This window comes from Sceloporus occidentalis, unplaced genomic scaffold, assembly GCF_023333645.1.
Source record: "Sceloporus occidentalis isolate IW3139 unplaced genomic scaffold, rSceOcc1.0.p SCAF_2, whole genome shotgun sequence".
In the NCBI taxonomy this organism is placed as follows: Eukaryota; Metazoa; Chordata; class Lepidosauria; order Squamata; family Phrynosomatidae; genus Sceloporus; species Sceloporus occidentalis.
Genome location: NW_028316982.1, coordinates 157,738,184 through 158,314,899, shown reverse-complemented (window position 1 = coordinate 158,314,899; position 576,716 = coordinate 157,738,184). Strand labels below are relative to the sequence as shown.

Here is a 576,716-nt window from a genome sequence, read left to right as displayed (position 1 = left end):
TATGCTTAAGTCTAAGAAAGCTGCCAACTTTTCTTTCAGTGAGTCTCAAAGGTGCTACAAGAGCTATCTCTCTATCATCATCACCATTATTGTTATCATTATTAAATCCAAATGCACCTGCAGAATTGGCAACACTGATATACTGTAGACTCATTCTCTGGGGCTGGGATCTGGAAGTGTGGAGGCAATTATTATTATTATTATTATTCCCTTGAAATTCCCTTGAAAAATCAGGGAATCCTGGGAATTGTAGTTTGTGAGGGTGGGGGGGTGACCACTGTCCTCAATCTGATTGGCTGTTAGTGTGACTCCATCCAAACAGGATTGGTTGCTCTGTATCCAGCCTCGCTCTCAGATTCAGGGCCCCCAGAAAAGGAGGACAGGAAAGGGAGGGGAGGGAGGGAGCAAGGAAGGAAGAGAAGGAAGAAAAAGGGAAGGAAGGAAGGGGAAAAAGCAAAGGAGGGAAGGAACGGAGGAGGATGCTTCTTTGCCTTTGAGAGAAGGCTTCCCTGCCGAGGTCTCTCTTTAGGACCCAGCGGCTTTCCGGCGTACAAGACGGCCCCCGACTTTGGGGAAGATTTTCCTGGGCTAAAAAGTCGCCTTGTACACCAGAAAATACGGTATTTATGAGAGATATTAACTTCTAATTGTTCTTTCATCTGCATTTTTCTACACAGTAGAAATAATGCAGTTTCACACACACACACACACACACACACTTTAAGTGCTATAGTTCTATCCTATGGCATCCTAGGATTTGTAGTTTTACAAGGTCTTTAGCCTTCTCTGTCAAAGGATTTCTGTGCCTCACAAAACTCTTGGTGTAATGTACCTTTAAACAGCAGAAAATATTTTGAGTGACAGGTAACATGGAGTGACATATATTCCAAAGGACAGCCACATATTGCTGAGTCAGGAACACATGGCATGATTCAAAGTTGCTGCAAGGTTGCATCATGCTATATGGCACTGACTCAGAGCCACACTCTATACAAGTCGATCAAGAGTGTACGTTAGTTTGGAGCTGGTGGAGTTGACTGGAGAAGATGTTGATGTAGTTGACTGAGAGGAGTGTGTAAATATTGTATCATATTGTATACACTGCAACTTAAGATAAAAGCCTCCATAACTTTGGATGAATCTACTGCCTGTGAGTCATCTTCTTGTGTGTGTGATAAGTGATCAGTACATTGCCAATACCAATAGCTGGGTGTTTTTGTTTTTGAACTCTGCTATGTTATTGTTTTGGCTGTCAGGATATGAAAGTCAGTACACTAAGGCGCGTTATAGACCGCCTAAAAGTAGCAGTCTGCCGGCGCTGCTGGTTGCCCCGCGAGGGAGCTGTAGCAGCCAAACAGCGCAGCTCCCGCGCAGAGCAAAAAAGCCCCAAAATGGCGCTTCTTCCCGCAGCGCAGTTATGACGCCGCGTGACGTGCGAACGCTATGCGTCCGATACGTAATAATGGCGGCGCCTGTGTGTATAGGGTGCCGCCATTATTACGCCCCCATCACGTGCTGGGGTGAGGCTGGTGTGGACGCTAGGTCCCCGGCCAACCCCTAGCACGTGATGGGGGCGCCTCAAGAGCCCGTCTGTAATGGGCCTTAGTTGTGACTGGATGAATGTGTAGCAAATGGCAGATGAAACCAGAACAAGGTAAGTCTACAATTAGTTAATGAGAGAGCAACTGGCCAATTAGGCCAGGTGGCTGTCATAACCAGTCTGCAGACTATAACTGCCTTGTAAGTCTGCTGGGTTGTTGGGAGCTTTCTCTGTATATGTTCTCCATGCTGCTGCAATGGTAATGTTATAATGACCTGCTGGTGAACTAGGAGGTTTTATTTTTTTACTGTGCTTCAGTTTCTGATGTTATATACTGTGCTGTTTGTATTGTTTTGTTTTTTGCTTCTGTTTCATGACTTCTGCTGAGTAAAGCTTTTTTTGTTAAACACCTCCAAAACTCTGCTGTTGTCTTTTTGCCTCAATACACACCCCAACATTGGCTGCATCTAGCTGATTTGTAACCCGACTGTGCCAAGAGTTGGCTTTCCCCTCACCAACAAAAAACTACAAATCCCAGGCTTCTGGAGGAGGGAGCCATAGCTGTTAAAGTGGGATGAAACTGCATTATTTCTACAGTGTAAATACACTCTTGGATTTCACAAAACAATATTTTTCAGTACACTTTCACTAAAAGAATGCTTCTAAAAGTGGTGGCCCATGGACTGGTGCTGGTCCCTGGTAAGATTCTAGAAAAGAAACACGTACTTGTAGAGAATGTCTTCTATCATGTGAGAGGGGGGAATTGATTAGACATCTTTGGAAGCACTATCTTAGAACATCTCAAAATATAAGACAAGACCAGATGGCCAAGGAGGTTTAAGAACTTCATTGGAGGTGATCTTGTCCATGACTGTCCAGCCCTTGCAACAAACAGTTCTTTCAAAATGTTACTTATTTTAGACTACTGCTGTCAGAATCCCATAGCTAGCAAAGGGCAACAGTCACTGGTGATGGTAGCTAGGGGCTGTGTGAGCTGTGATCAAAAAGAAAGAAAGATTGGCTGATTGATTTCAAAGCTCTGCTTTGCATCTTTATGCACACAGAAGTTTATCCCTTTCCATTGGCCTTGCCAGGTGACAGAAGCGTTTCTGTATCAGTAAGGATTTGAGCTGCTATGTTGATCTCTCTTCTCTCCTAGAGTACATTTTTACTGCTGCATGACTTTTTGTGTCTCTGTGTATGGGAAGTTGCTGTCATATATACTTCTATTTTTATGGTTTTTTTATTGTTAGCACTTTGGAATTCTTTCTGAAAAAGCAAAATATAATTTTCTAGAAATAAATGGACAAATAAGATTGGCTACTGTCTAGAATGCATCTAGATCAGGCTGGCTGGATGAAGATACAAAACAAAAGCCTGAAGAAATATTTCAGCTACATGCAATATCCTGCATTTATATAATTATTTTCTTCTACATAAATATTAAGCATTTTTTCTAAGATTATCAGACAGGGGAAATTGGGGAAGAAAAAGGCATACTCCTGGCAAAGTTGCATGAGCATGCTGAAGATTTGCAGATGACATCACACTTATCCAGGACTTAACCCATGAAGATCCAGGAATGCTCCAGCAACAAACTATTCATGGGATTTTTCTTCTGGCTCCCTGTCCCCCATCTGATAATTTTCAATGTCATACCCATACCCGGTTAGGTTATGTGCAACTTGTACGTGATGTTTGGCTCTTAAAGACTTGGAGAAGGACCAAGAAAAGATTGAAAACAGAAGACTGGTCTCAAAATGTGCCTCAGATGTGAATAGTTCAATCTTATGTTACTGAAAACTTCCCAACCTTGGGTTGAATAACAGCATGAAAAATTTGTCTTTGGTTGCCTCACACTACTTATTTCATTTTACAATGAACATGTTCTCACATTGGTTTGAAGGATAACAGTACCTGAGAAGTGCTGTCTGGATCTAGCCTATTAGCCTTCAACCAACTATTATAGCTTGGTTGAAACAGGAGATCCAAAACCCAGAAGCAGGGACGTAGCCAAGGGGGGGGGTGATTCTTGGGGTCCAGACCCCCCCTTCCATTAGAAAAATGAATGGTGTGTGCTGCTGCGCCGCCGCACTCAAGCCTCAATATAATGGTGGCACTTAGTCTGGACACCCCCCCCCTTCCTAAAATCCTGGCTACGTCCCTGCCAGAAGGCGGACTGTACCAACAGATTTTGGCTCTTTTGAAAGGGTAGCAAATTGCTAGTTATTTAATTTATTATCCTTGGACTTTTGCCACCAGGCACTGATGAGATTTTATGTCTCATGTGCCAAAATACTTGTTCACCTTTTGTAGTGTATGGATTTGATTTTGTTGGATGGGTATTTCAGGCAGCAAAATAACTTGTGCAGACCTGGAAGGCAATTGCTGATGCTGCTGTTGTTGTTGAAGTTCATTTGACTTCAGTGGGTCTTTTCTAAGTTTGTATCAACCCATCATGTATTTCAGCAGTGTCCACGCAGTCAATTTACTCCTGATGAACTTTGAATGCCTGACATTAGTGCTACTTTATTTAATACTAATGTAACATCAATTTGAAATTGATGAAGCCTAAACTCCACAGTAAGAGCACCCTCCATTGCAGAACTTCCCACATGGAACCATTAGTCTCGGAATGCATCTACAAAGTACAAATAATGCAGTTTGATAATACTTTAAGTGCTGTAGCTCCATCCTATGTAATCCTAGGATCTGCAGTTTTAAAAGATCTTTAGCCTTCTCTACCAAACATTGCTAGTGCCTAACAAAACTAAAATTCCAGGATTCTGTGAGATGGCACCATGGCAGTTAAAGCAATGTCAAACTGCATTATGTTTACAGTGAAGTTACATCCTCAATCCATCAATCACCTGCTTCCTGCTTGACAGAAAATACTAGGAAGACTGCTGTTGTGTCTTTAAAATTAAAGAGATCAGCACGTGTGTGTTAAGTGATAACCAATAAGATTGGTGGTCAAAGCTGCATGGTACAACATAGAAGAAAGGCCTTGGCAAGTAAATACTTTATGAGGAACAAAGAAAACAAGAGGGAAAGAAAAATAAACAATGTCCAGATAGGAAAAACAAAGAAACTGTCAAGGTGTGGATACTGGTTAATGAAATGATATTAGTGATTGGGGGGGAGGTACTGATTCAATGGCAAACAGTTCCCATGATGCTTACTGTTAGTATTTTAAAATAATTATTCTATTTTAATTTATTATTATTATTGTGGTTGTTGTTGAAGGGGACTCCAAAACATGGCAAAAATACTTCCCATGCCCTCTAGATTGCAGCAAATTTGAGGCAAAAGAAAAAAATGGAAAAGAATTAGCCCAAAAAGTGGACTCCTGACTCCTGAATACAGCCTGTAGGCCACACTTCATCCACCCCTGAGCTAAAGAATGGATTTTGGACTTTGTTGGGTTTTGCTGTATGTCCAACATGACAACCCTGAAACAACTATTGCCTATTGTGCTTCTGCTGAGCATGAACTAGTTTATTTTGAAAGGTATAAATCATGAGCAATAGAAAATTCACAATAGAAATGATGTTCTCTCTCCACTTCAAGCTAGTAGGTAAAAATATGTTTGTGTGCATGCACACTTCTTTTGACTTCTCATCTTTATTTGCTCTACAATATAGTGCTTACCACAAGGCAACATGACCAAGTCATTTGTTCTTATTCAGGATTCTTTACTACATCAGGTTATTCATTTCCTTCCAGCTTCTAGATAAAAACTCAGTCTAAGTAGGGAGCTATTTTCACACACTTGACCTCTAGCGTGTACATCAGTAATGTGTTTTCTAGCTGCCTCTTATTTACCCTTTCTCAATGATTTTCAATGCTGGTGCCTCTTTGCCCTCAGTATGACTATATGGCATACTTTCTGTGCTCTGTTAATGGGTTGTTCCAAAATACAGTGTATTCAGTCAGCAATGATTTTTAAAAGTCAATGAGTTCTTTGAGATATACACATATTTGTCATAGTTTTTCTCCTTTCATTTTGGATGTTCACAGGAAACACACATTTTATTTCAGAGAAACTTCAGGAAAAGTTTAGTTCATTTTTCCATTTACTAGCATGGGAGAAAAAGCAAAGTGGAAAGGCAGAGCGGGAGAGAAGCAAATGCTGAATTAGCTCTTCTCTCCCTGATTTGTTTAATAGAGCAGAATTACTGCACACTCTGAAAACTGGACTATCTGTCTGCAGCTACATAGATGGCCAGTGTTGCAACTGGCTAGAAAATTGTAGTTAGGTAGCTCTATTTTGGTTTCCACTGTAAGGGAACAACAAAGTACTAAGACATAGGCAGAATTCTTGTGATTCTCCAGACATTGTTGAATTTCAACTCCCAATAGCTTGCACCTCCAATGATGAGGTTTGTCAAGACTGAAGTCCAGCTAGGTCTGGAAAACCACACTTAGGCGGGATACAGACCACCCAAAGCAGGTGGTCTCCCACCGCCCTAGTTTGCTCCGCGGGGAAGCCGCAGCTTCCAGACTGCAGGGCTTCCCTGTAGAGCAAAAAGAACCCTTAAAATCGGGTTCTTTATGCGGCACCATTGAGATGGTGCAATGCGCCAATGGCGCACTTGCAGCGTCACAATGGCACCAGGACATGCGGACGCTAAGCGTCTGTCACGTCAAAATGGCGGCACCCATGTGTACCCATGTGTAATGGGCACTGCCATTTTGACGTACAGATTACGTACTAGGGTTGCAGGGCATATATAAGCAGTGCCCCGAGGCAACCCTAGTACGTATGCAGGCCGGCTCTTTCACCAGTCTGTACAGCACCTAGGTTTACCGGGTGAAATTATAGACAGGACTACTGCCTCTTTAATGGTTATGTAGAAGAGGGAATTTCAGCAGGTGTTGCTTGCTGAAGCTCTGTCTCTTGTTTCACCTGAATTTCATGGATTTAATTGTTTTAGACCAATGGGTGGAGAATCCTCAAGAAAGAGGCTGTACTTGTTTTGCAAAGTTTGTTTTAAGATAGTGCGCCCCAGTGCAAAGAAGCTGTTATTCCCTTAGAGACAGGTACATGGCCTATATCACTTTAATTATCCAACCACAACTGATTGCTTTAAATTGATTTGTATTTGTTATGAGACTTTTATTGAACTGTGTAATATTGCTGATGTAATTGATGTTATATTGTATTGCTTGATTATTGTACTGCTTTGTATTGCACTGTATGGTACTGTGAACCGCTTTGATCAGACGGAAAAGCGGTATACAAATAATTTTTTTAATTATTATTATTAATTAAGTGATCAAATTTTAATGTATGTGAGCAGGTGGGAATGAAAGGATGAACTCTTTGTAGCAGTGATATTACTGCTACATTTGTAGGATATTACCTTTGTAGGGCTTTAAAGCTTTACCTATGGGAACTACTGGTCTTTGTGTTTTGAACTGAACAGAAGACAGTTGTCCAATAATATCCAAACGATACCTTTATTGGCCTAACCAAAGTCAAGGAAATTTAATGTCCATTTGCAATTCAAATATGATGTTTCCTTGGAACCCAGCATGTCTCCTTCCTTTGTGAAGCCACAGACTCCTATTTAGGTAGAAAACACTGAATTTCTCAAGAAATCTCCATGTTTTGGATCAGTAAAACTCTCAGTGGTGTAGCAGTAAAACATGCCTATCAGTCCCAATATTAGAAAAAATTGCTTTACCTTTGTTGGAGGCATAAGCCTCAGATGGCAAGATCCCAGTGCACTGGCTCTCTCTTTAAAATTCCACTCTGATGGCTAAAATGTGGTATCTTGAAATCCAAAAAACATCTAGAGGTAGCCATGTTGGCCATACAGCAAATCCAATAACATCCAAACTATGATATGTTTATTGGGCCAACCAAAATACACAATGACATGTTGCAAGCTTTCGAAGTAAACAGAAAATGCAGACCTACAACTAACATCTTCAAATTCTTTCTTCTGTTTGCCTGATGAAGAAGCCAGATATCATTATTTGGATGTTATTGGATGTACTATATGGCCAACATGGCTACCCCTAGAAGGCAGTTCTGAAACACAGCCAAGTTCTGAGACTGTTTCCCTGACTTTGGGAGTATGAAATCTCTGTGGGACATCTGCAGGTGTAATGTACGCCGTTATCCCCCTTTTAAAGAACAGGAAAGGGAATGATAACATGGTAAAATGATACTGGTGTGCACCCTACAGAGGGGCATATCAATTGTCACTTCCCTTTCTCTCCACAGTTGGCAGAGAATTTCCAGTAGCTTGTTTTCCTCAGCAGTTTCCAGCAGTAGGCCTGGTTGCAGGAGCAGAAGGTCCAGTAGGTTACAGAAGGCCTAGTCAGCGATCAGAAGTATCTTCTCAATTATTATCAGATGTCACTGTGGAATACAAAAGAAGATACCAACTGTTGCTGAAGAAAAAACTGAAGACTTTATCCTGATTATAGTATCAAGCTATCTTCTTGGACCTTTGATATAATTTTGAAACATATAGAGTTAGGCATAAATTCAGTACTCTTGTTCTGTGTAACCTGGTGGCTGCAGAAGATATTTCAACATTTTGGTAAATGTAATTTAACTGAAGCATAGTTACTATGAAAAATGAATGTGAGAAATTGTTTGTGGTTTTGCCACATTCTTCATGAAATGCAACAGTGAATGGGAGGACTACCATCGACTAAAGTCAGAGTGAGAATATTCTTCAGGGAATATTTGCTGAGAATGATAATATTCTCAGAATATTCTGTGAGAGTCTTTGAGATCCTTAATTTTTGTATTATTTCTCTAAATAATACAATGTATACAAACTTTCAATCATTCCTAAATGTTAACAGAGCTTTCTTGAGCATTCTAGATGATCTGAGCACTTTAAATAATGCTCCAGAATGTCTGGAACTTTTGCTGCTGTCAATCATCATCATCATCATCATCAATTTTATTTATATCCTGCCTCTCCAGAAGGATCTAGGTGGGTTACAATAAGAATACATAAGTAAAATACATAATACAAACATAACTAAAAATTACATAATTCCCTTATCTCCCTACCTGAAAACTAGAATAACAACACTGTAAAATACAAATTAAAATTAATTAAAATAGACATGATTGAGGCAAGACATCTTGGGGTAACCAAAGGGTAATCCATATCAGTATAATGGGAAGGTCAGTCAGGGAAGTCCTGCTGGAAGAGATCCATCTTGACAGCCTTTTTAAAGGCGTCAGGAGTGGATCTCTTCCAGCAGACCATCCCATAATTTAGGAGTGGCAAATGAGAAGGTTCTATAGGTAACCGCAGCCAACCTGGTCTTCTTTAGCTGCAGTAAATTCTTCCCAGAGGACCTAAGTATGCAGGGTGGATTGTATGAAGGAAGGCACTCCCACAAGTAAGCTGGACCCAAGCCATGAAGGGCATTAAAGGTAATTGCCAATATCTTGTACTGTGTCCGGAACACATAAAACACATATGCCATTGTCTTCATCCTCCATTTTCCTCATTATTGCATCTACCCTTCATTTTCTTTCCCATTGCTGCCAGTGCCTTGCTTCTGTTAACTCCTTGCCACTGCTTCTGTCATATCCTCCTTGCCATATTCTCTCTCCTTCTCTCTTCCACCTTCCTTAAAGGGAAGATGAAGGAAAGGGAGAAGAAGGTGAAAACACTCATTGCTGCTGCCAGAAACATCCCTACAGGGGATCCTTTAACAAAGCTTGAACCATCAAGCCATTTTGTGGCCACTCAAGGGTCTCCATAACCTCATACTCAAAATTTTTATGTGCTGAAAGTTTTCCCTCCCAAAATGACCAATAGTTTCCCCCTTCCCCTGAGTGTGCTTCTGGCAATTTCATTCCAGCTGGCAGCAGTTGGGTCCAGATGTGTTTTTCTCTTCAAAAAAGAAGTGACCAGTGTCATAGTCAATGTTCCATATTCAGTGTCCAAGAAATTAAGACATATGATTTTTGCTCCATCCACCTATCAGGAGATTTCTTACCATTTCTCATTCCTTAGTTTTATGTAATTGTAGACAGTCCCAGCAATATCATGCAAACTTGGAAAATTCAGGAAAATTACCCATAATCTGCATAGAGCAACATGGCTGCAGTGGGTACAGTCCAAGGTGGCAATGGCAAAGCAGATGGCAAATATGGAGCAGAGTCAGAACCAACAGCTGGCAGTGATTTCGATTTTGTTGACCAATATATAGTTTCCTGTTTATTTATTTATTGGTATTATGTGAACATGAAAATGATGCTTCTGCAGGTTTTGTAGTGCTTAGAATACAGTATCTAAAGTACCCATTACGATAAGTGTATTTCAACATTTCCACAGGGAAATATGAGACCAGACTATCCAAGATCTTGTCTTAAGGTGTGTGTGGGTGTTTTTTTAAAATTAAAAATGTTAATTTTTTTAGGGCAGCCATTCAAAAAGCCAAATTTTGTGTTATAACCAATCATGCTTCCTACAGTATGTTTGGATATTTTCCCATCTTCAGATTTACTTCAATGAGCATGTTTTCAGTTAATCCTTTTTTAAAATTCTAACTGGGATTTAATTAACACTTTTAAGTCATGATCTGTTTCTTCGGTGCATATTTATTCCATCGGGGAGCATAACTATTCTTTTATAGACATAGTTGAGTTTTCTCCATTGAAATGCATAGGAGAGCCAGCGCACCAGAATTCCATGCATGTATGCTAACCCAAAAAGTCACCCCTTCCCACTAATTTTTCATTGGGCAAAATCTAAAAGGAACTTTATCCCCATTCTGATTGAAGCCACAAACCATACCCTTGTGTAGTTCCTGTTATTTTTAAAGGAGCTTGTTTGTCAGAACTTTCTAATGAGTTGGGTATGGATCCACCTGTCATCTCTTTTGTCTTCCTGGCTCTCAAATATGCCACTTGCATCATGCTAGGTTATCTCTGTCAACAGAGCAATTCAGGCCTCTAAATATATTTACATGCAAAATCCCCTTTCTCATATATTTGTATTCCTGTTTTTGCTTGAGATTATTTACTGGTTCATCTGAATTACGCATCAGAGCCAGTGACCAAATCCTTCACTGTTAATGTGGTGGTCTGATATCACCATTTTAATGATCCAAAAATATATTAACATAAATTAACATGTATTTCTGCCTTCTTTTCTTTTCGATGCAACCCACTAGTCTGCAACTCTCTTAACTAAACTATGATGTGACAATTTCACACAAATTAGATTGAAAGTCTGTGCCCCCACCCATTCCAAAATGCATGTGAAAAGACTGATACATGCCTTGTGTATAGAAGGCTGTCATTTGTTGCACTGTTCTTAAAAAATACTGATTGGCAATCCACAGATAATAAGCTGTTGATTTGAGGCTAAATGGAAATTAGTTAGTCGTTACAGACAGAGGGCGAAATAGTACAGCATTCATTATCTGCTTTTTTATTGACTTCAGATGAGAACATTGTAAACCAACTGGCAATCTCATTCAGAAATGGCTGTGTGTCTATATGCCTTGAAAGGGTTCACATAAAATTTCAACTAATGCTTTGTTTCAGCTCCTGGCTATATGTGGGGACCTCTGAATCCAAAACATGGGATATTGAAATTGCTAGCACTATTTTATTAGTTTTGTAAAGTCCATTATTGTATAATGGTAGATTGACACTCAGAGAATTTGATTACCCAAAGCATCATCCTTTCACTGCTCAGCTATGGATGGCTTCAGCATGCCATTATATTAATTCTTCTTAAAAGTAATTTTGCAAAAAGCAATCATTTAGTTGCTTTTAAACATTATTAATATAATGCTAACTACTCGGGGGAAATTAGAATGACAGTTGTGGGGAATCCAAACAGAATGTAAGTTTTGATAATTGTGCCTGATTGCTTGCTAGTCTTTTCACATTTAAATTCTCTTTTTATATGACACACCAACCTCAGAACTATTTGCATGAATTCTGGCCACCACCAGTAGCATGTGTACGTGTGTGTGTGTGTACCAATTTAAAGTTCTCCAGTTGTTTGCACTTCTTTGTGTTGTGTGTTTTCCTTTAGTATAAATAACTGCTCCTGGCCTTGCACTCCCACATTTGTGATGTCTGCCTTCATTTTCAAACTTCTCCTTCCCCTCCTTCTTCCCTGGGTGAGATCTTGACCATCTTTTCTGACCTATTTCTTTTGTATATGTGGAATTGGAAGCTCCCCTGTTCCTGATCTCATGCTCTTTTTTGATCCTGTCCCTACTCCAGCTTCTATGTAACCTCTCATTTTTAACTGAAAAGCAGGAATTAAACACAAAACTACAGGAATCTACAGGTTCAACATATCCTTTCTTCCCAATGGGGGCAGCAGAAGGAATCTGAGTGTGGGAGGGAGTGTGTTTCATTGACTATACTGGGGCTTACTTCTGAGGAGACATGGATAATGCTTTAGCAAGCTGGGGGTAAAGAGACTCTTTTCTGTCCCAAACAGGACTTATTTCGCAAACACTGTGCTTGGTGGCTGTGTTTTCTGTCCCTGCCCTCCACCACACCCTTCCTCCCCAACTGAGCTTAAGACTCAAATTTCCATTCTATATGTATTTGCCTGGGAATAATTCCCACTTAAGTTCTTAGTTCTTAATCTATTTTATCCTAAGCAGTGGCATCACTAGTGACACACACCCCTCCCTGATGGACGCCATTTTACTCATGAGTATGCTGGGGTGTGGCAGCAAAATGAGGGGGCAGGTCAATAGGGCATGCCCCCCACAACAGGTGACACCCAGGTCAGTAACGCCACTGATCCTAAACAGAAATTACGGTATTTTCTGTATTAATTGCCATTGTTAAATTTGCCTATATGTCATAGAGTACATAAGCAGAGAAAGTTGTTCTCAGATATGCAGAAAGATATTAAGTGTGTGTGTGGACTATAGAGGCATGATAAGGTTGCCACAGAAGGATAATATCCTTCAACCAGAGAGATTTATGCACCACAGTTAAAAAGTGGTGGTTGCAATATCAATTAACAATGAAAATGAGGTTTGCAAGAGGCTAAGCAAAAACAAACAAAAAAACAAACAAACAAACAAAAACACCAGGAAGTATTAATTGTGAAGCCACTCTCTGAATAAACAACTTATTGAGACAGGATCCTTTAAATGGAGGATAGGAGGGAAGGGCAGTAATCTTAACAAGGGGAAATACACCTTCATGCCCATAGGGATGCTAGCAGATTTTTGCTTTTAAAGAAAACAAAAGTAGAGAATTATTCACATTATACTCAATCTGCTAAGGAGCTTATCACCTGGTGTTTTAAATCAGCTCCAGCCTCATGTGCTGCACCAGGATGCGGGATGGAGGGAGGGATTATTGCACACTAAATCACCACCAAAATCGCCAGGTTACTATCACCCCAGGTCCAGGCCGCACTCCGCCAGCGCTTTTTCTGAAGTCGGAAAGCTTTCCGACTTCTAAAAGGTTCTGGTGAAGCATGGCTTGGGCCCGGCTGGGACCCAGGCTGATGGTGGCCAATGATTCGACAGTGATTTAATGTGATAATCCCCGCCTCCATCCCATGTCCTGGCTGCAGACCAGGCGGCTGTTGCCAATTTAAAACACCAAGCGATACATTCCTAAATATGAAACAGCAGTTGCTTTTCAAAGAATGTCTTTACAAATTAAAAGCCTTTAAGCAAGATGAATGATAAAGAGAGACATAAATATTAAACTGGAGAACAATATGAAGTAAAGCAGTGCTTCTTAGGCTGCACCTGCACTGCAGAAATCATGCAGTTTGACACTGCTTTAACTGCCATGGCGCAATACTATGGAATCATGGGATTTGTAGTTTGTTGTGGCACTAGAGCCACAGAGAAGACTAAGTATTTTACAAAACAATAAATCTCAGAATTCTACAGATACAACAAGTTATCTGATTCAAATTACAAGAAAAGAGATTTCACTTAAACATTAACAAACTGATCAGTTGATTATTTATTTTATTCATTTATATCCCATCTTTCTCCCAATAATGGGACTCAAGACAGCCTACAACATATTGAAAAACAATACCAATTTAAAACTACTGTATACATTCATGCATACGGCTAGAAATTTTGGTCAAAAAATTGACCCAAAAACATGAGTTGACTTTAACTCATATATATATGGTCACTTCCTTTTTCTGAGTAGACGGGCAAAATGCAAGTGCTTTGTCCATCCTGGGAGCACCTAAAAAGAAGCACCAACCATCTCTACTCTCGCATGCATCCAGCCTTTATACAATACTTTAAAAATAATATTGTGCATGAAACAAAGTTTGTATATACCAAACCATCAGAACGCAAAGCTGCCAGTATCTCAGCAGTTATGCCTGTTGGAATATTGTAAGTTTTCTGGCACTGTTTTACTTTGCTTTATCCTTTACATCCTTTGTTACACACCCCTACGTTTTACCCTCGACATATCTGTGGGTCATATCAAAAACCAGAAAGTTGCCCCCAAAACTTGCCCTCAGTTTATACATGAGTTCGACTTATAGTCGAGTAAATACAGTAAATAAAAAGTCAATAAAAGTACAAATATAAAATTTATTTAAAAGACATTTAAACCAGTTATGAAGTTTAAAACATCAATTGATCTCGTTCTGCTGCATAATCTGACAGAATTACTGTGTAACAAGTATCCCGCACTGGGAGATTATACTTTGTCCTCATCAAAACACAAGAAATATTCCAGAATATGGACTATACCTTAGTCATGAAGAAGCTGTGGCCAAGGATCATTAAGGCACAAAAATTCCATGGTTGTAATATCTGACCTCAGTGTGACTTCTAACATATCATAGGATATCAAAATATTGCATGTTGACAGGACCATTTGTGAGTGCATAATCAGAACGGGTACATTTTTGGCTACCTAAGAGGAAGCACAGGTGCATCTGAGTGAATATTAGTATACCAAATTGCACATTGTGTTATAATGACAAAGTCATCTGCATTCCTAGAGAATCTCAGACTCTATTCTCTCCTCGATCCCCTGTTCCTTGTCCACTCTGAAAAAAATCTCCATTCTAACAGGCTCAACCAACCTAGATTTCCTGGAAAAGAGTCACCCCACCTCACTGTTTTTCAAACGCCATTGCACCACAGTCAGGAGGCAACTGGTGGTGGTGCTATTCACAGCCATCACAGAATCAGAAGTTGGTGCATGGACGCTGAGATTTTAAAGCCTGCTCCCAAGAGCTATGGTTCATTTTTTGTTGCAAATAGCCTGGTCCATTGAGCAACAGGCACACAAAAACAGGTGAATAAAACAGGTATATCTAGTAACACTGCAAATATTTAATCAGCCATTACTACGTAATGTCACTGTTATTTGTTTGGGGGCTTTTATAGCTTTTTTGTTTATTCTGTCCATAGGCCAGATATAAGGGGAAACAGGGCTACATTTTGTCTGGTTTCATGTCTGCTATAACCTATAAAAGGCGTGACATTTGGAAATGCCACCCTCATTTTGGCAGTTGAATGAATCACAGATGGAAAAGATTACTGACAAAATAGGACAAGGAGGTAAAAACAACCCAGCTATTAACCATACCTTGGCTTTAATGTCACATAGCTATTAGGCCTCTTTTCATTTTGTAATGATGTCAGTCTCATTATTTTTGTAGACCAAACTATGAAGATAAGACACACATGCACACACACACACATTTTAAATACACTAGATAACCATCTCTCTCCTTTTTTTATGTCTTACCAGAGACAACTTGTCATTCTCATGATTATTGGGGAACAGGGCCTCTGCTTTTCCCACTGGCTATGTGACAAGACAGTCTGGAAAGGCATCTATTAAACATCACCCTGGGCTGTGCAAGCTGGGGATGTTTCAGAATTTGTTGAAACATGTTCATGTTGGCTGGAATGGTGTGGATGTGAATTTGTAATAGAGTACCTTGAGTTTTGTACAACTGTATAAGATGCCTTAGGCCAAAAGACTGATTTGTTCAGATTACTGACATCCATTGCTGAACAGGGAGCTGAATACAGCCTCCCACAGTACACCATACTGTTGCTCACTGAGTCACAAGTGCATTGTTTCAGAAACAACAAAAATCCAGAAAACATCTGATGTTCACTATAAAAGTCCAGCACACAAATAATATTAAGCTACTGTCTGTCTGTCTGTCTGTCTGTCTCTCTCTCTCTATATATATATACACACACACACACACACACACACACACACACACACACATATATATATATATATATATATATATATATAATCAGAGTGGAAGGGAGAGAGACCAGGTCTTAAAATGAGATCATATGCTAATATATGGGTTCCAGGTTTTATGCTGCTGAAAGATGAGCTAGATACCTATATGTCTGCCTGGTAACTACCATTAGCATTGACATGACAAGTCATGAGGACAATGAGAGGGACAGCACATTAACACCTACAAGATGTGGCAGATCATATTTATGTGGCAGACTGTAATGTGAAGCTGGCAAAAGATTACACTGATCACAAAGAAGATATTTCTGAAATCCACAAAATATACACATTATTGAGAGCCAGTGTCCCAGCGCATGGTAGAGGCATAACCCACTGCAGAGTGGAAACCATAATCTTAATCTGCATATGACAGCAATTGCATTAACATGGTGCAAGATATTTCTTCACAGCCTGAAGGGGGGAACCTCATGCCTTCCAAAATGTCACAGATGAAAACCACGACCAGTGTGGCCAAATAGCATCAAAGTGTAGTCAGGACAACAAAAGTTATTAATGAAGAAGAATATACACTCTAGGACAGGCTGCAGCAGTTTGCTTTTGCCTGGGCCTACTGAACAAAATTCTTTGCTCTTGTCTATCCCCTGCTGAGCTAACTGAAAGATAAATACTTTGGAGCATCTGAAGTAAGCTCTCAGCTTACAAAGGGGGGAAATGGGAGGAGGAGAGGGAAACTGGGACATTTTAAAAGCAAACGGTATATTAGGGCAACAGAAGATTAACCAGGAGTTTCCCAGTTAATTGGAGGGTATGGAACCTCCAGGCTTTGAGCCATGTTCAGCCTACCAGACCTTCCTTTCCAGCCTACTGAGTTCCTTCCCCTCACAGCCTCTGGTGTGAATGGTATATGTGTGTGTGTTTATCACAGCAAACATACTGGAGATGGTGTGTGTATCAAAAGGGAGACATGTCCATTTAGGAAGTCATAATGACTACATTGCAATGGATCAATCTTGAAATTCCAGAGGTATGGTGTGAGTTTGGGGCTAGATAGTAGCCCCAGTTTGGATTGTTACTTTTTGACTACTACCATTAAACTCCCAAGGTGCTCATGCAGAGGCAATTTGTTTCTTAGGCCAAAAAAAAATTCCTTACTGTTGGCCTAAAAAGCCCTTTTTATGCCTTCTCCCCAAAATCCTGCAAGCTGCTTATTAGACAGCAAGTTAGACAGTTTGTCCAGACAACAACTCCTTCATCCAGACAACAATCTGATGTCTGATGGACTCCCAGCTATTCTACATATCTAGCCCCAAACTCACATCATACTTTCCAAATCTCTAGACTGAAATGAAGTCATTATGACTTCCTAAATAAGTGGCAACTTACATTTGTGTAAGACTAGTGGTCAACCCACAAATGAATACACGAGTCTACAACTTGTGGCTTAGAAATCTCTATTTTGCTCTGCTTGCAACTATTTTCCCTATCCTTTCTTTAACTAAGGAGTTTTTCACACAGCTAGCAAAAACCCAGCGTATCTTTCCCAGTTTGAATCCTCTTCTGGGATGCAGCTGGGTATTATAGCTCGCATTTTGCCACCAATGCCACCCCTCGCCTAAAATCCGGCTCCCAACCATGCTCAGCCGGCCAATTTGCAAAGCTGGGAAGCGCAGCTGGGAGCCAGGATTTAGGCGGGAGGCAGCATCACTGGCAAAATGCAAGCAATAATACCTGTCTGCATCCCAGAAGAGGATTCAAACTGGGAAAGGTAAGCTGCATTGTTTTAGCTATGCGAAAAACTCCAATGTTATTGGGGGGGGGGGGGGGCAACAGAAATGCAGCCTTTAGCCTCATCTCAGACCCACCACCAATCTCACCAAGTATCCATCTCCATTTGCCACTTATGTATTCCCATATATTCCCTTTTTGCCATGGGAAGCAGGTCAGTTGTGGCAGAAGTCCATGGTACAGAAGCAAAGATACCTGTGAAACGGGTTTTTAAATAGAATCTCAGCAGTGCTCTTGCTGTTGGATGTTCTGTCACATTATGCTTGTTCAATACTGCATGCCCCCCCCCCCCCCACCTTTGATCTTGGCAGGTCCTGGCACTGATTTAAATGCCTCCTACATCCTTTCTTAAACAAACACTCATGCAAGTACTCCCATGATAAAAAGAGAATGTCAGGATGACAGTTTTTTGGGACTCCAAATTCTCCAAATGAATCCCACTGAGGAAGAAAGATGGCATCATGCCCTGCCTGTTTTGCACATTTTAACTGCACCAGATCTCCAGAGGCTTATTCCTTCATTATACTTTAAGCAGCTTTCTAAACAAAACATGATAAGTGCAGTGGAGACAGGAAATGCAAGTTCCTGCCACATACATAGCTAATAAAGGACACCCAACTCTTACCAGCTAATAAGGACGCCCAGGTCAGAACTGGGCAGAGGATACATTATAGAAAAACCTTTAGATGTCTTCTAATCTCTTGTTCCCTTATTTGTTTTTTTATGCCTAGTACCTCTTGGATCATTATCCAAACCAGTCTTGTCTAGCAATTTTCATGCTGGAGACAAACCAGTACTAAATCATGTGTTAACAACAAGCTCTGTAGCTCCACACTCAAGTACCCGAGGGACATTCAAGTGGACAGACAGTTATCAGTAGTAATCCATATCCCTAGACAGAACATCTCTCTCTATTTATATCCCTAGACAGAACATCTCTCTCTATTTGTGTTTCAAAGAAACACCCTTATTCTTTCCTTTGCCAACAGCAAGCATTTTCTTAGACAAGCTTTTATGAACCAATGAACCATTTAACTGCCAATAGAATTAGCTTCTGATCTTTGCTATCACAATGGTATACTGGGGGGAAATCATGTACTCATGCTCTGCTAGAGAAGCACATGTACTCAATAGTTTAGACACTCTCAATTGCATAGCAATCAAAGAAGATACATGAAGGGGGTAGGAATAAAAGAGAAAAATCTAATGGGAGCTCTAAAAAGCAACCATTTTATACATTAAGCATCATGGAGGGCATGTTACAGAAGAACAAGTACTCCCAATGTCCTGAACCTATATAACTTCATGGCTACCAGTGCGGAGTTCCAAGCATTCAGCCAGGTGTGTCTTGATTTGGAAGGATGTCAAATAAGGATTTTCATTTTCTGTTTTGAGCCTGCAAAGTCAACATCTGCGTAGTGCATCCTGTACTTACTCTTCAACCAGAAGACACTGGCTGAAGAAGCTGGGGAAGCTGAGAAAATAGATTTTGGAGCTTCATAACCTTTGAATTTATTTCTAAATGCACAAGTTGAGATACACACAAGTGGAGGCACAATCAAGTTCACTGCCCTACATCAGAGCCTCAGTGAGAGCTGAAAACACCCCTGTATCCCCAGATGCTGTTAGCTCATAGTGCTCCAAAAACTTTGCTTTCCTCTCCAAAAAATGCAGTCCGTCTCATCTGTTCCCTTCCAGACATACACATGTAGAACTAGATGTTCTACTCACGGGGGTGGAGCATCACAACAAACTTGTTGTTTGTTGTTAACTGCCCTTGAGTTGACCTTGATTCCTAGGGGCCCTGTGGATGAAACATCTCCAGCCCCAGCCCCCATCCTCCACTGCTTTACTTAGGTAGGTCCTGTAAATTCAGTCCTGTGGCTTTCCTTATTGAGTCTACTCATGTGATCTTCCTCTCTTTCTACTGCTTTCCACCTTTCCTAAGATCATTGTCTGTTCTAATTATTCATTTCTTATATATGTCAGAATTATTTTGGGCAGTGGTAGCAGAAGATAACATCACTGCTGGGAGAAGGTGATTAAAGTAATGCATGGCCACGATCTCAAGAAGAAGAAAAGATATAGTTCTGGCACACACTGTTGAAGAAAGAATATGCTACCTAAGTCAGTAATATAGCATCTCATGACAGCACTTTGCTAGCATTTTTAAAAGATTGCCATTCTGTTTTGTAGAAGATCAGCAACTGCAGAAAGAAGTGGATCTGAGCATTTATTTTTATTCAAGGATGCTGCTACAGCTTTCATTCCATAGTCCATCACATTCAAGTGTTCCCAGCAGCATCCTCAATGAAGGCTCTCAGGAGTACAAAATCCAATATTGCTATTGGGAGGAAGCCAATGACAGGTAGGCAGTCGGAGCTGACAGATGATTTGACACATTTTCTCAGCTTCCCCAGCTTCTTCAGCCATTGTCTCCTGGATGAAAAGTAAGCCCAGGATGCACTAAGCAGATGTTGACTTTGCAAGTTCAAACAGAAAATGAAAAATAGCCAAAGGAAATCAATCAGCAATAAACACAGCCAATTAAAGGTAACAGGGAAGAAGTACATTTGTAGTTGTGTTACCTTTGTAGTAAAAATAAAATAATCTTCTTAAATGTATGTGTCAGTTATAAAACACTGCAGCGCTCATTATATGGGGATTCACACTGCAGAATTATAGCACTATTATTCCACTTTAACTGCCATGGTTCCATCCTATGAAATCCTGAGGTTTGTAGTTTGGTGAGGCAGTAAGGCTCTCTACTGCCCCTCCATAAACTCTGTATCCCAGAATTCCATAGGATGGAACCATGTTATGTAAAGTACAATCATAGCACTATATGTCTGGCTATAATCATTGCTAATGTAGGGACTGTGCAGACCACCCCCGAAGGGGTGGCCTTCGGCCAACTCTGTCTTCACCAGATCGGGGCCACAGCAACTGCACACCATGGCCCAAATCTGGCCTTTTCACAGTGCAAAAAGGAGCTGCAAAAAGAGACTCCTTTTTGCACCCTGGAAAGGGTGCCGTAGCTGCCGTCACCGTGGCTTTGTGGTGCTCCTTTGGCACTGCGTCATCTAAACACAGTGCTGGAGGGGTGCCATGACACTGTGCGTCATGTGGTGTGGTGCATGGCATCATGCCACCATGGAGACAGAGCCCCAACTCTGTCCTCAGGCCAGCCTTAATGGCCAGTCTGCACAGGCTGGTAGTCACCATTTTTTTTTTTTTTTGCTTTCCTTTTACATCTTATTTTACATGTACCCATTTTCTTAGCCCCACCTGTGCTTGGCCATCTCCCCCATACATCACATAGCCAAGAGGTACGTAGTTCCCGCCTCATCCATCCAGCCTTTAGCGTAAGTATAAACAGTTATGCCAGCTGAAAAATTAATTTTATTATTACTTTTTTATTATTTTATTTATTTGTATCCAGCCTTTCTCCCAGTATAGGGACTCATGGTGGCTAACAAAATTTAAAAGAGTACAAGTTAAATAACAATACAGAGAGTTAATTTGACATCCTTTATTTCATGCCTCAAAGTTTTACCCTCAGGTCATCCAAGGGTCATATAACAATCCATAATTTTGGCCCCCAAATCTGCCCTGAACCTATACATGAGGTCTTCTTATAGTTGACTATATACAGCATTTATAACACAAAAGAAACCTTGTAATTTATGTGATTGATTATTAGTTGGGTTGTGATTATTGTAGTCACCCATTTATCAGTGTAAGACTTTGGACTAATTTCAGACAAGCATACCAGGTATGTGTAAATTTTTTTTAAAAAAAATTCATCATGTTACCCGCCAGTTTATACTAAGCCCTACATACACGTTAGCTGGAAAGGCTCTAGAACTCCTACCAAAGTAAAAATGTATAGAATATTGCTTGCAAGACTAGAGACTGAGCCAGAAGCCTATGTGTATGATGGAACTACACACCTGTGTACTGGATTCTGTAGGATGGATGTTTTAGTACAAAGAACAATGCAGAAATGGATGTATATAAACATCATACATTATAGAGCCATTCAAAGAATTGTACACTGCATTATAGCCTGTACAAATTTACTCAAAGGGGGGAAGAGTCTTAAGAAATCCAGCCTTTCAAAGAAAGATTACAGCCAAATAGAGAGTGAATGGCATAAACTGGAAAGGTATTCTAAAACAGAAGCAGAGCATTTAGAAACATTTAAGTGAATTACCAACAAGCTCCAAGGAAGCAGAATAATACATGGGGACACAATTCAGCACATACCAGGTTACCAGGACAAGGTCATGATTATGTTTTCAAGAACAGGAACAAGAGGAACATATTGATGAGGAATGAATACAAGGAACACAGAGAAACATTACAAAGTACAGTACTCAGAATCAGTACAACAGCTATGCCTGTTGGATACCACCCTTTTGAGTGATGTGCATACCCCAGATATTATAGCAAAACATAAAAGATACCAGTACAGATTTTGCCATTTGTAAAAGCAGTTTCGTCATCTATTCTATTCAGTGCAAAGGCAAACAAAAAATCTGGTCGTAAAATAACAAGCCTTCCTAAAAAAATCAAATAAATGAGGATGTCTGCAATGTAAGAAGCCAAAGAGGTTAGTGTAGAACAAAATCATTACATAACAGACCTCAAATTGTAGGCTCTAGAGAAGTTAAATATTAATAGTGATAATATTTTATTGAAATAGAAAGAAAGAAAAAGGATTTTAATATTAAAACCTCTGAACTTAGGCCCTGTGCAGACTAGCCTAAAAGGCTGGCCTGGAGGCGGAGTCAGGGAATTGTGTCCAGATGACGCATGCCTTGAATCCGCCCCCAGGGCACTATGACAACATGCGCTGCTCCAAATGGCATGTGGTGTCATGCTGCTCCTCCGGCACTGTGTCTATACGATGCAGTGCTGAAAGAGCACCACATAACTGCGCCACTGTGGCTATGGCACGCTTTTGAGTGAAAGCTTTAAAGTGAACATTGGGTAAGAAGTGATTTTTTTTTTAAAAAAAAGAAATTTTTTAAAGAATTTTAAAATATTTAAAATGTTAAAAAATGAATTTAATTTTTTAACAAATAAAAAATAAAAACCTGAGGCCTCTTCTTTCTCCTCACATTGAGTTTTGCCCCATTCACACTATCTCTTCCACCTGACTCCAGCATTTTAAAGAGACACAGGCGAATGCCACAGGGTGAGTGAAAAACTAGACTGTTGGTGAGAGACAGACGGAGAAGGAGAAGTCAAGAGAAGAGGAAATGAGGCAGGGGAATGAGGAGAATTTTTCATTTGGAGCCAAGTGCCTAGAAAGCTGTGATCAATCATAAACACAGTAAAGGTGCTTCCACACTGATTGAAGCGTTGTAGATTTTGGCCTGATATAGATGGCTGAAAAGTGCCAGTCTGTGAGTGGAGTGAGGGCTGAGCGTCCCCATGCTCACACCTCTCCCTGCACTGCCCAGGTGCCATACTTGCATGCACCCATTCAGATGACGCGCACGTTGATGATGTCCCTTTGACACAGTGCCCAAATGGGGCTGTGCCAAAGGGGCATGATCAAGCTGCCTGGCAGCGGCTATGGTGCCTCTTCAGAGGCCAGATCAGTGCTGCTGCATGCGTTTGCCGCAGCACCAATCCGTGGCAGTCTGGGGCTGTGTCTCACCACCCCTTCCTGCCCATCTGTACCGGGCCTTTGTTCTTGTTCTTTCCAATTGTACATTGGGTTAAGATAAATTAACCTGGGGAGCTGCTATAAGAATTCTCTGATTTTACCAGGAACTGACAGAAGACGTTCTGGGATAAACAAACAAAATGTGTTCGGATCTCCAAAATAAAATTGGCAAAAACAGGAACAAAATCCGGGACATTCTGCTCTTTTTAATTCTGGATGAGCCATAATGCAGCCAAAGGGGGTTGCTGCCACTCACCTCAAATAATAATATACAATAAAACATATTGCATATTTTACAATAATACACAGTAGAAACCTGAGTAAAATCAATAGAGGAGGAAAACTGAAGAGTGCCTCAGTATATACTCTATCTTCCAGAAAGACGCCAATAACTTCCATACATGACCATAAAGGAAGGAGGGACTCTAGCCTTTAGCCCAAAGGTCTAACATTCTGACAGGGACTGGCTGCTTGAGGTACTCATATTAAACAGAAAAATCATGTTCCCCCTACATTTTCCCTTTCTTTCTATTCTGCCATTCTAAACCAGGAGCTGGTTTTTCCTCCTCTTCTCCATTCTGTTGCTTCTTCAGTTGTTTCAGAACTGTGAAGTTGAAGGCTTTCATGGCTGGCATCCATAGTTTTTTCTGGATTTTTAGGGCTATGTGGCTGTGTTCTGGAGGAGTTTATTCCAGACATTTCACCAACATCTGTGGCTGGCATCTTCAGAGAATGCTGGCATAGGAGTGAGTGGGGTATATATATACTGTGTAACCCTTGGTTGAGAGGAAGTGATTTACATGTTAATCTCTCTGTTGATCTGTTGTGGAATGGCAAGGTCTCAGGTGTCCATTTAATTAGTGATCCATTGACTGCTGGGAAACCCCCCTCACCTTGGGTGGTTTTCATATGCATTTGTTGGGTCTTGATTTTGGTGTTTTTCAGGGCTGGCAGCCAAACTTTGTTTACTTCAAGGGTTTTTTCTTTCCTGTTGAAGTTGTCCAGGTGTTTATGGATTTCAATGGCTTCCCTGTGCCTTCTGACCTGATAGGTGTTGGCATGGTCCAGAATTTCAGTGTTCTCAAATAGCATTTTATGCCCAGGATGGTTTATAATGTGTTCTGCTACTGCTGAATTTTCTGGCTGATACATCCAATATATGGATGATACTTTCACCATTTGAAGCCATGGAGAAGATCTGGTTGTGTTTCTAAACAACATCCACCCAAACATTCAATTCACAATGGAAAAAGAAGAGGAAGGAACATTACCATTCTTGGATGTCCTGGTCATCCACAACTCGAACCAATGTTTGGGCCACACAGTATACAGAAAATCTACACACACAGAGATACCTACATAAAAATTCCAACCATCTCCCAGGACAAAAAAGAAGCCCAATAAAAACACTGGTACACTGGGCAAAAAGGATCTGTGAACACCACTTCCTGGAAGATGATTTTGAAGCACCTAGACTGAGCTCTACATGCTAATGGTTACCCCAGCTCAGACATCAGAAGGGCTGCCAGACCCAGAAAAACCCATAATAGTGAAAACAAACAACCACCCAAAGTGAAAGTATTTTTACCATACATCAAAGGAGTCACAGACAGAATAGGGAAACTGGTGAGGAAACACAGCCTCCAAATAATCTATAGACCGACCAAGAAAATCTAACAAATGCTGTACTCAACAAGGGACAGGAGAGATCCTCTCACAGCCTCAGGAGTTTACTGCATACCCTGCAGCTGCAGACAAGTTTACATATGGATCACCAAACGCAGTGTCCAAACACAAATCAAGGAACATGAGAGACCCTGCAGACTGGGTCAGCCAGAAAAATCAGCAGTAGCAGAACACGTTATAAACCGCCTTTCTCCCTGATTGGGACCCAAGACAGCGCACAGAAGAACTCATAAAAATATAATTAAAATTGTCTCATTTAGGAAAGTATAAAATTATTTTTCAATTATAGAAATGCTAAACAAACAAAGCACCTATCCAAATAAGAAGCCTCCTGGGAGCATTACATATTAAAAACCTGTTTAAACAAAAAGGTGTCTTTCTCACATGGAAAGGGCTTCCAGATGGTGGGACAGCCACCAAGAAGGCTCTTTCTCATTTCCTTACCAAGCACATCTGTGATAATGGTGGGACCCAGAGAAAGCCATCCCCTGTAGATCATAGAGTTCCTTGAAGAACAATTTAATAATAGGCCAAAGTATACTGGGATTGCCTCATAAGAGATGTCTCTTCATCATCTTCATAAGGATTTTCTTATTGTTACTGGTGCTGTTGTTTCTTTTTTTAGATGAAAGCAATGAAACTTAAAATTCTGACTAGGACTGGAAGGCAACAAATATTGTCACCACATCACATTTGCTCCATCTGTCTCTCTTAAAAAAAATAATAGCTGGGCTAAAATACTCTCCTTTTGGTAGTTGATGAGAAATCAGCTAACTGCCAAATTGAAACAACTTTTCTCAGATGAAACTCTATTGCCAAATTAATGAATCACTTATACTACCATTTGTTAATTCTTGCTGTAGTGGGGAGGGGGGCCTTCCTACATGTTAGTTTTCTTAAGAAGTATTTGCAAATTGTCTCTAAACTGCATCTTAAAATATAAAACAAGTTGCCTGCTGTTTGATGACATCATTATGGCTTGATGGGCTTTGATAAGCTGTTAAACTCACTGGAAATCATATATTGCCTCTTTGAGGATATTTTTTTCATTAAAAGAAGGAATGTGTTTCATATAAATAATGTACTTCTAATTTTGCTTTGGTTTTCTTGTCCATAAAAGCATTCCAAAAAGTGGCTGCATTCTAATTACAAAAGAAGAAGAAGAAGAAGAAGAAGAAGAAACAGTCTCAGGAATTCCTGGATCCAGTGACAAACAGTCTGAACTCAACCTATTTTTAATATAGGTCATGTAGAAAAGAGAAACTAAGAGCTACCAAATAAGTGAATCTGAAATCCTATATCCATGACTTATATATATGCAAAGTTTAGAAGTAACAAGGGGGCTGCACAGACCGGTGGGAAAGGCTGGCCTGGGGGTGGAGTCGGGGGGTGGCATCCACATGATGCATGCTCTGACTCCGCCTCCAGGGTGGCATGATGCCTCGCGTCACTCTACATGGCACATGGCATCACAGAGCTTCTCTGGCACTGTGTCTACATGATGCAGCACCAAAGGAGTGTGGAAAGGCTATGCGCCAGTGGCTATGGTGCCCTTTCTGGGGCTCAAAAAGGCTCCTTTTTGCACCACGGAAAGGAGAGGTCGGGGCTACAACATGTAGTTGTCACGGCCCCGATCCAGTACCTGCAGCTACCCCTTAGGGCAGTGTGTCGAGCTCCTAAGTAACTTTAGAAGTTTTAAATCATTACTTGCAATTGATTCCTTTCCTCAATAATGATGGTATAGCACCATTACATTTATTGAGATCATCTAGATAGAGAAAACAGTCAGGAGGTTGTGGCAGGTTGTGGTATTTCTTCTCAAAGTCTAGAGGATTTTTTAAATATGAACGATAACCTTTGGGGGGGGGGCTGTTGTTTTTATTCAAGCATGGACATATTTAAGGTCAGTTGTATAAACATAAGTAAACCGAATTATGGCTGAAATGTCTAGAGTGGTGATATGTCCTGCTTTACAGAGCACAGCCTTCTTTTGAAGACATCCTCTCTTTGAAGGGCCGTCTAATCCAGTTGAGGGAACCCGGAAATGGAGTCACATTTCCATATGAAAATAAAATTAGTGTACCAGCTGTGCCCATTCCTGGAGATCTCGGATCTGGCTTTGGTGACACATGCCTGGGTTACATCCTGTTTGGACTACTATAAATCACTCTACATGGGGCTGCTTTTGGAAACTATTCAAAACTTCAGTAGATTCAAAAGCCAGAAGGTTGAACAGAGCCAGGTATAAGGAGTATATAACTCCTTTGTGAAAAGAGTTTCACTCACTATTGCTTCACAGTGGCATCACTGATGTTGGTGTCACTTGGTGTGTGGGGGATGTATTGGCCCCCTCCCGCAGCCACCTGGCTACCTAAACTACTGCTGAGGGAGGGCACTGTAGCCTCCAAAGCACCCATTCAAAGTCCAGCATGGCTGCTCTCTGAACAGTCACACTGAATCCTGACAGCATTGGCCCCCTGGAAAGGCCTTCAGGGTCCAGTGCAGCTGGTCCAAGAGCAACTGGATCCTGAACGAATTCTCTCCCCAGAAAGGCCTCCTGGGTCCATTGCAGCTGCTCTGAGAGCAATCACATTGGACCCAGGCTGAATTCACAACCCCATGCTCCAGAAAAGCCTTTAGGATCCAGCATGGCTGCTCCGAGAACAGTTGCACAGCACCCTGAAAGCACCATCTCTCCAGCAGCTACCACTGCTGGAGTGTGTATGCTGTGGCCTCTGGAGGACACATTGAAGACTGGTGTGGCTGCTGGGTGAGTGGAAAAGGGAGGTGACGCCCTTTCTCACTCACTCAGTAGTTGCATCAATCCATCCGGGTATACCATCCCAACGGGTGACACCCCCATCTGGGACATCACCCGGTGCAATCCACACAACTCATATCTCATAGTGACACCTCTGCTGGTTCATTTCTGATCACAATTCAAAGGCCTGACCTGTGATTATCATGACCTATGATGCCCAATGCATCTTAAGTCCAAAGTATCAGAGAGTATTTTCCCATATAAACCTTCTAGATAAGATCTTCAGGAGAAGGTTTTCTCTCCGTCTCACTACTATCACAGGCTCACTTTGTGAGAATACACGAGAGGGCATTCTCAGTGGCTGCTCCCAACCTCTGAAACTCTTTTCCACGGGAGGCTAGGCTGGCCCTTTCACCATTTTCCTTTCACAAGCACACAATAAAACTGCGAATTAAAAAAAAAATTCTGTTTAAGCAGGCTTTTAATGGGTAAGTAGAGAAGACATTTGTTCAGATATGTGTTTTATTTATTAATATTTTATAAGACATTTAAATAATTTTATATTGTGTAACAGGGATTTAAATCTCTGTTTACAATTTTATTTAAGATATTTTAACTGATTCCCTTTGGAAGAGTTCCCTTCTGAGAGAAGAGCAGCAATGAAATAAATAAATAGGGAAGGAAGGAAGGAAGGAAGGAAGGAAGGAAGGAAGGAAGGAAGGAAGGAAGGAAGGAAGGAAGGAACTGGGTATTCCTTGCCTATGAAAACCCTATATAATTAATGGGCTTGCCAGAAATCAACAAGTGACTGGAAAACACAAACACACACAAGCCCACCTAAAAAGTATGACCCATTCAGGGAGTAAGTACCCTGGAACACAGTGGGCTTACTTATGAGGAAACACACACAGTGATTAAACTTATGATAGACGGACTAATGGTGCTTCCCAAATGGTGGCCCCAACACTGTCTGTAAAAGGCCATTAATTGTGCCTTTAAATTTAAGGGAATTAACAAGCTACATTATGCACTGAAACTTATAAAACAACCACTGCTCCCTTTTACTTTCTTCTTTCAACTATTTTTTCTACCATCTGTTCTCAATTTCTTTGAGGTTAAGGAGACATACAGTTTTCTGTAATGAACCAACAATAATTCCACAGTTACCAACAGCACGTGTGCCTGAATAAAATCACTCATGCTTCGCGCTGTGGATGATTTGCAGTGTGATAGTCAATCGGAGCTCATCTCTGAGGTCAAAGTACAGCAAATAACAGCTTATTCCACTTTTCTACCTAATGCCCATGTCTAGTATTGACTCATTTCCTGCAATGGGTTCACAAAATGCCCTCAGAAAAGATTCAGACATGGCATGCCATAAATGCTTCAAGTGTTTTTCTGTTGCTAAGATGTTCTTTAATGGGGTATCGGGTCTCCTTGGCAATATAAGAACATACTTACAACATTAGCAATCTATCAAAAGACTTTCGCCTTTGTGGGTGCCAATGCCTATAACAACAAAACAACAGAAACAAAACCTCAATCTGAAATAAGCAATCTCTAGAAAACAGGTTTCAGGATAACAAAACTCGATTGATTGTCTTTACTACAGTGTTATTTTCAGAAATGTGCCTTCCTTCCAATATAGCAAAATAGCAGAGGCAGATTTGCTATCAAAGCCTAATTTCCTCCCGTTATGTCTAGATTTTTTCTCTCAGATCACTTGGGATAATCTACCCCTCTAAACACTGCCTGAGACAATTAGGATCTTGGAATTTATGCATTTTCTCAACAGGCAAACACCAAAACCTTCATTTCAAATTTTGTAATATTCCCAGTTGCCTTTAAAAATGAAAGCAATGAACTGCAAATAAGGCATCTTTGAAAATATTCAGAGGTCCCTCAGGTTTGCCACATGTATTAGCACTGTCTCATTTCTTGTTCTTTTTACAAGTAGCGCCTGTTGTTGAAAATGTTCTGTATTTGCCACAAATCATTGATTGTCTGCCTTATGATCATAACCCCCAGATTCAATTCCCTGTGCTATCATTTAATCCTAATGAATGTAGCATCTTGCATGATCCTACAATGGATGTGATGTTGTCATGGCAGAGTCATTGTTTAAAAAACACATTTCATCATCAACCTGGCTTGTCATATTAAATTGCAATATGTACAGATGAAGCTGGGAGTTGGAGAGTGAAAAAGAGAGAGGAGGAAGAGGAGAATGAAAAGGATGCCAAGAGGAAGAGGCAATGAAAGAGTCAAACATCAGCACAGCAGCATGAATGGATTTCTCAACAATCTGTTCAGATCTGTTGTTGTCAGTCAGCCATTAAAGTGTGTGTTTTAATGGATTGTGTGGATGGATTATGTTAATCACATTATATCTCAGTTGGAATGCCAAGTTACAATAAGTATTATGTTAATAGTTTGTGCCAAGTTACATTAATTGTCCAGTACAACTAGCTTCATCGTGATGGTGATGGAAGTAATTGGGGTACTTTCTATAGAAAAATGACAATCCAGTTAAATAATTCTGGGAACACCTGACACACATCATTATCCATTTATTCAGATGCTGTTTTCCCACATAATTGTACCTAAAGTGGCTCATCTGATACACCATGTATCAGAAGGAAAACAATTTATATCACAACTCAGAAGATATTGTAGGAACAATTATAAATAACCATAGTGATCATTCCTACATCTTTAGGTAACAAAATACAAAGATAGTCCCATGGGACATTTAATTCACTAGTGCTTTGAGCACCAATCATGCAGTGACCTTAGTGCTGCACAGCCTCAGCATAGAATTAGTATATGCCTCCATACCTATGCTATGCTGAGCCATTTACCCGCCTCTCAACATACTGAAAAGCCCATGAAGACATTCCATGCTTTGCAGCAAGCAGACTCCTTTGGAGGAGCATCTGGCTATGTCCCCATAGCCAGAGGTGACATGAATGAGACCCTTGGATCTTGGTGGATCTCAGCTATGAATGACATCATTTCCTGTTGGCTATGAGAGATGTAACCAGGCGCTCCTCTTAGCCTGCCTGTTCACAATGAAACATGGTTTGACCATTTAAGGTGCTGTCCAGGGCTTTTCATCTGGGGAGATACAAGTCTTTTCTACACTATTTTAGTTGGATACTGTTGACAATCTACCCAATGTCCCTGTGGGGAAAATATGTGGGTTAGCTCCAGGGCAGGGACAGGATTCCATTCAGACTTTTGGCCCTAGTGTACACAAGCCCAAAGACCTTCCCTCCTTTTTCAAGTCTCAAGACTCTCCCTCTTAGGATTCCATAGTCTGTCTCTTCTAAGCACTCCATGACTGACTGGAGCTAAATGGGTCCCTGGCCTGATTGTTGTTTATGAGAACTTTGTGGTCTAAATCCAAATGGTAGCCTCAGTTAATAGACTCAAAAAACCAATGACATTTACAAACGTGCTGTCTCACCATTCATAACTGATTCATTGGTTCTACTCTAGCAGGGACTAGCAATTGCATTTAGGCTAAAAATTGGATTTAGGCTGTAAGCTAACTTTGAGCTCCCAGAGGAATGGCAGGATGTAGCTTTTTTAAAAGAAGGAAACACTAGAATTGTTTTTGGGTGGTTGATTTTTTCTCTCCTCTGTAAACATATTGTGGATAGATTTAGCTCATGAGATCAAATCCATGCAACTTGTGTAGCTGGTGCATTTGGATGAGTACCTTGGGACTATCAGCCAGCAGCCGTTAAGCACTACTGAGTAAGACAATTAAATGCATACTTAGCTTTCTTTCAGAAACAGCAAAAAAATTTTAAAATGAAAAAAAAACCACACCAAATGGGTCGTATCTTTCAATTTTAGATGTTCCTGGTAATGACACTTGATGAGGATTCCTTAGGTGGAAGATCTTTGCACATATTTCTTTCTTGGTTTGCTAGTTCTCTATAGACACCAATTAGGATGGAGCCAAGCTAGGAGGGAGATGGTGAGAGAGTTAGGCATGGGTAGGATGGGTTAGGACCGAGACTGGTTTTCTGAGGATCTCTTTTCACAAGGGTTTGCTCTAAAAGATCAGAAAACCCAGGCTTCTGCCAAATCATTAAGATGGATGCGTTTGAACCACTTCCACTGAAAACTAGTAATGTACACCAATTAGTAACAACACATTTTCTGCAAGCTGGCCCTGGCTTCTACAGAATTTTAAAGCTGCATTTTCCAACTTCTCCTGGGATGATGCCTGTCTGTTTATTGAGCTGTTTGTGTTGCTGTGGCTTTTTTTAATTTTTACTTTTTTGTTTTGAAGAAGATCCTGCTAAAAACAGAGCTCCAAACTGGGATTACTTGTGCTGAATCCCATAAATGCCAGATACAAACAGCCTGGCTGTTTTGTGAACATAACCCATTTGTAGGGGAAATAGCAGATGTTGAGTGTGTTCTGCCATGGCATGAGTCTCCAGCAACAATGTCTTTTTCCCTGCGTGTGATCAATCTAGAAAATCCCAGTGCTGCAACCCTAGTACTATTTGTAGACTCTTTCTTGCCACATATAATTTACTAACTTGGTATAGCTGATGAGGCTGCACCATATGTTACCTGTGTTGAGAAAGGAATGAATTTTTTCTTCAACAACAACATAATTATGTCTTTCTAGGTTCTATTGGCAGTCTTATGTTCTACAAAGTGCATTCCCTAAACCTCCAGGACATATATAATGTGAAGCATTCAACAGGCACGTCAAGGGATATGAGGTGCTTATTCTTAACTCTTATTCTTATAGTTCCATCACTGTACATGGTGTGTTACAAGCAAAAGACCAACCAAAAAAACTTAGTTCCTTGCCTTCAATCTAATTAGATTAATCTAATTAAAGCATGACACAAAAGGAAAAGGGGAAGGCAATGTAGGAGAGGATTAAGTCCAGCAGATACTACCTCTTCTTCTCTCCCTCTGAGGCCAGGGCAGTGGCAGTTGGAATGGAGGGAAGGTCCTTTCATATTGTTCTGGACATAGATATGCTGGAGCTGTGCCTGCCTCTTCTTCTCTCCTTCCAAGGAGAGGCTACAACTGTACTAGGAAAATCTGTGATGGGGTTTCCAAGCCCTGATGGATCATATGCAACTGATGGGCTGCCCAATCCCCACATCAGGATAGCCACTGAAATCAAGTAGAGTTGAGTTAGTCATGATTCATATACAATGTTTATCTACTTGTAGCTAAATGCGTTGTCTGGTTTGTGGCTGTTCTTGCCTCTGAATCATATGTTTCTGTCAATTCCTTTTTGTCAACTGTTAAAGGAAAGAGGAAGACAAGAGACTTTCCAGTTTCATGTTCAGACAATTTTTTTCCTGCTGCCAACAAACTCCATGTCAATTACTGCTTTCTTTCTGAAAGTGAGATATTAATTACCCCTATTTAATATTTGAAAAGGAATGCACAAATCTATTTGTCCTGCCAAATCATGAAATACTATGGGGGAGTGGAATTAATCACTGAGGGGAACAAGGGCAATCTTGATTCCTTTTAGTTCCTCAACATCTGATAGTTTAAAAATAAATGAATAAAATTGCCTGTAAGTAAAGAAAAAGTAAAGCGGAGATGAATAAAGATAATGGGGCAGTTTTGACAAACATGGTACAAAACCATGGACATTCACAGCCCAGTACATGCATAGTAATAATGTTAGTACAATGTGCCATTGAAATCATTTAATCTAGAAACGTAGGGTCTGTGCAGTGAATTACTGTTGAAGGGGGGGGGGGGGGCGGAATCAATTGCCACTGTAGGTTAAAACATCCAGAATTTAGCAGTGACACATCCCTTTGACTTGAATTTGAGGGTTAGGTATTGAGCTGCTCCATTTGACACCAGAGACACTAATACGTATTAGTTAAGGATATGCTTTCCTATTTAGAGCCATCATTTCAAACTCATGACAGCGTAAACAATATTTTATGTGCCGGAAGATGCAATTAAAGTTATCAGGGGGCTATTCACACTATGGAATTATAGCAATACTATTCCATTTTAATTGCCATGGCAATGCCCTGTGGACTCCTAGAGTTTGTAGTCTGGCAAGGCACTAGAGGCATTCCCTAAACTGCATGTGCCAGGCTTTGATAGGACAGAACCATGGTAGTTTAAGTAGAATAATACCACTATAATTCAGGGGTTTGGAACACCTGCACCTTCATGACAAGAAAAGAGCTAAATTTAAAAGGGCATCATATATGTTGTACAAGTTCATATTTTACAGAATCTAGTCCTAGATTCAACATTAGTTCACTTTAAAAGAATACTTTTTTCAGATAGAAGAGAACATGATAGAGATTTACACAATCATTCATAGTGTGAAGCATGGAGATAAAGAGCAGGGTCATTTTTCCCCAGTCAAGTAAACACTGGCAAGATGTTTAAAACAGAGGCTAATCCTAAGGGTGTACCTTTAGTAATGATCCAAACAATTCACAGTATCTCTCACAGCCCATATCCCAGGAATCTCTAGTCCAAGAGATAAATGTTGTCTTTTAAACAGATTACTGTCAGTCAACCTGAAAGTGGGAAAGCTTTCAGTAAGGATTTTAAGGAAAAGAAAACATCCAGAGACTTCCTGAATGATAGATGGGTCCCAGCTAACTGTAAATGACCATGAAGGAAAAATATCTCAGTAGCCAATATTTTTCTCTGCTGGTATCAAATGAAATTCATTTGGTATCAGCTGGAGTTTCTGTAGTGCTAATGGAAGTTATTTTCAGTTATCACATCAGTCCATAAGTATACAAAGGCAGCAATTTTGCTAGTAATCTGGAGATCAGTTGGAATGCAGGGGGTAGGCGTTAGACTGTTTTCTGCAGTGACAAGCCTTTATTTTAATACATGTAGTACATCATAAATAAAAAAGGGACAGCAAAAAGAACATTGAGCTAGGGTGAAGATTAGGGTTGGGAACATTTCACAGTGTGAACATCTGAACTCTTTAAACACTAGGCATGCCCAGAAAACATGGTGCTTAATGGAGAAGAATTATGCTTAGAAACTAATTTTATGCTACAGATGTTTCTTTAAAGCTTTTGATATGAGGAATGACAGAGTTGAAAGGAATCAGGAAGATTCAAATTCCTCTAATCCAGATTTGGATGCAAAAAGTTCTGCCTAGGGCTTATTCTTTCCTCTCTCTCACCATTCCCAATGAATGAACATGATGGATTTAAGGGTTTTACAGAGAGGGCAAAGGAAACCCCAGGTATTCATCTGAGTATCTGATATATACCTTTACCGACCTTAAAATTCACCAACAAGCTTAAAATATGTCTGGCAACAGCTATTAAGAGTACTGTAACAGCTAAATATTCAGAGGATGATAGGAACCTTGAACTGTTTTTAAGGTGAAGGGCTCAATGGTGACAGGCAGGTTGTTATTCATTTTACCTATTTGCAGATACTTCCAGTGAGATGTAATTATGGCCATTACAGGATGGTACTTCCAGAGGCAAATTGATTTTTCCAACCACTGTCATTGAAATATCTTTAAACAGGAAGAGTCTGACAAGCATAATGTGTACTTAAGAGTGTCTCCCATGTGTTCAGTGTAGCTTACTCCCATGTAACCATGCCTAGGATGGATTATAGGCAGCTTTTATTATTCCTGGGGTAGGTCAACAACAACAATCTTAATATTTCTTAGTGCTTGATCATTTAGTACACTTCTGATTGTTAGTTCTTGAGAAGGCTCAACTACATAAGAATCTTGGTGGTCTAATTTTGATAGACAATTTAAGGATGGCTCAGCCCCCCTCCTCAATCTTAGAGGAATCTCAAACCCACACCCCATCCCTTTCAAAGGGGCTTTTGTTATTTAATAATGAAATTCTTTTTAAAAAATATTAGGAAATGAAAAACAAGCAATACAAAGCAGACATTACAAGCAAAACATTAATTGCAACACATACATATATACATACATTAAAAAATTGAATAAGCTTACATTGCATAGTCACAAAAAACATAAAATGCTTCCCAGTTGAGTTCACCTTATTTACCTATCTAAATTTATCTCTTATATTATATAATTTTTAAAGAAGAACTTCTAATTCATTTAGAAATATTTGAGAATGAATTTCAAGTGGTCGAATTTTCTTGGCAGGCATGGGACGTGATTACAGAGTTGATCTCACCAAAGACTAGAACAAGGAGCAATGCATTCAAACTATACAAAAAGAGATTCGACCTCAACATAAGGAAGAACTTCATGACAGTAAAAACGGTTTGACAGTGGAACACACTCCTTCAGAATGTGGTGGAGTCTCCTTCGTTGGAAGTTTTTAAACAGAGGTTTCCAGGAGTGCTTTGATTGTGTATTTCTGCAGGGCAGGGGGTTGGACTGGATGGCCCTTGTGGTCTTTTCCAATTTCATGATTCTCTGATTATGCTCAAGTCTGAGGAATCAAATGAAAACCTCTGGGGAGCTGCAGCTGACAAGATCCTTGAAAACAACCATCCTGTTGGATGACAGAACAGTGTGCCAAGTAAGCAGCTCTCTACTATTTAAGCCTGACTGCTGTCCTCAGTTGATCCTGACCAGTGTTGCATAGGATGTAGCAGTGATGAAGTAACATTCAGCTGCTTGCCTGCTCAGTTAGCATCTGTGTCTGGCGTGGGATGTGTGTACTATCTTGTCCTTTGTCTCCAGCAGCAAAATGTCCTGAGCATAGTAGCTTAGAAAATAAACACTGTAGCTTAGCATTGAAGACCTTTGTTCTTTTTCTAATGAACAGTTTAACATTTAGTGCTTCAAACCATTCCATCAAACCTAGGTCTATGCCCATTCTGTCTTCCTGTGTTATTATTCACCCTTGGTTTTAAAAGCTGTGTGTTAAATCTGGGGGTGCTCTGGGTTTTTCTTTATTGTTGTATTTTATGTTCCTTTCTATTTTAATGGTTTTATGTTCACATTATTTTTATGTTTGTTTATCATAAACCACCCAAAGACCTTTGGCTGTGCAGCAGCACACAAATGTCATAAATCAAACAACAATGAGTCTTCACTTCCCCCTTCCTGTCTCCTCTTAAGCATTCTCTAATGGCCAAAGTTCAAGTGAATTCTACATCTCCCTATTCAGACAATCCAGTATAATCTTAATTTTTTAAAAAGGAACTGGAGGGGGGTGATCTAATTTAAATCAGGGCCACAGCATGTTGACAGGAGGTCCCAATCCAGATCAGCCCCCTAGGGCTGCTATTAGCTATGCAGCAGGTATGATCTCACAGCAAACAGCAGTTGTTGAGGAGGGACTCTGGATTGGAGGTATGGCATCAAAGCTCCAATCCATATGGGCTCCTTTATCCAAAGGAAAATTGTTGTTCTGTGAACAGAGGTCCACTCTGAGGAGCATTTTGGTCCTTTTAATACTTCTTTGCTATCCGCATCAGACTGACCTGTGCTCCAATGGATACATAAAGGAGTAATATGGGGAAGTACGCATATAGGTTTTTACCAGAACTGAAATCTTCTCAATGTTGGTGTGTGTACATTCTCCCTATGGCCTCAAAAGGACTCTGTACTCTGAGCAGCCATGATCTTTGAGGTGAGTGGTCACCTCCGCACATCAAACAGAAGAGTTTGAGAGTTGCAAATGACAAACTTTAACACCTCCGAAGTCAGGAAGATAGGTGATTTAGGCAGGATGTTCTGCCAGACAAGCTGATAAGGCTGCTTTACAACTCCATTCTCACCCCAAACATTACCAGACCAAGTGAACCTTTACAATGTAGAACTGATTTCCTTTGATGTAGGACAAACACCTTTGCCTTCAGGCTAGTTTTGGCCTATAAAAGATCTCCAAAATCCTTTGTTAGCGGGCTAATTGGAAGGTACGGGGACACTCACTGTGAACTCTGACTGGTCCAGATTGTGATGGTGAGACTCTTCTCTCACCTAACACACTCTTGTTGTGGCAACCCAAAAAAGTTTTCCTATTCCTTCGTGGCCACCCAACTGACACAGACCCTTTTTAAAATCTTGGTCGTATATCATTAACATGGGTATATACTTAACCGGCAGACAAGCTTTTATTAAAATACTAACAAAACTTTATTAAGCAGAAGTTTTAAACAAGAGATATTTAGTACTCTGCAAATAAAACATTTGTTTCTTTGTGTAATTGCATTAGTTGTTTCATTTGGACGTTTTACTTTCTTAGATTCAACTTTGTTATAATGACAGTTTCCTTTCCACAACCCTTCTCAGAGAATAAACGTTACTGTTCCGAAGGACCCTCACACAGTCCTTCTTCTGGCTCACTTTCCCTGAACCTAGTTAATAAACCTGCCTCTCTGGCTATCTCTATCCCACAGGATATTTCCCTATATTAACTCCCTCATTTGGAGTTCTATATGGGTTTTAAGTCCCTCACTCCTAGACTTCAACCCCGTTCCTCCCTGGAACCTTTACTAAACTGTCCTTCTCTGGACTCAGCCAACCACTTACAACTGACTATTAATTCTCTAACCAGCCAAAATTCCAGTGGCTGCCGCCAGCTGACTCCTGATTGACTGTAGCCAGCCTGGCATAATCCTGCCTGTTCTTCACACTGATACGTCCCGATTCCCCGTCCGCTCACCAGAATGGCCATGTCCCACAACATCCCTGTTACAATTGGACCTGGAGTCAAGCCTCGTCATGTGTAAGTATCGCCATTAGTTTAGCCTCCAGCTGTTCCAAAGCTAACTCTTGATTTCCTTCATCCTTGTATGTATGTGTGAGGGAACGTGGACTGTTGTGTGATTTTCCCCCTTAATAATTTTTAAAAACCCACTTTACAGAATTCTGCCTCTGCAAAATTCCTCTGATCTCTTTTCTCCTGGTACACAGGTGGGAAATGATTCCACAAAAGGTTACTTGTAGCACAACCTAGTAACTGAGCTAATTAAAAATTCCCCTAGAGATATTCATTCCTACAAGGTGTATGGATATGAATTTGTATAGTGTTTCACACAATACACTATCTGGGGGGGGGGGGACCCACTAAAAATGATATTGTTTTAATTTTATGTCCAACCTGCTTGGAAGTTAAACAGCATAAACTCTCCTGACTGTGAGAAAAACATTATCAGAGAATGTTGCACTATGAGAGGTTGATCTTGGGCATTTTACTTAGGAGAAGTAGGCTCACTTTGTGGAAATATTCTAATGTATCGGTGTGCCTATGCAAATAGAAAGCTCACATTTGCATTGCACAAACTGTGTGAATCTCTGTGGGAATGAAAAAGAATGCAGAGAGCCGCACTACATGTACCCAGGAGTCTCTCTGTGGCTTACAGACTCTGCCTCAATGGGAAGCCTGCTCATCATAATGATAGGCATTTTGCTAGTTTTCAATCATTCTCCCTTAAGAATTCACTGTGGTTCTGCTCTCCCTTGCTTTATTATCCTAAAATAAGTCTAATATAACTTTAGGACCAGACTGCAAAATGAGTCTGAGCTGCATTGTTTTAAGCAGTCAGCTGCACTCTCCACAATGTTAGCTGTAGGCTTCCATGTCAGTGGGATGGGGTGAAACTATTTCAGGAAAAGTGGGAGGAACCTTTGCAAATATGTTACTGAATTTGAGTGAATGTTAAGAAAAGTTTGGGAATAACTGAAGGCAGCCACTCCCATCAGAAGTCTGCAGTGGGAAGGAGGGACCACTGGGGAAAGAGTCTGTTAAAAAGGTCTGTTGAGTCAGTTGAGAGAGTCTGCAAAAAGAGACAGGATTTGGAGTTGATACAGTCAGGGTTTTTTTGCTAATAGATATAGTTTTGGATTTGAACAAGCAGTGAGAACTGCCTATGATATTGGGGAGCCTAAAGAATAAAATATTAGAGTTTATTATATTGTCATACTGTGTCTAATGAATCTGTTTCTGTTGTTGGTTAAACCTGTCCCTGGCTGTCTGTCAAGTCTGAATAAGAGTCAGACCACACATACTAAACTAATGAACCAACACAACAACACAGCTACAAATCCATATTTTTAAGGGTCACCTTGTGACCCAGTAATCCAGTCCAGAAAGGAAAGCATTGGGGAAAACAAGGGCATAGTAAGTAACAGGATTCCCTAGGGGGTGTGACTGTGGGTCCAAACTGGGAGAAGGATCTGTCATAGATGATGAATGCAGTCCTGGTAATGGTAAAAAATATAAAAGAGCTGTCGAAGGTACTGGACCTTTTTAAATGACTACAGTTCAGCACCTTGGATAGTTCTTTTAAAACCTAGTGCAGATTCACCACCCCACTGACATGAAAACCATGAGCTACCACTGATTTTCAGTGGTATCCTTCTGAGGCTTCTGCAGAATGGTCTTTATTTGCTCACTTTAATGGAAGAAGAGCTACAGTCACGCATTTATGTTTGGATCCAGATCAACTCTTGTGCTTGGGAAGAAATTCCACATGTGTACTAGAGCTTGAAGTTAAAGTATGGCACCATGCATTTGGAGTGCAACAAGGCAGAGCGCATATGTGGGATATTTGGATAGGTAAGAATTTGTTTGGAAAATTTAACTGTGCACCAACCTCCATTCACTGCAATACACACACCTAACTTTCTTCAGATTGTTCTCAAAGAAATGAAACCAATAAGAAACTGAGGAGGAGGGTGTCTCTCCACTCTTACCACTTTTCGTTCTGAGAATTTGGGGTGCTGAAATAACCTCATAGTTAAAGAAGATCTTATCTCCCTCATCTAGAATTCTGATTGTACTTCAGTTAATAAAATCAAGGATTTATTGCCGTGTTGATATAAGAAAGCATAGGAAATACATGTACAACTGCCTAGATATTTAATCAGCTCAAAGAAATATCCACGCTGAAATGTAATGACAATTCTTCATTTGGAAAGTGCTTACTATTCTTATCTAAATTGGATTCTGCAGTGTAAAAAATACAAATGTCCAGGTAGATTTTTCTTGATACTGCTTCACTAATGCAATTTTCCTTCAACATAAACATGTGGTTTTGCTGTGTGAAGGGGAAGAGAACTTGGAAAAACAAAAACCCCAGTTTCATTGGACATAGGGAATAAGCTGCAAGACTTGGGACTTACAAAAGATGTTTTGTTCTATTAGAAAATAATAATACTTCTGCCAAGATTTTTTTTTATTTTTAATGGGCATAATGTATATTTATAAAAGGAAACATTTTAGGAAAAGGGAGGGATCTCTCCAGCTAACACCGTTTACTGTGTGTTCAGTTTTATTGTGGTTTCAATATTAAATTGCTCCTCTTGTTGCTGTCAGTGTGATTTACATATTTACCGTAACATCTTTGAGTCTGTTTAATTTCCCTTTGCAATTAAGCTTTTCTTTTTTTAAAGCTGATACAATTTTTTAAGATGCTAGCAAAAAAGAGAGGCGAATCCACTTACTCATAGGTGATAAAAATTCACAGTAAAGCCATAGATGTAGCAGGGTGAGAATTACCGTAGCAGCAGGAACCAAAGATAAAAGAGGATTACAGATGATGAAATGTAGTAATTGACTAAAAATCGCTGAAAAATACCAGATGGATGTCAATGTTCCACACATAGCTCTAATATGCCTGTATGGTTTTATTGAGCTTCGCTTTTCAAATTTCCTAAGTGTAATTGAGGTTTATTGACATAGTATATGCCCAGTTAATAGGTGACCATAAAGAGAGATGCAGCATAAGCCCTTCTGTACCCAAGAATCTTGCCCTAGGCTACCTGGCTGCAGAGGCTCACATTAATGACTGCCATAAGATACATTTGTTCCCTTGCTCTGCTCTTTTTATTGTGCATGAACTACTCCATGCTGAATCTAAATTGCAAAAGGGATTGCAGCGGCAAATATCAAATGTGCAATTATAGCAACAGCCAAAAGAGGCTTAGGTAGAATTTTTATGTATCAGTTTTATGCAAGAGGAGGAGGAAGAGGAGAGAGATGCCTACAAGGTAATGTCTTGTTATAGCCATCCTGGAATACCCACCCAGTTGTTCACTACTTATTTAGCTTAATGGAAGAAGTAGAGGAAACCAAGCAATCTGCCACTTCCTAACACACCATACAAGGTTTCTATGGACCTGGCTGGCTGAACAATATGAAGTGATTAAGCTAAGCAAAAGAACAGAGGAAAAGACTTACAGCATTGTAGACATTACAGTGACTGTAGAGCAACAAATGTCCACAGTATTTGGTATTTCAGTATCAAAATAGTGGTTTTGGTGGATACAGAGGGTTCAGTGAGAAAAGTCTTTCCTTCTACTGTTTTGTAAATTTACCCCCATACTTCTGCATGGCTTCTGCTTCCCTGATAAGGAGTTGACTTCACACCTTTTTACTTATGTTTAAAGAACAGTGACCATATCTCCCCCACCTCACCCTCATTGCTATGACCTGATGTGCATGAACTCTTTTTAATTTTTTTAAAATTTATATTATTTAGCAAGAAGGAAGGGAAGGTACATCTCTAAGGCTAAGATCCAAATTCAGTTTGCCTACAATCTCCCTATAGGTATAAAATTAGCAGGAGTTCTCCTGGTTAGAAAGGATTTTTTCCAGTATTTTAAATGAGGTGATAGAGGATTATATTGGTATGATTCTATACTCATGCTATTTATTAATAAATTTGCGTGTGCTAATTAGTTCTTTTTTGTCGTTGTTGTTTGTTTGCTGTAGATGCCTGCATTTGTTAAGTCAGTTTTTCCATCAGCACCATTTTCCATACTCTGTTTAGCCAGCTTGAGAAGGAGAATCCATTCAGCATCCTCCAGTGCTTAGCAATTTCAAGTCTTGCCCAGATAAGAGAAGTAAAAATGCTTCCTTAAGTCATAGTTTACAGTTTAAACCTGTAAAGACAGACAACATGCACACCCGAATAGGTGACAGGTTGTGTCTCCACTATGAATCTATGAAATATTGGGATTATTGAGATATTAATCCATGCTGTGAGATAGATGCAAGGTTGAGGAAACAATTCAGGGACATTCTAGTGGCGTTGCCCCAAGAGTGGAATTCATTTCCTTGCATTGCTCATCTTTCCACCATTTTGATTGAAATCAGATCAGTTGATCAAAATGGTTCTGCTTCACCTCATGATAATACCTGAAGGTTTTTTTAAAAAAATCTTTCTTCTTTTACTCTGATTTTACCTTTTGCACTGGTACAGGTAATGATCATTTAATTTTGAATGTCTTATTATTCTAGTATGGTTTTATTATGCTATTAGATTAAGGATACATCCACATAAGAGGCTCCCACTGCTCACAGTATAAAGGCATTGTGCAACTATTCTTTCTTATTAACAGTTTTCTTTAGTGAGGGAGGGGGGGATAGAAATAAAAGTGAAAATAAGGAAAGGCTGCAGGTTGAAGGCTTCCATAAACTGCCATGAACTGTGTGATAGCAAATTAAAATCCGCATCTGGAAGCACCATGATTTGAACCCGTTTAGGGTGCAAAGCAAAAAACCTGAATCAATTAATTTTAAAAACTCTTTATAACAAAATGTACTATGCACAATGAGGCAAAGACATATATACCTTTGAAAACTATCCTATTCCCAGTACAGTGCTGCACTCTGATTCAGAAATGCTATATACAGAGAGGGTAGAAAAGGAAGGATGTACGGAAGGGCTTCACATGCCAGCATGTACGTACCTCGTACAAAGAGGAGACAAGGCGATTTAAGCCTGGTCCTCTTCTGGTTCGGTCTCTTTCTCTGCCATGGCTCCCTTTCCATCCTGCCCTTTCTGTGGAAGATTATCTTGTGATTCTAGAAAGCTAAGTGGTTGGTTTTTTTTTTTTTTTTTGGCTTAATTTGTGTTATACATGGGGTGTTTTTGTTTTCCTTTTTGCCTGCTCTTCACAAGTTAATCAGAAGTTGGTTTAAGTTGTATTTGTGTTGGCTTGCTTGTAAATAGGTTAATTGGTCACCACTGACAGGGATATACTGATGGTGGAGGTTAGGGACATATTCTATGATTCTGGAGGCTCCTTTTCAGAGACTGGCCAGGCCAGAGACCTGCACGCTAGGTCTATGGGACCCATGTGCAGGATATGGCTGGATTTTTATGATCAACTATTGTCAGCCAACCAGAGCTGGGAGGCATTGAGAGGGGGGGCTTCTTAGAAAACCATGCTACACACATTATGGTGTGGGAGAGAGGAGATGTTGCTTCATTCTTTTCCCTAGGCTAGGGATATTTGTACTAAACTGACAGGTTTTAGGCCTTTAGTTTGGAGTAGGTTCCATTCTGCTGATCGTTCTCATTGGGTTTAATAAATTGTGGCCCCAGTTTTAATAAATGGTGTTCCCATTTGTGTCTGCCTCTTTTTCCTCCCTTTCTTTCTGCAACTGTGGAATTCAAGGATATTTTTTTAAACCTCATTGCTGTGTACTAATTCAGTTTAAAGGACTTCTGGGTTCCTCTTCCCAAATACAAATGCATACAAAATCCTGGATTTACAAGTGAATAATAATAATATAATAAGCATCCCCTAACCTCTAAAGTATTTTAGAAAAGGTATAATAAAGTTGGCACAGTTCAGAAGAAGGCCATAAAGATGATTGGCAGTATGAAAAGCACATGCTACAGTGATTGATTTAAAGAGATGCTTACCATAACCTAAAAAAGAGAAGACTAAAGAAAAACATTACAACAGTTTTCAGATAAATTGCTTAGACTTGTCACATAGAAGACTATGTGCCCCAGAAAGCAGGACAAGATGTAAAAGACTACCATTGCTTAGGGACACATGTCAGCTAGATCTGACAGTAGTCCATGAGTTCAACAAAGAGTCAATTACCTAGAAGAATGTGAGTTGTTCTCCTGTAGAACCCTTTAGCCAGAGGGCACTTAGTCATATCTTGGAGATTTTCTAGCTCTGAATTTTTAATTTTAATTTTTTTTTTATTATAAGCCATCCTGAGACTTGCTGGTGAGTAGAAATATTGTAAATAACTATTCTAAATACTCTTGATTTATTTTGTACCCACATGCAAGAATGAATAATTCCAACAATTTTCTCCACACTCTATAAGAATATGAGGGTTACTGTACAATTTTTGAGCATTACATATACTTCAAAATTTATGCAAAAATGCATATGGTTTTCATGTGCAAAACAAGCAGAAAATGTGTTTTCTACACTAAAAACAATGTTTTGTGAAGGAATGGTTGTGTCATGTGCAAAATATCGTCTTCTGCTCCAAAACAGTGTTTTTTGTAAATAAATAAATAAATCTTATGTCTGTACCCAGGAAAAACACATACTTTTGCCAAAAACAGAGTTCTGAAGTCCAAAGTGGCTGTTGTTTTTCACTAGGTTGTTTCAAATTTCAGGACATCTTCTTTCATTAAGGATGCAAATATCCCTACTGCTACTATAACTTGTAGTTTAGTGAGAACTTGGAAATGTTTTTGGAACACAACTCCCAGAATCTTCCAGCCAGCATGGCCACAGTTTGAAATATCAGAACTTGTACAGTCGGTCCTTCTTATACACGGATTTCCTATACACAGATTCAAGCATCCACAGCTTGAAAATGTTTTTAAAAAGTATAAATTTCAAATATCAAACCTTGATTTTTCATTGTTTATAAGGGACACCATTTTAATCATTATATTTAATGGGACTTGAGCATCCATGGATTTTGTTATCCACGGGGGATCTTGGAACCAAACCCCACAATATAACAAGGGTCCACTGTATATTTTGAAGTTACCATCCAAAAAAAGTGACTTTTCCAAGCTCTGAATTTAGCTCTGAGTTAATATATATTCAATGAATGTTTCAGAAATAAAAGGAAAAGATCTATAAAACTTCTATAGGTTCTTGGGTTTGTGGTGGGCAGAGATTTCTTCAGTTCCAGGAGGCAATAAATCTTGATTTGAAATCTCATACCAAGAATAGATCAGGAAGGGAAAATTGTACATTTGCTACTAATATTAAATATCTTTCAAGTGAGTTCATTTGTATTCTGAATAATCCCCCCTAAAATGATGAAAGACAAAATAATCAGAAACATGAGAAGAGATAAAAGGCCAATGTGTGAAGAGAGAAAGTCTTTTAAACTCTGTCTCTGCTTTCCTAAAGGATCTTTTTCAAAAACCACCTTTAGTCATGTTGCTGACATGCATCTTCTAACAGTGAGAGGAAAATCAAATTCCTCTGGAGAAAACATGAGTACTTGATGTTCAGGTATTCCTCTTGTTCCTTGTCTTGTGTGCTGGTTGATTACTTCAGAGGCTTCAAGAGCTATGACAGATGACAAAAGTAATAGCAATCTAGACGTGACATAATTTACTGGTGTGAGGAAACAGTACAGGTTTTCTGAATACTGCTGGTGTCTTTGGAGGATTTGGCGGATGGAATTTTTCCTGACACTTGCAAAACCACTTACTGCACAAGGGTCTGCTTAGGCCTAGTCATGTTCTGGCTCATCATCTATGGCTTACAAAATTGCTTTACAAAATTGTAACACATGAAATCATCAAGGCCATGTTTCCCAATAGGTAGACTACTCCTCAAAGATCTAAGGATCGAGATGAGATTAGTAAGAGGTGCAATTACAGAGTAATCACAGTTTGTATGGGATCTTTTCTATTTTCATTCTGTGCCTCTATTTCAGGTCACATAATTGTTTCAAACACCTTGCTTACAACCAAAACTTCCAAACTAACAGAGATTTTGCATTCCATTCGCCTTGATATGTGGCCTCTTGTCTCTGCACATCATTATGGAACTTCCAGCTACACTTTCACCAGTGTATCACATATGACAAGAGATGGTTAAAAGTTTCAGGAGACCAGAATGATTTTCTGGATTCAATCAGCTTGATCATTTCCATTAACAACATCATCATGATCATTTCCATCATAGTTAACTCAGTATTTTATTTAGTATGGTATTTCATCAAATTGCCATTACAGTATGTTGATTCATACTATGTGTTGATTCACATATTGAAGTGAATTCATTCAAAAGTTTGATTAAACATTTAAACTAATTCTAGTAAAGGGTACTATATACATATTTTTAACAATTCTTAAAAGTCTTCACAACTGTTCTCATGGAGGAAAATGCTGTCTCTTCTTCACAGTGTCCCAGTATCAGGAATAAGTTGACATGACACTAAGTGATAAAACAAAATACCTTTTTGTGTATCTATAATAGTGCTTTGCAAGGCTGGGGAATCATACCCAAGGCTTGTATCACAACTGACACATAAATAATATGTTGCTGCCATGTCTGTGGTTAGGAAATCAAGCTAGAGTGTCAGTTCCAGAATCAATGAAAGCTGACAGGAAGGCACTGCTCAGAAGATTTTGATCTGTGTTGGCAGCAATGTGCAGTTTTGCTTGTTTTGTTTTGTTGATAGGATTTGACAGAAATTCTAGACTATGGTTATCTAGCTCACTTCATACAATAATGTTATGTATTAAAAGAAAGGATGCCACAAAGCTAGGTGTCAAATAGATCCTTGCCTATCCTCTGCTCTAGAAATCATGAGCACCACTTTGCATCCTTGTTGAGAAGATGCATATTATTCCTCTGTAGTCCCTCTAAGGACTACAACTCTGGAGACCAGAGTTGAAATGCTATTTGGCCATGAAAACCCACTGGGTGACCATGGCAAGTCACAGCCTCTCAGCCTCAGGGAAGGCAATGGCAAACTTCCTCTGAACAATTTTCCCCCCAAGAAATTCTATTATAGTTTCATCTTAAGGTCACCATAAGTCAGAAACTACTTGAAGGCGCACAACTGCAGCATGAGAAAATGGGACTCTGTAGGAAAGAAGAGGCAAACCTGAGCAACAGTACTGCACTGTACATTAAAATAGTGAGAATGATGCCAAGACTAGGATTATCTAAATCTAGATGAGGACTGGGAAACATCTGAAGGCTCCACATTCCCACTTGGAAAAGTAATAGGGCTGTGGATGATAAGCCAGTGGCAGGTAGTGGCTTCCATATCGGGGCGGGTGGGGGTAGATTCCCTCCAGGTTTTTGTTGAAACTTTAAAGGAACTATCTCAGATGACAATCTGCTTTGGGAAGAGAGCTCAGCGCCATGGATATCTCCTTCAAAGAACTTAAAGGTAGAACACATGCACTGCTGCACCAATATGGAACTCATCTGCCACTGATGCTGTTAGCAGCACTAAGACTGTGTATGGTGTATATGTGTTCTGTGTCTGTAGGATGTCTATAGGATGTGGAAAAAGTCACCTCCCATTCTTATTCTCTATCTATCTATCTATCTATCTATCTATCTATCTATCTATCTCTTTCTCTTTATTTTCTACTTTTAATTCATCTGCCTCACTTCTTTTCATTCTCTTGTTGTTTGTTTTTCACTGCCCCCAAGTCAACCCCAATTCATGGCAGCTCTGTGGACGAGACTTCTCCAAGACTCCCTGCCCTCCACTGTTCTGCTTATATCTTTTAAATTCAGCCCCATGGGCTCTATAATTGAGTCTATCCATCTGATGTACAGTCTTCCTCTCTTTCTACTACCCTCTACATTTCCTAACTCATTTCCATGGGAGCTAAAGCAGTGGAGAAGGAGGCACAGGCATACACCCTTTCTCTGCTGCCATTGCTCTGTCCACCAAGATAACCAAGGCACTGGAGAAGGAGGAACAAGTGTATCAAGCACATTTCTATACCACTTACCTATGTACTAAGCAGTTTACAAAGTCTAAGTTAGTTGCCCCCAACAAGCTGGGTACTCATTGTGTCGACCTATGGAAGGATGCTAGGCTGAGTCAACCCAAAGCCCCTGGCTGGGATTGAACTCACAACTGTCTCAGGAGATGTGTCAGAGTGTGGGACCAGAATCCTGGACAATCAACCAGTCAGCTTGCTTAATGAAACAACAGGACTTTATTGAAGGTTCCAAGACCAGCCATTCCTCATCACCCGGCTTCTAAGCTGAGACTGACCCCTCCCAGCCAAAGCAATGCATAAACTCCCCTAAGCCAAAGTACTCCACCCCCAGCAAAAGCCCACGCAGCAGGACCCCTCCTTCCTATCACTAGCTCCCTGCTCTTCCCACAGAAACTAAACTACATTCCAAGTCTCTGCAAGCCAGCCTCTCAAGGACACTAGATAACTCACACCTGGTCCAGCCTAGCACTACATATCACCATCTCTACAAGCTATGCTAAGTGCAACCCATCCCCCAGCATCCACAGCTTGAATACATCTGGTAGAATACTTCAGGATTCTAACAAGATGCAAAGTGGATTCTTTTCATCAGTAAATGCGAGTTCAACAAATTTCTTTTCCATCCATAGATACAGGTTTTCCTGCCCATTCCCTCCCTCATTCTGTAAGCCACTTGCTCCTCATCTGAATTGATCACAGCTTCAGGTATGCCTGAAAGCAGGGAAGGTAGAGTGATAGAAAAGATCATGGCTGGGGAAAGAAGACACAGAGCAAGTTGCAGCTGCCCTCTTTGCTGTTCCATTGGGGGATTTAAAATAATGCAAATCTTTTCACTGCTATGAACTTGGAAACTCTTGCAAGATTTCCAAGAAAATGTGGGCCAAATCAGTACCACAGGATATAACTTCAGTAAGAAACAGCTCAGATCTCAGTTGAAAATTCAGTTCATCTTAGAGCCCAGAAGTGGGGTTATATGTGGCAGAAGCTACTTTTAAATGTTTCTAGCTGTATGCATACTTTCTGACTACCCCATGACATGTACATATTCTGTCCCCAGTTCCTCTTAAAACAAATATTTAGCTGACTTGCACAACATACCCATAATGAGATAACTAAGAGAAAACCATTGTGATTGTGGGCTTGGCAGCATCATGTATGCACAAATCTTGTTGATGGTGCTGTTTCTAGGCTCTTTGCTGTCAAACATCCTTTCATCTTCCCATGCTTGCTGAAGGCTGCACCTGTGTTCAAAGCATTAATCAGCCCCATCCAGATGGATGTTAATGATAAGGAGTTTATGCAAAGCATTATGATCAACTGACATTCCCATTGTGTGTCTGTGTTTGTTCCTTTTTTTTCCTTTCAGCTCATTCTATTTATAGTCTAGTTAGTGTCTACAAATTCAGCTATGAGTTCTGTAATGATCAAACATGTGAATCTCAAGTCGCTACATCAATTTGTTTTCCCTTTGTTTATTTATTTCTAGCCTGAGCAACCTGATGAGGACATGCCCTATGTAATACTGAAGTGATGGAGGCGGTAGAGGAAACTACATGGGGGGGGGGGGTGGTGGGAGAGACTTAGCTTCCATCAGAAGAGTGAGCAACTATCTAGGGCCCATGGGCCATAGCCCCTCACTGAACCTCGGAAAGCCACCCCTACATTGTCCTCCACCAATTCATTTTATACGTTCATTTTGAACATATTCTGGCAGCATAAAATTAAGGTGACGGGCAAAGGTGCTGTCAGGTTAAAACTCTCTTTCCTGCACTATACGGGAAGAGTAAAGAAAGGGAAAGGACATACTTTCTCTTTCCTCTTCTTCTCATGCATCACCACAATCAGATGATGGCCTTTACTGCTACAGGCTGCCATGTTCTCTGGCTAACCTCAATTCAGAAACACAAGCTTCAGCAGGTTCAGAAAGCTTTATTCAGAAAACTAAAGTTGCTCACAGCTTAACAATGTTGTCAGGACTGGAGCATTTGCTGGTAACACAGTATATAAGAAGTACAAGCAGTTCAAATGCTTTCGCGTGCTCACCCTCATTTGTCTTCCAGGCAAATTATTTCCCCCCAGGACTACTACTCCTTTCCTCTCTATACCAACTGTTTCCATCTAATAAGACAGCTCTCCTCACATCTGCTTATCAGCCAGCTCCACAGAAGATAACCAATCTTTCCACCCATCATCACCAATTATGTAGCATATCCTGTCATCCAGTATTACAAAGCATATACAGAATATATGGCTAACAAGCATTGCAGGAGCTATGGTCCTGAGACAGGCACATAGCCCTACAGAATCTTATGCACATGAAGGAAACTGTTGGTGAGGAAAAAGGGGAAGGTGGGAAACCTCTCTTCAGGGTGGTTTTTCATGCTTCTTGCCACCCACTTTTACTTGAATCCCATTTTGGAAGAAAAGCAGGGTAGAAATCCAATAAGTAAATAAATAAAAAATGTTTAGCACAGGATCCTTACTTCAATCCCAATCAAGGTAGCCCCAGGCCATTGATTTGGAAGGCAGGGTGTATCTGTGTGGGTTCAGTGGTGGCAACTGTGGTGATCTCAGACCACCCATTCCGTTCAGGCAAGATATACCAAAACAGAAGAGAGTTTTATTACATAGGAAGTTTGACTTTGAATCTTCAGACTGGCTTCAGGCATCACCAAGAAACAATAAGTTTATAAAGTAATATTCTTTTTTCTAAACACTATAATTCAGAGTTCTGCATAATTTAAACATTTACCCTACTCACTCCCTGTCTAAACCTCCATACCCCTAGGTTCCCTTATTTCCTATTTAGCACACATTCCCTCTCTCTCCTCCTTTAGCTGGAGCTGCAGCCTTTTTGAACATTGCTGCAAAGATTTCAACAAGTCTGCCTCTAAGTGCGACAATGGCTGCATCCACACTGCAAAAATAATCCTGGTTGACACCACTTTAACTGCCATGGCTCAGTGCTATGGGATTGTGGAAACTGTAGTATTATGAAACACTTATCCTTCTCTGTCAGAGAGCTCTGGTTCCCCCACCAAACTACAAATCCCATGATTCCATAGCACTGACTCATGGCAGTTAAAGTGTTAACCTCAATTTATTTATTTATTTATTTATTTATTTATTTATTTTTATTTATAGACCGCTATTCTTGTAGTGCTGATCTAGCATATATCTGGATCTAATCTGTCATCTTCTTCATTTGTATCCTCTACAAATGAATTGTAAAATTCAGACATATTTTCCGTCTGATTCCTCCTCCTCCTCCTCTTTCATCTTTCAGAGTTAAACAAGTTAGGTTTCTTTGTTTGAGAGATATCTTCTGGTCATGAAGCCATTCTAGATCCTCTTTGCAATACAAAGAAATAAGACAAAACATCTGGCCTTCAGACTGTGAGTTCCTGCTGCTGAAAATAATGCTGACCTAGTTGGTAGCTTGAGTGATAGCCATCACAGCCATTGGAACACTTGGCGGCCTTAGAACTATTGTTGCCATGGTAGCCACAAAAGCTTTGATGTGATGCCATCCATTATGGCCTACAACATTATGAGTGGTGATCCTTTTATTATCACTTGCTAGTGAGACAGAAACTGCTGTATCAGAAGAGGAAAAAGAAAATAGCACCGGTTCCAGCCATGCAGACTTGTAAGTAGATGGCCCTACAGTCTATTGCCTCTGTAAGTCCTTGCTGACTTTAGACATATCAGCCAATAGTTCCCATCACTATGTTTTGTTTTGTTTTGTTTTGAACTGTCTTTAGGCCTAAGAAAGATATTTTTTTCTTGAACTCTTCCAGAAGCCTTAATTTTTGCCATTTTTAAAAAATGTAATTTCTTTATCATGTATATTCTTTTAGTCTGATGGTCATGTGAATCTAGACATGCTAGGTCTGTGTGGCTGCAGTTCTGTTTCATTTTTCATTAGACGAGTGGCGGGAAAAGTGGAGATATGAAACCACAGGCAAACCTCAAATATGGGTATCTTGGTTGGAAATGATTCCAAAAACCATAGCTGTGTTTGGTCCAGAAAGAATTTTGACTTGTTCCTATATAAGACTTGGTAATACACTTTGGTAATTATTAAATTAAAGGCCAGGAAGAAACTAGGTCTCATTTAGTTCAAATGATCAATACTCCTTACAGCTAATTTGGGTTACTGCAAAGAATGGCAATCTCATCCCAAGTTCCCTCTTCTCTAGTGGTAACATGCTGTATGATATAAAGCCTTCTTCAGGCATAACTCTTAAGAGTCCCTCAGCCATGACAAGGAGATTCAAAGCATTCTAATCCAAGAAAGTAACTTTTCCACACTGATTACTCTTATGAAAGGTTTGAGTGAAAGGGAGTGTGGCCATGGTGTTGGAACCACTCCAGCTCACGCATTAGGCTTTTGCATGATTAGGACACCAATGAAATTGAGTGGTGTTTTCCAATACAGTGGTACCTCGGGATACGAATTACCCAGCTTACGAAATTTTCAGGATACGAAAAAAATTAATTTAAAAAAACTGTTTCAGGTTAAGAAAGTTTTTTCGGGTTACGAAAAAACTTTTGGTGCTTTTCGGCGCTATTTTACACCAAATCGCGGCTTTTCCCCATTAGCGCCTATGGGGATTCGGCTTGCGAAAGCCTTTCGGGTTACGAAATTGACAGCGGAACGAATCAATTTCGTAACCCGAGGCACCACTGTAGTGTTCTGATTCCACAGAAATCAAAGCATGTGCAACCACACCAGCAAAGGTTTTTCAATTACATACTAATACATGGGGATCTAGAAGTAGCACTACGCAGTGTCCGCAGTGTAGGAAGAAAGACTATGGAGCTTATCACTCTCGGGAGATCCTGCTGAAAAATGGGATTTAAACTAGATTCAATTTTTAAAAAAAAAACACAAACACAAATGTGGGAAGTTTATCACACATAATGACCCCCAAAGTGAAATAACGTGAAATTAAACTGGAGCGAAAGGAGAGAAAAATGGCAGCTTTTTATTTTCCAGAAGTTCTGAAAGTAAAATGCTAAAGTTTTTCTCTGCTTTACTTCTGGTTTAACTTCATGTTATTTCACTTTAATTGCGACATCGTCTGATAAACTTCCCGCATTTGCAGGTTTTTGTTCTTGTTTTGCTTTAAATCTCTTTTAAATCCTGTTTTTCGTTGGGATTTCCCTAGTGTGATAAACTTCTAAAATAACATACCTATTCACCCTTATTTTGTGGGTTTTCCCCTGTCAAGGTGAGTCCCCCTCACCCAACTATTTTCCTATTGTGGTAGCCCCATGGGTTTAGTAATCCCACCGCTGCCACCAAATTGTGCGACGAGAGCCACCAAAACTGCTTATTTTCCCTTCTTAGGATTCACTTTCAGATGGTACCTAGTAGTGTAGTTATTTATTTCAGATTTGGTCAAGCTTGTAAATAATTAACAACAAAACTTTATTTGAAAAACAGTTTAACAATGTTACACTTGTTCAGTTGGTACATTCACTTGTTATTGTTTCACTTAGGGCCCATACAGACAGGCCAAAATTAAGCTGCTTCAGGTCACTTTGGAGGTATGCTGTTTAAATGACATACACATCTTAAGAGGCCAGAAGCTGCGCCAAAGCCGCAATCCAGTCCTTAGGACTGGAGTGTGGCTTTGGCGCAGCTTCTGGCCTTTTAGGACGCATGCATTATTTAAACAGCCTACCTCCAAAGTGACCCAAAGCAGCTTTATTTTAGCCTTTCTGTACGAGCCCTTGGTTACACTTGGTTATTTCTCTCTCTCTCTCTTTCTAGAGAACTCTAGTGACTCTCACTTAGGTTCCTCACCTAAGTTCCTTTCTAAGTTAACCCTATCCCTCAGGATATCAGACCAGAAACTCCCTCACTTGGAGTGCTATATTAGAACCAAGCTATTCACTTCTGAACTTTTCCCTTATCAGACCGTGACATAGAGCTAAGTCGTTCCCTAGCAAACTTTAGCTCTCACAGTCCCTAACCTCTGGACTGTCACTCAATCAGGCCCTCTCCTTAGGGAGGGGAAATTTCCATCCAAGCTTAAACAAGCAGTGGTTAAACCACTCATGAAAAAAAACCTCCCTAGATCTCCTGATAAGAAATAATTATAGACCTGCCTCCTTACTACCATTCTTGGGCAAGGTGATCGAGAGGGGAGTTGCTTTCCAGCTCCAGGCTGTCTTGGATGAAGCCGATTATCTAGACCCATTTCAAACCGGCTTCAAGGCGGGATACGGAGTTGAGACTTCCATGGTCGCCTTGGTCAATGATCTCCATCTGGGCATCGACAGGGGAAGTGTGACCTTGTTGGTGCTCTTGGACATCTCAGCAGCATTTGATACCATTGACCATGGTATCCTTCTGGAACGCCTGAGGGAGTTAGGTATTGGGGGCACTGCGTTGCGGTGGTTCAGGTCCTACCTCTCGGGCAGATTCCAGATGGTGATGCTGGGAGACAGCTGCTCTTGTAAAATAGAGTTGACATCTGGCATCCCTCAGGGCGAGATTATCCAGAGACATGGGGCGGGGTGTTATCAGTATGCTGATGACACCCAAATCTACTTCTCTATGTCTCTGATTGCTGCAGTGACCAAGGATGGCATCTCTCCTCTAAATGCCTGCCTTGAGTCAGTAATGGGCTGGATGAGGGAAAACAAACTCAAGTTGAATCCAGAGAAAACGGAGGTGCTTGTGATAGGTACCCCGGTCCAGGGATGGAGATTCGACAACCAGTCCTGGACGGGGTCACACTTCCCCTAAAGGACAAAGTTCTCAGTTTGGGAGTGCTCCTGGACTCATCTCTACAGTTGTCATCTCATGTGGAGGTGGTGGCAAGGAGTGCTTGGTACCAACTTCGGTTGATTCGCCAACTGCTCCCCTATCTGGCCCAGAGGGACCTTGAAGCAGTAGTACATGCTCAGGTAACCTCTCGCTTAGACTTCTGTAATGCGCTCTACATGGGGCTACCTTTGTACCAAGTTCGGAAGCTTCAATTGATCCAAAATGCTGCAGCCAGATTGGTCATGAGAACATCTAGATCAGACCATATCACTCCAATATTAAAATCTTTACATTGGCTGCTGATCAGCTTCCAGGTGCGATACAAAGTGTTGATTATTACCTTTAAAGCCCTACATGGCTTGGGTCAAGTTACTTAAGAGAACGCCTCTCCCTACACAATCCGCCTAGCACTCTTAGAATATCAGGGAAGAAACTACTGGAATACACGAAAACCAGATTAGTTACAACTTCCCATAAAGCTTTCACAGCCACAGCCCCTGAATTATGGAACAACTTGCCAGAAAAGATCCGCCTTATTACTACACTGGAAGCCTTTAAGAAGGCACTTAAGATGGATTTCTTCCGGCGGGCCTATCCATTTGATCTACTGTAATTGATCCGAAAGTACACCCCCAATTCCGACTCAATAGTATGGGAACAGACGACGATTGGACATTTTAATGATTGGTAGCACTATTTCTGACCGTTTTATAGTTTGTATTTTTAGATAAGATTGTATTTGCATTTTGTATTGTTGAACTTTTTGCTGTAATCCCAACTCGATCCACAGGGAGAGGCGGGAAATATAAATAAAATTTATTATTATTATTATTATTATTATTATTATTATTATTATTATTTAACTGTCTAAAACCAAAACTCTATCTGACTTCCAACTGTCACTAATGGACTTCACCTCTTCCTACCAGCCAACTTCTATTGGCTGTCACTGGCTGACTCCAGTTTGGCTGTTTCTAGCCTGGCATAATTCTGCCTGCTCTTCACACACCCCTTTTATTAAAGTATTGTGGAACCATTATTCATTTTATTGACTGCACCTTACTAAGAGATTGGGGAAACATGTCAAGGGATTGCCACCCATATCCCCACATTCCATATTAATCTAGAGTTGCACTCATACATTGCGTAGTATGAAGATGCTCCCCCAAAAAACATTTCTGGTTGTGTTTTCTCCTAGAAAAACTATGGTCATAAAAGAAAAGACAACAAACACCTATGGCCCACCTGTGGGGCTGAACATGGCATTTGCCAGTGATCCAGACTTTATCTGCTTCGATAAGGCTACACAAACTTTCTTTGAGGATGAAGATGATCTGATCGAAGATCAGAAGGCAAATTCATACGCAGCTCGCTTGTTTGTGCCTGCTAAAGAAAAAGGTTATGTGCTGAAGACAAAAACCAAAGTGAGGGAGCGAGCCTCTACAACCCAGCCAAGATCAGAGCTTCACAACTTCCTGCCAAAGGAGAAACAGAGAAAAGAAGACGAGCCCTTGGAATATTGCCACGGTGTCACCTTGCAGCCAGTTAATGAAGATGTGGATGAGGTACAACCATTGTGTATTAATGGAAGGATTTCTGTTTCCAGGCTGTTTTCTCCTTATGCACCCATATTTCATCCATCGTGACAACAATCAGGGCTTGGCAGTAATGCATTGCAAATGATGCTGTTTACCTGTAACACACTACTTTGGAGGGGTTAAAAGTAATCTGATGATTGGTATCGTTGCTATATCTTAGAACATAACAAAATATGGATGAAATTTGTTAATCCTAAAACATGGCTGGGGCGCATTTTGGAATATTTTTGGCCATTTACAATATATATTTTATGTAAATTTTTTTAAAGTTAAATTGTCTAAAAGATAACACACTAGTAGATAACACACTAGACACTGGGGGCGGGTGTTATCAGTACACTGATGACACCCAAATATATTTCTCCATGTCCTGGTCATCAGCAACAATGGCAGATGGCATCTCTCCCCTCAACCAGTGTCTTCAGGCAGTAATGGATTGGATGAGGGAAAACAAGCTCAAGTTGAATCCAGACAAAACGGAGGTACTTCGGGTAGGGGCTCCCAAACCAGGTATTGGGCTGCAACCTCCAGTCCTAGAGGGACTCACGCTCTCCTCGAAGGACTGTGTTCGCAGTCTGGGGGTGCTTCTTAACCTGTTGCTTCAGATGAGGAATCAGGTGAATGCAACAGTTAAGAGCACCTGTTATCAGCTTCGGCTGATACGCCAGCTGCACCCTTTCCTGGAACAGGGTGACCTTGAAACCGTAGTACATGTGCTGGTAACCTCAAGACTTGATTTTTGCAATGCACTCAACATGGGTTTACCCTTATGCCTAGTCTGGAAACTCCAGTTGGTACAGAATATGGCAGCCAGGTTGGTCACAGGAACAGCAAGGAGTGACCATATAACACCAATACTGAAGTCACTCCACTGACTGCCTATCAGTTTCCGGGCACAATACAAGGTGTTAGTTATCACCTTTAAATCCCCACACGGCTTGGGCCCAACCTATCTAAGGGATCGCCTTCTTCCATATAATCCACCCCATACACTCAGGTCCTCTGGGAGGAATTTACTACAGCCCCTAAAGACCAGGTTGATGGCGAGCTCCCAGAGGACATTTTCTGCAGCCACTCCCAACTTAAGGAATGGCCTGCCGGATGAGATCCGTCAAATTACCAATCCAGAGAACTTTTAAAAAGCCATTAAGACGGATCTCTTCCAGCAGGCCTTCCCAGAATAAAATACTCAGCCACGAATAAATCCTCCCATCTATCGAATTCTGCCCATGGTTTTTATTTTGATTATTCAGATTTTAGCATGTTAGTTTTAATCTTATAATGTTTAATCTTATTTGGGGGGGGGGGGGGGGCTACTGTGTATATATGGATGTATTTTAGTCTGTTGTATGCCTCTTTGATTGCTTGGCAAAAAGCGGGATAAAAATTTTAAATAAATAATTTAATATAATAATTTAGCCTTTGAACTATTTCAGAGATTTCTAAAAGATGATGCAACAGCCACAGTTACTGGTCAGATACTTTTAGTCGTGGCTAGTCTAAGGGACGCTGACAAAACCAGTATCCAGGCAGCTGCAGCTATGCTAAACTCAATCCTGAAGAAAGAAATGAACAAACTGAGGGAAAAGGTAAAAAGAGATGATACCGTTGCTGGAGATTTTTTTTCTCCTTTTTGTTTCAGAAACAGAGGTTTTAATTGTATCTTGTAGCACCTTTGAGACCACTGCACAAAAGAAGTCGCAGCATAAACTTTCATAGACTTGATCTACTTCTTCAGATGCACAGAGTGGAGTTTTAATTGATTCACTGAGTTATAATTGATTCATTGAGAAGTTGTCGTTCATTGGGTTTAGTTAAAATATTTTATACAGCTCTTCATACAAATACTTCATATAAATGGTTCTTCAAACAAATAGTTAAAATAATTATTAAAATAACATCCATAAAAATGATAAAATCCATAAAAATATTTATTTGAAAACATTTTATACCACTTTTCATTTTAAAAGAATCTCTAAGCCTTTCACATTAAAATAGGTTGTATATGTTATGTTTGTGGATCCTTAGGGATGACTTCTGGATCAATCATTGCGTAGAAATACAATCAACATACCACATAATCATTGGATACAAACACAATCAAACATACCAGAGAGCCCTGGTGGCACAGTGGTTAAATGCCAGTACTGCAGCCACAAGGTTGTGAGTTCGATCCCAGGCAGGGCTCCAAGGCCCACTCAGCCTTCCATCCAGTACCTAGCTAGTTGGGGACAATTGGCTTATACATTGTATACTGCTCAGGGAGTACTAGTTCACTGATAAGTCATATGGAAATGTACTTACTATTGCTATTACAATTGCATTGTTCGTTGAGCAGACATTTTACCTGCTGATTTGGTTCTCAACTAAGAAACAGGCAACTGAAGTACTCTAGAAGCTTGATATGGAATATATTTAATTCTCTTCCCACAGCCAGGTCCAGCCCTACCTCCAGGTACAGTGAGATGGTAGCAAATTGTGACTTATTTTGTTATTACTGCCAAGAATGAGATGAACTGTTTATGGGCATTTTTGTCCCTTGTATCACAATACGTTGCCTTACATCAGGTTGTATGCATGTTAACTTAGGGAGGATGGTGTGAGGACCATTTCCAGTTCTGCCTCATGTAATAAAATAGCTTGTACCAGGACTTCCCCTTTCCCATTAGTAATATCCCAACAACAAATCTGATAATACAATATTTGACCATTTAACTAGTTTTCCTATTTAAAAAAAAAAGTATGGCTGGAATTTTCTATCACAGTATACATTACGTCACTTTATGTATACTTAGGTACGTTGCAGAGGAACTAACAAACTCCGTTAGTGAATTCTGAAGATGCGTAATGGGACACTAGCAAGAATATCCCTAGCCAATGTCCAGATGCATAATAGTACTGATGTACAACCGTCTTATCACTGTTATATAGTCACTGGCTCCGCTACATAGTAATGTAACAGTAGACCTTTACTGAATAGAAACGTTATGGAACTGTCCAATTCTAATTGCCAGGGATGTAGGTCCACTTATGAAGACATATGTCCCCAAAAGGATTCCAGCCTATGTGACTCATTTGTCAACTGATTTGCTATCCTTGTCATAGGTTCAGCTTGGCAGGAGGCTACTTCACATGAGAAAACAATAATTTCTAAGGTTCTGGAGCAGCTCTTTCAAGTGATAGTGTCAGAGAGACAGTGGCTGTCTGTCCTAGTTTCTAGTTAACAGATACTTTTGGACAAGCTGCTTCTGAAGCTGCCTGTTCACTGGCTGGGTCTTCCGATCCAGGTACAGACAGCATGTGATAATTTTGCAAGGAGGGCTATTTCTGCCATTTTTCAGTGTGGCAATGCTAAGGTACACCAGGGTGACTCTTCGTCCCGATAATGTGGCTTTCTTGCACTTTGAACAGTGTGCCTGTTAAAAACATCCCTACCCAAGTCAGATTTTGGCAAATCCATTCAACACTTGTGAACCTCATGAGTATTTGCTTGGTTGACACTTGCACATCATTCTTACATTCTAGAAGTATACATGTTTGAGAGAGAGAGAGAGAGAGAGAGAGAGTGTTGATGTGCTGGTCTTCCTTAAATCAGAGCTTTCTGCCAAATTATTTGCATCTGGATCATATGCCACAGATGTTGCACATAATTGTGTTATATGAAGGTTTAATTTAGAAACTGAGGGTTGGTGCCCATTACAACTTTTCAAGTCTTGTCAGAGCAATGTTTTTCTAAAAACTTGTATTGCACTCAGGGAAGTTATAGACTGGACTAGCCTGACCATTAGGCAGAAGGAAGCAATTGCCTTGGGCAGCAGAAGCTAAGAAATGGCAACAAGTGAGAGAGGTGCATGTTGTAACTATGAACTCTAGGGAAATGTTGATTAGCTTAATAAATGGTCTGAGTTACAAGCAGCCCTGGGATCTTCCCAACTTTTACAGAGGTGCTAGGACAAAGGCTTACACAGGCAGAAGTCTTCAAATGAATTACTTTTATTAAGATTAACATACACAAAACGCACATGCCACACACACACTCACACAAGAGCTAAGGAATAAAGAGGTGAAATCGGGAATAGGTCAACAGGTTTTGCTAACAGTGATATTTACCATAGCTCCTTGAAGATGAGTTCCAATGGTGGGGTTATGGGACCTGGCCACTCCAGACGCTCAGAATGTGGCAGCAGCATATTTGAACTAGCGGGATTCAGAGTGATGTGGAGTCAGCCTGAAGTCCAGACTAGCTCAAGGAACAAAAGAAATTTGAGATATTTTATAGAGAAAAACTAGCCTGGGGCAAAGGCCAGGTATCCTAAATCAAAGAGTCCAAATCTGCATGGGAATAGTCACTCGAGATGGAGTTCTGTGAGATGTAAATTGGGGGTGTAAATCAGGCACTTTTCCTAGATGACAAGCATCCTGTTGTAAATCACCTAGCTTTCCTGAGAAATAGGAATCCCCCTTTCTCAACTTCCAAACTGCCTACATAGTCTCTTGCTCTGAGGATCATGGCTGATGTCTGTAGGGTACATTCAGGGTCATGAAGGGGCAGCATTCAATATCAAAAGATATTCAGTATTTGTAACAATGTCATGATGCTTGCGTTACGACTACTACAGTAGCCTTCTGCCTTCACATGCTGGCAAATATTGTCCTTTTGTCAATATTTTAGAAAGATTAATTTGCCAGTCCAAGTCTTATACAAGGAATGGGAGAGGGCATATCTTGTTCTCTGGTTGAAGCAGCAAAAAGCCTTGGGTCATTCTTCTTACAGGTGGTATGCATTGTGAGCCACTTGGAATATCAGTTCACTACTAATTTGAAATCTGTCCTGAAACATGAAACATTATCTTGCAAAATCCAGGTGTGTGACTTTTGAAGTTGTTGTTGGCCAGTTCCAAAGATTGAGAAAGACCAGTTTAGGAAAATTTTGTAACTGCTAATTGCTAAAGCAATTCCTGGCTAATGGCTCCATTTGGCAATCAAGAGCCAGCTCTTGACCCATGTCTGCATTTTGACTATACCAAAACATCCTGCATACATTTGTACCAAATGTCTAGTCTTTCTAGAGGCAATTAAATGAGTTCTTCTTATCTGATAGCCTTGAGCAATTATGAATTCATTTGCTGTGGTGAAAAATGAATTTTAAATTCTCTGTTTGCTCAGATTCCCAGCCTTTTAAGGTAAGTTTGCACATGTCTTTCATCTTGGTTCTGATGGATTGACAAGCAGAATACCTGTTTGCATAATACTGATAATTTCAGTGGCAAGTGACTTTTTTTTGGTTGGGGTGGCCATCAGTCTGTCCAGTAATGGCCATCATCCACTGCTATTTAGATTGTAATTCTGCATTTTTCCTCTAAATTTTCCTCATAAATATGAGCCCCTCAAACAAGGTCCACCTTTGAACAGAATAATCATCGCTGGCAATTCCTAAGACCAGACTCAAAGCTTGGTCTCTGCACTCAAGGATATGGAAGCAAAAATCATTCTTTTCCATTTGATATTGCATGAAAAATAATCACACAACTTCCATATGCTCAAGCACCACATGCCAAAGAGATGTCTAACTCAGAGTTGTTATGTCTTGTTTCAAAGTGACAAGTCGCTTTGGCCTGTTACAGACTGCCAAAATAAAGCTGCTTCGGGTCTCTTTGGAGGTATGCTATTTAAATGATGCATGCATCCTAAGAATCCGGAAGCTGCACCAAAGCTGCACTCCAGTGCTTAGGAATGGAGTGTGGCTTTGGTGCGACCTCCAGACTCTTAGGACTCATGCATCATTTAAATAGCATACCTCCAAAGAGACCCAAAGCAGCTTTATTTTGGCAGTCTGTAACAGGCCTTTACCTCATGGACAACTCATTCACATTGCCTGACATAACTGATTCAATTGGTTCAGCACAGCCACAAAAATGAGCAAAAATGTATTGTAAGAGATGGGGAAAAATGACCGTACAATATCTATATATACTTTGGGCAAGGCACTCTCAGAATTGCACCTCTTTTTCCAAGTGGCTCATGTAAACTTTTTCCATCTGTGTTCCTAACCACAGAATATAACTGGTTCTCAAAGAACTGGTATTTATCATGGTTTACTATTAATATATATTTTTCAAGCCTCTTCAAAACATATTGGTTGGTCTTGTTCATAGCTCTCTGACAAACTACAGGTGCAAATATCACTCTAAATGCAGAAGAATTGCACTGGGTTTCTACTGGAGAGGAAGTAAGCTTTGCCAATAGTGATGAACAATGTACTTCAGAATCCTTTTATTTTCCCATGCTTTCTTGGAAAATATTCCCCAAAATAAAGAGGAAAGGAAATATGTCTTTTAAAAGTTTCAAAGACTGGAAAACAAATGGATGGAATCAATAGCATTGATTCCCTTTTCTATGCAGGTGGGGACTCTGCTCCTGGTTTTAGTCCAAACCTTAAATACCTAACCAAGTGCTGAATGTCTTCTAGGGATGTGGCTTAGAATCCTGGACAGCTCCCTTAAATTTCAGACTAAATTCCAGACTGGATTCACCACCCTCCTGTCACAGAAACTACCAGCAACCACTGGATGCAATATATGAAATTCTTTATGGTCACTTGGTACACCCAACTCTTTCTGAAGGAAAAAAAATTACCCTTGACAATGACAAGAAGAGGGAGAAACCAATGGAAGAGAAAGCTGACCTCTATTAAACAGGAAATACTGCATAGCTTGGAATATTATTTTTTCTAAGTAATGTGTTACTACTTAATCCTTGTTAGTTTTAAAAAGTAACCCACTGGTGCCCATCACACAAAGAATAAACCATTATTAGTAGTTACTTTTCAGTTATTTAGATTTTTTAAAAAGAAAAAAAAAAGATATAACCCACCCACCCCCCAAACAAGGGATGAGTTAAAAAGTAATCATTACCATAGAAAAATGACACCATTACCAGTGGTCGTGTATTTAAAAAAGAAAGAAAGAAAGAAAGAAAGAAAGAAAGAAAGAAAGAAAGAAAGCCTGCATCATCCTACAGAATCATGCACAGGGAATAAACTGATGACCGGAATTCTGTATGGCATTTACATATATATAAGCAACATAGTTATGCTGCCAAGCAGTTGATTCTGGCCTGATTCCTCCAACCCCCACTTACAAGGAAGCAGTTACTGAGATCAATGGGGGGTTTGCAGCTGGCTGTCATTTCTACTCTCTCCTGTGATTGATTTCCAGTGCAACAGGCTGAAACATGACCCCATCGCAGTTTGGGGAGGGGATGAGAACAGCAGTCACTACTTCCTGATTAACAGAGAACAGACCCCTGTGGATTGCAGTGGTTGCTTCCTGGTAAGTGAGAACTGGAGGGATTTTATGGTCACTATGTAGTTCATAAACTAGTGACCCTGAATGTGCACAAGTGTGCAACTACAGGTTACACAGTCATAACTGCCAGAGAGGATTCTGGTTATTACTTGTAACATGTTACTTCCATGTTCTGAAATGATGCTCCGGCACATGTTCAGAAATATTTCCACTTAGTAACACAGACCAAGGCATTGGCTTCCTCTAACTCTAGGTGGCAAGCCCTCACTGCTGCTAGTTATACCCATCAAGGCAGGTACATTTTGTTTGGGAGAGATACATAATACTGGCAAAGAGGGCTAACTAGAACCAGGAATGAACAGACCATACTGTGGCACAAGTCCAGTGAGCACTGGTGTCTCCCAGATTAGCAGGGTGATGATTCTGCTCTAGATTTCAGGGAAAACTTTAGAGTAATGGTTCCCAAACTTTGGCCCTCCAGATGTTTCGGACTTCAGCTCCCTGAATTCATGACTGTTGGCCTGGTTGACTGGGGATTCTGAGAACTGCAGTCCAAAACACCTGGAGGACTAAAGTTTGGGAATCACTGCTTTAGAGGAACCACCCAAGATATTAAATATTATTCCAGTTACTACAAGATGTCAAATGTCTTGTGGGTCTCTATTGCCAGGTTTTGTCAATACACTGCAATTCACTGCAAGTTACCATTTCCTAGCATACTAGCAACTTAATTCTTTGAAGGACAAAAAGAGTGAGAAAACTGTTGAACACCATCTACTGGTTGGTAGTGGTGAGTGTATCATCATTTCAGTCCACGGGGGTCATTTATTGGTTTCTAACATCTTTATGACGAACACACCCAATCAAAAATCTCACTGAGATTCTAGGCATTACTAGATTCAAAACAGAAATGGAAACAAGCATCGGAAATCAGGAAAGCACTATCAGTGGCAAGCCCTTATTTCTTTTGTTTGTTTGTTGTTATTGTTTTGACAGGTGCCAGAGATCATTGATATTATTTATTTTCACCTGCGTGCCATCCAGGAACCTAGTGCAAGAGAAGCTGCAATAGGGGCTGTTTGCCTCCTGGCTGAAAAACACACAGAAGAAGCCATCTCAAGCCTTCTGAGACTTTCACTGCTTTGTGACAGGTGAGGAGCAGACCCTGTGAAATGTTCTTATAGGATTTCAGCTCCTAGGATTTTCCAGCCAGCATGGCCATACTCTGCTCACACTGTCTCTGAGGGATTCTGAGATTTCCAGTTCAGAAAGGAACATTTTCCTCATGCTCTAATGAAAAATAGAGTTGTTTTTATCATTTCCCAGATAAGTGTTTTTAAAGAAATGCTACGTTTACCTAAACGAGTTCTTCTTTTGCTGCCTCTGGTGGAGAAATTGGTACACCAAACTGACGTCTGTGGTGTTGATTCCACCATTGCAGATATTCTACCATTTGTAGCTTCTGCTACACTCTAGGTTGGTTGCAGAAAAAGTCTACTCCACTCCTTGTCACTGATTTAACCAATGTGTAGATTATTACTGATTCAATTCTCTTGAGCTGAGCAGCTGTCTTGATGTAGCCACCTGAAATGAGGCAAGTCATACCAAGGGGACAAATTTTCCTGACTCTTTCAGTTCTTCCTATAAACATTTAGATCTAAATTTTAGAAAACAAAGGTCCAGCAAGGTATGCTTATCAAGTCCCTTCTCTAACATGAGAAAAGAGCCATACAGTCTGCAGAGCCCTCAAGTGGCCAGAGCATCCTCTTTATCACCCAACATAGGAAGCTATCTTCTACTTTGGTCTATCTGTCTCAGTATGGTCTTCACAGACCACCAAAAACTCTCTACAATAGGTATACAAAGAATATTTGTAATTTTTCTCCTTTCTCAACAAGAAAACAGTATTTTGATATACTGAAGCGCCCCATCAGGAGAAAGATCAGCGACTAAACACACACTGCATTTCAGAACTGTTTTGCATTTTATAAACCTTGGGTTTTACATGCAAAATATTGCAATATTATAAATGTGTGTGAAAATCTTTTATCGTTTTAATATTGGCTTTTGTGTAAAAAAAAAAAAAGCCACCAAATATTGGACAAATGCATATTTTACCAAAAATAAATAAATAAATAAATTCTGATCACTAATTTTTCTTAGCTTTAGTGGGAAATGCAAAGAACTGAACCTGGGGCCTTTTGAATACAAAGCGCCTGGTCTACCACTGACTTATGCCTGTATCTCCTTGTCAAGCTTTTGAGTTGGAAATGCAAACCAAAGTATCCTGCACACCTATAACTTTATCACACATAGAAAATTGGGGGTTAAACCTGACTCTGATCCATATGGTCCATGCTCCAAGGATTGGCTTATGTAAGAAGCAAGTATGGTTATCTTTTCCCTGAACATCATCTTGCTGAAGTCTCCAATCCTAAATACATTTACTAAGTAGTAAGCCCAGGTGAACGCAAAGAACTTACTTTGGAGTAAGTGCATAGGATTGAACTGCATGAAACGCCATTAAATGTGGACTGCTCTGTTATGCTAGTCTCAGAGAAGAAAGATTGCTGCTTTTAAACTATAGGATTAACCCTTGGAGGAACACTTAGGCTGTTTGTGAAAAACTAAATATTGACCAGATTACTGTGTTTTGTTTACATGATCCATTGTATGCTCTTTGCATCTTGACACATTGGCCAAAGTAGCCCTCAGGGTTGTTATCTGTGCTACAGTAGTGTGCTAAATAACCTGTTGTTGTTGTTGTTGTGTGCCTCCAAGTAACTTTTGATTTCTGGCGATCCTAACGTAAGTCTATTATAGGGTTTTCTTGGGAAGTTTCTTTAGATGGCGGTTACCACTGCCATCCTCTGAGGCTGAAATAATGTGATCCAGTGGATTTTTATGCTCAAATGGGGAATCGAACCCTGGTCCCCAGCATCATAGTCCAACACTCAAACCACTACACCATGCTGATACTGCCAAACAGCTTCATTTATATACCGTTTCATACTGAACTAACAGTTTACTTAAGTTTTTTTAAAAGACAGAGCAGAAAATTACACAAATAGAGAGTGGGGATTTTGGAGAATAATGTGAGAAATGTGCCTCAGTACTATACAGCAAGAGCTGAGTGACAGTTCTAGGTTGTTACAATTTAAAAGCTGCAACTAGATTGATGAAAAGTCCAGTTACCAAATGAGGTTTCTCATTGAAAAGGTGAGCAAACACCCTTTAGCAGCAAACAATGTGACAGATCTACTGACTGACTGATTGATTGAACACAACGTGCCTTTCTCCTGCTTCTGTTCCCTTTACAATGCCTGTGTGTGAGAGTACAGACATGTACATATTGAACAAAGCCAACTTTAGACCATGATAGGGTGGCAAGGGAAAGAAATCCACAATACCTGTGTCCATCTTGGTATGTATGTCTTTTAATGGTTTGATTTTCTTATAATTTCAGGCATATTACTCAAATTTGGGAAGCCCTGGGCCAAGCTAAGCAGACTGTCAGACTCCAGGTTCTAGCAAAGCTTCTTGAAGTGCTAAAAAGAAAACCTGACTTCAGCAGTGAACCATCAGAGTCAGACTCAAAATCCAAGGATAATTCCCTTCTACCTCTAGCTGTGAGCAACAAAAACCAAACAAACCTATTTTTCTTTCTCCAACTGTAAGAAACTAGGCTATACAAAAACATAGATTGCCTGAGTCCAGAAAGATCCAGAACCAGAGCTTAGAAAGCTACTTTAAAAAAGTAATTACCCACAGTTTGACTTACAAGTCCCCAAAGTAGTTATATTATAGTGGCAATTTTGAAAAGCAATTTCATGACAATACCAAATATCCAATACAGCAGTGGTTCCCAACCTGTGGGTTGGGACCCCTTTGGGGGTCGAATGATCCTTTCAAGGGGGTCACCTAAGACCATTGGAAAACACCTATTTAATTACAGTTATGAAGTAGCAACGAAAATAATTTCATGGGTTTGGGTCAACACAACATGAGGAACTGTATTAAAGGGTCACGGCATTAGGAAGGTTGGGAACCACTGCAATACAGGTTGTCTAGTCTGCAAAATGATCCAAAACATGTTAGACCCTAGATCAGCCTTCTCTATTTCAGCACTTTCCAGATGTGCTGGGCTAAAATCCTCTTTGCTACATAGAGTAGCTCTCATGGAAATCAGAGAATTATGATTATGATTGTGTTTATGATTTTATTGCAGGCAACAAAGGCCCTGTGCATTATATTTAGGGATAAAAAGTGCAAAGTGCCTATGAACAGTTTTTATGTATCTGTCATCATCTTCCTGGTAATTCAGCTGCATTACTTGAATTGTTCAGAAATTGACTATGGACAGGAGGATATATTCAAAACATCAAGCTATATAAGGTAACAGCTAATGGGATACTATGCAGGTAAATATCAGTGTTGGATATTAACGTAACAAATGCTTCTCTAGCTCTAAAGGAAAGAGACTGATGCTGTTGTCCCTGTAGCTCAGCATGGGAATAACTGTCATAACAAAAGATGATTTATGGTGACTTTAAGACTACCTAGCATATTTTGGCATAAAATTTTGTAGACTATATTCTACTTCACAAAAACATATGCTGAAATAAACTGGTTAGTATTAAAAGTGCCACAAGACTACTTTTTCTTTCCCTTGTTTATAATGAAACATGACTTTCTGTTTAGAAATCTTAACTGACAACTCCTTGTTTAAAAGTCTCCAATCTTGACATATTTCTGTTCCATTATCAACAAACATTTTTTCAACTGAGTTCTGGATGCACTTGCTTAGAAATAAGACTAATTGGTTTAGGAAAATTTAATTCCATAGTTTGGATGTTAACAATGCTTAGAACAGACCTGCTGAAATCAATGGGACTTAATTTAGTAACTAAATCAAATCCCATTCATTTCATTGGATGAGTTCTAAGCATTATTGATTCAACCCATGGAATTAATTTCTCTTAAACCAATTAGTCTTCCTTCTAAGCATGCCCTATTGATGTAAACAGATCTAGTCTAAGCATGACTAAGTCATCCAGCTCCATATGCTTATTGCAACATGAACACATCACACTTCACTCCTGTGTGCATGGAAAACTCAGACTTGAAGAAACAATAGCAACACGTTAGTTGGTAGCCACTTCAGTTAATTGCTTTACTATCATCCCATTCTAGTGTTGGAATGAACTGGGGTTTATGGGAATAAATCCTTAATTATGAATGGGAATTCATTTGGTTCTATTCTAAGTGTAACTGTCATTTTCATATTCCCAGTCTCCAACTACATCCTAATACTACAGCCTAAAACTCTCACCTTCACTTACTATGGTTTTATGTGTGAAGACCTGTCTCCTATCCTTCAGTGGTTATCTGTAACCCTGTTGGTATAACATCTAACAAAAAATAAATACAGGAGATGGCACATGTTTATTATGTAGCATGAAGCTGGCTCTGCCTACTCCCTGCCACAATAAGACCCAAGGAAGATGCAAACTTGTCTGTCTAGCTATCTACGTATATGTCTGCCTCTATCTGTCTGTCTATTTATCATATACAGTATTGGTGTTACACCCATCTATCTCCACATGGGGGGATCAAGTGCATTTTATATTTGCATCATTCTCTGTTGTTTTTCTCCCGTAACTACTGTATGTTGCCTCTACATATGGGGGGTTTCTTGTTAGCTCTCTTGAATAATTTAAATCACATTAAAACTTTCACTGCTATGCCTTTTTGTGGAGCAAGACAGTCCTTTTGGAAATCATTTTTCATAGCCCATGCAAACAAGCTATCATTCTTCAGTTGGACATGCATTTCCCTAAATGAGCAAACATTGATGAAAAACCCATCCAGTAAATTTCCCTTTCTCTCCAAATCATACCCTAGTCATAATTCAGCAAATAAAAGGAAGAAAGGAAAATGTACAGAGGAGCGTGTGCCTATGTGTATGTGTGTGAGAGAGGGGGGAGTGCAAGAAAGAGAGAAAATGTCCAACTGGAGAGAAATCTCCTTTGCAATACTCAAATGTACCCCTATAGCTATAGGCTGGGATAGCTGCTTGGCAACTGTACAGAAAAGAGTCACTATGGCCTGTTACAGACTGCCAAAATAAAGCTGCTTTGGGTCTCTTTGGAGGTATGCTGTTTAAATGATGCATGCATCCTAAGAATCCGGAAGCTGCACCAAAGCTGCACTCCAGTGCTTAGGAATGGGGTGTGGCTTTGGCGCGACCTCCAGACTCTTAGGACCCATCCATCATTTAAATAGCATACCTCCAAAGAGACCCGAAGCAGCTTTATTTTGGCAGTCTGTAACAGGCCTATATCTCACTTCCTTTTTACAAGTCGGTTTGGAAAGAATTACTGGATCACTTCTGCTGATGATGCTTTTCCAAAGGAAAAGGGGAGGGAAACACCATTGTCTCACCTTCACATACCCTGGGTCTTTCTTAGCCAATTTTCTTCAGTTCTGAGAGGGCCACAGAGTCAGATCAGAGTTGGCCCCTCACCATGTCCATCACACTGGTTGAAGATGGGAGGAATGCGCAAAAAGGGGGAAGAGTAAGACAGCATTTGTCTACAAACCTTTAAATATGGCAGGTGAAGGTTACATAGGCCCGAAACACACAGGCAAAATGATATGGCTTCAGGCCATGTTGGGGGCATGCCATCTACATGGCACACACTCTGAATGTGGCCTAAAGCTGCACCATGGCCTCATCAATGAAAAAGAACTGGACCAAGAAGGAGCTGATAGAATCCGCTCCTTTTGGCAGCCCAGTTCAGGACTGCAGTGGTGCCCCAGATTGGGACCAGGCATGTGCAGTTGCTGGGGTTCCGGTGCCAGTGCGAATAGTGCTGGCATGGCCTCATGCTACTCCTTTGAGCCCATCTGTTTTGGGCCCTAGTCAAGGCACACTACACACGTTATAACACTAGCTAACCACTGAGCATCATGAGCATCACACTACATCCCAATACTAATTCATATGGTTATCTACTAACCTTTGCTTTAGGCAACATCCTCATTTTGTCCCCCAGCAACCATAATTAAAACTGAACTTGTCATTTCATCTCGACACCACAAATATGGGTGCATTCCTATGGACATCCTCTCATAGAGACTGCTATATAGATCTGTCCCTGGATTTTCCACTCCATCACATACATCTGCGGAAGTAGGCTCAATCTAAGAAAGTTTATGCTACCAACTTCTCTCTTTCAGTTAGTCTCAATAAGTGCTGCAACATCCCTTTGATACTGATTTTCCAGACTAACAAGGCTTTGTACTTGTCCTGCCATTTCTTTAAACTACTATTCATGATCAGGGGAAGAACTGATTGACAAAATTAATGAATCAAATTAACTGATGTTCAAAATTATTTTGCACATCAGCAGAACGTATGTGATTTCTTTCAGAGAAGCAGCCTATGAATGCACTACAGTTAACAAAAACTATTAAGGAAAGTATCCTCTAAATCATGGATGGGGCACACATTGCTTACCAGATGTTTTATAGACTGCAGTTTCCTTGGTCACTCACCTTTGACTAAGTTGGCAATGGTTGATGGAAATTGTAGTCCAACCTCTGAAAGACCAGTGTCTTCTTCATCCCTCCATGGATCTAGATTATACTGTGGTCATTAGGTTGGCCTTCAGTGGCCACAAAGATAGTCTTTGGCTAATATGTTGTTGTAAAAGTGTCTTTTTACTTTCTTACCTGCAAGATATAATAAGCTTCTTTCTAAGAAAAATAATTTCTAAAAAAACCCAGAACTTTGAAACAAAAAGCATTCATAATGGCGTTAATAAACTTATCTGAAAAAATAGTAATTTGTAAATTAGAGCCATCAAAAGCAACAGATTCCTGCTAACACTCATGCCACCAGTCAAATACTTTTCTTGTCCTGAATTCAGCTGTACCATGGAAGCTTTAAAAGCCTTAATTAAAAGGGAGAAGACTCCTCAGACATGTTTTACAAGTCTAACAGGAAGCTGGGACCTTCTGTCTTCACCAGAGAATTACCTCGAAGGGGTTCTCCTTTTGGCCAGGTAACTAGGAAAAGAACTGAATTCATGGCTTCTTAGCTTAATATCTGTATATAAACTCCCAAATATAATGTCTCTGTGTATTATGTCATTCCAGAGCCCTTGTCAAACATCACAGCGGACTTGACTATGCTGTATTTACCAAGGTGATACCACTTCTCCATCATGGGGATGACAAACAGAAGCTAACAGCAATGGCCTTTTTCACTGCAGTAGGTCTATTTTCTCATTTCTTGGACATCTTTGAACCTATTGTGGTTGGCCTTTAGTGGTCACTGAGTAGAGATACAATTTTAGATTGTAAGCCTGCGGGCAGGGAACTGTCTGGTTAAAAAATAATAATAAATGTAAGCCGCCCTGAGAGCCATTAGGGCTGAAGGGCGGGATATAAATACCTAAATAAATAAATAAATACAATCCTAGGAGATCTTCTTGGGAAACTACACACAAAATCATGAGTATGAGTGTCAGTACACTGCTGACAAGCACATGTGTGCATTTGTCTAATATTTACCTTCATATAGGGTTAAACAGAACAACACTAATATATTTTGCTGCCTAAGATGGGGGATAAGAACTTGTCCTTTCTCCAACTCTTTGCATATACACAAGCCTCCCTGAATGGTAGATGAGTCTTCGGCACTGACAATGGGACGGCATTCTTCACCATACCCAAGGTCAGCCTGCCAATTTAGGGGGCACAGAACAGGGCACATGGCACATTCTGCTTAATGATAGGGCTGGTGTTGGCAGGCAGAAATTAAGAAAGAAGCATAAAGAGAGAAAATATTACTAACAACCTAGCTTTATTATTTTTAAACTCTTTTTAAAAACAGTTTTAGGGCTTGGGAAAAGGAGAAAATTCTTTATCCATGAACTAAAACTTAGATAAAAGTAGTTGAGAATAATGATGTTTTATTGTTACATTTCTATAGCTACAGTGACTATGAAAAATTCTCTGCTTCTCACTATGTGTTTACTTCTTTGTGTTTTTCAGCTTCTGTCTTCTGATTCCACCTACACGGTGCTACAAAAACATTATATTTTAGGCCTATTAAAGAACTGGCAGACTGATTCGAGTGCAACCTACCGCTGGCTCAGTCTCAATGGATTGGGCAATGTAGCTCATCACCTGCAAAATGTGAGTAATATCGATGTGTTGCCTCATCCATTGCACCTACCATTTTATTTTATTTTACTGTTAGAACAATTTCTAGCTAAAGGTGAGGTTAGGCAGTGAATGGAAATAAATAGGCTCTGTCTGCATGAATAAAACATGGCTTATTGAAATCAAAATATAGAGAGCATATGTTTAAGGAATTTGAGAGCTCTAGCATCTGTGTTGGTTACCAAGGATCAAAACTGGGAATATATGGAGTAGGCTGCATCTGCACTGCAGAAATAATCTAGTTTAATGCCACTTTAATGGTCATAGTCCAATGCGATGGGATTCTGGGAATTGTAGTTTTGTGAGACATCTATCACAGAGCTCTGCTGCCACAACAAACTACAATTCCCAGAATTCCATAGCACTGAGCTATAGCAGTTAAAGTGGTATCAAACAGGATTATTTCTGCAGTGCAGATGCAGCTGAAATAAGAAGGGGAGCTTCTTCACATACATGGTTTAATTTTTAAAGGCTTTAATAACAAGGGCGGTGTACAGACCGTCCAAAAAGGTGGTATTCTGTTCCTTTCTAATAGAGCATTAAAGAATGTGGTGCCATAGGACCTTTGATTAACCCCATTGTCCTTGGTTTGCGGGTACTTAAGGGTTCTATTATATCTTTGACACTTTTCAACATGTGCATAAAACTCCTGAGAGTGATAATCTGGAATTGATCATCAGTATGCTAACAATCAGCATTTCTGTCCATTTCTAACAATGTCATTGAAGCTGTAGATGCTTGACAGAAGGTTGATGTTAGTATGGGGTAAATGAGGGCTAATAAAGTGAAAGAAAATTAGAGTAATATTGGGTTTTGACAAACAGGAATATTTTAGTTTGGATACCTAACAGAAGTCAATGTTGATATAAAGGAGCTATGCTTCCTCTGAAAAATTATGTTTGCAGTTTGGGGAATCGCTCTTCAAACTGACCTTAGGCCTGAATTTTCAGGCCACACCTGGGGCTAAGCATGTCTTTGCAGAATTAAGACTAGTGTACCACGTGCAACCATTTCTGGAAACTTCCCATTTACCTATGGCAGGCTATATCTTAGTCATCCACTGGTTTGAATTATTACAACATACTGTGAGGGGCTGTCTTTAAAGATTATTTAGAAATGTCAGAATACTGTAACCAAGTTTCTTCTTGGGTGTGGAATGGAGGGTCCATGTTATCCCCTATTGCATCAGCTGCTTGTCTGTTTCTATGAACAATGAGAAATCTATAAATAAGGTAAGTAAATAATTAAGTAGTAATTTTGACCAATAAGGCTTTTAACAGGTTGGGACACACTTACCTAAAGAATTGCCTTCCTTCATATAAATCCTGCCCAAGCACTGTAATCTTCCAAAGATGCCCATCTTTCCCTGTTCCCCCAGATTTTATCAGCTGATAGTGCTCAAGAGGAAGCCCCATCTGTTTAACTCCTCCCTCAAGGAGATCCATACTCACCACTTGCATTTGGAAGGACTTTTTTTTAACCAGGTGGAGACTGTCAGGGAATAATAGCTGCTGCAAGATGATTTACCATGGTCTTCCTTTCAGGTGGCAAATCACCTCTGAGTATTCTTTGCCTTAGGAAGCCCTATGAAATTCATGAAGCCACCATAAGTCGGCATACACAACTTGAAAGTACATACACATTTGTTGTTAGCTGCCCCTGAGTCGGTTCTGACTCATGGCAACCCTGTGGATGAGACATCTCCAAGAATCCCTATCCTCCACTGCCCTGCCCAGATCCTGCAAGCCCTTGCCCATAACCCCCCTGATTGAGTCTATCCATCTGGTTTGTGGTCTTCCTCTCTTTCTCCTACCCTCTACCTTTCTAGCATTATTGTTTTTTTCTAGTGATCCTTGCCTTCTCATTTTGTGGCCAAAGTACGATAGTCTCAACTTGATCATTCTAGCTTCCAGGGAGATCCTTGGTCTGATCTGTTCAAGAACCCATTTGTTTGTTTTTTTGGCTGTCCATGGCATCCTACGTACTCTTCTCCAGCACCACATTTCAAATGAGTTGATTTTCTTTCTGTCTGCTTCCTTCACTGTTCAGCTCTCACATCCGTAGATCATAATTGGGAATACAATGGCCTGAATGAGTCTGACTTTAGTGCACAGTTGTATGTCTTTGCTCTTCGGTATCTTTTCCAGTTCTTTCATAGCTGCCCTTCCCATTCCTAATCTTCTTCTTTTTTCTTGACTGCAGTCTCCACTCTGGTCAGTGTTTGATCCTAGATATGGAAATTGTTTGACTATTTCAGTTTTCTTGTTGTCTAGATTGAATCTGTATATTTCTTCTGTGGTCATTATTTTTGTTTACATTATGTTCAGCATTAGACCTGCCTTTGCACTTTCATCTTCGACCTTCCTTATTAACTGTTCCAATTCTTGAATGTTTTCTGCTAATATTATGGTGTCATCTGCATATCTTAGGTTGTTAATGTTGCTTTCTCCTATCTTCATTCCTCCTTTTTCTGATTCAAATTCTACTTTTTTTATTATGTTTTCAGCATATAAGTTAAACAAGTGAGGTGATAGGATGCAGCCTTGCCTGACCCCTTTTCCTATTGGAACTCTGTTTCTCCAGATTCTGTTCTGACAGTGGCCTCCTGTCCTTGGTACAGATTCCCCATCAGGACTATCAGATGTAGTGACATGCCCATGTCTTTGAGTGCATTCCATAATTTTTCATGATCTATACAATCAAATGCTTTGCTGTAGTCTATAAAACACATGCTGATTTTTTTAATTCTTTGGTGCGCTCCATTAGCCATCACATGTTTGCAATGTGGTCCCTAGTGCCCCTTCCTTTTCTGAATCCTGCTTGCACCTCTGAAATTTCTCTCTCCATGTATGTTTGGAGTCTATGCTGCAGAATTTTGAGCATTATTTTGCTTGCATGTGAGATTAGTGCTATTGTCCTATAGTTGCTGCAGTTTTTTGTATCTCCTTTCTTGTGGATTGGTATGTAACGAGCGTTTCCAGTCTGTTGGCCACCACTTTGTTTTCCATATTTGTTGACATATTTCAGTTAGCACTAAAGTTGCATCTGTCTGTAGGCACTGTAGCAGTTCAACTGGGATATCATCTGTTCCTGGTGATTTATTTTTTCCCATTTCCTTTATTGCAGATTCCACTTCACTTCTTAGAATTTGGAGTTCGTCTTCGTATGGCTCCTCATTCCAAATATAATTCATTCCTTCATCTCTTTTGTATAACTCTTCTGTGTATTACCTCCAGCATATTTTTATTTATTTATTTGTTCCTGTATTACATTCTTTTCTTCTCCATAGAGCATCCCTTCCCTCAGTTTGAACTTGGCTTTAATTTCTTGGATTTTTTTTGATAGCTGCCTCTTGTTCTTTCCTTTTTGTTCTTTTCTTCTATTTTTCTGCATTGATCATTGTAGTATTTCTCCTTATTCCTGCGTGTCAATACTTCTGGCTTTATTCCTATCGCCCTTTCCTTTTGCTTTTCTTGTTTCTTTTATTGCATGAAGTGTTTCATCTGTCACCCATTGTTTCTTATCTTTCTTTTTGGCCACTGTTAGTGTTTTCTTGCATTCATCCTTAATTATGTCTTTGACTTAATTATGTCTTTGACTTTTGTCCACAGTTCTTCAGGTTCCTGGTCAATTATGCTCAATAGCTCAAATTTGTTGCTTACATTGTCCTTGAATTCATCTGAAATGTTATTCAGATCATATTTTGGTATAATGATGGTTTTTGCTTTCATCTTCAGCTTAACATGAACATATTTCAGCTCTTCTAGATGTGTTGAGTGATGTAAGTTTTATCATTTGTTACTGCTTGCTTTATTATTATTTTGACTGATGATAAACAAATAAATGAACATGTTCTGATGTCCTTTCAGAAGAAAGAACTCACTGCCCTAATTCTGGGTATCCTTCCAAGTTTCAATGACCCTGATGAGAAGGTGGCCTTGACAGCTATGGAAGTTATAACGAAGATTGTTGCACATCACAAGAACAATGTCAATGTATATGTGAAGATCACCGAGCAGCTTCAGCCATTCTTGGCTGATGTAAGGCTGACATGCATTGTTGATTGATATGAGGGAGGATTTCCAAGCTGAATAGGAACATTAAAGGATGAATTTAGTAAATCTTTTCAATAATACAGTGTTCCACCAATATTGATGGAATATTTGTAAGCCTTTGGCCTAATATATTCTACCCTCTTATGAAAAGTAACATATTTTAAATCAGGCAAGACAGATTTCTGTACCATGATAGTAACTGCCCAATGATATTTCCTCATCATTAGTTGATTCAAGAGGTTTTTTAAAAAAAAATTAAAAAGAGTCCATACTGTTCCATCAGAACAGGCTGTTTTAATGAGAAATCATTTTTTGTACATGACAAATACACATATGTATGTGCAAATGTGGTTTTTACATGGATTTTGCCATAGTTGACAGATTGCAGGTCAGCACTGGCCTGTCTAACTGAGACAAAAACTGATTCTCAATGATCAATTGAGTCTTCACTCTTTCATGTAGCCTTTATAATCTCCCTAAAGAGTATGGCTAATTCAAGGGTAATTGAATTCTGAGCATCCTCACTAAATTGCAGTCTGAAATATTCTTGGGCAAGACATCATGACAACTAAAGTGTGCTGAATCAATGTCAGTTCCCAATGACTGGTGGCTTCCATGTCTATGGAATGGTGAATCCTCTCCAGTAGCTAGTCTGAATTTTAAAGATGCTATCCAAGGTGTTGAACCATATCCCTCATATTCCCCAAAGTTCAACACTTTGACGAGCTTCTTTAAATTTGGGGCTAAAACCCAAACTGGAATTGCTGCCCCACTGACATGGTAGCCACCAATGGTCAATGTCAGTTCCTCAAAAAGCTATGCTGTTTTCAAGCATCAACAGGACAGTTCTTTATCTGTAAAATGACAGATGACTGATGACAGAAAATGTCATCAGTCCAAATCTGTAAAATAAAATCTCAAACATTCATTCAAACAATGGCAGATTGACTTCTATTTTGATAGATAATGAAAACCAATGGTTTGCCCAGCCATGGGAAGCATTCCTTCTTAAAGGCAGTAGCCAAATTATAGGAAGGCAACTCACATGCAGTACAATCCAGTATATCTGTATTCAGAAGTAAAACAATTTTCATGGGTATTTACTCCCCTACCAGTATGGGGATGTGCATACCGGCCATAAAACTATCCTGGGGGCAGAGTCAGGGCATGGTGTCCACATGACGCACGCCCCAACTCTGCCCCCAGGGTGGCGTGATGCCGCATGCCACTCGACGCAGTGCACAGTGTCATGGCCCTCCACTGGTGTTGTGCCCACATGACACAGCGCCAAAGGAGCACCTTAAAGCCACGTGCCACTTCTATTGCTCCCTTTCCAGGATGCAAAAAGGAGCCGCTTTTTGCAGTTCCTTTTTGTGCCCTAGAAAAGCCAGATTGGGGCCACAGCGTGCGGTTGCCGTGGCCCTGATCCGGCGCAGGTGAACGCAGCTGCAGGCCACCCCTTAGGGGTGGTCTGCACAGCTCCTGAGTTTAGAAAAGCAACCTTCAAAAATGTTTGAATCACCTTTCATTTTAGTTTTTAATAGAATAAAGGAAGAAAGCAGATCTTAAAAAGTGTTCTGCAGGTTTCCTACTAGAGGCGAGTGTCAACTTGTGATATGTGCAAGTCTCACATGCAGGCCATCAGGTAACACCTTTCCTTTTATCTTTCATTCCTAGGCGAGGAGCAAAATAAGCTGTGCTGCAAATAAGTTGTTTCAAGACATACTTAAAAGCATAGATGTGAAAGACAAATCCATTATGCAAGACCATGTTCTCACCAGTATTGTTACACTGATGGTGAATCTACAAGACCCACATCAGGATGTGGTTAAGGTGAATAAGGTTGCAGTTGTCTGTAACACAACCTCTCCTGACAAATCTCCTTGAGAAGGGTCCAAGGCTAAACACTAAAAGTAGAGGGTAAGAGTTCCAGCCTAGTGGTCATGGACATAGCCATTCGTCATGCATTGGTACTGAAACATGATCCTCTGTCCCAAAGGGGCTAGCCCTACCTTCAGGCAGAGTGGGGAGGGCCACTTTTGTATATCTTTGGAGAGCAGCAAAATTTTGATTTAATAGTTCTTCTTGGTATTTTTACTGTCAGGGGCACTAGGAAGATTTTCTACCTTACAAGCAAGAATAACCGGGCAGGTTTTAAGAAGCGTGTTCCTCAGGCAGCAACATGCCTTCGGCTGGCTCTGTGCCCAGAGCAATTTAACTGCACCTTCCAAGGGACTACTACCAGCTAGGGAGGTCCAGGGCTTACTACTGGTATGAGGGACCATCAGCAAAGTGTTATACCTTCCCATAACAGTAGGTTTTATTGCAACAGTGTCAGTAAAATAGCACCCAGGCACAACAGAACTTTGAATTAAGGATCAGAACTGGGAACCAACTTTTTACCTTCAGTACCTCTGAGATTACTGTTGTGGGGGTATCATGGGGTGGGGAATATACAGCAAGGTCACAGACCAAAGAGAATGGCCACTTACTTGTTTCATTGCTCCCAGATAACATCTCTCAGTGAAGAGCACAGTTGTCTGCCCCAAGGATCTTTTCATAAGGATATTTAAGCCAGAGAGGATTCCTGTAGAAGCTCTGTACTGTAATATCCTGTTTCTTCCAGTGGGATTCATAATATCCTTGATTTCTAAGGAGTTGCATAGCCATTTCATTGGGCACAGCCTGAGACTTGATCAGAACTGGATGTGGGAATGTCAGGTGGCCCAATGCTTATCAAACAGACAATGAGAACCTATTATTTTGAAATTGTTAAAACTAAATGGTAGACAGGATAAAAGCTTAAGGTAACTGATGGTTCTTTAAATAATGAGGTTTGAAAATGAACCGTTCTTTATGCCTTGTTGTTTTTGTGACTTTCCGAGTGACCACAAAGAGTCCAGTCAAGAAGGCTACAAATTTTCTTCTTAAAATTAGCTTACTTGCTAATTAGCTTACTTGCTGTTCACCGCTATGATCTTTGGAATAGCGGTATATAAATAAAACATATATATATATATATATATATATATATATATATATATATAAAATTAAAAACTAGCAGTAATTTCTGAAAGAAGTGAACTATAAGAAGAACCTGTGAAATACTGATTGTGATGTTAAGTACATCATGGATTAGGCCAAATACACATAACCTTTAACTACTTGCTCTAAAATGTATTTCTTTTTATTCCCTCCCTCTCTCACACACACACACACACACGTTCACATTGATTTTTAGGAAAGGTTCTTGTCTCTTCTTATTTTACAGAGTCGTAGGGGCAGCTTAAAGGAGTGTGAAGTCTTTCAGGGATGGACAATCCATGACAGCCAAGATTCTTGGGACACAATTTGCAAACGCCTTGTAAGGCCATTCAAGCACTAGGGTCCTTTTGATACCATCTGCTAATGTCATACTTGTTGATTTCAAATTTACCAGGAAAAATGGAGGGGCAGGGAGGAAGAGACTTCCTTCAAACAGTATAAAGAATGTATATAAGCCATATATATTTAATATTGCATGTTTAACTTAGTACTGGGTAAACTGTAAGCCATTTACTGACTGGCAACATATTAATGACAATTCAGATGTAAGCTATGCTTTACATGTGGAATTATTTTTAATTGTTTTTTACAGTGCATAATGGTCATATCCATCTGATGGTGGCATAAGTGGAATTGTGGATCTATTGTACCTATAGCAGGACATGAAAGGAGAAAGAGCAGTGTGTGAATGCAAATCGCTGCTATGCATTGCCTTTGGACATTGTGCATTGCAATTGCACAATAGCTTGACAGTCATGCATTCTTCGTTCACTCATATATGTTGTACTTCTTGGTGTGCAGTGTGAGGGCTATGTAAAGTAATTCTGCTCATGGATATTCATGCTAAGCTGAAGCAATGTAGGATCACAGCCATTCCATAGTTTAGGGCCTTCCATCTCTTATAGCACCGAGAACACACTAATCCAAAGTGTTTCCCAGTGTTTTACAAATTTGATTACAAGTTCAGAGATTACATGTCTGTGACCACACAAATACACGTAAAAACTGATGAACCAGTGCAAAAATAGTCTCAATTCAGATCATCTGAAATTTATAATGAAGCTAAAAGCATCAGTTCAAATCCTGACCCACACTATTTACTTTGCTGAATCTTTACCCAACTGGATGGCATTATTACCTAATATTCAAATTTAATGTCACATATTTTAAAGTGCAATTAAAACATAAATAAGTAAATTGCCATTTTTATTTTTCTGTTATTAAGAATAAGGTTATTATCCATGAGCTGGTACTTCCTAGTCCAATTCAGCCCATTAAAGAGAGCACAATTCAAGTAGATTAGTCTCCTTACCAACAGAGCAACCTTGTCTCCAACATCCATGGCTAATAATGTGAGGATGTTACATTACATTAGTAAAATCCAACAATATTGTCCCAAACTGACATGGCTGGTTGATAGATTTACTTATTGGTTAATTTATTTTGAGGAAATGGGCCACAAAATTTTGGCTTTCATGCACTGAATTTTACATCCATAAGATGTATTGATATAGAATATCCCTGCATGAACTGCCAGGTTCTTCAGAAGTAGATCCAGTAGGTGCATGGAGGGCCATGTGTGCACTTGGTCCCTTCTACATTATTTGTCGGTTCCAAGCAAAAGTACTTGTCAATCTGGCTCTTTGACTTTAGAAATTTAATTTTTGCTTCTTAAATTTCCCTTGTCTTCTTTTATCAGACAAAACCACCCAGTGTAACTAACATTTATCAAAACATTCACTTTATAGGTTAGGGAGCACCCAGAAAAACTGAGGAGCTTCCTGATCCAGGCACAAGATTATCGTCAAAGTCCACGGAAGTCTTCAAGTTCTGCAGCCACCATTTTTATAGGTACATCATAAAATTGTTTCCATCTCCATTCCCCACTCCAGTTCTAAGGCCACTTTGTGCAGTAGTACAAAGGGCATTAACCTTTTCTTCTGTAATCTATGTCATCCTATACAAATGTATCTCTCAGGTCTCCTTTGTCATGTACTTTAGAATAATTATAAAGATATTTTTATACCATTAATCTTTTAGTACTGACAGCTGAGCTGGTTTTTATGCATCTATGTCTGTATAATTCTCTGGGAATTGGTTTTATTAGTCTTTTAAAAATTATTTTTCTGTTTTATTTTTATTTGTAGATTTGCTATTGCTGTTGTTTTTATTTTAATTTCCAGAGCCACCAGTGTGTGACAGAGCTAAGTAACAGCAAAAAATCAAATCAAATCAAAACTAAACAACAAATATCCTTTTGTGCAGTTTCTAAATTGCAATCTGGATCATTATACAACTTAGGGGTGGAGTGGGGGCATGGCATCCGCACGACACATGCCCTGACTCCACTTTCATGCTGGCGTGATGCTGCGCACCCCACCACACAGCAGGCAGTGTCATGGCACTCCTCTAGCACTACATCCAGATGACACAGCACCAAAGGAGTGCAGAAAAGCTGCAAAGCCATTGGCTAAGGCGCTCTTTCCACGGCGCAGAAAGGATTCGCTTTTTATGGTTCTGTTTTGCACCACAGAAAGGCCAGATCGGGGCCGCGGCATGTAGTTGCCACAGCCCCAATCTGGCACTGAAAGGAGCTGTCTGTTCAGTCCCTTAGTGACAAACTGAAATAGTATTCATTGCTTCCAGAAAGCAGAAGAAATGTAGCTGAAAGTAGTGTAAAACGACCCTTTTAATTTACATTTAGTATGGCCTATCTTTAGATTCCATCCTATACCACATGGAACTGAGTCCTGTGCAAAGATCAGAAGTGGACTTCTTGAAACAAGGCAAGTATATGGTTATCTTCTTAGATTTTCTTGTATTGTTACTGGAAACAGGGGTTTATTGATATTGCAACCGATGGCAACAAATAAAATGGGTAGTGTGCATACAACAGAGATACCTATATAGTAGGCAACTGTGGCAGTTCTGGGGACCCATTTTCTATCCCTGGGACCTTCAAGAACTAGATTGATAGCCTAATCCCCTCCAACATGGAAATAGCGCCAACTCTACTTGTTCTTTTGAAAAATGTGAGCTCCTTAAAAGGTGGTTTGCTGGCCTGGAAGCTTTTAGCAGAAGCAGTTCATCTACAGGGGCAGGGGGCACAAAAGATAGCTCAAGAGGTCCAGAGAAATTGCCACAAAATCAGCCTAGGGAGCTGCATTTTACCCTCCCCTGCTGTAAAAACATTTGACCCCAAACACATGTTTTAAAAAGATCATTTCTCAGCGACAGTGTAAATATGTATGTTTCAATGGAGGGTTATTTAATTACTCAAGCTCGCCTTTCAAAGCAGAGAATATATAAAACTTAGGGAATTGACAGACCGCCCCAAAAGGGCAGGCTGGAGCTGTCCATTTTAGCTCCCGAGGAAGCCCGCAACAGCCAAACCACATGGGCTCCCTCCACACCAAAAAGAACTTGGAAAAGCATGCATGGGAACCACCATCATTGCACCATTAGCATACTGTGGTGCATCAATGATGCAAGCACAGCGCCCAACGTATGGACACGCTGCCGTGCCTGCATCATCATGGTGGCCTCCATGTGTACGGGAGGCTACCATGATAGCAGTGTCTGTACAGACTATGGTTTGGGAGCATGTGGTTGGTGTACGCTCCCAAACCTTATAATCGGCGCTCCCACACCACTTCCTGCCTGTCTGTCTCGGGCCTTAGATAGCTTACATAGCTTCACACATTGCAAAATTATTTTCGCCATTGCATTCCCATATTGCTTCAGCTCTATAAAACTGTGCTGGAAATCATGAGCCTCTCCAGATATTGAGGGACTATAGTTCCCAGCAATCCTCACCGCTGCCTATGCTTCCTAGGGCTGCTGGGACCTGTAGTCCAACAACATCTGAAGAGCTACAAGATCCCCCCCCCCCCCCCCCGGTTATAAAAGCACTCACATATACTCACAATAACATGCAGCCCTCATCACAAATTTCTACATTCATGGATGAGTGCATGTGCATACATTCACATGTCAGTTTTGCCAACCACACATGGCCTCATTCTCTACCATATTTTGCAGGTCACGATGCTATAGTACATGATGCTTCCTAGTTAATCCACTTTGAAGCAACTGACAGGGAGTAGAAACTGGTAGTTCCTTCCTACACTAAATAAGTGAACTATTTTTTCCTCTTTGTTTCAGCTTTCAGCTCTTGTCCATCAGAAAACCAGCACCCGGTTCCTGTGGTTCTTCAGCCGGAAAAAGTACGCAGGCATTGGTCAGATCTATTCAGATGTTCCCGCTATTTCCCAAAGTATGTTGTGCATTTTTTTCATAGAAAAGAAAGACTAGTTAATGATAGCTATTTAGTTTACTTTAAAAGACAAAAGCAAAACAGGGGCCCTTTCACACTAGACAGTTATAGAGCTATAATTCCACTTTAACTGCCATGGTTCCATTCTGTGGAATCCTGGGATTTGTAGCTTAGGGAGGGAGGGCTGTTTCGAATTCTCTGCCAGGACACTCTTCTAGTTCCTCACCAAACAAACCCCAGAATTCCATAGGATATTGCCATGAAGTTAAAGTGGAATCATAGCATTATACAGTAATGATGCTGTGTATAAGGGGTCCCAGATTTTGTTGTTGCTGTTGTGCAGTCTATATATCCCTCTGTTCTGAGAATATTCCACCTAAACAAATAGTTCAAAACTCAGAAAGGTGTGGACTTCATCATTATAAAAAATCTAATTATATGTCTTTTTCTTGCTGACTTTGCAGATCCTGTTTTTGATTCCTGTATCTGAAGATAATATCCTCCTGAATAAACACTGTATGAATTTCTCAGTAAAGGTTTATTGTGCAGGCCTTGCCCTCTGTGGTAGCAAGCATCTTTTGTCACTAAAATTACAGAAGCAGTGCAAAACTATATTCTCTTAGGCAGAGCTGAGTCACCCACTGTCTTTTTCTGACATGAACCCAGTTTAAATGCTGACTGTAAACAGCAGTCAGAAGTCTTCTCAACAAAGAAGCATTTAACATTTCCTTCCAGCAGCTTCCTTGCTGCCCTCTGTTGCCAACATTCATTCATGTATTCACTCATTCAGCTACAAAATATGAAGCAAATATTGGCTTTTCTATTTAAGATGGAAACAAAGCTTGATGTATTGCAGAATAAGGATGAATAAGGATTCCAGAATATAATAGAAAGAACATTTCACTAAAGGTCCATTATGCAAGGTCAAACTGCATATTGCATTTAAAATACTGTAATGACATCTTTAAAAGAAAAGCAAACTAAAGAGGGTGCATTTTGCAGTGAAGGAAAGCTGTCAGCAGTGTATGGCTGGCATCCTGTTGGTTAGCCCCAACTAGGCTAGACCCATCTAACAGTGATGTTGACTCAAGTCAATTGACTCAGACTTAAGTTGGACTCACATCACTTCAGTGAGTTGACTTGGCACAAATGACACACTGACTCGACATGACTTGAGATTTGCATACTTTTTAGTGATGGACTTGCTGGTGCCATTCACTTCAAGCAACAGGTTCCATCAAAGTGCAAGGCACATTTCTTGGAAGGGAACAGCAAATGTCTTAGGCAATGGGCTTGAGGCAGAAAGATCCTTCTACAGCTTTAAAAGAAGGCTCTTCTGATGTGCTGTGCGGACAGGCTGCCAAGCATACCTCAAGCCCACTGCATAACACACTTGCTCTTCCCTCTGAGAAAAGCACTGCACCTCCTTTTTTGTTAAAAGTTGGCTTCCAGACTTGAGACTCGACTGGAGACATGACTTGAAAGTATCCTTCAATGACTTGAAACTCAGCTTGAGACGTGAAGGTAGAGACTTGACACTTGCCTAAAAGACTTAAATACATCACTGCAATTTAATCAATTGCTGTATGGTGAGTCAACACACAGAAAAATCTTATCGATTTAATGAGTCTAACTCTGGTCAGAACTAACAATAGGATTAGGTCATTGTGTATGTATATGTGCATGCACATTACTAGTGTTGAATCAATTTCCTAGTTGTTATTTTTCTAATCAAAATTCCACCCCAGCTACTTTCCCCACACCAAGCAGTGTTCCAAATTCATATTTACGCATCAAAAAACACATGGGGTGTGGATAAGCAGCAAGTGGATTCTGAGCAGAAGAGCAGTTGGCAAAGGAAGCCTTCCCATCCCCCTTGTTCACTCAAAATCGCAGCCTTCCATGGGTGCTTCCATTTTCTTCTTTTAAACTCTTTTAAAAAGGAGTTTAATTAAGTGCCTTTGTATATAGCTTGCTGGTCTGTTCTCTCTTTAAAAATGCCACCTCTCAGGATGAAAAAGGAATCGTTAAGTATTTACCACTCAGCCATAAAGATGTCTAGATTGTTCTCCGTCCATGTTAAATATGCAGAGTGAGCTGCATGAAATCTCCAGTTTGGAAACAAATTAGAAATCTCAGAGGGATTTGAGGGTCAGCAGTAGATTTTCCGTTATCCATCACCAAGGACAATGTGTCAAGTGGTGTATTTATCTGTGAAGTGGAAGGGAAATTAGCAGTTCCTGGAGCCGTTCACCTGGCATGTGTTCTGAGCAGTACAAATGACTGATGCCTCATGATAATTACTGAGCCCAATTTTTGCAGATAGCAAGTTACTAGCATATTCACTTCACTTGTTAACTGATTTGTTAGCTGTCCAGTGTGCACAAGGCAGAACAGAAAGTTTGCACTGCTGCTCCTAACATTTCCTAACAAGCTTTCCATTTGCCTCATGAATACAGAGTTGTCAGGCTGTTGTGTATCACTTTGCAGACAATATTATTCACAGCACTTTCATCTCAGAGTGATAAAAAGTAATGTTCTGGTGTGCTCCACTCATAACGGCATATGTTTACAGCCTACATACAGGACAAACCCTGGCAGCCCATTGTCAAAGTTGGCAATAACATGGCTTACTTTCTTTTCTCCAGGGAAACATGAATTCAGCATGCAGATTTATAAGCCTTTTGCAGAACTTGCCATTATTTGACATAATCCATATGGTGGTCGCTAGGGTTGCCATGTCAAGAACATCCCAGGCCCTGAAATTTGGTGGCATCTCCTTATGGTGATGTGACAGGGAACAGCCCCTTGAGGTTGTCATAAAGTAAACCTTTCCCAACTTCCACCTTGGACACACACAAAATGTCCCTATCTATGGTTTAAGTGTTGGACTATGACTCTGGAGACCAGGATTTGATTCCCAGATCAGCCGTGAAACCCATTGGGTGACCTTGAGCAAGCCACATGCTCTCAGCCTCAGGGGAAGGCAATGTCAAACCTCTTCTGAACAACTCTTGCCAAGAAAACACATGATAGGTTTGCCTTAGGGTCACCATAAGTCAGAAATGACTTGAAGGCACACAACAACAACAACAAAGTTACCATGATCTATCATGATTCCATCCTCATGAGCCGGAGCCCCATTCCACAGTCTGCAGAGTTTGAGTGTGTATATTTAAAGCTGGGTGGCTGGGAAAGGTTGGGATTTCTGTTGGTGTACTACCCATATTGTTGCTTACCAGACTCTGCTCCTGAGGTAGGGATGATCTCAGAGTTGAGTGTTGAGAGTCCCCTCAGCTTGTGGCACTTGGTGGGGGAACTTCAACAACCATGTTAAGACTGCTTTTTGTTTGAGGAGTGACTCAACGGGCCTGTCGCATTACCAAAGGGGCATGATGAGAATGGGAGGTGGCATAGAACACATCTTACTGGAAAGGAGAACAACGAAGGAGATTCCCATCGTGTTCCGGATGCGTCCCAGAGGGGGCAATTTTCAGGAACGGTTTAGAAGCAGCCTACTACCTGGTTGGTTTTAGACTTGCAGGAACTCAGTCTCTGCAGGGGTGGCCAACCAATTAAGATGATCCATAGCGAAAACGTATGGATCCAAAAGAATTCCTGATGGCTCTTGGGGAGTTTTGTGTTGCCTCAGCAGCCAGTTGTTAACAGGTGCTGGTTATAGAGAGCACACAACTCCCTTATTGCAACAGCTCCACTGGTTGCCAGTCTATTTCTGGAAACAATTCACAGTGCTTGTTTTGACCAATACAGTCCTATACAACTCAGGCCCAGGCTATTTGTAGGACTGTTCCGCCCATAAGAGCCTGCCTGATCTTTAACATCTGCAAGGGAGCACTTCTCTCTATCTCATCTCATCTATTATTTTTATTATTATTATTATTATTATTATTATTATTATTATTATTATTATTATTAATGTCCTGACAGTAATGAGTGTCAAGTGTTCAATGCCCAATGAAAACTTGTGGAAGCTTGGAGCTACAGCTAGTTCCAGCACAGGACACTCAATGAATGTGTTTGTGTGTATTTAAAGCTTACTTTAAGGCAGGATTTAACTAAAGTAACAATAATGGGAAAGTGTTGGCTTTTATGTCAAAAATCCAAAAAACCTGTCACCATAGTAACAAGAGTTTGGCTGAGGATTATTTGGACATGAAACAGGCTCAACAATACACAGATTACATTTTAACATCAAGTACAGAAGTCTGCAAGATATATGTGATATGAATAATGCCCGTGTCTTATTGTGTGACTGAATGGATGCAAATAGCTATTTTCACCACTGATCTTAATTAAAACTTTACCAACTGGGCTCTGGGAGGCATGACTAGGCCAAAGCCCTCTGAGATACATCTGTACTTTTCTCAAACATAATAACGAGAGTATGTCAGCTACTCTGAATGGAGGAAGGCTGCAAATCAATTTGGAATCGATCCTAATGAAATACACAGTATAAACAATGTTCTGAATGGAATCAGTTAGCCTTACCAAACTGGCAGCCTGTATAAAATTAATTGAACAGGTCTAACAGGTCTAACCAAGTTAAATATGCTACATCCGTTTCCAAGATATAGCTATAGGCTGAGTTCCTCTCCCATGTTTCTTTTCCAAGCACTGCTGAAGGAGCAGGCAAAGGAGGAAGAATCTGTTTGTTGCTTGCAGTATGGATGTTGCTACTCCTTTAAGATAAAGTGGCATTTTGGCAACATTTTTTTTCCAAATATGAATTTCATGTCAAAACTATTTCAGCCCTATTTTAAACAGAAGAGGGAACACTAACTCTATCTGTCCATTGCATATTTCACATTTAAAAGTATGAAAATAGTCTAAGGAGTTTATTGAATGGGGCTTTAATCCCACACTAGGCACGGGCAGGGACAGATACTATTGCACAGCTCCATCGCTGGGCAGTATTGATCCTGTGCACGACCCAGGTTTATCCCGGCCCTTTTAAAGAACGGGAAAATAATGTGGGATGAGCTACTTCAAAATATCCCACCCAAAATGTTTTTGTAATGATAAAATTATAATGATGAATGTTGCTCATTATGAGTAAGGGAGCTGTAATGTATGTAATATATGTATAGTGTATGTAAGAGGGGGCCGTGTAACAAGTCTGTATTGGATCTCTCAGAATTATAAGTCCCAAATCTGCCTACAAAGGCCTTTTTCCCTTCTACCTCAATATTTACAGAAGTGGGCTGTTAGAGCCTTTTTTTTTCATAAGTGTTCTGCAGTTGTGGAATTGTTATCATCATCATCTTGCTTTTTTCCCATTCAGGAACTCAAGGCAGCTTACAAGAGTTAAAAGAGACATAGGTGACATCCATGCTGCAGAAATAATCAAGTTTGATACCACTTTAACTGTCATGGCTCAATGCTATGGAATTCTGGGATCTGTAGTTTTGTGAGACGTTTATCCCTCTCTATTAGAGGCCTCTGGTCCCACAACAAACTATAATTCCCAGAATCCCAGAGTAGAGAGCCATGGCAGATAAAGTGGTGTCAAACTGGATTATTTCTGCTGTGCACATGGAGCCATAGGGGCTGTACAGACCGGCACTTTGTGTGGCCTGTATGCACAGTGGGGGTTGAGCATCCGCACATTCCAAGCCCTCACTGCACCACCTGGGTGCCATCTTGGCGCATGCCTTTCCATACAGTGCATGCCATGATGATACCCGCCGGCTGCAGCACCCAAACAGCGCTGAACAGAAGGGCCATCATCATGTCATGCCAGCGTGCATATGGAGCCCCTTCCGGGACACTTCTTTTTGCTCCTTCCAGAGGCCATGGCATGTGGTTGCCACAACCTCCATCTGTGGCAAACAGGGGCAGCATTAAGCCGCCTGTCTGTAGAGGCCCATAGTTAAAAGTCACAACATACATAAGTTAAAGAGCAATTGAACTATCAGAAAATTAAAACCAGGCAAAACATAAACTATGTAAACAACATCAAGAAGAAAAAGAAGTCCAACACATTATACAACACCTGTTTCAACTTAAAAAACCAATTCTCAAAGGCCTGTTGGAACAAGAAGTTCTTCACCTGCCTGTGGAAAGATAGTAAGGAGGGTGCCAGACCAGTCTAACCTCCCTGGGAAGGGAATTCCAGAGCCTGGGGGCAGCCACTGAGAAGGCCCTCTCCCCTGTTGCATGCACCTGTGTGATGATGGATAGCGAAGAAGAGGGCCTGGCCAGAAGATCTCAAAACATGGGGAGGCTTGCATGGAAGCAAATGAAGAATTTCCTTCTTCAGCAAATTCACTCATCATCATCTTTATTGTCTTTCAGACTGAGTTTAAGTCAGTTTTGTTTACACACGCCTTAAAAACCAACATCTATGAATTGGTTAGACCTGCCCTAGGTAGTTTTTTTAATTCATTGTAAGATGCTTTGGGGGTTGTTATAGTTGAAATAGGCAGATGAGTGGGAAAGTAGATATATGAACAGAAGTGGACTTACCCTACATTTTCAGTTACAGCTTTATAAGCATATTAGCATATCATTTTTTTCTCTCTACAGATTTAATTTTCCCTTTCCCCGCACCATTTACTGCTTGGCTCCATGCATTTTTTATTTTCCTCTATTTTCCTCTGTTTTAGAGATTGCTCTGTGGGTGTGTGTTTCTGGGTCTGTGTATTTGTAAGAGATAAGCTAGCTAGCAAGGGAATTAATTTACAGGCAGCTTGCATGGCTATAGTTCCCTAACAGCTGAATAATGTCTTCCAGAAATGTTGCACAATCCATTATTCTGAGAGGCTTGATGTGACTTTGCTGATGTGAAAAGACTTTTAAAACACTGCTGCTATTTTGTTTGTTTCTTTGTGCATTCATTTAGGTAAAGGTTATTCTTCACCTCCACTATAAGTATTTTAGAAAGGAAGGCCTGTAACACTACAAGGGAGACAAAATACATGGGCTGGCATTCTGTTAAGTATTTACTTGATCATAAACCATCTTATGATCATGTAAAGATGAACTGCAACACTGCACGATGCTCATGTTCTCAGCAGGGAAGCAAAGAGGTGGCAGTGTCTCTGGGACCACTGAGCAAATTATTTTACTATTATTTTTGAATGTATACCTCTCCTGTTTCCCAGGGTGGGAGTGAGCTGGAAGATGGAGGGTGGAAAATTGCTTGAATGTAAAGGCAAACAAGATCCCTCTCAGCCCTGGAAAATGACATGAAGCGGCTTGATATGGCAGCTATGGGTGAGGAGTGGGTTGGCGTGTTTTGCTGTGGGGAGATGTCAGCTGGAACTGAAACAAACTCTTTCTAGATCTTTCTGTCTCACCTTGCTCCTCCCTTCTCTGTCTTCCTACTTTCTTAAAAGCTGTGCATTTCCATAATTTTAAAAAATACTTGTTTATTTATTTATAAAGCACGTGAACATATAACATACAACATACAACATATATGTATAAATTACAAAACAGAAAACATCAAAAATAAAACAAAACATGTTGGCTTTCGGTTACATATTGGCTATATCGTAGATCCTAAACCATATATTATATCAAGTATCTTATACTTACTAGGTGGTCTTTACCACTCTTATTTATTCATATACGTTTGTTTCCTCTCTCTTTGTACTGATTTCCCTTAGGGACCAATATAACGTAAAATAGTCAGCAACCCACAGAGTCAATTTGTGTATCTATCATATATATAACCCGATATATAGCTACATAAATAACATGGTTACATATACTTGTAACATATATTTACAACCTTTCTGACATTTTCATCTTAGTCACACATGCATTTATTTCTATCTATATATTTTTTAACACATAGCCATTCCTTTTCCCTTTCACTTCTTGCTTCTGTTTGACTATTTTTCAATTGAGCAGTTAAAATATCCATCTCCATTGCTTCAAACAGTTTATAAAGCCATTCATCTTTTGTAGGTATTGTAGATTTTTCCAGTGTTTGGCATATATAATTCTTGCTGACGTTACCATATAGATAATTATTCTTCTGTGTTTCTCTTCTACAGCTTTGTCTGTTATTATAATTGTCATGTTTAAAAGGAAGAGAAGAGGGTCAAAGGGAACTGTAGTTTGAAGCATTTCAGTTATTGCAGAATGAATATTCTTCCAGTATTGACAAGCAAGTCTACAGTCCCACCACATATGAAAAAAATTGGTGTCAGGTTTCTGGCACTTCCAGCATCTTGCATTTCCCATCTTATATATCAAATTCAGTTTATTCAGTGATATATACCAATGGTGAAACATTTTCAGGAAAAAAGCTGTGCATTTCCATAAATGAATACAAAGGCTCTTTCCACCCCTGCACCAGCTTCGATCGTCCACACCGGATGTTGGCTGGTTCAGTAGAAACACCAGTACTAATGTTACTGTTATCATTATGTCTTCAGGAGAAACTCTTTCATAACCTCAACATCCCATCAATAGCAAAAAATGCGGACAACACACTTGCTGAGCATGGATGCCAAGGTCACTTCTCACCAACCTGTCCCTTCCTCCCTCCAACCACCCAGCCTCCTGATTCCACCCTGATCCCAATTTATTGCTCAGGGCACACATTTTTAAAAACTGTTTTTTCAAGAAACTCTATAATAAGCAACAAAGGAGGTGGTAATAATTTTATTGCTCTCAGGGGCTCTACAGACCAGCCTGGGGGCAGAGTTGGGGCGTGGTGTCCACACAACACACACCTCAATTCCGCCCCAGGTTGGCGTGACACCGTGCACTGCATCACATGCCAGGTGGCATCACAGCACTCCTCTGGTGCTACATCTACATGCTGCAGTGCGAAAGGAGCACAGAAAAGCCACGCACCAGCGGCTATGGTGCCCTTTCTGCAGTGCAGAACGGAGACGCTTTTTGTGGCTCCCTTTTGCACCACTGAAAGGCCAGATTGGGGTGCAACATGCTGTTGCCATGGCCCCAATCTGACACTAAAAGGGGCGGTCTGTACAGCCTCTCCGACATCAAAAATAAGTGCTTTCACTTCAAATCTAGACAAATCTAATGTGTTCCAACAGTACTGGGATTGAGGTAGGAACACATTATGTGGATTCAACCTTGATAGCAATCTTCAAATATCCAAATGTCTGTCACACAGAAGACAAAAAGGAGAACCCACCATCTGCTCAACCAGCTTGCTGTTAAAGGATGTTGGGCTCAACATTAAGAAAAACATCTTAACACTAAAATGTTACTGTCAAAATATTTTTTTCTAATGTTGAACTCAATGTACCCTTTTAGAACAAGCTGGGACAGTGGAATTAGTTATCTAAAGGGAGCATATGGTGGGTTCTCCTTTGCTGAAGGACATCAACAGAGACTAGATGGCCCTCACTTAGGGATACACTAGGTCTGGATTTCCTGCACCGAGCATAAACATTGGAATAATCGGCTTCAAGACCCTCCTTCAACTCTATGAAGCTATGATGGTTGAAGCAAGCTTCACCCGATTGGCAGAAGCTCTTTAAATCAGATTTCAAAGTGGTGTGATTAACTCTGGTTTTTTACTAGAACATTGAGATCCCCTAATTTGAGACTAGTGCAAAAAGCTCTAAGAATGAATTTATAGCCATGGAAATTATTTTAAGTACTAGAACTGAACAGAGGCCATAGCCCTTCCACACAAGAATTATCTTCAAGTTACTACAAGCATTTCAACCATATAATTTGTTGGGTGTTAATTTGTGAAGGGTGCTGCTGCTGTTATTGTTAAACAATTGGGAGACGGAAATGTTAGTGGTCTACCACTGCCCACCAATGTTAACTCTCCTAAGGGACCCTAACTGACACTAAATATCAATGGAAATTTGGGGTTTTGACTATCCTTGTTCTACAGCTTAATGACAGAATCTCTTGATTGCTAACAGTACTTCTACATTAAATTTACTCGTCATTTAGAACCTGAGAATTCCTCAGAAGCCTGTAACCAGAGCAAATAAGTCAACTTAATGGTAGTCCTTCTGAAAAGCCCACAGTATAACAGTATGAAAAATTGATATGCTTCCTTTAGCTTGTCAGACAAACTTTATTGCATTCTTGGAGATAGCTGAGAGAGACAAAAACAACCTACTGGAGTCTACAGGTCGAATACTTATTTGCACTCAATGAAAAGACACCAAAGCTAAAGCTGACCCAAGCAGGGGTAGAGGTTGGGCCTTTGCTACATGAGAATCAAGTTCCTCACAGTGTGAGCCTTGTTTCTTTGGGATGCAAGTTATTTCTCCATGTGGAGAAAACAACTCATGAAGCCTCTTTGAGAAGTCTCTTTCCTTTAACACTTATTAACACCATTATAGGTGAGATGGTGAGGAATATACCTGTAATATGCCCATAATGATCCAGCTATTAGAACTACTAACACATTATGGTTTTGTTAGAAGAAACTATTATAGCCACAGTATGCATGTTTTCATCTTATTTCTGTGATGTCCAACATTTTGTACAGCATGTACTTCTTCCTGTAAAACATAAAACTATGAGATGCGCTCAAGGGGTTTGCACAAATGCAAGAGCAGTAAGCAAAACTGAATGACTTAAACCAACATATTAGTAGACTGGAATATTAGCTTTGCTCATTTTTATGGCAACACACACTTATTTTTATATAACTTTTGTACAATGGGTTTATTTTCTTTTAATAATTTAGAGTGCAATAAAAAAATCCCAAGAGCTGAAACTGAGACAAAAAGAGGTAGTTGACAGGCATTGGGACAAGACATCCAACGATCCCAATTTGGTAAGGACAGTCAGAATTAATCCTCTGTCATCCTAGTTTTTCATCTGCTTTTAAATGGCACAGTTTTATTCTCCTGCTCCTACTCCCGCCCCTTGTTCTTAGCTGACTTCAATTGGTGCAAAGTGAGTTCAGAGTGCAAAAGTAATTTGTACTCACTTAAGTCAGCAGGGAGTAGAGGTGAGAGGAGAGTCTTGCTCTTCCCTGTAGACTCAGGCAAAGGCCAACTGCTATAGCTTTTGCTAGTTTGTGTGTTCTTCCTCATTAATAATAATTGCCATCTTGACCACATTCTGATGTTGCTTGGCCACAATGTCCTGGTTTTCATCTGTCAAATGTTGGAGGCTATGGAAGACACCCTAATGGCAAGACAGGCAGCATAGGACCTGAACAGACGGGCTGAAAAAGCCAGCTTCCATGTGGCTCAGGAGTGTGACCATTAGACAACGCATACCCATAAGATGCTAGGAAGCCATGCTGAAGCTGCTTCCAGGCCACCCAAACCCAGCCCAAATCTCTTCCATTCCCATTTGGGCCAGCAGCAGAGGGTGCCTTTGGGACCGCAGTGTGTGCTTGCCATGATCCCACAGCATCTTGGGCTAGGATGGCTTCAAGCCACCTCTTCATGGTCATTTGTTTCAGTACATATTTGTCCTGTTGAAACCCCTCAGTCAGTCCTAGATTTATGCATAAGCAAAGCAAACTACAGTTTAGAGTCTCCAATAATAAGAATCTTCAGAATAAAAGCAACCACTGACACCAAGACCTGGGCATATATAAGCCTAGAATGGGTGGTGGGTATTTTCTCTTCCTGTAGTTTCAATGAGGAAGAAAATAAACAAAAATGAAAATCCACCAGGCAGGCAAATGAGCCACTGAAAAGCTACCCTTGCTTCTTGCCCTGGTAGAAGTAAGCTGCCAGAGTTCTTCTAAACAGTAGATTGTCTGTCATGGACTCCACGATTTAGGATTCTTACTGCCTACCATTACATCATATTTCCCTGATCCTTCCCCTATGTTTAAATAAGACAAAGGATAAAGCCTTGGTCTAAGGAGATTATCGCACATGTTTTTCTCCCAAGCTGGGCACAAGCTGGGTATGCTCGTAAACCGATTAAAAATGGATGTTTTTGCATACCTCTGTGCCCAGCTCTGTAGCATCATATACCCGATCCAGACTTCCCAAGACTTTGCAAAGAATGGAAAAGTTCCATTCCTTGCAAAGTCCAGATCGAGTATGCCATACCTCCAAACTGGGTACAGAAGCATGCAAAAACATCAGTTTTTAAGTGGTTTACACCCATACCCAGCTGTGCCCAGCTCAGTAGAAAAATGTATGCAATAGTCTCCTAAATTGTGAAATGCCAGAATTTGGTGTGGTATAGAACTTGAATAATGTTTAAACCACATTTAGGCAGTGGTTGGATAATAATCTGTCATCTTTTGAAAGGATAAAGAAAAACACAATATGGATGAGATTTCAATGTTTTTGGTATTTCTTGTTGTTATTTTGTGCCTTCAAATCATTTCTGATTTATGGGGTTTTCTTGGCAAGTTTCTTCACAAAGGATTTCCCATTCCCATCCTCTGAAGCTGAGAGAATGTGACTTACCCAAGGTCACCCAGTGGGTTTTATATTGCTGAGCCAGGATTCAAACCCTGGCTTCCAGAGCCAACACTGAAACAACTACAGATGCATAAAATTGCTTTTATTCAGTGGAAAAAATTTTTAATCAATATGAAACTTCTCAGTTAGTCTGTTGCCCTTTGATAAGATGGAAGATATTGCCCCATGATCACTACTTTGATCACTGAATAGGATTCAGCTGCCAATCTGATCAGATTCTGTAAGCGGAATGGAAGTGGCATCATCTTCTCTTTTACCTCAGGAAGCAAAGTGTCATGGGTCAGCTCAAATCATGCAGACATGGGCACAAGTATCTATGTAGAAGTAATTTGCACTAGTATCCTAGAAAGCGTTCCAAAGGGAAACAGTTGCTTAATGACTTTTAATAAAAGTACTCCATCAAACTAGGGTGCAGGGTGAGTGGATAACAGAACATTCTCACCCCAATCTAATTGTTAGCTACACAAGTGTTGACTTATCGAATTCACATGATTCTGTGGACCTTTCTAGTTGGGATTAACAACTGGACTTAAATCTCTGTTTCTGCCTAACCATATATTTAATATGATTGAAAACATACAGGACATTATAGCACAGGAAATCCGCACCGGGATAGATGTGGGTTGTAATCGTCTGGTGTTGTGGGAACTTTAAAAGCCTGGAATTTCTCTCACTAAGTCCACCAGCTTGACAGAGCAAAGATGACAAAAGGACCCAGTATGCTGAGAATCCAAAAAAAAATATTTAATGGCCAGCAAAGTCCTCAGTGGAAATCAAATTCCAAAAAAACCTGAGGCCTAGAACAAAAGAAAAAGGCTACCTTTATAGTAGTTCAAGCAAAGAGGTCCCTAACATACATTCTATTGGCTGGTTCAAAGTTTAAACGTACAAAACTTTCTTGCAGTCAGAGCAAAGATACATGAATACATTAAAATACACTTAAGGCACATTTGGAATATTCCATCACCCGTATCACTCATGTGTTACTTTCTCATTCAAGGATGCTGCTCTTTTAATATTTTGGCTTTCAGAGCAGGCCAGGCGTCTTAATGAGGCTTCAAAGGTCATCTTGTCTCTAAACATTCCTACTGCAAATTCTTTTCAGCATTCTCTCTCTCACAAGGCCTCAACTCAAAAATCTTACTTCTATGTATCCACTGTGCAACCATTTTATATAAATCTATTGTGGGGATATTAATCATTAAAACCATCCATCTCACTGGAACAGATCTTATCACACAGCCACAATCCTGAGCAGTAGGCAGCCTGTATCCAACCTGAGCTTCTCTGCCAGCTTTTAATGAACGAGATTGTCCCATTCTTGAAAAGCTGCCAGAGCCGCCCAGGTTGGATATGGGCTCCTACTGCCCAGGCTCCTGGTTGTGCGATAAGATCTGTTCCAGATGGTTACAGTCCGCATCTATCCCGGTGCAGACTTCCTGTGAGATAATCTCTATAGATAGATGTTAGAGAAGTCTTTTAGTTCTGTGCAGTAAAGACAGATATAGGAAATATTTGTCTCTTCACTGAAGTTATTCTGCATATTTTGAAACATTGTCTAGGAAAAATGTTATGGCACCTAAACTCAATGACAATTTAAGTGAGTTCATAAAACATTATTGTAATTTGTACAATAAAATACAGAACTAAGTATTATAGTGTTAGTGCAACAGACTGAGGAAGAACAGGTAAGGCTACCATACATGCTCTGGAGAATCAATTTTCTTTGCGTAATCATTGTTTTCACAACATCCCCTGAGTGAAAGAATCCTAAGGATCACACATCTGGTGTTTGAACTTCAGTGATGCGCTGGTAAGTGCTATAATCTTCTGAGATTGTGTTAAACCTAGAATTAGTACCACTGGGTTGAATATAATAACAGCACTAAAAGCATCAGCCCTCCAAATAAATCAATATCCCATTTTCCCAAACCACCTCACACTGCTTAGCCTTCTTCTCATTGCGGTGAACTTGACCACTTTGTCCAATATGTTTCCATGTCAGTAGCCATCCAGCATCCTCAAATAATCAGTTCCAACTCAATACTCCCTTCTGGAGAGCACAAAAACATATCCTGAGTAGAAACATGCTCATATTATACAACCAAAAGGACCTTTACTTGAGATCATATGGAGCATGTAGCACTGATGGAAAGTGAGTAAAGAAGAATACTAGATTATATGTAATCTATATTCATATAATATGAATATTATATGAATATATTTTTCTTGTGTAGTCAAAACTATCACTTGCACCATTATTTGGAATTTATTTATCTATTTATTTGTCCAATGAGAACCATATATAACCTAGAAAACATGGGACATTTAAAACTGCTGTTTATTAAGATGAAGTTTTTTTCAGAATTTGTCTACAGCCAGAAGCAAAACAGTATTCTGCTTATGGTATGTGATAATCATCCTCAGAGGTTTAAAAAGTGGGTAAAAAAAGCAAACTGAAGCCAAATTGCAATTATTAACCAGTAGCTGGAAGGGATGAAATCCTCAGCACAAAATCCTGCTTCAGATCATTAAATGTCATCTTCCACTCACAATAGATCCTACCCTCAATGGCTAAATTTGGTATTTTCTGAAGCAAATTAGGGAACCATAGGTAGCAACCCAACAGGATCTCACATTTGAGAATGGACTCATTGAAGCTTACCGCACTGGTCTTCAGGGACGTTCTCAGAACGGCCCGGCAGGAAATGGAACGAGTGGAGGATGGATTTTACCACACACACCAGTCCCTCACTCGTTCTGTTCCCCCTCTCTTTGGTGCCAATTCCGTTCCAGAAGGGAACAGTTTTTGAAAACTGTTCTGAGCATTGTTTTTGAGTCAGCCTCCGTTCTTAGGGAAGCATAATTAGACAAAGGCACATTTCTACTCTGCTGATTTAAAGCTAGACCCTAACAGGCTTGGCTTCAACATTTTTGATATTTAAATATTTTTGTCTGTTTACAAAGGCTAAAGCCTTAGGAAATTTAAATATACACAAATATACATATTTGAGAGGCCTTGTAGTGTAGTGGTTTGAGCATTGGACTAGGAATACGTAGGCCAGAGTTCAAATCCCTACCCTGCCATGGAAACACAGTAGATATCATAGGAGTGAAACAGACCACCGAAAAAGGTGGATTGGGGCTGCACTGGAGCCGCTCACTCTGGAGCGAACCTTGTTTCAAGGAAACTCCCATTAATCCCAAATGATGGGTCCATTACACTTCATGGATGAGAGAAGAATAGGATAAGCACGTGGGGTGTGATAATCTTTCCCCCAGTTGTGCGAATGAGACAGAATAAGGATGGGAGCAATCCACTTTGCTCCTATCCTTACCCTCCATGTGATAATCTCCTTGAAGGCACATAAGAACAACAAATATACACATATAATTCACATTTCAACATCTAACTTCTGATTTATATTGCCATATGCTAACATGAAGCAAGAATATCAAACTATTTATAAAGTATCATTCAATGTGTCTTGGGAGTTCAAGCTGAGAGGCTACAACTGTGCATAACCTAAAAAGAAAGAAATTTAACTCTTTGAGGCTGAATGGTTCATTGTGGCCCAAAATTGATAATTTATGAGAAGTCAGCTTTCAGGGGAAGGCAATGGCAAACCTCCTCTGAACAAGTCTTGCCAAGAAAACCTGATGATGGATTGACTTGAAGGCACACAACAACAACAACAACAACAACAACAACATAGCATAGCATCCGCTACTAGTTGGATCAGAAGTCAATATCATGGGGTTTCATAATAACACAAGACTGAATTTGTCTTTCTCCTTTTCCCCAGTATCTTGGCAAAATAAATAGTAGCAGTTTAATTTCCATTTGCTTAATAATGAAATGGTTTGAAGTATTTCAAGAGGTTGGGGCGGGGGGGAATGTTGCCAAACAGATGAGCCATTTAGTAATAAGGATATTATGGCCTCACACATAAATGCATTAGATTATTTTGCTTCTAATTACTGCTTTAGTCATATTAAAGTATATTAATTTATTAATTAACACCACCAATGTGCATTAGTCTTTACAAAGTACAAGACAAGTACCCATCCCATGGGATATTACTATATTAAAATCTTTCTATTTTTATAGTGCTGTCTAAATCTACACAGTGCTATCATGTTTCACAACAGCCACTGGTGCCATCAGAGCAGAATTTGGGGGCAGAAACTCAAGGCCCTACTCAGCAGAGTATACAGAATGTCCATGATTTACTATATTCTGAAATAAATTAAGTAATGCAGATTATCAGTTAAAATCCATATCCCCTAGAAGACCACTACAACCAGAGCTACCACTGCAATCCTGACTAAGGAACATTTATACTACACAGTTTTAACACTGTGATTCTGCTTTAACTGTCATGGCTTCAGCCTATGGAATCCTGGAATTTGTAGTTTAGAGAGAGACATCTAGAGTTCTACAAATCCCAGAATTGCATAGGCAGTTAAAATTAAATCATACTGTTATAATTCAGCAGTGTAGTGTAGAATCACAGAATCATAGAATCATAGAATCTTAGAGTTGGAAGAGACCACTAGGGCCATCCAGTCCAACCCCCTGCCATGTAGGAAATCCAAATCAAAGCATCCCTGACAGATGGCCATCCAGCCTCTGTTTAAAGACCTCCAAGGAAGGAGACTCTATCACCTTCCGAGGAAGTGCATTCCACTGTCGAACAGCCCTTACTGTCAGGAAGTTCTTCCTAATGTTCAGGTGGAATCTCTTTTCCTGTAGCTTGCATCCATTGTTCCAGGTCCTGTTCTCTGGAGCAGCAGAAAACAAGCTTGCTCCCTCCTCAATATGACATCCTTTCAAATATTTAAACAGGGCTATCATATCACCTCTTAACCTTCTTTTCTCTTTTTTTTTTTTTTAAATAATTTTTATTGCAAATTTCATATATACATTGACATAATAAGAGAAAAAATAACAAAGAAAAAAAAAGAAAAGAAAAAAGGTAAGAGAAAATATATGTATATTGTTCAATTCCATATACAGTAGATTAAACGAATATCTGATGCTCATTACAGTATCTGTCCGTCAATAGCCTCAGTTACTGAAGGCCCTTATATCTCAGTACTAGTAAGGTTGCCATAATTTAATTACGTTTCCCCATTTAGTAGCATGTTCCTGTATGGTTCTGTTTGTTCCTAGCATTGTCACTTTATCCATTACATAGTACTGTAGTCATGTAATCTTGTTAACCAGTCTTCTAGTGAGGGCAGTGTCTCAGATCTCCAGTTTTTTGCTAGACTAATGCGTGCTGCCGTTACCATATATAGTATAATACTCATTGTATCCATTGATAATTTTGGTTGTATTATATCTAGTATATTCAGTAAGAATACTTCAGGCTTTAAGGGGAATCTTAACAACAGCGTTTCTTGCATCTTTTTATGGATCATGATCCAATATTTCTTTACATATTCACACTGCCACCATAGATGGAAGTAAGTTCCGACCTTCTCTTTGCACTTCCAACATTTATTGTCATAGGACATATTGATACGAGCTAGTCTGGCTGGAGTTATATACCACCTGTGGAATATTTTTACATAATTTTCTTTCAGTGTATTCCCTTTAGTAAATTTTTGATTCAGTTTCCAAGAGCGTTCCCAACTGGATAAGGGAATTGTATAACCAATATTGTCCATCCATTTAACCATGCTTTCCTTAATTACTTCTTCTTCCATTTCTATTTCTAACAAACATTTATACATTTTTTTATAAACCCTTTGTTATCTCCAAGAAAAATCTTATCTACAGGCTGCCATTCAAGATCTATTCCTTTTTCTTTCATGTCCCTCTCGAATTCTTTTTTCAATTGGATGTATTGAAACCAGCTTATTATTTTCCCTTCTTGATTTAATTGTTCTCTGGTTTTTATTTTGAGACCACCTTTAGTTTTAATTAGTAAATCCGCATAATTGATCCATTGATTTTTATCTACATATTCATTTTTGTGAAACGCTTCTTGTGTAGAAATCCATCTAGGTATTCTAGAATAAAAAATTCTCCTATATTGGTTCCAAATCTTATACAATGACTTCCTTATTAAATGTTGGTTAAATTCCTTTTCAGCAGTTTGTGTTTTATACCCTAAGTACCAATGCCATCCATATTTTATTCCAGCGCTTTCTATTGATAGTATCTCTTTATTTTCAAGCTGAATCCAGTCCTTAATCCAAGATAATGCGCAGGCCTTATAGTATAGTTCTAGGTTGGGCAGTCCTAACCCACCCTTCTGTTTCTTATCTTGCATTACCTTGTATTTAATTCTGGGCCTTTTGCCCTGCCAGATAAATTTGGATAACTCCTGATTCCAACTTTTAAATCTCGTTTTGCTTAAGGATATAGGAAGAGACTGAAAAAGAAATATCATTTTTGGGAGGACTGTCATTTGGATAGTAGCGATTCTACCTAACAGAGAGAGTTGCTTTTTATTCCAGTCTATTAGATCGGTCTTTATATTTTTCCATGTCTTCTCGTAATTGTTTTTGTATAGGTCAGTGTTCTTTCCTGAGATTTCTATTCCTAAGTATTTGATTCTTTCTATTATCTGGATTTCAGTCTTTCCTTGTAATTCCATTATTTCTTTGGTCGTTAAATTTTTCGTTATTATACCACACTTTTTTTATTGATTTTTATTCCAGCAATGCTTCCAAATTGTTCTATTATCTCTTCTAACTTTATTATATTGTTTAGTGGATCATCTAAGAATACCACAATATCGTCGGCATAGGCCCTTAAATAAAAGCTCTGCTTATTGATTCTTGGTACTTTGAGTGTCGGATCTTTTTTAATTTTTTTGATTAACAATTCTATTGCAATAATAAAAAGGAGGGGAGATAAGGGGCATCCCTGTCTAGTACCCTTATTAATTTTACAGGTTGGTGTTTTTTGCCCGTTTATTATTATTTGTGTAGTTTGAGTCTTATAGATATTTCTAACCCTATTACAAAATTTACCTTTAATCCCAATTCCTTCTAACACAGCTAGCATATATTCCCAATTAATATTGTCAAAGGCCTTTTCTAGGTCTAAGAAAATTATCCCTAGTTTGCATTCTTTATAAATATCGTGGTGTTCTAACATATTCAGCAAGATGCGTATATTTGTTTTAAGATACCTGCCAGGTAGAAACCCTGCCTGTTCATTACCTATCCATGCTTTCAATATGTTTTTTAATCTGGATGCAAGTATGGATGCATAAATTTTATAAGGGAGTCTGAAGGAACTAAACAAAGGAAATGATGCTAATATAGATACAGGAACAATAGAGCAGGAAGAAAATAGCCCCAGTCTGAGCCAAACAATTTTAGGGGAAATTCAGAAGCTAAGGGAAGATATAAGATCCGAAATCAGGGCAGAAATAAGACATGAGTTTAAAGAATGGAAAGAAGAGATCAAGGCAGAAATTCACAAAGAAATGTCGGAACTAAAAGAGAATTTAATAAAAATGTCCCAAGACCTACAGATAACGCAGAAAAAAATAAAAGATATGGAGGAAAAAACAAATAAAATAGAGAAGAAAGTTGACTCACTAGAAAAAGCGTATTCACAAGAAGACAGAATCAAAACTGCATTGGAATGGAAGCTTAAGGAAAGGACATTAAAAATTAGAGGATTAAGGGAACAGTTTAATGAAAACTTAAATACACGCATAATCCCGGCATTAGCAAATTATATTGAATGGTCACCCGAACAACTAGATCTTGAAATAGATAAACTTTATAGGGTTAACTCTTGGATTGCTACTAACAGGAAGTTGCCCAGGGACATAAATATCCATTTTGTACGTAGTAGAGTTAGAGATTTAATTCTAGATGTAAACTACCAAAAGAAATTTTTTGTAGAGGACCAAGAACAAGAATTATTGATATTCAAAGATCTCCCACAACAAGTCCTAAAAAAAAGGAAAGACTACTCCGAACTGACAGATTTTCTTAAAGAAAATAAGATACAATATAGATGGGGTAAAACAGAAGGGGTTATATTCAGTTTAGACAGAAAAAGAATCATAATTGATAGTTTAATCAAAGCAAGAGAGTTTTTAAGGAAGTACAAATTGGAAGGACAAGGAAGTACGGAGGAACTTAATCTAAATGCTTCTAAAAAAATAAGCAATTCAGAGGTAAACAAATTAGAGGAAAGTTATAAAAGAACAGAGACAAGAAAGAACGAGTTTGACGAACAAATCAAAAAAAAAAAAAAGGCTATAATAAAAATATAACTCAACCAACCTCTAACTCTGGAAGCTCAGAGGAAGGCGAAATATCGGAGGAAGAAGATAGTAACAGATCAGACACAGAAAGAGAGGTCATAAACCTAAGAACTAGAAGATACAGGGCAGCAAGACGGGATGTGAAGCGAGATAGAACAGAGATCGGGGGAGCAGAAACAAATAAGAAGCCAAAAAACAGAAATAAAAAGAAAAAAAGACAGAAGAATTAAAGAAAAAAAAAACGTAACAGAGTTTTAATATAACTGCCGTAGTTTTCTCTTTTTCTGTCCTATCCCATTCATACTCTACGATTACCAAAATGCAAAATAAAGTAATTTCGTGGAATGTTAATGGCCTCAACTCTAAGTTTAAGAGAAGTAAAGTTTTTCATTATTTAATGAAACAGAAGGCGAATATTATATGCTTGCAAGAAACACATATGAGAAAAAAAGATCTGAAACTGATAGAAAATAAAAGACTTGGAACAATGTACGCAGCTTCAGCTATCCAAGGCAAAAAAAAAGGAGTGGCAACTTACATATCACGTCTATTAAAATCAAAAGAAATATTTAAAGATTCTATGGGCCTGTACCTGGCAGTGGAAGTTGAATCCCAATCAGGGAAAATACTTTTAGTTAATGTTTATGTCCCACAAGAAAATAAATCTTCTTATTTTAAAAACTTAAGAGAAAAATTACAAAACTACTCTTATGAGACCATAATGATTATAGGGGACTGGAATGGAGTGGTCAATCTACAACTTGATAGAGCTACACACATTAAAGCTAAGGGCAATACAGGCAAACTCCCTAAATCAGCCATTAATATGATTAACTCGCTTAACTTAATAGATATTTGGAGAACGCAGCATACTAACGTAAAGGATTTTTCCTTCTTCTCAGGAAGATTCCGCTCATGGTCTAGAATAGACATGGCATTTGTATCAAAACCTTTTTGTAAACAGGTGATTAAAACAGAAATATTGCCAAGAATAATCTCAGATCACAGCCCTTTAATGCTTCTCTTAAATCTAGGGAAAAAAGAATTTTCATGGAAAGTACAAGATTATTTGTTATCGGATGAGAAAGTAGTTAAAAAAATAAAAGAAGAAATCGAATTTTATTTTAAGACTAACGTAAATGAAGATACTTCGATGGCAGTGGTATGGGATGCAGGAAAAGCTGTATTAAGGGGACACTTAATTCAACAACAAGCAAGATTAAGAAAGGAAAAAAAATAAAGAAATAGAGCTCACAACCAAACTCAAAGAGGCAGAGAAGAACTTTAGGAAGCATCCCCAAGACAAGAAGCTAAAATTAGAAATAACCTCAATTCAAAGACAAATAAATGATTTACTTACAGATGAGGTAATAAAAAATATAGAAGATACGAAATACTATCACTTCGAGAATGCAAACAAGGTTGGGAAGTGGCTGGAGAACAAGTTAAGAAAGAAAAAAGGAAGGAATACAATATTAAAACTAACCACAAATGGGAAAGAATACACAACTCAAAAAGAACTTTCAAAAATAATAACAGAATTTTATGGGAAATTGTTCTCATCAAATTCAGAAACACAAATCAATAAATCTAAAATTAAAGAATTAATTGAAAAATGTCAAATATCAAAAATAACAAAGCCACAACTTGAAATGCTAGAATCCCCAATAACACTAGCAGAGGTAGACATGGCCATCACAAATTTAAAAGAAAACAAAGCGCCAGGACCGGACGGCTTTACGCCCAAATACTACAAGATATTTAAAGAGGAACTGGCAATCATGCTACATAGAACAATTAAACAAATAGAAGATGGAAACCTACCTCAAACATGGAGACAATCTTTAACAACACTAATTCTTAAAGAAGGTAAAAATGCCCAAGTTAACCTTCTTTTCTCCAGGCTAAACATCCCCAGCTCCCTAAGTCGTTCCTCATAGGGCATGGTTTCCAGACCCTTCACCATTTTTGTCGCCCTCCTTTGGACACGCTCCAGTTTCTCAATGTCCTTTCTGAATTGTGGCGCCCAGAACTGGACACAATATTCTAGGTGGGGCCTGACCAAAGCAGAATACAGTGGCACTATTACTTCTCTTGATCTAGACACTATACTTCTATTGATGCAGCCTAAAATAGCATTGGCCTTTTTAGCTGCCGCATCACACTGTTGACTCATGTTCAACTTGTGGTCTACTTGGACTCCTAGATCCCTTTCACACGTAGTTTCATTCAGCCAGGTGTCACCCATCCTATATCTGTGCATTTTATTTTTCCGCCCTAAGTGCAATACCTTACATTTGTCTGTGTTGAATTTCATTTTGTTAGCTTTGGCCCAGCTTTCTAGTCTATTCAGGTCATTTTGAATCTTGATCCTGTCCTCTGGGGTATTAGCTATTCCCCCTAATTTGGTGTCATCTGCAAATTTGATCAGTATGCTCCCAATTCTGTCATCCAGGTCATTGATAAAGATGTTGAATAGCACTGGGCCCAGGACAGAGCCCTGTGGGACCCCACTGGTCACTTCTCTCCAGGATGAAAAGGAGCCATTGTTGAGCACCCTTTGGGTTCGGCCGGTCAACCAATTACAGATCCATTTAACAGTTTCTTTGTCTAGCCCACATTTTACAAGCTTGCTTGCAAGTATGTCATGGGAAACCTTGTCAAAGGCCTTACTGAAATCAAGATATACTATATCCACAGCATTCCCTTCATCTACCAAGCTGGTAATTTTGTCAAAGAAAGAGATTAGATTTGTCTGGCATGACTAGTCATACAGCTCCCCAGAAGTGGTTGAACTGCTGCTCCCAGCATCCTTTGCCAGTATAGCCAATGGTGATGAATGCTGGGAGTTGCAGTAGAACGTCTAGAAAGCCACATCATTGCTACTCCTGGATTAGCTTGCCCTAGAGTGCTTTTGAAAACAAACAGCTCATTTTCTTTTCTCATAGAGTAATCCTGTATAGGTCTACTCAAAAGTAAAGCTCAATGAGGTCAGTGAGGTTTACTCCAATTTAAACAGATACCAAATAAGAGATTTTAATAGAAACTTTAATCTCAGAACTAATCCAATTGCATTTACATAATAGCAGCAATACAAACATTTTCTGTTTCTTTTAATAGTCTGAACTGGTGGAGCAGAGGAAGGACTGCACTATTATTCCAAAGTTTATCACACAGGAGTTAACTGGAAGTGTAAACAGTGATTAACCTGCAATTGCGCAAATAGTTTTCACACAATGTCACGTGCAAAATGTTATTATCCCGTGAATAACCCATGATTAACTCGCACTTGCACACAATTGCATGAAGGGTTTTCACGCAACATTGAGACGAAACATGATTAAAGTGCCACAATCCCGTGAATAACCAGGCAAGAAACAACAGTAACTCATTCACAGAATTTTCCTGTGAATTGCTTTTTGCTATTTCTTGCCTAGTTATTCTTTGGTTCTTCATGGGATAATGGCACTTGTGTTAATGTCATTTTAAGTATGTTTAAATGTCAATTGCATGATTTTCACAGCTTAATCATTGTTTAAGCTCCCATTTCCCCCTGTATGATAAACTCCTTAGTCTCACCAGGGTCCAACATGTAAAAATTCCTGGATTCACAACACTAGGAGAATTTGGGCCCTTCTAGATGGGTCCAAAGAAGCATCACTTCTTTCGGTATAGCTCCTTGATTTTGCTGGTCGCCATATCCATGTCAACTCATCGTATACTTTGCAGAAGTGAGTCTATGGTCTGAAGAGCCAATTTCCTCCTCTAATAATTTTAGAGATACAATTTAACAGTGCCATTTCACTAATGCACTATAATACTGTAACTAAGAAAAATGGGTTTAATTTCACATATTTTTTTTAAATGAAGAAGCAAAGAGTGAAGATAGGGCAAATGCATTAGGATGTTATCATACTTTTTGGTGTAGTTCTCTGGGTTTTTAAAAAAATATTTCAATGGTAGCGCATCCAAGCTGATTGAAAAGCACCAGATTTTGCCCCCGTTTTCCAATTTTTTACTGGGATAAAACTTACCTGGGGAAGTGGTATAAAAAGTCTCTATTGTATTCAGAGCTGACCGAGAATATTCTTAGTTAAACCAAATCTGTATGGACCTCCAAAATGTTTCTACTGTCCCAGACTCTTTGGGAGGAAATTCCCAGCACCAGCAGCAACATTTTATTCCTACCCTCAAGTATGTGTTTTTTTAAAAAAAAAAAATTCTGAGACATTTTGGAATAAAACAGTATCTTTCTTTTCTCCTCTTTCCTCTCGCTCTCTCTCTTTAAACTTATGTCAGTGATATTATCACTCTGGTATGTTTTCTATTTTTTTACCAATTTTTTTTATTGTGCCAGGTTATTTTTAACTGCTATCCTGCCCTGGGCTGAACGGTAGTTTATACATTTTCTAATTTTTTTAAAGGAATATTTGGGTTAGTCTTTTGTAGCAAAACCATAAGAGAGTTTTGCTACACCTCAAAGTTCTGTCACCTCAAAGAATAACACATTTATTACATCTAATGAAGTGAAAAGTGTGCACAAAAGCCTATGCCACAACAAATTTGGAAAGTCTATAACATGACACATAATTCTAACACACTCCCAGTGTCCCAGTTTGGTAGGAACAGTCCCAATTATTTTCCTTGCATTCCACTTTTCAGTTGGTTTTTAAAATATCAGAAAGGATTATGAAAATTAGATTTCATGCAAAGGGCTGTGTCAATGTAATAGTAGAGTAATAGGTTACTCGGTGTGGCAGGAGAAGTGTGTGCTCATGCTTCACCATACTCTAGTGGATCCCATGAGTGTCATGAGAATGCCTGAACTAAATCATACAAGGAATTACTGGCAAATCAATCCCAATCTAGTTGTATTATTTATTGACTGAGCAACGTAGTGCTCAGCAGTTTGACATTCTTTTTGTAAGTGTGGTGGTCTGTGGTTTTGTGAATACTGAAATATAGGAAGCTCTTAAAATTCTCTGTACACATTCTCTGTACACGGAGCAAATCCATGCTAAACATGCAATTCTAACACTGCCCCTATCTTGATTTGTCCTAAGAGCCAAACACTTTTAAACTCATGTGAGAGGAGATTGCATGATAGGGGAGGGATGCTTCTTAAGGTGTGTGTTTTATTTTTAACTTGTACTGTAAGTTTTTTATTATTTTATACTATTTTTAATCTATCCTTTAAATGGAATGATTCTAATTATGTTATTATGTTTTGTGAGTTGCCTTCGGTCTCTTACTAGGAGAAAGGCAGTATATAGATGGAATAAAGATAAAGGTCTAATTTATTTTGGGTCTAACCATTAACCGCTTTAGAGATTATAAAACCCAGTTTTGAATTGTGTTAGGAAAAGAACAGGGAAGAAGGACCAACAATGAAACATTAATTCTGGGTGATCCTAAGAAGCCCATCCTGATTCAGAGTTTATTCAGAGTTTATTCACAGTGACACTTGATGCAGTTTCTCAATAGGCCCAAAACACATGGACCAAATAAAGTGCCTTCCGGGCACTTTGGGAGCATGGTGTTTAAAATACACGTGCCTCCAAACTGCCCAGAAGTCTCTCTGAGGCCACCTAAGGCAGCCCAAAAAGGGGCGGCAAAAAGCCACTCTTGCTGGTAGCCTGTTTGCCACAGTAGTGGAGTGATTGGGGCTGGAGTGGCCTCTGGCCACTCTTTTTGACCCGTCTGCATCACCCTAATAGTTTCCAAGGAGGCACCATTTTCTGTTATCCACTGTCTCTATGTCAGTTCTCATTCAGTTGTTAATAAGTTATTTACCAAGCATAGATGATGGGATCCAAGGATGGAAAGAAAGATTTGGGATATATTTCATGGATCTTGAAATTAGTGGTAGTTCTTACCATTGGGTTAGGGACTCTGTGGCTCAGCGGTTAAGATGCTGACTCTGAAGATTATCGCACTGCGTTCTGAGACCGTTCTCATCACGTGATGAGAACGGAACGCATTTGAGTATACCGCACGTATGTGTTCCAATCGGGTTCTCAGAACGTTTAAATGTGTTCCAAATGTGTTCCAGGAGGGTACAGATTGAATGTGTTCCCAGAGAGCTGAAACGTGATGAGAACGTTCCAACAGAGGTGTGTGCGGTATTCTTATCTGTTCTCAAATCCGTTCTCTCATTCCTCCGTCTCCTGATTGGCTGAAAGAATGACAGGCAGGGAGGGAGGCAGGCAAGCGAGCAACTGCAGTGAGGGAAGGTTTGTGTGTGTGAGGGGGGAAAGAAGGAGGGAGGGAAGGGAGGAAAGTTGGGACAAGTGAGAGAAGAGGAAAGAAGGGAAAGAGAGAGAAAGAGAGAGGGAAACAGGGGGGCCAGAGCAGAGAGCAAGAGGGAGAGGGTCTGGCTGCTTCTGCGGGGGCCTCTAGTGTCATGTCCAGCGGGGCTCCTGTGCTGGCAGCCTGCAGGAGGCAAGGATGGCAGGGATGCCCAGGACCTTCTCCTCCTTCCCTCCAGGAAGGAACCCACAAAAGCTCCTCTGTTTGGAGCAACACACAAAAGCAAGCAAACAACTCCCAGAATTCCATAGGAAAGAGCCAGACAAGAATTAAAGCGGGGAGGGAAGCTCACAGGCCCCACCTGGAATATTGTGTCCAGTTCTGGGCACCACAATTCAAAAAGGACATTGAGAAACTGGAGTGTGTCATAAGGAGGGCGACTAAAATGAAAGGTCTGGAAACCATGCCCTACAAGGAACGACTTAAGGAGCTGGGGGTGTTTAGCCTGGAGAAGAGAAGATTAAGAGGTGATATGATAGCCCTGTTTAAATATTTGAAGGGATGTCACATTGATGAGGGAGCAAGCTTGTTTTCTGCTGCTCCAGATACTAGGACCCGGAGCAATGGATGCAAGCTCCAGGAAAAGAGATCCCACTTCAATATTAGGAGGAACTTCCTGAGAGTAAGGGCTGTTCGACAGTGGAACACACTCTTTCCTCAGAGTGTAGTGGAGTCTCCTTCCTTGGAGGTCTTTAAGCAGAGGCTGGATGGCCATCTGTTGGGGATGCTTTGATTGTGATTTCCTGCATGGCAGAATGGGGTTGGACTGGATGGCCCTTGTGGTCTCTTCCAACTCTATGATTCTACGATTCTATGAAGGCACACATCACATGCGCACACACACAGGAGGCAAAAGGCTGACAAGCAGCCAAAATGGGGAATTGGGATGACAGCAGAGGACTCTTCTTTTCTAACCGGTTTAAAGAGCTGCTATGGCTGCCGGGGCTCTGCCCTTGGCCCAGTCCCCTCCCTGGCAACTTGCTTTCCTTCGGCTTGATGAGACCTGCATGGAGCTTCTCCTTCTTCCCAGTCTTGCAAAGGAGGTTTGGGATGTAAATTGCAAGGCTCATCTCTCCCCATTTCTCTTTCTCCCTGCCTTCCTCCCGATCCCTCCTTCTTCCCTCCCTTCCCTCCCTCCTCCTTTCCCCCCTCTCTCTCACACACACACACCTTCCCTCACTGCAGTCGCTCGCCTGCCTGCTTCCCGGCCTGTCATTCTTTCAGCCAATCAGGAGACGGAGGCGGCCTTGGTGGAATATGTTCTCGGAACGGTTTCAGGAATTGCTGTGCGGTAAAATGCAGTTCTGATCACGTTCTGATCACGTTCTAGTTTACTAATGCAGTAATATCTGTTCCAGGAACGTTCTCATCACGTGATGATACGGAACGTTCTCAGAACGCAGTGCGATAATCTCCTCTGACAACTGCAAGATCAGCAGGTTGGCAATTCAAAGCCCAAGTGCCACTTGACAGAGTGAGCTCCCATCACTAGTCCCAGCTACCAGTTCAAAAGTATGTAAAAGTGCAAGTAGTTAAATATGTACCACTTCAGTGAGAACGTAATACTGTTCTGTGCAGCCAAGCTGGCCACATGGCCACAGAATCATTGTTGACAAATCTGACTCCCTCAGCTTAATAACAGAGATGAGCACTGCCCCCTACAGTCGGACACAACTAGACAATCTTGTCAAAGCATCTTTACATTTAAACTGTGCACAATAGAAATTTTTCACATGCAACTGTCAGGACAGTAATCAAAATCACATTAACTATTTTTAAATTCACCAAATTACATTTCTGTGGTATTTCAGATTATTTCTTCCTATCCAGCAAAGGGTATAGTAGCATAATATATGCATTCCCATGGAGAATCAAACCCACTTGATTGCAGCAAGGTGGTTGCCATCGTGTCTCTTCAAAAGATACCTGAGGAATTTGAATAGTAACAGGTAAATTACTTATTTGTATTTATTTTTAAACACATAGATTAAAAACACAGACTTTACAGATTAATGACCAAAATGTTTAAAAATGCCAATAGTAATAAAATAATGCAATAAAACATACAGTTTTAAACTGGCATCAGAACATACTGAATACATAACTGTTGGCTTGGGGAAGATGCCTGAAGCCATACCACCAAAAACAATACCTATTTCTATGTGGGAGGGAATTCGTCATTATCTCAGTGAAATATTTTCAGAGTTGGTCAAATTGACCGGTGTTTGGTCTACTGAAATCCCCTGTCCCTGTTTTTTTCTCCTATTATTCTGATTGGATGTGGTTTGTATTATGCTTGAATACTTCATGACTTCATGCCCATTTAGTTTGGGTGGTGTGGAAGGAATGGCACTAACATGATGGCTATGTTTTGACTTGCTTACTGGTCTGAAAATGATGCGTGTGATGCCCTACTGGCCTCTGTATGTACCATGCCCTGAAATATTGTTTATCCTTTGCTGCCTAGAATAATTAAAGCTCTGCTATACAAGAAGGATGTATAGATTAGTGAAGATACTAGGCTACATTGTCAAGAGCTTAATTGGTAGATGCTTGATACAACCTTGTTTGACCCACAAACCACAGCCAAGACATCTGTTGCATTACCAACACAAAAAAAACCTCCCACATACTAGATCCCTCTGCTGGATCTTCCGCTTGAACGAATCTTATTCATGTAACAGCAGGGCCCATCTTTGTCTATGTTAGGAATCTCCATATTTTGAATGTCTTCTATGCAATGTATGTTCAGCACATTATAGAATAAATGAATATATGATAAAATTGAGATTTCTTGTTTAGAAAAAAATCTGTTTTCGGCATTTGATCTAGGCCATTCTCAAGGAGAAGGATTGGAAATATGTTTGTTTAATAGAATTTCCTAGAGCTGAGCCAAAGAAAAGGGGAGATTTTTTGTAAAAACCTTTCCCATAGACATACAAAAAGGAATGGAAAGCTTCCCCACCTATATTCAGCCATTTTTCAGGGGTGAGGACACACACAGAGGCAACTGCCAAGTTGAAGGAGAAGATTTGCAACAAAGCTATGCCCTCCTTGTCCTTGTGTAGACAAGAAATGGGCTCATCTTCAAAGTACAATTTAGAATTCCTTTTACAATGGCCATAACAATGTTAAAGAAGACTAGCTAGACTGCAGCTTGCACCACAATCTTTCAATCTCTTGCCAAATATTTTATCTGTTCATTTATAACATCTATAGACGGCTTAATATAATGATTTCAGTAGTTCTCAAAATGAGACACGCAAGGAGCAGTGCTTGAAAAAGTCACATTTGTGGATCATAACTTCTGGAATACACAACTGTAGGCGCTGTAGTCCAAAAAGTTAACTTTTCTGAGCTCGGGTCTTTATGGGGGAGGATCATACCACACAGCACATGGATTGCCTCTTTTAAAGTGGATAAAATTCCTATGATGTACAGTATAGTTTGAGTCATACCACAACAGCTTTCTGTATATTGGCAGGCACCTTACCTTGAGAAGAGTAGATATTACAGTGAGTATTGTCTTACAGATCCCAGTTTGATGAGCAGCAAGATCCCTTTTTCCTCTTTTGGAATTACAGTTCCATGGTAAAAGAGGCAAAAAAGTTATTCAAGGAAAGACATATTGTAATCTAAATACGCCATTTAATAAATCTCTCAAAATGCCCAATTTTGTGCCTATATAAACCAATTTTATTTCTGATACCTAGATGATTCCTGGTAGATGTGGATGCACTCTCAGGACCCTTGCATTTTGGGTAACACATGGATGGTTGTATCCATGGATAAAAATAATCTGTGGATATGGAGGGCCAACTGTACAAAAGTAGTTTGCATTCAATTAACTTAGTAGGGGAAGGGGGAGACGAGGAAGTAGCAGTGTTTTTCCCTTCACAGTGGACTCAGACAAAAGCAAACTGCTGCACCATCTTCTAGTTTGTATGTTTTTCTTCATCCATTACTTGTGCCAGCTTGTCCATAAGCTGATGTTGCTTGATCACATGTGTCACAGGTTTCATCTGTGAAATTTTGGAGGATATGAGATCATTTGTCAATTTTGGGAGTGATTGCCAAGAGGTCACTCCAATGGAAGAACAGCTTATGGCAATGGAACTGATACAGAGTCAATCTTCATACCCTGAAATTGCTTGTGCACCCTCAAAACCTGCTCTGAAAAACCTTCCAGAGTGTATTTTCAAAGGATGCAGAGGACTATAGGGAAGAAGACAGTCCCAATGCAGTAGGCATTCAATAGTACAACATGAGATTTAGGACTCTGAAACAGCAGTGGAATACCAAAACCATAACATTATTTCTAAACTCAAAATCAAATTGCCTCTTTTGTTTATCCTTGTTAAAGCTATTATAAATATGTATTTTTTCATTATGAATTTCAAAACAGAGTGGCTTTAGCACATCACCTGGAAGAATCTGACCCAGTCTGTCTGCTAATAGATGTCATCTGTGAATTATGGAAATCTATGCCTTTTTTTTTCTTCTGTTGAGGCCTTCTGGTTTGGTACTGTTTCCAGCGTGTTAGAAAAGGAATATTGGCAGGAAACCAATGATGGCCGAGATAAAATAAATTCTGATTACTACCCTCTGGCCCAGTGGAATATATTTATTTAGCAAGTACTTCCAACATAAGCCAATTTAGTGCTTGGATTTGATCATAAGGAAATAATTTGAATGACATTTAGAATGGGTGTCTGTGACAGTCCACTTTCTCCTTGGTGTGTAGGATAATGGGAGAAAATATCCCTGTTGCTGCATCATGCTTGGTGAACCCCAATTGTTTGCAGTACTAAAATCATAATGGAGAGAAGCTAAAGCCAATTTTTCTGTTGGCTCTGGCAGTAAAATAGTTGCTCATTACAGTACACAAAGATTAAACCGTTTAAAGCAATTTTAAATTTAGATCAACTTTTGGCAAGTACAGCAAAGACTGGTATTATGCTCATAGCAGGGTGCCCCCTGTTACATTGTATAGCATCTGCTCTGAGTAATTATTTCAGCCAATAGGCAGCCATTTAGTGAGGGGTTGGAGAAGGGTTCTATAGCATTGTTTTCTTGAGACATTTGCTTTATATACAAAGCATATTTCTGTATACATGTGTGGGTTCAACTGAGTAGAGATTTGCCAGATGTCAGATGCAAATCTACTGAAGTAAGGGAGAAAAGAAGGGAAGGTCTGGTAGCCAACTGCTAGGAGGTACATTTGAGAAAGTCTACCCATCCCTGCCCTTCTGTCAATAATTTACACAAAGCACCTGTGCACAAGGAGACAAAAATTGCCATACTAGTATCTTACTAACATCTTTATCTAAGCTGTTTCAGAGCCTCTTCCACCTCCAGTAAATACACTGTTGAACAGTGCTGCCCACTGACCACTTTTCTGTATTATCCTAAAATCAAGGAGAAACTAGAGAATGTGTTCACAGGAGCGTGACCAAAAGTTTGAAGGTCTACAGCAGAGGTGAGCAACTTGTGGCTCTTCAGTTTCTGCTAAACTACAGCTCCCATTATCCCTCCCTTTTGGCTGTGTTGGCTAGGTCTGAGGAGAACTGTAATCCAACATGTACTTCTATCTTTTAATACCTGATATTAGCTAATAGCCATGATGACTATATGCTACCTGCAAGATCATAGGCAGTACATCTCTGAATACTTCTTGGTAGGTAGTGGCATACAGGATATTGGAGTTGCTAGGACTTTGATGTGACCCAGGTGTTGCTCTGTTCGCCTAGCCCTAAAAATCAGGGGATCTTAGAAAGATAGCCCTATTACCAACAATATGGTTCTTTGGTACAGCTTGGAGAAATCAGTTTTTTGGTCCAGAACACCTAGAATCCCAGAGTCAACATGGCCAGTGCCAATGCAGACTGCTGGGTTGTAAGTATGGCATTCTAGAAAGGTAATTTTTCCAAATTCTGATCCAAGATTTGTTGCACTTTCTCAGTCTGGCCAATGACTGTTAAGGAAAGACAACAAGGTTATCCTTGGTATCTCCTAGATCCAAAACACACTGCAGAAACAGCTCAGTTTGAGATGGCTTTAACTGCACTGGGTCAATGCTAGGGAATTCTGCGAACTGTAGTTTTGTGAGACATTTAGCTTTCACTGTCAGAGAGCTCCGGTGCCACAATAAACTACAGTTCCCAGGATTCCATAGCACTGGGCTAGGGCAGTTAAAGCAATCTGAGACTGGATTATTTCTGCAGAGTGTTTTGGACTCTAGTCTCCCTGTTGCTGTTCATACTGTATATATACCCGTCACTTCTCCAGCCATGAAAAATGGGGTCCTTGAAAGCGAGCCTAAAAATTCTTCAAATCAAAGGGGCCAAATTGTTCAACTATATTCTTCATCACAACATATATTTAGAAAGATTTATATATACATGGACTAGTCATTTGGTTTTAATACCCCCTCTTCTCGAAAAATTAAGGCTGTGATAAACCTCTAAGTACCAGCTGAGCCACTTTAGCAACAGACTATTATCAATTATTATTTCATGCAATCAAAGTGAAAACTTGGTAAGATGTGATGTTTTAAATACAATTCTAAAGCAATTAAAAAATAAATGTAATCAAAAACATTTTAAAATTTAAAATTTATTTAAAAAAAAAAAAACAACACCTAGGGCCTCTTCTTTCTTCTCCCACCCAGTCTTGCCCCACTCACACCATCTCTTCAGCATTTTAAAGGGGCACAAGTGAACACCATAGCTCATTTCTGCCCAAAGTCAGATGTTTGGGAAGCAGTGGTGCCGCCACCCCCCTAGTCCCCTTAGGTCATACTCATAGTGATGCCCCTGGGTGGAACCCCCATGGAGATGTGAACCCTCAAACACAAGAGATGACACAACTATCCACACTGCTGACTTCACACATGATTAAAACATTGCCGTTGTTGTAGTTGTGTGCCTTCAAGCAGTGTCTGACTTATGGGGATCCTAAGGTGAACCTATCATGGGATTTTCTGGGGCTGAGAGTGTGTTATTTGTTCAAGGTCATCCAGTGGGTTTCCATGGATGAGCAGGGAAATGAACCCTGATTTCCAGAGTCAGAATCCAATGCTCAAACTGGTATACCATGCTGTGTGATTGTCTACTTGTGTTTTATACAAAGTACACAGCAATGTTTTTTGACACATTTTCTGTTGTGGAACAGTTTATTTTCATCTAAGCAAAATCTATAATGGTAGTGATACATCTCAGAGGGCTCTCTCATGTTTTTGTTCCCTGTATGAGTCTGGGACAGTACAGGTCACATCTTTCATTTCATTGCATGGCACTTTGTTAAGTGAAGAAGCAGGTAGCCAAGTGGTTTCTTTAATCCTCTAACACTGAGTGACACATGCACACAACACAACTATTATTTTATCCTTTTGGCAGTTAACTTCATAGGCATCTCTTGAACAAGGCCGGAGATGGAGGAGAGTCATGCTTGTAAGTGATAACAGCATCGGTTTTCTGTTGCATTCACCTTCTCAAAGTTCAGCTCTCCAGACCAGCTTGAGGTCCAGACAAGGCCAAGAAGTAGAAGGCAAGGGGCACAGCAATTCTGGTCAGTGCAGTAAAAGTGAAATGAAAAATTACATTAGGCTGACCTCCTCGAAACCTCAGTCTGTTTTCCTGGAAAGCCTCCAAGTCTGTCAAACAGTTGCAGGACAGAGGAGCCCATGAAATACGTGATATGAGCTATACAAGCAATATTAAGGCCTTCACGTTTTTGAGGGGGGATTTCAAAAGCAAAGGTAAAAGAGAAACAATGGAAAAGAACACATTACTTTATATCCATGGTTCTTTTGTTAGGGCGTGGAAAGATGCGCTGTGTCCACCACGACCACCTACAGAGTTGAACCACGTCGACAGGATGCCAGGCAGAATGAATCTGAAGAGATGTCTGCAAAGGTATTCAGGCCAAGAAGGAAAATAATCCTTCACCACTGCAAACGGTCTTAAGCTCCCGGCTTGAAAAAATAATGACAAGAGCACTTGAAGCCTTCACTCTACACGAGGGCTTTAATAAATAAATTACTTTGCCAACCAAACAACGATAACAACAAAAACAGAGAGGCAGTTACTCTTACACCAACTGTCATAACTGACACACACACTCTCTCTCTCTCTGAAGGACTGACAGCATCAACATTCCATAATGCAAGTGTCAACTGTCAACTGCCACTGGAACTGTAATAGGTTCCGCTACAGCTCTATCTTGTGGACACATAAATGTCTTTTCCTAACATCTTTATCCATGGATTCGACCATTCATGGCTTCCAAATATTCAAAAAACATATAAATGCCAAAAAAAAACCCAACCTTGATTTTCTGTTTTATACAAGGGACACTATTTCATATATTTAATGGGATGTGAACATCCATGGATTTTGGTATCCATGGGATGTCCTGGAACAAACCCCAGCAAACCCCAAAGGTCCATTGTAAAACATTTGCTGGACTGCTGCTCTGAATGTTTCTTGTTCTATATGTTGATGAATTTGTTACTTAATGTAATAGAGTCTGAGGTCTCTTGGTTTTGGTCTATTGTGTTTACAGTCTGTCCTTCATACCTGTGGGGGATCCATTCCAGACATCCACCCATGGAAAAGGAAAAACATAGGACCTTGAATCCCATTGTCCTCAATGGTGGGTGCAACATGCCCGTAGCCACTAATGAGGCCACACGTGCATGTCCCCATTGAAAGCAACGAGGCTTGCCATTCATGATGCTTAAATCCGCAGGTGGCAAGCCCACAGATATCAAGATCCCACTGTATTTTGTTATTGATAGTGACTCTTGGAAATGCTACATAACCTGATCTAAAGCTTTACAAAAATAATTTTAAATGTTAACTTTTGAAAGCCCAAATATTCCATTTCCAAATGTGTAAATTTACAGTACTATATAAATAAAGCTGATTAATAATAATAATAATTAATTCCACCAACAAGTTATCTTTGGGTCAGCACACCCTCTCGTCGTGTGCTAGGGTTGCCTTGGGGCGGCGCTTCCACATGCCCCTCAACCCTAGCATGTGATGAGGGAGTCACAATGGCGGCGCCCTGTACACATGGGTGCTGCCACTGTTACACAAGTGCCGCACAGCATCCGCACAGTGCCGCGCAGTGTTTGCGTAATGAGTGCGCCAGTGGCGCACTTTGGCACACTTGTTACTCTGCAGGGAAGCTGCACGGTTTGGTGGCTGCGGCTTTCCTGCGGAGGGAAAACAGGACCCGGCAGGCCACTCTTTTTGGGCAATATGTACCATGCCCTAGCCTATTAAAAAATAGTTTTATTTTTAAACTATGTTTAATTACTAAAAATGTGTGCAGTGGGCAAAAGGGAAGGGTCAAGATGGCCACACATCTCAGCAAATCCAACTTTTCTAAGTCATTTCATCATGCTTGATGATGAAAATCAGATAATGAAAATCAGCCACTGAACTGAGCAGTGATAACAAATCTACATAGAGGCATCATAGTGGCTAACATTCAGGATGAATGGACATCATTTACGGCAATCTGTAAGTGATCTGATGTGGAGTAATTTTTTCTCCTGATGAGCCAGGAACTGCTTCCATGTTTGCGCTCCTTTCAGAATGGTGGTTGCATACAAAAAGGAATTTCAGGATATATTAGTGGTTACAAGAACAACACCAACTCAATTTCCCTGTTCTACACATGGGTATGATTCATGTCCCTTGTTTCACCTAGCAAGCCTAGCTAGAATTGTTTCATTGTTCTGCAGGGACTGGCAGTAGATGGCTGAGGGAGTACTGGTAGTCTACAGACCACCATTTTGGATAGCACTGATCTTCACCAAATGAGAGAGAGGGAGAGGGTTTTTAAAAATTACTTAGAAACAATCCATTCCAGCACAGCACAGCACAACTTTACTGCCTAATAATATGCAACCTATTTTTCAGCAAATGCTAAAGGAAATAATTGCTCTTGCTGCATTAAACTTAATTTTGAATTGCCTCTATTACAAAAACACTGTATCATTATTATTAACACATTTTTGAATGTGTAAACAGCACTAAGTTACCATAATTACCTAAAATAATGAAGTTCAAACACTTAGCATAGCATTGGAATTCAGTTATGGAAGACTTTGTGGAGGGTATCTTTTTCCTGCCTCTGAGCAGTCAAGAATCATGCATAATGCATCAGTGCATGCTGCAGCTGTTAACAGCCGGCTGGCACATGAGATATTTCAATTTTGTTTTTATTGCACAAGGAAGTGGCCTTTCATCAGCTCCCCAAAGGGAATGGGGAGTCAAAAGAGCAGACATTTTAAAATATATATATAATGGTAAATTAGCAACTGTTCTTCCTGTATTTGATTCCCTTTATGAAAGAACAATGTGTAGGCTATTGAACACAGTGGAAGAATTTCCAGTGACTGGGAACAAAAGATTTGAGCATAGAATATGGATGTTTAGGTTGCATATCAAATATGTACAAAGAAGTATATCTCTATACAGAAACTTGTCCTCAGATAAATTAAAGCAAAACTAGAAGCAGCAGGGAGTTGTGAGCAGGTGACAGACTTGGGATAGGGTGCGATACTATACTGCATGTAGGTTTTCATGTTTTTAGCTTATCGGGATTTCATCACCTCTTCTGAACTCATAATTTCTATGTACTTTATACAGTCTTGCAGGTGATTTATGCAAGAAGAAGATGGATTTGCTGAAGATCTTGGAAAAGTTTTTTTTTTGGGGGGGGGGTTACAACTACTAGAGTTGCTTCTGTGAATCGGATCCATGGTTTCAGTATGTGGAGCTGTGGAGATAGAAAACAAAGGTTCCTTGAGGCTGGAGAATAGCCAAGTGCAAATTGAAGTTCCCCATCTCAATAGTCCAAAGGTTCCCCATTTACTTCTCTGTGATTTTCATAAGCAAAGGCCTGCTTCACACTTCATTGAATCAAATGGGAAGGCTGTTTGCACTACACTTACCAAAATCTTGCTTTCTGTCAGGGCTTCTGTTCCATTATTAGTACCCTAAATTAGGGGGAAAATAAAAATATAAAAAAAAATAGCTTATGCAAAAACAAAGTTTTGGGAAGTACAGAAGCCTCCATCTCATCCAAGCAAAGAGCAGCAAATGACAGACAGATGGACCTTATGATGGGCCTTAAGATGGACCCCACAAATGCTAACTGAAAAGTAGAAATTGTGTAAATAGGGCAAAGAAGGAGAACCTCCAAATCAGAAATGGGAATTCTGCAGCCCTCCAGATGTTGGAATTACAATTCACAGCTTTCCTCACCTTTGCTTATACTGGCTAAAGCTACAAGGAAGTGCAGTCCAGGGATAATTCTCAGTCTTGCCCTCTACGATCCCTGTGATGCGCTCTCACTGATGCTGTTAGAAATTTATCCCAATTAAAGGCTGTTTCTGTGTCAATGTAGTTGTAATTATGACTACAGTTAAAAATGTGGAATTTTAGCGAGATTAAGGACATATGAACAACAAATTAATAAACAGATATAGTCTTCTGTCTACATTATGCACAACAAAGATACTCAGATCTGAAGATGCTCCAGCCTGCCCCTGTTACCTTGGCCTCTATTTCCTCTATCAATGGCTGTCTGTATGGGCATCCTGCTGAGCTACTTGGCTCATCTGCTGCCATCACATGTCACTTGCTTTTGAGGTTAGAGGGATGGTCACAGTAGATGGACTGGGTGGCTTAGCCCTTGCAGCCAGCTGCTGCAGCATGGAAACAGAGAGATCCAAACTTTCCTGAAGATCAGAGCAACAGGTAAGTATTTAAAATTCATATTAAAACTATTAAAGCTCAGTTCTATTAAACTCTAGGGGCAGAACAGGCCTTTCAGCCCATGCAAAAAGGCCTGAGTCATAGCCCAAAGCTGTAAAATATTGAGAGAAAGTAGCTCCAGAGCATCCAGAGACATGAAAAAAGAACGAGTAGTATCCTGTTGGTGACGTATGTGTGCATATGTTCCCTTCCTCATGTGTTTGTCCTTTTTGGACATGGTATAATATCTGTATCCAGATGAAGACTGTGGCAACAAAGCTGAACATGTGATGCCATTACTTCTACAGTGCTATTGCACGTTGCACCTAACATTGTGCATTCCGCCTTGCACATAAAGATATTCACTGAGCATTGTAATCATACATTTCCATACCCTCCACCATTCACATGCACGCAGCCCTACTATCGACACCCATGTGCCAACATGGTGTGCTCCTGTTTACACAGGGTGCACTGTGATGATGTATGTGCATCAGAGCACCCAAACGACTTTTAGCTGCCCATCTGTATAGCCCCATTGTAAACTATTTTTGCACTTTGAACTCAGTTTGTAGCAGTTGAACGTTATGCCCTGATCAACCCTATTCCAATCACAATGGCAGTCACATGCACCAGGCTGAATCCAGTGTGATGCCATGTTGTTGTGCACACAGGCTAACCAGGCCAACACCACATGGGCCCCACTGGCGCTGTTTTCGGAGCTGCTGCTACCATTTTCTAGCAGGTAGGAGTTCCTTGTAAAGCCTGCCTGGTGCTTCTGGGTATCTGGGTGCTAGTTTTTGTTCTCGGCAAAATTGATGTGCACCAGACACGCTTTACACAGAGTTCCTGCCCTTGAGGAAGTGATGTGAACATCCCCTTTCCCTGTGCTGCTCAGTACCAGGAAAGGGGATGGTGTGACACTTGGCATGTGGACAACTGGATCTGTCCAAATTGGATGTAAGCCAGCTGTCCACATGCCAAAAGAAACTGAGGTCATCTGGGAGTTTCCAGGAAACAAATGGATTTTCTCTGACTTTGCTTAGTTTGGACAAAGTGTTTGGAAAAAACATGGATCCTCCCCCGGAAATAGCTGTACATCATCAGGACTGATGATGGTGTGAGTATAATGTTTTCAACTGGTGTAGACAAGCCCAGAGTCCAATCTTGAGCAGATGAGAGTCAGTCAGGAAGCTTCACTTGGGGATATAGGAGCAATGGTCAGAGGTTCCTACAATAAATAAGCATGTGAATCTAACCACTAGTCAGGGCTGGCTCTAAGTATTTAGCCACCCTAGGTGAGAAATATTTTGACACCCCCTGTTACCCCTCATAATTATTTTCACCCCTTGCACTAAGGGGTGAGCGGTGAGAGGAGAGGGGGCTGTTCACCTTGAGGTTGCATTCAAGGTGCATGTGGAAGGCGGATGATGTACCATGTGACCGTACCACAGACATGGGAGTGCACATTTATGTTTTGGCCATTGTACAAAGAAACCATCATACAATAGTTTGCTTTTATGTCGTTTGCTGTAATGAGTTTTCACTTTAATATTGTTTAATTGTGGAAAAATATATAGAAAAAAGCCACCAAGCAGCCCTTAAATTTTGCCGCTCTAAGTGGCTGCCTAGTTCGCCTATATGGATGAGCCAGCCCTGCCACTAGTTGCTCTAGTGTGTGGGCTAACCAGGTGACAATAAATCAAGGATAGGAGTGCGGAACTGCAAAGCTGCCATGTCAAAGTAGCTTTATGGAATAAGTGTCTGCAATGCATTTAAGAATGTTGTACCATAGGCTGCAAGGAGGTGGGAGACAGGGAGAATATGGTTCCTGCAAGCGACAGAGCTGACTGGAGGGATTTTGATTCCTGTGCCAGAGAGATCCATCCAAAAAGTACAATATCTAGGTCCAACCACTTTATTTTGCCACCAGAGCAAGGAAAAGATTCCACACTCTCTTCACCTCTGAAAGTACCAATGCAATAATAAATTATTAACTGACCATTTTTGCAAAGTCCTAGAATTATAAAGTTGGAAGGAGCCCTGTGAGCCACTAGGTCTAATCCCCTGCTCAATGCAGGATCTTCAGCTAAAGCCTCCCCAGAAGGCAGATGTCTAGCCTCTTTCTGAAGATGTCCAGAGAAGGAGTCCTCAGCACCTTTCTAGGTAACTGCTGTTTCTATGAAGAAGTTCCTTCTAAGTTTTTTGTGGGTTTTTTGGGCTATGTGGCCAACATGGCCACATAGCCCGAAAACCCACAAGCCACTATAGAAGCCAACTGTGAAAGCCTTCAACTTTGCACAGTTCCTTCTAATGTTCAGTCAAAATCTACTCTCCTCCAATTTAAAACCATAAAACATCTAGGGTAGCCATGTTGGCCATACAGCAAAATACAATAACACTAAATACATGATGCAAGTTTTCAAAGCTGGCTTCTTCATCAGGCAAAGGTGTTAAAAATCAAACAGGAGAAGAAGAAAAAATGACAAAGTTACAGTCAGCCCTACATTTTGTCAAGATGTTATTGTGGCATTGATACCACTTCAGACCATCTTAACTGACAACAACAAAAACAATTTGTTAGCTACCACTCCTAGTGTGGCATCATCTGCAACCTCATAGAATGTCCCAGCGGCAGAGCTCTGTTTGACATTGAATGGGAAGAACTAATCTTTCCAATGGTCTCTGGGATGGCATTCCAAGGATTATAGTATTGTAATGTGAAGCATTTTCTAGCAGACCAGCAAGGTTGAAGCTTATTCATGCTAAATTAATTTATGCTTTATAAATTATTTTACAGTATTCCTGATATCATTTTTTTTTGTATGCTGAAGTATTACATTTCTATCCTTATGGTAGAATTAGAACCTCCATTTTTTATTTTTCTCTTTTTTTCCCAATCCTTTCTTCCCTGACTTGGGCCCGTTACACACGGGCACCCTAGGATGGACTCAGTCCGTGCTAGGGTTAGAAAGGGGCATGTGACGTGCGGACGCAGAACGTCCGCTACGTCAAGATGGCGGCAGCCGTGTGGAACGGCCGCCGCCATTTGTTACGGATTAAGAAATCAAATGGTTTTTTAAAATTAAAATTAGGATATAAATGTTCAAATAAATAATGCATTAGTGTACTATTCCTTGACACAGTCCTTGGTTAAACTATGAACTCACTGTAAACTGTGAGCTTAACAGACCACAATAAGTGCTGCATAACTGATTGCAAAGACATTCCAGTCCAAAATGCAAATTAAGCCTTAGTTAAGAAATTATTTTTAAAGTATAACACATAAATACATTTATAACAATTTGAATCATGCTTAGTTTCAAAAAGCTGGCTTATATTTCTTAACTGGACTGTAAATTAGATTGCAAAAAAGAAAACAATTTATGAGCTTTGATTACCTCCTCAGTCCCATCAGTTTCAAAAATAAGTTGATCTTAACATCTGGCTGAACGAGACCACATGTGAAAGGGGTCTGGGAGTCCAAGTAGACCACACATTGAACATGAGTCAACAGTGCAATGCAGCAGCTAACAAGGCCAATGCGATTTTAGGCTGCACCAATAGAGGTATAGTGTCTAGAACAAGGGAAGTAATAGTGCCACTCTATTCTGCTCTAGTCAGACCCCACCTGGAATACTGTGTCCAGTTCTGGGCACCACAATTTAAAAAGGACATTGAGAAACTGGAGCATGTCCAAAGGAGGGTGACCAAAATGGTGAAGGGTCTGGAAACCATGTCCTATGAGGAATGACTTAGGGAGCTGGGGATGTTTAGCCTGGAGAAGAGAAGGTTAAGAGGTGATATGATAGCCCTGTTTAAATACTTGAAGGGATGTCATATTGAGGAGGGAGCAAGCTTATTTTCTGCTGCTCCAGAGACTAGAACCCAGAGCAATGGATGCAAGCTACAGGAAAACTTCCTGATAGTAAGGGCTGTTCGACAGCGGAACAAACTCCCTCGGAGTGTAGTGGAGTCTCCTTCCTTAGAGGTCTTTAAACAGAGGCAGGATGGCCATCTGTTGGGGAAGCTTTGATTGAGAGCTCTTGCATGGCAGGGGGTTGGACTGGATGGCCCTTGTGGTCTCTTCCAACTCTGTGATTCTATTATTCTATGATTTAGGACCGTGGACACTGAATCTTTATTCACTGAAGGGGTTGCAATGAGGAAGGAACACTTCAAGTGAATAGCTGCAGGGAGGCTACAGTTATATACCATTGTGTAGTTGGGATCCATACTATTCCCGGATTCCACTATGAAGAACAAAGATCTACACATGTGCAGCTGTATGTGCATGAATTCCATGTAGGAATTCAACACATCATCCAAAGGACCTGCCATTACAACCTTATTAAAGTTCATGCTAATTATACCTAACATGTGGGGGTTGTAGATTGCTTAATTATACACACTCTTGATATTTTCAGGAAAATATTAATCCTTAATAATAATAATAATAATAATAATAATAATAATAATAATAATATGTCCCCTGGAGCTATACGGGGCACATTTCTTCCATACTTTGTGCTCCAGGCCAATTTAGGCCCAGGAGAGGTCTTTTTGAAAGATGAAGTGAACAGGAAGTTACTTCTGCATGGTGAAAATGCCTTCAATGTCACCTAGCAGGCTTTTGGGGTCGTTTAAAATAAAAAATTGGGGCAATGTTTATGCTGGAGAGGTACAGCTGTCCAATGTCTCATGAGAAGCAAATATGGCTCCCTAGCTTTCCACATTTCTACAGCCCTGATATGGATGTACCACTGAACAACTTTTTTAGTGGTCTGCTCCTCTTGAAAACAGCAACATGTTTGGGGCCAGTATGTTAAATACACAAAAACTTTGCTTTTCACTTACAATAAAGAAGCATATGCACGCAAATACAACCTAGACTAGGACCGCTATGTAAAGCTGGGGCAGAGCATAATCCCCTATAGTTTTATAGAGTCTCCACATGCCCCAATTTGTGCATGGCATTTTAAAAAGGCTTATTTGACACCAGTGGGTATTCACACAAATCAGGGATTCAGTGAATCACATGGGTACATATACATGATAGCACCTCTGCTGTTTAATGACAGATTTACTCTATTTTTAGAATCTTGCTGTCCCATCTCTAAAATCTTTATTCCATTTACAAGCACTTCCTTAGAATAATTCCCTTGATACTATCCAGCTGTCAGGGCCTGGGAGCATCATTGTTTATTCTGTTTGACAGCAAACATATTTTTCTGTCTATAACTACTGCATGTAGCCTGGCCCTTAAAACAAAGTGATCTCACTAAAAGGCATTGGGTCTGTAGTCCATAAAAGTCCTCTCTGAGGGTAAAAAAAAAATTCCTGGTTACACCACAGCCCCAATCCAGCCTCTGGAAGGCACAACAAGGAGATACAAAAAGCAGCTCCTTTTTGCACCCTCCAAGGGGCACCATAGCAGTGGTGGCCCGGCTCTATGGCACCCCTTTGGCACTGCGTCATTTGGATGCAGCGGGCCAGAGGTGCGTCAGAATGGCATGTGCCATCTGAAGTGGCGTGTGCCATTATGGCACCATGGGGCAGAGTTAAGGCAAGCGTCATCAGACCAAAGTTCTGGTCTGTACAGGCCTTTAGCTTCTCACTATACATACATAGGATTGCTTTATAAATTTTGCTGCATTAATGTAGAGGCATTGAAAAGCAATTAAATAGTTGGTTAGTTGTTGACACCTAAGACAGGTAGCCATCTGTTGGGAGTGCTTTGATTGTGTATTCCTGTGGCAAGGTTTTGGATTTGATGGTCCTTGAGGTCTCTTGCAATTCTATGATTCTATGATACTATGAGGTCTCTTGCAATTCTATAATACTATGACCTCCCCACCCTAATTCGTCTTCTGATGATATTTTTTAAAATGTATTTATGGCATTTTAAATAGGAGTACACTGATAATTAACTTGATATAGTTACAAGCCTAATATTAATTATGTTCAAAATACACTCCTAGCTCTCTCTGAATGTCTTTCTTTATTAGCCTTAACTTCATGACTTATAGCAACTACTTTCAGACGTATATACAGGAGAAAAATAACCAGGGCTCTTCCCTCTCTTGCTGTGTAGCATTCTTCAAATGAAAATATCTAAAAAGGGGTTAGTACAGTGGTTTCTTGTTTTTTATTCCATCATTATACTAAAGGAAAAAGAATATATGGAACAAAGGATAACTAGAATGCTGGTACAAAGTGTGAAAAGACAATGCTTTGTGGTCTGTATACTCCTGGGATGGTGTACTGGGTAACATTTGTGTGCTGGGTAATATATGCAAGCAACATGGCACATGGGCCAGAGCCAAATAGACCTTTCCCATGGTTACATTTGTGAATAGGGTTACCAGATCTCTGCCCTGCCCTGAGTCTCCAGTTTCCAGGGATCACCTTTGGGGTGAAGCAGGGGTTCAAAATCTCCAGTTTAAGAAGCACAAGGAATGTGTGCAAATCTCCAGGCAGAAGAACTTTCTCAGGTTGACCTGATGTCATAACCACAAAGTAGAAGAATGCACTGCTAAATGTAGGACATAATGCTAGGAAAGGTGGAGGGCAGTAGAAAGAGAGAGAGAGAACATTCCAGATGGCTAGACTCAATGGGTGAGGTTATGGGCCTGAATCTACAAGACAAGCAGAGAAATGGGGACATGTGGTCTTGGAGATGTCTCATCCACAGGGTTGCCATGAGTCAGGGCCAATTTGAGGGCAGTTGACAACAACAAGCATAGATCATTGGATGCAAGCCAACTCCTTGATCCTGCATTGGATTCCCTAGAGCTGTAATATGCACCCCATAGTCCTCAAAACTATGTTTCAACCTGGTGAACTCCAACTAAGCAAACACCTTCTCTGTGTGCAATTTCAAATAAATTCTGTGCCCCTCCCACTGATAGGAAGACATTTCAATGCCTCAAGAGATATCGTATCAAATCTTTGATTATTCATCAGGTGTCAAGTAATTCTAAGTTACTCTTATGTTGAACATGCCATATGGGAGGATGGGTATATTTTCTGCAAGTGGCAAAATGTTGCTGTTTTTCTGCCCAAATTTTCATACTACCCAATGACTACCTACTAAAAGGAAAAGGAAAAGAAAATTCTGCTGCAAAATAAAACCTATGCCATAGTTGATATAAATGTTTTTATATAATGTCTATGGACACAGTTCATGATATGGGTTGAAGATTACAAGAAAACCTAAAGACATACTGGTGTACAGTGCATTGTTTCCTAGTAAGGGAGCATCCAGACTAATTGCAAAGTCTCAGATTTTGTTCTTGTTCTTTCCGATTTTATACTGGGTCAAAATAACTGACCTGAGGAGCTGACTGAAAATATTCTGGGATAACCAAATACTCTGGGATATCTCAAAAATAAACTGGAAAGAAAAAGAACAAAAGCTGAGACTTTCTGGTCTTTTAAATTAATCTGGATGCACCCTTAGCAAACATGTTTTTCATTCACTGTCATGTCTTATTTTTTTCCCTCTCAGTGCCATTAATTTTGCACATGCAGGTTCAGAGTGGAAGTACCAGAAAATAAATGGTGAGGAGATTTCAAAAAGAGTAAAATGCCTTTTGGGGATGAATTTGTTTCTTCACATTATATTTCCAAAAGAGATGTTTAAAAGCTTGGGAAGTAGTAAATTGAGTTTTGCTCCTCCTTCCTCCTCCTTTTCTTATGCAACCTGTGCAGGATCAGGGATTGTACTCCTATGATGATAAGGGGGAAATCACTCCTTTGGTTCTCACTCCTAGTGAATAATCTGTTTGAGCATCAAATTGTTTTCTTATGGACCCTGGAGGTAATGGTAATTGATTCTGAGTAGAAATATGGGAGTAGAGCTTATCTTTATGACAAAAAGTAATAATGCTACCATTCAGTTGCTCTTCCCTATCCAGATTCTTTAGGGGGATGTTTACAGAGGCCTTTGAGTTTGCTAAGACAAATTGCTGAGTAAAAAACCATGAACACAAGGCTGTGTCTGTGATACTGAGACATGAGCCGACATCAGAATGGTTATGACAAATAGGTGATTGTGACAGCAGGCCATATGTCTAGAGAAAATAATCATAAACCCTCCAATAGGTAATCAAGATCCAAAGAAAATAATAATCTTGTTGTTGTATGCCTTCAAGTTGTTTCTGACTTACGGCAACTCTAAGGCGAACTTACCACAGGGTTTTCTTGGCAATACTTGTTCAGAGAGGTTTTGCCTTTGCCTTCCCCTGAGGCTGAGAGCATGTGACTTGCCCAAGATCACTCCGTGAGTTTCCATGCCCAAGTAGGGATTTGAACCCTGGTCTCCAGAGTCATAGTCCCATGCTCAAACCATTACACCAGGCTGGCTTGTTATAGATACAAACATTAAAAGAAGAGGAAGATGCCTATAGGAAGGAATGCTACAAAAAATGAGCAGAAGACATGTTAGTGGACCGCCCAAGGGAAAGGAACAGAAAAATAGACAACTAACTTTTGAGAGAAGTTTGGCCCAAGAAAGAATAGTAGCAGTATATGAAGAAAAAACAAGCTATATCATATAGGTTGACAGACATAAAATTAGTTTATAGTAGTTGTACCTATGAATAGGGAAACATAAAAATATAAATGTCTGAGAACAGAAGAGCCCTGGTGGATTGGAACAAAGGCCTAATCTACCATCTTGTTTCCCATGTGGCTAATTGGACATCTGTGGGAAATCCACATGCAGGGCGTGACAGCAGCATCCCCCAATAACCTATCACTTTCTCACAACTGGAGTAAAAGAAGGGTAGGAGAGCATGTAGGGATGGGAAATAAATTCATTTGGTTTGCATTTTGATTCATTTTTGTGGTTTCAAATCAATATATCAAGAGCCAGTGTGGTATAGAGGTTTAAGAACTGGGCTATGATTCTGAAGATCAAGGTTCGAATCCTCACTCTGCCAGTGGGTGACCTTGGGCAAGTCACACTTCCTCAGTCTCAGGGCAAGGAAAAGGCTAAACTCCTCTGAACAAGTCTTGCTAAAAAAAAAAAAAGCCTGTGATAGGATTGTCTTAGGGTCACCATAATTCAGAAACAAACAGAAGGCACACAACAGCTTCAACCAAAACTGTTAAATTTGCATATTTTGCAGAGGAGTTCTCCAGCTGCATACCAAAAAGTGTACAGGAGAGGAAACAGCAAACAAAAGTCCATAATGAATTAACATAACATTAAAATACATTGGACTAGAGAACCTTACCAAATGTGTTAGGCAAAACTGTGTAGAGAAATGCATGGGATAGAAACTGTGCAAAAATATGTATAAATATTCATGCAAATTAAAAAAAATATCTGACTTCAAGATGAATTAAGATTTAAGACTGGAGAAATCCTCAAGTGTGTGGGGAAAATGAATTTGACAAGAAACAAGAAACAGGTTTTTGACAGCTTTGCTCATCAGCATATGCTAATTCTCTTTTTGGGCAGATATAAAGCAGCCCACGAGTGTCAACATCAGCAAAGCTCATGAGAACTGGACAACAGTGCATCAAATCAGGGAAATAACTTTTCATTAATATCTTGAATCACGATCCACAATATAGTATTTATTTATTTATTTATCTATCTTGCTTCATTGCTATGGGGTCACAGATATCCTTTCCTACACCCATGGATTTAGGACCACAGCAGAGGAGGCATACCTGTAATTGATTTCCCCCCCTATCTTATAGGTGGAATCTCCTGGTCTTCTTATGTGGCTCTCCTTCCATTGGCCCAATGGCTAGGAGGACAGCATGGCCCTTTAAGCACTTGTCATACAAGTACTGTCTTGCCCCATAAGCACTAAGTGCTACTTTATTTACTATAATCTGGTCTGCTCTGAATTTATTTCAATCCATTTGATATATTAAAGCAGAGTAGTTTTAAAATGACATCTTCAGGGAGACTAATGGAGAAAGATGGCATTCTCTGGCAGTACTGTATTTATGCATTTTTAAAACACTTTTATTTAGGATATTGGAGTTCCTTGTATAAACTGTAAGGTTTCAGAAATAATGTTGAGAGATATAAAATCCAGGAATATATTACCTATGTATTGTTATTTCAAGCATTTGCCTTTCTCCCTTAACCTCTTACTAAAGACAAAGGGGCACATGACACTCACTCTAATGAGAGCTGAATTTTGTCCTCAGCTATTACTCCTGATAAATATAATGTTTATTGTTTGATGCAAGTTTTGAAGAAACCCTTGAAAAGACTCTTTGAAAAATGGTTACAGTGTTCCATATTTCATTAAACCTTCTGCTCAGTCATCATTTTCAGTGTCAAGGACAGATGATAAATTTCATTTCACTGAGAACAACAAAAAGCTGAATAGGAATATGATCCAAAGTATTTTGCTTAAAAAAAATCAGTGTTTGGCCTCCAAAAGTAACTTGCCCATAGTACTGTATTACTGTCAATGGCAGTGCATGCATGCCACATGACTGAAGGGTGGCAGCAAGGAGCCGGGAGAAGCACGCATGCCTCTCAGTAGTCCTTGACGCCACCCTCTTCTCCTCAGGGGGGAAAAGAGGGCAGTGGCAAGGATGTACAGGGGGCGTGCACACACTCAGCCTGGCTCCCTTCTTCTGAGGAGAACGGGAGCATGGCAGGGACGGCTGGGGGCAGGGGAGCTAACTGGGTGTCACCCCTTCTAGGGTGTCACCCAGTGTGATCCACACACCTCGCACCTTCCCAGTGATGCTACTCCCAGGAAGTTCCTCCTAAGGTTGAGGTGGAATCTCTTTTCATAGCTTGCATCCATTGTTCCATGTTCTTGTCTCTGGAGCAGCAGAAAGCAAGCTTGTTCCACCCTCAACTTGGCACCCCTTCAAATACTTAAACAGGGCTATCGTATCTCCTCTTACCTGTCTCTTCCCCAGGCTAAACATACGTAGCTCCCTATTACCGTAAGACCTCATAGGCCATGGTTTCCAAACACTTCACCATTTTGGTGGCCCTCCTCTGGACACGCTCCAACTTGTTAATATCCTTTTTGAATTGTGGTGCCCAGAACTGGACACAGTATTCCAAGCAGAAGAGAATGGCAGTATTACTTCTCTTGATCTAGACACTATACTCCTTTTGAGGCAGCCTAAAATCGCATTGGCCTTTTTAGCTTCCGCATCATACTGTTGACTGATCTTCAACTTATGGTCTTCTAGGACTCCTAGATCCCTTTCACACATAGTCTCAATAAGCCAGGTATCCTTCATCCTCTATATATGCATTTCATTTTCTGCCTGTACAAATTTGCATCTATTCACCCTCCTGCTGCCAAAAATGTGCAGCAATCTAAATTCATGCAAAGCAAATGGACAGCCATAGGTGCGATAATGTGCATTTCTGTGGATTTCCATGGATACTCCAGTAAAAACCACAAATACTTTTTCTGTATTTTTTTTGGCCGGGGGTGGGGAGCTCAAAGTCCTGCAGATTGTGTGTGGCTGGATCAAATTCTATTCAGCTGGAATGAGGAGTATTTTAATCAGGTACACTAGCCCTATGTAGTCTTACTGTAATACATAAGTGCCCCTTCCAATCCACCTTAAAAACCAGCAGCTGGATCAGGAGAATGTTCAGTGGATAATCAGGGCAAAAAGAAGATTCCATTTTCAACCTCTTCCTGCCAGCAAGGAGGGTGCCATGAGGTACTGCAACAAAGATCCTGCTTCTGATTGTTGCAGCCGCATTCACTGCTGGGAGTGGGATGGTTATGTGATCCTCCTTGTTGTTGTGCACCTTCAAGTTATTTCCGACTTATCATGACACTAAGGCACACCTATCGTGGGGTTTTCTTGGCAAGAAGGGGTTTGCCATTGCCATCCTCTGAGGCTGGGAGAGTGTGACCTGCTCAAGGTCACCCAGTGGGTTTCCATTGCTGGGCCCAGATCTGAACTCTGATCTCCAGAGTCATAGTCCAATGCTCAAGCCATTACACTACGGTGACTCCTACTTAGCTACATATAGGTAACCAAGTAGCTGATGTAGAATATTAGTCATTGTTTCCAGAAAATGCATTGAACTGAAGGAATTTACATTGTATTTAAGAATTCACATTGTTGATTTTTAAGATCCAGACATCTGTCAAATGCCACCTACCCTCAATCTCATTTTCAGCTGTTTAGGTGAAAATTGCAAAGGTGCAAAGCATCCATCAGTACAGTTAAAGTAATATTAATTCACATTTATTGATGCTACAGAGATAGCAGGATGGTGTTATGAAGCTGATAATCGATCTGAATATCATCAGATGGATGTGTTTTGAAAGATTTGGTTTGTGAATAAAACAGTATGGAGGAAGAGTCATACAGCTCAGCAAGTAATTTACACAGAGAATCATATTCACTGAATTATATTTACTTTTTTGGATACTGGAGTTTATAGTCTGCTAAAATGCAATGCACGAAGATCTCTTTTACTTCCCTGTCATGTATTCTCTGTATTTCCTTATCTGGGTATGGTTAGGGAAAAACAAATAAAACACATAATGTTGCTTTTGAGCAATTAAGCCATACTCTGGAAATAATATGTCTACATACAGTACTAAATAAATTATAGCATCTCATGTGGTTTGCCCAAAGATGCTAAAATAAGCAGTCTGCTTAAACATACAGCCCGATTCAATGTTGAATCAGAAGTCAGTTTTATTTCGTTCAAGGAGACCTACTCAGAGGAATATGTATATAGTGGAATTGCAACCTTACCTGAATTATCCATTTAGAGCATGGACTCCAATGAATTTTTAATTATTTTGAACTGCAACTGTAGTACAAATTGAGGATGTACAAAATACACATGGATGGGATGGAAGTAGAGTTTGCTCCCAGGATAAATCTACCAATAAATATGAGATACTTACTGACTTTATTATTTTCCACATTACTGAACAAAAGGGGAGATATGAGCACAGTGTCCAGGAATCCTGGGAGTTCAGATCCAAAACAGTGTGATTCCCAAACTCTGACTTTCCAAGTGTTTTGGACTTCAACTCCCAGAATCCCAGACCATTGCCCAAGATGGCTGAGGCTTCTGGGAACTGAAGTCCCAAAACCTGGAGGAGCAGAGTCTGGGAATCGCATTTGGATTTCAACTAACAGGATTCCTAGACACTGCCCACAGTGGCTGGAGGTTTCTGGGAACTGAAGTCCAAAAATACCTGGAGAGCCCAGATCTGGAAATCTCTGGGCCTTAACCTATTTCAAGGGTAGGCAACCTTTTTGAGCTGGTGGCCGGGTTGCTGTCCCTCAGACAACTGGGGGGCCGAAGCCAAAAAATAAATAATTAAATAATTTTTTAAAAAATTAAATAAATAAATAAACCGGGACAAATGTAGGACAACATTTTCAAATGGTGGACACATTTTTTAAAAAGTGGAGGACACACAAAAAATTTTGCTGATTTTTTAAAAAAATGTTAATATAAATGCATGTTTCTGAGGCGTCTATAGACAATTGCCCCCCTTGCCCCTGCGCGCGAGAGGCCAAAGGCCCTGGCGGCAATTGGCAGCAGGAGTGGGCTGGGGCCGGTCCCAAGACCTCGCCGGGCCGCATCCGGCCCGCGGGCCACAGGTTGCCTACCCCTAACCTATTTGCTGTCCTTTTGTCCATCTGGGGGCTAAGTCAAGCAAGGCACTGTGTGAAGTAAGTAAGAACAGTATATACTCAAGTATAAGTAGACCTCATGGGCAGATTTGGGGGCCAAAATTATGGATTTTGATATGATCTGTGGATAAGCTGGGGGTAAAACTTAGGGCCATGTAATGAAGGATATAAATGACAAAGCAAAGGAAAACAATATCAACAATGTTACAAAATCCCAGCAGGCATAACTATTACCTTCCAGCTGACTTTGGATAGGGTTCTCCTCCTTCTGCATTCATTTAAGATGATCCATGTTCACTTACTAGATTTATTACTGGATGCCCTCCAGGTAAGGCTGTCCCTTCTCAGATCTTTTACTCACTTAGAAATCATTAATGTAAGTCATTTATTTGTGTAACGGATGCCATGACAAAAAGAAGAAGAAAGAATCCAAGCAAAACACAACAATCAGATACCGTCTAAAAGTAGTGCCAAAAACCACCTGGAACCATGAACCCGAGAGGCTGAATTCAGACTGAATAACCACAGAGGCCAGATCCACTGGAACTGCATCAGATTCCCAAAGCTAAGATCATCCAAAAAGAACTTTTTTGCAATAGGCTGACTGTGTGAAGTGCAGAAGGAGGGGATTCTAGTTGAGGAGATGATCTTGGAAGAGCATCCCTTTTTGTCTTGGGGGGGGGGACGAAAGTGGGGCTCCCTTTTTAGCCCCCAGGGAAGGGGATCAGGGCTGGGGGGGCCTCTGGGGCCAAGAGGGGGGCCTCCTCCCCAAAGTGCTCCGCCTTGCAGACGTCAGGGCTGGCTCTCCAATGGAGGAGGAGAGGAGGAGGAGAAGAAGAAGGGAGGCGGAGTGGAGGAGGGCTGACTCTGAGAGTGCCTGGCTCCGGTGGGCGATGATGATGATGATGATGATGATGATGCCTCTCGGGCTCCTTCCAGCCGCAGGTAAAGCCCACTTGGGGGGAGGAAGGGGGCTGGGGGGCTGGCTTGGATGGGGGGAGAATCTCCCTAACCCCCCTCTCTGCAGCAGAGAGAGAGAGAGAGAGACCCTCTCCAGTCCCAAGACAAAAGGATCCCCCCATGCTCTCTCTGGAGTCACTCCCTCCTCCTCCTCTCCTTACTTGGGGGCTCTTTTTCCCAGATCCCTTTCTTCTCCCTGCCTGCCTTCCAGGAAGGGCTGCTTTCCGGCTTCCTCCCTGGGAAGGTAGTTGCAGGGCAAGGGAACGCCTTCCTCCCCGGGCTGCTGCTGCTGCTGCGTTACACCCCTTCCAACTTGGCCAAGCCTCCCTCCAGTCCTCCCTTCCAAGGAAGGAGAGAGAGAGAGAGGTTGGATCACCCCCAGCCCTGGGCTGCAGGGGTTTCTGGGTTTGGGGGGCACTGGGATGCCCAGCACTGGGCCACTGGGTCTAGGGGAGATCCCAGGGAGCAAGGGGTCTCCAGGAGCTGGGCTTTTGTGGCCTGGGGTCAGGCTTTGGAAGAAACAGCCCTGGGGGGGGGGGGGGGGAGAAAGAAAGCCTGAGAGCATGGGCTTCTATCTATCTACCTATCTATCTATCTATCTATCTATCTATCTATCATCTACCTACCTATTATCTATCTATCTAATTTATATATATAATGATTTATATAAAAATCTGTCATAGAATCATAGAATGGTAGAGTTGGAAGAGACCCCAAGGGCCATCCAATCCAACCCCATTCTGCCATGCAGGAACTCTCACTCAAAGCATCCCTGACAGATGGCCATCCAGACTCTGTTTAAAGACCTCCAAGGAAGGAGACTCTACTACACTCCGAGGGAGTTTGTTCCATTGTCAAACAGCCCTTACTGTCAGCAAGTTCCTCGTAATGGTCAAGTGGAATCTATCTACCTACCTACCTACCTACCTGTCATTCATCTATCTATCATCTACCTACCTACCTATCATCATCTATCTTTCTACCTATCTATTATCTATCTAATTTATATATGAAATGATTTATATAAAATCTATCTACCTAATTTATATATAAAATTATATAAAAATATGTCTGTCTGAGAATGAGATAATATTTGAAATAAACTGTGTTTCATTAAGGTCGTCCCCCCCTCCACCGCCATGAAGTTTAGCTTATGAATGGATTTCAAACTCTGTCGCTTCAGTGGAAACTGCTGGCTGGCAAAATCTTCACAGCGGGTTTTCCAGATTGCGAGGGAAAAGCGGCTAGAATCCTTAAATGATCTTTTATGAGTTTCTGAGGATGCATCAGAAAGTGGAATGTATGACCCATCCCTTGTAGAAAGCTATTGGTTAGAGGTGGGGGGGGGGGAGGAACTAGGAGCCACCAGACAGGGTCCAATGCTATGCACAGCTGTTGGGGAATAAGCTCTGTTGGACTCTACAGGACTTACTTCTGTGTAATAACATGCTGTGGCTGCATCCACACTGCAAAAATAATCCGGTTTGACACAACTTTAACTGCCATGGCTCAGTGTTATTTAGTTCTGGGGTTTGTAGTTTGTTGTGGCACCAGAGGTCAAAGTGGTGTCAAATCGGATCATTTCTGTGGTGTGGATGCAGCCTGTGTCACACACAGAATTTGGTTGGATTCATTTCTGAGGAAGCTGCAAATTTAGGATTGCACTACATGCAGGGTTTTATTTCCACCCGTATTATCCACTGTAATCCAGATTGTTTAACCAAATGCACAGAAGAATGGCGTGAAGGGGGGGGGGGGGAGAGATCCACTTTTGAAAGAGATGGCAGTAATAGTTTTGAAGTGTGAGGAGAATAGCCCCATCCGTTATATTTGTGCTGAGCACTTGGTGGTTTTGATCTTTGCTTTATTAGTTGTTGGATTTATTTTTTGGTCCAATCAAAATGTTGCCCTTTTCATTCAGTAGGCTGGTTATAAGACATCAAGAGAATGGCTTATTAGCATAATGCTAGGAAGGTCCCTGTTACTTCTTGGATGCCACTCCATGTATTATTAATTGCTACCACTATAAGGGACATTGCTATAGTAACCGGGACTCAGCTCTGGACTGAATTAATACCTGCACAAGAGAACTTAGCCCAGTTCGTATTTCCAACAAGCTCTTTGCTTTTGTTAGGTAGGACCTAGCATCTTTTAGAAGTCCAGGGATGATTACTGCCTGCCTGCCTTTATAAATTGCTTTTGTTTTGTTTTATTTTCCAAGCTAGCAAACAGAATGCAGCAAACTTGTTATTCAGAACAATTGCCACAGAGATTTAAAAACCAAGAAGAAAATGCTCTGCATAGTACAGTCCGTTTTGTCAGGCCTTGAAATGAAGGTTGGGGGCCTTTGAAATCTGCATTGCGATGTTTCAGAATTTGGGGGAAAGGATACATAGAAACAAAAAAAATCCTATGCTCAAAATGCTTGTTTTGGCCACAGCTATACCGTATATAAATGTGTACTAATATGTACATATAAAATATAGTGTGTAAGTATGTATCATTTGAGGTGACTCCACAATGCAAAAATAAAGCACTTTGACACGACTCTTAACTGCCATGACTCTGTCCTACAAAATCCTAGGATTTGTAGTTTGGTGAGCTCTGTGACAAACCAGGCTGAATAACTCACCAAAGTATATATACCAGGATTCCACAGGATGGAGCCATGACAATTAAAGTGGTACCAAACTGTTTTATTTCTGTAGTGCAGAAAAGCTGTTTGTTTTGTATCTTTTTTGGATAGCAGCAGAGCTGGGGAAGGGAGAGAAATTACTTTTTTGGAGAGCCACTCTCAGACTCCTCTGTAACCTCAGCAGCTATGCTCCTTGGGGGATATTGAGAGTGATAGTCCGAAACAGTAGATTTTCTAAGCTCTGAGCCTGAAAGTAGAAGAAACGCATGAACGAAGGCTTTTAGAAAATGTACTGCAGTCAAGAATAGTTGTCCTATATCACGCCAACCGTGGCTTATTCTTCTGTCTAACATACGTGTTTATAAAACTCCAGACAACCAACAATGGGCCAAGGGACAATTTTCTCTGACAGTTGACATGTTTGGTGGAATAAGCAGTGTTTTTTGACAGATGTGGAATTTACAAGCAATTGCTGTTTAAAGCTGTGTAACATATAAATGGCCTAACAGATGATGTAAGAGAAACTGTTGCTTTCAATGACTAAATGATTTCTGACTGAACTCAGTGCATGCAACCTACATGAGGAAGGCTCTTGGGATTCACGTTTGAATCTTGTGGCTTCTTGTACTTGAAACAACCCTCTCCGTAGAGAAAAGTGGTTTGCATGGAGGTTGTCTCCTCCTCACAGGGCCAGAGTGGCCTATATCTGCTGTATGGGTAGGCCAGAGATTTGATACTCTGAGAAAGAATGTGTTGTAGTTAAAAGATTGTGGGGTGCTATAAAGAGAAGATACCAAAGGCCTGATCACTGTATGGAAGTGTTCTGAAAATACTTAGTTTTGTTTTGCTCCTCTTGTTAATGAAGGGTGGAAATGCTTGATAATACAGTTGGCGCTCCACATTTGTGGCTTTGGCTTTTGCGGCTGTCATTATTCACAGATTTGATTAATATGATCTCTCTAGGAATCTCTAGGTCCTCCAGTACAACTCTGTTGTTATCTTCCACTGGATGTTGAGCATCTAGTCATGCTGGAAGACCAATTTTTTTTTAGAGAGAACACTTCTCTAGACCTTTTTACAATATGATTATGTGGTCAACTTCCAGCAGACGTTGACCACAGAGTTGCCCCAAAGGACCTAGAGATTCCTAGACAGGTGTTCTCTGATGTAAAAAACTAGTGGCTTTTTTAATTTCAGTTTTTCCACTTTTATGGGGGCTCAGTGCCGCTAACCCCTGTGAATGTGGAGGCTCCACTGTAAATGGATTCATTTCCTGGGCATCTCGTGGATCTGGCTGATAGGCTCTCATGCATGGCAGTCATATCACTTTTTGCCTGGGCCTAGACAATGCTGCTCAAAGTAGTGGTCCCTAGGCTCATCTATGAGCCATTGACTACTGATCCAAGGGGGATTTCCAGCAAGGAAAGCAGCAGTTATAGCCAGTGGATGCAAACACAGTACTGGTCTCTGAAGCAGTAGGGGGGAAATGGCCAACTGCTCATATCCAGTAGCCCAGGAGCACTGGTCTAGGATTCTTAACCCCTGTGGACACATTAATGCCAAAAAATGGACCTTCTGCTCAGTGGGCTCTCCATTTCTTCTCAGTATGTGTTGGAGGGACAGGAGGATGGAAGAGTGGTCTAGAGCAGTATTTCTCAAGCTGTTTCATATGGGGCACCAGCAATTATTGTTTCCCACTGTGCCAGAGACCAGGACAGAATTTGTGCCCATTGTTGGTTAAGCTCCAGAATAAACTCTATTCTTGGCAATAAAGGCTAACAGTAAGAAATTATGCCCTAGAGTAGAGGTTGACAGCTTTAAAAGGTTTAGAGCCAACTGTCCACCCTAACCACCTCCACCAGCAGTTCCCAACCTGTGCTCCTTGGGGCTCCACATGCACATCCTAGGTGCTCTGTAGCCACTCCAGGAAAATGAAAGAAATAAAAATTGAATGAAATTTAAAAATAAGAAACAAAAAGTAATACTATTCTTAAACACCAATAACCTGTAAGACATAGGGTAGGCCTTTTAGGGACTCCACCATAGAAACTGATTCTAAAAAGGGCTCCGCGAGTCAAAAAGGTTCTCTCCTGCTGAAACTTGATGTATGTGGAAGTTTTATTTCCAGTTTCACTCCACCCTATTTTTACCAGAACAAGGTACACAGGGGACATACATCTTGGTTTAAAGGAGGATTGTGCTTCCTGGAAGATGACTCTTCAAGTTCTAATAAGTTTGCTTGGAGTCTTGTCCAGCCCTTCTAAAATCTTATGTTTATGGAGTATATCCAGAAATGCTGGGAACAACAGGCATCTCATTCTCTATAGTCCCAGCATCCTAGGAATATCCCACATGGGTGGTTCCATAAGTACAGTCTTCAGTAATCATTTTCTTTCTCCAGGAGGGAAGAATTCTATTATTCTAAGAACTGGGAAAGTAAGGAGGTATGCTTTCGGAATATGATTCCCCTTAGGGAGGCCAAGAGGTATAGGATCTCCTGACCCTGATCAGTTTTGAAGAATGATGGGTTCTAGTCTGAAATGGTCCCTGATGAAAATGTGGATTATCAAGAGTAATTAATTATAATTAACAATGTTAGTTCTACAATAGAAGTATCATTCTGTAGTTTGCATTGTAAAGAATTTCTAAAGAAGAAGGCCCTCCATGCCATCTGCCATAGTCTAGCCCTCAGAGGGAGAGAAGAACCGCTGGACCTATTTACCTTCCCCACTGCCATCCCATTCTCTTTTTGTGTTATGTCTGTTTAGATTGTAAGCCTGAGGGCAGGTAAATATCTAATTAACTATCTGTAAGCCTCTCTGAGAGACTTTGAGGCTGAATAGTGGGATATAAATACAGTAAATAAATAAATAAATGCATTTTTTATAAATACTGTGAGTGGCAGAAAGGTCTAGTGGATAATTGGATTGATAAGGTCAGTTTGGGAATCAGAAGAAAGAGGAAAATAGATTAATTACAGTGGAGCATCACTGTGGTTGGTGTCACCCAGTGTGGTTGTCTGGAAAGTGCTGCCGGGGTGGGAGGGTTAGTAGTGAACTGCCCAACCCACCCTCCCGCTGTGTCACTTTCCTATCCCCTGGCCGGCTGCCCCCTCTTGTCCAGACCACTGCTGGGGGGACAGTGCTGCGGCCTCTGGACAACCCATTTAGTGTCTGCCATGCCAGCTGGCCAGCAGGCATGCCATACTTGGAACAGAAGTCACCATGTCCCCAGCAGCAGTTGCTGCTGCAGGGGGCAATGCTGTGGCCTTCAGATGGCTATTCATGGTCTGACACAGCCAATGAGTGAGCAAGAAAGGGAGGCAATGCCCATTCTCTCTTGCACTAGACCTACCAAGTATACTGCCCCATCAAGTGTGCAGCCCCCTCTGGGGTGTCACCTGGTGTGGTCCGCACTCCCCTGCTGACCCCTCTGGGGGGAACAGTGTTCGGTGAGAGACAAACTGATAGCTGTATTGCTTGTTTCTTGGATGGGATGGTAAGTCACTTGGTTGGGAAGAAGTGGGAATGAATTCATTATATGTGTATGGGACTTTGTGTTTGGGAAACAGTTAGCTCTTATTCTTCAGTATTACAAAGCAATCATTTAGCACTTTCTACTGGCCATTACAAAACTACTCCCCCTACCCCCAAAAAAAGAATTACAGTCCAGAAATGTTTTTAAAAGGCTAATCAGTACTGCAATCATGTGCATGTCTCCTTGAGTGTTATTGCCCTTGAGTTCAGCAGGATGTCAGTTAACTGTGTAGAGTAGGGGTGAGGAAAGTGAGGTTCATGGGACACATATGGCACCCGGCTCCCCCAAAACATGTCGCTGAACTTTCTCCCAAACCCTCTATGGGGCACTGAGGGATGAAAAATCTTGGCAGGGGGTGAGATCTTGCAAGGTCTCTGGTGTGTGTGTGTGTGATTGCTTCTCCCTAACTGCTGACAGTTAAGCATCCCTGTTATGTAGGATTGCAGCCTAATATTGCTCAGTCTGTCAGTCACACTGTGCTTAATGAAATCTCTTTGTGGTTTGGCTAACTCCTTTAAAACTGGTGGCTTCACTTGTGATCCTTCGGCTGTTAAAAGGAAGGGGGGAGGAAGTATTTTTGGTGTCAGGCAAATTAGTGTTGCTGTTCTAAGCAAGACATTTTCAAGAGCAAGGGAATTCTAGACTATTGGGAATTCTAATTTTATAAGATAGTAGATGGATTTTGAGTTGCAGAGAGTGAATAAACACAGTCATTTACCAAATGCAGATTATGACAAGATAAGTTGGTTGCTGTAACCCAAAAAGTGATAAGGAGATTCAAGCCTTACTTCTGTACCCATCAGGAACTACTTTCTATGTTGGAAGACAGTTGCACTGTTCACCTCCCCTCTCAGATTGCCACTGCTCCACAGAAATAACTAATATCAGTTTTTGCAAGCAGGAGGATTAACAAATATTTTTTATAGGCCAGTAAGTATTAAAAACTTTTTGGTAAGGCTGAGCTACCTTTTCATAAATGCATGTTGCATTTGTTTCAGATTTCCAACCAGCATAATGTTGGCACTCCAAATTTTGAGCAAGTATTGTACAGCATGGCGCAGGCAGAAGGTAACCTGGACCATGACATACCACTCTTATTCCTTCCACCCTACTGGGCTAAAACTGTTGTGGGCCTCCTTTCCATCATCTGCTTTGTGAACAGCTATGATGGTGACTTTGTCTTTGATGATTCGGAAGCTATCATCAATAATAAGGTTAGTGCCTTTCTCTTTGCTACTTACCTGGTCAACTGTGGTAAGAACATCTTCCAGCAACCAGGCAGAGGAGATTTTGTTGCCTTGTGGATTTTGACTTGACGAGAATAATTGTCAAAAGTCATTTATGGTTTCAGCCTAACTTAGGACTGGCCTGCCACCAAACCATGGCACAGTTGTCTCCCACAGCCTCTAGAGTAGGGTCATCTTCAAATGTTTAGGGGTGTTTTTTTAAACCTTAAAAATTTGTGGGGGAAAGTGGAGATAGAGTGGGGATCCATGCTAGGGCTTCTGGGGAATATGTGGGTTGGGAGCTGTCTCCTGATTTAAGCCACACTCTGGGCCTTGGCAAGCTGAAATTGCAGACACTCCTTTCACTACAAGCTGCCTTACATCAGAACATTGTTTGTCTGCTACCCACTTGATCTCTAAGTGCATGAGGTTACTCGAGTGTCTCTGTTGCCATTAAAAATATCATTTGATTCTAATTTCCAACTTAGTTACTCATCCCCAGATAGAGAGATATAGATATAGATCTGGATACGAACCTGACATGAACATGATCACAGTTATGAATAATGCCTTCTTGTCCGCTTATTTTCCTCCAGATTCTAGTTGAATGTTTTAATGTTTTTACAGTTTTTAACGCTTTTATACTATGACTGTTTAATCCTGCTTTAGCATTGGGAATGGGGGGTGGGTATAGGGATTGTTTTCTTCTTGGATTTTATTGTAACTTTGATGTATTTTACTGTTGTAACCCACCCGGATTCTCTGTGATAGGGCGGGCTAGAAATAAATAAATAAATAAATAAATAAATAAATAATAATAATAATTATGTAATGAAGTTGAGACTTGAAAAAAAATGTTGCAGTGCAGTCTGGTCCTTTTAGGGTACCAGTCAATGAGCCCTATCATTTCCCCAGGGTATTCTATTCCAGTTTTAGCCGCTCACCCATTTCCACCCCAACCTTGTCAAGCAGTTCCTACAAACCCTCTCCTTCAGCTATATGTATCTACACATACACCCCATAGATTTTTTTCCTATATCTTTTTTGGTTGGAAGGGAGAATTCTTCAAAGACTGGAGGTTTCCTCAAACCTGTTGATCACTTGCTCTTGTGTGGGGATGATGTCCTTTTTGGCCACATAAGGGGAAGCATTTCGTGAGTACTTTTCTGCTTAGTCTGTAGCTGAGGCAGGAAATACGTGGCCCTCGAGATATTGTTGAACTGCAACTCCCATCAACCCTAGCCAAAACAACCATTGGGGAAGGATGATGGAAATTACAGTCCAACAATGTCTGAAGAGCCAGAGGTTCCACATGTAAGGGCAGTGTGTGGCAATTAATCTCTAATGGCTGGTTCAGCATATGTAAATTGTTACTTAATGCTGCAGTCAATAAATTATAGTTATGCATGCATAAACCAGAAAAGTAGTCAATATTCTAAAAGCAGCTGCACTATATTTTTGTATAATGGCATTATGCTTTGTGTTGGAAATGAACAAAAATAAATTTTAAAAAATACTTAAAAGGAATTAGAACTCTGTCATTTTTTTTTCCTGCTTTGAAAATCACTTTGTCATCTCAGTGGACAAATATGACCAAGTTCTAGAATTACATTCATTTTGGGGTTGACAAGGTAATCTCTATAGGGCTTAACCTACTTCAGAATAATAGTTCAATTTGGCAACTGGTTATAGAACTTTAATCTGTTGTTTTTTTTAGTTCTGAATAAGAACAGAACTGAAAAGTTAAGTAGGCCTACGCTGAGTTGTTAGTCCCAATAAAAAAAAAGTCTCATGCTATGTGTGGGATTCCAGGAGTTGTAGTAATACTGAAAAAGTAACCTTTCCAACATTTATGCTAATTTGGGTAGATCTGTACAAATCTCAATCTCTTAGTTTAATCTGTCTCTCAGAGCAGTTATGACAGTATTGTGTTCCTTTGATGAATTGTAATGTTCGTAAGGAATTACATGTTTGCTTTCCTGCTGCTCCAGCCTGTATTGTTCCCAATCTTTGTTCCCAAGGATTCAACAACAGGCTGTGTCTCTTTCTCTCTTTTGGCTATACGTACTCTTTCTGTGCTTGCAGATTCCTCCAGTTTTTTCACTATTAATATATGAAACATGTTCTTTTTCAACTTGCCTGTTTTCCCTCTTCAAAAATGTACTGAAAGTCTGTTTTTGCATGCATAAAGGCTTGTTCTTATGCTACTCACCTCTGGAAATGGAGGGCTTAATCTATTTATTTTATATATTATTTAGTTTCTAGTTTCCTTGGGTGCCATACTATGAGAAAGGCAGGATAACAACAAACAAACATTCCTCATAAAAATGAGCAGCATCTGTTCTCTTCCACTGTCATGAGAATATTGGGTCAGATTTGGACTTCATCATACTAAAAGAAAGCCCATTGAAATCAATGAGACGAGTTAATTATACTCCTATTGACCTCGGCGTGTCCCCTCTGATTAGGAGGAAGTCTGGATTCAACCCATGGTCTTTTTCTTTTCTAATATCCACATTAAAACCATTTTTGAAAAATGTAGAGTTGATGGGCTACCATTTGGCACATTAAGAACTGACCAAAAATTAGGCTGGGGGAGGGGTCCCAGCATACAACATATTTAATCCTTTTTCTACGTGATACATAGTAAAAGAAGTCATTTTGTAGATATATATATATATATTTATAACTGTTCCAGCTCTGGATATCACAGTGTGGTACTTTTAAGAAAATTTTGCTCTTCCCTCTTTCCATGCCTATTGTAGCACAGAGCAAACTCTTATTGGATTTTATTGGTGTTCAAGACAGTTTTAAAGATGTATTCGTGCCACTGCAAGCAGCTCTATATTTTTTCTAGTTTTAAAGCCATGTACAGCAATGATCTGTCTTTTGTATGTTTTAGGAAGGCAAACATTTGAACAAGTAAAGTAGCTGAGGCAGAGTGTTTGTCTCTTACATGTGTTAATGAACACAATGAGTTTTCCCTGAAATGATAACACCAAGTGATGAAAAAAATATGTTCAAAATCAAACACTGTAGAGATTCTAAGTCAACAGAGAAATATATACATGATTTCTCCAGTGATTATATGCAGCTTGCTGAAGAGAGGATAATAAAATATTTTTTTTTCATTTGGTACAGTCTTGTAAAATAGAGTTCATTTTTGATGGGAAAGCTTTCCCACTGCGAATGCCCTTATGACTTGTTTGCTTTGAATTAAGGTTGATTCACACAAACGCTTCTTGGGCATATGTTCCAACTGTTGTGATTATATATAAAAACTGTCAGCCCAGATTGAATGAGAAGGTGATACAGCTGTCATCTTTGTGCTCCACACAGAACCATATGTCATTTTATTGTCTCACTGTAACAGCTTCTGACAACCTGATTTTGAGCCATGTTCACTCAGAAGCAAATCGCTTTGAATTCAGTGGAAACAAGGACCCAGAAAATTGTGGCTAGGTTTGGTAGTTAACCTCTGTTTCCTAGTTTCTCCCCGTTACTAGTCAGTTATAAAATGCACCTCCCCACATCAACACCAGGAATAGGAATATAATGTTGAGATAAAGTGGAATTATATGCCAAATCTTTAACATCTCGTCATATGGGGCTTGCTTGTACTGGGAAATACATGTTCTGCACATTCCCTCTGACATTTCACAAATACAAACTGGAATGTATGTGGCCAAGCAACATCAGAACATGGATAAGTTGGCAGATATTAATAAAGAGGAAGAGATAGGAGAGACATCAGTAGTTTGCTATTGCCTGATCCTGTTGGAAAGGGCAAAATTCTACCCCCTTGCCCCATGCCATTAAGTTAATTGAGTACAAACTACTCATGCACTTTGAAAATCAGTTTGCAGCAATTGAATAAACTGAGGATTACATGGGGAAGTGGGAGAAGGAGAGATAATTGGGGGGGGGGGGTTAAAAGCAGCTGAAAAAGTGGTATGACAGAGGATTAACTGGGATTGCCCCAACAAATCAGTACATTTGGGCCCCATTCCCACTGGGCATAAACAGCGACGTATATTGTTGCGATTCTGGCTCGAATTTTTTTCCGAGTCCTAATCGAATCTGGTCCTTCGTTCCCATTAGGAAAGGGTGCAAATGACTCAATTTATTTTGGCCCATGTTTTTGTTCCCATTGGATTCCCCCTGCTGTATTTTAAAGAGGAGTAATTCGCTCCCCGTTTCCATTGCCCTTCCAGAACCTCTTTTTTTTAAGCAGCTGTCAATCCAGCGCTTAAGCGATTAGACGTCACAGTGACATCAGTTGCTTTGATGCATTTTGGTGCGGGCTATTTTGGTTCCCATTTGCGCCTTTCAAACCTGTTTTTCTGTTTCGTTTTGTTTTAAGCAATCAATCGCTTAGGCGCTTTTCCCCTCTGGGAAAAGGAGAAGGAGCCTCCATCCCCCCAAGTCCCTTCGCCTCCCAAGCTGTCCTGTGTCTTCCCAGAGCCCATCTGGGAAAGGGAGAAGGAGCCTCCATCCCCCCAAGTCCCTTCGCCTCCCAAGCTGTCCTGTGTCTTCCCAGAGCCTATCTGGGAAAGAGAGAAGGAGCCTCCATCCCCCCCCCCCCCAAGTCCCTTTGCCCCTCAAGCTCTCCTGTGTCTTCACAGAGCCCCTCTGGGAAAGGGGACAGGAGCCTCTATTCCCCCAAGTCCCTTTGCCTCCCTAGCTCTCTTGTGTCTCCCCAGAGCCCCTCTGAGAAAATGAGCCTCTATTCCCCCAAGTCCTTTTGCCTCCCCCATTGCTCCCTGGGGGGCGATCGAGTAGGCATGTAATAATAGTTTAAAAATGGTGTTCAATGGGTCTCCTCACATGTCGGTCTATGAATGTGGAGCAGGGGGGAGGTTGCAGAGGGGCATACTGTGCTTACCGCATTTGGAGGTCAGTGTAGCAATTTGCTATGTTTGGACACCTGACAGAACGCCTAGGCAATCGAAAGTTTAATTTAAAAAAAAAAATCAATTTGCCTACACACGCGATTGCCTTACCCTGCCTCCCACTCCACCAGGGGAAAGGCTACGTGAATGGGGGGAAATGGTGCTGGTAATGCAGGAAAGAGAACAAAGTGGGTGACATCCCCAGGCCAACCCCTTGAACACCATCCCCAAGTTCCTGAATCTGACACCCTTGTTGTTCCCATTCATTTGCCCTGGATCGGACCCGGGAGGTGCAGGAAAAACCTCTGAAAAAGTACAGTCAAATTAACCCGGGTTCGAGCACCCCTGATTCGGGTTTTCCTTGGAAAAATCGATTACACAGGGATCAGATCTGAATTCCAATGGGAACGAAATCGGCAAAATGAGGATCAAATGTGCGCTCAAATGGGAACAATGCCCCCATAATCTGAGTCTTGATCTGCTTTATAAGCCAGTGGGAATGGGGCCTTGGAGGTTATGCTTGCATAGTAGTACTTTTCTGTACTCTATGCTTAACACAGGGGCCATCGAAATGGTTAGGAGGTATGATAAGCTTTCTATTAAAAAGGAGATCTGCTTGTTTATTTGTTTTGTTGTCCAAGTGTGGTTCAAGGGCTTCCCAGCATTTACAAAAGATCTGTGATAACAGATTTTGGAAGGACTCCTAGGACTCTTGATATCCTCTTCCAGTCAGAGAGGTCAATGCAGTAGTCTGAAATGGTACAAGGCTGCTGTATTTGTTCAAGTCTGCAGATCCTTTCATATTTAGAAAAGTCCATATGAAGGTCCAGGCTGAATGAGGTCAAACACCAATCTAGTCCAGCATCCTGTTCACATAGTGGTCTGTCAGTTCCCTATGGGAACCCATGGCCAGCTGCACCCTCCTGTTTCAACTCTCTATCAGTTGATAAACAAAGGTATACATCTTCTGGTATCCAAAGAAATCAGGCCTTGGAAAATTACTGTTTAGAAGTAATTGGTTATAGTTATACGGGCTGGTACAGACAGCCCGGTAAGAGGCAGCTCTATGCCACCCCTGGAAGCGTGGGTTGGGGACGCGGCAACCACATGCCATGCCCCAACCCGGTGTAAAAAGGAGCCATGAAACATGGCTCCTATTTGCGCTGTAGAAGAGGTGCCGTAAGTGCCCTGGCACAGCTGTTTGGGTGCTGTGCACAAGGGACGTCATCATGGCGTGCGTCATCTGAACAGGCATGCACCAAGATGGTGCCTGGGCTACGCAAGTAGGGCTTTGAGCATATGAACGCTCAGCCCTGTCTGAGCTCTAGTTTGCCTGCAAGCCAGCACAAAGTGCCAGTCTGTACAGGCTCATAGTGGTCAAGGGTAAATCACTGCTATCATAATTTTTAAAAAAGAAGTAATAATTTACTGTCCTGTTTTTCAAAACTGACTAAGGCAAGGTACAGACCGCCCCAAAAGGGTGGCCTGCCAGTGCCTGGTTTTCCGCCAGAGGGAATCCTCAGCTGCCAAACGCCATGGTGGCGGCATAATGAGTGTGCCACAGTGCACCACTGGCGCACTCGTTACGCAAGTGCCACATGGCACTTGCGTAACAGTGGCGGCGCCCAGGTATACAGGGCGCCGCCATTTTGATGCCTTTGTCATGTCCTAGGGTTGCGAAGCGTCTGGAAACGGTGCGTCGAGGCAACCCTAGCACGTCATCAGGGCGTGCCAAAGGGCCTGTCTGTTCTGGACTTAAAATTCTTTTCCTCTTGGATTCCCACCACCATCGCACTTCTCCTATCCACTTTGTCACTTCAATTTTCACAGTGAACATGAACCCAAGCTATTCCTGGAGCATAGAAAAGTTACCTTTACAATCACACCTCCCTTGAAATCCCAGCCAGCATGGACATTGGTCTCTTCTGCCTTTTTCTGAGCTAACAACCATAATTACAGTGGTAGTGAATTCTACATTTCAGCTATGCACTGTGTGAATAAGTACTGTATTCCTTTTGATCTAGCCTAAACCTCCCACCATTTAGAGTCAGTGGATCACTCTTGAGTCTTGCTATAATGACTGAAGGAGAAAATTTTCTTCCTGTATACTTTCTCCACATTGTGCATCTTTTTACACACTTCCGCTATATCACTTCTTGTGTGCATATGTGCCTTCAGGTCACCAGTCGACTTGTGGCAACGCCATGTATTTCATAGGGTTTTTCTTAAGCAAGGAATACTCAGGGGTGGTTTTGCCAGTTCCCTCTTCTGAAATATAGCCCACAGTATCTAAGGTCCGAAACAGACGGCCCAAAAAGTCCACCGTTGGGCTGCATTGAGGGTGTGGCGTTTAGAAGACGCATGCCCCGAAGGCAGCCTGAAGCTGCCCCAACCCGGAAGAGCTGGCCTGAAAAGGAGTGGAAGAAAGGTTCCAATCTAGAGGCTGGCTGGGAACAGCGGTGATGGGCCAGATTGGGGCCAGGCATGTGCAGTTGCAGTTGCCACAGCTTCTGGACAAGCAGTGCCAGGGTGGCCCCAATCCAACCCTTTTGAGCCGTCTCTCTCGCCCCACACTTCTTTTTACAATGCTGAACAGCATCAAACATCACCTTTCCTTGTACACCAGTTGCTGTAGTCCCTTGATCATTTTGATTGTCGTTTCCTGCACCATAACTAGTTCTACAGTAGCCTTTTCCATAATTGTACAAAGTATTCCAAGAGTAATCACATCACTGTTTTGTGTATGGATGTTTTCCAAAAATAGCTTTTCTGCCCTAAACAAGGTACAGGGGTGTACAAACCTTGTTTTATGCCAGAATAATGCCTTCTAGTGGCTTCCAGGAGTATTATACTCTCGTTTTTGTTTTGTTTTGTTTTTTGTTTGTGAAAAGCATTGGGGACATCCAGAATAAACCTGGGTTGCATGTGGTCACAGGCAGCACAATAACCTGCCTCTAGTGAAGGGGCATAATATTTGCAATTCTGTTTTCGGTACCCCTCAAATTCAGTGGAACTTACTGCTCAGTAAGGACTGCAAATGACAAAAACTTTCCCTAGGAAAGAAATTAGGAACAACTTTTCAGTAATAAATTGGTTGCAGTATTTTTATTTCAGAAAAAAAAGAACAGGTCTCTACCTTTACATGCTTGATAACACACGAGACATAACAAAAGTGCTGTTTTTATAGTAGTGTGGAATGTGAAGCACCATTAGTGTGGCATCACAGGGAGCTATGTGAGTCCTAAAGTGAGAGGCTATGACTGACTCTCTGGCTCTGCCAGTGACTGATTCAGTGCACATGCTGATTACAGCATTGTGCACTGCAAACAAAAAACATTTCCAATTGCACACTTTTGTCAGAGATTGAGCTGCAGCCCTGTATGTGCTTTAACCATAAGGATGTCTATAAATAAACCTGCATGGGAATGTGCTATGGAGACAAGAGGATAAGTAAGGAGGGTGTTTGCATGAATAAAAATCTCAGCATACCCAGATGTAATTGTCTTCTCACTTGTTCACATGTAAGACTCAAGATGTAATTGTCTTCTCACTTGTTCACATGTAAGACTCAACAAATGTATTAAGGATACAGCAGATGAGAAACATGGCAGCCTGGGACAAACGTCTGGCTGTGCCAAACAAACCAGAAGCATGCTTGTCAAGGCACTGGAATGTGCTTCTGAAAGAAACTTGGCACAGACATTTCTGTGGGCTGCAAATGCTCTGCTTCTTCACTCCTGCTACCTTCTCTTCAGAAGCTGCAGCCTGACCCAGTCTTATATGCAGCAACACAACTCTCTTTGAAGCTCTGTCCTGCTGCCATCAGAGGTGTCCTGTGAGGCATAACCTCCTCTAGCCTGCAGTCACAAACACATGAAGTTTATTGAATATAGTAGGATTTCTTTTGTGAATCCGCATGGACAGGGATTGTATCTAGTGTTGCCTTCTGCAAGGGGAACAGAAAGCTTTCCCTCTGTAGCATGCCTCCTGATAATCTACAGATCTGGGTGGCCTTTAGAGCCAGATTCAAATATTTTCTGGAAAGTTAGAGGCCCCTTCAGAATAGTTTTTTAGTGAGCGCTTAGGGCTATGGGGGGGAGTTGGGGAAGAGAAACTCCTGTTGTCCACACCACTAATGCTGGGTTTAGCCCTAGCTGAAATGCATCTTCTGGAGGTGGCTTTACCACTTGAAAGCTAATGCCACACAGTGGTGTAGCAGTAACTTTTGAAGTGTTGGCACTCATCATAACAGTCACCATTGCTACTTTCTAAACTGCAGGCTGTTATGTTGATCCATATAAGCAAACAAGTTCCATCCATGTTTTTGGGAACCAAAATGAGTCTTATTTCCTCATTAAAGGCCAAGCTACCCCAAAGCTCTTTGGATTCATTAGTGGTAGCTCATAACAGTACATTATTAATAGGAAAACTTTTTCTGTCACCCATCAGCTACTGTGAAGAATACACCCAGCCTCAGAGCATAAGGAGACCTGTGAATGTGGGTATGGCAAATGATATCATAATTCTTGTTAATGAGAAAGCCCAGGGCCCTTTCATATTACACAATTATAGCTCTATGATTCCACTTTAACTTTCTTGATAGCATTCCATGAAATCCTGGTGCTTGTATTTTGGGGAGGCAGTAGAGTTTGGTGGCCAAGAATTCTAAATGTCTCCCTCTAAACTGAAAACCCCAGGATCCCCTAGGATGTTGCCATGGCAGTTGAAATGAAATCCTAGCTCTCTAACTGTGTAGTGTGAAAGAGCCCCTGGTGCTTCAGTCTTGCAAACCCTGGCTGTACTACACTAAGGATGCCACAATTTTGTTAGTATCCAAGCTGTATTGCAGGACGACTTGTTGTTTTCTTAAGTGTAAAGTAAATGCCTAAATGCTTACGAGAATTCATTCTGTTGCAGCTATAAGGTGAAATCCAGCCACTCAACTGATTATTCAGGAACTGTGTTTGCTAATATATTATTGATGTCTGTTCAAGTCATTGGGGCGTTATTAGCATAGGCGGTTATTGATTTATTTTTCTAGGGCAAAATCCTGCCTTCATGTAAGCATATGAAAAATTTGCTGTTAACTGAAAGGAGGCTTGAAATTAATTTCAAAATGTTTCTGAATCCTCTGTTTGCTTTCCCTTGCTTTTTTATTTACTGAAATTATAAAAAGCCGATAGCTGGTCTGATTATAATACTACTCTAGGCAACAGCCTGAATAATTTTTATTGCTTGTGTTCGATTTTGTATGTATAACAAGATGCTGACCATTCTCCATCATGGCTAACATTTTTGTTAGTGCAGAACAAATATAGTTGATGCTCCAAATCCAAGGATCCTGCATCCATGAATTCAACTACTGTATCCATAGCTTGAAAATATTAATAAAATGGGGCTTATTGAGAAAAAGTATGTATAGGATTCTTTTAAGGGTTTTTTCTTCCCATTATGTACTATCGATATATAGTGGGTCCTTGGTATCTGCTAGGGTTTGGTTACAGGAAACACCCCCCTCCCCCCATGAATACCAAAATCTGTGGATGCTCAAGTAGGTGTGTGGGCTTTTTGAAAGAAAGGAAGCAAATAAGCGCAAATAATAAATAAATGGTATGATTGCTGGGTTAACATACACAGAGGCACCTGATTTATTCTTCTCAAAACGTGAAGAATTGGCTGATTTACTTTGGCCAAAGCTATGTTTTTCATTCATGATATTAATGTTATAAACCTGTGTTGTTTCAGGACCTCAGGCCAGAAACTCCCCTTGGTGATCTGTGGCATCATGACTTTTGGGGCAGCAAACTCAGTAGCAATACCAGTCACAAATCCTATCGACCACTTACTGTGCTAACATTCAGGTGAGACATTTTCAGAGCATGTCAAAGCTTTCTTCCTCTTTTAAAAAAAATGCAAGAAAGATATAATAACGGAAAATAGAATTTAAAGAGAATCTGTCTTTAGTGTGGAGGGAAGGTTGATTTTTGATGATGTACACTAAATCCTCCAGCATGGAATGAGTTTCGTGTATAGTTGTGTAGAATCGGTGGCAAGATCACAAGCTATATAATAGTTTCAGATTACCCCACAGTGAAAAATCCTATCCTTGTTTTCCTTATTGGTAGAGACAGCAGAAGCATGACACAGATAGCAGCAGCAACTGTTCAGTTCTAGGTCATAGAGTATTTAATTTCTTCGTTTTATATTCTGCTTTTTTAGTCATCATTTCACGATATTATTGTATTTTAAAGCATTTTATAATTTTTAACAGATTGTACACTGCTCAAAGAGTACTTGCTAGTGGGACATTTTAAAATGCTTTATATAAATACATAAAGCTTGTTTATTGCAACCTATATTATCTTCACATCTGGGCACATCCTTCTAGGGTGCTAAGCATGTACTTCAGAGTCAGCTTTGTTGGCTCAAATAGGGGCCTGCCTCACTATGTTGGCTTCAGTTGATATCAGCTTCTGTCTTGGTAAGAGCCAGCATGGTGCAGTGGTTTGAGCATTGGATTATGACTCTGGAGACCAGGGTTCGAATCTCCACTTGGCCATAGAAACTCACTGGGTGACCTTGGGCAAGTCACACTGTTTTTCAGCTTTAGAGGATGACCATGACACACACCCTCTCAACAAATTCTGCTTAGAAAATTCCCATGATAGGTTCCCCTTCGGGTCACCAGAAGTCAGAAATGACTTGAAGACACAACTGTCTCATCATGAAAGCAGAAGGAATTGGAAACAGCCACTGGACCTGATATGAGTCTCAGGATTTATTTGAAAAAGGTTTCATTCCATAAATGAACCAAATATGTTTCAGTCAAGACTGTGGCCTTCTTAAGGGGCTATTTGGTTCTAAAAAGGGTTGTAAAAATATTTCTGGGCTGAAACAACTTGGGCTAAACCTTTTTAAAAGACACCCTCATATTCAAGCTACCTAATTCCAGCCTGTGAGGCTCAGGGGAGGGGAGAGTCTCTTTCATGCAGTCTCAGATTCTCCCTACAAATCTTAACTATTGGTTGTTCTTGTTTCCTGACCCATTATTCCACTACTTCTACCTTTTCTACAAAGTAAGAGTGTGAGAGGGATGGGTGGGGCAGTTGTTAACCTCACTCATTCATAGGCTTGCCTAGTGGCAGTGAGGATACTTTAATGAATAAATCCATGAGTAGATAATAGAGCTGGTGCAAGATGAGCTACAGCAGCACAACTATTGCTTTCTTCCAGAGGTGCTGCAACTGGAAGTTGTTGTTTTTTTTTAAAAAAGAGCCCCACTGAAATAAGAACATAAGAAGAGCTGTGCTAGATCAGACCAAACTCGTATTCAGTTCAGCGTTCTTTTCCCCCACTGGTAACCAGATCTTTGCAGGACAAGATGGTGAAAGCAACCTTCTTCTTGTGCACCCAGTACTTCCTCTGATATTGGAGTAATATTTGGCCATCATGGTTGTTGACATCCTTATGTTCTATGGATTTGTCTGAGGATGTAGCCACACTGCAGAATTAAAGTAGTTTGATGTCAATTTAACTGCCGCGACCCTATCCTAAAGAATCCTGGGATTTGTAGTTTGGTGAAGCATCAGAGCTTTCTGACTGACCTGGCAGAATACCCCACCAATCTAACAAATCCCAGGATTCTGTAGGATAGAGTCGCTGCAGTTAAAGTAGTGTCAAACTGCTTTAATTTTGAAGGATGGCTACACCTTATGCCAGGTGGGAATGGTGCAGCCCTCCACTTGTCACTGAATTGTAACTCTTAGAATTCCTGACTATGCAGCTAGTGCTGTTCAGAGTAACACTATCTGGAAGGCCACACACAGATCCCACTCTCGCTGTGGCCATCTTGTGGTAACAAATTCTGCAGTTTGCTTTTATATTCTTCCAAGCAATACTTACTCTTTAAAATAAAATTCCCTAGTTAAGGATCACTATCACTGAACAACGTAACTCCCCTCTTATTCTTCCTCCCCTCTGCCTAGTGTTTTCCATTTATGAACAGCTTGGATGGGGTTAACCCCCCCCCCCCCCCCAATTAAAACAATAGCACTTAGAAGGTCTCATAAAGTTCCAGGATGGATCGAAACCCTTGTAGCCAGCCTGGTTTTCCTAAGACTACCTTGGATGGGGCTCTTTCATTCTGCAGATACACCTCAATTAATTAAGTAGATGTGTTCCTGAACATTACATCTTTGACAAAAAGTTTGGTACCAGAAGCAGAAGGAACATGGAAAGAATAGGGATATGTTTCTACACGGCAACCAAGAAGAACAGTTCAGTGTGTTTCAAAAAATTTTTATTCAAAACAAACAACAAGGGTATGCAAAATGAAACAACTGGGTCAGGTAAGCTGTGAATAAATGAGCAAATTACTTTGAACCTTCTAGAGACTCCCTGAAAGCTTCTTCCAAAAGGCATCCAGTCGTGACTTTTTCTTTCACTGTTCTTATGATTTCTGTTTTGGTGGCCAGATTTATAGAACTGTGTTGTTGTTGTTTTTAACATACTGGGACGTATCTCATGAGCCAGGTTTATCTGCTTTCCCCTCTTCCCTCTGTTTTGCTGTTCATGCATGCTCAGTAAGGAATTCTGGAGGCAGCTGCTATTTATCTTTCTTACTGTAGGCAGGCACACACAGCTACAGTAGGATTGCCTAGAAGAGAGTCCTATTTTTTCTCGTTCGAGCTTTATTACTTTTTGTTGTTCTGTGCTTTGGAAAGATGTTTTCTATTTATGATGTTTCCAACATATTCTGGAGATCAGGGTTCAGTTCCCTGCTTGGCCCATGGAAACCCACTGGCTGACCTTGGATGAGTCACACAGCTCCAAAAAAACCCTTCTGTGAAAGGTTTGCCTTGAAGGCACAAATCAACACAGTCTACTGTAAAATATTTTCTGTTGAATAATAAGCGTTGGAAGTAATAGGCTGTTGATGTATTATGCTGGAGAAGAATACTCGGGTGAAAAAACACTTTTCAGCCAACACTCATCTTTGTGTCACAAGTTTTCTACTTCTTCCTTCCCATTGGTGTGTAAGATTCTTTGTTAATGATCCATGCCAGCTTAATTACCCAGCTAGAAGCTTGGAAGATAATTCTGGGGGGAAAGCCAGGACAGTAATCTGCAGAGCTGCAGATTCAATTTGACTATTTTGCCTAATATCCCAGAATCCTTTGCCATTGTGTGACATGTAATCAGCATGTAGAGTTGATGGAACTTTAATTACATTTTCTCAAAGCAAGATTTGTATAACTGCTTCACAGTTTGGTAAAAATTTAATATATCCTAATTTCTAAACTCAATATTTTGTTCTGTTTTTTGTTTTCCTTGTATAGGATTAATTACCTTTTAGCTGGAGGCTTCCACCCATTGGGCTTTCATATCATCAATATAATACTCCATTGTGTGATCTCTGTCTTAATTGTTGATGTCTTCTCAATATTATTGGGTGGACTGCAGTACACCAATAAAGGAAGACGACTAAACTTTGTCCCCAAATCATCCCTGCTAGCTGCTTTGCTGTTTGCTGTACATCCTGTGCACACTGAATGTGTAAGTACCTAATAATTCAAGGATTGAAAATCATTAAAAAATGCTAGGGTTCCATTAACTCTACCAACTCTTCCCTTATTGCAAATACATCTTGTGTATGCAGTCCTTCAAGTGTGTGTGTGTGTGTATAAATCATGGCTAATCTGTTTGTGCAACATTTATCTGCATGTGCTGTGTATTGCTTCATAATGATACAGCTATATTCTTACAAATGACTAATCCTTCAAAGGCAGGGATCTTGCTTGCAACAACAACAACAACAAAAAATAGGCCAAGGGATGGGTGACATGTTGCCCCCTCATCCATTTTTGTATCCCTTGGGCACCCTGGATTATTTTTTCTTGGCAAATTTTAGATTTGCCACTCCTCCTAGAGCAACACGTTTCCTTTAAAATGAAGGGCATATGTTTACACCCTATGCCTTATGTCTTCCCACCAAAAGAATTTTATAAAGCTTTCCACTTCTGTTGTAATTTTTCTGAGTTGTGCCTGCCATGGCAGTTCTCAGGAGTTGGGGGTATCGTCCCTTAGATTCATGGAGATTGATCAGTCTGATATAGTCAGTAAGAATGATCTATTCAAAATAACTGTTCCTTGTTGAAGGCAGTATAAATCGAACTTCTAGAGCAGTAGTTTTCAATCTTTTCTATGCCCCATACCCCAGGAAATGTTTGATTAGTGTTCACACCCCCTACAAAAGTAATATCATATTTGAAGACGAAGAAGTCTAATTTCTCATTTTTGAACCACAAATTGAACCACATAAAATGCTACAAGTGAAAAAACTAAACAAAATAAGTGTTTAACTCAGTGCATAAAATGCAAATCTGAATTGAGCAATTAGATTCAAATTTATTCAGAAAAAATGTCTGAAGACCAATCACTCAAATACACAAGCCACATTTTGTCATATCTCCTGAAATGCCATCTTCCACCCCCCTGGGAGTGCAGATACCCTATGTTGGGAACCCATGTTCTAGAGGAAGGACACATGTTGTATCTAGAGCTGAAATGCAGTATTGACATGAAAAGGCCTTGTAGCTTCTTCAAGATTAACAAACTTTATTTGGCTTAAGCTGTTGCTGACACCTTTCCACTTCTCCAAGTGAAAGAAGCATCTGAAGAAGAGGAGTTGAATAGGCAGAAGATTGTACAAAATGGAACTTGTTAGCCTTCGCATTTGTTTTTGCTGCAATAGACTAATGCAGATGCCCCTTTGGATATTGATGACACAAGTTCTAGTATCCCATGGTGGCTTTCCTTGAGGCAGGACAGATAGTTTTTCCTGATCCTCACTTCTCCTCCAGTCTCCTGGAACACTGGTGGGTCTGAAACAGTATGACACAGAGGGCTATATCTGTTGAAAATTGTGTTGCATCTCTCATGGGTCAGAACAGTGCCCCCTGGGGAAATGTAGCACTGAAGGGGAGCCTTAATATATGATGCAGTTATACAAGTGCCACTTAGCAATGATATGGCCATGATATGGTGCCTTTCCTTATTTGAGTTGCATTCTTTATTTTTGCCATGACCATATCTCAGTAACATGTGAAGTTGGCCATGGTCTCAGAAGTTTACATCTCGAGTCTCCCTTATCCAGAATTCCAAATTCCAAAATACTGTATTGAAAACCCCAAATTGTCTACTTAATATTTTAAAAATATAATGTATAAAATTACCTTCAGGCAATGTTTTTAGAGTGTATATAAAACATAAATGAATTTCATAGACTTGGGTCTCATCTCCAAGATTGCATTATGTATATGCAAATATTCCAAAATCTGAAAAACTCCAAAATCCACAACTCTTCTGGTACTCTCCTGAGACTTTTCATTGGATATGTTAGTTCCATCTAAATCTGTTCTATAAAAGTAAACTTCAGTGCCACTTCATACATTCATGTACCTCTTCTTTCTCCTTTTAGAATTTTAATAATCGAAATAATGTATTTATTCTTCAAATTCTTAATTATGCAAAATTATCTAATGGGGATAATTCATAGTAATCTGAGCAAAACTATTATTATTTTTATATCGTAAGCATTTAATGGCAGCTATCATGGTACAACAGTATTAGAGTTCCTTTTGCTTTATTCCAATATGCAGAAGCCCAAGACAGTGAAAAGCCACTTGTTTTGTAATAGCAACAGCCTTGATTATCAGCATAAATGGCATGTTTTGACACATGGTTATTTGAAATAATCTGTCTCCAGAGTGATATTCTGGTTTCTTTTGTGATAGCAGACATCAACACAATGGATCTAAAACTTTTCATATGTAAAATGTCGGAGTGGAGAAAAGTACTTCGTTTTTTAATATTTCTTGGTGTCATTTCCTGAGTTTTGTTAGGAAACTAGTATTTCTGAACAGGACTGAGGACACTTAGCTTGAAAGTATATGTGTATGTGCCTTCAGGTTGCCTATACTTGCTCTAAATTTCAAAAGAGCCCTGCACACACATTTGTCACATAATACAGTCAATGCAAAACTTGGAAATGTTACTTTTGGGGGCTACTAGAATCCCAGTGTGGGCCAGTAGCAGGTGATTTGTTGTCCAAAGAATTAACATTTCCAGGCTAGGACAACTTGAGTGTAGCTGCAGAAGTGCGAGTATACAGGGGTGTGGAGTGTGAGGTATACAGGGATTGTTTTGACTATCCTGAAAGAGTAGAGGGTTTCAGTAAAGAAACCTTTCCTATCTTGCTTTCCCCCATTTAGACTTGGGTTTGAAAACCACTGGGTGACTTTGGGCAAGTTGTATGCTCCCAGCCTCACAGGAAGACAATCTCAAACCTCCTCTGAATGAATCTTGCCATGAAAACCGTATGAGAAGGGCACCTTAGGGTCACCATAAGTCAAAAATGTCTTGAAGGAACACTACAACAGTATATGGAAACTGCTTAACACAGAGTCAGCTTTGCTCAGGAGGTCTTTATCTGTGATGGAAACTTTTGTTTTGACTTCCAGTGTAGGAGAGAACCATGCACCTTTACCACATATTATGACCATGGATATAATCCTAACAAAGCCTAAAATGCATTGGTTTCAGAGGAATGGACGAAACTTTTGATCAACCTTCTCATATTTGAAATCAAGGGGACTTGGAGGTGTTTCAATGAATTGTGCTCACAAATCATAAATCCAGAGTGATGTGGATACAGTTCTTTATAAATGAATTGCCCACCTATTGCACTTTACTTGAGGAAAGACTCTTTTTCTCCCTTTCCCTCCCCTCCCCCTTTTGGGGGTAATTTTAAATTTATCTTCCTTTTCCTTTCAAGATTGCAGGGATTGTTGGCAGAGCAGACCTGTTGTGTGCCCTGTTCTTTTTGTTGTCTTTCCTTGTCTACTGCAAGGCATTTAGAGAAAGTAAGTACTTTCATACCATCGATTTCTGAACATGTCTGTCAGTTTGATCATAGAGATGAAAATAATACATTTGTCTACTGAAAATGTATACATTTTTCAAACTTCATAGTTAGCTAGGTGTATGAGAGCCTAGTCTGGAGACACAGGATGGCTTCTGCAGTCCATATTAATCTACTTCCAACAACTGAGTGTTAGGGGCTTTTCCTTAACTATTTGATGCAATGTTTGTTCTAAATTAACTCACCCTGTGCTTTAGGTTACTTTAATTCACTCTGGCTCAAAGCAAGTACATGCTGAGATCAAAAATGTTATTTAGTTTAAGTCATGGGGGGGGCAAAGTGTGCCCATGTTTTTACCACTCACGGTTAAAAAAAAAGCAAACTTTTTTTCTCTTCAAAATGTCCAAAATTATTTTTGGGTGGTCTAGACAGCGTTTTCACATGTTTGGCACCCCGTGGACCACCCAGAAGTCAAAATGAAATTTTGTGAATTTTTAATTGCCTCCAAATGTCTCAGATGCCCTTTAGGAGCCCAAGAAGGTCCTCAAAAATGCAACCAAGTCACATAGAGGGTGTTTTAAGTGGAAAAAATATTTATTTAGCAGGGGCTGGTGTAGCCCTCTAAGCTCTCCTAGAGGGCTAACACAGTCCTCAAATCTTCCACAGTTGCTTAACCCTGGTTTGAGTAGTCACACCAAAATGGCCCACAATAAATATTGCTTGTTAAACTAAATTACAACTTGAAGAGATGGAACAGGAGGAAAAATAGATTTTACAAATTCAAATTCAACTAAAAATAATGTAGTAGCTACAGAATAAATTTCATTGTACAATGAAATATTGATTGATTGATTGATTTATGATATCCTGCCTTTGATTACAAAATAAAAGAGAATTAAATATCAGTATTATTAAAACATGGTAAAACAATAAAAACACTTAAACATATTTACAACATAGTTTCATTAAAAGATTAAAAAATATAAAAATACAGCACACCATATTACACACACAAAGAAAGAGACTACAACTCCATAATTAAAATTCAAGTCTGCCTAAATAAGAACGTCATCACCTGATGGCAGAAAGGAAGGAAGGAAGGGGCCGACTTGACCTCCTGTGGAAAGGCATTCCACAATCTGGGAGCAGCCATGGAGAAGGCTGTCTCCAAGTCTTCACCAATTGTGCCTGAAAAAGCCCTCCCTTGCAGATCTCAGTGCATGCCCTAGACTGGACCCAAGCCATGTAGGTCTTCAAAGGTCAAAACCAGCACTTTGAATTCTGCCCAGAAATAGACCAGTAGCCAATGCTGGGTTTTCAGCTGTGAGGGTCAGATGAACCCTGAACCCAGCCCTGATCAACAGCCTAGCTGCAGAATTTTGGACCCACAGAAGTTTCCTAAGGCAGCCTAATGTTGAGTGTGTTACAGTAGTCCAGACAGGATATAATCAAGGCATGTCCCACCATAGCCAGATCTGACTTCTCAAGGAATGGGCGCAGCTGGAGTTCTGTACAAATGCTCTCCTGGCCACTGCTGAGACCTGAGCTTCTAGGCTCAGATCCCAGTTCAGGAACACACTGTTCCTATGAAGCTTAATACACAGATAGTGAAATAAAATAGCTGCTCCTGTGAAAGTTAATACACAGAGAGTGATATAATGGGTAACAGATTTTTAAAGAAGAGCTAACCTTCACAGCTAGTAGTAGTCTTGCTGCACCCTAAGGAGACCAGCTAAAACATGTTTCTGAGTTGAGAGAAGTATGAATCCCACTATATTCAGCACTGATCAGACCTCATCTGCTATACTGTGTTTAGCCCTGGGCACCTCATTTTATGAAGGATATAGACCAGATGGAACAGGAACAAGTTCAGAGAAGGGCAACAAGGATGATAAGAGGAGAACAAAACCTATGAGGAAAGGTTGAAGGCGCTGGACTTGTTCAGCTTGGTGAAGAGGACACTGAGGGATGACATGATTGCACTCTTCTAATACTTAAAGGGCTATCACAGAAGGAAGGGGGAGGCCTGTTCTCTGCTGTCTCAGAGAGTCTAATGGTTTGAAATTATAAGAGAGTACATTTCAGTTGAACATTAGAAGGAACCTCTTGACAGTAAGAGTGGTTTAGCAATGGAACCAATTCCCTAGAGAGGTGGTGGGGTCTTCTTCTGTGGAGATCTTTCTTTAAAAAGCTGGTCAGCTTCCTACTGGGGACACTTTAGCTGGAGATCCTTCACTGGGCAAGGGGTTGGAAGCTGGTATCCTGTAAAGCCCTTCCAGTGTGATAATTCTATTATTCTTGCCTTGTCTAAATAAAGCAGACAGGGTCTCCTCCCCTAGATGTTACTAAGATGTCTTCCTCATCTCTTCTCCTGAAAAGACTAATTACAGCAAAGTGAAGATGCTGGGGAGTGGTAATGATGGTAAGACCTCCCCATCCTCCTGGGTGTTCTCTTTGCTGGGGCTAGTATTTTTGCAAAGTTGGTAGCGCATTGCAGGCCACATTTCCTAATACAAAAACATGTAAAGCTAGGTGTTCAGGCAAGCCTGCAACCCAAATAGACCCGTGTCCCACAATGACATCATTGAAGCATAAAAGTGTGCTCAAGTTGTATGACCTCACAGTATGAGTTTAATCTAGTTCTGTAAACTAGATTTTCTTATATAAAATGACAGAAACACTTGTGGGCATTTTGCTTTTGGAACAGGAATCAAATGTTTGCTGCAAATTGTTGGCACTCGTTAAAGTTGTGACCATCTGGTGAAGGTGGCAGAGTGCCTTTCCACAATATGGTGTACCAGTTTAAACTACATCTAGGTGCCAACCAGAAATGAGTTCCATTCTCTGACAGGCGATCATGGTGGGAAATGTAGCGTAGTTGGTAGGGAGTGTGCTTCGTTAAACTGATTAACACACTTGGCACATGTGTATCTTCAGGGTACTAATTGACAATCATTCCTTGCTTTATATTTTCACTGCTAATTGATTACTTGGGTATGCAGTTCTGGAATGCATTTAGTTTTTATGAATTTACACAATTCCTGTTCTTGGAGCAACAATCAAGAAAGCACAAACAAAAGGTTTTTTTTTTAAAATACCACAACCTGTGTTCTTAAATTTTGATCATAACTGAATCAAGCTCTTTCAGTGTACCTGGCTACCAGATTTATATTCTCCTTTGATGTAAATGAAAGCATGTTGTAGAAACTGTTGTTACTTCTTGTGCTTCACTTTCCAAAAGTATACCTGAAACCAAAGCTTGGAAAGTTACTTTCTTGAAAATAACTTCAGGTAATTCTATTTATCCTTCCAGCCCACTTAAAATATTTTATAATTAACAGAGATAGTTTTTTTAAAAGCAACCTCTAATTTATGGCTGATTGTTTTTTTAAGTTGCCTTGAGTCCTATTATTATTATTATTAGTAGTAGTAGTAGTATTTATTATATTTATCTATTTGTATCCTGATTTTTACGAAATTGGGACTCAAAGCGAGTCACCATTTAAAAGCACGATACAATTAAAACATACAAAAAGTGAGCATTAAAATATAATTAAACTATTCACAAGATTAAAGCAATTCAAACCTCAAATTAAAATTGAGAAAAGGGTGGGGTGTAAATGTATAGAATAAGAAATAAATAAATTTCCCATTGCTAAAAAATAATTAGTTAATTGTTTTTTAAAAAAATAGTTGTAGTTCAGTGTTTTGTTTTGTAAATCTGAATGCCACAGTCCTCTGGCAAAAAAAAAAACTCCTTTTGTCTTTCTTAACCTTCACAACAGAACACAAGGATGCAGTGACCATTTAGTTGAACCATATACCCATGACTATAAAAATTATAGTTATATCTCAAAAGTAATTAAGCTGTCTTTCACAAGGTACCATTGTATAGTACCGCCATCCCTCCCTATTCGTGGGTGTTAGGGGCAAAGGCCCCTCACGAATGTGAAAATTTCACAAACAACCTCTCCCCCCAGTTAACAGGGTGGCAGGTAGGGGGGCTAGAGAAGAGCGTGCACACTTGCCTCTCTTTCCTCTCCTTTTGCATTTCCAAACCTTTGCGATGCTAGCAGTCTCATTCCCTTCCTCCTTTCCCTCCTCTCCCCTCCACTAAGACAGAAAAAGAAACACTAACACTACACCTCCTGTACTTTGCCAGAGTTTGCATTTCCATAATTTCCACACCTTTCTGCTTTCAATCTGATTAGGAAAGATCCACCTTCATTCCTCCCTCATCCTCCCTTTCCCTCCTAGCCAGGCAAAAGTAACACCCTCCCTTCTCCATTTTGCCAGACTTTGCATCACCTCGTTTCCAAAGTGCTTCCAGTTTTTCTCTCCTCCCTCCTCACTCTCTTTTAGGACCTGTACTGTTTCCCACCTTGCCACAATTCGACTCTTGGAAACAGCTTCAGAAACACTGGGAGCACTACACTTTTGACCCATGATTACCTTTTGGTTGCAAAAAAGGTGAGACACAGCACACTGTGAGATGAATCACCTGAGTGCGGTTGTAGGGACAAAAAAAGATTGTTGTCTCACTAGCAGCCAACCTCATTTATGTGTTTTATGGGGAGGAAAAGAAATGAGAAGAAGGTGGATCTGTTGTGATGATGGCTGCTAACATCAGATTGAAAGTGAGAGAACTTTGGAAACAAGGGAGATACAAAGTCTGGCAAAATGGGGAGGGGAGGGTATTGCTTTTGCCTGACTGGGAGTGAGAGGGAGGAGGAGGAGGGGGGGAAGGTGGATCTTTCCTAATCAGGTTGAAAGCAGAAAGGATTGGAAAAAGGAATGCAAACTCTGGCAAAGTATAGGGGGTAAGGTATTTCTTTTTTTTTTTTTTTTTCTGTCTCGGTGGAGAGGGAAGAGGGGGATCTTTCTTTTACACCGATGAGGCTGTTAGCATTGCAAAGGTTTGGAAGTGCAAACTCTGGCAAAGTATGACAGATCGCCCTGTAGCTGACTCAGTTGGGCCACTTACAGGGTGGCAGGAAAAGGTTGGAGAGGAGGGGAGTGTGGATGCTCATGGCGGCCTTGACTACACAAATGATCAAAACAGTGAGTGCCAAAGCCACAAATATGGAGGGACGACTTTACTATATTGAGGGAAAGGAATAATTGGCTCATAACTAGTTATTTCTAACAGTCTAACAATAAACTGGGCAAGATGTTACATCTGTCATAGTTTAGGGATTGCCATTTCTGTAGCATCTTGCCTTTTCTCTCCAGATTCACGATTACCCAGTAGTGTCTCTTTTCCATGTTAGAGAAGTATAGCCAGCTTGGCATCGTGGTTTGAGTATTGGACTAGGACTCTGAAGACTAGGGTTTGAATCCTGGCTCAGCCCTATAAACCCACTGAATGACCTTGGGCAAGTCACACTCTGTCAGCCTCAGGGGATGGCAATGGCTTCCTGGAAAAATTTAACTTCCTGGAAAAACGTAACTTTCCCAAAAGATGGAACTACAGCCTAAACTGAATGCACCATTGAAAATGTACCGTATACTAATGCATACAAACAGAATAATAATAGCTATGTAGATATATGTATTTGACTGAAAATTTCCACCAAGGAGAAAAGACATTTGCACTTCCATAAGCTACACAGAGTTACTGACATAGAGCATAACTTTAAATAATAGATTTTTAAAAAACTTTCTACCTGGTACCCAGTTTTGAACAGTTGTACATGTTGTCTTTATTCTTTATGTCTTGTTTTAAAACTGCTAGGTAAAGAAGGATCCCATTTTTCTACAACCTGGGTCTTGTTGAGTGTTCTCCTCGGTGCTACAGCCATGTTGTGCAAAGAACAAGGAATTACAATACTGGCAAGTTTTCTTTTCATTTCTAATGTGCTGAACTCAGTTCAGTAAAATATCTTGAATCAAGGAACCTTATCGCATCAGTGCCTGAAACGTTTCTTTTCTGTTCCCAAAACGTTTCAAGAGGTAACGTTATGGGAACGGATATTATCGCATTCGAAAATGTAAAGCTTTCCGAGAACGCAATGGGAACACAATTTACCGCATTTGTCCTTATAGGAAGCGTGATAAGTATGAGAACGTTTCAATATTCGCGCATGCGTATTTATTTCGGAGGACCTTGTAATGATGATGTAATCACTCTACTGTTCCTTTTCACCCGGAACTGAATCGGGTGACCTTTTGTGGGGTGTAAAGATGGCGTCTAAGGAAGTGTTTTTGGAGCTACTGTGCAGTATTATAAAGATTGATGAAGAGCAAAGACGGAGGAGAAGAAGTCACACTGCAAAAACTCTATTTCTCTTGAAGCAACGAAAAGCTGCTTTAAGAAAATTGTTAATTTTAGCTGGCGGTGGAAATGTAAATATTACCGCTTGTCTCGCATGGATGTCCACCTGGCCACCTAAACATTGGGAGTAACTTCATGACAATAAGGGCTGTCATACTCCCATGAAGTGTGGTGGACTCTCCTTAGAGTTCTTCCCACAGAGACTGGATGGCCATGTGTCAGGATTGCTTTGATTGTGATTTCCTGCATGGCATGGTGTTGGACTGGATGGCCCTTGTGGACTCTTCCTACTCCATGATGCTAGAAAATGCTTCATTATGGATGTGAAGAAAGAATTAAAAAGACACAAAATATAACGTCCCCATACAATTTTGTTGTAACCAGCCTCTGCTGGCACATGTTTTTTCAACCTTACATTATTATATTCCCTCCTCGACATACAAAAAACTCCATTTTTAAAATGAAAGCATAGTATTCTGATCCATGTCATCAGGGAATACCGTGGTCATGACCATCCATTAACACACAATTCATCTTGAGGATTGTTGTGATAAATTTAGTTAATTTCACTTTCCTAACAAAAAGCTCCATGTCAGGATCATTTTAACTACTAAGATAAGGTTACATATTATTGATGGCATGAAAATCTAAGAAAGGTGCAAGATAAGAAGTCAACAATCATCAACACTTTACGTATTTTACGCACCACGTACAACATACCAGTAATACAGCTTTTGATCGTATTGGACCTATTTGCTGCAGTACTAAGTTTTGGCCATTGTTACTGAAATGATACCTCAACCACATTGTTTTATTTATTATCTCATCCATCATGTATTGTGACAACTAATCATTAATGCAAAAAAACTACTACAATCATCTTTATGACCATACATAAAGATGACATACAGTGTATTATTGTCCATGAGTACCACATGCACAGAAGGAAAGGATTTGCCAGAAAAAAATTGTTTTCAAACACTGCCTTGATTTTTTATATACACATATAGACAAACACACACACACACACACACACACACACAAATATGTAATATATAAATAATATATATATATTACACACACACACACATATATATATTATATATAATATATTGCACACACACACACACACACATATATATATGTATGTAATATAGATATAATATATAAATATACATATATATATTGCCAGTTATCTATATATACAAACATTGATATAATTTAATAATCTATATAGATGTCATGTATATATGTGTGTGTGTGTGTGTGTGTGTGTATATAAAACATGTTTTCTATTTATTACATATTTCACATATGTTTCATATATATATATATATATATATACACACATATGTTGTATATACGTATGTATGTATATGTATATATATAGAGATAGAGACAGAGCGAGAGAGAGAGAGTTTTCCATATACATATATATAATACCATAATTATACACACATCTATCTACACATAGCCCTCACAAATGGTGGGGCTTGATTTTTTTTCTCTATTTATTTTACTCGATGAGTCCCAGGGAGAGCAAGAAAACCGACGCTCTAGGAATGGGGAGGAATGCAGGGAGGGAAGTCCGTTCAGCCAATCAAAACAAGGCAGATCATGAGAACGGAAGTAAGAACGGATTACATTACCGCTCTCACATTTCTTGGACCGTTTTAAAAACGTTTCCACAAGCTTGGATCACTTTCTCATCCGTTCCCTCTGAGGAACACATATGGAACACTTTGAGGGGTATGTAGAACGCGATGGGAACCCGATGGGGACATAAACGTGCGGTAAAGTTGAAAATGTTCTGTTCCAATCGGGTTCCAAAAACGTTCTTGGAATGCAATGCGATAATCTTCATGATGTGTGTTTCCTATGCATAGCTTGTGCACTATGGTTTCCTTATGAAACCCTAGTTTCGTAATAAAATTGTGATAAAATTGATAAAGTGCATGACAACAGAAATTCCAGTAACTTTCTTTGTTATCCATCTTGTGTTCACTTTTGTGTTTTAAAATTTGTTTGTTAAATTCAGAGGTATATTTTAGTGTTATTGAAGAATGCAATATATCTATAACAGAGGTGAGAAAAGGTAGCTAAGGTACCATATATTGTTTTTGCAGCACTTGGCCAAAAATGAAAATGGAAATGCTTTGATGTCAGCACCAACCACATTGGGCGTGCCAGCGCAACCTGCCAGCATGGCTGGGGGTGAAAAATGGTTTTTGTCCTCTCCAAAGTTGTCCATCCTTGCCCTAAATTGTAGTTTGTTGATTATGAGTGAACCACAGGGCACTTCGGGCTCCTGCATTTCCCCTCTCTTCCCCTCCATTATAGGCAAAAAGAGAAGAATAAAATTCCTCTTTCACTTTAAAGTAATCCAGAGTTCTATGTTAGGTAAACATTGTAGAACTATGATTTGCTTTCATCAGTTAAACTGCAGTTTGATATCCTGACTGACTTTGGTTAGAAGAAACCATAGTTCCTCAAGCTAGTGTGTAAAGCAAATGCAATTAGCATTCAGTCAGTCAAATTTTATTGCTTTTGGCCAATGGTCATTGCATAAAACAATGTCACAACAACAAAATAACATATATCATATATCCAGCATCGATCATATGATTATACAGCAATTTACAATTTTAAAAATTTAGCAATTAAAATTTAAAATAGTGTGTGTGTGTGTGTGCGTGTGTGTGTGTGTGTGTGTGTGTAGTTATTAAATATAATTATCACCTTTACAACTTATGGCCATCTCTGCTATATATTTTTTTCTGATTTTAAAACAAATAAATGTGAAAAATATTACAGTTGTATGTGCCAAATTATAAATTTGTGTGTTGTATTATTAAAGCAGTAAAATAAATTCTGATTTGATAGGAAATGTAAGTATTGTGACTAGTATTTCAATTTCCCCATTTTTTTCCTCCCAGACTTTCACGTTGTCTGGATGTTTTTTGTATCTTGTTATAAATAAGTAACTACCATATTTAAAAGTTTTATATTATCCTCTTTCTTCGGCATTCTTACCCTCCTTAACTCTTGTCTTTTTAGGGTTTAAATGCTCTTTTTGATGCTGTAGTGATTAACAAGCTTAATATTTTGGAAATCCTTTTGAAGATACTGCATAAGGATAAATCATTGGAGGTGAGTCTATTTCACTTTAGTTTGGTGTCCTCATATGGTTAAAGTTTAAATGTTAACATTAGTAGCATAATGTTCTCATCTAGAATGTCACTTTCATGCTGCAGTGGATACCGTTCTTCAATAAAATGTGAATATTGAACAAGATTCAATCATGCAAGCCCTTTGAAGAATGAGCTACAGTTGTAGTACTTTTCTGAACATGAAACCGAAAGCCATTAAACTGGTTAATCATGTGGGTCAAGAGGCTTCTTATTGGAGGAATACAATTAAATCCTTCCAAATCTCCTTTCTCCCTAGGGCAGTCTAGGTACCTCTGTATTTGAATTTTCCCTCTTATTTTGTTTTGTGCATAATCTTGTTATCTATTTTTTTTTTATTCCAGTCAGACTTAACTTTGACTACTCTGCAATCTTCTTGTTGGCCAGTGACTAGTTACTCATTTCCTACTACTCTTTCAGTCAGGATTCTATTTTAGTCATGTAGGGGTTGGGGTGATCTTTTTTGGTAGCCATTCTCATTAACATCCTTCCTGTTTTATCTGTCTTTCTTTTTTCTCAGACCTTCAGTTACTTTGCCTCTGAACTACCTGTCTTTAGAAATCCCCTCCCCATTCAGATTCCCATATCTGAATTCTTTCTCTGTGTAGTTTTTTTTTTTTTTTTGGTAAGAGTTTTCTCCCCAGCCAAACTGACATCTTATCTCCTTTGCAGAAACTAAAATCTGTTGTTGGGGGATTCATTCACCGAACAGTCTGTTAGCTTGTGAATGTTCATTGACATTATGGTAGTGATATTTTCACTGACTCATGCTGTATTTCGGAATAATTTCCCCCTGCCTTGAAAACTGAGTGACTGAATCAGGATAGTTCATAGAAATGGAAATGAATTCTATCATAAAAGTATACACAAAGTTTTACCATGATATCCTAGAGTTCAAGGAACCATACAAGTTACAAAAGGGCAAGTTTAATTTATTTCTGTGGAACTTACTACTAAGTTATTGTGGTTAGAATCAAGATATTAAATTTAGGACTGGAGTGGTGAGCAACCTAGTAATTTGTTTTTGGCATTCCATTCCATCTGCCAGAGAAGGTTGCCAGGCACATATCCCTTCCTTGAAAGTGGTTAGGCAACACATAAATATAAAAGCTTTATGTATTCATATGGGATAACAGATTGGGCATGAAGGTACAGTTTTTAACCCAGGAATCAGCTGCCTCATCTGGAAAATGCAGATGAAGTAGGCTGAAAACAAAACTAATCTACAGGGAGAAGAGTAGGGTTGGAAGAAAGACTTACATCCCCACTCTCTAGGAGTATTTGTCTTTTGACAGTATTTCAGTACAAAAAAAGTGTATGTGTCACTCTCTGTATATGTAGCTACACAATGGGGTCCTTTGCTATTAAAGATCCTGGAGAATTTGCTCCCATTTCACCATTGATAATCCTGCCTTGCATAGCATTTTAACTACATTTTCCTGATAAGTGCTGTCCAGAATAGATCAAAGATAATAGACTATGGCCTGTTACAGACAGGCCAAAATAAAGCTGCTTCGAGTCACTTTAGAGGTATGGTATTTCAATGATGCATGCGTCCTAAGAGTCCAAAAGCCGCACCAAAGCTGCACTCCAGTCCTTAGAACTGGAGTGTGGCTTTGGTGCAGCTTTTGGACTCTTAGGACGCATGCATCATTGAAATACCATACCTCCAAAGTGACTCGAAGCAGCTTTATTTTGGCCTGTCTGTAACAGGCCTATATAAGAACAAAAATAAAACATATATTTAATAAAATTATTGCTGTTGTCATTATTATTATTATTATTAGCATTAACACTCGCATTAGTGTTAGCATTAGCATTCAGTGCAGAAATAAGACTTTATTTTCAAGTATGAACGTATTAGACATGATGCCAGTCTGTCTTTCTCCATTTGGTGTTAATCAAATACACTGGATTAGGAGTAATCAAATAGCTGTCAGATATCACATAACATTAGTTCTTAACCTTTTATTCACCACGGACTCTCTTTAAATATATTTTGTTGCTGCAGACTCAAACACTGGCTGTCCACAAAGAAGGGGAGTGCAAGCTGCACCTCAGGAGACCCTCTGTATAGTATAGAATAAAGTTTGAACAACTCCAGCCCAGAAGGAGTGGGGGGGGGGGTGAGAGGAGTGTGAAGAAGCTCACATGCCCTTCTTGTTTACATTAATCATATCCATTCAATCACTGTTAGCTACGACTGGCAGTGATGGCTTCCCAAGTACTTCTGGCAAGATCCCTTCCTAGCCCAACTTGCATATCCCTGGGATCCTCTGGAGGTTTGCCATCTACATGCTTAACTAGGCCTGACCTTGCTTACCTTCCAAAATCAGATGAAACTGAGTCCATTCGGAGAGGTGGTTTTCTTTCTCAAGCTACACCCAGAGAGGTAACTTTTTCGAAAGAGAGTTATGCAGGGAAAAGGGACTCAACCCTCCTAAACCCTGATTGACAGGACAAGCATCCTAGAAGTTCACCTTTCTCCAGGCCCTTCTCTGGAAATTGCTGCAACACTAATGGTGGCAGAGTATTTTCTTTTTCGTCTTCACCATTGAAATTCCTGGTGTCATCCACCACTGTGGAGTGCTGCTTGATGCGCTCCAGCACCGACTCCATCTTTTGCCTCTTGACCTGTCTGAAAAGAAAGGAGGCACAAGTTGTATCTTGCAAAAGAAGAAGAACAACTCGAGGCCAGAAGGGCTGGGAGGTTGAGAGGAGTGCTGAGAGACTGGGCTACTTGAGAGGTGCAGCTTGTTCCCTTTTCTCATGGGCCCTCTTTTTTTCCCCTTTTGGTTGCACAAGCTTTTCCACATTCCTCTCACTCACCCAGCCTTTTCAGCCCACAGTTTACACAACTCTGGCCCAAAAGGACAGTGGGTGAGAAGAGGTTTGCATGGCTTTTTATCCTCATGCCACTCAAGGTGTTGACAGGCTCTGACAATTGTATATGTATATATAGTGATAGTGTAGCAAAGTCTAAGCCTTTCCATGAAATAAAATAAAGAGGAAGTAAGGAAATCTAGAACATTATCTTTAGTCAAAGGTACAAAACTGAGCCGAAGAAAAGGATAGTTTTGTAAAAATTATAAGAAAGGTTCGGATTAGGGAGCAAGGGACTCTTCCAAAAAAAAAAAAGCTCTACTTATCAGTCTACTTTGTATTTACTTTGACCAGAGCCAGGTGCCCGACCCCCACAATAATGATCAGAGCACATGCTAGGAACTTGTTTCTCATACCAGAACTGAATTAAATTCTCAGTCCCCTATTAAACAAAAAAGCGTTCACTTCTGGTTGTCCAAAACCTTCCCAATTTAAGGGTCGATAGTCATTTTATTGTTACTGTCTTGTTTGTCAGAAACACTTGCTGATCACATAGGGAGCTTAATAAAAAATTTTAACTGTTTCCTCTTGTGACTAATACTGCAGAGTAGGATGCTGATTTATTTATTTTTAAAGTTTTTATTCATTTATTTTATTATTTGGCTATCAACCATATCCCTCTGGTGGTCTACAAAAGGTATGCATTAATAAATTAGTTAACTACATCCAAAATAAGTTTAAAACAGTATCAATTCAACAAACATAAAGCCTCACGTGAAAGCAGAGTGAAAAATTTCATACTTATATTCTTTAATTTTACTGGGTAGTGTTGCTATAACAACCCATTTCTTACAAAATTTATGTTGCTCTCATTTGGCTCACAGCTATTAGAGCTTAACATGGCTAAGGATATGAAAGGCAAGATTATTGTTACTTTTTTCAAGGCCTCTTCATATAACTGTCAAAGCATGAAAAAAGAGAAAATCCCCAAAAGGAGCTGAGGCACATCTTGCTTTCTCAGAAATCCTGGATTGTTTGTTGGTTTGTTTTTCAGTTTAGTGCATATTTGCATCTATTTTCACTGTTTGCATAATTTGTTCTGCTTTTAGTCATCCTGGGTAAGGACTAACAAGACAGGTAGTACAACAAAATCCAAAATACCCAATCCAACTTTATACCCAGCTTTAGTCCCGCAACTGTCAACAGGCACTTGAAGCTTTCTGGCTTTCTAAAAGCTCAGGACATTTAATTAAAAAAACAAAAACCTTACTTGCTACATTTATATACCATCTTTCCTCCAAGGAGCTCAATGTAGTATGCCTTGCTTTTAACCTGGGTCTCCCCAGCATTAGTCTGATACATTGGCCCCTGGCTATTGTGACTTCTCCCAGCTTTTTATATGAAAATGTGAAACATAGTAGAAGATTGCTCATACTGTTCCATACTGCTCCAAGACTGATGACATCTTTATGAGTAGCAGTAATGTTGTCCATGCCTTGCCTGTCCTGAACAGGTTTCCTATGTTGTTAAAAACTGAATGGCTCACCTCCTCATTGCATCATGATGGTAGCAAGCATCTACCAAACTTCTTTCTACTATGTATTTTTATATGAAGAAGAGCCCTTCCAGGGTCAGAGTCTCCCTTATTTGGAATTCCAAAACCTGAAACACTGCAGAATCCAAAATTGTCCACATGGGTGGCTGAGATCGTGAAACCTTTGCTTTTGGATGGTTCAGTGTACACAAACTTTGTTTCAAGCTCAAAATTATTAAAAATGTTATATATAAAATTAGCTTCCAGCTATGTGTATAAGGTGTATATGAAACATAAATGAATTTTGTGTTTAGACTTGGGTCCTATCTCCCAAGATATCTTATTATTATGTATGTGTAAATATTCCAAAATCTAATCATCATCATCATCACCACCACCACCACCATCTTAAATCTAAAACACCTCTGGTCCCAAGCATTTCAGATAAAGGAGACTCAACCTGTACTGTCATTTTTTTTCAATTACTGTTTTGTCATCTCACTACATTTATCTTGTAAGGTTCCCACTACCACTCCAGTTTTTAACAAAACCATTTTGAGGTTTTAGCAGTTCTATCACTCACTCATTCCCACACCCACTATTTTTTTCTCTCTCTAGAGTCTGGTGGTATTTAGAAAAGGACTCCTTTTCAGGATGACTCTCCTGTTATCTGGAGGAGCTACTGTTCTCTATGTGCGCTGGCGAATTATGGGCACAGGTCCCCCAGCATTTACTGAAGTGGATAACCCTGCTTCATTTGATGATAGTCCACTTGTAAGGGTAAGTTGCAATGGCATTGCTTTTCAGTAAGTTAAAAAAAGTGGGAAGGAAGCAAAGGTCAGTGGTGTGTGTCTGTATTTACCTACCTTCCAAGTCTCCTATCAACTTATAGTGACCCCATGAATTCCGTAAGGTTTGCTTAGGCAAGGAATACTCAGAAGAGGTTTGTCATGGCCTTCCTCTGAAATATAGCCTATAGCACCCGTGATTCTTTGGCAGTCTTCCTAAGGACTAGCTAAGGCCAACCGTGCTCAGCTTCTAAGACTAGATGGAATTTGGTGCTTTAAGGTTATTTAGGCCCCTCAGGGTAGAACTAGTAATTTATATGAATGAAGTCTCCAGTTTAGTCCCTGGCAGTACCAAAAGGTCACTGTAAATTCCATATTTCAACTCATAGAAAAGGGAATCATCCCTTGGTGATAGGCAAAAATGTAATGTGTCCTGGAAGCAATGACACCCCCCCCCCCCCCGTCATCTACTCTCATCCATCCAGCCTTTAGGGTGAGCACAAACTTGTTTGCTGTTACCCACCTCGATCCAAGAAAGGGATACAAGTTGTTGTTATTGTTATTGTTATTATGCCAGCCAAAATTTTGTAGGTTCTTGGGCATCATTTTCCTTCGCTTCATCATTTAGATCCTTTGTTGCATGCTCCTTGATTAAGCCCCAAAACTTGCTCTCGACTTATACATAACATTGACTTAAAGTCAAGTATATACGGTAAGTTTAGGGGCAAGTTCTGTTTCATCAAAGTTATTGTTTTCACTGAATGCATTCAAATTGTTCTGAAAGCCTTGTAGGATTAAAATTCTATAATTCTATAATTAAATTAATATTAAAGCCCACGAATTTTAAGAATAACATTTCACAGCAAAAAGTGGGCAAGCCCAAAATCACTGTGGCCTTCCTAGAAACAAATAGTTCTTGGACTATTCGAATTTGTATAATGAGGATTGTGGTTAGTGGTATATCTGATTACACTTAGCCTAAATAAGTCTCAGGGTTCATCTACATTTGACACCAGTTTAACTGCCATGGCTCCGTCCTACAGAATCCTGGGATTTGAATTTTGTGAGGCACCAGCACCCTTTGGCACAGAAGCCTAAAGACCTTGTAAAAGTACAAATCCCAGATTTCCATCGGATAGCATTATGGCATGTAGAGCAGCGTCAAACTGCATTAGATGCACCCTACATGGTAGAGACTTCACCTAGAGTCCTTCATTTAGTAAAAGCTTCAACAAAACTCTTAATACCTGAAATGGGCGTCGTAAAATTTTATCTCTTCCTCCCTCCCAACAGCCTCTTAAGTTCAGTATGAAGTAAATGTTTGTTTTTCCTTTGATTGACAGGCTATAAACTATAATTACTACTATTCGTTGAATGCATGGTTGCTGCTGTGTCCCTGGTGGCTGTGTTTTGATTGGTCAATGGGCTGTGTGCCCCTTATTAAATCAGTCAGTGACTGGAGAATAATTGCACTCGGAGTTCTTTGGTTCTGCCTAATTGCTCTGATGTGCCAAGCCTTGTGCTCCGAAGACAGCCAGAAGAGAAGGTAAAAGACATTGTTGAATTTTAAATCTCTCCGTGGTTTTGTAGGCATTATGGCCTTAAATGCAGAACTGTTCTTTTTCTTTCTTCTAATGAATTGGGAGAATCGATACACCTTTGCCAGTGCACTTCAAATAAATATTTATAGCGTTGACTTGCATTCCCTTCCCAATTTGGTTCCATCATTTTTTTACGCTGCCTATGGGGGGGGAAGACTTGTAAAAAGAAGGGGGGGGGCACGGATGGTTGCTTTATCTTCCCCCTGAAATGGCAGTTTGAAATCCTTAACTCTGTAGGGGGTAAAAAGTAATTTGTGGCCAGAATGAAGTGTAATTGATGGATGTTGTTTTCTTCACCTCCTTCAACAATGTTTCTTTTGTTAAATAAATAAATAAACTTAAAATAACTTTTAAAAAGAAAAGAAAAGTGTGTGTGGGGGGGTATTGGTTCTGGCTGTTGGTTTAAAAATAAATAAAATTCTGTCCTAGAGTGATTGGTCTTTCATCAGTAAACATATATGGATACAAAAATGGGGGAAATGCTGTGATTTTAAGGAAATGAAAGTTACTTTAAGCATCTAAGAAAATTCAACAGGTGTATCTCTGGTGTTCTTGAAGAAAATGCATAATTTAAGGATCACAAACATAATTTTCTTAATTAGCAACATGTCCGTTGTTTGAATTAAGCATTTCTTCATTCTCCACAGGAATTTTGTATGGATTTTGTTCTCATTTCCCCCTTTTAAAAATTTAAATTATCATCTAGTAATGCTTTCAGAATATCCATAGTGCTTCGCTATTTCAGCAGCCTGACAAGGTCTAAAAAGGTATTCATATCCTAATATTGTAAGTGAAAAAACAGAAGTTTGCCTGTGATGTGAGATTGAGCACAGTAACATTGTGGCTGACACGTTTAGTCTATGTGCCATTTCCCACCTTCTTGTTTGTGTACAGTGACTTGGATTCCATGCTAAATCAAGCTAATTCAGGGCTTTCTTCTACATAGGTGTTCCTAGATAATATCCAGAACAAATTGTAACAGTATCTTGTGATCAGAGACCCAACATACGGATTTTGTCAGTTAATCTTTGGGGCTTGCTTATTTGTATGGTGAAACTGAGCCAACACAGATATGCTTGGTCTATGGTTCAGCCATAGAGTAGGAAAAAAACTCATGTGAAAGCCCATTGATACCAATGGCAAAACAACTATGCTGTAGAGAGTTTTTGGGAAGATCTAGACCTTGCATCTATAAGAGAACTCGAGTCCCCATGCCAGAGGGTTTTTCTTCATTGTGTACACCAAATGTTCCCTTTCAGATTGAAGTGAATGTACAAGGTCCACAAGTGTAGGTAAAATCTCTGGACTTGAGCCTTTTATTTACCCCTGCATCACTTAAACTATCACATGACATGCATATAAATATGTCATTTACATCAGTGGTACTCTGTCAGTTGGCTTCTAGGAGGTGAAGTCCCAAAACATCTAGAGGATCAAACTTTGAGAATCACTTGCTTTCATAATTTCTTTTGAATTGCTTGGACTCCCTTCCATCATTACATTTGGTGGCAGGTGAGCTGTGGCAGTTAGGCTTCTTCCCTCTACATAGTAGGACTGGAGGTTCAAGATCTTGTGGAAGAAGGAGACCATGCAGCAGTTCCTTCCTACTTGCATTGCCTCTCCTGGGGAATGGACAGATGTGGGGGTGAAAAGTAGCTGTGGCATGGATTTCTCCCATGTTACCTTGGACTAATGTTGTTGCCAGACAACATTGAAAAGACTCATGGTGCCCACAGCTTCTACATTCAAGTTTTACCACTCAAATGAACCCTTCAAAGTTCCACCCTATATCCAGTTATTAAAATGATAAGTAAAAGTACTGCAGTAAAGTTAATCCTCAACCTGTGATGACTTTCCTGTTTTCCAGAATCCTTACACTGGGATTGGGATTTCTCATTATTCCTTTTCTTCCGGCGAGCAATCTATTCTTTCGAGTTGGATTTGTCATTGCGGAAAGAGTAACCTATTTGCCCAGTATTGGCTACTGCATGTTGATTACGTATGGATTCGGTCTGTTGAGCAAACAAGTTAAGAAAAAGGTACTAATGAAGTGATCCTTATTAATGACAACTGGGACATGTAAAAGGACATTTGAAGGAGTGGTCTTTAACATGTATCTCCTTTCTTCAAGAAATTACTTGTTGCTGCTCTGCTGGGCGTCTTGGTGATAAACGTATGGCGTTGTGTAATCCGCAGTAACCAGTGGAGATCAGAAGAGCAGCTTTTTAGGAGTGCTTTGTCAGTGTGTCCACTGAATGCCAAAGTAAGATTTCTCTTTGTTTTTTCAAGTATTTGACTGACAGTAATAACAAATTACATTGCTAGCATTAGCATCTCACAAGATTGCATTTGAGGACCAGAGTTATTCTTCACTTACCAGTCAGTTTGTCGTTACAGTAGTAGTAATTTCATTAAGACATACATGTTGACAGATTCATTTCTAACTTTTCTGTCTGTGCTTTCACTGTTTCACTTCCTTGCATTGGCGACATAAACATGTTGCTCTCTTAATGGTAGTTAGAAGCATAGAGGCTGAGCTGAATGGTTACATCTTTAGTCATAGGACTACAAAATTCTTGTTGTTTCTTCTTATTAATTTTTAGGAAGGATGACAAGCCAGATTTTACTGAGTAAAGCAAATTTATGAGGAAATTCAGCAATTAATAAAGTAGTATTTACTACTAAAATTCCACAGGAATGTTATCAGACGTTATAGCTTTTCTGTCAGGCAGTGTTTAGAACAGCAGTAAAGATGTAGCATCATCTATGTGCATGCCATTTTATGAAGAGAAATCTTGTTACAGAAAATTCTACAAAAGGAAAGGAGATAAGAGCTGGGAAAGCTATTGTACAGAAAAGTTCCGGTGCAATACTGCTTGCCTTCAGATTGAGTAGATCAGGAAAATATGATAAGCTTCCTCAAATAGATTGGGATGTAGTTTTATACATGCATGTGTGTATACAAACACACATGCATACCATAACAGCACACACACACCCCCTCATTATTGAAGTTGGCCACCTGTCGATTGCCTGTCACTTGGAGTCCAAAGGCATGAACTGTAAATACACAGTGCAGAAATTATTTCATTTAAGTTGATAGGGTTGTATCCATGTTTGCTACCTAGAATCTCAAGTTGTGCTTATAGAAAAGGCATTTGGAGAAATATTACTGTTTTATTTCTAAGTGACAACGAAGATACATCCTCAAACCTACTCTAGAGCTAAGGATTTCTTTCATTGTGTCATTTAACAGTATGAATAAACATAAGAGGATCTCAGAGAATTCAAGATCTGTTATCATTTTTGCATGCATAATATTTCTCTGGAAATCAGGTCAATCCCTGCTTTTATGCATCACTAAACACAATGACAGGATATAAAATAAAATCTTTAAGAGTGTATTGTATTTTCCTTGCATTGGTTGAAGTGTTAAATGAGTTCCCCAACAAGCTTTGCCATCCCCGTTTTTTTCTTTTTCTTATTACATTTGCTAATGCAGAAAATATGAGCAGCTGAATTGTTAGTTTTTCTCACATTTGCCTTATTTTAGAAGCGGGTTAATATACATGAAGAGAGACATCTTAGTGATTTGAGTGTTGGACTATGACTGTGGAGACCAGGGTATAATTTCCTGCCCAGCCATGAAACCCATTGGGTGATCTTGGTCAAGTCACATACTCTCAGCCTCAAGGGAAGGCAAAGGCAAACCCCCTCTGAATAAATCTTGGCAAGAAAAGCCCATGATAGAGTTGCCTTAGGGTCGCTATAAGTTGGAAACAACTTGAAGGCACACTACAGCAATACATGAAACTCCCTCCCCACGAAAAAGAAGAAGGAAGAAAGTGCCCAGAATCTGGTCTCTAAGATGACCAAAAGAAAGCTATACTGTAATGTGTAATTTTTCCAGCCATTTTTGCAATGAACCAGGATTTTTTATTGTCACTCTTTTCATAGGTGTGTCTGAATCTGTCAATTTTTCTTAATTTAGAGGGATCCTGTAGCACCTTTGAGACTAACTTAAAGAAAGAAGTTGGCAGCATGACTATTTGTAGACTAAAGTCTACTTTCTCAGATGCATCTATCCTAAATGCATTTGTTCCTAAATGCATCTGAGGAAGTAGACTTCAGTCTACGAATACTCATACTGCCAACTTCTTTCTTTCAGTTAGTCTCAAAGGTGCTACAAGAATTTTCTACATACTGATTCTACAGACTAGCACAGCTATATCTTTGGATTTTTCATAATGTCACAGTAGATTTTCATACTATTAACTATGTACATATTTCTATGCATTTTTCCTAATAAAACCATATTTGTGCACATTTTTTTCTTTTGGCTGAAGTATGTTTTAGGAATTTTTCAATCATACACATTTTTAAAGTTCACATTTTTAAAATGTATGCTTTTTTGTATATTGTGTGCTTGCAGCACATACTGTGAACCTTACAAATGGGCAGACTTCAGAGGCAAGGTGTGCTTTCTCTTCCATGAGATCCTGAGAGGTGCAAAGTAATTATTTTCCATCTCTAGAAAAGTTGGATGGATAGACTGCTCCAAATACCATTGTCTGCATCGTCAGTTGCTACAACAGCTGAAAGCAATCTCAAAACATCTGTCCTATATCCCTTCTGCAACTGTGTCAGTGACATTTAGATTAGAGCATATTTTGAGCGCCTTTTCCTTCATGGCACACAGTAAATCTGTCCCAGCAGGTCTTCCTTCTGCATGTCTAGATGTGATAGTGTCTTTATCATCTGAAAAAGTCTACCAGATAGCTCTCTGAGGGCACAGGGACAGTAGAGAATATACCAGTCTTTCATACTGTGGCCTTGCCTGCATGGTTGAAAGCCCATGCTCACCCCGACAGTGGTGTTGTCTGTTTCCACAGTGCATGGTGACTTCCAGTGAAATACCATGGGTTTCTGTAGTTAAGATGACTTTCTCCTGGAGTTTACAAACTTGTGGGAAACCTTAGTGTTTCCCACAACATTTCAGAGAAGCGTTCCCAGGCATTGCATAATTGTCGCTTGCTATTTGATAGTCTTTTGATGCCTGTTTTATCGAACCATTTTCTGTATTGCTATGTACTTTATATGTATTAGCCTACTACCCCCACCACCTTTCCCTTCTCCTTTTATGTCTTTTTAGATTGTAAGCCTGAGGGCAGGGAACCTTCTAATTAAAAAGATTGTATGTACAGCGCTGTGTAAATTTACAGCGCTTTATAAATAAAAGATAATAATAATAATAATAATAATAATAATAATAATAATCTTCAAACTCCACGATTAGTGCAGGGTTTTGTGGCATGCAAACAGCTGGATCAGGCCCAGTTTGCACTGGCCAGCTTTTCACATGCCAAGTACCATGTCATCCCACTTCTTCCTATGAGAAGATAGGGCAGAGGGACCCACTGATCACTTGGCAAAGATCTCTGGAGCTCATGCAAGTAAGGGATGCAGCAGTGATGGCTCCAGGGATGGAGTTATAGGACATACAACCCTGTACCACCAATGTTGTAGACAATGCTGTACTGCCACCCCGGCTTTGGCTCACTGTGTGTGGCTGCCATTATGGTAAATTCAGAGCCAGTGTCAGAGCATAATGCTCTGGGCTGGCTTCGGACTGACTGGCCAGGACAGAAAAGGCCTGTTTTCCTTGATGCAATATTATTAGCAAAGAAACAATACACCTGTCACTATGTTCAAATCAGTTGTTAGCTCACTACTTTCTTATATCCCATTTGGTATTTGGTAGATAAATATAGGTACAGCTGAATTTCTCTGACCTACACAGATTTTGGCACAATTGGGATTACTGTTTGGCTATACAGACTAATTGTGTGCTTAAAGTGTACTGATTCTTATTTAATTCTTAATCAGCTTGTACCAGCATACTGGGCCTAGCAGGGACAATGGATTACTGCTGCCAGAACCAACAATAGTCCTTTCTTTTTCATCAATGGCAGCATGTCAGGTACACTGACACAGGTTGATATTCTGGTGGTGGAGGCATGGGCCTAAAGCAGGATTAGATTTCAGGTCTGTTTAGTGAGGCTGCTATGAGGTCAATTCTTCCCTGCCCCCAATTCAAATAGAGTTCTTCCAGAAGTCTCCAAAATAGAATTTTTATTATTCAGCAAAATAAGTAGCAGCTGTTATCTGTTCTTTGCTGACCAATGCCTCCTAGAATCAGCAGATTTTTAAAAACCCACAAATCTGTAAATACATCAGACTAACATAAAAACAATTTATATGCTAGGATTTCAGCTGAATTTAGTAATTTTAAAAAAATAACTAAATAACTGCTGGCGTTTTTTTTAAGCTGGGATGCTTATTCTTTCATTATCTTCTTCTTAATCTCCCAGTTTCCTTGCACCACATTCTCTTGAGCTTCATTTTGAATTATTACTGGAAGTCCTAGATGCCACCAGAATGTGTCATAAACACTTCTCATGCCTAACAGGGGTTTGTCTATATGGTAGCCCTCAGTCCTGCTGTGTTGTGTTGTTTTGCCTCCAAGTCATTTTGGTGACCCTAAAACAAACCTATCATGGTATTCTTGGCAACTTTCTTCAGAGGTGGTTTGCCATTACCATCTTCTGAGGCTGAGAGTGTGACACTTCGCCAAAATTCGAACCCTGGTCTTCATTTATAATCCAACACTCAAACCACTATGCCACACTGGCTCCCTCAGTCCTACTACCACTGGGTAAAGAAAAGGTATCAATGAATGCATCAGTTTAATGTTGACCTGGGTCAAAATTTCAGGAGGTTGAAGGGATACGTCTTTAATAAGAATGGTTAGAATACGGATATTTTTATTTGAAGCCAACCCTTTTTATCATTTTGAGAGATCATTATAAATTCATATTATTCAGAGAAGATAAAAAGCCACTACAATCAACTCCATACAAACCACTTTATAGATTTATGGCTGCTTTGTTAAGTCATAAATATATTTTACAGAGGTAAAATACAGTACTGTACACTATAAACATGCTGTGTTATAAGAGCAATAAATGTTTGTTTAGAATAATTAATGCAGTTCCTTCCTTTACTTTCAGGTTCATTATAATGTTGGCAAAAACTTGGCTGATAAAGGCAACCAAACTGCTGCAATCAACTATTACAGGGAGGCGGTAAGGTATGGGTCACTTTGTTGGAAAAAAGTAACAGGGAGTAGATGCACAATGGTGAATGACTGAACATTTCGACAAACCCATAGGACGTCTTTCCTAATGTAGAATCAATTTTAATACAACGTTCTGTTGTTTAAATAAATGTTTCCTTAGTGGTCATACCAAGTGCAAAAACTGAATGAAAAATAGAGGCAGTGTGACACAAGAAACACTACTTTTCATCCTTTTTGGTGATGGCCTCTTAATCCAAATTTGCATAGCTATAAAAAAAACCTCTCCAAGATAACAATTTGGATTTCAATTCAGCACTTTGTTGTTGATGTTGAGATACAACAAATGTTATAAACAGCAGTTATAATGTGGTATGAAAGCACAGAGGTGTCCAAAAATAACCAAACAATACTTACTTATTCAATGGCAACCTTAACAAATTAAATGGTTGTGTGGGCTCATGAAAGAAAGCAGCAACTGGGATGACTGGTGTTTGTGGGGGGAGAAATTATATAATGAAGGACTTATTTCCTATTTGTACAGATTTTTTTAACCATCAAAATAGGTTGCCTAGCTAGCTATCAGTATTGTCATTCATTAAAACAAAGCTTGACAGCAAGCACTGTGGATAGTAAAATCAGTCTAGCCATGTAGCAGCATGAAAACTGTTTCTATGAGTGTTCTGGAGGGGGCGCCATTTCCTGCCTCTCTGTCTGCATCGTGAATGGGATGCAGACAGTTCAGGTGCTTTAAAATGCCCAAAGCTGGCTGTGATGTAAAAATGGTGAGGAGGTGGGATAGGTAACAGTTCTCTGTTTATTTTTTATTTTTTTAAGAAAAAGGAATAGAGCTACTTTCTTGCAGTGAATTTTCTCTCCTCTTGTTTTGTTTTGTTTTAATCCCAGATTGAATCCAAAGTATGTGCATGCTATGAACAACTTGGGAAACATCTTGAAAGAAAGGAATGAACTACAAGAAGCAGAAGAGCTTCTGCTGCTAGCTGTACAAATCCAGTACGTTTTAAACACAAGAATCCTGTTGCTGTTGCCCAGCAGTTTATCATCCATTATCTGGATCTTTTCCCATTTGTGATAAAGCCTAGTTTTGGAATAAAAAAAGTCCTGGATCTAAATTAACAAGGTTCTGTCCAGGTAGTACAGTGATACTGTCTGGTCAGTAGACAACTGGGGTTGGAGATATAGCTTATTCTAGATGGAATTGCATTCCCTCTGAAGAATGGGGAATCACAGCTTGTGCTTCTGAACACAACCTTTCTTCTGGAGGTTTATGTGGCTGCTGTGGCCAGGATTGGCTTTGCCTAGCTGTGGCTGGTGCACCAGTTTTGCTCCTTTTTGGAGAAGGCAGAGCTGCCTATCGTGATCCATGCCTGTTCAGACTACTGTAATATGCTGTAAATGGGCTTGGCCCTGAAACGTGTTTGGAAACTTCAGCTTATGAAGAACGTGGCCACTGGATTGCTTTCTGTCACTTTCTTTTTTGATGTTACACTAGACTGCTATTTTGTTTACCAGGCACAATTCATTTAAAAAGCCTTAAATGTTTTGTGGTCAGGGTATCTGAAAGATCACCTCCTCCCATAAACATGCTTCTAGTATAAGATCTCTTTGCTTCACTGCCAATGAAGGCCAGATTGATGAAAACACAGGAATACTTTCTGTGGCAGCACCTCAGAGTTTGTAGGAACTCTCTTCCTACAAAAGGTAAACTAAACCCTTCTCTGTTTATGCTTAGGTAGGCTGTTAAAATATGTTTTATTTGATTTTATAGTGTGAACTCTAGTTCCTGGGTGGGTTATTTTCCCTCCTTAATTTGGTGTGTTATGATATTTTAATGTTTTGTATTGTAAATTGACTTGGGAGTGTTTTTTGGCCAATGGATGCTGAGAAACCATTTGATAAATAATTAAAAGATATTAAAGGGATGTTGTGTTCTGTATGCTAAAATGTATCCAAACATTTTTCCTAGGCCTGATTTTGCAGCAGCATGGATGAATTTAGGAATAGTGCAAAATAGCTTGCGAAGATATGAAGAAGCGGAGCAAAGCTATTGGACTGCAATTAGGCACAGAAAAAAATATCCAGACTGTTACTATAATTTAGGCCGTTTGGTATGTGTATCTCTTTATATTTATGACTAATGAGCCAAGAGATTATGGAATGGAATAGATTTTGAATGAGGTTTCTGTATCAAACAGAGCCATATTTACTAGGACTTGTCCTGCTGAAATAATTGAGGCTTGCTTCTGAACAAACATGTTCAGGATTTGTTTACTTTGCCTTTTTTTTTAAAAAAAAGGTTGAGGTTGTGCACCTGTGCCATTTACCTTGGACTAGACATGGAGGATTGCCATGTAGGAAGCATAATAGAAAGGAGAAGTTGGTGTGTTTTTCTAACGTTCTGCCATCTTCCACAGGTGCTGAAAATCAGACTCTGAACCTCCTATGGCAATGTAAATGTTCCCTGCAGAGCAAAACAAACAGTATACTAAGGAAGGAAACACCAAGACACTGTAAACCCTGAAATAACTGCATAAGTGAATGCACATGAGTGGGCAAATTTAATTATTTTAATTATAGTCTACATATATATTCTTCTTTTCCATGACCGGAAACCCTGCTGTACAAATAAGCATCCTAATTGCGCAAAGAGAGCCTTTTACACCTAAAGTTATATGTGTGTAAACTACACAGATACTCATTTGAACATCTCCCTTGTGTCACTGTTATGTCATGAGACTGGGATATTTAAAACATTGCTCAATTATTATAATTGCTTATTTTTCAAGCACTTGTGTTGGGCATTGTTTATAAAATAAACACAGAAGACCCTTCCCCATGTTAAAATCTAAAAAAACCTGGAAAAGAGTGTAGGAAAAAAGATAGCAGGGGGTGTCAGTTCAATAAGGTTTTTAAAATGCTGTTAAGAAGATGAGTCAATAGACCTTTAAATCCCATTGGATCCATGTGCTGCTGATATTGCTCAGAATGAGGCGATCCAACAATTGAGCAAGTGCTGATTGCTTAGTTGGTGACTGGGCACATGTACAGAATGCATGTATTCTGTCTTCTGTTAAAAATATTTATATCTTACCTTGCTAAGCCTGCATGGTATAGTGGTTTGAGAAACCAGGGTTTGAATCCCCATTCGGCCACAAGGTGGAGTTGGGCAAGTCACACACTCTCAGCTTCAGAAGAATGCAAAGGCAAACTCCCTCTGGCAAATTCTGCCAAGAAAACCCTGTGTTAGGTTTGCCTTAGGGTCTCCAGAAATAACTAAGAACACACAACAACTACTTACCTTTTCAGCTTAAAACTGAGTATTAAGTTTCACTTCCAAAAAAGCAAATTGAAAAGCTAACGAAAAGAGCAGCAGATAAAAACAAAAGAAGATGAAGAACTGAACCATTAAAAGTAATTAACATGCAAAAAATATTTAAAGAATGTAGGATAAGGTTAAAAAATCAAGAGACTAGACACAGTTGTTTATTTCACAGGTGATTGGTATAGTATATTCCTAGGATAAGAAATATATATACATCACTAGACTATCTGAGTTTAATAACTGGCTGCTGCTAAATGTGTGTAGTGTTTCTTTTGAGAAACACTAGAATGGAAATGTTGTGAAAATGCTGTCTCTGCTCACTCTGTGAGACCTCATTCCCTCACACAAATCCCAATAGTACTATAGTCACAAATGATATGGACAGGAATCACAGATGCTTAGAAAATACAGATACCTGTGGAAAAATATCAAAGTTTTTTCATGTTTTTCTATGGCAGGTGACAATGAGCACATAGTTTACCCTGTATTTCATTCCCTGGCACTATTAACAGCATCTGTTTTCACTGTAGGTTTACTTTCTCAGTTTTGACCGCTAAAAATGATTCTCAAGCATTTATCTTCAGGATTCATTATTCTAACTTATTCATCTCTATAGTCTATGCATAGCGAAATAAAGAGTGGGGTGGGAATTGAACAAGGACTTAACTATCTTTATTGTACTTGCTATCAAATTGCCAACCATGTTGCTTTCAGTATGCCGATCTAAATCGCCACGTAGATGCACTGAATGCCTGGAGAAATGCCACTGTTCTGAAACCACAACACAGTTTAGCTTGGAACAACATGATTATATTGCTTGATAATACAGGTACAGTATTTACAGAACAGTATTTAAGTAAATGATTTATTTTCTATACTTGCCCACTGTAGAAGAAAGGCTAGTATGCCTTGTACATGACACCCCAGTCAGGAACACCGTGATGTGCGCTGCAAAATTTTTACCAAAATTTTGAAGCAAAGTTTTGAAGTTGAGTTACTGCCACATAACACCTTACAGCAAACTGCTTTTGAAACCTTCCTCTTAGTCTGCTGTTCTACAGGGGGGAGGAGGGAAGTATTATACATGCCTAAAATGTTTATTTGGAGATTGAATCAAATGCATGCTACCCATTATTCTTGCATGTTCTTGTATGAAAGCTTTCAGATCATATTTAATCCATTAGATCCATCAGACTTGCCTCCATTGATACCAACACCAAATTGATTGATACCATTACCCCTGTCCCCCTCTCCTCTAAAGGAAGATTCATTTCTTGTGCTAATCTGCCCAAAATTTTAATGTATTCCTATTGGATAATTTTCAAATTTTTATGCTTAATCTTTTAAAATGTTTTTATCATGGGGGGAGGGTTGGGATATTGGTTTTTTTAAATTGTAATTTTTAATTGTTTGATATTTTGTTTATACTGTTGGAATCTGCTTTGATTCCTTTGTGAAAAAGTGGAATACAAATAAATGTTGTTGTTGTTGTTGTTGTTGTTATATTTAAAATAGCAGTTTAGCATTTGGAAAAACATAATTGAATTTTGGGGGGGAAATGGAACGTTCTAGCAGTTTGATCCAGCCAGTTGCTGTGGCTGTGTCAATACCTGCTTGGGGGTTTTCCTGCCCCTAATACTTTCCCTATTGTTGAGCTCAGCAAAGTAACATAGAGCGCACATCAGGGTGGAGGAACTAGCAATGAAACAGGTGCTTTTTGAAGCAGAAATTTATATTCAGTTTGTAGTCTCATTATTTCATCCCTTGATAAAAGAGGAGCTTTGAACATCAAATCAAATGTCCAGTTGATTAGTTATCTGCAGTGTATCCCAGTTTGTTTTACTTCACTCATTATTTTTTTAAAAAAAATCAGGAACAGAGGACCAGTGTTTTTATTAATCACCTAACAGATGCTTCCTATTGCTGGAACTCAGCCTGTAATCTTTTTGGAGGAAGTGGAGGTTACAGAATGTTAACAGAAAATGTTGGGTTCTTGGTTTCCAGATTAGGTTCACTGCAGAAAGCTGAAATAAATTCTCCAGATCTTTTAGTGGCATGCAAGGACACTGTAATCACTGAGCAAAAAAGGATCAAATTGCAATCAGTACAAATGTTTCAGTGTCTCGTGAACTGATGCGGTGACTGAATGTTTCCGTGTGTAACAATTTTAATCACCTCAAATTACTTGTCTTGATATATAAATGCAGTATTTTCATCATTTGCAAGATTCATTTTTTGTCCTTTTATGTGACTTTTACTACTTACATTTATGGGAAATGATTAACACATTTATCTTGTTAAATATTGCTATTCACTCAGTCCTATCTGTCTGTATGTTCCTAGGTAACTTAGCACAAGCAGAAGCTGTGGGAAGGGAAGCTTTGGAATTAATACCCAATGATCACGCGCTCATGTTTTCATTGGCAAATGTATTGGGGAAATCACAGAAATATAAGGTACAAATATTTTTTTATTCACAAATTTCAAATAATATTTAGCATATTTATGTCTTCACTACTCATGGACAGAATATATCCTTTAAATGTGTGACTGGTTTTTTAAAAAGTCATTGGGATTTTGCAAATGTCAAGATTTTATTGCATTTGTGTGTTTCTTTTTTTAAAAAAGTCCCTTTTTCTGCAACTTAAATATAACCGAGGGCAATTAATAACCATTAATAATAGTGCACAAAAACAATAACATTCCAAAATAGGAACAACAACAAAAGGAGATAGTTGTGGCAGATAAAAACACAGATATTGAAAAAACCTTACTAATCTGATAAAAAATAGCATCTTAAATAAGGTTTTCACTGTATAAGAAGTTCTTCATGGTGCAGCAAAATACTGTTAAAAAGGGTGTCAGCATAGCCTTGTACAACAGAAATCTACAGTTTCTGTATGTTCATTAAGCATATAAATTCCTTACCTGTGATGGCATGTGCATATTGTCAAGGCAGGGGTTCTTCCCGTGGAGAATTTGGATCCACTTTTATCAAAGGACCCATATATTCCTCAGTATATACTTTCCTAATCTGCCAAACCCCACAGTTTCCTAAACTACCAACAGCCTTTGTTTCTAATTTCTCCTGTGTTCTATCAGGAAGAGAAAGCAAACTCACAAAGGAAGCTAAATAACTTAATTCTTCAAGGTATTACCTCCAACAAAGTCCCCATATGGCCAAGAAAGGGAGTGACCTCTTCCTACATTGAAATCTTTCCAGACCATCTTAACTGACAACAGAAGCACTGTAACATCTAAGACAAATAGTAGACCTGTGACTCTAACACTGTACCTTTTCCTCTCCTTTATGATTTTAACATCTTTGCCTGATGAAGAAGCCAGTGAAGCTTCAAAACCTTGCATGATATATTTTGTGCATTTTGTTTGGCTGTTTTATGGATTTGGTGCATTTTGTTGAACTTTCTGCATGGCCAACACAGCTAGCCCTGGAAGATGTTTCCCACACTTACAGAAATGTTTGATGAGGTTTAATTCGAATAGCCTACCACTCATAATCTCTAGGCAATGGATTCTTCCAGCAAACCAAACCCAGTTCTCTTAAGCTCAGTAATTTTGTCAAACAACCAAGTTTGTAGTGGCTTTTTTATTTTAACCTACTGATTCATTCTATTCTAGAAATCCTAAATTCGGGAGAATAAATTCATTGGTGACAGAAAGGGTCATGAGAGAGAAAGAGAGGAAAAATATCAAAGACCATAGAGTACTACAAAAAAAACTTCAGTTGGATAAACTGACAGATTTTTGTGTGGAATCTGATGGTGTTCCATAGATGTTAAACAGATGTAAGATTTCTATGGAACAGGAAGGAGGATAGTCTTTTGAAACAATTCCTGGGGCTAAACTAATTAAAGATGCAAATTTTAACCCCCAAGTGATATACTCTGTGCTTTCACAGTCGTGTGACAGGGGAATACCAACTATGAAATGAGCCTCTGTTTTAAGTATCAGAAAATGTTCCCTCACTGCATATCCTTAGACAGTTACAGTCTGGACTTGTAAAATTTATCGCTTCAGTGGGTTATTAAACTAAGGTATTGTTTTGTGCAAGAGAAGGTCATTGCTATTTGACAGACACCTTAAGCCAATGATTTCTGGCTGCAAAGTTCCACCTCTCCCTTAATGAAAGAGGCTTAATTTTACAGACTTTTTAATGTCAAACAAAAGAGAAATAGTAGGGTGAGAATGAATTTAAAAACGGATGATTTGGAAAAAATTCATTTACCTTTTAAAATGTTATTGCAATTCCTCTTGAGGCTGCCTCCATACTACAGAAATAGTAATAGTGGTCTGACACCACTTTAACTGCGATGGCTCAGTTCTATGGAATTCTGGGAACTGTAGTTTGTTGTGGCACTAGAGCTCTCTAACAAGCAAGACTAAATGTCTAGCAAAATTGCAATGCCCAGAATTCCATAGCATTGAGCCAAGACAATCAAAGTGATGTCAGACTGGATTATTTCTGCAGTGCAGATGCAGCCGGAGGCCTGTTACAGACTGCCAAAATAAAGCTGCTTCGGGTCTCTTTGGAGGTATGCTATTTAAATGATGCATGGGTCCTAAGAGTCCAGAGGTCGCGCCAAAGCCACACTCCGTTCCTAAGCACTGGAGTGCAGCTTTGGTGCAGCTTCCGGATTCTTAGGGTGCATGCATCATTTAAACAGCATACCTCCAAAGAGACCCGAAGCAGCTTTATTTTGGCAGTCTGTAACAGGCCTAAGACTAACAAAAGTGAGTTTTTAATGTGACTTGGAATTAACTAGGCTTAATCCTAATGGCCCAAACTCAGGAATGATGGAAAAGCATGTCATAGCATCCCCTCCTTTCCCGTTCCCCCCTGCAGCTCCAGAAGGCTCCAAACCCCCAAATGTGGAGTTCGTCTGAACCCACTGGTATTTGTGGTGCTCAGGAGCTGCAGTAGGCGGGGGGAGGAGGGGAGATTCCCTTCTTAACCTATATTGTTTTCTGCTGTTGCACAAGCAGACCTCCAGCATTGAGTATGGACCACTTATTAATACATTGTGAATAGTGTCAACAGTACAGATTTCATAAAAAGCAAAATCCATCCTTGGGCTTTGTGTTTTTTAAGCAGTTGTCTGATTTTGTGGCTGGGACAGAAGGCACTATTTACGAAATATCCAAGGGCTTATATGTCCCAGTAGCAAGTCTGGCAATTTATTTAAATAGCAGATATCCTTGGACCATGTCATAGTATGCTACTAAATGTCAATTTCAAAAATCATTTTTACTCGAAGAGTAGGGGGCTTCTGTTAAAAAAAAACCAAGCTGAACAAAGTCTTGGAGGGCAGAACAAGTTATTTGATCCTTTGTATCTTGCACATACATAATTATCTTGTTCTTAAAAGTGATGAAATTCCACTTCACAGCTTGCCTATCCAGACTAGCATGACAAAATTATCCTGTGCTACTTTCCCATCCACCAGAGGAAAAGGCTGTGCAGTCCACACACTGACTTCTTATGTTTGTTGTGGTGCATGTCTTGGGAATTTAGAGCTGATGCACTGCACCAGGACACATTTTGCTATTCCATTTGTTGCATGCTGTTATAACAAGCCCAAGATTGTAGAGGGATGACATCCCAACTACTTTGAGTTCAAAAGCCATTAATTTTTAGTTAGGATTAGGTGTAACAATACTTCTAAAACTCTTTCTGCTTATTTTTTGGAGGGATCCTTTGTAGTTTTTCTTAAGCTACTAATGTAGTGATTCACCGATTTAAATTGATTTAATGTCACCATTCTGAATTTCAAAAAAATTGCAGTCCTATTGTGAAAAAAGAAAACAGGCTGGAATCTTTGTATTTATTGCAGTTGATGGAACGAGTGGTATATTGCAAGTATTATAATAAGACATTGATAATGATATATGTTTATAGTTATATAAGTTGTATAATTATCCAAAATGCCAATATACTCTAAAATACAAAAACGACAGTGACACCTTGGCTTCCTGGTGTTTTGACATACACAAATTTTGTTTCATGGACAAAGTATTAAAAATATTGTATAAATTTTTTCTTCAGGCTACATATATAAGGTGTATTTGAAACATAAATGAATTTCATGTTCAAACTTGAGTCCCATCTCCCAGATATCTCATTATGTACTGTATGTACAAATACTCAAAACTCTGAAAAAATTCAAAATACTTCTGATCCCAAGCATTTTGGTTAAGGGATATGCAACCTGTATATATGCTCATAGACTTTATATCTTTTGTCTTGTGTGAAAATTTTGGTATGCTCCAAACAGAGTTTGTCCTATTGGAAGGACACGTTACAGTCAACAATTGCAAGAGACTACTCTGTATTTGGGGCACATTTCAAGCTAAGCAGAGGCACTGGATTCCTTACTGCAAATATGTTGATAAACTTTACAGGGGGTGGGGAGTGAACAGACAAAGAAACGTGCCTTCTAGGATAATTAAACTACATTTTAAAAGGTGGCAGTGCCCCACATATTACTATATGCCACAAGCTCAGTTACAAAAAATAACTATAGTTTTCTACCAAACAAGATTAGATATGACTTCAGTACTTACATTAATATTAACAAACATTTCTGTAAAATAACCATTTAATTATGTCAACATAAGCTGCATTGCATTCAACTCATTGTGTTTTTTATTTTTAGCTTGACTGTACTTATTTAACAACACTTATTTAAAAGTGGTTATTGTGCAAATTGAACTAAATATATTCTTAAAAGTTTAACGGTGTCACAAAGGAGAGATGTAGGCACTTTGTAGAAATAAACATAAAAACGAATCATTAAAACATCCAGTAGTTTCAGTTTGTCCAGCAAAGGGATTTTATTTTAAGCAACAAGACTCCATGTAAAACTGAGAGAGGTTTTGCTCAGGAATGCAACAGACAGACAGAAATCAGTGAAACATCTTTTGTAAAACATTTATTCTTTTTAGCTTTAAAATAAAGTATAAACCTTATCAAAACTCAATAGCTGTAATTTAATAGTGATGTATGTCAATCTACCTGTATTAAAGATAGCTCATCCCATTGATTTCTGTTCCGATTAACTTCACATTAATGCAAGTATACTGGTTTTAAGTGGTGATTTGTGTGAGCATCCGGTTTATAATGCCGTCCACAAGTGTTTTTGTGTTCTTACTAGCACTGAAGTAATTACTCCTTAATTGACAGCAACTACCAGACAACAGCTGGATCTGGCTGTGAATTATATTGTATGTATATCCATTAAAGAAACGTAGAAGTGTGAATGCACATGAAAAAAATATGGTGACATAATCACATTAATAGACCACAGAGCATGAGGTAATTGGTAGTGTTTGCTTGTACTTGACATTGTATGCACTACAAAAATAGCTTGTCCTGTTGATCTCTTTTTCTGAATTATTCAGGAATCTGAAGCTTTGTTCCACAAGGCAATTAAAGCCAATCCAACTGCAGCCAGTTACCATGGTAATTTGGGTAAGACATTTTACAGCTCCCCTAGTGCAAACTTAAAAAAACCTCAAAAAAACAGACACATTGCTTGTACTTCTTTTCATGTTCATTGTCTTTAAAAAGTACTGTTCTAAGGCATTCTTTTGCTGGCTAGATTTCTATTCTGCCTGCTTGCTAAACAAATTGCCAACAAGAGAATGGAGTCCTGTGAGATGGGGTCCCAAGAATGCAAAGCCTACTGCATTGTATGGTAGACCAACCAGGCAGCACACTGCAGCCCAGAGGTAGCTGCATGTCAGTGGTGGCAAATTGGCTCTTTTGTGTCGTGCTTGCAAACCGCCATGAGCTCTCCAGATAAAAACAGCAATTTATGGCTCTAGCACAATCTGCTCTTGTCATTCCTTGGCCTGCTCGGCTCCCAAATGTGTCCCCTCCAGCTGGCAACAGAACAGGCTGCCACCATACCGACGTCCAACCAAATGTTTTAATGTTTTCTAAGTAATTGGCAAGATTGTCTATTCTTCAGCAACGTTGCTAACAAAAGCTTCTCTTTGCTGTTTCAGCTGTGCTGTACCATCGCTGGGGAAATCTTGACTTAGCCAAGAAACACTATGAAGTCTCTCTGAAGCTTGACCCCACAGCAGCTGGGACCAGGGAGAACTATAGTCTTTTAAAAAGGAAGCTGGACCAACTGCAAAAAAGGGGTGATGTCTGAGGTTTCTTCTCAGGCTTTGAATGCACAGTGCATGCCATTTATTGGTAACATGGCTACTAATCACCAGGGAGAAGCATTCAGTCACACTGTCATTTAAAAACAACAGGGGAAAAAATACCCTTAATTATAGCACCAGCAGCAGACGCTCGAATGTTTCGTGGAGGCTGGCGTCAGAAGTAAATGAATTAAAAAAAAACTTTAGAATTTTTCATTCAGAGAATTAAAGGGTTTGTGCTTCTCCTTTTAAATTTTTGAAGCAGCTTTAAAATAGCTTCAGTATTTACATTCTTATAGCCAGAGGACATGTTCTAATAAGAAACCAGGCTGAAATAAAGATCGAGATATATTCAAGATGCTACATGGATGTAAAACATGAAACGGTACAACAGGAATGGAAATGAATGATCAAGTTTTTCTTTCATGTGCATTTGTCAGTGGAAATTCCAGTGCAGTGTTGTGCCCTGTAATAATGACATCACTTAGAGCAACAGATGTTGGTTAGTAGATCCATGTAGAGACAATGTGTATTTCAAAAACATGGAGGAATCTGTTGCTTTTTTTCTGACATTTTTTGTTCCTCCTGCTGTCAAAGCACAGCTCATATACCTGGTGAGAATGGAATACATTCAGATACTGTCCACATCAAGAGAAAACTTTGAATTCAGTCTTTGTATAGGTTCAGAGTCAACCTGTACCTGTTGCCATGCAGCTTAATGGGTTGCAAAAGAGGGTTTTGCATCAGTGTGCTTTAAACTGGAAAGCTTCTAAAGCCTGGAAGTCTGCCCAGCATCTTGTAGCACTTCAGTTGGGCAGCGGTTATTACATTCTTAGTCAATGTGTTTGTTTGCTCTGGTTTTTATTTGATATTTTGTTGGCAGCTGCTTTCTTTGGGATACCAGCAGCTTAAACCCATATGGTATGTTAGGGGTTCTTCAGTCTTATCTGGGAATGACAGTAGAATTAAGATCTGTTTGTGGGCATAACATTCCATAAAGAAACAAAGGTCCAGTTAAGATGTTCTAAAATGCTTCATGTGGAACATCTCAGTGATGCAGATGAGTAGAGGAAAGAATACTAGATGTTCAGTTTGGGACATTCTGACCTAAAAGATCCAGCAAATGAGTGTGGTTATAATTTTGACTTTCCATTTGTTCAGAAATGTCTGTGTCAGAACGACACCCTTTTTAATCTTGATAGTAAATAACTTCTAGAAACATGTTTTCCAGCTTTATTAGGTTACACAATACAAAAGGACGAGTTCAGCTAAAATCCATGCAGGCAAAAGTGCATTGCTCCACTTTTCAATTTATCCTTGAATTTTCTAGTATTGAAGACAACATTCCATGCTGCCTAATTTTTGTCTTCTCATAATTGAAGGCATGGGTTGCTGGATTCAAATTTTGCAGCTGCTTCTTTTCAATAAAAAGCAGTTTTTTGAGAATGGAAAAAAATCTGTGTTTCTTTTCTTTTTTTAAAAAAAGGAAATTGCTTATATAATATGTACCTGGTGGGTCACTCAGCTTTCCCATCATGGGTAGGATTCAGCCATACTCTCAAATACCGGATGGATGCTGTGCAAGTCATTCATCTGTTGTTCATCCCTGGAGTCTAGCCATGAGCACTGGAGGCAGAGATCCAGCCAGTAGAAAAGCATGTATAGGCCGAAATGTACAACTGTAAGAAGTGCAACTGGTTCTAAGAGGATTTAAATTTAGGGATGTGAACGTGGTTCTAAGATTATATAAGTTAAAGGGCGATTTAAAGAATGATTTACATTTAGGGATGGGCAGATTATAGCTGCCTTCCAAAACATTGCCTATACTTGCTAGGTCTGATGGGAATTGCAATCTAATAATCTTTGAAGGGCTGTAGGTTGCTCAGTCTTGTTCTAAATGTGTGATTTCTCTGAATATTTAGATAGTTTCAGCTGTTGTAATGCAAGATGCTGTGTCTCTTTTATAATAACGTGGTGTTGTGTATATAAATGAATCAATCTGAGGAAGGTTTAAAACTATAAGTAGAAAATGTTTCCATAGGTTGTAAAAGGTTCTGTCTTTTTTAAAATGGTTCATCAACCCTAATGTACATCACTTAACTTTTTTTTTCTAAATGAGACTTTAGTTAAGAAAGATCCTGGATTCTGGAGATGCTATTTCTAGCAAAAATTTTAATATAGACAATAGCTTCAAATTTGAATATTGTTGATGTTCCATCTAATTGTCTTGCTCGTTACTCTCATGTCTTCAGATTACATGTGTTACAGCTTACATATATTCATCTATTGGCCTGCTCTATTTGCTCTTTAATAACCTAGTGGATCAATATTTTATGTAGGGCATGAAAGTATAAAGCAAGGCTTTACCATTTTCTGTTACTTTAAATGGACCATTTTGTTTCCTTTCTTACTTCCTAGAAATGCTTGAATCTTCTATTTTAATGAATTTTCGAAGGACAGTAGATCAGCATTGCCCAACCTCAGATTTAATGCTATAAGTTACTTGGAAATTCATTTATCTCTCTTCTGCCAGCTGTGTCTTGAATATCATATTTAGCTGAGATTTATCAGCCATCACACATGCTAGGCTGAGGCAAACTCTACTTTGATGTTTGCAACCCAAGCAGTGAACTATGCGAGAAAGCTTTGTTGTTGTTCTTGTTGTGTACCTTTAAGTCATTTCCAACTTAAGGCAAACCTATCATGGGGTTTTCTTGGCACGTTTTGTTCTGCGTAGGTTTGCTATTACCATCCTCTAAGGCTGTGAGAGTGCGATTTTCCCAGGGCCACCCAGTGCATTTACATGGCTGAGACACAATTTGAACCCTGGTCTTCAAAGTCATAGTCTAAGTTACCAGAGTCACTATGCCACCCTGGCTCATCCAAGGATGTTCCTTCACTTGCTAAAGTGAGCCTTCATGTTCAACACAGAATTCAGATTTAGTCAGTAGATGACCTACTGAAATTACTGAGACTTTAGTCAGTATCTGCTTAAATTCCATTGATTTAAGTTTGTTCAATAACTAAATCTGGATCTAATCCAGGATAGATAATCCTATTTTTTCAAGAAGAAAAATGAGCCGGAAATGTAATTTAAATAAAAGATGGGAAATGAATATGGTGATTTTGTCACTATGACATCTTCTACATTGAAAGCATTTATATAGATTGAAGCAATTCAAATAGTGTTGTGTGCCCAGTTTCAGCCTTGATGTTTCAATCATATGGGAATGTACAGATGATTCATATTGTTGGATTGGTTTCCAATCATAATTGAATCACCATAGGTGTGCATAGGCTATGGTTTTGTGCCTGTATCTTTGGATAGAATCTACTGTGACAACTGAAATTGTGTTTTATGTTATGTTAAGTAATATATACTGCTTTGAGAAACTGCAGTTAGAAAGTAAATAATACTACATGTGCAAGATCAGCAGTGCATAACTGCTCCCAAGTCAAAAATTACTTCTGTTGAAGTGTCAGTGACATTTTTTAAAATTATCATTCCTTGTGCTGCTAAGCTAAAATAGTCATTAGTAAATCCTGTTGTAAGCAAATTACATGGTGTCACACAATGTTTTACAATTAGCTTGACCAAGTGTCAGATTCTTATGGGATACTTCGGCCTTGGATCCTACATACTTTATTTTTCATTATGTCCTGCTGATTTCACTGAAAAGGCAGAACTAGAAATCCCACTCCCAGTGATCTGACAGTGATTTAACCATTTATCTTCCTGCCGTCTTTCTGATAAATAAATCTCTCCCCACTGTGTGCTACTTTTCTCCCAGTAGGAAAAATAATAGTCATAATTGCTCAGTTGTACTTTGCCATTATGTGAAATGTGTCACTTTTTAATTACTGTACAGTTGCCCAGGTTACATAGAAGTTTCAGATGGCAACAGTAGTAGTCAGATTTGCAAACTGGATGTAGTTACTGGCAAATAAATGAACCAACATGATGATTTAGGAAACATTTAATAAACAGCTTTGTTAATAAGAATGTTTTGACCTTTAGATATCTGGATTCTCTAAATATTAAGGCATCCATTCTGATTTTGCCATTGAAAGAAGTGGGACTTATTTCTCAGTGAAGATGTATATCATTGGGCTGTTAGTCACATTTTCCTGCCTGCCCTCCCAATTTTTATGCTACTGTATAATTTATTTGTTTCTTTGAAGAGTGTATGTTTTAGCTGGTTCATGTGTGTCAGCCATTTCTTGAATCTGGGATACATGTATATTTACATGTGAGGGGGAAAATCCAAAATCAAGGGTGGGATTCATGTGGCCCACCAATTGCTGCTTGACTGCAACACCTAGCGTTCCTCACAATTGGCTGTGTTGGCTAGAACTAATGGGAGTTGTAGTCTAACATCTGGAGGGCTGCACAATTTTCATCCCTACCCTGTATATTCATATAAATCCATCAGAACAATATTGGAACTCTGAACTATAATTCAGCAGTTCAGTTCATCTGATTTTCATCTCATGGTGTTTTGGATCAAGTATAAGTTTGCTGAGGCCACAATTTTATATGTCAGTAGCTGTGAGACTATGGGGCTAAACAGACCGGCTTGAAGTGCCGATGTGGAGACGGCATGGGGGCATGGCATTTGGACAATGCATGCCCTCATGCTGTCCCACACTGGTGGCACACCGCCTGCCTGACCACATGGAGGGTGGCATCACAGCGATCTTTTGGCGCAGTGTTTATATGTCGCATGCTGAAAGGAGCGCTGCAAAGTGCTGCCGTGGTGGCAATATCACCTTTTTGCTAGCTCTCAAAGGAGTGGCATTTTGCTGCCTCTTTTTGAGCCAGCAAACTGCTGGATTGGGGCCGTGGTGAGGCTGATCAGGTGCTGAAAAGGGCGGCACAACGCCACTCTATCTAGGCCTTCTGTTTTGCCCCTATGTCTCACTGGATTCATGCATACTTATTTCAGAGTCAGAATCAGAATTGAAGAATTAGAGAGTCAGTGAGGTTTATCACACGGAGATTTTTAGAGCTTTTGCAGATCAGTTCCGACGTGAATGCGGGTCCAACGATGTGAATTCACGTCATAATGTGAATGTGTTTACAGACACGATTCCTTTCTATGGGAGCGCCTTCTGTGGGGCTTCCGCAGTGAATCCAAAGTGACTCCTCATTTTGATGAATTCCAGAAAAAAGGGAATTCACAGAATTCACATTCAAGCTCACTTCAATTTCACTTCGAATTGGTTTGGTGTGGAAGATCACTCCGATGTTGCCCCCCTTGGCCCACTGTATCCTGCTCCGTCATCCCCCTCCTCCTCCTCCATCATCCCCCTCCTCCTCTTTCACGCCATCTCCTCCTCCCTGCCACCCATCCTATCATCCCCTGCATCCTCCTAGACCCCGATCTGCTCCCCTCCTTCAACCTGCCACCTATCCCATCATCTCCTGCATCCTCCTAGACCCCAATCTGCTCCCCTCCTTCATCCTGCAGCCTATCCCATCATCCCCTGCATCCTCCTAGACCCCGATCTGCTCCCCTCCTTCACCCTGCCACCTATCCCATCATCCCCTGCCTCCTTCACCTCGATGAAGGATGACAACTAAGGAGGGGGCAGGGAAGGATTACAGCATCCAGAGCCCCATTGAGCATGCGCAAGGATGCTGATTCGAATTGTTGAACCCTCAAAGTATGTTCCGTTGTGGTAATACAATGTGCACTCACCCTGCTTTGCTTGAATCCACATCACGTGACTTGCTTGGAATAGAACTGACTTCGCTTCCCCCTCGATTCAGAAGGACAACAGAAAGGCAACCAGGTGTGGTAAAACATAACGTTTTAACCTTAATTCGGATTGCTAGACAGGAGTGACTCTGGATCTGGTGTGAAAAAACATGATGTTTCGCATTGCTAGAACAGGAGTGACTGCGGATCTGAGCTGCAAACCCCCCAGGTGTGATACGGGCCAGTGTGGTGCATTAGTTTGAGCACTGGGCTATGACACTGGATATCAGGGTTCAAATCCCAGCTTGGCCATGGTTGACTTTGGACAATTCACATTCTGTCAGCAAATCTTGCAAGAAAAGCCTTAGGGTCGCCATAAGTCAGAAATGACTTGAAGGCACACAACAATACAACTAATGTGTTAGTAAGAATGCTGTGTATTTGGAAAGGTAGGAACTATCTCAAAAAGGAGATTTCTGGGAGATGTAATAAAATTCTGCATTTTGAGAGTAGACACAAGCATGAGCTTTGTACAAAATAATGTACTCTACAACATGCTGAAATACTGGTAGCTGGTTTGGTGGTTTGTTCAGTGCATGTCTATCATGTATTATAAATTTATTCAGGGCCTATGGAGAGCTGTATGTCTGGATAATAAAAAAGCATGAGAAGTTTGAAAACAATGGCTTGCAGCTGATGCTATAGTAATTAGTCCTTGGTGAATTTTGTTTTTAATAAATTCATTCTGGTTTCTTTTTATAATGCAGAGTTTGAAAAAGACAAATTTTAATAAGGTTTTGACTGTCATTTGGCTATTTTGTGATTTTATAAAAAGAGAGCAACTGTGGTGTAGTGGTTTGAGTGTTTGCCAAGACAATGGGAGACCAGGGTTCAGATCCCTGCTCAGACATGGAAACCCACTGGGTGACCTTGGGCAAGACACAGCCTCTCAGCCTCAGGGGGAGGCCGTGGAAAATCCCCTCTGAACAAATTCTCCCAGGAAAATCCCATGATGTTTTCACCTTAGGCACACCAAAAGACAGAGACAACATGAAAGCACACAAAACAAGGGACCTATTAAGAACAGCATTTTTATAATAGATGCAATAAATGAAGAGAACACATCATTTTTCTTGACAGCCATGCTAGTGTTGTTTGAAGTTTGGAGATGTAACTTCTTGAGTGGCCATTCAGACTGTGGAGTTGTGTGACTCGTAGTCCAAAAAAGTTTCCCAAGCATCAGTTTTGTTGTTCACTTATGTGTAGGGATTACACAGCCATAGGGAATATTCCATATTTGAAGGGGTATGCTTAAATCTTGCATGCAAGCCTTTTAAAATCAAGTGTTCCCCCCCTGCTACTTTCATATCCCTAATTCTCTCCATCATTCTTCCTCACTCTCTCCCAGATAGGAGTCCTTTTTTATAACATAGGTTATGAATAGTTACCCTTCAGATGTGAACTACTGGTTGTTGCTAGTTACAATCCATGACCATTGACCATAAAGAGAGTTATAGTATAGGAACATCTAGAAAGCTGTTTCTCACCCCTTGTCTACTATGTCAAGTTCTTAAAATATGAAAAATGGGCATCTCAACTGAACCAACTTCACTACTTGGTAAGTAAGCCTGCCAGATGAAACTGGAGTAGAAAGGAAATGAACAAATTACACTGGAGTGGGGAGAAAAGGGGAAATATGTGTTTGGGGGCACACGCATGCATGCATATGCATGCGTATATATGTGTCCCGGTCCCTCCCACTGCCAGCTCAGTATATAATCTCAATATACTGTATAAAGAGTACTTTCCATTGCTTATTTTGATTCAACATTAGAAACTGTCCACAGAAAGAGAGAAACAGAACAATACCTCTTGACGAACGGTCTTCCTGAAACACGTCAGCAGGATAAATAAAAGCCTTTTAAACAATAGCATAACTTAACATTTTGCCCACAACAATTCTGAAGTACATGTCTCATTTTCCAGCAATTCACTGTGTTCTCTTCCTTTCATCCCATTGCCAGCACCAAAACCAACCTCTGGGACCAAAAAATGCTGTTCTTACAACCTTAGACAAAAAAAAAAAAAAAAAAAAAAAAAAAAAAAAAAAAAAAAACTGGTTCTAGTCTCATTTGAAAGAAATGTATGATTCAGTCTGCAATCCTACATACTTAATGTGGGAGTAAATCCAGAGCTTGGACATGTTATTTCGGGGGACTATAACTCCCAGAAATCCCTCAACTATCATGGACACTAGCTAGGTTAACCAAGGGATCTAGGTAATCCATAACATTTCCAACCTCTGATTAAATACTTGCCTGGGATGTTACATTGTCAGTAAGAATTTTCAATAGTGTGATGCCTAAAAGTATTTAATTAGATAGCACTGATTCAAGGCCAAGTTTGATGGGGTGAATTGTTCAATAACCATACAGCTGGATCATACAGAAAGGGTACCAATTCAGACCTTCTGTAGATACTGACTGAAATCAAGGTTGAGGGTGGTATTAGCACTTAGCTGGAAGCGTATCAGGATCTCCTGGCTGGGCTAACAAAGAATCCTGCCTGAAACTCTAGAGAAGCCCTGGTCATAATTAACAGTGCAAGCCTAGATGGACAAAGAAGTAATGTTATTCAGGATAAAGCAGCCTCCTGTGCTGTTTTTTTTAGTTGCATAAAATAGTCCTCATCCCTCTAATACTAAGTCAACATACCTAGAGTGCCAGTACCCAAGCCTAACAGTATTTTTTTAAAAATGGGAATCAAGGGAGAGGAAGATGAAAGTCATTGGTGTGTCCACATATGTGAGACTTTACTTGATGGCTAATTCACCTGTTGAATCTCTGCCTGTCACAATGTTAACAAAGGTTGCTGCCTAGGGGATCTGAGATTGTCTGGAAAACATTTTCCTCCTGTATGTTTTTCATATATAAACAGTTTGACTCTTTAACAGACTAACATGAAAAAGTTCCTCTGAAAAGCAGGAAACTTCCATAGAATCATAGAGTTGGAAGATACCACAGGGCTATCCAGTCAAACCCCCTTGCCATGCAGGAACTCACAATCAAAGCATTCCCGACAGATGGACGTCCAGCTTCTGTTTAAAGATCTCCAAAGAAGGAGACTCCACTACTCTTCAAGGCAGTGTGTCCCACTATTGAACAGCTTTTACTGTCAAGAAGTTCCTTCTAATGTTAAGTGGAATCTTTTTTCCTGTAGCTTGCATCCATTGTTCCTGGTCTGATTCTCTGGCACAGCAGAAAAGAAGCTTGCTCCATCTTCAACATGACATCCTTTCAATTATTAAACAGGGCCAATATATCAGCTCTTAAACGTCTCTTCTCCAGGCTAAATATACTCAGCTCCCTATGTCTCTCCTCATAAGACATGATTTCCAGACCCTACACTATTTTAGTCGCCCTTCTTCGGTTTCTCAATGTCCTTTTTGAAATGCGGTACCCAGAACTGAACACAGTATTCCAAGTGAGGCCTGACCAGAGCAGAATAGAGTGGCACTATTACTTCCCTTGATCTAGACATTATACTTATATTGATGCAGCCTAAAATTGCATTGGCTTTTTTAGCTGCCGCATCACACTGTTGACTAATGTTCAACTTGTGGTCTACTTGGATTCCTAGATCCCTTTCACACGTAGTGTTGTCAAGCCAGGTATCCTACATCTTTGCATTTCATTTTTCCGCCCTAAATGCAGTACGTTACATTTCTCCATGTTGAAATTCATTTTGTTAGCTTTGGCCCAGCTTTCCAATTATTAAAGTCATTTTGAATTTTGATCGTGTCCTCTGGGGTGTTAGCTATTCCTCCTAATTTGGTGTCATTTGCAAATTTGATAAGCACGCCCTCAATTCTTTCATCTAAATCAAAGATGTTGAATAGCACTGGACTCAGGGTAAGAGGACTTGTAACAAATTAATTATTCCCTTTTGGGGGATTATCACTGAGGGTAATGCAGCATATATTTGTATGAGAGTAACTGACAACCTAACAAACAAGAAATCATGGCATGGATCCATTAGCAAAATAGATGTGTTCATGAGCATTCTTTCTATAACAGAAAATTAGGTACCAGAGACACACAAAAAAATTGACAGAATAGGGATAGAAGACCAGTTCAAAATGTTCCAGCACATGGGAAATGAAACAACCAGGTCAGGTAAGCCCTGCATAAGTAAATAAAAGCATTTCGAACTTTCTAGAGACTACAGTGGACCCTTGTTATATGCTGGGGTTTGGTTCCAAGATCCCCCGTGGATAACAAAATCCGTGGATGCTCAAGTCCCATTAAATATAATGACTAAAATGGTGTCCCTTATAAAAAATGGAAAATCAAGGTTTGTTATTTAAAATTTATACTTTTTTGAATATTTTCAAACCGTGGATGCTTGAATCCGTGTATAAAAATCAGTGTATAAGAAGGGCCAAGATCCTACAACAAGGAGAAAGTAACTTACACTGGCAGAATTACCTGATGATTATGCAATAGTGAATTGCAGCATCATATAGCATACTCCCCAGCATTTCACAGATGAAAACCAGAACATGTGCGGCCAAGCAGCGCCAGAGCATGGTCAAGATGGCAGAAGTTATTGGGGAAGAATGCACAAACCAAAAGAGATTGCAGCACGTTGCTTTTGCCTAAGCCTACTGGGGATGGAAGGATTTCTCCTCCTTTGAGTTATTTGAGTGCAAACACTTTGAAGCTCCTTTGCAGCAACTCAAGCTGAGGAAAGTGGTAGGGGAGAGGAACTGGGCTGTTTTTAAAGCAGCTGGAACGATTGCATGAAATAGGATTAATTGAAGGTATCCTTGCCACATTAAGGAGAGTCTGAAGTCTGTATGCAACTGAATGTGCAAACAAATGTGAGATGCGCATTCACAAAATGTCAATGGACGTCTGCAAGAAAGAACATTGCAGTGTGCATTCAGTTTTGCTTCTGCAGTCTTCAATTTTATGCTACAGCCCAAAACAGTAAAACTACATGTATAAGGACCACTGCACATGTTTTAAGTCATTAACAAGGATGCCAACCATATAGTCAGTAGACTATATTACAGGAAAAGCCTGGAAGTTACTTTATTTAAAACTGCAGTTCCCAGAATTCTGCATTGGTCAGAGGCTTCAAGGGGTTGTAGTTCAAACAAGTAACTTTGCCAACACACAGCATATCCCAGCATCCACAATACACTGTAAGGGGCAAATGTCTGTGGATGTAACTTTCAAGTCCCCTGTCCATTTATGACCTCAGAAATTGTGTTGGGTTTTCTCAAGCAAGGGATACCTATGGGTAGTTCTGCCAGTTCCCCTGAAATACAGCCTACAGCCTCTGATTTTCCTTGTCGGGCTCCCATCCAAGTATTAACCAGGGCTGACCCTGCTTAGCTTCCAAGATCAGATGGGATCTTTTACCTTTAGTCCATTTAGGCTTCAACACGTTTTTAAAAACCCTTGAGTTTCGAAACTTCCACATATTTCCCCCCATGTGTATGGTTTTCTTTTTTAAACACCTTAGCCTGAAGAGAAGAAGCAGTTAGTGGAAACTTTGGAAGGCTTGCGTTGTGTACTTTGTGCAACAAAAGTATCGCTGTTTTATGGGTTTTTAAGATTTTCCAAACAATGTAAAACATTAAGAAAGCAAATACAAAAGCAAGGACGCGAGTTTTGTTATGAAAATAGTACACACATTGAGGAATAAACGCCGGTTTATTTGGGGGGGTGGGCAAGCAGGGGAATTGTGTATTTTGTGCTTATTTTTTCCACAGTAAGCTTAGCCCAATAAATAAAAGTGTGTCTTTGTGTATTTTTGTGTGTATTTTTATTCATATTTATTTTTACAGCGATAACGGAGCTGCTCAGAGAGAGGGCGGGGTTTCTAGGCTGCTTTGCCTCTTTCGCTCCCCGTCAAGGAAGGGAGGAGACAGGCGTGGAAAACAGCCCAGAAAGACCGCCTTTCCAGGCCTAAAATGGCGGCGCCTCCATGGAGCCCAGCCCTGAGGCGGCGTCCACAGGCTCCGCCCACTCCTCTCGTGTTCCAAAGGGTAACGCACAACCCGGAAGCGCCTGGAGTTTTGACGTTCTGATTGACAGCTCTCGCGCCCGCTCCTCCTGGAGCCTGTTAAAACTGGCGGGTGAGTTTTGTTAAACGGCTGGAAAAGTGAGGCGAGGGGGGGAGGGGGAAGCAGAGGGAAGTTTAGGGAGAGATACCGGCCGGCGCTCATGTCTTGAACGCTATTGGCTGAAAGGGGTCACGTGTCCTTCGAAGCTTTGGGGAGGGAGGGAGGGAGCTGAGAACTCTTCTTCCAACCGACCCTTTTCTATTCAAACTGGCGGCTCGTGCCAGGTGGGAGGTGTCACGTGAGGGCAGGAGCGGGACCGGATTGGTCGAGGGGTTTCTATAAATACTGAGGATGCTGAAGAGATGGCTCCCTTTTTGTAGTTGACAGGGGAGCAGTAGTCTGGGGCCTAGTTGTGCCCACAACTAATAAAAGCCCAAACCTGGACATTTATTATTGTTGTTGTTGTTGTTTACTGCTATCATGGCGACCCTATGAATAAGAGCCTTTAAGTAGCCCACCGTTTCTGCTCAGGTCTTGCAAACCTAAGTGGCATCCTGGATTGAGACCACAGTTCTAGAATGTGGTCTTCCTCTTTTCCTGCTGCCTTCTGCCTTGCCAAGCGTAATAATAATAATAGTAACAAAACTTTTATTCATACCCCGCCTTTCCATCAGGACTTTATTAGTGAATCTTGTCTTCTCTTGATATGTCCAAAGTAAAATCACCTCAGTTTAGTCATCTTGGCTTCTTTTGAAGGAGAATTATGGGGGGGGGGGGGGGGGCAAGTACAAACAATTGTTGGAAATGCAAACAATGTTGGTTCATGTTTCCATGTGTGGTGGAGATGTGCTAAAATGAAATTATTATTATTATGCTTTATTAATACAGTGCTGTAGATTTACACAGCACTGTACATACAATCAGTAAAATAGATAATAAATAAACCTGCCCATAGCGTGCTTTCCACGAAATAATAGCATAATCCATATAAAATAATCCATAATAATACAGGGAAGGGTTCAATAAAATAAGGCAGGCAACAAATTAAAAACATAATATTACAACCGCACAATATCTGGGAATGCTTCCCTGAACAGGATGGACTTTTCAACTCAGTTTTGAAACAGAGAAAAAGAAATAGGAAAAAGAGTCATGATTCAATACAAGAAATATTTAAAAGCAAATGCAAATTAAGACCAGTGGTCTATTTATTAAATATGGTAAATAAGACTGACCCAGTAACTGAGAAAAAAAAAACATTGGAGAATTTTATTATATATGATTTCTGTGGTTAGACGTTTGTTCGCTCAAAAATGGAAAGATCAAGAACTACCTACAATAGAAACTAACTGAGATGAAAGAAATGGAGAGACTAACAGCTTTAATAAATCAGAAAGATTTAGAGCAAGTAGACAAGGAATGGTCTCCAGTAGCAGATTATTATAAAGAAATATGGAAATGAAGTGGCAAGGGGAACAATAGAAGGTTAAACATAAATCAGTTTGAAGATGACTATATATATATATATATATATATACACACACACACACACACACAATAATAGGGAGGGCTATCTACTTATTTGTTTCGATCAAGAGTGCATATGGAAAGAGAACGGATGTAGAAAAACACAAAAATGCTATTATTATTCATTAAGGTGTTAGCTATTAATGGAACAAAGGAAGTATTGTAAATAAGATACGAGATTTAAATGACAATATATGCGATTATTTTGTTCAGTTTAAGTGTTATATTTGCTATAAATAAAATTATTTTTAAAAAAAGTTTAGTTATCTTGGCTTCTAAGGTTCAGGTTTGATTTGCCATAGGGCCCATTTGTTGGTCTTTTGGGGTCTTCCCACCACATCTCAGCCTTCCATCCTTTCGTAGGTCAGTAATATGAGTATCCAGTTTCTTGGGGGCAATTGGTTTATAGGCTGTAAACCACGTTCACTGATAGAAATGTACTTGCTATTGCTAAATGAGTTGATTTTCCTCCTTTCAGGTTTCCTCACTGTCCAACTTTCACAACTATACAAAAATAAATAAAACAATAATAATAAATAAACTTTATTCTTATACCCCACCTTTCTGCTGCAGCAGTCAAGGTGGTTTACATGACTACAATATGTTGGAATAATACAAACTTTCAATAAATGAATTGAGCCCCCCCCCCTTTGAAACAGGATTAAAAACAATACAGTTTAAAAATTAAACCTGTTCGTAGAAATGTAACACACAGAAATACATAGAAATGGGAAATACGATGGCATGAACAGTCCTAACTTTAGTGTTTAATTGTATATCTTTACACATCAGGGTCTTGTCTAGTTCCTTCATAGCTGCCCTTGCAAGTCCTAGGAGTTTATCACACGGGACGAATCCTGTGCAGAAACTAGATTTAAAATGAAAACAACCTGCAGGACATTCAGGATTAACCTGAACAGAAAGTAGAAAAATACCAGAAATGTGGGTTGTTTTTCAGGCAACGTTTGCATGAAAGAGAACGCAAAAATAACCCAAACAGAAAGCTGAAAAAACCCCACTCCTTTTTGCTTTGGTGAAATTCCGAAAGTAGAAAGAAGTGTGGGGGTTTTTTGGCTTTCCATTCAGGTTATTTTTGTGTTATTTCTCTAATGTGTCTGATAAACAACCTGCATTTGCGGGTGTTTAGTGGATTTTAAAATCCCGTTTCTGCCAGAATTATGTCTTCTTGCTGTAGGCACAACGCTACAGTTTTCCTAACCTGTAGGACTAACGCGAGGGAGAGATTCCCATCTTGAACTCGCACTGTAGAAACCACTAACTGCTGAAGACTCTCCAACTGTCACAAGTGTCCCTTGGTCTCAGAGGCTCTTTCTCTTAGAAGCTTCCGGAAGAAACTCTTGCTCCTGCTCACTGATTGGACAAGTGAGCCTTCCGTCCCCTGGGATGCCATTACTTATTTGCACGTGCCACCCTCCCAGCTTACTCTTATTACCTGGCAGAAGCCTTCCAGTGACTGGAGGCCCAGTCATTACACAGGTATGGAAGATAGTGGATCTATTCTGATGTCTCCTTTGCTTGCTTTCGAGTTTTTTAATAATCTTTGGTCATGATTTTTGTCTTCTTAATGTTCCACTGTGAACAAGCCTTTGCACTTTCTTCCTAGACTCTCTTCAGTAATCGTTCCAAGTCTTTGCTTTTTTCTGCTAGCAGTATGATGTCCTCTGCATATCTTAAATTGTTGAGGCTCCTTACTCCAATTTTCTTGCCTCCTTCTTCTGAGTCCAATCCTGCTTTTGATACATCCGGTGTACAAGTTAAGCAGATAGGATTATAAAATGAAGCCTTGCCCAACTTCTTTGCCAATTGGAATCCATTCCATTTCTCCCTATTCTGCCCTAACAGTAGCCTCTTGTCCCGAGTCAGGTTACTCATCAGGACAGTGAAATGTGGCACACCCATTTCTTCAAGCACAATCCATAGTTTTTCATGATCTACACCGGGGTAGGCAACCATTTTGAGCCGGGGGCCAGATTGCTGTCCCTCAGACAACTGGGGGGCCGAAGCCAAAAAATAAATAATTAAATATTTTTTTAAAAAATTAATTAAATAAATAAACCGGCACAAATGTAGGACAACATTTTCAAATGGTGGACACTTTTTTAAAAAAAGTGGAGGACATACAAAAAGATTTGCTGATTTTTAAAAAAATGTTAATATAAATGCATGTTTCTGAGGCGTCTATAGACAATTGCCCCCCTTGCCGCTGCGCGTGAGAGGCCAAAGGCCCCGGCGGCAATTGGCGGCAGGACCGGGCTGGGGCCGGTCCCAAGGCCTTGCCGGGCCACATCCGGCCCACGGGCCGCAGGTTGCCTACCCCTGATCTACACAATCAAAGGCTTTGCCACAATCTATGAAGCACAGGCAGGGTTTTCTTCTGAAATTCTTTGATGCAGTCTCCCAGCCAACATACATTTGCAATATGATCCCTTGTGCCTCATCCTCAGAACCTACTTTGGACATCTGGCATTTCTTGTTCCTGGATTATAAGCTCCCAAATGAGCGTTGTTCTTGTTGTGTGCATTCAAGTCCCTTCCACCTTACAACTACTCAAAGGTGAACTTGTAATAGGTTTTTCTTGGAAAGTTTCTTCAGCAGGGGTTTGCCATGATCATCATCTGAGGCTGAGAGATTGTGACTTGCCCGCCTTATATTTATTTATTGTACTTATTTGGAGTATTTACACCCCACTCTTCAGCTACAAAGGCTGTCAGAGCGGATTAATTTTTTTTTTTAATTAGACAGTTCCCTGCCCTCAGGCTTACAATCTAAAATAGACATGACACAAAAGGACAAGAGAATGGCGGTGGGGAAGGGGATCAAGTTCAGCAGTTCTTATTTCCCTCAGGGGCCATGGCCATGGCAGATGGGCTGAAGGCAGGGCCTTTCTCTTACTCTTGGCTAGGGCTGATGGAGCTGGACTGCCCCTCACCTCCTCTGAGGCTGGATGATGGTGGCTGGACTGCAGGAAGGGCAGCATAAAGCCCACCGTTTCCCAAAGCCCCAGAACAACAAATCACACTTAAATTGAATGAACTGGCATTATGCAGTTTAGACTTCAGTGATGTTTAAGTCCTTCAAGTTTTAATGGGTGAAAGTTAAATTGATTTAATTCAATAAATTAAATTTTCTCCAGTGAAATTAATGAGACCATGAAGAACTTGACTCTGAATTCTCGCTGCATAAAACTGCATACTAGAAGAATTCAGCTCCAACATGCCTAGAGAAAGGAAGAGAAAAACCAGCAGTATCTGCTAGACTTGAACCCCTTCCCCACTGCCATTCCCTTCTCCTTTTGTGCCATGTCTTTTTACAGTGCAAACCCCAGGGCAGGGAGCTGTCAAATTAGCCATTTATAAATCTCTCTGAGAGCCTTTGTGACTGAAGAGCAGGGTATAAATACTCTAAATAAATAAATACTCTAAAAATAAAAGAATTGCAAAAAGTTCTTTACCCAGCTGGTTTACAATTTAGCCAGAAGCAATGCAAACAAAAGAGAAGGAACAACAGTTCTTGATAACTGACAGGGCTGCACCACAAGCTGTCTACATTTGGCAATGGAGCTGAAGATCACGGTGTGCATTTTCATTAGTTAACTTTTTGTAACATTATCCTTATGATTTAAGATGATCACCTGTTATTATTTCAGAAACCAGAAGGCAAGATTTTGTATATCTGTACCATCAAGTGGCCTGTTGACTCACAGCAACCCATGAATTACATAGAGTTTTCTTAGCCCTGGCCAACCGCCTTTCCTCATACTCTATGTGTGTGTTTTTAAACTAGCATTAGCATTGGAAGATGGAGAAGGAAAACTGGAAAAATACAGAGTTTTGGTGCTGAACAGCAGCAGCATGACTGCACTAAACAATAAAGTTTGAGCTGGGAAAGAATAGGATTCACTTCAAGCCAATTCTACTGTAGCCATGTGTGCCTTCTTACAACAGACTGGGTAAACAGAAGCTGCCTCCAGATCCCTTAGAATGTGTGAACAACAAAAATAGAGACTGAAAGTGGGAAGCCAAATTAGCCTGTCTCACAAGCTCCCCCCAGCATGTTAAAAAAAACCTTACATCTTTTAAGTTTGGAAAGTACAGTTCTGTATGTTTGGAAATAATAAGCAAGGTGGAGAATGCTGGACATTGATGCCGGTCTGTCGAGGCTCTTGGTATTGGAAATGAAACAACTTGGTTGTTTCATTTCACAAGTGCATATTGTTAGATTTGAATAAAAGGTTCACCGAAACATGTTGAACTGCTCTTTTTTTGTGGTGTAGAGATGTATCCCTTTTCTTTCCCTGTTATTTATGTCTCTGGTAACAAATTTTCTGTTAAAAGAAGGAATGCCCAATAACACATCTGTTTCGTTAAGTGAAGTATGCCTGTATTATGTGCAAGGGATCTTGGATATTTTTGTGTAGATATTCTAATACCACCATTATATTCCACATTCCAGAGGCTTCCTATGTGCTTATTCTGTGCTTTGAATCCAAATTCTGTCTGTGGCTGTTTCTCAGTATCCCTCAGGACTGATCAAAGGAATCAGAGAGAAGGGCTATACAAGCATGCGCAGTGTGAAACCACCCTTTTCACCTTCACTGATCCCTGTGTTTTTGTAATACTGAGAATACCAATATATAAATCTTTAAATGCATGTATTTAGGACAGAGAAATACAATACTAACACACACATACCTTATATACTCGACTATAAATTGACCTCATGTATAAGTCGAGGGCAAGTTTTGGGGCCAAAATTATGGGTTTTGCTATGACCCGTGGATAGGTCGAGAGTAAAATTTAGAGGCACATAGCAAACAATCTAAAGGATGAAGCAAAGCAAACCAATGTCAAAGAACTTAGAAAATTCCAGCAGACATAACTCTTAGACTGGATGGATGAGAGAATAGAGGGGGTCGATGCTTCACAGATTATATTGCTTTTCACCACAAGACAGTTCCTTCTTTTAAATAAGAGTTAAGATACAGTACTTAACATTGATCCGTGGATAAGTCGGCTCAGGGTTTTTTGGGTCAATTTTTTAACCTAAATTTCTAGACTTATAATGAGTATATACAGTATATGTGTACCTGTATCTCACATAGTTGTTACTCAGAGGAAAGATTTTGTTCATGCTTGTCAACTGCAGGACTATTTTAAAAGTATTATCTGGTGTATAACCATATCCATTGCTGTGGGAGTAACTTTATGGCAACACCCTTTTGCAAGTGTTCTTTCTGAAATATGTTATTAAGCTAATATGCTGTGACATACAGGTCTGTCTTAATAGAACAGGTTCACCTGGATGACTACTGGGGGCCCTTTCACACTACACAGTCACAGCACTGTGATACAATTTAATTGTCATTATTCCATCCATGGAATCCTGGGATTTTCAGTTTAGATAAAGGTATGTAAAGTTCTCAGTGGGTGAGCTCTGGTGCCTCATCAAACTAGACATTCCCTATGATGTAGCCAAAGCAGTTAATATGGAATCATAGTGCTAAAAGTGTGCAATGTGAAAAGATCTTTGGGATATTCCATTGTTGGATAAAGCATGTTGCTTCCTTTATTTTGTGTTTATTTTGTTCCTTTTGTTCCATTAGGTGGTTGCTGGGCACCAATATGCTTCATTTAAGGCAATTTTTAGACATAAAGCTAACCCATGGTTAGTATTACAAGAAGTGACTTAATTCAAAGGCATAACCACCTTCGTTTGGATTGGTATGCAAAGAAATATTATAGCACCTTTCATGATAGCTAAGAGAGGTTTGTAGCATAAGCTTCCCTAAACCAAATCTACTTCATGAGCTGTATGGCAATGAGCCTCAGGCTTGTACACCCTCTTCTCCTCTCCACCACACCTGCAAAGCTTCCATTCTTGCTCCAAATTAGATGCATTTAGTTTGTTTTCTGAACCGTAAACAGTGGTTAATCTTAACTATGGTTAGTTTCAAATCTTAGAAATACTACTTTTTAGACTAGAACTTCCAGAAACCTCAAGAGCTATGCTATGTCTGAAAATTGTGAAAATTATAGTCCAAAAAATAATATTTTCAAGTTCAGATTTTTAAAACCCATCGTTACAATCTGTACTTCGAAGCTGATTTCCTTCCACTAATCATAACTAAGGTTAAACACAGTATGTCTGGATTCAGGCAAGACAATAAACTGTAGTTAATCTAAGGAACTGAAATTTCCAAACCTCTGTTTGTGGAGTGGAAGGAGTGGATGAAGCTGTGACTCGTTCTATAATGTTACCCTAACCTTCTCCTTTTGTGTCATGTCTTTTTAGATTGTAACCCGAGGGCAGGGAACCGTCTAATTAAAAAGATTGTATGTACAGCGCTGTGTAAATTTACAGCGCTTCATAAATAAAGGTTAATAATAATACCATGGTTTGACACTATATCTAACTGAGCCTAAAATGAAGTGTGTTTCCTTTTGCAGGAAAACAGATGGCAGTGTTCAGGCTAACAGATTTATTGTGATAGGAGCTACTCTGGACTAGAGTCCACCATCAAATGGACTGAGCTCTAGTCCACAAAAGCTTATGTCATAATATATCATGCTAGATTTTAAGGTGTGACAAGACTGCTGTTGTTTTTATTCCTGCTTGCTTTACAGGGCTAAGGAAACAGACATATCCTCGCCACAATATCATCAGTATTCTAAGGAGTTGCCTTTCGAAACCATGTGGAAACTTTAGTGGATTCAAAACCCTGTGACCAGAGGGCTGGTATCAGGGAACACGTAATGCTCTTGTTGAAATAGCTTCTCTGGCTGCCAGTTTGTTTCTGGGTGTGATTCAAAAGGCCTGTGTTCCCCGGCGGCCGATCTAGAGATCTGGACTGATCCTGGCCCTAAGGGGCTTTAATCCAGTCTAAAATGACCTGCTGTTTGTTGCAGAGTTTCCTGGAAACTCCCCAGCAATAGCTGGCAGACCAGATGGCCCCATGCATCCCATACCTACTGCCACCACTGTCTATTCTGAAGGCTCCCACCGTGGCCTCTGATGTCAAAGAGAGTTTTAAGGTCTTCGGAGTAGATCTTTCAGTCCCATCATTGTATCGATACACTTGGTGAGGACACAGGAGAGAGCCTTCTCAGTGGCCGCTCTCAAGTTGTGGCTTTCTCTCCCACCAACTCTCCTTCCACCATCAGGGAAATACCTTTTTATTAGAACAGGCATTTGGTGACCAGTTTGCTATACAGAAGGGTATTTTAATGGTGTGTACTGTACTTAATTATTGTAAGTGCCTGTTTTAAAATGTTTTTACACTGTTCTAAAGTGCTGGTGTTTTAATGCAACAGTTTATTTTATTTTTACAAGTTGTCATTAGGTTTTGAGATGTACCATGTTTTTAATTCATTTTGTTTGCTGCCTTGGGTCCCCTGTCAGGAAAAGGGTGGGATATACACTTGTCCCTCCATATTCACTAGGGTTAGAGGCACAAGACCCCCATGAATATGGAAAAACCTCATATAGCAAAAATACCATGTTTTTACCTGAGAGGACACCTCTCTAAGAATCTCTAGGTCCTCCAGTACAACTCTGTGGTCAATATCAAAGCCGCAAATATGGAGGGATGAGTGTAAATAAATAAATGGTATGCTCTGAGATAAATTGCTGATGCTGTTCTGGGCTTCCTTTCTATATTTCTTTTCCTGGAAGTATATCCCCACTGAACTAAGATTTATGAATCGACACAGGACTGTGCCATTAATCTCTTTTTTCTGATCCATTCTGAGCAAATTAAGAGTAAATACTGCTTGCTTTGTGTTTAGTCTTCAACTGGTTAGGGACAGGCATGGGAATGGTTTGAAGTGCTACAGAGCTTCAAATACATTATCGATTTAAGGAGTAATGCTTATTCCCCGTTCATTCCATCTTGATGGTTCTAGTAAGCTTTATTCTCCCAAAGGGTGAGTTAGAGTGGGGATTACATTTTTTTTTTTTTTTGCATAGTTTGGTCTTTCTCTTGATGCTAACAGTATCAGGAAGCAACCAAACCCTAATTAATCTTAAACCTTAATCTCTAAGGAAGCACAAACTGCCACTTATTGCTGTTAATAGGGGGGGGAGCTAATACAAATGAAATATTACAAGATAGATAACTACTGTATTAGAGTGCAAAGTGCAGCTATAGATAAATAAGTGATTATAAAATATGGCTTGTAAGATGAAATAGAAAAATCTGCATTTTAAAACACATATACACACAAAACTCTGCCTATGGAAAGCTAATTTCTGATGTAATTGCTCCTTTCAATAGGATACAGTGGTAATAAACTATTTATTACCTTAATTCACAAGCCATAAAAACAGCAGGACACACATTTGTTTGTTGGATTGGTCTGTGCTCGGTATCTGCAGACTTGCCATCTGTGGATTCAAGCATCCGCGGACAGCAAACCCACGTTGTCCCCAAAGGCAGCATGTGTACGCAGCCACATTGCTAAACAAATCACTTATTTATATATTTCATGTAGACTATTTATACCCTGCTCTTCAGCCACAGAGGCTCTCAGAGCAGCTTACAGATGGCTGGCAAGTATTATTAGAGCAAAACAAGCTTCATTTATATACCGCTTCATACCCTCTAAGCAGTGTCTAAGCGGTTTACAACTGTAAGCTAATTTGCCCCCAACAATCTGGGTACTCATTTTAGCCACCTCGGAAGGATGCAAGCCTGAGTCAAGCTTGAGCCCTTTTGCTGGTCTTGAACTCGCAACCTTGTGGTTTTGAATGAGTGGCTGCAATACAGGCATTTAACCACTGCGCCACCAGAACTATGGACCATAGAAAATTAACAGAATATTATCGCCTCTATCTGAGAGATGATCCAAAGATTAAAGAAGGGGTGAAAATTAATTGTTAGGTCCAGAGGAGCAGAAAGGGCAGGGAAGGCAGAACAAAGAAAAGTATAAGGTGAGTACATGATAAAGGAGGATGAGATGTAAACCACTTTAGGACTACAAACAAATCCAACTGTTGTGGGGCAAAGACTAGTGATGGAGCATATTGTAGAAGACGGCTGGGACTGGCTGTTTCAGCATAGACAAGAAAGGTGAAGGAAACCTGGGCATGGGTGGGAGAGAACTAAAGCTGCCAGGAAAAAGGAAAACAATCTGACCGTGTGCATGCTATGACAGTGGGCACAACTGAGTAGTGATGAGACAAAAAGTATCTGTTAAAATATATTTCTAAATTGTATTGAAAATGTTCAGATGTGTCAATGGTTAACTAAGGTTTAAAATGGTTCCTGTTGAAGGCCAGAAAGTCTAGGCCCGGAAGAGCAAGTCTTCAAGGACATGTGCTGAGACATAATATCAACAAATGTATTATTGTTATGCTTTTGTGTAGTGTGGTGACTTCATGGGAAAGAGGTGTGTCCACTTGGTGGGAAAGTTGATCTTGTGAGAGAACAAAGACTGATGTCACATTCAAGCTTCTCGCATGGACTCTAAAAGAGTATAGATGTATAGTAGCTTGCTGTAAAGTGTAAATAGCAACAAAGTTAATAAACCCTCATTTGAGTGAAAATCTGTGTTGAAGTTACTTTGATATTGAGTAGCTGAGAAGACTACATCTGTTCCAGTTGGTACCAGTTCAGAACCACCGGTAACAAGAGACATCAACCATCCCAAAGATCTTTTTCTCTAACAAGTGGTAGCAGAGGATGGTTAGGATGGTTGCCGAGATGGTTTGCCTGAGGATGGTTCCCAGGATGGTTGCCAAGCTGGTGTGCTGAGATGGTCTTCTGGAGGGTCTGCTGTTGCTGAAGTTCCTGTTCCACTGAGAATCTGCTGTGGAGTTTTTCTTCCAGCTGTAAGTTAGCTCTGTGTTGTTCATCTGTCCTGTGCCGGGAGGCAAATGGGAAGATAACAGTGTTTGTTGGACATTTTGCTGGGACTCTTGGCTGTTTTGCCGTTTGCTTTGAATCATGGAGGCGGCAGCAAGATTTCCCAAGTTAAACAACAACAATTACAGCTCTTGGGCTGTTTACACAGAATCGCTGTTGGTCCGTGAGGGTCTCTGGCGTGTTGTGGAACAAGGTCCTACTGAGGCTACACGTGCTGATGATTCAAAGGCACGAGCTACAATTTTACTCACTGTTGAGCCTAACCAGATTAATCATGTGAGGCTCAAGACTAGTGCTAAAGCTGTCTGGGACACTTTGAAGAATGTGCATGAAAGTAGCACTGCCTTGTCCAGGATGCTCTGTTGCAAAAGGTTATATGCTTGCAAGATGCAAAGTAACCAAGATCCTGAGAAGCATTTGGAGGAAATGCATGACCTGTTTGCACAAGTGCAGCTGAGAGGTGTCACCTTGCCTGAGGAGCAAAAGGCGTACATCTTGCTTGGGAGTTTGTCCCAAGACTTTGAGCACATATTGCATAGCTTCCAAGGGATGACTGAAGACCAGATGACTGCTGAGTTGGTGTCGGCGCGCGTCTTGGAGGAGAGCCAGCGACGGAAGTCAGAAGGGCTCCAGAGGCAGCAGCGACAGATACCAAAGGTATTCAACCCACTGGAGGTTGTGGAGAATTGCCAGCAGGAGAAGGCTGCAGTGTCCAAGTCTTGTTTCTATTGCAAGAAGCCAGGGCACGTCCAAAAGAACTGTTGGAAGTTGGCAGCATCGAAGAAGAAGCAGGGAAAAGGTGCTAGTTGCAGGAGTGGAGCGGCAGTTGTGGCTGGGGTCAATGACTGCAAAGCCCATCAAGCAGCCACAGTGAGTTCAGTCTGGATGCTGGATTCTGGGGCTTCTAACCATATGTGTAATGACAATAAGCTCTTGAAAGCTAAGTCTGTGTCAAATGTTCAGTCTGTTGCAATGGCTGATGGTGTTCCCAGAGAGGTAAAACATATGGGTACTGTACATGTTCCTAGTTTTGGGGAAGATTTTGAAAATGTTTTGTGTGTTCCCAAATTGAAGAATTGTCTTGTTAGTGTGTCTGCATTAACAACAGATGGGTATGCTTTGAAATTTGAAGGAGATAAATGCATAATTAGCAAAGGGAACAAGGTATGTGCAAAAGCACAAAAGAAAAATAAATTGTATTTTATGCTTGATAAAGCTGAGTGTGCCAGTGTCAGTAATGTGCCTTTACATGCAGATTGTGCACATTATTTTCACAGAGTGTTTGGTCATATAGGGTTTTCAGGTTTGGAAAAGCTAGGAGAGGTTTGTCCTGAGTTCAAAATGAATTCTTGTCCTAATCATCTTGATTGTTCTGTTTGCAGTAAGATCAAATTGAAAGCTTTTCCAGTGGCCAAGCAAACAAAATGTGTCACCAAAAGGCCGTTTGAGGTGGTGCATGCTGATTTGGCTGGGCCTTTAACTAAAACTGTTGGGGGAAGTCAGTATTTTCTGGTAATTGTAGACAGGCACACAAGGTACTCCTATGTGAAAGTCTTGAAGGAGAAAAGTGAGGTTGCTGAAGTCTTCAAAGACTGGGTGAATCAAATAGAGCGCCAATTTGAGTACAAAGTGGGTTCTTTGGTCACTGACAGAGGAGGCGAATTTTTATCTTCTGACCTTAAGAATTGGTTGCAGAAGAAAGGTATACGTCACAACACCACTAATCCTGCAGTTCCACAGGAAGATGGGTTGGCAGAGAGACGTATTGGTGTTTTGAAGCAGATGAAAGACTGTATGTTATTGGATGCTAATGTTTCTGAAAAATTTTGGGGTGAAGCAGTTTTAATGGCTAACCATATAGCAAATAGGGTGTGGAATTCAGCCGTGAAGCAAACACCTTATCAGATGCTACATGGTAGACCACCAAACTTAAAATACCTGAGGGTGTTTGGGCAATTTGCAAATGTGTTTGTGCCAGCAAAATTCAGAAAGAAGGGTGAACGTAAATGGAAAAGGTTGATGTTTGTGGGTTATTCTGGCAACAGTTATAAATTTTACCAGGGTCATGGGAGAATTTTGTTGTCCAGAAGTGCCAATTTTGAGAAACATTCTGGCTGGGAGAGGTTGCATTCCAATCAGGAAGTGTTTCTGCGACTGGGGCAAAGTGCTGGAAATGGAGGGGTAAGACAGCCCACAATGTCCACAATGTCTCCAGAGGAGGAGAAACCCAGTACTTCACAACACACTCAAACACAGCCAACACTACACACACCCATCACCACAAGTCAGTTTGAAGTTGTGTCAAAGAAGGACACTGAGGTGCAAACTAGTTCAGAAAGTGAGGATGAGAGAGGTAGAACAAAGGTGTTGATTCCTAGGAGGTCTCAGAGAGTGAGAAAGCCTCCTGACAGATTTGTTGTTCAGACTGCAACTGCTTGTTGTGCAGTGGCTGATGAGCCTGAGAGTTTTGAAGAGTTGCAGAAGTTTCCTAAGGAGGAGAAAGACAAATGGTTTTCTGCTATGGACCAAGAATTCTTGTCTCTAGTTGAGAAGCAGGTTTTTGATATTGTTGATAGGCCTAAAGACCACAAGGTTGTGGGTTGCAAGTGGGTCTATAAGAAGAAGGAAATGCCTGATAATAGTCAAAAGTACAAAGCCAGGTTGGTAGCTAAAGGGTTCACACAGCAAAGGTTTGAGAATTTTGACAAAACTTTCTCACCTACTGCAAAGCCAGAAAGTTTGAGATTAGTGCTTGCATTAGCTGTGAGGCAAAGAAAAGTGGTAAGGCATTTTGATTTTGAGACGGCTTACCTAAATGCTAAGCTTGAGGAGGAAATTTACATGGAACAACCTCCTGGTTTTGGTAGTAATACTGAGACAAAAGTGTGTAAGTTGAATAAAGCGTTGTATGGCTTGAAACAAAGTGCACGTTGCTGGAATCAGTGTATTCATGCTGAGCTTGAAAGGCTTGGGTTTAAACGAAGTGTTGCAGATGCTTGTGTTTACACTAGAGGAGGGGTAGTTCTTGTGATTTATGTGGATGATCTTTGTGTAACAGCTAATTCAGAACAAGAAGTGCAAGAGGTACAAAAGGAATTGTCTCAGAAGTTTGCATTGAAGGACTTGGGAAATCTGAAAGCTTACCTAGGGATAGAAGTAGAGTGGACAGATGATGGCAGATGTCTGTTGAGTCAGAAGAAAAAGATTGAGAGGCTGATTGAGAAGTGTGGATTGCAGGATGCAAAGCCTGTGAAAAGCCCAATGACTCCTGGTTATGCCAGTGCAGAGTCTGCTGAATTGTTTGATAATCCTGAGTTGTACAGAAGTGTAATTGGTAGTTTGTTGTTCATTGCTAACAATACACGGCCTGATATTTCTTTTGCAGTTGGTTTATTGAGTAGAAGTGCAAATAGTCCAAAGGTGGATGATTGGACGGCTGTGAAACATGTTTTGAGGTATTTGAAAGGTAGCAAGAACAAGAAGCTTGTGTTTCAAGGAAGTGAAGAGAATCTAGTGTGTTACGCAGATAGTTCTTTTGCAAGTGAGGCAGAAAAGAAGTCAATAACAGGAATTGTGATTAAGTTTGCAGGTAGTCCAGTTGTTTGGAGAAGTAGAAAACAGAATTGTGTAGCACTTAGTACTTCAGAAGCAGAATTTGCTGCATTGTCTGATTTGTCTGGAGAGATAGTTTGGATTAGACAGTTGTTAAGTGATCTGGGAGAAAATTGCACTGAGCCTACTTTGGTTTTTGAGGATTCACAATCATGTATTGGGATGGCAGAGGCTGAGAATTTGAAGTGCAGGACTAAGTACATTGGAGTAAGGTACCAGAATGTAAGAGAGTTAGTTCAGAATGGTATCCTAAAGATAGAGTACATTGACACAAGGGATAACTTGGCAGATGTTTTGACAAAGGCACTTTCTGGAGAAAGACATGAACAACTTTCTTGTGCAATTGGTATGGTTCCTTAACTCCACAAAGATATAAATGTAAATACACAGTGTTATTCCACATCTGTACATTTTGGAGGGGCATGTTAAAATATATTTCTAAATTGTATTGAAAATGTTCAGATGTGTCAATGGTTAACTAAGGTTTAAAATGGTTCCTGTTGAAGGCCAGAAAGTCTAGGCCCGGAAGAGCAAGTCTTCAAGGACATGTGCTGAGACATAATATCAACAAATGTATTATTGTTATGCTTTTGTGTAGTGTGGTGACTTCATGGGAAAGAGGTGTGTCCACTTGGTGGGAAAGTTGATCTTGTGAGAGAACAAAGACTGATGTCACATTCAAGCTTCTCGCATGGACTCTAAAAGAGTATAGATGTATAGTAGCTTGCTGTAAAGTGTAAATAGCAACAAAGTTAATAAACCCTCATTTGAGTGAAAATCTGTGTTGAAGTTACTTTGATATTGAGTAGCTGAGAAGACTACATCTGTTCCAGTTGGTACCAGTTCAGAACCACCGGTAACAAGAGACATCAACCATCCCAAAGATCTTTTTCTCTAACAGTATCTTTTGAGAGGGCTGTGCAGAATAACTGCCATGCCCTTTTGGCAGTGAATGTGTTTAATCTTGATGAATACATTCCTGAAGAATGACCTTTTTTCCCTAAACAATACAGTATTTGCTATACTATACTTCCAAAAGCCATAATTCTATGGTTGATCTGTCCAGAGGCCCGCTTCTATTCTGCATCTGCAAGCAGGAGTATCATTGTAGAAAGAGTTAGATAGAACATTGTTACTTAAAATAAGTTCTCTTCTGGGTCAACCCCCACCTATCAAATGTTAGTCTGAAAAGAAAGATGTGGTGCATAAGGAGAACTACAAGGGATTTCACAGCTGAGAAGCAACCTGTGAAGCTGGTGGTAAAACATGTGGAAAGGAAAGTGTTAAGATGTCAGTATTTGTAGGGATATCCAAGTATCCGGTAGTGGTTTGAATGGAAGTCCCCCTGTGACCAAGGCAGTCTTCCCATCAATGCTTTAAGGCTGTCTTTTCACCTCATAAGCATCCAAAGACCGCTTGGTTTTTGACACTTGCCCCACTTCTACTCTTAGTACAGTTGCCCCTCAGTATCTGCAGACTTGCCATCTGCACATCCAAGCTTTTGCGGATAGCATGTCCATGTTATCTGCAATGGCGGCCTACGCACACGGCTACATTCACATTAGGGACAGCCCCTTGTGTCTTTGGTGGTGCGTGCATGTGGCTATGTCACCATTAAGTCCCGTTGTAGTCAGTGATGGCACTGTCACACGCATGCATTGCTATTGGGGACAATATGGGCATGAGCATCTGCGAATTTTGGTATCTGTGGGGAGGGGATCTGGAACGGATCCCTCGCAGCTACCAAGAGCCAACTGTACACTTTCCTTTAAATGAATTAGGGTTGGGGGGGCCCAGTGTCCTTCTCTTACATGTGTTTTCTTTTTGGTAGCGTGCTATTTGTAAAGTTATTGTTATAAATTCACTCAGGCCAATACTCTTCTGGAAACAATTAAATATTAACTTTATTTACAAGCAGGTGTTGAGCTTGTATCTTTTCAAGATTGTTTCACAGATCATATGGGCCTGTTACAGACTGCCAAAATAAAGCTGCTTCAGGTCTCTTTGGAGGTATGCTGTTTAAATGATGCAGGCATCCTAAGAATCCGGAAGCTGCACCAAAGCTGCCCTCCAGTGCTTAGGAATGGAGTGTGCTTTGGCGTGACTTCCGGACTCTTAGGATGCATGCATCATTTAAACAGCATACCTCCAAAGAGACCCAAAGCAGCTTTATTTTGGCAGTCTGTAACAGGCCATGGTTACAGTAGTTACAGTACTTTAATAGTTCCAAGTTATTCCCTATTCAGTTCCCTGAGTCTTGCTTCTTTTAAACATCTTCTCTGGTGCAGTTAATCTTCTTCCCCTTTAACAGAAGTATTAATTCCGCTAACATGCTCTGGCCTGAATTCCAACTCAGAGCTCTCAGAATGAAAAAGCTCTGAACTGCTCTGAATTGATTCTGATGTAAAGACCTTAACGCTAGACATGAGGATCATAGGGTGAAAGGTATGTCAAAACAACAACAACAACAACAACAACTTTGTCTACGTAAGAAGGACTAATAAACTGAACATTTTTCTGGACCTGGTCCTGATATGTTCCATAATTTGTTTTATACTTGGTGAAGAGAACAAATTTTTCTTTCTTTCTTAGTACATTTCTTATATAATAAGAGCAACTGATGTGGAGGAGCTTTATTCCTGCTGCTTGAGCCAACCTTGCCAAATATATTTGCTACCTTTGGATATCTGGAATAGGGAATAGCTTAAATAATTTATTCTTCTTATTTATTTATTTATTTATTTATTTATTTATTTTCTAGTCAGTTCTCCCAGCAGAGCACTCAAAGCGGCTTACAACAAAGTATAGTTAGAAAAACTTAATAGAGAAGTTTTTAAAAACCATAATAATTCTGTTAAAATACAAAGTTAAAAAAGGTTAAAACACATTTTTAAAAATAATAGAAAAGATAGAACCACAGCATATCCCATTAAAAGCTTCTTCTGCCACAAGAACCAAAAGCCTGCCTAAATAACCTCTGAAAACCTATTTTGAGAGAAAAGAAGGATATAGATCAAGTAAATAAATAAGTCATCCCTCCTTTCTTACGTACTTGAGATCTGCGATATTGAATATTCAAAGAGGGGTAGCCTCCATTATTTTCAATGGGGTGTGCCCCTGTGACATGCGCCCCATTCAAGCCTATGGGACTTGAATATCTGTGAGTCTCCGTTTTTTGGGGGGGTAGCTTCCGGAATGGAGCCCCCACGAAAACAGAGGGCTGACTGTAGTTCTTTGCCTGCTGGTGGAAAAACTGCAGAGAGGGCCAACTGAACTTACTGTGGCAGAGAGTCCTACAACCTGGCAGCAGCCATAGACAAAGCTGTCTCCCATGTCCACATCAGATGTCTCTGTGTTGCTGGAGAGATCAGGAGCAAGCCCTCCCTCACAGATCTTAAAACTTGGATGCACTCAAATAGCAAAATATAGTCTTTATAGCACTTAGATTTCAAGATGTGACCGCCGTGGCAGATTGCTTGGTTATTTATTCAGGGTTTCAGAGGGCGGTATGAAATACAAAGATTACCCTATGAACAAAATATAAATAAAAGCAAAAATCTCTGAGGGGGAAGCCATGGCCACCTGTTAAAACAAAAACTGTGAGTAATTTTTTCCGGATCCAGTTTTAATTGGCCTTGAAGTATATAGTTGTGGTATATTGATACAAGCAGACCTAACTGATCACTTCTTGTATTACCTATAGCAGTGGTTTCCAAACTTTGGTCCTCCAGGTGTTTAGGACTTTAATTCCCAGAAACCCGAGGCAGGATGACCAACAGTCAGGAATTCAGGGAGCCAAGGTCTCTCATGATAGGAAAGATCTGTATATCCCTGGGAAATTATTAGAACCTTCCATTGCACTCCACTTCTCTGTGTCCTGTATTTAAATGGCAATGCTTCCTTCCCTCTACTGTCCAATGGATTCTCCTTTGCATTGTGGAAATCAATTACAAATATAGGTGTCTGTGTGAAATGCCCACTTACCCCTTAATATTGTTTTCTCTACTGTAGGAACTGTTTGATAGGTTGGGCTGCAGTTCTCATCCATTTCAGCCAGTGGTCAACAATGATGGGTGTTGTAGTCCAAAATACCTAAATAAGTCAAGGTTTTCAGAGACTGATTTAATACAATGATGTCTTGAGTGTTGCTCTCAGTGATCAAGAACAGATGCAGTTTAGGGACTTGGGGGCTGAACAGACTGCTCCTAAGGGGTGGCCTGCAGCTGCCCCTTTCAGCACCGGATTGGGGCTGTGGCAACTACATGCTACAGCCCCGATCTGGCCTTTCCACTGCACAAAATGGAGCTGCAAAAAGCGACTCCTTTTTGTGCCGCAGAAAGGGTGCTATAGCTTCCGGTGCCATGGTTTTTCAGTGCTCCTTTAGCACTGCATCATCTGGATGCAACGCCAGAGGAGTGCCGTAACGCTGTCCGCCATGTGGTAGGGTGCATGGCATCATGCTGCTATGCGGGCAGAGTCGGGGTGTGCGTCATGCGGACACCATGCCCCCACTCTGCCTGTGTGCCAGCCTTTGATGCTGGCCTGTCAAGGCTCTTGGTATTGGAAATCCTCCCACCCCCATTGTCACTGTTGCCATTGCTGGGAAGGACAACATCAGTTTGGTGGATAGGCTTCTGCCAGTAATTGTCTGGCTTTTTAAAGGGAACATTACAAGATACCCATGGCTATCAGCAACAGCAACAGATAACAGATTGCTTTAAAAATAACTAATTAACTAAAGAAAATTGTACCTTGGACCTTGATGCATGATTTCAGGATAGTTTGTGAGAAGACAGTTGTTTTATGTGTTTCCTTCTTTTATTTCTTTTCAGAGATGATTGTATCATTCTTTTTGATAGACCTGTTGCCTGTACACAGGGTTGCCATAATTTGCTACTACCAAACCAGAACAAAATGTAGGACAAATGTGGGACAAAAGTTGCCCAAACTGTAGGATATTCATGAAAAATGGAGGGCACAACCAACTAAAAGCCAAAAATATTAATATATATTTTTTAAAAAAATAATATAAATGCTTATTTACAAAAAAACTGTCAAAATGGGGAAGATTTTGGCATTCTTCCTAGACAGAAGGCACAAAACAACAAACATAATAAAATACAAATCAGGATGTAGAATTCAAAGATATAGAGATCTTGTTGTACCTGTGAAACTAAATGCATCTGAGGAAGCAGACTTTAGTCTAGGAAAGCTCATGCTTCTTGCTGCAGTGGCCTCCCTCTATCTGCTTGGGGCCCAGCCACTTGGCTGGGCCCCACGTGGCTCTGGTGCCTCAGGAGGAGGCCTTGCTGCTGCGGCCTCATTCCTTAGGGCCCAGTCAGCTGGCTCCGTCCCGTGCGGCTCCACCGCCGCTGGAGTAGGCCTTGCCACCGCAGCCTCCTTTCTTGGGTCTCAGCCGGCTGGCTCAGGCCCCATGTGGCTCCGCCACCATGGAGTAAGCCTTGCTGCCCCGACCTCCTTCCTTGGGCCCCAGCTAGCTGGCTGAGGCCCTGCATGGCTCCTCTGCCACTGAAGGAGGCCTTGCTGCCCCGGCCTCTTTCCTTGGTCTCGGTCAGCTGGCTGAGGCCCTGTGTGACTCCTCTGCTGCTGAAGGAGGCCTTGCTGCCCTGGCGTCCTTTCTTGGGTCCCAGCTAGTGGCTGAGGCCCTGCGCAGCTCTGCTGCCAGTGGAGTAGGCCTTGCTGCCATCAGTGGAGGCTCCACCCCGAGCCCCCCCCCCCCCCCCGAGCCCAGAGAGGCCTAGCAAGGCAACTAGGCCTTGTATCATGCTGCTGCACTAAAAATGTGGCAATAAATAATGGCAAAGCAGAGGAGGAGGAGGTGGAAGCTGGGACCTCTCCACTTGGTCTTAAATGCTAGTGCTCGTTTGAACATTTGCTGTCTATCCCTTAGATCAAATCGGTGGTTCTCATATGGTGTAAAATTTATACATGTGTTGAGTAAGCATATTTATCACACTTACAGTCTACTTTTTCTGCAAATGAGAAGGAGGCCAGGCTGCTTTTCTGCACTCTATCCTTTCACCAGTGTGGCGTAGTGGCCTGAGTGTTGGACTATGACTCTAGAGACCCATGTTTGATTCCATCTTGGCAATGAAACCTGCTGGGTGTTGCATGCTCTCAGCTTTAGGGGAAGCAATGGCAAACCTCCTCTGAACATCTTGCCAAGAAAACCCCATTATAGAGTCACCTTAGGGTCACAGTAAGTCAGAAATGACTTGAAAGCACACAATGACAACAACAAAAATAATAACAACAAACCCTTACAACTGCTGGTCAGAGAGGTACAAGATCACCCACATAGTGGGAATTTGAATTTGTCTGTCCTCGTTGTCAAATTCAGCTCTCTGTCCTTTATATCAAACAGTCTTATATAAAATCCTGATGCACAGTATGATGATACTGAAGGATATATCATTTATACAGTCTCATTTGGTTCTTGGAAAATGGGGATTGTCACATGCAACCAGACATCTAGTTATTGATTGAGGTTGCAGAACATGTTATGTGGTTTGTCTTCAGGCTTCTCTGGTGTTCAACATGTTTTAATGTATCACACTCTTATTGATTTGGATGTTTTAAAACAATTTCATACTGTTAGCTGCCTTGGGGACTGCTTGACCCTTAAGGTATGTTACAAACAAAGTAAATAGTGATCTTGTTTAAAAAAAAAAAAGTCCATCCAATAAACCACCAAATGAGCAGGAGAGAAGAGTATGGAACAGTCTGTGAAGTGAGATACTGGGCAGTGTTACAGGTATCGTCCGTGTTATCATACCAGAAGTTGTAATGCTGTTTGTTTTCACAAACCAGGACTATATAGTTTCGGAGCAGGCGACTGCTGAGAGGAGACTCTAACCTCTTGATTTCAAAGGGACCGTGGTTTCCATTGGTGCCTCCCTGGCTAATGTAAGAAAGGTGTTTTGCCATAAATGGTTTTGAGGTATTTGGCGAGGTTGGAGAGGGGTCGGCCCAAGCAGGAAGCCCGTTGTCTGCTCTGTAAAGAAAATAGCACATTACAAAATGAAAGCATCAAAGAGCCAACAGGATGCAGTCCCTGGAGTCTCTTCTGGCATGTGGGTCCTCCTTGAAAGTTAGCACTGAGTGAAGAGTGACCTTAAAACTCACTTTATTCAAACAGACCGAGCTCAGGTTTAAAGTTCAAGGCATTTTGTTTTTTCACCTGTTTCCTACAGTTTTCAAAAACTTCTGAAGAATTAATATGTAACTATATCTGGTCACTGAGCCAACAGCAAAGATTTTTTGTTCTCAAGGGAAAATAATGTTACTGTACAGTATTTAAAAGAAGGAAAAGAGAATGCAATACTGGATTGTGGTAAACCATTTAAATGATAGCATCTCTGGAGCCATTACAACAGCACACGTAGGGCTCAAATATGGACTGAACCCTTACGAATCAGAACCATTTATCAAGTAGTCTTTTGTTTGGAAGTAGTATATGGTGCTATAGGATTGTAAGCAAAACCACAAAACTTTCTGAAACAATTTAATCTATTAGCAGGAGAGGTTGTATTCCCCATCACAATATATGGATGCGAGAGTTGGATAGTGAAAGAAGCAGATAAGAGGAAAATCAACTCTTTTGAGATGTTGTGTTGCAGAAGAATGCTGAGGATACCATGGACACCCAAAAAGACGAAGAAGTGGTTTCTTGAGCAGATAAAACTAGAAATTTCCCTGGAAGCCAAGATGAACAAATTAAGGCTGTTGTACTTTAGCCACATGATGAGAAGACATGACTCATTAGAAAAGACAATAATGCTAGGAAAGGTGGAGGGCAGTAGAAAGAGAGGAAGCGTGCATACTAGATGGATAGACTTGATTAGGGAGACCACAGGCATGAAACTACAGTCGGTCCTTCTTATACAGTGGTTTTTATACACGGATTCAAGCATCCACAGTTTGAAAATGTTCAAAAAAAGTATAAATTTCAAATATCAAACCTTGATTTTCCATTTTTTATAAGGGACACAATTTTGCTATGTCATTATGTTTAATGGGACTTGAGCATCCACGGATTTTGTTATCCACAGGGGATGTTGGAACCAAATCCCAGCCTATAACAAGGGTCCACTGTACAAGACTCAAGGAGAGCAGTGGAGGATAGAGTCACCATGAGCTGAGGGTGAAGCAAGGGCAGTTAACAACAACAGGACGTATAAATGGAGGAGGTGTCCATCTATGAATCTAAGCCAGTTCATAGCATTCCATGAGAGATGCAGAATTAGGCTAACCTTACCAGGTCAGGCTGTCTGATCTCTAGGAGGAGTTTTAGTCTCCACACATTATGGTCCCATTTGTTTCTTTCCAAGTATTTTCCCTCTTCACAGAAAATAAGATGGTGCATTTAAAGGGTCATGAAGGCAAAACCTTCCCACTATCCTCACATTGGAGTGGTCCAGCTCTTGAGGGGAGAGAATTCTAGGTGCATATGCTTGGCACAGTTTTGAGCTTATGTTACTTTTTTGGATTCCAAATGCCAGAATCTCCTCACCAACTTGGCCAGTGACCAGAATAAATTGACTGCCACCTGGAATAAAAAGAGAGGAAGAACTGCTTTTCTGGGAATATCAGTAGCAGGTATGGCTAACCCCAGTGGTGACCTGAGCCCATCCATTTCCTTTCTCCTATATATTTGATTGACTGTCAGCGGAGGACACAGAGATTTATGTGGTGGCTTAGATGATCCTGCTCCGTATATGCCAAATCACGGTCGGCACTCTTAGGGTTTAAAATAAATATTTTTTCATATAGTGCCTTTTAAAACATTCCAGTATGTGGTTATTTTGGAAAGAAGCCCTGCTGTGTTCATAGAATTATTCATTGACATTATCTGTAAACCATATAGCAGTCCCTTAGGACAGGTACATTTTATTACTTTATTATTTAACAAAGTGGGGTTTGAAGCTGAAGGTGTTGTGGCTTGCTGAGAGTTTGCCTAGGGTGTTCTCTGCAGAGGTAACACAACAGCATGTTGCATGTCCCATTGGTTTTTAATGTCCCTTCAAAAAGAAAGTCCAGTTATAACAACTAAAAAGTGGTTGAATTAGTAGTCTGCAACAAATGCAGAATATTACAATCTAATCTTAGTTGGTTTGGGTAACCACCTTACTGTGGTTTTGCAATCATGTTTTCAGCTGTTTCCTTCTCTCACATCACACAGTGTGCTGCATTTTCCATCCTTCTTGCTTTGCTCTTCTAAAATACAGTCCTAAGCAAATAAGCTTCACCAACAATTGGATAGGCTGTCAGTTGTAGTTAAAAGAAATAGCTTGAAGAGATGACATACAGATTTCACTCATTTTCCCAGGATATTAAACTTTAATGGCTGCAATATGAATATTTCATGACAATATCTTTTCAATAGGTTGTTTTATCCTGGAGGTACATATTATAAGGGCCGATTTCTTTCTAGGTAAAGCTGATGAAGTGTTGGGACTATCAGCTTTTCTCTCCTTTGGTTAGAAAATGACGCATATTTCTGTCACTGAGTCTTCCACTTATATAGACTGCTATTTGTTTGGGTTTTTTGTTTTGGTTTCTTTGAGAGTTCATTGTATAAAACAGTATCAAACACCATTCTTTATTCTTGCCACAAGATGGCTAAACTACCTTTTAATGCAGCTGAATGGATTATTTTGTGCTTGGGATTGTAGAACATGGAAATTCCTGAGTTTGTCACACTTATTTTACATTTATCTGCCACTTTGGAATAGCATAAAAAATACTCCCACAGTGGTAGCCCCATTGACCCACTAGAAAATGCCCAGAGCCACAGGAGGGTAATTGCTTTGCTAAGATCAATGAACATGTCACGGATAGGACCAGATGTAGGAGTCAGTGAGCTGGGCTCAGATGGGGCTTTGGGGCTCAGATGAGGAGAGTTTTGGGATGGGATCCATGGATTGATGTTTGCTGGCTGTTGTGCCTGCAGTGAGCTAGGAGAGGGAAAGACCGCTAAGTGTCTTTTACCATTTTCTAGTACTTGAAAAGTAACATTTGGCACTATTACACCCAGAACCCTTCTGCTAGCATGGGCAGTGATCATGCATGCTGGGTGATTCAGTTTCTACATAGAAGGTGCTTTTGAAGTTACATTACCAGCCACTCTTAAGTCTTATATGGAAACACTGTAGAACTGATGACTGCCAAAAAGTTCCCTGCCCAGGGTAGTCATTCTCTGAAAGCTGGCCCCACACCAGAGAATGTCACTGGAGCTTTGGGGCAGCAGGGAATCGTTTGGCAAAAGGTTTTTAAAATATATATTATTAATTTTAGAGCAGATAGAATCATTACATCTATTAGAGAAAGAGGGAGATGTGTGCTTTCATATCTTTCATTACTTCCACTACTAAGAATTTCGGCTGTGCATTAGTCCTTGTTAGGTCACCATCTTTCATGGACTTTACAAGTTCTGACTTGTTGCGTTTTATGTACAGGTGGGTCAAGGACTCCAGCCATAACCACTGGCCTTGATTTAAACATCAATTCCCCCATTGGCTTTTCCTTTCTATGAAACAGTATGTCAGCAAGTGGGAGCCATAATGGAAACCATATTCCTAAGCATTAAGCAGGATCTTGGGGACCTCTTGCCTCTCAGAATCAATTGTAACAAAATGCCCAAAGTCTGTGTTCTCTTTGATAGATGAATGGATGAGGAGGGGCTCTCTGATTTCAGTTGTGAGAAGACTGCTTCCCCCAGAAACTTTTAGCCCCCCTTTCTCCAAAAACAGCATAGCTCCATATCCACAGTAGAGAAATTGCTTAATGTAAATGAAGCATATCTTCTGCAGACAGATGTTCTACTAGCTATGGAGATTTTAATGTGTGCTTTCATTTCCCCTTTTATATTTTAACTTATTAACTCTGACAAGTAACCTCTTGGTTGTGAACAATTTAATTCACAATTCACTTTTTCTGATTCAAAGTGAACACGAGTGCCCTAATCCCCTAATGGGAATTAATTGCATGTTTCAGTGCTTAACTCTGATCCTTTCTCAATCCCCACTGGGACAAGTTTCTTCCAGAAGGATCTGTGTTTGTTATTCAAAACACAATCTGAAAGGTAATGATTTTTTCCTTCCTAAAGGGAGCCGGAGCAACCGAATATTAATGTTCTCTGCTTTGTAGAGAAACAAGCTACAGCTTCAAGCCCATTTGGTGTCATGAAGGGTAAACACACAAAGCTAAAGTGGGATAAAATAACAGGACAAATCAGGGTGGTAATTTGAAAAAAGGAGGGTGCATATAGTTTTGAGGGGATGATCTTGTGAATGTGGAAGAAATAGCACTCGCTTCTTCACTTTGCGGGAAATAACTGAATTCTCACCCAGCAGTCAAAAGAGAATGGCTATATTTTTAAGGCATTGGTGCTTTTGACCAAATTCTTTTGCTTTCAACATTTTGAATAGTGATTTTTCGTGTAAAAATTGATTAACAGAAAGAGATTGTAACAAATTTGTGAGACGTGTTGTTATCTCTATACTGCAAACAGTGCAGAAGTGCTGATCCTTAATTTTCTTAAGGCCACCTGTTTTCTTTCCTTTTGATCTCACCTTTCTCTTAAGAAGGTGGAATTTAATAGTATTCCTCCGTTGTTTCTGCCCATGTTATCTTTACAAGAATATAAAGTAGATTAAGGCCAATAGCCAGTGACTGGCACGAAGTTCATCCAGTGATTTTTTTTTTCTGGGGGCAGGAAGATGGTACAGTGGTGCCATCTATCTGTGCAACTGTACTGTCTACAAAACATCCAGGGGTAGCTGTGTTGGCCATATAGCAAATCCAATAACATCAAAAATCCACCAAACAGTAATGCCTTTATTGGGCCAACCAAAATGTACAATATACATGTTGCAAGCTTTCAAGGCTCCACTGACTTCTTCATCAGGCAAGGTGTTACAGACCATACAGGAGAAAAAAATTGAAGACAATAGTCATAGGCTTGCATTTTGCTGTTTTTTTTCTCAGTTCAAATGGTATGGAGGGGTATTATTTGCAGGCTGGCATCTCCTCCTTCTGGCCATTTGAACTGAGAAAAACAGCAAAATGCAGGTATATGACTAAGATCTTCAATTTTTTTCCCTCTCCTGTATGGTTTTTAACATCTTGCCTGATGAAGAAGCCAGTTGAGCTTCAATAGCTTGCAACATGTATATTGTGCATTTTGATTGTTCCAATAAAGGTATCACTGTTCGGTGGATTTCTGATTTTACTGGATATACTATCTACTGTTGAAGATAGCACAGTGATGGTCATGTATGCATTGTCGTTAGGATAAACATGCATCCTCCCCCCACCCCCAAAAAAGTGAATGAAATAATGGTATATTTTAATTATATATGTATAAATGCAAATTGATAAATAGTTACAATAATTTAAGCAGAAATACATTTCCCCATGGTGGGAAAGAGGGTGACCATGTGATCTGTGTATATGCCAAGAATTCAGCCCAAATCTTACTATTGATGGGCAGCTTTATAGCTTAAGTTAGGCCTAGTACAGACGGGCAGGAAGGGGTGGTGAGATGCTGCCCCATTCTGCCCCGGGTCGGTGCTGTGGCAAACGCACGCCCTGGCACCGATCCGGCCTACACAGTGCACAAAAAGGAGTCATTTTTTCCGGCTCCTTTTTGTACCTCTGAAGAGGCGTCATAGCCGATGCCTGGCACCTTGATCACACCCTTTTGGCGCAGTGTTGTTTGGGCACTGCGCCAAAGGGATGTCATCATTGCAGGCGCCATCTGAATGGGCGCACAAAAATATGGCATCCGGGCAGCACGGGGAGGGTTGTGAGCTTGGGGACACTCAGTCCTCACCCAACCCACAGACTGGGGCTTTTCACCCGCCTGTACTGGGCCATAATTACAATTCTAAAGAACTCTTTCTTTTCTTTTCTTTTACTACTCAGTTGGCTATTTAGCTAAAGGATAGTTTCCTTGGATTTTTAAAAAACTACTTCTTGGGTTTTATTTTTGTTTTAATCTCTCTGAGGCACCCCTGGCCCAGGAAAGTTATTTGAAGGTCTTAACCCTATGATATTTGCTGGGATAGACATGAAAACTGGTATGTTAAAATAAAGGGAGAAAGGGAAGTAGGTGAGAGAAAGGGAAAGCAACAGAAGTGTGTTTGGTGGAGTGGATTAGAAATGGGGTTTCAGAAAAAAACCACGCAGCTCTTTCTTCCTCTCCGAAGTTCAAAACAGGATGGAGGAGTAATAAAATGGGTAGGATTTTTCATTTTTATTTTGAATAAAAAGAAATAAAGGAACCAACCCAGTAGCACCTATGAAACAAAGTGGGGAAAAGAAATAAACTTTTGTGGATTACAGTCCACTTCATCATGTGCATTAGTCTGGTAAGGCTTCTAATGTAATAAAATAACATAGGCGCCATACAGACAGGCTAAAATAAAGCTGCTTCGGGCCACTTTTGGAGGTATGGTATTTAAATGATACATGCGTCCTGAGAGTCCAGAAGCCATGCCAAAGCCACAATTCAGTCTTAAGGACTGGAGCACAGCTTTAGTGCAACCTCCGGACTCTTAGGACGCATGCATCATTTAAACAGCATACCTCCAAAGTGGCCCAAAGCAGCTTTATTTTGGCCTGTCTGTATGGGGCCATAGATTCAAATCCCAATATAATAATAATTTAATTACTGAAACATGTTTCAACATAAGTGTTGAATTAGTTTTTAAAAACTTGTTAACTAATATGTTAACTAGTATGATGATGCATTAATGTGTCTATCTCTGTCTCTAGCATCTCTTCCAATAGATGGCTTTTTCTTTTCTTTTTTTTACAAAATAGGCAATATGGCACCCTGATCCCTCAGTCATAGTCCAGCACTCATTAATTGCTACATCACACCAGTATTCACCTCATGGCTTCTTGGCTGAGGTGAAAACTGAAACAGGAGCTGCTGGACTCACACTCAGTGGGTTTATATGGCCAAACCAGAATTTGAACCCTGGTCTCCAGAGTCATAGTCTAACCCTCAAACCACTACAACACACTAGGTGAGTGAGCAAAATTGGGGCACTATTCTGCTCCTTCCAATGAATTTTTCTTTCAGTCCCCAATCTTCCAGTACTGCAGAGTGAGGCACTAAAAGTTGTTGACATCTAGGACTCATGCATTTGCCTGACCTTTTTCTTTGGATACCTAAGTGCTACTGTATTTGTCAGTGCTCAACTGAAGTTTAAAGCTACTGCAAAGTTAGACATTTTGGAGACTGAAGGAACATTTTATTGAGAGGGCAGAATTCTTACTGGGAGGATTGCTACAGAGCAATGATTCACCACTCTGCCTTTATTGCTGTCTTCTCCAGGCCTACAGACTATGTTTTTACATCTCACATGAGTTTTTCCCCCCTAAAGAATATTGGGAATTGTATTTTGGGGTGGTGCTGAGACTGTGTTACAACAGAGGGAGGGAGCCTCTCTCGCCAGATTTGCTAGGCTACTACTCCTATCATTCCTGAATACTGGTTATGCTGAATGGGAATTACAGGAGCTGTTGCACAGCAGTGACTTGTGAGATTTAGGTTCACAATCCCTACTCTGGAAGAAGGCCACAGCATCATCTGCAGGGAATAGCAAGTCCAGTAGTTCCTGCAGAGAAGGAATGACAGTTAAAAGAGATAAAATCTGTAGTGTAGATAGGCTCTGAGAATGGCAAACTTTGCCCTGTATTTGCATCTGGCATGACTGGATCTTTTTTTTAATGATTCCTGTCCTGATGCACAAAGGCAGCAAAATTGCCCTTGGAGTTAGCTCTCTGTGTGACTCATTGCCACTTGAAAACCCAGGGGATATGTCCAGTGACTCCTGCTGAAACAGAGAATAGGTAATTTATTTGTGACACTTTTATCCTACCTTTAGCCACAGCCTTGCATTCTCTGACAGTAAAGCTGCTGCAGAGGAAGTGTGCTTCCAATTTTAATTTTTAAATAAAATACACTGTACTATGTCCAGCCTAAAATAGAGGTTTGCCCTTTAAAATGTGTGCCTCTTCTTCATTTAAAATTTTTCCTGTTCCTTTAAAATGATTAAAACTCAGGGCCAGGTGTCCTGCCCATCTTCTGAAAATTCCCTGCATCTGGCAATTAGAGACCAAACTGCTGTGTTGGGTAAAACCAGAGACAGTTTCTCCTCGCAGCTCAGTTGACTGATAGCAAAATTTGGGAAAGCATCAGATGTTCTGGGCTTTATTTTGAACCCTCACAAAGGGAGGTGCAGCTGGGAGGCAGAATACTTTGAACAGTAGCCAAGGAATAACAAGGGAACTGTTTCATTACTTTAGTAAATAGGAGTCTCTTTTGCCCTACACTGGGGAAGCTGTTCTTAAAATGGAACATGAAAAGTCAGCCAGGTGTATTGCAAAATATTCCCTCCGCACGCGTGCCAAAAGCTCGAGTCACAATCTGTGACTGACACTTCCTGATGAGAAACATCAAACATTTTGGAAACAGTGTAATGGCATGAAGACTCAATTTTCTGCAGGGTATCAACAGCACCCATTGTGTAAGTCTTGCTGAAGTTAACAGATATGATGGACAGGAAAGTTGAAATCCAATCTTCGCTTATCATGGGGGAAGGGGGAATGTCTTAAGAGCTAGAAACTATGTGTGATTTTAATTTCAATAGGAAAGAGTAATAGGTCTAGGAAATTATATCCTTTGGGATTTTGTCAAATACATGTTGTATAGATAGGTTTTTTTGTGGGTGATTCCATGCCAGCATTCTCTGAAGATGCCAGCCACATATGCTGCTGAAACGTCAGGAATAAACGCTTCTAGAACATAGCCACACAGCCTGGAAAACCCACAAAAAACTATGGATGCCAGCCATACACGCCTTCTACTTCACATTTTGTATTATTTATTTCCCAAGCACACGCACGCACACACGCACACACACATAATGTGTCAGGTGCAGAGACGCTTTAGAGCCATCAGGTGGTGCCTTTCCTTAGAAGAACCCACTCTACTGTCATGGTAGGGAGGGTCTTTCCAAAATCCATTTTGCGGTAGGAAAAATTGGCCATCAGACGCCACCTTAATGGTTTTTGCCAAGGGAACAGAAATTGCAAGTGCTGGTTTCTCTCTATGATCTTGAACTACTTCCAGTTTTTCAGAGTATTGGCATTTATAAATATGTATTCAGGAAAGCTGTGGGTCAAAACACCTTTCAGTACATTAAAATCGCCAGTTCCATACTTTGGTGTGTGAATGTGTGTGTGCGAGAGAAAGTGTGAGAGAGTGTACACACCCTTCTTGGCCTACCCATTTGGTCCTCCATTTGTTTTGGACATCAACTCCCAGAAGCTCTAGCTAACTCTGCCAACAGTCAGGAATTATGGGAGAAGAAGTCAAAATATTGTAGAGGACCAAAATTGGGAACCACTTACAGGGTTTGTGTCAATCCAGCGTTGGAGCAAGGATAGATGGTTCCTCCTCTAGCCCCAGTTTGTCATAGTTGGATTATACTAATGCTGTGCTTTCAAGATGCTACTTGAAGTATGGCAGTTGCTTAAATACCTCAAATTGTCTGTTTTGTCTTAAAATGATGCAGTCTCAACAGACTTAGGTACCTAGTAGCTGAAGATCTATCATTAACTTTTAGTAATGACCCAATTATTACCAAATTGAGGAAACTGATAATATGAAATCTGACCACACAGTTGGGTGTGCATAATTCAGCTACTTCCAGTTGCTGCTGCTGTGACTAAAAACCTTAGGGTCATGATAGTGATTAAGGCAGTGCAGTTCAATTAAGATGCCCACACATTCATGACTACTTGTACAATTGTATGGCAGGATTGAACAGGTCATATCAGATCTGCTAGCATGGCACCATGTTTTTCCAGATCCCTATCCCTTCCAACCTGCCCTGCCACCTAAAAGACCTGTTCCTAGCCTTCCGAAGCAGATTTTTAGTGGCATATGCTTGTCTTGCATATGGGAATTGCACCCTCCTAGTTCTGCTGCTGGAAACACTTCTGTCTGTAACAGCTCTGATGGATTCCATCGTGTGGTCATAAATATTTGCCTTTCATTGTACGTTTCAACAAACACATTAGAGGCAGCTTGTTTCCATCTGTGAACCTTGTTGCTGTAAGAGCTAGCTTTTAAAGGGCAATATTTTGTAAATGCTTATTTTTTTATCTTATTTTTTTTTTTAGGTCCTTCAGTTGGAAGAATGGCCCGTGTCTTTGTCTATGGCACCCTTAAGAAAGGCCAGCCGAACTACTCGTACATGATCAACAGTGCCAATGGGACAGCCCGGTTCCAGGGTAGGGGGCTCACGGTGGAGAAATATCCCCTGGTGATTGCAGGAAAATATAACATTCCTTATTTGTTGCATAAGCCAGGAACAGGGCACCGTGTCACTGGAGAGATCTATAGCGTTGATGATCAGATGCTGCAGTTCCTTGATGAGTTTGAAGGTTGCCCAAATGTGTATCAGCGCACTCCAATGAGAATTGAAGTAGTTGCATGGGAAGGTAAAAGCATCGCATCTGAAGAAAGACCAGCTGTTAACAGCGTCCTGGAATGCCATGTGTACAGCACCAGTACCTACCAGCCAGAGTGGATCAATCTCCCTTACTATGACAATTATGATTCCTTTGGGGAACATAAACTTGAGTATGTGCTTCGGGAGAGGAGAGATTAAAACTGGAAAGCAAAATGGTCCTTCAAAAGATAGCATGAAGATATTTTTTTTTGGGGGGGGGGGGCTAAATCAAATCACCAATACTTTTCACAGGTGTACTAAATAACTTCTTTTATTGATTTCAAACAGTAGTTGACTGTTTGCATACTTTAACTTGCCTAGTAATTCAAGGTGAACAATGATTAAGATGCCTTCAGTTCTCTTCTTGTACTTTTCCACTGAAATATGTTTATCAAATACATGTTTTTCTTTCCATGCAAGACAAAGAGCAAATGTTTTTAGCAGTATACTAGTGGATAGCATGATGGGGTGGTTGAGTGTTGGACTATGACTCTGGAGATAAGGGTTCGAATCTCAGTTCAGTGATGTAAACCCACTGGGTAACCTTGAGCAGGTCACACTCAGCCTCAGAGGATGGCAGTGACAAAACTCTTCTGGAAAAACTTGCCAAGAAATCCTCATGATTATGGCATTAGGGTTGTCATAAGTCAGAAATGACTTGAAAGCACAAAACAACAGCAGCAAAAGTGGGGGGAAACGCACTCTAGCTCATAAACGTTTTTTTCATTACTGCACAGCCTTTACATGAGCCAAAAAATGGGTCTGGAGGGGAAATCTATTAATCACACTTACACAAATATATTAAGAATCCATTCAGCAAAAACGTACTCAAATTGTTTGACTTCAAAGTGTTTAGGATGGGACAAGGATGTTCAGGGCATGAGACTCTGATATGTGGCATCTGGTGAGGTGAGCTGAGTATTGCTGTGAAATAACAATGCCAGTCCAATAACTGCATCCTTTTACTGTTCTAAAGAGCCACCGTCATCAAATATGTTGTATCAACTCCAGAGAAGGTTGTGGTATAACATTTGGAGCTGGGGTGGAGAGGGTAAAAGAATGTCATACTGCTTGCTTCATAATTCCCATTCCCAGAAAGGAATTTCTGGACATATTAGGCTGCATCCAGTGCTGGACATCCACTAGTGGAACAGCAGAAGCCAACCTATAGTGTTGGGGGGCAGATAAGTCTCCTGCTCCCCCAGTATCCTTCTCCCCTGTACAACAAAAGTATGATCTGGTGGGCTGGGAAATTCTCCAGAACCATTTTATGGATGGCTGTTACAGCAGCAGAGGAGAAAGAAGGGAAGGGAATTCTGTGACGTGTGTCAGCCTTGCACTTCACAACTGAAATGTGCTGACCATTTGATATCCTCACCTGTGCAGGAAATACATTTTTTAAAATTGATTCTAATCTTAAACTTCTTAGCAGTTCCACTGAACTACAGGACAGTTTGTGCTATAGACTAAATACACAATCTTTCCCTTGTTTTCTTTTGCATAACTTCCTATTATTTACACACAGAAATCTCCATGTTTTCCGTTTTGCTGTCTTCATTTTTGCAGTACCCGAGTGACTGGTGTGCACATCAGGCTCTGCTACCTAGCAGTGGTGCTAGGTATGACTGAAAATAAGACAAATTTAAATATATATATATATATTAATCATATATTTTGATATTACTTAAAATGGTATTGATTCAATTCCTGAACTTTGTTGGCCCTGAATGAAAGGGATCTTGTAGCACCTTTGAGATGCAGGGCCGAAACAGACCTGCGCAAAGGGGCAGCACGATGCTGCCCTTGAAATAGTTGGGTGGGCACTGTAGCAATGGCACCCCACCCCCCTACTCTGGTTTTTTTCTTGCACAAAGAGAGGCAGCAATGCTCCTTTTTGCACCAAAAAGGGCAGCTTTTCTGCTCCTGCAGCATGCGGCTTATACATGCCATGCTGCCAGAGTGCCAAAGTCTGCCCCCGTGTGGGTAGCAGAGTGGCATAATGCTGGCTTCAGGGTGGTGTCGGTGTTTGTGTTGTGCATACGCCACAGCCCTACGCCACCAGGAAGCCAGCATATTGTGCCGGTCTACACTGGCCCTCACAGAGAGAAAAAGAAATTGCTAGCGTAATCTTCCTCCTGGGGATCCTTTAGAGGTCCAGGAGGATGACACCGTTTTCCTGCAACTGGCTGCCTGCCCTGCTCTCCCACATCTTTCCCCCTATATCCTTCCCTAGCCACTGAATGGCCATGGAGAGTGGTGCCCAGCCAAAAAACAAAAAACAGGTAGGTTGAATATGCATGAAGGGGCCAAGACATACCTATGCCTGGTGGAACTTTATACTGTTCTAAACTTTTTTACCTTCTAACTTGAATTAACTCTGGACTCAGGGACTTGATTAATTGTAACTGGCTGGTACACAATACTAAATTCATGGTAGTTTGTATTAAGAAATATTCCATTAAAGAATCTGAAAAGCCTTTTGTGTTATTTTTTCACCCTTGTTTTAGTTATTTTTTAAAGGAATATTGAGCATCTAGTAAAGTGGTCCACAAACTATGCCCTTGGACTTCAGCTCCCAGAAGCCTCAGCCGTGTTGGCCAGTGGTCTTTGATTTTGGGAGCTGAAGTCCAAACTCTCTTAAAGGGCAGTTTGGGGACCACTGATCTAGTGAGCAGTAAATGACCCATTGCCAGACCCATTGCCAGAGATCTGTCTTAACAGCTTTTTAAAAGCTGTTTAAGGTGGTGATACGACAGATCTCATCCCACAGGCCGTTCCAAAGTCTGGGAGCGCTAGGTGAAAAGGTCCTCTGGGCAGTTGTAGACAGCCTAGTTTTTACAGGTTGCAAGAGATTTCTCCTAGAGGACCCGAGTACGTGGAATGGATTGTATGTAAGGAATAACCAACACCTTGCACTCGGCCCAGAAACTAATAGGCAGCCAGTGAAGTGATCTTAAGAGTGGTGTCATATGGTCTCTTCTAGATGTACTGGAGACCCATCTGGCTGCCATATTCTGTACCAGTTGAAGTTTCTGGACCAAGCACGAGGGTAGCCCCATGTAGAGTGCATTACAAAAACCAAGATGGGAGGTTACAAGCGCATGTATCATGGTTTCAAGGTCCCCAACTTCCAGGAAAGGGTGCAGCTGGCATATCAGCCAAAGCTGATAACATGCACTACTGACTGTGGCATTTACCTGATTTGTCATCTGAAGCAATGGATCCAGGAGTACTCCCAGACTGCGAATACAGTCCTTGGAGGAGAGTGTGACTCCATCCAGGACTGGAGGTAGTATCCCAATACCTGGGTTCAGAGCTTCTACCGTGAGTACCTCTGTTTTGTCTGGATTCATCTTTAATTACACAGCCCTAGTTTTCATACACCTATAATCCAATAAGATTAAATTGCTTCCCAATACCAAATTCTCACTGTCTGTTTTATTTTACCATATTTTATTTGTTCAGTAACAAGTAAAAAGAAAGTGAGAAGAAAGGATCTTGTGCTTTGTTGGTTTCTTAGCTGCCCTGAGTCCCAATTTTGGGAGAATGGCAGGATATAAATAAATAGAACAACAAAATAATCATGATAATAATTTTTCTTAAACAAATTAAGCATATTGGCTCGAATCCTAATGTCAGTCCCAACAAGAGTAGACCATTGAATTAATGAGATTTACCTATGTATTGACATACAATGGGACAGTTGATTCATGGGTCTATAGTTTTTACTCCACTGGCGGTGTGTGAGAGAGTATGGAAACCAACAGAATTCTTACTCAGGTTGGATGCTCCAAGAAAGAAACCAGATTTTTCTGGTATTGAGCACACTCTTGGGTCATCATCGTCCTCTGCAGACTAGAGTTAAGAGGACAGCAGCAAGGATTCACTGGTAAAGCCAGGCCATGGGCTAGCACTTTAGCTCACACACTGCGGCCAGACTCTCTTGGCGATATATGGTCACATAACCTGGAGTTGTATGAGCTTTAAAGGTTGTTATGAAGAAGACATTTAGTACCTCCTTGGATGATGCTTCTCTATGCAAGGCAGCTATTGTTATTGTTGGGTTGTAATCCTGCCTCGATTCAACTGGGAGAGGCGGGAAAATATAAATACATTTTATTATTATATGCCCCCATGACCATCCAGTGACCAGGAAAGGGTGATAAGGGAGGCAAGTACTGCAGCTGGGAGGAAAGAACTGCCATCTTCTGGAACTTCAGCACATCCTTTTGCTCCCCAGATGCCTGCTGGCAACTAAATGGCAGTGAGAGGGAACAAGTAGTTACCCAGCAGAACTGTGTAAGTAGAATATTATGTTCTGCCTATGTATTGTAGGTTCTCAGCCCTTTGGCTCCTTGCAGCATTTGTTGAAAGTGAAAATGTTAAAACTAGTAGTAGCATTTCTATGTCCAGCAGTATCTAAAGGTTGAAAGACTTTTGGAAGACAGAATCCTTAGATTACATATAATAATACATACAATGCATAACCATTATTGTTTTGTGAAGTCGAAGGCTTTCATGGCCTGCATCCATAGTTTTTTGTGGGTTTTTTGGGCTATGTGGCCATGTTCTATAAGGGTTATGTGGCCATGTTCTATTATTGTTTTGTTTTTAACATTATTATTATAAATTGCCCTATGAAGGCATGACTGCAAAGGCAGATGAAAAATACAACACACAAATAAATGCTAAATCAGTAGAGTCCACATAAGGCTTAATAGCGTTCCCCTTAGGTCAGATCTATATGCGCCTCTAAAATATGGGGCAGTATAGCTATGGGGGAGGGCAAAACTGCCCCCCAGTAAAAAAAAAAAAAATCAGCCCTTCTCATGAAATGTTTCTTCACTCCCCAAATTTCTAGCAGTGCAGTAACTTAAAACATCAGTTGAACATTCAGAAATAAGAGCTTAGGCATCCAAAGAAAAGAGGATGTGCTTATTATCAGTAGCTCACTCTGCAATGCTAGAAATTTAAAGACCAAGAAAATTTCACAGAGGGAAAAATTCTCAGTTGCAAGGCCAATGTCCTCATCCACCCCACTCACCTTGGCTGTAATTATACCCCAGCAGTGCTGATTAAGGACATAGAAAGCTTCTTTTGTCCATCACTATTTAAAGTGCTGGCACAACCCCTCCTAAATTCCTACTTATATGTAGAAAACTCCTGGCTATGCTAATTTCAGGAGGGAAATTTTACATTATGGAAATTAACAAAAACAGAAGGCTATGGTGCAGTTTATTTCTACTATGTTTACAGGTGCAAGTTAAATTCTCAAAGTGGTGAAAGAGTTGAATAATACACAACACTTTTATGCCAAAAGGTTTGATTTTATTGATTTGTTTCATACCAGTAAAATTGTTGAAGAGAATTACAAATCTCATATATACAAGTATTTATAAAGGAGTGGCATTTGAGATCCAGAGGCAATTTCAATTTATGTCTGTGCAGGGTGAACCATATGGCCCGTTACCTCTTGTGCAACATGTTATTTTAAAGAAAGGTCATAGTAACATATGAGTTTACATTATTCTCTTACTATCGTAACATTCATTTAAATTTGTGGATGAACTAAAAATGGCGGTAGTCCAGCTGTGCAAAGGTATGGAAGAAATTATTTCATTCCAGTTCCACGAGTTCATCGCCCTCCCCAACAGTTTCACCAGCTTTGCAGTGCACGGCTTTTACCTGCAGTGAGAAGGAAGCAATGTTGATTCGACTATGAGAACAGAGCCAATTCAAATTCAAATTAATTAGGTTAGTGGGCACATCTGTACAGAGCTTAGCCTATGCAAATTTTATGCAGCCTTTCTTCCTGTGGCCCAAGACCTGAATCTTTTTTTTAATGCCTCTCAGTGCCCATATTTCTGCAACATGCAAAGTACAGTGCTACCTCGGGTTACGAAATTAATTCGTTCCGTGGCGCCGTTCGTAACCCGATACATTTCGCAACCCGAAAAGGCTTTCCGTTAGCGCTGGAAAGCCGCTAGCCGCGCTTCGGATTTGAATTTCGCGCCGAAATGAATTTCGTAACCCGAAAAATCTTTCGTAACCCGGAACAGTTTTTTGCAATCTAACTTTTTCGTACCCCGGAAATTTCGTAACGCGATCAATTCGTATCCCGGGGTACCACTGTACTCCCAACTACAAGACTTGTGCATTTGTTGCTGAAGAAACTCTAAAATTTTAAATTCAAATGAACAGATGACATACAAGTGCAATATCATTTGTACATGAATTGTTATTTTAAAAAACCCCTATTTTATACCATACATCCTTCAGAAGGGTCCTATAAATTCAACAAGTTAATTCTACCAATACGAACATGTTGCTTATCTGTGTACAAGTTTCAGTCATCTGTGTAGCTCTACATATATATGACTGTAGTTGAGGCTTCAAGAGCCAGTATGACTTAGTGGTTTGAGTGTTGGACTTGGGCTCTGGAGGCCAGGATTTGAATCCCTGCTCGGCCATGGAATCTCATTGGATGACTTTGGGCAAGTCATACAGAGGAAGACAATGACAAACCTCTAAGTTTTGCCATGAAAACCCCATGATACATTGGTTACCATAAGTCAGAAGCAATTTGAAGGCACAAAGCAACAACAACATGTGTGCCAGAATCGACTAAGTAAGTTACAAATGCGTAGCCTAGAATTACTCATCTGTGCTGGTTTCATATTCATGATCCCCACATATTCTCTAGTTTAGGGGCTACATAGGGGCCATGTTGATTGGGAAGCAGCTAACATTCTCAGCTTCCCCTTTGCACAAGTGGTCTCTGGTGTGAGGGGGAATTATGATAGGGACCCTGCTTCTGAGTACTACATTGGAGATAGTTTATGGGAGGGGTGGAACTATCAGTCAGTTGCTTCCTGAAGCAGCTGCTGCCCAGTAAGTGGGGAATGGGCCAGGAACTACTGCATAGCTACATCAATGGTCACACATTCAGAACTGTCCAAGCAAATCCAGCCAATGACCTCGATACAAATCAGAACAAAAAGACTGCAGCCAAGGGGAAAAAAAGTTGTCATTTTGAACAACTGTAAAACATTTATATATTAAAAACAACAACAGTGCATCATTACAGTTTCAGAATGGTACAATGTGGTTCAAAACTAATGCCAACATTAAAGACATCTGAAAAATTGTTGTTGTTTTTTTGTAATTTCTTTTAAAATGAAGCCTCTGTTCATCTTGTTCTCACAAGGCTTCAGAAGTAGACCTGAACTATATTATAGTAGTATACCTTGCCAGTTTTTGCAGCAACCAAACTGTTCTGCATCTTCATAGCTTCAATGACACAGATCTCTTGACCTTCTGTGACCTGATAAAAACAAAAGCATTACATTAAAGTATCAACTATAAAAAATACAATTGAGAACACTTCATGTTCATCTGCTACAGCCAATACAAAAACTAACAGAGAGGGGGGGAAATGCTGACATTTTATATCCTATGGGCAGAGTGCCAATGAACAAGGATTCTCTTTTCCACAACATTTCTCAGAGCCCATTGTCTTTGTGAGACTTCTGGCCAAACATCTTAGCCCTTCTCGCTAAGCAAAAACAAACAAACAAGCAATACAATACAAAACAAAACAAAAAAAGCAACCAGGTATTTATAACTGTATCTGATCTTGATCATCCCAGGCTTCTCTTTATCCCAATATGTTATTATGTATGATAAACACATCTGTCCTATACACTTCAGCACACATACATGGCATGGGAAAATACCAGAACTTTCTGAAGAATATACATAAAATGAAGTAAAAACACATGTTTCCATATTTATGCTACAGTGTAGGACCTATAAGTCATGGGTGAAACAGACCATATAATGGCACTATACAACATGTAATCTCAACATAGAATACTATATAGCCTTCCCAATCAGGTGTTCTGTCAATGTTTCATAATGCAATTTCCAGGAAGAAGGCCCACTGACGACCGATCAAAATTGTAATTTAAATCATCTGGAAGGCATCAATCTAGAAGCTGCTATAACCCATCTTCCATAGAACCATAGCTACACTTGTTCCTAAGACGATCTGGCTCTGATCTGGCTTGGTTCTGCATGTGAATGGTACAAATACATGGGCAAAGAGAGCTTCCACTTAGTTAGCATGCTCCATTGCAGACAGCTTTATCTGGAGACTCAATCAACCCAACATGGATTTGCATGTAACTATATTGTCATTTCAGGGTTGAAGAAAGCACCTGCCCTGCCCTCTAATACCAGCACAAATGGTATTAGGAACATGGATGGAGAAAAGAAGTAATCCATGTTCCTAATACCATTTGTGCTGGTATTAGAAGGCAGGGCAGGTGCTTTCTTCAACCCTGCACTCTCATTCAGAGTTTGGAAACAATGGATTAGAAGCAACATTACCAGGAATGCATTAGGCCTGGGCTACCAACTTTTAAAAAGTAACACAACGGTTATTAACTTTGTTACTGTTCAGAACAATGAATAAAAGTTTCTCATTATACCTAAAATATTGCTTTTGGGTGGGAGTCATGTGGGTGTGAGTTTGGATGTCTATCTATCTATCTATCTATCTATCTATCTATCTATCTATCTATCTATCTATCTATCTATCTCAGGTCTTGCTGTGGTCTCTCTGATTGAATCTATTCATTTGGAAGTTTTCCTCTTCTCCTACTATCCTCTGCTTTACCAAGCATTATCATCTTTTCTAGTGAGTCCTCTTTTGTCGTGATATTGATAAAGCATAATAACCTCAGTTTAGTCATCTTCGCTTCTCGGGAGAGTTTGGGCCTGATTTGCCTGACTCATTCATTGGTCTTCTTAGCTGTCCACAGTATTCACAGAATCTTTTTCCAGCATCTCAAATGAGTTGATTTTCTTCCTATCAGCTTTTTTCCCTGTCCAGCTTTCACAACCATGCACAGAGATGGGGAATACTATGGTGCAGACTATCCCAACTATAGTATTCAGTTATATATGTTTACTCTCCAAGATCTTGTCTAGTTCCTTAATAGCTGCCCTTCTAGTCTTAGGCGGGTTATAGACCGCCGCTTTGAGGCGGTCTGCCGCCGCCGCCGCTTGCTCCGTAAGGGAGCCGTCGCAGCCACACCGTGCAGCTCACTTACGAAGCAAAAAAGAAGCTCCAAAATGGAGCTTCTTTCTGCGGCACCTCTGTGACGTCATGAGGCGCCAGGGGCGCATTCGCGACGTCACAGGCGCCATGACACGTTCAGACGCACAGCGTCCGATACGTAGAGATGGCGCCGGCCGTGTGGAATGGCCGGCGCCATATTGTACGGACAGAGTCCATATTAGACCCAGGGGCATCTAGAAGAGACTCCCCTTTTTTAAAATGGGACGTCCTGTGGACGTCCCAAGTGCCGTTTGTAACCGGCCTTAGTCTTCTATGAATTTATTGACTGCAGTTTCCACTATGATTAATGACTGAGCCCATGTTTGAAAAAATCTTGAACTTTTTCTGTCTTCATCTTCTACTTTAAAATTATGTTGCTTGTCTATTATTATTATTATTATGTTTATGTTTATATTTATTTATATCTTGCCCTTTCCCCAAAACTTGGACTCGGGGTGGATTACAATAGTTAAAAACAGTACAGTTAAAAACATATTGAAAAGGTACATTAAAATAGAATTAAATTCTTACAGTATTAAAATAAATTACATGTTAAAAGAATAAAATATTGTTAAAAAGGTAAACATGTTTAGAACACTTTAAAACACTGTCACCCAGCCCACTGTTAAAAGCTTTCTGTTTTAAATCCCTATCAGGAGGGTCTTAGCCTGCCAACAACAAGGAAGGGGCCATTGTGGTCTCCCTGGGAAGGCAGTCCCAGAGAATAGGGGCAGCCATGGAAAAGGCCCTCTCTCATGTCTCCACCAACTGTGCTTGTGATGGGGGCGAGAGAAAGAGAAAGGTCTCTCTTGATGATCTCATAGCTCAGGCCAGCTCATACAGGGAGATACGGTTTGCCAAGTAGCCTGGACCTGAGCCATATGGATCTATGATCATTATTTTTGTTTCCTTAATGTTCAACTATAAACTTGCCTTTGTACTTTCTGCCTCGACTTTCTACAACAATCCTTCCAGATCTTTGCTATTTTCTGCTAGTAGTATGGTGTCATCTGCATGTCTTAGATGGCTGATGTTCCTTCCTTAAATTTTCATGTCTCCTTCTTCCAAGTCTAATCCTGCTTTACGTATGATATGTTTGAAACATAAGTTAAACAAATAGGGTGTTAAATGCAGCGTTGCCTGAGTCCCCTGCCAACTGGAAACCATTCATTTCCTCCATATTCTATCCTAACAGGTTGTTCTGAATACAGGTTATACATCAGGACTAAAGGATATGGCACATTCTTTAAGAATGATCCATAGCTTTTTTGTGATCTATTCAATCAGAGCCTTTGATATAATCTATAAAGCACAGGCTGATTTTCTTTTTAAATTCCTTAGTACATTCCATTTGCCGGTATATGTTTACTGTATGATTGCCAGTGCCTCCTCCTTTCCTGAATCCAGCTGGTACATGTGGCAAATCTTGCTCTAGGTATAGTGAGAGTTTTGTTGTAGAATTTTGTGTATTACTTTGCTGGCATGGGGAAATAATGCAGTGGTCTTGTGATTACTGCAGTTCCAGGTATCCCCTTTCTATAGGACTGTAATGTCTACTAAGTGTTTCCAATGTGTGGGCCATTGTTTTATTTTCAAATTTGTTGACAGATTAAGAAACAACAGAAAATAATGATAATAATAATAATCAGTAGTAATAGTAGTAGCAGTGAGTGATGAATTACTTTTTAAAAATGTAATTTCCAAGCGTTGCTTTCATTTAGTGATAGGCACTTTGTCCCCTAAATCTAGTTCTTCTATTGACAGGTATGAGTCTTTGATTTTATTCCTTATGTATCTTTTCTTCCCCTGTGGCCATATAGACATACATATACAAACAGAAAAACTAAACTAGTTAGTTCTCCACCTTAGGAGAAAACATATACTCCCACAAACACCCAATCTTTAAATACAGCAGCATTATTTCTAATAATAGCCAATTTGTTTAAAACAGCTTTAGTGGAAAGTGTCACTTAAGTACCCACATTCATAATTGTTCTTTATGACAATCCTTTGTAGCTTCCCCCTCCGACTGTGTTGCAAAACAGTAAATCCTAAAATGAGTCCCCAATATCTCTCTCCCTTTCCTTTTCCATTCATTCTCTTGGGCTTTGTTCAGTTTCTTTCACTGCATAATTGTGTGTATCTTTTTCCCCGCCTGTATTATTTAAGCCGGAAAATGAATATCTCAGAGATCTCTGAAATGCCCTCTTTCCTCATTTAAGGATTAAGTTAGATTTTTTTTAAAAAAAAATTCAATAACTTTTCTAAATGCACACACACAAAAAACCCTTACTCTACAGTACAGTTTGCAACAATGAAACCCAATTCTAATTAAAATTTCTCTATATACTTTAATCGTAGCTTTACTGTTGACCTGAAATGGGGGGAAAGTATCAAACTCTGAATTCTTATTCAACTGAATCCATGATAATCAATTTCATACTTAAGTTTTCTGACTTCTACAAAAGGCAAATTAAAAGCACAAAACAAAATGCAGATTTTCATTAAAACAACTTTTCTCTTCAGGAGAATCAAAATTGAAACTGCTGGGATTAAAATTAATATGAAAAAAATAATATTTAATTTCATTGTTCATTGACTAGGAACTAAGATGCATCTCATTTCAAAAATGAAGTGTAACACCAGATTTTCGATGCCTTCTTGCATCAAAATTCTCCAGATTTCTAATTTGAAAGTTTTAACTTTAAATAAAACTTATAAAAAATGGAACTGGAAAACACAATCTGGATTTAAACGCAGTAACTGTCTGGTTAGAAAATGAAGTTTAAGGACTTATGCGGTTTTGAAGGTTTTATATGCATGAAGAACATGACTGCAGTGTGTCTTTTGACAAAATAATTCTTGGAAAATGGGGGGGGGACCCTAAGAAGTAGTAATCTTATATCTGTTTTCATTGCTTACAAGAGAGTAACACGAGTGTTAATTGTCCTTCTCTTTACATTCAGAGGTACAATGAAGAAAAGCTCTTGAAGAGATCTTTGTGAGTCTGGCCCACTCCCTTAAGACTTTTGTGAATCATCTGATAAAGACTTAATGATTGTGACAGGATGTCTTCAATGTTAGGCTTACAAAACAGTCACAAGCCCTGCAAGTCTTTTTGATAAACCCAATGGGCACTGATGTATTTCTCCACTCTGTCTAATTGGTGTAAAGTTTGCAGATCTGAGTCTCATATCTTTCACCCAGCTTGCTGCGTCCTCTCCTTTGACACCAGGTCAAGGTTCACATTCGCATCCGATTATCAAAGTGGCATTCATTAAGCAGCAGCCTGCCTTGCACCAAAATGAGTTAGCTTGAAGGAAAGAAAGCTCGGCCCATTTACTCAGCAGATTTTAGCATTTTAAGGAGGCCCAAATGTCACACAGTATTGCTACGTTCTGAAGAGTTTCAGACATCTCCAGCTGATGATTAATTGTGAGTGATGGGAAATAAAATCCAGTAAAGCCAGCTGCTTGCCATGGTCGGCAAAATTACTATAATGGATATAGGCTGCCAATTTTCCAGTTTTACTGGCAAGTCTTCCAAGTGTAATTAAGGGAAGTTATAAATGATATGGAAATCTATCAAGTCCCATTTATTTTCAGAGAACTCCTTCCCCAGGGACTTTTATCTTCAAGCTTATAGTTTGCTTTGTTGTGCTAATGATTTCAGCCACTTCTTATTTGTATTAAAGCCCTGATATCCCATCATAAGAAGTTAGATCCACTTTTCTTACATTGATTTAAAGAAACAGAAACCTTTTAGAAAGTCATTTTCCTTTTATCTGGCCATTAAAAAAAAATCTAAGTTGGGGCCTTGCTTACTTTGTGGAAACTTCATTTCAAAATGCCTTTTAAATCAGACTGGAGGGGGGCAATCTTAAAGAAATGAGCAAGATTTTGAGAGGAGATAGATTCACCCATCCTTGTGAAATAAAATAAAATGTCAGCACTGTATAAAAAAAAGTGGCCTTTGATGCTACACATTTAAGCAGAGGGTGGTGTTGCTCACTAATGTCGTTTGATTTGGAATAAAAGCATGAAAATGATGTGCGAGGGCCTAAAATTGGAGAGGTAAAGGATGAGTGCACCGTATTCCATTTCTCAATTTCATCCTTCAGAACCACAAAATGGGGGGTTATACAGTTACTGGATGAGATTTACGGTAACAGCTGTGGTCCTCCCACACAAGGGAGGACCTTCTAATGGGGTAAGGTCTGTTTTGAACAGACGGAGAGTTACAAAACAAGCTTCCCTATTAAGGATGAGCTCTAATATCCCTGGCTAAAGAACACAAGAGCAGTAGTCAGTTTGCCTTTAAGAAACCCTAAACCACACATTTTGCCGCTTTGAGGACACACGCGCACACACGCAGGCAAAGCCTGGAGCTATTTTGGAAAATGCAAACTGTTCATAAATGACAGGATGCAAATGCAAGAGAATTTTCCCCCTGCTACTCTCCAGCCACTGTAAAGAATGCACAGGAAACTGTGCCAGTGGCATATGGCTTTCTACTGTGCTAAACATTCATACAAAAGACAGGTTCATCAGTCATTGGCGTATCTGTGATTTTTTTTTAAAAAATAAAACAAAAATTACTCCTGATGGATGTTATTTGGAGCTTACCTGCTGCTAATACATTACCGGGGCTGGAAAGCCTCATGATACTAGAATGGCAGACCATGAAATACAGGACGTGCAGAACATAACATGTTTGCCAGCTTATCCAAAATAATAAATAAGCTATTTAAACCCCGTGCTTAACATTGGGCCCACTGCAAGGAACCCTGGGTCAGTCCTACACAGGCCAATTAATGCACAGCATCTGCTGCACAGAAGCAGTGCACGAAGCACTTCCGAATGATTTCAGCAATTAAAAGAAAACTGTTTCCTGCCTGTTCCGACAGCAACTGTTTCAATGCAAGAGTGAGCATCAAATCATTGTGTGCAGCTGAAAAAATTAAGCTTCTCTTTTTTTACGGTTGGAAAAGGAGGAGGAGGGTGGGATGGAAATTTCTTACGGTATCGGATCATTCTTTTGTTGCCCTACATTGTGTTTTTCTGCCAAATTAGACAGAAGGCTCCGAGGACTTGCAAGGCCCTCTCTACTGTATCACCTTCTGGTGCACTGGGGCTCCCTAAAAAGAAGGATCAATATCAACCCTGCCGACTTGTCTTCAAAAGTGAAAACCCTTCAATTACATTTTAAACAGACTTTTGTATTTTAGAACACAGGTGCTTCAATATATTGCATGGGAAAGACTCATGGATCTGGACAGGAGTGGGGGAAGGGAAGTATCACACACAACTTTAAGCAAAAGTCCCGAAATAAACTAAATCAGAATGGACATGGGGACACAAAACCTTCCATATCTGAAACACCATTATCTTATTTTGTGACTGCTTTTCTGAACTCAAAGGGTAGTGGAAAATGAAGTCCTCAATATTCGTAGAGGAGTAGTGGCAACAGATTTAAAGAACGTAGCTAGTATTAATGTTACAAATTAATGACAAACTCTGGCTACAAGATCATCATTGCCTACACTGAACATGCTTATGCAGAAAATCCTGAGATAGGTAAAAATGATCTTTAAAAGTGAGTGAAAGTAACACAGTGTTTTAAAGTATCAATGCCAGGCTTTAAGCATCGTACATTGGTATCCATGCTACATGTAGATCTCTCTCTCCTTCCGACCAGCTGAATTGTTTTGGCTTTTGCTCATCCTTGAGGTTCTCCCTATCTCTGTGACTTGTTGGCGTCAGACACCTATGTAGAAAACAAAATCAGGAGGAACTGGAGCCTTGACATTGTCCAAATCTGTGTAAAATAATTAGTGCCATTTCCCCCTTCCATTCAAATTAATTTTGAAACAGGAGCTACCGAGTTGAAAATATAATTAGCGGCAATTAACAGTGCTTGACAGATGATTATTAAACTTTTTACGCCACACTCCTCTAAAGAATGAATTTCGGTAGAGCGCATCCTAAATTTTCTGACCCTTGATTAACCAGAGGTCAGTGATGTTCCCCTGACAGCAATAAGCACCAATCATTGTACCCCCACTTATCCACAACAGAAGTGCTCCCAGAGGTTCTGGGAATGTCCAGATTTCCCTCTGGGATGAGGGGCAAGCTTGACAGCCAAAGGGAAGGAAGCATGTTAGCTCAGAAATATTTTGAGGGAGCAGGGACTGTTAAGAAATGTTCATACGTTTGAAGAAAGATAGCATACATCTTAAACATATGAAACAAAAATGTTGTTGTAGTTGTTATTTCATTGCCATACGCTTCAGTTCTGAAATTAAAAGTAATAATTTAAAATAATGTTGTGTTAAATTCAACAACTCAGGGGGAACTGGTGTAACACCACCTTTATACAGACTATATATCAAATTGGGGCTGGGCAGTTTGTCTCCCAGAAACCAAGGTAGGAATTCAATTACTAGGCACAAGAATCATTTTCTTTTTTAAAAAGTGTTAGCATGACAGATGACTATCAGTACATAAAGATAACACTAGAACACCAGAATTTCATTGGCAATGCTAACCCCTTTCTAAATGAAGAGCAACATACGCTAAAGGCATCAGATCCCGCCTGATCTTGGACACTAAGCAGACTCAGCTCTACTTAGTATTTGGATGGGAGACCACCAATGAAGACCAGGTGCTGTTGGCTATATTTCAGAGGAAGGAACTAGCAAAACCACTCCTGGGTATTCTTTGCCTAAGAAAACTCTATGAAATTCATGGGGCCACTGTAAGTGGACAGATGACTTGAAGGCACACATTCACACACACACACACACACACACAGAGTAAAATAAAGGGGGAAACTGCAGGCCATTTACACAAGAGTGACAAGTGCAGCTAATCAATATTTGCTGTCCATTACATTATATCACAAAGCTATGTAAAAGGCATTTTTAAAAGTGTGACTTAATTAACTAGCATTTTCCTATGCCTTCCCCTGCCCTTGTTTTACAAAGCATTGCTAATTAACAGAGGCCATGAGAATTTATTTCAGACTTTTAAGAGCTAAACAGCAAGTAAGGTGTTAAAAGAAAAGGGAGGAAGTTACAAGCAACAAGTAGTATATTAAAAATATAACCTTACATTTTACAAGACATCGCAGTCTCCTGTGGTGTGCTTACTGAAGTGAAGGAAAGAGAGAGGATTGTAAGGTGTTTTTCGGTTTGCTGCATTTGAACATTTTGAAAGACAGAACAATGGCTGGACATTATCTGTAATCTCAGTAAGACATTTTTTCCCTAGTCTTTTAAAATTGAATGTTTGTGAGCACAGGAGTATCAGCCTAAAATTAAATAATTTTGAAAACATACCCTTATCATTTGACTAGTGAAGTATTTCAATTCTCCTCTGACACAGAATAAATCTCTCATGTTTTATCTGAGAGAAATCTATTATTACAACATTTTAAAATAGTCAAGCATTTTATTTTAGTAATTTCTGAATTAAGAATTATCTCTAAGTCATTGCATTTTTTTACTCCAAGATGCCATGGCCAATAACAGGGACAGTTTGGAAATGTCTTTGTCTGTTCTTTTAAATTTTTAAAAAAGAAAGAGAGAAGTTTTAAATGTAAATTAAAAGCAAATAGTGAAAACAAAAGTACACACACACACATATATATATCATATCACATGAACACTGTAAGTCCTATTTATAACACAAGTGTGTGTGTCTATCAGATCAGTTAGCAATGTTTTAAATTCATTTCTTTACACAGAAATTTAAATTGTTAAGACTAACCCAGAGGCACAGATTATTGAATTATTTCAAGTTTACTGAAGTTTCTAATACTTTGCTATTAATTGTAACAATTTTTGCTGGAACAGGAAGCACTCAGCATAAAAATATATTAATGAACTAGGTGGAATGTGATGAACATATTTTCACAGAGATCTCTTGACTCAACTCATGTGTCCATTTTACTCCTGTCCTGCAATTCAAAAAGTACCATTTTACTTGGGATATGAAAGCAAAGCAAACGTCTTTTTGGCTGACTTTGCTGACCTGGCTTTATTCCTCTTCTTGGCAAATCGCAAAGCAGTGTTTTAAACTTGAGAAATTATTTATTTTAAAAAAATCCTTTAATGTATCAAGAAAATTGGAAGCTTGGGAAAAGTCTATGTATTTACCTCACTGCATATAGCCTGACAACTATAATTTTTTAGCCATTACTCTGAAATGAATAATAATTTTTAAATAGACTACACTGAAGTGAGTGAATATTGTGACTCTAAGCAATCGGCTTACATCTCCCATAGACTTTATAGCTGAATTTGTTGTTGTTGTTAAAATGTAATTTTAGTGTAAAAAGAATTAAAATCAAAGTGTTTTGTCCATGCCATGTTAGACATAAACATTAATTAACAAAGAAGCATTTTTGGTACAGTGAGCTAAAAGAGTAATCTTTTTAGAACAGCTTTCAGTGCATGAATATGCTATTTAATGTTTGTTTAATATCCCCCATCCTTGGAAGTACGCAAAGTGGCTTTTAACATAAATGAAACAAAAGTCCTGTTACTCAAACTATGGGGGAAAGCGGCACTTGCTTCAGGTGAAAACAAAATGAAACTGTTGCCTATCATAGTTTAATATGTCAGGTTTATTCCTATATGATGATCTACTTTAAATATGTACAATCAGAAACAAAAATGAATGGCTCCAGATGGTAATATCCATTCCTAGCAAAAGATATATTCTGCCAGTTCAACAGGCCTTGGATTAACATCCAGATGTGCATCAGCTGTGCACATGGCTCAGAATGCATAGTCTCTGTTTCTTTCTTCTCCACACTTTATAAGACCTAGAGTTGAACTTTGTTAATTATACAACAAAATATGTTTAACTTTATTATCGAACACCTTAATCCAAAACATAATGGGTTCGATCGAAGGACTGTGACTGACTTCTCAAACACATTGTTGCCCTCCACCCCACTTCCAGATCTATAGCAAAACTCATTTGGCGGCGTAGCTATTTAAGGAAAATGTTGGGCTTGAAGAAAAAATCTACCTTCACAAATGAAGAGGATACCAAACTGTAGAGTCTACCCCAGATGTAGTACACATTGAAACACATAGGCGCGTTACAGACCGCCCCTTTGAGCCGGCCTGTACCCGCCCCTTTCCCCGGGGTATTGGGGCCTCAGTGGCCAGAACGGCAGCCGCTGAGGCCCCGATCCGCCACTTTCCAGGCTGCGGGGAAGTGGCAAAGGGCCACTTCCCCGCAGACTGGAAAGGGGTGTCCTTGGGGCTTCAAGCCCCAAGGACACCCCGCGGCGGCGGGGAGGAGGAGAAAGGGGCCGCTTGACCCCTTTCTACTTTGCGCCGCTGGGCGCAGCCGTCTGAAGGCTGCGCCCAGCAGCGCAAACCAGGAAGGAGCTCCAAAACGGAGCTCCTTCCTGCTCCGCGCTAAGGGTGCACTAAGCGCCCTGGCGCAGAGCGACGTCACGTCCGCGCCGCCCCGTATAGAGGCGGCGTGGTTGTGACGTCATCATGGCAGCATCCATGTGGAATGGCTGCTGCCATTTTGTGCGCGCAGAGTGCGCACTAGGGTTAGGGGGGTGCGGAAGCACCGCCCCTTCCTAACCCTAGTACGCGCTCCACGCATACTATATGGCCCGTCTGTAACGGGCCTTAGACACTTATGTCTGCAATGAAGAAGTCTGTGAATGAACAACTTGTTCATACTAGGTTTCCATGCAATCAAAACTCAGGTTGTATATATCCAGCTGCATAAAAGCCAATGTGTAAGCAGCTGCTCAAAAGTACGGTTCTTTACTATAGACAGTCCACATTAATTAAAGGATGGTACAGCAGGGGAAAGCTAGGTAGTCCTGCTCCTGATAAGCAGGTAATGCTCCCTTCACATGATACATGTCTATAAAGGGATAAAATTAAAAATTGTGAAGATAATTCTATGGGTCTCAGCTATTATATGGAAACAAATCCCATGCACTTTAATATAATGGCTGAATTCTACCCATAAGTTATGAGCCACAAATTCAGTCAAACTAGCCACTGTGTAATTTAGGCAGAATTGCACTCTTTCAAGTAAATACATTGGCCTAAAGTCCAGTTACTTCTAGTCCCAGATACAGCAGAGAAAAATGGTTGTTGATTTACATTCAGCAACTGATTCAATGAATATATGTACTTTAATTGGGACTAGCAATTGCATTACACTACATTTTCATGTTGGTGTGTCAAAATGTCCCAAACTTTTCAGCTTCAAAATAAACATGAGACTTGAAATTTCTTATTATGCAACATCTCTCAAAGTTTTTCTTGCTGATGCTAAGCACACAATTTTCAAAAAACAACAACATAACATGTAAAAGCATATTGTCAAATAACAGCACACAACTCAGACAAATAGACCAAAAAGAAATTGATTTAGCAAAAAACAATGTAAGATGTTAGCAAGTAAAGAAACATCATATTCTACTCAGCCTAACACCACTCTTCTACAGTATAAAAACCTGGCCATATTCAAAGATGGTTAATTATCTTCTCTACACAAATATGTAATATCTACTTTTCTTAATTAAAATACATCCTGGAGATCATAACTCTTCCTGGATGACACTATATAAAAGTGCTCAGCCCTGCTTCCCCATATTATCATGCAGTAATATTTACCAGAGTTTACAGAGAGAAAATTGGTGGTATTCTTAGGTTTTAGTATAACCTTCAGTTCAAAACTTTTTTGCCATTTCCCAGTAATATTGTTTCACAGCTCATTATATTATTAACTGGTAAATACTCTATGAAATACAAAGGGTACTTAAGTACTCCTTAGGCTGCTTGAAAAGTAGAGGGAAAAACACTAAATCAGGACATTCAAACAGTGGAACAAAAAAAAACCCGAGTGTATAAGAGTTCCCGTCCCTTGTTCTTTGAGGCTTTGAACAGCTACGATAATGATCCTTGTCCTGATGGACAGCCAAAACATGTAAGCTGAATTGCGCCATCTTGCCGCTTATTCAGTCTGGATAGCTGATACAACCTCATCGCCTTTCAAAAAAACTTTTTGACATCAGTCCTGGAAAGGAAGGATTTACGCTAAACTCCCTTTCAACGCCACAAACGTGTTTTTGCAATTAAAGCTGCCCAATTACCATTGACAAGTCCAAGTCGGCAGAACATAAGCCTGGACTGTTCAAATGCCCTGCCTCTCAGTGCCTCCTGCAAAACCCCACAGGCAGGGAGAAATGATGGGCGGGGCGGGGGGGGGGAGAATGCAATCGCTCCTCATTATTTAACAACTTGTTTGGTATTGTACTGCACTTCTTTTGGATGTTTGATTCTATGGAAACAATGTTTTTCCCATTTTAATTTATTGGCAGAAAGCCTACCTTCTCATGGTTTTGCTTCTTCACGTACACAAAATATAACTCAGACACACATAACAAGATACGGCATAGCATCCTATGATTTTCAATCCACTCTAATGCGATGAAAATAAAGCATGGAGAAATGGCAGGATTCAACCTCCAATGACACAAAGAAAATGGCTGTCTGAACTCAGTTTACAATCAGACAGTCATGCTGAAAATCTTTAATTGTTTAAACTGTCAGATCTGATGTGTTTGGACAGTTGCAGGTTGTTGTTCTTGTTTTAAACCCTTCTTCTCAGCTTGGGAAATAGTTTATAAAAGTGACAAGACAAAATATTTCACACATTTTTAAGGGTCAAACTCAAGTGTAACAAAACATGCCCACCCAACAAGGTTCCTCTTACCTGTATGTTGATAGGTTTGAGATTTCACCCAAAACAACATCATTAGATTTCTATGTGCAAATGTTCTGTGTATGTGTTTGTTTGTTTTGAATAAACTCATTTTTATCTTTAATTGCTGTGTTACCCCTTGCTGGTGTATTCTACCTACTAACACAAAGGGAGAAGAGAGATCTGAGAGCAAATGAGCTACAGTAGGTGTAGCATCATACTGTCCATTCACAGTAAGCCAAGATAAGACAGGCATCCTGGCTTATTGTACTGTGTGAACACAGCCATTATGTTCACAGAAGTAAATACTGGGTTCAGTTTTGGTGTGCTTAATTGATGCATTTAGTTGGGTAATTTGTAGGGGCCAACTGCAATAAGGGTTCACACTTAAAAAAAGATTATTATGTTTCTGGGGTGTTTTTATAAACTGAATTAATATTTAAGTATGGCCTTTCCTGTGCTAATATTAAAAAAAAACCACAGATGCCTTTGATGTATTCTGTTTTAAAAACAATAGCTACTAGTAGTGAGCAGCTTAAAGACTCAATACCAAAATGGGGGTGGGAGTGTTTGTTGTTATATAAAGTATTTCTTGCCAATATATTTACAAGGTAATGCATCACTGGAATAAATTTGTTCTCTGCTTCTTCACAACGGTTACACAACATCACCACAATGGTTTCAGCTGAACCCCTCTCTAAACATGAGCTGTTGGCGCTTTCTTCGGCCGGCAGCATTCCAAAAGAAAGCAGATCTGTAACCAGAGTGTGGTGAACTTGTCATAAAGTATGCAAGCAATCACAAATCACAAGTCAGTCAAGGCTCTCTGATACATGTAGGGCATTTGCATCTCTCGGGTTCACATTTTTAGGCATATAGTAAAAGGGAATACTTTTTAAAATATTGCAGAACTGCCTCAATATTTATTGTTTTGTTTTGTTTTGTATCCCGACTTTCTCCTGGCGGTCAGCTAAAATCTTATGATACATTTAAAATAAATAAACAAACAAGTCTATTAAAAAGCACAAAGTTAAATTTATTTATTTATTTTTTGATTGATATAGAACCCACTTTTTCCCACCATGGGGAAGTTTAAAACACATTTCAAACCCTGATTTCCCCGAGAGGAATGACATGAAAAGTAACTATCTTACCATATCTCCGGGCTTTACGGAAACTGTCACTACTGCTCCAGGCATTGGTGACCTTACAATGCTGCTGGTATCTTCCACCAGTTTTTCTGGCATGTGTTTACTCAGTTCTGCAGCAAGCTTAGTCAGTATATGTAACTTGTACTGGGAGCAAGGGAGAAGAGAGTGGAGAAAAATGTTACAAAAATTAATACTGAAGGACTGTTAAACTGTAACTAATATGACTGATCAAATGGATGCAAGGTATATAAAACATTCTATACCCTCATGCTTGTGTCTAATTTATCCTTTATATGTGACCTGGAAACTTGCTTTCTCACGTGTAATTCTTCATTATTATTTTAAAAAAACATTGGAAGCAAAATGAAAGGAAGTAATGCACATATGTGATCAAAGTCTGTTAAAATCGCTGCTATGTTACCTATGTAAAATGCAAAATAAAATAAAAATGTAATACAGGGAGACCTACTTTAAATGTTTAGACTTTAATATGTATTTTAGTAAGGTTTTATGAAATTGAGTTTAATATGAATTTTGGTAAGGTTTTATGAAATAGAGTTCAGCACTTATAACAACCTATTCTTGAAGTGGTGTAGAGATGAATACATATTAAAAACAATCTATCATTTTGCAAATGTTCAGCAACTAGAATAATTTTGTAATTTCTCCACTAACGTACGCCTTTCTTACTACACTACATAACCCAAACTTAAAATGATTATGAGATATACTGTGGTCCCCTTTTTAAACTGAGGCTGAGAAAGAATCTCTCCACCTGCTGTCTAGCATGCTTTATAATTAAAGCAGTGCATGGTAAAATGTGGAGACTTGATTGAAACAAAAATACATCACAGTAAATGAGCTGGGAAGAGATCAGGTAAACAGGATTGCTTGAAAGCATGAAACACAACGAATTCGGAGCTTGATATTTGTCTGCACAGTGGAACAAAGTTCACGGACTTTGTGCACACAGAAGCCTCCCAGCTTCTTACATGAAGGCTACAGGAGTGTAATAATCCAAATTTTTTATTTATATAGCTCCATTTTAAAAGGCTCAAAGTAGAAGCTATGTTGATTAGGTGACATAAATCATAATTGTTGTCACTGTCATTATATCATCCAGTGTCATTTTCTGTGCTATACAAAATTCTTTGCTTTGCCAAACAACTATTATATTATATCCCAAGAATTACACACTTTTTTAAAGGGAGAGAAGACTAATTAATATGATCCTTGTTAAAAAGGTATTTTTTACCTAACAGGTTAACAAAAGTTCGGCAATTGATCCCACCCCCCACCCCCTTTTCCCGTTTTGCCTGTTTTTGTTTTAATCTGAAAAGACTGGTCATACTTGGTAGCCAAGTCAGTTTTCATTTCTATGGCACAAATTTATAAAGCCCACCCAGGACACTGCATTCAGAATTCCAGTAGATGGCAGCAGGTCTCTGTGAGAAAGTTACTAGTTTTTGGCTTCTACCACCAGTTTATTATCAACGGTATTGATAATAAATGCTGCTTTGGAAGGGCATATAATAATCCAGTTTGCTCCAGCATCAGCTGGCATCAGTATCTCAGCTGTTGGTTGTTGTTATTTTCTATAATTGGACTTTCACTACTAAAACAAAGTTACCTGCACTTTTCACCCCATTGTGCAAATATGCGTAAACCATCTGATAACCTATGGCAGAGGAGTTCAAAATCCTCAGGCCCTTCTTTACATTGATCCATCCGCTATGCTATCCCTACCCATTGTAGAGTATGGGTTTTACACTACATTGTCAGGGTTAATTATCAAACCCACTAGGTGCAGTGCTCTGAGTGTTTGACTTTGACTCTGTTTGACCACTGGGTGACCTTGGACAAGTCACACACTCTCAGCACCAGAAAAACCCATGATAGGCTCACCACAGGGTCAGAAACAGCTTGAAGGTGCATAACAACAACATCTGTTTTGGTATGAAGTACTCATAAAGTCTTTCAAAGCAAATAGAAAGCTCCCTAGAATCTTCCCAGTCATCTAATACAAGCAGAACAGAATGGCTGGACAAACAACCTCTAGGACAGTGGTTCTCAACCTTCTAATGCTGTGACCCTTTAATACAGTTCCTCATGTTGTGGTGACCTCCAACCATAAAATTATTTTCGTTGCTACTTCATAACAGTAATTTTGCTACTGTTTTCGGATGGTCTTAGGCGACCCCTTTGAAAGGGTCGTTCGACCCCCAAAAGGATTGCGACCCACAGGTTGAGAACACCTGGGTTCTGAAAAGTACAGTTTGAAACCCACTGATTTCTGGGGAACAAAGAGAAAACTAAAATGAAACCAAATTACCCAACAGAATGGACTCTCTCTCTCTCTCTCTCTCTCTCTCTCTTTCTCTCGAGCAGTTATACAACAGTGAGGGTGAAAGTAAGTTAATCAGGAATGGTTAAGTATTTTAACCACATGAAACACAATCCAACATCAATCGTCTCAAATGCAATATAGGGCTGGTAACACAGATTCATGCCTTTATGCAATGCCCACGCATTCCAGTGCAGCTTCTATGTTGTTGCTGTCGTGTGCCTTCAAGTCATTTCCAACTTGTGGCAAGCCTATCACAGGAGTTGTTTTGGTATGATTTCTTGGGGGAGGAGCTGTCACTGCCATCCTCCAAGCCTGAGAAAGTGTGACTTGCCCAAGGTCTCCGTGAAGGTTTTCATGGCCTGTGTGGGATTTGCAGCCTGGTCTCCTGGAGTCTTAGTCTAGCACTTAAACCACTGCATTGCACTGCACTGCTTCTAATGGCTTCTATACAACTTCCTAAACTCTGCAATATATCACATACATAAAGAAACAGAAGGGGAAAAAAACAGAGTTGCCAGGCCAAGGTAGAAAATAACAAAATACATAACTTTTTATAAAAAGCAAAAAGCAGTAAACCAATAATAATAATACAGGTTGGGGGTATCCTTCATCCAGAATTCCAAAATCCAAAATTGTTCACATGGGTGGTCAAGATGATACTTTTACTTTTTGATAGTTCAATGTACACAGATTTTGTTTCATGCACAAAATGATTTTAAAATATAGTATATAAAATTACCTTGCAGCTATGTGTACAAGGTATACATGAAACATAAATTTTGTGTGTAGAGTTGAGTCCCATCCATGATATCTCATTATGTATATGCAAATATAGGTTGAGTCTTCTTTATCTGAATTCCAAAATCCAAAATACTCAAAAAACCAAAATTTCTTTCATGAGTGGCTGAGGTAGTGACGTTGCTTTCTGACTGTTCAATGTTTACAATCTTTGTCTCATGTTATATAAAACTACATTCAGGCTATGCGTACAAGGTGTATATGAAACATAAATGGATTTTGTGTTTAGACTTATGTCCCATTTCTAAGATATCTCATTATGGATGCATATGCAAATACAGGTATTTCAAAATCCACAAAATTCTGAAATCCAAAACACTTCTGGTCCCAAACATTTCAGATATGTGAGACTCAACTTGTACTGGCAGTTTTGGAAGAGACAGCCATATTTGTTGATTTCAGTATTAAACGATAAAGAAGAAGGAAATGTAGGAAGAGTCTTATGGTACTTTTAAAACAAACTGGTTTGTTTTGGTATGAGATTTTATGGAACTCAAGCCACTTCTTCATATCTATGAAATAAAAATTTAAGCTTCCAACGCAGAAATAACATCTTGGTACACTAAGCAAAGCATCCATGTGGCTGTTAAGCCTGCTAAATCTAACCAAAAGAAAGGGGCCAAGACAACATCAGCAACCGACATACATAGTTAACAACAACATCAATAACAGCATTTAGTGAATCTGCACCATGTCCTAGTATTATCTCTGACAAAAATCTCTGATCTGAAAAGAAATATCTTGGGGAGGATGAATAATATCTCCCCTCAAATACACATATAAATCAGTGGTTCCATTAGTTTAATATTAGCCCAGGGACATTCCAAGGTAGCTTTGGTAAAAGCAGTTATCCAGGATTTCCCAAAACTGGGACCTAGAAACCAGTTTAGACTGCATGGAGGAATAACCCCAGGTGTATAGCAAGTTAATAAAGCACACAGACAAAGGACACCAAAAATATACTGAAAATGCAACTCTAGTAGCTCACTTGCCGGTTCTCCAGTCTTAAAACATAAATTACCTGACAGACATAATTTCATTTCTGTCAGTTTGCATTTTCTTAAGAAGAGGAAAAGAATATTTTTAGTTCCCATTATCACCAAAATGGTTGCCTCCAGAATCTCTCTTTCAAATAAGGAACCCACCATCACACCGTGGAAGCATGTTTGCAACCCAGAGAGGAAAAGAAAAGGAGGGTTGATGGGATTCAATAGCAAAAGTTGCCAACGGAATTGCTATACTCAGTGACAGGCCAAATAACAACATCTTACGCTTGTTTCTTTGCTCTTGACTGTTTTGCAGTCAAGACATACAAGTGTGTGTCAGTTTTTAAAGGATATGATCCTTCAGTGAAAATTACAGTGCCATGAAAGCTTTTTGCTTCTAGTAAAATTCGCTTGAGTCATGTGGCAAGAGGGAAAAGCTTATAGAGTAAATTCTGCTGTCAATCTAATAAACATTCTGGTCAGAGGGTCTATTTATCAAAAGATAAATTGTAGTTAAAAGTCTTTCATTAAGCCTGGGAGAGATGTAATTACATTAAATTGCAGAGTTTCGGTATCCATAGCAAATGTCTTCCTTCAACAAATACTTTCAAAATAATAATAAAAATAACCTGTATCTTGGAAGGAAATACGTATCAAGTTAGCTTCTCTAGACTGACACTAGCTTTTCCACATTATTTGGCTGTAGATTATAAGTGATGCATTCAGTTGTTGCTTAATCTTGGAGACATTTAAAAAAAAATATGCAGCTTGAAAACTATGTTGTTTGTTCCTCCAAAGAACAATCAGGCTTGTAACATTGACTGTTAAAATGGGGGAGCAAGAAACTGTTCCCAACTGTTGTGTAGTAAAAGGCTTCCTTTTCTCTTGTCAACCATCACAGGCCCTACCAGCTATTCTGTTTTTTCTGTTTTCATATTTCCCTATCTTCTAGATTCCTTTCTCTGCAGGACTCCTGCTTTCCTTGGAATGAGATGTGAGAATCAGTAAGCCAAAAGCTTTCAAATGCAGGCCTTTGTTATTGATGAGCTGTTCCCTTTCCTTTTGTATTTGTTTATTGTTCTTTAGACTGTTTTGAGGGGGGAAATGAGCTATTGTAATAAAAAAAGCAAAAAGCAAAACAAAACCCCAAGTCAACTTCTAAGGAAGGGCCTTTGGTTGGGGGCACAGTTGGGGACAAATGACCCCTCTGAACATAGGATTGCAAAGTAGTATAGGCAAGGGTGATCTCTCTCTCTCTCTCCCATACACACACATATACATATCTACACACACACACACACACACACACACACACACACACATTATGCATTTCTGAACCCCAGTAAACATCCTCCTCCCCCCCCCTTAAGAGCATTCCTTTGTAAAACAGTTCCTAGGCATTAAAAAACAGCCTGACAGAGGGGTGCCTGTGAGCTGCAGAGCACATACCAAGGATGTTAACATGTAGGCTCATCTGAGAAATGTGCAGGACTGTGGAAGACCAGAACAATGCCTGGCTCAGAAACAAAGATGACTGAAAGCTTGCAAATACCACCAAATCACAATCCCTGCATTTTTAGTCCAACTGGAAGGTAACCAAGCCTTAAATTAAAGACCAGGGCTCTCAGACCGGGGTTTCTCTCCCCTTTAAACTTTGTGAAAGTGATGAGTAAAGTGGCGGCCTACAAATGCTGCAAGGACAGGAGGACATTTGCAAGAATCATGAACTGAACGACTGTAGAGGGAAACAGTAGCAAGGTTTGCCTACTTTGGGTAACCTAACATGGAATACCAGTTCACCTTCTTTCATCCTTGCTGAGCCCGACCCTTCTCAGTCACAGTTCACTGGCAAGAAAAAAAAAGATCCTGAATGGAATAGGAAACTGCTTCACATTGAATAAGTCCATTGGTCCAGTATTGTTGTGTGTGTGTACCTTCAAGTCACCTGCCAATTTAGGGTGACCCCGTGAATTTCATGGGTATTTCTTAGGCAAGGAATATTCAAGAGGTGGGTTTCCATTATTTTTCTCTGAAATTTAGCCTACAGCACCTGGTATTCCCTGCCAGTCTCCCATTCAATTACTAACCAGAGCTAACCCTGCTTAGCTTCATACCTTCCAACATTTCATAGATGAAAACGAGGACATATGTGTCCAAATAACACCAGAATGTGGTTAAGATGAATTAATAATAATAATAATAATAATAATGAAGTGCATGCAAGCTAGGAGAGGCTTCAGAAGCTTGTTTTTGTCTGAAACCACGAGAGAGCCAGTGTGGTGTAGTGGTTTGAGCATTGGACTATGATTCAGTTTGAATTCCAGCTTGATCATGTAAACCCACTGGGTGACCTTGGGCAAGTTACACTCTCTCAACCTCACAGGATGCCAATGGCAAGCCCCTTTTGAAGAACACTGACAAGAAAACTCCATGATAGGATCTTGTAAGATAAGCAAAGTGACTATACATCACAGTTGTGAGATGTATAGCTGATAACCCAGTCACTCCAGTTTTTTTCTGTATCAGCACTGGTACTGGGATCAAGAAACCACAGTCTATTTGTTCAAAGCTAAATGGACAGAACCATACTTCTTGATCAGTTCTAATTCAGTCAGCTTAGGGTGAAGTCTACTTTAGCCCTGAGGAGTCCAACTAAAGAGAACACTTCATGCATTGCCAGTCTATGAAATATGATGCTACAACGAATGTACAGTTTTTAACATGGCACAGGATTCCTTGTCTGCCACAGCTGACTACAAGAGAAATTCGCTTTGCTACATGGCTAATAAGTATTTGCACTAAGAATTTAACAAGAGGTTAGAAACAGTGCATTTGAATGGCCAGCATTTCTAGTATGTTAAATGGCATACAACTGGCACTCATTCTGTTATCTCCGAACAGAACACATCTTCTTGGTTATTCAGATGGAAGGCTCTCTAAATTAAATGGGATTTAGTTTCTAGTAAATATCTTTAAAAGTGTACCCTATATTGTCTTATACCATTTCTCTTTAAACTTCAACATTCTCATTAGGTTAGTTGGCATGGCATAAACTGAAAAATATGTATTTAGGTTATTTATCCTTGAAAGCTTGGAAGTATCCATCTTGTTTCAGTTTCATTCTATAAATTGGTTAAATATGGTGGACGGACTATCATCCCACAGCTCTCTCTTGATACAACCACCATTGTGTGTGTCTGTGCCTTCAATTTTTTCTTCAACTTATGGCAACACCATGAATTTCACAGAGTTTTCTTTGGCTAGAATAGTCAGAGGTAGTTTCGCCAGTTCCTTATTCTGAAAAATATAGCCTATAGCACTTACTATTTGTTGGCGGCTTCCCATCCAAGTACTAACCAGGTTGATGTTGCTTAGCTTCCAGCCACCATTATTTGGGAAGAATGCCTATGATTGCAGCAACTGAAAAAGCGCAGTGCTGTGATCAACCAAAGTAGTGATTTAATTTAAGCCTGAAGATCCTAGTTCCTGTGAGACATTATCTGTGCGAACATGTTCTCAGTGAGCATTTTGCTAAGAAAAATGAGCTACCTCACACTGTTAACAGGAATGTCAGCTAAGGGTCTTTGGAGTTAATTTATAGCCAAAGGTAAAGGTTCACTTTCCCAGCATAAAATACTGTAGTTCAGGCAGGAGTAGAAAATCCTTCTTCTAATATATAATACAAAAGGGGCTACTAAAAACACATATAATGGATGGGGGAATAGAAAAGAGATGTCACCACTATGCAGTATGTGTCCCAGGAAGAAAAAACTTAATTAAAATAGCAATTAATTTTGTTCACACTTCCCACCTTTAAATCCACCGAGTAATACATCACACCCCAGTGGGGGAAACTCCCCAATAAGGATTAAGGCTTCACAAAACAGATTCCTTCCACTTTAGGTTAAGGTTGAGCAGTCAGAGTCAAAAGCATACAGAAATAAAGCTTGTAGCTGTCCTCCTTATGTGGAGTTACAACACAGCTGAACAACGTAAAATGAACAGATAACAGTTAGAAAGCAGTTTGAATAGCAGAGCTCTGTACATCTGCAGTCACTGGAGCAGCCTGTTAGCATAATGCTTTGACAACTCCATCAACGCAGTCTCAAGGTAGCTGTCAATCAGGATGCATCATTTAATACAACAGCACTCCGAGGATTTTCCTCCTATAAGCCACATGACAGCGTATCTACAGCTCTATTTACACCAGCACCTACTTCTGTTTACAAGGCTCTTGTAATTAGAAAGCATGCAACAGGCAGCAATATTATTCAGATCTCCATTTGGCCAGCTTGCCATGCAAAGTGTGATCTTGCTTCACAGAGTCATGCTAAATGACAAAAGCGCTATTTTTCTTCAGCCTCTGTGCTCAGACAGCACTTCATTTGCAGCTATCTATAATTAGATTAATGGTGTAGTGCAGCACAAAGCAGACCCACTTCACATCAGATAGCATATGAATTAGGACAAACACTTATTTCAATTCCAGGCAGAGAAAGCAGTGACTGGGGTATTTAGCATACCCTTTATGGTGGAATGAGATGTTAATTGTGTACCATTTACCTCTAAACTGCTTGCTTGTTGTATAAATCACTGGGCTAATTGATGCAGAGATAGAAACGTAGCCACAGGCAAGAAAGCAAGGGAATGAGAGCTGAAGATGGTGGATAAAGGATTAGCCAGAAAAACCATATGGAGATGAGGTTCCTTTGAAACCTGCTCATGAGCTGAAGACTTCTTGAAAAAACTACAAAAAAGTGCCATACTGATGCTTTAGAAAGAGTTTACCTCATTGCTTAGGAGCTGTATCTTTAAGCAGGCAATGGTGTCAACAGAAAACTAAATGAAGACATGTGTTCAATGAATTCCAGTGGGGGTGGACATGTTAGCCTACCCTAGCAAGGGCAACAAAGAGTCCTGGGGTACATTAAAGACTAACTGTTTTATTGTGGCATAAGCTTTTATAGACAAGACAACACCTTCATTATCAGATACATGAAATAGACTCAAGTCTACAGAAACTTCTGCCATAATAAGATTGTTGTTCTGTAACGTACCACCAGTTTTGTTTATGAATAGACTTCTTGCAAGAAATTGTGACAAACAAAAGCTAACAGGGTGAAACAGGAAAAAAGATTCAACGCAATAGCTTTAAGTAACACTCATAAAATTACAAATGCAAGTATTTTCTGCAGAGAGATATAAATTCCTATATGTAATACAAGTAATGACATTCAAGATAAACAAAACTCTTCAGTTAGGCAAGCCAAAGAGAGTTCAAAGCAAAAGTACCCTAGAAACTATTGTACATAAATATCAAGTCAATATAATTTTGTTGTTATGTGCCTTCAAATTATTTCCAATTTATAGCAACCGTATCACAGGGGTTTCTTGGCAAGAATTATTCCAAAAAGAGTTGCCATTGCCTAAGGTCAGGACATATGACTTGCCCAGGGGCTCACATGGCTTTGAGCAGGGATTTGAACCCTGGCTTCCCAGAGTCCTAGTGCAATACAATAAATCAGTGTACCACGGCCTCTTAAACCACTGTAAACCTAGTGCAATATTTAAACCACTGCAACACTTAAACCACTTAAACCTAGTGCAATACTTAAACCACTGTATCACAAGGCATTTTCATACAAGAGAATTACTAACAGCAAGAGCGTGGTCTATCACTTACCAGAGATACAACTTTTCCAAACTCTTAGGGGATGTCTACATGGACCGTTTATATCAGTTTCCCTCACCTTCATGCCACCCTATCCAAATAAGGCAGAGCCAAGGGACCGATTCGAGTACCGACAGTCTTCATGTGAGAAGGCCAGTTCTGCACTGAATCCAGGCCAACCTTGACTTAATCTGGTTTTACAAATTCACCATCTGCTCCTAATTTTCTAGGAAAATCTAGACCATGCCAGACTGATACCAGCCAGTATTTACATAGCATCCTGCTTTGCTACCTGCTGCTGTACCTGCTGGGGCAAGTCACTCCCTCTGAAGTCACAATGAGGTGCCCAGTTGTGTGATTATCCCTGGGTGCCTCATTTTCGACATCCCTGGATGCCTCATTTTTTAATTGCACCAGTGCCAGGAGGCACAGTGGGATGTGCATATAGACAGCCACCCAGCATCACCCAAGAGTGCTCAGGTAACAGGGAGAATTGGGGACAACGTCAGAGCCAGAATACGCCAGACCCACTCTTGGTCTTCTACCTATATATTTAACTTTATATTAACATAGAGAATTAATGTTTATTTTTATTAAAATACTTCTTTCCTGAAATCTGATGATAGCATCCAATTAAAACAATTCCAGATAAAAACAATAAAATAGCTTAAACATGATAAAAAGTTTATTAAACAGTTCAACAAGTTAAAACAGCAGAAAGAGCTAAAACTGTTAAATCATTTACATGTACACTTTAAAAAAAATGGTCCAAAGCTATGGTTCTCAAATGGTGGGTGGAACCCCCTGGGGGGTTAGAGTTACTCAAGGGGGGGGTGACTTGGAGGCCCTGATCCCTCCTTCTTTTCTGCTTCCCAGCCTTTTCTGTCCTGGAGGGGAAGAGGAAGGCAAGGAGAGCACTTGGAGCCTCCACTCGCGGCAGGAGGAGAAGGAAGGGAGGGGAGCTATTTCCTCATAAAATGTTAAGATATGAATGTATATGAATGTGTGAATGAAAAGACACACACTAATTAAACAAAATATTTATATTCATATGTCAAGTGGGTGGGTGGGTGATATCCACAGATGTAAAGGGGGCCACAAGGGTGAAAAGTTTGGGAACCACTGCCCCAGAGGCTTTAACAAAGGTCATGGTTTAACTTGATGGCTAAAAGAAACCAACAGAATTGTTTTAGTGGCATGTTCTATCAATATGTGCTCTTTTGCTGGTCATAGCAAAGCAAGAATCTCCTTCATTACTTTCCTTCCATAGAACCAATATGTATACAAGAATGAATGGTTATGATATCTAAAGCAGGGTGGGAATTATGCAGCCCTCCAGACTGCTAATCCCAGAAATGTAAGCTCCTACATGATGAAGATTTCTGGGAATTTCATGTCTGGAAGGCCACAGGATTCTTACCCCAGTGTAAAGTGTGGTGCACTCTCCTGCCTCCAATCCTCATATATATGATAGATGTACTAGACTTCAGAGGATCACATGGATAGACATTTTTTATTTTAAAAGCATGTAGAAATATGTGCCTATGTATACACACCGGCCCAAATCTTGGTCTTAATCATGTTTGCATTTGGATATTTACAATCAAATCCCTGATAGTTTTTTTTTGTGGGTTTTTCGGGCTATGTGGCCATGTTCTAGCAGAGTTTCTTTCTGACGTTTCGCCAGCATCAGAGAAGATGCCAGCCACAGATGCTGGCAAAACGTCACAAAGAAACTCTGCTAGAACATGGCCACATAGCCTGAAAAAACCACAAAAAACTATGGATGCCAGCCATGAAAACCTTCAACTTTACAAATCCCTGATACTTTTTTTTCCAAGTCACAGTCCTGATTTCTGTCAAAAAAAAAAAAAGAGGGGGGAAGAGATGCACTTCATTCTTATTTGTATGTTTTAAGGAGTATTTTAAATATCTCAAATAATAAAGTAATAGACACAGAATATTCAAACTAAACTCTTTATGAAATTTACATCATTAATCTTCAACTAGTGACTACCAGTGAGATTAAGAGCCTATTGACTTTTGCTTGCCAATGAAAAAATGCCCAACAGTAACAAATAGAATGCACAACAGCAGCAGGACAAATATGGTATGGTAAGTACCCTCCAAAGATGGGTTCAAATTCCACCTTTATAACCTCATGTGATAAAGTCCTGTGTCACAGAGGTTTTTGGGGGGTTGAGAGAAGTTGGAAGATGTATGGTTTGAAACAGAAAGTGAATGAGAGTTCTAGATGGAAGATTCACACACTAGTAGCCTAGTAAGCTAAACAGAGGCCTGGAGCCACATATTCATATTTACTAGTACTCTGCTGCTAAGCAAACAGTGAGCTGCTCTTTAGGCAACCTGCTTGGGGAAGGGTACACAAAACAGGTTCCTGAGCATCTGACATTTAGCTTGGCAGGTTACCAGTTCTGCGGATCTGTTCTAGGGAAACACAGCCACAAAGGATAATATCTTTGGCTGCCCTGGTTGCAGATAATAGATAAGCAATAGAATGTCACTGTTTTATATGATGTAGTTAAGTTTATACTATTATGTTTCTGATTCCATGCCGAACAAACAGTTTAAACCTCACTCTAAAAGCTATTGTTGAACAATATTTTAAAAGAGCAAATTCAGTACTGTGATTGCATTGCATCTGATCCTAATGATCAGATTTTCTGATCTGAATAGCTTCTAGGATACTGATTTTGCTTTGGAAAGAAAGGTGATTGTGTGTGCGTGTGTGTGTGTGTTTTAAAGCAATAACAGCCTTACTTTTGAGGATTCTTTACATGGATAATGGACTCTTTCTTTTCTCTCTACACACACACACATACACACACACAAAGTTTTTCCTCTCCACCTTTTCTTATGAACACCTAAGAATGAAAATGTTGACTAAAATGCTGGAAAGCCCGAACATGCTTCCTCCTACCTCACCCCACATATAAAATAGTCCTGCTGGGATCTGACTCATCATCAATCGAGTACATCTTCTTGTTTCTTGCAAAAAAAATATCCTGGAAGCCCTCAAGCAGGACTTGAATGCAACTTCCTTCCAAAGTTTGCAGCCATGAAGGCTCCATTGAGTTAAGACGGTGTATAACCATTGTTAGACACACACACCCATCCTGCCATGAATTTGCTTATCTCCTTGCCCTTTTGAAGTAATCTCAAATAGTGGCCACTATTTAGCAGCAAATTCTACAAATTAATGATATATTTTGTAGAGCTGTGTTTCTTTGCACCTGTCCTGAATCTTGTTGTTTTTTGTTGTGTGCCTTCAAGTTGTTTCTGACTTATGGCGACCCTTAGGTGAAACTATAATGCAGTTTTCTTGGCAAGTTTCTTCAGGTGGGGTTGCCATCCTCTAAGGCTGAGAGTGACTTGTCCAAGGTCACACAGTGGGCTTCTTGGCTGAATGGGGATTTGAACTCCAGTCTCCAGAGTCATTGTCCAAGACTCAAACCATTACACCACGCTGGTTCTCTCCTGCCTAGCAATTCGGAGAGGAATCTCTCCCCTGCAATAGCCCAGTACTAAAGGAGGGAAAAATCATCACTATCAATTTTCTCCACACCATCTCCTATTTATATACTTTATTGTGTCTACCTTCTGCTGATTTTCTAAATAAAAAGCCCTAAATAACCTTCTCCTATTTCTTTTCCTTATGTGCACCCTTTTTCAACTCTAACTTGAGTGGGAATGATCAAATCCATACAGATTAATAACTCAATCACAGATTTATGAGAAAGCATTATGATCCTTGAGTGCCAAGTTTGACTTTGGACTGATCAGTCCACCATAACCTCAAGTTCTTTCTCACAGTCACAGCAAGTTTCCAATTTCGTGATTTATATTATTAGGGAAGAGATGTTGGGGTAAGAAGTCAATGAACCTGACTTCATGGTTTTGTTGTTGCCTGTTCATTCTGTCTGGAGAGAACTTTGCTATTTGCCTGTGTATTCCCCATCTTGAAAAATTTGGTACCACCTAACAGTTCACGGCTGACTTCATATCATTTGTAACAATGTAACAATGCCTTCCCTCTTCCTTTTGTCTCATCTATGTCAATTTCACATGCTTTTTAAAAATCTCATCTATGTAAATTCCACACTCCTTCTTTACCTGTCTCATGCCAGCACCCACACTTGTTATTATTATGTGACTTCAAGCTGGTAGGGAGAGAAAGGCAAGCCAGCTTCATCAGGCCTTGCCTGAAAGAAGAAGGCCCTCCCACCATCCACCATCATCCAGAAGAGAGAAAAGCAAGCCAGCTCCATCAGGCCTTGCCTGAAAGAAGAAGGCCCCCCATCCATCCATCATCATCCAGAAGAAAGAAAAGCAAGCCAGCTCCATCAGGCCTTGCCTGAAAGAAGAAGGCCCCCCATCCATCCACCATCATCCAGAAGAGAGAAAGGCAAGCCAGCTCCATCAGGCCTTGCCTGAAAGAAGAAGGCCCTCCCACCATCCACCATCATCCAGAAGAGAGAAAAGCAAGCCAGCTCCATCAGGCCATGCCTGAAAGAAGAAGGCCCTCCCTCCATCCACCATCATCCAGAGGAGAGAAAGGCAAGCCAGCTCCATCAGGCCTTGCCTGAAAGAAGAAGGCCCTCCCTCCATCCACCATCATCCAGAGGAGAGAAAGGCAAGCCAGCTCCATCAGGCCTTGCCTGAAAGAAGAAGGCCCTCCCTCCATCCACCATCATCCAGAAGAGAGAAAGGCAAGCCAGCTCCATCAGGCCTTGCCTGAAAGAAGAAAGCCCTCCCTCCATCCACCATCATCCAGAAGAGAGAAAGGCAAGCCAGCTCCATCAGGCCTTGCCTGAAAGAAGAAGGCCCCCCATCCATCCATCATCATCCAGAAGAGAGAAAAGCAAGCCAGCTCCATCAGGCCTTGCCTGAAAGAAGAAGGCCCCCCATCCATCCATCATCATCCAGAAGAGAGAAAGGCAAGCCAGCTCCATCAGACCTTGCCTGAAAGAAGAAGGCCCTCCCTCCATCCACCATCATCCAGAGGAGAGAAAGGCAAGCCAGCTCCATCAGGCCTTGCCTGAAAGAAGAAGGCCCTCCCTCCATCCACCATCATCCAGAGGAAAGAAAGGCAGGCCAGCTCCATCAGACCTTGCCTGAAAGAAGAAGGCCCTCCCTCCATCCACCATCATCCAGAGGAGAGAAAGGCAAGCCAGCTCCATCAGGCCTTGCCTGAAAGAAGAAGGCCCTCCCTCCATCCACCATCATCCAGAGGGAGAGAAAGGCAGGCCAGCTCCATCAGACCTTGCCTGAAAGAAGAAGGCCCTCCCTCCATCCACCATCATCCAGAGGGAGAGAAAGGCAGGCCAGCTCCATCAGACCTTGCCTGAAAGAAGAAGGCCCTCCCTCCATCCACCATCATCCAGAGGGAGAGAAAGGCAGGCCAGCTCCATCAGACCTTGCCTGAAAGAAGAAGGCCCTCCCTCCATCCACCATCATCCAGAGGGAGAGAAAGGCAGGCCAGCTCCATCAGGCCTTGCCTGAATAGGGATGCCATAACCTGGTGGCCCCCGTGACAAACCCGCTTTTGGGGGGCCCCTCCCGGACCCGGTCCGGTTTGGCCCCTAGCCCCCGGTTCGAGCTTCCCCTGCCTCCTCCCCGCTGTCCTGCGCGCGGCTGTGCGCCACTCTCCCCACCTGGTGCACTGGCGTAGCCTAGAGAGCAGCTCTTCAAAACATCTGCCACTCAGAGCTATTGGCCAGCCCACTTGGTATATAAACCTTGCAAGAGGCCTTACTTTCCAGGTTACAGTGAGAAAAGAAAAAAAGGCCATAAATCATTCATGTTGTCTGGGAGTTTAATTGCCTCATCTTTTAAATGTATATGGCGTCAGTATTCTTGTAATTCTTTATCACAGGATCGTTTTTGAGGCCCTAAACACCTTTACTTGTAATATGCAAATTTCTCCCGAAGCTGAGCAATGGGAAAGAAGCAATCAGCCCTCCATTTGGGTTGGTTTTCAATGGCTTGGTATAGGAAGAGCTTTTGCCTTGCTTGTAAATAGGAAGGGCTTTGGGGTAGCAAAAGGCTGCAGAAATAGTTTGACCCCCCCCCCTTAAACATCCATGGCTCAGTGCTATAGGATTCTGGGAATTGTAGTTTCTTGTGGCACCAGAGCTCTTTTGACAAAAGGAAGCGTTGCCTGGGGGCAGAGCGGTGGAAGAGAGGAAGCTGCGATGATGAGGAAAAGCAGGGGCTCCTCCGCATGGTCCTGGCACTTCCCTTGGCTCCCTCCCTCCCTCCCTCCTCCTCCTCCTCCTCCTCCTCTCAGAGTAGCCACAGCCTGAGCTGCTCATTCACACTCCTTGGCTTTTCTCTCCCCCCCCCCCTGCACTTTGAGATCCCTTTAACTGCCAAAGCTCAATGCTCTGGAATTCTGGTGTCTGTGAGGCATTTGGCCTTCTCTGTCAGAGAGCTCTGGTGCCACAATCAACTACAATTCCCAGGATTCCATAGCACTGAGCCCTGGCAGTCCAAGCAGTGTGTTTTGGACACAGAGATCCTCCAAATGAATCCAGTCCCTAGCTTTTATATCTCTCTCACACACTTCAGGAATAATAATCCTGGGAATGCTAGTGTTTGGGAGACATTGAGACTTCTCTGTCAGTGATGGCTCTGAGGCCACAATAGACTACAATTCCCAGGATTCCCCAGCACTGAGCAGTCTCAAACTGGACCATTTCCTCAGAGTGGATGCACCTGGGGAGGAATTCTGGGCACTGCAGTTCAACTACGTTTGGAGGGTTATGGGACTCCCTGTCAGAGATAGCTCTGGGGCCACAGTGTACTACAATTCCCAGCATTCCCCAGCACTAACCCAGGACAGTTAAGTCACTCTCGAAGTGGATTATTTCCTCAGTGTGGAACTCTGGGCATTTCAGTCCAGCTATGTTTTATTTCTGCAGTGTATTTTGGACCAGAGACAAGGTGACCAGACATCTTCCTCCTTTTCCAGGACATGTCCTCTTCTGTCAAATTTCAAAATGTCCTCTATTTGGATCATGGCTAAGAAGCATGGATTTATAATTACATGGGTGTTTTTTAGCTTTTATTTTTGGCCATACCCTACATTTTTTTGCTTGGGTGCCCTACATTTTGGGGTGAGGGCACTGGTCACCTTGGTCAGATAGCTTTCCAGGGGTTTAACTGCCATTCTGCTGTGGAGCTGGAACAGAGCATCATTCCCAGAATTCCATAGCTTTCAGCCGAGGCAGTTAAAGTGGTCTGAAACCAGATTATTTCTCCAGTGTAGATGCAGCCCAAGCCTTTTGCCTCTCTTATGCCTGAGATTTCAAAGCCCAGCCCTGGCACCACAACAAACTACAAATCCCAGGATTCCATAGGGTGGAGTGATGAGAGTGAAAGCAGTGTGGCAGCAGCCTAAGTGTGCTTAATGCAGTTCGTAACATGGTGCACCTCTTGCCTACAGAGTCTCCCAGGCCCCAGCGGGGCTTGGGAGAGGCTGTCTTCCAGGCCCAGTGAGGCCTTCGAGAAGGTTTAAAAATGTAGGACCTTTTTTTTTTTAATTTCCTGGCCAGGAAATTTTTTTTAAAAATTGTCCTACATTTTTAAACCTTGTCCTACATTTTCCCGGTTTTGAGGTCCTCCGGGATGGCAACCCTATGCCTGAAAGAAGAAGGCCCTCCCTCCATCCACTATCATCCAGAGGGAGAGAAAGGCAAGCCAGCTCCATCAGGCCTTGCCTGAAAGAAGAATGCCCTCCCTCCATCCACCATCATCCAGAGGAGAGAAAGGCAAGCCAGCTCCATCAGGCCTTGCCTGAAAGAAGAAGGCCCCCCATCCATCCATCATCATCCAGAAGAGAGAAAGGCAGGCCAGCTCCATCAGACCTTGCCTGAAAGAAGAATGCCCTCCCTCCATCCACCATCATCCAGAGGAGAGAAAGGCAAGCCAGCTCCATCAGGCCTTGCCTGAAAGAAGAAGGCCCCCCATCCATCCATCATCATCCAGAAGAGAGAAAGGCAGGCCAGCTCCATCAGACCTTGCCTGAAAGAAGAATGCCCTCCCTCCATCCACCATCATCCAGAGGAGAGAAAGGCAAGCCAGCTCCATCAGGCCTTGCCTGAAAGAAGAATGCCCTCCCTCCATCCACCATCATCCAGAGGAGAGAAAGGCAAGCCAGCTCCATCAGGCCTTGCCTGAAAGAAGAAGGCCCTCCCTCCATCCACCATCATCCAGAGGAGAGAAAGGCAAGCCAGCTCCATCAGGCCTTGCCTGAAAGAAGGCCCTCCCTCGATCCACTATCATCCAGAGGGAGAGAAGGGCAGGCAAGCTTAGGGTTGCCATATCCCGCTGGGGGGCGGGACAGTCCCGGTTTGGGTGGTGCCATCCCGGTCCCGGTCCGGTTTGGCGCCCAAACTGGGACGGCCCCGCCCACCGCGCCCACCTCAGCCCCCGCGGCGGCTCCAAGGCCTTGCTGAGGCCTGGGAAGGCTCTCCGCGGTTGGAGCTCCAGTTGCGGAGACGCTCCCTCCCGGGCCCCAGCGAGGCCTTCGAGGCGGCTCCGCGGTTGGAGCTCCGGCCGCGGGGTCCTCCAAGGCCTGCGCGAGTCCAGGGAGGAGGAGGAGGCCGCTTCCCACCGCGGCGATCGCCGCGATGAGGAGTGGCCCCTGCCTCTTTCCCGGCCTGGGAGCCTGCTGAGGCTTCCTCCCAGACCGGGAGGAGGAGGAGGAGGCCGCTTCCCACCGCGGCGATCGCCGCGATGAGGAGCAGTCTCCGCCTCTTTCCCGGCCTGGGAGCAGGCCTAGGCTTCCTCCCAGGCTGGGAGGAGGAGAAGGAAGCCTGGCACCGCGGTGATCGCCGCGATGCCAAGCTTCCCCCCGCCCTTCCCGGCCTGGGAGCCGGCCTAGGCTTCCTCCCAGGCCGGGAGGAGGAGGAGGAGGACAAGGTTTAAAAATCTAGGACTTTTTTTAAAAAATTTCCTAGCCAGGAAATTTAAAAAAAAAAAAAAAAAAAAAAAAAAAGTCCTACATTTTCAAACCTTGTCCTACATTTGTCCCGGTTTGGAGGTCCTCCATTATGGCAACCCTAGGCAAGCTCCACTGGGCCTAATCAGTAAGAAGAAGGGCCCTGCCTCAAGTCCATCAGCCATGGTCCAGGCCTCCGTGGGAGAGAAGATCTGTTGGACTTTCCTCCTTCCCCACTGCAATTCCCTTCTCCTTTTTTGTCTTGTCTCTTTAGATTGTAAGCCTGAGGGCAGGGAAATGTCTAATTAACAATTTGTAAGCCACTCTGAAAGCCTTTTGGCTGAAGAGAGGTGTATAAATAAATGTTGTTGTTGTTGTTGTTGTCCCTGTTGCAAGATTTGTTCAGAGGTTGACTTTGCCTTGCTCTGTGGCTGAGAGAATGTGAATTGCCCTGGTCACCCTGTGAATTTCCTTGATCACGCAGGGATTCAAACCCTGATCTCCAGTCATAGTCCAGCGCTCAAAGCACTACACCATGCTTCATATACACCAATATGCACACAAATGCTCATGGACCTGAATGATACAAAAGCTCCCAACTTCCTTTCTGTCATTGCCTTCCCATTTCCTGGAGTGACAAAACTGTGTGAAGTAGGAAATGGCCTTATAGAGTGTCTCCCTCCTAACTGGGCTTATGTAGCATGGATGAGTCTGGCACTGCTGGGCAAAAAACAAAACAAAAACAACAACAAAAAAACACCATGCAAAATATGGTTGACATCTTTCCTTTGCCATCAATGATCAGAGATCTGCTTCTTCCTGCCCACTAGGAAGGTAATCCTTGGGAGATCACAGCCTAAGCTGCTTGTGTGAAAGCTCAGGCAAGACTCATCCATGCACCATAAACCCTGCCAGGGGGGAAGCACTCTACAAGCTCTTTTTCTCTTTCCTGCAGTATTGTCACTCTGGGAAGTAGGAAGGCAAGGGCAGAAAGGAAATTGGGAGCTTTTGTTCCATTCAGATCCAAAGGCAAGATGAGCAAAAACCAAGGGGTCACCTGCTGTTTGGGAAAACCTCATGCCTCCAGACTTTACTAGCTGCCTCTGCAGATGCTGGCATGCCAGAGTGTAGGAAGGGGTATCACACACTGGTCAGTCAGAGAGCAGTAGCAGGGAGGGCACTTGCTCCACCACCATTTGTGAAAACTTTTGTTGACAGTTACAACATCATCCCAGTTTACTTCATTACTGACACTCTTGGAGAATTCTAAAAGCTTGCAAGAGGAAGTCCCACAAAGAATAGAGAGATTTGAAGTATATTAACTAAAGGGTACTAATGTGTATTACGATGCACACTGCAGCTGCAATTTCTTGATATGCAGCAATTATCATTATTACAAGATGACAGTTTAATGCTCAACTAATTTCAGTAGTTCCCAGATGTATTGCACTTTCCTAGTGCCGGTGTGCAATAAAGGAATCCCCCTGTGTCTGCCATGACACTGAAGTTCAGCAGTTGAAATTTTTTGTCAGTAAACTAATGAAGAGTGGTACATAATCCTCTTTTATCATTAGCAAAGCTGACAACTCCAAAGAAATGTGAGCTAGGGCTGGGCAACCAAAGGGACTAAGAAAATGGGGGAAAGTAGCAGCAGGGGAAAAAAAACTACGTTGACTACAGGGAAATAACACCTCCCAAGTGTGTAGCTAGTTGACACAAATGGAAATGCATGGAGAAAAAAGAGCTGTGAATCTGCCTGAGAGCCCCATTCCTAATCATTAATCACTCTGCTTCTCCCAGTCTATTTAAACTAAACCATTACAGCCTGCAGCAATAGAGGTAACACTGCTATCACTTGCATGTCCACGATGCTGGTGTTAACAGGAGAAAATATATGGTTTGTTCACTTATGCTCAAGTCCCACAGCATTTGCTACCTTTAATTGAAAAAGGCAGTTAAACATGAAGTAAATCATTCCATTAGCTTAAGCTGTTTGATAACACCCAATTGATAATGTCAATATGTTATGCTGACACAATCCATCACTTAATCACTCCTGGGCCTATGTATTGAGACTGTCCATTCATAAAATCACTTAGTTTCTTTCTCAATCTCCCTTTCATTTAGCAAATCTAAAAGTCAACAAGGACAATTTTTATCACAAAGGAAATGTGTTAATACAATCAATAGTATTAGATGCTCTATTTCTAACAGTTTTTTCCCTGAACTAATGAGGTTATGATATGAATCGGAAGGCCGATTAATACAGACTAGCTTCAGCATAGACAAGATATAAGCTAAGTATGCACCAAGATGGGGACCTGCATCTTCCTCCAGGCTTGTGCATCTTCCATACTCTCTCCCCCCCAAGAGAATCTTTGCCACAAATTTTGGAGCCCCAGCCTGTGTCATCTGTTCACCCTCTTTTCCATGATGAATTCATTGCACAAGGAAGTTCTACTCATAGTCAAGTAGGCTCTAACACACATGAAATATACACGATATGTACAGTGGAAGAGGACACGAAAGACCTTTCATAATGAGAGATGGGTATAAACTACTTCTGGAGCATCAGAAATACCTGCTTGGGAAAAGATATGCATCTCTTTGACTGGTGAGTAGGAAGGATGGATAGCTGATATGCCTGGACCCATGGACATGCTAGTGAATTGCTTTGTCAAGTATGACCATCCCTTGGACTGATTATATTTCCAAGCAACTTTATGATCATTCACTGGCAATTTCTGAAATATGGAATTTGACCAGATACTCAATATATATGTGGCCAGGTGAATGGCTTATGATAATAATCCTACAAAAGAAATGTACTCTGACAAATTACAGTTGCCCCTCTAAGTTCATGGACTTGAGATGCGCCGACTTGAAAATCCGCAGAGGGGCAACTGTCATTAATGCCAATGTGGCGGGCGTCCGTGGTGCAAGCCACACATGCACACGCCCCATTCAAACCTATGGGGCTTGAATATGTGCAGTTTTTGGAACTCGTGGGTGTGTGTGTCCCAAAACAGATACAGGGCCAACTGTAATTAGAAACAGGATAGGCAAAAACACCTTGAGTATTCTTTGCCTAAGAAAATTCAATGAAATTCATGAGGCCACCATATGTCAACAGATAACTTGAAGGCGCGCGCACACACACCCACAATATGTGTCATATGAGACAATGAATAGAGGCTCTTATCTTTTAAGTGCATGTTTAAGAAAAATGATACTTCATGCAATCGCCTGAAAAACATAAGGTGATGTATTGTTATAAATGATGTCTGAAAACCAAGCAATATTTTTTTATTATTTATTATGGGCAAATATAGTAAAATTGAGAATTTCACATGTTCAGATATATGTGTTTTTATGTCATAATAAAATGTGCAATATACAGATGGAGTTTTTCCTTTTCATGTAGACAACTTAAAGGATTACAGTGAGCTTTTCTTCCATTTACAAAATCAGCTGACAAGATGAAGATGTTATCTGGAATGGATTGGCTATTACAATATAATTGCAATAATCCCTTCAAAACATGGTTAATGAATGTAAGGTTTTGGTTGTGTAAAAAAAAAAGCAGAGGTTCAATCAATTTTCAATAAACAGAAGACAAAACAATTATGTCAGTTTTATTAAAATAAAGAATAATCTCAGGCTTGATATTTGAGACTGATTTTGTTATATCACCAAAGGATAGTGATTTATATTTGGTACATGGGTTGAGATTGATGTGAGGGCAGTTACCAACAACAAACCTTCATCTAAAAGTGCACAAATGTTAGAAGAGTGTGTTGTATGTGTCTCCACTGTGCTATGCATGTGCTACCACATGTGAAAATATTTACTTTGAGTTAGTTTACAAATGAAGCTTTTTGAAAAAGGGCATGATTCTAATAGTGTCACTTTGTTTTATAATTCAAAGATATAGCCATGTTAGTCTGGAAAATATGCAAAGGGTATGCAAAGGGATCTTGGAGCACCTTTAAGAATAACTAAAAGTTGCTGGAGCATGTTGGGAAGCTGGACCGCATTCACAGGAGGTCGTCTACAATGGTAAAAGGTCTGGAAATCATGCCCTATGAGGAGCGACTTAGGGAGCTGGGTATGTCTAGCCTGGACAAGAGAAAATTAGGTGATGTAATAGCTCTGTTTAAATATTTGAAAGGATGCCATAAAGAAGATGGAGCAAGTTTGTTTTCTGCAGCACCAAAGAATAGGATCATGGGCAGGGGATTAAAACTACAGGAAAAAAGATTCCACCTCAATATTAGGAAGAAACTCCTGACATTAAGAGCTGTTAGACAGTGGAATACCCTGCCTCAGAGTGTGGTGGAGTCTCCTTCTTTGGAGATTTTTAAACAGATGCTGGATGACCATTTGTTGGGGGTGCTTTGATTGAGTATTCCTGCATAGCAGGAGGTTGGACTGAATGGCCCTTGAGCTCTCTTCTAACTCTATGGCCAGTTACAAACCGGCACTTTAGTGCGTGACGAGCACGCACTCGGGTTACAAAAGGGCGGTGCTTCCGCACCGCCCTAACCCTAGTGAGTGCTCGTCATGCACTAAACGGCGGCGGCCCTTCCATATGGCTGCTGCCGTGAGGACGTCATGGCCGCGCCGCCTCTAGACGGGGCGGCGTGGACGTGACGTCCTTGCTCCGCACCAGGGTGCTTAGTGCGCCCTGAACACGGAGCAGGAAGGAGCTCCGTTTCGGAGCTCCTTCCTGGTTTAGTCCGCTGGGCGCAGCCTTCAGACGGCTGCGCCCAGTGGACTAAAAGAGAAAGGGGCCAAGCGGCCCCTTTCTCCTTCTCCCCGCTGCCGCGGGGTGTCCTTGGGGCTTGAAGCCCCAGGGACACCCCTTTTCAGGCTGCGGGGAAGCGGCGTTTTGCTGCTTCCCCGCAGCCTGAAAAGCGGCGGATCGGGGCCTCAGCGGCTGCCGCTCTGCACGCTGAGGCCCCGATCCGGCGGGGAAAGGGGCGGGTGCAGACCTCCCCAAATGGGCGGTCTATAACCCGCCCCCGATTCTATGGAGATCATCAAATGGAGAGAAAGGACAGGAGAGAATCAGGACTCTCCTGTCCTTATCACATGATTGCACATTATTATACCACATCCCACAACATCGCGTTCATCCTGTCCTTATCCCATCAATAAAATGCAATGGTCCCATCACTCTTTATTCACGGGAAACCATTGTGAATAAAAAGTGATAGAACCATTGCACTTCATTAACAGGATAAGGATGGGATGAATGCAATGTCACGGGTCACAGTTGCTGTGACCCCAATCTGGCATTCAAAGGGGCCGCATGAAGCAGCCCCTTCAGGGCCGTTTGTTACAGCCCCATGTCTCCAAGATACTACAAGATCCATTTGAATACTTTGTTTTATAGTTTTCCACTGGCTGGAATTGCACATACAGGTACAATAGTACATCGTTTCCTATATGAACGTTAGCATTACGTATTAGTCAGTAATGGAGGTAAATGTGGTTCTTTTCTGAAAAAGCAAACAATTGTCTCAAAAAAGTGAGCAGTGTTGCTGCACTATATGTGTAAAACCAAGAGCACATCACTGATTGTTAGTTGGGCCCTATTTTGGGTGGCCTGGTTTATTGGGAACAACCCTATAGAGCAATGGAATGGAAAAACTTGTTAATGTGGTCCACACAGAACAAGACTGATTTTTTTCCTATTGGAAGAAGGAGATTTAGAGCGCTGAACTTCCAGATTTTTGGAAAGAGAAGAAAGAAACATAAAAGGTTACTGTCATGACAAGGAACTTGAGTGGTGTAGAGGCAACAGAAAGTTAAATATTTTCAGCTTTTCTATTGTCAGAGCATACCCTGATAAGATCCTTGTTGTTGTTATGTGCCTTTAAGTCAGAGCATGTTATTTGCTCCCAAACATATGCTGTTTTTGGGCAAAGTAGTGTAATGTCTTTTTTTCCTTCTGACTTGCCAAGTTACCTGTTGACTTATGGAGACCCCATTAATCTACTGGTTCAAAATTAATCAGGGGGGAAAGACAAATCAGAAAATTAAACAAAGATGGTGTCAATAGACCAAAAGGCAGCTGCATCTCGAAAGAGTTTACTGTTTTGTTCTTCTCCTCTCCTCTCTCATTTTACAATTTTATTATAGTGGTTAGGTTTGCCATTGTGGAACCTTCTGCATGCTCCACCATCATTCAATCATTCATCCATCTATTCCTCTAAATTTTCTTCAAAATTTAACCTATATCCTGGAATCAATAATTGTAAGTCTTCCTTCCTGAAACATTAGGATGGACTATTATATAGCTGAAAACTTATTTTAATAAGCAGGCTGATGGAATATGAGATTGAAATGCATTTATAAACATTAGCTTTGGCTAACTTTACATATTAAAAATTACAAGAACACAAGACCCAACATCAACTGAGTCTTTGATCCCAGTTGTTTTAACCACACTATTATATTTTCTCAGAAATTCACTGATTTTTCTTCTGATTTCTGGCATATTGTGGCATCAACTCATGGATTTGATTCATTTTTACTTGCTTTGATTCCTGGGGCAAAAAGAGAACCTAATTTTCACTGATAATGCAAGAAATCATTCATATTGGTCACACTATGTAGTACTGAATAGAAATTTCCTCTATATTGCATAAACATCTCTGATCATGTAACTATCAAAGCTCCTAAGGTGGGCACTTCTGCTGTTGCTTGAGAAAAGGCTCTAACAGGCCTTTCTTTACAGTAGGAATTTCTTGGCATCAAACAGAGCCCCAGAGTGGTATAGTGGTTTAACTGCTGGATTAGGACTCTCTCAGCCTAATAGGTAGACAGTGGCATAACCCTTGCTAAGAAAACATTGCTATGACAATCTTGTGATAGGTTTGCCTTAGAGTTGCCCTAAGTTGGAAAAGACACACACAACATCAAAATACCCCACAAGTGCAGTAGACCCACTTCACATGTTGAAATTTTGAAAACACTTCTCCTAAGTAAAATGTTCCTTGTTATTCAGCAAAATTTCCCCACTACACACAAACACAGATATCCTATCATAAAACATTTACATGAGAATTCAGCTTTGTTGTTGGTGGTGGTGTGTGCCTTCAAGTCATTTCTTAACTATAGGATTCAGAAACGGGGTTTTCTTGGCAGAATTTATTTAGAGGTTTTTTTCCCCCTTTCCTTCTTCTGAGAATGAGAGAGTGCAACTTGTCTAAGGCCCCCAGTAGGTTTCAATGGCCAAGTGAGGATTTGAGCCCTGCCTCCCAATGTTTTTAGTCCAACACTCAGATCACTACACTACATAAACAACTTGCACCTGCAAATGTTTATATATATATCCCATACCTGCATCTCACGAGGTGGTCACAAAGAATGGCAGCCCTCAACCACTTCTAGATTACCCCTCCTCTGTGTTTATAGAAAGATCTTTGCAACTGTGCTGTTGAGGGTTGCCATGAGGCATTTTTTAGCCAGCCAGCCCTCAGGAGTTTAGGGTTTAGGCTACATAGTGACTGAAAAAAATAACAACACTATGTATTATACCATGCTCATTCAGTTGTACATGCAGACACATCCTTAAGAATATCATATGCCACCCTATATGAAAATAATCACTATGTATTAGTCTAGAAATAGTGCAAATTTTGTGTTTTTATGAGAAAGTACAAAATTGGTAGTTATGTCATGACACTGACACACAATTATTTGTGTACCAAATTCAAATATTGGAAATATTTATTTTTAAGGAGAAAATCATATATAGATGCAAATAAAAGTGTGTGTAACAAGAGAGTTTTCAACTCTTTCCTCCCTGCTGAGCCAGTCTCCAAATTGAAGCTCTTTCTGCCAAGCATTTCACATTAAATTATGGAGTTTTCTCAAGGGCTAAAGAAAACAGTTATTAAGTGTGTGAGCTTTGGCCGTTATTTCACAATTGAGTTAACCTCCATCCTCGGGGCAATATTTTGCAGCTGTTGTTTGAAGTAAGTCAGCTTTTTGTTTTTGTTTTCCAATTAGATTTAATTTTAGTGCATGGAGAAGCAACCTATATTCAGAGAGTCTTCTTATCTTCCAGGTAATTATAAAATTAAGTCTGATAATCTGATCCTGATTTGGTCAATCAAAATTGGAAAGGTGTTCAGGGGGATATGAGAAAGAAGTAGGCTGGCATTTCAATATTTAATTGAGGCTGAAATATAGTTTTTGTATTCTGGACCAATAAACAAAAATGTAAGGCCAAGATCATTTCTGATTTATGCATTAGTGCTTTCCTAATATATTTTATTATTTCTTTTACTGTATGGCATTTTAACATGTATCTGTGTGCATATTTGTATAATATTTTACATAAATAAAATGCTATCTATTTCCACATCCTTCACAGTTCAGTCAACTAATCAGCTTAAGAAGCAATAACATAAATAAATAAGCTCTGAGAAAACTTTAAGGTATCAGATGAACATTTTCCACAAGTGAAGAAAGAATGTTCGAATCAGACATCACTAAATTTTGAGAAAGTCATGAATACTTGATGCATCATTATATGTAAGGCATGAAAGTTGATAATAGAATTATATATCTCAATAGCATGACTAAGAATGCTGCCAAATTCTACAAGATGTGGTAACCTGTTGTTAATAAGAAAAGCACATACACTTACTCTGAATTGTAAAAAACAACAACCCTAATTTGAAACCCTAGATTTGTGTCTGGAATTTGCTTAATTATAGCGAACAATTTCATGGCTCCGGATATTTAAATAATTAGTAAAGAAAAAATTAAAAACATCTCAGATCTACTGAATATATCCCCTGCTCTGCTTATTGGATCAGTGTTATTTACCCTTACATCAAAATCAGCAGATAGTTATCAATGAATGCATTTTGCAGAAGAACATGGATATGAGTAGTATTGCAAACAATTCTGTTTTGTAGTATGGAAATCACTATTGAACTGAGAACTGAGTTTCAATCAAAATTCCCCTTCTATTAAGTTCACTGACCCTTTCCACTGATGCATTTCCACTGAAGCTAACAGGATTGCATTGATACATTCTTCTCTATTTGACTGAAATGTTTTCTTTCATAAAGGAAGGCCCATAACTGGTTTTAATATAAGTATTCCTATACAGGTGTCAAGTCCAAAAGCCTTTCACCACACCCACATATGTTTATTACAACGATGGCCATCAACACAACAATAAGAGAATAAATATCTTTATTTGTCACAGATCGTGTTGTGTGCCTTCCAGTCATTTCCAACTTTATTTGCTTGCATGGGAAAATAATACAATGAACATGTGGTTGCTGCAATTCTGAGTGTCCCCTTTCTTAGGGACTGGAATATATATTGAAGATTTCCAATCGGTGGACCATTATGAAATTGAAGGTTTTTATGGCTGACATCCATAGTTTCTAGAACATGGCCACATAACCCGAAAAATCCACAAAAAATGGTGGACTATTGCTTTGTTTTCAATATTTGTAGTATGTTCTGCATGTCATATAGCATCCCCACTCTTGGATTGAATTTTTGTTTGATATCTCAGCCTTTGTGGAAGAGACTTCTTGTTATACCCTTTTGTTGTCTTCTATTTCTCTGCATCAACTATTTTACAGTTAGCCCTTTGTATTCATTAGTGTAAGCAATATCTGCTGGTACTCAAGTTCCATTGTCCTCAATGGTGGTACAGCCACTGTTCCTTGCTGGAGACTCGTTTGGACCACTGCCAAGGCTTGCTTTCAGAGCAGCCACCCGGTCACTGTGGACCTGGGCCGATAAGAGGCTCAATCGCAGGCGGACTGACCACAGGCCACTCCAAGCCGCTCATCTGTTTTGCCCCTTAGTTTCCTGGAAAGTTAGCATTCTGGGCTATTTTCTAGAATATGAATGTCTTGCAGGAAAGGATGAAAGAAGGTGGTTTCTGTGTAACTGGGAAGCTCTGCATTTTATTAGCTAACTGTTTAATTAATACACAACCAAGGTATTCTTCAAGAGATAGGAGAGACGTAAAAATGACACCTATCACTTTGCCAGAGACATCTTTAGATGAATGTGGTTCAAGAATCCACAAAAATTCCATAAGAACCACCTCTTTGTGTCCGTCTGGATATGGTTTCATGAAAAGTTGGCATTTTGGTCATATTCTAGAATACAGAGTTTGGTCCTAAACTAACAAAAAAATATTTTTTCAAAAAGCCAATGATTCCCCCCCCCCCCTTTCAGCTTGTTGCATTACTCCCATTTCTTCTTCTGCAGCTGGTGAACTTGGTAAGCATGGCTATCTGGAATGTTGGTGTTTTACGCTATTTTCCACATCACAGATGTTTTGCCTGAACTGGGTAATTTCTGTAACTTGTGGTATCACTTCCACCTAGTCTTGTGCATCTGGCAAATTTGGCATAATCGGCTACCTGAAAAGTTGGCATCCCTGGCCATTTTCTGGAATACCAACACCTTGCCTGGAATGAGTACAAAAATATCATTCCTGTGGATTTTGGTTTGCTTGTTTGTTTGTTTTGTGGCTTGTGGCATCTCTCCCACTTAGTCTTACATGGCTAGTGAACCTTCTGGCCACGGTACCTCTACTCCCAGGCAAGTATCTCAACTTTCTCAGGCAACAGGACAGCTGGGAGCAGTGCCATCAATGGAAGATAATGTCAAATAAAAGTCATTAAACCTTAAGGTAACAAAAGACTCTTGTCATTTTTCCTGAAAAAGACTAAAACAATTAATTCACTGAAAAGACTGAACGGTGTTCCTTTATGTAAAACACATGTGCACACATGTAATAATCCAGTGTGGCACACTTGTTTCCCCATTAACACCACTCTCCCATATTTTATTTCCACTTAAAACTAAATTGTCCAGTCCTACACCTATATCCACTTCACAGCTGCTGTTTTGTTTCCCTGCTATGGGATGCATTGCTGTTGGGAATGGAGTGGAAATTTGAGAACAGAATAGAAACTAAGTGCAGACCTAGGATGAATATTTATATTTCAATTATACATTTTTAAACTTGACAAATAGTAACAAAAATAGTTCAAAACAGTATACATAATTAGATATATTAAAAACAGCTAAATATGAACATTTAATTTGAGGCCAATCGTTTAGAAGATTTATAATTAGTATTATTAAAATTAAAGTTACTCTCTGTACACACATGCACACACACACTTGAAAGAGATGCCTATGGCCTGGAGTTTAGAATCTTTTCAGACCTCTCATTGTTTACTCATTAGATATTAAAGACATCACAGGATATTGGAGAAGGTTCCCTTTTAAGGGAACACCATCAGAAGAAAGTTATAGTGACTTGCAGAGGTATAACTCACATTTTGTTATACCTGGGAGCTGAAATTTATTTAACTTATATTCTTACCACTTCATGTGCACAAGATAAAAATGATAAGGTGAAAAACAGTTTTACTGAGGCACAAAGGTAAGTTGATAAAAACAAACTGTCACATCTTGATTGTAACTTCTTATAGAGTTCATATGCAGATCACTATATCTCACAATGGTCTCAAATCACAAAGGGACATAGATGGGAGAAGGCATTCTGGACCTGTTGTTAAGATTAAACTCAATACCTTTAGTTCACCGTGCCATTAACACTGGATATCAGTACTGCTGGATCAATCTGGCATGATGCCGGGCGACAGAATATGACGTTTTTCTGAAGCAGATAAATATTTCTGGACTCTCTTTAAGGGCATTCCAGTCCCATGCCAAGCCTTTGGAACAGTGGGCCTCACTGAAATCTATGGGAAATGTGAGCCACGGCTAACTGATGTCCTGCTGATGTCAATGAGACCTAGGTGTAACCTGGCCTGGAACCAGCCCAATGTGTCTGCAAACTTGTTTTAGCTAAAGATAGGATGATCATTGAAAGCACATCTAATCTAATCTTTAGCTAAGACAAGTTTGCAGATTCACTGGGCTGGATCTAGGCTAGGTTACACTTGGGTTTCATTGAAATGGGCCATGATAGGTTTGCCTTAGCGCTGCCATAAATTGGAAATTACAGTCACCCATCCTAACTTGTGGATCTCAGATCTGCGATCTTGGAAATCTGCAGAGGAGCCACCTCCGCTATTTTTAAAGGGGCACGACCCCATGCACAGACACACGCAAGTGTATGTGACCCATTCAAGCCTGTGGGGCTTGAATATGTGCAAGCCTCCATTTTCGCAGAGGGGGGGGGGTCAGGAATGGATCCCCCGAAAAAATGGAGGGCCAACTGTACCCGAAGGCACACAACAACAACAAGAACAACAGCACACCTGGCACTACTGGCTCACATCTGTAGACTCCATTTCACAAGTTTACAGTCCTTCAAAAAGAGATAGTTTTATTTTTATTACAGGAGAAACAACCACTCTTCTCCCTCTCCCAGTTCCCTATTTCTGCATTGGAAAGTTGATTCTATTTTCTGGGTAGGTCCTGCTCATCATTCCTTGCAGTAAGTCAAAATATCAAGCTTTTATATGAGAAGTTCACTTGATTCTTGAAATATCTCTTGGAGTGGCTAATAATTTAAAGAAGTGGCAGGGCTCTTTAAAGCAGCAGCTTCAGTTTTGCAAACAAAAGCAAGCCACCTGAGACCAGAGAGGACAGGATATGAGCTACTTATAGCAACCAGTGAACAAGAATAGCAGGAAGGCTGCTTATTTTGTTGTTGCAAAGGCCTTTGAAGCAAACAATTTATTAAACATCATAATACTCGAAACAAAATCTTTGAAGGCAGGTTATCCTCCTCTACACCACGTCCCGTTGTGAGAGAATTGCTTCCTTTTCCTTTTCGTATTTTTTTCACTTGTGACACTGACACTCAAATTGTTTTCCTGAGCAACATGGGTGAGCTGCTCTCTCTGACATTATCAGGAATAAATGAGCCAGAGCCAAAACAAAGAACATAAAATATTTTATGCCATTTTAACTATTTCAACATTATAGGGATATTAGCAGACATGCTGTTTTTGTTGACAGTGTGGATATAAATATACATACCTATGTAGGCAAACAGATATACAAACATAACCCCATAATGGTAATGAGATTATTTCAACATGACTTTATTTTTCACATTTCAATTTTTAAAAAATGAATGTTGATACCTTTAATTTACTAGCATTCATATTTTTCTTGTTTATTACACTTATTCTCTCAAAGTAAAAAGAAAATCCCAGCAACAACACCTTGCTGCATAGCCTCTTATACCCCAACAATCTTCAGATAAAGTTGCTCTCCTTTACAAAGCCATAAGTATAACAAACTGTATCCATAAATTCATAAGAAATTAAAGTTAATGAAGGATAATGTTTTAAAAGTCTCACAGCTTAGGAATGTAAACACAAACACAAATATTTTACAGAAATGATTAGCCAGTCACAAACCCAAAGAGAAATCCACAGTAAAATCTCAGGGTTCATCTACAATGTAGAAATAATGCAGTTGATACCACTTCAAGTGCTGTAGCTCCATTCTATGGAATCCTGAGATTTGTAGTTCTGGAAGGCACCAGGACACATTGGCAGAAAAGGTTGAACATCTTGTAAAACTACACATCCCAGGATTTCATAGGAGCTATAGCACCTAAGGTGGTATCAAACTGCATTATTTATAGAATGTAGGGGCACTCTAAGTCTTCTGTAGGTCTTAAGGGAATGTCTTTTACAAGCGCTTTAGAAAAATGGTTTGTCAAAACCCAGCCCTCAATTGACTTAGATTCTGTAGCCAAACCTGAAAGCAGATGTTTGCCAATGATGAATTGACAGGGCTGGAGCAATTTTACCAAGATGAATAGGCAAACATTGCAGGATGCAGAGGGATAAAGCTAAGAGACACTAACCAAGAAGACTTGCAGTTGTATCAAGTATTTAATATTTGAATACTTATACAGCTAAAAAGTGTCAGTTTGTGTTTGTTTATTTAATTTTTGTGTCACTGAATATATGTGTATGTGTATTGAAGCTGCATAGTATTGAACATCTTGGGTACATCGAGTGGCAACAATGCCAATTAAATCTCTTCCAATTTCTAGCTGTAACATGATACAGTTGGCTCTCAATATCCACAGATTCTTTATCCAAGGATTCAACCACCCATGGCTTGAAAATATTCAAAAATATATAAATTTCAAAAAAGCAAACCTTGATTTTGCCATTTTATATAAGGGACACAATTTTACTACACCACTGTATTTAATGTGATTTGAGCATCCACAGATTTTGATATCCATGGGGGATCCTTGGGTCTACTGTAAAATGTGGAAAAGATAAAGAGAGGTGACTCCCTTTGCAATGTACTGCTGACATGTCTCATGAACTGTCCCTCAAGATCTAAACATCAAGGGATAACAGACCACACCAAAGACAAAAGTGGAACTTACTTGATTAATTTTTTGGTAACTGGGTAAGAATGGATTAGTTGTAATAGCTAAAGACACACTTATGCATTCTACATTCATATAGGGTCATTCTCACATACACTATTAACAATACTCACACAGTGAAGGCTGTGCAACCTCCCTTGACCCCAATGGAAGGAGTCCCAAGTCCCTCCCAATATTGTTGAAATTCATGTCACAGTTTCTAATATTGTGTTGTAGAGCTAGAGTGATGCAATGGTTGAGTGTTGAATTATGACTCTGGAGATAAGGGTTTGAATCCCAGCTTGGCCATGTAAACCCAATGGATGACCTTGGGCAAGTCGCATTATTTCAGCCTCCGAGGATGGCAATGGCAAACACCCTTTCAAGAAACCTGCCAAGAAATCTGCCATGAGACGGTCACCTTAGGGTCACCAGAAATGACTTAAAGGCAAATAACAACAAGATTATTTCTATAATAGCCTTTTCCTATTGTTCTTTTAATATTATTTCTCAAAGTTGTTAAGTTTTCCTGAATATAACCAAGATTTTATTGTTTAAAGGTAAAGGTAGTCCCTTTACCTTTAGTCTAGTTCTAACCGACTGTAGGGCATGGTGCTCATCTCTGTTATGATATGTATTCTGCTATGTATTTTGGATTTTGTACTCTGTATTCTTTATTTTTTTGTATAATTACTTTATTGTTATAACTTATTGTTATAATATTGCTGTGATGTTTTTGATGGGGGTATATTTTGTATTTTTGATGCCTTTGTATTGTAATCCGCCTTGATTCCGTAAGGAAAAGGCGGAATATAAATAAATCATATTATTATTATTATTATTATTATTATTAGCCAGCATTGTCGTGGTCATGTGGCCGGCATGACTGCACCAAACGCTGTTACCTTCCTACTGAAGTGGTACCTATTTAACTACTTGCATTTGTATGCTTTAGAACTGCTAGGTTGGCAGAAGCTTAGATTAGGGACGGGAGCTCACCCCATTACGCAGCACTTGGGCCTCGAATTGCCAACCTTCTGATCTTCTGATCATCAGAATTTGGCATCTTAACCACTAAGCCACTGCATCCTTTTTAATTATTTATTGTTTTATATTATTTTATTTATTTATTGTTTATTGTTCTTGAATTTTGACTTATTTTAAGAAAGAAAGTGGTAAAATAAGAAATAGAAAACAGAATTTAGATAGGTTGACATGTAAACTGCCACAATGAGATCATGCCAAGACATGTTGATGTTTGCCCACATAATCACTTTATTTTAACAAACACTTCAATGTTTTTATTTTACCAAATATTCTAATAAATTTGCTGCACTGTCTCATCCCAGAGGTTCTCCAATTAGATGCTGTAATGGCTTCTTAATGCCATTTGTGACTGAAGAGCAATACTAGCATCCATGATCTCAGTCTAATTTTTTATTCTCTTTATATCCAGATATCACATCATATGTTTCTAAATTAAATTATTAAATTATTAAATTAAATTATTTAATAATTAAATAATTATTAAATTATTCATGAATCTATTACATTATATGACGTTTGTGGATTTTTGTAGATGAAGATAAACATCATCTGGATAATACTGTATTTTCAAGCACTCAATACTATCTGGCATTCTATAACCAATTCCTAACATTTCAATGCACACACTGTGTAACAAGGAGAGAGCAGCCTTCTCTCTGTAATCTGTTTTCTTTGTCGATTACTATACTTAACCTAGCTACACATATTCATACATTAAATCTATTAACTTTCTACCTTTTTGTCTACATCCAAGTTTTTGTAAAACTGCCCACAAACATCACCAATCTGTTGTATCACAGGTTTTATCAGCATTCATAAAATATTTTTTAAACAAAAGATTGGATCCATTTGTCGCTTAGAGAAATTGTGTAGCTCATTCCTTCTCTAATAGTAGTTGCTAACTGATAAATGTATGGTGAAATATATTATTTAATCAGTTTGCAAATATTGTGGTTATTATTTTAAAACCCAGATTTAAAAGGCTAATTGGTATGTATAATTCAGGTTTCTTCCTCCCGGCCCTATATTTTTACTTGCTTTTAAAAAATCATGTTACATTTTATTCTTTCCAATCATTTGGTGTATTATCTGAGAATCTGGCATATTAGTATTTGGTATAATTAAGAAGCTCCCTCACAAAAGGTTTTATACTGTAGTGTATTTGTGTGGTTGCATGGGCAAAAAAGGAAGAAGCAGGGGACATGTGTTTTACCTCTTCATCAAGTTCAATAGAAGCTACACCTCTTTTGTTGGTATAATTTCATGCTAGCCTTAGAATCAGGAGCGGGCTTTGAAAGGGCTTAGGATTCAGATCAAGTCTATCCCTTCCTTGATAGGCCTCAACTGACCATTTTTGGCCCTTCCACTAGCCAGGTTTCATTGATGGTCTGGCTATATTACTGTTACCCTGATGTCCTAGCTTTGCTCATCACATATCTCCAAGCCTGACTGGTTCACGGATCATAACAACAAACATTAACAGTTTGCATAACTTTAGCATAAGGCCTTTATCCTTTAATGCATACATTCATAAACTACTACATACACAAACTGCTACAAATTTCCAGGTTTGTATTTGGTATTGGCTCCATTGTGGTGGATGTCGATCGAAAGTTATATCTCTTATAACAAAACAGAAAAGGTAAACTAAATAATACTAGTTTGAGAACTAAATGATTTAATTGTTTACAAGGCTGTTGTGGTGTTTTGTTTTGTTTTAATGACACTTTTTGATAATGTAAGGTCATAAGGAAAGAAGCTAAGTAAAAGAGAGAAGGCTTCCTAACAGGAAGCAATAAATGATGAAGGGGGCGCTTTTCAGGTGAAATATAGGCAACATAGGTTTGCTGGGAACATTTCAGGTAAAACATAGGCTGTATTTTATGAAATTACTGAATAGGAAAGTGAAAGCCTCTTTTAATTTGCTTCTTGTATGTTTTAGAAAAGTGAAAATGTATCTGTGTTTGTTTCTCCTTTCTCCACCCCAAAAAAGTAGTCTAGAACAGAAACTGAATTCACTTAGACAGCTGTGACCTAATTTCAGTAGGTTTTTCTAGGTTTCTCCATACAGTCACTGCTGAAATGAACAAAGCACTCCACCATAGCATGCATGAAGGCAATTTTATTTGCACACTAAATTACTCAACACCTATTGCTGTCAACAGCTACTTCAGATGAATGGAACAGGTCAGAAACAATGATAATACAGCAGGCTCTTGTTATCCGCTGGGGTTTGGTTCCAGGACCCCTCATGGATACCAAAATCCGTAGATGCTCAAGTCCCATTCAATATAATGGTATAGTAAAATGGTGCCCCTTATATAAAAGGGCAAAATCAAGGTTTACTTATGAAAAATTGTATATTTTTAAAGTATTTTCAAGCCGTGGATGCTTGAATCTGTGGATAAAAAAGAATCTGTGGATAAGGAGGTCTTACAATAAGCTTCTTCCATACAGAACTAAAACATTATTTTAAATGCTCACTATATCACATGTCAAAAGATCATTGCTCAGAGCATATTTATTGAGTCTGAGATTAATGCCCATATTTAATCACATAATGTTATTCATAATGTTTCTTCCCCGATAAACACCGAAATAAAAATTTTTGAACATTCTCAATGGCAAAGGCCCTGTTCTAAAGTTAGAAGTGTATTTTATTACCAGATTGTTAATGATAACATTAAAAGTTTCAGTTCCTTACTGACTTTATGAAATTACCTGTAAATCTAATATAACTATAAAGAACAGATATTGGAAGTATGCATTGGAACAAATACTGTATCTTTTTACTACATGTGGTAAACAGCTAGATAAAACTACCACACACCAAAAAAATTATAAAACTGATGCCAGAAGTTTACTGTTTCTTTAAAATAATACTAAAAAGCCATCTGGCCAACTTATATAAAATTACAGTTCTTCTAGAATCTATTATTCTAAATGACAAAAAAGGAAACCTCTTCCTGAGATTACAGAATGGAAATTCATATGTTGTTATGTCAAAGTAATCAGTTAAGGAAGGAAAACATCATGGAATAGGTGGAACCCCCCCCCACCTCCCCCACCCCCCAGTCAAATCTGAGGGTTTATTTGTATGTTACTGGCAAAATGAACTTTTCCCATTATATAGCACCTGTAGTTTGGAATGCCTTCCCTGTTGCATTTTGGAAGCAACATCTGCTATGTGCTTTAGAAGTCTTCTGTAGACATACTTGCTTGCCATTAGGGACTGGAAATGTTTTCACTGCAAGACAACTTTGGGGGTAATTTGGCAACTGCAAGATAGACTTTGGGGATATTTTCTCTATATGCTGTCCAAATATTGTCTGAGGCTATTTCTGTGCAAGGTGCAATAAAGTTATCATATCCACCAGGCATCACAATGAATATTTGAGCAACCTCATGAGCTTCTCTTTCCTCAAGCACTTTTCTCTCCCAACACTGTCCTTAATTAGTTAAGCAGGGAACAAAATTGGAGATACCCAAGAAAACTTTAGACTTTAAAACTGTTTAAGAAAATAACTAGCTTTATAGCACTTCTAGGCAACTCCTCCTCATGAGGACAGCCATGTCATTTGCAAATACAGGGGGCCCTTGGTATCCACTGGGGTTTGGTTCCAGGACCCCCCATGGATACCAAAATCCGTAGATGCTCAAGTCCTATTCAATATAATGGCATAGTAAAATGGTGCCACTTATATAAAAGGGCAAAATCAAAGTTTACCTATGGAAATTTGTATAGAATCATAGAATCACAGAGTTGGAAGAGACCACAACGATATGAAGCTGCACTGATTTAATCCAGGACTTCACATATCACTTCACTCAGAAACTAGCTGAAGATTTGTATTTGTTTGGAGACTGCCTCTTACTTCAAAAAGCATCATCTGTCATCAATAAGGAATTAGCTCCTTTCTCTGGGCCTTTTTAGAATACAGCCAACCCTCCATGGGAGATCCTAAAACCAAACCTCAGCACAGGACCCGCTGTAAACACTTATTGTACAATGATTCCACTTTAATTGACATGACAACATTCTACAAAATCCTGGTGTATGTAGTTTGGTAAGGCACTAGAGCTCTCTTGTGAGAATCCTAAATGCACCTTCCCAAACTGCAAATCCCAGACTCCCACAATATGCAACCATGGTAGTTAAAATTGAATCATAGTGTCATAACTGAGTAGTTTGAAAGGTTTCCTGGGCCCGTTACAAACGGGCACCCTAGTACGCGACGAGTGCCTACTAGGGTTAGAAAGGGGTGTCACTTCTTGACGCCCCTAACCCTAGTACGGACCCAGTCTGTACAAAATGGTGGCGCCCTATACAGATGGGTGCCGCCATGACTACGTCACCACTGCGCCAACTCCAAATGAGGCGGTGTGATTGTGAGGTTGTCGTGCCACATGAGGGCGCCTAGAGCGCCCTTTCCGTGGCGTGAGAAGGAGCTCCAAAATGGAGCTCCTTCTGCGGTTTGCGTCGCTGGCGCAGCCTTTAGACGGCTGTGCCAGGGACACAAGGGAGAAAGGGGCCAAGCAGCCCCTTTGTCCTCCTCCCTGCTGCCGTCGGGTGTCCTTGGGGCATGAAGCCCCAAGGACACCCCTTTCCAGGCCGTGGGGAAGTGGCCTGGAAAGCGGCGGATCGGGGCCTCAGAGGCTGCCTTTGTGGCAGCTGAGGCCCCGATACAGTGGGGAAAGGGCCGGTTACAGGCCGCCCCAAAGGGGTGGTCTGTAACACGCCCTGGTCTTCCAGATTCACACACACACAGAGAAAAAAATAACTCCAGCAATTGAATCAGGTGCTGGAGGAATTTATTTTTCATGACCCTGGTTAATACTTCCCAGCTAATCACCTTTCCTTTTCATTCCCTTTGTGTGTGTGTTCCCCCCCCACACACACACACACTTTTAACAGTTAGATGCTGAACTCATTAAACCCAGCACCTTGTTCCTGTGCAGAGGCATTCCAATAAGCATTCTTATTATCCATTAATGTTCAATTAGTCCCACATGTTTACACTGTAGTAAGGAAAAACATTGTCCAATAAATGTCTGGATCCCAAAATGTGACTCCACCCCCTTAATGAAAATCCTCTCAGCATCCAGTTACAATCTTTGGTTCCCACAGAAAATAGGAAAAGTTATCAGAGCATTGTACACAGACTGGACTGGACTATTAACATACAAGTCTTCTATCCTCTAAACCTCAAAGAATACGAAATAGTGACCTCCAGTATTTTGGGTTTTTTTGTTTTGTTTTTACAGCTGGAAACTATGGCAAGTGATGCTCCTTTAACTGCATAAAACAAGTAGGTTGGATAAATATAAAATGATTTGACTATGCAGTGGCTTTTTACTTTAAATAAGAAAAGAGATCAATATTGTCTATCCTTTGGGCCGATATTTACACTAGCTATTCTTTCAAAAAGAACGATCTCTTCATACTGAATGACCCCATGAAGTAACTGTCCACCACATTGCAACAAATTATTTCAAGCCCTGGTTTGGAATGAATCTCAACACATTCCAGGAACCCTATAAACAAAGACAACATGTGCAATGTTAACTTTCTCTTTTATGCTGACAGCTTCCCTCCTCCTTCTTCAGCATAATGACTTTCGTGCACAGTGTGTGTTGCCATAAAAAGAAACAGAGCCCCGTAAAATTAGAGGAACTGTTTAATATCAAATCGTTTTATCTAAGGAAGACATCGACTCCAAGGTAAACACCAAAGAAAAGGAACAAGAATTAGAAATGTTTGTTTTTGCTGCTGATTCTTTGACTTTACATTGTTCAAATAAACGCTGGCTGGTTTTTCGGTAAGCATTGGTTAGGCATTCCAGAGTGTAAAATGTTTGTTCAGAAAGATGGGCTAGAAATGTGGGACACTTCTGATCTTCTGAAAAGAAGAGTATTTCAATAGTTTCACACAGAATTATGACAAGAGATTAGGAGACAGCCAAAACAAGAGAGTGAAACAAAAGAGAGTATGGCAGAATACAGCTCTTCAATAAGCAGATGGTAAAATTAATTGTGCCATAAGAAAGAATTTAATGTTACAAATAATATTAAAGAAGAATGGGAATCAAGATTCTAACTTACATTCAGCTAAATCAGACAGAAATAAGTTAGTAGCATATCTGTATTTAATTACTATTACCTCAGATGTGCATTAAACTGGACATCTCCTTAGCTTTTATTATTGTATCATCAATATTTATTAAAACAGCAGAGATATTCCAAGTTAATGAAAACAGAAGGATTTTTGTTAAAAAAAACCTTGCACAGTTTTACCAACATTGATTAATGCTGTAATGGAGGAAGAAGCCCCAAATTATACAGCAAACACAGCAGTTTCCCCCACAACAGCTGGTATAAAACACAGCATTGACAAAATGACTAACATTCACTAAAAGAATTCTGGCAACACATGAAGTCTTCAAAGTCTTAGGTACTGGCTTCAAAGAAAACTTCAAATTTAGCACAAGCTCAATAATTTACAGGCACAATGTGCAAGGGTTAAAGATGCTTAACTAAAGACAAGAAATATGGTCTAATCCAGACCCAAATTGAAAGACTGTCTCAGCCTGATAAATCAGTACCTGATCCATTGTGTTGGGGAAGCACAGGAAAGTCAGTCATGGTGGCAATTCTGCTATGTGAGGGAATAACCAAAATTCTAGAATCCAGATATTAAGGAAGGGTCATCCAAACTGAGTAATGTACTGGACGGTTCATGATGGCCTTTTGACTTTTTTTGAGAAAACTGCAAAACACAGGAGGAGAATGCTTCTTTTGTTTGTTTCCAACCAGTAAGAAAATGTTGCAAAAATAATCCATATTCTCTGTAACTCTAGCAACAGAACATCTAGCTTCAACATCCATGGGAACTAAGCAACAGCTTTGTGATATCAGTGGGGTTGGACTGAATTGCTCGGCTAAGTTTCCCTAAGCTTGCTAGAAACCCCAGAGAAGGGAACAAGAGTGATTATGTACAGCTGAGCAAGCACAGTGCTGAGAGCCCTAACTCTGTGATATGGTGCTTACCAGGCCACAGTTGGTGTTCTGCAGCAAAAATGTTTACCATCTGTGTCAGTCCTGAGCTGCTTCAGAGCCTTTAAAATACTGTAAAACAGGAAAGAGCAGGAGGAAAGGGAAGAGACTATTCCTAAACCAAAATCTTTTTGCTTATACTTACCAACTAATGAACCTATTCTGCTATATTTAAAGCTAGCATCTGTTAATATATGTTTCAAGGTAGCTGTGTTCTCAAAAAGCAACAACATCCAGAATCCATACTGGGCCAACCAAAAGGCAAAAAAATACACCATAAACCTTTCTCATGAAGCAAAATGTAGATGGAGATAGGAGAATGTTAAGACTGTTGTGGTCCCAACATCTACATTTTTGGGTGTGATGGTATAGGAAATGTGTTTCAGTGGCCACACATGAATAAAAACAGGTATTTAATACTGCTCATTGACATTATATACTTTTGTTGGAGTTTGAGGATATGTTCCTTGCACAACATACAACATGCATTCTGTCTTAGGAAAGCACTGAAAATGACACAATATTAATTGTGTGGCATCAAGAAATTAGTCCAGAAACCATGCTGTAGAATATTTCTGGTTTTTGACTGTAAGCCAAAACAAAACAACATGTTTATTTTATTGTATTTGTATCTCATTTTTCTCCTGAATGGAACTCGAAAGTGGCTGTTGGTTTTCCTACTACCTGTTGGCTCAGCTAACAAAACTGTGAGATTTGCCAGACTAAACAGCAGTCCACTGATCCTGTTAGGACTTCGGATGGGAAGCATGGGTAGAACTTTATAGAATAGGCCTGATTCCCCCAGCCTTATTGATACTCCCAATGAGTCTCAATAAACCCCCATTTTTATTGCCCACTTGAGACAATGAGAACAGTGGAGAGTTTAAGCAAGCATCTATCAAGCTAAAAAGTATATGGAAGGTGTTCAGTGGATCTCAAGTTCGCAGCACTGCACTGCAACCTATTTATTCCTTTAATCTAATTAGTGGATGAAATAGGTAGCATCACCCATACACATGAAAAGGAACAAGCTGATTCAGAAAAGACCCCTCCCTTCTTGAGGTACCTTCCACCAATAAGCCTAGACACTAACAGGTATTACTCTTTGATCCTGCTGATTATGAATGCTCTGCAGCTGTCAGTTCTCAAAAAGATACCATTCTAGGTATGATGCAGTACCTGACCTTCACTGCATGTGCTGCTTTTAAATATATCTCCTGGCCCTCTGATCCTCTAAGGCTCAATTAATAGTTAACTGCAGCAAGCCAAAAAGAATTCATACATTGTTCTCCAGCAGCATGCCTGTGATAAAAGAAGCTAGAAGCAAATTCAGGTCAGTTGGACTATAGTCTATAATAAACTTGCATAACGAGGGAGGAGTGCCAAACTTAAGATCTTCCACAATTGATTTTTTTCCCTTTTGCTGCAAGTGTTGCCAAAGAACAACACAAAGAGTAGGTGTGAACAACTTCCTCAGGTTGGGGAGCTCTGATGGCTTCCCTGGTACTTTTTGGAGATTGTATACTTCCCCCAACTTCTGTAAAAATCTGAGTAAATTTTCTGAAAAATATGTCTGTGAAATAAGCACTTTGTTTCCCAGAAGAACCATGCTCCTGGCTGTTCACAGGGAGACAAAGGCGTGGTACAGAGCGCCAAAAAGAGGCGCCTCCTCGGCGCCTCTCTTTGCTCCATAGGAGCGCCGCAATAACCAAATTGCGCAGCACTGCTGCGGAGCAAAAAAGGAGCGCCCTGAAGCAGCTCCTTTTTGTGGCGCCACTGCAAAGCACCAGAGCCAACGCGGTGACATTGCAGCTGCACCACCCCGTCTGGAAGCAGCATAGCTGTGACATCACCGTTACGCGCTGCATCTGGTGGGTGCACCGCAGCTGCGGCGCCCTCGGCACATGCAAGGGTTACCAGGCATGTGGCGCTCTGCCCACCAGGCAACCCTTGCACGTGACGAGGGCGCTGCAAAGGCCTCTCTATTCTGGGCCATACTCTCTTGGGAAACAAGTGATTCTTCCTTATGTTCCACATTCTATGGAAAATGGGATGAATTAATCAGGTTATTTTGGTCACAGACCAGAACATACACAATCACCAAAATCAGCATCATGTTTAAAGATCATATTAGAACAGTTAATTACTTGGCACAGGTTGAGTCTCCCTTATCCGAAATGCTTAGAACCAGTAGTGTTTTGGATTTCAGGTTGTTATTTTTTTACATAATACATGTATTTGCATATACATATTTTACTTCATTTATATGCCGCCTTTCTCCCCGAAGGGACCCAAGGTGGCTCACAGATTTAAAAAACATTACAATAAAATTTAAAACAGTTAAAATAATCTAAAAACAATATAAAATTACATTAAAATATAACAGAAGTTAAAAGGCCTGACAAATACACATGGTCAACATAAAAACTATCATGGCATGCTTATGTTTTAAATACTTGCTTAAATAAAAAACCTCCTTAGCCTCCTGCAGAAGGGAGTTCCACAGGGTGGGAGTAGCCACTCAAAAGGCTCTCGATGAAGATATTTCATAATGAAATACATAAACAAGTCTAAACAAAAAATCATTTATGTTTCTTATACATTTTAAACACAAAGCCTGGGGGTGATTTTATACAATATTTTAAATAATTATGTGCACTAATTATTATGTACACTAAAATCACAGAATCATAGAGTTGGAAGATACCACAAGGGCCATCCTGTGCAATCCTCTGCCATGCAGGAACTCAAAATCAAAGAACCCCTGACAGATGGCCATCCAGTCTGTTTAAAGACCTCGAAAGACTGAACCATCAGAAAGCAAAGGTGTCACTATCTCAGTGCCCCCCCATATTTTGGATTTCAGAATTATGGAAAAGGGACACTCAACCTGTACATACAAATCAAACATTAACTGAAATATATAAGCAGCAACATTATTTGCTAAGATCATTCATCATTGATCTCCTAAGCTTTATAGCAGCTACACAAAACTTGACCACATTTTAAAGTGATCTGACATTCCCTGTCCTCTACTAAGTATTTGAAATGGTAATCATCACATCTACCTGGTAGAATCACTGGGATTTTGTTAGAAGCAATAGGCTCTGATCGGGAGCAGTATAAATAGCCAGGGAGGGGGCTAAACAAGGCCTACATACTGCCCACTCATTCCCAGGAGTCAAAAACATTTGTTCCTAACATGGTTGTAGCTAAGTTTACTTACATTCCTAGCAATCTCTCCACCAACATCCAATTATCTAGTAATGTTTTTAAAAATCTCAAATTGTTAACACCAGACACTTGGTTCCTGGAAATTGCTCCTTATGTTTTTTGAATGCTTTTCAAACATATGTTGCTTTTTTCATTAATAATGACTTGCTATTGTGAATTCCATTGACAAAAGCCACCCCCCCCCCCAAAATAAAACATATTCACATGTTGTTTTAAGATACTGCCTCATAGTTTTTCATGTTAATTCAACTTCCAAAATGTTGGGATCCTGCAGCTCTTAAGGACCATGCCCATAACTGATATGCTATTCAGGCAATATGCATATGGTATGGTATGGTTTTGGTTGTTATTTTAAGAGTCAGTGTAGTGAAGTGTTTTGAGCATTGGACTATGAGACTTGAGATCAGAGTTCGATTCCCTGCTTGGCCATGGAAACCCCCTGGGTGATCTTGGGCAAGTCACTCTCTTTCACCTCAGAAAAAGACAAAAGCAGACACACACACCCAAACAAATTTTGTCAAGTACACCCTGAGATAGATTCATCTGGTGGTCATCACAATTCAAAAACAACTTGAAGGCACAAAACAACAACAACAAACGAACAACTGAAAACCCATCCATTGCCTCAAGGTGCCTCAAGAAAACCCCGTGTCAGGTTTGGTTTGCCTTAGGGTCACCATAAGTCAGAAACAATGGTGCACAGCATGATAATTTTTACTGGACTTAGTTCCAGTTTCATCATGAAGAGCTGGAGGGCTGTCACTGCTATTGACCAACATCACAAATTTATCTATTCACTGGAACAGACACCTAGGCTCTATGCAACTGAAGCTACTATTAGACACAAGCATTACAGCAGAAGTAGTAAGAGAGATATCCAGCAACTCTGCTTATGTTGTTAAACCAGATCAGTTCGAGTCAGTAAGTACTGATGATGTGGACAAGATCCTTGGTTGTGTGAGAAAAACAACTTGCTCTCTCGACCCTTGCCCATTATGGCTGGTTGTCCAGGAGGGAGGAATAATCAAGATGCTTATATGTCATATAATAAATGCATCTTTTAGGAAAGGCTATCTACCTTCTTGTCTGAAAGAAGCAGTGGTCAAACCGCTTCTGAAAAGACATTCCCTTGACCCCTCGGACAAAAATAATTACATGCCAGTTTTGCGCTTACCATTTTTAAGCAAGGGAATTGAGAGAGCAGTCACTAATCAACTCCAAGTGGTCTTGGAAGAAGCCAATTTTAGATTAATTTCAAACCAGGTTTAGGACAGGATTTGGAGTTGAGACTGCCATGGACGCCTTAGTCCAGGGGTCGGCAACCTACGGCCCGTGGGCCGCATCCAGCCCGCCGAGGCCTTGGCACCGGCCCCAGCCCGGTCCTGCCGCTGATTGGTGGGCCGCCATCCTGGGCTCCCTGGGAGCCTTTCTTCCATCAGACCTCTCTCTCCGGAGGAAGGTCTGGCAGAGGAAGGGCCCCTGAGGGAGCCCAGGGCATGGCGGGCCGCCCCCCTGGCCTCCCTGGGGACCTTTCCTCCACCAGACCTCTCTCTCCGGAGGGAGGTCTGGCAGAGGAAGGGCCCCTGAGGGAGCCCAGGGCCTGGCGGGCCACCCCCCCCGGCCTCCCTGGGGGCCTTTCCTCCACCAGACCTCTCTCTCCGGAGGGAGGTCTGGCGGAGAAAGGGCCCCTGACGGAGCCCAGGGCCTGGCGGACCGCCCCTCCCCTGGCCTCCCTGAGGGCTTTTCCTCCGCCAGACCTCTCTCTCCGGAGGGAGGTCATCTTAAAAAAATTAATTATTTATTTTTTGGCTTCGGCCCCCCCAGTTGTCTGAGGGACAGCAACCCGGCCCCCGGCTCAAAAAGGTTGCCTACCCCTGCCTTAGTCGATTATCTCCGTCTGGGCATGGACAGGGCAAGTGTGACCCTGTTAGTGCTCTTGGACCTCTCACGGGCCTTCGATACCATTGATCACGGTATCCTTCTGGAACACCTGAGAGAGTTAGGTATCAGGGGCACTGCATTGCAGTGGTTCAGGTCCTACCTCTCAGGAAGGTTCCAGATGGTGATGCTTGGGGACAGTTATCCGACCAAGAGGGAACTCAAATGGGCGAGATCATCCGGAGACATGGGATGGGGTGTTATTTGTACGCTGATGACACCGAAATATATTTCTTTATGTCTCAGACTGCAGCAGTGACTAAGGATGGCATCTCGCCTCTTAATGAATGTCTTAAGGCGGTAATGGTCTGGTTGAGGGAAAACCGACTAAAGTTGAATCCAGATAAGATGGAGGTACTTGCTATAGGAACCCCGAACCCTGGTATGGAGATATGTTCACTGGTTCTAGATGGGGTCACACTTCCCCTAAAGGACTGTGTTCGTAGTATGGGAGTGCACCTGGACTCGTCCCTTCTGTTGACAGCTCAGATAGAAGCAACGGCCAGGAGCGCTTGTTATCAGCTCCGGCTGATACGCCAACTATGTCCCTACCTGGCACTGGATGATCTATTAACAGTAGTATACACTCTGGTAACCTCTCGATTGGACTTCTGCAACGCGCTCTACATGGGGCTACCCTTGTATCTAACTCAGAAACTTCAGTTAATTCAAAACATGGCAGCCAGGTTGGTCACCAGAAAATCAAGAGGTGACCATATAACTCTAGTTCTGAAATCTTTACACTGGGTGCCAATTAGTTTCCGGGCACAGTACAAGGTGTTGGTAATCACCTTTAAAGCCCTTCATGGCTTAGGTCCAGCTTACTTAAGGGAACGTCTCCTTCCATATAATCCACCCCATACACTCAGGTCCTCTGGGACTAATTTATTACAGCCTAAGAAGACGAGGCTTGCTGTTGTTACCCAGAGGACCTTTTCATCGGCCGCTCCTAAACTTTGGAATGAGGAGACCAATCACATAACATCTCTTGGGGCCTTCAAAAAAGCCATTAAGATGGATCTCTTCCGGCGACATTCCCAGACTGATATACGGGACCTCCCCACTGTCCCACAACTATGCCTCATTGACTCTCCCTTAAATTGCCTCATTGTATGGGGACGAAATTCTATTGTAATTTTTATTGTGATTTTAATAATTGACTTTTTATGCTGTTGTATTTTAATTGTGGGTTAGGGATTGTGTTAATTATCTTACTATGTATTATTTTTGGTTGTAACTCGTCCCAATCCTTCGGGGAGAGGCGGGCTATAAATAATAATAATAACACCATTATTACTATTATTATTATTATTATTATTATTATTATATTAGGAGTACAATATTGGCAATCAGTACTATCTAGATAGAATAAAAGGGATGACCTTCAAAGGGCATCTCTTCCAACATGCTACTAATATGGTAAATTAAAGTATATTTATTTTTAATCAACTGAATAAGAGGAATGAATAGCAAATAGACTAATAGTGCAGTCGTGCCAGCGTAGTATTGCAGATAGAGGTAGCCAGTGTTGTGAACCATCATATGTATCATCTCTACAGGAAAACTGCAGTAATTCCTTGGTGGCGTGTTTGTTTGTCTGTTTTTGGGTTTTAGAGCCCAGTTAGTATGGAAACTAGGAAATTACCTTGGGATATGAGCAGAGTGAAATTTCCTCCTAAGTGATTTTCTGGAACAACAGAGAACCAGAACTGATTTCTAAAGTGAAATGGCATGTTTGTTCTTTTAAAAAGGAGGGTGCATTTGCAAGGAAAGAACACTCTTGGATCTGTAAACCTACTCCATGTTCTGAACAAACAATTTTGAGGATTTGTTTTAAAAAACAAGGAAAATGAAGAAAGAGTCCACTCTCAGATATCAGTCATATTAAACAAGGTCTGTGTAAGAGAACATGTCCCCTCTACCTCAAATATATGAATTAAACAACTCAAGTATAATGGCCGTCTTCATTCAAGATATTTCTCATTCTTGGGTTGGGTAACTAGATTTCATCAGATTTCAACATTCCTGAGATAAGTCCTTTTCAGCTGTTACCAACGGTAAATTCTAAGTGTAAGTTATAGTACTTGCTGCCCTATAAATAAGCCATTTTAAAAAGCTGTTTTAAAAACTGTTTTTCTAAAACATTTCAGTCTGAATGTTTATGCACCGGAAGACACACTCAAAAACAACAGTTATACAACGTAAGTTATTGCATTTATTGTATATAACAAACAATAAATGATGGCACAATCCATTAGTCTGTCAGCATAGTTTTGAGGGGTAGCTAGAAAAAAGGTTTATCCTAATATGTCTCTCCATTAGTTCCAAGTAAGTTGTTTGGAGGACTGATTGGTTATTTCACAATAAGCTTAAACTAGAAACAACTCATTTATTACCTCAAAATCATGGGCCATTCTCAATCCTAGTTTTTCTCATATCCTGTCAAGATTCAGATCAATCCACTGAGACACTTCTCCAAGTATCAGCAACAGCACCTACTCCCACCAACTCCAATTTCTAGTTATATATGTAGATACCTATGCTGTCTTGCCAACATTTCTCAAGTCAAAATAGTCTCACTCATCAACACAGAAGAAGAACTTTGTTGCATCAGACAAAAGCCTATCTAGCTCAACATTCTGTTTCCAGCATGGCCAATGAGATGCCTATAGGAAGGCCACAAGCACGACTTAACTGTAACAGGACCCATATTTTGCATTTTCTTCGTTTGTGTTGTCTGCAAACCCATATGTAATTTAAAAACACATCCAGATCTGTACAAGAAACCATAGATTTTATGAACAGGAATAAAATCTTATTATTACTTTAAAAAAACATAATCTTATTTGTTACACAAAGAGATTTATCCCAAATTAGCATGTAAGGAAAATTACTAAAAGGCATTATGAGGCCTTTTTATAATTTTGCTCTGCATAATATTCTCATACATTCAATACATGGTATTGAAACAATTATTTTCTCTACTTTTTTATTACTGGATTTCTTTATTGCTATCTCATTATCCCCACTTTTACCTTTTCCCTAAATGAGGAAGCAAATAAGAAAAGACACAGGAAGGACACCGTATGAATTTCTGCTACTCAGGTTACTATTTGTTATGCTAATGTTTGCTGTGCTTTGGACTGATGTTTAGGAGATGGACCACATGTGTATGATACTTCCTATGCTAATGAGACCTACCATATGAGGCCTGCTTTTTAAGCTTCCTTTCGAAAACAGTTGATAGCACAGCATGATGGCCAATAAATATGAAATCACAAGGATAATGTTGGGCATGCTAAAGTATATTTTAACACATTTTAAACACTTTTATCACAACTTTCATTACTAGAAAAAGAACTCCTGGAGCCATCTTTCCTCAGAATAACCTGTTCTTGTGTGAGAGAGAAACTGATGGAAGAACTATAGCGGTTAAAACTGAACTGTTTTTCATGCAGTTGCTACATAAGAACATCTCAGAAAGCAGCTGAATTCTAAAAGAATTCAACTAAGTGTTGGAGAAATATAAAGACAAGGGTCAAACAACCTATTATACTATATCATGTCTACATAGCATGTTTAGGTCTGGATATGATCTGATTTTAACAAAACAAAAACAAGCCAGGGAGCCTTGATCAGTGACAACTCTTGTTGTTTCTCTGCCTTCCTAAATTGCTATATGCCTCCTTGGTGTGGTAGAATAAGAGGGAAGAGATGGGGTTATTTTAGTAGGAAAACAGAATTTAAAAAGAATTTTTAAAAAACACACAATGTCGTGGGACAGACCGCCAAGAAACAGTGGTCTGCCGGCGCCCGTTTTTGCTCCTCAGGGATGGTGCAGCCCCCAAAAGGCGTGCTGCCACTGTGGAGCAAAAAGAACCCAGAATTTCCGGATTCTTTGTGCAACACACGACGCTGTGCAGACACTGCATGGTGCTTACATCGCAATGGCAGCACCCGTGTACATGGGGCACTGCCATTGTTACGCCGCCGCCATGTAGTAGGGTTGCAGGACGTGTGGTCACTCCATCCCTGGGCAACCCTATTACATGTCTAGGCCGGTGCAAAGCACCGGTCTGGATCAGGCCAATATAAAATATTTTTCCAGTGCTGCAGTCCCAAGTTGGACAGGGTGTGGCTGCACTTGTTTTGTTTTGTCAAGAAAGAGACATGGACAGCCTTAAGCAGATTAACGTTATTATTCATGTAATAGTAGCCCCTGCTAGAGTGGGAGTGGGATTGAGCATACCAACTTTTTCTGTGCATTGGAGGAAAAATGCATTTTAAAACCCAGTTTGGGTGACAGCTGCCTTTTTGAAAATTTAGCTTAGCTGAAGAAGTAGGAAGGAACTACATCATGCGATTACACAAGTATGCTTGCCTTCCCAATTCCTCTCAGCTGAGCTCTGTTTTCAAAATGACAATGGGTTTGTGAAGCTGAAAGCTTTCATGGCCGGCATCCATAGTTTTTTGTGGTTTTTTTGGGCTATGTGGCCATGTTCTAGAAGAGTTTATTCCTGACGTTTCGCCAGCATCTGTGGCTGGCATCTTCAGAGAATGCTTGCCTGGAAAGGAGTTGGGTATATATATTGTGTGACCTGGAAAGGCAGGAGTGATTTGCATGTGTATCGTTCTGTTGTTAATAGCAGGCCTCAGGGTGGAAGGGTCTGCAAAAGAGGATTAGTGTCTACTTGATTAGTGCTCATTGTCTGCTGGGAAACCCCTGACCCTGGGAGATTTCTCATTTGCATCTGTTGAGTCTTCATCTTGCTATTTTTCAGGACTGGTAGCCAACCCTTGTTTACTTTAAGGGCTTCCTCTTTCCTGTTGAAATTGTCCAGGTGTTTGTGGATTTCAATGGCTTCCCTGTGCATCCTGACATGGTAGTGGTTAGCATGGTCCAGAATTTCAGTAGTTTCAAACAGTATTTTATGCCCAGGATGGTTTGTAATGTTCTGCTACTGCTGATTTTTCTGGCTGGCCCAGTCTGCAGTGTCTCTCGTGTTCCTTGATTGTTGCTTGCACATTGCGTTTGATGGTCCCTATGTAGATTGTCTGCAGCTGCATGGTATGCGGTAAACTCATGCGGCTGTGAGAGGGCATCTCTGGTCCTTGGCTGGGCGAAGCATTTGCTGAATATTCTTTGCCGGTTTGTAAACCATTTGAAGGTGGTGTTTCCTCACCAGTTTCTCTATTCTGTCTGTGACTCCTCTGATGTATGGTAAAAATACCTTCCCTTTGGGTGGTTCTTTGTCTTCACTCCTCTGGGTTTTTCTGGGCCTGGCAGCCCTTCTGATGTCTGAGCTGGAGTGACCATTAGCCTGTAGAGCCCGGTCTAGGTGCTTCAATTCATCTTCTAAGAAATGGGGTTCACAGATGCGTTTTGCCCGGTCTACCAGTGTTTTGATTGTGCTTCTTTTTTGTCCTTGGTGATGGTTGGAGTTCTTGTGCAAGTATCTGTCTGTATGTGTAGGTTTTCTGTATACTGTGTGACCCAAATGTTGGTTTGGTTTGCGGATGACTAGGACATCCAAGAATGGCAGTGTTCCTTCCTTTTCTTTTTCCATAGTGAATTGGATATTGGGGTGGATGTTCTTCAGATGGTTTAGGAACACAGCCAGATCTTCTTCTCTATGGCTCCAATTTGTGAAAATGTCATCCACATATCGGAATCAAGTTGTAGGCTTTTTCGGTCCTGTTTCCAGGGCTTGTTTTTCAAAGTGTTCCATGTAAAAGTTTGCTATCACAGGGCTTAGAGGGCTTCCCATTGCTACCCCATCTCTCTGCTCGTAGAATCCATTGTCCCACTGGAAATAGCTTGTGGTGAGGCAATGTTCAAACAGGGCTGTGATGTCTTTTGGAAAAATCTGTCGGATGTCATTGTGTCCATTATGGGGACTTTGGTGAACAGGGAGGCCACATCAAAGCTGATTAATATGTCTCCAGGTTTTAGTTCAAGGTTATTGATTTTTCCTATGAAGTGAGCTGAGTCCTTGATGTAGTGGGGGGTCTGCCCTATACGGGTTTGTAATCGTGTGGCCAGACCCTCCCACCCTGAGGCCTGCCATTAGCAACAGAACAATCCACATGCAAATCACTCCTGCCTTCCCAAACTCACACAGTATATATATACCCAACTCCTTTCCAGGCAAGCATTCTCTGAAGATGCCAGCCACAGATGCTGGTGAAACGTCAGGAATATGGCCACATAGCCTGAAAAACCCACAAAAAAACTATGACAATAAGTTTGTCTAGAGATTCTAGCTTGGGTGAACCAAACAAGCATGGGGGCAGCTGGCAGGGTGGGAGTAATACCCTATCAGTAGGGATGGAGAGGAGTCAGGGCAATGTGATCCTCCCCACCAGAGTATTTTGTCTGGGGCTCTTTCACAGATGTGTGCAACATGTGGAGTCCATTCACACTACACAGTTATAGTATTATTATTAATATTATTATTATGTGATTATAGGAGTATAACCGTGTAATATTAATGAGCCCCTGGACTGGCCCTAAATCTGACTATTCAGGATGAGCAAAGAATTACCGTGGGGCCATATGTGCCCCCTAAGGGTGTTTTTATGTCCCTCGGCTCCTCCAGACTCCTTTGAAAACCCTTTTTCTCCAAGCCAGGAAATTCACCATTTAAATAGGTTGCATTTTTCAAAACTGGAAGTGAACTTTCAGTCACTTCCATGTTTTGTTTTCTCGCATTTTTGTTTGGCATCTGGAGGGTTCTATGAGCAGAAAATGGGCCCTGGAGCCACCACAGTTGCCCAGAGATCTTCTAACATGTTATTCCTAATAAAGAGAACATCTTCACTGAAGCTTGCTTCCCTGTATAAATACACAGATTTTGAAATGTGTGCATATGTTGCTATATCCCATAATCAAACATATCACCATGTGTGTTAGTTTCAGAATGAATAACTAGGCTCATCTTTACCAATTTAACTGGCTGCGAATCACTCAAGAGGGGATATACATTTTCCTCTTCCACATCACACGACTTCCTGATCCAGCAGCTGCTAGTTTGTTTCTAAGCACAATTCAAAGCGCTGTTATGACCTAGAAAGCCAAATATGGCTCACGTCCATGCTCTCTCTCTATAATAATCTGCCTGGGGCCCTCTCCGTCTTACCACTCTCACAAACATGGTTGGTGGGGATGCGAGATAAGGCCTTCTTGGTAGCTGCCCCTAGACTCACAAACTCACTTTGCAGGGAGGACCTCTGGGATGGCCCCCTCCCTGCTGTCCTTCTGTCAACAGGGAAAGACCTTTTACTTCTGGCAGGCTTTTAAAATGGAACGTTTTAAAAGAAATGGGCTGAGGGTGCTGTATTGTTCTAAACAGAACTGTTTTAATTTGTTGTCTTTCCATTTTCAAAACATTCCATTCTCTGGCCATGTGTGTGCGTGCGGGGGACTAATAAAAATTTCTAGAGAAAAAGTTAAGATTTGAACAAACTGTACCCTCTGAGAGATTATTATATTTCCAGTGCTGTAGCAACAGAAAGCACTATATATATTTTTTGAAGATTTGGGGAGGGGGGGGGGGGTCAAGATAAAAATATTTCCAGGTATAACTTGAAATTAGCGAAGAGAGAGCCATGTTATCATATCCTCAAAATAAACTTTGCTAAGAAAGGCAAGTTATTATTCTGAAGCTGTATATATATTTGTTTCTCTCCTTGAATAGCAAATATTATACATCACTATATTCATAAGAAGCCTTTGCAGAGACCCAACCACTAAAGCAATCTTTGACCAGACACATGCTGCTTGCTGGTCAATGTTGTCAAACTTCCAGAGGGGGGAAGGGGGATGGAAAAGCAGTGCAACTAGAACAGAGCCTCAAGGCAGATGGCCAATTCTATTAATCTGGCCTTATTTGTCCAAGATCAGATCATCAGAACTATTAAATGCACTGGTGATTCAAAATAATCCACAAGCTCTGTAAATCTTAGATTTGCATATTTAGGATAGAAATATCAAACATATTTGATATTAATAAATGATGTTAAATAATTTCTATATAATGCAATAGTCTTAAAGTTCATTTATTCAGAATCAACAGAGAGAGAACTCTAAACATAATTATGTATATTTGAAGCCATAGCTAGAAACTTTTCATTCACTGTACTTATTAAATGTAAAGAACCAAGTGGCAAAACCAGAGTCTTTGTGTATCATCCCCCATGATCTCAGATGACAAGATGCAGCACAAGCTTCATCTCTTGCTAATTAAACGAATCAATTAAGAGACTATTGTTGCAACTGTGTAACTGCTGTTCTATAGTGACAATAACAACCCCACAGGGAGGTCTTTTACTACATTAAAATGCTGTCCTCCACAACTCCATCTGATATTATTAGAAACAGTTATTTGCGTCTTGCTGTCATATTAGTAGCAGCAGCAAATTATGGAAATATGCAGACCAGAATGGTCCCAGTATGAGATCAGGTTTGGTTTTCAGCCTCTGAGGGAACAAACGCTGAAAATTCCAAAGTTCCCCAAAGTTCATTAATGGAACTGATAAATTTACCAGCACAGCAGCCATTTAGATGCTAGGTAAGGGTCACATATTTGCATACTTTCCCGCTAAGCTGATACAATTCAACTAGATAAATTATCATATTAAGTTTACCCTCCTGAGTTAAACTGATGGAGTTCAAAATTGTTTTCGATGGTTGTCATTAATCGCTGTTACATCTTAAATGCTTGCTTTGAAATCTAATTGTGGTAGTGTGCCAAGGGTCATATTAATAGCTTTCTTAATGCCAAAGCCTTGTAAAAACATGTTTATTTTACTGATATTACTGAAGCTTAAAAGACAAATGAGTGAAGTGTATTTTTATTATCAATAAAAATAAATTTAACATGTACTTTGATTTATATTAAACTTATTTACTTCAATTTCATTTTGTTTATTAAGATTCCCAATTAAGCTTCAGAATCATATAAATGAATATTGCTCTATATGACTTGAAGAAATATTTACAATGTGTCAAAAATTAAAATAAAATAACTGTCTTCACATTCCCCTTCCGCGTGTTCAAAATCTATCATGGCTGAAAATACAGCAGAATTTTGCAGTACTGAAATTATACAATAGTTATTTAAGCACCTCTTCTCAATGAAAGCTGAACAGATGTGACAAAATTAAATTGTCTACTGCAGTTTTATTGTCTTTATCCCATCCTGAGGTCTCTGGATACATGGCAGGATATTTTAATTCAAGACAACAACCATCTTGATGGTTACCTATGGGTGGGGGAGCTGATTCCCCACTCTGTGTTTTCCTCTGAAACTCCTGCATTTCTCCCAGGAGGATTCTAGCTGTGTCTTTATCCCAGTAAATACACTTTTAAATTGATGAAGAGCAAGCAATGGGGAAGTGACTTGTGAAGAAACAGTTAAATAACCCTTTTTAGCCATTTTTCTCTAAACATTCCCTTCTGAAGTTTTTCTTCTACATACATTTTGTAACACAAATTTGTATGCAATAGGCAATTGCAAATATATAATTTTGAGCGATTCAGTTTTAAAATAAAACAAGATGAATGAAGAACACTCTGAGGTTTGCTTTCTCCTCCCAGGAATCTCTGTTTTCCTACTCATGATCACACCATAGTTAAGAGCCAAATAGGCCATTCTCAAGTATCAGTGCTCTAACACAAATAATGAAGTTCATGGAAGGTGGGCTGACTTCCAGAAATAGCAAGTTTTCAATATTTACATCATGTTGGAATTACTGAAAAAGTAATGCATGTTCATAACAGATTATTCTTTTCAGTTTTTAGCTCATTCTTTTAAAAAAGCAATGGAAAAAACAAGCCTAAAATAAATAAATCCCTCTGAGTTTCTCCTGGCTTTTTTGGGGTGGTGGTGGTGAAGGTCTTGCTTTTTCTGACCACTTACCTCGTGGGTCCATGTTCTTACCAATTCAGTGATGGCGAACCTTTTAGAGATTGAGTGCCCAAACTGCAACCCAAAGCCCACTTATTTATTGAAAAGTGCCACATTCCTCTGGCTTTCTAGGTATTAACTGTGAACTCTGTGCTGAGGCAGCAGCGCGCAAGCCTACAGAGAGGGCTCTGAGTGCCCCCTCTGGCACCCATGCCATAGGTTCACCACCAGATGTGATCATTAGCACTCTGTAAGGTCTGCTTTTCCTTCCCAGAAATCCTTGTTTTCCTGCTCTTGACTACACCATAGTTCAGAGCCAAAAAGGCTATTCTCAAGTGTCACTGCTGTAACCTGATTAGTGCAATGCTGTAGGATATGAAGATGTACTTGGCATATAATATATATTAATCTTCTCCCTCTTCCTTTTTCTTTCTCTTCCTCCCCCATTCGATTTTATTTTTCTCCCATTTTCTGTTTATTGATGATATAAATTAATTTTTTAAAAACAGGGCAATGGTCAAACAAAAATTCAAGTTCCAAAATTTAGTCAATCAGTCATTACATTAAACCACTAAAATATGTGGATCAATTAAACTTTCCTCCAAACCAACCAGGCAGCAGAATTTTTTTTAAGTTATTTATTTTTAATGTATGTAGTTATAAGTCCAATGGAAGCAGGCACTTTCATGTATCAAGCATTCTTCTTCAAATGAAAAAAGTCTATAGAATATAATACTACTCACCACTGTGCCAAGAAACTGAACACTAAATTTTCCACCTGCATCCCGTGAAAGGCACTGGAAAAAATAGACATATAGTTCCTATATTATATAATATGATATAATTTCCCCATAAAGCATATAAAAGCATCTGATACATAGTCATCAGGTCCCCAGTCACACTTATGTATCTTGACAAGGGAATAGACAAGCATAACAAACTGACACATGTAATTAATAATTTTTGGCATGCCACATGGAAGTCACACTTTATAGTGACATCAAGGGATTATTAGCTACTGAGAGACTGCCTGATTTTGGAATCAAAGAATATAAGATATGTTTATACAGCTTAGATGTTTCAGGGGACAGCAATGGCAAACCACCTATGATTATTCCTTGACTTTAAAAAGACCTATGAAATAAATGGAGTCATTAAGTCTCTCTCTCTCTCTCTCTCTCTCTCTCTTACACACACACACACACACACACACAGAATTAATAATAATAAATTTATTTATATACTGCTTTTCCAAAAAGATCAAAGCGGTTAACAAAATTACATAAAATACATAATACATAAATGATTTACATAAACAAATAAAATACCTAAACAGTACATAGCAATGGAGATTGTAATCTCCAATGGAGATTAGCCAGAACAGACTTGGATTGGTAGCTAGTTATAAAACCAGCAGTTTCCACTAAAGATGAGGCAGGTGATGTTGGAAATATAGTGACATGGGGATGGGTAATACAAATGATATGGGAGACAGAGGAAAAATGTAAACAAAAGGAAAAGTAAAGCACTAATACATTCCTGTTCTTGGGAAGGATTTTAAAACAATGAAGTTTGGGATGGTGAAGGCATCTATTAATAGTTTCAGGGGTTACAAGCAATGACAAGTTTTCTAGATTTTTTTTCTGGAAATATTTCAATTGCTAAGATAGAGTGTGATCTGATTTAGTATAAATATTTTGGGAGGCATTTAATTTTTAAATGCGCATAAATCCCAGCTTCTGCCAATCTAGCAGTTCAAAAGCATGCAAATGCAAGCAGATAAACAGGTACCACTTTGATTGGGAGGTAAACAGTGGTCTGTGCAGTCATGCAGCCACATGACCACAGAATCACCTTTGTCAATGCTAGCTCTTCAGCTTAGTAATGGAGATGAGCATTGCCCCTACAGTCAGACATGACTAGACACTCTTTACCTTTACCTTTTAATTATTTGAATCATAATTTCTAATAAGGAAAAAAAGATAAAGCATACATAATGTGATTTAGAGTGTGTTCAGACACACTCAAAGCTATATGTGGAAATTATAAATATATATTTAGTGAATATATAATATATTTAGTGATGGCCTTCTGTCCTGTCTGATTCTCTCAGTTTTTCCTTAATCAGGATCCTCAGAGAAAATTGAGATTGTGAGGTTAAAGTGTGTGATGAATGCCTCAAAAATACCAGGGCATCCCCTATACTGATTTTACACACAAACAAACATACACTTCTGTCATTACTTTATCTCAAGTGTAACAGAACAATGCTAAATGGGAAACCTGTGACATTTCCTATGCACTGCCAGGCTTCTGCCTGTAGGGTGAAAGAGAGGAAAGAACAGCATTCTCCATCATGATCCTGCAACAATAGATTTAAAAAAAATCTTTATATGCTTATACAGTATATGTATATTACACTTCATATAAGATCTAAAGTGTTATCTATAGCCTTTGTCTCTCTGGCCATGCTCATCTCCTCCCCATCAGGTCCACTCACTTTTTCCCACTGCAATGATAGAGACGAGGAGTAAGATCTATGAGGGCAAGAAGGATGGGTGCAAGACCCTTCCTCTCTGAAGTCAGATTGTGATCTCCAACCACAAAGGGGAGTTTCTCATAGCCCATGGGATGCCATCCTAGGGACAAGAGGACTGTAGTCTGTTGTCTGAAAAAAATTCTTCAGAATGTAGGCTATCACATAAAACATATTTCTTGGCAGCAAGTCCTTGTTCTAGACATCACCTCATTTTATATAAATGAAGCAATACCTTTCTGGAAAAACTATTATTTCAACTAATCGGTCATTTTGTGCCACCCCACTCTGTACAACCATAAAAAAACAAAGAACAATGTGCCAAGTCTTGACATATTTCAACAGAAGTGATTAATGAAATGGAAAATATGGGAAATAAAATTTCATACAAAAATCCTGACGTTTACATTTGTAAAGGAAACAGGAATATACACCTTTCCCCACAGACTAAGAGAAACACAATTAAGTTTTGGAAACTATAAAAAAGGAACAAAGTACCAGCTGCCTACAATGAAGCAACTGTATGCCAAAATAAACAGATATAAACTAGTTGATAAGCTGTCAAAATTGGTAAATATGGGGGGGGGGGGGGGGGGGGAAGAGTCCTGATTTTTTTTTTTTTTTTTAGTTAAAGACTTTTCACCACCATTAGAGTCTTGTCATAAAATATGGCATTTAAAAAAACCCTACTTCAATTCCTGATTTAAAAAAAAATGTGTGAACGAAAGAAAGAGAAAATGTAAGATTTGCTCTTGTATATGTGTGTGAGAAACAGATACTGTATATAATTGCTCTGATAGTGAGAGAGTCGGATTTCATTGTAGTGGGATATTTGGTACAATGCTATTTGAGGATTTAAACTACAGTTAGCCCTCCACATTTGCTGGAGTTAGGGATGCAGGACCCCAATGAAAATGGGAAAACAATGAATAACTCTAGCCCACACAAACCATACTGAACACACAAAAAAGTATGATTTGCTTGCTGCCACCTCCACTGCTGCCCTACATCATTTTTAATAAAGTCTTACAAACCTCATTTACAGTCTCTCAGTTTTATACGGCTTAAAGGTACAGTAAAGGTAAAAGTTTCCCCCTTGACAAGGTTGTCAAGTCATGTCCAAATGTAGGGGGATTGCAGTCTCTAAAAAATGACATAGGATAGCAGCGAAAGCAGCAGTAAATAATCTGTGAATAATCAGATCTGCAAAAGTGAAACCGGCAAACATGGAGGGCCAACTGTATGTTCAAAATTTATGTATGGTGATTTATGTATGGGAGCAATAGAGTGCAGAAGAAGAATTCTGGGAGGAACTACAAGATTCCTTTGAGGTCTCACTGCTTTATGATAAAAACTTGGAACATATTTCCTTACTGAATTCACTAGTTACTTATGTATTGCCAGAACATCAAATCATGATAATTATTTCTTTTTTAAAAAAAAGTTATAACCAATGAAAACTGATATGTTAACCACTGTGGAACGCTATTCAAATAGCTTTTGCTAATAAAATGTACAGTGAGCCCTTAGTATTTGTTGGGGGTTAGTTCCAAGACCAACACTCCCCTCTCTGTGGATGCATGGATGCTCAAGGCCCATTAAATACAATGTCATAGTAAAATAGCCATTGTGGTATAATGGTAAAGGTAGGCCTTTGACATGAATGTCTAGTCGTAACCAATTGCAGGGAACAGTGCTCAAATCTATTTCTAAGCTGAAGAGCCAGTGTTGTCCGAGGACTGCTGTGGTGGCTATGTGGCCAGGATGACTGCACCGAATGCTGTTACCTTCTCACCAAAGTGGTACCTATTTATCTACTTGCATTTGCATGCTTTTGAACGGGTAGTTTGGCAGAAGCTGGGACTAGTGACAGAAGCTCCATTTTACTTGTTGTTGTGTGCCTTCAAGTCATTTTCAACTTATGGCAAACCTAACATGAACCTAGCATGGGGTTTTCTAGGGCTGAGAGTGTGTGACTTGCCCAAGGTCATCTAGTGGGTTTGCATGGCCGAGTGGGGAATTGACCCTGATCTCCAGAGTCATATTCCAGTGCTCAAATCACTATATCACACTGGCTATACCACAGTGGTGGTTAAGACACCAATTCTGATGGTTTAATCATAATAAAGGTTTTGCATTACAAATATAAATTATTAAATGTAATTATGCTTTAGGCATATAAGGCCAATATCCAACAGAATACTTTGATATCCAGCACTAGTGGAAACTGGACTTTCTGCATCTGCCCATGCCTCCAAAACCTGCTCTAAAGGTTCCTGTAAATTAAAGATCCCTAAAAAGTGCTTTCACACAATTTAAGCTAAGACACATTTAATTTTTCCTCATCACAATGTAATTAGAACAGTATACACAGAAGAGCCTAACAGTCTCAGCAACACTCTGTTCCCTGTCTCCTCGCCTGTTAATTTCAAAGCAATGAGATCTATATTCATCTGCCAGTCTCAACTGGAATAGAGCTAATAAATGAGTGTAAATTTGGTAATTCCATATTACCAACTACAGGGAAAGATATTCCATATCAAAATGCCATGAAACTATACATGCTTTCTAGTTCTCCAGAACTGTTCCTCAGGCTCAGTGGTATAATTTCATGGGACAAATACCACAAGTTAATAGACCTGTACAGAATGCCTCCCTTTTGGATGACATATATCCTGACATGGGTTAAATACCCATCAATCAAGGGCAAGGCACCATAGGCACAAGCTAACTTAATCTGCAGATGAGAAGTATACCTGTTGGTACAAGGCATCTGTAGTGACCATTACTGTGAACAAGTCTGAACAATTATGGGCTGCTCACTTCCAGGAAATCTTGACATACAGTGAATTCTGTGAGACTATGGCCTTGGTCATTGTTACTCTGGCTGTTTGTCCTTCTTTCTGTAATGTTCTTGGAAATAAAAATGTTAAAACTCAAGAACAGAGGTGAAATGTCCTTTACTTTTGATTAACTTCTTATTTAGGCAAATGGGCAAAATGGAAGACCTAGGAGTTGTCCCCAAACTTCTGTCATTCAAGTAATGTTGAAAATATTAACAGATGGCAACAGAGAAATGTGGGAGGAATTGCTGCCTGAGTTTGCAAAAGCCAGTATTGCAAACATAATCCATAAAAGTGCCAGAATGTAAATAATGTTTTCATTTGTTTTGACCCATTTCATATGCGAAAGACATACTTTAATTCACTTGCTATTTTTTAAGAGTCAAAACTAGAGAATCTATGTGTAATTCTGAAAACCTGACATGTGATTTCATTAATATACTGTATGGAACACATTTCAACTGCTCAAAAGTAGGAAAGGTTGGATAACAACAGGTGATGTTCACATTCTGTACAGAGCAGCAGTGCAGTGAATTCTTCCTGACAGATAGAATCTGCACCACTTCAAGGCAGTCTCCCTTATTCCAAATCCTTCCAGGTACTTTAAAAGATATCACAGTTCATACTGCTGAGAGAAGAGGAGAATCACTTTCTCTGTTTCTTCCCAGATGCACTTGTGGAAATGCTCTTGTCTATATTAGGGGTCCCAGGAACAAGCCAGCCTGTAATAATGTCAGATTTGTCCCTCTATCTTCAACACAAACTAAGCATGTGCAAATACAATCTGGCTTGCAGCCAATGTTCCAGATCTATAAAGGTGTAAAAGTATTCAAAAGTAACAGAAGAAACTTTACCTGTACAGTTCTTTGAACACCATCCACATTAACAGACAAGAGGGCTGAAGCCAAGTTCCACTCACCAGTCACGCTAAGTTTTATTCCATCAACTTCCACCTGTTGTGAAACCAAAGAAAACTGTTACCACAGAGCCAGACAAGAAACAGTTCTCAAGTTCATTACTGCATACAAAGGAGCAGTCGTATTAAAACAGATGGCTCCCAAGCAACCTGTCATGTTTACCATTTCTGCCACAAAAGACAGGGTCTAACAACAGAGTCTTCTTAGCATCTCTAGGGATGAGGTGAAGAACCTGTGAACAGCTGCCTGTGGGGGGCTGCAAGTAATTTCTATGAAGTAGCAAAACAGCCATCCAACTTTTAAACTGTATCTGGACATGGTACCTTTACGGTAATTAGACAAGCAATGCATATGAATTCCAGTGACACTTGGCAACCTACACAACAGGCCTTGCATATAATATGCTCTCCAAGGACCAAAGAAGAACTTTTCCTATGATTTAATGAAGTGCTTTAAACACTGTTTTCTTAATTAATGTAAGTTCATAATTAATCTGAAAGTCCAGTCAAACTTTCCAGTTTCTGTCACAATCTTCAAGTATTATTAATACTCATCAGAAAAAGAGGAGCAAAGTGCAAGAATCTCTGGGCCCTAAGTATCTATTTGTCATGCAGAGTCTCTTTGCTGTTTTCCTGTCCTTCATCTTATTGTTACTCATGTTTTGTGGTTGGTTTTTTTTAGCACACACCATGCCCCAAAGGCTCATGCAGTTTGCCTCTTAAGATGAGGCATGAACTGGAGTTGGGCAGTGAGGTGGGAAAGGCCCTGCCTGCTTTGTGATACTAAAAGATATACACTACCCTCCTGATAAAAAACCCTTTACCAGAAGGCAAGAGTTAAAATTCTTTAAACAATCAAATGAATTGTGCTGCTTCTTCAGTGTAAAAGCAATTTTTACAACACAGAAGGCAAAACTACCTGTGGTAAAATGGAAATATCATACTTGTGTTCTAGCGCTACATTCAAGGCACCTGACTAGGGCAAATGCAAGCTATTTAGACAAAAATAAAGGATCCTCAAATTAAAACAGCATCATCATTTAACTTTTGTTGTAATGTAACAGTTCTTAATACAAAGAGTCTGGAAAATCAGTATGCAAAGGGATCTTGTAGCACCTTTGAGACTAACAAAAAAAAGAGGTTGGTAGCATGAGCTTTTGTAGTCTTGAGCCCCATGCATCTGACGAAGTAGACTCAAGTCTATTAAAGCTCATGCTACCATCGTCTCTCTTTCAGTTAGGGACAAAACAGATCGCCCAAAAAGGGTGGAACAGGGCCACTTGCCCTGGAGCCATGGCAACCACATGTGCACAGCCCCAATCTGGCTCATTACTGCTGTTTCAAAGTGGCTTCTGAAAAGGAGCGTCTTTTTACTGCTCCTTTTCAGGTTGGCTTTACTGGGTTGGGGCGACTTGGTGGCAGCTTGGGAGGCATGCATCATGTGATCGCCACCCCTCCAAGCTGCCCGGAAGTGGACCTTTTCACCCATCTGTTTTAGGCCTTTGTCTCAAAGGTGCTACAAGATCCCTTTGCATACAGCTTTTAATACAAGCAACAACAAAAATTACATAATTTTTACTTTATTGTAATTAAAAACCAACAATATAGTATTCAGATTCTAAACTTTAAGAGGTTCACCATTTTAAAAAAAATCAAAGTATTTTGGACCAGCTATTCACACTGAACTATGAAGTTCAGGTAGACTGCTCCATTCCCTTTTATTTTTCTGTTGTTGTTGTTGTGTGCTTTCAAGTCATTTCTGACTTATGGCAACCCTAAGGTGAATCTATCATGGAGTTTTCTTGGCAACATTTGTTCAGAGGGGGTTTGCCATTGCCTTCCCTTGAGGTTGAGAGCATGTGACCTGGCCAAGGTCACCCAGTGAGTTTCATGGCTGAGCGGGGAATCAAACCCTGGGTTCCAGAGTCACAGTCCAATGCTCAAACCATTACACCATGCTGACTAGCATAATCTTAAAATAATCATTAATGAATTTTTGTGATAAGGGTAAGAAAGTAATATAGTAGTCAAACATTTTTTAAAAGAATTTGTAAATTATGTAATGACTCTCCACAATATCATTGCAGGTGCCTCCTGAGTGTTGACTGTGAATAATCACGGCTTACTGAAAAAACAAGCAAACGGACCTTCCTATACCTGCCAGGTTTGAGTGAAGACCATTTGTGTATGCACACATTTATTAGCTGAGGCTGAGCTACAAGCTATTTATAGATTTAGAAATAATTTTGTTATCCTCTATAGAGGTTGTATAGTTACTAAAGCTTATCCCGACCTATGGGTACCAAAACAGACACAGGACCTACAACCAACAAGAAGTTTCAGGGTATCCTCTTCAAGTCCCCGCACAAAAGTACAAACAAAAAGGGGGGGTACTATATGCTGGTAAAATATTTCACTCAGAACTCTAATTTTCCTTGTTCTCTTTATGTGACTTTAGGTGAGCACCAGTTATTGGGTCCTCGTGAACTGCTGGGCGAAAATCTCCTTTTCTATTTCTTTTTTAAAAATATATAATTGCAACTGATAGCTTCCATATTAATGGAACAGTGAATCCATGTGAAGTTTTAGTTTGAATTTCAGAGGATCTATTCAAGGCTCTGAATCTATTTTGCGGTTGCTTCAGCACAGTGGGTTCAGCATCCCACTGGCATGGAGTCCGCCAGCCACAACTGAAAGTATGTTGTTTACAAATTTAAGGGACAGAAGGGGAAGAGGAAGGGTATACTCTTGGCAGAGTTCCCACCTTGGGACTCAATCTGCAAATAGTGGCTGGAAGAAAAAGGTTGGATTTGTCTTTTCTCTTCATGCTTTCTCAGGCAGAGAAGGAGTAGAGTACTCTCTGCCTGGATTTCCAGACATCAGTTGAAACTGAGGCTCAGCTAGCTCCTGAATGCTGGGTGGAAAAAATAATAGGGATTTCTCTCAAATGTCCTTTCCCCCTCCAGTCTGCAGAACAGTGGGGCTGAATTTTTGTAAGCCAGATCTCTTAACATGCCCTTTTTTCCCATTTCATTTATTCCAGGTCACTAGTAGGTGGTAAAACCAGGGAAGAGTGAATGCATTTTTGCATGGTGGAGTGCTGCCTGCCACTTTAAAGGACTACATCTACTTCTGAAAACAACTCCACAAAGACTGAATCACCAATTATCATTCATTCTCTAAAATCACTCTTTGGGGCAAAGATCTTGAAAGGGTATGACTGCACCGCTGCAGTCATTCTGGGAGGATAACAATTATCCTGGCCCATTTCAAAGATGGGTTTGTTTTAGGACAAGATTAGCCTTGGTTGCTCTGGTGGGTGACCTACTACAGGAGAGACAGGAAATGTGATTCTAGTAGCTCTATTTGATTTGTCCATGGTTTTTGAGACTATTGACCAAAACATTTTCCTGGATTGTCTTTGCCAGAGGGAAATTATGAGTGCTGTTTTATGGTGGTTTTAGCCTTAAATGTATTGACTGTTCCAGAAAGAGGTGTTAGTTGATTGTTCCTTGAGATCCTGGTTTGGGGTGCTGCACGGTAACATTTCCCTCCTAGTGCTGTTTAATATCAAGTAGCTGAGGGCATTCATTGGGAGATTTGGGGACAAGGGAGATATCAACATTACACTTTGTCTCTCCATGACAAATGAATTAGGAAAGGCTATGAATGCTCTGATTCAGTGTCTGAATGCAGTGATGGACTGGTCAAAGACCAAGACTACAGATGGAATCTCAGTAATATGGAGATTCTATGAGTGGGCAGCACAGAGGTTCAAGGAAGTGTGTCTGCTCTAAATGAAGTTGCATTCCCTCAACAGTATATACATCTGGCAGTATCCCCTGGATTTATCACTGTCATTAATAAGATCTGTGGCAAGCAGTACCATACATATTTGTGTACAAGTCAATCTCATGTATAAGCCGTGGGAAGGTTTTAAGGCCAAAAGCATGGACTTTGATATGACCTGGGGATAAGTTGACGGTAGACTTAGGGGCATGTAACAAAGACTGTAAAGGACAAAAACAAAAGGAAAACACTACTTCCCTCCCTCCTTCTCCCACTCTGGATTTCTCCTGACTACCAACCACCACTTCCCTGTGCTGGGGGAGAAGGTTTTAGTGTAGGATTGAGAAGGGGAGGAAGTGGACTAAAATGGGATGTTTGATGTGGCGAGAAGGTTTTAACATCAGATTGAGAAGGGAAGGAAGGTAGGGGGGGAATAGGGTGTTTGGTGGAAAGAGAGATCCAGATGAGGAAGAGAAGGATGGGGAAAGAAGGCTATAATGTTGGATTGAGAAGGGAAGCACCTCTTTCACACACACACACACACACTTACACACACTTGCCTGGGTAGGTTTTTCAGTGTGCTGAGGCACACTGGGAACCTTTCTAAGCAGTATTACTCTATTGACCCATATATACATTGACCCAGGATTTTAGGGTCAATTTTTGGGCATACATTTTTTTTACTTACAGTTGAGTATATGTGGTACTTGTGTGCAAATTATATTGTGTAGTGAGGACCAGCAACAAGAGCAACAGTGTCAGTCTTCAGAGAACATGCAGTTGACCCTGGAAGATTCTGTGCATGGAATGGCTCCTGCCAATCCTCAGAGGAGATGTGTGGTGGACTTCCTAAACAGTGGTTTGCAGGCATGACAAGATGACTTGAGAAGTGTGCTGTCTCCCTGAGACAAAAATCTATGATATAACAGAGATGCTGAGAAGACAAGCCCACTGACAGCTGCCCTTCCTTTTGGTCCACGTAGGAACCAATAACACTAAAAGACACAACCTTCAGGACAGTGGAAAGGGTAGGCAGACATGCATTCTAGACTTTAAGAAAGCTGATTTCACTAAACTTGGGGAAATAATGGAAGTGATCCCATGGTCAGGAATACTAAAAGAAAGGGAAATTCATGATAAGTTCAAGAATGGCACTTTCTTAAAAGCCAGATATAGAAGACAAAATTTCAAATAGTTCCTATGAGGAGGAAAATTAGCAGGTACCTAAAGAAAACAGGATGGATGTCAACTGAGCTAAGATTTAAAAGGAACATGTACAAGAAATAGGAAAAGGTGGAAATTCAAAGAAAAATTCAAATGAACAGCCAGGATGTGTAGGGAGAAAGTCAGAAAAGCTAAAGTGCAGAGCAAGCTCAGGCTTGCTAGGTTAAAAACAATAAAAGGGGCTTTTTTAGTTACATCTATAGCAAAAGGAAGACCACAGAAATGGTAAGGTTGTTGTATGGGGATGACAAAATGCTAACAGGAGACAGAGAAAAGGCAGACCTAGTCAACTGCCTCAGTCTACTCCCATAAGGAGAACAGTGCTCAACCTGGGGAAAATGGAACAGATAAATCAGTAGGGAAAATGTAACACAGAATAGGGAAATAAGTACAGTGGGCCCTCTCCTTACACGGGGATCCGTTCCGAATCCCCCCGTGTAAGGGAAAATCCGCCTATGCTCAAGCCTCATAGGAAATAATGGGGCTTGTGCATGTGGCGGGGTGGCGCTTCTTCAGCCAGGCTTTTTCTGACTGACTGTGGCGGGATACAAACCGCCGCTTTGCGGTGGTCTGCTGCCGCCGCCGGTTAGTCTGCAGGGGAGCCGGAGCCTCCACACGGCGCGGCTCCCGTGCAGACTGAAAAAGAAGCTCCAAAATGGAGCTTCTTCTTGAGTCGTGTTTGCGACGTAGCAAGGCGCCAGGGGCGCACTCGCTACGTCACAACGCCCGCGACGCGTACGGACGCTCAGCGTCCGATACGTCAAGATGGCGGCGCCCATGTAGAAGGGGCGCCGCCATCTTGTACGTATTGAATACGTACTAGGGTTAGGGGGGTGCGGAAGCACCGCCCCTTCCTAACCCTAGTACGTATCCTATACGTACTAAATGGCAGTATGTATCCTGCCTGTGTGACCAATCAGAGAAAAGTGTTTTGAACTACTAGTTTTAAATGTTCTGATTATTATATCTTGCCCTGCATTTAATGTTTGTTTTGATTTTTTTTAAAAAAAGTTTTTGTTTCATTCCCGTAAATTTTGTAATTGTATTTTCAAAATATTTAAAAATGCATTCAATCAATCAATCAATTCTATTTGTCAATGGCTTCATTTTGGCTACATTCTGTTGGACTGGTACACTGAATTTGTAATTAGAGGGAGTGATTTTAAAGAACTTTAAATAATAGGCAACTGAAATTAATGCCACAAACCAATTGGATTCCATATGCCAGCTGTGAAGCATCAGATTTCAAGAAAAGAACTTCAGAGCAAAATCTTACTTTCATTTACAAAATGCACAAATCTTAACAATGGTCCAGTGGCCATCTAGTTGGTCTAATCCAGTTCAAATCTTGACACATGTGCTTTTTACCAACTTAAACAACAGTATGCAAACCTTTGAAATATATTTTGGCTTTCAGAGATTCCCAGTGTATGTAATGCAGACTATGGTAAGTATGATGTTTACCTCCAGAGCTGAAAAAGCAGAAACAGTGCAAGGAATGTTGGGTGGGTGCAGGGAATAGGTCTGAAGGAACAGCATGCTAAGTTACTCTAGAACAGGCTGACAAAGGTACTTAAACCAAAGAAAAGGACAACAAGTTGAGCCTCCCATGGGAGAAATGATAAAAATTTGTATGAAGGGAATGTTGATATAAAACATAGCTACAATGGTAAAATGCATTATTTGCTTTCAGTTGTTGACAAAAAATGGAACCACTTTCACGCAAAAGGTCACACATTTCTCTCTTGCAGATAAAATGGAAGGTCAGCTTTAAATGGCTTTGAAGTGATTATTGGTACAATCTCAAAAGGAAGTTCAAGTACATGGGGTTTCAATCTCATTAAAAAGAAGACTTTTTTCCCTTTTTTGCAAACTTTCCTTTTGTTCATATTTGCACTTACATCTAAAAAAGACCCCAAGAGAGAGACCCATTCTATGCACTACATATCCTGAGGAAAGCTCAGTTACCTATTTATAGATCTTGCCCTTTTCTACCAAACTAGATCAAGCGTTTTATTCACTACATGACTGCAGGAGAGAAACTCATTTGCTCTGAGTGTCATCAAGGCAGCCTTTTACCTGCTATGAATGAGACTAGAAGGTTTTTTGAATTGCTGGGCTTCTGCTTCAAATGTACTTGGGTCTCTGCCTTCTTTACATTCAGAAAGGCATCATAGCTGCTTCTTCGTGTGACACAGATGCATACAAATAATCTGAAGAAGTGCCACAGAAATGCTGGAGAGAAAATATGATCTATTCTCTGCAGAACAGGAATCAAAATATTAAAATTTAAAATATTAAAAATACACTTGAAAGTATTTCTGTATAACTCCCTTCCAAAGGAAGCTAGATTGGCCTCCTCCCTGTTTGTCCTTCCACCTTTTGAATTCCAGCTGGCTTTCAGCAATTAAATGGCTGTGGAGGAAAGGATTTTAATGACTTGGTGGTATACTTTTTTCTTTATTATTAGTGATAGGTTTTGGAATTGTTTTTATTCATAAATGTTTTAATATTATTGCTTGTTTATTTCAACATAATAACATTTTATATATTTCTACCTAAATCTGCTTCTATATATTTTGACCAATAACTGTTTTTAAATGTTGTGGGTCATTTTGGGCCCTGGCTCTGGAAGGAAGCAAGAACTATAAATCAAATAAATAAATAAAAGTCTAGATTTGTCTTGTTAGCCATTCACATTGTGCAGCTATTCCATCCCGGATATTTTGAAGTAAGAAAAAGAGGTAAGGAACAGTGGAAGGTTACAAGTAGAAAATTACTTCGCTGAATCCCCTTGTAAAATTTCATGTCTGAAGCAGGGTGGCATCACAGTTAAAGCCTCCTTTGGAAACACATTGAAAATACTAAATTAGCTTGTTCATGTATTTAATGATATTTTGGTTGGTACAAAAGTGCAACTTCCTATTTAGCCTCATATAAACTGTAGCTGCTGCTGTTGTTGTTGTTGTTGTTGTTGTTGTTGTTGTTATCCTTTATTTATAAAGCACTGTAAATTTACACAGCGCTGTACATACAATCTTTTAGTCAGGGTTCCCTGCCCTCCTGTTGTTTGGATTTTAATCAACTGTAAGCATACTAAAGCAGCTTTCCACAACCTGCCACCTAAATGAGCTACTCATTCCATGATCCACAAGGCAGCAGAGCTGATTGTGGCGAAGACTGTGGTGATGCGAGTTTTAGTCCTACACATCTGGAAGGCACCACTGTTATTTAAGACTGTATTGAAATAGTCAAAGATTTCTTCTCTTGGCTTAATCATCAATAAAAATGGAGATTGCAGTCAAGAAACCAGAAGACTAGGACTTCAAAGGAAATCTGTGAACAATGAGACAAGATCCTGACGTGTAACGAGATATCACTGAATACCAAAGTCAGCATTGTCCACCACATTGTATTTTCTATTTCTGTATTTGGTTGTGAAACCTGGACACTGAAAAAATTGTGATTTAATATTAAATACAGAGTTGGAGGAGAATGATCTGCGGACATCATGAACAGCTGAAAAAGACAGGTCAATGGGTCCTAGAGCAAATCAAGCCTGAACTCTCTCTAGAAGCCAAGGTGACTAAGATGAGACAGTCATGCTTTTGACATATCATGGGAAAGCATGACTCACTAGAGAATACAATAATGTGTCAGGAACACTGTGCAAAAATTCCCCTTCAAGCAATGAAGCAGGTCCACCACTTAAAGTCAAACAGGAAAGTTTATTGACAGCAAAGGAAACCTTGCAGGCAGACCCTACAGCTTTTTGTCATATCTAAGGCTACATATCACCATAGACGTTTATAGTGTTTTTACAATCCCTCCTCCCAAGGTCCATGGATATGTACCTCTATCCCCAAAAACTATGTGGCCATCAATGTTTTATATGTTTATCTAACAATCATATCAATAACAAACTCATTAACAATATCTTAGAACAGTCTCTCTATATTATATATTATCCTTTAACATATATGGCTATATCGTGTGTACTACTCTAACCCTTTAACTATACTATAATATCCAAGTGTCCATTCATATATTTTAGTGTACACACACACACACACACACACACACACACAAATCATATTTAAGGTCACTTTAAAGTTTATGTCATCAAACATATCAATCAAAAACCATTTATAAGTTCAACAATCAATACATGTCAATGCCCTACATTTATACATATTGTGACAATCAGCAACCAGTCATCTTATATTGTACTTATTTATTTATTATAAATAAAAATTTATTATAATTGTATTTCTAACAGTAACATCTATCTCCCACCTAAACCTCTCCAGGCCCCTGTCCACAGCTCATACTGTAAAATTTCCCCTACGCATTCTTCAGCATTCTGCAATGTCCCTGGTAGCAACTACCACAGTCAAAAACACATTAACCCTTAATTGGCACAATCTTATTCAACAGCTATTACTACATTAACAATATAACCCCAAAACCCATGGTTTGGCAAAGCAGGCATGGCCAGAACCCCTGTCCAGTGCTGTTTTGAGTCCACCTTTATCCACCTCATCGTTTATACAAGATAATACAACCTTATACTACAAATCCCATCAACATCATATCCCCAACTCATACCAATTCATGGCAGAAGGTATCTGCAAGATACACTTCTGACGTAATGCTCGGCAAGGGAGAAGGCAATAGGAAAATAGGAAGGCCGCATTCTAGATAAACTCAGTCAAGGAGACCACAGGTTCATTTGGAGGCCTCTCATTCATAAGGTTGCCATAAGTCGAAGTTGATTTGACAGCAGTTAACAACAGAGAATATGAATGCAAGTACTGCTTATGAACATGGACGGCTATATAATTATGAAAATAATTTGCTGCACATCTGTATAGGCAGTCTAAGGATAAGGTTCACCATCTTGATTCTGACAGCAGTAATATACTTCTTCCAGTAATTTTTGCATTGAGAATCTGACTTAACTCTGTAACACTCATTTTTGCTAAGCCTCCTAGAGAAAAATATCAAGTTACTAAGAACAAGATTTGGTAAAAACTGTGATCATATTTCCCTGCAGTGTTTTTTAAAAAAACAGGTGGATGATGCAGGGAGAGATAAATTACATCAGAAGCACAGGACTGCACCATTTCCCAAATTCAGTGACCCCAGCCCAGGCCCCAATTAAAGTTGGCCCTCTATATACACAGATTTTTAACAAACAGATCCAGCTATCCACTGATTGATTTTTAAAAAAAAAAAATACATAAATTCCAAAACCAAACCTTGATTTTGCCATTTTTATAAGGGGCATTATTTTACTCTGCCATTATATTTAATGGGACTTGAGCATCCACGGATTTTGGTATCCACACGAGATCCTGGAACCAAACCCCAGTGGATACCAAGGGTCCAGTGTATTTATTCTTCACAATTCCAAGATGGGCCCAGGATTGTAAAAACCTGTTTCAGTTTATATTTGCTATCACACTTGATAGGAAGTATCAAACCTATAATTGTTCAATAATTTTTAACATCTGAGCACAACAGGTTCATGGTGTTGTTCTTTCACCTGTTGCTTAGATTGTATCCTTTTTTGAAAAAGAAAATCAATTTCTAAAACAAATATTGTTCAGATCCATGAGTCTTATGCTACAAGTTTTATTTAAGGCAAGAGTGGGCAACAGTTCCCCCTTGTATGCTGTTGGGCTACAACTTCTATAATCTTTACCAGCCCATTTAATGATGAGGGCTGATGGGAACTGCAATTCAAAAAACATTTGGAGGGACACAGTTACTCACCCTTTTAGGAGATCAAAGTTCATGATGACAATTATTTTGTAAGCCAAAAGTTTTAAATATTTCTGGTTGACTTAATTTTTTTAAAAAATCCAGGGGCCAAGTGTGGTTCAGTAAAAATATCAGTATCACAACAGTCATATCATCATGGATTTCTCAATTAGAAAACTGTATTTTTCATACTAAAAGAAGTAATCCCCCTCTGATGCCAATTTTTTTCTAGGGTGTACACACCTTTTCCTCTGCATTTACGTAAGTTGGAAAGCTCAGTGTTCCAAAGAGCTTATGGAAAATTTATCACATTAGGTTTTTATCTGCTACTAATATAATTAAATATTCTGAAGGTTAAACACATCAAAGAACCAATGTGGGAAAATTATTTTATAAAACTAATCATTGCTGACTGGTTCTATCTGATATGAAAGGGCAAAACATCAATGGTAAATGACACAAATCTAGTTAATCTTCCATTGTTGAAGACATAAAAGAAAAGGACTAAGGGTCAAATTATTCATTACAAAACACTCAACACATTTACAGTGTGTTACTAGGAGGGAGGGGCAGAGAAAATATATCATGCATATAGGAAAGGTAGTTCTGCATATCAGAGCTAAAACAAGCTGAATATTACTTTTTCTGAAACATGAAACAATGGCTTAATTCCCAGAAATGATACTAGTGGGGCCTCCCAGCTGAACTGATACTAAGATGAGGTGTCTCACACGCATGTATAACAGAAGTGGAGATTGAGTGACTCTCCAGATGTCATCAAATTGCTACATTCAGTATTCCTCACCAACTGCTATGCTGACTCAGAGCACTAGTAGGTACAATGCAATAACATCTGGAGGGCTGCATGAGTTCCACCTCATATCTCTCTCTGGCTTTTCTTCGCGAGCGAAGATTCAGGAAGGACTCATCCCACGCTTTGTACAAGCGCGTTGATGACTAAAAAGGCCAATCCGAGATAAACAAGTTTGGTTGCAGAAAGCACAGCAGAATGTCTCCTTGGGTGATATTTCCAAGTTGTGGTTCTTTCTGCGTTGTCGTTTCTCTTAGAGACTCATTCGGCGTGAGCTTTCAAAAAAGGCTGCAGCATCGTGGATAGCGTGTCTCCATGCCTCCCGATGCGAGGCCAGGGCAGACCATTGATGGTGATCAATTTGGCCGAGCCTGAGATGTTGTTTCAGGGAGTCCTTGTATCTCTTCTTTGGGGCACCCCTCTTACACTGACCTATGGCGAGTTCACCGTAGAATACTATTTTTTGGAGGCGATGGTCCTTCATTCTAGAAACGTGTCCTCAGTAGCATGGCCTCAATGCTGGTGATCCCTGCTTGCTCAAGGACAGCAACATTTGTCACATAATCAGTGCAGTGTATATTTAGAATTATGCATAAACAGCACTGATGAAAGTGTTCGAGGAGTCGTAGGTGTTGGCGATAGGTGACCCATGTTTCAGACCCATAAAGGAGAATAGACAGTACAATGGCTCTATACACACTGATTGTTGTGCTTAGCCTCAGGTGTTTGTTACTCCAGACTCTTTTGTGAAGCCTTTCAAATGCACTATATGCCTTTGCTAGTCTGTGATCGATCTCTTTGTCAATCTTGGCGTCTGAGGAGATGATGCTTCCCAGGTAGGTAAACTGCTGGACGGACTTAAGCACAGATTTGCCTACAATGATGTGGGGATGGTAGTGTTCTTCCTGTGGTGCAGGCTGGTAGAGAACTTCCATTTTCTTCAGACTGACTTCCAGTCCAAAGAGATCTGCAGCTGTAGCAAAACAAGATGTTAGGCACTGCAGAGCTGCTTCTGTATGGGCACCAAGGGCACTATCGTCAGCAAAAAGCAGCTCATGGACTAGATAGTTTAGAGTCTTAGGGCGAGCCCTCAGGCGGCTTAAGTTAAACAGGCTACCATCAGTATGGTAATGTATATAAATGCCGTCTTCTTCTTCAAGATCTGCCATAGCCCTTTGGAGCATCATGCTGAAGAACAACCTTGTTTCACACCATTAGTTATTAGAAAGGGCTCCGAGACAGCGTCACCATATCTGACTTGACCTTGCTGGCCTTCATGTAACAGGATAATCATTTTGAGGAATTTGGGGGGAGGAGCATCCTAGTATTTCCAGGAGCTGCCACAGACCTTTTCTACTCACAGTGTCGAAGGCTTTGGTGAGGTCAACAAATGTTACATAGAGTCCTTTGTTCTGCTCTCTACATTTCTCTTGCAGTTGTCTAAGGGCAAATACCATATCTGTAGTGCTCCTATTAGCTCTAAAGCCACATTGGTTTTCAGGGAGAAAAATCAAGACTGGTTTGATGAAAACAACCAAGAGATCCAGGAGCTGTTGGCAAAGAAGAGAACTGCTCACCAGGCACACCTCACTCAGCCATCTTGCCATATAAAAAAAGCATCCTTTTGCCTCACATGTAGTCACCTCCAACAAAAACTCTGAGACATTCAGAACAAGTGGTGGATCAACTTAGCAGAAAAGACACAACGTTGTGCAGATCTGGGTGATTCCAGAGGATTTTACGAAGCTGTTAAAGCAGTGTTTGGACCTACATATCAGGTCCAAAGCTCCCTATACAGTACAGATGGTCAAACACTATAGCCGGGATTAATAGAATTCCACCTGAAGCTTGGAAACATGGAGGTCATGTACTCCATGCTAAATTCCATGAGCTCCTTGTGAGTTGCTGGGAAAAAGGTGAACTGCCATTAGATCTCCGAGATGCAGTCATCATCACCCTGTATAAGAAAAAAGGAGTAAAATCTGATTGCTCAAACTATTGAGGTATAACACTGCTCTCCATCGCTGGAAAAATCCTTGCAAGGATACTCCTGAACACCTCATATACAACATAGCCAAACCACCACTCAGGATAAGAGGCAAAAATGTATCAAACACAACACAGAGTTAATTATCAACCTGGTGACACTGTCAGCCCAGTGACCTAAGCACAATCACTGACTAAGATCTAAGGAGAAGGTGCTCCACATGGGGTGGTGATGGTGGTAATCCAGAATTCATGTGACAAGTTGTTGGGGGGGGGGGGGGTCAATTGATTTTATATAAAACATATTTTCCAATTATAAATTGATTTTACTGTGACTACTGAACATGAAATTTCCTTAATTTACTCTAAACTATTTTCATTACTATTCCATAGCAAGACTACAGGAGAGAAATGGAACAAACAAGAGATGACTTAATAGAGCACTCAGAAGGTTAGCAGTAGCTGCTTACTTTCAGGGCTGCTGTTTCAATGATATACCTTCTGGCTTACTTTATGTTGGAAACAAAACTTCACCTAAGCCTAAAACAGCCCAGCTCAAAACATAGCAACATTTCTTTCCATGTTGCCAGAAGGACATTTTCAATTTTAAAAATCAAACACATGTTTGGTTTTTTTTAAAAAAAATGAGGAGTTATTGGGACCCTCAAAATTGGCCTTGGGGCCATATGCAGCCTACAGTTTGCCCACTCCTATGTTAAAGAAAACACAATCACCATGAACTCAAGGTACTCCAGATGTTTAGAACTTCTGGGTCCCAGAAGACCCAGTCATCACAGCCAGTTCTGAAAATCTAAAGCATATAGAAGCCCAAAGGTTGAAAACCAGAGCTTTCTGGGTTTTTTTTTCTCAGCCAGCAGTAACTCCAGCAGCAAGCTAACTCCTTTTCAAAATGAGAGATTTAGCAAAAGTTGCATATCTTATAGTTTATGTCTACTGATTGAAAATTACACTGGGCTATGCAGCACTCTTTATATTCCAGCTATACTACTACTGCATTTGTATCCCACTCTGTCCTCCAAGTGGCTCAAACTACTTATAGGTACTGGTCTTTCAAGTACCTCCAAAGCTGGACTGACATGAGATTTTTTGCCACTGAGCCATTATCTCATTTGCAGGATATTTCCCATCACCTTCCTCTACTTTGCAACTACCTTATTTCTATGCTCCTCAGCTGTGTGTGCTTAGTTTCCTGGAAGTTACAGCTTCTTTCAATACATCATATGGTAGGGTGAACCTAAGACTACTGTGCTGGCAACAAATTTCTAGAACTGTTCACTTGTGTGTCTTTATTTTTGGTAACTTTTCATTTTCTAAACCACATGTTCTAACTGTGTCCAATCAAGCTCTTTGTATGTACATAAGTATATCCAGATGAATTAACTGAGAAATATTACCTTGTTATGAAATATCCTATTAGCTAAGTATTTTTCACACTTCACCACTTCAACCCACCATGGATATCTTTGCGTCCAAATATAACACATTTAACAGGCGTAATGCATTCCATTCTAAATAACAGATGAGAAGGACTATGACCTAGCAAATGGGCAGAAGGATTCGAACATAGGACATAGTTATTCAAATTAGCTTCGGGATTTTCCTACACAGGTTCCTGTGCAGGCAGAAAATCCAGAAAAATGATGCACAAAGCCCATGACAAAGACAATCCTTTTGGAGACCTTGTTCACTGTAGTTCTTAACAACTTATTGCTAAAATGAAACAGATAGCATTCACAAGAATATCGCAAAAACAAGTGAGCAAGATTTATTTTTAGCAAATAAGGCTGAAATATGCCTATTCTGCCTATCAGACATTTTATTATTTGTGAAGATCTACTATGATTCATCTATGGGTCACAAATGGTAACTTAAATCATGTACCAGTCCTGGATTTTAAATGACCTTAAAATAGATGTCATTTTAATCCTGAAGTCACTCCAAACACGTCCTGTAACACTTATTTTCTATTTCTTTTCATCTGACCCATAAAAAATTACTCCTTATACTTATGCTAATCCTCCACTTATCACTTACTCTATTATTTGTACCTTTTGCTTTCATCTTCTCTACATTAATTCCTCACATTTCTTTTGATCTTGTTGATTTGTTACCATTTTGTTACCAATTTCTCTTGCTAAAGAATTGTGAGCTATAATGTTATATTTATTGTTACAGGACAATATTTTATTGATCCACTGCTCTTTCCCTTCTTGCCTCTGCATAATGATTAACTAATATGAATCCTAAAATAAACCCTTCTACAATATATATCCTGGGGGCGGGTGGGATGGATTTACATTTATGTAACTGAAGCTTCTTCTAAACACTTCATTTGCAGGTAGGATTTCTCATTTAATATTTCTACCAAACAACATATGCTTGCTGCTGACAACATGATGATTTTTGTTTGCAACAGCAATTGCAATAGTATTGCAATAGGAAGCTTAGCATATGCTATTTTTACTACTGGTAAATAAAAATAATGGCAATATATTGAACTGTTGGTAATTTATAGAAAAAGGTGAAATATTTATTTTCTGAATAAAAATAATATTGCAACAATAAATGGATATTTATTACTACAGTTTACTACAGTTTACTACAGTTGGCCCTCAGTATTTGCAGGGATACCAAAATCTGTGGATGCTCGAGTACTGTTGTCCCCAGTGGCATCACGTGCACACAGGCATTTTGTCCCTAATGGTGGCACGGCCATGTACATGCATTACCACTGGGGACAACGCAGGGTTGCCACCTGCGAACGCTTCAATCCACAGATGGCAATTCCGCAGATATCGAGGACTGACTGTAATTAATAAGAAACATGAGGCTAACACAACCTCAGGAACAATTTAAGAACAATTGATTTGTTTTTCGCTGGTCCCTGATATCTGTGTAACTCTCCTCTAGCAACATACCTAAATGCATTTTTAACTTTATTTATTTATTTTTCATTTCTATGCAGCTTTTCTCCCAGAGTGGGACCATCTACAATAATATTTTCAAAACAATTAAAAATCTTTACAGTAAACAGCGTAAAATAATTTTAAAGCCATATAAAAGTTAAAACAAATAAAATGCACATCTAACTAAAACCATCCCATTAAAAGCCTGTTTAAGTAAAAATGTCTTTGCCTGCCAGTGAAAGTAAAGCAAGGAAAGGGCCAGCCTAGCCTCCTGTGGCAGGATGTTCCAGAGGGTGGGAGCAGTCACTGCAAAGTCTCTCTCTTGTGTCCTCACCAAGTAAGCCTATCATGGTGGTGGGATAAAGATAAAGTATTGATCCCACCCCACCCCCTGCACACACAACTTTCCTCTTTGTCCATAAAGAGAAAATGGAAATACCTGAATGATGGTTGATCCTGATTTTGATTTCAACTGTATATTTTTACCTTTGAGGATCTTATCTAGGAAGATTCTATATAAAAAGTTGACCCACAAAACCTAAATCAACTTATCCATGGGTCAATGAAAGTACTGTACTTTAACTCACACACACACACACACACGAGAACCATCCCCTGGTGAAGACAAGAGCATAATCTGTCCTGGAAGCACTGACCTCACCCCCATTCTCTCGTCCATCCAACCTTTAGTGTGAGCACAAACAGTTATGCTTGTTGGAATTTTCTAAGTTCTTTGACATTGTTTTCCTTTGCTTCATCCTTTGTTATATGTCCCTAAGTTTTACCCTAGACTTATCCATGGGTCATATCAAAATCCATAATTTTGGCCCCAAAACTTGACCTCAACTTAGACATGAGATGACTTAATAGCTGAGTATATACGGTAGGTATCTGGAATCTCTTATTTATGCCCTACAGTTGTTACACAGAGACTTTAACATACAGTATTGCGGAGCTGCATAAGGTTGCCCATTTCAATCAACAGTTAATTTGTTACAATTTCATCAACAAGCTTCTTCTGTAAATTTGGCGACTCTGTATATGACATACTTCACATATAAAGGAAAATATAACATTGAAGAAAGGTGTAGTCTTTAATCAATTAATTATTTTAATAAATTTAAAACACTAAAAAGACATCTTCATTGATGAGGCAATTTTAAAAAATATATTTTGTTTATAAGTTCCTACAAGAAACTAACTCAGGGGCGAAACAGATAGTCCCGATGGGGTGGCTTGGAGCCACTGCAATTAAGGCTGGATTGGGGTTGTGGCAAACAGATGTGTGGCCCCAACCCAGATAGCTTTCGCCTCAAATAGGAGCAGAAAAAATCTGCTGCTATTTGGGGCAGAGAAAAGCTGCCCACTTTGCCTCTGGAGTCGGCTTTTCTCTGGTTCTGGGGTGTGTGGCATCTGAACACCAGACTTCCAAGCCACCCTGAAGCCACCTGGTGTGTAATCAGTGGCATGACTTCCAGGTGACTTGGGGATGTGGTGCGTGTAAATACTATGCCCCCAAACCAGCTTGAAGCCAGCTGAAGCTGCCGATCTGTTGTGGCCCTAACTAATCTTAAAATCTTAAAAGCAGCACTCAGCATCCCCACTCTGAGGAAATGCCTCTTCTAGAATGCTGCCTGCTGTGACAAATACATGTGCCATACCAAAACAAAGTTTACATTTGCTTCACAGTTATTTTTTAGTTAGGTAGTTAGCTTTTAGTTTGTTTTAATTACATTGAATTCATGTTCTGCTTGTAGGTTTCCCATTTTGGCCACTGTTTGCTGGTCTATGTACATAGTTCACTGGTCTGATCCAACACAGATTTTCTCATACTCCTAATGATCAATCAATCAGCCAATCAACACTAATTTGGTGATTCAACAGTGATTTCTTCAATTAGTAACATTTCTGATTTGCAACCATGATCTTAACTAGGCATGCCATTTAACAAAATTACAATGTATTTGTTCCAGCATAACAGTGTAATCTTCATCTATTTTTGCAACAAAATAACAGCAGTTTTATGATGCCAGTTTTTTGTACAACTCCTCCAGGAATTATGTACTGTATTATCAAAAATGCCTTACATAGATGGTTGAATGACAAATCACAAGAACAGTTCAACAGTACAATCCTAGCTAAACGTGTCCAGGAGAAAATCCAGCTGAGTCAATGGAGCTTTTGCCAAGCTAAGTGTGTTATAATAAGCCCTAAAGCATGGGTTACTTTCAAATTTGCAAGTACAGACCAATTTAATGTACCTTAATATCCTGTTAAGATTATACTTCCATCAACTTATTCTGAAAAAAATGTTTTTTGTACCTGATGTAGATGTCAGAAGCAATGACCTTAAAAATTTAGGTCAATAAAATAGCTATTTCCAAGTAGCTTGGAAAGTTACTTTTAAAAAATATTTTGTTATAGTTATAATTAAGACCTATTATTATACTGTACTTGTAACACTGGACTCAAAAATTACCCAGTAAAATTGACTGGTTGCAAAGGTAGGCAAAAATAAATGTTTTTTAGACAATTAATATTTTACAAATACTAGTGCCACATAATATTAGTGCTAGTGATGACCACTGGTTTAGCTGGGTTTTGAAAGAGATTTATTTTAAATGCAGATTACATTTAAAGGTAGATTAATGCAAAATAGGTTTATAGAATTCATTGACACAAGATGTGGTGGTGGTCACCAGCTGAAATGCTATTTTAAAAAAATCTTGTAGAAATGTATGAAGGATGGATTTACTGATGGCTATATGTCATGATAGATTAATTAATTTACTAATGGTGAATCCACACTGTCTAATTATAGCAGTTTGAGATAGGTTTCATAGAATCATAGAGTTGGAAGAGACCACAACGGCCATCCTGTCCAACCTCCCTAACATGCAGGAACTCAAAGCACCCCAACAGATGGCCATCCAGCCTCTGTTTAAAGACTTCCAAGAAAGGAGACTCCACTAAGAGAAACGTAGATCTACTGTATATACTCATGTATACGTCTAGAAATTTTAGTCAAAAAAGTGAGCCCCCCCCCCCCCCCGGCAACCTGAGCCGACTTATCCATGGGTTAATATACAGTAAGTATTGTTTTCTAACTCTTATTTATATAAAAAGGAACCATCCCCTGGTGAAAAGCAAAACAGTAATCTGTCCTGGAAGCACTGACTTCCCTCTATTCTCTCATCAATCCAGATTTTAATATGAGCACAAACACTGATGCCTCCTGGAATTTTGTAAGTTCTTTGGCATTGTTTTCCTTTGCTTCATCCTTTACATTCTTTGTTACATGGCCCTATCAAAATCTATAATTATGGCTCCAAAACCTGCCCTCGACTTATAGTTGAGTATATATGGTATTTGATAATAACTATAAACTTAAATGGAGAGAAATTCAAAGGGATTTAGAGAAGTGGAGCAAACTGAACCTAACATTATTTGGTAGAGTGGAAACAATCAAAATGGTGATTTTACTGAAAATGAATTTCTTGTTTCAAACCATTCCAATTATTCACAATAAAAAAACATTTATAGGGTGGCATAAAGATCTGAGGGAATTTATTTGGAAGGGAAGAAAACCAAGGGTAAACTTGACGTTGACTAGAGACAAGAAGGGGTCCGGACCCCCCTTTCTGTTAAATACAATGAATAATAATGGTGCGTGCTGTTGTGCCGCCGCACTCAAGCCCCATTATAAGGGTGTCACTTAGTCTTGACCCCTTCCTAAAATCCTGGCTACGTCCCTAATTGGTTACTACATATACAACTTAAAGATTTAGAATGGATGTCCATATAGAAGATATTGAAGAAGAAAAAAACAAATTTGATGATATAATAAAGAATGCTGGGATTCAAATAATTGTTGGAAATGTAAACAGAATGTTGGATCCTGGTTTCATGTGTGGTGCTGCTGTTCTAAGATGAATTTGTACTGGAAGAAAAATCATGAGGTAATTCAGCAAATGTTCAATATCAAATTTGAATTCAGACCAGAATTCTACCTACTAAATATGGTTAATAAAATAGACCCGGTTGTGGAGAGAAAGCATTGGAGAGTTCTACTATATATGGTCTCTGCTGCCAGACTCTTAATAGCTAAAAAATGGAAGGACCCTGAGATACCTACAACAGAGGACTGACTTATGAAACTATTGGAAATGAAAGAAATGGGCAGACTGACAGCTTTTATAAATCAGAAAATGTAGGGTTGGTCGATAAAGAATGGTAACCCATAATCAAATTTTGTAATAAAATGTGGCATTGAGAGCAAGTGAAACTGGAGTGAAGGGAATGGATAAACTAATAATATGACGATGTGTATTACTTGGGTTTCGTTGTTGTTAAAAGAGGGTGAGGATATATAATGAAGAAGAAAAATAAGACAATGATGTAACAGATAAAATAGAAGATGTTTTGAGGTTAAGGGAATGTTGGAAGTGATTAATCAGGAAGTGACAAAAGATGTAACTAAGACTGTGATATTATTTGATGTTTATTGTGTATGCATTTTATAAATAAAATTATTTTAAAAAGAAAAGAAAGGAGACTCCACCACTTTCTGAGGGAGTGTGCTCCACTGTCGAACAGCTCTCACTGTCAGGATGTTCATCCTAATGTTGAGGTGGAATTTCTTTTCCTGTAGCTTGCATCCATTGTTCTGGGTCCTGTTCTCTGAAGCAGCAGAAAAGAAGCTTGTTCCCTTCTCAGTATGACATCCCTTAAAATATTTAAACAGGGCTATCATATCACCTCTTAACCTTCTCCAGGCTAAACATCCCCAGTTCCCTAAGTCGTTCCTCATAGGACATGGTTTCCAGACCCTTCACCATTTTAGTCGCTCTCCTTTGGACACGCTCCAGTTTCTCAACATTACAAATTGTGGTGCCCAGAACTGGACACAATATTCCAGGTCGGTCCTGACTAGAGCAGAATAGAGTGGCACTATTATTTCCCTTGATCTAGACACTATACTTCTATTGATGCAGCCTAGAATCGCATTGGCCTGTTTAGCTGCCGCATCACACTGTTGTCTCATGTTCAACTTATGGTCTACTAGGACTCCTAGATCCCTTTCACACATTGTATCATTCAGCCAGGTGTCCCCTATCCTATATCTATGCATTTCTTCTTCATCATCTTCTTTTTTTTTTTTGCCTTACATTTTGCCTCTGTGCTGAAATTCATTTTGTCAGCTTTTGGCCCAGCTTTCTAATTTATTATAGTCGTTTTGAATTTTGATCCTATCCACTGGGGTATTAGCTATTCCTCCTAATTTGGTATCATCTGCAAATCTGATAAGCAGGCCCCCTATTCTTTCATCTAAGTTATTGATAAAGATGTTGAATAGCACTGGGTCCAGGACAGAATCCTGTGGCACCCCACCGGTCACTTTTCTCCAGGATGAAGAAGAGCCATTGGTTTGGCTGGTCAACCAATTACAAATCCATTTAACAGGTGCATTGTCTAACCCACATTTTACTAGGTTCTTTGCAAAAATGTTGTGGAGGACCTTGTCAAAGGCCTTACAGAAATCAAGATATGCTATATCTACAGCATTCCCTTCATCTACCAAGCTGGTAATTTTATCAAAAAAGGAGATCAAATTAGTCTGGCTAGATGTGGTCAGACCCAGAATGGTTTAACTGCCATGGCTCTATTTTAGAGAATCTGGAGGTTTGCAGTTTGATCAGGTACCTGGAATTCTCTGGTAGACTCACTTGAACTACAGCTTTAGAATTCTCTTGCAGAAAATGGAGGCTGGAGCCATGGAAGTTATAAAAGCATCTAACTTTGTTGTTCTTGATGTGTGCCTACAAGTCGTTGCCAACTTTTGGCAACCCTAAGGCAACCCTATTATAGGGTTTTCTTGGCCTGTGCAGACGGGGTTTGATATTTCCATTCTCTGAGGCTGAGAGTGTGACTTGCCCAAGGTCACCCATAATCTGTTTAAGAATTCCTGAAAATATCTATCTGACTGATTTTTGTTGGATCTAAGTCAGCCTTCCAATCCACAGATTCTTTATCCATGGATTCAAGCATCCATGGCTTTACTTTTTTTAAAAAAAAAATCCAAATAGAAAACCCTGATTTTGTCATTTTATATATGGGACACCATCTTACTATTCCATTGTATTCAATGGGACTTGAGCATCCACAGATTAATATCCACGGAGGGTTTTGAAACCAAACCTCAGCAGATACCAAGAGTCCACTGTACTAGATGTAGTCAGACTCAGAATGGTTCTTTTTATGTTCCCTTTTATTTACTATGGGAAAAGAATTGGTGCACCTTCTCCTGTTCACTCTCATTAGTTACAGAAAAAGCAAAGTTGAAGAATGTTATAATTTTTCATAACTGTGGATGTCTAACCATATTGTACCTTTGCAGTTCCTTGTTGCAAAGATCTTTCTGTCCATGAGTAGATACTGTTCTGAAAGAATGAGCTTTGATGCCTTGAAGAAAAGTAGGATTTCTGGCCTTGAAAAAGACTAAAAAAGAGTTTCAGTGACCTCACTGTTGAAATTATGGGGGATGGAGGTATATGTGTGATTATCAATTAAATAACCTAACATAAAAAGATCATTTTAATCCAAATACTCTGTTTCTTTTATAGAGTACAACATCTTATGTAATGCATGTTTAGTATCCAGAAAGCACTACTACTTCAGAAAAAATAAAGAGTAAATCTTTTTGTTTCCTTGCAAGCATTAAGTTTCAAACGGTGGCACACAGGCAAACTTGCTAAGAAACCAGGGAATCAAATCTCTGCTTTGGGAGCAAGTTTTAACATCAAGATCCAAACTATTGTTAACACATCAAACCCCCTGAAATCAGATCTGCCTCATTCAGATCGGATACAAAAAGAATTGATGAATGAAGTACAGCTGAAAGAGACAAAAGATGAAAAGTTTTGAATCCACTCACACTATCTACACTTTGCCCTTCCTTGCGGCCAACCCTGAATTGTCTATCTCACAGCCAGACTTACCCTTGGTATGACAATACAAGCAAGGCCAAAACAACTTTGGAGGACAGATTGCAAGAGTAATAAAAATGGCTCTTGCATCTTCTTTTTTCCTTCAAATTGCATCTTATGCCTTCTAGCTCATGAAGAAGGCAAGTTAATATTTAACAATGTGTATGTTCAGCACCTCATATATAATTGGATCTCAAAAGTCTCACCAGTCTTGTGACCCTAGAGAGTGTCAGTCAGTCATAAAACTGAGCTAAAGTGATATAAATCTGAAAAGTTATAAAACCACAATGTACATTCATAGTCCATATTGAGTAATGATCAGACTCTAAAGCACTAGCACTGTAAGCATTAACAGTGGTGTTACTAAAACAGTTTTAAAATACTAGGCTTCAAAAGCCCTGGAAGTCTGTATTGCTTACTCTCTGATCTCATCCATCTACTCCAAGAAGGCAGTTTTGTCTTTATAGTAAACTAGCTAACTGTACGAGGGACATATAACTGACCCTCACAGTCTAGTGGAGCAAGATATTCCACTCTTACTAACAGCCAAAGACTGATACAAAATGAATTCTCTTGAAGGAAGCTATGTTTTCTTAATAATAACAGTTGTATAAACACAAGGTCTTCTCTGTTAAAGGGAAGCAGACATCAAAAAGCAGTAAAACATGGAACCCAAAACCCCTCTTTCTTTGAAGAAATGTGTTTGAAGCGAGGTGTTTCTAGTTATGGGTGACTGAAATGAGAATTCAGCTGCAACAAACGGACATCCAGCCCCTAAGAAGGACTAATTAGATCCATCTGAGACGCTGTGTCTACACTGCTTTACACATTTCAAAAAGGAAAGCTCTGGTCTAGTCTTTTGAAAAGAATACATCAAAACATTTAGTCACAGCTGACGTACATCTAGCCACTACAGCAATGTTATTTTCTTTTCTTTTTACAAAGCATTAAGAGCTACATTAAAGTCATGTTAAAAAGCCTGTCCTGCCCTGAGAAAAGCAATGAAATTTGGAGCAAAGAAAGCAATCCGGGCAATCTCCCCACTGTGCCTGAATTCCCAGCAATCTCCCCACTGTGCCTGAATTTCAAAGATGCTGCCACAAGAGGAAGTAATCCAACACATCAGTCTTGCTCAATCCAGTCAAACAGTTAAAGAAAAAATCAGTATCCAGAACTCAGAGAGTCAACTACTGCTTTTATTGCTTCATGCCTAGTCCCACAACACCACAGTGTATGTGCTGGTGCTATAGTTGTCTGGGGATAAACCAGCAGGAAGAGTTTACCGTTACTGTTCCTTTCTTCAGAATAAATGGACACAATCCACCTGCCTTATCATTATGCACAGTGTGGTACTTTTAGGATACCACTGATACTCTCCTAGGAATAGCACTCTTGTCCCATGAATGTGGGGGGTCCTTTACACCAACATTCCAAGAAACATGATCTACAAGCCATAAGGAATATAATTTCAGTTAAGACTGCAAAATATCTAAGCACTAAGTCTGCTAGTTGTACATACCCACAGTTGAGTCAGCTCTAGGAAGAAAAAATTTATCTTTAGATCAAGGCATTTGAATGTATGGCAACCATTTGCCAACATATTCCAAAATAATTCTGAAGTCCTGTCCCAAAAACCTCCTTTTTCTGACATGCATGCATATCATTATCATCTGGAATCATGGACAAAAACTGTTTGATCAATTCTACTAGGACATCTAACTTTCACACCAACAACAACTTGTGCCTGGACCTGTTCACACAAAATGTTTTTTTCTCAGACCCATGTAAGAGACATAAGCATCCCCATAAGCTGAAAACCTGCAAGCTACACAGTTCTCCTAATAAGAGAAAATGGAGGATACCTGTAATTATCCTCCAGCTCCAAACTGAAATCCTTCAAATGTAATAATGATCTAGGGTCCAATCTGGATAATGACACTGGATGGTGACTGTTTACAGACACACAAAAAGCTTTAAACAACTGCTCAGTAGAGCAACAGGTCACATAAGAATACAGACTCAGAGAAGATGCCCTGCAAGCTTGATGCCATATCTACTCAGGTAACAAGTGTACTAGACCTAATAATGTCACTCAGAACATCACATGCTTGTTCACTTGCTCTTCTTACAATCTGATATATGTCATCTCCTGTCAGTAACACTTTTCTGTATTCTACATAGGTCAAGCAGGCCAATTTCTATTCCAGAGAATAAATGCACACAAGTCTAACTTTAGAAATGACCCCTATTTTCTTTTTAAAAATGGGAGAATAATTCAGCCTCCTATGAGACATAAAGTAGCCACTGCTGAGTAAAGAAACATCAGAAGAAAACTAGAACAAGAAAGTAATGCTTATATCAAGATGTTGCAATCTATCCCCAAAAGCTTGAATCAGGATAACGGTTTACTACACACTACCTATGTCAATTATTAAGTGTAAGGATATTTTTCTTATTAGTAACAGTTATGTGGTGGTTTTTTGTGGGTTTTTCGGGCTATGTGGCCATGTTCTAGCCTGAAAAACCCACAAAAAATTATGCATGCTGGCCATGAAAGCCTTTGACTTCACAGTTATGTGATGGCATCAAATGTAAAATTTAAAAATGTAAATGCCCCCAAATTAAATGTAAGTCATAGTTTTTGATGGTCCTGGTTAACCTTTTCCCCTGTATTGTTTTGTCAGTCATAGTCTTCTTCTGAGACAGAAAAAACAGACCTGTGTATAGCATTCCAAATGTGACCTTCCACTGCAGTCCCTCTCACCTGCTGCCCAATAAATATTACAACTCCCTATACCAAAACACTTCTCCTCTCCTTTATGCAATTTGTATTGTTTCTGTTTCAAAAACAGAAGAAGCAAAGAGGCAGCAATATGAGTGAGGAGTATGTTCTCTTCCAAGAATAGCAATTGATGAATATATAAAGGTTTTTTTTCACGGATACTACTGGCTCCATGTAAAACTGATGCCTTCCATGCGGCTCCCTGCAATCTGCTTCTTGAATCCATGTGCCACCTTAATGTGGCCAGGAAGACTACATGAAGGAGGTTCAGTTTCCATTCATTTTTAAAGGGACAGTGGGGGGTGGGAGGGTAGAGAGACAACAGATATGGTTGGAATGTATACTAGTTTAAAAGGTCATCACCACCACAGTAGAGGACATAAGATTCCAAAACAAAATGGCAAGCATGAAAGGCAAGAAAGAACAGGAAGTTGCTAAACCAGAAAATATTTCACTGTGCTATAAATATTTATGTGGACTGAATCCTACAAAGCACTGAGTGCTGCTGAAGCCACAATTGGATATATTTAGATAGAGAAAATGTTTAAGTAAGCAAAAATCAAAATCTGAAGATTGTTATCAATATAAAATAATTTCAGAATTTTGAAAACATTAGTGTTATTTAATTGTATTTCAAACTGGTACTCCAATATATGCAGGGATATATTTACAGCTGTGATAAGACAACACAGGAGGAACAACTATAATGTTTATTTATTTATTTTTAAATAGTTGGATGCTACTCTTTCCAGCTTATTTTGATTCTCAAGCCAAAAAGAAAGTTAAACCTTTGGTAGAAAGTAACTCGCTGGAGAAAAAGCTCTTCTACATTCCATTCCAGAACATCCCTGGTGTGCTTGTAGGCATTGTGAAATGACATCAACATCAGTAAAAGCATGTATTCTAAGCTTTAAACATTCTGATAATCAACCTGTTGGAAGTACAATGTGTATGTGTGCATTTGGGCCTTCACGTTGCCTGTTGATTTATGGTGAACCTGGAGCTAAACATTTCTATCCTTTTATCCCTGAGATTTTTAATATCAGGAGGATACCAAAACGAGTATGCTTTCTAGCTTCTCAATTCAGGGATATTCACAGCAGAGAAGAAAATAAACCAAATAAATATTGAAAGAGAGTAGGATGGGATACAGAACAAAAGCACAATTATTTATCTTTTATTCTTTTGTTCCTCCCTGAACATTCCCCCTCTAAGAGGCAGGAAAATTATAGAGTAGGGAATTCAATAAATTTTATCTTTTGCAATACTAGGCTATTGTATGCAGATTCATCTTTGTTTTTATATCTGTATTTTTTTACTAGTCTCTACTAGTAGTTTTACTATACAGTTAATATATTATTTTGCTCTGATGTGTACACTGGTACAAACTCTTGCCACAAACCCAGATGTCAATTCTGCCAACACATCTATTCAAGAAATATCACCAAAGGACCTAAAGACATCAGTCACAATATTAGAGGGATTTTCACTTGCTCATCCTCCAATGTGATTTTTGTCAGCAATGCCCTTCAGCACTCTACACTGGGCAAACAGGCTGGTCCCTGCACTAGAGGATAAATGGACATAAATGAGACATTCGGAATGGGAATACACAAAAACAGTTTGTAAACATTTCAGTCTTCCTGGGCATTCCATTTAAACAGTTGTCCTTGGAAAAAAGAACTACAAAAAATATTTGAAAGAAAAACAACAGCATTGGAATGCATTTGCCCGCTCCAGTTCATCAGCAGTGAGTTGAACATTCCAACACTATCTAACCCTCCCATCCTCATGAGGGCACCCCTTGACCAATTCATCACCTCCCATCTCCTCTCTGATTCCCACATTACATTTCAATACTCATTCATATGGTTATCTACTCTTCTTGGACTTAGGCAATATCCTTCCTCTTATCCTTGTCTCCCAATGATCATAGTTAAAACTGAACTTGCCACCTCATCGTCATACCCATATGGTTTTGAATTTTAATAGACATTCTCACACACAATTGACTTAAATAGGTCTATCTCTGGACTTCCACTCCAAACATGCATCTGAGAAAGTAGGCTCAAGTCTATGAAAGCTCATGCTGCCAGCTTCTTTCTTTCATTTAGGCCCAAAACAAATAGGCTGAAAGGAGAGGCTTCCAGCCACCTTGAGGGCATGGCATGCAGACAATGCATGCACCTGACACGGCTGGAAGCCACTCTGAGGCTGCTTAAGGCAGCCTGAAACCACCGGCAAAAGGAGCAGTGAAAAACTGCTCCTTGCCAGTGGCTCATTTGGGACCATTTTAGCCCAGTCTAACTAGAGTTAGGACATGTGTATTGGGAATAAACAGCAGTAGAAGGATCTTACATGCTGACTTGAGAGATACCAGAAAAAAGAGGAGCTTGCATCAATCTCTGTGGAGGTGTGGGGAGAAGAATGTTCTGAGATGGCAACTGAGATGGGCAAATGGAGCAGGGGAACAGAGGAGAAAACAGCATCAAAAGACTCAGTTCCAATGATCAGGGGCATAGTACTGGCCTAATGAGAAGACTCCACCCTCTTTCTCCTCTAAAAAATAACAATGAAAAATCTCACTTCTTGGATGTGTTCAACACAGGAGGGAATTACTATCACTATCCACCATACATATGAGCCCCACTCAAATCAGCTGACCCAAAGGTAGTAATGGAGGGAAGCAGCAGCAACTCATGTGCTGAGCACTATGTAGCAAGAAAGGTAAACAGTTTAGGCTCAGCCTTCCAGAGAACTCATGAAATATTCATAATAGGGAGGAAAAAAGGGATTATCACTAAGCGTGCAACAGTGAGATTTCTGGATCTTGCTGAACTTAGCAAAGCTAAAACTGCAGTATTTCTCTGCTATGCCAAGCATCTGAAGTATCAGTAGACAAGAGCAGAAGTGTGGGACCCAGCTTTCACCATGACACACACCCCTTGTGGGTCACACTTGCATGCCAAAGCTCCCAGGAAGAAGAAGAAAAACATTCTAGGCAATTTTTGTCCCCTAAATCTAAAACAGTTCAAGCCCACTGTTCCCCTGAATCCTCCACATACATCAAAACTTAAGAACCTCTGAAAAGTAATTGAAACAGGAAGTGATCTATGTCAGGTGTAGGGCTTTCCAGATGCCACTGGACTATATTTCCAGCTAGTACTCACTACTGTCTATGCTGACTTATTGTGAAGTAAATTGCATTCCAACATTATGGTCCAAAACACGGTGCAGAAACAATGCAGTTTGATACCACTTTAACTGCCCTGGTTGAGTGCTAGGGAATCTTGGGAACTGTAGTTTATTGTGGCTAAATGTCTCACAAAACTACAGTTCCCAGAATTCCCTAGCATTGAGCCAAGACAGTTAACGTGGTCTCAAACTGGATTGTTTCTGTTGTGTGTTTTGGACCTATATGGAACCCCATAATTTCTCCAGACCACAAAAACCGCTACTGTAAGTCTGAACTTAGAGCTGTGTGCAGCTTGACATGAGCAACTGAAGGAGAGTAGGAACATAACATACTCCTTACAGAAACAGAATTCTCACATATAAGGCATTTTATTGACTGCAGTCTAAAAAATGTTGTTCTCATTTTCATGTGCTAAATCACGTCTTCAAGAATTGCACTGTCAGTTTTGATCAAATCATATTATCAAACCTTATAGCAGCTGATTTCTGGTCTACAGTGGGCAGTATCTTCAACAGCCAGGGAGAATTCTAATAGTTAAGGCACATATATGGACTAGTCTTATAGCACCCTGATAATTCTGTACAAATTCTAGATTATTTTGATAACATTATGAAAATTAGTGTCTTGGTATTTTCATTGTTTTTGTGCAGCATGTGTAAATAAATTAGCACCTCAGCATAGCTTATTGTTCATTCCAGTTCTAAGATCTTGAAGCAAAAACCAAGAATACCATACAATCATACAATATTTACTGTTTGTTACAAGTGACTGAAGACTTACCAAGAATGTTGACCCTTGACATGAAGCTATGACAGAGTGAGTTGTATCTCCCAGCTGGACTGAAAGCTCCCAGTTGTTTGTATCAGGTTGAATAATAGAAACTCTACAGTAACAACACAATGAAGATTTTAATTTTTTTAATCTTCAAAATACATTTTATCACAGCCTAGTACTACGTTTTGTAAAAGGATTATTTTACCAGTAATTAACAATTCACTATGACTTATACCATGTTTTATAGACATAAAATTTACTAGATCCATTTCCCGTCCAACTTCAAGCAGCTACAAAGTCTAATAAAATAAAACAATTAAAATCTTATTGAACAAAAGACTACCAGTATTTGATAGATAAGATTGGGAGGGGGGATTTCCACACAACTCTTGAAACCAGTGGGAAGAAATAGCTACACAAGTTCACATTTTAGGAGACTGAAACCTCCCTCCATCTTGTCTTTAATATACCCAGTATGAGGACTATTGCAACTTGAAACATCATATAAAGTGTTCTTCAATACTTTATTATATCTTTTAGTAACAGTATGCATTTCATAAAATATATGTAGTCCTTTGTGACTGGGGATTTCTCTTAAAGCACAATTCTTGGTATTAATAAAAACATCAAGAAAAAACACAAAAGTATGGAGGGGGGAACTTGCTTGTATATTTATTTGCTACACTTTTGTGACCCTAACTTCCTAAACACTTCTTATTCCCAAAACATCTCTGAGAAAAAATCAAGTTGTATACACCAAGGGACAGAAGCAGTTTCTGCATACATTGAGAATACCACACAAAGATGAAGTCTACAAGCAAGGTAGAGCTCACAATATAAATGAATCACATCACAAGCTGTCACAATGCAACTTTCTGGGAGTAGCTGTTCTCCCAATGCAACCTTTATATATTTCAAGAACTCCCTGTAGAAATCCACAGACTAAGGAGTTTGTCCTTTCAGACTGTCCTTAAGTGGCATTCTGCCATGATGTCCCAGACATTTGACAACAATAGTTAGACTGTGCCAGCTGCTTACTGCGCTAATCATAACTTCACATTGTTACCCTGTGCTCTCTTCCATCTTTTTCATTTGGCTACCTGTTCATTATCATAATTGGCCCACTTTTCTCCTTGAGTTCTTTCCCTGTGATTGTATGCCCCTGTTACCACTCAACATATGCTTAGTGATTTCTTTATGACAGTAGGCCTATTTGTTTCCTTATCACACACCTCAAATAATTCTGGAGTACCCTGTTACTTTCTATCACATTTATACAAAAAGAGTACCTTAATCTCAATAAACATAATTAGATAAAAAGCAAAAATGCCACCAAGATAAGCCTACCTACAACCATCTCACACAAAACTGTATGGCAGTGTTCAAATAAGGGCCCAATAATGGGGCTGAGTGTCTGATATGCAATGCCTTTCCAAACTTTAACTGAAACAGCATTTTGTGCAAATCAATTCACATCCTCTGAAGTAATTAGTAAGGAACAATTATATGGACAAACAGCCATGTAGCTATTATAAAACCAAACTATTAATCTGCTCCATAAGGCTAGTATGTGGTACTGTATAGAAAGTCTATAGCTCAGTGGTACAGTAGACGTTTAGCATGTCAGTCATAGATTCCATATCTGTGGTCTCCAGTTTAAAAACGTAGCAGGGCTGGAAAAGACACTCTGAATTAGACTGCAAATCTATTGCCACTGTAGATAGTGATGGGCAACATGGGCCAAATGGCCTGACACATGTAATGTTCCCTGATGTCTGCTACAACAACAACAACAAATGAGCAAAAATATGGCTGGCAGAAGGCAGAATGAATTTCCACACAAGAGCTGTATGTATCCATTTGTTATATTGCTTGCAGTTTTATTGCTAGAACAATTGTGGTAATGATTAAGAATATACTAAGACAGAGGAAAGGACCACCAACCCATTTTGCTTTTCATTTCTGTGGAATATTTATTTTTATCACAAGGACTGAAATCTCCAGCAAACTGTCTTCTAAGAGAACAAATAACCTGGTTTTTCTTCATTCTCAGATAGTTTTGAAACAACAAATTTTGAGGAAATAACCTCAAACCAAGGTTTGGGCCACTTGCTTCACCTTCAGAAATGCTCTATTTTCTAGCACACTCGGAAATAGCACCTTCTCAGAGAGTACAACTTCTTGCAGACATCAATAGACTGATTTGCAGTCACATTTTTAGTGAAAGACATTCACCTTGAGGCAATAGATGGGTTTTCAGTTGTTTTTGTTGTAAACCTTCAAGTTGCTTCTGACTTATAGCAACCCCAAGCCGAACCTATCTCAGACTTTTCTTGGCAAAATTTGTTCAAAAGGGGTCTGCTTTTGCCCTTCTGAGAGTGACTTGCCCAAGGTCACCCAGTGGGTTTCCATGGCCAAGCAGGGATTCAGACCCTAGTCTCCAGTGTCCTAGTCCAACACTCAAACCATTACACTAAGTGACTCTTTCAGCTGCTTACATTTGTAATAACATGGATTTGGCAGTTTAAAATACCATGTTACAACTAGTAAGTAAGTGCCATAATCTTCCCCTTCCTGCCATTTCCCCCTTCTTGTTCCTCTTTGTCTCAATTTCATAGTCTACCAGACATTATTAGATAGAATTTTGGGCCATCAATGATTCAGATTTTATCCAAGATGCTAGAATTAAGTGAGGCATCAATGGATAATGTGGTGTTACTTCCTGCAATTCTGCTACTGTGGTCCTATCTATAGCAATTTCATTCAGATGTTTTATCAGTTTGTGTGAAATTGGTCCCAGAGGGGATGAATCTCCATTTGTAAATCTCAGTATTTCATAATCTTGCACTTTGCATTGGCTTTAATTCTCCTGTTCTAAGAGATTGCCCCTCTGTAACCCAAAGTTTCTTTTTCTCAGTCACAGTTATGTCTTACATATCATGTTCTAATTGTTTATTAGTTTGAATCTTAAACCAGACTAACCTGGGAGCAAGAATTGAGGATGTGTGGGGCAAAGGAAGATACAGCGACAACAAAGTGAGGTTTTGTTACAAAGGAAGGCGGGATCAATGTCTGAAAGCAATCCCGCCTTCAGCTCACTCTGTTACCCAGAATAGATTGGGGAGCCTACCAACCATGCCACAGAAGCTTAACTTGCTCCTCTGCAATGCCAGGTCAGTAAAGAATAAGACCCACATCATCCACAACCTCCTTGTGGATGAGGAAGCCAACCTGGCCTGGTTTACAGAGACCTGGCTGGGGGGTGATAGTGCCATTACTTGGAATCAAGCCCTCCCAGCTGGGTACTCAGTGAGCAGGTAAGGTAAAGTGGGCGAGAGGGTGGAGTGGCTCTGGTCTACAGAAATAATCTCACTTTGACCAGGATACCTATCCGGAAAACAGACCACTTTGGGTGTATGTACCAGTTTAACAGGTGTGGCTTGGGAGTTCATGGACTCCATGACAGACATGGGCCTATCCCAATTGGTTTCCGGGCCAACGCATTGCGCGGGTCATACCCTCGATGCGGTCTTCAGTACAGAGCAGGAATATCCATGGGCGGGGGTAACTAGTACTACTACACTATTGTGGACGGATCATTTCCCGGTTAAGGCTAAACTAAGAGCCACAGTACGCCCCGTCAGGGGTGGAGGACCCATTAGAATGATCTGCCCTCAAAAGTTAATGGAACCAACTGGATACCAGAGAGCCTTAGAGGGTTCTTTGGTTGGTAATGCTGGTGAGTCTTTTGAAGCTTTGGTTAATACCTGGAACACCAATCTCCCAAGCGTCCTTTCCAACCCACTTCTAATTGCAAATCATGATACGCTGAAGATCTGAGGAAAATGAAGCGGGTTGGACAATGACTAGAGCATGACTGCCGTGACACTTGACTCTTATCTGACAGAACTCATCATAGGAAATTTCTTTGTTCCTATAGAGAGGCAATACAGGCAGCGCAGATATCTTTCTCCTCTGCACGTATCGCGTCTGCGGAGTCCTGTCCAGCAGAGCTGTTTAGGGTGGTAAGGGAACTGACACACGTTCCACCTGTGCAGAACCCTTTACTTAACCTAACAGCCTGCTGTGACTTTATAACAACTACTTCACAAATAAAATCTCTCAGATAAGAGCTGACCTGGACATCAGGAATGCAGCAGAATTGACTGATGAAGTGTCCAGTAAACCCGGTACTGAGATTAAACTAGATCGGTTTGAATTCATGAGTACCGATGATGTGGACAAGATCCTTGGAAATGTGAAGAAGATTACATGTTCCTTCAATCCCTGCCCATCATGGCTGGCTGTCCAGCGGGGTGATGCCTTGATGGCATTTCTTAGAGATGTCATCAATGCACCCCTTAGGGAAGTTTGTGTTCCAACTTGCTTAAAGGAGGCGGTTGTAACCTTCCCTGAACCCCCTGGATATGAAGAATTACAAGCCTGTATCCCATCTGCCATTTTTGAGCAAGGTGATTGAGAGGGCTGTTGCCCTTCAACTCCAAGTCATCTTGGATGACATTGACTATCTAAACCCATTTCAAACTGGCTTCAGGACAGGATATGTAGTGGACACTGCCATGGTTGCTCTGGCTGACAACCTTCTAGGCATTTACAGAGGAAGCGTGACCCTGTTGGTGCTTGTAGACCTCTCAGCAGCCTTCGATACAAGATCATGGCATCCTCTTGGAACGTCATGGAGAGTTAGGAATCGGTGGCACCGCACTCTAGTTGTTCCTGTCCTTCCTCTCGAGTAGATTCCAGAGGGTGATGCTTGGGAACAGTCACTCCTCGAAACAGAACTTAAATGCAGCATATCCCTCAAGGCGCCATACTGCCACGATGCTATTCAATATTTATATGAAGCCGCTGGGAGAAATCATTCACAGACATGGGGCAGGGTGTTATCACTACGCTGATGACACCCAAATATACTTCTCCATGTCCTGGTCAGCAGCTATGACGACAGATGGCATTTCTCCCCTCAATCAGTGTCTTGAGGTGGTAATGGGCTAGATGAGGAAAAACAAACTAAAGCTGAATCCAGACAAAACGGAGGTACTTATAGTAGGGACCCCCAAACCAGATATAGGGTTGCAACCTCCAGTCCTGGATAGGGTCACACTCTCCACAAAGGACTGTGTTCGCAGTCTGGGGGCTGCTCCTAAATCCGTCGCTTCACATGATGAACCAAGTGAATGTGACGATCAGGAGCGGCTGTTATCAGCTCCAGCTGATATGCCAGCTGTGTCTTTCCTGGAAGTTAAGGACCTAGAAACTGTAGCGGATACACTGGTAACTTCATGACTCAATTACTGTAATGCACTCTACATGGGGCTACCCTTGTGCCTAGTCCAGAAACTTCAACTAGTGCAAAATATGGCAGCCAGGCTGGTTGCCAGAAAAACTAGGAGTGACCGAATAATACCTGTCCTAAAATCTCTTCACTGGCTGGTTTCACTATTAGTTTCAGGGCACAGTACAAGGTATTGATTATAACCCTTAAAGCCTTACATGGCTTGGGTCCAACCTATTTGAGGGATCGCTTACTCCCATATAATCTGCCCCGCACACTCCGGTCATCTGTAGGGAATCTATTGCAGCCTTTAAAAACCAGACTAACTGCTACCTCCCAGAAGACCTTCTATGCAATTGCTCCCAAACTATGGAATGACCTGCCAGACAAGATCTGTCAAATTGCCATCTTAGGCAGCTTTTAAAAAGCTGTGAAGACAGATCTCTTCCGGCAGGCATTTCCTGAATAAAAGTGTCCAGCCACAGAATGATTGCCCCTCACATCATGTATTAGCCCACCACTCTGTCCTCGTTATATTTTTATTGTGTTATTAACAGATATTTTAATCTCCAATTTTAATTGAATCATGTTTAATCCTCTTTTAAGGGGGGTGGGAATTTGGGACATAATGTTGAATGTGGATATTTTAATGTGTTGTGAGCCACTTTGATTGTCTCGTCACAGAAAAGCGGGATAAAAATAAAAGTTTTATTTTTATTAACTTCCATTAGAATTTTTTTTTACTTCACCATTTTCACCAATTTTTCCAGGTTTATAGTACCAGTTCTTTGTCTATGGTAAATTATACTTTTTGCATAGATTCAAATGTACCATTGCAGCCACTTTAGGTGTTTCTTATATTTAATCTACATAATCTTCCTACACCTGGGTCATGTTTAGGCTGGTATTTCTGATTGATTTCTCTACCCCCCACCCCCAAAATGCGGTGCAGCCTACCAGGTAAGCAACTGTGACTTCCAAATCTAGGAGGGAAAGCAAAATATAAATGAATCATATAAAAACAATAAAATAATAGTTGCTGCAATGGCTTTTCAGCTACAGAACCTTCAGAAAATCTGAAAAACTGGCTGTCTGAAAAACAGATATCCGTGTAATTAAACTAAACTCTCAAGTTAAAAGTAAGAATTTAAACTTTCATTCAAATACCTAAGATAAATAGCTGTTTTAGCCAGGCTTTGATAGTCACCAACCAATCAGCAGGGAGGAACTTAATAAACAGTTTGCAGCAAGAGTGTTTTCCTCCATCCCTACTCAGAAAAGGGTTTAGAAGATGATGCAATGGGACATGAACTAAATGTCATCAAAAGTTATGAAAACATGAGTATGGATTTCTTTATTAATATTCAAAATACAAGATGTATGGAATTAAAACATACCAAATCTGTATTAAAATGCCATTTGTCTTCAGACTCTCAGGTGAAAGCTGGCACAGCCCCAACACTGCAAAACTACATTGTCTGACATTCCACAAATACATGAGGCCATTTTCTCCCACTGCACAACTACCTATTTCAGCAGCTAAATAAAAGTGATATATTGACTTTAAACAATATTAATGGTAAAAGAATAATTAAGAAATCCTTCATCATAACTTTCACAGTAGGAGGCCTGTAAGCGATCAAGAATAATGTGCTGTATTCTTTAGCCACTGAGGTCAGTTCCTGCATACAAATCTTTACAGCGGAAGAGGGGGGGAGAGAAACCCTTCAGAAAGTGGGCCATTCATTTGAACCAAGTTCAGAGAATTTCCAGCACTGTGAAAAGATATGTTATGCAAGCACATAGATGTATTCAGTGGGGGTAGACTGAACCAGCTACATGGAGACTACAAAGAAGCCCTCCCATGGCTCATGAATAAGTCGAGGAAATGATCAGAAAAAAATAGAGAGATGTTTAGACAGATGGCCCACTTAAAATGCCTGGGACAGGGCATAAGTAATTTTAATGAAACTTTAGATCTAGCGTAGAAATTGTGGTTTTCTTCCAAAAGGAAGGGAAGGAAAAAAGAAAAGAAAAGAACAAGAAAGCCAAATAGAAATTTAACAGTTCACACAACAGCCCATTTTCTGGTGTAAAAAGACAAAGCATTTTTCAGCATTATTTGTTTAATAAGTTCATGTAAAGAAAGATCTTTCATAGTGCCTTTAGCTATCAAGAGGAATACAGAAGCATGCAATAGATAGATTAAAGGAATTTTAAACAGAAGCTGACTGCCAAACAACCCAAAAAAACTGAAGCTTTCCTATTCGAGTGCTTTCAACATTTTCCAACATAAAAATTCATAATAGTATAAAAAAGATAAAAGCAGAGCTTTCATATTTTTGAGAACTAAAATATGTAAAATATTCTGCTCTCTTTTTAATAGTTTATAAATACTCAGAGACACACCCAATGTGCTCCTACACACTTCTACTGAAAACACCAAGTGTGTGTGTGTATGTGTGTGTGTAAAAAGAAAATTAGATTACAACATGATTCAATTGCAACTCTTTAACAGTTAATGGAGCTACTGCATCCTTCCCAGCCTCTCTACCAACACAGGAAAGGCAAACGTTACAGGAAAGGAATTAGGGGTTTTCCTTTTACACACACCTGTGTCCCCAAGTGGAAATTTTGGTCTTTCTGTAGAACTGAAGATCTCTCACTCATTTCCATAAGAGAAAGCCAAGCCCTCTTGAGGACAGAATGAGGCACTACACAGGAAGCACACGATGAAACCACAGAAATCAAGAAAGACGTTTTAAATTTGCAATGTCACATACCTTTTTAGGAATTACAACATCCTACACTTTGTACAAACTGTGTTCAGAAGGACAGCCAAAACATTTTTCTAAGTATTAATTCACAGCTCATGATCTGAAGGGACCTGTCAAATCAGGATAACAAACCACAATGTGGAGCTTATTTGCAATCCAAAGTTTGAGCTAACATTTGTCAGATTTCACTGCTACTGACAAACCATAATTATAGTCATCGCTCCACCTCAAGGTGGTACTGCTGGAAATGAAAATGAAATTGGAAATTGAATATTGAGCAAATTTGTTGTTGTTGTGTGCCTTTAAGTTTTTTCTTACAAAGACCTTGTTGTTGTTAACTGCCCTCAAGTCAACCCTGACTCATGTTGACTCTGTAGGGAGATATCTCAAAAAAACCAAAACCCAAAACCAACAACAAACAAACCATCCTCTGCTGCTCTGGCTTAGGTCCTGTAGATCCAGGGCCCAAGACCTCCCTGACTGAGTCTAGCCATCTGGTGTGCAGTCTTCCTTTCTTTCTACTGCCTGCTAGCTTTCCTAGCACTATTGTTTTTTCCAATGAGTCATGCTTTCTCATGATGTGGCCAAAGTACAACAGCACCAATTTGATAATCTTGGCATCCGGGGAGAGTTCTGGCCTGATCTATTTAAGGGCCCATTTGTTTTTATTTTGGCTGCCCACGGTATTCTCAGCACTTTTTTCCAGAACTACATCTCAAATTAGTTTACTTTCTTCTTATTCACCTTCTTCACTGTCCAGTTATCACGTCTTATCATGGTGAAGGGGAATACAATGGATTGGACAATTCTAACTTTAGTGCTCAGTTGTATATATAACTAGATTTTAAAAATTAATTATGTAATTTTAATCTCAACGTGTTTAATTCTTTTTTAAGGGGGGTTATGTATATTATTGTATGATTTTATATGTCGTTTGCTACTTTGATTGTTTTTACAAAGAGTGGGATATTATTATTATTATTATTAGTAGTAGTAGTAGTAGTATATCTTTGCTCTTTAGGATCTTGTCTAGTTCTTTCATCACTGCCCTTCTCATTCCTACTCTTCTTCTTATTTCTTGACTGTGGTCTCCATTCTGACCAAAGTTTGATCCAAGGTACAGGAAATCTTTATTTCTATTTCATTATTGCCTAGACTGAATTTATCTAGATCCTCTGTGATCATTATTTTTGTTTTCTTTGTATTCAGCAGCAAGCCTTTCTGTGCATTTTCTTCCTTGATCTTCTTGAGTGATCATTCCAAACCTTCGATGTTTCCCACTATTAGTATGATGTCATCTGCATATATTAGATTGTTGATGTGTTTTTCCTCCTATTTTCACGCCTCCTTTTTCTGAGTGTATACCTGCTCTTCGCACAATATTTTCTGAGTACAAGTTGAATAAATAGTAGGGTAATAAGATGGAGTCTGATGGACTCCTTTGCCAATTGGGATCCATTCTACTTCCCTATATTCTGTTCTAACAGTATCCTCTTGGCCTAAGTACAGATTTCTTGTGAGGATTATCAAGTGTAGTGGCACTCATGTCTTTTAGAGCATTCAATAGTTTTCCATGATCAATGCAATCAAAGGTTTTGCTATAGCATATAATGCACATGCTGATTTTCTTCTGGAATTCCTTGGTGCACTTCTATCATATGTTTGCAATGTGGTCCCAAGTACCTCTTAAGGCAACCAGAAGGTAAAGAAATCACAAGGATTTCTACAAGATTTGTTCACAGTGGATTTGCCATTGTCTTCCTCTGATGCTAAGAGAGTGTGGATTGCCTAAGGTCACTCAGTGGGTTTCTGTGGGCTAGCAAAGATTCGAACTGTAGTCTCCAAAGTCCTAGTCCAATCATACTGGCTCTTTTCCTGAATTTACACAGATGTAAAAGTGAATGAACCATATGGGTTGCAATCATAACTGAAAGCCTTACAAACTTAAAAATAGACTTACAAACAAGTTTGAAACAACATATAATCAAAACATTGTACTTTTTCTCATTTGCAAATTGTGAGGTACAACATTATTCTTCCTCAAGAGGAAGTAAAGTACTGTAGTGTAAATCTTCTGAGTAAGTTTTATAATGCCTGTAACACTGCAGTGTGGTAGACTATGGCTTGGTGAATTTCAGCTAGTCATTCTCTCTAAACTGATCTCACAGAGGATTTGCAAACATAAATGGAGAGAAAATACCTTGAAGGTCAGGACAGTGTAAAATACTATAAATATATAAAAATTACAAATTATTATACAATGAATATTACTGTAAATATCCCAAATACAATGTTGAATTAAGATGTTAAATAACAACAGTTGCTAAGGTGAAGATGATGATTAATACATTTTATTGATAATTGTTTTTATTGCTACTGTTTATTATATTAAAAAGTAACACTGCCCAAATGCAGTCCATTTAGCTACTGGAGAGTGCCACAGAATAATGTGTAGATTGAGAACTATTCCTCCCTCCTTACATCATTAGGGCAGAAGTCTGATGAAGGAACTATAGGCTATTCAAACCAGGATATAAATTTCACAAACTACATTGTCAGTGGATCCTAGAATGCCAAAGCCATGACCCTACTTAGTATTTAGCTCCCACATCTGCTGTCTGAAACTCACAAGTACCTGAAGAAAGAGCTGGTTTAAACTGAACACAGGAACCCGCCTTAGAGTGGCTCAGACCATTGGTCTCTCTAGCTCAGCAGTGTCTATAGTGATGGGGTACAGGTCTCCAGGGTTTCAGACAAAAGGCTTTCTCAGCTGTACCTGGAGACTGAACCTGAGAACATATACATGTAAAGCATGTCATGTTCACTATTGCCTGACAGACTGGTTTCAGATAGGAGTGTGGAGATGCTGTAGATTGAAACTGGGGCCATTTGCATGCAAAAAATGTTCTCTGCCACTGAGCTATCTTTTCTCTCCTTAGTCCTTGTTCAGTTTCCCACTCTGCTCTTCCTTTCAGCTAAAGAAATTTTGTCATTGGCCTCCTGTTCAGCTATAATTTAGCCTGTCCCTCTGCTTCCCTGTTCCTCTAAAATTCTCCAATTGTTCTCTCCAATTTTCCACCAACACTTATGCCAGACACCTAAAGTTTGAACTTTACGTGTTGTCAGAAGAGAAGGTGATAGATTCAGTATTTTCAAACTGGTTTCCTTGGTGAAAAGATAACTAACTTTGATCAGTTTCCCTCAAAGATTTATCCACAATTCCTAATCATTTGCAACATGAAACCATATGGAATCAGAGTGTACTCTAAATTTATGTAGAGTACGGCCCTCTAGACTTCACCAGTGTTCTGTATGTACTGAGTGTAACCCTACAACATACCACTAAATCCTTTGCAACGTGAGAGATCCTGTGATAGATGCTCATAAGAAAGCTCTGTTTGTTCCTCCATGAACAAGGTGAACTCCTGCTCTAGATAAAGAGTGATTTTCAAGTAAAATTAATAAGCAACAAGTTAACATAAACTTGCTAGACTGAAAAATCAAAACTGCTAGACTGAAAACTATATTTAATGGTTGTATAGGAATTTCACCAGATACTGCATATCATGTACACCAGGTAACAAGCAACACCTTCTGAGATCCCTCTTCCAAACAACCATTAAAAGCACAAAACCATCTCTAGTTTTGAATCTGGCAACCCTATTAATGTCAAAAAAAAGGAGGGAGTATTAACCCATTTATGAGAGAAACGTATTTGAGCTGTTTGTAACAAATCCAAAGCCTATCAAGTAATCCAGAGCTAATGAGAAAGCAGTCTCCTTTCCAAATTGATTACATTCATAGTGAAAAATATTCTTAAATATATTATTAAAAATAAAACAAAATCACAATAAGGTCTGTTCAGTACCTGTAATAACATGCACTTCATTCAACTATTCAGATCTACTCCATTAAGTCTTACTCAGTATTTGTTTAGGTATTACATTAGGTTTTAAATGAAATGTTTTCAATGATTTATCCATATTATGAAAATACTTTTAATTGTTTTGTTACTGTTAAAGACCAGTTCAAGAAAGTAAAAGTAAATTTGGCACGGAGAATGAAAAAACAAACCACTGACTGGAGCCCAAAGGCAAGACTGCTTAAAATTAGGATTTTAATTGTTGCTGAAGAACTTTTATTTGGATCTAAGCTATGACTTAGTGACTACAGCAGCTTGTTGTTGTTGTGTGCCTTCAAGTTCTTTCTGAGACCTTATGGTGGGTTTTCTTGGCCAGTTTCTTCAGAAGAGATTTGTCATTGCCAACCTTTGAGGTGGAGTGTGTGTGACTTGCTCAAGGTCAGCCAGTGAGCTTCCATGGACCTACAGGGATTCAAACCCTGGTCTCCAGAGTCATAGGGTGCACGTACACTGTAGAAATAATGCAGTTTGACACCACTTTAAGTGCTGTAGCTCCATCCTATGAAATTCTGGGGTTTGTATTTTTATAGTCTACAGTGTATCCATGGACTTGGGGGATTGGCACAGAAGGAGGAGAATGAGGAGCAGGGAAGAGGAAGAAGGAGCAGGAGGAAATAAGAGGCAAAGGAAGAGTAGGAAGAGGTGGCAAGGAAGAGGAGGAGGAGGGAGGAGGAAGAGGCAATGGCAGCAGCGAGAGGGGAAAGGAGCAGGAAGAAGAGAAGGAGGAAGGAAGAAGAGGAGGAAGGAGGAAGAGGAGGAGGAAGAGACAGTAGCAGTGATGGGAGTTAACAGGAGGAGGAGGAGCAACAGAAGAGGAGAAGGAAAGAGGAAGAGTGGTAGCGGCAGGGGGAAAGAGGAGAAGGAGCAAGATAGAGGAGGAGAGAGGAGGAAGAATGGTGGTGGTGACAGGGAGGGCAAGACGAAGAGGAGGGAGGAAGAAGAGGAGAAGGGAGACAGCCTCCCACTGCGGTGAGGCAGGCTTCAGTGCAGTGCGCCAAAGCCCCATTGTTCCCAGTGGTGGCTGCACCACCACTGAGGACAATGGGACTTGAACATCCACAGCTTTTGGTATCTGCAGATCCCTCGCAGATACCAAGGACCTACTGGACAAGGTTTTAGGCCTCTGCCAAAGAGTTCTGGTGCCTCACAAAACTATAAATCCCAGGATTATGTAGGATGGAGCCATGGCAGTTAAAATGGTGTCAAACTGCATTATTTCTACAGTGTTGACGCACCAGTATTCCAGTACTCAATCCATTACACCATACTAGCTCTTGGCTACAAGGAGTATGACTTTACAAACCAACTATGCCTTCTTTGCCTGTCTCCCAAAGTCTGGGGTTCTACACAACTAACAAGAAGATGGTAAACAAAAAGAAGTATTACCTGTGCCACTTATCTTAACAAGGGGAATCTAGGCCTCCAGTTAAAATCATATTTTCTTCCTTTACCGTCTTCGCCTTCAGAATCAGCTTGGCCTCAACATGATGTAAATTCTTCTCAACAACTCACCAGTTCATTCTGGCCTTGTCAAACTAATTTCTTACCATCTACTTCCCCTGTACTTACCTTTTGGTTTGTAAGTCTTTGGTTTACTTAGCTGAATTGCTTTGGGAGCAGCATTTATGTTTATGCACATAATATGTGAGTGCAGGAAGAAGGGGGGGAAATAATCTGTAGAACAAAAACAAATTTAAGATCTCTTTTGGTAGATCTCTGTGTATGTGTTGCACAAGCAGGGGCCACAAAGATGAGTGTTTTAAAAGCTTTATATAAAATTTTAAAAGTAAAACTCAAAGTATTATGATTATGATTAAAGTTTGTGAACTCTCTAGACAATACAAGGTAACACTGGGATGACCTACTCTCACTGGAAGATGGGCATGTATTCATGTGTTGCTTTGATTAATATGGATAGCTATTGTGAAGTTAAGTTTTATTTAAAGGTCTACTCTACACTAGCATATCACATTTCAAATCAAAAGCTTGTTCAGTTAGAGCAGGTTAGATAAAAATATAAAATAATCTCAGGAGGCATCCTCAGGAGGGTACAACTACCAATAAATTAACTATTAACATATGTTTGACATTTTGTACCACAATCCGTCGCAAACTCTTGCCAAACCATTTTTTGGCAGAAGTAAATTTCACTTCAGTTTAAACAAGGAGATTTCAAAAAAAAAAAAAAGCTTGGAAATTAATAGAAGGAACAGTTTTTAAAGTCTGCTATTAACAGAATAGAGTTGGGGTTGGGGAGAGAGATGATTTGAACATTGTGCATCCAGCTAGATTTGTAAAATAAATGAATAATCAAAAGAAAATTGTCCTCTAAAATTAAAACTAAAAAGTTATTTAAAGCAAGGAAATTATTCCTTTAAATGACTATAAGCACTATACTTTATTTTTCAAAACAGAGATTTTCAGACATACTACAAAACTGTTACTGATTACAAAAAAAAATTAGTTTTCTTGCTTAATACTGATCGTTTTATCTGTTGAAATATAAGCACTGCAACAGTCTTGCTCTTGAGATACAAACACTAAAGCAGTAATTGTTCCACTTTCAACAAAACTGAAAGGAACAGTTTTTGAAATCTTTATTTCAGAATACTGGATTATGGGGTGGGGAAAGATATTGGGCGTTTCTGCAGCAAAATATTTATAACAATATCACAAACCTTATTTTCCACAAATGTAGTAAAGTTAGCACTGTAGCAAATTTTTACATATGGTATCAATTATTCATTATTAATGGGTTGAACAGTGTTTCCTATTTCAAAGCTACAAAGTATCAGAATGTACCTGCAATGCATGGTATGCAGCTCATCTAAGATGAATTTAGGCTGCACATGTGACTCAGGAGTAATTCCTATTCAACTTAAAGGAGCATACCTCTGAAAACACATGGATATGATTACATTCTATCTAAAAGACGTGAGTTGTTTTATGACCCATTAGAGCCCCTTTCAGTTTATTAATGAGCTCTGACATTTAAGAGATTGTTTCTGAAAAGGCGTAATATTGAGACAACATCAGACTGCAAAAATATACCCACTGTTTAAAGTATTTAAGGAGTTTGTATAAAAATACAAGCATTTAATGCAACATTAAGAATGCAAATTTTTTTGAAAAAACTGATTCTGTAGAAGAAACCTGCTATACTGTTACCCTAGTGACAAGTTAAAAGGAAGGGGGAAAAGACCAAGCTGAATGGTTGTATGATATGAAATTAAAATGTTTCACACCGAACAATTCAAAATGAATTGAGAAAGGTTAGAGCAGAGGAGGGAGAAATCAATTCTCCAATGGCAGTAGTGAATAGAAGAGAAGTATGAATAGGATTTGCCAGTGGGGTGCAACAGCTGCCAAATATCCTGCAGCCAAAGAACTACAATAATACTGATGAAGAGTGCAAGAGCTTTTGGAACCAACAGAGGAGGACTCCAACAATAATGATGCCATTCTATTGCAACCAGATCCTGCAGCAAATTAAAGAAAAGATTCACCTTCAAAATTGCACACACACCCTGCAACTAAGCATTATGTATATGAATGTTCATGTGTAAAAGTAAAACTCATTTCCTTAACAATCAGGATCCACAGAACATGTTTCATGATTTCACATGTTGTTCAGATTTTCTTTCCTTTCAAGGCACAACTTCCCTGTGCCACAATTTGCTTTAGAAACTTTAAAAAAACATTTTACAATATGACATTACATGGGGTCAACTGTGTAGACCAAACAAACGATTTTAAAATTCCATTACATAAGTGCAAACCCTTGGACAGATGGAAAGCTCTTGAGAAACTGATCTTAAATCAGTATGTGTACCCTCCTCTCAAAGAAATATAATAATAGTAATAATAATAATAATAATAATAATAATAATAATAATAGGTTTTATTTATATCCCACCTCTCCTGAAGGTTCTAGGTGGGTTACAATAAAAATACATAATTAAAATACATAATACATACATAACTAAAAATTACTTAATCTCCATTATCCCCCTACCCTAAAACTAAAATAACAACACTATAAAATACAAGTTAAAATTAATTAAAATAGACATGATTGAGGCAAGACATCTTAGGGTAAATCAAAGGGCAATCCATATCAGTGTAATGGGAAGGTCAGACAGGGAAGGTCTGCTGGAAGAGATCCATCTTAATAGCTTTTTTAAAGGCATCAAGAGTGGTGATATGTTGGCTCTCTTCCGGCAGGCCATTCCATAATTTAGGAGCGGCAGATGGGAAGGCCCTGTGGGTAGCCGCAGCCAACCTGATCTTCCTTGGCTGCAGTAAATTCTTCACAGAGGACCTGAGTGTGTGGGGTGGAAGTCTTACCTACCAAAGTGTGCACTCTGGTGGCATGGCCTTTGAAAGCTTGGGGTCATCACAAAGAGGCAGCAGAGTAGGGCTTTGTGGAGGCTGAAGAATTTGATGTAACAGTATATAGTTACTAAAGCCAGGTTGTTTACCTGTAACTGTAGTTTTTCGGAAAGTCATCTAGGAACTCACACAAATGGGTTTACCTATGCCCGCGCAGTGTACACCTGTTTTAGTTACAGAGATCCTGAAGAAGAAATATTATGAAGAATGATGCTTTTGCTATTGTATATGGCTCATCTCTCTGTTTTGATTTTGTTAAAATTCAGAAGGACATCACAAAATATCTGTTTCTTTCTATTCTCTTTGCACCATTTATTAAAAGTTAATTTAAATACTTAGCTACATGTACAAATAGTTCATGAATTGTGGAAACAGAAAAGCAAACAGTCATGGAGATAACAATGTAGCTGTGGCTATTTCATACATATTATGTACTTACATTTAACATTTTTCCATTTCTATCTTTTCTAACCGAGGCAAAATGTTTTGAAGATTCATTAAGAAAGGCATCTATTAGCTCTATTTTATAGTCTAAATAAAATGCGGTTTGTTTGAAATATTCATCCAATATTACAAAAGCAGTCTGGAAGGGTGTGGGGAACAGAAATAACCCCTAAAGGCCAGTACATTTGTTTTAATACTGCCAAAAGAAAAAAAGAAATCTGCTACTTCTTGGGAAAATAATATAACCTAATTTTAAATACAGAGCAACCTTTTCCTACATGTACTACCACTGGGTAATACATGCATGCAGCAAACGGTGGATTTTTCCAGACTATGAATGATAGAAGGCCAAAACCAATAGAAAAATTAGGAAAATAAGCTTAGCAGCCAACAAAAGCAACACATAGGAAGTACTGTAGGCAATTGGGTTTATAAGTGTAAACATTACATTAGTAGACCCATGAGATAGCCACACCTGGAGCATTTACTCGCCTATTCCCCTTGTCCAAACTACTAATGAAAATAAGACTCCAGCCAATACATCAGTTGAACATCGCTTTTTGTTTGAGAGACCTTGGCTACATCAAGCAAGTTATATTCACTTACATCAAAATGTTTCCACTGGAAACAGTACCATGTTCTATCATGACAACCTCAGGATTTTTGTTTCAATGGACAATATAAAACTGACCTGCAGCAATGGGTGGTACTCATTTGATTCTAAGCCAGACTATTGAGCAAACAGGGGAAAAAACTATGCAAAATCATTTAAAGCACTGAAAACTAAAAAAATACACACAATCATACACCATTCACAGCTACTTCCTAAAGGAAATCTGTGTCCCTATTATCTGAATAGCACATTATCAGCTTGACCCTGTGATATCAAGCATTTTGATGATTAGGTTGAAAAGGAAAATCTGTTGCAATTTCTCTTTTTCCATAAGAAAAAAAAATTGTTTGAAAATCTACCAGTGAGGCTGACAAAATAAAAATATGTTATTGCTTTTAAGTTCTAAACCAAATAATGGAAAATAAAAGCACATGCTTCCTTCACTATAAAAGCAATACACACAACAATCAAACCAGAATGCTGACAGATTTCTCCCATAAACCTGAACATATTACAGTCAAGTATGGATCCTCCTTTTCCTAAGTAGACATTTAAAATCTGCATGTAGTACCTACATGCAGAGGCCTCCAGTTGAGTTCTTGAGTCTCTTGTAACAATGCAAGAATCCTGTCAGAGATATACATAGGTGTAAACTGGGTAAGGTAAACTTATGTCGGCGTAAACTGGGCATAAAGTGGGGTTAGGTATGTCTATGTTTTTATATTCATTATGCAAGGAAGTGCTCTATCAGCAAGGAAATATCCCATCAAATATGTAGCCAAATGCTACACAGTCACCTCACACCCTCCCTGGCCACTAAATAGCTCTGGGTATGTGATCTGCCACTGGGAAGCTGCCTTCTACATGAGGCAGAAGTGGCAGCCCAATGGAGATATGCACGCACAATGATGCAGCAGCTCAACCTACATATCCCATTATCTTCCTCCTGCCTTACACAGCTACTCTCTTTCAGTCACCCAAATCACTGTGTTCATAGAACAAGCATTTGTAGGATTAGGCTGTGTGGCAAAAGCACAAGTAAAAGAAGCACAGCTGATGATACTGGGCAAAACTAGGAGTATTGTGTGCACTAATATTTACCAATCTCAACCCCTTCCCCTACAAAATGCCAACAGGAATATTTAGAACTAGAGCTCAAAACACTCTGCAGAAATAATCCAAGTTGTTGTTGTTGTTATGCTTTATTTATATAGCACTGTAGATTTACATAGTGCTGTACATACAATGAATAAAATAAATCTGCCTATGGTGTATATTCTACGAAATAATAGCATAATACATAGAAAATAATACATAATAATACAGGAAAGGCAGGCAACAAATTAAAAACATCAAATAATAATCACACAATGCCTGGGAACACTTCTCTGAACAGGATGGTCTTCAACTCAGTTTTGAAACTGGTGAAAGAAGTGATGACCCATGTTCGTGGGGGAAGGAGGTTCCAGGAGTGAGGGGCAGCAAGTGAAAAGGGACGAAGCCGAGACGGGGCAGTGGAAATCCTAGGCTGAGACAGTAGACCTTGACTACCAGAATGGAGGGCACGAGTGGAAAAGTGAGGAGAAAGAAGGTCTGATAAATAAGGAGTGGCCATACCATGCAGGGCTTTAAAAGTCAGCAACAGAAGCTTATACTAATACAGAAAGGGAGGGGGAGCCAGTGAAGGGATGACAATAAAGGAGAACTATGGTCAAAGCGGTGAGCAGATGTAATAATGCGTGCAGCTGAATGCTGGACAGAAATTAAAGGAATGTTATTTAAAAGAGTGCTAGAGAATTCTGGAAACTATAGTTTTGTGAGATATTTACCCTTCTCTATCAGAGAGTTCTGGTGCCACAATAAACTACAATTCCCAGGATTCCCTAGCACTGAGCCAGGGCAGTCAAAGTGGTCTCAAACTGGATTATTTCTGCAGCATGTTTTGGACCTACAACAATGAAGTGTTTTTCTAAGCAAAAGCAGCAGAGGGAGGAGAGAAGGGCACAGCATTAAGAGAGCCCAGGAAATGACAAAAGATAAGCACTCTATATACAGTAGGGCTGAGGGTATACTAAAAATCAGTGGGGAGAATTTTAAGGAGTGACTTGGACTCTGACTCTCAACTCCTATAGCAGGTATACAGATCACATGGATAGGCCCTACATGGTATCCTTGAAAATATGAAGTACAACATGTAAATATTTGGTTGTACTGTTCAATGCCCTGCTACCACACTAGACAAAGAAGGACTGGAATATCTGCTGAAGTTTTTCTTTGGGTTGTAAAAATGTAGTTGATCATTTTTAAAACTGTTTTAATTCAGTGTTCAGTTTTAACATGCTAACTTATTTGTGTTTTGATGCTGTACACCCCCTTGGGTCTGGCACTGTGAGAAAGGTGGGGTATTAATTAGTTAATTAATTAGATTAACAGGGCAGCAGGCTTTTTTTCTCCAGCTGAACTGTTTTTTAATTAAAGTACTAGGCCAGAAGTTATCTTCTCAAAAAAATTCCCTTTTCCTGACACAATTAAGATATATTTCCTCTTGTAAAGACAATACCAATACTGACTAAAGATGGCATTAAGACAACATTATTTTTTCATCCGGATTGTTACCAACAAGTTGTCAACATGAAATGACTATGAAAGACAAAGTTTAGTGTTCCCTTTACAGAGTAATCCTATACAGATCTAAGAAAGTAACCTTACTAATGTTGGGAAGCAATTGGTTACAGTTGTAAGCATGCACCTAGAGATGTGAGGGAACAGGGATAAAATTAGACATCCACCTTTCCATGGGGCTTCCACCCACAAACATTTAATTTTTCCAGAAATAAATGGATAACATAGAAAAATAATTAAATATTTTCTCTTATGGAATTACTAGAGTGCTTGTTTAAAGAAAAAATCTCCCTCACTCAGAATGGCAAAAATTGTGAAGTTTGAAGATCTCTATATAAGACAGCCTGCAGTATTCAAGAAGGAGAATTCCTAGGCATACTGTAGACATATACACCACCCAAATCCAAGAGTCATTTATTTATCAAATACATTTAAAAGACTGCTAAGTCTTGAAAAATGTATAGATACATGATATATTTATAGGTATAACTTTGTGAGTGCTTACACAAAAGGTTGCATATTTATTTATACATTATTTATTTATTTTCTCTTAATTGTAGCCGGTAGGAACCCTTCTGTAAAGAAGTGTTACAAGAAACCTAAAAACTAATTACTTGTCATGATCACTGAGGACAACTAAAATGTAATAGGTTTAATCTGCAGAGAGATGAATTTGGCTTAAGTGTCTCCACTGCTGAATTTTTCAAAATTACAGTTTTGTTGTACATGTAGAAATGGCTTAGAGGTTTATCTTGCTGGCAGCTTAGAGTCAAAATGACAGGCCTGACCATTCCAAAGTTTTGTTCACTTTAATTAAGAAGGGCTACAACTATTATTGGCAAAGCAGACTGATAGTATGAGTTGTTCAATAAAAACAAATCAAGTTGTTCCAAATTCAGTATTTCTGTAGACACTCAATATTTCTCTCTGGACACACTAGGAGTTCCTAAAGAAAACACTTCTCTAGGTCTGTAGGTCCTCCAGCATGATTCTATGATCAACTTCTGGCAGATGTTGACCATAGAGTTGAACTGGAGGATCTGGCAATTCCTGGAGAGGTGTTCTCTAAGGTATAAAGAATAGTGTTTTTTTATTTGCAGTTTTTCCACATTCACGGGGGTCCTTCACTTCTAACCCCAGTGAATGTGGAGGGACCACTGTATTTATAAATAAAAATAAATAAATAAAAAGAAGTATTCAAAGATCAGCAAAAATTTACACCTCCTAGCTCTCAACAATTTTATACTCGTGACTATGTTGTGAAGTAGGTTTAAACTATTATTATTAACCTGAAGACTTTTGTCCACATTGTTATATGCAAGAATACAATGCATGCTATTAAAAATATGCAGTTACTGATATGCAAGAATAAATGTCAACAGCACTCTGTCCAATAAATAGGAACGATATACTGAACATGTCCTCCTTAATTTATACATCAAAAGATTATGGTTTGTATTCCCCCTGTACCAAAAAGATAGGTACATTCACATAAAGGGTCTATGAGCCCAATCCGCCTTTGGTTTTCCTTTAATGAAAAGTAAGCATCCAGGCCTATGATACCTTGAAATCTTCTGTTGGTATTAAGATGGTTACTTCAGACATGCATTGAGTCCTACATACATTTCTATTTATCTCTTACATTTTTAACCCATCTTTCCTTCAAGGAGCTCAAGACAAAGCACTCAGTCCCTCTTCCTCCCTTCCCTTCATAAAAACTCTGAGAGATGAGTAGTGAAATGTCACCCAGTGAGCTTCATGCAGCGACGTAGCCAGGATTTTCAGTGCAGCTTCAGAAGAGAGAGTCCAGACCTTGGCTACGTCACTGCTTCATGCATGTAACAAGCTGGATGTCCCTAGTCCTAATTCAAGAAAACAGCAGATTCCAATAACGCTACAAATTGCTTCTAAAATTCTGAATTTTAGTAACCATGTCCAGTGTGGTATAGGAGGCTATTACACCAATTTGGACCAGAAGAAGCTGAATGCTTTTTGGATCTTGGTAATGAATAGTATATGTGCAAAGATAAAATTACTTAAACACACACAACTTTCTAGAAACAAGCTTACCTTGGAGCACCCAGAAATCTTTGCGATCTAAGTTGTTCAGCCACATATAGAGATGCTGTTATAACCAGAAGCTCCCTTTTTTCAGAATCTTCCAACTTGTGTCCTAGATTTCAAAATCAATTTTCAGAAATATTATGGTAGCATTACACATGATACATACACCTGTTATATGTATTAGCATAATTATCATTCATAATGCCCTCTCCCTGTTGGCTAACTGCATCAGTTCCAAAGGGGGACATATTAAGACACTCTGCAAATGATTTCAGCGGTCAAGCAAGCTGAAGTGAGAATAGGCAGTCTTTTAATTACCTGGGTCACTGATTTCTTTGATCTTGTGCCTCTACATACAAAAATTTCCCCATTCCATTTAGCTCATTATGTACTTTGAATACCATCATAAGCACCCATATTCTATCCAAAATAAATAACACCACACAAAATTTCAGCAATTATTACATTTTACCAGCCAATGCTGGCAATAAATGTTAAACACAGTTCAACAGAGGTGGAAATGGGCTGGAATGATAGCCTTGAGAGAAAGACTGCTGTTCATTCTAATAATAAAAATTCTAGGCATTTGAATTTGTTCAAGCAGCATGCGTTTCCATTCTTTACTTCAGATACAACCAACTTTTTCATGTAATATGGAAGGCTAATATCTGAAGGTCCATGGTCAGTTCCAAAGGTTTATGGGACACAGTAGTGCTGTTACAATGGTCTCAGAAAAAGGAGGGGGAGTAAAAGCAAGTATTTCTAAATTTCAGCTATCTGAAGGATAGTCTTGCTGGTCAGAAGATATGCAGTGTTATAATTTTTAAAACCTATGGAAAATCCATAAGGACAGAATGGAAATCACAAAGAAATAATGCCTTTTAAAAAGCTGCTTTGTGTTGATGACAGCTGACACATAAGAAACCTATATATGTGAAAATTAGCCTGAACATGTGTCAAGTACTCCACTCCAAGTAAAAATTTAATTAAAAGTTGCCAACTGAGGTTAATGGGAAGGCTGTCAAGATATTTCAAAGAATTAAGGGAAGTTGTTAAAAATGTTTTATTTATTTAGCATTGCATTATTTTTAAAAAAATTATAACATAAGGGTATTTTGTGTTTTATGAGACCCACACAATTATATACCGTATTTTTAATAACAAAAAACCCCCTTACATTACTAGAAAAAAGGCCAAATTTGTCTCTCTAAAACTGATAATTTGTTTAAATCACACATAATTTTACACACCTGGAACGGAGTGGCTATACAGGTTCAGCTGCACTTACTCAATTTTCATCTCGCACTTAAAGTCTACTTCAAACTTTAAGCACCCCAAGAACTGTTTATAGATGCCCTTATTTTCACTTTATACAGAATTAAACACAGATAACACCATGTTGAACAGAACTATACAGTTATACACAGAAATCCCCATATTTGTAAGCCTATATTATTCTAATTAAAATCAACTAAAAAGGTTTATCCAAAGATCATGTCCTGCATCTATTTGCAAGTAATACGCTAAAGAAATCATATATCAGTATAATAAAAATATAAAGATTGCTTTTCCTCCTTTAAACAAGTACAGCAGAAATAGTATGGTGACCATGTCACAGTATACCAGCAATTACTACCTTAAGATAGATGATACCAATGACTGTGCAATGCAGCATCACAACTCTGGCATTACATACGCATTGCTTGGGGGTTATAATATTGGAAACAGTAGATGAATCAGCACAGACATTTAGGATTTAATTCTAGGTGGTGAGTCTACAGTATGCAATTCTTGATATCAAAAATACACATTTTTAGTTTTTTGTGGGTTTTTCGGGCTATGTGGCCATGTTCCAGAAAAGTTTCTTCCTGACTTTTCACTAGCATCTGTGGCTGGCATCTTCAGAGAATGCTTTGCCTGGAAAAAGCTGGGTGTATATATACTGTGGCAAAACATTCTCTGAAGATGCCAGCCACACCATGCATGGATTGTCACCTGTGGTAGTCCATAGGGTGGGCAAATAGTAGTCCTGAGCATACAATGCCTATGTCTGCAAGGAGGCCAACGTCGAACTGGCGGGGTATTTGGGGGACATCAGGTGCCCCCATTGCCTAACTCTTGGTGTTTTTGAGCAGACTTCCTTCCTATGGTATGGATCATCGGACACAGCATTGTTTCTGGGCTTTTCTCCAGCAAAGGACCTGACATCTGTTGGGCCGGGCATCGGCAAATGCTTTTCTATGAGTGTTGGAAATGGTCGAAGGAGCCACTACAGGAGACAAAAGTGAAACGGCACCCAAGTGGAGATGGTGAATATAGGAAATAAGGAAATCAGGCCCAATAGATGTGTCTTTACTATTCTCACAAAAAGGAGAACTTGCTTTTTTATTTTTGCTTTTATCTCTGAAGAGAGAGCAATGTGACCCTTTTTGGTGGCACCTAGGGGTAATAGTACTAGCCACTGGGTCAGAAGTAACTTTTCTATTTGTTGATCATGAAACCATCAGTAGAACTGATGAGGTCTCTGTTACATCCTGTTGCACCCCTGAAAGAGAGGGGAATTTTAAAAGGTTATCGTCCAAGTACAGGAAGATATGAATGCCTTGTAGTCTCAGGTGGGCAATAGAGATATTAATAAATTTGAATAACTGAAATGAACAGGAAAAACAGGGCTCTGAACTGACAGTGAATACTGAGATAACAGAAACAGAGGTACATCCATGAAGAAGTATGAATAAGGATATGAAAATAAGACTCCCAAAGATCCACTGAAAGGAGTTAATCCCCTGAGAAAATGTGCTCTTGGATTATCTCAAGGCTTTCTGTCTGGAAATGCCTGCATTTTATGAACCTGTTCACAACTTTGAGATCTAGAATCAGGTGAACTCCATCCCCCTTCCTGGACATGATGAAGAAAATCAAGTATGGCGGTTTACAGACCGCCCTTTTGGGGCGGCCTGCACCCGCCCTTTCCCCGCTGGATCGGGGCCTCAGCTGCCACAGCAGCAGCCTCTGAGGCCCCGATATGCTGCTTTCCAGGCTGCGGGGAAGTGGCAAAAGGCCACTTCCCCATGGCCTGGAAAGGGGTGTCCTTGGGGCTTCAATCCCCAAGGACACCCCGACAGCAGCGGAGAACAAGAGAAAGGAGCCGCTCAGCCTTTTCTCATTTGTGTTGCTAGGACCCTTTTGGAGCTCCTTCCGGTGCCATGGAAAGGGTGTCCCAGACGCTCTCGTGCAGCACCAGGACATCACTTCTGCGTCGCTCCGTTTGGGAGTGGCGCGGTTGTGATGTCCCAAAGGCAGCACCCATGTAGAATGGGCGCCACCATTTTGTATGTACTAGGGTTAGGGCGTCTGGAAGGGACGCCCTTTCCTAACCCTAGTACGTACCTAGTACATACTTTTTGCGCGTCTGGAACACACCTATATATCCCTGAATTTTCATTTGTGGGGATCAGTTCAGTGGCTCCCAGTAATAACAGATAAGTCACATTCCAATGCTTTTTGTGGTTCTTTGAGAGGTTTTTGGAAACTGGGGGCCTGAGGAAGTGGTATTTTGGATTCTGATTGAATTCTATAGCATAACCTTTGCTTATTGACCTCAGCACCCACTGATCTGTCAGGGAGAAGGACCATGCTTGCATGAAGTGTGAAAGTCACCCTCTATTCTGGGAGATTAGTTTGTTTCGAGAAGACTGGTTCCTTTGTGGAAGAATCTTGCTTGGGCCTCCCTGAGAACAAAAAGGAACTGAGACTTAAACCAGATGAATTTGAAAGACCTGAAGTCTCTAGAGCAAGAAAAGGACAAAAAGGCTGTGACTGCTTACTATGTCTTTTTATATCATTCCTTCGAATAGAAGGCATGGCCTTCTTCTCATGTCTTGTTTCTATGAGGATGTTCTTCAGAGTCTCCTCACCAAAACGGAGGTTCCCTTTGGTAAGGGACTGTAGCTAATTTGGATCTGGATTGTGTTTGCATTCCACTATCTTAGCCAAATTGATATTCTAGCTACAGTTGAAGGAGCAAGAGAGTGGGCTGAGTTAGCTACAAAGGCTAAACATTAATACATTTTGAGTAAAGCTTTGTGTAAAGACTTTGCATCCAGGTCCTTGTTATCAAGAATATCTTGGACCCATAGAATGGTTGCCCTAGCAATAAGGGATGCAGTTGAAGGTATATGAATGGCTAGAACAGGCCTTGTGACACCATTTAACGGAAGTACCTGCTCTTTTTTTCATTAGAGTCTTTAAAACTTGAACCTCCTTCAGGGGTGGTAAAGTATGTGTCAGGAGTGCTGGGTTTGGAGCATCTATGAGAGTTGGCTTCAGAAGATTCACAGCCTCTGAAGAAAGTATATATAATTTTTGCACTACATTAATGCCTCTTCTACTTTGAGTGGTGGGATTCCATTCTGACTTTACTAGATCATTAAAATCAGATGGAAAGAGGATAACTCACATGGAGACTTTTGCGTTTGCCCCACAGCTGGATTTTCAGTGGTTAGGACTGCTGAAGAATCAGTCTGGAAGTCCTGTAATTAATGTGCCCCCCTGTCTGGCTAAGTCCTCTTGTTCACTTGAATATGACCAGCCCTCTTGTGTTTTCAGTCTGGGATTGCTTCTGGATCCACTGTGCCAAATGACAGCTCGGATAGACGCAACAGTCAGGAGTGCTTACTGCCAGCTTCAGCTGTTATGCCAGATGAGTCATTTCCTAGAATTGGAAGACCTAAAAATGGTAGTGAACATATTGGTAACCACAAGGCTGGACTTCTACAATGTGCCGTACATTGGGCTACCTCTGTACCAAATTCAGAAACTTCAATTAGTTCAGAACATGACAGCCAAACTGGTATACCTAGGAGTAAAAACATTACAGCAATATTACTCCATTGGCTGCCAATTAGTTTCCAGGCAAGGTACAAAATGTTGGCCCATTACAGACCGCCTGTAGGCACACCTTTCCCCGCCGGATCGGGGCCTCAGCGGCCAGAGCGGCAGCCACTGAAGCCCTGATCCGCCGCTTTCCGGGCTGCGGGGAAGCGGCAAAAGGCCCCTTCCTTGCAGCCTGGAAAGGGGTGTCCTTGGTGGCGGGGAGAAGGAGAAAGGGGCCATTTAGCCCCTTTTTCCTTTGGTCCGCTAGGCGCAGCCGTCTGAAGGCTGCGCCCAGTGGACCAAACCAGGAAGGAGCTCCGAAACGGAGCTCCTTCCGGGGTCGCGGAAAGGGCGCCCTAGGCGACCCCAATATGGAGGCGGCGCGGCCGTGACGTATCGATGACGGCGGCCGTGTGGAACGGCCACCGCCATTTTGTGCGCACACAGCGCGCACTAGGGTTAGGGCGGTGCAGAAGCACCACCCCATATTAACCCTAGTACGCGCTCCGCGCGTACTTTTAAGCCCGTGTGTAACGGGCCGTTGTTACTTTTAAAGCTACACATGGATTGGGACGAGGTTACATACAAGTTTGCCTCTTCCCATATAATCCATAACATACACTCAGGTCTTCTGGGGGACATTTACTTCAGTCAGACAGGACTAAGTTGGCAACTGTCATCCGGGGACTTTTTCTTCAGCTACCCCTGGATTGTGGAATGACATGTTGGAAGAGATTTGAGAGGTAAATACACTGTCTGAATTTAAACAATGTTAAAGATCGCTGTCTTCCAGAAGGCCTAGTCAGAGAATTTTTAAATAATGGATTTTAAAATATGGAGTGATTGTTTTAATATGTTTAATAATAAGTTTTTTATGGTTTTTTTTAAACTGATGCTACATTTGGTTGCATAGGTGTGATGTCAGCCCTCATCCTTTCAAGTTTCCATATATGGTAGCCATGGAGGGGGCCAGTTGGTTCAACTTTAAGCTTCTTAGCTACTGTGCAGGAAAGATGCTATAGCCATGAATTCTAATCAAAAAGTGACATAGGCAAGACCATAGGGTCTGAAAGAGGCATTGGAAACATTTCTTTCCTCAAAATGCTTGGCTTCTACTTGGGATTCAAAATGGCTGCTGAATTGTGAACACATAGGTATGATTTCTGAGATGGCTGTTTAGCTATTGCTTCCAACTTGGTTACTTGCTTAGGTTTCCTGCCCACCTGACTGACTCTACTTGAGAATTCCTCAGAAGTAGCAAGCTTAGCCCGTTGAGGAGAGGCGGCTGGACAATTTAAAGCAGCTTCCTTCTCTATTTCCATGGCCCTATCCAACAGTCAGTGCTAGCCAGGTTTGCAATGCCTTCTTGCCCCATCAACTGAGGCATTGAATTGAGTTCCACGGCCCCAGCCTCTCTGAGGTTGGGGGCAGAAGCTTCAAAAGGGTTAATATCACTTAGGTGCTTTTTTTAAGAGGCAGAGGGGGGGGGGAAGGAAAAGGGGGAAACAGCTGAGAGAAAAAAACAGGGGAGTGAAGAATAATAACCAAGAAAAAGGTGAAGAAGTGAACAATATGGCCTTGGGTGGGTAAGACAAGGAAAAAGAACTGAGGAGGAGCCAGGAATCCAATAGTAAATACTTTTTTTAAAATCTATGATCCCTTGCCTCACCTGGGCGGAGACAGAAGTTAATCCATTCATAGATGGCTCCTTCTCCACTAGCTGAAAATGTATTTTTCCCTTGCATAATCTTGCCAGAAGAAAGATGGGGTATACATTACATCAATCAATTTTTCAATTTAAAACCTACCTTTAAAGCCATCAGGATACACGTCAGGTAGGAATTTAGTGTTGATGTCCCCTTGGACAAAGCGTGGATGGGTTATCACTTCACGTAGTAAGGCAATATTGTGGGCTACGCCTGAAAGTAAAGTAACTTTTAGTCCGGTAGATTAATGTCTCATGGTATAGCTATGAATACATATTAAGCAGACACATCTGGAGGGCTCATGCTTGGGATCAATGGGCAGATAGATGAAACCAAACAAAGAAAACAGGAACCTCCAAAAGGAAAATGCACAAGTACACGAAACTGCATGATGTTACATACCGTATACATGTGTGTATAAGTCGAGAAATTTAGGTCAAAAGATTGACCCAAAAACCTGGGTCGACTTAAACATGGGTCCATGGGTAATTGACTCAACCTTCTCCCCAGCCGGGCTGGGGAAAGGCTATGCAGGGCGATCGCACACCCAAAAGCCTCTCGGGAGCCAGGCTTTTTTCCCGGGGAAAGAGCCTGGCTTTGGAGAGGCTGGTCCGGGTGATTGCGTGCCCAGAAGCTTCTTGGGAGCCAGGCTTTTTCCTCAGGGAAAGAGCCTGGCTTTGGACAGGCTGGGCTGGGATGGGATCGCTCAGCCCTGCTGCAGAAAATACTGGGTAAGGTGAATGATCACCCTACAGCTTGTCCACAGCTCAGCTGTCTTGGGAACTTTGAACTCCGACTTATTCACGGAGAATGCCAAAATCCATACTTTTGCCCCCATAAGTTGACCTCGACTTATACATGAGGTCGGCTTATAGTCGAGTATATACGGTAGTCATTCAGTCTGGAAGTCACCACTATGTACAGAAAAACAATAGAAACCTGTCATATTATCATGTGTGTTGCTCACAACTTTGCAAACTCATCAATCTGCCTATGGTTTATCTGTAACAGGAATGATATTCTACAGTGCAGAAAAGAGTCAAGGAGGATCTTTTAAAAAACAAAACAGGCACTTCACTTCTGTTTTCCAGAACTTTGAAGAACCTCCCCATATCAGTCATTATAAACAGTTCTAAGAGTCATTTTGCTGTGTTATGGTTTTTTTTTCTCCATCCCCCCAAAAAATTGAAAGACATCTTGTATATTATTGATACAGCATAAGGGTAAACTGCTGAATACTTCACAACACATTCTATTATGAGAAACTGGACATTTGGTTAAGCTACATAAGCCTTCAAATTATACAGAACAAGTATTTGAAAACTTGCATTCCTATTCCAATGTCTGGCTGGTTTTTTTTAAAGACTCTACAGACTTTACTTTTAAAGGAATTAACTGAATGCTATTGAATCATACATAATATATATTGATTATAACAAAATTCTCAGAAAAGTGTAAGATTAAAGAAGTAACATGTAGGCATTTCTCTTACAAACAGGGACAGCCACCTATGAATATATTGGAACAAAGATTTTTATCCTAACTACTAATTCAAATGTTCTGTGCACATAGCCACACATGTTACAGACTGAGTGAGCACAATAATATATTACACACTACAATTGAGGAACTGAATGCTTTTTCCACATGCTTTTACTTGCTGAAACTGCTCTAAGATCCCTGGTGAGATGATAGTTGATGTCCGATGAAAGGAATCTGTGTGTCTACTGAATGCTACAAGATCTGAAATTAAATATTATTTTAATTCACTCCAAACTATGAGCATGCGAGAAAGTAGAAGTTTCTCCTATCATTTCAGCCTTGATAAAAGTCCATTTTACAGAGTTCAAAGAAAAGTAGAAGCAGTTTTTCAGAAACAGCATCACGAAAAATGTGCATTAGCATTCTAAATAGAAGATCCCACACACACACACACAATTTATGTAAGTATCCAGAAAACTATTTTCAGCTATTTCTGTATCAGATTTGGAGGGTCAAGCATGCCTACTCTGTGAAATGCATTAATAGTTCCAATGTTATAACCTCAACCACAAGGTATCTGGTACCTAATTTCAAAGTATGATTTGCAGTTTAGCATGACCTCAGTGAAAGTTCACAAGGTATCCCCCATCTGCGTGAATAACTATGAGGCTACAGAAATCTGGACCCCTAGAGGAGTTTACTCTTGACTACCTGCTGCTTCCAAAACACCAGCCAGACATTAACCTCCACATTCTCACAGGATCAAACAGAGGCCAGCCTGCATAAACGTTAAACTATATATTACATCCATCCTGCAATGATATTTCCTTCTGCACCACTTTTTCTTTTTTAAAAAAAAATGAGATTTGGCAACCGAGAGTGAAGCCACAAAAACTGGGAAAATAATGAAATCTATCACTTCAGTACAGTTTATTCAGAATGAAAAAAGAACTGGAACAGAAAGGGAAATGAATGTACAGAGTGGTGGCTCTTTGATCCAAGAAGAGAAAAACACAAAGTTAGCATGAACATAGTAAGAATTTTTAAAACTATTTTTATTTCACAAATCACCACAGATTAGCTCTTTTTAAAGATGCATCATTCCGTTTTTTAAAGTTCATAAAATAAAAAGACATATAGAAGACCACCACCACAATAAGCAGATTTTGTAGCCCAAATGTCAAAGAAATAACAGTGGACCCTTGTTACGTGTTGGGCTTTATTCCAGGACCACCACTACCACCCACCTGAGGATACCAAAATCCTTGGATGCTGAAGTCCCATTAAATACAATGGGACAGGAAAACAGGGTCCCTTATATAAAATGGCAAAAACCAAGATGTGATTTTTTAATACACACACACACCGACACACACACATACGTATAAATTATACACACACACACACACACACACACACACACACACACACTCAAGTCATGGATGCTTGAATCCTTGGATAAAAAACTGTAGATAAGGAGGGATGACTGTATCTAGTTTTCCCATTTTATTCTCAGAACATCCTTTTGAACTAAGTTAGGCAGAGCAATGAAAGGCCTTAGACCACTTCACTTTAACACAGGTATTTCTGGTCCAAACTGTCTGGACAGAAACATAAAGATTTCTTCACTAGTGTTCTGTGGAAAGCATCATACTCAAGTGATCAAACAAGGTAATATTTCTCAATAAATGGTTTGGAATTCTTCACTATTTTCTTTAGCGCTAACAATGAATGGTAATGTATATCATAGGCCGTAAATTAATAAAAAAAAAAGTAAGCTATAATTTCAGTGAACATAGTGCAAAGCTGGTTTTGTTGTTTTAGTCTTTCAAATTTATATTTCTAGAGCATTACCAAATCATTGCTAGCAGCAGTTATGGGATATCACTACGCAACAACTACATATATTTCATCTTAAAAGGATTACCAAATGTAAAGCCTAAATGGGTATTCAGATGGATCTGACATTCTTTGCCCAGCATTAGGATTTATCCTAGTGTATGTTATTCCACATAAAAGGCAAGGTTATGATTAAATCTATCACCATCACTTCCAAGAATTTTAACAACAGTGCTGGATTCAAAAATACCCTTCCAACTATGAGGCTAACTTTTCAAGGGAAATACTATCCACCCTCACCATTCTGCCTTAGTTAGAGTAACATTCATTTTTGTTATTGTTGTTTGCCTTCAAATCATTTTCAACTTCTGGAACCCTTAAAGTGAACCTACTACAGGGTTTCCTTGGCAAGAATTGTTCAGTTGTATGGGGGTTGCCTTTGGAGGCTGAGAGTGGGTGATTTGCCCAAGGTCACCCAGTGGGTTTCCATGGCTGAAAGGGGATTAAAACCCTGGTCTCCAGAGTCATAATCCAACACTCAAGCCACTACACCAGGCTGGCTCATTTTCCTACATGGGATTTCCTACAATTCCAGGCACTGGTTCAAAGTTTCTCTGGCCTTTAAAATAGAGTTGAAAGAAGACATGACTTGCATGTCATCCTCTTTCAAAGAGCCACACAACTTCCCCCTGTGTTTTTGGGTAGACACTGACAGAACTACACATTGCATCACAAAACCAAAGTTTGGATGACAAGATGCATTCCTGGTTTGTGCTGGAGCCATATCGGTTCGTTTGTGGACACTGCTGCTAATTGTACTAAGGTCAAGATTTTAGTTGGCAGGTTTTCCACCTGCTCCCGTCATCAGTTTTTCTACACTATATATAATACCAAGAAAAAGGAAAAATAAAAGTAAAACTCCCCTCAAAATTAAAAGCCAGTCAATACAATTAGAAGAAAATTTTATTTCACACCTTTAAAACAATTACTAGATTCTTAATTTAAATAAAAATGGCAGTTTGTCATCAGCCTTAAATATGTGAGGTGACAGAACTTAAGGTGGCACACCAACATGTTCTTTTATCACCAAAGCCTTTATATTTGTCATATAAATTATGTGCATTATACAAAATTAATCAAGAATTATATGAATGTGGCAATCTACATGTCATAGAATTTAATTAGTAAAATTCAAAATAAGCTGACTGTTGTACTTCATCATTCACGGGAAACATTCTTCAGCATAAATATTTACTGACACTAAACATATTCTGTGTTGATTAGCCCTTTTTACAGTATTAAGCTTCTGTCAACTTGACATTCACAAAACGCAAATCTGCATTTATCCATGTAAACTTAATTGGTGTCCTACATGTCTCTCCACAGATAAACAATTCAATATATTTAACTTGCTGAGAATTTTAATTGTGTTAAGTGGAATGGAAAGAACTTTATTTGCATAGCTATTAGTTGCAAAAGCATTAAATTCATTTTTATGAGAGATTTAAACTGCATAATGATAATTGAGCATTACTATTTTGCCAGACTATCTTTGAAATGCACTGTATGAGCTGACATTTAATAATAAGACTGCAGGAACAGCCCTGTGTTAAGGTTGGGTCACACAAATCACATTTTATCATTTCTGTGGATGGTATTGGTTGTCAGCTGGATATCTCTACATGGAATAGTAGCTTTAGTGGCATAATAGCTTCCACTCCATATAATCTATGGGACTATTCCAGTGTAGAGACTTATTTGGGACTTAGGTCCAACACTCTGCAACTGACAGCTATTCAGCTCTTTGACAGTAGTAATGCTGGAGCAAATCACAGAGAAAGGTACCAAACCATACCATATTGGCTAAGTAACAATTTGTGAATGGTGCAGCCCTTAACAGTTGCAATTTTCCAGCATTTTGGACTGAGCAATAGCAGCTTTATTTATATACCGCTTCATACCGGACTAGGCAATCTCTAAGTGGCTTACAACAAGCTGGGTACTCATTTTAGCGTACTCATTTGGAAGGATGCCAGGCTGAGTCGACCCTGAGCCCCTGGCTGGCATTGAACTCACAATCTTGTGGTTTGTGAATGAGTTGCTGCGGTCCAGGCATTTAAATACTGTGACACCAGGACTCATTAATACAGGGAACTCTTTAACGCACATTAAACTGAAAAGTTAGCTGATAAGGAGTTTCATTTTATTTTAATTGCACTAACAGGAAAAAGCAGACACACACACACACACACACACATATATTCAGCATCTATATATAATTCCTTGAAAGCATTCTGAAAAAATGTTAAAGAAAAACAATTCTCACTCCCAGCACTGTAAATTTATGGTGCCTTCAAATATTACATATTATTTATTTATTTAATAAAAATCTGGCCTTTCTCCCAGTATTGGATCCAACAATACTGTATTTGTCAAATAAAGGCACAACAGTTTAAGTTGACACAAGTCTTCTACATGAAATAAAATCTTGAAAGACTGACACAACCTTATCATTGGCTAACTCCCAAGACTGCAACTCTGCCCATCCATGGGAAACACCTGAATATTTCATACACTAGAAAGTCACAGGAACAGGCCACAAGGTGAGAACAATTTATTGCCTGAGTAACATGTTTCTTCATATAAACCACAAACTTTCAAAAGTTTCATAATGTTTAAGTTGCACTGCTTCTTAAACAGACAGGATCCAAAAATCTACCTTAGGTTCACATGAAAGATTGTGCATACCCAATGGAATGTTTCACTTTTTTACCTTGCAAATTTCAATACGATAGTATGATATAGTACATTTTTAAATATACTCAAAAACAAGTTGCCATGCAAGCTATGTAACTAACATTTCATTAAAGGAAAGCAAAAGCCACCTGGTCAGCATATTTGCCATATGTTTTCAGACATGATTAATATGTTATTCACTTTTTTATATTGTAAATTGCCCCCTAGTCAGGACATGGCACATGACTTTAACAGAATTTCCCATGTCTCAGCACTGTAGTACAAATAGTGGCTACCAAATAATGAAAGAGTGGACAAGCTGGTGCTGTCCACATGTTTTGACTAAGAGTCCCATGAAACTAAAAATGGTCATGGATTATGGGAATGCAGTCCAGTCCATCTGGAGAACATAAGACTGCCCACCTTCAAAAATGTTTATACCAAAGAAGAATGATTGCAAATACGTAATACACAACTCCTCACCCTCCATTCTCCCTGACCCCTTTCTTGTCAATCATTTGATTATACCATCAATATCAGCATGTGCGCACGGCACACACACACACACACACACTGATTGGCAGTGTCTCTTCAAGGATTTCAAAAATGGAACTTCCCCAGTCCTACCTGGCAATACCAGAAATTGAACTCTGGGACTTTCGGTATGAAAAGCATATGCTCTGTCACTAAGTTACATAATCCAAGTCTGTAAGGTTATTATTTACTTAGTTAAATATAATATACTTTTGATGGTGGTCTATGAACATGCTGCATCTACATCTAAAATTAAGGGGACTCTACACACAAAACTGGAGATGTGTGCAAGTATTACCAACATTGTTTTCTCTTTTTGAAGTCTTTTTCTCCTTTTTCTGATGTAAAAAAATGCCTGCATATCCACCTCCTAACATTTGAACTGAATCCTCAAGTAAACTCATTAAACTCATTTTTCCCTGCTCTCTCTCTCTCTGGCTTTGCTTCACGAACGAAGATTCAGGAAGGACGCATCCCACGCTTTGTACAAGCACGTTGGTGACTAAAAAGGCCAATTCGGGATAAACAGGTCCGGTTGCAGAAAGCACAACAGAAAGTCTCCTTGGGTGATGTTTCCAGGTTGCGGTACTTTCTGCGTTGTCATTTCTCTTCGCGGCTCGTTCGGCGCGAGCTTTCGAAGAAGGCTGCAGCGTCATGGATAGTGCATCTCCATGCTTCCCGATCCGAGGCCAGGGAGGACCATTGTTGGTGATCTATCTGGCCAAGCCTGAGATGTTTCAGGGAGTCCTTGTATCTCTTCTTTGGGGCGCCCCTCTTACGCTGACCCGTGGCGAGTTCACCGTAGAATACTATTTTGGGGAGGCAATGGTCCTTCATCCTAGAAACGTGTCCTGGAAATGTGTCCTGCCCAGCGCAGCTGCGTCCTCAATAGCATAGCCTCAATGCTGGTGATCCCTGCTTGCTCAAGGACAGCAACATTCGTCACATAGTCAGTCCAGCGTATATTTAGAATTGTGCGTAAACAGCGCTGATGAAAGCGTTCAAGGAGTCGTAGGTGTTGGTGATAGGTGACCCATGTTTTAGACCCATAGAGGAGAATAGACAGTACAATGGCTCTATACACACTGATTTTTGTGCTTCGCCTCAAGTGTTTGTTACTCCAGACTCCTTTGTGAAGCCTTCCGAATGCGCTATATGCCTTTGCCAGTCTGTGATCGATCTCTTTATCAATCTTGGCATCTGAGGAGATGATGCTTCCCAGGTAGGTGAACTGCTGGACGGACTTAAGCACAGATGTGCCTACGGTGATGTGGGGATGGTAGTGTTCTTCCTGTGGTGCTGGCTGGTAGAGAATTTCCATTTTCTTCAGACTGACTTCCAGCCCAAAGAGCTCTGCAGCTGTTGCAAAACATGATGTGAGGTGCTGCAGAGCTGCTTCCGTATGGGCAACGAGGGCAGCATCGTCAGCAAAAAGCAATGTGGCTTCAGAGCTAATAGGAGCACTACAGACATGGTATTTGCCCTCAGACAACTGCAAGAGAAATGTAGAGAGCAGAACAAAGGACTCTATGTAACATTTGTCGACCTCACCAAAGCCTTCAACACTGTGAGTAGAAAAAGTCTGTGGCAGATCCTGGAACGACTAGGATGCCCCCCCCCCCAAATTCCTCAAAATGATCATCCTGCTACATGAAGGCCAGCAAGGTCAAGTCAGATATGGCGACGCTCTCTCGGAGCCCTTTCTAATCACTAATGGTGTAAAACAAGGTTGTGTTCTTGCTCCGACTTTATTTACAATCTTCTTCAGCATGATGCTCCAAAGGGCTACGGCAGATCTCAAAGAAGAAGACGATGGCATTTATATACGCTACCGTACTGATGGTAGCCTGTTTAACTTAAGCCGCCTGAGGGCCCGCACTAAGACTCTAAACTATCTAGTCCGTGAGCTTTCCCTGCTGAAGCATCAATGCAAAATGTTCCTTGCACCACCCAACACCTCAGGAGCTACTCTTAACTGTCAAGGAGGAAACAACATTTTCTCATTATAGCTTTATTTTCCTTTGTCAAAACTAAATGCAACCACCTTTCTCAGACAAACAAACAAACAAACAAGCCTTCCAGACTAACATTTTTACAACTCCTCTAAATTCCTACAATAGACTATTGACTATTGACTAGGGGAAGTGAAGTGATTTTAGCAATCAGCCATGCACCAATAGAACTCATTCTGCAGCTGTCCAGATCAAGGACACTGTGGTTACACTCAGGTTACATGACAAAATTATTGTGCCATTGCTATTTATGTCTATTTCTTCCTCTTGGCCATATATGCCAAGGTAGCTAATGAGACTGCTATATGACACAGAGAAACTGGACATGCTGGGCAACTGTAAGGAGGTTTATTCAAAAGTAAACCCCACCATATTGCAAATGGACTTACTCTTCAATAGGTGAGATTAGGATTCCAGACTTGGTAGAATCAATGATTGAGATTTGGGGCACATAGGGGGTCCCACTACGGTCCAAAACACACTGCAGAAGTAATCCTGTTTGAGAACACTTTAACTGCCCTAGTTCAATGCTAGGGAATTCTGGAACCTGTAGTTTTGTGAACCATTTAGCCTTCTCTGTTAGAGAGCTCTGGTGCCACAATAAACTACAATTCCCAGGATTCTCTAGCACTGAGCCAGGGCAGTTAAAGCAGTCTCAAACTGGATTATTTCTCCAGTGTGTTTGGGACCAACATCTCATTTAGCTGTAACTGTTGTGTTCCTGTGTAAGATTTCCACATCAACCATAGCTTATAAACAGGATTTGTTTTTTTAATGAAAACCTAAAATTGATGACAAGTATGTAAATTAAAGAAAAACACAAATCTTCATGATGCTCAAATGAAATTACTCTTCAGGTATCTTCGCGCACCTCCCCACCTCCCTGCAAGATCATTTTCTGGAACTTTCTTCACTGCTTCTGCTACCACCGTTCCTCTTTGTTCCTATTTAATCTACTCTGGGTCGGGTTCAGTCTTATTTTATATCTTTTTTCCTTTCTCCCTACTGTTAACCTCCCCTACCCCCCTGGGCTTCTATCCTTTGAAATGTCTGTTTTTGTCTTCTCTTGTTCTCTTCTTCCCTGTGCCCTCAAATAATAATTCCTGATCTGCACCCCAATTGTTTTCAGTGCAGCTTCTAGTCTGTCATCTATGATTGACTTGAGGGTGAAGGAAAGAGAGGGGTTGCTTTGATTTACCCCACGATCTGTACCCAAGCCGATCTAATCAAAACATTTCTGTGCAGAGCTGAGGAAAACTGAGTGGGGAAATGATGAACTTATTCTACTCCTTTTAAAAATACCAACCATAAATGGCCTGAAATGATAGCTAGAATCCCCTATCACTTGTAATTGTATGGAACTATATTAGGGCCAGAAAGACCTGGTTTCAAATCATAACTTCCCCAGAAACCTCACCGGGTAGCCTTAAGCCATTCATTCCCTTGGTTCACCTACCTCCCAGGGTTATTGCAAAAATAAATTTAGAGGGAGGCTCCTTTCTTTATTTTTACATTTATCAGCTGGCTAATAACCACAGTTGTCTGGAGAAAGTACCGGTAAATTGCATAAAATAATAAATAAAACGAACAAAGAATAAAACCAGGATAAAATAAACACCAAGAGGAGTGCAGCACAAAAAATAATTTAAAAAAAACAGCAAGAGAACAAAACAGCAAAGACCGCAGATCACTAAAACCACTTACTCAGAGGATATTTCTTCATCTCCACCAAATAGCAGAATGACCTGCCAGAGGAATTAAACAGGCTCGATATGGACTCCAAGCTTAAAACACTAAAGAGTAATCTTGTCTGGTAGGTCTACTCGGACCATTTTTAAATATTAATTTTAAAGTATGACTTTTAACATGCAGTGGTCTTATATGTTCTTTTAACTGGTGCTATATGTCTAATTTGTTGTTGTTTCCCACCTTGATCCATAAGGAGAAGCAGGAGGGAGAGGAAGATCACAACAACAACAAGCCTGGAAGAATAAGAAGATCTGCACCTGGTACTACAAACAACATACCTCAGGTGCCACAGCACATCTCTCCATAGAGGGTACTCCACAAGATATGGTACCACGACTCTAAAACCTCTGTCTCGTAGCCTCTAAATTGTCTCATTTGAGAATTTGTGGCTCCTTCCCAAGTTTCAAGGCAAACCTATCCTGGGGCTTTCTGGACAGGTTTCTTCAGAAGGGGCTGGCCATTGCCATCCTCTGAGGATGAGAGAGTGTGGCTTCATGCCAAGGCTCAAGGCAAACCTCTCCTGGGGCTTTCTGGATAGGTTTCTTCAGAGGGGGTTGGCCATTGCCATCCTCTGAGGCTGAGAGAGTGTAGCTCCTTGCCCAAGGCTCAAGGCAAACCTATCCTGGGGCTTTCTGGACAGGTTTCTTCAGAGGGGGTTGGCCATTGCCATTCTCTGAGGCTGTTTTTGTAATTAATCACTATGCTTTACTTATGTTCAATTTGTAACAATGAAAATATGATTCATAACAGTAGCAAAATTAAAGTTATGAAGTAACAACAAAAAAAAATTTATGGTTGGAGGTCACCACAACATGAGGAACTGCATTAGAAAGGCTGGGAACTACTGCTTTACATCTTTGGTTGCATGCCCCTATTTAAAAACAGTGGCTCTTCAGGGTTCAATATCTTGCTGCTGAACAATGCTCACGAAAGTAGGGAAGGAGGGAGAGCTGCTTTTCTTCTTCTGGTTTGAACAAGGGAGGGTGATGGGGTGAGAAAACTGCTTCCACACCAAGAGCAGTGTCTCACTTCTGCCGCCAACTGAGTCCCCAACTGAGACAGGTTGCTTTCTTTGCTATCCCCCACCGCCATTTTTTGGCTGGATTATCTTTCTTTTTCCTCTCTGATATTCTTTTCCCTATCTGTATTTGCATCTGTAATAAAATATATCTGTAACCCTCCTTGAATCTCATTGTAAGAGAAAGGAGGGATATACAGTAAATCTTTGAAATAAACAAAAATACATAAATATTTATGTAATGCAGACTTTTTAAGATCAGCAATGCCATTTACACAAGCACCAAGTTGTAATCCCTCAAGAAAATAGATCTTCTCCTCTTTAGTTCTTCCTCAGTATGCTCCCTCTATGCATTTTTAAAAGTAGAGGAAAAGACTTGTTTGTTACATGTCTCTAGGTTTTACCCTTGACTTATTCACAAGTCATAGCAAATGTACCCTCAACTTATAGATGAGGTTGACTAATAGAAAAGTATGTATGATATTTCTTTTAAAGGATTCCATAAAAGATGGAATGTATCAAGAACACTGATAGATCACAGGGAGGAATACAGATTGTGCACATTCTCACATGGTTTTCTATAGCAGATCACATATATAAACACAAAAATTCCTAGTGATTTTGATATACAGTAGAGTTTCGGTTATCCGGTTTTGGATTATCCAATGTCCCATGCTTCTTCTCGGGTGGCACGCTCACGAAGAAGCATGGGACGTTGGATGAGCCATTGGGGACAAAGGTTCCTCGCATTCCCTCCCCTCCCTCCTTCTTCCTTCCTTCCCTCCTCTGTTCCCTGCTTACCTTCCCTGCTTGGGCCAGGCCTCTCCTTGGGGGTTTCGTTTTCCTCAGGCCGAAGGGAGTCCACGGCCGCCGAGTCCTCTCCTTCCCTGTCTCCCTTCCCCTCCCGTCAAAGGGCTCAGAAGAGCCCTTTGGGGGAAAGGGGAGGTCTGAGAAGAGGAGGATTGGGCGTGTGCCTGGGCCGCTTCATCCCTGCCTCCCTTTCCTCTCCTCCAAAGGACTCCAGGGAGCCCATTGAGGGAGAGGAAAGGTCTGAGATGAAGAGGACTGGGCCCATGCTGAGGCCTCTTCCTCCCAGCTTGCTTTTCTTCACCCCGAAAGGACTCCTGAGAGTCCTTTCGGGGTGAAGAAAGGCGCAGGAAGGAGAGGGCGGGCGGACTCCTCCACCTCCTCCTCCTCTCCGGGAAGCTTTGCTGGTCCTGAGGCATCCTTCCAGGGACGCCTCAGGTCTAGCAAACCTCCTCAGAGAGGAGAAGGGGTCACGGGCCAACTCCTCCTCCTCCCTGCCGGGCTTTGCTTTCCCTTCTTCCCTTCCCTTTCCCTCAAAGGGCTCGAAAGAGCCCTTTGGGGGTAAGGGAATATCCGGGAAGAGGAGGACCTGAGGAAAACCAAGCTGCAAAGGAGAGAACTGGGCCAAGTGCTTTGCGGCTTGGAACCTCAGCCCTCTCCCAGCCCCGGCAGACTCCGCCCCCACACAGCCAAGCCGGGGCAGAAGCCGCCACAGAAGAAGCAAGAGGTAAGCAGGGAAGGAGGGAGGGAAGGAGACAAGGGAGGGAGGGAGGAAGAAAGAGGAAGGGAGGGAGGGAGGAGGGGAGGGACTTTTATCGCTAATGGCGGCACGGGTGCATGCACACCGTCACTGGGGACAAAATGACCCTCCGTATTATCCGACATTTTCAGGTATCCAACTATCAGTAGGCCCCGTTTATGTCGGATAATTGAGACTCTACTGTATCCTTTTTTCCAAATTATAGATATTTTTCCTCTTTTCTTCTAGTATATATGTTACTGGTTACAATGAAATGAGTTCTGCCAGGGCTGATGAATACTGTGTCCAATAAAAACAAGTTATTATTTTGAGCTTTTGCTGCTGCTGCTACATCAGCAGCAGCAAAAATTCAGCAATCTTACTATGCCATACAGGTCTGAATGAATGATATCAACGTGATGAAAATCTTCCAAATCTACTAGTAGTCCCAGTATCAGAAATACTGTTCCTTAAAACAATCCCCAGATAATGTCATTAATACCCAGTGCACATATTTACATATCTCTATTTTAAAAAAAATAAAGGATCAGATATACAGCTAACAAGATATTTTGTCATAACTGTGTGCTGTTTTTTTAAAAAAAAGAAACCACATGACAAACATTTTAAAATTCTTCCCTCCTCTGCCTAGACACTGAGCCACACAAGACAAGAGTAGGCACAACCAAAAAACACTGATAAAAAACATCTGATACAGTCAAAATCATTTTTGTTATCGGAAAACCACAAAGCTGATACCAAGGACAAACAATAAGATACAATCTACTATATATACTTGAAGAAAACCCTTAAATAGGCATTCTGTTCCATTAGTAGCAATCATTTAAATGACTGCTAACATGGAGAATGAGATAGTTAGAGAAAGTCACACATACTCTTAATCCACTTTTAAAATCCACTTAAACATAGGTTAATGAAGCACACAAAAAACTGAACATTTAATACATTTATTTCTTGTTCATTAATTTACATAAAAGAAAAATACTCCTAAGAAAGAGACCAGGGGGATCTTGTACTTAGGTCTTTTCAGTATTCTGATTTCTCCTTCATTCATGCAGTATCATTAAATTTGGGCAAATTAGGAGTTTGTTGCCTAAGCAGTCCTATAACTGTAAAATACCACTACTGTACATCCATGCACAGCTATACAATCATAGGCACACATACTGTTAGAAGTAATCCTCAATTAATTCAATGGTTTTTTCTTGTAGAAGTAAACCTTTTTAACTGTGTGGAAAGAAAAAAAATCTTCAAATTAAATCTGTTTCAGGAAATAGAGTTTAGCTCATCCTCCTGAGTTCTATTAAAAATGCATCTCTCCTATCCTTTTGACAATGCGGACAGAAGAACATCATCCAGAATTTCTTAACTCATAGAATCGTAGAGTTGGAAGAGACCATAAGGGCCATCCAGTCAAACCCCCTGCCATGCAGGAACTCTCAGTCAAAGCATCCCCGACAGTTGGCCATCCAGCCTTAAAGATCTCCAAGGGATTGTGTTCCACTGTTGAACAGCCCTTACTGTCAGGAAGTTCCTCCTAATGTTGAGGTGGAATCTCTTTTCCTGTAGCTTGCACCCATCGTTCCATGATCTATTCTCTGGAGCAGCAGAAAACAAGCTTGGTCCCTCCTCAATATGACATCCCTTCAAATATTTAAACAGAGCTATTATATCACCTCTTAACCTTCCCTTCTCCAGGAGAAACATCCCCAGCTCCCTAAGTCGTTCCTCATAGGGCATGGTTTCAAGATCCTTCACCATTTTAGTTACCTTCCTTTGGTCATGCTTTAGTTTCTCAATGTCCTTTTTGAATTGTGGTGTCCAGAACTGGACACAATATTCCAGGTGGGGCCTGACCAAAGCAGAATACAGTGGCACTATTATTTCCCTTGGTCTAGACACTATACTTTTATTGATGCAGCCTAAAATTACATTGGCCTTTTTAGCTGCCCCATCACACTGTTGACTCATGTTCAACTTGTGATCTACTTGGACTCCTAGATCTCTTTCACATGTAGTCTCGTTCAGCCAGGTGTCCCCCATCCTATATGTATACATTTCGTTTTTCTGCCCTAAGTGCAGTAGTTTACATTTTTCTGTGTTGAATTTCATTTTGTTAGCTTTGGCCCAGCTTTCTAATCTATTCAGGTCATTTTGAATTTTGATTCTGTTCTCTGGGGTGTTAGCTACTCCTCCTAATTTGGTATCATCTGCAAATTTGATAAGTATGCCCCCAATTCTTTCATCCAAGTCATTGATAAAGATGTTGAATAGCACTGGGCCCAGGACAGAGCCCTGTGGAACCCCACTGGTCACTTCTTTCCAGGATGAAAAGGAGACATTGTTGAGCACCCTTTGGGTTCGGCCAGTCAATCAATTACAAATCCATGTAACAGTTACCTTGTCTAGCCCACATTTTACAAGCTTCCTTGCAAGAATATCATGGGAAACCTAGTCATGAGAAACATATGTTTCTCAGAGAAAATATGAACACAGCTTCTTAGACTAAGTTATTAGCACAGAAAAACAATTCCTCTTGGAGATCTGACAAATACAGAAAAGAGATGGGAAATGAAATTTATTGGGGATAGAAATAACATGGGGAAGGGACATACAAAGAGGATTTTTGCGGAAACCTTCATGGTGGTGGTGCTGGTAGTGCCAGTGGTTAATTTGATTAAAAGTTTGATCTATGGGTATCAAGGGTCCTGGAGGCCACTGCAGTATTCACAGGTGTGTTTAGAGGCTAAATAGACTAAATGGGATAGATCTGTAGTACCAGTGGAAGATTTGCAGTTTTACAACTGACTTTACAACTTCCATTGTACTGTAAGCCAGAGTGGCATAGCAGTTTGAGTGTTGCACCACGATTCTGGAGACCACAATTTGATTCTCACTTGGCCATGAAATCCACTGGGAGACGTTGGGCAATTCACACTCTCAGACTCAGGGGAAAGCAATAGCAAACCTCCTCTGGACAAATCTAGCCATGAAAATCCCTTAGGTTTGCATTAGGGTCGCCATAAGTCAAATGTAAACACAAACAACAACAACAACTACCAGTATATCCACAATTTATATTCATGATTTTTCCCTTGATACCAATTTTTTGAAACTGTAATACTTTTAATAGAGCATAGGTAAATCTTGCATTGCTCTGCTTCACTCACAATGCATACCCTCCACACAAACTAAAGCCAATATCAACTGGCAAACAGCTCTCCTAAATACATAGTTCTTCTGATTATTGGAATATTTTTTCTTATCTGATCCTGAAAAGGTATACACAAATCACCATACTGAACTTTACTTTTGACTCCAAATAACTTGTTGCCCTTCCAGCTAAAGCTACCCAGCTAACAGATCCAGAATAAGGATAAAACATTATACAATACAGTGTACTGCATTATTTTCAGTCTGTCATCTTTTAATAGTCACTAACCTAACTCCACTTATAATCTTTCAACCAGCAGGTTATAAAACTAGCTTGTTATCATAAATTCATCCAGTTTTTCTAGATCTACTACAACAGAACCACTGGCTCTTGCAGAATTCATTCTACCACCTCCAACAGCCACACCCACAAAAGTGAGTTTACTCCGTCTTCATTCATATTTCAGATATTTAGAAAATCTTTTTTTGCAAACTGTAGAAGCAACAGAAGGATGACCAATGAGAAATGTTGTATTTTTCCTCTTTACATACATAAACAATCACACTTCACACTCCCAGTAAGAATATATTTAGCCAGGTACACCCAGGATTTATTTTACTCCAATACTAAATTTGAAGTATCCCAGCATGTACACTCACTTCCAACAAAGCATGGATTTCACCATTGATTGTATGCACATACAATGGGGAAATGAACATAAATATGACATCAATACTGCAGTGACTCAAGCACTCTTGAACATCTGTCAAAACTTTTATATACCACCTGAGTTTCGACATACACAAAAATCAGTGCATGTTTGTGTTTCACAATGGTACTTAAAGCAACAGATGTTACAATTTTTTGTAATATATATTATTCTGGTTTGAATTTAAGAAACTAGAGATATACTAATAGACTACCAGAAATATTAAATCTAATGCTTACTACATACTGGTTAAAACATGCTATCTACAAGAAACACATTGGGGGGGGGGGGAATATTTAAAAATTAAGCACAATTTCACCTGTTCTCAAATATTTACAGGATGGATTTAAAAAACAAAAAAGAAAAAGAAAAAGACATGTGTTGAAGCTCTCAAGTTACTAGTCTCTTCTTCCTGCATAGAAAAGGTCATATAAGCAACAGAAGAGTGGGGTGGGAAGGAGAGGAGCTTTCTACATCTTTCTTTTAATGCACTGATTTATCGGAGTTTAGCAATGGGGGTTCGGTGGAAAGACGTCAAGGAACTGGAAATCCTGCAGTGATGGAATTGCACAGTTATCTCTAATGGAAAAAAGTAAATTTAAAGGCTTACTTTGGGAGATGAGGAAAAAGAAACAACTTTACTGGGAATCTGTTTCTAAACGTTATCAGACCATGGTCCTTACTGACTGGTAAATGAATACAAGTTAGCATTTTAAAAAAACTGGAAGGAGAAAGAACTTGTGAAAGATCATTTTTAGTATTATATAATATATGAGAGCCAATGATTTTGAGTAATTGTTTTTGCATGTGCTTGAACAGAGTGTTGATGATGCTATTTACTATCTCATGCCTGATTCTGTAAACACTTTTATTAGAAAAACATGTCTCATGATTTGTTGACATAGTGCCAAACTCGAAGCAACAGTTCCCTATGTGTGGATTTTCATGGGCTATCATATTTGTAGCCCATTTTCATACTTACCTCTTATAACATAATTATCCAAGGCTTCTTCCATTCTTTGCAAAGCTTCAGCTCTGTTAAAGCCATAGGTTATCAACTAACACACACACACACAGAGAGAGAGAGAGAGAGAGAGAGAGAAAGAGAGAGAGAGATTAAATTGATTTCCATTAAAATTAATCTTTTGTCTATTCACTTCAGCATAATTTTCTAAAATATTCTAACACTAGTGAAATAAATGTTCTTCTGTTTACTCCAATACCATCCATTATTTTTTCCCTAAGCTAAAAGTTCAAAATACCAATGATATCCAGCACATTCTCCTGAAGCAGGCAAGGATGAGTAGGTGCATGGTGACAGAGTCACCATGTACCTACTTACCTCCATTCCATATGATACTCTGATACAACAAACATGACTTTGAGATGTGTGTCTAAACTTCACAAGTGTACACATTTCATCTGCTTTTTTGCTTGTCCTGAAAGTCTACAAAGTAAATTAGATAAGGATCATTTTGGGTGGGGCAGGATGATGACCACCAACTAAACCCCTATGTGGAACACATGACATCATGGAGTAGAACCACGTGCCACACCATCATCTAATCCCCAATCAAAGTGATTACTTTCAACTGGCCATGTAACAAACAAGAAGGGAATAAAGAATGCTTGCAGAACCATCTCCAATAGTTTCAGAATTTGTTTTATGGTAATACAGTTGTCCCATCTAAGCATACTAAACCACAATTTAGAGTTAAAAGAACAAGCCTTGGCTCTGCACACACACACACTCCTCCAGAACAGCCACAAGAAGTTCTAAATCTTTGACTTCCATTTCAGATTAACCATAGCTTTGGCACCAGCCAAGCCTGAGTATATGGGTCTGCTGTAACTGGTCCGTTGAAACAATCCAACTGAAAACAATTATTTAAGAAGAATAGCTTTAAAAAACACTATAGATAAGATTAACCACAGGTCATGTTCAACATTTTCACATGGGTCTTCATCTAGGCATTTGATCACCTTTTATGAAAGTCTATGTACAGACCTTTTCATTGCTGTATGTTGATTTTTTTAAATTTAGTTTTCCATTTATTACATCTTTATTTATATAAATTTAGCAAAATTAAAAACAGATTGTAAAAATTAGATTAATCTGGATCTAGACGCTAATGGCTTTTAATCTAAAAGAGAAATACTTTCTTCCAATCTTCTCTTCTTCTTACTTCCAAGAAAGAAAGGGTAGGTAGGAGCATGTGAGCCCAAAGCTCACTGCACATCATTCACATATGATTTAGTATTATATCCATATGGTGTTAGTAGGCTACATCAGATCACACCTTCTTAATAATTCAAGTCATAAGCAATCCTTTTGCCCAAGTACATAAGCCAAACCTCTTACTCAAATTTTGAAAAGGTTAGATTTAAAAAAATTAATTCAATTATGTTAACCATTGGTACAGTATTTAGAAAACTAATTCACTACTGCTATAAACACTAATGATTGAAATTGTTAAATTAGTTGAGTTATTGTTAATTAATTCATTGATTTACATGTTAATGTTGGGACAAGTCAGCTAGTTTACAGAGAATAGCAGGACATTTGTCACTGTTGACCAGAGAGGAGCACATTTTATTATTGGCTCCTTCAAAAGGTCTTTTTATTCTTTTAAAGTTGAAATCCTTCCACCTAGATTTTTTTCCTCTTATGGACTAAAAAGCCTATTATCTGATTGTTGCCTAGAAATGGTGGGAGTCCAACATTCCTGGGAACTGCATGACTGGGAAAGGCTGTCCCAAATCAGAGGATTGCATCACAGAAAGTCTTCAGTTCAGCTTCTTGTTCATCTGCTGTTCCTTTTAATTTCAACCCCTATGAATACATACAGTCCTTTTGCCCAGGTTTCCCTTCATGTGATCCACAATTAAATCAAGAAATCACTAATTGTTTATAGTTCTTTATTTTATGAAAGCTGTAAGCAGTAGAGTCGCCCCTCCATTTTTGTGGGGGATCTGTCCCCCCCCCCGTGAAAACAGAAACTTGCATATATTGAAGCCCCATTGGCTTGAACGGTCACACACTCCCCCATATGCCCCTGCACATGCACCATGGGCATGTGTGCCATTTTAAACAATGGGGCTCGCCCCTCCATGAATAATTGGGACCGCAGACTTCAAGTCTGCGAAAAGAGAGGGGTGACTATAGTTAACAAATCAAGAATGAACTAGGAAATTAAATTAGCTTCAAATCATGGTTTAATATCTTGATTTGTTCCTAATGTGTCAACAACAGTAGTCAGTTTGGATAAAAGAGGAATCTATGGTTAATCAGGGATTCCTGGTTTAGAGTCAAAGATAAATGGATGAAAGCTTTTAATATCTTGGCTTAATAAACTGAGATCCCTGAAACTAACAGTAATGACATGTAATAAAGAACAAGTAAATGATTACAAAACAGTAATCAGTGACATACCTGGTACATTTGACATCCAGTGCAAATTATTTTGTAATACTGCTCTCCTCTCTTCAATGGCCTTTCCCAAGTCTGGCAAAGCTGCTGGCCAGGCAGGAGAGGGAGACAACTATCTTTACTGCCCAGCCGGCACAGTCACCAGACCTGGAAGGCATCCCAGTTCCACTAGTGTCCACTAGTGGGAATGGGTTGCCCCGCCACCCTGCAGCCTCTTCCAGGTCTGGCAGAGTTGCTGGGTGAATGGGAAAGAGACATGACTCACTTTACGGCCCAGCCATCAGAGCCATCAGACTGGAAAGCAGCCCCTTCCCACCAGCACACCAAGCAACACCCCACTCTGAGGTGCCACCCAGTGCAGTCCTCACTCTATGCACCCACCCCCCCCTTGTGATGCCCCTGCAGTAATACAATTACAATTGTTTGTTTCAATTTGTTGGAATTTACACATGTATTTTGAAGGCTTCCTTTACCTCACCTTCAAAAAAAGGTCAAAATAAAACGTGTAATTATGCCAGGGAACCAATTTATCCAAAAAGGCTGATGTGTATGTTGAACTGTGATAGTGTCACCAAATTAAGATATACTCTCAAAGAATAAGCCACACTGAACAAGATGAAATTTAATTCGGAGTAAGTACAAGACTGCACCATAAGGATGTCCTCTATATTTTCTTTGAAGTCTTTGCACTATGAAACACTGGCGTGGTACAGAGCGCCAAAAAGAGGTGCCTCCCCAGCGCCTCTCTTTGCTCCGCAGGAACGCCACAGCAACCAAATTGCACGACACTCTGCGGAGCAAAAAAGGAGCGCCTGGAAGCGGCTCCTTTTTGCGGTGCTGCTGCAACGCCGCAAAGCACCAGAGACGGCGCGATGTCATCGCAGCTGCGACACCCTGTTTGAAAGCGGCACAGTTGCGATGTCATCATTATGCACCCCATCTGGTGGGCGCTCTACAGCTGCAGCACATCCATGACGTGCGAGAGTTGTCGGGCATGTGGGTGCTCCACCTACCTGGCAACCCTCGCACATGAGGGTGCTGCAAAGGCCCGTCTGTTCCGGGCCACTGTCTCAGCCATTTTTGAAAAGGGATTAGTACTTTACCAGACCCTCTTTTTAAAAAAGAAAAAAAGAAAGAAAAAAGCAATAACTCACTTTTGAAATCATAGGATCATAATAAATGCTGATTTCACTTCCCTGCTGCACACCACTGTCAACGCGGACCTATAAGAAATCAAGACAAAACACTTTTAGCATGGTAAACAGTTCTTTTTTGTATGGAAAGCACTGTCTTCCCCCAGCCAAACTAATTCATTGCAACACACTTCAGAGAAACAAAGTTATAATAGAGTGTGTTCTCTGAGTACTAAAGTTCTTAAAATGAGAAAGCTCAGTATCAAAATTACTGTCCCAGAATGCATGCTCCTAAAACTAACATTCTGGATCAAAAATGGGTCTGTTGCAATCACATCATCACAATACACAATACATAAGGTTCAAGTGCTCCAGAAGGGATACCAGTGCTATTCAACAGAAACTATGCTTATCAGCTCCACAGTCATTCTAGTCCTCTAGCTTTCATGTCTTCAACACTTTCTTTTTTTGCCTCACCCTAATCTTAGAATATTTATCCTCTGATGATGCCATTCCCCTGAGTTTTTAATGTTTACACAGCTTTTTCCATGACTTTACTTTGCAAGGATACAGCTGCAATTAAACTACCGATTCTACAGCTCTTGCAAGGGAGAAGGGAGACAATCACATATACACAGAGATATTTATTTGAAGAATATGATAGCTTTAATGAGTCAAAGAAAAAACAGTATTACTGTTGATTTTTGTTTTCATCTCCTGGTTTGATTTTTACCAGAGGAGCACTGAGGTTATCTTGACTTTTTATTTTTTAAATACTAATTGCTAAATAAATAAATATCTGTTGGACTTGCTTCTGAATCTTGGGAACCATACAATTACAACCCAAACAAAAATATTCAAGACCATTTAACTCTATGTGACAATCTTAAGAAGAAAATTTAAATGGGACTTGCTGGAGTGGAAGATGTTTGATACAAAATACTAGGCTTTGGTTTGGCAGGGAAGAAGAGAAGGGGCTCAGAAACTCCCTTCAATCTTCACCTAGGGGAAGAAACCCTTGTAATAAAACAGCAGCTCATCTGTCTGCAGCAAGGCAGAAAGAGGTCAACCCAACGGCTGTTAGGCTTTTAGATTTTAATTTAGGCAATTATCAGGGGGCCAGATGTAGAACCTCTTGTCTACAGTATCCACATGAGGTCACACTGATGACTTTATTATCCAAATGACATGTCCTAATAGGCTTTATTCTCTAGCATGAAGACCACATCACTTTTTTCTGATTAAAAAAAAGATAAACTGTGCTTTTACAAAAGTATGATTACATGTTCATTAATCCAGGCCTCATAATTGTAATGGCAGCTGTCAAGCACTTTCATTAGAAAAATGTTAAGATGCCTTAGAGATACTCAGTATCCAGCACAGTAGTTTTAGTCATCTCCTTTTAAGAGTAGAGGAGAAAAACCAGAAAGCCCAAAGGTAAGGAGCAACTTGACAGAGAAGAAGACCAATGACTTTCAAATCCTGAATTAAATAGATACCTAAGTGAAATAAGCAAAGAAACTTTACATCACCATCATAACATTTGTAATTATTAGTTTTCACAAACCAAAATTTCCAGAACATGAAAATGGGGGGGGGGGGGGGGGGAGTGTGGCTAATTACTCACAAAATGTGTCACAAAAACTCATTATCTTTAATAATCAAATCTCAAAATGGTAGCCAACTGAGTTTTATACAGATTCCATAAGAACTTGGTGCTTCATTAAATGTGTTTCTAAAATATCATTTGAATTGCTTGTTAAAATCTTGATTAAGGGCAACAAGTTCAGTATGAAAGTGAGTACAGTGGGCCCTCGGTATCTGCGGGGGATCTGTTCCACCACCAACCCGATACAAAAAACTGTGAATGCTCAAGTCCCATGTTACAGTGGACCCTTGTTATATGTTGGAGTTTGGTTCCAAGATCCCCTGTGAATAACAAAATCCGTGGATGCTCAAGTCTGATTAAATATAATGATATAGCAAAATGGTGTCCCCTATAAAAATGGAAAATTGAGGTTTGATATTTGACATTTATACTTTTTTTGAACATTTTCAAATTGTGGATGTTTGAATACATGTATAAAAAATCCGTGTATAAGAAGAGCCAACTGTACTCAATGGTAGCATGGCCACGAAGCCATTGAGGATAATGGCATTTTGCTCCCTGCCACCCCCAATGCCAGCCTCGCCACTCCTACCGCAGCGGGTGACAGGAGGTACTTCTTCTTCCTCTTCTCCCCTGCTTCCTCTTCCTCTCCATCTCCTCCTGTCACTGCTACTGCAGTTCTTTCTCCGCCTCCTTCTTCTTCCTCTTCTACACTCTTGCTCCTCCTCCTCTTACCTCACCTCTTTCTCCTTCCTCCTCCTCCTCCTGACCCCTTCCATCACCCTGCTGCCACTGACCCTCCTTTTCTTCCTCCTCTCTGCTCTTCCTACTTCTCCTCTTCCCCTCCTCTTCCACTTTTCTCCTCTTTCTCTTAGCCCCTCTGTCACCCTGCTGCCACTTGTCCTCCTTTTCCTTCCTCCTCTTCTTCACTCTTTCTTGTCATAGTTGTTGTCGTCGTCCTCCTCCTCCACCCCCCCACGGGCCTCCCATCTGCAAATGCTCAAATCTGTGGATGCTAAAATCTGCAGATGACAAATCCATGGATACAGAGGGCAGTCTGTACATTAATTTTTGAAGTGCTAATCAGTACATTAAAATCCAAATGTGAGCTTTATACTTAGATCTAAATGAGACAGCTGTATCTAATAGGGTGTGAAAGAAAATTACAATTTTCATAGCTACAGCTGAAATCTCACTTACCAATGAGTGCCAAGCCACAAAATCTTAAACTAAAACAGCTTCTAATGTCCATTTATGGATTGTGAGCCTTCATTGCCCCAGCACTGATCATCACCTATACTAGATGAAGCATTAACTAGCTCCTCACAAGAGATCAACCTCAAAATAGCTATATGACATGCAGTAGATAAGATAGTCAAGGCTTTAAGAGAAATTGGAACAGGAAATTAGAATGTCCTAATCTATGCATATCAACAGAAAGCAACTCTAACTTCCAAATGTACTGTGTCCTTAAACCTAAAACTATAACTATGGCAACGAAAATGGAAAGGACAGAACAAGAACCATCAGAGCAACTGGCCCATCCATTCAAGGATTTAGTGACCAACCAGATGCACAGGAAGCCTATAAGCATGGAATGAGTGCAGTAGCACCCATCTTGTGTTTTCCAGTAACAATCACATTGAGGTATGTTGCCTCTGATACTGGAAGATAACATGGCTATTGTGATTAGTACCTACCAAAAGTCTAAGACACTATAAATTTGACTAATTTCTTTTTTATAGGTATCCTAGTTGCTGACTATTCTACTTGTTTACATTCTGTAGTTCAGCTATGCTGAGTTTAAAAACATTTTGTTTTATCTGTCCTAAATCTTCCTCTTCAGCTTCAACTAAAAACAAGCTCTGGCTTTCAGTAGCCCTTTCCTGCATTTTTCATGTGTGTATGTGAAAGTGACAGCAAAAGAGATCACACTCCCACTCTGTGCCACACATGATTTTATACACCTGTACCAAATCTCCCATTGGTCATTTTTTCCCCCTAAACCAAATGGTGTAACTTTTCCTAGCAGCTATTCTTGCCCCTTGATAATCTCATGTGATCTAACATTTCACAGATGAAACCTGAGAGTGTGGTCAAGATGGCAAAAATTATTAATGAGGAAGAACAGACAAACTATTAGAGGCTGCAGAACTTTGCTTTCACTTGAGCTGAATGGGAAAGGAAGATTGCTCCCAGGGCTAGCTCATCCTTATAGGTGAACTAGGCAGCAGTCTAGGGCAGCAAAATTTAGGGGCAGCTTATCAGCTTTTTTTGTATAACTTTTTGTGTAATTAAACAATATTAAAGTGAAAAGTCATTATAGCAAGCGACATACAGGCAAGCTACTGTATGGCGGTTTCTTTGTACAATGACCAAAACATATATGTGCGCCCCCTTGTGTCCATGGTACAGTCACATGGTACATCATCCGCCTTCCGCATGCGCCTTGAATGTAACCTGAAGGTCAACAGCCCTCTCTCCTCTTACCCTTGATGCCACTACATGGAATGCCAGTCACCAGTCGTCTTGAGTTTACTGTTCACAACAAACAAACTGATTTCATTTTTAATGTTTGCCTAGGACAATTAATATTGTGTTGCATTCTTACAACACGTTTTAAACTAAGTAAATAGGAATGTTGTTTAGGTGAGTACTAGTTGTTTAGGTGAGTACTCTATTTATTATTTCTTTATCTTAGGGGATAAGGGGGTGCACAGCCGTCCTGTATCCTATGTGTTTTATCTCAACGTAATCAGAAATCAGAAAAGGAATGTTGTTCTATAAAAGGCAATAAATTAGGCTACAGAGACAATACAAGCAAAAGGCTAAAACATTAACAAAAGGAGACAAACTACTTATATTGACTAAACACTCCAACCTATACAATAAAATAATACAAAGAACATTAGTTAAATAGCAAGACACAATTATAACCAACCTAGTCATCTCACCTACTTCGTCTAACATAACCTAACCTAATTAGTAAATGGACTGTTTTTAACTCTCGTAATAAAGAAATACTTTAAACTTATGTCAAAAATGATTTTATAGTTTTCAAATACAATTTAAATAGTAGTGAAATACATTTATGTTCTATAAACGGCATTTTTTTAAACTTGCATTGTTTTTAAGTTTAAGTAATAAAACTGATCTCAAATTACAAATAAAAAGACCAAACCTTTATTGCTTTAATGTCACAGCAATAAAAAAGTCTTTAACCTGAAAAATCTAATTGGCTTTTTGACTAATTCTCAATACTATGACGAGAAATTGGAACCTAAGTTTTATGTTATGTTTAGCTTTAACGAACGAATCAGCGGAAATCAAGGGGTGAAAATAATTATGAGGGGCAACAGGGGGTGCCAAAATATTTCTCACCTAGGGTGGCCAAATACCTAGAGCCGGCCTTATTTGCTCCCCCTCCTCTTCTCTGTCCCCTGCTAAGTTAACCAAGTACAAACTACCTTTGCACTTTAAACTCAGTTTGCAGTAACATAAATAAGATGAAGACAAAAGAGGAAGTGGGAGACGGAGAGAGAAACTGGTACATTTTTAAAGGAGCTTAAAAAGGGGAATGACAGAGAATTGACTGGGATGGTCCCTACCAATTTGCAACAGTTGGAGGGTGCATAATCCTGGTTACCCTTTCTCACTCTTTTTCAAGCTCTACAATATCCTTTTTGAGATGTGGTGACAAGAACAAGTATGATTGCATCATGGATTTGTATTTGGACAATTTGATAATGACAATTTGATTTTTTATTCCTTTCTAAGTATGCACAAAATGAAAATTGCATTTTTCACAATGGGTGAATAATCTCACTGAGATATTCGCCACAACTGAGTTCTTTCTACTGGGTCCAAAACACACTGCAGAAATCATCCAGTTTGAGATTACTTTAACTGCCCTGGCTCAATGCTAGGGAATTCTGGGAACTGTAGTTCTGAGAGAAATTTAGCTTTTCCTGACAGAGAGCTCTAGTGCCACAAGACACTACAATTCCCAGCATTTCCTAGCACTAAATTAGGGCAGTTACAGCAATCTCAAACTGGATTACTTCTGCAGTATGTTTTGGATTTTGGTCAGTCACTGTCAGCTCAAATTCAGTTCAAATGTTGTTTTCTGTGCAGGAGTAAGTGCCTTGCTCAAACAGGTAAGACAATCAGTATCTGGATATTTAATTACAATTATAAAATAACGCATCCTTATTGTATGTGTTGTATCTGCCCATCTAGGCCAGCATGCAGATCAACCCTTTTGAAACTCCAGGCTGCTTTCATGAGTACATGTCTTTTTCATATCTGAAGCATGATATGAGAGGAAGGAACTGAATATGTATTGTGGAACTGAACACAGAACTACCATGGAAATATACGAGAGTTCTTCACTGCTTACACAGACTTCAACTACGGCTGAATTTCCCTTATCCAGAATTCTGAAATTTGAAATACTCCAAAAACCAAAACTTTTTAAATAAGTAGCTGAGATAATGACACCTTTGTTTTCTGATGGTTCAATATACACAAACTCTGTATCATGCACAAAGCTGTGTGTGAAACAAATGAATTTTGTGTTTGGTCTCATCTTCAAGATATCTCATTATGTACATATATACCTGATATAGATGTGGTACAGACTGCCAACAAGCGGCATACCAGCACCGGTATTAGGGTTAGGGAGCGTGCACCATGTACATGCTTCTTAACACTAATACGTGCTGGCGGCGCAATAATGGCAGCGCCCTGTGTACACGGGCGCCACCATTATGACATCATGCACGTGCCACCTTCAAATGGCACGGCACATGTGTGACATCTTCACGTTGCCCCAGGCCGTTTACGGCAGCCTGGCTGTGGCCCAAGATGGAGTTTTGAAACGGAACTCCTTCTGGGTGCGCGTTCCATTCCCGCAGCCACCAAACGGCTATGGGAACGATGCCAGGAATAAAGGGGGCAAGTGGCTCCTGGGATGTCCAGAGGCATAAAGCCCCAAGGACACCCCTTTTCCAGGCCACGGGGAAGTGGCATTTTGCCCCTTCTCCCTGGCCTGGAAAAGTGCTGGATTGGGGCCTCTGGGCTGCTGGTATGGCTGCCCTGGACACAATCCTCTGCGGAAAGAAGTGATTGCAAACCACCCCTTCTCCACGGTCTGTACTGGGCCATTGTTGACTTTAAGTCATCCTCATCTGTACGCTGAGGGAAGATTTTGAGGTCAAAATTATGTATATATAACCCACGTATAAGTTGAGGGTAAAACGTAGGGGCATGTAACAAAGGATGTAAAGGATGAACGAAAAGAAAATCATGCCAATGCGTGATGCTATTTTCCCACCGAGACATTCAAAAAAGACCATAGTCGGCACTGTGGCAGAGACAGTAGAAGTGGTAGGTGTTTCTTTTAGGTTCTCCCAGGATGGACAAAGCTCTCGTCTTTTGCCATTCTACTCAGAAAAGGGGATGATTCCTTTTTGGGTAAGTTAAGGTACAGTAGTTACACTGATCTGTGGATAAGTCAACCCAGGTTTTTGGGGTCAATTTTCTGACTGAAATTTCTAGACTTATATATGAGTATACAGTAATCACTTCTGCTCCCAAACATTTCGGATATGGGATACTTAACCAGTATGAATCAAACTCTTTCATTTGATGCCAGAAGTATAGGAGATGATGTTATATAGTCAAATGGGAATGGGAAACTTCTCTGCGCAGGTTTTATCTCTTTTAATATCTCCAGTTTTTACTATTTCATGAATGCCAAAGCTGTCCCTCATGCAATAAACAAGTAACTTTTAAGAGTTCATTAAGTGAAAGAAATATGCATAAGCAGCAAGTATAACAATTAATAACATTAATCACTTTAATGCATATTTTAGTGCATTGCTCCATGTTTGTATCTTCAATTATATACTGCTTCAATGTGTACAAAATAAAACACAAGTATTTCGAATCAGATATATTTATGATAAATATCTATACATCTCAACAAAAACTGTAAACTCTTTCAAACAGAGAGGCACCAGAACTCTCCTGTTATATTCTAAGAAGTGGAACTTGCATCTTAAGTTTGCTTTCAGGCAACCAGCCATAATTTCATCTGTGATATTTTATCACACACAACTGGTTTTCCAGTTCTCCCTCTGGCCACTGGCATTCAGTGGCGACTAACCATGTTCAGTCCTCAGTGGGATTTTTTTTTAAACTCCTCCTCTTCAAGATTTTAGTACTTCTGCAAACCTTGAGGCCCCCTAAAACCTGCTAAAATACTTCCTTCTTTTTTAGGGATGGGGCTGATTTGGTTATGTAAGTATTTATACTCACAACTAAATTTCAAAAATAGAAAAATATATAGTTGGCACAAGGAAAATACTAAAACTTTTCACTGTTGTGCAACTTTCTCATTCAAATAAATATTCTTTCATCATTGTGGAATGCTCACAGTTGCCAGATAAATCTCTTAATAAGTTTTCTATCACATCACAAAGAGAAAAAAACACAAGCAAGTACAGTTTGTAAAAAAGAAAAAATAGCTATTGTATTTTAATAGGATGTTGGGAGTATGCAAAAAGGGAAAAGTCCAGGCACTCCATATGAGACCCTCAAAGTCATTACTCTCAGACTTCCAGCATAATTAAAATTTCTCCCCTTAGTACCACGATGAGCCACGTGAATATATCAGGCATCTCCCACCCTTCATTTTCAATTCACCTCTCCCCTAAGCACAACTCCCAACCCGCCATGTCTACCTGACAAGTGACAGCCCAATCTGATTAAATGCTTGCAAAGGAGGGGACTCATGGGCCTCCATGACAGGCCAAAAGTGATCACCATGGAGATACATAATTACAGCTGTCAACGCATCTACTGTCCTGCTGGCATCAATTTGATTGCTCCCAGCAATAATGATAGACAAAGCTTAGTATGCACTCTCTTGCACCCAATCACTTTATCTATTCCGTGGTCCATTTAGCTGACATGCAACATTCACACAAGCAAATAACAGCAGTAAGCAGAACATTTAAGGCATTTTAATTGTTTTTCCCCCTTTCTTTGGATGGCTCACAAGTGCAAATGTTATTACATAAAACTCCTGCTGCAGCATTAATTGAAGAAAGATTTGGTGGGACAAAGACTGTAGGGGGTACAGTTTGTCCATTATCACTTGTACTTTCAACAGGTCTCATGTTTAGAAAATTGTAAATTGCAAAAACTTGCAAGGGCAAAATATTTGACATCCTGTTAGCTATTACAACATGGTGAAAAACCTCAACCTGCCCCAAGAGTAATTACTGAAAATTCTTCCTTAGTTCATTTGAGTTTCATTAAATATACTTAAGATACATTCCCTCTGTAATAGCTGTTGTGTTTTTTTTACGTTCAATTCAACATCACATAGTGCCTGCTAAACCTTGACAATTTGAATTTCTGCTTTTAAGCTTTGAACACAGCATGAAGCCTTAAAGCCCAAGAAAGGGTCAGGTCCTCTCTGAGAAGCATATGGGAAAAAACAATTTAAGAAGTGAAATAAATCCTATATCCAATAACATCACCAAATTCAGGATTCGGACTGTAATCTTTCACCATTTTTCCCATGCATGTAATCACAGTAAATAATCATATTCACAGATGGTATCAGCTTGTCATTTCACAAAGCAGACACTAGGCCATATATACACACATTACTTTGACTACCATGATTATACAGAAGAGCAGAGATGCCCTTGTCCTTTTTGTACTGGTTGTTAAACAAGCACTCCAAACAGACAGACTAAAACACTAAAATGTGTAATAATCACTTTTCATCAGCTGTAGAAAATTGCATTTGGTCTTTAAAAGCTTGAACACTAAACAAATAGGACCACTTCTCGTTGAAGCATTTAGCAGGGATAGGCAATTAAATATTTTCTTTTGCTGCCTGCTCTTCTAGATATAATTACTACATATATGAAAACCAGGAAAATATAATGGCAGCCCCAAACTATAAAGAATAAGTATGATTAAGTATACAGTAAATTAGCTCAACAGTTCTTTTCAAACTCCAAATCCCATTTCTTCTGCACTCTTTTGAAACTCATTTCTAATTACTAGAAGCTAATAGAATTAACTACTCTTCTCTTTAAAAAGTTTAAGGTGGTTGGTTTTAAACAGTACTCAACACCTACAACTTATACTGAACTCAATGAGATCTATGGTTTTGTAGTGCCTGTGAAAATGAGAAACAAGGAAGCATCGAGAATTACTTACACTGGGCACATGCAGTGGCTCTTTGTACTGAGACAATCGACCAATAGATGGCAGACCAAAAGATTTATAAGGATCCTGAAATGAAATTCAAACACAGGGAGGTATTAACGTGGTAATACAAAGCACAGGAAACAAGGTTAAGTCACTGGAAAGCCAATGGTTTCCTCCACTTTAATTTTGAACCAACTATATTTTGCTTTCAACACAACTTATTTTGAGGGGAATATGAATTTGCTTCTTCCATTCAAGACATGGAAGGCTGTTAAAGCTAAACCTTCCTGCTGTGCCTTTATTAAACCAGGGGCAATCTTTCTAAGAGAAGACACAATAGTAGGGGCAGGGACAGAGAACAAAAACACACAACATAAAAAGAAGCCCCCCCCCTCAAAAAAAAACACCAGACAAGTTCTTGTAAAGTTGCAGTCCCTACGCAATCTTTTCAGGATCCCAATCTAAATAAATTGTGAACATTTTATATTAAAGGCACAACAGATGGCACAAATGCAGGTTTTTGCTGTGTTCAATGAAACAATGTCAGAAAGTTTCTGTTTATTACTGTATTTAACTTCTCTGTTCAAATTTCTAGTAATGTGTTCAAAGATGTGCATGCAACTAAATTAAATACGCACACAATTCAAACTGAAGATAACTGTCCAAAGAATTCACATTCTCATTTTAAATTTAAATTAGAAAATAATGTTTGTCTTCATTTTAATGTCCATTGGTCAATGTCCAAAAGCTCAGTTACTCAGTTCGAAAGAAGGATGGTTTTTAAAGTAATTGAAAGTCAGTATTATATCTACTCATACTGCAAATATAACTATGTGTTGTTTTTCATATCCAATTTTTTAAAAATTAATCTAAGCTAAGTTCATCAAGAAAGCTTCTGGTCAAACCCTGTATGAAACTGACAGAATATATCATCATTACAAAATATTCTTCTTCCAAATAGTTTTTTTTAAAAAATTCTTAGTCTAGAGAATTTTTAGATAATTGAAAGGAGGAAAAAAAGCTGCCCAAAACTTTGGCCAGCTGCATATATGGATCAAACTGAAGGCAGAAATCTTGAGTGTTTTCCTACACCTGGCATATCCTCCGCAGCCATTCACTCTCCCAGCAGTTAACTGTTCTTTTACCTCAGCATATACTCGACATTCAACTGCCCAGCCGTTGATGGGAATATCACTCTGTCTGTGCCTGAGAGGGTAACCCTTAGCAACACGGATCATTTCTTGGACTAGATCCAAACTGGTAATGCATTCTGTGACGGGATGTTCAACCTGCAAGGTCAAGAACTGTCAGTCAGTAGGTAACAAACCAACTAAATCCACCCCCCACCCATACACATACATACTAAACAAAAATAGCTAAAAATTTGAAAAGGGGAATTTATAATATTGACTATTATTTCTGTCACATAGAGAACAAGCTTTACATTCAAGATGTATTGCAGAAAGGAGACAGGAGCAATAAAGCCAAGCCAAGCAAAACATAATTGCAGGCAATGGCTGAAATGTAAATATTTATCTATATAAAACAAACCAAAATGTTCATATAATTCATAATATTTTCTGACAAAGTCTAGATTTATTTTCTAAGTATTTGGGACTGAACTTTACCAAGAAAGAGATTGCCTTCTAACCCACAAACATAAAGTATTTTGACTGATATCTCAAAAGTAGCCGGCTGATAATCAACCCGTTCTGCTACACTTAACATGGCATGCACAGGAGCAGCCTACAATCTTCCATACAACCAGACTAGCCTAAGTCTCACCCGTACGCCTGCTTTCACTAACCTGTCCTGACAAGCAACCAGATTAGCGTAATCTTACATCAGTGCAGTGTAGCAGAAATGAGCAGATGGATCCTTCAGGTTTTTTCCCCCTCCAGACTTATCTGTGTAGTGCTTAGCATGCACAACGGCTGAGCTGGACCAGTAGAATCACTGTGTGCTCTCAGCAAATAGCTGCTAACGGCTCAGGATGATGCTGTCATGGGAATACCCCTCATTCACAGTTAAACCAAGCAGGAGAGCAAGTGCACAAGTCTCTCCTGTTAAAACGGATTTATATACATGGGTATTTAACTTAGCAAGCGTAACTTAATCAGCATGGAAGAATTATAAAGCAAGTATACTTAAGTAGCTAAGAAACTCAACAGCTACTCTATCAGTAAATACATGTTATGGTTTTTGTCTTTAAAAATCTAACAGATCAGCCATTTTTGTGGTGTTGGAATCATACATCCTAAGAAACCCAACTTCACAAGGGTATCTGTATCCAGAAATGTCATACAACATGTAATTTGTGACACAAGAAAAGGTCACTGAACAAACTAGGGATCATCCTTCAACTACTTTAATTGAAGGAGAGCATTTTGTCTATTGTAATATCCTTGCAGTGGGTCTTGAAAAAGAAAGAATAAAAATAAACAGATGGCGCTCATAATTAGTCCTCTGTGCATTTAAGAGTTTTACAGTGCCATATTTTAAGACTGCCTGACAACTTTAAGGACATCACTGAAATAAGCACTTTTAAAAAATAAACATCACACCAATATGGGGGTATGTTGTTTCTGGGATTCCAAACACATAATATAGCTGCAGTGTTCAACTAGAGAAATTTTTTTTCTACTAAAACTCCAAATTATCAACATCTCAGAAACAATATTTTCTCAGAACTTCCAACAGGTTTTTAAAGTGCCTCTGAGATAACAATAGCCTTAAAAGCATGTTTTGGAAAATAAGTGAAATCTTTGTAAAGGCATTTTAATTATTTGGTTTTGTCATTCTTTTCCTTTGAATTATTATCATCCCAATGTGATGTACAATAACCCCACTATGGAATCAGGTTTCATTGTTAATGATCAAACTAGGACGAAACTCCTCCAGGAAGCAAAATATGCGAATGGTTTATTCTCAAAACACTTACAAACATTTATTTAATCAATTCTTCAAAAGAAGTCTTTGCTTCTATAAACATTATTGTCTATTGCGTCAATATACTTCCTTTGTACAAAGCCATGGCAGTGGGGTGGAGGGGACAAAGTAGAGAATAAGGGAGAAAAAGTTGAACATTTCAACAAGGCATACACATTCTGCTGAAACAATATTTAAAGATTCTTACTGTTTTGCAGAATGTAATAAAATAATTTTAAAACAGGAATCACACATTTATGATTTATTCTTTGTGTTGGGTGTATATGTGCTTCCAAGTCACTTTAGAGTTATGGTGACCCCATTCATTTTATAAAGCTGAAACTGGCAAAAATACAGTACCTCTGAGAATTCCTTTCCTAAGAAAACCCTATGAAACTCATGGAATCGCCAAATAGGCAACCTATTTGGCTAGCAGGGGTAGGGCTTGTGAGCAAGTGAAGGTTTCACTCTGGTCTACTCTCACATAAGCTGTTTACCACACCGTGCCAACTGTTAGTTAGCTTGGATCATGTACTTACCCATGGATTTGTGTGTAGATGATTGTTTTATTAATGCAGTATCATATTGCTAATACAGATTGTCACAACTCTGGCTGGTTTTGGTAAAGGGGCTAGATTCAGTTTGTGGGGTGACAGGGCTGTACTCCCATCATACCTGGTATGGAGGATCTTCCTAAGGGACATCTGAAGTGTAGGCAACCAGGTTGCTCTCACCTTAGTGGCAGATTGCTCTGCCTCACTCTCAGGTGGAAAAGAAACCACACAGAGGCTTCTGCCTGCATGAGTTCCTGTATCTGCCATTACAGCACTATCCACCAGTTGGGATGAGTGAATAGATTCCCATCAGTGGGCAGGTAAAACGACCAATGAATGGGTTGCCATCAGCTGGCAGGCAAATTGGCAGATGCCTGAGTTCAGACCCATCTTGTGGGCCAAACTGTAACAAATGAAGTTGTGGCTGTTTCTATTCCAACACAATGTGGCTTATGTTCATTCTTGCTAAATGTAAAGCCCCACATTTGACACTGGATTCACAATCATAAAATGCCCAAGGCACAAAGCTGACTCACAAAACCATCTCTTTCCTTCTCATTTATATATAAAAGATTATTTAAAAAAAAAATTTTTTTTTTTTGCTTGCAACTAACTATAATTGCACATTTCATCCAAATACTGAAAACTTTGGCTTGAGAAAACCATAGATGGTTACCACACTATATTATCAAGGTATACATATAATCCTGGCTGGATATTCTGGAGCATGAACAAGAATAGGTTACTTAATCATAACTGGTTCTTCAAAGAACCTGTAACATAGTACAACTATCCATATTTGGGCAAAACAAGAACTGTTTTGAATTCATGCCTTTATAGAATCATAGAGTAAGAAGAGACCATAAAGGCCATCCAGTTCAACCCTAGCCATGCAGGAATAAACAATCAAAGCACCCCTAACAGATGGCCATCCAGCCTCTGTTTAAAGACCTCCAAAGAAGGAGACTCCACCACACTCCGAGTGCCAGAAGCATCCATAAAGGACAAACTAAGAAAATAGCCCACCTTGCAAGACATGAATCAAGATACATTATTTTCAGAAAAAAGGAAGAAAGCAGGGGGAAATGGCATCCCAGCTGACATGATTAAGTGTGGAACAGAGATTTTTAAAGTTTGGAGAATTTTGTCAGGGGGGAGAGGCAACATCCTGCACAATGCTGGAACAGAGAACTCCAGCAATCAGGTGAGAGGCTAACAACAATGTATGTGATCTTTGCTGTATACAGATTATGAAGGGTAATGATCAAGTAATGTAGAGAGTGAGCACTCTCTCACTAGCTTTTCCTGATCTCAAAGCATCTGAATGGTCAAAACAGCAGGTCTCCCCAAGATTCTCAGAAAGAATATTTGACCTAGTCCTTCTACAAGAATACACATACATTGTGCTGGCTGTTTCTGAATATAATTGCTTTGTCATCATAAACTAAGTGAAACTGTTTGTATACTTGCACCAACTCTCGTCAGCATCTTTATTCTCACTGTACCTCAAACATGGTTTCAATACAGCTGGGGGCAGGTCAGGGGTGGATCAGTTTTCACACCAGGTCAAAGAGCATGCAGTAGAATATATACTAGCATGCATAGTATATTTCATTCAGAACTAAAGCCAGTTTTCTAGATTTCAAAGATGGTTTGTTTTGCATGCATATACTCTACATTTCTCTTACTTCTTTCTCCAAACTAATGTGCCTTGTCTTTGTCTATAGAGTGATGCTGGCAAGCCTTTTGTACAGCATCTTGCAATTACCTTCTCAAAAACAAACAAGATGAAGAGATCAATGAAGATTTAGCATTGAAATCACTGCATTCTTTGGATGTGGTCACACAAGTTAGGGTAACTCCATTAATACTTAAAACTGCTATACTGGAGTGATTAATAACCTGCCATTTCAACAGGCAATAACCACTTGCATCAAGAAATCTGACACCATTTTCAGAAGAATTAAGAGCTGTGCCTGGAAAAATACCAGACCAACTATTCAAAGAAAGCAACTGATCTCTTAGTACCTGGTTACATGGCAACGAGACAGAAGTTCCTATTAATTGGCAAGAAGTGAAATGCAACTGCTTCCAACTTTACTACACATAGTGCTACATTGAAATCATCTGCCAAGGTCAGATGACCAAACTGGACATCCTTGCTCGATGCTTTGGTCCTTTTCTGACAAGACAGCTGATTTTCCTTTAATGTGCTTATACGTGCTGGCCAATTGGCCGTAATAAAGTTATTATTATTAATGTGCTTATAAGGAGGTAAGATCATTGCCAACCAAAATATATGCCTTGATGATATCCCCAATTTAGAGATACCGGTATGAACCTCATTTTATGAGTAATGTAAAATTCTATTACACCAGAAGTTCAAGTTCTAGAAAACTGAGGACCGAAATGCACAAGCCAAAAGAAGAGGCTTCCGGATGCTTTGAGGGCAACACATGTACCTTAAGCATCTGGAAGCTGATCTGAGGCCACAAAACAGAGCCTGAAGCTGCCGCAAGAAGGAGCCGTTTTAGTTCAGTTTCTGGGAAGTGCGGCTTGGGACCACAGGCAGCAGCACGCTTTGGGAGTGGGCCCTGCAGTCATGCTACCCATCTGCTTCATCCCTGTACTACCTCTAACAGAAAGTGTGACAGGAAATGTTTCTTATGATCTTAATACAAATGTAAGCATTTTTTCATCAATCAATGTAAATTCCTGCAGAAGTTTTGAGCAATCTAGAGGGCTGACCTCTTTAGTCACCAAAATTAATTTGCTTCAGCACAGAGTACATGGCACATCTTCAGAGTAAAGGTAAGGACTACTGCTATGGAAAACTTTAAAGAAAAACAGAAATAGGCTTCAAATCTGATCTGCATCAAGTGCTCCCAAAAGTTTTTCTCTTGGTGCTGAACCTATATGCCCTTTCCCATTACTACTGACTGAAACAACGCAATTCTGTGTGTGTATGCACAAACACACATCCCTGAAACTGTATGATGTAGAAAAGTGGAAATTTCAGATTCCCCCCCCCCCCCCCTTTAACTGGGTACAAGTAGCATTTAATATTCTACTTCACTCTTTATGGAACATTTTCCTTTATTATAATTCCCTATTTTTACCCCCTACAATTTTCTTTCCTCACATTATTTTTTATTTCATTATTTGGTATTAATTTAAATTCATATGAAAATATTAGGCATACATATCAACAAACATACATCTATACAAATTTCCTATCGTTCATCTGATTTCACTCAATTTTCTCTATATTTTTGACTTCTGATTATTATTATTTACATTTTTGTATGTTTGTTGTTATCATGTGCCTGAAAGTCATTTCCAATTTATGGCGACCTTATCATGGGTTTTTCTAGGCAAGAGTTCTTCAGATGAGGTTTGCCATTGCCTTTCTTTGAGGTGGAGAACTTGTGACTTGTGCAAAAACACCCAGCGCGTTTCATGGAAGAATGGGGAATCAATCCCAGAGTTGTACTGAAAAACTCAAACCACAATGCCACACTATATAGTATACATTTATACTCTTGATACATTTTTATGTCTCTTCAATATATTATTAGTATAATTTAGTGATATGAATCTCAAATGTTGCCTTTTCTCTACATCACGTCTTTTACACTATTATTCCTTACACTTGTTCTTGCAAAATTCCACAACTGGAGACCATTTCTTTTCTACTTTCTCTATTGTTTTGTGATTTAACCAACATGTTAATTTGTCTAATTCAATCATAGCCACTAACTTAAACAGCCAATCTTCTATTGCTGTAACTTTTGTTGTTTACTAATTTGCGCCAATAGTATTCTGGATGTCGTTACCATGCACAAAAGTACTTTCCAATGCTTCCTTTCATCATTTTTGCTGTTGCTGTTGCTGTTGTTATCTTGCTAGTCCTATTCAAAAGATGAATCTCAGGGTTCAACTGAAATTAAATTTTTAATATTTTACTTATTATTACATGTGTTTTTCCCCAAATTTTCTCACTTTATGGAATTTCCAGCACATGTGGAACCAAGAACCAGTCTTTATTCACACTTCCAGCATTTGCTTTGTTCTGTTTTATAAAACTTTGACATTTTTAGGGATGTTAAATACCAACATTAGAATAGGATAGAATCTTTATTATGGTCATAGATGAGTACAGGTAAAAAGAGGATACAGAATAAAAGGATACAGTCCCATTTCACGTCAATGAAAGTTCTTTCAGTGAGCCTTTTTATATGAATAGAGTGCATATTACAGCCTTACTGGCATCCCATTGTTCTCATCTGTACATCATTTGTATCATTTTCTTTGAGATATAATTTTTGTATTTTTTTTCATTTTCTCTAAAAAGTCTTGATCATTTAATAAACTTCCATTTTGTTTCAAATTAAATTAATCTTATGTTCTAGCATTTTTAGGCAAATTGGGTTATGATGTCAAATTATCTTAGGGATCACATCAATCTTTTTACTTTTTGGTTTTCAAGATCATAAACATGTCAATTCTTGACAAGGATTTGTGTAGTTCTGAATAAAAAGTACCGTACCATATATCCTTTGGCATTTCCATAAATTCCCAACCAAACATATGTAAAGTCCAAACTGTCAATCATCTCTAAAAAGCATCTCCCTTGGTTCTTCTGTATATTTTGAAGATGTTCTGTATATTCTGAAGTGGGTGTATGACCCCATTCCAATTTCTCATTATTAAAACATAACTATTATTACAATCCTCTATTTCTTTTCTGAGTCTTGCCCTTCTCTCTGCACCTTTGACTGCAGGAAAATGGGGGTGGGGTGCTACTGGGACATCATTGTACAGAAAGGTTTCCCCATTTGTGTCCGCCGATATATGCTACAGAAGTTACAGTCATCCTCTCAAACTAATGCTCTTAACTATTTATTTTTACTGTATATCATTGGTTTCATCACCCTTCCCTCACCTGCAATGGAAGGCAATGTAGAGTTGAAGATGTCCCTTTTATAATTTATAGAGCAGCCACAGGATCTTGCACTTTCCTCTTCTTTTCAGCCTTCCTGCACTCATGGACTGAGCAAAAGCCATAAGGGAAGGCTGCTTCAGACATCATTTCTAACTAATGTTCATTTTCCAGAAAGCTGTGACAGTGAACTGTAGACAATTCTAGTTGCCTCTATGAAGCCTGTGGTCAGAAACAAGTTGGTCAGGTGCACAGTTTTCTAGTTTCATTCATACTCAATGTGCCTTGTTATACCTGGGTTTTTTTAATTGTGGTTTTATCATTGTTGTGTGTCTGTTAATTCAAGTGGCCTACCATTTTTAATATATAAAGGGATCTTGTAGATCCTTTGAGATTAACTGTGCAAAATAAATTATAGCATGAGCTTTCAGAAACTTGATCTCCTTTCTCAGATGCAAGATGCAGATACATAAACTTCTTCTGCACAGTTAGTCTCAAAGGTACTGCATGATCTCTTTGCAAACTGATATTCTAGATCTCTGTCTCTGAATTCTATTGCCATTTTAAGGACCAAAAGCAGTTTCCTACTACATATAGAAAAAGCTTAATTGTGTCAATATGGGATATTTTAAAATTGTATTTTAAGATTTTTGTAATAATGAGAAAAGATAGTCAAGATATAATACAAGTTTATTTAAAATATAATGGCTCTTATGCACTGAAAACTGTTGTTAATAAAAAAAATACTATGAGGTAAAGTAAGGCACTTGAAATTAATATGTACGTAGTTAAAAGAACAGGTGTTTGTGAGTGTATCCAAACACAGGCCTGCAACAATGATATAATGGACATGTATTTGTGGGCAATCAAGGCCATCAATGTTATGGATACTAACAGATGGGAGAAATTAAGGGAAACAGTTAAAAGTAATGATAAAAACAAACACATCTGCATACTCTGCTTGCTTAGAGTTAAAATTAGAAATGGCTGCATGAAAATTACTAAATTTACTCTAAGTAAAAGGAAGAAAAATTGTAGATGGCTACAGTAGTTCTGATTTGCTAATAGACATGAAAGTTTGAGGGCTGGAGAAAAGTGACAGACCAGTTGAGAAAACTGGTGATGAGACCAATAAAATTACTATTCACTGGCCTCAAACTGTAAGACTTAATTAGAGATAATACAAAACAGAGAAATTGGAGAAATGCATCAAACATTTCAATTAAAGGTTAGTGCACTTCTGATAAAGTTGGAAGGAAAGATCCTCTCAAACCATGTAAACAGTTTTCTAACATTTTTGACAGCAGTCTCTCAAGCTAGAAAGCTTTCTGTGACACTGCAACAATGACATTGTTGAAATGACACTAACCTTACTATAACAGAACACAATGATATACGAAAGGACAAAACCCATAGCTTGCTGTTACAAAAGCAGGAACAACCCTTGAGTTCAATCACTCCCTGTTCCCCACCCAACCTCTTCTTCGCTCATAAAGATGAAAGAGTATTACTTCCTACTGCTAGTTTGCAGTAAACTATTATTTGCTATTTCATTCCGATAAATAATGGATTTTTTTTGCAAGTTAGATGAAAAAACTTATAGTATTTTCTTTTTCTTTGTTAAGCATGAGGAAAGTGATCTGGAAGCATACAAATTCACTACTGCACAGTCTCATATGTTTGTCATGATATCAGAATTGTGCCAATGTGTGCAGAAGAAATCTGCATATAGAAATAATGCAAAATTAACTTGACAAAAGCTAGCTTCACAATAAGGATTGCTGTAAAATATACTGTAAGGACCTTAAGTCTGGGTATAGAGCTTTCCTTTTGGACCCGCTTACTGGCACTATTGTATTGGTCTTATACAAACTGCAGCCAATTTCTATATTACCACACAACTCAAAAGTACAGTAAGATACACAACTCTGGACAATTTTACTCCTTGGGTGCATTTCATTCCAGCTTCTCCATGTTTCTTTGATGTCTATGTACATGCCCACCTTTTAAAGGTTTATTTGAGCACATGGGTATAACCTTCTTTCCATGCACAATCTTTTACATTTTTAAGAAAGACTTTTTCAAATTTTCAAAATAACGAAGATATGGAGGGGTTGAAGATAAAAAAGGTAGTATGAGTCTTAAACAACTAATGTCTGCATCTGTATACTAGTACTGTCCATGCTTATTCTATAACCCAATAGCACTTCAAGTATAAACATAGGGAGAATACTGAAGCTTTGATACGGAAGATGCCACAGTTACAAAAATTTCAAAAGTTCTTTGGCAGGAATCACAGTGTATCATGTGGAAAAGCCTGCATCTTTGCAGCAGCCTCAATAATTCTAAACCCATCTTTACAATCTGCTTCCTCGTTGTAGCCATCCATATGATAAGGTCATAAGAATCTATCTGAAAAATCTAATTTTCTTTCGTTGGTTAAACCCTGACTAACAGAACAGTACATTTTCACACAGAATACATAGTTCTATATTGCTATGTTGTTTGTTAGTCCTGTGCAGAATGCTTATGCTTTGAGGTACAGGCAAGGATATATAAGAACAGGTTTACTAATGTGATATGACTGTTTTTTTTAATATTCATTTCAGTCACTGTAATTTCTTGCTTTTCTGTAATATCATTCAAGTGTGCATTATACTTGTTCAATTAAATATGCAATTTTCTAGTAAAGAGCAAATCAGGTATTTCTTTATACTAAATATTTAAGTAGTGACCTTATCACACTTTCACCAGATACTAAGAATTAAACAGATCCCCTTTCAAGGTGTATCATTTTTAAATAAAAATGGATCTTTTTTCCAGCATAGTCAGTCATAACCAAAGATGTAAGGGAGCAAATCTGTCATTAGGGATAAAAAGTTCTCTTAGGCCTGTTACAGACTGCCAAAATAAAGCTGCTTCGGGTCTCTTTGGAGGTATGCTGTTTAAATGATGCATGCATCCTAAGAATCCGGAAGCTGCACCAAAGCTGCACTCCAGTGCTTAGGAATGGAGTGTGGCTTTGGTGCGACCTCCGGACTCTTAGGACCCATGCATCATTTAAATAGCATACCTCCCAATGCAGCTTTATTTTGGCAGTCTGTAACAGGCCATTGTATTACTTTGCTATGCATTTGCTAATGCATATTTTTCACCCCACACACCTCTGAAAAGCTATACAATTTCCCTCCTTTTCCCTAGCACAGTACCTGAAGTCGAGTGTTCATTTCCAAGAAGTAGAAATTCTTTTTTGAGTCCACAAGGAATTCTACTGTCCCAGCAGACGAGTACTTTACTGCTTTGGCAAGAGCTACAGCTTGTTCTCCCATCGCACTGCGTGTCTTAGGATCCAAGAAAGTGCTACACATATAGAAGAAAGATGTATATTGGGTTTTTTTAAAAAAAGGTTTAAGAAAAATAAGCTTGGCTTTTTAAAATCATTTTAGATACCCAAATATAGGAGGGAGAAATTATGCCAAGTTATGCATCTCACCGTTTGTAGCACCTCTAAGACTAACTGTGTAAAAGAAGTTGTAGCACAAGCTTTCATAGACCTGGTGTAATTCCTGTATCTGAGGGAGTAGACCAAGGTCCAAGCCACACTGCAGAAATGATCCCATTTGAGACCGCTTTAACTGCTGTGGCTCAGTGCTAGGGAATCCTGGGAATTGTAGTTTATTTTGGCACCAAAGCTCTCCGACAGAGAAAGCTAAATGTCTCAGAAAACTACAGTTCCCAAAATTCCCTAGCATTGAGCCAAGCCAGTTAAAGTGGTCTCAAACAGGATTATTTCTGAAGTGTGTTTTGGACCCAAGTCTACAAAAGCTTAAGCCACATCTTCTTCTGCACTGTGAGTCTCAAAGGTGCTACAAGATCCCTTTGCATACTGATATTCCAGACTAGCATAGCTCTGTCTCTGAATTCATATCAGACAGTTAAAGTATGACCTTTAGTAAAGATTAAAAAGCTATGTTTTCCATAACAGTCACCCCAAAAGGAATCAGTATGTACAGAGATCTTTTAGCAGTTTTGAGACTAACTAAAGGAAGAAGTTGGCAGCATGAGCTTTTATAGACTTAAGTTTACTTCCTCAGAGAATCAACATTATTATTTAAAATTCTAAACTCACACATTCACCAATTTCAAAACTGCAAGTAGAAAAATGTTTCAACACAAGTTGATCATAATTCTCACTTATAGTGATAACGCTGAAATGATATTTGTTATAAAGTCTATGGAATTTTATAAAAGGTAGCAAGTACACAGAGCTGTGGGCCTGATACATACAATTGTATAGATACTGATCTCCTTGTTTACCAAAATGCAGAATAATCAGCAAGGCGACTCCCAGTGGCCTCCCTTCAAATAACAAATCAGATGGTGGAGAGCCTTGTCCTAACTGAGAGAGTCTGCTAGGATACTGCCCTTGCCAGCCACATGAACTACCACCGGGTGAATGGAGCGATGATGACATCACGTCCAGAAATACTGTGCAAGGTGAAGAAGCACAGAGGAGTGAGTTCCACCTTGTTTGTTGATGTAACAGCCCATAGTGGTATTGTCTATTACCACATGGATGACTCTTGCAATGGACAAAAGAGAAGGAACTAGAGTGTGGGATTGGGCATGCTCAATACACAGGAGCGGGCAGGGCTTTCAGCCAATCTGCTCAGCTTTTCAGCAGTCTATGGGCATGTGCAAACCCAGTGGTATGAGGCACAGAGACCATGAAGAAGAACCATATTTATATAACTCAATCACTGGCACAGTGCCATATAAATTAACAGTGCCAAAACAAACCAATTAATTTCTCAAAAAGTTGATAATTTAAAATCAAGGAATGTAATTGAGCTCAAGGGAGAAGAATTACTGCTCTAGAATCTGCACAAACAAGATTACTATCAAGGCAGCCTATTATGTCTTTGTTGTACAGGATGAGTAACCCTTATCCAAAATACTTGGGATAATAAGTGTTTTGGATTTCAGATTTACAGTTGGCCCTCCCCAACTGCGGGCTTCTCATCTGCAGACTGGAGCATCTATGGATGGCCCAGCCACGTTCTCCCAACACATGGCCACGGCAATGCAGTAATGCACATGGTTGCTGCTACTGGGGAAAACGGGACTTGAGGTCTTGCATTTTATTTTTGGTCATCAGCTGGGAGGTCCAGAATGGAACCACCTGTATTTTTATTTTAGGAGGATTTTGAAATACCTGTATTTGTATATCCCCAACCTGCATAATGAGATATCTTGGAGATGGGACAAAATCCAAACACAAAATTAATTTATATTTCAAATACACCTTATACACAGCCTGAAGGTAATTTTATACAATATTTTAAATAGTTTTTTTGCATGAAACAAAGTCTGTGTACATTAAACCATCAGAAAGCAACAGTGTCACTAGTTCAGCCACTCATGAAAAAAGTTTTGGCCTTTGGAGTATTGTGGAATTTGGAATTCCAGATATGGGAGACTCAACCTATATCACCTCCAAATGCAATAAAATCCATCCATCTTCTCATAGCTGTTTATCCTGTTTAATCACACAGCATTAACTGACAAATATTTTGAAGCTGTTGTTTCAAATACCCTGCAGGCACAAAGGGTTACTTACATTTGCTGAGTTGACAAGGGAATGAATCAAAATTATTACGCCACCCACCCTCTACACTTCTTTCATACACAAATACTAGACAGAACCAATGTGCTGAAGTCCTCCCAAGGAAATACTTTTAGATATTCTGGATACTATATTTCCTAATTCTGGCTTGGGGAATGGGTAGGCCTCCAGATGTGACTGGACTACAACTCCCATCAGGCCTAGTCAGCATAGGCAATGGAGAAGGGTGCTGGGAGCTGCAGCCCAGCAACATCTGGAAAAATACATACTCCCATTTGTCAAATTCCTTAAAATACAAAACCCATCCAAGTCATAAATGAACACATATTCTAATCCAACAATGTCCTAACCAAATATACATTATTTGAAAGCAGAAAACATAAATCATTATTTATATACACCTGAATGTTCAGAATAACTTTTCAATTCAAAGAACCACTGACAAGATTTTTTAAAAAAACAAATCTTTTTAACTTAACACATGAAGTTATGTAACATCTCCACTTTGCAGTAGCTAAAAATTACTGCACAGGTTTTTCCCCTCTCATAGAAAGTAAGTTAAGACATTAGAAGCAGCAAATGTTTCTTGTGAAAAACTAGAAATGAAACCTTAGTACTTCAAACTATACTGCCTTGCCATTTCAACTTTAGCCTATAACACTGAATCTGACATACAATGACAGTAACAGCTTGCACCTTAAATTATTCTTTCAACTTTACCCTAAAGCTGAAAGTTTTAATTTTCTGTTTTCCTTACTTTGATTCATCTGTTCCACTCAGCAGGGTTCCCTCCTCCCCTCCCTGGGCACAGCTGTTTCTTCTGCCCTAAAGTGCAGTTGTGGAGCCCTCTTGGGATCCGCTCTCAAGACTTGTTCCCCAAACAGTAAGTTTCCTCACTACAGGACACTAAATATATCATCTTCCAGAGGCCAGGGGCTTGCTAACACAGGGAAAAATTGTAATGCTTTTCCACACTATACCAACAGTTTTAAAAAAGATTTTATTAACTTTTCTAAACTTTAATGACTTTTAGGTATCGAACCATAGAGGAAGTTGCTCCTGCCTTCATACTGAACTCCAAGTACACAAACATATTCGGAATTTTAAAAAAACAAAATTTGACAAATCTGTTTCTATTCTTACCCACCTTACTTTGAAGTGAAGATTAGCAATTATGCTTTTATATTATTATTAGAGTGGTATATCAAAGAAATGTAGTAATCCCAACATCAAGGAAGTTAGAGAATATCTGTGAAACAGAAGGCACTTCCTGTATTTCGAAAATATGTTTTTAATCTGTTTTTATTAAGCTCCTATAGAGGAGCTATGCAGTGTACAGGAATAAAAACAAATAGTTAGTGTGCCTACTTAACATCTAAGAAAACAACCAGTAGAGAAGGGAGGGGAGATTGCAGTGGGATGAGGAATAGGAATGTATTTCAAAAGCATCAGCAGTTTACATATTTTTTACTTTCTGATACACAGCTGCTAGATATCTATTGTTCATCTTGAAACTATAAAACAAAAACCATTTTGGATCAACCTGCTAGACCCTATGACTGAGGGCCTAGTCTAATATTATTCACATACATGGTAAACTTCTACTTAGGTTAGATATGTGTCTCTGACTCACACAGCTTTCTCCACAAAATCCTACACCTAAAAAATCCCTTACAGAGGGAGCAGCCAATTTTGTTATCCATCTATAGCGTCTTGTGCAACATGAGATCTTGAGGTGGAAGGCCTTTGAAGGGAGGCTTTTCAAGGAGAAGCTGATAAAAGGAGGAAGTCCATGTCAGAGTAGGCACAATGTTGTGCTTCTTTGAACTCGACCAGTAGACTATAATCCCAAACTAGCAGATTCCAAAAAAGCCAACATCCTAGAGTGTTAGACTGGGATTTGGGAGAGCCAGGAAATTAAATGAGTGATCTTAGAACACTCATTTGGTGTGAGTGATCTTAGAACACTCATTTGGTCTCAGACTAGCTTACCTTACCTGAGAAAATTAAAAAACAGGAAGTTGACATGAAAGTCCCTGGAAAAAAAGTGTAAGGAAAGACATGTATGCTACCCTTAGTTTACTGGAGGGATAATGAGCTATAAAGTTAACAAAGAATAAGCAAATAAAACTGCATTTATTTAAGCAAAGAATCTCATTGATTGTCCATTTCACAGCCTGACTGAAATCTGACCACAAGCATGTTAAAAGGGGTGTACAGAATATGAACAGAGGCTACATTTTATTGATAGCTGGAGTTTTAGCCTTTATATAATACATCATGTATATAGTGTTACTCATCAACACACAGGAATTTTGAGCTGGTATCAATAACTGCTCAAGTCATTCTACACATTTCTACATTTTACATGTTTAATTTCTAAAGGTGTTGCCTTATTTCAAATTGTGAAATGCCAAACTACACTCCTTGAGAGATCTGTTTCAGTAGCATCACACATCACTGCATGCCACAAATTACTACCAGAACAATTCAAAATTATTCAAAAACAACTCAAAATTATTAGCTCACTGTGTTTAACAGCTGTCATGATAAGAAATAGGAAAGACTCTTGACTACAGCTGATCCACTGAAACTCATTTCCCTTATATCTATATTTAACATTCCATGCAATTAAAGGTTATGAGTAATTTGTGTTCACAACAACTAATACACTCACCTTGGTGCTTCTTCAATAACCTTCTGATTTCTCCTCTGAATGGAACACTCTCTCTCATTCAGCCATAATGCATTGCCATGTTTATCAGCCAATACCTAGTAGAGGATCACTGTTAATAAACAAATGCATTGCTTCTCTCTCCATCTATGTACCACTAACATCAATGGAAATATTCCAAGGTATTTGTAAAATTATGCAAAGGTTTTAAATAAGTATCAGTTACAAATATACAGTAGCCAGAACTCCTCATATCCTATTCAGTTCTTTCATTAATAAAAAAAAGTCCTGGGCTCCTCAGAATGCAGGATCCAAAATTATGCTTTGGATACTTCCAATGAACAGAAGACAGCCATGCCATACATACAATGAGTAGGCCCTTTAATTCCTTTCTGTTTCAGAAGTATTTTCCATGTTACAAGGGCAGTTGCTGTTCAAGGAAACATCAGCCCTAAAACCTTGTTTATTATGCATAACTAGCTACCCAACATTTTGGACCATAATTCAATTTGATTAAAACCAGGTAGACAAAGTGTTTTCCCTCATTTTTAATACATCCCCCCCCCCCTGTGTGCACCATTTTCGACCCAGGAGAGGCCTTTTTTAAACAGGAAGTGTACTAGAACCAAGCCAAAAACATGGCAAAATGTCTTCTGTGCCCTTTACAGGGTATTTGGGGCATTTTATGGCAAAAAATGATTAAAAAAAATTTTTTTTTGCAGGCAATGTAGTGGGGAGTGAGTCCACCCACTGTCTCTTGGCTGGCCAATAAGATACCCAACTCCTGAATTTAGAATTAGAACATGTCCCAAACTCATCCAAAGGAACTGTAGGTCATAATGGTATAACTTTATCGGCAGCGAGTGGGTTAAGTTGCTTCTCATCATCTAGCTTTCTGTACATATAGAACAATTGCTGTTACATAAAGTTATTGAATTGCTGTCACAATATATTCCAAGTACTGAAAACAAAATTCTTATGACAGAAATTACAAGAATTCTGCATTTTGACTGGACAAAGTAGAACTTTAAGGACTTGGGGAGGGAGGGGAGAGAGAGAGGCAGAGAGAGAGAGATTATGGATTTCTTGTCAGAAAACATTAACTCATCACTGTCCATGTATTCAACTGATTATGTTCCAAATATCAAGGAGAACCCAATATTCAAAGGGTAAGCTTCTTCACTCTTAAAAGAAGAAACCTTTGTTTTCTATTATACAAAAGCATATCTACTGCACTGGAGAAAAATACGGAGAGAAAGCAATACTGAGTAATCCTTTGCAACCCCAAAAAACTGAAAGTGGAAGCGGGAGACACACCTGAATTTCTATGTGCCGAGGATTATCAATAAACTTTTCTATTAACAATCGATCATCACCAAAACTTGAAGCAGCTTCTTGTGATGAAAATCTAAAACCTTCCCTATAAGACAAACCAAAAGAATCATTTACAAACACAGAGGTTAGTATTGTTGTTGTTGTTAATAAAATACTCAGGGTTTACTTTTTTGCATGGCATTCATTTCTGAAAATAGCTTTCTATACTGCCAGCCAACTTACCCTTTACAATTTCACAGAATGATGCCATTGGTTGCAAGAGGCTCATCACAGAATAAGCAGCTGTAAATTGGCACATTCACAGCAAATAAAGAAAAATATGTTTTTGTGTCTGCCCATCACCTCCCTAAGGGAAAAAATCAGATAGATATCCCGAAGGCTTTTTGTTGCTTGTTTGTTTGCATTTTGGTAAAAGGTTTTTGTTTTGTTTTTTGCCTTCATGGTTGTGAAGTAAAGTGTTTTGGGTTTTTTGGTGTTTGTTTTTTTTTTTTTTTGTAGGTATATGATGACTGCCCAAAAAGGCTACATAAGTCTCCCAATGGTCAATTTATGATTTAATTATGGCTGTATTGAACAACTAGCAACAATATGCTATACAATAAAATGCTAATTTAAAAGCAAAAGCAGGAACAAATCAATAGCAATTTCTTCCGAAATTGAAAAAGAAGTTAATTTTCTTATATTTAATTTATTGTATTTATATGCACTACTAAAAAAAACTTAGTAAACCCATTCACGTTATATTAAAAATCATAAAATAAACCAGATTAAAACCACAGTAAAATAGCATAAAAACAATTTTAAAAGACTTAGAATGTAAAACACAACAAAAATGTTAATTGAATATAATTGCACCAAAAACGTAACCACATGAATTCCACGCAAGCTTGTTCAGGGAGAACGTTCCATAAGGAAGAGACCACAATTTAAAGGTTTGTTTCTCTTATAGCCACCCATCTCATCTGATTCAAAGCTGCCCTACTGAACTGCCTGATCAATATATCTGGGAGATTATCTTCCTTTAGATCAGAAATTGGCTGTTTCTACGAGTCTAAGGCTCAGCTATGCCCACTCAGAACCCACCAAGTGTTACATTCCACCATTACTTACGAAGGCAGCAAAAATGAGCTTTTCACAATAAAAATAAGATATGCAGAGCATACAATGCTTGTAACTCTTTCACAAGCATCCCAGAATTCTTATTCGCACTGAAAATAAAACCTGTCTGCCCTACTTGTCTTGTTTTTGTGGTAGAAAGTTCATCTTGTTGCAACCATGAGAAATTTTGGGGTAAAATTCCAAGGGGAGGACAGGACAAAAAAACTAAGAGCAGGCCATAGACAGACTGTATGTTGTCCAACCTTGCTTTGACACAACTCTTCAGGCTTTATAACATTATATTAATGGGAGTTCTTTCCTTTACATTTTCTCTCGGTTTAAGAACATCAATATTATTATGTGACTCGTATTAAAGTAGTCACATTCTGTAACAGCTACAATGACTCCACAGTGTAGATGCACTGATATTTTTCATTGATTTTTACAATAAGAGAGAATAAGAAATTAAGACATATAGAAGATTAGAAATAAGGACAAAATGCACGAAGGTCGCCAAAACGTCCACTACTTGAGTGAATTTTGTTACACCCACAATCTAACTATTTAGAAATATTTGAAACAATTAAGAATCTCTGTTAATGTCCCTTTAGGAACATGAGTAGCTTATTTCTTTAGCTTCATTATAAGTGTTTTGTTACTTGATATGTGTAACTGTTTTTAAACAACTGATGCACGTGCTAATTAAAATTATTGAATGAAGTCCTTGTTTGTTTTTGTTTTGTTAAAATCAATATGCTTAATCATATCACCCATAAATCGTTGAAGCCCAGAAACTATGAGCTTAGCTCAAACTAAATATTGAAATTCATTTTTAGATCTGATTTATAAGAGTCTGTTTGTCTCTATAAGCTTGCCCTGTACCATGAAGAAAAGGGAGAGAATAAGCCCTACAGCATAGAATCATAAAATCATAGAATCGTAGAGTTGGAAGAGACCCCAAGGGCCATCCAGTCCAACCCCATTCTGCCATGCAGGAACCCTCAATCAAAGCATCCCCGACAGATGGCCATCCAGCCTCTGTTTAAAGACCTCCAAGGAAGGAGACTCCACCCCTCTCTAAGGAAGTGTGTCCCACTGTCAAACAGCAGTTACTGTCAGGAGGTTCCTCCTAACGTTGAGGTGGAATATCTTTTCCTGTAGCTTGCATTCATTGTTCCAGGTCCTGTTCTCTGGAGCAGCAGAAAACAAGCTTGCTCCCTCCTCAATATGACATCCCTTCAAATATTTAAACAGGGCTATCATATCACCTCTTAACTTTCTCTTCTTCAGGCATGATCTTTCTGCCATTTTAAATTTCAAATAGACTTCAGATTGCCTACCTTAGCCCCTGTTTTTTAGAAATAATGAGGACAGCCAGATTATTCCATCTGCCCTTGAGGATTACATACCACTGTAAACTATGGTGGGAGAAGCCTCTCGCTACAGCAAATCAAGAAGATCAAGATGTTTAATATTTCCACAAAGCTGTTGGTCTTCAAGTGGCAGAGCATGACCCAAAATTAGATCATGCACTGATCTATGGTAGATGCAACAGCCATATTAATACTTCTTTCACGTTTATATTTTAGGAAAGAGAGAAGGGTTGGAGTGGAAGACAGAAGGCAAGAAAAGGAGGAGAAAAGGGGAAAAGAAAAAAGGTGAAAATGGGCATACATGTTAAAACAAAGTAAAATAGACTGTGCTCATTTTCTGTTATTTTATTCTGATAGAGCAAATTATCCTTTGTCTTGCAACTCTGGTAGCAACTATCACATATTATAGATGTCAAAATGGTTTGATTCCTTGGCTTGATGACTCTGGCATCATTCTTTCACGGATATTTATAAAAAGTTACATCTTAGAAAGCAAAAGGCTTGGATGAGACAGACTATTACATGGATAGTGTTTTACTTTACTCCTTGTTTTTATATGTTATTGTACAACTTCAAAGATTTATTGTTACAGATTTGTGCATGTTATTATTGATCTTGGGGTTGTCTGCACTGACATAAAAAAAGCAGTTTCGCCCATTTCGAGCTCCAGCTGTTTATACAATGTACAAAGTTGAAACGGGGTGAAAATGGGACAAAGCCATGCTCCAGGGTGAAAACCAGAGCAAAATAAAGCCTTTTTGGTCTGCTTTAATGTGAAAAGGGAATGCATTACAGCACCGGCCTATAAACAACATGACTTAAGTGCAGGATTGTGGAAATGCTCAGGCACCTTACAAAAGTGGTCTGCAGCATGTACCCTGGGCCTGGGGAGATGCATCTGTCAGCACCATTGCTCACCATAGGGTGTTTTTCTTTTGTTAAGCGTACAGGCGCATGAGTGGCCAGATGCACCATCAATCCATTGCACCAATGAGCCATCACACACCACATAATGTAAAATTAAGGGAAGGCTTTCTCTCGGTCCCACCACCATCACAGGCTTGCCTGGTAAGGACACAAGAGAGAACCTTCTTGGTGGCTGCTCCTGTCCTCTGGGATGCCCTTTCGCAAGAAGCAAGGCTGGCCCCGTCTTTGCTTGCTTTTCAGCAGCAAGCAAGAACAGCTCTATTCATGCAGGCGTTTGATGTATAATCATGGAGTGGCTTGGGTATTTGCTATATAGGGTGGGTACCATGGTTTTAGTGTGGTTTTAATGTCTGTAATTTTATACTGTTTTAGATGATATTTTAATTGTTTTATTGTATTATATTTTTAGCTTTTATTTGTGAGCCGCCTTGGGTCTGTTCAGGGAGAAAGGTGGGATAGAAATCAAATAAATAATCAAATAAATAAATAAAATGACAAACACAACAAGTCCTCAATAATGCAAGAGATGTAATAAAAGCATACACAAAGTGGCCAGTCCAACAGGGGGCCATGGGGTAAGGGGGGTAAGGGGGAATGTATAATTTTATTTATTTATTTATTACAATAATAGCTTGGTTTTGGCCTTTTTTAATGAGCACTTTTATCTGTTTTTATTTATTGTGCACCACTACAGAGACCAGGTGGGGTGAAACACAATAAATAAATATTTTTTAAAAATTTATACAGTCATCCCTCCATATTTGTGGCTTTGATATTTGCGGATTTGATTATTCACGGATTTCATTAATATGTTCTCTCTAGGACTGTCTAGGTCCTCCAGTGCAACTCTGTGGTCAACTTTAACTAAAAGTTGCACTGAAAGACCATTTGTAGCTACTCTAGTGCCATTCTATGGTCACTGTATGTTGGACATTGACCACAGAGTTGCACTGGAGGACCTAGAGATTCCTAGAGAGGTGTGCTCTCAGGTAAAAACAGTGTTTTTGTTATTTGCGGTTTTTCCATATTCACAGGGGTCTTGTTCCCCTAACCCTAACTAATATGGAGGGACAACTGTACACTGTAAGAAGATAGGGGAAATGAAAGTCAAGATTCTAGTGCACCCTAAAGCCATTCCTACTCATCTGTTACTGCTAAGGAAGATGGGAGGGAACTGAGGAAAGAAGCAGGAGTATATATACTTGTGGTGGGGATCCTGCCCAAATCCTCTTAGCACTAGAATGTTCAGAGAATAGTCTCTCCAAAGACAGGGACCCGTATGTGTAAGTTACAGAGACCACAAGAAAAACTAACGCGAAGCAACCACTTACATTTTTGGAAAATAGGGACCAGAGTTAGGTCTCTGGAACAATATGTTTAAAATCATAAAATTTCTTGGAACTATCAATTTAAAGCTTTGTTTGTTTGTTTGAATGGAAAAGTGGGTGAACCATGACTTCTTCACATTTTTGTAAATTCCACAAATTTATTGAAAATATTTTTATTCTGTCTTTCCAGATGACCACAGCTCAGTTAAAAAACCCAGCTATCTCAGCAAATGAAGTACAATGCACATAATCCAGAATTTGAGATACGCACATTCACACATAGATATCCTCAAGCTTTGACCATCAGATTATACATTTGTAAATGAGGAATCTCCACTGAATTATACAGATGCTCCTGTTTTTGTTCTCAATAAGTCAAACTACTCTTTTCCTCTATGTTGCATAGTCTGTGACATAAGGAAAATGTAACACCAGTGAGAACACATCTGGCACCAAATGGAAATAAACAGTGACTCAGTTTCCTGGGGGTTTCTGCAAACAGGGCAATCATCAGTAGCTGTTGTTCTGATGAACCTCCAGTCCTTTAGGTCAACAAAAATTAGTATGTGTAAATAACATCTGTTGACTATAATTTAAAGTTATCTTTATTAGGAACCTTCCTGATGCTATTCTTTTTCAGCCGTTTTTAAAACCAATTCACAGTCTTGCTTTTATAAAATGATTGTGTTCACATCTTCCATTTCCTGCTGATGCCCTTCTGTCCCTGTCAGAAGCCTTACCCTGTGTGCAGATAAACTTGGCAGTGGATTCTATGTGCCAAACACACGTACAGCCCAAGGACTAACCCGATTTTCCTCTATAAATATTGTTGCTGATTTTAGGCATTTTAAACAAGTCAATGCTGTTATAAAATAATATTACCAGAGACCACATATAGTCACTCATGTTAGTTCATACATATTTATGTCATTAAGGCTGGAATCTAAAGATCCATATTAACTGTGGTCAGTAAAATAACAACCATAAATTGTTCTCCCTTTTTAAAAGCACACTTCCCCATTCAACCATGCCATATTGTATCATGAGCCACTTAGGAACTGGTCTTTGTTTTTTAAAAGTTCTGCCATGGTGCAAACAGGCACCACTGTTCAAGAGACATGGTTCCTAGCTTCCTTTGAGCAACTTCAGCTATTCACTCAGTTCTCTGAATGCAGACCTGTATTCAAGACATGATACCCTAACTCAGATAACATCAACTGGGATCTATTTTACAGCACTGTTTTGCCTTCTTTTGCCACAGATCAGTGCCCAACTTTGTCTTGGTTTGCTTTTTAATTTCTTACAAGCTTAAAAAGAAATTGTTGATGTGCTGCAGTGACACTGTTAAAAATACACTTATTTTAATTGTGACAAAACACATCCACTTCATCAAGCCTCAGATACTGTTTTTTTATTCATAACTGCTTAATTCCTTCACCAAGACTTTGGTATAATCTAGAAAGATTCCCCTTACTTACTTACATCACTAAAGTTAACCATCCACACGTCATAATAACAAGAGAAAAAAATAAGAAAACCTTCCAGATAATCATTTAAATGTTATAATATTGTGAAATCAAATATATGTATACTAAAGTAAATGTAGCAGAAAAATGAAATTGTTGTGTCTCTCCAAGTCATTTTTTCAGTTATGACAACCCTAAAACTAACTTATCATAGGGTTCTGTTGGCAAGTTTTTTCAGTTTAAATTTCTTTACGGAAGTCAGTGGAGGAAAGAAAACTCTTAAGTGCTAGAAAAACACATGGACCAATTCTTTTATTTTCCACTGGCAAATAATATGTCTTGTGTGGCGGGGGGAGGGGGTAAGAGGAAAAGGGAGAAATCACAAACCTATTATTGGCTAATACCATTGTAGAACATTTAATAACACTCTAGAATATTATCTGAATCTAATTTGCAGTAAACATGTATACATACAAAATCCCAATATTAAAACACTGCACAACTATGTGATGGCATAAATTGCTCAGTTTCAGTCTTCTGTTTGATATTTATTTCACTGTAGTTTCATGGGACTTTGGAAACAGCCGTATTCATCAACACTGGATTTTGGACAGCATCTCACCTGGTCTCTTCATCATCCCATGCAATTCTCATGCCTTTCCCTCCACCACCTGCAGACGCCTTGATCATGACAGGGTAGCCTAGCAGCAGGGAACAATTAGACAGAAGTTCAGACTTTGATCAGTATGTCATACAGACATGACAACTGACCACATATCCAATATATTATGAATTCAATATGGTGGACAACATGTTTATTAAAAAGTATTTTCTTGGGGAAGATGATTTAAGACTGCATATTGTTGATGCCAATCATCTTCTGAACTTCAGTATAACAAAATGAATTAATAACATTTTAAATAAATAGTAAAATCAAAGGCATGACACATGTTGAATTATTTTAAAATTTCACATGCTTCTTTTTCCTTGCCAGATTCTCAAAGCAACTACATTTTTTAAAAAAAGTAATCACAATTGAAAAATGATTAAAAATATATTCAAGAGCTCAATCAGCCAAGAAAAGTTATTGAAGCAGAAGCACAAGGGTGAAACAGATGGGCAAAATAAAGCATATTCCAGCCACTTTGAAGGTGGAGTGATTAGATGGTGCACTCCTAGAAACCGGCTGGGAGTGTCAATACATCTGATAATCCTGATGAGGAATCTGTACCAAGGACAGAAGGTCTCCATCAGAACAGAATTGGTGGAAACAGAGTGGTTCCCCATAGACAAAGGGGTCAGGCAAGGCTGCATCCTATCACCTTACTTGTTTAATTTATATGCCGAAAATATCATAAGAAAAGCAGAATTAGAATTTAAAAAAAAGGAGGAGTGAAGACAAGAGGAAGCAATATTAACAAGCTAAGATATGCGGCCAACACCATAATATTAACAGAAGACATTCAGAAATTGGAACAGCTAATAAGGAAGGTCAAAGATGAAAGTGCAAAGGCAGGTCTAATGCTGAACATAATGTAAACAAAAATAATGACCACAGAAGAAATACACAAATTCAGTGTAGACAATAAGGAAATTGAAATAGTTAAAGAATTCCCATATCTAGGAACAAACACTGACTGACTATAATGGAGACTGCAGTCAAGAAATAAGAAGAAGACTAGGAATGGGAAGGGCAGCTATAAAAGAACTGGAAAATACACTGAAGAGCAAAGACATACAAGTGACCACTAAAGTCAGAATTATTCAGGCCATTGTACAGTATTCCCAATTACTATGTACGGATGCAAAAGCTCGACAGTGAAGGAAGCAGACAGAAAGAAAATCAACTCATTTGAAATATGGTGCTGGAGAAGAGTACTTAGGATACCATGGATAGCAAAGAAGACAAACAAATGGGTTCTTGAACAGATCAGACCATAGCTCTCCTCAGAAGCTAAGATGATCGAGGCTATCACACTTTGGCCACATAAGGAGAAGGCATGGATCACTAGGGAAAAAAAATGTTAGGAAAAGTAGAAGAAAGAGAGGAAGAACATAAACCAAATGGATAGACTCATTGTGGGGGGTTATGGGCAAGGGCTTGCAGGATCTGGGCAGGGCAGTGGAGGATAGGAATTCTTGGGATGTCTCATCCACAGAGTCACCACAGACTCAAGTGCAGCTAACAACAACAACAACAATATTCAGCTGTAAGCTTCCTTTTGTACTTTCTTCCTTGATTTCAATCAGTAGTTCGTTCCAAGTCTTTCTTATTTTTTGTAAGTAATATGGTGTGTTCTTTGTATTTTGAATGGTTGATGTTCCTTCCTCCAATTTTCACACCTGTTTCCTCTTGCTCTTATCTTGCTTTTTGTATTATATGTATTGTAATGTGTCCTACACACAAAACAATTTAAATCGCTCCATTAAGGTTCATTTTAAAACTCAGAACAGATTCACCATTTTACTGTCATGAAAGCATCCAGCCACCATTGGGCATCCTAGCACTATTGTGACAGAAAGCCAGGAAAAAGGCTATACAGATCCCTATTTCAGAAACAGAGTTGCAAGATGCTATGGGTTGCATCCAGAAGCAGGCCAGGGGGTTCCCCATCCCAGCCAAAAAAGAAAATGCATGTTGCTAGAGGCCACCTTACAAAAATGAAACTGATTTATTCTATTACTTGCTTATCATGCTTTTAGACAGCCAACAACCAAAGCTCATGTAGACAGTGTACAAAACATTTATATGCATAAAATCAAATAGTAACTACAGGCAGGACAGAATAAAACAAAGATAAAAATTTAAAAAATATCAAGATGAAAGCAGCAGACGAGAATAGCAATAGCACATAAAACTAAAGTTAAAGTAGAACCAGCAGTGAGACAGATGAGTATTAGCATTAATGCACTAAAATCAGTTATTAAATGCCTGTGAGGTCTTCACCTGAAAGACCATGACATAAATGTCAGGCAAGCCCCTCTGTGAAAGCACATTACAGATGAAGTACCACCATTAAAAAGCCCTCTCACTTTTAGTGGGGTTATCTGGAAGAGGGCCTCATATGATCACCACTGGATCTGGATGGATGGACAGACAGGCAACAGACAGGTAGACAGAATGAACAGACAGAGGTAGAGGCTCTTTCACGCAACTTGATTCCAAGTAATTTAGGATTTTAAACTGTGAAACAAATACCTTGGATTGGCCCAGAAACACACTAGCAACCAGTGTAGATGGCAAATAAGTGGCAAAGTATGATTAGCTGCCTTATTTTGGGTCATTTTAAAAGGCACTCCCACATATAACACATGCAATAATCCAAAAGGGAAATTACAAAAGGGTGATTAACACTGAAAGGTGATTGTTGTAAGGGCTACAATTTTTGTATCAGCCTATAGTGATAAAAAGTGTCTTGAGCATAGGGCGTGGAAAAGCTACCTATTTTTATTACTACTTCTAGAGTCTTCCTAGGAGATTGTGGTCCAAAGGAGTAAATGAGAATAATTTCTTGAAGCTGGTAAAAAAAAAAAGGGGGGGGGTAGAGAAATGTGCCATACACACACTGGCAACAACTGAAACCAAATCCCCCAAAAACTTTCCCACCACTTGCATGCAGAATCAGACTTCCACCCCAACATGCCAGCATGGCCAGCACGGCTGGGGTAAAAGTAGAGGTACATGAGGGATAAAATGGAGCCCTTTGCAATGCCACAGCATAACCACCACAGGGCAGAGCAACATGGATTGGCTCTCCTTAATTATTAAAACTGCATAGGATTTGGGTTAGGGTTTTACATGGTGTGTCCATATATGCTGTGTGTGCTTTCTGAGTACTATTTGTGCCTATACTGATATAATCTGTTATTTCTATTTTTGTTATTGCTATTGTTCTTCGTTTTAAACAAAAGAATAATTAAAAATTTCTGAAGGCACATCTTTTACAGAATTAAGCAGTCATAAATTTTAAAATCCTGGAAGCAGCTGATTTTTCCATTGTGTGTGTATGTTTTATATGATGTGGTCATTCAAGTTACTCATTTTCATCTTGCTCTATGAGTACTGAATTCACACATCACAAAACTAATTCCAATTACGGGGAAGAAGAGGGCTCATGTGTTACTATATAGTCCCTGAGCCAACATTCCCCTGGGAAAATAAGTAAAAGGAAGTTCAGATATATTAACATTTTGGCTGCATCCACACTGCCAAAATAATTCAGGTTGACATCATTTTAACTGTCACGGCTCTATTTATTTATTTGCATGCCACCTTTCTCCCGGAGGGGACTCAATGCTATGGAATTCTGTAGTTTTGTGAGATACTTACCCTTCTCTGTCAAAGAGCTCTGGGACCACAGCAAATTACCAGTCCCAGCACTGAGCCAATGGCAGTTAAAGTGGTGTCAAACTGTATTGTCTCTGCAGTGCAGAGGCAGCCATAAAGAAGAAACCATTTAATTTGTGGAATGCAACTGATCATAAAGTGTATCTAGGCCAAAGAATAATGATCATGCAACTGAAAAACCTATTAACAATCAAGGGTCCAGCAGAATTTATTCAAATGACTTCCATTTTTTCAAATGTAACAAAATGTTGCACCTTTAGGAAGTCTACTTGCTGAACTGCAAATAATATTACAAATCAGAGTAAATTTGGCCATCAAAATAATTTTGTTTATGCATATTTACTTTTTGATGTATTTAAAATATTTGCAGGCTACCATTTTGGAGTTTAAAAAAACTCCCCAAGACAATATCTACTATATACAAACATAATATGGAAGCTTCAAATTTGGAAAAAATACAAAAATTAATTAATAAAAATCAGCAACAGCACTAACAGAAAGTATCTAGCCCAGAAAAGCACTAATTTGCAATATATAATTATAGATGAAATTTATATTAAATATATGCAGCAACACAATAAAATCACTGGGAGGGGGAACAGTGTAAAATAAGCAGGACCAAATGCCTTTTCAAAAACTAGCAATCGTGAGGCCTGATATACCCACGAGAGAATAGCATTCTGCAAATAGGAAAGCCAAAAACTTCCATTCCTTATGCCAGCCAACATAATTATTTTCATAGGCAGACATGCAGATGGAGCTCTTAAAGTACAGACAGGCAGTTATGAGTAAAGTGGCCCTTGAGGGAACTGGCTCTCAAACTATTTAAACATTCTATAGTTTAATGGCAGGATTTGAAAACCTATATCTGATTATGTTCAAAACATCCAGTTCTAGCTTCTAAAAATGTATTACACATTCTCTACAACGCCTACTTCAATATACTACATACTATATACACAAATACAATATACAGAATCATATATTTATACTCTCTTCTCTATCTCTACCTCTCTCTGTAGTGTGTGTGTGTGTGTGTCTGTGTGTGTGATTTAGCATATAATATATTATATATGTGATACAATATAGATTATTTTATTTTTTTGCTATTTTTTACTTATGGCAACCCTAAGGCAAATCCATCATAGGGTTTTCTTGGCAAGTTTCTTCAGAGAGGGAGTTTGCCATTGCCATCTCCTAAAGCTGAGAGAGTGTGACCTGCCCAACTGTCACCCACTTAGTTTTTACATTTGAATGGGGGAATCAAATCCTGATCTCCAGAGTTGTAGTCCAACGCTCAAACTACTACACCATGATGGCTCTCACAATACATATACTACTTATATATAATCTGGATGTAAAATATTAAATTTAAAGAATCCTATAACATCCAGCTTTTATCTGCATAGTTTAAATACACACAAATAAAAATGCTCATCAACTTCAACACTGTAAATAAGTCCACATATGCAAAGCTCAGGTGGGAGAGTCCTTAAGGAAAACCACAAGTCGTACGTCTGGCTCCAGCCAGTTTTACTCAAATTATGGCCATCCTCACAGCCATAAAAAAGGTAAGTGTATTATGCAAAAAGTCAGGAGGTTGGTCAGGTAGCCGCCCCCCAAATGTCAAAGGTTGAGCATAGATAGTCTGAAGAATTGATACTCTGAATAAACAAAGCAATGAAGTAGAAACCAGTCACCCTCTTCATCCAGGCACAAGGCCATAGGGAGAAAAGATGGAGAGATCCAAGCAGGAATACTATGGAAGGATCTTCAATTATTCCCTCCCTGTAATTCAAATACTATGCAGACACATGTCCATTATTCAATGATTACAGTACAATTCATGCACCACAGTCAGGATTTTCATATTACCTCCAACACCAATGGAGTCTGTTTATATAGGGATTGCAGTCTCAAGGTCTATATATACATTAAGATCCTATATGTCTCCTCTGTCACATTTTAAGTGTTTTTTCCATACCTAAAAGGAAATTGCTTAAGCTTCAGTTGAAAAAAGATTCTATACCCAGCTCCTTCTATTATCTCATTCCTGAAACATGCCTTGTTCCCTCTGTTTTAGAAGTGTAGTTCTTTTTGTAGCCAAAATGGCACAATCAATGCACAAGAGGGACAGAGTAGGACTGGGGAAACCCCAATTTTTAAGGAAGTATAAAAACAACCTTTAGGAAAATATTCTTGGGAGAGCCCTAGGACAACCCAATTAGAACTGTGTGCACTCACTGGCCACAGAATACTGATGGATAGTCAAGATATAGAGAAACAGTATAGAATTCCTGGAAGAGTGTACACTGATGACTGACTTGAACATGGGACTGGAATACTGCAAAGTGCAGAGGAAGGAATATCCTACTCTACAGAATTTACTATAAGCCCCAGTGGTTACAGAAAAAAATAAAATGTGACTCCCATTGACATTCTGCTTAACAAATGAACCATAAAATGAGAGTAGACATCATACATAATTTTTTTAAAAACTCAAAGAAATCTTGATTGAAGAAGCTCACTTGCAAAACAATATCTCTAAAGGAAAGGGTTTTAAGATAGATGGCAAATAATATTGTCCTCTATTATGCTGAAAAATGAGTGTATCCTGCATAACTGCATGAGCTCTGGAAACTTACAACTAATACAGTCGTCCCTCCACTTTCGCAGGAGTTAGAGACGGAAGACCACTGCAAACGTTAATAACTGAGGCCCCGTCCACCTTCGTCCGAGAAACAAACTCGCAAATAATCAAATTCATGAAAGTGAAAGCCACGAAAGAACACACTTGTCTGGATCCAAACTAGCACTTACTGAAGGGGAATCCTTCACTCCCCTTCTTCCACACTGTGGCTCCTGACAAAGGCCACTCCTAAGAGTCAGAATGAGGGCTCACATAAAGTATCTGTGAAAGGGGGTAGAATGACTTGTAGGGATAGAAATGGAAGAATGCAACTAACAGAGGCAGGGGTCCTACTCAAACATGCTGTCTACCTCTGCCCTGTTTTCCTCTTGTCCTTCATCCAAATGCAACCTTGACTGTCTTTTCTACATGAAAAAAATGAAGAAACAGAAAACACTGTAACTCCCTGAGTATGAAAGGGACAGATATTTACAATATTATTTTCCTTCCTTATATGGTACAATCTTTAACTTGATTTCCAAGTCAAAACTGGCTGCTGTTTCATAATTCTAGTGTAGGGCTGATGACTGCAAAGCTACCCATTGTGTTCTTAGGACTCTTTGCAAGGTTTTGTTAAATTCTCTGTTTCTGGGCTGGGGGAGGGAGGGAGCCAAAGCTTCTTTCTCTTCATTTTTGCCCTAAAGCTGAGCAGAAGGGAGGGAACCTTAGCAATAGGGCTCAGATTTCTCCATGACTAGTCAGATTAATCTGTTTAATCAAGGATACACCTATAGTGGTCACCCATCATTAACTATTTTGGTAGGAACTGCTGTGAAAAGGGGGTCCAATAGCAAGGAAAGAAATCCCCCATCCCAGCCTTGTAATACTGATCTTTTGGCTTAAGCACAAAATGATCAAGAGATGGTATACTACAAAGCTACAAGAAGAGTATTTTCTTCTGTAATGCACACCTTTCAGTATTTTAATTTAAAAAGCAGCAATGGGTATTCCTTCTTGCCCACACAAGTTTATACTTTATCACATATGTGGCCTCCCTTCCTCACATTGTCGCTTACGCTAGCATTAACCCCGTTTACCCACATTATAAACATGGACCGTAAATACTTTAGGCTAAGAAACAGCAGCTGATAAAAAGCCATTCAGGAGGCTTTAGAAACAGAAAAGTGCTATACTTTTCACTACACAACACTGGCCAAGATCATCCAAGACAAAGCTTGCTTGGGTTGATAATCCACACACTCAGTTATATCCCAAATTCAAAAAATTAAGAATTTTATTTACATTAGTTACATAATTTTCTTAAAATATTAGCTCCCAAAGAACATATTTAAGAATTCTAAACTGGGAAATTTGTCTACTTCATAAATCTGATGGCTTCATTATTTACTCCATCCAAAATCATTTTAAACCCCTCCAGTTTCAAGAAAGGTTGATGTACAACACAAGGAGCAGGTTCACCCTTTAAAAAAATCCAGAGATTCTTTGAATTATTCCATATTTGATCACCACAGTTTATATTATAATACAGACCCCAACTAATGATTTTAAACTGAACAGCATAAACACGATTATATCATCTGTTGGAAAAAATAAGACTGACCATGTCTTAGCATCTCACGCAAAGGTTTACAGAAATACAAGAAATACCACTAGAGCAGATTAAGGTTAATACAGTTTACATCCCATCTCTAATTTAAGTCTCTAAAGCGCTATTTATATAGCTAAATATTAAGGTATAAAGAGACTTAATGATCAGATTCTTTCAGTTCTGATGGCAACTGAGAATTTAAAAATTTAAATTATCACTTGTTCCATAGGGACTACTTATTACACAGTTAATTTAGTCAACAGCATCTTCTGAAAGGCATACAAATCTCACAATAGCCAATTTAAGAACTTACCAATTTCCCTTGCAATTCTGACAGCTTCATCTGCATCCTGTAAAAGCAGGAAATTAGACCCAACATTAATCCCATCAGCTACTGCACTGTGTCTCTAGGGCAGTTGTATATTGCACTACTGTCTCCTCTGATTCATTTAATGTTTGATTTTACAACCTTCTGACCCGCTTCATTCAGAGGAATGTAAAATTAATACCATAAGTGGAATGTAAATTTTAACTCATCACTGAATAACATTCAGGTTCTAAGCAAAGGAGAACCAGTTGACAGGGAAAACCAGCAGGACTACAGAAGGATTTCTCAAGTTGCTAGAATTATAGAATTTAGATGGTTTCACTGAGAAGTAAACATCAGGGCGTTGTAACATGTCAACTGTCAGCTTATTCCTGTCCTCTCAGGTACATTCACGTGTTTTCCTAGATACAGTCAGCAGGGGGAGTTGATTCTCTATTGTTTAGCTAAGCATCTACATCAAAACAGGTCTTAAAATTCATTGAAAGATTCAAATGTGATATTCACAGGAAATGACTGTTTACTTGTTTTACCTTTTTTGACCTGAAAATAACTTTGACACCAATTTGACTCACAGATTCAAAATTATAGATATTAATGAATTTGGTATTTTATTATTATTAATGTTATTTTATATCCCAGCTTTTCCCTAAAAAACTGGGACTCAAAGCTACTTACAAATTAAGACAAATACAATATAGCAAAAACAAAAAACAATTTAATAAATAAACTATCAATAACATTAAAGACAATTGATTTTTTTTTTGACAGAAAACAAATCGGTAGATTCACTCCCAGTTAGAATTGGTAACTTACAACATTAAACTTTACAATTAAAACATTTAATTTGACACACAGATGGAAAAATTATCTAACAATACAGATAGTAAGCATGGCTGAAATAAACTAGTCCATGTAATAATAATAATAATTATTATTATTATTATTATTATTATTTCTATCCTGCCGCTCCCTACGGATCGAGGTGGGTTAGTACAGACACAGTCAACACTACATAATCCCCTATCCCCTTATCTTAAAATAAAACCAACAACATTATAAAATACAGATTAAAATTAGTTAAAAAATAAACCTAATTGAAGTGGGACAACTTGGGGGCAGACCGGGGCTATCTATATCAATGTAGTGGGGGGGGGGGGGTCAGTCTGGAAAGGCCTGCCGGAGGAGATTTGTCTTGACAGCCTTTTGTACAGTGCAATACAGTCTTCTAACTGAAACCATTAACTCACTCACTCATTCAAGAGTATGAAGTGAATAGTATAGAGAGGATAATTTAAAAAATACAGTCAAATTTAGTTCATAATTTCTCAGTGGTTAGTGAACAGAATACTGACATAAAACTATTTGCATAGGTAAGTTAACTTTCCCTTAACCAACAAAATATATTTCCTTTATGCATTATATATGAAGAGAGCCACCATGGTGTAACTGTTTGAGCACTTCATATGACTCTGGAGACCAGAGTTCAAATCCCCACTCAGCTATGGAAATCCACTGGGTGACCGTGGGCAAGTCCACTCTCTCAGCCTCAGAGGAAGGCAAGGGAAACCACCTCTGAATAAATCTTGCCAAGAAACCCCTGTGATAGGGCGGCCTTAGGACTGCCCTAAATCAGACACAACTTGAAAGCACAGAACATCCTCCTCCTCCTTGTCGTTGTCGTTGTCGTTGTTGTTGTTGTCAGTGTCAAGCCTCAGAAATCCATCCATATTTGAGTACGCCGAGAGATTTAAGTGAACATTATGTCTGGAAACTCCTAATTGCTCTATGTGCCTGGTCTGTGGTGGTGACTTTTGAACATTAAAATGAAAACTGACATTTTGAACATTTGAAAGACTTTTTTTCTTGCTTTTTTTAAAGAACCCAATAAGCACTCGTCGTCCGCAAAAAGTTTTTAAAACACTCTGGAGGATTTCATACCTGCCTCCTTTTTTGCCAAACAATAAAACAAAATTTTCTTAGTACTGACTAAGAGTCTGATGAAGAATAAGGAAACTGGTACAGGAAGTTGTCAGAAAATTTAATTTCCTTTCATTAGCTAGTCTGCTCCACAAATCGGTGCTTGTTAAGTTCAAAGCAACCCTGAAAGCAACATCAGCTTTAAGTCTTTCTTTTTTAAAAAAACTTCAAGCAGGCACATCTGTTAATGAGATCTGCCAAACAACAATTGTTTTTAAGCCAAAGATAAGTCTACCAAAAATGAATAAAATCAAGGTTTACTATTACACCTTGTTGCCTTCTACAACCTTGCAACCTCCACACACTTCAAGTTTTAGTTTAGAAGGATTTTTTAAAATGCATGAAAAGGGTCAGTTAAGAATGTAGTGGTTTCCACACATTGAGTCTGAAGGTTCTTTGTTCCTCTCTGTGACAGTTATGCGAGAATACTTCCCCTTAATAGCCTCTCTGTCAGGAAGTGTTAAACCTGCCAAATGCAGACAATTAGAGCCTCTTGAATAAAATGCAGGAAGAGTGATGACTGATGAAGAGCCTCGATTAGAGCCAAGGAGGAAACTTTTACATTTCTTTTCTCTTGCAAATTCAGACACATATTTGCTCAACAGAGTCTTAAAATAAAAGCCATCCCCCTCCCCACTCCATTTAGTTGCCTATAAACAAGTGGGTAGCTGGTATATTGTTCCAGCCCATAAGAAGGCAATCTGCATTTTATCTCAAGGGAACCCATAGACCTGTGCTATTTGTATATATGCTAACCAAAATTGAAATGTTAAAATACACAATCTGCAGTTTTGAAGCCTTCATAAAACTGAAGAGTCATTGGTGTACTCCAGCTGATGTTTAGGCACTTTGTTTCTGTTGTGTGTCTTCAAAGCTTTTCTGACTTATGGCAACCCCAATGTGAACTATCATGAATTTCCTTGGCAAAATTTATTCCGATGACATTTACCATTGCCCTCCTCCACAAGGAGAGTATGACTTGCCCAAGGCTCTCCAGAAGGTTTCCACAGCCAAGCAGGGATTCAAACCCTGGTCTCCCAGAGTCTGAACCCAATACGTAAACAACTACACCATGCTGGCTCTCTCACTACATGAATCTATGTATCTGTAGAAGCATTACAAGTATTACCTATAATGCACATATATGCAACACTGAGTAATACAATTGACATCTGTGACTTTATAAGAAGCCTTCATAGGACACTGTTTCTTGACCTCTTATATACCATCAGTAGAAAGAGCTCAAGATATCAATCATTTCTTTGTTACATTCCAAAAAAATCCATCGACACTTACTATATTAGCCACTCTGAGTCCCAGTTCTGGGAAAAGAGTGGAATACAAATAATAATTAAATAAAGATCACCACTTATATCAGTGGTTCTCAACCTTCCTAATGGCGTGACCCTTTATTATAGTTCCTCGTGTTGTGGTGACCCCCAGCCATAAAATTATTTTCATTGCTATATGCAAATATGTGTTTTCTGATGGTCTTAGGTGACCCCTATGAAAGGGTCATTCAACCTCCAAAGGGGTCCCGACCCACAGGTTGGGAACCACTGACTTATATGAAGAGGTTGCTTACCTGAAACTGTGGTTCTTCCAATGGTCATCTGTGCCTTCATACATATGGGTTTGTGTTCGCACAGGCCCATTTGTGTGAGATACAGAGACCATGAAGAAGAACATTTATTAACATATTACTGATGCACTAAAGCACAGTGGGCAATATGGCCATGAGCTGCACATGCCCTCCCCCGGCTTTGTTTTGTAGTCCTCAACCCATCCAAAAAACCCAGAGTACCCTTTTTCTGACCAAAAATAAATATGAACTTTTATCTCCTGCAAATCTCAAGAGTGGAAATATACCTTTTTAACTGGTTGGACTCCCTCCTCCATATCAATTAATATTAAAAATCTATCAGTTTTTCCAAAACCAGAAGTGGACTTCCAAATACTTCCAATTTGGGGTAGGGGGATCTCTGGCAGTTCATCTTCCCCCTCATCCCAGATCCCAGAAGCAGGTCACTAGGCCTGTTGTAGTTGCCCATCTATGTTATAAAGGAGAATTTATTAAGTGGCGTAGGTCATATTATGGATGATTTTTAAAGTATTTCAACAATCTTTTTTTTAAAAATTGATTTTACACTCTACCAAACACAGAAGTAAATCTACACATATTCAACTAGTGCTATTCATAGATATAGCCATGTTAGTCTGTAGAGTCAGTATATAGAGAGATCTTGTAGCACCTTTGCTATATGTATCTGAGTAAGTAGACTGACGTCTACAAAAGCTAATGCTGCCAACTTCTTTATTTCAGTTAGTATCAAAGGTGCTACAAGATCTCTCTACATACTAGTAAACATGCAAGGGTAAGCTGTGTTGGCCATTTAGTGAATTCAAACAAAAATCCACCAAACAGTGTTACCTTTATTGGCCAACCGAAATGCACAATATACTTGGTGTAAGTTTTTGAAGTTCCACTGGCTTCTTCACCAGGCAAAATGTAACATACCAAACAAGAGAAAAGTTAGAGATGTTAGCCTTCAACCAAGGTAAAACAATTTTTTTCTTCTCAAATTTGGGCCCAGATTGGCATATTTTATCTCAACATCTATCAAAATGTTCCTGTTGCAAAAACATGAAGGCTTCTTGAGGGATCCATTGTCCTTTGCATACAAGGAGGCCTGTGGCCTTACAGGAATGGAAACATATTGGAATGCAAAAAAGGAGTCCTTGTTGATATGCAAATGGACTTTAAATTTCCTGGACTTTGCCCAATTGCTGCATGGCCAGAGGAAGAGGGACCAGCCTGCTAAAGATACACTCCCCATACCAATGGATGCAAGCTGCAGGAAAAGAGATTCCATTTCACCATTAGGAGGAACTTCCTGACAGTAGGGGCTGTTCGACAGTGGAACACACTCCCTTGGAGGTCTTTAAGCAGAGGCTGGATGGCCATCTGTCGGGTATGCTTTGATTGGGATTTCCTGCATGGCAGAGGGTTGGACTGGATGGCCCTTGTGGTCTCTTCCAAATCTATGATTCTATGGTTCTATGACTCTATGATTCTACCATCTTAACTAAGGACAGAAACAACAAAATGCAGTCTAGCAGTAATGAGAGGGAGACAAGTTGCCTCTCCCTGGTGCAGGAGGTGGTAGGTACCCTTAACAGCAGAGCAAACAGAGATGTCAAGCATATCCCATGCACTTCGATCATAGAAAACCCAACCTGCCACAACAAGAGACAATATGCTAGTTTAGAATAAGACTGAGAAAACATTTAATAAAAAATAAAATGGGGAAATGCAGTTCACTATTTTTAAAAAGTTTTTTACCTTAACTACCCCATCATAACCAGGTATCGTGTTGACTTTTGCATTCTTGGCTAGGAGTTTGCTTTCTATCTTGTCCCCCATTGCCTGAATAGCATGCATGTCTGGTCCAATGAAAGTGATGTCTTCAGACTCCTGAGGAGAAAATGAACACAACAATATTTATTCATAAAAAAATTGAAATACTATGATGACATTTTGCATTAAAATGTCCCAAATTTATGTGACATAACTTAAGCCAGTACATTAAAAACGTATATGAGTTTGTTAAGCCTATAAGGAACACAGGTTCAACGCTCCTATAATTACTCTTTGTGTAAATCAAAGCCAGACTAGGGGAAAATTGTAAATTATTCCAGCCTGAACATTTGCAGGATCCCTTGGGTGAGAGGGAAAGCAGTTAACTCATGATTCAAGGAGCCACAAGTGGCTTACAAAGATATGTTCTCTAATACAGTTTAAATATTTCATTTTGTATTCTTTAACATAAACCTCATAGAAAACGGAAATGAAATTCCTCCTCTAAGTGTGCAAGGCATACCAGATAGACTTTTAAAATACTTACATCCTGCACATATACTCAAAGGTTTAACTAGATATCAACTTACTGAGGAGACAAGTATTATAATCTGATTCTACTCACTGTACTTCGGGTCCACTTTAACCTAACATCCTAATGAGGCTTTAAAAACAGGCCGTATTTGTTTCCATCTAACAAATCTTACTAAGAAAACCTAAGTGATAGATTCACCTTAGGGCTGTTATAAGTCAGAAACAACTAGAAAGCACAGAACAACAACAACATCGCACTACTGTATCCCAGTTCACCAACTATTCTTATAATACATTTTTATTATAGCTATTTCTATTACAATATAACCCCCACCCAGATTGTTTTCTTCTTACCATGAACCTAATATATATACAACGGCAGCACCCATAATACATCACCACTGGCTATACTGGCTAGAGCTGATGGAAAATGCAGTGCAACATTTAAAATATCAGATGTTTCTCATCACTATTTTGGAGTTTATTTTATCCTTCAAAAACAGTGTTGATATTACCATAAATACTCCAAAAGTTAAACGGTAGGTAAAGCATGGTGAGGGAATTCATGCATGTTTCCATGGTTTTTTTTTCCAACCAAATTATTTGAACTGTGGGACTTTTTGCAAATCAAAACCACTGACCACATGTTCTCAAAAATCCTGTTTACTGGTCTGTTTTATGGCAGACCAAACATTCATGAAGTAGCATATCAATACAGAAGCCAAAACATTAATTACTTAAGGACATTTTAAAATGCTTGACATTAGCATTAAAATCTGATCTCTCATCACTGAAAAGTACTGTTTCAAATAATTAACATTTATCTATCAATGCAATTCTAATAATACATTTACATATTTAAAGCCACATGTAATGCTACAGGCTTCCATCTAGCAATATATTTCCATGTGGCATTGGGAAATAAAACACATGAAGGAGGAGGTGTGGATCATAGAATCATAGAGTTGGAAGAGACCACAAGGGCTATCCAGTCCAACCCCCTGCCATGCAGGAAATCCAAATCAAAGCATCCCCGACAGATGGCCATCCAGCCTCTGCCTAAAGACCTCCAAAGAAGGAGACTCCACTACACTCCGAGGGAATTTGTTCCACTGTCGAACAGCTCTTACTGTCAGGAAGTTCCTCCTAATGTTGAGGTGGAATCTCTTTTCCTGCAGCTTGCATCCATTGGTATGTTCTCTCCTCAATGTGACACCCCTTCAAATATTTAAACAGGGCTATCATATCACCTCTTAATCTTCTTTTCTCCAGGCTAAACATCCCCAGCTCCCTATGTCGTTCCTCACAGGGCATGGTTTCCAGATCCTTCACCATTTTAGTCGCCCTCCTTTGGACATGCTCCAGTTTCTCAATGTCCTTTTTGAATTGTGGTGTCCAGAACTGGATACAATATTCCAGGTGGGGCCTGACCAAAGCAGAATACAGTGGCACTATTACTTCTCTTGATCTAGACATTATACTTCTATTGATGCAGCCTAAAATGGCATTGGCCTTTTTAGATGCCGCATCGCACTGTTCACTCATGTTCAACTTGTGGTCCACTTGGACTCCAAGATCTCTTTCACATGTAGTTTCATTCAGCCAGGTGTCCCCCATCCTATATCTGTGCATTTTATTTTTCTGCCCTAAGTGCAGTGCCTTACATTTCTCCGTGTTTAATTTCATTTTGTTAGCTTTGGCCCAGCTTTCAAGTCTATTCAGGTCATTTTGAATTTTGATCCTGTCCTCTGGAGTATTAGCTATTCCTCCTAATTTGGTGTCATCTGCAAATTTGATAAGTATGCTCCCAATTCTGTCATCCAGGTCATTGATAAAGATGTTGAATAACACTGACCCCAGGACAGAGCCCTGTGGGACCCCACTAGCTCTTCCACTACAGATCAGTATTTGTAGCATCAGGAGCAGCAGCAGTATTCATAACCTCCACTTAGTCCAAAGCAACACTCCCCAAACAGACCTCTCCTGTCCCCCTTCCTCTATCCTCAACAAGGTAGCCTCCAACTAACAAGCTTTCTCATCCCTCTGCTGCCCCTTCACATTCCCAGTCAATCAGCATTAGGAAAAATAAGTGACTACAAGTGTGACCCAAGATGCCTGCTATGTTCAGTGCAGAGGAGGGCTTGTTGATTCAAGCAAGGCCTGTCTGTTGAGATTGTTGTGACAGCAGGAAGAACAGGGTACTGGTGCACCTATACCTGTTAAAGAAAGCAACTGATGTCACTTTGGATGATGCTTGAAAAGGCCCAATTAGTTGCGTAAGTATGTGACACATGAATGTAATGCCCCAGTAAATCTTGACAAGAGACAAGATAATACTGCACTACACTGTTATAGCACTATTATTCCACTTTTACAGCTATGACTGTCTCCTGTGGCATTCTGGGGTTTGTAGTTTAGTGAGGCCTAAGAGGTTTCTGGCTGAGAATTCTGAATGTACTTTCCAAAACTGCAAATCCCAGTATTCCACAAGATATAGCAGTAAAAGTGGGATAATAGCACTACAACAGTGTAGTACAGTATTGTCAACAGATGAAGTGTAGTCCCATATTTCATCTTTAAAAAACGTAAGTGAAAGAGAGATCCCTAGGGATACCAAACTATTGCAATCTACTGCCATCTTCTATTCTCTAATCTTCTGAGGCTTCAGCTCCATCATGTCTATTCAGCACTCTGCTGCCAGAATTATCCATTTCTTTAATAGTCTCCCTAAAATTATAATGCTTTTCCTTAAATTCCTACCTTGGTTTCTAGTCCACACTTGGATCCAGCATAAGATACTCATCCTTCAGGACCCATTTAATCTTGTTAACATTTCTTTTCTTCCTCTAAATCCACAAACCTTAGCCATCTAAAGGTTTCCTGCTTGACTCTATCCTTTTTCCTTTGCTGCTTCTTATGTCTGAAACTGCCTTTCAGAAAACCTTTGTGCAACCACCTACTGTATCTTATCTCTGTTAATTCCTCCTCAAACTAAATCTTTCAGAGAAGGCTTTCAAACAAACTCCCTTTCAGGAGTATTTATAAGGCAAAATAATATAATTGAAACCATCACATTTTCTTCCCTGATTAATCCTGTTTATATCACCTTTCACTTTCCCTGCAGATTATAGATTGTAGCTAACAGGCCTCTCAAGATATGGATCTGTGAATACTGCTTCACATACTTAGACGGCACTATACTGAAACCTATCCCATCAAGATTTCAAGACTTCCAGCTTCAGAGGAACACTTCCCATACCACCTTTTTCTGCCAAGGAATCTATGTGCATTTGCAAAAGTTTCTGTAAAGTGTTTTTGGGTACACAGCCATTTCCCAACAGGTGCTAAGTAGGCTTGTTTGGTCTCCCCAGTATAAATGAATTCCTGAATACAGTCTATAGTAAGAGGAGTTTGTAACAGACATTATAGAAATGCCTTGCATATCTTCTTTTTCACACAATACAGAAACACCACTGCTTTTTTAAAAAAAATCAGTAAAGATGACATCTTCCTCGCAAAAATTAAGAGATAATGAGAAGAATTCAATTAGCCTTCTATGTTCATATGAAGTCCTGAACTCTTCCCAGAAGTCAAGATTGTGGAACTGAGGCTGTTGTACTTTGGCCATATCATATGAAAGCATAACTAGCTAGAAAAGATGATAATGCTAGGGAAGGTGGACGGCAGTAGAAAGAGAGCAAGACCACATGCCAAATGGATGGACTCAAGCAGGGGTGGCATGGGCTTGAATCTACAGGACCTAAGCAGAGCAGTGGAAGATAGGGGGTCTTGGAGATGTGTCATCCACAGGGTCGCCATGAGTCAGGACCAACTTGAGGGCAATTAATAACAACGAATGGAATCCTAGCTAAATTCTCATTGTTATTCAATTCCTATAATATATTCAATAAGGAAATGCAAACTCAAGGCTAGAATTTCAAAAATCAATGTTGAAATACCAATAGTTAGTCATTGCTGCACTCTGAAAGGCCAATCAATTTCTGCACTCTGCACTCTGGAAGCCCTATATATTTCTGACACAGGCCCAACACCACCTCTTAGTAAGAGTTTGAGAGAACCAGTTCTGCAAATTTTCCAACAAAGGCCACATTCCCACTAGCCCATTTACCTTGGATGGAACTGGGTAGATCTGGGTCCCCCCCCCCCGAATCTCTCTGGAAGCAAGTGCCCACTATAATTTACCTTAATCAGGGTAATTTAACCCTGAATGCCATTGCAGCTCTTTGCGGAGAGTTCGCATTTGCAGGTACCGGTTTAAAACAAGGCTCCTTTGCTGTCAATCAAATTCAGTTCCGCTTTCATCAAAGGTGACGTTTTCTACAGCAATGGGGCAACCGGATGGGTGCTTCCCCCCCCCTTTTTTTTTAAAAAAACTGGTGGCAATGTGTGCATATTTTGTCAAATTTAAAAACCTGCAGGTGTGTGTGTGTGTGTGTGTGTGTGTGTGTGTGTGTGTGTGTGTTGTGTGTATTTGGGTCACTATAGATTATGGATTTTCCTCTGCCTGTTTTAAACCCCAAAATGCAATCTAATGCCATCTCTGCATCATCCCTCCTTGCAACCCCTGAATGCCTCATACACATACGACGATGATGATGATGATGATGATGATGATGATGATAAATTCCTCACCTTGGAATGCTATCTCTGCATCCTTTGCTTTTCCTCAGCCACCCCAGAATTCCTTACAGACACATACAGTAGCAAAAGCATTCTGTATCAATTTGCCAAATTGAAAGAGAAACATTTGTAACATTCACATTGTAGCATTTGCATATAAAAAATAATTTAGAAAAAAAGCCTCTTACAAAGTGAGGTGCCGGGCTGGGAGCAAGCTAATGCAAGGGAAATGTAGCACAAGCATACACATTCTATGTATCTACCTGTAGAAAAAGTATTCACATAGTCTGTCAAAATAAAATTCCAAAAAAAGGCATGTTCCGTTCCCTGCCCTCCCTCTGACCTAATTCCCTCCCCTGAACTTGACCCTTCGCCCTGCTCCTTCTTCTTCCTCCTCCTTCATGATTCTGCCCTTCATGGCCCCCTTCTTTCCCCTGGCTCCTTCTTCTTCTTCCTCCTCCTCCTTCGCTCTGATGAAGGGGAGCCATGTTCTACCCTCCGTCCTCCCTTTGACCTAAACCCCTCCCCTGAACTTGACCCAATTATGATCAGGGACAAGTTCATATTTGCCAGACCCAGTTTTTCTCAAAAGATACAGCTTTTACTCCGCTTTCAAAAGACCTTCACCAAGGGGCATTTACCCCTGAATGGGTGTGAAAGCCTCATTTTTGCTTGTGGAAGGATCAGGGCCAATATGAACTTCCCATGGTTAATCCGGGTTCTGATCTGGGGTAAAAGGTAGTCTGAATGGCCCCAAAGTCAACCATAGTTAGAAAGCCTGGTAGATGAAGGGAATGTTGTGGATGTAGCATATCTTGATTTCAGTAAGGCCTTTGATAAGGTCCCTCATGATATTCCTTTTTAAAAGCTAGTAAAATATGGGCTAGACAATGCAGCCATTTGGTGGTTTTGTAACTGGTTGATTGACCAACCAAAGCCAAAGGGTACTCAACAACGGCTCCTCCTCATCCTGGAAAGAAGTTACTAGTGAGGTGTCACAGGGTTCTGTCCTGGGTCCAGTGTTATTCAACATATGTATCATTAACTTTGATGAAGGAATAGAGGGCATGGCTATCAAACTTGCAGATGACACTAAATTGGTGGTGATGGTGGGGTAGCTAATCCTCCAGAGGACAGGATCAGAATACAAAATAACCTTAATAGATTAGAAAGCTTAGTCAAAACTAACAAAGTGACATTCAACAGGGAGAAAGGTAAGGTACTACACTTGGGCAGTAAAAATGAAATACACAAATACAGGATGGGTGGCACCTGGCTTGATGGCAGTACATGCAAAAGGGATCTAGGGGTCTTAGTGGACCATAGACTAAACATGAGTCAGCAGTATGATAAAGCAGCTAAAAAAAACCAAAGCAACTCTAGGCTCCCTCAATAGGAGGAGTATAGTGTCTAGATCAACAGAAGTAATAGTAACACTCTGCTCTGCTTTGGTCAGACTTCACCTGGAACGCTGTGTCCACTTCTGGGCACCACAGTTCAACAAGGCTGTGGAGAAGCTGGAGAATGTCCAGAGGAGGGTCACCAAAATAGTGAAAGATCTGGAAACCATGCCCTATGAGGAGCAGCTTAGGGAGCTGGGTATGTTTAGCCTGGAGAAGAGAAGGTTAAGAGGTGATGTGATAGCCATGTTTAAATCTGAAAGGGATATCATATTGAGGATGGAGCAATCTTTTCTATGCTGCTCCAGAGAGTAGGACACAGAGCAATGGGTTCAAACAGGAAAAGAGATTCCAGCTAAACATTACGAAGAACAAAGTACAGTTCCTTTCCTTTCAAAACTGGACAAGCAACAGAGAGGTGTGAAAATGTACTCAGTGGCACAGGGGACCACATTTAACACAACCTATGAGAAGGTTGTGCTGAAAAGAACTGCTTGAGCAACTATGTTTATGCTACTGTAGTGTGCTCCAAGAGGATTCCAGTCAGATACAGTAAATTTAATGTATCCATTATGAACACTGTTCTTTCCCAAGACAGCTTTTTAAATGCTGGACAAGCCCATTTAAACTAGTATGAAAGACTTCGAATTGCATATAAGTCTCTACATAGTTTAGGTGGAGACAAAGTGAAACATGTTAAGAATTTTCTAGAGATGGTTTCCATACAGCATTTCTTCAGTACTTGGCATGAAATCAGTCATAGGCTTTACATGATAAAAGAGATCTGTGGAACTAATCCTAGAAACCTCTTTCTGTGTATTAACACCTCCAGGCCACAGTGAAGACAAAATGCTTCATTTGCATCCTTAAACATTAGAAACTGAGAATGAACCTTTTCAACTGCAAATGTTATTGCATCTACATTTCCAGCAGAGGATAGGGGAGCTTAAAGAGTCTACTTAGTTTTACATTAACTTCTCTCTGTCTTGGTACCACTGATCAATACAAAAAGAGGAGAAAGAAGAGGTAGATGTTGGTGGCTGAACAGCTGGTCACTTGCTCATAATAATCCTTAAAGAGAATACAGTATTTATTAAGTACAACACAGTTACCCTCTTGGCAATGCACATATGAGGCCTTCTTGATGGGTGCAGAATTCAATCAACTGACATTCCCTCATGCACCACTTGTGTCTTTATATATAATTTAGGATTACATGTGCTTTTTCACACTGATCAACACCCAGCATCCCTAGAGTAGCTACACCACTCGAGATTTTCTCATGACATTCACAGACAGGTGACTGGATCCCCAACAGAATGAACCAAGTTCAGACAAGAAAAGAAAACTAAACTCCAAGAAAATATCTTGCAAAGGCAAGGCCTCAGAACTAATGGCCTTATACTGTGTAAAGCCACTGGTCTAAATTAATAATAATAATAATAATAATTTTTATTTTTACCCCGCCTTTCCATAGAGATGATCAAGGCAGCTTACAAAGGATTAAAACATTACAATACAAGATAGAAAAAATTACAATATAAAAGTTAAAAACATTGCTACAAGAAGTGGGAACAGGAATCAATATAAAACACATATAACAAGGGCAGGAAATGGAGAAAACGATCGAATTTATAATGGTCCGTGGTCAGTAGGGAAACAGGGGCAGAGAAAAGAATGAAATAACTAAGGTGGTAATGCCAACCGAAATAAATGTGTTTTTAAGTTTTTCTTAAAAGAATCTAACGATGCAGCGGAGCGGAGCTCTACGGGGAGCGTATTCCAAAAAGAAGGGGTGACGATGGCAAAAGCCCTCTGTGAGGTCCTCACAAAATGTGACCTAGGGACCTCCAACAGATTTGTCCAAGACGTTCTGAGTGTGCGGGGCGGATTATATGGGGAGAGGCGGTCCTCCAAGTGCCCTGGGCCCAAGCCATTTAGGGCTTTATAGGTCAAAACCAACACCTTGTATTGAGCTCGGAAGCGAATAGGCAGCCAGTGAAGATCTTTTAAGATGGGCGTTATATGGTCCGACCTGGAACTGCCAGTGACCAGTCTAGCTGCCATATTCTGCACCATTTGCAGCTTCCGGGTTTGGTACAAGGGTTGCCCCATGTAGAGCGCATTGCAGAAATCCAGTCGAGAGGTTACCAAAGCATGTACAACAGTTTCAAGGTCCCCATGGTTCAGGTTGGGACGCAGCTGGCGTATCAGCCGAAGCTGATAACAAGCACTCCTGACCATCGCATCCACCTGAGATGTTAGCTGGAGCGACGAATCAAGGAGCACTCCCAAGCTGCGCACCGAGTCCTTCAAGGGGAGCGTGACCCCGTTCAGGACCGGGTGACAGATCTCACCACCCGAAACTGGGGAACCTATCACCAGTACTTCCGTTTTCCCTGGATTCACACTGAGTTTGTTCTCCCTCATCCAGCCCATTACCGACGCCAAGCAGGCATCTAGAGGAGAGATGCCATCCTTAGTTACTGCATCAGTCGGAGACACAGAGAAGACTATTTGGGTGACATCAGCGTACTGATAACACCGCGCCCCGTGTCTCTGGATGATCTCTCCCAGCGGTTTCATGTAAATGTTGAATAGCATAGGGGACAAGATCGTTCCCTGAGGGACACCAGATGTAAGGGCCCTCTTATCGGAGTGACAGTCCCCCAGCTCCACCATCTGGAGTCTGCCCGAGAGGTAGGACCGGAACCACTGCAAAGCAGTGCCCCCAATGCCCAGCTCCCTCAGGCGCTCCAGAAGGATACCATGGTCGATGGTATCGAAAGCCGCTGAGACAAAAGCTATCCATGTTGGCAGGCAACAGCTCTACAAGTCCCAGACAGACAGAAAGGACCCTCCTCTTAAGAAATTTAAGTTCCTTTGATGAATGATGTCAGGGAAATGGAATTTATGAGATGCAAAAACTATGTTGTACCCTTTTAACTGTTTCAAGATGCGATGCTCATTAAGTGACAATACTGTGAGCACTACAGAGAAGTCAAATTCAGGTTGTGGGTGCTGATTTCTAACAATAATCCTTAAGGAGACAAAAAGCAGACCTGAAATAGCTAGTTTATCAGGAAGGAAGACCTGGTGTAGAGCATACCCAAGAGACCAACCCCTTCAACATGGCTGGGGCCAAAAGCTTTTATTCCACTTTCTCCTGTATGCTATGGCTACATAAAAATGTAGAAAGACTACCACGACATCTTATAAATTGCTTACGCTTATCCTGTATTGCTGTTGTGTGCCTTGAAGTCATTTTCAATGTATGGCAACCCAAAGGCAAAATTATCATTGGGTTTTCTTGGCAAGATTTGTTCAGAGAAGATTTTGCCTTTGCCTTACTCTGAGGCTGACAGAGCATTATTTACCCAAGGTCACACTGTGGGTTTCCATAGCTCAGTGGGGATATCAACCATGTTCTCCAGAGTCATAGTCCAACACTGAAACCACTATACCATGATGGGTCCCCAACATACTGGCTCTTACAATGCCTATCTTAGCTTAAAACTATTTCAAAGGCATCCTGGAACTAGAGATCTAATATGTTTTGACAATATCCTAGCCTCATTATCAGCTCCACAAAAGCATAAACCCAGATTTTCAATTAATAAGTATAGAAGCAGCCCTGGTGGTGCAGTGGTTAAATGCAGGTACTGTAGCCACTCACAACCACAAGCCCCAGGCAGGGCTCCAGCTTCCACTCAGCCCTCCCTCCTTTTGTAGGTCAGTAAAATGAGTACCCAGTTTGTTGGGGGCAATTGGCTTACATGTTGTAAACCGCTTAGGGAGTGCTAGTTCACTGATAAGCAGTATAGAAATGTACTTGCTATTCTATAAGATTTCCTGTTCTTAGAGTAATTAACTGAGACTAACTCTTAACTCAATTATATGTTGCAAAAGTAAAACACTTCAGTTCACTATTTTGTATACCAGCTGATTATCAAGTAATCTAAGTCCACTGGAACACAATTCACATAGTTAAATACTATCCTTATTAGCAACAACCTGTATGGTTATCATTTCTATTTGCAAGCTGAATATTTAAAAAAAAAATAAGTAAGGCAAAGAGTTCCCTAGCAAAAAAAAGTGTGGTTATTTTAAGATGGTAATGAAGGGGCCTCTTTTACCTAATTAGGTTATGTCCATGCCAGGAGTCCCCTAATTCAAATCTCAACCATGACGACACTAGATACATGGACCATTGCTCTGACTCCAATTTCTTCCTGCTGAGATAATCTTTTGTGGCACTGGAAATCCCCTTTAAACTCTTCAGAAAGATTGACGTTAGTAAGAAAAACGCTTACGCACAGAAATAACAGGTTGCCTGCCCATAACTGTGGTTCTCTGAGTAGTCATCTGTGAACTCACACATAAGGAAGGAAAGTCATTCTGCAGATGTGTGGAGATCTTTTGGAAGCTTTTAGAGATGCGTTTTGGTAGTAACCCCACTCACATACATAAAAGCTGTGCGCTCCTGCTGAAACCCAACAACTAAAACCCCCAAAACTAACAAAATCAATTTCAACACAGAGAAATTGTAAGCTACTGCACTTAGGCAAAAAAAAAAAAAAATGAAATGCAGACATAGGATGGAGGGCACCTAGTGTAACAAGATTAGATGTGAAAGGGATCTAGGAGTCCTAGTAGACTACAAGTGGAACATGAGTCAGCAGTGGGATGCAGCAGCTAAAAAGGTCAATGCTGCATCAAGAGAAATATAGTGTCTAGATCAGGGGTAGGCAACCTTTTTGAGCCAGGGGCCGGGTTGCTGTCCCTCGGACAACTGGGGGGCCGAAGCCGGGGGGTGGAGCTTCCACCCTCCAGGGGCGGAGCCGCACACGGGGGGGTGGAGCTTCCACCCTCTGGGGCGGAACCGCATGCCAGGGCGGAGCTTCCACTATCCGGGGGCGGAGCCACGTGTCAGGGGCGGAGTTTCCACCCTCCAGGGGCGGAGCCGCATAATAATAATAATATTTGCAAGAAGCTACTAGGGCTGGCAATGCCATAACACAGGAAAAATGCATGCACACTGTCTCAACCCAGAAAAGAGCAAGCAAGTCCATGTGGGGGGATTTTGCAAAGAGAATACCAAAGGATAACAACAACAATAATAATAGCAATATTTTCAAGAATGGAAGCGACTAGGCAAGGCCACAAAACAGCAAAAAATGCATGCCACTGTCTCAACCCAGAAAAGAGCAAGCAAGTCCATGTGGGGGGATTGTGCAAAGAGAATACCAAAGGATAACAACAACAATAATAATAGCAATATTTGCAAGAATGGAAGCGACCAGGCATGGCCACAAAACAGCAAAAAACGCATGCCACTGTCTCAAACCACTTTCTTTCTCTCCCTTCCTCCCTCCCTCTCACTCCCACCCTTCCACCCCCTCTCTCTCTATCTCTCTCTCTTCTCCCCTCCCTCCCTCTCTCTCTCTCTCTCCTCTCCCTCCCACCCTTTCTCTCGCTCTCTCTCCTCCCCTCCCTCCCACCCTTTCTCTCTCTCTCTCTCTCCTCCCCTCCCTCCCTCTTTCCTCTCCCTCCCACCCTTTCTCTCTCTCTCTCTCCTCCCCTCCCTCCCTCTCTCTCCTCTCCCTCCCACCCTTTCTCTCTCTCTCTCTCTCTCTCCTCCCCTCCCTCCCTCTCTCTTCTCTCCCTCCCACCCTCTCTCTCTCTCTCCTCCTCCCCTCCCTCCCTCCCTCCCTCCCTCTCTCTCTGCCTCCTCCTCCTTCCCCCCCCGCCCCTCCATTTATAGGAGGGAGGAGGGAGGACGGAGCCAGGAGGGAGGTGGGCGGAGCCAGGAGGGAGGTGGGCGGCGCCCATTTGAAGGCCCAGTGCGGCTCCTGGAGCCCCGTTTCAGGGCTCCGGCTGCCGCATCGGGCCTCCCAGAGGCCCGGTGCTGCTGCTGGAGCCCCAATTCAGGGCTCCGGAGGCTGTATCGGGCCTCTTAATGGGCGCCGCCATTTTGAAGGGCAAAATGGCGGCTGGAGCGGCCGAAATCGGCGGCGATTTCGGCGGCAGGAGGGACCAGGGGCTGGCAGAAAGGCGCCTGCGGGCCGCATCCGGCCCGCGGACCGGAGGTTGCCGACCCCTGGTCTAGATCAAGAGAAGTAATAGTGCCACTCTATTATACTTTGGTCAGCCCTCACCTGGAATACTGTGTCCAGTTCTTCGCACAGCAATTTTAAAAGGATGTTGAGAAGCTGGAATATGTCCAGAGAAAAGTGACCAAAATGGTGAAGGGTCTGGAAAACATGCCTTATGGTTTCTACTTAAGGAGCTGTGTATGTTCAGCCTGGAGAAGAGAAGGTTAAGAGATGATATAATAGCCATGCTTAACTGTTTGAAAGGGTGTCATATGTTGTGAGCAAGCTTGTTTTCTGCTGCTCCACTTCAACATTAGGAAAAAGATCCTGACAGTAAGAGTTGTTCAACAGTGGGAAAAAACCCTTGGAATGTGGTGGAGTCTCCTTCTTTGGAAGCCTTTAAACAGAAGCTGGATGGCCATCTGCCAAAGACACTTTAATTCTGTGTTCCTACACGGCAGAGGGTTGGACTGGATGGCCCTTGTGGTCTCTTCCACCTCTATGATTCTAAAGCCTGAAGCAGACAGACCAAATAAAGTGCCTTCTAGGTACTTTGGGGACATGGCATTCAAATGACGCATGCCCCCAAAGCAGCTGGAAGCCACTCTAAGACCAGGTAAAGCAGCCTGAAACCAGCCCAAAAAGGGGCATGGCAGCAGCCAGCTTCAGGACTGCAGCGTCCAGTCGCTGCAGTCCCAGAGCAATTGCAGCTGGAGTGGCTGCAGATTGCTCCAATTGGCCCATCTGCTTCACCCCTATGATTCTATGACTGGCTCCATATAGAGAGAGGTCCATGATTAGGTGGATGAAGCTGTATGTAGCCCTTCAAGAAAAACTTTAACTTCAGGTAAACCAACCTTGAAGATCTACCTGGCATCCTGAAGCATGGATTGAACAGAGATGGCCACCAGGTGGATCTTCAGAGAAGAGTACAAGAGGTCTTTGGCTTGCAAAGACATAACAAATTGAAGCACATGTTCGAACAAAAAGTTGTCTGACCCAACAGCCTTACTCTGTAGGAAAGAGAGAAAGGAGGCCCATCTTGCTGCAAAAGAGCACTTCATCAACTGTTTGTGAATTGCAGACATCCCAAGTTGGATGTCATTCAATAGGTCTGATGAGGTCTCTTGATCAGCTGGAAAAGTATGGGCCTTCTTGGGAGATCCAGACTGAGCCACTCTGACAATAAATCAAATTTGGCTGAGTCTACTTTAAAAGCACAGCACAGTTGTCTCCTTGCACTCAGTATGGATTTTCAGTCCTTGAAATGGAAAGAAATGAGGCCAGAATCTGCCAGGAGTAACACACCACCATCTAAAGAATCAAAAGCGTAGGTTGGAGGCATGTTTTGGGGATCAATACTCTTAAAGACCAGGTCCTCAAAAGGCAGCTTAGATGCCTTAATTTTAAGATCTAGGACCTTAGCGATTCTGGAGACCTGCTCTGCCAAGGTGCCAAGATCATCTGAAAAGGAAACAGGATTTTGGTCTCCTACCAGCAGGTTAAGGGAGGAAGCAGAGTGATCCCCGAGACATGAGTGGCCTGATTTCTCCTCTAATGATGATCCAGCAGAGGAGTCCTTATAGACCCTGCTAGGAGGCTGAGGTGCAGATGTAGCAAAGCATGGAGTAGAAGTGACCTTGCATCAGTGTCAGGATGAGAACGGTTATAACAGTCAGGACAATAGGTATCGGCTGGATTGGAGGCCTGGCAGCAGTTTCCCTGGCTGGCAGAGGTGATTGTATCAGAGGTCTTGGGGGAGCTGAGGTCTAAAAGTCATGGATGCTACACTTCTGGACTCAGATATATGGGAGCCAGCAATGGTCTGAGGTTGGGACTAATGGTTTCTATACTAGTCCTCATAAATCAAATAACTGTAGTACAAGTCCTAGTCATAATGGTGAGGATGGTGCAAATACGTTGGGTACCTTTCCCAGAAATAAGATGGGAGAATGTTACCAGTCCCAACAATAAGAACAATACCAGTCCCAACAAAAGGGTACCTTAATAAAGTGAAGAGGGAGAATGTCAGTATCAAGATCGGGAAGTCTCGAGGGATAAAAACTACTCTGAGATTAAGACAGGGTGGGATGGTGAGATTCCTTGTCTGGTTCAATGTATTCAAGCACCTCAAGAACCACTGCTTTTAGTGTCAAACTCTAGTAGTTTGCAATGACTGATAGTCTGGCTTCAGCAGAGGGATGATTTGACAAGAATCTCCCTTCTGAGTAGGGACCAACTTGTACTTCATTAGGCTTCATATCCAAATCTTTAGCAATTTTGTCCAAGACTGGGCTTGGGAGATGATGAGAAGACATCAGTGAGGATGGGTAAGGCTCCTGAGTGGAAGGATTTTGTTGCGGGGGGGGGGGGGGGAATTGGAAGATTGATCCTTATTCTTCTTAGGCATCACTGAAGTTTCAGAGGGCAGACATTTTTCTTTTTTCTCTAGAGATTTGCCTTGTATAATATTTTTGAGCCCTGGAAGAGGATTTAGGAACCTCCTTCGGTGTCAGAACTTGATTTGTCCTCTGAGTTTTTGACCTCTGAAGCAAGTAGAATTCTCCCCCCACCCCCACCCCCAAAAAAAGAAGATGCCAGAGAGCATAATCCTTAAAACCTCACTTTAGTATTAATAGGACTAACAACATTTATCATTCCAACCACAAACACAAGGTGACCAAGTTTATAAAAGCTCATGCTACAACTTCTTTAACACAGTTAGTTTCAAAGGTGCTGCAAGGTCCCTTTGCATACAATGCAGAACAGTTTATTGCAACAATCTACACATCAAAAATGTAAGAAGCATTATTTGGCTGTTTTACTATCATGTTCTACATGGAGGATTTCAGTCTATATAGTTCCACTACAGCAGACTAAACAAAACAAGTCTTTCTGTGCTCTTGAAAACAGTTTTTTACATAACGAATGTTCATTTTATTTTAAGTTTCATAATTTAAAATAGTTTCTTTTAAATTTCTTTGTTTTGCTTTTTCTTTTACAAATCCCAAACTAAAAACGTTCTATATGTCTTTACTGGGAAATCATGACGAGAAGAGCAGGGAAATCCTAGGCTAGTTGTGTCACAGACAATATTGATATAAATATATTGGTATAGATCTTCCTTCAACTTACATACATTTATCACATTTTACAGATTTCATCTTGAAGAATCAATAAATGCAATGTTAATAGATAACAACACAAATGTCTTTTTGCAAGAGAGGAAGCACTCTCAAAAGCTTCTGGCAACTCATTAGAAATAAATGGAGCAAACACACTACAGGAAACCAAATACAAATCTGTTTTCAAGGGAATCTTGAGCTTTTGCAGTAGAACTGTTTGAACCTGCATCCTGTTAATTGTGAAGACTACTTAAGATATTCTGTGTCAGCAATCAGGGCCAAGAGTGGAGGCATAACTATCATAGTCGCACATTCAAAATTCTTGAAAACCCATTTAAGAATGTCAGTAGGAGGTAAATTAAAGCCATATGCATTAAGAAGCTAATAATTTGAAAAATGTACAGGAGCAATGAACCCTGAAGTTTATCAAGCATTCAAGTAACTATTAAGAACAATTTTGTGTAGCTCTAAGTAAGAAAATAAAGCCAAAATGATGCCTGTCTAAAGATGAATGACCATAAATGCAAGAAACCAAATCTCAATATTACTATTTGAAATGTGACATTCAAGCCTCAGTAAAATCTAGAACTTACTGCAAGAAATGTTTGTTCCATTTCATTTAACGAGTTATCATCAAGCAATATAGGGCTTGAACATTCTGGTACGAAATCTCATACCAGATTTTACATTTATTATGTAAAATATTCCTTAATATTTTCTCCAAAAAGGTGAAGAATTTGAAAGGACATCTTATGTATATGAGATAATCCCAAATTTTGCCTGTTTATGTTTAGCGTTTTACAATTCAGTCCTATGTGTGTTTAATCAGCACTAAGACCTATTTTATTCAAGGAGACTCACTTCCAAGTAAGTATGTAGAGGGACACAGAATTGTCTGCATCCTTATAAATTATTATCTGTTTAATCTTTTTCTACTCTTAGCTCATACGCTCTAGGTATTTTTACATTTGCAAATTCCCATCTCACCAAAGCAGTACAGCTGTACAGTTTAAAAGACACTTATAAGGAAAGCAACTAGGTGAAAAACAAATTCATCTTAGGTATATCATTATAGCAGGTGATTAGAAAGACCACTGCCTGAGACCCCTGAGAACTGTTGCCACCCATGGACATGACAGACAACAATGTCACCTGATGCAAAGGCATTTTCCTAAGCTACCAGGAAAATTTGGATCTTCTCAGATACAAGGGCAATGAACAGGCCCCATAAGGTAACTGTAACAAGTCAAACAAGTCATTTGGACACCTTCATAATTTATCTGTGAAACAGGCCTGTAACCTTACCGAAGCATGTCAAAATTATTTTTAGATCACCATACCCAGAGTCTTCCAGTCAGCATGGCTACTTGAACATGCTGCCTAGGGGATTCTAGGAGCTGCAGTAGCTTTTCAATCTCTGCTCCTAGCAGGCGACTATTTTTTAGAAAAGTAATCCTTTATGTGCTCTACTGGTTAATGAGTGTTGGTAAATTCAAACTGCAATACTTGCACTACCATGAAACTCAGTTTCTAAATGAGCACATGGCTACTAAAAATGCCCCCCAAACCCTCCCCATTTGGTAAAATAAAGCATTGTTACAATTCACTGGTTATTACATACTTTTCACCAAATATTACTCATAGTAAACAGCAGGAAAGCTTAAGCTCTTGCTAAATTGCCTTAGGCAAATCAATATGTTAGCATTGTTACATAGATAAATTAGGCCAAGGTGAGCAAAAGGTAGATCAAAATCTAACAATATTTGTCCGGCTCATTTGCTGTTGGCAGTATAGGAACTAACATATTAAAATCAACAATGTTTTCTAGCAAAAGGGGTTACTTACTAAAATTATTTTTGATTTGACTGAGTCACTTAAATTAGACTTTCAGGATTCACTTTTTTAATCAATTAAAATTTTTGTAACCAGAATTAAGTTACAGTGAACCCTTGGTATCTACTGGGGTTTGGTTGCAAGACCCCATGTAGAGGTCAACATCTGTGGGTTTTAAAGTCCCATTGTATATAATGGAGTAGTAAAATGTTTCCCTATATAAATTGACAAAATCAAGATTTGATTTTTGGATTTTTAAAAATATTTTCAAGTCATGGATGATGGAATCCATGGATATGGAGGTTTGACTGAAGTAATTAATAAAATGAAATGTTATTCTAAAGAGACAACAAATGTTGTATTTCTCGCCTAGGACCCAAAAGTATCTTAGCTTAGTCCAACACTTCTTTAATCCAGATGTTCAAAATAAAATCTAATAGATGTTAAATAAAGAAAGTGAAAATTTTGGGTCCAGTGTCCATAAAGAGCTCCTTTGCATCCCTTCAGGCTTTGCAGACAGCAGTAGAGCATGATGATGTATCCCAAGACACCTTTTCTTGAGGTTTTCACAGCAGCTGGTAGGTAATGGAGACCAATGGGCAATCCCTTTGATCTTCCCTTGATCAAAGAAGATCAGTTGCCCACCAGAATGTACCTCCAGTTGGTTAAAAGCCATCATCACTACTTCCCCTGCAGAAACCCACAAAAGGGAAAGCTTAAACCCACCATCTTCCCTGGAAGTCCAAGACCTTAGCAGGGTTGGGTGACTTGGAGGCCTCCCATTCATAGGATCACCATAAGCCAAAGTCGAGATGATGGGAGTTAATTACAAGTCTCTTGCTTTAATAATGAATCTTGTTCTCATGTTTTGATATTTTCCATCAGCCTATTTTCACAGGATACACTACACCAAGCAGACTGTTAATGTCTTCAAATTCCTACAATCAAGATGGGGGGCCACAAGAAGGAAGAGTAAACTGATTTCCATTAACATTTGAAAATGAGGAGAAAATTAAGGGAAAGTTATGACCACATTGGATGAAGAAAGAATAAATACGACTGAAGAAATAATCAAGCCCCACATTGTTTAATTATTATTATTTTTCTTCTGATCTACCAATGCACAGGACATAGGAAATGTTATCTGCTGCTCACAGTGATAGCAAGTTTAATGCTAGATGAAATTGTGCAAATGTTTTCCACAGATGGCAATGCCTCTGTGGAGCTCAGCAACAACAGTACTCACAGCATCTTTACCATACCATGGTGCCACCACATTCCCCCAGTTCATGCCATTTGTCATCTTCATGCCATACATGCCTTCAAATTAAGAATGCTAGAACAAGCTGGTACCAATCAGGCAAAATGGAGAAAATGAGTCCCAGAGCAAGAATTCACAGGATCTCAAAGCCTTATAATTTGATCCCAGGGAGAAGCAAAGCCTATCAAGTCCTTTGTTTCCTTAGTCCCCATAACAATCAGACTTTGCTTAATAGGTGGGGAGGGAAGAAAAGGGGGAAGGGGGACCAAGGAGCCTGGTGCATAGTGCATTGTTCTCTTGTTTTGTCTTTAATATGCTGCAGTTTAAGAGAAGGCCTGGCAGGAGAGAAAAATTTAAGGAGGATGGCTGCAAAGTAGATTTGAAATAAGATAAGCTACCTGAGATTTTTTTTTATATTTTTATTTTCACACAGCTCCACACACTGCTAATCAGTGATCTACTGGAAACTTCAGATCCTGCTGAAAAGCCTGGCAGGGTATTTGGCTTTCCATTCTTCTACTCTGTTTATTCCCAATACAAGTATGTTCAACAGCCTTAGAAAGAGCCCTTGAACAACAGCAGTCACTTAGCAATGAAATGTAAATTACTGACATGGGCTAAAACTTGGACTTGTTACTGCTAATGAGCACATTTTTTAAGGGGGGAAATGCACACTAGATTACTATAACCTTTTCACTTAACCCTCTGTGTACTGAAAGCCACAATTCAACACTATATCAAAAGCATCTACAATAGAAGTGCTACATAGCAGCTTTTTAACTATCAACTCAAGGTTAACTAAAAAGCATAAGAGAACTTATTGGCCATTGACTGAAGTGCAAGTTCAGGTCCAATGACACTACTTATGGAAACCACATAATTAAGTGCTATGGGGTTAAAAAGAAAGCCTCCATTCAGAATCAGCTATGCTGGGTCCTATTAACTGTCCATCTAGCGGAGCATACTGTCTCCCAATAGTAGCCAGGCAAAAGACGGAATGGCAATACATCATCCCCTACTCCATGATTCATAGCCACATGGTAGTACCTTCTTTGATCTTATGATATTACATTTTCCTTGGATTTCTGTGTACTCGGATTACCCTTCTGTAATATTCCACACAAGCATATTTCTAATTTTAAAAAATAACAAAAACATAAAGACATTTCACCATGTTCTTCAACTGGAAGAGAAGAAAACACTGAAAAATTGGTGGACTACAAGGGACGTCTCAATAGGGCTTTCACTTTTATGTCTTTAGATATAAAATCTTCTTAGCAAAGGTCCATTCAAGGTAGAGGAGTTTATGAAGAGGAGGTCAGTAATGCTTATGTTCTCCATCCCACAACAGGTCAGTATTGGGATCCACTCTGTATATAAATATCACTGAAAATTAATATGCTTACTCACAAAGTGTTTCTACCTTATGTTTTCTTCAAATCACTCCTCTGATGATCAACCACAAAATAATGAGGCCAGATACAAGACACTGGGCTACAGAAGGACCATTTTATTTGACCTAAAACATATTTAAGATGAATCTGGATATAAGCAACAAAAATAGAGGGATCAACTTGACGTGGGTCCAGCTGAGACCCAGATGTCAACCTATGACTACCTCCCCACCCTTTCCTTGGGTGAAACACCCGACCTGGAAGGCAATCCAGTATTGTGAGTTGTTCACCGGATGTCCATTTACTGGAAGATAAATTGAGGACATTCCCCTTCCCAGTTCTGTAGACTTTACAGAGAGAGCAACCCTACGGTCAGCCCCAAGGAGAGGCTATTTCTCCACCTCCCAAGTCCCCCAGCCAGTGGAGACAGTTCCTAACCCAACTCTTAACTGAAAGGGTGCCAAAGTGTACACTGAAGTCTGATATCTCCCCCCATAACCTGCCAATGACAACCTATTTATAAACACCAACTGAGTTAATTGACAATGTCCCACTGATACTGAGTAGGATAGGCAAAAAAAATTGTAAAAGGAGAGAAAATTCCTACCCAGCCCCGAAGAGACTAGCAAAGCTCACGCTGCACAGAGGGTGGGAGGGTGGGTCCACGCAAATCTCCAAAGAGGACTTGTGAAGGGGCAATAAGAAACCTCTATCCCTGCCCCTCACAAGCCATAACCTGATGCCCCTCATGCCAGTCTGATCAAATCTGGCCTCTGATTGTGGAAGCCATCGAACTGTGCCCTTCTTGTAGTGTCTTCCAGAGCTCCCAACTCAGGCACCCACAATAATGACAAAAAACCAAACCAAGCATAAGACCTCTGGTTGGCTATGGCACCTCACTAGGTGAACTGAACACTTAATATCATAGTCAAGTGACACCCGCTTAATGTTGAAATTGGACTGTCTGGAGATTCTCAGACAGCCAAAGACACCCTTTTGGCACAAGGAGTCCTGAGGTGTTCAAAGGAAGCCCAGTTTGAAAGTGTTCAGGACTTGTTGATATAACAACAATGGACCATCCACAGCAGAGCAGCAGAGGAGACCGGAACAAGACATGGCCACATTAGAGAACTGCCTTGAAGACGGCTTAACAAAACACTACCAACTTTTTAAAGAAGATACATTTAAGTTCACAGGCTCTTTTTTCTTTAAAAGCACCTAAATTTCTACTGGAGCCCTATTCTGGGAATGCTCTGGTGCTGCAATGAACTATATTTCCCAGAGTTCCATAGCATTGAGCCATAGCAGTTAAAGTTGTGTCTAGCCATATTATTTCTGCAGTGCTGATGCAGCCACACTCCCTTCTCTTTTTGATTCAGAGCTTTATGAGCTAAATGCATTAAAAAAAGTCATCTGGTTGAAAGAGCCATAAAATCCATGCCAGATTTGAGATCAGAATGGAGATAAACAAAGTCCAAATATGCTGATACATAAAAATATTTTAAATTTATTACTACTGATGGCAAAGCAATATGCATAAACCTTAAGACTCAGCTCCTCAGGTGTACCCTTTCATGGGCCTCATGCTTAGGGTTGCCATGTCCCGATTCTAGACGGGACAATCATGGGTTTTGGCCGCCCATCCTCCAGCCTGCCATCCTTGTCCACAAGCCCACTATCCTCCTCCATCTTCAGTCCTCCTCCCCAGCCCTAGGAAGCACGGCCGGATGTACCTCCCCTTCCCAGCCTCTCAACCAATCAGAGAGGCTTCCAGAGGCGGAATTTCCGGTTGCAAAAGCCGCTGGGGCTTGTAGTCGCAGTGGGTTCCTACCGGCAACTACAAGCCCCAGCAGCCATTGCGACCGGATGTCCCACCCCCGGAAGCCTCTCTGACTGGTTGTGAGGCTGGGTAGGGGCGGGCATCCACCCCATCCCGGTTTGTCTCCATTCTTTTGCCAGCTTCTGTTCTTCCCCTCCCCATCAAATTGTCCAACTGTGAGAGGGAGAGATCACTCCAGAGGTCTTAACTCATCGCTTTCAGAGGGCTTCTGGAATTATGTTGAGGCCATATGTAGGCTTAGGCTCACAGGCTGCCCAACTGGCTTCAAGAATACGAACAGAGTCAGGGTCTCATCACAAATACCTAGTTCCTTATCATAAATTCTCTTACCCAACAACAAAAGTATAATTACACAATATCTTACAATGGTACCTTAACAAAGGCTAAGTTCACTCACTTTACAGTAACTATTTTCATGTTTTAATGTTTTAAATGAACTTGCAACAGGTGGCAACCTTGGAATCAAAACTATAAATAAATACTTTTAAAATACACTTCCCAAACTGATTAATAATAATTTGTTTTATTTATATACCGCTATTCCAAAGATCATAGCGGTGAACAGCAAGTAAGCTAATTAGCAAGTAAGCTAATTTGCCCCCAACAGTCTGGGTACTCATTTTAGCGACCTCGGAAGGATGATTAAGTTCTGTTTCAGCCAAAAGTTGCTTTAAGAACATACAAGAGCCATGTACATCAAACCAGCATTCTATTCCAGCAGAATCTAACTGGTGACCCATGGGATGCAGAATGTGAATAGAATGGGACTGTCCTGCTCAAGGCAGCCAACAACTGGTTTCCAGCATACCAAGCAGATGATTATAAATATTGATGGCCATTTCCTCCATGAAAATAGTTTTGTAATGTCAGCATTTGCTCTAGATTTAAATTAAAGAGGCTTCACACAAACAGCAATCAAACATGTATCTCTGAATTCATGATCTTCATACACACTTGGCTCACCCAGAAGTTACTTGCATAGAAGCAATTATTTTTACATGTGGTAGCCCATACACTAAAAAACATAAATTTAGTGTACAGGAACTATGATTTTTTCCATTTCCGCAGAAATGAAAAATCCTATTAGTATATAATGTTACTTGTTGTAATATGTATCTTATGACATACAAATGAATATACAGTACAAGAATACAACTAATTCTGTCTGCATTACTATAAACTTGGCCAAGGATATTGTCACCAATATTGTAATCCAAACCCTGAAAACCCACCAGATTGCTAGGAAGTGAGCCCAGAGTGGAATAATGACTGCAAAATTGCCAAGTTTGGCAGCCACATAGCAACATAATAGCTTCAAACAACACGAACAAATGCTTTTATTTCATTGTTTTATATTTTGGGAATGTGTCAATGAATGCCATCTAGTTAGAAAAATCATTTGCTTTGAGAGTAAAATATACCTTTTATTAAAGATAAAAGCCCTTGACTTCACACCTCCTTTCTTTCAAAAAGGAGATTCACTTTTTTAATATAACAAATCATACTACACAATACATTAAAATGACAAGCTATTGCTATTGCTAAGAAGCCAATTAGATGTATCAGTTATTACTACTCACTTAAGAAGAAAGCTCAGTACCATGCAAACAAAACTCAGTCCCCCAGTATTAGCTTGTCATTTGGTTAAGTTTTCCATCATACTCCTTTTATTAACATGCAATGTTTTCTTATTTGAATAGAAGGCAGTATTAACTATGAGTTGTCAAGGCAATCAGGCACATACATTCTGCATCTAGAAATGTGAACAAGGGACATATAAATCAGATAGCGCTAATGAAGCTAAACAACTGTAATCTGGCCTGGCACAGACAGGGCAGCCTGCCGGCGGACTTTTTTCCTCTGGAGGGAAGCTGCAGCCGCCAAACTGCGTGGCTTCCCTGTGGAGGAAAAAGAACCCAGGAAAAGCAAGTTCTTTTTAAGCTGCAAGGGCAGTGTAACAAGAGCGCCACTGGCACGCTCATTATGTAAGTGTGGATGCTGTGTGGTGCTTATGTAACAATGGCGGCACCTGTGTACACAGGGCGCCGCCATTGTTACACCATCCATAAGTTCTAGGGTTAGGGATCATGTAGTTGCTGCGTGTTCCCTAAACCTAGAACCGGCTCTGGTGCCACACCATACACTCTATGTATGATTACTATATTTTCATTCTCAACATAAAGCACAAGATGTCAGAATCTCAAGGGTTAAAACACAGCACACTGGGAAATGCTTGATGTGTATGTGTTTGACCATGAGCATTCAGCAGAAGGACAAGGTTGATTAGCACAGCTGATGCTCATTGGTTCAAGGACACTTTGGTGTCTAGATGCATGTAGCCATGGATGATGAAACAATGTGTCTGGATTACACAGGGGACACTTGTCATGGTTACACATGGTTTGGGTGACCACATGGTCTGGAGTCTATATAAACCCAGGGGTTGCAAGTGATAGCTTGTGGGTTTGTAGTAGGAGTTGGTTTGGTATGGTTTGGAGTTTTGGAGATCTGTATTTGTATTATAGCACTGTGAATAAAGAGCACTTCGGGAGACTTGGCTTCTTTGGTGGTTTATCAGAAGAAGTCTGGCATCGGTTTGCTGTGTATCCCTGGAGGTTCCTGCATTGCTTCAGTTCCTGGAAGACATCCAGCTGCTGTTATCTCAACTGCCTTTGGAACCACGCTTCTGTTGAAAATTGCTAGCTCTGCTCAAAGGTCTGATTTAACCACTAGGGCTCGTTTGAGTTACTGACAGTGGTTGTTGGACCCCAGCAGTTCTGCTGACACTGGATACATCCAATACTAACCTAAGAACCTTGAGCTGCATTTTCACACAATAAACAGAACCTGAAATATGATTTACTAACATACTAAACAGAAAGGACTAGCACCCACCTTGCTTTCTGCAGGAAGATCATTGTAAGATTTTCTTATTTTGGCATTGGAGAATGTTGCTGTATTATCTATCTCTGCTTTATTTATTTGTCATTTTTAATAGTTACATTTTAAACTAGTTTTAATTTTATGGATAGTTTAATGATATTGTTGTATTTGATATACATATATATTTGACAGTCAGCATGGCATTGTGATTTGGGTGTTTGGCTATGACTCTGAAGATCAGGGTTCAATTCTCGGCTCAGCCATAGAAACTCACTGGGTGACCGCGGGTAAGTCACGCACCCTCAACCCCAAAAAACTTTGTGATAGGGTCACTATAAATCAGAAACGACCTTAAGGTACAGAATAAAAACATAATTTTTTTAGCTATATCTCTTTTAACTGTTATAAACCACCTTGAGCACCAAACGGGGGAAATGGCAGGCTGTATGTATGTATGTATGTACGTATATAAATAGTACTGATGTAATTGATGTGTCAATATTCAATTTCTACATTTTCCTGAAGCATCTTTACTGCTCCTTTCAATAAGGCATGCATTACTTACAGCCTGTTTACATTATAAAACATGAACCCACAACTTCCTATGGCATGCTGTTACCAGTTTTTGTCATAGACTGAGGTATAATCTCACCATCTCATACAGTATACTCATTTGTTAAATAAAGTGTATGGCTAGCCATGACACCAAAATCAATGGGAACAGAGCTAAGGAAACTTTTCATTCAAAAGAAGCAGCACATAAGAAGCAAGAGTACCTTCAAGCCTGTTAAGACATCTGTTAGCCACTACAAACCTTTTTAAAAATGTTTTTATTTACATACAAACAGGTTCTCAGTTACATACAATAATGTTATAGTGTAACAAAAGCAGGAAAATAAGAACACAAAAGGAGGGAAAACAACCACATTAGTCTTCTGTTTCTACAGAAGTTGACCAAATTGTCCAAATATACTACAAGTGCATTTGTAAATTTAATTTTATACATAATTCTTTCAAAGGCTGCAAGCATTGTTAAATCTTCTATCCATAGGATCACAGGTGGGGGGAGATTCTGTCCAGTAACAAACTACTTTTGGTAGTACAAATGATCCAGTTCCGTTGGCCATTTGTTCATTTCCAAGAAACAAATAAATAATTCAAAAGGACACGCACATCCCTGTATATCAAGGAACTTTCCAATACCAAATTTACTCATTTGATTACCTCCTCCCAAAATATAGCTACTGTGGGGAAATTCCTAGATAGATAGATAGATAGATAGATAGATAGATAGATAGATAGAGATATATAGTACTGGTAGTCCTTTTCCTTATGCGGAGGATCCATTCCAGACCCTCCTGCGTAAGGAAAATTCTGTGTAAGCTCAAGCCCCATTAAAGCCAATGGGCCTTGTGCTCATGTCGGCGTGTACCACTACTTGTTCCAGTGCACGCGGCCATTTCTTCCAGCACGGTTTCCAGCATATCATGGAGCTATTCTGGCACTGTGTCTATGTGACGCAGCACCAAAGGAGCACGGAAAATCCATGCGCCAGTTGCTATGGCACCCTTTCCAAGGCACAAAAAGGAGATGCTTTTTGGGGCTCCTTTCTGCACCATGGAAAGGAGAGATTGGCACCACGGCCCCGATCCGGTGCTAAAAGGGGTGGCTGCAGGACACCCCTTGGGATGGTCTGTCATACCCCTTAGAAAGCTTTCTTGAAAGCATTTGATAACTTAAACTGTTAATTTATGAAGGAAATTATCATTAGGACAGCAAAAAGGAGGCAACTACTGTAAATGGATAAGGGCTATATATGAAGTACAACAACACAGGTGATAGTTAACGGAGAGAAAACTAGAACTGAGATGAATCAGATGTAGCTGTCATGAAAACAGTCTATACCCAATCAGGAGTATTGGCCCTGCATCATGTAAACAGGACACAGAGAAACCAGGGTGGAATTTGGGATAAATCACCTATGTAGATAAGCCCTAAGACACAGGGGCAAAGCAGACTGGCAGCTTAGAGTGGCCTCTGGCCAGCCAGTCCCTGATCAGCCAGGGACTGTTGTGAATGGACGGCCCAATCTGAAAGCAGGCCACCACCACGTTTCCTAATGAGCTCCAGAAGGAGCAGTTTTTTGCCACTCCTTTTCTGGCGACTTCAGAGTGGCTTCCAGACAATCTAGGGGTGTGCGTATTCTGCACGTGATGCCATACCCCCAAAGTGGCCAGAAGCTACACCTTTTGGCCCATCTGCTTTGGGCCATAGTTAGAAATCTATAGCCTTACTAGTTAATGTTAAAACTGGTGGTTATGTATCTGTCAGAATTGGGTATTCCAATTCTCTATTCTAGTCTTGCTGTAAACCTCACGTGTCTTACTTATTTATAGATAACATAAATTTATATATATAAATTGTTGGTCTGGGTTGGCCTCAATTAATGACTCTAATATTAAGGGAGCCTCAGATGCATTTAAAGCTGCTGAGTCAAATCTGGACTGTGACAAAGGTTTTATTTGTAGACATTGCCATTTAGCTGACTGAGGTAGTTTAAACTGCTCTTGCAAAATTGAAAAAGACAAAATTCGACATCAACACCAAGTACATGATTTGAAGTAACAATCCCATAATTGGCTCACACCTTCCATAAAAATGGTTTCTTACCAGTTTTCAAATCTGGATTCCTGCATAAAGTCAATTTAGCATGAGCTTATGGGTCAAATTGCAATTGATGAAAAAATATTTCCACACAGTTCTACCCAAAGAAACTGTTGGCAAAACACTGCCTGTTTTTATAAAATGAGAGCCAAGTACATTTAGACAGAGGTGCTAGAAATGAAGACTCCAAGGCTGACCATGGTGAATTACTTACTTGAAGTGATATGTCCAAAATATCTTAATATAAGAGAACAAATATGTCCAATTGAATGTAAGGAGAAAAAGATCTGGAATGCCAAACCGTCCCTCACTGATTGGAATGTGCATCTTTTTCACTGAAATTCTAGGAGGAGCTAACACACACCCCTCCTCAAATCTCCTAAACAATACACAGTGGTTGCACAGGGCTTATGGTTTGCATGTTCTTTTTCAAATTCCCTGAAGAAAACTACTTCTGTGTGTAAGGATGCGGAATTGGTTCTTATAAACATTTTCTATTAAGTGTTCAAGATTATTCAAGGTTTCCAAACTTAAACGACACTTTGAATTATATAAAAGGCAGTTAGGTATTTAATATTATTAAATTATTTACATCCCCTCCCTAATCATTAATAAAATCCGAATTCACCACTGATTAATTATAAATTTTTATTTATAGATAAATGAATCTTAAATAAACTGAAATTAACTTTAATTATGTATTGATATTGAACTAAAAGAAAATAATAACTACAGTGCATTTAATTCCTTTCCCCTTTGACTACAGTGCCTTTTACAGTTTGTAATTGGTTATCAGAGTCTAATTGCAATGCCTTTATTTTAAAAAAAATTCTGGAGTTCACTGGTGTCATACAAAAGAGGCTTGTGGAGGTTCCATGTGGCATATTTCACTTGCAGCCACTGGACAAGTTAAAGCCATCACTTTGAACTAAGCCTTGAAATGAACCAGGAATCAGTAAGGATGGCACAATCTTGGTGTACTACAATTGTAAAACCCAATTTCAGTCAATACTGTTGCTCAACTCTTTGCTTTTGGCTCATTATATGTTTTATTCTTTTCATAAACTGCCTTGGGAAATTATTTGAAAGGCAATATAAAATTGCTTTGGCAGGCACTTTGCATGAGGACTCTTTTGCTTGCCAGCTGCAAAGCACCCACCACTGTAACAAAAAAGAGGCATGGGCCAATCCCAGTTTGCTCATAACCAAAGCAGCCATTTACTGATGAGGTTTTTGTTACAGCTCCACTAAATGGTACTTGATATTTGCCAAGTAATTTCATTGGGACACACAGAAGACTACTAAGTGAGTCCACGACAGAGCTTAAGCTTCTCTGGTCATCTCCACTGATGGCTATGATGGGCAAGCAGCTTGCCTGCCATCTGGATTTTTTTCCCTTCCTCTTTCACAGCTACATACCTGAGAAAATGAGGCAAGGACAGCACTAAGTGGAAGTGGGCATAACCTTTGGACAGAAAAAGAAAGACCACCACAAAGCTGGATTTACACCAAGAAAGCTACAAAGCTTCTTGGCAATTCATCAACCAAATTATAAATGCAGTTGTGGTGGTGAAATTTAAGGAAGGTGACTGAATAAAGTAGCCTGCTTCACAAGGGTGTTGCACACAAAGAAAATGTAGCTGCCTAAATGTTAGAGAAGCATGCATGTCTCTGGGTAAAAGTCACATCACATTGATCTATAGAAGAACCTTCCCTACCGCACTTGCGACTGTTAAGAAAAACAGTGGTGTAAAAGTAACTGCTTAATTTGCGGGACATATATACCTTCTGGAGTCTAATGTAATTCTAGCTGGTCTAGCCAGTTATTTGTTTGATATGGTCAAACTGTATGATACTGAATTAGTATTTTAACAGTACAGCTGGAAACGACAGCCTTCAGGAAAAAACTTTAAAAAGCATAAAATATTGAAAGGATGTTTGGAATATTATGGGCCTTGTCGGAGAAAAATTCTCTGTATCATTTTGAAATAATGGTTTAAAATTAAACCTGAACTGAACATTGAACGAACATGTCTTGTTTTTAATTTTTCTCTCAGGTCTCTTTATATGAATCTTAATTGTGCACGTTGCTTTTTTAAATAAAGACAAATTACTATTAGAAAAACAGCATGGATATTTACTTTCCATCCAACAGAAAAACACAGTTTTGCCCAATAATTACTAACCCCTGCTTCCAAAAAGTTAGCAGGCTGAACTCCAAACTCCCATCACCCCAAGCTAATAAGGCCATTGGTCAGTGATGGCAGCTTAGCAACTTTGAAAGCCACAGGTTCCCTAAGTGATTTAGGTTATGACATAAATCCCCTTGATTTAAAGTGCAGTCCTTGACAATAATAGAATTTGTGTGTTACTGGAACAAATTTATTGCATACAAGGTATTCTTCCAAAATGTATCAATACTTTGATTTTATATCCCATCTTTTATGTATAACTTTTGGATTATATTTATTTCTCTGCTGTGATATGAAGAGGAAACTTCTCTTTCTCTCTCCCCCTCTTCCTTTTGAGCACTTTCCCTTCTATCACATTCCAACACTTGCACTCTCAGCTGGAGCTCAAACAGCCCATGTGTGACCTGAGAACTCTCCCATTTGTGGGGTGATGGGCCAATGTTTATTCTCAACAGAAAATAAGCCCTTAGTACTGCATCAAATCCTGTTCATGAGGGTCTCTGAATTTTAGGAGCAAATTTCTGGGAAGGAGAGCTTGGGGAGGACCAAAAGGGATAAGAGGGTGGAGACTGAGGAGATGCAGAGGACAGCATTCAACTCTTTAGATGCCAGAAAGATTTTGCTTATTCACACTCCTGGAAATCACAACCAATTCTTGTTAATCTGCATTTTAAAATGAGTGGGCAGCACTCCAGGAATATTCACTCTTTTCCTGTATGTTAAAAAAAGGAATGAATTTCCTCTCTTAGAAGCCAACAACTCACATTTTAAATAGATAGCAGGGCTCGCTACACTGTTCAGCACATTAAATAAAGCTTTTCAAAGTCAGAAGTGGACTATACATTTGTCATTATTGTCGTTATTGTTTTTGGGTGCCTTCAAGTAGTTTAAATTTAGGGTGAAACAGACACAAACTTATTTATTGCCAATAAATCTTGACAAGCAAGATTTATTCAGAGGAGACTGACCACTGCTTATAAGTTTTATTCAGAGGAGATTGACCACTGCTTATTTTGTAAGCTGACAAAATATGCCTTCCCTGAGATAAGCTAATGGATTTCCAAGGCTGAGAGACGTTCAAACCCTGATCTCCCAACTTCTTTATTTCAGATAGTCTCAAAAGTGCTACAAGTTCTCTTTACATCCTGGTCTCCTAGCGTGCCAGTACAACATTTAAATCACTACACCATGCTGGCTCTCTGGTTGAGATATATCCATAGTTATTTGTTTATTTTTACTTTATGGCAGTCCATGGGGCAAAGACAAAGAAAAGGCTCCTTAAAAAAAGGCAGCTCCTTATCCAGCATAAACTACAGTGTGAACTTTAGGCAAAATATAGCTTTATTGATCTATGTAGTCCTACTGTATACAAGTTTACTCAGAAGTCAATCCCCTATGTTTCAATATGAGCAACCCTAGTTATTCAGCCATAGTTATTAACCTTTATTTATAAAGCACTGTAAATTTACACAGCGCTGTACATATAATCTTTTTAATTAGACGGTTCCCTGCCCTCAGGCTTACAATAGTTTGTCAGATGTTTAAATAGTTAACTAATGTAGGCCTTTACATTGTTTGCTCATTTAAATTTAGATAATTCTTGTTGTTGTATATGCCTTCAAGCCAATTCCAACTTATGGCAACTTTATCCTAGGGTTTTCTTGGCAAGATTTATTCAGGGAGAGTTTGCCACTGCCTTTCTCTAAAGCTGAGAGAGTGTAACTTGCCCAAGGTCACTCAGTGGGTCTCCATGGTTGCGCAGGGATCTGAGACTCCCACAGGCCTAGTCAAACATTCAAACCAATAGACCATGTTCACTCTCTCTTGAATAAGTCTACATAATACAAATTTTATTTGCAATTGGCCTTCTGTATCCACGGATTCTTTATCTATGGACTAAAGCATCCACGGTTTGAAAATATTCAAAAATTTATATAAATTCTAAAAAGCAAACCTTGATTTTGCTATTTTATATAGGGACACTGCTGTATTTAATGGGACTTGAGCATCCACAGATTTTAGTATCCACAGGGGTCCTGGAACCAAACCTCAACTGATACCAATGGCCCACTGTAATATTTATAGGCTTCATCTGAATACAACTCTTCAAGGCAGATGAGAATAATTAAAATCATTTGACATAAAGACAATATAACAACATTAAGGCATTATTTTAGCCAAAAGGTGCACTGATGATGTTGCCTATGGTATCCTATTCAGAGAGTGGTCACAGTAGTTCCACCCCATGTGGCAAGTTAACCAATACAGCTTGGGATGGGGACTGTTTTAGAAACATACTGGAGGGTGGGGGGAGGAATCCTGAAATTTTTTTTCATCTAATGGAAAAGGAAAATTGTGTTCTTTGTACAGAGTGATTTAGGAGCTTCCAAAAGACTTAATTCCTGAAGAATTTGCTCTTTTTTTCACCCTTACAAACGAAGTACAGAATAATTTTACCCTGCAATTAAACAATTTACTAGCATGACTAATGCACTGAAATTTGCACCTACATACTACAACAATATATCTATATATTGGTTAGAAGAAATCATCATCCTCCCACAAAAAAAAAATCCTTACCAGACGCTTGGAAAATTCTTTATTTTCTGAAAGGAATCCATATCCTGGGTGGACCTTTAAACAAAAAGTAAAGGATAGTTTTCATGAGTTAAGAGATCTGTGAGCATGATACAACATACCCTTAGCACTTAATATATAAGGTAAAATGTTCAGTAGTACTTCCTTGGTACTTCATTTAATATGTAGATCCTACTGAATCCCTAGGCAACGTATCATGTGTTACTAAATCAACATTCACTAAAGCAGAAACAGAGCTTGGAGAGCTATCTTCTTAATGACTTAAAATAAGTTTAATTAATAATTCACATGAATGTTATGGTTAAAAAATTTAAAATAACCTTTTACTTTCCTGGTGCTCTGACATAATGAAATTAATTACTTTTAGTCCCTTTTTTAAAAAATAATCTAAATGCAGAGCATGAAGCAGAGCATGAGCCAGTGCTTGATCCATGTGATATTCTTCACTATTATTTAGGAAGGCCATATTCCATAACTATATAAGCAACTAAAAAGCTACAGATACACTGCAATAGAAGTGCCATTATCCCTTATTAAGTTACAGCCTTAATGTAACTCAGATATACCTGTGTTAGTGAAGAGAGAAACTAATTATAAATAACATTTTCTGACCAGTTACTTCCAAGCTGTGAAGAGCAATATACAAATTTTGAGCGAGAATAAATTTTCTCTGCAGCCTCAATTTTACAATGAGTTCTGCGTATCTAAAATGTTTACAGTAACAACATAAAAACTCTTCACCTATTTTTTCATCTCTTTGGTGTAGTTTAAATGTGTCGCTTATTTATTTATTTATTTTTAAAAAGCGTATCCTTTTAAAGGTTCTACACATTAAAAGTTACACATAAGCCAGTCGCTGACACCCCTTAACATTACCAAATGAGTATCACATTCTGCCAGACCAAAAATTTCTGTCATGTTAATATTCTGCATACAAATGCCAAGAGCCAAGCTTATACATACACAAGACCTACCTTGTATTATCTGGAATTAACTCATTATAAACAGACTAACCAGAGTAAGAAGCCCAGCCTGGGAGATTACAAAGAGATGGGCATCTGACTTCTTTTCTATGTCTCCTGCAGTTTTTCTTCTATTCACACCAAAGGACTGTGGAAGCTGTTCTTGCATTTTTTTTTCAGCATTAGCCTCTTTTCCCCACACTCTTCCAAATCTTTTTCCAAACAACATGCCCTTCTTGCCAAAACACATTGCTGATATCCTGAGTTAGTAACCATTTTCATGACCCCAAATAAAAGAATTGCTACAAATCCCCCTTCAAACAGAACAGAATATAATATCTGAAGACCAGGGGATACAAAGCCATATGCCCCAAAACCAAAATAATGCCATTCTGTTCACTAAAAACAGGAAGGGATATAATTACAGCACATAATAATGTGTAAAGGCATCAGTTTCATAATTTATAATATTATAAACTCACAACTAAGCAAATATGCATGGCAAAGTAAAGATGAAAGACCAAGCTATTTCTATCACCATTATGTCTTCTTAACTAACAATGTAAACATCTGCAGTGCCTGTTAGCTAATTAATGTTGTTGGCCATTTTTCCTTCCCCTTCCCCCCACTTTCTAAATGCACCATACTGAAACATTTATTTCAAAAGAAATGATAATGCTAATTGAGACACTCCAGGGTAATTGCTGATGATGACCGACTCCCATCCATCGAATTTTATTTAAAGGGTTTTTTTTTTTCATTCAGCAGATCTGAGGACCACATTTGCATTCAGTGATGCAATAAAAAGTATCCATTTTGTCATTTTTAAAATATCGATAATTGTTGCTGAACTTTGAATCTCTGGTCTAAATTAAGAAAAGAGAGGCTAGGGAAGGAAACAGCTTGCACACAGTCATCTAGTCTTAATGTATTTTGTCAGCAACATGAAACACTGAAAAACACATTTGCACTGGATATGTCGTTTACTTTCATGCATGTATGAACGGCGTGCAAATTTTCACACATGCCAACTTCAAAATTAAAACAAAAACACCACTATATTATAAAAGACATGTAGAAAGAGACAGTATGGCACAGAAAGGGTTAGTGTTCTAAACTAATTGGGATTTTTTTCCCCCAGCAAATTTGGAAATGAACTGAAGCTGCTCCCTGGTGTGAAAGCTGAATCCAGCAGCCACCTGCAGGATCAGCGACCGGCACTGCCAGATGCTACAAAAGCCTTTGATTTCCAGTAGCGATTTCGGCCACATTTAACTCATGTGACATGAACTAAACTGGAATAGCATATTCAATCATTCTCCCCCTTGCTTTTTTTTTTTTAATCTTTAAATACAAACTCTAGCTTCTTTGCTTTCTATATATGAAACAGCTGCAGAGGAGAGACTCATTCAGACTCACAGCTTGGGCCCGGGTTTTTTTAATGGCTTCCATGATAGCATCCATGTTGAGGTAGCTTTTACTAGTGGGAGCTGGGCCAACACAGACTGCTTCATCCGCCATTTTCACGTGGACCTGAAAAGACAAAATGTCTGCATTTTAACACACATGCACTAGCAAATAAGTTACTCCTACCTCCCTTAACAAAAAAAAAAAAAAAACACCAAAAAAACTGACATAAGATATAAAGTACATATTAATACACTACTATGTAGATACAGAAAATACACAAAAACGTAAGCAGACAGAGAAAGACACATCTATACTCATAATAAAAGACAGAAGAGAGAGGAAGCAATATATGTAACAAACAGATACACATTGGTGCATACAAGAGTCTGTAATATCAAATTTCATGTTATACCAGGTGTGGTTTATATTTACACAAATAATACATAGAAATACAAATTTAAACATGGCACACTGATCATCTATATGGAAATTCAGAGCATAAAACAACTTTGTTAAATGTAACGGGGCCGCCTAATATCTTGCTACTTAACAACAAACATTCACGGCCAGTTCCATCTAAGCAGGCTCCCCAGGAAGTTGGTGATAATTAGAGTGAATTGAATGAAGGGATGCAGTGAGTGTCCCTGCACAGCATCAGGTCAGCACCATGCACAAATTAAAGCCTATGACTAAAGAGTTCAATATCACTACACGTGAACCAGAAAATCTTGAGAATTATTTAAGCAAGCTTAGGTTCCCCAAACCATTCTTATCCTTATTCACATGGACAATTGTCAAAAACACTTTTTATAGCAAGTCTGAGCTAGAAGCGATAGCCAGGAAAGTCTGCCCACAATTTAGAATTCTGAAGGAGACATCTTCTAGAGCAGGCAGCTATAAGAGCTAGTCTTTGGCATAGTTTAAAGATGCTTACCAAATCTTTTAGAAGGATACACACACACACACACACACACACACACACACACACACACACCACTGCTTAGGAAGCATCTGTCATTTTTAATAATTAGGAATGGAAGAAAGTCTTATATTTTATTAAAGGCATACCGATTAATAATATTTGTATAGGTGTATACAATCAGGCATCTGCAACACAGTTATTTTCTTTTCTTACCACAATACTCAAAGATTAACTAACTAATCAAATAAAATATTAGCAGAAAAGATAGTTAACACTAACTTCTTATAAGACTAAAAATATCTATGGCATTCTCAGGTAGAAATAAATTCAATTTTCACAAGATCAGGGAAGTATTTAAGAACTAGGGCAAGGGGGAAGAATTAAGCTCTGAAGTAGTAAGCTTTGAGCTTTAAAAAAATCACAGACAAAAATGTAGCCACTGAATTTAAATTACAGAATGTTTAAGCCTACTTTTCTCTCCATTCTAGATGTCAAAGACAGTTTAGAAATATATCCATCCAACATCCAACATATAAGAAACAATTCTAAAACCATTAACACATCAAACATAATTTTTAATGCACATACAAGAAGCTTACATCCACCACACTTGAAAAAATATGCATGGGTCACGTGGATCATCGTCTAACCTCAAATGTAGAAAATAGCAAGCTCGGAGATGCAAAAAATACCACAACTTAATCTCTTCTGGCTCCCTTGAAAATGAGTGTGAGTTGACCTATTGTGAGTGTTATATAGGTATTGTGCATGTATACATGTACACACACCATTCTAAATTCAAACAACATTTCTGTAATCGTCCTCATCTCAGATACAAGAAATGCTAGAACGGCATTTCAACCACACACTTCATAATTCTTAGAAGAATTATTTTAATGCAGCAGTTATATATAAGAAACTTGACTTCAGCCAATTCAGGCAACTCCAAACGTTTTTTTTTTTTTACTATAACATATACAAATGCCATCAGTCTGCCTATTAGCTAATGAATCCATCCTACTGATGGAACTGCCATATTAAAAAGCAAGAGAAATTCAACAGAAATACTAAGCAATCTAAAGTTGCCAAAATTAGTACTTTGTAATCACCATGTCTCACAAAAGAATAAATTGGGGTGTTAAATTTAAGCCAACCAAGAACCACAATCCATATTTTTTCCATCATGCTTTCAATTTATCACAACTTGTGTGTTCATTATTAACTTCTTGATTTCTGACTTGTAGCTACCTTCCAAAAATATTAAACCCTCTGTCAGCGTCATATTCATACTCACAGCTCCATCAATACATGTGGCTGGTTGGTTAGCTCCCCGAAAAGCAAAAAATCATATTCTCCAATTAAAAAGACAATTATGATAACACAAAATCAGTAAGAACAACACCAGCCAAATCAATTAAAATCTTGGTAAACTCAAATTTAAGCCATATGACAAAAGACAATTCAATGTAGGGACCAATCTACTTTTTTTACTATTTTAATCTCTTTCTTTAATTTCTTTCTTTCACTTGAGTCTCAAAGGTGCTACAAGATCTCACTATTTTAATCTGTTATTTCAAGTAGACTAAAAACCAAAACAATATTACGTGACACACTGATTTCAGATCTAAAGCTGGAAAGAGAGGATGAAGAGAAGAATAAGACATTGATAGAAAACAACTTTGCCTTTTGGCATACTTATCAAGTCCAAATATAAGACAGGATGCTATAGCTCGTATGTAGTTTTACATGTCTTGGAATGGATTTTGCTATTCTGAGACAAGGTTCTAGACAAAAAACATCCCTTTGGGCACCCAAATTGTTTAGGACAGAAATGGGAAATTATGACCCTTCAGATGTTTTTGACCTAATTCTTCTCAGACCTAGCCAGTGTGGTTTAGTGCTGGAGTAAGCCTTGAGAAACCCAGGATGATGAAACTCATTGGGTGACTATAGACCAGTCTCTCAACTCATCAGAACAGTTACTGATAATTATAGATAACATTGGGAAGATGAAAACGATGTACCCCACTTTGACCTTACTGGACAAAAGGCAGGATTTAAATGTATCACATAAATAAGCAGACAGTCTTTCTACAACAGGGCCTGCATGCACACTGCAGAAATAATCCAGTTTGACACCACTTTAACTGCCATAGCTGAATGTTATGGAATTCTGGGAGTTGTAATTTTGTGAAACTTTTAGCCTTCTGTCAGAGACCTCTAGTGCCCACAACAAACTGCAGTTCCCAGAATTCCATAGCATTGAGCTATGGCAGTTAAAGTGGTGTCAAACTGGATTATTTCTGCTGTGTGAATGGAGACAGTGAGATATTATTTTTATAGTCATAAAACAGATGTAGGACTGCAATTGTCAGCCCCATGTTAAGAGATCCAAAAAATCTTGCTAATTCTACCATAGTAGAGTTTAAGGAAATTGTTATAACCACTGTCATACATGGTTGTCAAGGTAAACCAGCATCAACTTTTTTATTAAACTGGATATCTTGATTTTTAAAGTTATTAACTATCTTGATGTTTGCAAAGGGATAGTGGGAGAAATAAAATAAGTAAAGACATTTTTTCAAAACAGTAATATGTATAAATTTTGCAAATCCACTAAATACCTTGCAAAACATTTCTAAAATGGTGTCTGGAAAATGCAACAATTTTTTTGCAGCCCCCAGACATTCTTATTTTCTACCTTGCCACCGCAAAAGACAAATGAAACAAAATCTGATCAGCTGCTTACATCACATTGTCAGACCCACCCACCTGCACTGTTTCTATAGAGCCCCTTCTGTACATTAAAAGTTTTCCCTTTAGCAGGTACTACTTACCTGCAAACAATGTCTAATTAAAAGCAAATACACCACACAGTTCACAGGTCCCTCAGCAGAAATGAAAATATAGAATCATCCTCTGTCTCAATATTGCAGAACAAGTCAACCACTGTATTCTTTACATATTAAGGCACAAATTCTGATGTTGCTGTGGAACACAATCACACAACTATCTGCCTCCTTCCCCCCCCCCCAGTTTATTTTCCCAAATCAAGTATATCACTGCTGTATAAATTATACAGACACTCAGTTCTGAGCATTAGCTGGGATCTTGTACATTTTCACAAGACAATCTAATCAAACTAGCCATCCCCTTTTTTTAAGCTCACATCAATATAGCAGAGCAATGAATGGTTTTTCAGTATAAAGTGGATTCACTCAATTGACCCAAACAGCATAATACAGCTCAGCAAGACAAACCACAATTAGCTTGTCCCATAAAATGAGGGTAATGAGTAAATCCTTTGTAAGGTTGCTTCTCACTCTCTCACACACAAAGGCATGGCAAAGTCCTGAATTAAAAATCAATTGAATGCAAATTATCTTTGAATCCACTGTTTCAGCTGTTAAATGATGAAGGAGGTACTTGCCAAGCCTTTTCCAAGCAAGCAAATTTAAATACATTTAGGCAGACAAAGTACAGTACTACAGAATATAGAGATCAACAGACTTAGCTTGAAGTGTAAGTCTCAGAGTTGTTAATGTGCATACCAAAATAGGTATCTGATGTAAAGCCTAATCCTGACCATGAGGAAATTCAAGCCATGTAGACAGAGATTAATATTATAAAACCGGGAAGTACACAAAATAATTTAGGGAGAGACTTTCCCAAACAGATATTGTATCTGATAAGGGGCAGAAATCTCCTTTTCTCTCTTTTCTTTTCTTTTCTTTTCTTTTTTTTTTTTTGGGGGGGGGGTGCTAAGGAGCTATGGATAAGGGGAGATGTGACTGGACTGAAACATTTCTGAAGCTCTAGACTAGAGTTTTTCAAATTGCTATCATAAGCTTCACTTATGAAGCCTCTGGAAAGGTGGCAGTTTGTTGTCGTTGTGTGCCTTCAAGTCACTTCTGACTTATGGTGACCCTAAAGGCAACTCTATCATAGGGTTTTCTTGGCAAGAGTCTTCAGAGTGGATTTGCCATTGCCTTTCTCTGAGGCTGAGAGAGTGTGACTTGTCCTAGCTCATCCAGTGGGTTTCATGGCCGAGTTGGGATTTGATACCTGATGTCTGGAGTCCTACTCGCATGCTCAGACCACTACAATCACACTGGATCCCAGTACAAATAAGCTTTTTTTTGGCATCAGAGCCATGGTTTAGGCCCTTCATTCCGAGATCATCTACCAACACCTGACTTTCCTGTCAGTGGGACTGCATCCGCCCTGCAGAAATAATCCAGTTTGAACCACATTAACTACCATGGTTCAATGCTATGGAATTCATGGATTTGTAGTTTTGTGCAATATTGATCCTTCTCTCTCAGAGAACTCTGGTGCCACAATGAACTACAATTCCCAGAATCCCATAGCATTGAGCCACTGCATTAAAGTGGTGTCAAACTGGTTTATTTCTGCAATGCAGACGCAGCCCAGGTCTACAAATCCACTCTAACATGCATTTTTGAAAGGATCTATCCATGGTGCTGGACCCCATTTTGAGGGCTGGGTTCAGAATCTCAGACAGATCCTTTAACAACCGGATCAAAACCCAGAGCAAATTCACTAGTCAAGAGAAAGTAACTTGATCTAGAATGCCAGTGTGGCCACCAACTTTCAAATTATCTATGAAGGGTTATGAGGGAGTGTCTGTTGATGCTGGCTAGTTTGGGGTGAAGGGCTGCTTCATAGCTGGTTGCCAGGCAACGGACAGCACCAGAGGGCGATGTGAGGATGTGAGGGCGATCTGGCTGAGACATCTGTCACCCCATTGATCGCCAGGGTTGATTCGGCTGATCTGGCTGGCTAGGCGGGTGTCCCCTTCCTCCCTCACTGCTCCATGTGCGTCCCTCCCGAAACTGCGCGCTCGGTGGAAGAGGACGACCATCCCAGATAGAAGGAGTGTACCGTTCTTCGGTCAAGGGTATACGATAGCTGCGCTCCCCTGCTAGAACCTCCAAACAAGCTCAAAGGTTTGATGTTAATGTAAATGCAAAGATATAGGATGGGGGACACCTGGCTTAAGGAGACTACATGTGAAAGGGATCTAGGAGTCCTAGTAGACCACAAGTTGAACATGAGTCAACAGTGTGATGTGGCAGCTAAGAAGGCCAATGCGATTCTAGGCTGCATCAATAGAAGCATAGTGTCTAGATCAAGGGAAGTAATAATACCTCTCTGTTCTGTTGGGATATATGCAACTTCGCATGCTGAGACCTTCTACGAATGTAAATGCATGTCTATGGTAGTTTTAATGCTTACTAAACAGCCCCTCTTCATTTCCTGTTTAGTAAGAGCACACCTCACCTTTTTTACCTTGAGAGAATCGTCCTTCTCTTTGTTTTGTCCAGAGCAGCATGCCCTTCCTTTGCATGCTAAAGGAAACTTTCTTAAGAAGCATGTAGTCTACCTTTCTACCTCATCTTCTTTGCAACATGAGGTTAGACCTGCATATTTCTGCATACACGTGATTTTGTAAGTAAACTTGTTTATTTCACTCTAACTACGAGACTTTGTTTTCATTTGGGGACAGGTGGTCTGGGAGATAAAGTGGACCTAGTTTTACTTGCTCACCTATATTCTGCTGTATTTGCTCTCCTGGTGAGATTGAACCATCTCTCCTACTTTCCTGAGTTTTCTAACAAATCTCAAGAAAGAAAATTCCAACATATTCTGCTTTGGTCAGGCCTCACCTGGAATACTGTGCCCAGTTCTGAGCACCACAGTTCAAAAAGGATGTTGAGAAGGGCAACCAAAATGGTGAAAGGTCTGGAAACCATGCCCTATGAGGAGTGACTTAGGGAGCTAGGTATATTTAGCCTGGAGAAGAGAGGGTTAAGAGGTGATATAATAACCTTTTTAAAATATTTAAAGGGATGTCATATTGAGCATGGAGTAAGCTTGTTTTCTGCAGCTCCAGAGAATAGGCCACAGAACAATGGATTCAAGCTACAGGAAAAGAGATTCCACCTGATAATGAGAGCTATTTGACAGTGGAATACATTCCCTTGAAATGTGGTGGAGTCTCCTTCTTTGGGGTTTTTTAAACAGAGGCTGGATGGCCATCTGTGTTTTGGTTGTGAGTTCCGCATGTCAGGGGGTTGGACTGGATGGACCTTCTGGTTTCTTCTAACTCCATGATTCTAAGATTCTATAATCAAACTAAGCTTGAAGTTAACTCATACAAGATACTTTATTTCTGTATGTTCTCAGTAAAAGTTACTGTTTGTTTTACACTGGTTGACTCTGACTGTTTCCCTAACTTTGGTCTTCTAGAAATTTTGGACTTCAACTCCCAGAATTCCTAACTGTTGGTCAAACTGGCTGGGGCTTCTGGGACTTGAAGTTGAAAACCCTTGGAGGACCAAAGTTTAGGAATCACTGCTATAAACTGTAAAGAAGAACATACATGCTACCTAAAATATTGAAACTGGTTTATGAAGACACATGGGACCTTAATCCTTATACGCTTAAGACAGTGATGTCCAAACTCTGGCCCTCCAGGTGTTTTGGACTTCAGCTCCCAGAAGCCTGAGCCACCTTGGACAATGGTCTGGGATGCTGGGAGCTAAAGTCCAAAACACCTGGAGGGCTAGAGTTTGGACATCACTGACTCAAGGAATAGTGTTAAAAGGGTAAAAAGCAGGGAAAGTGTAAGTGACGGGCCTTTCTTGGGTTAGAAGGAAAAAGCAGCCTAGATCTTTAGGAAGGTCCCATCACAGAGGGTGAAGGTTGTTTCTTCTATACTTCAGTTGCTCTTCAAAGAGAAGCTGGAAAAGAACTCTGTCCAAGCCCCTGAAACACAAGACTTCATTATTAGTTCTCACTTCACAGAGCCAATTCTAAAATGTTATTCCTCCCTTTGATTACAAAAGCTTCTAAGGCAGCCCACAAGATAAAAGTATTATATACTGTATAATAAAATGAACCCATATCACAAAATACAAATAAAAAACGACATCAAAAACAGAGAGCATGGGAACCATGGGTGAGATCAGTTTCAGAAATGCTGGAAAATATGGGGAAATGCAAAAAAACAAAGCAAATTAAAACAAACAAAAAACCAAAATTGAGACCAGAAGTGTCCAGGATGGTTCACCTGGCATTCTGATATTTGGGAATCTAGTAGTTTGAGTTAGCCTTTGCTCCAGCACAAGACTGGTACTTCTGGAGGCCTTCCATCTTCATTCCAGCCAAAAAAAAAAAAATCAGCATGGGGAAACATCTGGGACCTTGCCACAAAAATAGCCTATGACTGCAAGCAGCTCACATGCCGAACTAATCTTATCCTTAAACTAAAAAGATCCACAGCCAGGGGAAGAAAAAATTATTAAGAGAATCCAAAGGTCTGGTGAAACACAGCCTTTCAATATTCACCGAAAAGAGGGAACCACTATTTGACATCAGAGCCATAAAGGCCTTATCTTCTGTCCCAGCTAGCCAAAGGCAACAGATTGTGCAGCAACTCTCTGATGAGGAACTTAAAAGAAGCAGCCAGCCTTATGTGGGAGAAGATAAATCTTGAAACAGGTATGCCTGAGACCATTCAGGGCTTTATGGTAATAACCAGCAATTCAATTTTTGCTTGAATACCTTCTGAAGTGCTGGCTCAAATAACAGATTAATATACTCCCAGGAAGCAGATTCCAACCAACATCATGCCCGCTCCAACTTCAACTACAACTGCAGTGGTCCCCAAACTATGCTCTTTAAGGGATTTTGGACTTCAGCTCCCAAAATCCCAGACTACTGGCCAAGATGGTTGAGGATTCTGGTAGCTGAAGTCAAAAATCTCTTAAAGGGCACAGTTTGGGGGACCACTGTTTTAGAACAGTATTCAAAGTCACCCCCTAAAGTCACAGAAGGGACGGCACTCCCCCCCTCCCAAGGGGACAGGTATATAGCTTGGGTGTATTCTCAGATCCAGACTGGCAAGCTTGTTCCTCTGTGGAGAAGGGAGTGTCCTGGCAATAAATAAATTATTAAACCAGAAAAAAAATGGTGTGTCAGTTATTTGACAGGTGCCAACTAACCTTAGTGCATTCCAGAAAGGAGAACAGCTCTGCCAAAGGCTGCTTCACGTCGGTGTCTTGTATCAAGTCTCTAGTGCTTGATAAAGGTCAGAGGTTGTGACTATACCACAGCCTTGCAAATGTCCTCCAAGGGAATTCCAGAGAGGAAGGCTGAAGATGAAGCTTTGCTACCACTCTGGTGATCAGAGGAAATGCGAGGAAGACGTAGAACTTTTTGCTGGGCCACTGGAAGACGTCCCCTTGGGACCGAGGTAAAGGAAATCTGGAACAGAAATGGTCGCAGTGAGTGCTGAGATGAGAGGCAAAAAGGTTGACGTCCATCATTCCCCACAGAGAAAAAAGGTGGAGGGCAACCTGAGTTGCCACTCGTGACAGGAGTCCAGAGCTCTGCTCAGTTTTTTCTGCAAGCTCATTCTCCTCTCCAGGGAGATGTATGGCTTGCAAGGTGATCCGTCTCCGGATGCATCAGTTCCTAATTTGAAGGGTGAGGCCGAGAGGGGTGGCCGACCTGGTACCCGCCCTGCTTGTTGATGTAATACATCACAGTCGTGTTGTCCGTGAGGAGGAGGTGGACCTGGTTTCGCAGGGAGGGTTCAAAGCCTTCAGTACCTTCTGTACCCCTAGCATCTCAAGCGTGTTGATGTAGAGTTGACGCTCTTTGGGAGGTCGTCGAAATGGGCTCCCCAGCCCATGTTTGAGGCACTGGTGGTCAGTTAAGTTTGAGGTTGTGGTGGCAGAAAGGGAATGCCCACCAACACATTGAGTGGGTCGAGCCACCAGTGGAGAGAGCGGGTGACAGGTCTTGGAACAGTGAGCCACTTGCGTGGATCGTCGAAGGCAGGGTTGAAGACCGAGAGGAGCCACGACTGGAAGGGAAGCATGCGGAGACGGGCCCACGGCGTGACAAATGTGGTGGATGCCATACGGCAAGGGCAACCTGAGCTGTTCATGCAGTGATGCACTGAAAGGCAAGGCATCGACGAATTGCAGACCTAAGGTTGAGGAACCTGTCGTGAGGAAGGTATGCTCTGCAGGTCGTGGAGTGCAAGGTGGCTCCTATGAAGCAGACCCGCTGGTTTGGGCAGAAGGTGGACTTTTCATTGTTGATCATGAGTCTCAAGTGGTGAAGGAGAGAGAGTGCCGACTTGAGGTGGGAGAGGAACATCTGCTTGGATGGGGCCACGAACAACCAGTCGTCAAGGTAGGGAAAGACAATGATATATTGTTGACGGAGGTATGCGGCTACGACCACCATGCACTTTGTGAACACTCTCGGAAAGTCCAAAGGGGAATACTCAGTGCCAAAAGCAATCGGGGCCGACAGAGAAGATGAGAAGGTCCCAGTGGTCCTCTTGGATGCTGCTATGGAAATAGGCATCCCGAAGATCCAAGGTGGCAAACCAGTCTGACTCCTGCAGGAGAGGCAAGATGGAAGCCAAGGTTACCATACAGAAATGCTTGTAGGCAATGAAAGAGTTCAGGGAGCGCAAGTCCAGGATGGGACGGAGGCCACCTGCGGCTTTGGAGACGATGAAGTATCGAGAGAAGAAGCAATGTGAGGTCCAAGAGGGGGGGACGGGCTCGATGGCCCCTTTTTGAAGCAAGAAGCGCACTTCATCCAGAAAGGTGTCTGATGTGGTGAGAATGATACCCCTTGGGGTCCTGTTTGTCCTCAGAACCAACAACCCCCGAAGTCTGGGAGAGTCGGTCCGGTATCACCACTTGAGAGGCTTCACCCTCTGAGAGTTGGTAGGGTTCAGACAAGGAATGTAGAAAGGTGTCCAGTCGAGCCCGGGAGTCAGGATGAGGAAACAACTGAGGTTGAGGCGCTGACTGGGCGCATGATACCGAGCCCAGTTCGGTGTCAGCAAACTGGGAAGGGGTGTCGGTACGGGACCAATGGTTGGAATTGGAGTCCGGACAGGGACAGGACTTCTTTCCTGAGTGATGGGATGAGTCCTTGGACTTGTCTCGAGATTTATGCTTTCTCTTCTCCGGTTTGGAGTCTGAGGACTTCTTCCTCTTTGGTGAGGATGGGTGGCCAGCCACATCCTGGTCCGAAGACCTCCATTTGTCTGGGGTTGACCCAGAGACTTCCGAAGAAGGTTTGCCCTCGGCAGCAGCAGCCTTGGCAGGGAGCCTCGGAGGAGACAAAGTGGTAGTACCCTCAGCAGCAGCAGCCTTGGCGGGGACCCCTGAGGCCAGAGATGGGAACCTCCACTTAGCGGCCGTGGCCTTGGCAGAGGCTCTAGAGGTGGAAGGAGGCTTCAAAATTTGCGTGTAGAGCATGGATCTCAGGCGCATCTCTCTATTCATCCTGGCCTGTGGAGTGAAGGCCATGCAATAAGGGCAGGAAGCATGGACGTGGCCTCGCCCAGGCAGAGGAGGCACAAGGAGTGTCCGTCGAGTGCCGAGATGTTTGTTCCACATTCAGTGCACTTTTTAAAAGAGTGCACAGACATCTTTAGACCAAAGCCAAGGGGTGATGAGAAAGAAGTGTCAAGGCAGGGTAGGCAACCGTTTTGAGCCAGGGGCCGGGTTGCTGTCCCTCAGACAACTGGGGGGCCAAAGCCAAAAAATAAATAATTAAATAATTTTTTTTAAAAAAATATTAAATAAATAAATAAACCGGGACAAATGTAGGACAACAAATGGTGGACACTTTTTTTTAAAAAGTGGAGGACACGCAAAAAAATTTGCTGATTTTTAAAAAAATGTTAATATAAATGCATGTTTCTGAGGCGTCTATAGACAATTGCCCCCCTTGCCGCTGCGCGCGAGAGGCCAAAGGCCCCGGCGGCAATCGGCGGCAGGACCGGGCTGGGGCCAATCCCAAGGCCTCGCTGGGCCGCATCCGACCCGCAGGCCGCAGGTTGCCTACCCCTGTGTCAAGGAGTCCAAGTGTTACCGTCAATCAGAGTCCAAAACCAAGACCAAATCACATTCCAAAGAGTAGTCAGAGTCAAACAAAGTCAGAGCAAACGCAGTAAACAAAAACAAAAGTGAAAGCTAAGAAAGGAGCGATTCTAAGCAAGGTTCCTAAGCTGCTCACGCGATGGACAAAAGGAACTGAGAAAGGGAGGGAAGACATGCTGCCTATATAGAGGGTGGGCAGAGATACCACCAAAAAGTCTTCCCTAGCGATTCCAGTAGGATCCGGAAATGCTGTGCAGGCGCAGAATAACCCATTTGTGTGCTTCGCAGAGACCAAGAAGAAGAAGTGCCTCTCCTTTATACAGTACTCCTCCCTGAGGTTTAACATTTCTGGACTGCCTCCATCCCATCAGTCAGGGAAATATGCTGTGGGAAGACATGGGACAGGACCTCCTCTGCTGTGGCAGCCCAGTTCTAGAAAAAACACACACCCCTTGATGGCCCAATTGGTGCTAAAGTGAAAACACTGTTATTTACTAAAACTGGTTTTACACAAACCCTCATATGTACATGGCTTTAAAATGTTTTAAATTATTTTAACTGTTTTAGCCTGTTTTTAACTGTTTAAACTGGTTAATCTCTTTTGAAATCATTTTTATTATTTAACTGTTTTGAATGGGTTGAACTGGTTTTATTTTATGTGGTCCTGAGGTCTCAAGACAGAGGGCATGAAAGAAGTAAGTAAATTCTCTAATCTAGATATACACAGGCATGATGTAGGTAGGATCTTGGTCACTGAATCTACACTCTTCAGAAAGAGATGGAGCCTAGCATGGTCACAACATCTGGGCTAAATTTTGGACATGCATGTTGCTTCTTTCATTCCATGCTTTTGAAAGGTTCTGAGAACTAAATAGTTGGCCAACCTTTTGGTTGGTCCTAATAAAGGTACTGAAGCCACTGTGGTGTAGTGGCTTGGGTGCTAGACTAGGGCTTTAGGAAACAAGGAGTTGAATCCCCCACTCAGCCATGGAGACTCGCTGATCTTGGCCAAGTTACACTCACCCTTATATTTGTAACTTCAAGCACATTAGCAATTTGGCTAAATAACTGCAAATACTATATATACTCATGTATAAGTCTAGAAATCTTAGTCTAAAAATTGACCCCAAAAACATGGGTCAGCTTATCCATGGGTTAACATAAGTACTGTACTTTTATTTTAAAAAGGAACCATCCCCTGGTGAAAGACAAGAACATAATCTGTCATGGAAGCACTGATACCCGCCCCCCCCCCCCAATCTATTCTCTCATCCATCCAGCCTTTAGTATGAACACAGTTATGCCTGCTGTAATTTTGCAAGTTATATGGCATTGTTTTCCTTTGCTTCATTCTCTAAATCGTTTGTTACATTCCCCTAAGTTTTACCCTTGACTTATCCTTCATATCAAAAACCATAATTTCAGCCCCCAAGCCTGCCCGCGACTTATACATGAGGTCAACTTATAGTTGAGTATATACGGTAACACAAAATCTTAAATACATAAATATTACAAGATCCAAAGGGGGTACTGAGAAGAAACAAAGCATGTCATAACACTTATCTTTAAACTAAAAATGTTCAGAAAGAATTATACTTTGAACCACCAACTTCAAGAAACAATTGGGAAAATAGAAAAAAGCCTTCCCAGTAAGCCTGCAAACAGGCTTAAGCTACAAGAGTTTGCTACTTCAGTTATAATGAATGTTCAAAATACCTACCAAAAAGGTATAATCTTTTACACTCAAATTTATGCAGTTTTCAATATATTTCTAAATTGGATTTAATTTAATCTATCACAATGCAGTTTGATAAAATCAGATCAAATAACACAATTTGGTAAAAATATTAAAGCAACAATAAAAGACATAATCCATTAAAAAAAAGTTACCATACATACTCGACTATAAGTCTACTTCACGTATAAGTCAAGGGCAGGCTTTGAGGATAAAATTATCAATTTTCATATGACCCATGGATACGTCAAGGGTAGTATGTAGGGGCATATAACAAAGGATGTAAAGGACAAAGCAAAGGAAAATGATGCCAAAGAACTTAAAAGCTTCCAGCAGACATAATTGTTTGTGCTCACACTAAAGCTGGAGGGATGAGAGCAGGGCTCAGTGCTTCCAAGACAGAGTACGCTTTTGCATTTCACCAAGGGGTGGTTCCTTTTCAAATAAGAGTTACAGTACAGTACTTAGACTGACCAGTGGATAAGTCGACTTGGGGGTTTTGTGTTAATTTTTACTAATACTTCTAGACTTATACCTGAGCATATAAAGTAATTTAAAATGAGGCATATCTTATAACAATAAGGGAAATAATCATAAGCAATATACAAGTTGTTATTTGCTATCAAATTAACTTTCACTAATAGCAACCCTATGAACAGGAGACCTTGAAAATACCTCATTATCAACCGCCCTGCTCAAGTTCTGTGCCTTTCTTGACTGAATAAATTTACTTGTCTTCCTTTGTTCCTATTGTCCTCCAATTTACCAAGCATTATTATCTTTTATTTATTTGGAATATTTATACCCCATTCTTCAGCCAAAAGGCTCTCAGAGCGGCTTACAAATTGTTAATTAGACATTTTCCTGCTCTCGGGCTTCTTGGTATGCCCAAAATATGACATTCAGTTTAGTTACCAAAGAAATAAGGCCATCATATATTCCAGTGTTTAAGATTATTCACACAGTTTCCGCCATGTCAGTGGACCAGTGAAACTACTCTGTCTTTTAATATGAATCATATATGAGTCTGTACAGACAAGCCAAAATAAAGCTGCTTTGGGTCACTTTGGAGGTATGCTGTTTAAATGATGCATGAGTCCTAAGAGGCTGGAAGCCATACCAAAGCCACGCTTTGAGGCAGCTTCTAGCCTTGTAAGATGTATGTGTCATTTAAGCAGCATACCTCCAAAGTGACCCGAAGCAGCTTTATTTTGGCCTGTCTGTACGGGACCATATAGTTCTCCATGGGGTTGCCTACATGGGCCAAAATGCCATGGTTCTTTCCAGTCTTGTGTCATCTAGTTCAGATGATGCAAGTCAAAACTCCATGGGCAAGATCATGCCAGATCCTGGCAAGCCAGATATGAATCAAGAGGATCCCGCCTGACCCCCAGGGTAAACAGCCAGTACCCCAAGATAATTTACCCTTGGTTTGCTGTGGAGTTTCCAAGAAATTCCATGGAAAAACCTGGCTTCCTCTGAGGGTTAGAGTGTGTGACTTGCCCAAGGTAATTCAGTAGGTTTCCACAGCCAAGTGGGGATTTGAACTCTGGTCTCCAGAATCCTAGTCGAACACTCAAACCACTACATCATGATGGTGCTCCCTGAGCCATATGATCTTATAAACCTACATTAATACCTTGAACTTTGCTTACTTATTGGGAGCCAATGCACATCTTTCAGCACAAGTGTTTAGTAGGAGGCTTAAAATGGCATAAACCAAGTAAACAGTTTTTAAAAGTCTCTTTTAGGCATCAGACTGAAAAGCTGATACCAAGCATACCTTGCTATAACTTGAGCATCAACACTAAAAAAGCCTTCTCTCTTGCTGGAGTCCTCAGAAGATAGACATGCTATCTAAAGAGAGTATCAGTTGACATCTCTTGTGTGTGGGCAACTTAGTGTGGGAAGAAGCATTCATTCAGGTACAGGTATACCTCAGTTAACAAAGTCGATATGTTCCTGGCCATTACTTCTTTTAACAGAAAATTTGTTACTATACGCAGAATTACATGGAAAGAATAGTGACTGGTTCCTACACTAATAATAATAATAATAATAATGAAGTTTTACTTCTTTCCCACCTGTCCTCAAGGCTTGAGGTGCAACATGTTAAAATACAAAACACAATTAAAAAGAAAACACGTAAAACCAACAGTTAAAACACAATACTATAAATCAATTAAAATACTCTCATATAATACATTCTTTAAAATATAACAATTAAAAGTCTTGATTTAAAACTGACTAGGTAGGCCTGCCAGAAGAGATGTGTCTTTAATATTGTTTTAAATGCTGTGTTTTCAGCTGACGTATCTCTTCCGGCATGTCGTTCCACACTCTGGGACCAACATACGAAAAAGGCCTCTGGGAGACTGTTGCCAGTCTAGTCCTGGCTGGTTGGAGCAAACATTCTCCAGAGGACCTGAGTGCACAGGGCAGATTGTATGAAGATGATCATGTAGGTAACCTGGACCCAAAAAGTTGTGAAGTTAACTTTGCCTAGTGATTCCAGAAGGTTCCGAGCTTACTGCGCAGGTGCAGATAAAACCCATTTGTGTGATTCACAGAGACCACGAAGAAGAACCAACAGTTTGTACTTTGCTGGTAACTAATTGGCAGCATGGAGTGATTTTAAGATTGGTTTGCTGTGATCACTACTCATCATCAATCCAGATGTCATAATCTGAATCAGTTGGAGTTTCCAGACTTGGTACAAAAGTAGCCCAACGTAGAGCACATCACAGAAGTCCAGCCTTAAGGTTACCAGCAAGTGCAGTACCATCATTAGGTCCTTCAATTCTAGGAAGGGGCACAGTTGGCAAAGAGCAATTCAACATGTTTCAGATTTTTTAAGTTAAAAACTAGAAAATATGCACACATGAAATGAAACAGCCATGCATAATAAAGCAAAAACATTTTGAACCTTTAGAAACCCACTTGAAGTTTTCTTATTTCACCAGCCTCCGCTTTTCTTATGATTTCCATTTGGTTGCACTTACAGACCTATATTTTTCAATATGCTAGGGGCAGCTGCTGAAGCAGACCTGTCTGTGATCCCTCTTTCTCTTTGTTGTTCGCACATATTCTTTAAGGGATCATGGAGGCAGCTGCTGTTTCCCTTGTCTGTTGTAGGCAGGCACACACAGCAGGCACATACAGCTTTGTTTACTGCATTGTTTACTGCTCCAGAGAACAGGACCCGGAACAATGGATGCAAACTACAGGAAAAGAGATTCCACCTGAACATTAGGAGGAACTTCCTGACAGTAAGGGCTGTTCGACAGTGGAATGCACTCCCTCGGAAGGTGATAGATTCTCCTTCCTTGGAGGTCTTTAAACAGAGACTGGATGGCCATCTGTCAGGGATGCTTTGATTTGGATTTCCTGCATGGCAGGGGGTTGGACTGGATGGCCCTAGTGGTCTCTTCCAACTCTACGATTCTATGATTCTATGATTGTTTATTACATTGTTTACTGCAAATACGCTATTACAATCTGATGTTGAAGGGCTATGCTTCTCCAGCTCTCCTTCACTATCCTCCCAATGCTGATGCCACATTTTAAACACATTCAGCTGAAAAGAGGATAAGGACAAAAGGGTGTCTGGATGGGCATAAAAAGCCTTTGTATGAAGGAGCATCTTTCTCAGAGGTTTCCCTAACAGAGGTATACCTCTACTTGAGTCCCAAGTACCTTAGGACTCTTAAGAACTCTCAAATGGGTCCAAAGCTAAAAGGCAGCCAGTGAGCCTCTTTTAACAACAGTGACAAAGGATCTATGTGAGCAGTACAAGTTAAATTTCTCTGAAGGATCTGAAATGCTTTCAGAGATAGCCATGTATTTGTAGATATTTAAATGGGATGTTAACGCAGAATTAATAACCATGGCCATACCAACTGTATTCAGGAGACTTTTCAGGTGGTATACCAGGCAATGTTGATGAAAGAGCTCTCTCACTACAGAGTCAGTCCCCTGTTCCTCTAAAGATAAGATAACTCAGGATTTCCACTGGATGTTGTCTGGGTAGTTAGTGGAATTATAATGCTGTTAATAGTACAGTTTGAAAGGATCTTGAGTTAAGAAGAATGCCCAAATTGTAAACCTATTCCTTCAGTGAAGCACAACTCCAAAAGACTATGGGACTGCTCATACACAGGTTACATGAATCTATCTACATGAACAAGCCAAAAAAGCATAAAATCTGACAAAAAACTTCCAAAGTTGTGTACACCAAAAGGTATATGTGTGTCTATTAGATATGAGCATATATTTAGTCATATCCATGACAGTTCCAACTAAATCCTCTTTCCTGTTAGCAATTAACTTTTTTCCTGCCTGCTAAATAAAGTCATATTCCCTGCTGATGGCAAATGATTGGTTTACCTATAACTCCAGGGAGCTTAGCTATCAGTCCCTTTAAGAAGCTTTGACAGTTTAACCTGCTGGGCTCACAGCACCCTTGGGAGGGCCTTACTTGCAGTTTTACTTCTGATGCTGCTGACCACTAATACTGACTCTATAGATAATGGATTTCAATAACAACCTCCTACAGGTTAACACTTTTGGGTAGCATCCATGATACTTCTTTAATTGAGTTAATACATGAAGGTCACAGTTTGGTAGGAAGTTTTTTAATAAATTTGGCAGTGGTTATATTTTTTTATTATTATTGTGTGTTTATCCATACAGTAACTCTAAGATAAATTACCTACAGATATAATCCAGTCTCCTTCTGGATTTTATGAAATGTTTCAATTTCTTTCTCCTTTTTAAAGTGAACTTGGTTTATTAGTTTGCCTTCATAGAAACTTGAACATTTTGAACAGTTTCATGAAAGAAATGAAATCCATGGTTCTGCCCATGCTGAGCACAGAATGGTTACCTGGTCCACAATACCAAGGATATGTGCATTCATGCTCAAGGTTCAGAGTATCTGAAAGTGCAAAAGAGCAATACTTTGACTAAAATTTAGATGACACGTAATAATAGAGATCTGATAAAAAATACATAAACTATCTTCCTTTTCAAGAAAGAATGTATAGTTGCATTTTATGAGGTGTAATAGAAAATTGCTAGGTAAGGCAGCCACCATAAACTAGGTTTTTTAAAAGTAAATTTTACAGCAGGATTTTCTACTGTCCCATTTTGCTTTTAGTAATGTAATTGCAGAAAATGATGTGTACTAGGAAAAATGCTATTTTTCATTTAAGATTGTATATATTACCTACAAACTGTAAACTCAAAACCTAATATGGAAGGCATCCCTCCCTCTTAAACCTAAAACTGTGACAGATAGTACAAAGGGTATTAAGAAGGCAGCATGGGAGCTATTTGATGTATTTCTTGATTAACTCGTTGCCTGTCCACTTCTCACACAGAATGTACTAACATGTCATAATCATCATAATTCCCATCATCCCCACAGCTCAACACAAGCTCGTTGATTAGTGCACAACTCCCAAACGAGCCATTGCTAATGCTAAATAATTCCCTTCAGCCTCCTGCTACTATACCACAGGCTCCCCAATTAAACATAATGTAGCTGATTAGCCATATTAGTCTGGACAAATTTCTACCAGGGATTCTGTTCTAGTTGTTTGCACCAAAAATGAAGGAGGAGGAGGAGGAGGAGGGAAAGAAAGAAAGAAAGAAAGAAAGAAAGAAAGAAAGAAAGAAGGTAACTATCAAAATACGACAGTGTGGTTTATTTAAAATCAAAAGCCTTGTAAGGATTTTATATTGAAATTTAATAATGATACTATAGCATTCGAAGAAACCACACTGACTCCTTTAAAAGTTTAATTTCTGCATGAGTCACCACATATTTTTAAATCCAACACCACATTTAAAAATCTGATAATAGATTTAATATACTATACCAGAAAGGTACAGGGTGTGCATAACACTGCCTAATGCACCATTGTATAATTTGCTTCTCAAATTACTCCCCACATACGCTAATTTCTTCCATGTACTTTCTTATTCATATTTATCAATTTAGCTGCACCAATATTGACCGCAATCAACATGAACCACAGTTTACTCCTAAAGCAGAACCAGAATCAGATCCTGGATTAAGAACTAAACCTGGTTATTGCTAGCCATGCCATTAAGTCTACACTAATTACTAAGCACACATGTGTGACTAGTAAACAATGAAGGAATTTACAGGAAAAGAGAATCCATAAGAAGCATGCAGTTTCAGAGATTATTTCCAGCTGTTTAATACTGTTTAAGAGACTGGATGAACCAGCATGTGTAGTGGTTTGAGCACTGGACTACAACTCTGGAGACCAGGATTCGAATCCCTGCTCCAACCATGGAAACCCAGCAAGTGACCAAACAAGTTACACTCTCTCTGTCTCAGAGGAAGGCAAACACTCTGAACAAATGTTGCCAAGAAAACCCCACGATAGTTTTACTGTAGAGGTTCCAACAGCTGGAAATGATCTGAAGGCACACAACAACAACAGCAACAACAACATCAAGGGACTAGGTAGTTACATCTGCAACAGGGAACCAACAACCAAAGATCTCATACAGAACAGGAAGATAATGCTACCTGTTCTCTTTCCCTATAACCAAAGCCCAGTACATGATTCCTAAGTATCGTGCCACCAAATCTTCTACTACTTTCATAACAACTGTAATAATGAATATTCCATAACTGATCATTCTTCCTAAATAATTAGAAACTGACATTTTGTGCCATCACAACAACTCAGTCAATAAAATATGTATTAGTACAGTACTGTAGATGGTTTCCAGTCATACCAGATTTATAAAATCAAACAGAAATTTACAAAAATCAAATGATCAGATTATTATGCTTTCTCGTGAACATCTATGTACAGCCGCCCCTCTGTTTTCACGGGGGATCCATTTCAGACAACACCCCCACCCGAAAATGGAAACTTGCATATACTCAAACCCCATTGGCTTGAATAGCCGTGTGATCCCGGGCGTGGGCACCATTTTAGCAATGAGGCTTACCCCTCCATGAATAATCGAGACCATGGACTTCAAGTCCGCAAAAATGGAGGGGTGGCTGTATTCATTTACAAAAGAAGTTTGATTGAAGCAGTGCTGTTAATATTTTTTAAATCTTGAATTGCTGGCCTATCATCTTTGCTATTCATGACATTCTGTCATTCTTTTACAATAAAGCTACAATCCTATATTGGTTTTGAGGCAGCTAAGTCTCAACAGGTTCAATAGCTCTTACTTCCAAGTAGAAATGTGTGGTGCTAAGGTTTCTCCTTTCCCTAGCTGCTGCTTCCTGAAGCAGGTAAGACCATCTGAATTGTTTTTGTGGGTTTTTCAGATTATGAGGCTGTGTTCCAGAAGAGTTTATTCCTGACATTTCACCAGCAGCTCATAGCCTGAAAAACCCACAAAAAAAACTATTGATGTCGGCCGTGAAATTCACACCATCTGAATTTCTTAAATCACAATGACGGGTTACAGACGGGCAGGGGAAGACGTCTTGAAGGTGTCTTCCCCTGAATACGGAGCCTCCAGACCGCCCGCCCCGGGGGCGTGGCTAAGGTGGATGGGGCTTCCACACTGGGGGTAGTGAAGACGCCTCACCTGGGGCCGTTTCTTACCTGCAGCTTCCATACCGCCGCCTCGCAGGACACTGCAAAGAGAGAGGCAGCTTCCGCACGGGCGGCCAAAAACGTGGCTTTTTTTTCTTTTGCCGGCTGACGGATGCGCAGCTGCGGCGGTCAGCACCGGCGGCAGAAAGTGTATGTGCACATTTAAAGCGCCCAGGCCCCTTTAAACTTTTTCCCCCGCCCTACCCAAGAACAAAGGTGGCCTCCTGCCAGCTGGTGATGGCATCCTTGTCCGCTTGCACGTTGCCAGTCTCACTGGCATCATGGATGCCTCCTCTCCTTTGGTCCCCGTGCTCTTGCTGAATCTGCAATGCACAGCCACAGCTGTCGCCGCTGCTACCGCTGCCACTGCTGTCCCCCTGCCATCCCCCATCACCTCCCTTGTCCATATGTAAATATTTAAAGTTTTAGTGCTTTTTTATTGTTAGGTGAAAATGGCGCAGGAATGTGTGTAGGGGTTCACTTTAAATTCCAAACTTTCCACAATTCTAGCAGCGCATGCGTACATGTTGCTCTAGGGTTAGGGTTACGAGCATTAAAATAGAGTGCAGCTGTGCCGCAGCTTCCACAGCTGCCTGGCATCTGACGCTGCAATTAAAGCCTGACTGCAAACCGCGCATGTCCCGGGACCCCGACTCATTATGCGACGCAGCAGACACGGAGCTTTTAAATGGGCAACTTAAATTAGCGGCGTAACAATTCTGGCGTATCGGTGCAGCAGCTTACATACAGAGATGCGCACGTACGCCGCTTATCAAAAAGAAGCGGGGAAAAGCGGCACCTTTTTAATGCCGCTTCTTCCCGCTTGGGGCGTGCGGGCGGCGCGTTCATGACGGCATTCAGGTAAGGCCCGTCTAAAGGCTACACCTTCATGACGTCATGAACACACCCCTTTTTGCCCGTCTGTAACCCGCCAATGATTCAACAGCCAGCCAACCCTATAATAAGCTCTTCCCTCTGATAAAGGTTAGACCTGTTACAGACTGCCAAAATAAAGCTGCTTCGGGTCTCTTTGGAGGTATGCTATTTAAATGATGCATGGGTCCTATGAGTCCGGAGGTCGCACCAAAGCCACACTCCATTCCTAAGCACTGGAGTGCAGGTTTGGTGCAGCTTCCAGATTCTTAGGGTGCATGCATCATTTAAACAGCATACCTCCAAAGAGACCCGAAGCAGCTTTATTTTGGCAGTCTGTAACAGGCCTCTGCTATGCCATAGTGAGCATGTATGTCCACACACACACTTTTTAATATAATTTACAGATTGTAAGTCACTTACAATCATAACTAAATACTACTATTACTTTTTAAACAATATTAGAATCCCCAAGATTCAATTCTCCACATTCAAAAGGAAAGTTTAAAAAAAATCTAGCCCTGTGCTGCCATGGGAATCCACTGGTTAACTTTATCAAAGTGTCATTCTCTCAGCTTCAGAGGTAGGCAAAGGCAGCCCCCTCTGAAGAAACCTTGCTAAGAAAACCCTGTGATAGGTTTGCCTTAGGGCTGTCACAAGTCAGAATCTACTTGAAGGCACACAACAACAAAGTTGTTGCAGATATTTCAAAGTAGAATTTATTTTATACTAAAATCAAACAACATCAAAAAAATGAATGTTAAAACTTAAACCAGTTTTTTAAATTATACATCCCTATGAAAAGTTAAAAAACTCCTATATTGAATATCTACCTATCTAGAAATCTGAAATACTCCTAAATCCAAAACTGTCTGCCTGGCTGAGACAGTGACACCTTTGCTTTCTGATGGTTCAGTGTAGACAAACTTTGTTTCATACACAAAATTATTAAAAATATTGGGTATAAAATTACTTTCAGGCTATTTATATAAGGTATATATAAAGCATAAATGAATTTTGTGTTCTGTCTTCGGGACCATCTCCAAGAGATCTCATTATGCTTATGCAAATATTCCAAAATGTGGAATAATCCAAACTCCAAAATACTTCTGGTCGCAAGAATTTCAGATAAGGTATACTCAACTTGTCTTCTCATCTTTTTTTACGCTAATGCATTCCATCTTAAATTACCTGGAAGCTGTACCTTTCCTGGGAAACAAATGTGCTTAGTTTTAATATCCTATCCACTTTGTTATACTATCCACTTTTAATTTAATAGCCTAGGTCTAAACTAGCTAGGTCTTTTTAACATAAATCCAAACACATTTAGAAGGCAGGGCTGTCCTACAACTGGTGATGGTGAATTGATGTTGCTTGCTTGAAAAAACTGAGAGTGCTCCATTATATCCCAGTCTAGTGAAAAGCAGGCAATGGACTGATATTCAGAAATTTAGAATGTTGTAGTGCTTAATCCAAAGAGTAGTTTCTTAGAGTTTTCCTTCTGGCTTGAGTAGATTTATGTTACAGAACACTTCGTTCCGATATGAAGCATGTGGCTCTTTCTATTTCAGATATTAATGAAAAGTTAATACAATTAGTTAATAGATATTAATAGAAGTTAGCCACAGTACCTATTTGAGACAAAGTGTAGTTTGGATTAAAGCTGATGTAATTCCATTTGTGATGCAAGTATTCTAGACAGCAATTCAGAAGTTTAGCTTGGACTTCTTGGACTGAATTTAAATAAGGCCAACGGACACAGACTTCCACTGCCATATGGGAGGTAATTGGGGGGGGGGGATGTCAATTTAGGAATGTCTTTGGGATTTTGTCTTATGCTATTATTTTTGTTCTTACTACTATTATTTGTTAAATTTAAATAAATATTGTTGTCTGGGTGGATTAGGACAAAAGATGTTATAAACATGCTTGAAATTGTATGGCAAACCGTAAGAGTACAAATTCCCCTCCCCATTATAAAAAAAATAAACAGCCCAAGTAGACTGAACAGATACATTAACCATGGAATAATGATTGTCATGTCATTAAGAAAATAAAAGCTGAAAGCTAAGGGAGTATGTGTCCATATGACTAGGCTTGCCATATCCCGGTGGGGGGCGTGACTTTCCCAGTTTTGGACCATGCTGCACGGTCACGGTCCGGTTTTGCCTCTCTCCCGGGACGCCCCCCTCCCGGGTTAGAGTGCCGCCGCTCTTATTTGCCGCTGCCGTGGCTGTTTTTGTTTGTGCAGCGGCTCTTGCCGCCGCCGCCGCCAATGCGGCTGCTGATGTGGCCCCTCTGGCTGCCGCCGCCACCATCGCAGCCTTTGGCACCCGCCCGGGCCCTGTGCCCCGCCCGAGCAGGGCTCTATCGGAGGCTGGAGCTCCTCCTATGGCTGGCAGGCTGGCCATGTGGGCCATTGAGGGACTGAGGCAGCGGGCAGAGGTGGGCAGCCAGAAGCAGCCGCAGCAGCAGCAGAAGCAGCCGACCACCCGCCTCTACCTCCTCCTCCTTCGCCGCCTCCTCCGCCCGCTCCCTTTCCATGGCCGCGGCTGCTCATGCAGCCGGCCGGCTACCCTCCTCGTCCTCCTCCTCCGTGTGCTTCTTTCCATGCATCGCGCGCCGACCTAAAAAGGGAGCTTGTCCCCTTAAGGAAGCAGAGCCTCGGAGGAGGAGGCGGAGTGGAGGAGGACTCTGGGCGAGGGGAAAGGGCTCTTTCCTGGCCCCATATGGCTCCAAGCAGCAAGAGAGTGCTTCCCAAACTCTACTTATTTATGTTTTTTAGGACTTCAACTCCCAGAAGCCTCAGCCAGTTTAGCCAACTGGCAGGGATTCTGGGAGCTGTAGTCCAAAACACCTGGAGAGCCCAAGTTTGAGAATCACTGAGACGAAAAGCAGGAGGAGGAGAGTGGCCATTTCCGGTCAGCCTTCTTTATTTATTTCTTTTTTCAGGGCAGGGTTGTGTAAAAGAGTCAGTCTGGTTTCAGTGTATTTATTTTTTTTTATTTTTGGTTAATTTTATTATTAATAATATATGTGTTTCCCTTGTTTTTTTATTTTATTTTTTGTTAATTTTATTACCAAAAATATGTTTCCTTTGTTTTTTATTTTATTTTTGGTTTATTTTATTATTAATATATAAGTTTGCCTGTCTAGGAATAATGCCAAAATGTCCTCCATTTTGATCATGCCTAAGAAACATGCATTTATATTAACATTTTTTTTAAAAAGCATCAAACTTTCCGCGTGTCCTCCATTTAAAAAAATGTGCCCTACATTTGAAAATGTTGTCCTACATTTGTCCCGGTTTGGAGGTCCTCACTTATCGCAACCCTACATATGACATGACCTACTTTGGCCAAGAATACACTACATCATTTTGTTGCTTTTCCCACTAGTAATGATGAAATAAGAGCAATGTCAAGCAATCCTTGTAAAGATAGTCTTGTGGGGTGGGAGAGAGGCTTTTATAGCTGCAAACAAGATTCCTGGCAGCCACAAACAGCTTCTCCCACAGTAATGGTACTGTAAAGAGTTGACTGTCTCTTTTCTAAAACTGCCCTGACCTGATCTGAATCTGGATACCAATGTGCAATATATACAAGCACCAAAAATGTTTTAAAGATGAATATTGGTATGCCACATATTACACCTAGATACCCTTCTAAAAGTCTTTGCAATTTCATGATTCATAGAATCATAGAATCATAGTCAAACAGTTTTAGCGCAATGCACAAATCACAGACAGAAAACAGCTAATGGTTCATGGTTTTGTTGTTTGTTGAATAAATGTATATAACATAGTATAGCTGTCTGAGCAATTTATTAATGGCAAATGAGTACAAGCAAAGAATTAGAAAGCGCAACCCTTTTAAAAAAACCTATGAAATTTTGATAAGCTCTCCCAGAGGTCCTCTCACCTTTGTCTACACTAATGCATTCCATCTTAATTTACCTGATCATTAGCTTCCAGTTTGTTCAGCTGGAAACCAAAAACAAACACTAATTACTTTGACATCACAAAGTCATAGCTGTCCTCACCAGCTCCCCAGACAGCAGGGATAAATTATAAAGGGTAGGCATGATAATATCATGATAAGTGATGAGTCACATCACCTCTTTGTCAATCATCCAAGAGGGCTCACACAAGATACCACTCAATCTCATTATTGAATCCTAGGGCTAGGAAGACAATACACACCAGGAGTCATATTTCAAACAGCAGGCCACCATGATAAGATACAATTCAGTAGATGGTTGATAAATTCCCACTGGCTTTTTAACATAACTGTCAAATGCTTATACTTCTTAGAATTATACAGACAGGGAAGGAGAAAGGGCATGGTGAAAGCCGAAGATTATTCCTCAGGCAAATACCTAATATTTTGCAAATAAGTATAAAAGCATCTTCCCAAATCGCAACAAAGCTTATAATAGAAAAACACCAATTCTCAAAGCCAGACACCAGTGCTTAACACCACCACACCCAGAAGTGAGCTTCTTACGCTCCCCCGCCCCACAAAACAACTTCAGTCCCAGGCTTTAAACTTCCTGTATTATAAGACACCACTTGATTCACCTGCCAAGAATTCCTACACGGTTATGTAGTGCAAAAGATTCTACAGTATAAACATTCCCAGTGATGCCCAAAATTTGGTCCTCCAGGTCTTTTGGACGTCAAATATCAGAAGATCCAGATAGCTTGGCCAACAGTCAGGAATACTGGGAGCTGAAGTCCAAAACATCTAGAGGAACAAAGTTTGGGAACCACTAGGCAAAACTCTGTTTACTTCTGTATCACTTCAACACCATCCCAAGTGAACTAAAAAATGTGGTATACAAGCCAGAAATTGAAAATGTTACCTTTTGGACTACAACTACCAGAATCCCCAGCCACTGGTTATGCTACCTGGAGGATTCTGGGAACTTTTCCAAATTCTTGTCTAGAGCAGATTTGATACCCTGTAGCAGCATGCTGCAGAGCAAAATAAGTGGTGGGCAAACTGCCTTTCAAGAATGCATTTCCACTGTTATTAATCTTTTCATTAAAGAACCCCTCACAGGGATCCCTGAAGAACAGCTTAAAAACCACTGACCTACATCATTAGGGTGGGGAAGAAAAGTAGAGAGGAACAGCCATTGGCCATGTTCTTATATAATTATACTCATTTAGTACCCAAGTTATAGAACACATACCCAGTGTCTCTCTTAGCTTCTCTGAATCAAGACTATGTCACTCCTTACTCCTCAGTAATATCACCAGTTTGTTCCTGAACTCTGTTGCGTAAGCAAAGCTTCACCAAAGGAAATTCTCATTTACATCAATGGATGTTTAAACTCCTCCTGGATATTTTCAACCCATGATCTGCTTACAGTAAACCCAGTATTTCAGCACAGAAGCTACAGAATCCACCTCATATTGATGCTCTAAAATAATGTCTTTGGTCCTGGTAGAACAAAAGTTTTCAGAAGATAAAAATATAACAAGATCACACCCAGGTTACTGGCAATGCTCGCTTGCTTTGTAGGCTGCCTGCCATTAAATCTGCTTTCACACATCCTTGTATAATAGTGGAACATATTCTGCACTAAAATTGAAAAATATGGTAATCACCCTCATCAATGACATTTCATGACAGGAAGACATTACACCACTAAAAGGCAGAATATACACAGAAGTAATAATCTGTGTGCTAACAAGCTAGTGTCAAGTTCAACAAGCTCAACATATTCCATCCTCACCTGAAGGCAAGCTGGCTGGCTCTTTTATCAATAAGTTGAATGTTCACTTGAGCTCTTGATATACACAAATACTCTCTATATTTTATGACAGTTTATAGAATTCCAGCAATACTTCCAATTTTCAATTTACATAAAAAGAAAAATAGATTAAAATATAAACTGTTCAAGTAAAAAATAATAAGACACAAAATCTAAAAAGGAGGATAATCTTACAAGTTACATAAGAATAACCAACAGCTCTAAATGTATCTAAAATTTTGGGATAACAGGAAGTTCTCTTGGTGGAAGTAAAGGAACAACCAAGTATGTGCAAAACAAGAACTCACCGTGCAATTATTCCATAACTGGACACCACCAATAGCACCTACCCTCTCCCTCATATCCACACTGCTCACCTGAAACTATGGGCATACCCACTGAAGGTAGTCAATTGAAGATTTTAATGTTGGTGCATACAGAGCCTGATATTAAGTATCTTAATCATTCTGAGTAGGATAACATAGTGCAAGGGAGAGATGTCATTTGCAGAACAGCAGATATCAGTCCCAGGGTTACAATAACACTTTCCCATTTTCATAAGGTTAGGAAAAACTTGGCAGCATGCACCACACAGGTAGTTCAAAAACCAGCATGTAGACTCCCAACTACACAAGCAGTGACCATCAACCAGACTGACACAATCCTCCCTTCTCTCTTTCCAACTTAGACAGAAGCAAAAGTTTGGAAGCTTTTGCTTAACCATAGTTTTCCACATACCACTGAGGTGTGATTCAGATTAATTATAGTCAGTTTCAAACAAAGAAGCCATCTTCAAAGTATGGTCTCCAAAACTGCTTTGTCGAAGCTAGTAGTAATTACTGTTAGCTATATAGTTCTGGGTTCAGAAAGGGGAAACTGCAGATAAATTCAAAACAGAAAGAAAATGTATAAACTCAACCTCTATATGCTATGTGGCAGGAGGATAGGGTTGTTGCAAGTGAGTTTAAAGCTTGCTGTACCTTTTTCCTGCTTGTGCAAGTTACATTAAATTACAGTAGGATACAGAATGAAGAAGGATAAATGAGAACACTGTCCTTCAATAAGAATTTTGCCCCCTTACAATGAAATTTTCCTTCAGTCCAAAAATTCCTAGCTTTACAGAGTGAGACATTGAAAACTAATCACATGTAGAACTCTTTTAAACTGCTTTGTTCACATTCGATTGGTAACTTTGTCTTTTCTTTGAATGCCTATATTGTATTTTAAAATGCTCAGCTTTAAGTTACAGCAATGCTAGATATTTGAAAATTTAAGAAAAAAATCATTGGGGGAGCAGAATAAATGAGATGCTCTCATTTTGCTGTCCCCCACAGCTACACCCCTGCTAACACAGTCTCCCAATAAAATAAAAACTGGGTATATGAAAATGAAAAAAAAAACTCACTTCCTCAATGAAAAATTGTTGACTATTTCAAATATGTGCAAATAAGATGACATGCCTCATTTTATTCCAGACAGTACATTCTGCTCCCACTTTTATGCTCTAGCTCTTGCCAGAGCTGGTTGTCAAAACATTAGCTATTTAAACTTCCTCTTTAAAAACTGCACCAGGCGCCAACAAACAGGACTTGGAAGGAACTGAAAGAGTTTCCACTAACAGCTGCTATGGAGGACAAATTGATAAGCACGAATATTCCAAAACACCACTACAAATTAAGAAAACCCATGTTGAGTAAAGAGATAGTACAGGAATATCTGGTTAATCTAAATGAATATAAATCCCCAGGTCCAGACAATCAAGGGTATTAAAAGAACTGGCAAATGTAATATCGGAGCCATTGGCAATAATCTTTGAGAACTCCTGGAGAACAGGAGAAGTGCCAGCAGGAGGAGGGCAAACATTGTCCCCATCTTCAAAAAGGGGGGAAAAGAGGATCCCAACAATTATCGTCCAGTTAGTCTGACATCCATACCAGGAAAGATTCTAGAGCACATCATTAAACAGAGAGTCTGTGAACATAATCACAAAAAGTCAACACGGGTTTCAGAGAAAGAAGTCATGCCAGACAAATCTAATCTCTTTTTTTTTAATATAAAATCACCAGCTTGTTAGATGAAGGGAATGCTGTGGATATAGTATATCTTGATTTTAGTAAGGCCTTTGACAAGATTTCCCATGACATTCTTGCAAACAAGCTAGTGAAATGTGGGCCAGACAACGTAACTGTTACATGGATTTGTAACTGGTTGACCGGCCAAACCCAAAGGGAGCTCAATAATGGCTCATTTTCATCCTGGAATGGAGAGAAGTGACCAGTGGGGTCCCACAGGGCTCTGTCCTGGGCCCAGTGCTATTCAACATCTTTATCAAAGACTTGGAAGACAGAAGTGGGGGTATACTTATCAAATTTGCAGATGACACCAAATTAGGAGGAGTAGCTAATACCCCTGAGGACAGGATTAAACTTCAAAAAGACCTTAATAGATTAGAAAGCTGGGCCAAAGCTAACAAAATGAATTTCACCCTGGAGAAATGTAATGTACTGCACTTTAGGGCAGAAAAATGAAAAGCACAGATATAGGATGGGTGACACCTGGCTGAACAAGACTACATGTGAAAGGGATCTGGGAGTCCAAGTAGACCACAAATTGAACATGAGTCAACAGTGCGATGCGGCAGCTAAAAAGGCCAATGCGATTTTAGGCTGCATCAATAGAAGTATAGTGTCTAGATCAAGGGAAGTAATAGTGCCACTTTTTTCTGCTCTGGTCAGGCCCCACCTGGAATATTGTGTCCAGTTCTGGGCACCACAGTTTAAAAAGAATGTAGAGAAACTGGAACGTGTTCAAAGGAGGGGAACCAAAATGGTGAAGGATCTAGAAACCATGTCCTATGAGGAACGACTTAGGGAGCTGGGGATGTTTAGCCTGGAGAAGAGAAGGTTAAGAGGTGATATGATAGCCCTGTTTAAATACTTGAAGGGATATCATATTGAAGAGGGAGCTGACTTGTTTTCAGCTGCTCCAGGGACTAGGACCCAGAGCAATGGATGCAAGCTACAGAAAAAGAGATTCCACCTCAACATTAGGAGGAACTTCCTGACAGTAAGGGCTGTTCGACAGTGGAACAAACTCCCTCAGAGTGTAGTGGAGTCTCCTTCCTTAGAGATTTTTAAACAGAGGCTGGATGGCCATCTGTCGGGGATGCTTTGATTTAGATTTCCTGCATGGCAGGACAGGATGGCCCTTGCGGTCTCTTCCAACTCTATGATTCTATGATTTTATTTATCACGTACATATCCCAGCTCTCTTTCAATGAGCGCAAAATGACATTCAGCAGAATTTTCCCATTCTACCACTGGAACTGAAATTAAATTAAGCTGAGAGATTGTGGGTGGCCCAAGACCTTCTGTTGAGTTTTGTGACTAAGTGATGGAGATATCAAACCTGAAGATGTTTGCCCTAAGGAAGAAGAATGGTCAACTAAAAGCAGCACTTGAAGCAGCTCTGCTGAGGCTAATTTTATATTTTGCTTATAAAACATAGCCCTATTGATGGTTAAACACTGAGCACATGGACCAGTTGGTTACACATATTCAGTAGTAAGCATGTTGGTACATGCAGCAAAATGTAAGAAAATACATATTCAGGCTATTTCTGAATATCTTTCCTGGATTTGAAGATACCCCATTTAGCTGCAATGGGGAAGGTTACAAGAATGAGTAAAATGATTCAGTCTTACTGTATATACATAAATCAAGAAATTTCATTAAATAATTGACCCAAAAAACCTGGGTCGACTTATCTACAGGTCAGTGTAAGTACTGTATTTTAACTCTTAGCAAAAAGATAACCATCCTCTTCTCTGAGTACAGTTGTGAAAGGTGAGAGCTTAGTCTATCCCGGGAGGACTTAAAAGAAGCAGTGACACCCTACTACTCTCTTCCACTTCTGACCTTTTTGAATATCTGGGCAGGAAGATGACAGCATGGTAGCTCTTTCACGCCTCCCTTCAAAAGAGCTCTAAGAGGAATCGGATTTTGAAGGACTTGACTAAGACCTCTGTGTAAGTATGTCAACTTTTTTGGGTTAAAATCAAGCAAAGTTATCACATTAAAATTAACGATTATAATCACTGCCAACATAGACACCATTTGCTTTCCTTTGCTCTTTCATCTTTTTGTCATGGGTGCATTTTAATTTCATTTTTTTTAATTCATCCTTTACATCCTTTGTTACATGTCCCTAAGTTTTACCCTTGGCTTATTCACAGATCATATCAATATCCATAATTTTGGCCCCAAAACCTTCCCTTGACTTGAACAAGATGTAGGAGGATAGAGGATAAAGAGACTAGAGGGGATAAGTACATAGGATGAAGGTTTGGGTATGTAGATTGGATGAGAAGAAAGAGGGAAAAGGAGGGGGAAAGGGTGGGGACAGAAGAGAAGAGGAGGAGAGAAAGAAACTGGAAGAAGGTGAAAGAGAGGAGGAGAAGGAAAAAGGAAGAGAGAAGAAAAATAAGGAGGAGGAGTCTGGGAAAGAAGAGAAGAGTTTTTTTAAGTAAGAGAATGTATGCTATGAAGATTAGATGGTTTTATGTTATATGTCTATATGTGAAAGAATTCGTGTTTTGTATGTGAGACGATTTAATAAAATAATTTTAAAAATTAAAAAAAACCTTCCCTTGACATATACATGAGGTCAACTTAAAACTGATTATATATAGTAACTCTTTGAGATTATCGCCTTCAACAAAGTCCTCACATGGCCAAGGAGAGTGAACTGCATTGAAATCCCTCAATACCATCTTAACTGACAAGAGAGTACAATCTAAGACAGAATGTAGGCCTGTGACTCTAATATCATCACATTTTCCTCCCTGTATCACTTTTAAAATCTTTGCCTGATGAAGAAGCCAGTGAACCTTTGTGAGCCTGCATTGTGTATTTTATACTTTGGAGCTGGCCCAATAAAGGTATCATTGCTTGGTGGATTTTGGGTTTTGTTGTATTTAGCAGCACCCAACACAGCTACCTCTGAATAAATAACAAAGAGCAGTTTGAAAAACTAACAATTATGTCCACATAGGAGGCCATTATAGAACAAAAGCCCCAACAACTCAAGGAAGGCAGAAAACCACACCAATCGAGAAATGTGTAAAGGCAAGAAGCAAAATAACAACTGAAGCCTCAGCTCTCTGTAGCAGATCTTCACATCCTAGACCCCCTAACTCAGCATCATCACTTCTTCCACTCAGATTCTGCACTCTTATTCTCCCAAGCTTCATACTCTTTAGCCAACTCCTCCATCTTCCTTAGCTATCTGCATACCTATCCTTTTGTCACCCAAAGCCTCAGACAGATGTGTCAGTGTGTGTGTCAGTTTTTCACTTCCACAAATCTATAAACACTGTACCATGGTAGTTGCAATCATGATTTTCCCAGCATGATAGACCACCAATTTAAGCAGGAAATCTCACACGTAAGATTTGCACTTCTCTCAAGAGTTAAGTAAATGGCTTGAAATCCTTTCTCTTGGCGTGTTCCCTGGGAGATACCTTGAAATATGAGCACAATGCCTATGTGTTTAATGTGAGGTAGGCTACTAAGAGACTGAATGACCTTGGGGGGAAGGGGAGATCTGGCAAATCTTACAGTTAACTCTGAAACAATCTTATTTAGGAGACAATGCCAATAGAATGAAGATCTGGAGCACAGTCATTGAGGGTATCAGCAGTGATAAAGTCTCCTCGTTCCTCATTCTCTAGCATAGTACAAAATCTAGCATTCACTCAGCAATTTCTAATAAGTTTTCAATTTAATTCTGCATATGGTCTTGGAGTCCCTATCTCTTGGCATCATGGGAATTGCTCAACTGTAGTGTTTCATTAGCCCTCTAAATTTTGTCACTTTAGTTGTTGAGGCTATTGATTTTTTTGTCAAGAGGCTCTAAAGCGATAGTCTAATAGTCTTGCAATTCACATCAAAAACTGCTTTATAGTATTTTTAATCTGGATCTCCCCAAGATTTCCTACAATCATATGAGTCTGGCATCATATTAAGCTGGTCTAACCTTGTTTCAGTGCTACTGTCTTCTGAGTAAGGTTATTTTTGGGGTTTTTTTTTTCCTGGCTGAAGTATATCTAAGGGAATGAAACGGCTGGGGAAAAGGGATGGCATGGCTTCATACCTGCAGCTGCATGTATTTCATTGTCCTGTATTTGTAACTTGACCTATAGCTGAAGGTTTAATGGAAAGGAATACCTCCTGGAAGAGTGAGAAAGGATAGAAACAAGTGCAGGAACAAGTACATTGCCCTGCTAGCCATGATAACCCCTTCCCCATACAAAAGGAAGTGACAAAGATTGATATATGTCAGTGCTGCACAATAGAGTATCGGAGTGCACAGTTCTCTTTAATGTGGGAGCTGTCCTCCTTGGGGACCACTCACCATGTCATGTGAATTTGAGAGGGGGCGGTGAAGCCAGACCAGGATGGTTGTGGGCTATTATACAGGGCCACACAGCCTGTTTATCTGCCATGATAGCCATATAAGTCGCTGTAATTATAGCCTCCCACACACTTGGGATCACAGGGCCATTCTGGTTTGCACATAACTTAGGAAGATTATCCTGATGTCTGAGGTATTCTGGAAGATGTAAAGCAAACAATATCTTTCCCAAGCTCTGGCCCTAAACACAAACATTTACACACGATTCCCACCTTCTCATAGTTCCAGAAAGTGGTGTCAGTTCTGTTCATCTTCCTTCTTCCCTTTCTGAACCATGATTGAGATCCAGGCTTCACAGCTCCCTCTTTTGCTCCCCCTCTTAAGCTTTATTTGCTTGTGTGTGACTTGGCTTCTCCCACTCTGCTTCAGCAGTGTGAAAGGAGGGTCCTTCCTATTCTCTTCCTTCAGAACATTCTCCCTCCAAAGTGTGTGTGGAGGTGACTGCCACTCCACACTGTGTCCGAGGATTATGCTGAAGTCCCATGGTTGGGGCTATACAGAAATTCATTTACCTCATGATAGGGGATCATACTGAAGTCCCTTTTTCATTCAGTGTGTAACTGGAAGCAGAGCTTCAGTTTCTTCCCCAAATCCCTGCCTCTCTGTTGGATGCTGCAGGCCTCGCTCCAAGTAACAAATAAACAGGGTTTCTCTATATATCAGCTGAAAGAAATAAACATAATTCCCTTGTTTTGCATAATCTTTTATTGAGCAAGCAAACAGTGAATGGTTCTGCAGTCAGAACAGCATGCATGGTTGTTAGCATCTCCCAGCAATAGTGCTCCTGTACCTTGGGCAATGAATAGACAGACCGAGAGGCATGTGTAGTGTATTTATGCAGCTAAACTCAATGAGCAAGTGCTGCATCTAAACCACAGCTATCTAACCAGGGCATTGCAGGAATACAGGAGCATGGGGAGAGCGTGACCTCTGACAAATGTACAGCCAACAGGCAGCAGTCTTCTGGTCTGTGCAAGCTGCACCAGAGTATTGTTTGTCTGTGAAAAACAGAGAGAGAAAGAGAGAGAGGAAATAGTTACATTATTGATAAAACATTGGCAAACAGTCTTATCACAGTTTATGAGGGAGAAGGAGCCAGGGTTTTGCTTCATTAAGGTGGCAGTATACTCAAAGGTGTTGCCAGGGGGGACCGGAGAGCATCCAAGGAAGACATAGACTAACCTGTTCCCTTCTTCCCACAGTTGCTATGGGGTCATCTGTGCAGGGCTCATCTTTATCAGAGAAAATTCTCTGCATTCCTAAAAGACAGAAATGGGAATGAGTATTTTGGTAAGCAGCCCAGTGTTTTGTTCAGTGAGGATACTGCTAAGAAAAGATGACTGTTTCTTAACCATTAGTGAAACACCAAAGTGAATACTCTGCCCTCTTCTCCCCTTTTCTTGCTTACTTCTGAGTGCTTTTGCTCTCCCTGCCCCTGTAAAGGCAGTACATGGGAGATAAGAGGCCCTGTGCACAATCATATAGCCATTATAGAAACATGAAGAAAAGGCACAAGGGAGACCCATCAGGTATCTTCAATACTGTAGTTTCAGCATTTTCTGCCATTTGACTCACCTGAGTTGTCTGTTGGAGGCTACAAGCCCTAGGTTTATCCAGGTGAGAATTTGGTTCTTACAGCTGCATTCCTGTTAAGAGTTCAACCTGTATGGATTCTGGAAAGACAAGTATTAGAAGATAATCTAGTATTATCGTTTCCTTCAAAGTGTTTTACTTTGTTTGTGCAAAGCCCCCCTTGGGTATCTTGTGGTAGCCTGTACTGTATTAGTACCATGTCCCATTGTGTGCCACCACTAAATTGTACCTCTGAAAGTGCTAAGTGTCATACAAAGTCCACTTGACATAAGGACAGTTCAGACAGCACAAATGCCTTGGGTCTCATCCCAACCCACTAATTTTCTAATGAAACTGGACAACATAACTAGATTTAAAAAAACAAAACCCTAAAGTAGACTTTCAGCAATTGGAAGCTCCTCGTCTATCACATGAAACTGAATGCTGAAGCTGATAATCACAAGACTTTTATTAAATTTTTTGTTTTGTTTCAAATGGAGATACAAAACCCTGTACTGCAAGGAACACCTGCAATATAAGGAAGCTCTTTGATTTTGCCAGTTTATTAGGAGCAGGCAAAAACTGCAATGATATAAAATACTGTACATAGTCTTACATAAAGTCTATCTGATAGAAAATTTTAAAAATTAATACGAAGAAGAATTCTTCATTCTAAAAAACATTATATAATTGGGTTTTTTAAAAAAAAATGCAGGGGGGAAACTTGGGGGGTGGGATGGAATCCAAGCACTTTCATATCCTTGTCCTGTACAGTTCTGCATGTTACCAATATTTCTAATTTATGATCCCTACCTAAGTCACATTCTAACACCATTTCTAGAAATCATTCCAATACATTATATTTTCCATCGTTTTCATGTAGTATCTCATACATACCAAGTCTCAGTATGTATAACATCAGGTGTTTTATCTACAATGATTCCATAGTGCCAAGCATTTCTCACATATTCAAAATGATGAATGACAGATGAAGAATGTATTTAATATCTTCTTGGCACACAACAAAGGCTCATTCTGACTATACTATGACATGTAATGTATGTACAATCTCTTTCTAGCCATTTACTCCAAAACAGTTTCCTAACAGCAGTTCAGATCCTAAATCTATTCACTGATAAACTTTACAGTAGTAAGAACAAACCACAATCATCTTACTCTAAGATTCAATGTGATTCCCAGAACAGCCATTTTTGCTCTCTAAAAACCAGAGTAACATCAAACAGACTTCACAATATTTTACATCAACTCTCTTTCACTGAATATAAAGTGTTATCAAAAGCATTCCCAATGGGTCCATTCCCACAAAGAACATATGCAAGTTCCTTCCATTGTTAATCATGCTGACAATGACTAGAACTGGCCTTGTTGCTCCTCACTTGGTCATACAACTTCCTCTGGTTATCATTTACATCACTATGGTAGTACCGGAATGATCAACAAGTTTATTTCTGTTCAGAACTCAAAAGAAAAAGCATGATAGCAAAACAGCAAAACATGCATACTGCTTCATCACTTGAGGTGAGCAGCCCTCTTCCACAATCTCCACTGGACACAGTATTGCAGAAAACAGATATCAGGAATCAACATTTTCAGAAATCAGACTTAAAGGTTTAGGTGACAGATACTTGGAGCCATGTAGATCTCTTCACAGTATATTAACATGTACCCATGTAAATGGAACAACATATTACTATTTCCTGAAGCTCAGGGCAAATTCAGAAAATTGAAATCAATTTTAATTTCTGTACACTTCAACATAAACCACCAAACTACCAGACAGTTTTAAAAGCTCAAATTACACTGCTTATTTCTTCTTAACATTTTCATGATCAGAATATTCCTTATCACCTGCAAGCCATATATAATTGGCTGTGTCACCTGTTCTCCTTCCTGTTTCTTCGCCACCCATCCAAAATGATCCAGCACCTGCTTAAGGTTATACTGCATAGTGGGATTGTTGCTCCTTTGTCTCTTGTTATTATCTTCCTACCATATATTGAGAGATATGATTCATAGATAAGGTAAGCAACAATCACAAGACAAGCCAGTGGGCCAGAACCAGTAAGCTCAACCCCTCTTTCCTAAGTATATCCTCCAAATTCCAGCCTAGTTCTGGTACAAAGCTGTACTCTCTCTGTGTAGTTACCCAGGACTGAGTGAAGTTTTGCCAGTTGAAGCCTGCTTGTTGATTATCTTCTGACTGTAGCCTGTCTACTGACCTTCTCTCCCCTAGGCCTGACTTTTCCACTTAAGGCCTTGCTTCCCACTAATCCTAGGCCTATGATAATTGTCACAGATATTTATAATTTATATAGTTTTGGAGATCACAATTTTTAATGATGTTCTCATGAGGTGTAGCTCTAGACCAGGGGTAGGCAACCTGTGGCCCGCGGGCCGGATGCGGCCCGGCGAGGCCTTGGGACCGGCCCCAGCCTGGTCCTGCCGCCGATTGCCGCCGGGGCCTTTGGGGGGCAATTGTCTATAGAAGCCTCAGAAACATGTATTTATATTAACATTTTCTAGAAAATCAGCAAATTTTTTCGCGTGTCCTCCATTTTTTTTAAAAAAATGTTCTCCATTTGAAAATTTTGTCCTACATTTGTCCTGGTTTATTTATATATTTAATTTTTTAAAAAATTTTTTAATTATTTATTTTTTGGCTTTGGCCTCCCAGTTGTCTGAGGGACAGCAACCCAGCCCCTGGCTCAAAAAGGTTGCCTACCCCTGCTCTAGACTGTCTTTTGAAAAAAATGATGACGTTATATACTTACTCCTTTATGACCTGGTACCACTGTATTTTGTTTGTTAGATTTTAATTGTTATGTTGTGTGATTCATGCTTTGTTTCAAGACACAGTATGTTGTATTTTCTAAAAATAAAATCTTTAAAGACCAAAAAAACCACCACCCTTTAAGTAGTATAAACAGACTTTAGCTGGCTTGTGACCAATCTTATGTCTTTTCCTTCCAAAACAAAATAAAGATTTTTACTTATGAAATGATTAATACAGATTTTCCTATAGATGTGCAGAGCTAACTAATAAGCAGTCCCCTCCCTTATAGCCTCCAAAGGATAGCTTTTAATTTTATGATTGAGAAAAGCATAAAAGTAATTTATTTACCCTACCCTGTTCTTTTGCGGAACCAAATACACATCAATATTTTAATCATCTAAGTCACTAATTAGTATGATATTGCTGCATCCACATTTACGGACAAAGGCTATTTGCAATTTGCCTCTGTTTCTTCCCCTCCCTAACTACAGGGCAGCCTTGCCCACAGATGAGAGCATTCCATGTTTGCACTTTGAAACAGATGAAGACGCCCCATTACCACCATGAACAAGAAGATGATGGGCCAAGAAAGTGTCAGATGGAACACTAGTGTGCTGAGGGTGAAAATGGAAATGCGAGTTTTCCTATTTTTTTCTGTGCATTATTATTATTATTATTATTATTATTATTCCCACTTCTCCTCAAATCTTGAACTTAACTTCTTAGAAATTCTTATACCTGTAGTCTGTTCAGAAGCCTAATTCTATTTGAACCACACACCAATGAAGCAAGAACACTCACAAAAAAGAGATGGCCTCCTATTTCAAACTTAGTTAAATAAGATAATTTCTCAAAAATCATTTCAGTTAATAAGAACAAACATCTCTACATCCATAATTCTAGGTGATTTGTTGTTGATATAGTTGTTATTTACCATCAAGTGGACTTCAACCTATAGTGACTCTATAAATGAGTGACCTCCAAGTCATCCTGTCACCAACTGTCCTGCTCAAATCTTGCAAACTCATTGCTTCCTTAATTCCTACACAGTTGTAAATGCAGTCCTCCTCTTTTCCTACTGCCTCTCACTTTACCAAGCATTATCTTTTCCAATGAGTCGTGTCATTTCATGTGTCCACAGTATGATAGCCTATTAATTTTGGCTTCTAGGTCAGGCTTAACTAGTTCTCAGATACCCTCCCATCTTTTTTTAAATATATATTTTATTTTTATGGCAATCCATGGTATCCATAGCACTTTCTTCCAGGTCCACATTTCAAATGAGTTGGTTTTCTTCCTGTCAACTCTCTTCATTGTTCAGCTTTGACAACCATACATAGAAAGTGGAAACAATATGGCATGGATGACTCTACATTTTTAATCTTTACACTTTCCCTGAAGCAAGTGTGTCCCTTAACCACCACAAATTACAAACAGATGGCACATACATGCAATACCACAAAAATGGCTAACCACATCAGATTATATTCCCACTGATTATGGGAAACTGTTTTCAAGTGGAATTAAGCACATACACCTTCATTCCACACTATTCTTCTCCTAAATTGTGTAACTATCCCTAAATACAGAAAAGCAATATAACATTATCTACAAATTTTCACTACTTATACACTATTCAGGTATGCAATGTTTCTAATCCAGCCAAAGACAAACACTGATTAAATCTTTCTGATTTCAGTGCCAAAAGCTAAACAGTAAAGCAGCTTCTAGTATTACTATGTGATGAGCAGAGCTGTTCTGTAAAAAAAATACATAGATTTTGATTTGTAAAAAAAAAAAAAAGTATGTAGCACATGATGTCCTCACTAGGATGGTATATATAGTAAGAATGCAACTTCATGGGGATGTACAGTAATAATCTTTTACTCAACCAGATTCTTGTAATTACTTTCCCATGGGACATTTCTAATCATTTATAGTCCATTACATTCTAAGGCTATAGAGTCCCTGCTGTGTTAAAAATGCCAAATAAAATTATCCCTCATTCACTGCTTTATACTATAACTTCTTTTGTTCCCATCCAATTAGTGTTAGCCAGTTCTTTATTTATCATAAAAATTTAACTACACGTGCGTAAGGCATTAAATAAATGTTACGGGTCTATAATACATAGTCACACTACCAACACTCTATCATGGTGGAGAAAGCACTTCGATCCTTAAGATGGTATTTTTACATAACACAAAACTCTAAAGATTGAAGCATCTGCTTCTTTGTAGCCCACAAAGAAGCAGAAAATGTACTGCATCTTTTAAATGATTAATGCTTAAGACCATTTTGTTAACCTTTAAATTCAATTTTTGAAAAAATCTATTCCAGCCTTCATTTCTACTACATTACTAATAGGTTAGGCACATTTGCACATAAAAATAAGCAAGAATTCCAAAGAATCATCATCATTCACAAGCAACATGCTTCGGTATGGTGACCAACGGCTCCAAAGTAGCTGCTTTTGACAATGGAAGCACCTTAAAAAACAGACATTCATAGGAAGACAACAATTTGGCATTGCAACTGAACTGTTTCTTCACTCCCCTAAGAAGTCAAACTCCGCAACCACAGTTTATAGTTGGTTTTCATTTGCTGGCCTGTTTGGGAGTACAAGCCAGGAGCCTCTTCCTTGGTAGCAAGTTCCCACTTTGTTTAGCTGCTCCCAATGATGGAAAGAATGAAGTAAAAGTGATGTGTCAGGGCAGGCAGCAATCAGGTGTGAGGTGAGCAAGTAAGAGTGGGAGCAGGGAAAGATATGTGTCATCATTATATCAAGAAGAAAAGTACAAAGAAGTACACCAGCAATAGTGCAAGCTGAAGCAAAGGAGAAGCAGTGAGAATGAGGCATATAGCAACTGTAAAACCACAGGGAAAGATGGGATAAGGTGCAGAAGAGGTAGTGAAAGTGGTGAGAGGGAAAGAAGTAGGGGAGGCAGTACCAGGAAAATCATTCTGGGATAGTGGAAAGCGTGCAAGCTGATACTCCTGATGCTCTACCACCTGAAGCAGCTGCCTCACTCTACTTATAAGGACTAACGTGTTTTGATTAACAAGGAAAATGAGATGTGCCCCCATTAGAATGCCTTGTTCAGTCTGGGCATAGCTACAATACAGCAGCAGCAAAGAAATGAATTTTTCACTTGTGCTAGAAAATTATTGAGCTAATACTCTTGTGCTGTTTGGAGACATTTTACTTTCCTCATGCAAATACAGGTTTCTCCAGTTGAACTCCAACACTCTCACTACAACACTGCTCTTTGCCTGCTCACTATCCTATGATTCTACCTTAAAAACAGGATAATAGGCTATGTACTGCTGCTTCAGATATGCACACACACACACACACACACACACACACACACACTTATGCACCAACAAAATAGCTGCTTGTGTTTTTTTAAATTCCTTTCGGATGTGGCAATGGCAATTGTCATGATCATCTGTACTTCAAAACTTACCACTACCTCACTGCTCTCTACCATTCCCCTTCAAAGGAGAAGAGGAAACTCCCCCTTTTTAAAGGAGTTGAGCAAAAAGTATGGCTATTACAGGACGAAACCTATCCTTTTATAAAGCAGAACTTTGTTCTTTTTTTAAAAGCAACTGTCCGATTTCTATCAAAATAGCATGCTTCATAATATTGTTCAGCTATGTTTGACAAGCAATATCATGTCAGCTTCATTTTTCGTAACTTTCTTGAGGAATTATCATGTTATTTGTATTAAAACTAAATGGGGGGGGGGGAGGGCTTGTTTGGGATTACCTGAACTTTTAGAGGCAAAAAAGCTGGAGTTATACTAACTGGATTGTCAAATATTTAGTATGTAATAACATTTTATCTAGAACCTAAGGCCTGTTACAGACAGCCAAAATAAAGCTGCTTCGAGTCACAGTGGAGGTATGGTGCTTCAATGATGCATGCGTCCTAAGAGTCCAGAAGCCACATCAAAGCCATGCTCCAGTCCTTAGGGCTGGAGCGTGGCTTTGGTGCAACTTCTGGACTCTTAGGATGCATGCATCATTGAAACACCATACCTCCACTGTGACTCGAAGCAGCTTTATTTTGGCTGTCTGTAACAGGCCTCTGTTCACATTTATTCTTCTTTCATTCTGGTTCCACTGTGGTCCAATGCATAATGGTTTTCCTCTCTGAATGTTATGACATCTAAGAGGAATAATTAGGCCCAATTCCTAGAAGAGCATGGCTGCTGATTACTCAAAGCTAATTTACATGCTACTGTGGTACCATATAAGAAGAAGACTAGGAATGGGCAGCTATGAAAGTACTGGAAAAGAGACTGAAGAGCAAAGACATACAAGTCAAAATCGTTCAGGCCATTTTATTCCCAATTACCATGTATGGATGCAAGAACTGGACAGTGATGTAAGCAGACAGAAAGAAAACTCATTCAAAATGTAGTGCTGGAGACGAGTACTTAGGATACCATGGACAGCCAAGAAGACAAACAAATGGGTTCTTGAACAGATCAGACCGGAGCTCTCCTTGGAAGCTAAGATGATCAAGTTGAGACTATCATATTTTGGCCAAATAATGAGAAGGCATAGATCACTAGAAAAAATAATAATACTAAGAAAGGTAGAGGATAGAAGAAATTGTAAGCCGCTCTGATAGCCTTGGCTGAAGAGAGGGGTACAAATAAATAAGTATTAAGTATAAGAGAGGAAGAGCACAGACCAGATGGACAGATTCAATCTGGGGGTTATGGGCAAGAGCTTGCAGGATCTGGGCAAAGCAGTGGAGGATAGGGTTTCTTGGAGATGTCTCATCCACAGGGTCACCATCAGTCAGAACCGACTCAAGGGCAGCTAACAACAACAACAACAACAATGGTAACAAAGATTCAAAGAATCACAAATCATCATGGCAGTATGCCACGATACTCTCCTTGGATAACCTATACTAGTACATTATCATCAGCAGCATCAATACCTCCATATTTATTTATACCCCCCCCTTCTTCCCACTCTGAGACTCATGACAACTTACAACAGTTAAAAGAAACATTGCTAAAAAAAAAGTACTGTACAGTGCGCCCCTTTTTTACGCGGGGAATCCGTTCGGGAGGCCCCCGCATAAAAAAATTTGTATGCTCGAGCCCCATTCAAAATAACGGGGCTCGTGCATGGCGCGGTGCATGGCAGTGCAGCAGCGTATCAGTGCGCACGTGCCACAGGCGCACCCCATTACTCTTAATGGGATGCACCGCCCCTTGCACCCCACATGCTCCCGCAGGCTCCCTGGCAGCTTTCAGCATATGCCGAAAGCCACATATGGTGCATCCGCGTATGATGTGGGCGCACGTATATACTCATGTATAAGTCTAGAAATTTTAATAAAAATTGACTCTCAAAACCTGGGTCAACTTATCCACAGGTCAATGTAAGTACTACACTTTAACTCTTATCAAAAAAGAAATCATACCTTTCTACGAGCAGAGTAGTGAAAGGCAAGAGCATCCTGGGAGCACCTAAAAGAAGTACTGACCTTCTCTATTATCTCTGCCATGGCAGCGTTTCTAACCTTTTTAAATGCCTGAGCAGGAAAATGGTGGTGGTGCAGTATTTTAGCACATCCTCTTAAAAGAGAACCAAGAGAAATTGGGCTTTGAAATATCTGAATAAAACAATGGTTTAAGTTTGGCCCAGTACATACAGGCCCTTTGCGGCACACTCATGACGTGCTAGTGTTGCTCGGGGGCAGGGCGTACACACGCCCCACAACAATAGCACGTCATGGGCACACGCCTTTGTCAACGTTTCTGGGTTAAAATCAGGAAAAGTTATCACATTAAAAGTAAAGACTAAGTTGCCATTTTCTTTGCTTTGCCTTTTCATCCTTTTTGATGTCTTTAGATGTCTATGCCCTGCCAGTGTCTGCTCACCTCCCAAACATGTTGCACAGCCATCGTTTACTGTAGTGCCCTTCATCCATACATCCAGCCTTTATGGTGAGCACCAACTGTTATGTCTGCTTGAATTTTATAAGTTATTTGGCATTATTTCCCTCTGCTTCATCCTTTGCTATATGCCCCCGTGTTTTATCCTCGATTTATCCACAGGTCATATCAAAATCCATACTTTCGGCCCCAAAACCTGCCCTCAACTTGTACATGAGGTCAACTTGAAGTCAAGTATATATGGTGCACCAAACATAAAAGTTAAAAATATCATTAAACTAGACATAAATTAAAACCTGTTAAAACATAGCTATTAAAAACAACAAATAAACAAATCACAGATACAGTATCACATGATCTGATCATCCCATGTGTTTGCCTCATGCAGCTGTGACCACAGCAACATCCGAATCACATTGAGCAACACTGTTCCACTAGTCTGCAACACTGTTCCACCAGTCTGCAATTCGAGCCACAGAAAAAAACAATTCTGAGTTCAAATACATATAAGACTAAATAGAAAACATTATAAATATTATCAATGAAATTAATGACTTATAAGAAAAACTGGATGGTATACTTAAACCCAAAATCAGCAGAACTCTCTCCATTTCTAACAGTTTTTCTGAGACTGTACGGCAAATAATTAGTACAGTGCACCCGTGTCATGCGCGGCTTCCAGTCGGAAAAAAGCCTTGCGTGCCCCAGAAGAAGTAATGGGGCACGCAACCGCAACACCACGCGGTGGGCACAAACACCATTACGTCCAATGGGGCTCAAGCTTACACGTTTTATTTTATGTGGGGGGGATCCCCCATGTAAAGAAAGGGCACACTGTAATGGAATATAACATATCAAATAGTCACCAGGTCATTTATCACAATGGATGCAATCCAACATCTCCTCAGCACAGCATAATTATCCATATGTGAAGATGAGCAATGCTCCCATGGACAACAGCAACAGTGTGTAACACATTCAGTGACTGGGTGCCACAATGCAAAGCCCAACTGCAATATGCATTATGCTACTTCAATGCATAATCAAAATGTGCAATGCACGACCATATGGTACAAGTGCAATGCACAATTTGCAGCTACAATGCACAAAACTGATGTATTCTCACCTCCACTTCTGTCACAGTTAGTAGAATAAGTCTGTTGCATAATGGTGAATAATTATCATGCATGCATAGTGTTAACTTACTATGTCACTAACAGGATGCCAGAAATACACTGGCACACATTCAAAAACTTGTTAACTTTACTCATTCAAAAACTTAATCCATGTAACTTGGCAAATCATTCAACATTACTTTATATGTATAGTTTTCTAGTAGACATAATTCATCAAGAATTAAAATGTATTTCATTTGCACCCTTGCACCCCAACTTAGATCAATAGTTGGTTTAGTTCTCATCCAGTATGTAGATAAATTACATGGAATATTCTTGTGCATTTCTTAAACCCAAACCTTGTTTCTTGGAGCATGAAATTCTGACTCTGAGCCACAGTTTACTACTGTATCTCATGCTTCCAAACAAATGTATTGAGAAATTGATGTTTTCTTTAATGTCTACTTGGGTAAAACAGCATATTATTGCAAACAGCAGAAATCAATGTCTGTACAGCAACAAATTCCATACATAAGACTGTACAGGGATCATGAAGAAAAGAATGCAACCATCTATGTATGGCACTATCTTTTTGAGAAGCAAGTTCAATCAAAGTTTTAATGCGAGAATTAAAAAGACAGTATTGATCTTTTTATCAGCATTTTTTTCTATTGTACCAACCAAATTTTTGATCAAACACACTTTTTAAAATAAATTTGATTTTTACAGAAAGCATTACCAAGTCATATTTTTGTTTCATTTATGAACAAAGTATTAAACTATGACTGAATATAATGGTAAAAAAACTTTTGTTACATAAATGTTTAGATTTGACCTGCCAGATCATCAAGTATGAAATTTTACAACAGTTACTTACCGCATTGGAATCAACATCACTGTGTATAGCAACAGTTTTAATTCCCATCTTCTTGCATGTTTTAATCACCTAGCGATGGAGAAAGACAGCAGGAAAAATTTGTTTTGAAGCAATGACAAAAGACAGAAAATAGACAAATTACCATATTGTATGCTATACTTACTCTACAGGCAATTTCCCCTCTGTTGGCAATAAGAAGCTTCTCAAAGGTCTGAAGAAGGAAAGGAGAAATTATTAAAGAAAAGTTCTATGATGTGTGTGTATATATAGGTATTTAAAGACCTATCCATTCAATTCAATTCAAATACATTCATTCAAATACAAAAGGCTTGGCAAAGGAGTTAACTTACACATCAGCCAAAGGTGCACGATACAAATAAACCCAAGGATCTATGCACACATTTGGATAATACCCTAAACAAACCAAGGAGCAAACTTTCTGATTTGTGATTAGTATGCAAAGGGATCTTGTCATACCTCTGATATTAACAGAGAGAGAAAGACCTTGATAGCATAATCTTTCATACACTTAAAGCTACTTCCTCAGATTATTTGTGATTCACCATTTCTGTTGCAAGCAAGCGAAACTGTACACTTGTGCACACTGCTCAGAGCCAATAAGCTATGGTTCCGACAGAGCCCTGGTTTATAGTGTCATGCAGCAATAGCCAATTTTATTTGAATTGGCTTTGTTCATATACATATGAAGGGTTTCTGCATATTTAACACAGCTGACTTCTTAAACACTATTAAGAGAAATTGGGGAGTTAGGTTGTGGGCTGATGTTCTCCTTCCCTGGAGACACTCGAGCCTCTAAGGATATAATGCTATTAATCTTTACTGCCAACAGCTAGGTTCCAATTTCACGAGGCTTTTAACCCAGCTTCAAACTCTAGTACACATAGCTCCCACTTAAGGTTGGTGAAAAATTTTGTCTTCCTACCACCAATGAAGTTAATGGGATTTACTCAATGGAGAAAGCACACTTTAACTCTCCACCTTGTCCCAACTTCCTAAATTCCAGCATTATTACACATGCTACTACCAAACTGGCAGTAGAATAATTCAGAGAAACAAGCCATTCCAGTCCAATAAAAAATCATTTTTTCTCTGTGTATATATTCACAAAGACAAATGTCTAGCTGTAAACTGAGATTCACTACTATATATAAGTATATAGTAGAAAAATAAAGCTGCCTGACTTCACAATTGTGTTCTCTGTGAGGAGTACAATAATTCTAGAACCAGCTCCGGAATATCAATTAAACAACATCCTAATATACATCCATACTACAAATCCCCTTGGAGTGCCTCAAAAGACAATTTGTAAACAGAAAGCTTGTTATTCTTAGGAACCAAACACAGGTTAATATACTATAATATACTGACACAAGAGAAAATCCATCTTAGTTTTGTCAGCAAGAACACAAAACAGCTTAGTCCCAAAAGCCAATAACTAGAATTCATAGAATGGTATTATATACAACTGGGATTCTGACTCAAGTTTTGATACCAACTAATAACTGAAACTCTTGAATGCTGGAAGTCATGAGTAAGTCTATATTAGAGAGCAACAAATTGGCACCCATATAATTACCTTTTCATTTGGATCATACACTGCTGACTGAAAAGTGCGAGAAGTGATAAGGCACCATCTCCATCTTGAAATCTCGGCAATACGCTGTAACAGAAAGAAGACAAATATGGATGATTAGATCATTCATTGCAAACATTTCAAGGATATTGTTGTTTGTTTGTTTTATGTAACTTGTTATAAATTATGTCCTAATAGAGAATAGTAAGAAAACTGTGTAACAGAAGAGCACTCTATTTTTACTTTTTAAGTTGCCAGCACTGCATTAACTCTAAAGACTTTCTACAGAAACATAAAGTACTTCCAAATTTACTATATTATAAAATTCCTTAAAACAAAGGTTCTCAGACTTTTTACCACTGTGACCCCTTTTACATTTACATGCAGACATCACGCCCCCCCCCCCCCCCGGCTTACCACTGTATATCAATTAATTTTGTTTGTTTGTCTGTTTAGTCTGCACATTTTCATTCACACATTCATGTATACTCATGTTTCATAAAGAAGTAGCTCTCCTTCTCCTCCTTTTCATCCTCCTTCAGGCAGAGACTCCTGGTGCATTCCTTGCCTTTCTCTTTCCCTCCAAAACAGAAAAGTTTGGAAAAAGGAGAAAGTGGGGATCAGGGCTTCCAAGTCTTGTGCCTCCCTAATAATAATAGTAATTATTATTATTTGTATCCCACCTCTCCCTGTATTGGATCGAGGCGGGTAACAACAAACAAAAGAACAATAAAAATACGATACAACAAGCAAAAAAAAAAACATAACAAGACATATCAAATCCTAATTCCCTATCTCCCTCCCACCCTAAAATAGTGTTAAAACAATTCCCAATAAAATGCTTCCAATAAAATAGTCAATACAATCAATCATGATCACAGTCCAGTGGGAACAGCTATGCAAGTGGAGAGTGAAAAATTCCGAGGTCAGTTTGGGAAGGCCTGCCGGAAGAGATCTGTTTTTATTGCCTTCTTAAAGGCCTCCAAAGATGTTATATGGCGGATCTCTTCTGGCAGATCATTAGAAACTCTCACCACCACCCCTGGGGTCCTGCCGCCCAGTAATGAGAACCATTACCTTAAAGTGATACATTCTTAATTTATATGTTTTATAAAAACTTTGGCCCATATCATGAAAAGCAAATCTCACTGAGTTCAATGAGGTTTACTCCCAGGAACCAGGTGTTACTTGGAGACTTAGGCCCTGTCCAGATGGGCCTTTTAGGCCTTTACAGATGCTCCCTAACCCTAGCACGTATTCTGTACGTCAAAATGGCGGCGCCCTGTACAGATGGGCACCGCCATTTTGACATGACGACCGCACCGCATCCAAACGGCATGGCACAGCCGTAACGTGCTGGCGCTGCTACAGGGCGCTTGTGGAGCCCTTTCAGCAGCACTGAAAGGAGCTCCAAAACGGAGCTCCTTTCGCCACGCGTATCGCTGGCATGGCCTTTACACAGCTGCGCCAGCAATATGGAAGAGAAAGGGGCCGAGCGGACCCTTTCTCTCAAGCAGCGTTTTGCCTCTTCCCCGAGGCCTGGAAAAGTGGCGGACTGGGGCCTCCGGGGCTGCAGCTATGGCTGCTGAGGCCCCAATCCTTCGGGGAAAGGGGCGGGTGCAGGCCGCCCCAAAGGGGCAGTCTGTATCCCACCTTAGTTCCCGTGTGGATTTCCAAATAGTGGGTCTGAACAGACAGGCCAAAATAAAGCTGCTTCAGATCACTTTAGAGGTATGCTGTTTAAATGACACATGCATCTTAAGAGGACAGACACTGCACCAAAGCTACACTCCAGTCCTTAGGACTGGAGCGTGGCTTTGGTGTGGCTTCCAGCCTCGTAGGATGCATGGGTCAACAGCATACCTCCAAAGTGACCCAAAGCAGCTTTATTGTGGCCTGTCTGTTTGGGCCCAATGTCAGCTATCTGAAAAACATCTATAGTAGTGTAAACTGTCTTTGTGAAACAGTTTTCAAACAGAAGTCTTGACCTGCACTGGTCAGTCAAGGAATCATTGAAAAACTCAGGGCATTTAAGGAAAAACCCCACATCTTGCTACAGAAATAATTCAGTATTAAGGGAAACCATCATCCTAAATTTCCTGATGGGCAGCCACCAGCAAGAACCAAGAATCTTGTGGCAGAATATTATTGTGGCACAAACTTTTCTGAACTAAAGTCCAATTACAGTGGACCCTTGTTATACGCTGGGGTTTGGTTCCAAGATTCCCCCATAGATAACAAAATCCGTGTGTGCTCAAGTCCAATTAAATATAATGACATAGTGAAATGGTGTCCCTTATAAAAATGGAAAATCAAGGTTTGATATTTGAAATTTATACTTTTTTTTGAACATTTTCAAACCGTGTATGCTTGAATCCGTGTATAAAAAATCCATGTATAAGAAGGGCCAACTGTAATGAGAAATTTATCTATTAATCTGCTACTATAACTAAAAGAAATATGAGAAATAAAATCCTGGCATTTCAATCAGATGATTATATAAATGCCACATACACAGAACCCTATTAGGCATTCCCCTTTGAATTTTGTTTTCTACTCCTATGTTTCACCTTCTTTAAAATTCTTCAGAGAAAATATAAAACCATTTGCTTATGATGTGAAAAGTTAAAATGAATTTACCATACAACAAAACAAAGAAGACCAAAGGATAGCTTGCACATACAGGTAAAAAGGAGTAACCTTTTGAAAGACACAAGATTGCTGGAAGAATGAAAGAAAATAAGCTTCTTTGATGTAGGCCACTGTAGGGCACTGTTTTTCTGCTAGATATGAGGGCTGGCATCACAATTTAGTGTAGAAACTGCATAAACCTCTATTTCAGTTTGTTTAAAGAAAAAGACAGGCCATGTTCTAACTAGTCAGAATAAATGCAGAGATAATAAGCCCATCCATTCCCCAACTATTACAACACTGAGCCGAACTCTAAAAGTTACCCAGATTTAACCAAGTTTTTTATTATTAAAAACGTGTTGTTTTTTTCCTATTGTCATCCTAAAATTATTAATGGCTTGAAATTTTCAGTTTATTGATGCTCTTTTATTCATAAGCATCAATTTGCATATGTCATCTCATATAAACATTTAGAATCATAAAGTTGGAAGAGACCACAAGGGCCATTCAGTCCAACCCCCTGCCAAGCAGGAACTCACAATTAATGCATCCCCAACGGATGACCATCTAGCCTCTATTTAAAGACCTCCAAAGAAGGAGACTCCACCACACTCAGAGGGAGTGTGTCCCACTGTCGAACAGCTCTTACTGTCAGGAAGTAACTCCTAATGTTAAGGTGGAATCTCTTTTCCTGTAGCTTGCACCCATTGTTCCAGGTCCTGTTCTCTGGAGCAGCAGAAAACAAGCTTGCTCCATCCTCAATGTGACACCCCTTCAAATACTTAAACAGAATTATCATATCATTTCTTTAGCGGTAAGTCTTTCCTCATAAGGCATGGTTTCCAAGCCCTTCACCATTTTGGTGGCCCGCCTTTCGATACGTTCCAATTTGTCAACATCCTTTTTGAATTGTGGTGCCCAGGATTGAACACAGTATTCAAGGTGAGGTGTGACCAAAGCAGAATAGAGTGGCACTATTACTTCCCTTGATCTAGACACTATACTTCTATTGATGCAGCCTAAAACTGCATTGGCCTTTTTAGCTGGCGCATCACACTGCTGACTCATGTTCAATTTGTGGTCTACTAAGACTCTTAGATCCCTTTGACATGTAGTCTCCTTAAGCCAGGTGTCCCCCCATCCTATATCTATGCATTTCATTTTTCCTGTGCAGCATCCCTGTTGAAGTTCATTTAGTTAGTTTTGGCCCAGCTTTCTAACCTATTAAGGTCATTTTGAAATTTGTTCCTGCCCTCTGGGATATTAGCTACTCCTCCTAATTTGGTATCATCTGCAAATTTGATAAGCATGCCCTCTATTCCTTCATCCAAGTCATTAATTATTACTGAGGAGCATTTGGAGAGCTTGTAACAAAAAACATTATATTCCGATAAAATATGAGAGATGAACATTAACAAACTAATACTTTCCTTTGAAAGAATGAAATGCTTTCCATCTTGCTGATCACTTGGTAAATATTTAATTTAGAAGCCAGAATAGTCCTGGCTGATAAGTTTACATCAGATGGAACTAGCAGCAAGGACTATTAGGGCCTGTAAATAAAACTGCAATCAAACAAACAAAACAAACAAGCTTCATTTATATACCGCTTCATACCGTCTAAGCAGTTTACAACTGTAAGCTAATTTGCCCCCTACAGTCTGGGTATTCATTTTAGCGACCTTGGAAGGATGCAAGCCTGAGTCAAGCTTGAGCCCTTTTGCTGGTCTTGAAACTCGCAACCTTATGGTTTTGAGTAAGTGGCTGCAGTACAGGCATTTAACCACTGTGCCACCAGGGCTCCTAAACAGTAAGAAAGGACATGTAGTATCTGCTGAACTTAATCCCGTCTCCTACTGCCATCCCCTTTCCCTTGTGTGTCATGTCAGGCAAAGCATATATGACCATCACCACTATGTCTTAGTTAAATTGTGAGCCTGAGGGCAGCATGGTATAGTGGTTTGAGTACTGCACTATGATTCTGGAGACTAGGGCGGGATACATACCGCCATTTAGTACGTATAGAATACGTACTAGGGTTAGGAAGGGGCGGTGCTTCCGCACCCCCCTAACCCTAGTACGTATCCTATACGTACAAGATGGCGGCGCCCCTTCCACATGGGCGCCGCCATCTTTGCGTATCGGACGCTGAGCGTCCGTACGCGTCGTGCCGCTTGTGACGCAAACGCGACGGTAAAAGAAGCTCCATTTTGGAGCTTCTTTTTCGGTCCGCGCGGGAGTCGGGCCGTCTGAAGGCTCCGGCTCCCCCACGGACCTACTGGCGGCGGCGGCAGACCGCCGCAAAGCGGCGGTCTGTACCCCGCCTAGGGTTCAATTCCCAGCTCGGCCATGAAACATGCCAAGAAAAACTTGTGATAGGTTCACCTTAAGGCCCCATAAGCTGGAAATGACTTGAAGGGACACAACAACAACAACAAAGTCTGAGGGCAGGGATTTGTCAAACTAACAATGTGTAAGCCACTCTGACAGCCTTTGTGGCTAAAGACTGGGGGAAAATAATCTAAATAAATAAGATGGAAACTATTCAATTGTATTTATACTCTCCACCGTGGACAGTAAAAACTTCTTACTTAAAGGTACAACACATTTCAAGTTTCTAATATATCTGTAGTCCTTCAACTTCATGCTATACTTATTTTTGGGTGGATTAGCAGAGAAATACAAACAATAAATACATTCACTAAGTTACAAGATGCAAGGGTACATTATTGTTTTTTCCTTTACACAAAAAGCAGAATCACTGGGATGGGGGGATGGGGTGGGGACTGTGATAGATGCATTGGCATCTGAATAGTGCAGCAATACGTTTTAAAGCACCAGTCTAAGTGGAAGAACACAATAAGGGATGCAGTTCAAACAATATTTCTTTTTTTAAAAATAAATTTTATTAATTAAAATAACATCATATCACATTCATCTTATAAAACAGACAAAACAAGTCTTTTATGGATTCAGAAAGGTTGAGCAGACAAAAAAAAGTAAACTGCACTTTTGTGGAGTTTTCTTCTTATGTTCATATTCTGGGCATCTTATGCACAGTTGCTAATATCATCTTTCCTCGCTCTCCTTCTTGTTCTTTCCCCTTCTCAAACCTTCTCCTTACATAATCCAACCTACCTAAATCCGTCTTCTCCTTACCTCCTTCTACTTCACATCTTCTTTCAACCATCATCAACTAAATATCATTCATTCTCTTCCTCCACTCTTACCTTCTTACTATCTTACTTTTGTTTTCATTCAAAACTCCTGGCATACCAACTTCCTCCTCAACTCTTGACAGTTTCTTAACCTCTGCTCTTGTGGATTTCCAAAATTAGTATATTTAGCTAACTTGTTTTTATTTCTTTGTTTGCTTTTCTTTATTTTTACATGTCATTATTAATATCTTTGCTACTATTATAAAAGAAAAAATTGGTGATTTGTGTCCTATTTTATTTATATTCTATATTTATATGATCGTTTGTTTATATGTTTATTATAACACAGAGGACTAACTAAACCTAAAATTCTTCATCTCTAAAACAGTATTTCTGACTGGCAACTGCTTTACCGAATGCAAATACTATGGCTGTGTGTTTTTCAAACAACTCAAAATTAGAATTTGGCAGCCAAATTCTGCAATCACTATAAATTCTGCAAATGAGTATATATTTCTTTTGTTTGTATAACTTAATTTTGCTACTGCTAGATGTGGGGAAGGGCAATGAACTAGAGAGGCCAATTAAATCCTTCCCTGAGCACTGGAAATGCTACTTCAGACTCTGAGGATTCACCAACTGCTATCCAGCTATTTTTGGAGTGTTGTTGCTGCTGTGTGCCTTCAAGTAATTTTCGATTTATGGCAACCCTAAGGCAAACCTATCATGGAGTTTTCTTAGCAAGATTTGTTTCTTTCTGCCTTCCTCTGAGACCAAAGGAGAGTGACTTGCCAAAGGTCACCCAGTGGGTTTCATGGCCAAATTGGGAATCAAACCCTGGTCTCCAGTCATAATCCAACACTCAAACCACTACCCCATGCTGGTTCTCTCCACATATTTTATCACAACCATAAGACTAAAATATTTAAGAAAAAGCTGAGATTCACATGGTAAATAAATATAAGCTGCAATCATATACAGTACACACTTTAGTAGGAGCAACTCCTCTATGAAATCAGTAGAGCCCACCTCTAAGCAGTCTCCTTTTTTGGAAGTCTTTAAACAGAGGCTGGATGACCATCTGTCAGGGGTGCTTTGATTGTGAGTTCCTGCATGGCAAGGGGTTGAACTGGATGGCCCTTATAGTCTCTTCTAACTCTATGATTCTATGTAATGCTAACAAGTTTCTGCATTTATACACAAATTACATATAGTAATATTCACAGCTGTATTGAACATTATAGAGGATGAATTTCAGAGTAATGTACTGATAAGCACACTATTTTACAATACCAGAAAAATCTCGCTACATAGCTAAGACAACTTAATCACTACATTTGATAAAGACTACCTTTAAAAGGGCACTTATTTCAAAAGTTCATACACTAAATTCTAAAATATAATAGACAGAAGAAAACAGATATTGTAGCTTTATATGACAAACTAATTTGGCCATGGTACAAGTTATGTTAATTGACAGATTTTGTGAAGGAGATCGGTTTCCAATACAATAAATTAAATTGAATGAACACTTATGTGTTTATGTGCTTTTTTCTGGGGAGGGGTTCTATAGCTTCCTTCCAATTCTAAAAGAAATATGTGACCCAATATAGGTTAAAAACCACTTCTATAGAAGGAATTGTAAGGAAAGAAGGGTTCTTTTCCATCTACAAGCCAATACAATACCTGTTAAAACTACGTGTTGAAATCACCAACCTGTCAAGATAACTGCCTAATATATTATAAAATGAAATTACCAAGATTATAGGTGGGTCTCAATGAGATCTGTTTACAGTACTATGCTATTCTTGTTGTTTCCAACTCATGGCAACCCTAAGGCCAACCTATCATAGATTTTCTTGGCAAGATTTGTGGGTTTGCCTTCCTCTAAGGCTGAGATAGTGTGACTTGCTCAAAGTACTCAGTGGGTTTCCATGATGAGTGGGGATTCCTCCCCTGGTCTCCCTGGGGCTGCATCCACACTGCACAAATAATCCAGTTATTGGATTATCCAGTTAATGGCTAATCCATTGAGCAATTGCTCAATGTAATGGAATTCTGGAAATTGTAGTTTGTTGTGGCACCAAAGCTCTCTGACAGAAATGACTAATGTTTCACAAAAACTACAATTCCCAGAATCATATAGCATTGAGCTGTGGCAGTTAAAATGGTGTTAAACTGGATTATTTCTGCAGCATGGATGCAGCCAATCTTGCACAAAACTACAGTTCCCAGACTTCCACAGCACTGAGCCATGGCAGTTAAAGTGGTGTCAAACTGGATTATATTTGCAGTGCAAATGCAGCCTAGGTTTACTAATACCACTTTTTTTAAAAAAAATGCTTCAATTGTTTTAAAGACGCTGAAAATATTAGTTTTTTTAAATTCCTGTCAGTTAAAAAAGTTTCATAGAAGACAAACTGAAAACCTGTCCTTGTCCCAAGACATCAAAAACTAGTTGCATGTTTTTATCAATTTTGCCATTGCACTTACGATACCAGCTACTAATCTACCTTTGTAATTTTTCATATTCATACCAGACACAATACAGGGTTGAGTCTCCCTTATCCAGAATTTCGAAATCCAAAGTATTCCAAAAACATTTTTCATGTGTAGCTGCAATAGTTACGTATACCTTTGCTTTCTGATGGTTCAATGTACACAAACATTGCTTCATGCACAAAATTATTTTAAAATATTATGTATAAAATTACTTTCGAGCTATGCACATAAGGCATATATGAAACACGAATGAATTTTGTGTTTAGACTTGGGTCCCACTTCCAAGACATCTCATTATGTATATATGCAAATATGGGTAATCAAAAATCCAAAATAATCTAAAATCCAAAGCACCTCTAGTCCCAAGCATTTCAGATAAGGGAGACTCAACCTGTACTTTGTTGTTGTGTGCCTTCAAGTATGGAGACCCTAGGAAGAACCTATCACAGAATTTCTTTGACAAGATTTGTTCTGAAGGTGGTTTGCCTTTATATTTGCCTTGCTCTAAGGCTGAGAAAGTGTGACTTGCATCACCCAGTGGATTCCCATGGCTGAGAGGGGATTCAAACCCTGGTCTCCAGTGTCATAGTCCAATGCTCAAACCACTACACCATGCTGGCTCTCATACACAGTAATAAGCATCCTTTTCCCATTCTGGGCAGCTCATCATATCATTGGAAGTATACAAACTCTAAATAGTAACATTTATAATCTTCCACTCAAATACAGCTTTCAGCTCTTCATCTCTTGAATAATTTTGTTTTTCATTCTGCCATTGCAGAAATTTTCTTTGGGGCCAAAATTTTCTTCAAGAAGTAGTATTGAAATCTGTCCTTGTTTGCAGACACAATTCACATTCAGATCAGCTCTTCAGGTGTAACTCTTGGCCTCAACTACAGTACATGGTTTCTAGCCTGGACTGAAGCATATGAAATAGGAAATTAAATGAGAGACAATGAGGCCCTTGCATTGCATAAACCAACAAGTTGTTCCACAGATTGTTTCTGAAGGAATATTTCACAGTACAGTAGAGTCTCGGCTATCCGAGTCTCGGTTATCCAACTTCCGGATTATCCAACATCTCATAGTTCTTCGTGAGCGTGTGTCTGTGCTCATGAAGAACCATGAGACGTCGGATAATGCCACGGTTTTCCTCAGCCCAAAGGGAGTCTGCGGACTCCCTTTGGACTGAGGAAAACCAAGCCTCCGAGAAGAGGCCTGGGCTTGAACTCCTTCTCTCCGAAGGGAGTCCAAGGACTCCCTTCAGAGAGAAGAAAGCTAAGCCGCGCTGAGGAGAGGCCTGGGCCGACCGCCCGGAGAGAAGGAGTCCAAGCCACACCGAGGAGAGGCACGGGCTGTCAGCCCAGGCCTCTTCTCCGCAAGGCATAGCTTCCTTCTCTCTGAAGGGAGTCCTCAGACTCCCTTCGGAGAGAAGGAGTCCAAGCCGCGCCAAGGAGAGGTGCGGGCCGTCACCCCAGGCCCCTTCTTGGCGCGGCTTAGCTTCCTTCTGTCGTCAATGCCTTCTATACCCAATGGTGGCACATGCCATCATTGGATTATCTGACATTTTTGCTTATCCGATGATCAGTCGGCCCATTTATGTTGGATAATCGGGACTCTACTGTATTTCAAATGAAAAATCTTTCTCTTATTGTAACATCTACAATCCTGCAGTTGCTGAGATAGTAACATTTTTGCTTTCTGATGGTTCAGTGTAAAGAAACTTTGTTTTATGCACAAAATTATTTAAAATATTGTATAAAATTATCTTCAGGCTATGTGTATAAGGTGTATACAAAACATAAATTCATTTCATGTTTAAACTTGGGTCTCATCTTAAAGATTCCTTATTATGTATATGCAAATATTTCAAAATCCAAAACACTTCTGGCCCCATGCACTTTGGATAAGGGAGATACAATCTATATAACAATCTATGTAACAATCAAGACTTGTAACCAAGAAGAAAAAGGAACAAACCAATTGTTTCCTTCTTACTGGATACTGCATGACTTGCTTTCAATTTATTTTACTTTCCTTCCCACCCACCTGCCAAGAGGAAAGATTTGCCACTAAATGTTGTTTTGCCCTTTACAGCTTACTTTTCGATAGTCAAAAGGCTACATAAGAATCAGGAAGATGAGGTGTTCTTAGCAAACCTAGGACTTGATGTAAACAGGTTAGTTTATACAATTTTAAAATATTTAACTCTCAAATTTCAGTGGTTGTTTATATTAACAGGCCGATACATCTGTACAGGATTTGGGTTAACCTGAAAAGCTTAAATGTTTAGTAATTTGAGATATTTTTTCTTCCAAAAAGTATGTCAGTATATGAAAGAATCTTACTGACATTTTAATGACCCTACAGTGACTTCTGTCACTATAATATAAACAGCTCAAATAACCAAAGCAGTTCTCCAAATCTTTTCTCCAGATCTGTTCAGGCAGTTGGCAGTTTTAGTTATCCAAAGATTCTAGTCCTTCCCCCAGCCTCTGATCTATTCCATGATATTATAAGCAAGAAAGCTTTCAGGATGGATCTGCACATTCACTTTCATCATAGTCTTTTCAACAAAGATCTCTGAGTAGGTAGGTCTTTGTCCACTTCTGCTGACAGATATTAGAATTGTGTGTTAGAATCTCTGATGTGTTCACTAAAACTAAAAACTAAAACTCATTTTAGTTCTCCAGTCCCTCTCAGCCCACAAAGTAGGAATGGCTGCCAATGTTTTACTGTTTGAGGTACACCTGCACCTGAAGGTAGCAACTAATCTAGGGGCAGGAGTGCAGGGCAAGTACATCTCACCCAACACTTCCAGCCTATTGAGCCTTCTGAGTCTAAACTGAGCTATTTGTAGGGCCCTTTCTCCCATAAAATAAAATACATTGTCTACAAACTTTGGGATATCCTCAAACCTACTTGATACATGTGTCTTGTTCTTATGTGTTACCACTATGGCTATGTAACCAACAGCACTCACACCTGAAAAGCAAAAAAAAATAATCTTATTCCTCATCTAAGAAATTAACTGGAGACATACAGAATCTACAGAAATTGATTATAATCCAAGACGGATCAAGCAGAAAGTAGATCAGGACCAACTAGTAGAACTATATGCAATCTCCACTAGATCAGCAAAGGTATATGATTATGGTTGTTCAACAACAATTATAGTAAGGTGAAGACGGCACTTCATACTCTCTGACATTTCAAAGATGAAAACAGGGACAGACTGGGATGAACACACAGCCTAGGAGAAGCTGCAGTGGTTTGCTTTTGCTGAGCCTACTGGGAAGAACAAGAGTCTTTCCCCTTTTCTCCTCCCCTCCCTGCTGAGTTAACGGACTACAAGCTACTTTTACAACTTTGAACTTAGTTTAAAGAAAATGAAGTAAGCAGAGAGCAAAGGCTGAAAGCAGGGAGAAAAGCTGGGACATTTTAAAACCCGTTGAAAACGTGGGGAGGGTGGAGCATTAATCAAGATCTTGATAAACTGGGACAGTTGGAAGCTACAGTAGTCGTCTGGCCCATTAGTAAATTGCATATCTCTGGGTCCCAGCACTGGCCAGCTTATAAAATAAAAGTCTGAATGCAGTCACAACTTGTTGTTTTGTAAAATCCCAAGGTTGTTTGTTTTCTAATCACCACATCTTTGAATCAGTGTTCTTCACTTTTAAAATGTGAGTGTCAATTAGTTGCCTGTGACTAGGTGTTTGTCCACTTATGGTGACCGATATTAAAGTTGTGTGTTAGAATCTCTGGTGTGTGCACTTACAGTATGTGCAAATTTGAGCTTAAAACAGTATATTCAGGTCACCCCACTGAATTACTCATGGGACACATCAGGCAATAGATTCGGTCTCCTTAGTCATCATTTTGCACCTAACTATGCCACCTACAATTAGTCTAAATTTGGCTCCACCTGAAGTGTTTGAGTAAAAAAAAGGAGGAGGAGAAGAGGATCCTACAAATTTGAAGTCTGTCCTCTTCTGATTTCTTTTTTTTTCCATTTTAAGAAATCTGAGTCCTGAAAAACTGGGGGGGGGGGGGGGGCACCTCAGGGACCATTCAGACTACCTTTTGTACCAAATTGTAACCCAGATTAAAAGCTGGAAGTTCCCATTGGCACCAGCTTAAACACATCTGAATTAGGGTCTTGCACACCCGATCCAGGGCAAATCCCCCTTAGAGCGTTTTTTCCTAAAGTGGATTATTTCCCGTTTCTTTTTGGAAAACCCGGTTCTTCCCTGCTGCCGGCAAATGTGAACTTGGCCCCGGTCATGATCGGGTCAAGTTCAGGGGAGGGATTTAGGGCAGAGGGAGGAACATGCCTCCCTCTCACAGGAAGCTCTCTCTCTCTCTCTCTCTCTCTCTCTCTCTCATATTTTTATTTTTGACAGATTATGTGAATGCTTGTTCTAGAGGTTGATACATATTGATCGAATGTGTCTGCTTGTGCTACATTTCCCTTTTGTTTGCTTGCTGCTGGCATGGCTCCTCACTTTGCAAGTGGCATTTTTAAAAAATTATTTTGTGTGTGCGTGTGACATAATATGCGAATGCTTGTGTTTCCTTTTAAATTTGGCAAATTGATACTATGTGTGAATGCTTTTGCTACATATGTAAGGAGAGATGGCACTCTGGAGTGAGTTATTATTATTATTATTATTATTATTGTGACAGATTATGCACATGCTTTGGGCTGGAAGGGAAGCGGATTGCATTGGGGGGGGGGAGAGGCAAGGGTTTTGGAGGTGGCATTAGGCTTGAAAGGAAGGGAAGAGGTTCCAAAGAGGAGGAAATGCTGGGCTGGAAACGAAGAGGAAGCTAGAGGTTGGCATTCAGAGGGAAGGCTGTGGAAACCCATGACTTTGGGGGAGTCCCATTCTCTCAGCCTCAGGGGAAAGGCAATGGCAAATCTCCTCAGAACCAATCTTGCCAAGAAAAACTCAGGATGGGGTCGTTTTAGGGTTGCCATAATCTGTAATGACCCAAATACACACAACACACACACACTTGGAGATTTTTAAATATGACAAGTTGACAGAATATGTGCACACTGCCATCAGGTTTTTTTTTAAAGGAGGGGGGAATGCACCCATTTGGTTGGCCAATGGCTGTAGGATATGTCACATTTGACGAAAGCGGAAGTGAATTTGATTGACAACAAAGGAGGCTCCATTTTAAAGTGGTACTACAAACGTGAACTTCAAATTGCCCCGATAGAGGCAAAGGGTTGTGGGCACTTGTAACTGGGTTAATTCAGTATGGAAGCAACCGGATCTACCCAATTCTATCCAGGGCAAATGGGCTAGTGCAGTGATGGCGAACCTATGGCACGCGTGCCAAAGGTGGCACTCAGAGCCCTCTCTGTGGGCACATGTGCTGTCACCCCAGCACAGAGTTTGCCAGAGTTTGTTACTAGAAAGCCAGAGGGACATGGCACTTTGCAATAAATAAGTGGGTTTTGGGTTGCAGTTTGGGCACTCGGCCTCCAAAAGGTTCACCATCACTGGGCTAGTGAGAATGGGGCTTCAATTTGCCACAAACAAGTAAAAACCGAAGGAGTACTTAAAGGAGACTTGATGTAAAAGATGTCCCTTAATGAGATCACAGCATGATGGCAATTTCTTGTCGAGCCACAGAAATGGTGACATTGCACTATACAATACAGACATGATTTAATTTATTGCCATATTGAAGCTGTCATTTTATCATAAACATTGTGCACATTATATTCCAATATTCAACAATATGTCTTGATGAAAGAGACTTATTTACACAATAATTATAAAATGCTGTATAATCTTCCATGGAAGGCTTAGAACGGTTTTCCTCCACCAAATTAACTTGCCAACTTATCCAAGGATACATTGGGACAGCCCACGTTACTTTAAAATCTACCTTTGCTTTACTTTTCTACTGATCACTATATTCTAATTATTGCTATTTCTTAGACTTTATTTTCTCTTTTTTTCTTGTCTTGCATAACGCATTGATCTTTCTGGTACGAGGGAAAAAATGTAATGAAAACAATTTTACCATAGATTGTTGAAAACTACAAAAACACTACTGTAACATTAAGCACGCCCAGACTATTCGTTGAGCTCATGAAGTGCAAAGAAGGATGGATGGGCCTGCTTTGTACAGCAGTCTACGCTTCCTCACATATTACCATGCAAAAGTGCCAATTGACCAAGCCAGATGAAAAGCTGAGAGAGCTGTGATCAGATCTCCTGAATTTAGTCTTATTTGGCAGCTTCATGAAGCTTTAAATCTTAAAGATAAGGACAAAATGCACCAAACCGGATTCATGACTGAATCTTGGGAGGGGAGACACATAAAGGAAAGGTCACAAATCACACTATCATCCTACCCAGTTTGCCCATGGTGGCTGGGTATGACAGCTGTATTCCAGTACACCTGCAAGAGACACAGTGAAGACGTTTGATGCAGAGCAGTGCATCCCAAGCTATCTGATGGGAGGACCATTTCTTCCAGAGTGGCAGGAACCATTGCCATGTTTGTGCCCACTGGCTAGCACTGTTTCTTTCTTTCCTAGAAAGTCTTTGGGGGGGGGGGCAGCACCAGTCCATGCATCAACCACTTTGACTAGCACCAATTTGGATCATCCTCTTGGTTGCTGCAGACTAAATTCAGGAGATCTGATCACAGCTCTCTCAGCTTTTGGTCGACTGGCACTTTGGCATGGTAATATGTGATGAAGCGTAGAGTGCTGTACAAAGCAGGCCCATCCATCCTTGCACTTCAGTACATTTGTCTTCTTCCTCATAATTACTACCCCTCACCACCTTGCAATTACCAAGGCACTAATATCCAACCGCACTCCCTTAATACAGCAAGTAGCTGCATCATCCTCTTAGATCTCTAGCACCACTTTACAGTATGAAGCGTGTCTGGATAAGTGTGTCAAATGACAGCAGTTTCTAGTCTGGATGTAAATGTGTGCAAATCAGACAATGAGAGAGTTCAGGGGGACAAAGGTTTGCTCTCGCCCCCTTTCTAACAAAGCCCTTACCTCTGACAGTAGTTAAAAACCGTACTTATTGCCTGCAGCTTGAAGTTTAATTTTAACAGAGCTGCTTGCCTATGCAAATGCTTCCACAAACAAGTCAGTCACAGCAGCTGAACAAGTTCAGAAGAAGGATTTATAAACATAGAGATGAATCCATGGAATAAGAAGTCAAAGCAAACTGTAACAGCAGATAAACTGTTAAAAATACACAGCAACCAAACCAAAAGGGTTATACACATATGCACCAAGGTGGAAATTCAGACACACACCCCATTCCCACATGGACACATACACACAAGATTTACTCCCCAGCCTTTTCCATACCTTGACTGCAATTCATCAGTTAATAAAATCATTAAAAGGGTCCCATCCCCAGAGTCTGTTAGTGGAGGGAGCTCTCACATATGCCTGGGCCTCAGTGTGTTTCTTGTTTCGTAGATTGAACGCATAATCACCTCTCAAAGACTGACATGTGCCATGCACCCCACAAGGACTGGACAGAGCACACAAACGCACTTTGGGAAGGCCTACACAAACACACGACCAGCACCAGCCAATTGCACTGATCTATTATTATTGTTATTATTATTATCATCATCGTTGTCGTCATTGTTGAAGTAGACATCTATAGCTTTTTGTGGGTTTTTTGGGCTATGTGGCCATGTTCTAGAAGAGTTTATTCCTGACGTTTCGCCAGCATCTGTGGCATCTTAGAGAAATGGTCACTGTGATTGTTATTATTAGACAGCATGGACCATGCTCTCTTGCTCCCTTATCGTATACACTGAACCATCAGAAAGCAAAGGCATCACTATTTCAGCCGTTTTGGAGTATTTGGGAATTCTGAATAGGAGGCACTCAATATGTATTGCTTTCATGAGTTCTGGCTCCTTCTACCAACATCCACACGTCAACAGGACTGCAGGAGTGTAGATGGTGCAATAACAGAAAGGCTTTCCATTGGAAATACTGTGAGACGTTCCTTCGGAAATTACCTGTGCAACAACTGATGTATAAAGACTCAGCTCTGAAACAGAAGGCAAGCGACAAGGAGGAGGAGGAGGAGGAGGAGGAGGAGGAGGAGGAGGAGGAGGAGGAGGCGGCATGGATTCCGTATGAATGCAGGACAGGAATCATAGAAACATAGAGATGGGGGAGACCCCAAGGGCCATCCAGTCCAACCCCATTCTGCCATGCAGGAACTCTCAGTCAAAGCATCCCATTGACAGATGGCCATCCAGCCTCTGTTTAAAGACCTCCAAGGAAGGAGACTCTATCACCCTCCGAGGAAGGAGTGCATTCCACTGTCGAACAGCCCTTACTGTCAGGAAGTTCCTCCTAATATTGAGGTGGAATCTCTTTTCCTGTAGCTTGCATCCAGTGTTCCAGGTCCTATTCTCTGGAGCAGCAGAAAACAAGCTTGCTCCCTCCTCAATATGACATCACTTCAAGTATTTAAACAGGGCTATCTTATCACCTCTTAACCTTCTCTTCTCCAGGCTAAACAGCCCCAGATCCCTGAGTCGTTCCTCATAGGGAATGGTTTCCAGACCCTTCAACATTTTGGTCGCCTTCCAGGGCAGGAGCAGACACGTGTCCCGTCTGAATGCAGACCAGGGACAGACGTGTCTTCCGTATGCAAACCAGCTGGCACCTATCCAGCATGGAAACCCAGAGGGCAGGAGCAGACACGTGTCCCGTCTGAATGCAGACCAGGGACAGACGTGTCTTCCGTATGCAAGCAGGCAAGGCAGGAGCAGACACGCGTCCGGTATGGAAGCAGTACACGTGTCCCGCTTGCTGCCCTGACACGCGTCGTGACCCAGGGCCCTCCCTCCCTGTCTCCCCGCGCTGTCTCTAACGCGAACCCCCTCCCCGCCTCACCGTCCGGGCCACGAAGAGGCGTCCCAGGGCCTTGCCTTGCCGCTGCTGCCAGGCGCCACTCCGCCCCAGAGAGGCCGCCACTGCCGCCGTCGCTGCTGCCGCCATCATCCCGGCTTCGCCTCAGCTTCAGCCTCAAAGCTCCTCTGGCCGCCCGGGCCGCCCTTTCACCTCACGTCCTCTCCACCAATCAGAGGCCGCTCTTGGCCGGTGACTGACAGGCGCGTTCCAGGCCCGCCCCTCTCCCTCCTCCGGGCCTCGCGCTTCCTCTCGCGGGCGACGGTTTGTGTCTCGCGGACGGAGGCGGGGACTTGAGGGGCGCTGTGAGCGGGGCTCCCGATGGGCGGAGCTCCCTCCTGTCAGGGAGGTTCTCAACCTTTGCGCCTCTGGATTGCCTTGGACTTCATCTCCCACAATCCCTTCCTATTAGCTGCCTTTGCTTGGGCTTCTGGGAATTGGAGTCCACACCATCGATAATAAGACCAAAGGTTGAGAACCACTGAATCAAGTCTGCTGCTGCGTGTGCCTTCGTTAGACTATATATCGCCCTACATTCTTAAAACGCCCCTAGGTCGCTTTAACTGGTCTGGCTGCCTCCTGTTGCATTGTGGGGCTTGTAGTTCAGTGAGGCTTAAGAGCTCTCTGGCTGAATAGTCTAAATGCCCCTTCGTAAACCACAAATCCCAAAATGCAACAGGAGGCAGCCAGAGCAGTTAAAGCGACCTAGCCCCCGTTTTAAGAATGTAGTATTGAAGTCATTTCCAATTTATGGGGACCCTGTCATGAGGTTTCTTGGCAGGTTTCTTCAGAGAGGGTTTGCCATTGCCTTCCCCTGAGGAGGCTGAGAGTGTGACTTGGCCAAGAGCCACCCAGGCTGGGCCAGGATTCGAACCTTGGTCTCCAAAGTCATAGTCCAACACTCAAATCACTAAGACACTTCAGACCTTTGAATGTCCATTTCTACACGACTCTTTGAAAGAGTTATCAAGTGTCAAATGCCATCTTTACATAATTTTATCAAACTTTTTCTTTCACATCAAACACAAAACTTACTTTTTAAACCCTTCGTCCGCGTTCTTTGAAATAAATAACATAAATAAATTGGGGAACCAATGTTTTCTGCTAATTTCACCATATGTCCCTTCTTCACTTGTCCTCCCCTCATTTCCAAATCTCAACCATTTATATATTTTTGTAATCAAATTATGTACTGTAATCCTGGGCACAAGGGCTCTTTCAACCCATCTGCAATCCCTAGAACAGTCAAGGTGGAGCAAAGGGGTTTGACAGGAGCCAGTTTGGGGCTGTGACTCTGGAGACTAGGGTTCGAATCCTGGCTTAGCCATGGAAACCCGCTTGGCCAAATAATGCTCTTTCATCCTCAGAGGATGGCTGCTGTCAGATGCAAGCCTGCTCTGAAGAAACTTGCCAAGAAAACCCCATGAGAAGTTTGCCTTAGGGTCTTCATAAGTTAGAAACGACCTGAAGGCAACAACAATGTGGTCTGAGAGACTCTGGAGACCTGGGTTCGATTCCCCTCTTGGCCACGGAAATCCACACTTGGCTGAGTCACACACTCTCAGCCCCAGAAAACTTTGTGAGATAGGGTCACCTTCAGGTTGGCATAAATCGGAAAGGGCTTGAAGTAAACATGCAGCCATAAATGCAGAACTCCTGGAATATTTGTTGATCCATGCAAGTCATTTCCGACTGATGCCAACACTGAGGTCATAAAGGGTCATGGGGTTTTATTGCCAAGATTTGTTCAGAGGGGGTTTGCCATGGCCTTCCTCTGAGGCTCAGAGAGTGTGACTTGCCCACAGTCACCATGACGAAGCAGGGAATCAAAAGCTGGTCTCTAGAGTCATGGTCCAACACTCAAAACCATTAAGCCACACATGCTCCCTGGCTTTCGTATGCTTTTCAATAAATATATTCTTTGAATGTCCACTTCCTTTCCTGCATATAAAAGACTGGGCTCATCTTCATCCTCACACATACACGATGCCTATATATACTGATGAGGAAATGTGCTTTGTACATAGGGTTGCCATACGTCAGGACCGCCAGACCGGGACAAATGTAGGACAACATTTTCAAATGTAGGCCATTTCCCCCCCCCCTTTTTTTTTTTTTAAATGGAGGACACCTCACGCCCCTTCCCGGCCTCTAAGGCGACCAAGACCTCCTTAAAGGCCAGGAAGGGGCACAGGGCATCCTCCATTTAATAAAAAAAGTGTCCTACATAAAAAAGTGTCCCTCCTTCCTGGCCTCTGAGGAGACCGAGGCCTCCTTAGAAGCCAGGAAGGAGAGCGGGGGCTGGCCACGATTGCTGCAATCGCGGCCGGCCTCCTCCCTCTTCCCTGGCCTTTAAGGAGGCTCAAGCCTCCATAGAAGCCAGGAAAGAAAGGGAGAGCCGGCCGCGATCGCTGCCGGCCTCCTCCCTCTTCCCTGGCCTTTAAGGAGTCCCAGGCCTCCTTAAAGGCCAGGAAGGCACGCGGGGGCCGGCCGCGATCGCTGCCCCTGGCCCCTGCTGACGCTGGCCAATGGCTGGCTGGCAACAAAGCAGGGGACGAGCTCCTGCTTCAGAGGCCTGCGCGCGGGCGTGCACGTGGGAGGTGCGGCGGCGGTGGCGGTGGCGCTGCCGCCACCGAGGACAAAAAAAGCGGAGCCGGAGGAGGAGGAGGTGGGTTGGCGCTGCCCCGCCCACCACTCCAGAAGAGCAGGAGGAGGTGGGTTGGCGCCGCGGCCAGCCGCATTAGCGGCAGCAGCAATGGCCGCAGGAGCGGGCCCCAAACCGGGACCAATGCATGGCTGGGGCCAAACCAGACCGTGACCAGGAGGGGCCCCCAAAAGCGTGATTTTCCCGGCGGCCACCGGGATATGGCATCCCTGTTTGTACATGTTCAGATCTTAACTATTACGTATGTTCCATTACTGATGCCATTCACATATGAGAAAGTTTGGAAGCTGAAGCATTTCTTAAATGGAGGCCTGACCAATTAAAACCTCTGATAGCTCAAAAATATGCCTTTTTAAAAAACTCATTGCTGATGGGATGCAACCTTTTCAGTTCTAGGAAATACCACATTCTTAACACAAAACAAAGGATCATCGAAGGCAGTCTGGATTCTTCTTCATTTTGCAACCAAAAGTTCAGGCAGGTTTTCATAACTGACTGGCTTCCGGGAAAGAAATTTAGTTCCCCCCATTGTGCATTAACATTTTTTTCCCTATTCAGTTATTGTTTTAGTTAAACTTTGCTTAACTGTGCTTTAGTATAGCTTGTGTCTTTAGCCATCATCATCTGTTTTATTTAATTACGTTGCAAGCAACCTTGGGTCACAGCATGAGAAGAAGATGATGGGATAATAAATAAATAAACAAATAAAATTATGAGAATTGAATACATTGGCAGTACCACATTTTAAAAGAAGCAAGGGACTAAGCCTTCACAGTTACACCAAGGAAGTTGTATTTTATTTTTTCAGGCCACCCACAGGCTGCTTTTTGCACTGAAGTACTAAAAGGCAGTTGGCATACTAATTAAAACCATAAAATAAACTTCATAGGCAAGCAGAAACAACACGGGCAGAAGCAAGAAACAGCTCAAAGGGGATCCAACAGCCTCTGAAATAAAATAGTCCTAGGTGCTACCAGGAAATGATCTGGAAAGAATGCCAGAATTTTGCTGCCACTGCAGGAAAGGTCCTCTATTAAGGGGACACAACGCAGGGACTCTAAAGAAGAATATAAAGACAATAGGCACACCAGGAAAAAGAAGGCATGATGATGTTCATTCCTCCAGTGGAGATTTTCTGCAGCATTTTAGACTTTGGAAAGAGGAATTATGGCACATTGCACATTCATGCTCTCATTTTAAATATATGAGCCACAAACCTCTTTGTGGACTACATTAACATTTCTGTTGCCTTTCCCCACCTGAAGCGAGTCTAGTTACACTGGTGTAGTGCTCTAACTGGATTCTGGGAAGTAGTTTCTTTTAATTACTTAGTTCTAATTTCTTAGAAATGTGACTTTCTTTCAAATAGCTAAAGGGTTCTAATGCAGGAGGAGGTGTTGGCCTCCTTTCTTCAGTGCAAGTCTTAAAGAGCAGGTGGACCCAATAGAAAGGAAAGAATCCTTAAAGTATCCTTCAAGTATCTTAGATCCAAATAGTTTAATAAATAATAGTTAATATGTACATGATAAAATGCTACCATCACCAACACTGCTGCTCCAAATTACTTCCACAGGTATGCTGCTGAAATCTGTAAGTATTTACTGAACTGCATGTGAGTACTCTTTTTCAAGTAGTCTGTAGACTACAACCATCTAAGTTGTTATTTTCTCCCACTACCTCATTATCATTGGCACAGAATATCTCTTATGCAATACAACTGAAGTTAAGGTAAATGTTTTAGCTAGTCTTCACGGTCATTCAAGATTGCTCTAGAATGCCTCCAAAATTAATGATTAAGCTTGCGGGACAGTCACCTCACTTGGGTAAACTAAGGTGAACTTAGTCACATATAGTTCTCAGCCAGAATGCTAAAGGGTGGTAAAAGAGATTTGTGTTATCAGCTTTCTGTTGGCTTCAGAAGTTCACAGTGACTGCAGTCAGTGACATTATTCAACATCCATACCCAAAAGCAGTGACCAGCTGGAGGCATCCGAGTCAATGGAGCGCTGAATCCACTTTAGGATGAACTTGAAAGGAACTATGTACGTTGCTGAACCCTCAAATGGATCCTTTAGTTCAGACTACATCCCCAAATTGATTTACTTCCCCTCTAACATGCAACCACTACTGCATAGAAGAAAAAATAAAGGCAAGCTAAGTCTTCCTTCCCACATTGAAACGTATTTTCTACTATCCAACAAAAGATACTTTAGATGGGGCTACATCAGTATTGGAGATTATCACATGGGGATGGGATAAGGCTGGGATTGCTCCTCCATCCTTATCCCATCTTTGACTATGATCCCGTGAAAGGCTTGCAGATTGCAGCGCTATTGTCCCATCATTGAAGCAGCATTGTATTAACGTGAACTCCTGTTAATGCAAAATGCCAGGCAATGCTGCTTCAAAGATGGGATCTGTGTGACATCATTTTAAAGTCTTTCATGCGATTGCGATCAATCACACTTACTGGATGGGATAATGTCCGGATAAAAGAGACATTGTATGAAAATCTTCTCATGATTGCACAATAAGAATGGGAAAAGACAGAAAAAGGATGTTTCGTCCCCTGTCTGATAATCTCTATTGTCAGTATTTTCTGAGAGCTTCAAACCTACTTTACTAAGGCTATCTATAACAATCAGTTCACAGAGAAAGCTCTTAGAAAAGGAAAGAATGATGATATCCCTTTAGTTTTCAACACCCCCCCCCCCCCGGCAACAGAAACAAAGCTATTAATTATTATCAAAACCTGCTCGCTGGCAATATCTGGTTAATAAAACATACACTGGTTTAAGTTTATCCCAAGAAGGTCAGTCCCCTTCCACTGTGATTCTGCTAAATTTAGTTTTATAACATTGCTTTCTCATTTCATTCCTCTTCAAAACAACCTTATGGCTAACTCACTAGGAACTAAACTGCCCTCATAATCATAACCAGTTGGCTTGCTGCTCAGCTTGAATGTGGATGTGGCCATTGATATTAAACTGACTGACAAACAGGAATGTTTGTGGATAATTTCCAGGATAGTCACATTTACAGAGAATTATATTTTCTTGAATTCCGAGTGGCATTCTACTCCTAAATAAGTGTTTATGACAGGAGAGCAGAATCCTCAACTTGCAGACTTTGGTCTGCCATGCACCCTCATCCAGCCTACCCAGGTTCCCTATTAAATTGCTTTTCTCCTCAAGACCTGGACACCACAGAAGAGAGGCAAGACAGAAAAGGGGATGGCCAAGGCCAGGGACATATAGCTGCAGGTTCCTCCACAGTAAGCCAGCGTTCCTCCCATGGGAAGGAGGAAGGGAAACAAAACACAGCCAGCCAGTACTTGAAGAGCTGGCCGAGTCCTGAGGGAAGGTGAGGGAGAAGTGACATGAGACCTTACTGCCTGACAAAACACCTAACTGCTCTCCAACAGGATACAGTTGCCTTTCAGGTTGCTGCCGGGAATTACTGCATGTAATTTGGCGCCGCTACCGCCAGACAGTTGCATTCCGGCTGCATCCCAGGTCCCAGCCGCACTCTGGAGGCCACCTTTCCAAGCTGGGAAGCTCTCAGCTTTTAAAAGTGGCCTCCTAAATGCACCTGGGACCCGGGATACAGCCAGTTTGCAGTCGCCCAGTGGCATCAGCAGCAAAGTATGTGCAATAATTCTGGGTAGCAAACTGAAAGGCGACTGTATCCCATTGGGGAGCAGTCAGATTTTTTGCAGGTGCTATAAGGTCAATGGACTCACTTGACACTTCAGGAGCTGGCTAATTCATAGAATCATAGAGTTGGAAAAGACCACAAGGGCCATCCAGTCCAGCCCCCAGCCATGCAGCAAGACACAATTAAAGCACTCCTGACAGATGGCCATTCAGCGTCTGTTTAAAAACCTCCAAAGAAGGAGACTCCACCATACTCCCAGGTAACGTATTCCAATGTTAAATAGCTCTTACCATCAGGAAGTTCTTCCCAATGTTTGAGTGGAATCCCTTTTCCTATAGTTTGAACCCATTGCTCCTTGCTCTAGTCTCTGGAGCAGCTAAAAACAAGCTTATTCCACCCTAAACATGACATCTCTTAAAATATTTAAATATGGCTATTATGTCACCTCTTAACCTCCTCTTCCTCAGACTAAGCATACCCAGCTCCCTAAGCTGCTCATCATAGGGCATGGTTTCCGGATCTTTCACCATTTTGGTTGCCCTCCTCTAGACATGTTCCAGCTTGTCAATATCCTTCTTGAATTGTGATGAGGTCTGTCTTACAGTTAGCAAATAGAGTGGTGCCATTATTTCCCTTGATCTAGACAATACACTCCTATTGATGCAGCCTAGGATCAAATTTGCCTCAAAACTCAGGTGAAGCTGAAAGAGGGGAACAGAGGTGAATCTCAGGCCGAAGTGCTAGTTCGGATCAAAGCCTGATCTCCAGAGTCATCATTTAACACAGAAATGAAAAAACCATGCTGGATCATCATCAGTAGTCATATATTATTAATTAAAGTCAGTTTAAGTACATTTTAATGAACTGAACATAAGGAAGAACTTCCTGATGGTAAGAGCTGTTCGACAGTGGAACATACTTCCTCGGAGAATGGTGGAGTCTCCTTCTTTGGAGGTTTTTAAACAAAGGCTGGATGGTCAACTGTCGGAGGTGCTTTGATTTTGTGTTCCTGCAAGGCAAGGTAGTTTGACTGAATGGGCCTTGTGGTCTCTTCCAACTCTATAATTCTATTAATAGCACAAAATACAGAGTGGTTTAATGAATTTCAGTTAATTTTATTTTTTTCAGATGTAAATAACTTCTATGTATTTTTAACTAACAATCTTGAAAGATACAAAACAAAAAACAAAAAGTGGAGCCATCAAACTCTTGGCTAATGTAAAAGTAGCCCCTTGTTCCACAGTAGTTGCCCATCCCTAATGTATACAATACATTGTATGCGGAAGTACATCTTTATGAAAATAAACAGAAATCATTAATGTATTTCTGCTTGCACTATAATGTGTCGCGGCAAGGAGACGCAGAGACGAGAGTGGAGTTCACAAGCCTCCTCACAAGCCTTTTTCAGCCAGGTTTTGGCTGGGCCTTTTATTGTCATTTTGCTTACATTAGTCCGTTGTTTGCCTTACAATCATTTGCTAGGTTACGTGCCCTTTTTGCAGTGGAAGCAGGATGTGAAGACCGGCTAAGTCAGCATGGACTTATCTATCTGATTATGGATAAAACATTGTCATCTTGAGAGAGGGTCACATTCCTGTGGTTTGCCAGCAGAACTGCCACATCTCAATCTTGATGAGCATTGCTATCCTGAGAGAGGGTCGCGACCCCGTGGTTTTGCCAATGGGGTTGCCACAATAATGTATATTGGAATGAATGCCTAATTCCATTAAAATCCAAAAGAATAACCCATAAGGTATAGGCATTACAGTACTCCTTTAGCTACCTTGTGGACAAAATGTAGAAACTCCAAATGTCTCACATGGTTGCCCTTGATGAAATTTTACCACCTGCCAGAACAGTTCTTTGCAAGTCATAGTAGATCTGAATATCCATGTATTAAATGGGAAAGCAGTGGGTAATCCACTAGAGAAAAATAACAAACAAAATATATTATGTCTGCCCAAGCTCTGATCTTTATTTTACACGGAAAGCAAAGTGCTTTTTTCCATAGTAAATAGATTTCAGAGTCGTTCAGTCCTTAAAGGTTAATGCCTGAAACGCAAACAGCATTCAAGCGGTAAGCCACTTTCTCAGCACGTGGCATCCTGAGTTGATGTTGTGTCAATATTTTTAAAAGGGCAAACAGACTGACCCTGTGGAACTGCAGGCCAGTTAGCCTGCTATCAGAGCAGTCAGGAACAAAATAATAGGGAGGTGAGAGCAGGGCTCAAGGAAAAAGACCTTCAAGGTTAGGAATATTATTTTCTTGGTTGTATTCACATTTCTTTATGATTTAATTCTGAATGAAGTGACATGCTTTGAGGTAGCATTCAGCTAAAGTATACCCCCACTCCATTTTCAAATACCTTTCTGTAATTTTTAATATATAAAGCTTAGTATCTGTTGTTTTGGAACATTGTAGGCTCAAATGCTTTAATAGGGGAAAAATTAGTTCTCAAAAAAGTAGGAGTAATAAGGACACATGTTTTGTAAATCTAACCAAATCTGAGATTCAGGTACAGTTATAGCTATCAAGCTTTTTATGATTAAACCACATTCAGAACTGCCAACAAAGCAATCCTTTTTCATGAAGAAGTTTGTGCATTATGTAATATTAATTTGGATATTGTAGACAATATGTACATTTTACAATAAGTTAACTGAAATCAATAGTTTTATTTGGTATTTAGGTAGAATGTAACTTTTTAAATAGCACTTTCTGGTTGTCAGCCCTGTGTGTCATGAATTTTGACTGTCTTTTATTACAATTTTCAAAACCTGACAACTCTATGCAATAGTCATGAAAAAAATCAACTCAAATCCAGTTTTCAAAAGCAAATGTTTCCTTGTTATTCTGTGAAGACTGGACGCATCCAAGACTCTTGGAAACTCTGGCTGATTTACTAATTTATTCTCTGGTGACAGAACTGCTAATCCTAAAAGTCTGTCATGTTATGACAACTTTGTATTTTAAAAAAAGTGAATACAGCCTTATCCAAAATTATCCTGTACGATATTATACAGCTCTCCAACCTAGACTACCTTACATCTTGTCTGATATAGTTATCTGGAGAGCTCAAAAGCCTGCACACGTATTTGTGCTTATTGGCCACTTTGTGCTTATTGGCCACAGTGTATTACTGTAATAGACATTTTGAAGCCAAAAATTAATATGCTTTTACCAGTCCCTGCGAAAAATTCAACAGCTTTCTTTCAGACCAAGGTTCACTTCATCAGCCATGTCCCCTAGTCCCATTTCACCCCTGCTGTCCAATGCATACCTCATGTTTAAATCCCAGCTTCCCCATAAAGTTTATGCAGCCATCTCGAGCCAATCATTGCTTTTCAGCCTAACCTAACCTAACCACAGGATTGTTGTGAGCATAAAAATGCATGTGTGATGGGGGAAATCATGTACAGTACCATTAGCTCCAGGAGATAAATGGAATGAAATTAAAGTCTAAATAAAGTTAGAAAAAATGTAGATAGCTTGCAGTCTTCAGCAGCCTTCTACAGTGGGTGACATCCTAGCTACTGACTCCAACTGCATATCTGTGGATTCTTTATCCATGGATTCAACCATTCATGGCTTGAAAATATTCCAAGAAGACACAAGTTCCAAAAAGAAAGCCTTGATTTTGTTATTTTGTGTAAGAGGCACGATTTTACTATGCCATTTTATAAAATGGGACTTGAGCATATCCACAGGGGATCCTGGTACCCAACCCCAGCTGATACCAGGGTTTGAATCCCAGCTCAGTCATGGAAACCCACTGGATGACCTGGAGCAAGACAAACTCTCCCCTCAGAGGATTGCAATGACAACTCCCCGCCCGCAACAAATCTTGTGATAGGATCTTGTGACCCTGTTAGAGGGTCACCTTAGAGTCTCCAGAAATGACTTGAAGGCACACAACAACAACGGTTAATCTGTATTTTGTTCATAGATCACTGTTGTGTCTGAATTTATTATGAATAGTCTGTATTGTACATGAAAGCTATTGTCTCTTGTGTAAATGAAGTGGAAAATCTGCTCTGAGTTTTAGTCTGAACTTTAAAGGAACTATCCAAAATGCCTTTCACAGTCCTATTCATCTTCTGAATTCTTGGCTGCAATCACTATTCTACACTGAGCCAAGGTATGGAAAATCTTTATTACACATTCCTCATAATCTATATTAAATTTATGTAAATCATCTGTGTTCATTTTTCTCTTAATATTCAGCAACAAACCCGCCTAGTAATATGGTATCATCGGCATATCTTAAATTGTTGATGTTCCTTCCTTCAATTTTCACATTTTCTTCCTCCGAGTCTAATCCTGCCTTGTGTATGATATTTTCGGCATACAAATTGAACAGATAGAGAGCCCATTGCCAATTGAAAATCATTCTGTGGTTATTACTGTGGATCAAGTACTTGTGTAATCTCAAGATGTGGTTCAGCCCCTGAATTTATAGGGCCAGTTTTTCATAGTGATTTTTTAAAAACTTCACATGGCAGCACAATATGTAAATAAATAATAATAAAGCTTTTATTTATATACCGCGCCTTCCACAGATCAGGGCGGTTTACATAAAATTACAGTGCAAATACAATAGTTAAAAACAACACCATACAGTATACAAGAATAGAATAAAATAAAACCAACTAAACCCCAATAGCCCATCCTCATTGCCACGGAAGAGGAGGGAGGCCCGCGGATTTTTTATGCGGGGAATGCTAGCTGGAAAAAAAAGGTTTTCAACTCCCTTTTAAATTGGGCCAGGGAGGTAATCGAGCGGAGCTCGGCGGGCAGCGTGTTCCAAAGGGCCGGGGCGGCGATGGAAAATGTCCGCCTTGCGACGGAGGTAAGCCTAGCCCCTGGCACCTTCAGTAATAGCTGCCCGGATGTTACTATTGTTACTATTATTACTATTATTATTATTATTATTATTTATTTGTATCCCACCTCTCTCCCGATATTGGAACTCAAAGTGGCTACCAACAAATTTAAAACAACACAAAAGCATTAAAATGTAAATATAAAGTTTAAAAATAATTAAACAATTTATAAAGTTAAAAATGTGACACATTCAAAATACTAAAATATATTTGAAACTATATACAAAGCTAGAAATGTAATGAAAATGTGATACAAAAATTACATTTTTTCATGAAGTATTTTAAAACAAACACAATCATGTCTCAGCTGCAAGAGCGTGTGCGTGTAAAAGTGACCCAAGCCAAAAGAAATATCTGTCCTCTAAAGTCAACATATACAGTAACTCATTCATGCCCAAATCAATCAGCTGAGGAAGAATCCTTCATGTTTTTCTAAATCTCACTTTTCTTCTTCCTTCTAAACATTAATATACCCTATCTTTTGTCAAAGAAAAGTGGATAACATCCGCATTAGACATTTTGCCCCCTCTGTAAAGCATTATTGCATTACACAACAAAATCCTTAGTCGCTGACGTCAGTTCCTCCCATGTATATAAGGCGCAAAGGCACAATGGCATCCTCTCTGTGTTTTCATTTGCTCCTCAGAAGGGTTTCTGTTAGCAGGCCCTCATATTATACACAGGAAACCTCCTGCAGGGTGACATCAAAGGAGGCACCCCACCATGGCCACGGGAAACTGGCTAGGATTACAGAGGCAGAGAAAGAAGGCTGCAACCAGCTGGATTGGAGAGGAAAGAGCTTAATGCAGAAGGAAACTGCCTGACCCAAGTCATTTCTCTTCCCTTGCAAAGGAACAGAATCACTTTACGCATGGAAGAAGCTCATTATTGCTGAAAGGAGGTGGAAAATATGACACCCACTCTTTTCCAACAACTGCAGTCTGCATAGTTCCTTACTCACAGATCTGGGCCCCTACTCCCATTGAAATCAATAGAATTTAAGAAGGCTTAACAAGAAGCAAGTGATTTCAAATTAACATCATAAGGCTCAATAGTATGTCTTCAAGTTGTTTCTGTCTTACAGTGACCCTAAGGTGAACCGAAACTATCATGGGGTTTTCTGGGGCTGAGAGTGTGGGAATCAAACTCTGATGGCAGCATAAAAGGGTGCATTTAGAGACCCTTCATGGTGTTGTGATACGACTCTGGAGACTAGGTTCAAACCCCTGCTCAGCCATGGAAGCCACTGGGTGACCATGGGCAAGTCACACTCTCTCAGCCTCAGAGGACAACAAGGGCAACCTCCTCTCTGAAAGAATTCAGCCAAGAAAACCTTCTGATAGGTTCACCTTAGGGGTGCCATAAGACAGAAACTACTGGAAGGTACTCAGCAATAACAAAATAATGCATTCACCAGCAAAAGCTGCAAGGTTTTGTATTGGTGGTACTGTAGAGAAACACGGGAATTTAACAGACATTTAAATATAATTTTATGTTTTTTATGTTTAAGTGAGAATTTTCAGGGAGGAGAAAGTATGTGACCTTAAAGCTGTTTTAAAAGAAAGAAAAATGATCCCTGAAATGACTAGTTGTTGCTCCAGAAAAAAGGGCTTGCTTTGTTGACAATCATTTTTTTATTTTTCTTAAAGGACTAGAATCTGGTATCTAGATTCATCCTGCCACAAACTGAGCTCTCCCTGTAGTGCTCAGTCTATAAGATTGTTTGACCACAAAATGATAGACATAAGGAACAGTTGTGTTGTTCATCACTAATGGTGGTACAACAAGTTCCTGTTTCACTGACAAATCTAGGGCTCGTTCACACTACAAAATAACCTGGTATGGAAACCAGGTTATTTCTGAGTCATTCATATTCGCAAGGGGTCTAGTAAACCCCCCACTTAACCCAGAATTTTTGAATCCTGGGCTTTTTTTAAAGAGTCACAAATGAGAACGTGCTGCCAACTCCATTCAGAGCATTCAGGAAAGGACAGGTTACCTGCAGAGGGGCAGAACATACACATCCCACTGGTCTTTCTCTGCTAGCAAAGCACCATTGTTTTTCCCTCTCAGCACTTGGTTGCAGGGGTAAAGAAACCGGCTCCATAAATGCAGTGGATTCATACCTCCTGGGCTTCAGAAAGGGATCCTTTTAAAGCGCTGCCTGACTTTTTTTCTCTTCTGATGGTGAAGAGGCCTCAGCAACCTCACGCCACAGCCCTGAGCTGGCCTTTCTAGAGCGTGAAAATGAGCTGCAAAAAATGGCTCCTTAATGCACGCTGGAAAGGGCGCCACAGCTGCATTCCCAACAGCTATACAGCATTCTTTCAGCGCTGCATCATATGGACACAGCGCCGGAGGAGCGCCATGATACCATGCACCATGTGAAGTGGCACACGGCATCATGGAGCCCTGGAGGGCAGAGTCAGAGTGTGCATCATCTGGATGTGATGCCCTGACTCTGCCCTCAGGCCGGCCTTTTAAGCCAGTCTGAACAGGGTCAGAGTCCCCTTATCTGCAATGATAGCTGATTCCCAGAGCTCACAAAAGCTGGGAAAGGGGTTCTTATGCACACCGTTGCTGCCATTCTCTATCAGTATGAAAGTACCTTTAAATACTGATGTAAGTGGTATGATGAAGATGCACATCATTTGATTGACATTTTTTAAAAAAAACAACCAAGAACGATTGAATGTGTTCGAAATGGACTCTAAATTATAAATTGATACTACCGTAATGTGAGCATCGATAGTATTAAAATGCCACAGAGAGATTTGATTGTGGTAAACGTAGTGGGAACTTTGACTCGCTATTGCATCATCAAATCTCCCCAGATCTCCTCGGTACAAAAACATGAGTGTGAATGACCCCTTTGACATCTCATGATCAGATACAGCACATTTCAGGGTTTGTTGCCATTTTTCAGAAAGGGAAGCACTATGCTGAGAAAAAAGATATGTAACCTAAATAAGTTGAGTAGTAACTGTAGATTGTGCTGAAATGATCATCCAGAAAAAATCCACTGTCTTTAGAAGCTATGAGCAAGATTGTTGACATACCATGTCTCCCAGAGCACTGCATAGTACATTCTGGATCAGCTCAAAATGCCCCAGAGCATGAGTTCCACTGATTTCCCGGTCATTGTCCTCAAGTCTACATACTTACTTACTCACACAACCAATTATAAGGTCAGGCTGTAATAAGAATTATGATATTTGTGGAAACGAGGAAAAGCAAATAAGTAAGTTCCTTTGTGGGGCAGTTTGATCAAATATTGCAGAAGATTGGTGTAATTCCAGACTTTTCAGCCTAGCTAAGCCAAAGCAGTTGTGCTGATTCATTCCACTGATCTGACCAAAAGATGGAATATAAGTCCAAATTGAGAGGAGTTCCAGATAAAACTTTTACTGTATCATCACTCTGTTTCAGTGGCTACAGGGTGATATTGTTGTGTCCTTTTCACAATTTTGTCATGTCTTACCAATAGAACTAATTTATCCTCCTTTTCAAAAAATTTAGACAATTCAGTAAGGAGGAAAATATACAATAACTGCACAATACCTTGCAATTACTAGCACGTTCAGGCCCTGGTTTTAAAAAAAAACTCAGTCAGGCCCTGCAGCTATTTGCCAACATCAGATCTGTACACCACACAGGGGCTGCCAGTGGGTTACTTTAGACTGGCCAGCTGGCTGATGTGCACACACCACCATTGGTGACAACGTGCGCTTGAGCATCTGCAGATTTTGGTATCCTTGGGGGGTCCGGAATGTATCCCCCATGGATCCCAAGGGCCAACTGTACAATCTCTGACAAAGTGTAACAACTTGCACAATTATTGTTATGCAAGTGTTATACCCCAACAAGTTATACACTTCATACTTAACTGGTTTCAAGGTTTTTTAAAGTTAAATGTCTGTGAGAAACCATTTGTTAAGCACTGATTTCTAAAAACCTGTGATTAATTATATAATACAGGAAACAGTCAACTTGATAATGAAATTTCTAACATGTTAATCTCCCATTGATTTGTCTTTTCCAACTTTCTACCAATTGTCATTCTTCCTCTTCAAATACTGACCTACTCGGGTCTGGAGTCAAAGGTCAATAGGGTCAGGCAACTGCCATGGCTCACAGTCCTACAGGGGGTCTGCCACTAACTGGAGATAATCTGCAGGGCATGCTTCTTGCCCAGAGATGGCAAAAGCTTGGCAACAGCCCTATTCTTACTAAATTTACACTCCCTTGACCCATTTCTCATATTAATGCTTTCTTTCCCATGGCTCCTTATGTGAGGATAATTATTAGACCTCCCTTTTGTCCTCTTTTAAAGCATTGTTAAAAACCAATTTTTTGCCAATTGCATTTCTCTCTTGATAATGTTTCATTGTGATCCTTTCTTCATCCCTGGGTTGGCTAGTAGACTTTCTGCTATTCTGATTACTTTCCATGTTCCTTTTAGTTTCACTCAGCAAGCATGGCATTTTTTATTTCCCACAAATAAGTTTTCTTCTTCTTCTTCTTCTCATTCTTTTTTCTTTTTTTTTTCTTTTTTACCGTTAGGAAAGCATTTATTTGTTTTCACCATTTCCTACATTTTTAAAATATTAATTTATTTCTAGTGATAACCCACTAGTCGTGAACATGGTTGTTTTTGTTGTTGTGCACCTTCAAGCAATTTCTGACTTATGGAGACACGAAGGCAAACCTATCATGGTGTTTTCTTAGCAAAATAATTCAGATATGATTTTGCCATTGTATTCCGATGACGTTGAGAGAATGTGACTTGCTCAAAGTCACCCAGTGGATTTCCATGGCTAAGCAGGCATCTGAACCCTGGTCTCCAGAGTCCACTACACCACACTGGCTCTCTATGAACATGATCACAGATCTTTTATTCTTTTTTACTTTCAATACATATTATCACTCCCTACAACAAAATGGAGGCTAAATAAAACAATCATACTGATACGTCTTGTGGAACCAATATTCTGACTCCTCCCCTTGCAACCCTGCATGCCTCCTGAAATCAGTTATGGATGGCTTTCCAATTTTCCAGAGTGGATTTGAAAGAAGGGGAGATGCAGTGGAGAGAATGGGTTGTTGTCCTTCCAGTTGCACTGTAATCTGCTGTTTCACTAGCAGAAAGATCCCCCACCAGATTCTATCCATGGTACCTATTCCAAGTAAATGTGTTTTGCATAGGGGTGGAAGAAGCAAACCCTTTTTTACACGTGTTGTCATGATGGAGCATTAATGTATGTGTGTTTTAAAATGCAAAACTTCACATGGACCTTGTTTAGTTTTAAATCAGGCTAGAAAGCCAGTGTGGTGTGATAGTCTGAGTGTTGGACTATGACTCTGGAAATCAGGGCTTGATTCTCCACTCAAGCATAAAAACCCACTGAGTGACCTTGGACAAGTCACATGCACTCAGCCTCAGAGGACAGCAATGGCAAACCCCTTCTGAAGAAACATGCCAAAAAAACCTATGATAGGTTCATCTTAGGGTCACCATAAGTAAAACAACAACAACAGCAACTTGGAAGCACAACAACAACAAAGCACACAGGATTCTTCCCTCCCCCTTCCAATACATCAGGCATATAAAAGTGATTGCAATATGTGGAATGGACATGGGGATATTAGTTGCGTGGCCCACAGCTGAAGTAATGTGCATATTCGTCTAAAGGGGTGTCCAGAAAGACCATTAAGTCCAGAGCCTAAAATGTCCTAGCAGCACCACTTCTATGAAACCAAATGTTTTACAAATCAGTTCTCCTATATTGATTAGAATATTTTGTGATTCAGTTCTAATAATGCAGAGTGGCTGAAGAGCTCTTCTGCTACAGTTTGTATTTCTGCTTATATTATCTCCATTTGGTTGAGTTATTATCTTTCTGCTGAAAACTTCTATAAAGGCAGATAAAGGGAGTGACTAATAATATCTCATGATAGCAAGGCAAGGTCCCAACATGTCTCAGGGATGTTTTTTGTAAGATGAAGTGGGGGAATCTTCCCTGAACCCCCCTCTCTATTGGATAGCTCTCAACCAGACTCCAATATTCTATTTTTGGACAAGGTACTGGAGTCTGTAGTGGCTTCCCAGCTCCAAATGTTCCTGGATGAGATGGATTATCTGGATCCGTTTCAGTCTGACTTCAGTCTGGAAACAGTTTTGGTTACCTTGGTGGACAGTTATGCAGGGAACTGGACAGAGAGGGTATACCTCTGTCTGACTTCTGTGCAAATTTCACTACCATCAACCATAGTATTATTCTGGGCTGTCTTGGTATAATGGGACTTAAAGGCACTATTTCCTTCCTGGGAGTGCAAGTCCCAAATGTGATCCTACAGTATTCTATTTAACCCCATGGTTACTGATCTGTGGGGTCCATCAGGGTTTGGTTTTGATCCCCACAATTTAATATTTTCAAGAAACCACTGGGAGAGGTTCTCCAGAGTTTGGGGGACTAAGGGACTCTATAGACCGCCCCTTTCCTGGCCGGATCAGGGCCTCAGCAACCTCATGCCATGGCCTCGATCCAGCCTTTGGAGGGCGCAAAAAGGGGCCACAAAAAACTGTATAGTGCCCTTTCAGTGCTGTGCCATGGCGCCCTGAGGCAGAGTCAGGGCATACGTCATCAGGATGCTTCACCCCAACTCCACACTCAGGCCAGCCTTTCAGGCCGGTCTGTATAGGGCCTAATGCTACCAGCATGCTTTTGACATCCAACTTTATTGCTCTTGTGACATAACTCCAAGGAAACTGTTTTAGTTCTAATAGCATGTGGAAGTTTAATCGATACATGACAGAGATCGTCCTGTTCATTTCAAAGATAGATCCGGAAATTTAGCCTGTCTTGGATGCAGTTACACTCCTCCTGAAGATACAGGTTCATAGTTTGGATATACTCTTGGACTCAAACCTAGGCCTTGATTTCTTCAGCAGCCAGAAGTATATTTCCACAGTTAAAGCTAGTATGACACCTATGCCTATAGTCGGAGAATCACCTCTGACTACAATGACATATGCCGTAGTTACAGTATATCCCATTTAGATTATTGTAATGCACTCTGTGCAGGACTGCCTTTGAAGCGGGTTTGGAAAATTTAGCTGATCCAAAGAGTTGGCAGAGTGTTAACGGGGTGCAGTGGGGTGGTGGCTACAGGCCGGATACCACTGTCTTGGTGCAACAGCTCCACTGATTGCCAAACCATTTCCAAGCACAATGGTAAGTACTGTTTATGAGCTATACAGCCCTATACAGCTTGGGACCAGGCTAACTGAAGAATGGTATCTCTCTCTAGAAGCCTGATTGGGCTCTAAGATATTTGCAGGAGGTCCTTGTCTGTCCTATCACCTTCCCATATTTGTTTGATGGGAAGAGAGGAGAAAGCCTTCTCAGTGCATGCACTTAGGCTTTGAACTCCCTCTCTAGAGATGCTCCCTCCTTGTTGTCCTTCTGTCAGCAAGGGAAAACAAGCTTTTTAGGAAATGACTTCAGTGGCTTTTCATGGTGTACTGTTTCAGTGGTCTGCTGTTCTGCTGATTTTGATCCTTTTTCTTTTAATGATTTTGTTTCATAGATGTTTAATTCAATGGATTTAATTTTCTTTTAACAATACATTTTCATATGTTTCTACCTATGTTTTTGGAAATGCTTTGAACACTATTTATTTTTAATATTTCTGACTTACCTTGAGTCGCAGTATGGGGGAAAGTGGGATATGAATTACTAAATGAATGGAGGAAGAGGAGGATGTTTTTAGAAACAAGGGTGAAAGCATTTGTGTGTACAGTGGACCCTTGTTATAAGCTGGTGTTTGGTTCCAAGATCCCCCCATGGATAACAAAATCCATGGATGCTCAAGTCCCATTAAATATAATGACATAGCAAAATGGTGTCCCTTATGAAAAATGGAAAATCAAGGTTTGATATTTGAAACTTATACTTTTTTTTGAACATTTTCAAACTGTGGATGCTTGAATCCATGTATAAAAAATCCGTGTATAAGACTGTATGTGTATGTGTGTGTGGTACCTTTTGGGGAGAAGATTGTACAAATTCTTGAGACCATGGACCCATTCACATTACACAATTATGGCACTATTATTCTACTTTAACTGCCATGGTTCCCTCCTATGGAATCCTAGGGATTGTGATTTAGAGAGGGGCATTGAGAATTCTCAGCCAGACCTCTCCAATCCCTCACCAGACTACAAACCTCAAGCTTCCATAGGATGCAATCAAGGCAGTTAAAGTGGGATAATAGTGTTATAAATATGTAGTATGAACAGGTCCCATTTCATCCAATCACTTATTTTGTTTCAGGATTCAAGCAATTACCCCAAGATGCAACTCTCCAGAAAACATCAAGCTTATCTCAGACATGATAATACTCTATGTACACGATGTCTTGCACACCGCTTTGCAATTGCCTGTGTTGAACCAATTTATTTTTTAAATTTATTTTATTTATATTCCACTTTTCTCCTGAATAGGATCCATGAAACTTGTTGGAGCTGACACTTCTGATATTGTCCTGAGGGCTGCATCTACTAAATTCAGATTCCCAAGCAGATCTTTCCATTGGTATGTGGTGCACTTACTAGGGGATTCCATAGCATAAAAGAATAGCATAATGGAACCGGTGGCTATGTTCTTCTTCTCCTCTGCTAAAACCTGTAAGACTATGATATCTGCATGTGTATAACAATTCTTCCCATTGGCCATTAACATCGTGGTTGTTTCCATGGCTGCTAATTAATGTTCTTATGTTTCATATTATGCATGATTGTGGCTCGTGTGACAATAATATTTTGCTAACTTGACGAAATATAACCCCGGTCATTGTTCGACCATGGAGTACGAGGCAGCATTGTTCTATATGACCATGCATACGCTGTACAGTCAGCCCTTAGTATCTGCGTGGATTACTTTACGGACACATACACCTCCATGGATGCAAAAAAGCATGTGACTTCAAGTCCCGTGGTTTTTAATGGCAGCACTCGCAGAGGTGACTGCACTGCCATGGCTGCATGAATGCACAGCCATTAGGGCCAATGGCACTTGCCATCCACAGATGCTCAAATCTGCAGACGTCAAGCCCACAGTTGGGGCTGGCGGGTGGATTTGTTTTGTTTTGTTTTTGCTGAATTAGACCCACCACAAGCAATTATTAAACCAACACTAGCCATTTAAAAGTTGTTTGTATGTAAGTATTGGTTTTACTAGATGAGCTCCTTTAAGTATTTTTTAAATAGAAATGCATAACCCCCCAAAAAATAATAATAAATAACCAACACTAAAAATAAAATAATACAATGTGCCTCATGTTTTCTAGATAGAAAGAGCAAAAAATATTTAGAAAGTAATGGTGAAAACTATTACAATAGCATAAATGATGGATATGTAAATATCCAGGTCTCATTTCCCAAAGTCACCCAAACCAAAGAAATCTGAAGAACAAGTTTTAAAAGGGAGACTAAGCTGTCACTAGACTGATAATAGCATACCTGAAAAAAATGCTGGGCATGTAGTCTTGGTGATGGTTATTTAATTTGTTTAAGCA

The 576,716-nt window shown here is 40.0% G+C and overlaps 3 protein-coding genes across 18 annotated transcripts; 2 read left to right on the top strand and 1 right to left on the bottom strand.

Annotated features, from left to right (window-relative positions):
* The first annotated feature begins 51,950 nt into the window (after positions 1-51,950).
* Positions 51,951-85,134, top strand: LOC149319184 (maestro heat-like repeat-containing protein family member 6). Its single transcript, XM_089507985.1, has 16 exons — positions 51,951-51,980; positions 56,314-56,680; positions 58,150-58,302; positions 65,017-65,171; positions 67,487-67,649; positions 68,249-68,415; positions 71,955-72,089; positions 72,184-72,298; positions 73,084-73,227; positions 77,124-77,294; positions 78,987-79,142; positions 80,581-80,673; positions 82,103-82,205; positions 83,075-83,140; positions 84,519-84,630; positions 85,095-85,134. Exons 2-16 carry the CDS (start codon positions 56,321-56,323, stop codon positions 85,105-85,107), a joined length of 2,106 nt encoding a protein of 701 aa, XP_089364111.1. The 5' UTR covers positions 51,951-51,980; positions 56,314-56,320; the 3' UTR covers positions 85,108-85,134.
* A 52,692-nt stretch (positions 85,135-137,826) lies between these two features.
* LOC149319183 (gamma-glutamylaminecyclotransferase-like) lies at positions 137,827-244,836 on the top strand. Of its 5 annotated transcripts, none has more exons than XM_089511228.1 (18): positions 137,827-137,916; positions 145,102-145,317; positions 155,967-156,082; positions 159,560-159,776; positions 163,057-163,144; positions 168,878-168,975; positions 172,475-172,567; positions 177,581-177,742; positions 179,094-179,296; positions 181,219-181,390; positions 181,483-181,614; positions 186,422-186,501; positions 187,393-187,500; positions 188,474-188,615; positions 190,544-190,658; positions 192,173-192,285; positions 197,249-197,318; positions 242,028-244,836. In XM_089511228.1, the coding sequence occupies exons 2-18, from the start codon at positions 145,156-145,158 to the stop codon at positions 242,516-242,518; spliced, it is 2,562 nt and encodes an 853-aa protein (XP_089367354.1). In that variant the 5' UTR covers positions 137,827-137,916; positions 145,102-145,155; the 3' UTR covers positions 242,519-244,836. The 5 variants fall into 5 exon arrangements, with proteins under 5 accessions (XP_089367354.1, XP_089367350.1, XP_089367351.1 ...); XM_089511224.1 differs by lacking the exon at positions 242,028-244,836 and adding an exon at positions 197,858-204,383; XM_089511225.1 differs by lacking the exons at positions 137,827-137,916; positions 145,102-145,317; positions 155,967-156,082; ... (12 more) ...; positions 192,173-192,285; positions 197,249-197,318 and adding an exon at positions 209,658-209,854.
* Positions 244,837-247,678: 2,842 nt separating this feature from the next.
* Positions 247,679-556,232, bottom strand: PCCA (propionyl-CoA carboxylase subunit alpha). 12 transcript variants are annotated; one of them, XR_016280158.1, is made up of 26 exons: positions 555,917-556,230; positions 538,706-538,789; positions 537,272-537,319; positions 537,109-537,177; positions 490,519-490,632; positions 488,120-488,173; positions 455,663-455,794; positions 450,328-450,364; positions 442,051-442,129; positions 435,219-435,321; positions 433,905-433,999; positions 433,225-433,263; positions 428,811-428,961; positions 418,323-418,466; positions 417,187-417,261; positions 407,355-407,423; positions 403,753-403,828; positions 386,073-386,183; positions 379,396-379,498; positions 357,266-357,368; positions 326,957-327,055; positions 321,467-321,520; positions 264,394-264,534; positions 258,596-258,632; positions 257,136-257,249; positions 252,298-252,559 (listed from the first exon to the last, which is right to left on the bottom strand). XR_016280158.1 is itself a non-coding variant. In XM_089511213.1 (25 exons), the coding sequence occupies exons 1-25, from the start codon at positions 556,022-556,024 to the stop codon at positions 247,976-247,978; spliced, it is 2,235 nt and encodes a 744-aa protein (XP_089367339.1). In that variant the 5' UTR covers positions 556,025-556,226; the 3' UTR covers positions 247,679-247,975. The 12 variants fall into 12 exon arrangements, 10 of the variants coding, with proteins under 10 accessions (XP_089367339.1, XP_089367340.1, XP_089367345.1 ...); XR_016280157.1 differs by having other exon boundaries at positions 258,596-258,628; XM_089511213.1 differs by lacking the exons at positions 252,298-252,559; positions 257,136-257,249; positions 258,596-258,632 and adding exons at positions 247,679-248,044; positions 249,606-249,683 and having other exon boundaries at positions 555,917-556,226.
* Between the last annotated feature and the right edge of the window lie 20,484 nt (positions 556,233-576,716).

Bases quoted from the DNA above. Each gene is read 5' to 3' on its own strand.
- LOC149319184 (XM_089507985.1), top strand. From the start codon at position 56,321: ATGGTCATAAAAGAAAAGACAACAAACACCTATGGCCCACCTGTGGGG. The intron at 67,650-68,248 runs GTGAGCAACAAA...ATTTTATTGCAG, and splicing joins ATTCCCTTCTACCTCTAGCT to GCAACAAAGGCCCTGTGCAT. The intron at 72,299-73,083 runs GTAGGTCTATTT...TGTGTTTTTCAG, and splicing joins CAATGGCCTTTTTCACTGCA to CTTCTGTCTTCTGATTCCAC.
- LOC149319183 (XM_089511228.1), top strand. From the start codon at position 145,156: ATGGCGCAGGCAGAAGGTAACCTGGACCATGACATACCACTCTTATTC. The intron at 145,318-155,966 runs GTTAGTGCCTTT...GTGTTGTTTCAG, and splicing joins AAGCTATCATCAATAATAAG to GACCTCAGGCCAGAAACTCC. The intron at 159,777-163,056 runs GTAAGTACCTAA...TTTCCTTTCAAG, and splicing joins ATCCTGTGCACACTGAATGT to ATTGCAGGGATTGTTGGCAG.
- PCCA (XM_089511213.1), bottom strand. From the start codon at position 556,024: ATGATGGCGGCAGCAGCGACGGCGGCAGTGGCGGCCTCTCTGGGGCGG. The intron at 418,467-428,810 runs GTACTGTGCTAG...TTGACCTTGCAG, and splicing joins AAATGAACACTCGACTTCAG to GTTGAACATCCCGTCACAGA. The intron at 264,535-321,466 runs GTGAGTAGTATT...CCTTGCTCCCAG, and splicing joins TTCAGTTTCTTGGCACAGTG to TACAAGTTACATATACTGAC.